The sequence below is a fragment of the Camelus dromedarius genome, chromosome 13 (assembly GCF_036321535.1).
Source record: "Camelus dromedarius isolate mCamDro1 chromosome 13, mCamDro1.pat, whole genome shotgun sequence".
Classification (NCBI taxonomy): domain Eukaryota; kingdom Metazoa; phylum Chordata; class Mammalia; order Artiodactyla; family Camelidae; genus Camelus; species Camelus dromedarius.
This window is the reverse complement of record NC_087448.1, coordinates 28,591,228-29,167,943: the sequence shown is the minus strand read 5'-3', so window position 1 is coordinate 29,167,943 and position 576,716 is coordinate 28,591,228. Positions and strand designations below refer to the sequence as shown.

Sequence of the window (576,716 nt, the reverse complement as noted above, 5' to 3'; positions counted from 1 at the left end):
ACTGTCTGCAACAGTTGCAGCTCAATGGTCAGGGCTTTAAACGGTCAGAATAAGCCATTTGGACTTCATCTGGTAGGCTGTGGAGAGTCGCTGAAGTCCTCGAGCTGGGGAATGACAAGATTGAAAGAGTGTTTTATGACCAATCTGTCAGCAATGTGAATGATGAATTGGCAAGAAGAGAGATTGGAAGTAGGGAGAATAATTAAAATTAAAAGGTTTCTATAATAGGAGAAATAAGGAAAGATGATAAGAAGCTAAGAAAGGATCAGGGTGCCGGTAGTGGGAGAACTGGGGAGAGAAATGGAACAGGAGATATTTTGAAGAAGAAGCGGACAAAAACTGGGGACTGCTAGTATAGAGAAAGAAGAGCATCCGTGGCATCAAACGTTAAAGCCTGGATGACTAAGACGGTACCATTTTGTGCTGCACTACAGTTAATTTGCAAAATACATTCATACTGGAAATAAAGACATGAAGCCTCTAGTAGTAAATGTTATCCCTTTGGAGGATGATACAAAGTGTTCTTTCAACTACGTGGTAGATAACAGAAGGGTGCACCTCAGCTCCTGTTCCCCTATCCAAATTGGCCCTTCACAGCAATGGCACATAGCTCTTTATAGCACATCGTACTTACACTGCCTCACTCATCCCTCTTTTAACCTAGCTTGGATTGCAACGGGCAGGGCACTGAAGACTGCCTGAGGCCATTGCAGGCCATCCAAATCCAGAAATTTGGAAATGAAATCAGGGAAGGTTGACAGCTGCAGATGTCAATGAATGTTAAGGAGATTCAGGGCAGAGAGAGTCATTTGGAGGAATCTGTGTTACCAAACCAAACTTGGGTTCTCTTGCCTGCATGCGGTAAAGCCCATGTACTGACATCGGGTTGTGGTGAAGGGAAGTTCAGTGTTTATGGCAGGGCACCAAGCAGGGAGTCTAGAAATCTAGTGCTCAGAAGACCTGAACTCCCTGATGGCTTTCAGGGAAAGGTTTTTAAAGACGGCGGGGGGGGGGGGGGTGCCTGATCAACTTGAGGACATTCTTCTCATTGGCTGGTGGTGAGGTAATCAGGAGTCAACATTATCAACCTTCTGGTTCCAACCTGTCTGGGGTCTACGTGCTTGTGGGCAGCATACAGTTAACTTCTCCCAGCTGGTGGGCGTTTCTGTCTCTGTTAAACAAAGGACATAGCTCAGAATATTATTTATAGCCCCTGAGAAGGAACTAAACGTCCTTGACTTTGTTTAATGGCTAAACTATTATTATTTTGTCTTGCTTGACTATTTTCCTTTCTTTCTGCATTTTCTCATTTCTCTGATTAAATTTATTCTTTGGAACTCAGGGAAAGTGTAGGAGGCTAAATTTTTTCTGCAGAGAAGAGGCAGGTGGAGAACATGGGGGCCAGAGGGGAGATGGGTAATGGGTCCAGCTCGGTTATACTATCAAGGGGGCATGTGCAAACACAGTAAAGGAAACAGCTGAGACAGAGAAAAGGAGAAGAATGAGAACTTGGCAGATACAGAAAATCAATGGCAAGACATGTTAAAACCAGCCTTGGTCTGGCTTACTCACCAGTTCCTGGTTCCCTCGTGAGACCCGGAAGCACTTCCTGCCTGTGAGTCAGTTAAGTACTGTGCATCCTTCCTCAAATGTCCCCTTTGGCTTAAGCTAGTTTGAAAGGATGTCTGTTCCTTGCAATAAAATGACCTCTAGCAAAGAAAATTCTATCTTACTGCCTCAGGGTATCATGAACTGAAGTGGGACAGCCAAGAGGAAAAGCTCATTTTAGAAGCAGATAGCAGGAAGATGTTTATGCATGGAACATACCCCTGGAATTACAGGAGGGAAGCCAGTGCAGAGGATGGAGATGGTGAGTTAGCCAGTTAAGTAAAGATGATGGTTGCAATTCTCTCATCAGTCAGCACGTGTGACAGACACAGAGATCCTTGGCAGGAAGAGAACCTGGTAGAAGTGGTCTAAGACATCAACAGATTTCCAGTGAGGGCCTTTAAGAATGAGCTGAAAAGAAGGGTTTGGGGAAGGAAATGTTTATCCTGAGCTATTTCCCTTACCCTTTGTTAAAGACACAAGGGCATATTTATTTTTAAATAAAAGAGACTTACAAAGCAAATTGAATTAAAATGAATAGCTACTTTTAATAAGGTCAGAAAAAGTCAATGTGAGTTAAATTTTAGTTCCTAAAAGTCAAAGTTTAAAAATTTATTTTAACTCTAAACTAAGTGTATTTCCATAAATATCATCAAACCTGGAATTGACAAGTCTCTTTTCTCATCTGAGCTGAAGTGTCTCCTTCTTCATGAAACCTTCCCAGAGAATGACAGTAGTAAAGCCTACAGTCTTGTACGTGAAAAAAATTTTCAAAGTTACCCCCAAACAAGCATATTTTTAAATTGAATATTAATGCCTTAATTGCATGTTTTAATGCAGTATTTGAAATATTGAGCAAATGTAGGATGTGGTTTGGCATGTTAGTGGGCAGGGATGTAACGACATCATCAATTTTCAGAGGGTACCTGCTACGTAGGGGTTAAGGAAAAACGTATCAGTTCCAAGTGTGAAGAAACAGGACAACTTGACCCACAATGGTCAGAACCTAGCACAATGCAGGAAGTGCATTTGTATTCTTTGATCCCGAAAAAATACATGCAAGAAACGTTTTCAAAAACTATCATTACACTTGACCTGCAATCCTGGCACGGTCTTTAAAAATGAGTTTGTTTTCAGCAAGTCTCTAAGAGCTACGTGGAGCTCAGCGAAATCGGGTGTCATTCTGGTCTGTTACATGCCCTTTGGTGGAACTATTTCTTCCTTTAAATACTAATAGATTGAACTTTAGCTCAGAGACAGAGCCAGAATTTTGTAAATCGTATCAATGAGGTTCCCTTATTACGGAGGTAAAAGAGGCTGTTTAGACCGTAAAATAATCAAAGAGTTAATCTTGTTTCACTCTTACAGGAGTAAAACCCACTGGCAAGCTTTAACTATGTTAATTTGCAAACTTTCAAGCCTGTACTCAAACCACAAAGCTAGCAAACTAAAGGTAGACAAAGGAGCTGTTTAGTAAAGACAGGAATGAACTATGCCTTTTGAAGTGTTTCCAGGGAAATGTGTTTGGAATATTTAAGTCCCAAGCGAGTTACAAAGGTTATTCATTCACAAGTGAGATAAATTCATAGCTGTCAAATTGTCTGGATTCTCTGTGTGATCACTAGGGCTTCAAATCATTTATTTTTTTTCTAGCAAAAGTTCAATATTTTCACAGCTTCAAATTTGATCGTACTTTATAATTTGGAAATAAAGAATTGCTTCTCTTCCTCACCTGCTCACTGAAGCAGTAAAAAGTCCATGAGTATATTAAAGCAGTTTTTCTCTTCTGTTGTAGTTGTATTTTGTTTCTTATAGTAAAACTAAATGTTTCTAAATTGGATGTTTCTCCCAGTAAACTAACTGGATATAATTAACAAAGAGTCTGGTTTCACCAAACAGATGAGAGGAGGAGGGGTGGATTATTGTAAATATAAATTTTACAATGTTTTATATTCAGCCCCTTTTTCTTGAATAATTGTGAATGAATCGGTTCAAATGTGCCCCCAAAATAAGTTTTGCCTTTTTTTCTTTCTTTTTTTTTCTCTTTTAAGAGCTATCAAAGGTGGTTCAGAAAGAAATAAAAGAATTCTATTCTAATTGCTTACTGAAACTTAAGTTAGGAGTTAAGAGGAGAATAAGGATCCTTAAGAAGACAACATAGATAGGTAAAAAGCAATTCTTGACAAAATACTTCACAGGAAACAGAAATGAGCAGTTGCCCACTGGCCTGGTTAATTTTAGGTTCATTTCAGGTTAAAAAAGGAAAGAAGATGGTTCTAGAGAGCAGTGTCTAGGCCTAATTGTCTCTGCTCTGAGAAGAGAGCCAGGACCCAGTGTGATAAAGTCAAGGAGCTCTGGACACATCTAGATGGAAAAGCGAGGCAAAGCAAGACACTAATACATAACTGCTCTGTGAGTCCAGAGAGTTCTGACTTTAGTGAGGAGAAGCCTGGCAACTCATATGGATGACATACTAAGTAGAAGGCAAAGTTAAGGTGATCGTGCCTTCAAAAGACATCACCTCTCAGAGGAAACAGGACATATGTGAAAAAGGCTACGGTACAAGGAGAAGTAAGTGAATTCTTGTAATAGAAAAGAACACATCTGGCTCCATATCAGATCTGTTTCTTTGGCTTTAACCCCATGCACTGTTTTCTAGGCTTAGTCTTGCTAGCTCCTGCCTTTTGTAAAAGAATGTTGCCTATAGTCTGAAATACACAGGAGACCCTATTCTCAAGGTTCTGACCTTTAAGGATATTAACACTTTTGCACTCATATAAAGATAACAAGTTGCAGAATAGAAAATAAGTTTTGTTTTGTTGGAGGTTTTACAGAGGCACTGTGACCTAACCCACGTGGACAGCTGCAAGAACAAAGGATTCCAAGAACAAAGGGTTCTGACACCAAGAAGTTTGCAACAACTAACCACATCCTTCCACTTTTAGTATAAAAGAAGCCTGAATTCTGACCTGGGAAAGATAGTTCTCCAGGACATTAGTTTGCCATCTTCTCAGTCTGCCAGCTTTTCGAATAAAATAGCAATTCTTGCCCCCAGAACCTCATCTTCCAATTTATTGGCCTGTTGTGTGGCGAGCAGAATGAGTTTGGACTCGGTAACATGCTTACTGGAGAATCAATCATTGTTGAAGGAATTTGATATTGGAGAGGGAGCCCTGAGGTCCATGGAGAGGAAAGTAGGGAATTGTAGACAAAGGGAACAAGTGCATGAAGCTGTGCAGATTGAGTGTGGAAAACTATGAGTAGACCAGTGATGTTTTAGCAGAGGTTCCATGCAGGGGTAGGATGGGAAAGAGGGTGGGGAAGTCGATAAAAGCTAAATTGAAAGAGAAGTTAGAGTTTGAAGGCAGAGTCCTTGAAAGCCTTTTATAGAGGGCTGTTGCATGTACAGTTTTATATTAAGGATGGGGAGGGAAGAGATCGTAGCAAAGGAGACATATTCTAATAGACAGGAAATGATATCTTAGATTTGAAGTGTGCAATTGAGAATGAGAAGGACATGCATAGCCAGCATTTGTCAAGTGTTTGCTAAGTGCCAGACACACCATTAAGTGCTGTAAAACACATGAATGTAGAACAAAGGACTTAAGACTGACAAAAGGTAATAGGTAAGGTTAAGTCTAGGATAGCTCTATGACCAATAACGTATTCCACATACAAGAACATCTTCTTTGAAAAGTGATGGAACATTTATCCAGATATATACAGATATAACATTCAGTTAGAAATTTAGTTAAAGATTCAGGTCACATTCCATTTTCGATTAATTATATGTATATGTATATATGTGTATATCATTTATCTATAGAATTTATGTGCATATCATATATACAAAGTGTTTGTGTGTGTGTGTAAGATTTTGTCCCACAAAACAATAATTTACACAAGTTTTTAAAAAGATCAAACATTGTCTTTTGACATATTTCCTAATGCTGGCCAACTTTAAGTTAGGTGTCTCACACTTCACTAATATGTATGTTGTTTAGTTGTTTATAAATCAAATGATATTTTAATGATCTAAGGAAAGATTACTTTTTAAGAAATTCTATTGTGAATCTGTAAACTGCAACCCCTCTGTAAACTGAAAGCACATTTCTTGATGTGATTTTACTTATTTTCAGAAATAGACATTTTGTAATGAGGAAAGAACACCAGCACAGGCTCATAAGCTCTTCACTCAAAAAAGCTGAATGAATTTTAGTTCAAAGAAAAAAGAAAAAAAAAATTATGGGCAACTCGAGTCTGGTTAAACAGTGCTGCTTTCAATTTGGAGCTCAAGACTATCACAAGATGTCAAAAAACACAATTAACTTTTTAAAATTTAAGGAGGTGGAATGCTAATCGCTCAAATCAAGTTGAAAATGTGGTAATGAAAAATAATACAACTATGGACATAGGATTAAGAAACAATCACACTGATCATAGCATAAGAAGCAGCAGACTTGAGAAGTGGAAATGACAGTAAAGGACTTTTTAGTAAAGATATAAGAGTAATGAATTAAGCATAGACTAGATCACTTTAAAGAGAATATCAAGGAAAAAAAGAAAATCCTGGAAGAAATGATTAATCATTACAATAAAAATTCAAAATAATCATTTTTTTCTCCAGGCTTACTGGATTTCTCATAAATTTGATGTATCCTGAAATCTAACTGAATATTTTGCAGCGTAGGAGACAAGCATGTGGGCTTAGCACTCAGGCTTCCTGGGTGAGAATCTCAGTTCAACTACTGCTCGCTTGTGAGGTCTTCAACCTCCTTAAACCCCAGTGCCTTCTCTTCAAAAAATGCAGATAGTGGGTATCTATCCCACAGCTTTGTTGTATTTTAAAAGAAAATGCATTTAAGCACTTAGCACAGAATTGAGCCTACAATAAGGATTCAATCATGTAAGCTGCTATTATTGTTTACAGAAAAAATTAACAAACCTCTCTAGTTTCCCATGAAATCACCTTTCAGGAACAAATTAGCTCCTTCTTGCTAAAGTTCTACTTGATTTAACACACCCCGTCTGCGTCCATAAAAGTGTTTGAGGAAGTTCACAATTAAGGATATGTTTCCAGTACGGTTGTAAAAATATAAATAGGAAAAGTTAACCTACAGTGGAGGAAATGGAAGTGGATATGTTTACTGTATTTGAATCTTCTCTGTGTTCCCTGGCTGCAAGAGAAGGAACTGAAAATATTATATTGTGCAAGTCATATTTTTTAAGATATCAGTTCTTCAGGAAGAACAATAAAATTGTAACATATTTGGGTAGCACTTTCTAAAATATTTCTCCCTACAAAGTTTCATTTGATTCTCACAAAAATCTTGTGAGCCTGCTGACTGGCTATGATAACTCAATTTTATATATGAAGAAATTAAAGCCCAGAAAGGTCACACAGCTAAGAAACGGAGCTAAGACTTGACTCCAAGGATGGTGAAAAGCGCACACACACACAAATTAATTTAGCTCTGAGATCTCTGCAAGGAAAGGCAAAAATGGTGGGGCAGGAGCTCAGGGGGCACACCTCCTGTTATCTGATAAAATATCTAATATAAAGAAGCATGCCTTGGGCCAGTAGACCAAGGCGTTTACCTTCCATTAAAACTCAGAGAAATTAGTAATATGGATATTTACACAAGGGTCATTAAACCACAGAGTGAACTGTGATTTTAGTAGAAGTCTTAAACAAAGCACAGACATGTTCTTTATATGTTTCTTTATTATATAGCCTGAGGGAGTAATATTAAATTGGTTCCGTGAAGGAATTATCTTTAAACAGCAGATGGCTGGAGTAATATTTTCTAGGTAAATGGTATTCTTTTAAGAAAGAGTTATCGAGACCCTACTATGTGTCAGTATCTATGATAGGTCAGGAGTGTACAGAGATGAATGTTATGATTCCTGCCCTCAAAGGTCTAACCGTCCGGTGGAGAAATTCACTTTCATGAAACGTCCCTCTGGTGATGGAAGTTTGTGCAAAGGTTTGTGCAGGAGTGAATGACAGCCCAGCGAAAGTATCAGCAGCCTGGGTAAGTGGAGACTTGAAACTGCAGAAGACATTTGCCAAGTGGTCATGAGCAGAGCAAGCATTGGAGACAAAAGAAAAGACATATGCCAGGGCTTAGACATGGCAGTGAGGCGTCTGCCGAAAATAATCAATTCCGTGTTCTAGAGTTTTAATAAGATACAAGGGGGCACGATGGGAAAAGATACTGAAGCAACACACCGTGGTCAGATGAGGCTATTTTATGTCCTGCCAGGAGTGTAGAGTTTGCCCTTCAAATAAAGGGAATGTCTGTTGTGAAAGAAATGGCCATGATCAGATGAGGACAGAAATTAGGACCCCATGCATTATGTCAATTGGCTGGAGAAGCAGTTTGCCAAATGACCAATTTGTTACATATTCTGATTCTAACAATTTTCCAGATTCATTTTCCTTATAATGTTTACAGAGGTTTGTGAATTGTTAGTTGGCTTGTTTTCATTTTGACTTTCTAGCAGCATTTTAAAGAATGTACAGTTTGCGTCTGGTGTTAGGATGCCAATAAATTAGGAGTTGGGATAGAGACGATAGGCTTTTGCTAGGAAAAGAAAGAAGGAAAGAGGGCACACAGCTCAGACCAGACTGCTGATCCAGGAAAGAACATTTCCTCATGAGGGGGAGTGGAGGGAGGGGGACTTCAGGGACCACAGGGAGAGGCTTGGGGGCAGGGAGGAGAAATTATAGAATGGAGCGAGAACATTAGGGAGAAGAAACTGGAAAAAAGGAAAATCAGAAGACACAGCTGGAATCAGCAAAGGAAGGAAAGACTGATAGAGAGAGGGCATGGGCAAAGAAAAGTCTGAGAACCCTAGCACCCCACAGCTTACCTGAGCCCCACAGTCCATGCTGGACAATTCACATAAACAACCTTGTGACAAATGCAAGGTTTGGCAAATCAGACATTCATGAATTTTATTTCCAGCAAGTTAACTAGTGGCTAATTTTTTTTTTTATGGCCAGCTTCCAGTATAGAATACTCAAAAACAGTAAATGTCTAAGGCTATGTATAACTTGACAGTGGACATAAAGGAAGGATTGGATTTTTTTCAAATGAGAAATTTGAATAAATCTATAGGTGATGAGAAAGAGTTAACAATGGGACATGCAACAAGAAATGGGATATTTCTGTATTAAAGTCTTCCAGTTGTATTGTTGTGTAACAGACTTTTCCCAAAACCTAGTGTCTTAATAAGTGATAACATTTATTTTGTTCACAAATCTGCAATTTTTCCAGGGGTTGTCAGGGTCAGCTGGACCACATATTGTAAGAAGTGTACAGTGAGTTAGGATGGATGGATGGATAGATAGACAGATACAGCGAGCCACCTTTACAAAATATAATTGGCCACCCAAACTCCCTTGAGGTGGCAGAAAAATTTTGCTCCAAAACACAGCAGTAAAGGAGCCTTGAATAGGCAAGAGGATACATTTTCCTGTCACCAAGAAGCCAGGACAGGAATTCAGCTGATATTCAATCTTGCCTTTCAAATACACAACTAATCCAGGACCAAGCCCTGTTCATTCTGTCTGAAAAACATATCTTGAATTTTTCTAGTTCTCTACATCTTATTTTCTAGTTTAAAAAGTCACAGAAAAGGTTGCGTATCTTTTATTCTGTTCTTTTCCCCACATGCTTGGAATTCCTTGAGAAGTTGAGTTTGTTTTAAATAAATGATGTAAATAAATAAATTTGATGCAGCATATTGTCCTTGAAGTTTTGGTTATGAGTGCTTTCTATATGGGGACTTGACACCTCAAAGCTAATTTTTTTAAAGGTAGACATGTTTTCTCACAGAACTCCAAGAAATGTGTCTGGGAAATAAAGGACTGATTTAAGTTTTTAAAAGTTCCTGGCATGATGGTTTCGAAGAATAAATTTAGTTTTTAAGTTCAAAAGCTGTCCGAATCTCTCTTCATTCTGTAAGCATGAAAGTTATATGTTACCCTTCACCTCCTGAAACTTTCTGCTGGATAGAAATAAGGTCATTCCACTGGCCCAAATTAAAAGTGAGCCCTGCAGATCAATACACCCCTTCCTCCCCAGAGTGGCCAGCAGACTTTCAATCCGAGATTTTAACAGGGAAGGGAGGGAGGGAGGGGGAAGTACAAAGAAAATAAAAGGAAAGGAAGGAGAAAAAAGGAAAAGAAAAAAGGCTTATCCAATTAGCTAGCCCTCAAAAACTAATAAAATCTAATGGCTTGGAATCTAACAAACTTGAGGAACAGGATTTAAACAGGAAAAGTTAAGTTCAGGTACCACCATTAGACACCTGAATTGAAAGAGAAAAAGAGAGGTGTCAGCAGTTTATTCAAGTCAAAAAATAAAGATGACATACTCTGCTTCCAAAGCACCGTTGTGCTCTGAACTGTGTAATTCAAGTTCATTGCATGATATAGAAGTGATCAAAACTGAATTTTCTCCATTGGGTGCCCTTAATCATGAAGAGTTTATGTACTTTCGAAAGAAGACGAATTTAGAATAACAGGAGCGTGGAGACGTCTTCTATCCTGAAGCGTTCAGTTGACTGAGTCATAGAAACTTGAAGATATTTATTGAGCTGGTCCCTCAGATGAAGGACTTTTTAGAATTAATAGGCTCTGAGAGACCCAACTTGTCAGACCCCCAGTGGCTCGGAAGGCTGTACATCCCTGTGAAAATGACAAGACGTCTGAACACCCTGAACCAGAGACGGCAGGGGGACAAAAGAGCATTGCTGATTTGTTCAAAGCACGAGTAGGCAGATTCCATGTGGACATGTGGACTGAGCAGATGGCAACTGGGGATGGCACTCACTTCCCCTGCCTGAACGTTCAAAGCTCAAAATATTCAAAAATTTTGAAGAACTGCAGAATTAATTGATGGAAATAACACCATAATTTTAGAAGAGATTCATAGAGTTTACTGAATACAAATCATGCTAATGTCTGTGGCTGTCTTTAGAGGTAATATCCAGATGTGTCTAAACTAACAAATGTCTACACTATTAGCATCATTCAATTTCACGAGAAAAGGATTGTGTAAATTGTGCCCACCGAGAAGATAAAGGATCCCTGAAAATTTCACTGAAATGATAATTCCATCCATTGGTCAAATTCTCTATCTTGCTCTGACAGCGTGTTTCTTGCTGTAGTGAACCCTTCTGGTGTCTTGGCCGCATTCTTTTGACCAGGGCTGGTGTAGCCATTCCCCAGTTGGTCTCATTGGCTACTAATGGCATGAAATTAAACCTTTTCCAGGGAATTGCCCTCAGCTAAGGAAAGAACTGACTCATCTGGGAGGTCATGCTTCACGCCTATTCCTGGGAACATATCACAGCCCATGGCTCCCTGGAGTCAGGGATTAAGGATGCTTTGACCGATTTGATGTTGCAATGCATGCTCTGGCGCTCCCAATGGAGTAGGCTAAAGCTAGGCTCCATTTGCAATGGCATCCTCGCTTAAGTGCCTGTTTCTCTGCTTCTCTCCTGAGAAAATCAATAATATCCACCTGAATCCCTGTCTCAGACTCTGCTTCTAGGAAACATGACCTAAAATAGTTGGTACTAGGCATGGTCCTATGTAGCAGATGCTAAGGTTGTGTTTCCAGAATTGAGTCACTTGCCAGCCAGCTGGATTTGGGCCCCCTATTGGTGGTAGGTGAAACACAGATTGTCCCTGGCATGTTGTAATGAATTGATACCAGTGATTAACTGGGACATGATATAAGCAAAAGGAGAAATACCAGCTCAGGCAACATTGCTGGTGTTTGAGAGAAACAAGGGCAAGAATGATTATAAAGGCTGCAGAATCAGAGGGCTGTTGTCACAGAGGCTTTGAAGAAAGAAGAGGGCAGAGTCAGGTCAAGTAATCACCAATTCAAAGCCATGAGAATCTCCTTAGAAATATTTTAAAAACTCTCATCCCTTAGAGAGACGCCCCAGTGCTATGTTAAAGCTAATCTCCTTTAAAATATTGTCTGAATTTCTCTGGACCAGCTGGACGATCCACAGAATATCACACTGGTCCACGGTGCTGATGACCTCCTGCTATTTACACCAATGAGCAAGAAGTGGCAGGTATTCTGATGCCTTGGTAAAACACTCTCCAGATAGTGGCGATGAACACTACAAGATTCAGAAGCCTGACTCATTGAGGAAGATATGAGGGGTTTGGTGATCTGGGACATACTCAGAATGGAGTGTTTCAATATTATAAAATAGAGGAAAATACTGAGATAAAAGATGGCAAGATACTTCCTCAAAGTCAGGAACTTTCTATTCTCTCCTAGCAGGAAGGGGTTTACCTACCCAGTCCCCACCCTTCTCATCCCCACTTCTTCCTCTGTGCCCCAATTTGGGGAGAAGGAAAAGGATAAACTATAAAAAGAGACATATGAAGATCTAACTGGAAGGCAGATAGCCACCTACCCAAGGACCACACTAAGGAAGGCATTTTGAAAGAGTCAACAGTCCTTCCCTTTAGCAGGGGAAGTGCTAAGAGCCCAAATACTCCTTCTGCCTGGACCACCCTTTGCCTAAGAGGCCCCTAAATGCTTGATTTAACTCTGCAAAGACACTTCTAATTATATCCATTTCTGTGACTGACTTACCATTTGAATCTAATTGCCATGCAGCAAAGTAACTGTTAAAGCATATCATTAAACAACTTGAATAATTAGAGGGAGATTTTCTTGTTCTCCTAATTCAACACTACACTTTAGGGCAGGGACTTCACCCTCTACCTTTTCTGTCTTAAGTCAGCTGGGGAAGAAAGCTGTGGAAACATCGCCTGACTTGCCATCTTGTCAGAAACCCCAGGTCTACAAAACAGCCTGGGATTCTAGTTGCATCTCCACAGCCCTGCCTGGGGAGATTCATCCCAGTGAGCATTTTTCCTCTCCTTCATGCCATGTCTTTCCTCGGGGATTTCCTCATTTTACACTATCCACACTTGCCATCCTAGACCTAGTTTCTCCCTCATCCAACCTCCACTGAAAACTTGCTAACCGCCACCTCAGCTTTCTTCTATCTACCCCACCCCTGGCTCTTCCTCTTGTCCTTTGAGACTACAGCTCCATTGTGGGTTTGTCTTTGTTTGTTTTTGGGTTTTATTTTGTTTTGTTTTACCTTTAAAAATTTTTACTTAAGAAAAAATTTTATTGAGGTATAGCTGATGTACAATATTATATGTTACAGGTGTGTGACATAGTGATTCACATTTTTTAAAGGTTGTATTCCATTTATAGTTATTATAAAATATTGACTCTATTCCCTATGCTGTACAATACATCCTTGTAGCTTATTTATTTTATACAGAGTAGTTTGCACCTTTTAATCCCCTTCCCCACTCTTGCCCCTCCCTACTTCCCTCTCCCCACTGGTGACCACAGTTTTGTTCTGTATCTGTGAGTCTGTTTCTTTTTTGTCATATTCACCAGTTTTATTTTTTAGATTCCACACGTAAGTGATATCATAGAATTTTTGTCTTTCTCTATTTCACTTAGCATAATATCCTCCAAAATTTCATTCTGTTTTATGACTGAGTAGTATTCCACTGTGTGTGTGTGTATATATATACACACACATATGCATATACATATATATATACATATACATATACATATACACACACACATCACATCTTCTTTATCCATCCATCTGTTGATAGGCACTTAGGTTGCTTCCATACATTGACTTGTAAAAAAATGCTTCTATGAACATTGGGTCCACGTATCGCTTCGAATTAGTGTTTTGGGGTGTGGGGTTTATTTTAATTGAAGTATAGACTGGTTTACAACATTGTGTTAACTTCTGATGTACAGCATAGTGATTCAGTGATATATAGATATATTCCTTTTCATATTCTTTTTCATTATAGGCTTTTACAAGGTATTGAATAGTTCCTTGTGCTATACAGTAGGACATTGCTCTTTATCCATTTTAGTAGTTAGTCCAACCTCATTCCTCATTTTTGTCTCTCCAAGAACTCGATTCCTTGCAGTCACAATGTCTTCCAATGGCTTCTCTCATGAAGACCATCTTCTCTCAATAGCTGCCCGCTGGAGAGTGGGACCCTAGGGGGAGAAGGAGGAGCTCTCTCATTCACTAACAGCACTTCCACAACTATATCATGGAGCCACGCCCTTTCCACAGTTCTAATGATTTAAAGCCAATTTGTCTCTTCCCAACTGTTCCGACTGCTATAGTTGTTGGTTACCTCTTCACCCAGAGCTTCACCCACAGCACCAGATCTATGTCTTCTGTTCTCCTTGGCCTGTGGTTCACATTTTTCCTCTCCACTGTACCATCCTTGCTGATCACCCATCAGACTCCTTGACATTATTCAGCCTTATTCTCCTTGACATTTTGAAACTCCTGAATGCCAGACACTGTGCCATGCCCTGAAGATAGAGTAGTGAACAAGGCCAACATGGCCCCTGCCCTTATGGGCACCAGTGGGGGTGACAGAAATGGAAACACACCTACAGACACAATAACAACTTTCTTAAGTGTTGTGAAGAAAAATCATGGAGTACAACAAAGTATTAAGAGAGAAAGAGAAAACCTGTTCTGCCAGGACAGGGAAGGCTTCTCTGAGATATGACTTGATGGCTGAGTAGACGTGAGTCAAATGGAAAGGTGGGAGAAGAGCATTCTGAGCAGAGACTAGTGCTTACTCCTTCCCAACTCTTCTAACATCTTAACACCTTCTCATGACCACTCCGGACTTTCTCCATCCTGGATCCATGGTTAGATATTTTAATGTGCCTTCCTGAGCAACCTAGACCCCTTTCCTTTCTTCCAAACCCACCACTCATTCCCAAACATACATTCTAGATCACCTCCACAATTCATTCTGTTACTTCTTGCTCTGAGAATAGCTGAACAATATGAAGTCACCATTTTTGTAGATCAAAGGTTGGTAAATATCAGAAATTTCATATAGTTTAGCTACTCTATTATCAAATAAATATTTATGGTAATTGACTATCATTATAACCAGTTTTAACAAGTTATCTCCCTTTAAATTTTTATTGTAACCCCACACTGAATGCCCACTCATCTTGGTCATTAAAATTTCCAGGGGAAAAGCTTTGTAATCAAAAGAGGCACTCATCCCACTACTTCATAACCAATAAAATCTTTTTTAAAATCTAACGTCTCTTTCTATTTCACCTCGAAAAGTATTTCCTTCTCTTCTGTAGTATAGCCCAAGAAATCATGATAAACTACTATTTATTTATTTTTCTCTGTTATCCTCAAAACCACTACTCTGGAAGACTCCACTAGCACTATATTTATGGCTTCTGCACAGAATGAGCAAAGATGTATATAAAGTCAAAACATTTACATAAAGTGTTCACATACTGTATCACATTTGAGGCAGAATCCTGTAAATTATATAAGGCAGGTAATGTCTCCATTTTCCAGATGGAAAAACTGAGTCTCAGAAATGTAAGTGATTATAATATAGGCAACTAGGAAATTTATAAAGTCCAACTAGTGCTCACTTCTTCTGAATCTAATTCTGTGATCTTCCCATGCCACCTCACCTCTTCTCAGGAAGGTTTATAACTTTCAGGAAGGATGGGAGGGTAATTGAAGAGAGTCATGACACTTTATTAAAGTAAATTATTTGGCTTTCTTGAGTAGACTAGATAGAAGTAAACTAAGACTGCTCAGAGTCTCAAGGTGTTAGGCAGTTAGATAGAAATGAGCACCAGGCAAAGGGAGAGGAAAAGGGAGGGAACAGTCTGGAAAATAACAGTACACTTATGCTCAGGATAAAGGGCTTCAAAGAGTTTTACTTTCTTTAAATGAATGCTAACAAAAAAGCCAGTTAGAATCAGATGCTATGGCTACACAGTAGAGAGAAGGACCTGATTAAATACATTCCAATGACCGCTTATAATGTGATTAGCATTGCAGTTTGGGCCTCCTCCTATGGGCTTTTCTGTTAAGAGCATGCGCAAAGGAGATGGGCAGGCCTGAGCACTCAAGGGATGTGAGCTGTCAATCAATCATGAGAAGACCCCTAAGCCAGGATGTAAGATGGGAACAAATAGAAACAACAGAGTGGTTTCATTTTCCTTTCTTGGGTTGGCCCAATTCAATTCCTGAAGATGTACTCTACTTTTGCTCTACTAATAAAACTTTGTTTACAACAACATTTTCAGTCTCCCATTTAATTATCTTCTCTTGGGTAAGACAAACAACCAAGGCCTTTTTCCCCTCCTCGTGGTAGTAGAGGCATTTGTGCTTTCACTCTGTTAATAGCTTTCCTAACGTTATTACCATTGCCCTGACTCCCTACTCCACTGGTCAACCCAGACTGCTCTACAGATTTGCCAGTGGCTGCCTAACTCTTGGGAAAATGGATAGAAGAGAGGAGTTTGGAAATAAGTGCTGAACCAAGCCTTCTTCCCAAATAATAAAGAAAGTAACTGGAGAAGGAACAGTGTGAAATGGAAGTGAAAAGTACAGTATAACAGCTAACAATGTAACACACATTTATGTTCTTTGCCACGATTTTGCCCACCTTTCTCTCACTCTGCTCCCCTGGTGTCCCAGAGGTTCAAGAAGCTTTCTTGCACATACATCTTTTTAAAAATTCTCAGATCCTTCTTAGACAAACAGATCTACAACTCCATAAGTCCAAAGTCACATGTAAAGAGAAAGGATTGCAATCTTTCCAGTTATTATAAATCAGGTGCCCTTAGTATGCACCCTATAGTCGTGAGACTCGTTTTGCATTTTCAGAGGTCTGGAACATGCTGTATCCTTGACAAAGGCAAGGCAGCAGATGCTTAAATTAAATTACTATTATGTGCCAAGCACTGTGCTAGGAATTTTACATAATTTTGCTCTTTCTAGGAAGTGACAATAAGGAGGTGGAGGAGGAGAGAAAGAGAAGGCGGAGAAATGGTGGTGCTGGTGGCAGTGGAATCTGATTCGTTGGGGAATGTGGAAAGAGGAAGTTGTTGGATTTTTGATTTTCCCTAATATTACCCAGGGATGTGTTTTTCTAAGGACCAATATAGTGACCAGATGGAATATGGGACAAATTTGGACAGCTCTCTGAGCTGGAGAAAATACCTGTAAATTTCTCTTCACCCTCTCATTCCACCCTTCCTCCCCTCCCTACCCTAAGATGAAATGATCTGGGACAAACTAATTGAGAAAACTAGTAGTGCATGCCTTCGGGAGGTTTTATTAATGGAACCAGACACACTGCTATAACAGAATGTACGACGGCTCTTTTACATTGATCTAATTAGAACATTTACATACTGAATGCCTCCTGAACAATTCCCTACCAATGACACTTACAGTGTGCACCAGGCAAGACTACTCTTCAGGTGAAACTGAACAAAGAAGTCATCAAGTCTCCTTTTTCTCTAAGAAAAATAACATTGTCAAGGTTATTAACAATCAATCAGTTGTCACAGGCTGAGCATAGATGGGGATATGGGTTTCCTTGTACTTACGAAAGGTGGGGAAACTAAAAGCTCTTCTCATCCTGATAAGGGAGACACCCTAACAAGATGAGAAGCAGCAGCTTCATGATTTTGAACAAAGAATGGAAATAAATAAGAAGAAAGTCACGTTGAGCAGATTAGCTGAGAATCAAAAACAAGACTATGAGATAATTTCAGTAATTATAACATGGTTACTATTTCAGGATTGGGCGGTATTTTACAATGGCTTAAGTATTTTCACAGGTTTCGGCTCTTCATCTGCCCACACCAACTCTATGAAGTTGGTGATTAGAGATGTGAGAATGTGGCTATGACAAAGTCACCATGGCATTAGAGCAGGGTGGGACTAGAAATCCAGGGAATCTAACTTCTTTTTTTTTAACATTGTTTTATTGAGTTATAGTTATTTTGCAATGTTGTGTCAAATTCCGGTGTAGAGCACAATTTTTCAGTTATACATGAACATACATACATTCATTGTCACATTTTTTTTCTCTGTGAGCTACCACAAGATCTTGTATATATTTCCCTGTGCTATACAGTATAATCTTGTTTATCTGTTCTATATATGGCTGTCAGTATCTACAGATTTTGAAATCCCAGTCTGTCCCTTCTCACCCCCCGCCCCTTGGCAACAACAAGCTTGTATTCTATGTCTGTGAGTCTGTTTCTGTTTAGTATTTATGTTCTTTTTTTTTTTTTTTTTTTTTTTAGATTCCACATATGAGCAATCTCATATGGTATTTTTCTTTCTCATTCTGGCTTACTTCACTTAGAATGACATTCTCTAGGGACATCCATGTTGCTGCAAATGGCATTATATTGTTAGTTTTTATGGCTGAATAGTATTCCATTGTATAAATATACCACCTCTTCTTTATCCAGTCATCTGTTGATGGATATTTAGGCTGTTTCTATGTCTTGGCTATTGTAAATAATGCTGCTATGAACATTGGGGTGTAGCTGTCTTTTTGAAGTAGGGTTCCTTCTGGATATATGCCCAGGAGTGGGATTCCTGGGTCATATGGTAAGTCTATTCCTAGTCTTTTGAGGAATCTCCATACTGCTTTCCACAGTGGCTGCACCAAACTGCGTTCCCACCAGCAGTGTAGGAGGGTTTCCTTTTCTCCACAGCATTTCCAGCATTTTTTATTTGTGGACTTTTGAATGATGGCCATTCTGACTGGTGCGAAGTGATACCTCATTGTAGTTTTGATTTGCATTTCTCTGATGATTAGTGATATTGAGCATTTTTTCATGTGTCTATTGATCATTTGTATGTCTTCCTTGATTGCTTGTTTAGGTCTTTTGCCCATTTTTGGATTGGGTTGTTTGTTCTTTTCTTATTATGTTGTATGAGCTGCTTATATATTCTGGAGATCAAGCCTTCGTCGGTTTCAGCGTTTGCAAAAATTTTCTCCCATTCCGTAGGTTATTGTTTTGTTTTACTTATGGTTTCCTAAATGTTCTCCTAGGGCAGTCTATCTAAGCAATAGAAATAAAAGCAAGAATAAACAAATAGGACCTAAATAAATTTACAAGCTTCTGCACAGCAAAGGAAACCATAAGTAAAATAGGGCATCCAACTTCTTGTTCAAGCTCTCATTCATGCATATGTGTGGAAAGGAATAGTATCCATGTCTGATCTTCCCACCATTTCCTGCACACTCCCCCCTCCTCCACCAGCAACTCTGCTCCCAAAAAAGAAACTATTTTTGCTGCTCGTGGTCTTGCTTCAAGCTTCCATGAGGCAGGAGATGGAATCTCTATCAGTTCAGTCCATCATAGACATTCAGAACACACTGGCTGATGGTTCATAACAAGCATTATCTGAAAAGGGACCTGAAAGAAACAGATATTTTCAGAACCTCCATCTTAAAAGAGAATTAAATTGAATGCAGCTATTTAGATAAACATCCTTAAAGGGAATTTCTTCTATGTCTTAGTTTTAGACAAAGTTTCAAGGTTCTATAAAGTTCAGACATGTGGTGATATGAGTAAAAATAGACACTTGCGTAAACTAATATATGCAATGCTAAAAAGGGAGAATAATTATACATTTCTTTGCCTTCTCTCTCCATTCTACCCCATTCTCTTCTTTACTCCTCGTCACTGCTCACAAAAGGGAGGAAACCAACCCACTTAAAATGAGATTAAGTTAAAATTCTTCATAAAATGATTGAAGCACGACCTCTTACCCTTAAACTAGAGAAATAGCCAGCCTCTTTTCTGTTAAGCAAAAGAAACGCTCACAATTCAAAAGGGAGATCGCAAGAAAGATATTTCTCTAGTCAAAGGGCATTAGTATGCAAAATATATTAAGGACTGGAATCACATTAAAGAGATGGAAGACCTGATCCAAACAAGACTGTTTATATTGTTGACCAACAGCTGAACGAACATTGTTTCTGACCATGATGAGCTTTTTATGGATAGTCAATGCTCACGATGATGGAGAAACAGATCATTCAGACACAAGCCAGACATTTACAGAGAAGTCATTCATCCCAGATGCTCTCATTTTCAGATTGAAATTTTCCACTAGTGGCTTAATAATTATGCTGTTGCCTATACTCTGCAAGCTAGACATATGTGTTCCTTTATGGGACCTCGAGGCCCTGTCTGGGCAGCAATCTCAGTTGGCCCCCAGCCTAATGACCTTCCTTGTAGAGACTCCATCCCACTGGTCTCTCCAATTTTGTTCAGGCTCAAGGAAGTGAAGTTCCTCCTAGTTTCAACCCATAGAGAACCCGCAAGTATTAAGATGATTAAATTTTCTGCCCCATTACATATGTTTATCACATTACAACTCAAATATGCAAGGAAAATATGGCTCCTTTACAACTGATTTGATCTTTCTCAGAAAGGCTCCAACCAATCAAGAAATGGAGAGAAAATTAAATTGAGTCCAATCTAGGTTAAAATGTATCAGAACAAATGATTGAAAATCTCTCTCTCGGTTTAAATCAGTTTGGAAGATGTTTGTCATTAGATTGTCCCGTCTCCCTTGCTGCAGTGCAAGACGGTGTCTTGGGGAGAAGCACAAGTCTTCTGGGCCTTGGGATTAATGGGATTGTTTGGCCTCGCACTGGTTCTTGGACATGCATTGCCTTTTGGGCATTTTCTGTGGAATTGCTGGTTCATTCTCACACAAGGGCCTTCTTTACACTCTACAGCTAGTAATTTCAGCTGAGAAACCAGTGGTTCATTTTTTTCTTGGCTTGGGCATTGCTTGGTGGCTTATCCGATGGGCTTGACATCTGCTCCATTCCTCCACTCTTTCTGGTGCTGCAGACACCACTGAGACTCTGTTACATCCTCTATCAACTCTAGGCCTCCAGGGTCCCTCTCAGCCCCAGGCACATCAAGCTCCAGGGCTGCCCACTGGTTCTCATCTCCTCACTCATGCCCCATTGCAACCGATGGAAGTTCAAGAGTGCAAATTAAAACCTCTATCTGCTTGAGCCATCTGCTCTGCTGCCCCAAGTGAGTTCATGGGCACCTTGCTCAGTATCTCTTCAGAGCCTCACCAAATCAAAAAACCAAAAAGCAGTCACACAAAAGCCCCTCTACCTTTGTTTGCATCCTAGCCTGGTGAAATCACCTCCTTTCCACTCAGATCTTTGAGGGCACAAAGAGAGAATGTTGGGAGACATTCCTGATAACTTTCCTCCCCCAGCCCTCTCATCTTTTCCCCATCAAATCCCCAGTCTGAAGATTAGGGGAGTTGGCAGGGAAAGGTAAGTGTCCACTTTCTCTGCCTAAGTGAATAGAATATTGTTAGAGCGTATCTTTCTCTTTACCAAAATGATCTCCTCTTTTCCCTCTTACCTGGACCCAGTACTGGGAGAGGGAAATTTATTAGTAAGGGCACACAAGTCAGAAAAGTTTCTAACATATTATACTTTTCACATGGATTTAGGAGAAATCTCAGAGGCAGAAATGAAAAAGGGAAAATTCTTTCAGAGCCCAGCATTTGACCAGAGGTGGATTTCAGGATAAGCACTGAAATGCTATATACCATTTGTTTTGTCTCAAAACTGTACTAAACTGCCACATTTTACAGTCTTGGCCTAAGGCTCATTACGGAAGACTACAACAGCTCTTTTTATCTCCTCTTCTAACTATCTATACCCCTCTGTTATAAGCAATTTCTAGATAACAGGGCCTGCATGAGCTGACAGAATATCCTATCCTGTTTTCATAACCTGTTTATTCTAGAAATTGTTTTCATAGTTTCAAGGACAAAGTGAATACATTTCTTTTTTATAGTTCCCTTTGGTCTTTTGGTGTTTGATTTGTTTGTTGTCCCGTGTTTGACTTGGAGAGTCCAAGACCTTCATAAATGTTGGGTGAGGGGGGAGGCTGTTCAAATTCATTTTTTATGGTGACTAATAATAATATTCTTTCTAAAAGAAGAAACAACTTAAGCATTTAGCCAACTTGACTAAAACTCCACATCCCTGAGGTAAGTGGGGAAAATCCCAAAGGTTAAGTAGATGCATCAATCTTAAATGCTCTCATTGAATACATTTGCTCTTTTCTTATCTTCAATTGGACTTTTCCCCAAAACAAAAGCAGAATTTAAAGCATTTTTGTTTTTACAAGAAGGAATGAATAATCTCCTTCTCAAGGTTCCACTTCAGGACCCAGTAGGCTGAATCAAACTATCTTTGTCTCTTCTGGAAAAAAAAAAAAATCCACCCTTCTCCAACCTGGACTAGTAAAGGAAAGCTGTGTTTGCTGTATGCCCTCCATGAATTGTCTTCATCAGCACCCAGTTTTAGGGAGGAGGGTATAGCTTGGTGGTAGAGTGTGTGCCTAGCATGACCGAGGTCCTGGGTTCAATCCCCAGTATTGCCATTTAAGTAAATAAATAAATAAACCTAACTACCTCCCCCCTAAAAAAAAAAAAACCCAAACAAGCACCCAGTTTTTACTTTCATAGAATATTTTAATAGATAAATCACCAAAACAACAGCCATGATCCCCATGATCGCCCCCTCTTTAGGTTTGCAGTTCTATGTTGCATTCTCCAGGGAATTTAATTGTTTCTCATGCCATTCTTCCAGCAGACACAGATAGGCATGCCAAAATAAAAATAAAAATCCTGACCCCAGAGGCAATTCAGTCCACCTTACTCAATAAATGTAACAGGTGTGCAAGGTTCTCATCCAAAAGTCCACAGTGTTTGAGAAATATAATCGTCTAAAATTGTAAGTTGTGTTACACCCCAAGATGAGTACATTGCCCCAGATCCAGAAGGTGGTGTAACACGTCTGAGCACTCCAGGCCAAGTCTCATAATCTTCATCATTTGACAAATATTAGGGTTTTCCTGAGAAAGGAATGGCACTCTTGGCTATCACAACATGTTAGAGAGACTACATAGCTGTTTGCTGAGATTTTCAGTGTGAAGCTGTTAAAAATCATAAAGTCTTATATATCCTGCTCTCTGTAAAAGGCCTGTGGGCAGGTCTACTTGTGACCCAAAGAAATGATGGCCTTTCATAGTCCAAATCATATATGCAAGAAAAGTACTCTCACATGTGACTTCCTTAGCTCCCTAAGCAACAAAACTTACGGATTGTGAGGACTTAGCACATATTTAACGCATTTAATTTTACATTTTGTAGGCTGCAATACACAGATTTTCACACAAATAAATACCAGAGGATAAACACTAAGAAAATGCTAAGATTTCATTAAGGATGTGATTTAAATCATTAACCATTTCAGAATTAAACCTTAGATTCTTAGCAGCTTTCACGTAATTCCAGTCCAAATCTCATCCAACCATAAAAATCATTTTGAACTAATACAATAGAAAATTAGATGAGCCATAATGTCGAGGCAAAATCAGCTAAGTTTAAAATGTAATGGCATATATAAATGTATATATTATAAATATAAATGAAACAGATCACAGGGTAGTCAAAAAGTGACAGCTGTTTCAATTCGTAGGAGTTTAGACTTCCAGCCCCTCTGGAAATTATGAAATGAGGAATAACAAAAAAGAAAACTGCCCCCCATTATTATCCAAGCACAAGTGGTATAAGATCATTTATCTTGATGTATGTCACCTTAGAGCACATATTATCCCTATCTCTCAAAGTGTTTTTTCCCCCTTATTTCATCTCTGACATTCATTGTAAATTTAATGATCCACATACGATTTGCTGGTGTCTCAGTCTGGTGTTTTGAATCATGAAACTAGTGCTAAATTTATGGCACTGCAGTACCACTTAGTGAATCATTAAGCAGTACAGTGATTTTAATGATTTGGATCATACTGGACCTCATCACTATATAATGAGGTTCCATTTAGTGTAAATTTTATGTAAAAATTCAATTTGCAAACCAACAACATGAAACTACAACATTTTTTCTAACTTGACATTGTATTTATTTATCATATATTTCTACCAGGGTCTGCTTTTAAGTTCCTTCCCAGAATAATCCTTTATTCCATTTTCTTTTCATTAGCATAATATTTAAATGACCCTCAGAATGAAAGTGACCAGCAACACCTTAAACCACCTTAAACTCCTTCATTGTCAAGTTTGCTGGACTCAAAGATCTCAGAAATAATTGCAAACATTTATACGGTTTTATTATCTTTGATAATATATATTCACCTTACCGTTCACAAACTAAATTGCTTTACAGCCTGTCTTTCATTACCAAGACAGATTACGTATGCAGAAAAGAAACAATGGTTACACTAGGCCTCTTTCATCTCCCCCATTTGATAAAAGTTCGTGGCCTTCACCAATTACACTTTTTCTTCCGAGGAGATACAATATAACATTCTAGATAATTAAAATGCCAACTACAGTTCATCTAACCCATGTCAAACCATTAGTCAGAAGTTTCCCTTAAAATTTTGGCCTCAAAAATTTCATTGATTAGTACGTACCAATGTGGATGGCAAAAACTCTGTGACTGAAATTAGCTTAATGCTAATTTTTTAATCATCAGAAAGGAAAACTGAGGCTAAGGAAGGTTAAATATCTTGACCAAGGTTATGTAGCTATTATGGGATGTCAAGAAACAAGCCCATATTCCTAGACTCCAACTACTCCCTCCGAAGTTCATTTTAAAATTGAAGAATGACATAACAACATAGTCATATTACGTCTGCAAAATAAATTTCTGATTTTATCTTTTATATTTCAGTTCCCTCTGAATCACTGATAAGCATGTCTACATGGTGACCTGCTTCACCTTGCGTTAAATTATGGCTTCAAAACTTAGTTCTAACACACGTAGTAACAAGAGCGAGTTCACAAAATACACTGAAACTGAATTTTTTTTTACAGTCTGCACGGGGAGTAAAGTATAATATTTTAAAGTAGTTCCTTAACCTAAGCACAAGTTATCCAAAGGGCTACACCCCCTAGATGATGTAGAATTTATTTCTTACTCATGCTGAATAATGCATTAAAAAAAAACTTAGGAAGAATTAAAGAGAAATCAAGTACCTAATTTAAATAGACCTATGTTTTCAATAGAAGCAATGAGCTGTATTGCCTTTTAAAGCCACAAAGAACCACGGAGTCCACTCTCCCTAAAAGGTACACTTAGACCTCAATCTACTAAGGACCGAAATAGAAAAATTAAATTGAGCCACTTCAAGACTTCCCTCTGTGCATCAAGAACACTGTGCATCTGTGTTTATATTAAGAGGGTTAAAATGCTGGAAGAGGTTTTAACACTTCCTCTTCTAAGGCAGATGAAATCACAAAAGCCATCAGAAACGTTGATTTTCAAGAGGCCCCCAGTGTGGAGTGCCCGGCTTCAGCAGTGGTCGTCATTTACCCTGGGGACCCTAACAGCTTAGGTGATATTAACCATCTTTTTAAAAGCTCTGTTGTCAGTTTTCATCTTGTTTGGTTGGGCTTTAGCCGCTGTCTCCTTTGGAAGGGTTCACACCTGCGTATGAGCATAAATGCGGATGAGAGTAGGAAAGAAGGTTGTGTCATGCAGCGGGTGGCAGGCCAGCCTAGTGTTCTGTTTACCCCAACATCGTCCCAATGTTTCCTCCCATTTCTAACCACTCAGTTAAGTGCCCCCATGAATAGTGCTAAATTTTTCAGAATTACTAATCATCTCAAAAATGAAGGCACATTTTCTTTTTCTTTACAGCTGTACTTACTCCTTTTTAAATAGGAAATGAAACTATTAGAGTGGCCAAGACACTTGATTCAGACTTAACCACAGTGACACGAAGATACCAAAGCCATCCAGGCAGCATGATCCCAGCATGGCCACTCAGAGATCCTAACGGACATGGGAAGATGCTAGAGAACACACAATCTTTAGTCCATTGCCCCAGGCCTCACTGACATCTTGGTGTGACTAGTCTCCAATGCAATTACTGGTTTTGAAAATTCACACTAGGTTTAAACAAATGTAAGAAACTAAGACCTATGGTCAGTGAAACACACTAGAAAATTTCTCAGTTATAATTACACCAAAAGTTTAATAAAATGCACTGCCTTTAAGACCTCTCAAAAGTTGGTCCCTTGAAAAAAAAAAAAAAAACCTTGAAACATAATTTAACCATGTTTTGGTGGTCAGATAAGTATTTAATTTCATATATTTTAAACTTGCAATTATGTCCCAATGGGTTGGCCTTTAATGCTTTTGGTAAGATGAGGATCAAGGGAAGGGAAATGATATTTTAATGTCACTAATTAGGCTACTATGTTGACTCCATTAGGATGAATAGTGAACCCATGTCACTGTACAGTCCTCTCTTTTTTACCCACTGAAGCCAGGTTTTAAGACAGCTTCCTCTCCACCTCCATGCCCTCTGTTAAAAATTCTAGGCTTGGAAAGGTCTATAAAAAGTATGTAAACTTAGGTTGACAAGACTTGTTAATTGCATCATACTAAAACTACTGTCTTCAAGAGCCTTGTGTTCAGTTTCACTTCTTGGTATAGCATTTATTGTAGAAATTTCCTAAACTCAAGATGTTAAAATTCCAGTAGTTTGCGGTTTAGGACCAGGCCCTATTCTGATTCCAATCCCGAGCATGCAGCAAGCTGCAAGATTCAAATTCCCTAAACCAAAATGGTAGAAGTCAAAAAAAAAAAAAATGTTTTCCAATTAGGCCAACATGTGTAAATAGTGATAAAACTAGCTTTTTACAGCAAGACAATATGTAATATTTACAGCCTAAACAATTCCTTGCAGTGTTCTAGGATACATTTTTAACACATGATAGCACTCTCAATTACTAAGTCTTCATGGAACATGAAATTTTTCCAGCTTTCTACATAAATAATGATTTGCCAGCGATAGGAAAATATACTTAGCAACAAACCTGAACAGCAGTAAATATCAACAGGATTTTGGTCATCGGTAACCTGGTTCTGGGACAATAACAGCATTAAATAATATGTACTAGACAGAAAAGCCCCCAAGCCTGGCCCACCCACCCCTTACACCTCTGGGGGCAGGAGGGAAAGCCCAGATGCTCCAGGAGTTTCAGATAAGGTCACCCTCTCTGTAGAGTGGGAGAAGGGACCCAGAACTCCAAAGGCCATGGCAAGACCCTACCCCTTTGTCTTTCAACACCCACCTCCTCCCCACTTGCTATCTGCCTTGAGAGCATCAGGCTGAGTCTCAGCCCTTTATCCCTGTTTCCATTGGTTGCATGAAGCCCAGTACTCCCAGTTGGTCCTTACCCCCTACACTCCAATCATCATATAGCTCCATGTACATATATGGTTATATGGTTGGCAGAGACCTGTCTGTTTTCCACACTGTTGTGGGCCAAACACTTAAAATAACTCACAGGGATAAATATTGTCATAGGAAAGAATGAATGGATAAATGAATGAAATACAGAGAAATCATATGAATCAGATTTGAATCAAGTTATATTTATTATGTATCTAAATGTGTCAGATACTTATATGACTATGTGACTATAGTGTGACAGTGCTACTACAAGTTAGGTATCAGAGGTATGGAGATGAAGGGTGAGACCCAGGGCCTTCATTCTACTAATCTTTGCTCCTTCAAGCCTGATATTTGCCTTAAAAATATGTATATATATTTGTAAGTGTATAAATGTGTATTTATATTTATATATACATATATGTGTATATATGTATGTGTGCATATAGAGAGAGATGCATTTCATATAGGAAGAAATACATACACATGCATTTATATACATAGATATAGGCACATACATTTCTATGTGTATATATGAACATATATGTATATGACTTTGAAGCCAAGCCCTAGAGAAAGTATTACCAATTTTGACTAATTCCATCTCCGTAAGAGAAAGAGGAGGAAGTATAGACTTGTACTCCCTTTCATGATCTATAATTTTCAATACATAGGCACGCAAATTTACAACATTAAAGGGAATATTTAGTGAGAAATGCCTATTTTGCAAGGACACAGATCAAATTCCCTTATCTGGCAAGAAAAAATAATTTGTTTCAATGAGAAATTTTCATTGGAAAATAATGCGCCATAAGACATTGAAAGTCAGAAGAGAAAACAAGGTTATTAGGAGGTCTTTATGCAATTTATAATCACCTATCTCTGGAGGGGTAAAAACGGTCCCGTTCCTCATTGTTGGCAATTCCTCTCAATGACCAATATGTCTACCAACATTTTCTTCTGGAAAATACAGTCAAAGTTGTAACAGAAAATCACAGATGCAATCAAATTCGTCCTAATGGTTGAAATGCACCATATGTCCTCTGATACCTATGCACAATAGGGTGCAGGTTTAATGACTCTCTTATTGTGCCCCTGTTGTAATTAGGTATTAAAGGACATATGGTATGTTGCCGTTTTAACGGTGAATTTCCTTGTTTTTTATTGTTTTCTATCAGAAGCTTAACAGTCTTTCAGGGTAGTATTAGTGGTGAGAATTAAACCACATGTTGATTTCGTTTTTTTTAAGGCTTGGAACCTCATCTTGATTGGCCTTATTAGCGTAGTGCCAAAGAAAACATCCAAATCGAATCTATTTTCAGTTAAAATGAAATAAAATACATTTGAATGGGTAAGAAATAAGTGAAAACTCTTTGAGAAACAGAGACTTAGGATACTCCATGTCGAGTTTAGAAGTCAAATAAGAACTTATTTGTCCAGAAAGTCATCACAGTGTGATGGTTTGGAAATGTTTCAACTTCCTTGCAGAACATTTATTACCAAAAGTGTTTTTCAAATTAGGCGACTACCTTATAAGGGATTTCTGTATGATAAAATCCCAAACAAATATGCAACAAAAAGCCACCTGAAAACAAAAAGTCAATGAAATAAAGGCATTGGAAGCTCTGAGTTTAATTTAGCTTGTTCAAGACCCAAAAAGTATGATTTATGCAAATCCAAGAAGTTTTTTTAAAAAATCTGGATCAACTCAGAAGACTAATTTTATCACAACAACAACAAAAAAGCACACATTGAGGATATGTATGTATATGCAAGACTGTGACATTGTGCTGTACACCAGAGATTGACACATTGTAACTGACTGTACTTCAATTAGAAAGAGAAAACAAAACATTGAGGAAACAAAGATGGGATAGCAAACTATACTGTATCAGGACATTTCAACATTTGCCTTAAACTTAATTAAATGAATCCTCAGATTTTAGCATATCTATCAACCAAGCACCAAGCAGTTTTAAATTCAAATGGTACTTGGCATCTAGAAGGCATGTTACAAATTCTTAGGAAGGAAATTTTCACTGGATCCTATAGCCTTTTAGTTGGGCTTTACTAGTCTGCATTTCAGGTCAAAGAAAGGGAACGATCCTATCATGCAAGTTTTATTCTTCAGTTGTAAGCATGGCTACACAGCCCTGTCCCAGTCAGCACCAGGGCATGTTACAAGATAGCCAGCCAGGCTTCCAAATGAGCCATGAAGATTAATAAAATACAATCTCCAGCGGATGTTGGCACCTCCCTGTCAAGCTAGCTAATGAGTACTGTGTTACTGTAAGAGTCAACTGTCACATTATCTCTGGACTAATAAATGGACTCTAAGACAAATAACAATACACAACTAAAATTCAGTCTGAAAAGAGCTTTTCATTTATTGCAGACTGGTGCAGCCCCAAGAGGCTCCCTAGCTGTCGGCACCATAAGTGTTGTCACTTTTTCCAGAAAGCATTCAACATGGACAAAGTCAGCTTCAGCAAAAGAAACCTAGAATTGTTTTTTCCAAATCCAAGACTTAAAATTCATAGCAAGCAATTACTAAGTTTAACTCATATAGATCCAAATAGTTTCTGATATTTTGAGAAAAGCATGTCTAACCTGAGTCTATCAAAAATATAGCAGATGAACCTGGTTTTGGGGAAATAGTTCACACTGGGGGAATTTTTAATTTAAATAAGAATATATAACTTCTAGCAATGTTTATGAAAAATTAGCTTCACCTCTGAAATGAGAGGCCAGTATAGTTTATTTGTGTATGTGTGTCTTTCCAGAATCTGTAACAGAGGACGAAGACTGTGCAGGGAACTATAGATGTGAACATCACAATTATTTTATTCCTTTTAATATTTTATTTCACTATAGGCAATTGCAAGATAATTAATATAGCTTCCTGTGCAATACAGCAGGACCTTGTTGTTTATCTATTTTATATATATATATATATATAGTAGTTAGTATCTGCAAATCCCAAACTCCCAAATTATCCCTTCCCACCCCCTTCCCTCGTCGGTAACCACAAGTTTGTTCTCTATGTGTCTGATGGACATCACATCCTTAAGTCTATTTCTGCCCATTGTAGTTTGGGATATCCTTGAATTTACACTGATTAGGGAAGTATATGTACAGTATAATAATAAGAAATAATCATCGAACAGTTATGAAAGATCAAATTTTGTGACAAGAAGTGTAGGGAAGATGGTGAAAGGTATGACGTGGAAAACATTTTATGTGGTTTTGGACTACTGAGAAGAGGAAGACAAGCAGGAAGGAAGGGAAGGAAAGTAGAAGGAAAGAAAGGAAAAGAAAGAAGGGAAGGAACAGAAGAACAAACAAAAGAAGGAGAAAGGAAGGGAGGGAGGGAAGGAAGGAGAAAGAGGGAAAGGAGAGGAGAGAAAGAGAAGAGAAATATCGGAATCACTCTGAGCTTTCAGGTCCTCAAATACATTATTTATTGTAACACAGCCATGTTTCATATGTTACTCCCGATAATAACACAGTAGACCAGAATTCTCCCCTTAGCATCAGGGAGAGGATGTTCCCAAACTCCAGTGGTAGAGAGGTTCATTTACTCCCTGACTTCTGTGGGATCTTCAGAAAGCGGAAAAGCACAAAAGAATCACCATAATGGGTCAGAGTCCTGGTCTATCCAGCCCCATACTCTAAATTATTTAGGTAGTTAAGGGCCTGTCATAGGAAATGCTTGCTCCAGCTGTCTTGTTTCTGTCTCTTATTGCCACGTTGCAAACCAGACTCCAAAGACCTATGAGTTTTCTCTGCAGCCGTTACAATGCACGTGCGCACGTAACGTGCCCTGCGCAGTACTGGCACATAGCAAGTGCCCAAGAATGATCAGTCCCTCCCGTCCAGGCTAGCTCTTTCTCCTCCCCTTTCCTCCCTCCCCCTACTCTGGATCCCACTTGCAAGCGTTCATGGTCCAGAAGACAGAAGTCAGCTGTTCTGAGCGTGTTCATGCCATGGGTCTCCCTGCCCCTCCCACTCCTCTGAGACCAGTATCAAAGAAACCACTTGCAAAGATTTTTCATAATTAAAGGATTTATTTTTCATCCTGATCCTGGAGTCCTTCCCCCAATATTCTGATTTGGTTTAATAAGCAAACGAGATAGTCAAAGTGTTAACTACTAGTATGGTCATCACTGTATTGTTGTTACTGGGTTATTATTGTTAGTGCCAAAAAACTAAAAATCTCCTAAGTATTTTTTTTAGCCAATGTCACCTCTGGAAGAGTGAGCTTCCTGAGTTTTCTTCCTTCTATTTGAACTAATGCTTCCCTTTATTTGTTCCTTGTATTTCCTACAGACCTTGTAGGAAAAAGGTTCTAAACCCAAACTGTTAGGTTAGTTGGCTGCTTCTAAATGTACATTTTTTTCATGTTTCAAAGCCTGCTTTCTCATCTTCACCTACCAGCACCTTATATCTTTCCCCAGTTCTGAAGAACTTTAATAGACATTATTAAATTGTTATTTAGTTACCAAATAAATTATTATTATGAATAACTGTCATGCAGGTGGTATTCATAAACTCCAAAGATTTGCATGTGAAATCAAACCATTTGTTAGACTCTTACCACACACCTATGAGGCAGGTAAAATGGTTATACACATGGGATGATTAAATATCGCAAGGGATGGATGCCCTGTGGAAGGTCAGACAGACCGATGGAGAGGGTTCACTGAAATGGAGGTTCCCTGACCTTCGTGCCTCACTCCTTCCAGCCTGGGTGTTGTCTGAATCCATATCTCTGTCCATCCCACCTTTAGAGGAAATAGCTTTTTACCTTTGCCAGCCTCCGGAATAGTTTCAACTGCCTTCTCTGCCTCAGATGGCTTTCCTGTGCCCCTGCCCACATGCAGCATCGACCATTTTCACTATTATAGCTGGGCTTCCTCCATAATGTAGTGTCTGAGGTACGTTTATATTGCAGATGTAGACACTTGATGGTCTTATCCTAAGAAAGTAGAAAGGAGAAAGCAAACGTTAGAGAATGTTACCACAGATGTGGGGAAAATTGCTTACAGCAAACTTCACTACTGCGCAGGCGTGACCTATTCTTATTCCTTACCCTCTCTTTACAAAGAAGAGATCAGAGATAATCAGAGATCAGAGATGAGTCCCTCAAATATCACAGGTTGAAGACACGTCAGTCATCAGTCTGCAGAGGAATGTAGCAGAGTCTCCTGCGGTGATGCCCTCCAGGTAAGATGTAGAATGGCAACAGTGAAGATCTACGTGCCAGGCCCTTTACATGCATTATTTTGTTTTATCCTCCCAGCAACTTAAAGCTAAGTACTGTTATGATTCCAATTTTACAGATGTGAAAACTGAGGCTTTGCAAGTTAAAGAATTCAGTTAAGGTCACACTAAGATACAGTAGCATCAGGCTTCAAACTCAGGCCATCAGACCCCACCCTGATCTCCAGGAGATCAATTTCTGCCACCAGAATGCCACCTGGGCATTTCCTCTAAGGTGCTTCCTGAGGGAAGGATTAGGATCGATATTTGACATTCTCCTTTTTACAAACAGCTGTCCCAGAATCCCCAGACAGCCACCTAATCCTATTCAACCCTCTGTTTAGGGGACTAGAGAGAGAGCCAGGAGCAGCAGTCACATAATTTCATCAGCCTACTGAGAGCGTGCTTCTGCTCGGATGAATCGCTTGTGCACACAAAGTGAGAGAACCATCGAGGAAAGATTCCTTCCCCTCTTCCACCCATTTCTAAGCAATGCGTTATTGTATGTTCCAGGCCCGAAAGGAAGCTTCGCAGTAAATTACACATGCCGGTAACATTGTGGGCTCTTTGTCAGAGGACAGGACTCTGAGTGGCTGAGCCAAAAGCCTGAATTAATTGGGGAGGACGCTGTTCGTTCTCACAAAGCAGGCTCTCTCAGGCAGTGTCAGAAAAACCCAGTCTTTGTTGCATCTTCTTTGTACGGGGGTACGATGCTTCTCCAGCCATGTCAGTTTCCTGCCAGCTTTGGGAGCCTGGAACTTTTTAAAAATTCACTTTAAAAAAATAAACAGCATGTCCAAGAATAACAAAGGAGAAATTTATATCTTCAGAATATGTAGATTTGAGATTTGTTTTGGGGGAAAAAAAACACACAAGCTCCACCGAGCATCTGTAACGATGATATATCTACACATTATATGGCTGGCTATCTTTAGTTTGTTTTTATATCCTGTGGAGTGTGACATCTGTGCAAAAATTATGAACTGACTCATATACATGAGGTGCTTATTCAGAGTTTGAAAAATGGGCCTATTCTCCTACAGTCCAATTATTTATGAAGAAATTAGAGAGAAACTTTAAAATCTGGGAATCTTTTTCGTAATTTATTTGCGTGTTACTCTGTCTGATCAAGCAGAAACCGTCTATAACAGGGGTGAAGGTTTTTTTCTAAGTGGGTTAATTATATTTATTTTCATGGCCACCAGTCCCTCATTTGCTTTTTATAAATTACTCAGGGCAAGGGGCTAATCTCTGTGATGGCTCTCAATCTAGACGTAACAGCTCAACCTTTCATTTGAAGTGGATCCTTTCTATTTCAACCCTTTTATGAACCACCTGTAAAAGGAAGGAAGGTTATATCCATGTAGAGATATAGATATATGCATATAAAAATTTATAACTATTCCCTAATCACTCAGACGTGTAGGCTAAGCGTCACTTATGATCACTACACAGATACGATTAGACAAGGAAGTACATTTATATGGAAAACTAAAGAAAGCTTTTATTATAAGAATAAATGTTCACTGATCCTTAACTCTAACTATCCTATTAATGCAACAATAAGAAGGTTCATTCGTCTTTGTCAGTCCATACTTAAGCCCCCTTTAGTGTGTCTTCAGGCAACTAAGAGAAATTAGATGATTTTCTCTCCCACTTTGCTACCCTGGCATGAAATTCTTTCTCCCTCCCCCTTCTGGATTTTCCCTCTATTCCTAAAGTTTTCAATCAGCATTCCAGTACTGGAATGCAAAAATAATCCTTTATTTAAAAGCCTTTGCAATCAACTCTTTGTTACAAGTGTTTTGACCTGAACTGTGGTGAAGTGAAGGGCGGCAGTGGGGGGCAGTGGTATTATAGCATGCACACCTCTGGAATAATTGACTTTCATCTTCTGGCCAATTCACCTTTGAAAGTTGAGTCCAGGGGGAAATGAGAGAGGTAGAGTAGGAAGTAATAGACAGGATGGGAGGAAGAAAACTAATTTTCCTTGAGCAGCTATTATGTGCCAGGCACTGAACACAGTAACTTAATGTATATTGTCATAAGGGATGATTTCTTCCCAGTGTCTCAGGTTTGGGAAATTAACTTGGTAACATGAAAGTAAATAGACAGTTGGAAGTTTATGAGTATGGAGTGAATTTTCCCTTTGGCTTTGGGGAGCCTCCTGTGTAAGACCAGACATGCACATTTCAGAGACAAGACTGTATCCTCTTAGCTCTGCAGCCCCTGGGTGTCAGGCATCCCACGGAGCAGGGAAGGCTTTATAAATGAAGTAGATAACTTCTTCTCTGCGGGGTTAAAAGAACTATTTAGCAGCACCCTCATCTACAAACTGTTACCCCAACACACATCATTTTACCAGTATAGTTGTGGTTTTATATCCTCCAAGATTCCCTTCTTAAATCTGTAGGTGGGGGTCACGTGTTGATTCGGTTTGGGGTACTCTCTCATTTGTCAGTTAATAGTCTAGCAAGGATTAGTGGGAGAGGATGAATTCCTTTGGCGTGTGGGGCAGGGACCTGAAAGATGACCTAGGAATCCAGTCTAGGGAAAAGAGTGGATGGGAGGAAAGGAAGGGTGAAGAAAAGTGAACGTGTGTGTGCCTGGGGAGGAAGGGATGGATTGATACATGATCAGAATTGGCTAGCTGTCTACAGTTTGCTGAAGTGGTGTGTGGAGCAGTATAAAACACTGAAAAGAAATAAGGGCATATCAATTGATATTTTTATAAATTCTCCTGGATGTTTGACTTTTTAAAGTGCCATAGTTATGCAAATTCAGTTTCTCCCACCAACATAGGAAGGCTGTGTTTTTGCTCCAGTAGGCACTAAGCTTATAGCAAATATCTCACAAAACATCAGCAAAATTAACTGTGAGAGGAATATGAACTTTTTTTTAATTGAAATACAGTCAGTTTACAATGTGTCAATTTCTGGTATACAGCATATTGTTTCAGTCATCCATATACAAACATATATTCATTTTCATATTCTTTTATATGTTATAGGTTACTATGAGATATTGAATATAGTTCCCTGTGCTATACGGAAGAAACCTGTTGTATATGTACTTTATATTTAGTAGTTAGTATCTGCAAATCTCGAAATCTCAATTTATCCCTTCCTACCTCCTTTCCCGCTTGGTAATCTTAAGTCTGATTTCTATGTGAGTGTTTGTTTTGTCAATAAATTCATTTGTGTCTTTTTTTTTTTTAATTCCACATATGAGTGACATCATATGGTATTTTTTCTTTCTCTTTCTGGCTTATTTCACTTAGAATGACAATCTCCAGGTGAACATGAGTTTTGATTGCTGGATTCCCACAAGCAAGATTGCCAACGAATTGGCAATAGGAGGTGATGAAACAATACCATTGCTTTTTTTCTCCTCTCCTTCTGTAAATACTTTGTTATAAAAAATATTTTGCAGGTCACTAAAAACAAGAAAAAAGCAAGCCACAGCGACAAGTCCCCTTTAATTTTTTGCGAGGCTGACATCATCGTTGTTAATAAGGTATTTATTGGGGACCCACTGAGCGCTCTGACACTCCAACCCCACGACTCCCACTCCCCGCCACGCTCTCCGCTGGACACCAGTCTCTCCGTGCATAGTTAAATGTCTGCAATGGAGCCTTCTTGGTTTATTGTTAATTAACTTTAAGTCTCGATTCCCTCCACATACAACTTATAATACAAATTGTGTGCACTTTGAACAGAAAGTCTTTGAACATTCCTCACTAATTGTTTAAATGATGTGTGGATTTTTGTCTCTAGCAGTTGGTTTCACTTTAACCTTTGGACAAATTGAAAACTTTTTTTTTTCCCCATAAAACTCGACTCCTCTTTGTAGTCTAATTTTGTACCACAGGGACTGTTTAATAAGCAGTTTGCAGGTAGAAAAGAAAAACCTGATGACCCAATATGCTCTGTGCTCCCCAATGATTAGACGTAGAAATTAGTCAAAAAAAGAAAACCGGATTATGATTGGTTGCATAGATCTAGGAGCAATTCCCTAAAGTCGTTAAGGGAGCAATAATGAGAGAAAGTTGTTGCTAAAATTGATTTTAGGCAGAAGCTAGTTTCATTTCCCTAAAAAATCTTTTGTATATTTATTTAGTAATTGGTCATGAAATAATGCTTTAGACAGGCATTTTAGAAAGCAGACCTCCTGTTTAATAAATCTGGGACTTTGATAATTATTAATGCACAAATGCCAGCAGAGAGATGCTTTATTCCCCATGTCATAGCACCGCCATTAATGCTACTCAAAGGGGTGAAAATTACCATTTCGGAAGTGTCCAAAGCAGTAAACTGGTAAACAAGCCTGCAGTTAGGGCTATGGATGATGTGAATCAACAAGGGTGAAAAGATTTGGTTACTCTGTGTATTAGTGTTAATAGGAATAGATTATAGAGGAATATTTGTGATGTGACCTTCTGTGCACTAATTGAAATAGTATTCAGAGTCAGCATTGGCGTAATCAAGTTAAACACGGAATCATAAATCATCATGAAAAGTGCTGTCACAACTTCGCCGTTAATGCCCTAGACTGCTGGGCAGCCTCGAGAACGTATCTGCCTTGCCGATCTTTAGGTTAATAGGAACAGAAATGGCATTTAAAGACTATTTGGATCAAATCTGCTCTAAGGTTGAAAGTGTTCCTCTGTTAATTTACTGGTAATTTGAAGTGATGTAGTTAGGGTTCGAAGGAGCACAGCTGAGCCCCTTATAGCAAAACAAAGGGCCGTGGGAGTTTCTTCTAATATTTATTTAATTGCTTTAGGGTATGATGCTAATCAGTTTCCACATACATGTGTAGCTCCCTTTGTTTCTCAGATATAAAACAGTCGGAAAGGTGATCAAATGCGTATCGTTAGCTGTATGGCTTCAGGTGACACATTTGACAAAAACAACTTCAGCGTCCTTACATTTGTCAAACAGAAAGGTCTTACTGTGTATACACAGGACTATTTCTGACAAGTTAAACTATGTGTCCTGAGAAAGACCAAGAATTTACTAGCCATGTTTTTCTTACAAACATTTTCTATTGATTGAATAGAATCAAACGAACAGGCTTAAGAAAAATCACAGAGGAATTTGTTAAGAAATGATATATATTATTGCCGATAACTCCCCGTGTCTCCACGCAGAGAAAAGGTTGTGCTAATTTAATCAGTTACTCATCAGATCACGGAGACAATAAGATGTACGATGCTAAGAAGTAAAGGGCTTGTTTATTATAATTTGCTTCAAATGCAATAAATTAATACAAATTCCAGCAGGCAATTGATAATGGAGCCTTTTCAAAAGTACCATATTTTACTTCAAATCTGAAAGCTCCTCAAGTCTATCCAGCTTTAAATAATGTGTTTAAAACTTGCAGGCAAGTTAGGTGGATAAAAGGAGGTCTGTTTGGTAAAAATCCTAGGGGAGATCTTTTCTCATTGTCATTCGTACTATTAGAGAGAATGGAGGAAAGGGTGACTCACCCATAAAGTAGGATATTTTTAAGTCATCACTGAATTTTGAACGATCTTACAGTTTACATACAGTAGACAAACAGATGTTAGAGAAAATCTGAGATTACTTTGTCGTTTGGGTGTGTTCGCGTCTTTCTCTTAGGAGAACACTCAGTTTACTTGTCTAAATTCCCATAGACAGCCCGGGTTTGCAGCATTTAATAATGCAACCAATGTTTATCTCCCTAAAACAGTGCCCTGAAAATTCTCACTTTAGATTCTTATAAGAAACGTTTATTATGTTTTTGATGATAATTTGCTTCTTTGGCACACATTACTTTTCCAACTTTTCTAACTTTGACAATATTTAGTGAGAACCTTTAGTTCATACTCCTAGAAGCTGATCAAAGTTCCTAAAATTAGCAAGGATCTGAAGTAATTTCTATAATGAAATGACTAAAATGCTTGGCTAACAAAATATGTTTCACCACTTTTAAGAACTGGAGGTCCTATTTTAGGAAGATTACCTAAAAGAATGTTAAAAAAAAGTTCCAATCCACATTGAAATGGGGTGTTGGTCATGGTACCATAGACTGATGATCTCTTTGCATTGATTTCTCTGATAAGAAAATGAATTAGTTGTCATAATGCAAGAATTTATCTGCCCTTTGAATAGGAAGTTGGCGCTACATCAAGTAAGGAGGGTGAGAAAAAGTAGAAAGAATTTTGTCTCGTGGGGGAAATTTTATTTCCTGCCTCTTCTTCCTTTATCACTAGAGATGCAAACATGAATTAGATACAGCTGCCAAGGTTGACAGACTCCCAATCTACTAGACCCACCTCCCTAGAGTTACGGAGCTGGATGTGACCTCCAGGCTCCTAGCCCTGTGGCCCTGGCTTCTCCACCACCGGAACAGAGCAGAGCCCACCCCGTAACTCTGGGGGTGAGTGGGGACAGAAAAGGAATGATGCCAGAGACAGTCCCCCTATGCTTAAGGACTCTTCCAACCTACACAGGAGCATCAGCACTGGCTGGAATCAGCTAATAACACAGCTATCCTTTCACAATGAAAGGATTCACCTAACCAGAAAATCTGAACGAGAATGGCAGCAGAAAACCTTCCTCTCTACGTCAACTAATGATTTGGCTTTTCTCATCAATGGGGGGCAGGTGGCACGTCAGTATAATATCAGTTGGTATGTAAGGCAGTCAAATATATGTTTTTACAGCATTTTCCCCTTCTTTATTGCTCTCTGTTGTCCTCTGGAAACAGCACACTGTTCCTAATTTGGGGTTTTCTTCCTTGTTAATGGCCTAGAATAATGCCTGGCACATAATAAGTGCGATCCAAATATTTGCTAGGTTTTTTTTAAGCTCTCCAGGTTCAATATTTTTTTTTTTTAAGTGAAGTATAGTTGATTTAGTGCTGCGTTAGTTTCTGGTATACAGCATAGTGATTCAGTCATACACATATATGCTCTTTTTCATATTCTTTTTCATTATCGGTTATTACAAGGTATTGAATGTAGTTTCCTGTGCCATACAGTAGGACCTTGCTGTTTATTTATTTTATGCATAGTAGTTAGTATCTGCTAATCCCAAACTCCTAATTTATCCCTCCCACCCCCTTTCCCCTTTGGTAACCATAAGTTTGTTTTCTATGTCTGTGAGTCTCTTTCTGTGTTGTAAATAAGTTCATTTATAAGACAGTTTCAATATTTTACCTGTCTACTCTGTGGTCATTATTTTAAGTTTTTAAGATTTTGATCACAGATGTTTAAATGGTGTGGGTTTTTGAGAGGTCTAATAGAAGTGTGAATAGAATTGACATCTGAGTGGAGATGTTTTACTTCAGCATAACAATTCCACATCTGACACTAATTTTAAAATCTTTTCTCCCAAATGCCCGCTCACTACCTTGGCTTTATAGGCCGGCCTGCCATCCGTGAGCATAGCTGCGTGTCTCCTCCACTTGAAGAGCCCCAGGAGCATAATATAGTCAGTGGGAGTGCAGGACAGAAAAAAATATACACTGCTTTGCACATAGCCTGAAAATCAAGGCATAAAAGAGGGAGAATAAATCAGAGTGCCTCATTCTGCCTTTGCATGCATAATTCATCAGTCAAAATAAGTATCCAAAATGTTTTACCAGCTAGTGTAGGACAAGTTACTTTATTTTTCATTAATATCTGAATCGTAGCTACATCCCAGACAATTCCAATGTAGATCATTTGAGCTATAGACGCTGTATATGTAAGGTGTATCTGTATCCTCAAGTGGTTGATTTTAAGGGTATATTTAGTGTTTTAAAATAGAGTCCATCCAGTTTTGAGGTTGATCTATGAGTCTGAAAATCACACAGACCAGTTAGAGCCTTCTACAAATAACTGAAAGATCACAGGACATCAGTGCCTGAGACTGTGAATGAAAGTCTTATGTATTGAAATCCTGCAATATTTTGATCACCATGGTAAGCATTTCCAAATACATTATCTCATTTAATCTTCCCAACTGCCCAAGAGATTAGGCTGTTGTCTCTATTTACAGGTGAAGGCACTGAGGTCCAGAGAGATTAACTCAACCGTGATCATGTAGACATTAAACAGCAGAGTCAAGAAATTACCCCCGGTTTCTTTGGTCTGAAGCCAAGCTCCTTTAACTACCCCACGCTGCGTCTCTAATTGGGTCAACAATAGTATATAAAATAAGCTATATTCTTGAAAATAGAGGTGTGTGTTTAACTACCCGTACCATTTTAGTTCAGTGCATTAGTAGGCAGTAAAATCTCAAGGCCCCATTTTGGGGTCTGTTGGCTATTTATTCCTCCTTTGTTCAACAGGTATAGTCCTGCCAGCCCCCCGTGAACATTTTCTACTTGATAGTTCTTTCCTCCTGCATGAAGGGCTTTTGGCATTTGAGGTTCGGTAAGATGGTAGTTAGAAGGGGGTGTCATAGAGGGAGATTTGTTTTCTTAGTACTCTTCTCTGCCTTAGATTTTCTCCTGCAATCAGACATCCAAAGGAATCACGTACATCTAGAGATTTACATGCTACTAAGTGATGAAGGGAAAGAAATGGGACCAACAAACACAGAGGGGACAAGTATAAGACACAGAGTGTTGGAGATGTTTCCTCTCAAAGTACAAAGTATCCCTTTCCATTGTTACAAGTGTCCTGAAAACACATTTCAGGGCATCTCTTCTTGCAAAGTTGCCCTCACAGGGATGTGTCCCTGGATTAGAGGCATCCTTCCAGGCTCCATCCTTCATCATCTTGAGCGCAGACCTCCAGGCAGAGGTGGTTGGGCTGTAAGTGAATCCACCACACAGTCCTTGCAGAGAAGTCAACACAGCTGAGCCTCCACTGCCCCAGTCCTAGGGTAAAAGGGAAGACCTGGATTGACAATTTCAAGTGAATGAATCCTCAACCACAGAAAACCAGGTACAATATGAGATGTGTTTTCAAGACCATAGTTTTAAAGATTTGAGTATGTCCCCCACAGATAAAATCTCCCTAATTCCACTTCATCCTGTGGTCTTTGAAGAAACCTATAACTAAACCATACCTGACACTTAATACACTATGTGAACATCAGCCTAAAGGTACCGTTGGTACAAGCACCATGTAAATTGCCTTAAGAACCCGAAACTGTATACACAATTACATATTTAATATAGGCGAGTGTTATCACATAATTTTTTTAACCCTCCAAACTTTAGAAATGCAATTGTTCAACTCATGAAATAAGTACACTTAAATCAACACTGTCAATGCCACGCTGTTTTTCCTGCTGTTTTCGCAAGGTGGCTGGTCTCTGTCGTCACATGATGCACTTGCAACATCTGGACATGAAAGAACCTGATTGAATTTTCTTAACATTGAATTTTGACAAAATTGTATTCTCCTTTTGAAGATGTCCTACATTAAGCCCTTAAAGATTTCCAAATTAAACTGTTCCATTCTCAAATTCCAAGCGTGGTTATTTTAGTGGGGAGGCAAAAACGCGCTTGAAATATGAATTAATAAAATTCTGTCCCATACGTTATTGGCTTGGCAATGAACGGAGTGCTTATAAGAGAAAGATAAATCTAATTTAACATTATAACTCTTTTAATAATAAAAATATATAGATTCCAAACCCCTGCAGTGACCCTGTCTCACACAGTATAATTCCCTAAAACTTCTAAGTCACTCAATGATAAGAGGCTGATCTAAACGCTTCCACTGCATTAATCAAATACCAGGTCTAATTAAAAGAGCCATGCACAAAGCTTTTTCAAAATGTTGCTCAGGTATTGCAATAATTTCTGATCACCCAAGCCTGGAAGACAAATAATTAGAGCTGCCAGAGCATTCTGATGAGTGATGTCAGCATCTCCAAGTGACCTTCCCTCCACTAATTAATTTTCATCTTAAGAAAAGAGACCCTGTTGTTGCACATTATTAATTGAGTTCACTAAAAGATGCGCCTGATTAATTTTTGTTGATAATACTTGTCATTCTAGGCAGCGGCTGTAATCATTCTATTGGGTTTTATTTTTTTAAGTTGATCTAAGTCCTTTGCAATGTGACTGATATATCTGATACAAAATATCATGCGTAAGGGCATATCCTATAATGTGTCTGGGCGATTTTTCATTGCGGTTATTTGCCAAGGTAAAATGAAATGTCAGAGTGGAGTTTTCTGAGCTGTTCACTTTGTCCTCATAGCTGAGTGAGGCCACTAATTCTCAAGTCCCCCAAAGAGATCACTGCACCCATTTGGTACCCTCCTCTTGGGTTTGATGTTGAAATATCCCTTCCCCAGAGAAAACACTGCTTTCGTCTTGTAAGAGTTCTTCATCGAATTTCTGTTATTACCAAAAGATTTTGTACAACTTCCTTTGTCCTCAAAGTGGGACGAATAGTCCGCTAAGTAATTCCAGTCTTCTGACCCTGTGTGAGAGGCCCAGACTTGGATGGCTGCCCTGTTCATTCATAAAACATCAGGATTAGGAAAAATAGAGCGAGAGCTATGTTAAAGTATTTATTTCATTAACCTAAAATTAAACAGGAAATTCAGTCACACACCTAATGAATGTAAGCTGGACTCTAATATGGGAACATTCACATGTCATTGAATTTCAGGACCCTTATTAAAACCATAGTTCGTTTTCAGCAGAATCTTCAAAGTGTAGAATTAATTTCTTGGGAAAATACTGTGTTTCCGTTTCAAAGTGAAAATATTTTATTTGCATTGGGAAAATGAACTCACAAGGCTTCTTAGATTTTAAAGGGGTCCTCCTAAGCGAATTTTGATAAATTTGTCTAAATGATCAAAAAATAAATACAATTTTGTGGATACATGTGCTTAACAATTAAGAGAAAAATGCTTAACGAAATGTCTTTTTTGTTTTGGTGAATCTGAAATCTTTGTGAAGTCTCCTGAATCTTTGTTGAAACAGGCAAAGTTAGGTTTTATCATCCATGCTATTGCCGTTTGCTTAGAAGTTTGAGGGAGTTATTAAATACATTACAGTGGAAATGAAGGAAAATGAACAAAACTATGTCTCTTACATCTCTTTCAAGGAATTCTTCTCCTCCGCAGTTGTAAGCTTGTTTCTTTGTTCTATTTCCCACTGGGTGAAAACAAGATGGCCTAAGCCATCCCGGATCTAAAATCAGACAAAGTTGCCCTATCATTTAAGCCAAATTGACACCTCTCCATGAATGATCTTCAGTAGAGGGAAGTCTGGCGCTGGTTCTCTAAAAGTAGAGTACAGGCTCTTCATTATCAATCGATATCATTATTAAATATCCACCAGGAATTAGGCACTTTGCATATCTTCTCTGAAACTTGGAAGACCTAAAGCTGGGACATTCCATGACTTCCCATTCCCAAGGAAACAAGAATTGAAAGGAACCCTGAGATCTGGGGGGAAGGTAATTCTGATGAGAGTAAAAACACGGACTCACCATGCAAAAACACCCAACATGTATAGACATCAAGCCTGATGTTTCACGAGATAGTCACAGTATTTTAGACCTGGAAAGATCTTTAGGTATCATCTGTCCCAGCATTTCCCATATAAGGAAACTGATTCTCAGAATATTTTGATTAATTGAGTAACAAAGGAGTCAATCTGTTATGCAAAAGAAGCGAATGCAAAAAGCAAGAATAAACACAGCATTGTATTTAGTTAAAGCGTCTTTATTTCGATCAGGAGTAGCGCAAATTTCTCATGAAATAGTACACATTTGTTTTAGAGCATTGCTTAGGGACCTGTGTGTATCACCACATATGTGTTTATCGGTGTCAGTGTCTCCTTTACACTGTAGTATTAAGGGGCCATATCTGTTTATTCTGCGTACCTGTTCAGGTTATTGCCTTTTTCACGTAGGAGGTTAATAAGTAGAAGTGCAAAGGGGAGAGAGATGAAGGGGAAGAAAAAGAGAGGGAGGAGAGACAAGGGAGGGAGAGAGGCTTCCGATCATTGGGTCCCTCTCAAGTTTTTTCTCACTATACTTTCAAATTTTAACATGCAAACCTATAAAAGGTTACTTCCATTTGACAATTTGTGGGCAAGTGTAATTTCTTTCTGTCATGACATTGACCTCAAATATTATTTTTAAAATAGGGGAAATAAAATTAGGAAGTTATAATATTCCTGATAAATTCACTTTGTGTAACTTCTCCAAGGTAGAATCATACTGATAGCTAGAAATAAATTAGTGACTGATCTCAGGAAGGGACAGTGTATTTCCAAAATTATGTAAATGACAGATGTTAAGGTATGATTTTTATCAATGGGGAAAAAATTAAGTCTTTTTCTTTTTAATTTAAAGAAAGTGTAATGATCTTCAGGGAATAAACTTTTGGACTTTAGAGAAGGAAGGACAAATAGGTTTCTGAGGACAATAAAGAGGAGGATGGAGTTGTGCTGTGCTCTGAATTCAGGTCAGTATGGCTGGGAGACAGAGACTTAAGAGAGGCCCTTCTTTTCAGTGATGCAATTTAAATCAATATGGAGAGATCATCTCTGGCTAATATATCTGACATTAATTTTCTAATCAGATTTTACCTATAGTCTGTCAGCATTCCTTTCTGAAGTCATCAATATTTTACTTGGATGAATATATCATAATCTTTTTACTTTCTCTTGTGGCTTTATTTCTGTTTAATAATGTTGAATTTTAGGAATTATATTTAACCAAGCTAGAAACTGAAAAAAAAAAATTTCCGAACTCAGATTCTGACTTTTAGCTATGCCATTGCTCTTGCTGGCGAGTGGAGTCTTGGGTTTTGGACAAAGAGCACTTATACAGGGTGGGTGTCACTGAATAATTTTTGGCCCTGGGATATACACCTATCTCAGCTAATTAACTTCAGCTTTCACCTCAATTTATATTGACTGAGCTGTCCTCAATCCAATAAATATTTGCCCAACGAGTGAATGAATTTAATCTATAGCCACAATATGTGTGGACATGGCAACTCCAGGCACCCAAAGGCATTCACATCTCTATTCAATGTGAAAGATATAATAGCAGTGGGGCTCAGAGGATTATGTATAAGATCTAGGGTTAGATTAATTTTGAATCAATATAAAAATAAAACTGCTCTGTGAGAGTCAAACAATCTTTAGTTGGAAAAGCTTTTTAAAGAAGTTACTTAAATTCTCTGAGATTCAATTTATGTATTTTTAAATTTTTTTAGAATATATTAAAATACAAATATATTTTACATCCCCCTCATAGGATTAAGAGAAAATAAGCAAAATAAGAAATGTGAAAAAATCCAACCCAGTGCCTGACAAATGGCAGGAGCTCAATAAAAATTATTTTACACTCAGTCTAGGTTGATTAGTCCACTTTATTTATGGAAAGAGTCTGCTATTTTAGCATCCCAACTTCCCCAGCTTTGTTTGTCACACTGCTCTTCCCTCTCAAGCAGAGGAAACATGGAGAAACAATGAATTCTCAGGAATCACAGTGGGACCTGACCAAGTGGGACTACTGGTCAACCTAGAAAGTATGGCTTCTAAGATTGGTCAGTGTTGCATGATGGTGGTGGAATCTCAGTGACATGGGGCAAAGTCCAAACCCTTATTCAAGGTCAACCTTGTTAAGGAATTTGAAATCATATATAATATGATTTATTATGTTAAGAAATTTGAAATAATAATCATAAGTTATATCATGAAATGTCTCATGTTCAGCCAATATAGGAAGGGCTGCTCAGAGGTTTTGAGATGCAAATAGGGTAGGGAAAGGACAGCCATTGGCAATGAAATTTAAAGTAACAATCTGACTGGTCTTCAACCTGATTTGGAAAAAGAGTTTTAAAGCTTAAAAAACTGGTGAGCATCATGATCTATGGTAGTTTAACTTCTTAAATGGACTTTCACAGATCTTACTAATTATTGACAATCTCACATCATTTAATTTTTTAAGAGGTGTATCTGACCCAGGGTTTTTGAAATACCTTTATATTTGACCTACGAGGGACCTTCAGCCTAGCCTCTTTTAAAGATAATTTTGACAGAAAGTAAGTTAGCTTTGGCTAGTAGCCATACCACCGTAACTTTTGACCTTGCGTGAGCTCCAATTTCTAGCAGTATTTGAATAAGTGACCTTTAGATGAAAGTAAGAGGTCAGGAAATAAAGTACCAAAGTTATCAGGATTGATTTTTATTATTTCTTTCTCATTAATTGCCTGTACACTACCTCTTCCCCTCCAATTTAATACCTTCTGAAAATTTCCTTCATTTGTAAGTCATTAACAGTAATTTTAATGTAGGTCATGTCCTATTATAACAAATTTCAAAGACTCGTCTGAAGCAAAGTGATAGAGGGGAACGAGCTTTGAGCTTGGAGTAAAGAACACCTGGATTCCCATCCTGGTTCTGCCACTAACTAGTTTTAGATACTATTTTTACCTTAGATGAAATGATCATCTCTCCAACTTCACAGGGTCTTTACATGGTTTAAATAAGTTCTTGCCTTGGGAAAGCATATGGAAAGCTGTAAAATATTGCACATATAAATCATTACACTAATTAAATTATGCATTTGATTTATGATCTTGAAAACTTGAGGATCAAATATTGTTTCAGTAGATGACTCTTGGAAATCATTTCCTTTCAAATATATATTGAAATAAAAATACTTGTATTTGTGGAATTTAGGCTATAAAATTCTTGCAATTCCTAAAATAAGTATATTCTATAAAGTTAAACCTGGATAGTAATAAACCTCCTAAGAGGTCTGCTGCTTCTGTTTTTGTCCATTGAGAGTCTATTTTCCAACAGTTGCCCGAATGATCTATTCATATATTAAGTCAGATCATTTTACTTCTCTATTTAAATCTATCCAAAGACTCCACTGTCACTCAGAGTAAAAGGTAACAATGGTCAAAAAGACAACATGATTGGGTCCCTTGTTAACTTTCTGACCTCATCCACTACTGAGTTTCCCAGATCCACATTTCCTCCTTAGGACTTCTGTGTTGTCCATCCCCCTGCCAGGAACACTTAGCCCCCTCATGTGATGAATGCACTCATGGAACTCTAGTCTTTGTTCAAATGTTCTCTTCCCCACTGGACCTACCCTGACCACTCTACTTAAAATTGCATCCTCCTCCACATACTCAATATACCTACTCTGCTCTATCTTTTCTTTTTTTTTCCTTCTAAAGTACTACATAACTTGCATATTCATTATGTTTATTATTTGCCTCTAGCCCCCATAATATGAACTCCACCAGGAAAAGAATTTCATCTGTTTGGCTCAGTGATACAAACCATGTACTTCAAACAGTGTCTGGGCAACATGATAAGTACTCAAAATATTACTCACTGAAAGAATGAATGACGTGATGTTGATACCACATAAACCTTTGTCCATAGGTGTGCTGCTGTCTCTGGCCCATTCTTGTTACCAACCACAAGAATTTGCAGGATACGTGCATCTAAAAAAAAGGTGAGAAACATGGCTATAAAAAGAGAATGAAACTATTCAGCTTTTCTAGACACAGAATTCATGACCTTGGAATCTCTTTATACATTTTTTAACCAATGCTGTTAACAAGATTTTCTTTGTCCTAAGTCTATAGAACATAACAACATTAATCTCATAGTAAATTTGCATAAAATTTGCAAATATAATTTCATGATCTGTAAAACCAAAATCAAAGTGTAATATAGCAGTTTCAGTGACTTACTCTCCCAGAATTCTATCAAGAAAGTAATCAGATTTTCTTATCATTATTTATTCTTTTTTAAATGCTTATGGCTCATAATTTTGCTATTACCTACAGGTTGATGATTACTTTTCCCCCTTCATGTTTATTCCAATGTTTTAGTTGAGACTGAACTAATTACAGCTAGTGTCTAGATTACCTGACTCCTAAGACAATGCTTTTTAATTCACTGGCTCATAAAACATTGTTTGACTCATAAGACATTACTTTTTAATTTATATTTAGAAATCCCAAGTTTCATACTGGTTCCCTAAAATCCAATCTGTACTGCACCAATAACTCTGGGCTTGAGCATCCCATGAAGATGGGCAAGTTAGTGCCGGTAATTAGGGCTGTGTTTTACCTCTCTTAATTAACACTATGATTTAAGCAGTGGCAACTGTGGTCTTTGGTTTACTGTTCCTAGTATCAGTCTTCTTTTCCATTTCACAGCTGTATACCAAAATTTTGGCTCAATCCCCAAGCTTCCAATATGAAGCCAAGGCACTCAGTCTGAGCAGGTTATTATAGATACCATGAGAATCAGGCAACAGAACCAGAGACGGTCTTATCAACAAGTCTTAAAATGACCTCTGCACATAGTCTCCATACCATTAGCAATGTTGGACCACTTAATACCATACAACACAAGGACCTACTGAATAGCACAGGGAACTATATTTAATTTCTTGTAATAACATATAATGAAAAATAATCTGAAGAAAAAATACGCATGTATATGTATAAATCGCTTTGCTGTACACCTGAAACTAACACTGTAAATCAACTACAGTTCAATTTAAAAAAAAATTTTTTTAAACATACAACAGTATGAAATCTATTTGTGCATCCATTATACTGTGAAAGTTATCATTTTAATTCAATCACTCAGCAACTTATTTTTAAATATGTTGGCCATTTTTTTTTCCTTTTTGGGCTGGCTGAGCAACAAGAGTGCCAAAGGGTTCCTAAATACATTTTCTAAGGATTTTCATTTTTCTTACTTCTAATCTAAAACTCGAAATTTCCTCTTTTTCTCTTTTGTCTTCACTAACCGTGACTTGCTCACACATTAATGCACTCTTGCTGGTTTTCAGGGGAACTGAAATATTTATCAAAATTGAAATGAAAGGTAAACCTAAATCTACCTCACTAAATGGCAACTATACATCAAATGCGAAGAAAACGGAAGTATTAAACCTCCTTAGCCCGTTTGTGTAAACAGGACTTTAAAGACCTCTTTTTTAAAAAACAAAAACAAAAACACAGATTTCATGGTGCTTCTTATTTTCTGTGTATAACCTGGTTTGTTTTCTAAAGCTTCAAACATGACTGTACAACCTCATTCTATAAATTTGTTTCCTAAAATTTCTCTGTCCCCCTGATTAGTCTTTAAAAGTTTCATTATTTGCTTCCTTACTGGAATATATTTCTCTAGAAACATTATATGGATATTACCCAGGTGTGCCAACTCCAGGGTTTTGGCTATTATCCAGCTTGAACAATTAGTTAAAATTCTCTTTTAGTTTTAACCAGATGTTATAGTCCTCATTTCCTGACCTAAAAGGCTCTTTGAAATTATGAAGAACTTTTAAACACTTGTCCCATTCTCTTTCTGAGCAAGCTGCACCTTAATGCTACCTTCATATGGTCTGATGTTCAGTATGTCTGCATAATTAGTAAGGTTTATACCACATTTGGAGTAAAGTAGGCTTAAAATATTTTAAATATAAGAAGGCAAGCATTAATTGGCAAAGATTTAGCCATTATACATCTTTTAACTTTGTCTCCTTTTCCATGGTTTTTAGCGGAGATTTTATAATTACTGAAAAGATCAGTGCATTAATTTGAGAGTTTTTGAAATTCCGTGTCTTTTCATCTATTCAATGAGTACATTCTTTCTGAAGATTTGCCTTTCACCCATTTTGCATCTTATCAAAGACCCAGTAATGATGCTTATATTGTTAGTCCCCAAAATATATTTACTAACTTGTAATACGATATGTGGTAATGTATTTTATATATGAAGAATTTTTAAAGCCACCAGCAGAGTCAAATTATTTTTCAGCCTCAATACACATGGTCACAATCATTTAATATTATTCCTCTTAGCCTTTTATTTCCCAAAGTGTTTAATTAACTCCTCATAGATTTTAGGGAGCCAAATTAAAGTCATTGTCCTCCCTCATCACTGATTACCAAAATCACACAAAAGAATGGCTGCCACTATGTTGTACACCTGAAACTGCTATAATATTGTAAGTCAACCATTCCTCAGTTTTTTTTTAACTGTTTAAAAAGAAAAAAAGAGTAGCTGTTGTGGGCTCAAAACAGCTGATGGGCGAAAGCATCTCCTCTCAATTCTGAGGAGCCAGGAACAAGGGTGATGTGTTGAATGGAGGAAAAGGAGTAGAAGAAACATTTTAAAAGTCCAGTTAACTGATTTGGAAAAAAAAAAAATTCTCAACACGTGTGGCACGTGCAATAGATTTCTGAGAAACGAGTGGCCAGAAGCTGTGCTTAACCTTCCCTGTTCGTCACCTCTATTGAAACCAAATGCTTAGGTCTTTTAAATACAGCCTTTGGGTTGGTGTTGTTTTGTGTTTAGAGAAAAGCGAGCTCAATATTTCATTAATTTTAGTGGTATAACAAGAATGGGGTCTCGCTTTGACATAAAGAGTTCCCAGTTACCATGCAAGCACTCTTCCATTAATCTTTAAAATATATTTGCCGGGTGAGCAGCCCACATAATCCTGCCTAAACAGATAAGAAAATGGAGAGCTGGTGATAAGGTGACTTGTTTAAAGCGGCGCAACAAATCAGGCAGAGAGATGGAGTTCAACAGCTCGCCCCGCTCTGGGCCGCCAGCGCCTCTACCGGCACAGGCTGGGAAGGACAGCTAGAAGCTGTCCCCAAACGCTCGCTAAAAAGGCCTCATTCTGATCATTTCTAGAACATTCAGAACTGAGATCCACAAGCGAAACTTCTGGAAAGTTCAGAAGAGAGTTCCACAAGGGAAAAGAATTTTTTTTTTATCGTATCAGTATTTTGAGTGGTATACTTCGCATAGCGTCAGTTTTTAATTATCGAGAAAATAATTATCCATGTGTGGCTTATCACGGCCCTTTCTTCTCTCCTGCTTCCTGCCTTTGGGCCATTCCCTTGTTCATTAATATTTGCATCAGAGGCCAGACCTGCTGCTTTGCTGGTGAGTCTGGAAAAAAGATCTGTTGGGCCAAGAGAGAGAAAGCACTGAATATGGAAAATTTTGTGATTACCTTAAAGTTTCATCCACCCATCCTAGGAGAGGTAGTTGAACTCCGTTAACACATGGTAATGCAGTTCATGTGTCCGGGGGAGGAAGGTCCACTCTTTGTTGCCTTTTAACCTACGTATCTGCTTTTCTCTAATTCTGTAGCTGATGCTTATAATCACAGATCATTGAAATCTGACAAAACACAGCATCATCTGCCCGATGGATTTTGACAATGTTCACGTTTTTAAACTCGGCATTTTCCCACCCCCCTCGGAAAGAACACTCAATAAATACAACTTCCCTGTATTAAGGAGTAAATGGAAGGTGTGCTTGTTCCGTGTTATTCGTGGGCTGGAAGATAAAATACAGCGATCGGCCTCCTGCCACTCTCCCCCCGTCAAGGATTCTCCCTGGTTAAAGAAGCCGCGCTGGTGGTGGCAGATTAGTAAGAAGTCGTGACTGCCTCATGAATCAGGGTGAAGCTTCTCACTAGTGGCAGTTAGTTTGATCTCCTTAGTCACTCTAGGAGGTTATGTATCTTTTCTGATTATCACTCACAAGGATATCCTTGAAGGAAAACAAGGCTGCCTCGCAAAAAACACAACTAAATGAAAGAAATAAAAAGGAACAATGTAACAGTGACAGTGTAAGAGGAGCAAGGGAGAGGGTGCTCTTGGAATCTATGCAAATAAAATGGAGCGTGTTGATAAACTTCTACTGCAGCTCAAAGCTCTATTCCTAGATCTCTGCTGACCACATCAAAACCATGCTGCTGCATAAGCAAGGGAATAAACAAAGCAAAGACCCATTAGCTCTGTTTCCATTAGACATGCAGAGGGTAAAAAAAAAAAATCAATAACAGGCAAACAGAAGATAAAATTGATAGGGAAGAAACGTTAATTTTAGAGCTTTAAAATGAGGTATTGCAAACAATGGCATGCAATAAAACCTTAAAACTATTTTTAAAACTTTCAAAATCATTTACATGGGGGAAAAGAACTCTAGCAGGAACATATACAGCATATTAAACTTTAGTGCATTTTTAATGACTTGTCTTAAACAAATTATGCATGAGATAGATTACACATCCCTCACCCACTTAACAAAAAGGCATACGCACGAACAAAAAACAAAACCAGGTGGCTTTTAAAAAGAAATTAAGTGTATACTTGGTGACTGATTGGGAGAAATGCCAAGTGATGTAAAGGACCTCACAGAGGAGCGTTCTCTTGAAAGAAACTAGATTGATGGGCTTTTCGGCCCAGACAGTAGGCAGAACAGTACAAACAATATCTGTCTCTGCTTTTGGATTGCATCCCGTAAATGCCCCCAGCAGTCAGCGTTGGGGAGCTGAAAGAACAAGAACCGTGGGGTGACAAGTCTTAGATTTCATCCTGAGCCGCACTACTCATTAACTGCAGAGCTGGACGAGTACTTTACTTCCCCTTTTCTTCCTCATTTGTAAAATGGAGATGATCCTCTTAATAATGCCGCCTTATGTTCCTAACTTGGAATAAGGCTCAAGTTTTGTATTTGTTAAGGTCCCCGCCCACTATAATATACAGGCATGGGGCAAAACCACTGGTTCAGAGCACTGGTTTCCAAATTTTCAGGTGCATTTGAATCACCTGGAAGAATCTGTCAAAACACAGGCAGCTGAACCCCACCCTCAGAGTTTCTGATTCTGTTGATCTACGGTAGAGGAGAGTTTGTATTTCTAACAAATTACCAGCTATTTTGGATGCTGTTGGAATGGGGACCACACTTCAAGAACATCCAGTCACAGGCGGACCACATTTCAAGAACTTCTGGTTACAGGGGGACCACACTTCAGGAACTTCCGGTTACAGGGGGACCACACTCCAGGAACTTCTGGTCAAGCCTGCAGTTCTAGTGTGGTCTACCAACCAGCAGAGCCAACATCACCCAGGAACTGGTTAGTCTTCCAGACTCACCCAGACCATGCTGGAAATACTGACCCAGCCTGCTGAATCAGAACTGGCATTTCATCAGATCTCCAGGTGATGTGCATGCCCCATATAGTTTGAGAAGCCCTGCTCCAGAGCGTCTTTGAAAAGAATGCAGCCAATACAAGTTTGTGAAAATATACTATAGGGTGCTTGTAAAAGGGGCCCCCCAGTATGAACAACACAAATGCTGGCCCTTGGCCTTGGCATTTCCCCAGGAAGTCCTGTTTGTGAAACTGACTATACACCAATTAGGAACAGCAGTTTTCAAGCAAGGGGCCTAGAACCACTGTGGTTGGTATCGCATTGCTGGGCATCCAACTGCGCAGGGAGGCCAGGGCGAACAATTACTAGAGCATCTTTTTGCTACTAATAGGAATTTTGTTTCCCTGGAGGATGATCTTTTCAGTCCTTTCTTGTTCTTTTTCCTGTCATCCCACGATGACTTGCCTTGTGTTTCCCGGGAATGTGATTGTTCCATGTCTAATTATGGACTTCGTGTTGATAGGAATTTGGGTCAGGCACAAACTGAGCTGGAAATGCCAGATGTGTTTCTGTCAGGGAGCTCCTTTAGGCTAAAGAGTCACTGGGTTAAGTGTCAATGATCTAATATCAACCTAACATCACAACCACCCCTTCATTCAAACAAGGCTTCCCATTACGTGGAAGACAAATCCAAACACCAGGCTCACATTTGTGAGATTTATACGACCATTTAGAGAAATTCTTCTTGTAGCTCCTCTGATAGCATCACTGGCAATACAAAGCTGAATGGTTCAAATCAGATTTCATCTCTGCTCTGTGGTGGTTTAGTGTTTGAGGATGAACTCACAGACTATTAAATTTAGAAAAACAAAGACAAATATGCAACATAAAACAATTCAAGCTCCAAAGGCTTTCTATTAGCTTCTGGAAAAGAACCGCGGCAAAAAGAAACAGGCAGTGAAGATTAAATCTTTTAAGATTCAGTTTGTCTATCCTGCCATATAAGGCTTAACCTTGGAGCAGACTTAGAGTTATGACTTTATTCTAGTCCACAACTAAGCAAAGGCCACAGATTTCACTTTGATGATGAGCTTTACAGTAAAATCAATGAGAAAACATTCTGATTTTTGGAACTACCCTTCACAAGTAATGTTAATAATAAGTATTGTGGAAATAATGTATATATTACATTAACAATGTAAACTTACAAACATGGGGACTTCTTAATTTTCATATATGATTTCCTTTTTAAAGGTGAAGACATGGTGGAAAAAAATAAGTAAACTTTTAGACCCTAAGAGATGCTCTGAACTGAATTATTTGTCAGCCTTACAGTCTTTTTTCTTACCAATATTAAAAAGAAAAAAGATATCTTTCTCACACAAATAAATCAGAACTCTAAGCACTGCCTCCCGTGTGGGAGAATGCCTTCTACTTCCAATAGTTCATCTTTTCTAATCGAATATTTCTCTCTTTAAGTCTTTCTGGTTTCTCAATGCTAGTTTGCTGCTGCATTTAAATTTCCTCTTGGTTTTGTGGTACTTAGAGAATTCATGTTTCTTCATTGCAAGTGATGGAAATCTTTCTGCTACCTACTTTCAGGCAATAGACTTTATTAACAAATCACATTGCATAAGCCACCACTCACCTTCAGAGGGAAGTGGGATCATTCCACCTGAGCCGTGTGTAGAATTAAGCTGCTCAGTTATTCTATTTGTGCTCTGTGTATGTATCCCATAAACGACTTATCCCTGCATGAAGGAATGGTTTATCTAAAAGATACCATACTTATTTGAAATATTCCTATTTATGCATTCTACTAAAGCTTTAGGAATATTCAATGTTGTTGAATTAGTGTTGCCTTAACAAACCAAATCTCCTAGATCACATTTTTTTAATAAAGTAGCCCAGATACCTTACTCAGACTTGAGGAGCTACAGGAAGTTCAGAACTGAATCTATATCTGGATGGTAAGGCCTTGAGGGTAGAAAATCTGCATGCTTGTCACTGGCCACCTGCGTGGGGCCCTCAGTAGCAGATGTTCTGCTGATGAGTGAATGGATGGAAGAATAGAAAGTCCTCCAGTTATAACCAGTGTGTTTAAGCACTTACCCCAGCATCTAACCACTTTGTTTTACAAAGAGAAGACCTACATCCAGCTAGCAATGCTGGACAGTGGACACTGCGTAAGACCTTGTCCAAACACAGGCAGGCTTTGAAATTTTCAAATAGCTTCTGTTAATATGGACTAAAATGTTAAGCTCCCTGAAGGCAAGTTCTTTTGAACTCCACCAGACCTCTCCCAGAGCTTTGCATGTAGCAGTTTGTTAAACTGAATTGAATTGACTCAGTAGAAGCCATTTACCAAACAGAAACAGACTCACAGACATAGAAAAAAAACAAACCAAAGGGGAAAGGGGTGGTGGGGGGAGATAAATTAGGAGTTTGGGACTTGCACATACACACTACTGTACATAAAATAGATAAACAACAGGGTCCTACTGTATATATAGCACAGGGAACTATGTTCAATATCTTATAATGACCTATAATGAAGAAAGAATATGAAAAAGAATCTGTGTATATATATATATGTATAACTGAGTCACTATGCTGTACACTTGAAACTAACACAACGTTGTGAATCAACTATACTTCCATTAAAAAACAAATTAAACAGAAAAAGAAAAAAAAAAAAAAACCATTTTGTGTCACCAGAAATAAATACATTAGTACACTGTTCCAAATCATAGTCCTTAGGGTCATCCTCTTTTAAACCTGCCTTTCAAATTTCATATTCATTTTTTTATTAGGTAATGCATGAAGATGACACAAAATCCAAAAGGTATAGATGACAAGAAAGGCTGCATCACTGTGAATTGCAGGGACTCAGAGCTTGCTGTGAGACGGAAAATCTGAAAACGGACGTTTTCATAAAAGGAGATGTTTTGTTATTGTTTTTAAGCACCGTGGGAAACTAGTGCTTTTTCCTGTGGCACTTTAGTGCTCAACTTTTTCATAGTCTTCTTAGATCTGGAAAATAATTTCTTTTGTAAGGTAAACAAAACCCAGTTCCCCAGTTGAGATCCATAAACAGTATTAGTAAGGCTCAGAGCCATCCATCGGCAACCAAGTGGCCCTCCTGTGCTTTCTCCTCTGCTCACCACGGGAATCACACCAAGAGGCGCCACAGCAAGGGCAGGTCTTACCTCCAGCAACCACAGCCTTAGACGGACTGGCTATGATGGAGATTTGCGGTGGAAGGTTTCTGTGTTTCCAAGGTAATTCCTTAAAGATATGCAGGCAGTCAAGCAGTAGTTTAAGGAAGTAGTGAGTAGTATGCTGCTTTCTAATCCAGTGGGTAGAGATAAACCACTTGGAGCAGGAATAACGACTGAGGATTAAGAGCAAGAGAGCATTTACATACCACCGCATTTCCTCACATTTCAAATCTCCAGCCCTTGTTTTTGTTTGTTTGTTTTGCTTTGCTTTGTTTTATGAGATTGCAAGGGCTTTTCACCTGTGTCTAGGAGCAGAGAAACTTCACTAAAGCACCGGAGAAAAGGTATGTTCTTGTGTGCTAAATTAACACAGGCACCAAAAAATGCATATATTCGATCCTACAGGAACACAGTGACTTTGCTAACACTGTTTGTGATTTTGCATTATGTTTCAGTGATTTTAGAGAAATTCTGTTAACATTTCTTGATACCTTTAGCCACCTGCACTCTAAAAAGATTTTAAGGAGGGAAACTAAAAAGAAGAGTTAACACTGATGACGCATCCGATGAGGAGTCGTGAAACATTTCATATCACGCCTTCCTGTCTCACATCATCCCGTAACACTGGTCTCAACCAGAGATAACTATTTTTTAGGCATTAGATAAGCATTAAGTTGTCTCTGGATATTTTTTTAAGCACCTGAGAGTTCCCAGATAATACTTCATGTTAAAATAAGTAAGAGAATACTGTAAGCAGGTCAACCCAGGCTTATGAGTTTTAAATCAGTTTCACAACTTGGGGTGCTGTTTCGTTCTCTGAGCAGTTGGCGTAAAGTGTCCCATACTAATACGAACAGTCACCCACTGAAACTTGCAAGCACGTGCCTAACCACTGATTTTTCCAAAATACATAACGCATACTGCGCATTGGAAGGTGAGACGGAGCCCTTAACGTTCCCCTAAGGACATGTCTCTCTTTTTCTTTTTTTCCTAACAGCAGTGGTCTTTGCTTCAGGTTTTCTTGCCTAAAAGTGTTTTATGAATTAATTCACTTGCACTTTGGGCAAGTGAATCAGATTTAATCCAAAATGGAAAAGGGAAGATAGTAGCATTTATATATTTCTAGAAGCTGGCAGCAAGAAGAATCCAACATGACAAATTTCTATGGGCTATCATATTACTGAAGGGCATGCTTAATGAGAAGGTAGCATGCTAATTTTGAGAAATGGGTCTTTATTTTGGAATACTAGGTGGCCTCTGGAAGAAAGGCACTTAAGAATTTAAATACTGATTTCTCCAGGGCCTGGACTTGGTCTCAGCGTCACTCAGGACAGAAAACATGGCATGTATGTGATCTTTCAGATCAACACACATTTTAGAGGACAATCCATAAGTCTTTAAAGCCTCTGGCCTTTTCATTTTACTAAATAAGATCCTAGTTCAGGATTGTCATGGAGAAAATCTGTGCCACAGTGGGAAGAGGAGTCAGAAATCTGGGGTTCAAATCCTGCTCCTGCTCCAGGCCCATTTTTCTGTCTATAAAATAGTATGATAATCCTTGTCCCACCCACTTCAAAATGTCCTTGTGAGGTTCAACGAGATAATGCATTGGAAAGAGATTTTGAAGTGTGAGTGTTTTTGACCGGTAAATGTTGGCATTATTAATACCTGGGAAATCATCATAACCATTTAGAGCTTTCCTCTTTATCAGAATAACCTCATGGCAAGAATCTGGCCACATAAGCTCCCCCACCAGCCTAAGGGAACGGGCCAATCCACTTTCTTTGCAAAGAAGGAAGATGAGTTGCCGGAAGCTAATCACATTCATATAGAAATTTTGCTCTCTTCCACTAGAGCGTGTACCACTTGTGAGCCCAGATCCTGATTTGCTCATCCCAGTATCCTAAGCGTCCAGCAGGGTTAACTCACCAATGACTGTGAATGAAGTGAAACAGATGAGATGTCTGCTATGGGCAGAGGACCACAGTAGGCATTTTGGCAGATATATGAGTCAGTGTTCAAACAAAGAAGCAGAACCACTAGGAAACGCATCCTTGCGAAGGGATGTACTGCAGGGCTTAGCTCTGCTCAATTGTGGAAGCTGGTTACATGGTACATGGAGGCTGCTGCTTCTGTGCTAAAGCCCAAAGTCAGCGGGCAGGCATTCAGGAAGAAAAGATGGCCATGAAGAGGAGAAACACGGACAGGATGGAACCTGCAAGGACAACTGGAATCTACAAAGATGAACCAGAACCCACATCAGTGCCTCACCGCCTCTGAGACTCCACGTGATGTCAAGGTTGTTTCACAGGCAAAGCCATGCTCTTCATCAGGGAAGTAAACACACACCTGACCTGGGAGTGAGAGTGGCTGAAGGAGGAGACCCAGGGGTCCCAAACGCTGCCCCACATCAACCAAATGAGCCGACAGATAAGTGGCAACATAACAAGCTGCAGCAGCCTCCTGTCTCTTTCAAATCTTCCAGTTCAAAAGAGCAGTGCTGTAGTTTCACTTGCATCTTTCAGATGTCACTCAAAATGTCTCCCTTGGTCCATGAACTATGCAGAGAAGGGAATTATGGGAAAGAAATGTTAGGCACCTGCCAGCAGCCTGGCACTCTGTGTACTAGATGTCTAGGAATACGTCTAGAAAGACATCTAGGAAGGAATGAATTAAGTACTATGGAGAGAACCCCCTTGGAGAGCAGAAAGATATGGGTAAAGCTGATGGAGCCCCCCCCAGCCAGAGCCCTTAAAGCTGTCCCCTCAAATATTCCTGTGAGCTCTCAACCCGTAGGTAGAGAGGAATTACCATGTGTCTGGATGGCCTGGCCATGTCTACACCTCAGAGCCAGCACCAAGACAGCGTGATGTCATCGCATCAAGAAGACAGTTGTTCCCCACCTGGGGGCCTCCTGAAAACCAGCTCACATGCCTGAATATCATAATCATGTTGGTGCATTTTATGATTCTTAGTCTCTCACCAGTACAGCTGCTCCTACCTCCATTTCCGGTAGTTACGCCGCTCTCAGGCACAGTCCTCGGGCGTCTCCTCAGGCTAGAAGCTCTTCTGGAAGTCACATCTCATCTCATCACAGAGCACGTTGGAAGTCTGAGTCTGAGAAGGAAGACAGAGAAATCACCCATGCTGTGGGAAGAGAAACACACAAATCTGGGAAATTGAGGTTCATTCATTTTTTTTAACAAAATGTCTCTATTTTTAACGTATTTCATAGCTTATATGTACCAATGATGTTCCAAAGAGTCTGAATTTTGAAGTCTTTCAAATACTGAAATATAAACACTAAAAAAATCAACTAAAACGTAAGTAGTATTTTTTATGTCTCTTTTTGCTGTTAACTGTGTACATAAGCTGAGTGAAGACAGAATCAGTTCTGTTTCATTTTAGAATGAGTATGTCTTCCTTCTATCCGAGGCTGGCCTTAGGCAAATTGGGAAGTAGAGGAAGTTGAATATTTCGCAGCCCTGCAAGCCGGCATCCTGCCAGAAGGTACTCGAGAACCCATAAGCCAGAAACTTCCCAACCCTAAATTAATTTCTTCTGTGCCCATTCTCTCTGAGTCTGTCTATAACACCAAAGAATCAGATGAATACATTTGTGTACCAGGGATAACTGTGACCCTGAGCTGCAACCCAGAGCTGGCCGCACATTTCCTTTCTGCAGAGACCTTCAAAGTCTTCAGAAGTGACTGACAGAGGGTTTTCGAGATTTTTCTGTAAGGCACAAGAGGTAGATATCTTGTGAAAGGGGTCAAGGAAAGTCAGTCACAGCCAAAAAGGAAATTTGCATTTTTAATTAAAGAAAGATGGAAATTATACAGGAAAAAAATTGCGCTCGTAAAGTAAATAAAATGTGGCTTGTGGCAAAAAGCACTTCCATGTCATTCTCCTTTAGGTAAGACATTATTTCCATGTAGTAATATTTTTTTTAGGAGGGGAGAGATCACCTTTTCCATCTCTCTTCCTATTTCACATTAGGGTTGTTTTTTTTTTTTTCCAAGGTCGTTAAAATGAAAGAATGACAGTAGACTTTCTTATCAACAGCTTGTTCCAACAGATACAATACATGGGTTGGGGATCAAAAAGAGCATGAGAAGCATTTCTGCCAACATTGTAGAAAATATTGAACATCTGCTATATCTGGGATCCTGGGAGTTGTAATTATAATTTTTTGAAATCTGTACACAAGAGTTATAAATATTAGAACTGTAGCCTGTGAAAGCCATGAAATATTTAACTTGTTTGGCAGGCTTAAGCAAAGCTCATAAACTTAATTTAAGCAAGCCAAACACTCTGGTTCTACCCATTTTATATCTTTCATGTCATTAGTTGGATAAATTAAAGCAAACTCTAAAACCACCTAGAGATAGCCGCCTGGATGTCCTGGGGTATACCAAAAAAAAATTGCATTTTGAGAATTCACTCATTTTACTGTTGGTTTACCTTTCACCTTTTCCTGTTCTCCACACTTGCCAAAGTCTCTTTGGTTTGGGGATGCAGGGGGATTTGCTATTGTGAAATTGCTTCAGGGTGAATCAAGAGAAGGGCAGGCATCAGGCATCTTAAGCGGGTTCACAACCGTCATGATAGGAACCCAAGGCCACTGGTGATTTCTACAAGTGTCGATTCAATCTGTCCAAAACACACATGCCACCCTGAGTGAAATCCTTTCAAACGTGAAAGCAAAGACCTGGTAAACCGCTCTGTGCCGCTGCAGAAAGTAAGTTGAGAGAGTAAGAGGGAGTGCAGAGAATCCTGGTTTCCACTTGTTAGCTCTGTAACCCAGTTACCTCGCTGAGACTGGTCATTAGAAAGGGACACGGGCTGGAACATCTTCAGCTACATTCTTCTCACACGTGCCTTTTAGGTTTAACACGACAGTGACAACCAAATCGACTTCATGCCGATTTTTTCAGTTACAGGCATTATAACGTTTCTTCCTCTCCATCCCCTCCATGCCCCCTACCCTTATCCCAGGCCCGGAACTGTCCCCAGTAAGAAACTCAGCATCAGAATATTCACCTTCTAGACTCTGAGTGAGGAACATAATTGACGACGCTACTGTTGATTTCATAGTGCTTTACTTATATGATATCTTTTTGTGATTGAACCTCAAGGCAACCCTGTTTAGGACTCTGTGTAAATGACTTTTACAAATTAAAAAGCAAACAGTCACAGAAGAGTTAACGAGGTGCCCATGACCACACAGCTGACGGTTCTGAGCCTGGCCTGAGTCTCCTGAGGCTTTGGTCCAGGACTCTGGTCTCGAGGAAGGCAGCCAAGTCCCAGAACATCTGCCCAACAGGAGACTGAAGCGGGAAGGAGCTGAGGGTCTCCAAGCCTGGGGTCCTGCTGCTGCTGCTTCTGGGACTCATGGCTTCTCTCCTCCTTCTCAGCCTCACATCTCTATTAAAACTTCCTCCTCCTCTATCCCTGTCTCCTCTCCCTCTCTTAACCCCGACAAAGGACTGAAACTGGCTGTCAGCGCCGGGGCTTGCCACAGTCACAACAGCCTTTGTCAACAAGTTAAGAAGCTACAGGAATCTCCTCTTTGCTGTCTCTACCCTCAGTACATGAGAGCAATCAAATGCATCAGCTGGAAACCCCTGACTGAGAACGAATAAAAGAGCAAATGAATAGGAAAGTTCAAACGCGGTATTTCACTGAAATATCCTGCTGATCCCGATTTAGTCTGCATTTAAGAAAATAATACCCATGCCCAAATAGCCTTTTTCTCCCTGAAGAAGAGGGTTGATATCACACAGACTGTCTACACAGGAGAAGCAATTCAAAGCAGAACTGAAGGTTCCAATTCAATCCGATCGGCCCACGTCATACGTCTGGGGCCGGTCCAGCGGGGCTGAGGATGTGATTTCAAAGCGCCCACATGAATTGTCGGAGGCCCACACAGGCAGGAACTGATACCTCAGGTTTACTCGCATGGGAAGCGAGCACTAAGGTTTTCTGAGTGTCTCCTGTGTGTTAGGCTTTTTATATCAGTTTCTTAATTCACCTTCCCAATAAGCTTATGGGCTAGATTTTAGTATTAGTATCCTCCTTGTAAACAGACGATAAGTCATTTCCTGAAGATTGAAAAGCCCGTAAGTGGAAGATATAAACATTGTGTGCAAATCTGCAGCAAATGGAAATTTTAGGGAGAATCTACCTTTAACTCACCCTTGAGGACTGTGGATTTCTAGGCCTGCCTGGACCTGGGACACAGAGCCAGGATGAAAGGAAATAAGCTAATTAGGCTATCCTACCCTCTCTCACATTCTTGGATGGCTATGGAGATGCTAAGAACACCCCAAGTGCTATTTCTAGGGGAATTTCCATGCAAAGGATGGGCCAGCATTCCCTCTGCAGTGCCTCTCCTCCAGTCCCCCCAAAATAGCCATGGTCCCATGGAGAACGTGGTCCATCTCTTAGCAACCAAGCTGTAAGGCTTATGACAAAGCAAGGCTGGAAGACCAAGGGCCCTTGTCTCTTTCCTCTTGTCTTCCTTCTGATTTTCATCATAGGTAAAGTATTAAAAAAAAAAAAAAAAAAAAAAGACCAGAATCAAGGCTGAAAGACTTTCAAACATGGAAATTAAAAGACATACATACCATGATTTGACATCATTTTTTCTTTTACGAAAAATAAGAAATTGGAAATTCCAGCAGCTTGGCAAAGGATTTCCCACTTGAAGTGGAAAACCACATGTCTGCTGCCCTGGCACCAAACCTTCTCACCCACAGGCAGGGCATCACCTCTGGTCACACAAACAAGTTCAAGGTCCTGTGGGTCAGGCCCGTTGGCCAAGTACCAGGAGACAGGAGATCAGGAGTTTTTGGCGAGACTTGCAGCCTGTGAGCCTCGGGCTCCTGGGTGCTGACACTTCATTCTCTGCCTGCACACAGGCAGTGAGGACTCGGACCCTTTCCAGGATGGTTGTGTAAAAGGGAAAGCTGCTACTCCTCTAAGACCGAGTAGTGACAGGCAACTCCGCTCAGATTGCTGATCAAGACACAGCGCCTGGTGGGGACCACATTTTCCACTAAGATTGCTGGGCTTGTTTACATGTGTTTTATTCTGAGCTACAGTAATCTGTTCACAAGAGACAGAAATCCTGGTAAATCAATCTTTAAAGCCTGTTGACATTTGTCCACTTGGCAGATCATAAAAGCCCCTTGAAAATCACAGGAGTCAATGTGTAAACCGCTTACCAAATTATATGATGTAAACGCCAAGAGAAGGCGTTCTGCAGGATAAGATCACTGAATCGTGACTGCCTTCCGAATGTAACTTTATTTTGGTCTTGGGTAACATGTGAGGTGTTGCCAAGATCAACTGAAAGAGAGACAAAGACATATGAATTCAGCTCTAAAGCTGACTTTCAAGTTCTCTGTCTTCAAAAAAGCTTGGAGATGCTTTGTGAGATGTAGTTTTGCATAAACAATCTTTGCTAACAAAAGTTTTCCTTAAATATCAGTTAAAATTTAGCTAGTTCTCCGTACATGTTTCAGGAAACTAGTGCCAGAAATGATCTTGGAGTTTTGAAAGGAAAAAAAAAAACTAGAATTAGAGAAAACATCATGGGATAAACACACAGATAACAAACACCCTGAAACGACTGGTGGTGATCAGACTGCAAAGGGCTGAGAGTTCAAGATCGCAGCCACCACTTTCCTGAGAATACCTCCAGAGAGATTTCTCAGAAGACCTTAAGAGGAATGCAACAGAATCATTATGCATGAAGCAGTGGTAGGTGCTCCTTGTCTTAGTAACAGGGCGGGTAAATCTCTACTGGCAGCTGTTATGCCTGAATTGAGGATTATCCCAGGCTCTTTGACAAATCAGGTCCAAAGTCTAAAACCATCTTCATATATCAGGGTCATCTCTATAGATTCCACTTTCAATCCTTTGCCTCAATTGCCTAACAATTAATTGCTGGTATTTGAGTCTTCTGTAGAGACAGTGCATTGGCTTCATTACATCTCTCCACTGGTTTACACATTGTGCTAGGTCTTCAGCTAGAGTGAGAACTGAGACCCAAAGAAGACAGAGGGAGAGAGAGGAGAGAGGGGGAGGGGAGGGGACAGGGAGAGAAATGGAAATGGATGCTCCTGTGTGTACTCAGGCAAGGAATTCCCTTAATATTCAGGCATATTACTGTACCCCAATGTTCAGAGCAGCACTATTTACAAGAGCCAAGATGTGGAAGCAATCTAAATGTCCATCGACAGATGAATGGACAAAGAAGATGTGATATATGCAATAGAATATTACTAAGCCATAAGAAAAAGAATGAAACAATGTCATTTGCAGCAACATGGATGGACCTGGAGATGATCATATTAAGAGATAGACAAATGCCACTTCTGTGTGGAATCTAAAAAAACAGCACAGATGAACTGATTTACAAAACGGGAACAGACTCACAGAGATAGAACACAAACTATGGCTACCAAAGGGGAAAGTGGGAAGGGGGATAAATTAGGAGTTTAGGATTAACAGATACACACTACTATATATAAAATAGATAAACAACAAGGACCTACTATATAGCACAGGGAACTATATTCAATATCTTATAACAACCTATAATGGAAAAGAATCTGAAGAAGAATATACATATATATGTGTGTGTGATTAACTGAGTCACTTTGCAGTACACTTGAAACTAACACAATATATTTATATACATATATATATTCAGGCATGCCTCGCATCGACAGTAAAGCTAATTGTAAGGAGTCGTCCCCAGGTCTCCAAGGCAACAAGAAGCCCTTCAGCATGGAGACTTATGGACAGAAGGGATGTGACCTCCTATAAGAGGAGCCTGGGCAGGGTTTCTGACATTATCCAGGGGTCCCACCTCTTTACCAGGGTGATGGCTGTAAATGTACCACTTCCTGGCATCCAGGAAAGGTCTGCTAAGAGTTTGCAAATTCTCCTCCACCAGGCACGTATGACAACACCACAGAATCTTACATTGATAAGAAGGCTTACAGAGGTACCGGTTCAACATCCGGCTGAACGTATACATCTCCCATCCAGTGTCATCACCCAAGTCTCACCCAGCCTGCTCCGACAGAGACAGGGAAAGCCCTGTCCCCAAGGCAGCCCTTTTCATCTTTGGACAGCTCTGACTCTCCCAAATCAATTTTTCTAGGAAAAAAAAAAAAGAACAATGTATTTTCTACCCACTGGCATTAGTCCTATTCCCTCAAGATCCTAAAGGGTAAATGCAATTCCTCTCCTTCCTGAAATACGAAGCAGAAGTCAGGGCTCCAGGGCCAGCTTTCATGTGTGACTTTGGTAGATCTCCCTGCCCCCACATCCTTCTTCACAGTTTAGGATTAAAGACAGTGCCTAGGCTGCATGCAGCTTCCCTGCCTGGGTCCTTGGACTGGGGACTCTGTGACATCCTTAATAGTACTGTATCCCTCTGGATCTTTATGGAGAACAACTCTTCACAGGTTTCTAACATGTCAATTGTGTTACCTCTACTGATGTTTTCAATTTAATCCAAATGATGCATTCCACGTTTCCTCTCTTGATGCCACATACATTTGATGGGTGACAATTAGATGCCAGTTCCACGTTCTATGCTAAGTTCAGGGACATTTAATGTCAATCCAGGTACAATCTCTGTCCTCAAGGAGCTGACTCTCTAGAGAAAAATCTAGATGAGTGAAAAGGCAGGTCTAGTACATCATGGTTGGGAATACATGCGCTCAGAGAAAGAGTTCCAACCCAGTCATAGGTGGTCCTAGAGAATCTGATGTTTGTGAGATCCAAGCAGTGGACAAATAAACGGGGTGACAACAGATTGCCTCCCCAGTGAAGGGAATCACTTTTATGAAAGCCCAGAGCAGGGAGAGACCGTGATGTATCCTGGAATCAATTAGGGCATAAAGTAGATCAGAACAGGTGTTTATCAATAGCATATTACTGCATCTCTTCCTATAAGACATGTCTATGACATTGTGTTCTACACGAAAGACTGTATTATTAAATTGTGAGCATGTCTTAAGTCATTCTTGAATATTAAGGGTTAAAATAAAATTCACACACTTATTCAGAGATCTAAACACTGGAGATTTAAAATAAAAAAAGATAAAATGTTTTTGGCTTTGTGGAGCTCACAGTCCGGGGGAAGCAATATTTTTTTAACTTGCATGTTGTCCAAAGCAACATGATCAAATAGCATTAACAATGGTTATTCAGTTTCATGAAACGTTTTTAAATTGTTTTGAGTAGTTGGGTTACATAGATAGTCTTCTGAGACAGAAGCCCAGAATAGACATCTCCTACACCTCAACGTTCTCTCTCCTCTTAATCAAAAATAGTCATTCCTATCTTTGAATGTTAATTGAATATGTGAATATATTTTGGTTGGTGATCAGCTCAGTGACTGTTCCTTCTGTTGACCCTTGAGAGTTTCTACAGAGCTAAAAAGATAAAGAGTTGAACTGGGTCAGAGGGGAGACTGATGTTTGTAGAGTGTGGACACGCCAAGGAATGGGCGTAAAAAGAAGCTCCCTGTAAGAACATTCTGAAAAGGAAGGAAACCATCACTGGGGTTATTAAATGTTTACCAGGAGAAAAAAAAAGACTATAAAGTAAGGAGGCAAATTTGATTAAGGAAAAATGTTCTGGATTTGACTTCAAACCTCCCCTTACTCCAATTCAAGGGATATTTTCTGGAAATCTTATTTTAAACCAAAGTTTGTCAACTTTGACACCACTGGCATTTGGGCTGGACAATCCTTTGTTGTTGGAGAGGGTGGGAAAGAGAGCTGTCCTGTGTGTGGTAGGACACTTCAGAGCATCCCCAAACTCAACTCACTGCATGCCACTAGCACCCTGAACACACACCAGTTGTGACAAGCAAAAAATGTCTCCAAACACTGCCTAATGTCCCATGGGAAACAAAACTGACCTGTTTCAAGAACCATTGATTTAAACCAATAGGGACAAAGACACAGGACCCTGTCAAAAGAATATGATGAGACAATGGAAAGAATCCTTAAGGCAAAAATTATTGTGACCCCACTATTTGTAGATTATAAATGTTCTCCAAAATTCTTAACCTGAATAATCTTTTGGGTCTGTTTGACACATGCACATATACAAACACACACAAATGTAGTCGATTTTTCTTAACCATCTTTAGATTGTGTTAGTATGAAGAAATAAGTCGTGGGCTCTGTAATATAAAAATTAAATGGATTTCCAAATCAGCTTCCTGGGGTTTCAGAATAACTTCATGTTACCATATCGGTGCTGGGAAAAAAAATGTATCTCATCAAAACTATTCCAGAAGCACCTCATTTTGATGGGAAAGTACTTTGTGATGATTACCTAATAGGCAGCATTTGTGGAAATGCTTTTAATAGACCTTTTTTATCACATGCAAAAGAATTTCAATGCTAGTTCAGTCTCCTGTTTCATTCTGTCATGAATCAATTTGTAGAGACATTTAGAAGTCAATAATCCACTGCAGCTTTGATGACAGGTGATTAATTTCTACATTTTAGAGACATAATAAGATTTAGCAATAAAAAGGCCTTGAAGTAACCTACCAAACAGCTTTAATCTCAGCCTTGGGACTGTTGCTAAATATGAATGCTTGTACACAAATGTGAATGATTTAAGTTAGTAGGTTTTATTGCAGACTCCTTGTGTTTTCGTATTAATCTTGCTTTACAATCAGGCTATCTATACAATCAATTTATGTTGGATATTTTTTTCCAACAGAATACTTGTGGAAGGGAGGAAGGGGCTCACAAATTATTTACACACAAAGGGTTTGTTCTACAAAGAATTCATTTTACATGCTCATTGCTGAGGGGATGACTGATTTTATTGGTGCAACAGGGAAAGAGAAAAAAACAAGTGAAGGTGGCCTTCAAATGATTCAGATGGGGGCTAGTTTTGGGAAAGGGATGGTCATGAATGCTGAGCAATAATAGCTAACACTTCCTTCCAAAAATCAGCTGCTCTCTTCTCCATTATGTCTTTCTTTCCACTTTTTTTATTCTTAAAATGAGCAGAAGCCTGAGAATAGTTTCTAATCCTTATCAAAAGATGTCTATAAATACAAGCACTAATACAAAGAAGGAAGTTAATCTCACCTCCAAGGAAGTTTGTGTTCTCCCGCTGAAGAATGGTAAAGACCCAAATGTGGACATTTGTTTAAAAATAAATATATAAACAAAGATGGATACATTTGATGTTCTACCTAATTGATCACGTCTGACCAATAAATGATCTGTTCTTAGAAAACACTAAGTATTTCTAAGGCAGATGTTCCAAGTTCAGTCAAGTTGTGTCATGCTTGTTAAATCTTGGTAGCTGGAAGTTCTGCTTTGATTCAATGTGGTTTCTTTTAATTTTTTTATTGATTTATAATTATTTTACAATGTTGTGTCAAATTCCAGTGTACAGCACAATTTTTCAGTTATACATGAACATATCTATATATTCATTGTCACATTTTTTTCTCTGTGAGCTACCATAAGATCTTGTATATATTTCCCTGTGCTATACAGTATAATCTTGTTTATCAATTCTACAATTTTGAAATCCTAGTCTATCCCTTCCCACCCCCAACCCCCTTAGGAACCACAAGTTTGTATTCTATGTTTATGAGTCCATTTCTGTTTTGTATTTATGCTTTGTTTGTTTGTTTTTTAGATTCCACATATGAGCAATCTCATATGGTATTTTTCTTTCTCTTTCTGGCTTACTTCACTTAGAATGACATTCTCCAGAGCATCCATGTTGCTGCAAATGGCGTTATGTTGTCGGTTTTTATGGCTGAATAGTATTCCATTGTATAAATATACCACATCTTTATCTAGTCATCTGTTGATGGACATTTAGACTGTTTCCGTGCCTTGGCTATTGTAAATAGTACTGCTATGAACATTGAGGTGCAGGTGTCATTTTGGAGTAGGGTTCCTTCTGGATATATGCCCAGGAGCAGGATTCCTGGGTCATATGGCAAGTCTATTCCTACTCTTTTGAGGAATCTCCAGACTGTTTTCCACAGTGGCTGCACTAAACTGCATTCCCACCAGCAGTGTAGGAGGGTTCAAATTACCCAGGACATATTTCACAGAACTAGAACAAATCATAATCAAATTTATATGGAACCATCAAAGACCCAGAATTGCCAAAGCATTACTGAAGAGAAAGAAAGAGGCTGGAGGAATAACTCTCCCAGACTTCAGACAATACTATAGAGCTACAGTCATCAAGACAGCATGGTATTGGTACAAAAACAGACATATAGACCAATGGAACAGAATAGAGAGCCCAGAAATGAACCCACAAACTTTTGGTCAACTAATCTTTGACAAAGGAGGCAAGAACATACAATGGAATAAAGACAGTCTCTTCAGTAAATGGTGTTGGGAAAACTGGATAGCAGCATGTAAAGCAATGAAGCTAGAACACTCCCTTACACCATACACAAAAATCAACTCAAAATGGATCAAAGACTTAAACATAAGACAAGATACAATAAACCTCCTAGAAGAAAATATAGGCAAAACATTATCTGACATACATCTCAGAAATGTTCTCCTAGAACAGTCTACCCAAGCTATAGATATAAAAGCAAGAATAAACAAATGGGACCTAATGAAACTTACAAGCTTCTGCACAGCAAAGGAAACCATAAGTAAAATAAAATGATTCAATGTGTTTTTGATGTAAATGGAGACTCATTGCTGAAAGTCTTTATGGAAGAAATGTTTTCTTGTTTCTTTTAGGAGGAAATGACTAAGGAAGAGGTAGCTGCTTGACATAAGTATCAAAAAAAAAAAAAAAAAAGAGAGACAGAATACTTCTGGGAAAAATCCAAGAACAGGACATGGAGACAAAGATAAAAGACCATTCAAGACACCACCAACAACCAAAATTCAAACTCACCTCCCATCACTGTGCACTTCCTCTTCCCCCATCATCACAATCAAGAGTTTTCTTTATTATTCTTCTTGTTTTAAAGATGAGACATCTGTTATCTTTAATTCTTTCTTCTTTTTTTATCCAGACTTTGGCATGACTTCCATTAAAGTGATACTTAACAGCTCCTTCTTCTGCAGTCCCTGACTTAACGGTACCAAGCCTTTCTAATGGGGTTATCTCAGTGCCCTCAAGTGGATTTCGCTGCCTCTGCCTTCACCTTGCCCACTCCCTCTGCATCCCCATTGCTGCTGCCAGACTAACCTTCCCACAGGGCTCCTTGCATGCCTGTTTGCCTTTTTTTGTTCATTCACACATTCAAGGAGCAAGCCTGAGCAATTAATACTGCTGGGCATTATGGGGGAGACTGGGATTTTAAAAACACAGAAGACACTGTGTCTTTATTTAAATAGCTCAAAATCTATCCAGAGAGACAAATACAAAAATGACTAGCAGAGTGGTAAGTGCTGTAACAGATCTGGATGTGTGTATTCACAACGTGCAGTAGGTACACAGCTGCAGTTGTTATTAACACCTCCTGAGAAGGCATCAGGGCTGAACCCTGCCAAGTCTTACCAGGAAGAGAAAGGGTATCCAGGCAGAGCAAATGATAAAGTAAACACACTGAGTCATCCTTTCCTTAGGATGGTCAGAATGACAGACCGACTGACAGGATCTTCTCCTGACTTCCTGACTCTCTCTCTCTCTTCTCATCTCTTGCAGATTTCTTAAAAGACTAGTCTCCATTTGCTGCCTTCTCACTGACATCCCAGTCTACCACATCACTGACATTCTTTCTGCCACTTAGAAAATAAGTGACCTCCTGGATGCCAAATCACACCATCCCTTCCCGTCCTTATCTTCCTGGACCACTCTTGCACTTTAAACTTTTGTGTATGCCTTCATTTTAAAAACTCTTTATTTCCATTGGTGCAGCCACTATGGAGAATAGTATGGATATTCCTTAAAAAACTAAAAATAGAGTTACAGTATGATCCAGCAATCCCACTCCTGGGCATATATCTGTAGAAAATTCAAATTTGAAAAAATATATGCATCCCAATGTTCACAGCAGCACTATTTATAATAGCCAAGGCATGGAAGCAACCTAAATGCCCACTAACAGATGAATGGATAAAGATATAGCATATATATAATGGAATACTACTCGGCCATAAAAAAGAATGAAATAATGCCATTTGCAGCAACATGGATGGACCCAAAGATTATCAAATTAATTGAAGTAAGTGAGACAAAGACAAATATTATATATCACTTATATATGGAATCTAAAAATCATGCAAATGAGCTTATTTACAAAACAGAAAGAGACTCATAGACATAGAAAACAAACTTGTGGTTATCAAAGGGGAAAGGTAGAGGAGGGCTACATTAGGAATTTGGGATTAACAGATTCACACTACTAAATATAAAATAGATAAACAACAAGTTTCCACTGCATAGCACAGGGAACTATATTCAGTAACTTAGAATAACCTATAACAAAAAAGGATCTGATAAAGAATATATATGTATAACCAAATCACATTTCTATACACCTGAAACTAATACAACATTATAAATCAACTATATTTCAATTAAAAATAAAACTCTACTTCCTTTGACACATACTCAAATTTTCTTACACACCTTCTCCTGTCTCTTGGGATCCTTTGTGAGTTCGGCTTCTTTCCTTGCCTTTAAAGGTTGAGTTCCTAAAAGATCTCTTTTCATGGTGCACCCCCTTCCTTTGGGGCAGGTCATCATTCTCAGGGTAATCACCAGCACCTTTCTCCCATCAGGCTTCAGCCCAGACCTCCTTTCTGAAGTCAGAATCATGACACCTGACTACCTGTAGAACAGCTCATAATGTTACATCTAACTACCTGTAGAATGTCTGTCAATGGGCCACGACATACTGGTTTTTAAAGGAAAGGCAGAGAAGACACAACAAAGTGAAAAGCATGCTTCATCTAGGTTAATCAGATCCATTAGTCAGAGAGGTGGTCTGTAAAGTGAGAACACACACCCAGGAGTTATACAAGATGTTCCAACTAAAATGAAGGGAGATGGTTCACCAGTACATGAATCTAATAAGTGAGTGTGTGGGATATAAATAATAAGTTTATTGAGAGTGCATAATCAAAGAGAGGTGTGGAGACCACTGAAGTAAAGCAGAGTTCCTATAAAGACAAGGCTGTGAGTTAAGTGTTGTGGGGGATAGTTTTTTCACTCTGTAATTGACAAAATCTTCTCTATTGATAGGTTTTATTTCCTTTGCTCAAGAATCCCAAAAATCAAATTTAAAACCTAAATATGACTGTCATCCTATCCCCATAAAACTTTATTTCTCATTTCAAGATATCCTTTGAGTTCCAGGAACTAAGTTCTAGAGATATCACCAAAATTAACATGAGTATTTGTACCAACACAAAAAGATTGAGATAATTGTCAACTTTCTCTCACTGGTTTTTCAACACTTCTCATTGGCCAAATAGAGAGCTTTAAACACACACAGACACACATGCCCATATGCATGTACATATCTGTTAATCTCTCTTTTGTTTAACTAGGAAAATCTAGCATTTATTGGTTTTTCCTCTGACAGGTTCTAAGTGCTCTTGTATGCATTAACCTACTTAAATTTCAGAAAAACCTAAGGAAATAGATATTACCATCATACCAATTATATACCATACAGAAAACAGAGAAACAGGACATAAGTAATTTGTTCAAGGTTTTTCTGGATTCAGTTCTGTCCACAGGATGTTTCAGCTCTTACACAATTTACAGGCAACGAGAAGAGAGAAGCAATAAGGATGTGAATCTGCATGCACTTAATCCATTTCTCCTTGGAGCTCCAACCTAATATTTACTCCCCACTGCCCTCCGTCCTTGCCCCAAGCTCCTGGGAAGAAAATTTCTTCAATATTCTCCCATATTCAATGATCTTTCTTACTTCCAGCCTATTAGTCAATCTATTCATGTCCCCACTCAAATGCCTTTAATTTTCTCTTCCCTGTACAAAACTTTTCCTTCCCTCAAGCGCAATTTAGGCCCCTGACTCTGAAACTTCTCTAGGCTATTTTTGCAGTTATAATAAATATAACCATTTAATAGGTACTTGTTCTTGAGTTGTTTTCACATGTTCAGTTTTTCCCCATTAGAGTATAATTACCTCAAAGACAGAGAACCATCTCGTGTGTTCTTCATAACTTCCTGGCTGGCGTATATAATGTTATCAGTAGGTACTTATTTGGATGGTTAACTGGATGAAAGACAGTGAGGAGTAATAAAATAAATAGAGACAGCAAGAAATAAAAGATCCTGTACAAGTAAATCTTGAACTTAATGGGAGTTAAAGCATTTTTTAATTTTTTATAATTGACATACAATTAACATAGAACATTGTATGCAGATTAAAGCATTTTTAAAAGCTCATTTCCTATAAATAGAAACAGGACTTTTCCAATAGTTTCAAAGCTTTCATAAAATCATTTTTTATTGTTCCAGCTTATAAAATGAAGCTGATATAAGATGAAAGAATGATGCTAACCTTGATAAGAGCACTATGTGCAAGGTCTCCACTGTGTATTTTGAAGTGTGCTATCTCAGTTAAGTCTTACAACCATCCTACAAAGTCCTACCAACCCACTTTTACAGGTGATGAAACTGAGATTCAGAGAGGTCAGTTAACAATCCCAAAATTAGACAGCTGTCAAATTGGAGGGCTGTACTTCGAACTCAGGTCTAACCGGATCCCCAGCCAATCTCTTTTTACTGGTGGTTCTTTATAAACAATAAGGTGATTATTGCTTCCTTGACTGTTTTATGAAGCAAAGCCAACTCAATGCTTTTCTAAAGATGTGCAAAGAACGTAAGAAAGAACGCAGTTCTTATTCTCTCCTTTGCATATCAACCATAGCCAATCAACATCAGAATCCATTTCCACCTCCAGAAATACCAAGAATCCCCACACTTTCTCTGCATTTATTACTATATATGCTGAGGCCCCATTCTGGAGAGTAAAACTGCCAAATTTTATATACATATACACATATATATTATCTTCATTATATATAATAATTTTATATATAATCTAGCTAATTATACATAATTATATGTAATCTAGACATTTTATGTATATTCATATGTTTATATTCTAGAGATTACCTCCTCAGTGACACATTCTCCAATACCCAACATGCAAGCGTGGGAAAAAGACTTTTGCAGAAATTACTTTAATGAGAGGAGGGCAATGAAAACCACGCTGAGGCAGCTTCCTTCCTGTGAATGTTCAGCTTGAGCCCCACACCTGACTTGTTATCACAGGGTCACAAGATAGGCTGGAAAGAGCACAGACTATACTCTGATAGAGCTGAGTCCAACTTTCGTCTCTGCCACTTATGTGCACCACTGTTTCCTCATCTGTGAAGTGGGGATAATCAGCGGACAGTTGCTATAAAGATTAATCAAGAGAATTTACATGAAGCACCTGGCAAGTAGGTTCAGTAAATATTATTTTCCATCTCCAATGACAGAAACTTTCTCAGTAAAGGATATTCATTCTCAATGTATATGCAATAAGACCACATAAATAAGACAGCCTAATTAGAATTCAGACAAAATCTGACCAAAATATAAATTTTAACTGTTTCTGTAATAGATGAAATGATCAGAGCACATGCAAATATGGTAGAAGTATAAACCAGCAAGAGCTATAAGTTTGTTTACAATGTATGTGAGTCTGTTTCTGTTTTGTAGATGAGTTCATTAGTGTCTGCTTTTTTCTTTTTTTTTAGATATTCAATATCTTTTTTAAAAACTATAAAAGTAAGAAATCCTTAATTTGATAAATATTCAAAGAAAAAATATTGCCTCCAACTTCTTTCCTTCCTCTTCAATTATTTACTTTCAGAGATTTACCATTTGTAGAGGCAACACAGTTAAGGGATAAAGAAAATTATTTAAAAACTGTAATAGACAGTTAAGGGACAAAGAAAATTTAAAAACTGTAATAGCCCTGGTATTTACTCCTTTGTAACTTTTCCTGATTTTTCCATGATCTTAGGTATCAAAAACATATATCAAAGATGGAAACACTGCTGAGACAATAGGACAACTGTTTGCTGTGTTAACCTCAGAGAGCTACTGCAGCACAGTAACATCTGTAATAAAACGATGGCTGCCTGTTTTTTCACCAATGTCAAATCATCATAAAATACTGAGGAGAAGGGGGGAATCAAATCTTGCAGTCCTCGAATTCTGATATGAGGTCTATAACCAGCCCTGTGCAAGACAGGTAGCTTTTACAAGAGGACAAACACACTGTAAGGGAATGAATCAAAGCAAAGGATTAGATAATTGAGGAGGTGACAACACATCAGATAGCGGGTGGCAGAGTGAGGTATGGAACAGGAGTTGCCTGCCCAGTAACACACAAGAAGAGTTATGACATTTATGCATTTTCATTTCTACAGGTGGGAACCTCAAATCATTCCATGGGCTAGCCTCTGAGTACCTCTAATCCAAGCCTGCCAAGGCCCAGTTGATATACTCCTGTATCATCAGAGATGGACCCAACATATTTTCAACAATATTTCTTTGGTCCTAACAAGATACATTTTTAAGTCTAAATAACCTGTAAATTCAAAGCTTATTTTCTACATTTAAGAAATATGCCCACATGGGTTCTATTGTACATGGTCATAGATCCAGGAAATATTATCTGACAACCTACTCTGTGCCAGCTTTGTGCAAGACTATTGTCTTACAATTTCACGTTTAATCCTAACAGCCATGCTCTGCTGTATGTGCTACTATCTTCTTTTAGTAGTCAACAAAATGAGAGAGAGGTTGTGACTTGCCTAAGATGGTATATTTTGGAAGAATGCTTCTCCCCTCTGACATGGCAGATCTGACTGAAGCTGCATTGCTGGAGGATGGCAGGGCTAGAATGGGTTTGCCTTCTGCCTGAGCCTCACATCTTCGAGCCCTAGATGTTTTCTCTCTCCTCCCAGGGCTTTGAATAAGGATCTCACATCCAGAAGTTCTCAGTCACGCCTGTCAGCTTTTGGCAACATTTTTTCCATTTTATTTCAAACAATGGATTTGTCTTTTGTTAAAACAACTGATACAAATGAATTTATTTATAAGACAGAAATAGACTCACAGAAATGGAAAACAAATTTATGGCTACCAAAGGGGAAAAAGGGGGGGGATAAATTAGGAGTTTGAAATTAACAGATATACACTACTGTTTATAAAACAGATAACAAGGACCTACTGTATAGCACAGGGAACTATATTCAATATCTTGTAATAACCTATAATGGAAAAAATCTCAAAAAAAACAAACAAACATTTATAACCAAATCACTTTGCTGTACACCTGAAACTAACACATTATAAATTAACTATACCTCAATTTTTTTTAAAAAAATATAAAATTTGACTATTTTCCTGATTTAATTCATTTGCTATATTTTACAAAATTTTAAGGTTTTCTTTCCTTAGTTTTTAGCAAATGAAAACAGCATATGGCTCAAAGGCCTAAGGATAAGCCAGCAACAAAGGATAATTAGTCCTCAAAATAGATTCTGACCCCTCCTAGCAGATCTCCATTCCAATTTTAAATTATCCTCTTGACCTTAAAGGCGATGCTCTGTGGGAGTGAGACACCTAAAACCACTGCTCCTCATAACTCAGTTGAGTTATGAATTTAAAGTTTCTCACAAAATAGCAATAAATCCAGATCCAAAGACAGTTTGGGAAAGCTTTGGGAAACGTGTTGCTCTCTCATCTCAAGGACTTTTCAGTCCTCGAAGAACTTAATTGTTTAAAATCTAGGGTCTTGAGCTTATGGGACTTTTTGAAATTAGCCAGATGTCTCCAAAAATCTGCATTATAACCTTAGGCAACATCAAGGAAAGGTCACAATCTGGGAAACTCCTTGGTGTGATCTTGATAGAGATTTAATCTAGAAAACAAAATAGCCCAAATTTGTGAAGGGAATCAATATAGGGAGTCATGTTGAATAAGAAGCAAATACTGAAGTGAGTGAGATAAAATTAGCACCCATCCTAACTTCAACCTACCAATAATTCAACCAAAGTCCTTGCATTCATAATTCTCTGGGTGTTTTGTTGCCTCACCTAAAAATGTAGGTTCCTTGACTACATTATTTAGAAACCTCATCTTATGATTTGACTTCAGAATAGCCCAATTAGACTTATCTATCTTGGCTTCAGAATAAAATAATCTAATGTTAAGTTCTCAACTCCTTTCATTCTGAAAGCCGAGCAGAAGCCAGCTGGAGTTAGGATAATTTCACCAAGGTCTTTAGGATGAGGTTGGTCAGATCTCTATTAGGAAAACACTCCTTTCAATAGAACAAACTTCGGATTTTTTTTTTAACAACTGGAGCATGTCTGGGGTTCCAAGGATCCTCTGAGGGGAGGAGGCACTATGATAATAATAGATAAATAATAGATAAAACAGTAATAACCTCTATTCTTCCACTAAGTCCAGGATGCCAGTTTGTTGGTAACCAAGAAGGGAGCCAGTTTTGAGGCCAGGCAATAACTGAGTGGTTCATTCACTAAAATCTCCAGGAACTAGAACAAGAGCTAACACATATTTGATAAATTGGTGAGTAAATGAACAAAGTAATGAATCTGATTCAATCTCTTTGTTTTCCATATAAGACCCATAGAAGCTAAAGAATTTGTCCTGGACAAATGTAGTTTCAACAAAATGAAACTAAAACATAGAATCTCTAAATTTTCTCCTATGTCACATTGTGACTTCTTTGTTTGTAGTTTGTTTTATTTTTAATATTTAGAAAATTTAAGCTTGTATTGAGAAAGATCTAAATCAACTGAGGTGCTGACTTAGCTCAAAATGCCATAGCACAGAGCTTTCCAAATGCATCTAATTATAGAATTTATCTGGTATATTTATTGAAATAAAGGTTCCCAGGCTTCTGATTCCATATGTCTCACCAGGCAAGTCTGGGAAACACTGCCCTACCCAGGTCACTGGAGAGAGGAGGGCTCTCCCTTTGCTCTCCACAAGGACACCCAGTTTCAACCAGAAAGGAGAGGGTGAGGAGGCACTCGTCTCCTGGGATTGGTAATACAAGATGCTTTGTTTATTGCTGGTAAGTCAAAGGACGCTGATGAGAGCAGTGAGGGAGGTGATTTTGAGGGCAAGGAAACACCTGGGAGAGACCGCACTCACCTTCGATTCATTAATTAAATTTGTAGAAAGGCAGCTGCCTGAGAGGTCCTGCAGCTGCACATGTTTCCCTCTACCTTTTTATGACAAAGAAACACATGACCTAAAGGCAGACTGATGTAGTTTTTCTTTTTCCAAAAACTAAGTTTCAACCCCACTGCTAGGATTGGTACTCAGCCACTTATGTGTCCCATATCGCTCACACGGGCAATTTCACTGTAGCTACCGTCAACCAAAAAAGGTGAAAATATAAATATTTGTTGAATGAATGAAGGAAAACTTTCCTCTTTGACCATTAGAACTAATATATGAGAATTTAACTTGATAATCTTTTTCTGGAATCATTGTCATTTCCAGACTAAGCAGACTACAAATGACATTATTATTGATATTAAAAGAAAAAATGGAGGAAGTCAATGATGGACCTTAGCAAGCACACATACAAAAGCCTTAAGGAAAATAAAATGATGAAAGAAAGTAAATTTAAGCATTATCAGTGCAGGCTAGTCACTGAACCAGTGAAGAAGGAGGGTATATAGATCTGCTTAAGAAAGGTTCATGGTTTTTTGTTTGCAGTTTTCATGAACTGATCTAATGTAATCACGGTGAACTGCATGAACACTGTATATAATTGCTGCAGTGCAAGTTGTATGAGGGCAAAGCCAATGTCTCCTTTAGTTACTGTATCCCCAGAGACCAGCACGGGCGTGGCACATGGTAGACACTCAATAAAAATTGGATGGATGGATAAATGGATAAATGACTGGATAGATAAATGAGGGGATGGATGGATCTTGGATGTATACAGTGTGGCCATATACATACCTACAAATATCCTAAGCTGTTTTCATCTTCAGACACCAAGCTGTTCGAAGTCTGAAACCATGGTGAGCTATGGAAGATGGGACCTTCAAGGCAGAGGTCAGTAATCCTCTTCATAAAATCATCAAGACATTAAATGTTGATGGAAGACCACTGTAGTAGTTTACTAGAGCCGCTACAGCAAAGTAACACAACCTGGAGGGCTTAAACAACAGAAATCTGTCATCTCACAATTCTGGAGCCTGGAAGTCTGAGATCAAGCTGTCAGCAGGGTCAGCTCCACCTGACAGCTTATAAGGAAGATATATCCCATGGTTCTCTCCTCTGCTGGCAATCTTTGGCATTTCTTGGCCTGTAGATGTTCATATAGTATTTTCCGTGTGTGTGTGTGTGTGTGTGTGTGTGTGTGTGTGTCTACACTTCTACTTTGATAAGGACACCAATCATATCAGATTAAGACCCACCCTAATGACCTCATTTTAGCTTGATTATCTCTGTAAAGACCTTATCTGAGGTACTGGGGTTGGGGGGATGGGGAGGACTTCAACATATAAATTTGGGGGAGAACACAATTCAACCCATCACAACCAGTGATGAAAAATAAGTGCCACCTAGAATGCTTATTATCTGCAACAAAATAAAACTGAACCATTGTTTAAGCTCTTATTGACAGAGAGACAATATCTCAGTAACAAAGAGATAGTAAAAATTAGTACAAATTACCTATTGTTACTTAACATTTCTAAAACATCATTGACATTCTGTTAATTTAATTTGCTGTCTACTAGTTTAGTGAGCATATTCACTTACTGTTTAAACACAAGGTTCTAGTGTAAAAATATTTGAGTCTCAGTAGATTTCCTTAAACATCAGTTCCCTCTCATCTTCTTTTATATTTAATGATTAAATTCCTCCAATACAGTGTTTTTAAAGACTCTAGCTACCATGATTGGAAGATAAATATCATGTATAGTACTGCATGTATTTTGGAAAGATGTCGATCTAAAATAAATTTGAAGTTCTGATCCTTAAAGAGATGCTGTCCTCAGAAAATTTACTTACCCAAATAGCTTGTTTCTTGACAATGATGAATAACTGAAATTGTGCTATTTAGAGAAGGGGTTTAGCTGGATATACACAAATGATAAAGTTTACCTCATCTTATGTGAGAACAAGCACCTTTATGATGAAAGCAAAGGGTTATTAAAGGACTACTCAACAAAAACTTTTAAAAGCTTAGAGATGTATAAGTCACATCCATGGGGAGTCTGATCAACATTGAGAGGAAAAGATCAAATTCACTGTTATAGTGACAATGATGGTATTTGACACTTTTGCTCTATGGAAGAGGCATCAGACCTATGTTCTGAGTACACTAGACTCAAAAAGGAGGAAATTAGAGGGCTAAATGTTAGGTGATACATTCAGAAAATACAGCGAAAATATAGTTATGATCACACAGGCAAAGATTCTAACTGGGAAAATACACAAAAGACTGAAGAAATTCTGAAAAAATAAAATGTATTTCACTTCCCAACAATTATAACTGATCCTGAAGAAGAAGGAAAATAATTTTTAAATCAACAAGGCTTTGGTATAAAATCAAGAACCCATGTATATTTGAACAAATGATAGAGTTCTGCAGATGATCAGATAAAGAAATACACTAAAGACAGTGTATCTCCTAAATATTAGCAATATTTAATTAGAAATACATAGTTTTTAAATTCTGCTCACAATTGCATCAAAATATATAAAATATCTAGGAATCAATTAAGCACAAACCATACATATCTACATGCAGAAAAATGCAAACTGTTTTTGAGCAAATAAACTAAATAAGCATAGCAAGTTATCAAGATGATTCAATACTGTATAAATGTCAGTTCTTTCTTAAGCTACAAAGTTAAGAATTTTCAATGGAAAACTCCAATAGAATCTTTTGACAAAATAGATCTAGAGTTCATCTGGAAGACTAGTGTGCCCATATAACCAAGAACATTTTTAGAAAGAAAACTGCATGGGGATTTGCCCTGGCAGATATCAACTGTATTTTTGTAAAGCTGTTATGACGCTACAATAATTACATGAGTTCAATGTTCTACAATTGCACCCTCTGACACAATATATGGCCAGCAAAAAAAAAAAAACCTCTTGTAAACTTAGACTGCATTTTCAAATGACAAAGGAAAACCCTGACAAACTAGTTTATCCAAAGAAGGAGATGCTATACGTCGGATTGCTTCTGTGGTAGAAATTTGGCCTGGTGGTGGTGGCTAGGGGAGGATTTCTGATGTTTCTTCCCACTTTAAGACACTATGAAAATGAAATAATGTATGCAGATGACTATGACTCCAAATCTTTTTTTTTTATTTTTCATGAAAAACCTCATATTTTTTCAGAATGCTTTAGGGGTCCCTGTGGCAGGTAAGTGGGAAGAGAAATGGGTGCCTTCAAGTTTACATATCATAAAAATCACTTGGCAGCCGTGTAATGGATTAGAGGTGGGGAACAGGCAGCAGGAAGGCCAACTTGACAGTTATTATAATAGTCTAAGCAAGAGGGTTAATGAAGGAGAGTAGTAGTGAAGGTGGACTGGGCAAAAAAAGGAATCAAGAATTATATAAAAGGTTGGGGTGTGGGGTTTGGCTCAGTGGTAAAGCGCATGCTTAGCATGCATGAGGTCCTGGGTTCAATCCCCAGTACCTCCCTTAACAACAACAAAAAATAATATAGAAGGTAAAATTATCTTCATAATCAATGGCACAGCAGAATAACTATGAGTGAAAGTCCAAGATAATTCACAGATATTCAGTCTTAAGCAATTAGGTATTGAGGAGTAAAGAAGGGTGAGTTTGGAGAGAAAGACAATGAGTTTAATTGCTAGGTCTATTTTTAGAAAAGAATCTATTTTTACATATTTAATGTATCTGATATTTTTGCTTACATATTGGGGTTCACTGTATAACTTTATTTGTAAAAGGATTCTGTTGCTTTTTTTTAAAAAAGATTGAGAATTTCTGGATTTGAATGTAGAGTCTGCATAGTTAGGCCAATTTCCATTTTTAAAAGGGGAAAACTAGGTGCATATAAAGTTACATGATTTTCTGTAATATATTGTACTTGTGCAGTCAAATTGTAACAATTCTACCTAATAAAACTGAAAAAAAAAGTTACCTGATTTTCATCCTTACATGTTCCTAGTCAGTGTCAAATATGAACATTATAGCTCTAAGACTTGTGATCCCAGGCACGTACTCAGATCACTAGACTGCATGTGGTACAGAACACCATGAGCATTAAACTTCTGACCTGGTAAGGACCTGAAAGTTCTCCTAGTCCAACCCTCTGATTGTACAACAGGCTGAGTCCCAGACATCTGTCCCAGGTCGCACAATGAGTATAGTGGTAGAGCCCAGATTAGACTCCAGCAGACTAAAGCCTAATCAAGCCTTTGCTCCACTGCCATATCCTGCCTCATCACTGGATGCCAGATGGGCAGTAGAATTAATAACATTTGATGACACTTTGAAAATAAATTGCATTTTCTATTAACAAAATAGATTAAATATAATATCTTATTCAATCCTTGCAACTCCATGAATTAGGAATAAGATTCCCACTGTACAGATGAAGAAACCAAAGTTTATAGAAAATAAAGCAACTTGCCCAAGTCACATTGCTAGTGTTAAACTTGAACTCAGATCTTGAAGTTATAAGCTCTTTTCCCTAATGCCCTCATTTACATAAGAAATGAAATTAAACACATATATATATACTCTGGGAAAAACAAATGCTAATTTCACACAGGTCGGTTGCAAGTGAAAAATAAACAAATTATACAAGGTTTGTGTATCTTATTAAAATCAGAATTTTAAAAACTGCTTACCTAATACATTTACCTTGACATCATAGATTACCTTTAATACTACCCTTGCCCTGATATATTTGACCTCTAGTCATAGAAAATGAAACACAGCTGGAGAATTGATTTTTAGATCTCTTTATTCAAAGTAAAGGATGAGCCAAAATCAAATTTCAGTATCTCTAATATTTATGCTTGCAAAGACAGTCTAGCAAGTGTCAACATTGGGTGTATATTAGCATTATGGAAGATCAGCAGGTATTGGGTGAAAGCACCATCATCAATGAGAAAGTCCTACATAACAATAAACACAGGTTCATGGTATTGTTTTAAAAATTACTCGGCCCCTTGTTTAGACTGCGGTTATTTTTTAACAGTATTCCTGAAGTTCATTTTTCTGAAATGTAAAAAGCTAATTATTTTTAATGCCAGATTCCAGAGAACTTTCTTGCTGATCACGAATTGAAACAATTGACCAATATGGTAAAAGGATAAAATGGGCGGAAACCAAGAACCCTGGATTCTTGTTCCAGGCAACATGGTAGAGTGATTAAGGGCAAAACTTGACCAGGGACCTGCATTCCAATCCTGACTCTATCACTTGCTAGCTGTGTGCCAGTGGCCCTGTTACTTAACTCCGTGATGCCTCAGTCTCCTTATCTATTAAATGGGGATGATAACTGTACCTACCTCATTGAGTTATCATCAGGATTAAATTAATACTTGGAAAGCACATAAAACAACAAGTAGAAAAAAGTAAATGTTGGAAAATTTCTGTCAATGGAACAAAATGTAGACAAGCCACTTTGTGAACTTAGACAAGTCAGATTTAACTGTCTGATCCTTGATTACTTTTTCTATAATATGAAGTATTACACAACCTTTAACTCTGTTCAAGTCACCCCTTTAGGGGATAATTAGAAGAGGAAACTATGGAATATAAAAAGATAGGTAAACTAGAAGGAAAAAAAGAGTAGAGTCGTTGGAAATTAAATCTTGGGAGACTTCTAGTAGGATCACAAAACCAAAATTACTAAAAAAAAAAAAATCTTGAGAAAGAATAAAGCTGGAAGCATCAGAGTCCCTGATTTCAAACTATATTAGGAAACTTTAGTAATAAAACAGTACTGTATTGGCTTAAATTATAAAAATTACCACTCAAATTATAAAAACAAAATATGAAAATAGAAAAAAATAATTTGGCATCACAACCTACCTCTTTTATTTAAAATGTTTTATTCAAATACTCACAATTTAAAGTTTCATACAGAGTTTTAAAATCAACCAATACAGTGTTCGATGGCAGTTTTAAGTTGGAAGGAAGCAGACTGTTATTAATAACTCAAGGATGGACATAAGATTGCACAGCAATAGAAAGCCAGTCCAATTTATCCTGTCCTTCAGATGTGAAGATGTTTCTGCAGGTGTCATTGCCAGCATGATTGGTACAGCTTAAGTAAACAGAATTACCAACAACTTTGCAGGCTGAATAGATTTTAGTAAACCAAATAAAATTTTAAACTATTTTCAAGGCTACCCATAAACATTGTATCAAATTCATGAAAATGTCTCTGGGGAAAAAAATGATGCTAAGCTCTAATTTTATATGTTCTTTTTTAATCTTTATAAAATTTCTAATGTTTTCTCTTTGTATTTTCCTGCATCACTGTTTTGGTGAAACATGGTAAATGCTACTGAAAAATAATGTATAAAAGAAAATAAAAATCATCCAAAAACCTGCCATTCAGAAATAATCTCTGTTACTACTTTGGAAAATACCATGTCAGACCTCTCTCCAAACATATATACACATATGAATTATGTACATATGGTGTTTCATTCATTATATCATGCCAAATGGTATTCCTTAATATGTTTTTCTTTCAACAATATGCTGTGGTCATCCTTTTAACTCAGTGAATGTGGATCTATATGGTCTGAGGCAAGAGCCATGGTGGGTTCTCGGGAGGGATTCTGGGCTGAACCAGAACAGAGACTAATCCCCTTGCCATGCCAGTAAAAGGTTAAGGGTCGTATCCGTTCTTTCTAGCAAAAAGACTGGAAATTGATATCAGAACTCACTCTATTTCCTTCAGTGTATTTTGTACATTCAGTAGAGCACGTGTGCTATTTTTCAGAATACAGTTTCAGCCAATCTCAACAACTCCAATGATCTTTTTCAAAAATCCTTCAATTTAATTTAAAATTTAATTTCAAAAATTAAAAAACAAATGAAGAGGAAAATCCTGGTCCCCTGAATGGACCAAACTCAGAATAAAGACATATTTCCAAAGGGTATCTGAACAAACTTTTGGAAACCTGGGTCTACTACACCTTGAATTAGGATCTCTTAAGAGTGTGAAACACCTGGAGATGCCTGATGACTTAACATACTCGTCTGTTTTGGTTCAAGCAACATTTGCTTCGCACGAGGCTTCTATACCACGAAAAGAGGAAGTTTCCAGCCACAATATTTAATTAGTACCTAATTAAGAGTGTCAACATGATAAATGATGCTGGTTTGGGCGCCCATGTTTGTACCTGAGTTTGGGTAAACAGTTTCTACTGAGTCTTGGCTGTCTGACAGCTCTCAGCTGCCATTAGCACGACAGAACCTAGCGCTGGTGCCGAGTCTCCTTGGCAAGTATACACTAGTAAACATTCAAAGCAGTTGGAGAAAACCAATCACACCCAGTAAACTACTAAAGAGGAAATACGGGAGTCTGGATAGGACCATATATTCACATGCATATACTCCATATTGAGCCGAAGTTATTACTCCCATCATCTAAAAGAATTCATTAACTCCTTTTACACTTAACTGAGGCACCAGCTATTCCAAGTGTATCTTCAAGAATACCGTTCAGCCAGGTAGAGTCAGTACAACGGCCAAAAGCCAAATATTCATTTGATGCAAGTAAAATCCTTGATGAACTGCAATTACCAAATGACTTGCCTCTGGGGAGCAACCAGCCTTATGCCAAGCCACTGAGGGAATAACCTCACTATATATCGGTGACTATCTGGGATTATGAATCTTTTTTACTACTCGTAAGCAGCTCTTTTAAAAAAGGAAAACTGGGTGACTGAGCTTCCTGGGCTTTGTTACTTACTAACCAATTACATAACCTTAGCATAACCAGTTCATCGTTCTGGACCTCAGTTTCTTCACCTATAAAATGAGAGGATTAGCCTGAGTGGCTTCTATGAGGTCTCTAAAATGATATGATTTGGCGCTGCGTATTTATATAGCATACTGCTTCTGCAGATTTCAAAACCTCTCAAGAGACTCTCATTAGTATTCTGAGTATTGCTGTGAGGCAGGCAGGTGGCAAGGTTTATTATCCCCTTTTTTTAAAAAAAAAAAAGACAATGAGACACTTTGCTGACACAGCACTCTTGACCTAGGAAAGACTAGAAGTTAGGTGTCCTAACACTAATCAAGAACTCTGTTAAACCACTTTGCTACTAAACTAAATGGAAGGTCTCTGATGAATAAAATATTCTGTGCTCATGGGGGGTGGCGGGAATACAGTTTGATCATCTTGCAGAGATGTAATAGTCTCAAACAATGACTTTCAAATTGTAGCCCATACCATAATCCAGGTCGTTTTCTCGGTCCTCAGTGACATAGCCCTATGCATGTTTTCTCCTTTTGGATATGAATATCAGAATGGAAATCTGCTAAAGGAGGAGTGTGCTAAAGAATGTGTGTAGGACAAGTTAGAAGAGAGACTAAGGAAGAAATCATTAAATTTGCATGGAAATTTCTCAGAATAAATTATATTATCTATATTAATATATAGAAGTTATAGTGCAGTTCAATTATACACATCAGTGAAAGGAGATTATCAACCAATGAATAAACACCTTTCCATAATAGTCTGTATTTCTCAAGAACTATAAAGGGCCTGAGATTTTACCCTGTTTGCAAGCTACCAAGTTGGATTGCCATAGTTTCATGGGTGCTGACAGGAGACACAAAACTCTTAGCTCAGCAGAAAAAGGATATTGATGGCAGTAGCCAGAGTATCATTATTTTAGCTTTGGTTTCCCCAGCCCCAGTTCCCACAGGGCATTGCAAAGAGGGCCAGGTGACCCCTGCACATGCAGTAGGTTGCATTAGAGGAGAGAAACTCTGAACTTGGGGATCCTGAATTGTTTACTGTAATGCGCAGAAAGCATGCCACCCCCTTTGCTCCAAAGGGAGACACTATCTCTATCTTCCAAGGCTGTTCACTATATAAACATGCCTGGAAAGGCCACCTAGAACAGAAGCAGTGAGTGCAGAAACACAAGACACCCCTGGAGAAATTCTCCCCACAGTATTTTCTGGTTTTATTTGACTCTCTGTAGGTGGCATTCTGAGAATTCTTAAACACTGAAAGCAGATAATACAGCAAAACTGATGAAGCCTAGGACATTTCCCCCAGCCTGTAACTCCTACTGGTCTCCTTATTTCTGTCTCCATCCTGGTAGCTCCACGAACTCAAAACAGAAAAATAACATCTTCAGTTCCTACTACCTTGTCTTACCTTCACTCCCTTCTGCTTACGAAACTGGGTTGATGTCCTCCCACAAGTGAGAAAATACACGTTAAAATGCCCTAAAATGGATAAAATCCCACATGAACAGAAAGCTCGGATTCCACATCCTTGTCTGAGTTTGGGGTACCCTGTAAAATCCACAATTCTCCTTTCTCATTCCATAATCACTTGAAACTCCCTTTGTTTCTCTTAAGCTATGAACTTCAATTCCTCATTAAAGACTTATTATGTATGGTCAGATACCTAGGAAATCAAAGAAAATCCCTGAGAGCCCCTAGTCATAGAAGTAGGCTCACCTCCAAACATATGCTCTTGGGGAAACCTGTGATCAGTGTTCCCCCAAAGTTTCTGACAGCATCTGAGAAGTCGCCTCTGCAGGGGGTAAGCATGGACACTCTAGTCAGGTGGTGGCTGTCAGATCCTGGGAATGGTACTCACCTCAGCCTGGTTACTAAAGCTCTCTAGGTCTCAGTTTCCATCAGTAAGATGAAGCTGATAGCACCTACCTCTCACCGTTTGGGGGAAGATTAAATTAATTCATATATTTAAAGCACTTAAAACACTGCCTAGCACATGGGCATTTGATAAAGGTTTTGTGGATGAGTCAACTTTCCCAGCTAAAGTGGGCCTATCTTGCCAAACTGCCCATGGAACAGCATGATTGCTAAAAGACCAACATTAAGGGAAATACAGAGATAATGAAAGCACAGGGGGTTTGGGGTTTGGTTTTTTTGGAAACTACATATCATTCCTAGTTTATTCTTACAAACTGGAATGCCAGGGCAGGGAGGGCGGGGCGGGGGAAGGACAAAATGCAATATTAATCTACTCACATTATAAAAGAAAACTCTCTCAGAAATGTTGCTGTGTAAGATATATCTCATTGACTATTAAATAAGCATCTTCTGTGGTGTTCAAGATTTAGCATCAAACTGCTAATTTTGCTTTTTAAAAGATTATGTATGAAATTATGATTGGTGAGTGATAACCTTCCCCTCTGAACAGAGAAGTGTTGGTTTCATGTAAATAGAAATTGTGATTTTAAGTGGAAATGTAAAGGTCTTAAAAGTGGTACAATGAAAATTTTTCATTTCATACAAACAAATATAGAGGAAGAAGAAGTAAATGAGCGGCAGTGACATTTTTAACATGACATTTTAGAACATTTAAAGGGACCATGAGAACAATAAGTGCATCTCGTGTGCAACTGTCTTTGAAGTTCTAATCTCAGTTCATGCCACTAAATCATCAAGGAAGGTTATTTTTAACTTGTTATGTAAAGGCTTCTGAAAAAAAAATCAAGGCACTCCCTCTGAATATGAGACGTCAAACAGAAAGAAGTTTTTGTTCATTCTTAGTGTACTAAGGTGATATATGTTTGGATCAGAGGCAATTAATTTATCCAAAAATTTTCCAAAACAACATTAGAAGATTTACAGAATGGGAGCGATGTGTTTTCCTAAACATCTTCTTTGAGGTACTCGGTAAGGGGAATATTTGTGTGTAGCTAGACCACAGAACAGATTTAACAAATTAGCAAAATATCGTCCCTTGAAACTAGATGTGAAGCAGATTATGAGGCCACTCTGGGAAGAACACTAGGATCCCTGTAGTTCCTTCCAGAGAGGAGCCTTAACACCCACAGAGGAAAGACCCTTCCATCCTAGTGAAAGGCAATCAACTTGCCCCTTTGGGAAAAGTCTTTTCCTTCTCTCTCTTCCCTTTTCTCCTCTCTTCTCTCTCATTGTACTCCTGTCACCTCTCTCAAGGGCACACACAGATCACCATGTTTTACCTTTCTTAAACTAGTCTATCTCTTTCTCAAAAATTAAAATTTCCATGATGTCTTTCCTTCACCTGAAACAAGTACTAATATGTATCACAGGTAACTTTTCTTCACAAATTGAATTTTGTCAAATCATTGGGTAACATTTTGACTGCAAACACCCCGTCACTTGGGTCAATGTGAGGACCATTCATCCATTAGCTTTCTCCCGAGAGAGTGGATTTGTTCTTTTAGTCTACTGCCCACCTTCCTTTAATCATGTCTTGAAATTTTTATTTTGAAGATGGGAAATGTAAATGGTGCCATCTCTGCAGTTGGGGAGAAAACAGAAAGATCCAGATTTCACTCCCACTTTAATGCGGGTGAGCCATGATCTACTTGTTAAAATTCTTGGATTGCTAATAAAAGTCATAATATACCAAATGGTGGTAATTTGGATGAAACAAGCATATCAATCATTGAGGAATGGGCTCATGGCTCTTCATCTGGGCAGAATCATTAAGTAGAATTTATGATATATAATGTATACTATTAAGCAGCTTCCATTAAACTTGCCTGCCAAACTCATTCTGTGTAGAGGGATGTTTCTAAACACAAGATGTATGCAAGAGCGCCACCTATAGTAAAACTTCCACATTTATTTTACAATGTTAAAACCCCAGAAAATTACCAGGTTTTGAAGCAGAAAATTGAAAGAAAAAAATAATAATAATGAGGAAATGAGATGTTTAGTTTAACTGATAAATCCAAACCACCTCAAAAAAGGAAATTGTATAGAATGTATTTGAATAAAAAATACAAATATTCTGAGACACTTTTCCTATTAAGGAAAAGGGGCTCTGATTTTGCAGATACATTAAACCCACAAGAATAGCTTTTCTTCTAATGTAAGTAAATAATAATTCAAACAAAACCATTACCCTTTTTGCTATTCTTTAAACATTCCTCTATTTTGCTTTTTGCTAACTGTACTTTCAGCCATCTGCCTTTTTGAAATCTGGAAACAATAAGCAGTTAAAGTATAAATAAATCAACTTCTTTCTGATGTTTAACTTTTTAGAAAACACGCTGCCCAAATACTTTACTTCAGCACAAATATAAAAATAAAATGAAAAATTCTAAGAAAGCAGTGACTGGTACTACCGCTGCAAAATGTCCTTTTGGAGTTGATATCCACCGAAATTTAGTCTTAAATACTTGTTACTTTGACCTAAAAGCTAATTATGAGGGAGTTGAGCCAAAAAGTAAGATGAATAAAAAGACATTTCATTGGTATTAGCGAGATAGTTGCCAGAAAGAGCTTACAAATCATGAACCTACCCAGAGATGAAACGTTGAGTCTAAATTATTATTCGACTGGGTCCTTAAATCAATGAAGAGCAAAAAATGATTACAGTGGACCTTTAATTCTCAACTATAAAAAGTCAACATGGTGGCTTGTTCAACAGTGTTTTACTGCAGGCCATTAGGAGAACCTTTTGCTTTTTCATTTCCAAACAGAATATATATTTTTCAAGCACAAGTTAACATCAGTCATCTCTGCAGATCACCTAGGAGGCTGCTCAGCTCTCTGACCAAGTGTCCTTTCCCAGGAAACAGACCAGAGGAGGCTGGTCCCCCCGAGGTACCCCTCATTATCCCACACTTGGGCCCCTTTGCTTTCCGCAGGCCCACGGTTTGTTTGCGTGAGGCTGGATTTTAAGTCGATTCATTGCTCATCAAGCAAGGTGCCAAACAGCACTACCCACTGATGTCCTCTGCCTGCAGAGCCGGGAGGAGCAGGGAAGGCAGCAGCATTCCCACAGTGCCCTGCACGATGCTCCATCTCTGTCCTGGGAGGCCCACTTCTCACGAGGAGAGGATAATTCACTCGCTATAGCCCATTCAATCTTCAGCCTCTCGGCTGACGCTGCCAACAGAAGTGCCAATTAATGCCAATTACAGTGGTAACTTTTCTGATACGGGCACCTACTCCTATAGGCCATCAAACAGCCATCATCTATTAAGGGCTGTCAGTCATTACCAATACGGGCGAAGTTTGAACCAGTGGCCTAGAGGACTGCTCTTTATCCAACTTCCAACTCCCTGAACCGGCCGATTCCCCTCCCCTATTCTTGGCCCATGTTCTTAATTATGGTTTCGTACCTGAATAATGAATGTGCTACATTTTGACAATTGCTGAAACAGTGACAGCAGAAGTGCAGCGACTGTCTGCCATTTAGCCATCCCTGTCACAGCCTTCAGGCCAGGGAGGTCCAGCTCAAACCTTCAGGGCCATCACGGCTTCCTTTGTCATTCAGTCGAGTGTATTTTCTATTTGTCTTGAGGACACCTCAGAAATAAGAAGAGCCTTTTTATGCAGATAAATGTGTCATGGGCTTCTACACCGATGCCACCGTAAGGCCGTTCTTATCTGCCCATTATTTCACACAGCCTTATGAGACAGAAACTCCCCCGTACAATCAAAGAAGCTGCAAGTGAATCTGGAATTGGACCTTTCCGTCTCAAAAAGGGAAAGCAAGTTAAACACAACAAACATTCTAAACGATAGAAAAGCCTCAGGTTTCCTTTGTAAACCACACATCTTAACCTTTATTTCTGTGACTATCATTTTAACCCAGTTTGGTGGGCAACCCCGAAAGGGCCAGTTGCCACCTGCTGTCTGACAGGGATGTTACCATGTTTTCAGAAACTCTGAGACTCATTTCACTTAACTCTCAGAATGCACTGCAGCCTGCAGCAGTCAGGAATCTCTGTCTTAAGTTTGGATTATTTCTAGATTTGGGGGGAAAAAAATGTTAAGAGAAAGAAATTGTTCCCCATCCCTCCACTCTGCCTTTCCAAGGAGCCTGAATAAAGACCCAGCAATCACCCCACATCAAAAGAACAAAATAAGTGGCAAATGGTAGACTGTAACCTGCTTCTAACTCCTCTTTTCTCTGAAAGTGGCACCAAAAGACAATCTGTGAAAAAAAAATATTCTGGAATTTCACTTCACTTCTCTACATCCCTGATGTGTTTGGGGAAATATTTTTTAAAATGGTTATTCCTTTAAAAATGTTTAATCCCAACATATCAATTAGAGATCAAGGTTGAGTAATCTTTCCTCTCCACAGGGAGGTGGTGGCAAAGGTTAAACTCAAACCCAAGGGTTTTTTCCGGCTTTTTCAAGGCCACTTATGTTTGCAACCCCAGCGATCTCCTCTGGGTGCTACGCCTACCCAATTCCATACAGTTGGCAATCTGAACAGGAAGTACAATTAGCACCATTTTCAGATAAGGGAAAGGAGGCTCAGGAAGGGTGAGGCAAACTGCCCAAGACACCACAGCCTTTAAGAGGCAGAACGAGGATTGGAACCCAGATATCGCTGGATCCGAAGATCACAATTGTTCAATTGCATCATATAACACAAGTCCTGTGGAGATTTCTTTGAGAAGTAGGTCAGGGTTCCCTGGGCCAATCTAATTTGCACAGTCCTTAGGCAGCCTCTGAACTGTTGAGATTTCAAGTCACTCCAAGGTACTTAGAGTGAGTAATCCCGTGGAGTAACCCCTCCAGGCAGCACCCTGTACTACGGGAAGGTGGCAGAAAACCCTGGCTTCCATTCCTGCTCAGTGATGCTCATGCCATAAAGAAAGGAGACTGGGAGGTAAGAAATGCAGAACATGGAGGTTTTTTTTATTTTGTTTGTTAACACTCCGAGAACATGAATCCCAAAAGGCACCATCTAATAAGATTTTAAATGAAACAGTGATTTCATTACTAAGATCAGTGACCATCCACTGAAACCTATGGAGAACTTCACGCACATTTATTACCCCCATTTAATGGATAAATAAGCTGAGGCTCCACAAAGTTTAGCAAGTCGCCCTAATGCACCAAGTTCAAGCAGGCATCTGAACCTAGGACCAGCAAACTCCACAGCAAGGAGCTCTTTCTCGCCACACGGCTCCTCAACAAGGCCTTTGGTCTCTTAGCTTCCTGAATTTGTTCATTCAGGAAAAGAGTCCCAGGAGGGTATTTTAAAATAGACTAAGGAGTCTGTTCTTGCTTCAAGGGAATAACAGGTGGATGAGTGTATGGAAAACTATTTTTGAAAGTATCAACCTCAGGAAAAAATATTAAAAATATCCTAAGACAACCCTTTCTCATGGTGGCGTATTTTAAATGACAGACTTTTCTAACTTTGAGAGAAGACTGGGGGAAAAAAATAAGACCAGGGTACACAACAAACAGACTGTAGAAGCCTCTCAAAATAGTAACTACATTAGCTTGTCCAAAATACAGAAGAAACTCCCTCAAAGACACACTAGTGACTGGTTTTTGAAAAACACACATGGAGCTGTCCCTCTTGTCACACTGAACTGGCTCAGATACAGTATGTCCTTCATATGAAACTGATTAACACTCAAGAATCCCCCCCCCCCCAAGTATTCTATTTAAAAAATGAAACATTAGAAATAATCGTGGAGATGACTTTTTAAGACTAAAATTCTAACCCTCGATGTAATGGATCTTCGAAGAGCACAGGACCACAGCAATGCCATGCCCTTCTAGACCAAACACAATATTAGCCTGGATGAGAAGCCATTTGAAGGTCATGGTAAGGAAACATCGAAGATCCAGGGCTAATAAATAGTCCCAGGGTTAAAATGCAAAGTCATGAAAGAATAAAGGAAATAATAAAATGTTTGTGACCGCAGGAAATCTGACTTTGAGGAAATGTGTCACACCCTGAGGAATTTGCTAATAGAAAATCCACTACCGAAAAGGAGGCATTATTTGTTGGCACAGCTGCAAATAAGTAGCTTCTGATTCTGCGGAAGACTTACATGGGACAGAATGGCAAGCATTTCTGCAGAAACAACTGAGGATATCTTTTTAAAAGGACAAAATTTTCAATGTGCCACTTTTTTTTTTAATTGTAGTCAATTTACAATGTTGTGTTCCAATCTGGCAGGAAAATAAATATCCAAAACAAGGAAAAAGAGAAAGATGGAAAATGTTTTTTTAAGAACATAATAAAAAGATGGGAACATCAAGATGAAAAAAGAGATGAAATAAGGTACTAAACAAACAAGTTTAAATTTAGGACAGAGATTAAAAGATGAAGATGGAACTGTGTGCCTGTCTTCTCTGCTCCTAGTCACAGGAACCTGCAATTTCTCATCTTTCAAGACCCTGAAGCTCTTCCTGGACATCCAGATCTTAGCTGACAGCATTTTTCTCTTTAACTTACCTCTTCCTTTCTAAATTTAACTAGAGTTCCCTTTCTCTTATGACGTTTGGAATGCCACTATTTCAACTTTTAAACAGTTTGCCTGCAAGATGTTGTTTTATGTAAAGAAGGGAAAAGACTGACAAATCTAAACCAAACAGGGAAGAATTATAAATATTTTGCTTCCCTAATGCAGCTTTCTCCATATGCCTCAAATAAAACATTTCCAATCAAGCCCTACTTCTGCAGAAAGCTTACCAACAAAATAGGTCTTTATTAGTACGGAACATGTGTACATGTAATTAGCTGTTTTAAAAGAAACAATTGAAATATGATGTTTATGGAAAGGAACTGGAATTTTTTTTCCTCTTTCTTTTTGCAAATGAAATCTGAAACGGCACACGCTATTGACAGACTGATGGCTGGGTCGGTTGCCAGAAGCTGGTTAGGGAAGTCAGTATGAAGGTCACTAATTTCATTCTGTTTTATTTCAACGGGACCTTGAAACAAAGAACACAGCCTGAAATAGATGGTGAGGAGGGATGGGTGATTAAGCCAGTGCTCACTATCAGTTCTGTGTGATTTTTAAAAATAAAGAGAGAGTGTTTTACCACAATAGATGCCCTAAATTTTATCAAAAAGCAAAATGAATGAGCATGGGGTAGGGAAATAATATTTGTAGTAGTGGCTGATTTTAAGTTTTCTAAAGTTCCTTGCATTTTTCTTCCCATAGCCCCAGATTATATTCATTTGAAGCCCTCACCTAGTGCTTTTTTAAAAGTGGATGTCTGGGCTGTGTGGTGTGTATTCTTTGGGAAGTTTCTGCACTTTTTCCATTTATTTTAATAGTTTCTGTGCAGAACTCCAATGCAGTCTTTTGTTTTGAACTTCATTTTTCTCCTTAATTAGCAATGGAATCACACTAAGGCAATCCATTTCCCAATGGTTACTCATAAACTATTCTTTTAATAAATTTAACTTGTTTAGAGAAGAGGGAAATATCATATTCAATGTCACTAATAGCTAAATATATTTGTTTTGCTTTTATCTTTTATTGGAGTAAAGACTTCCAAGTAAACTCTACATGGGCTGAGCTGTGGGGTAACACACAGTCAGATTGTAGTTTGAAGAGATTCCCTTAAAATCTAAATACAAAACTCTAGATAGTAGAGTTCTCCTTAAAAATTGCACTTTTTAAACTGAGAGTTTATTGAAAAATATACATTATACTGTTCACATACATACACAGAGGGACTAAGGGGACAAATCTAGAAAATAGCACAAAAAGAAATCAACTGAAAAAATTAATCAGTCAAAAAAAGGAAGAGAAATCCTAAAATGTTCTAGGTAGACACAAATCCAACAGATAAATCAAGAATGAGGCAAAAAGATCAAACAGGACCTCAAAGGCCCTCTAGTCTCAAGTGGACATGCATTCTTGTTATTTGAGTCAGCACCAGACCTGGGCCGTGTCAGAACCCATCCCCCACCACCATGCTATGGGGACCAGGCGGAACTTTTCAGAGACAGTCTGATCAAGTCAGGCTCCAGAAATATAGTCCACTGAGTATATACCTGCCTCAGGATTTAAAAGAGAGTATATATGTTTTCCCTTTGGCTCCAGAAACTCTTCTCCATCAAACAACTCCTTCCAAAACCACAGGGGACAGCTTCACCTCTAAGGCTATGGACTGAATGTTCATGTCTCCTCAAAACTCGTATGTCAAAACCCTACTCTACAATGTGATGGTATTTAGAGATGGGCTTTCATGATGAGATTACTGCCCTCATAAGAAGAGACAGAGAAAATTTAGAGGGGAGGATATAGCTCAGTGGTAGAGTCCGTGTCTAGCATCCATGAGGTCCTGGGTTCAATCCCCAGGACCTCCATCAAAAAAAAAAAGAAAGAATGAATGAAAAAATAAATGAAAGTTAAAGAGACAGAGAAAATTTACTCTTTCTCTCTCTCTCCCTGCCGGGTGAGCACAGAATACAAAGGTGGCTGTCTGCAAGCCAGGGAGTGAGCCCTCACCAGAATCAGTCGTGCTGGCACCCTGATCTAAGACTTCCAGTCTTCAAGTGTGTGAGAAATAAATATTTATTGTTGAAGCCACCCGGTCCATGGCCTTCTTGTTACAGCGGCCCTAACTGACTAAGGTTCCCAGTTTGAAACACCAGTGATGGGCTAATTTCTCACATACCTACAGTATCCCCCTCTACCAACAGTTTCTCAAAGCCTAGCTGAAACCTCCTTCCTCAGAGCTGCCGGAGCTTCTGGTCTTCATGGGGCTGAAGGCTGAGAATCACAGTTTGCCCCGAGGTTTAAGGCTGGGCTTGCTCCAAGTTGCCCCAAGACTACAACTCCGCATGGTGGTATTTTACAGCGATTCTCTGAAAAAAACTCTGCCCCCTGCCATGTGGCTAGCAGGCCTGAAGGGGTCTTTGCAGAGCCCTTATCATACAAGATGGGTAAATACATCTCCGCAATGTTTGCTTTTTATGCTGAGTTCAGTGAAATCTCATGCTTTCTCAGCTCCCTCTTATCCTGACTTACCTCAGGAAGCCAGAATCCTTACCAGCACAGCCATCTTTATGCCCAGCCAAGGGGGTTCACTACCTCAAAGGCTGTGGAAGGGACAGTAGCTTGATCTGCATGTGCAAAGTCCACCCTCTTACTTCTGGTGCTTAAATTCTTCAGCTGTATTTACCAACCCATCATCAATGAGGACAAGCTTTCAGTGGATGCCAGTTCTCATAGGCTTTCCCCTCCAGACCCCTCAACTTTCCTCAGTCCTGAGATACAATTTTATATGATCCCCAGAGCACACAGTCACCAACTCCCCTGATCATCTACTACAAGAAACAGATACCACGTAGATTTCATAGACTTCATAGCTTTGGGTCCACAAAGTAATTTCTCTCCCTGTTTCCTGCCAATACTAACTTAGTTATCAGATTGCACACTTTTACATAGAAATTTGAATCAATTAATTATCCAAAACGTCTTACTTGCAAAAATGTTCCTACAGTGAGGGGAAAAACATCATTAAAAATGTTTAAAGGAGCCTAGTTTTAAACAGTTTATAACCTGCTTGAAAACTTACACACACACACACACACACACACACACACAAATATACAAAACAGTAACTATGCTAGTGACTAGAGTCTATAATCAGTGTTGATAATCTCTTCAACTTTGTTGCATGTTAACTTCACAAAAGAATAGTGCAGCTGCATTTTCATGAATTTCACATAGGAGGCATTAGCTTACATATCTCTCTTTTCAGAATTTCTGATTAAATGTTTTAATTTAAATGGAATATAATATTTAATGTAATATCTACCCTGAAGTGTCCCTGAAGCTTCGATTGCAAACAATCATAATAAAGAATGTTCTTGTTTAATCTACAGAATAAGTACATTTGATTTTAATTACTTGGATAATGACTAAGCAAGTGAATCAGGCACATCCCTTCCAAGAGATAATGAAAGACACAGAGGAGCAAACGGTATTCCTGCGAACAGACCATCACATTCTGACTCTGAGGATGACTCCACTAATGAAAATCTGCCTTTGCAAATGACTCATCTTCCGAAGACGGCTCTGAAGTTGTTGGAAATCAGAATGATGCATGTGAAAATGAAATTAATCAATACAAAGATGGGGAACAGCAGTCTATCACAGAGGGGCTGTTTGATAATAACGAAATTGAGGAAACAGTCAGTGGTAGAGAAACAAATGAAAGCACAGGAAATGTCAATGATAATAATGAATAAGTAACTAATTCTTGAAATTCAAGAGGAAGAGTTAGCAAACAAAGGCAAATAATCATCCAGAAAAAATGACAAAGACATGAAACTATAATTACTTTTCACTCCAAATCTCTAAAGCTACGAAAACACTAATATGGTAATAAATGTAACAGAAGCGGGGGGGATCTGAAATTTTCAGAACTTCACAGCAACAGTAAAGCTACAAATTTGACTGCCCAGTTTGCTTGGGGCAGTAAAGCATAAAAGGCAAGGCTGGGAAGATAAGACTAGAAAGTTCTACTGGACTTCCAGGAGACATTTGGAAGTGCCATATAAGTCTTTTTTACTTGACATTGCCTGTTTTGTATTCACATTGTTCCAAGTCCATAGTCCTACCCTAGTCTGCTTTGTCTGTCCCAACAATATGACTCAGTCTCTGTTCTCAACTGCTCTAGGCTCAGTCTTAAAGGCATAGATTTTTTTTTGTCTCAATTTCATGCTCTTTACCAATTCCTTTTCCTTCAAAAATGCTATTATTTGTAGCATCAATGGTGAATTCACATATTCACGGAAAGTCACCTAGAGAAACTGTGGTTACCTCTGCATCTAAAGGGCAAATTCCTTCTGCTCTGTTTTGAATGTTATCTGGAAGAATCTTGGCTACTGTGCAAATAACCTGTTTTCTCTACCATAAGTATTCCCTTTTCTCACTACCAAACTCCCACCCCAAAAGTCATTTAAAACTGAGGCTGAGTTTAGCCCAGTAAGCTATTGTTTAACTCAGTCAAGTCCTCTATTAGGTGTGATTACAAACAGTTCGTTTGTTCATTCTATCTTAATTTCACAGAGCTTAGGTTTCTCTTTATTTGTTCTGGATTTTTCTTAACAAATTCAACACATAACATTTGGATATTATTTCTTCTTGTCTTACAATTTGCCAGCAATATTTTCCTCAAATGGGACCTTAATCAACCTAAATCTTGGCATATAATGAACATTAAGTGATAAAAGTTAAGGAAATCACTTTGAATACCAAGCCTGAAATCTACATACAAATTGTATGTATAGCTCAGAAAAAAGTTTTGCTTTATCTCTACATAATTTAACAAATCAGCAAATTAAAAAGGTACTGGATTATTAGAGAAAAAAGTAATTATTGCTTCATCTAACTCAGCATGCTCCCCTGACATGTAGTGGACATTTGACACATTGAACAAGTGGTATGTCATTTGTCCATGTTTATTGTGTCATAGAGGAGAAAAAAAATGAGAGAATTTTAAGGACAAAACAGGAAACACTATCAAATGCTGTAAAAGGGTCAGAAATGATGAAACTAAGAAAAAGCCAATGAATTTGAAGGTCACTCATGATTATCAGTGATCTTTGTGAAAGTAAAAATGGCTTCTGCTTTTGATTTGCCCCACAAAATTCCAGGGAGAATTAAAGATTGATGGATATATTAATCTGCAAATTTTTAGGAAAATATCAAATCTAACCCTACAAGTTATAAAGGAGACAATAGCAGCAGACAAATCACATACATGGAAACTTCTCAGTTGTTTTGGATCAGAGTAGATCCAGTTGAGGGATGTCATGGGCATGTAGTCCTTGGTAACACAGAGTCTTGTGCATCTTGAGAGCTGACATTGCAATGAAATAAAATTAAATAATATAGCAGATTTAATATACATTCAATTTGATTTCTTCCCAAACCACTGTAAAAATGTCTGTAAAAAAAAAAAAAGATTTAACATTAAAATACAGGGTAAAAGATAACAGGAAAGGAGAAAACCTTGACAAAAGATACCCACAAATTTGGGAATAACAGAAAATTAATTGAGACAATGAGATTCTATTACACACATATTTTGGTAAAAACTGGAAGTCTGATAAATAAATCTGCATGTACTCTGAGCTTAAAACTTCCCCAATTTTGATGTTTGGGGAGACACTGTTTTGGAAAAGACCCCTGGTGTTCTCCTTACTTGCTGCAAGTAATAAATCCTTCATTCTCATGCTTGAAAGAAAAAAAGGTCTGAGAATACCTAGTATTGGCGAGGATAAGAAGTGAGAATTCTCAAATTCTGCTGCTGGTGGTGAAAACTGGTTCAACCACGTGGAGGGCAACATCTGCTAATGTTGGGGGTGTTTATACAAACAAACAAGCAAAAACTGGAAATGATATAAAAACCTGCAAGAAATTCTCCCACACGTAAAAGGAGACATACATAAAGCTGTCCACTGCGCACAGTGTGACATAGAGAAAGTAAAAGCATATATGTCAGGAGTTAGGAGTAGAAAGGAAACTAAGAGAATGTTAATATATTACAAAATAAGATTAAGGAATAACTGTTGTGGATGGAACAATAAGTAAAAGTATAAGTAAATTTCTTAAACGTATGTAGATAACAATAAAAGAACCACAGTAGTACTATAACCAAATGTACCAGTATAACTACTTTGACAGAAAAAAAGAGGAATTGGAAAGTGGAACATATCCCTATGTCATGGAGAAATTTAGTGGATTGTATTTTTAATTATGCAACAAGAAATATCCATCTACTCATACTATCTTTAGATGCAGAAGTTACCACTAGAAGAAACTGTTGAAATATTTTAAATAAGTCTTGTTTGAGGAAAAGGAACAGAGATGGGGATGGGGAGGGGAGTGAGGAAGGGGGCAGAAAACTGTTGTACCATGTGCAAATGTTACTTTAATTCAACTTTTCAAAAATACATCAGAGGAGTTATTTAAAACAAGAACTAGAACATTGCAACTGGGTTTGGCATTTAGATCATTTGCCAGATCTTCTAGGTCATTTCTGTGGAGTTCTGAGAGCATAAACCAGGTAGCAGTTTATCAAAAATTGAATGAGTAGTATTCTATTGTGTGTGTGTGTGTATACACACACCACATCTTCTTTATCCAATCATCTGTTGATAGACATTTAGATTTGCTTCCATGTCTTGACTATTGTAAATAGTGCTACTATCAACTGAATTTCAATTTTAAAAAACTGAATGAGAAGTGGGGAAGTAAGGACAGCAATTATGGGCAATTCTTTCAAGGCCTTTGAGAGCAAGGCAGAGGAGAGGGCTAAAACTGTGTTTAGAGAATCAGATGAGGACTTCAGGCAGAATGGGCAAGAATTGAGGGTATATAGGGGCTGATGGGAAGAAGTAAACAGAGACAGAAATATTGAAGATACAAGGGACTGGTGGAACAGGGGATGTGTTACTTCCTCTGCACCAGTCCCTGCGATGAGTACTGGGCATTTAAAGATGAATCAGGCCCTCCCTGACTTTGAGGAACCCACGGGCTGAGACTGGAGACAGATAAGACAATTCTCTACGAGGAGTTACAAAAGCATGGAGGAGGTTAGGACAGTCAAGACTTTTCAAAGCTTCACAAAGGTTGTTTAACTAGTTTGGGAAAGAGGATGAAAATTTCAGGCAAAGAAAATAGCAAGCTGTACACTTAAAAATGATTAAGATAGCAAATTTTGTTATGTGTATTTTACCACAATAAAAATAAGAAAGAAAAGGGCAAGCAAATTGCCCAGAGGTGTGAAAGAATATAATATTTGGGAATGAGCTGAATAGAAAATAACCTATGTGGGTAAATGCTTGACAATGGACTGAAAAGATAAATTGGGTTCAGATAGTAAGAGATCCTGCATGCTGTTCTAAAGAGTTCAAAATTTATCTTGCATTCATTTATTCTTGAAACATTTTGATAAGGGGCATTTTCACTTTCCATTTTATTCAACTTTGTGTTATTTTAATACTTACATTAATCATGAAGTATTTATTTAATAAAATAGTTTAAAGAAAAATAAAACTACAATCATTTATTGGATGCCAGGCACTGGGCATAAATAAAATGATATCTGTACTTTCCAGACATAGACAACTTGAAGGAAAGACAGGCAGGAGCAAATGACTGGCTGTAACCAATGAAATTGTGTAAGTGAAAATGACACGTAACACATGAACACAAGGAAACAATTAATTGTTAGTGTTTCATTGTCCAACCTACTCTTCCCCTGCCATAGAAACTATGGGAGAATATTTAAATAGGGAAGAGTTGGAACATTCTGGAATGTTATGCCAGCTCTCATAGGACAGCACACTCTGTGTAAGTGAGAAACTATTGTTGAGTAAGCCACTGAGATTTAGGATTTGTTATTGCAGCATCTCATAAGTTATCCTGACTGATGCACTGGACAACACCCAAGTCTCAGAAGTAATAGCCTAGTAGTATTGACATCAAGCTTATTAAATCCTTCATGGGGTTTCACCAGTCATATGGTACACTGAATTTTTGGCAAACAAAAGTTGACAACCAGTATTTTTTAATATATAAACTCTTACTTAATTCATATAGAAACTTTTTTTTCTGACATACTGACGTACAAATAGTGCCAGAATGGACACTACTATAAGGTTATCCAAGGAACACTCACCTTAACACCATCACAAACCTTAAACTTCCCTCTAACCTTATTGCTTGCAACTCCCCATCACAAACCCTATGCTCCAAGAAACCAAATGGCTAGACTTTTCCCTCATGCAATTTCCTGCTTCTGTTTCTTAACATATGCTATGTCCTTTGCCTATAATGTCTTTTACTCACCACCTTCTGATATCTAAATCCAGTAGACCACTTTTTCATAAAGCATTTCATTGCTCCTTTATAAATATATATGTATGTATGTACGTATGTATGTGTATGTATGTGTATATATACACACACACATACACAATCACACACATGTGATACACACAACATAATCCTTCCAACTAGTAAGAAGAAAGGAAAGGACCTACATTTTACTGAGTACCTTACTGTGTGCCTGGCATTGTGTGTGTTATGTTTTGTCCATGAACTTTCAGAGTACTTTATCTGTTTCTCTCTTGTGACATTTAAAACTCTATTCCTTATAATGCTGTTTGTGTGTGTGTATATATCTTTATTTCCTTTAAGAACAAAATCAATATCATTTTCACAGCCTAGCCTGGGATCTGGCATGTATTAGACTCAATAAATATTTTTTTAATGAACAAACATCTTCAAATATCTTCAGAATGCCTTCAACATATATTTCTATTTTAAATAGTTGCGAAGGGAACAAATATGATTAGAAATGAATATAATCTTTTGCCTCTACTAGTATGCCTGATTTCCTGGCCGGCAAGCGTTCCAATGTCAGGCTGTAGGATCAATTTGAAAACCTGTCCTATCCAAAAAAAGGGACAGAGAGTTGCGATCTGCTGAAAGGAACTTCCTTGTAAAAGCATTTAGGGTTTTGATCTGAGACACATATCTCACAAACATGAGTACTCAGCTCTCGTAAAGTGAGACCCACTGTAACAACTGACCAATCAGAAGACACAAGTAAAATTATGAGAGGAAACCCAGAGAAACAGTAAAACAGCTTTAGGCTTCACAGGACACTAATTAATCATTTTGGCTAGAAAGCCCCTCTCCCCATGGAGCTTAATGGCTTCCAAGGAAGGCTTGGATGAAATACTTCACCAGATGGATCCAGTACCTACATTAAGATTCTGCCACCCACACCCTTATGCATTCATTTATCTCTCCATAAAATATTTGATACTACATTGAGTCTCTGCTAACAATGAACTAAAGAGACTATTGTTATAACAGATAACCTGGAATTTTTCATAGGTAAGTATAAGCTAAAATGGTGACTCATAATTAAAATTATGGCATCAAAACCTTAATGTTTCAATGTTATTCTTTTTGACTACTGTACCAGGGTGGCACAGTGATAGCGTCAGGCTAATTCTGCAAAAAATCAGAGCTTATTTTGCACTGAATTATTCACAAGGAAAGAAATAAAATGTCTGATTGACCTCCAAACCACATGGTAGCAACAAAGATCTATTGTACAGCACAGGGAAATATAACCATTATTTTGTAATAACTTTAAATGGCATATAATCTATAAAAATACTGAATTGCTATGTTGTACACCTAAAACTAATATCATATTGTAAATCAACTATACATCAATTTAAAAAAAAACACATGGCAAAAGAAACTTTAGAGTACGTGTTTCCTTTAGCCATTCTATTTAAATTGTAGGTTACATAACCAGTGTGGCCATTTTTTGAGCACTGACAAGGTGGGTGTCATTATCCCATTGTACAGATGAGAAAAGTGAAGCCAAGAGAGGATAAGTTACCCAAGGTCATTTGATTTGTAATGAGCAGAACCGGTATTCAAACCTAGGTCTTCTATATCCAAAGCCCAGGCTCCTTCCAGAATGTATTTCATTATATAGCAGAGCACTTAATCAGAGTTTCTGTTTAAAAGTTATGTACATATATAAATATGTAAGAAACAGATTGGACTTACAAAGAAGACACACACACAGAAGAAAAGGGTTTTAAGAACTTAACCTTCTGCTAGGAACAGACTGTGATAAAAGAATTCAGGCACAAAATATTAGTTTTGCTTTTACCTAAAAATTAATAATGATCAGCTTTATTTGCAATGCTTTATAGCAAAGGTTAAAATAAATGTTGATAAATTAAGACTATTAACACAGACTGGTAATAGTCTAATAGCAATTTAGTAACATTGCCATCTTACACTTTAATGAAATGAAAATGTGAATTGATTGTATAAGGAAAGAATCTCTTATTTATTCTAATCTTAATATTATGGTTTATAATTTCACCAGCAGTCCTGATGAAAATATACCTGATATAACAACACCGCAGGAAACTAATGATCATAATGAATCTACTTGTCGCTGAAGTACAAAGATAGAGACTCATAAATCTTTTAAAAATTACTAAAAGCAAACAAGTGATCAGGACAAATTATTGTTTTATCATTGTTTGTTTTCTGCTTTATAGTTGTTGTCTTCTTTCCTGGGGAAAATGTCAAAATATCTTTTAAATATTTGCATTTTATTTTAACCTTTACCATCTTTACTCCACAGAATCTCCTGAAGACGGAATTTCAGCAACCTTTGCTTATCATTATGTGATGGCTATTCAATCTTTTCTTCCTCATCAAAAGATAATCCATAGTCAACTGATAAACAGGATTCGTTTTCACCTCTTAATCCAACATTTTGCCTGTTTTTAGAACTTTACAACTTGCTTGTAAATTACTGTTCAAATTCCAAGTATGCATTAGATGGCCATGCTTTCTAAAATCTTTTTTTTCCAAAATTATGTCTAAAAACCACAAAATATATTCTATTACTTGAAATTAGTATATTCCACAAATGAAATGAAAAGTTCAATAAACTCATCAGGAAGTTTCATTGTTCCCATCCCCTCTGAAGAAAACCAACTAACCGAAGTAAAAAACTACTCAAAGATAGCTGCAATCATTTAGAAAACTGACTTCATCATAAACTTTCTACTTTTATTAATGAATAGTCCAAATATGACCCATTTGTCATGAGCAGAAACTAAATCCATGCGTATTGAGTACAGGTGAATAAAAGGTCATCGGTGTACTTTTAAATGAAAATCAGAATATTTTTGATTATTTAACTACAATATTCACTTTTGTTATAGAATTTAACATTTCCAAACTCCAAGACATCGTCATGTTTCCAATCATTACTTACACAATAACAAGCATTGCGATCTGCACAGAGTCATCTCTAGTTAGTTTGACCTTAATCTGGAATGAATTAGAATTTCTTAGGTCGTGGTAGAAAATAATGCTATGAGAGAAGTCACAGGCACAGATTTGGGGTGAGGGATCTATACCCTTGCCAACATAAAATAGCAGTTTAAAATTTTGAGTTCTGGTGTCAAATAAACTTAGGTTTGAATTTTAGCCATGCCAGTTATTAGCTGTGTGACACTGATTAAGTCACTTACTATGTACTTAGTCTGTATACTATGGGCATAATGAGACCACCAGCCTTAGAAGTGTGCTGGAAACAATGCAATCCAAAAATGGGCAGGAGACCTAAACAAGCAATTCTCCAATGAAGACATACAAATGGCCAATAGGCACATGAAAAAATGACCAATATTGCTAATTATCAGAGAAATGCAAATCAAAACTACAATGAGGTATCACCTCATACCAGTCAGAATGGCCATCATTCAAAAGTCCACAAAAAATAAATGCTGGAGAGGGTGAGGAGAAAAAGGAACCCTCCCACACTGTTGTTGGGAGTAAGTTTGGTGCAGCCTCTATGGAAAACACTATAGAGATTCCTTAAAAAACTAAAAATAGACTTACTATGTGATCCAGCAATCCCACTCCTGGGAAAATATCTGGAGGTAACTTTAATTTGAAAAGATACATGCACCCTAATGTTCATAGCAGCACTATTTACTCAAGACATGGAAACAACCTAAATGTCCATCAACAGAGGACTGGATAAAGAAGTTGTGGTATATTTATACAATGGAATACCATTCAGCCATAAAAAATAATAAAATAATGCCATTTGCAGGAACATGGATGGACTCAAAGATAATCATTCTAAGTGAAGTAAGCCAGAAAGAAAAAGAAAAATACCATATATCATTTATATGTGGAATCTAAAAAAAAAAAAAAGACACAAATGAACTTATTTACAAAACAGAAAGAGACTCACAGACATAGAAAACAAACTTATGGTAACCAAAGGGAGAAGGGGGTGGGAAGAAATAAATTGGGAGTTTGGGATTTGCAGATACTAACTACTATATAAAAAATAGAGAAACAACAAAGTCCTCCTGTATAGTGCAGGGAACTATATTCAATATCTCGTAGTAACCTATAATTAAAAAGAATATGAAAATGAATAAATGTATGTACATGTATGACTGAAACATTATGCTGTACACCAGAAACTGATGCAACATTGTAAACTGACTATACTTCAATTTAAAAAGGGGAAAAAGTACCATTCAAGCCTGAAACTACCAAAAAAAAAAAAAAAAAAAAAGCTTGTTGTGAAGATTAAAGGAGTTAAGACATGTATGTGGTTAGCGCAGGGTTTGTTACATAAGAAGCACCCAATACATATTAGTACTGTTGTTATTCTTGTTCCTAAACACACAACCATGTGTGTGTCCACACTGAAGATTCCAAACAAGTTAGAGCCCATTGACATTTCCCTAACCCTAGTCATCCCCTCTTTAGTGCATCCACTAAACTGTTTTAGAGTCCTTCAACTGGGTTCTCCATACTGCAGTCTCCTTCCTCCCCAGTCTATTCCATGTTGACGATCTGGAGTTTCAGTTTCCTCCTCTCAAAAATGAATTCTACATCTAGTCACTCACAAGATTATTGGGAAGATGTCATGAGTTGATTATGAAAATATCTGTAAAATATAAAACTCTGCAAATATTGCTGTTAGGAGGAATTCTGAGTTTAGCCAGGAGTGACTTATTTATTTCCAAAAATAATGTATTGCTACTTATTAGGTATGTGCAAAATAGTATGGGGAGGGCAAGTGACAAAAACATCAAAGAAACATGGTCTCTAGCCTTGAAAGGACACAAAATTGATGTGGTGGAAACTTCCAAGTGCCTGTCCAGCCCTGCCATTGGCTTTCCTTCCCCTAAGAGCTGTTCTGACTCACAGGACAGGCCTGTACAGACAGACAAGGACCATGTGACCCCATCCCCCTGGACACAGTGGACTGGATAGGGATAGATGAGTGAAAGACTGAACCACCAGGTGTACTTTTCCAGAGAATCTGAAACTGAGATACAGAGACAGCCAGTTCATTTCAGTAGGTGATTAGGATTGAAACTCATGTAAATTTTGAGTCACCATATGTCCCAATGGGGTCAGGGCAGCAGAGAAGCTGGTCTGTAGAATTAAAAAAATTGAATCTGACAAGGAAAAAAATATATATATATATATATACACATATGCTAGTTTTTGGTGTACATCATAGTGATTCAGTTATACATATATATTTTTTTCTTTATCACATTCTTTTTCATTATAGATTATTACAAGCTATTGAATATAGTTCCCTGTGTGAAAAAGTAGGATCTTGTTGTTTATCTATTTTATATATAGTAGTTTATATCTGCAAATTCCAAACTCCTTATTTATCCCTCCACACTTCCCCCTTTGGTAACCATAAATTTGTTTTCTCTGTGAGTCTGTTTCTGTTTTGTAAAGATGTTCATTTGTGCCATTTTTTTAGATTCCACATATAAGTGATATCCTGTGGCATTTCTCTTTCTCTGTCTGACTCACTTCACTTAGGATGATCATCTCAAGGTCCACCCATGACTATAAAAGGCATTATTTCATTCTTTTTATGGCTGAGTAGTATTCCATTGTTTATATGTACCATAACTTCTTTATTCAGTCTTCTGTCAATGGACATATATGTTGCCTCCATGTCTTGGCTATTGTAAATAGTGCTACTATGAACATTGGGACTTTAAATTGTAATTTAATCTCTGTGGTTTCTATTATCTCCAACCAAAAGAACCTTCTAAAAATACATTATTCATATATTTATTACTAGTATAAGACAATGACTATTATAATGAAAGCATATAGAACAAGTTTGAAAGCTGAGAAATGGCTGCACATAACTGACTTTGAGATCGCATTACAGAGGAAATCTTCTGGATTACCTGGTTTCCTAACAAAAGAGGCTTTCTCCAGCACTTGTGCTCTGCTAATGTCCCACCCTAGTGAAAAGGGTTAGTTCCCAGCCCAGCCCTAGTGTGCCGGTCACTCTCTATTTAACTGGGCCAGACCAGCTTGAACTCCAACACACAACACCATTTTTTTAAGCAGAGAAACTAGTTCACCAGTGCTGTGTTTCAGTAATCTGTCCAAGATCATTCAGTCTTTAAGAAGTTTGACCCAAGAATTCTGATTCCAAACACTATGGTTTTTCTACAGTCCTGGGGTGGAGACTGCCTCCTGGGACTAACTCTAGTGGGTACAGGGATGCAAATTGAGATACTTTGCAGAGCCCTATTATCTACATGCTCCATACAAACTCCTTTCCATGGCATTCAAACTGCCCCACCATCTGCTTTCTGTTAGTCATTCAGACAGGAGCTAGACAGACGTCCCCACAGATGGCCACACATCAGACTTTGAACAATCCGTAAATACATCACCTATTTTCCTGCTTCTCTTTATATTACTCTCTGACAAGCATGGCCTTCCACCCATTTCTATTCTCCATCAAGCCTCCTCCATCTCTACCCAGGATTTCATCACCCCCTACTCTGCCTGACTTCACACTTCAGTCATCCTTCTAAAATAGTAGCAAGCCGGAAGTTCTTGTTCTCCATCAGATTGTGAGTGTTGACCAAATTAGCATTTCTACAGAATTTCAGTTACACAGTCTATCTGGAAACAGGTAAAAGCAGAGACAGGTTTGGAGAGGAAGAAAGTAGATATGATCTGAGGTGGAGCAGAAGACTGCCAACATCACTATGTTTTTCTGACCCAAGTATCACAGTATTCGAAATCACCTTATTAGAGATTTGTTTCTTTGAGTCTAGAATTAGTTGATTTTTCTATTGGCACAAAAATATTTAAGTAACCGAAGTCTAAATTAATTGGGGGTACACTTCTTCTGTGACAAGAGGAACTGAGCCAAGAAAGGAACAGGTGCATAAGAAATGAGATATAGAAAAAAAGGGCACAAATGATCTTATCTACAAAACAGAAACAGACTCACGGACATAGAGAACAAACTTATGTTTACTAGAGGGTAAAGAGGGTTGAAAAGGATACATCAGGAATTTGAAATTTGCACCTCTTGGGGAGTGATGGAAGTGTCAGCTATCTTGATTGTGGTGGTAGTTTCATTGGTGTATACATCTTTCAAAATTCATCAAATTGTTCATGAGCCATACCATAATAAAGGTGTTTTTAAAAAAAGAAATGAGGTAGAGAAAAGAGAGGAAAGGTCAGAGAAGAGGACATCCAGATAGCAAAATGTAAACTTGGCAGGCCCTAAGAATCACGCATTTAAATTGATTAGAATAGCAGCCATTGCCATCATTATCATGGATATCACCCAGATCTCATTTCATTCTCTCAGAGAATTTGCTGCACCTGAAGGTTGAAATGTTATTTCAATTGATTTTTAATACATGACAACTTACATTTCCTTTTGCCATCTTGCTGTTGAATTGACAAGGCACTGGCTAAAGCACTGATAAATGAGAAAGTCCAATACACCCTTTTAATAAACATGATTTGATAATGCAGTAGAAGTCAATTCAGGTTTTAGTAAGGTTGGTACAAGAGATGCTAAATACACTTCACCTAGTTCCCATTGGTTCAAACTGTCTAATGTTCTTTTTCATAGCTGCACCATGAAAAGTAGTGAAGCTTGAAAGATCTAGGGAAGAAAGTAGCTCAGCCCCATTTCTACTTTGCCCCTAAACCTAGAATGTAATACTCATCCCATTGTGGAAGCTGTGTGTGGGTTGCTTCATCTGTAAAATTAGGATAAGGCTGTTCCTCCTCAAATAGCAGAAATTGAGAAACAATTATTTCAGCGCATTAAAAATAGAAATTGAACAATTTTATGATAAACAAGGCAAACAAAATACATCCTTGGTTACAAAATTGCCACCTGATGAAAATTATTTCATAGATAAATATGTATGATCATCTTTAATTTCCTAAACCTTTAAGAAGGCAGCTCAAAAACAATTTTCAAAGCAAATACACTTCATGACCTCAGATGTAAAATAAAGGTTTGTTTTCATTTTACCCTTTAATTTGGAATCTCTGCTGTGGACTATGGTTTTAACAGTTGTAATTAATAGTCGACTGGCAGTAATTGTTTTTTATGAATGTAAAAATCCAGCCTTATTATAGCAACACCAGTAACACTAGTAGTATCAGGAAATAAAAGGACCCCTTTCCTGGCACGATCTCACTTAACTCCTGCAGTTAATTCTACAGGTGAGGAAACTGGGAGTTGAAGAGTTTAAATAAGTTGGTGACAGTCACACTGGCAAAACTGAAAACTCCAGTATTGCTTAGCTTTGCCACAGTGCTTCTGGCATTGCTGAGCTTTCCTGTTGGTCTAGAATTACTGGGGAACACACATCCTGCTATGGTCTGAATGTTGTGTCCCCCAGAATTCGTATGTTGAAGTCTTAATGCCCCACTGATGATAATAGGGGATGGGACCTTTGGGAGGTGCTTAACTCATCAGGGTGGGGCCCTCACCAATGGGATTAGTGCCCTTACAAAAGTGGCTCCAGGGAGCTCCCCACGCCTTCCACCATGTGAGGACACAGAGAGGAGCCAGCTGTGACTCAGAAAGAGAGCCTTTGCAAGAACATTACCATGCTGGTGCCTTGATCTTGGACTTCCTGCCTCCAGAACTGTGAGAAATAAATTTCTGTTGTTTATAAGCTTCCTGGTCTGTGTATTCTGTTATAGCAGCCTAAACGGACTAAAACACATCCCAACTAGACTTCTTGGGGCAAATTCTAAGAAGCAGGCACCCGGTGCATCACATCATATCCACATCAGCCCGCATTGCACAACCTTATTTTGTTACGTTCAATTCTGAGTGGGTCTTTGACTCATAAACATTGTAGTTCTTAGTTTTCAGGCACTATTTTTTTTGGCATCTCTTTCAGGCCTTTGTACTGTTTAAAAAAAACTGCTGGCTGGTGTGAATGGGACTTAAAAAGACAAAATAAACAGGCATGGGTACCAAACAGAATCCCATGTGAAATCCATTTTAAAGGGAAAATACACACATATTAACCATCTACACAGAATCACAGCCTTCTTCACTTTTACTGTGTTGGTTATTATAACTGACCAGCTATATTGCAACAGTATTTAAATACTGGACCCATGTAAGAACAATTCCCTTTTCCTTTTATGTCCCTCTAATTTTTGGTTTCCACCAGCACACTTGATACCGGTTAACAACTAGACTCTTTACATAATTCTAAAATATTGAACTGCATGCTAAATAAAATATTTTAAGATAATGTCCTGAGGGAATAGTATTTCATATTATGCCCTAAGGTAATTATTCAGACATCAATATGCAAAAGAGCAGTATGTTGTATCACCCTATATTTCTTTTTATTTTGCTTCTTTGTAGCAAGCAATAAATTTAAAGGTGCAAAGAAAAAAATATTAAAGGAAAAGTTTGCAGTGGATTTTCTTAACAAGATTGTTTGCCTAGGGAGAGAGAAATTTCATTTGGTCCTTTCCTAATTATTCATGTAAATTAAATTCTACAAGTGAAGAAAAATTCATAAAAGTCATACTTACTCATCTGAGAGGGAGATATGGCATATGAATGGGGCCCATAACCTCAGAAGGTGAAATGTAGAAAATATCACAAGCAACTCCCACATTAAGTTAAGTGAACCAAAAGAAAAGGGAGATTCTTGGTGTGAAGGAGACTTCAAGGATATCCTCCCTAATCACCTCTTAATAGTCTCAAATCTTTGACACAGGAAACAAATCAAGAATTCAGAGAACATGGAATTATTAATCACTTACATTTGATACTAAATGTAAGCACTACTAGACACATTTTAAATTTTAAAAACCTTTACAATCTAACATTTTTAAAAGCACGGGACAGAATTTACCTTTTTAAGACATTAGTATGTGGCACATCCTAGGAAAAGTTAATTGTACATTCTTTGTATTTTTTGAAACCCACACTCTTTTTTTCCTCCTAAGTCAAATGCATGTTAAGATGAGATTTAACAATAAATGACTGCAGACTTGTACACTGATGCATGTGCAATAGGCAAAATGAATTAAAATCATTCAACAAACATTTACCTCCTCTTGTGTACACTTTCTGTCAGCAGAGTCGCTGCTTTTTAACCCTTGTGGCATGTGGACTTGACTAGGACCTGGAAGGACAAATGATAATTTATGGTCTCTATCTGTAGGAGAATCCTGAACCTGGGGCCAATTTTATTAATTCATCAAATCAATTGGCATTTATTGAGCACCTCCTGTACACCAAGCTCAGAGCTAGTCATCAGATTTGCTGGAAGTCACATGGAAAGCAGGCAGCTATCAATAAGGCAAGTCTTCAGGAGAAAATAAGCCCCTCTGCTCCTCACCCAAACATATCACCAAACTATCACCAAAACATACTCAACACCACGCCAAGGCCATTTAAGCCTTTTACTCCTATAATCACAATAAAAATTCTTGACTCAGAGAAGTAGTACACTCACTCAAATTCCTTCTGAGTTACAAATGTCAGAGAGCAGGCTTCCTGAAAAAAGAATTCATGAAGATTCTACTTTTCACTTTCCCCTGAGGCTGCCAAAATGGTTCAACATTTAAAGAATCCAAAATTTAAACTTCCATGAAATTAATGTTTTCTATATATCTCCTTTGGTCCCAACCACAATCCTAATGAGGTAGATTATATCAAATTTTCAAAATATAATACAACACCATAAGAAATAACAACCAATACTAAAACATGCCCATTTTCCTCTGAGGGGGCTTCAACTGTTTCGTGGATCAGAAGGGAACCATGATCTCAGCTTTAGTGTGCCATGGTTCCTTTTGTACTCTGCTATCTACTTATTTTCAAAAATCAATTGATTTTTTAAAAAATCTTTCCTTTTTATGTGAAAATGTTGTTTCAAAAATCAATGGCTTTTCAGGGGATGGTATGACTCGGTAGAGTGCCTATTTAGCATGCACAAGTCCTGGGTTCAATTCCCAATACCCCCTATATAAATAAGTAAAAAAATAAACCATTATTTTAAGTGACTGCTATTTTGGGGTTATTTGTTACTGCAGCAAGGCTGACTGATATACCAATAGAAGACCCATGAAAACCTTCAAGACGGCAGTTTTCCTAGACTGGTTATGCCAAGGGCAAATTCCAAAGGAAATGAGGAAGGAGGGGCAGTTTCTCTTCCACTTAGGATGTAGAAAGCCTCAGAGCCCATCACTACCCTAATAGTGAGAAAAATCCAAGCTAATATCCAGAAGTCATAACTTTTGTGGGGTCTATCAGAGAGTCACAAGGCAACCAAGTAAACCACTTTCCTAAGATTGACAAACCCCTCCAATGAGAGATGTGACACACAAATTCACATTTGACAGAGTGTGGAAGGAAAGATTGGTGGCTACAGAAGCAGGTAAGAAGTGGGTGGGAAAGAACAGAAAAGGTTGAAGTTGTGAGCTTATGCAATCACCAATGCTAAGAAAAACGCAAATGCTAAGAGTAGGAAAGCAATTGAGGAGAGCACCTTGCTGCTCTGCCAAGTTCAAGTTCCTGGTCTAAATAAATTATAGTCAAGGTTATTGAGAGGACTTGCAAAAGGGATTTCCCAGCCACTGACAGTGACCTCTGAATAATCAGAAAGAATGTTCAGAGAACAGAGATGGGGTTGGGGAGCAGGGGAGTGAGTTTCAGTTACCAAAAGGGGAAGACAGATTCTACAAACTCCAGGCCAAGACACTTAACAACAAATCTAGGTGAGAATCCACAGCAAGTGACTAAAGGGGTGTTTAGGAGCCTCTAGAAGATAATGTGAGTTAACTAAGGATTTACCTCATTACTTTCTTTTTTTTATATTTGCTTTTTTTAATTGAAGTATAGTTAGTTTACAATGTTATGTCAATTTCTGGTGTGCAGCATAATGCTTCAGTCATACATATACATACATTTATTTATTTTCATATTCTTTTTCATTATAGGTTATGACAAGATATTGAATATAGTTTCCTGTGCTATACAGTAGGTCCTTGTTGTTTATCTATTTTGTATAGTATCTGCAAATCCCAAACTCCCAATTTATCCCTTCCCACCCCCATTCCCCCCAGAACCCATAAGATTGTTTACTATGTCTGTGAGCCTGTTTCTGTTTTGTAGATACATTCACTAGAGTCTTCTTTTTTCTTTTTTTAGATTCTATATATAAGCATTATCATATGGTATTTTTCTTTCTCTTTCTGACTTACTTCACTTAGAATGACAATCTTCATGTCCATCCATGTGGCTGCAAATGGCATTATTTCACTCCTTTTTTATAGCTGAGTAGTATTCCATTACATAAATATACCACAATTTCTTCATCCATTCCTCTGTCGATGAGTATTTAGGTTGTTTCCATGTCTTGGCTATTGTATATACTGCTGCTCACCTCATTACTCTCTTGAATAAAATATATCAGTAAGTCAGTAATATCCATTGGCATTGCACATGTGAACTTTAAGTAAGGCATGTGACAGTCTTTCATGACATTCATGTACACAAGATGGATATATATGGTTCTAGAACATCTAGTAAGAATAAACTCTTCAAGAAAAAGAGACTATATAAGTAAGAAAAAGTGGTCCCTATTATAAACTGATTCTAGGGAAATCACTTTGTTTAGGAAGGTGTTATTCTGTTAGGGCAGGAAATTAGTGCAATCTAATTTTAATCTAATGATAATAATATAATCTTGATTTAATAATCTAAGTTTATTGAAATAAGCTTAATAATTTACTTAGCAAGTATGTATGATGCTAGGCATGTTTCATAAATTAGTTTTTTTTAGTCTTCATCACAAATCTTATTAGACGGATATTATTTGCCCCTTCTACACACAAGAAAACTGAGACTCAGAGAGATTAAGTAACCTGGCCAAAGGAACACAGTTGGCAGGTGAAAAGATAGAGATTAGAAGCTGGATCTGAGCCTAAGGGCTCTGCTCTTAAATACTATGCTGTACTTGGGATAATGTTGGGCATTTTTCCGAAATAAAACAGAGCAGCACCAGGCAAGGTGGAGAGACCAGTGGAGACCTGACATGAACAGGAAGGGGTTTGGGGAAGAAGGCAGTGGTGGAAAGCTAGTTGTATCTTAGGCAGAAGGGCTATGAGAGGAATGAAAGGAACCAAGGAGCAGGAGACGGGTTACAGGGACTCGTCAGATGTGGAGATGCAGAGAGAACAAAGTGGCTTGAATTGTGGTTAATGAAGCAGACTAGAATGATGGTGTGACTTACTTTTCTCCTAATAAAGACATTAGAGACTCCACCTCCAGAATGACCATCATTTTAAAAAGCCCACAAACAATAAATGCTGGAGAGGGTTTGGAGAAAAGGGAATCCTCCTACTCTGCTGGTGGGAATCTAGTTTGGTGCAGCTATTACGGAAAACAGTACGGAGATTCCTCAAAAAACTAAAGATAAACTTACTATATGGTCCAATAATCCCACTCCTAGGTATATAGCCAGAGAAAACTCTAAATCAAAAAGATACATACACTCCAGTGTCCATAGCAGCACTATTCACAATAGCCAAGACATGGAAGTAACCTAAATGTCCATCAACAGATGAATGGATAAAGAAGATGTGATACACACACACACACACACACACACACACACACACACAATAGAATACTACTCAACCATAAAAAAGAATGAAGTAATGCCATTTTCAGCAACATGGATGGACCCAGATATCATCATATTAAGTGAAGTAAGTCAGATAAAGACAAATATCATAAGATATCATTTACATGTGGAATCTAAAAAATGACAAAATGAACTTATTTACAAAACAGAAACAGAAAAGAAACTTATGGTTACCAAAGAGAAGGAGTAAATTAGGAGTTTGGGATTAACAGATACACACTGCTATATATAAAACAGATAAACAAGGTCCTACTATATAGCACAACTGTATTCAATATCTTATAATAAACTATAATGGAAAAGAATTAGGGAATATATATATATACACACATATAACTGAATCACTACGCTGTACACCAGAAACTAACACAACATTATAAATCAACTAGATTTCAATAAAAAATAATAACAAATTTAAAAGAAAAGAAATTGCATCTCTGTGCACGTTGTGGTCAACCCAGCTGGAGCTTTCAGTATTGCGGGTGGGAAATAAACACACTGGTTGACAGAGACTCTTACAGGGCCAATATAATTGATATTTCTGCAGTCCTCTTTTTTAATGATTCTTAATAAATTTATTACTCTTGATATCTTCCTAATGAAAATATTTGGTCTTCCTCACAAATCTCAAGTTTTCTTCATTGATCAAAGAAGATAAAACATATAAAGTTTAATATTTTTTAAGAGTGTACTCCATCAATTTTATTTCTTTCACCTACACCAGTATCATCTTTAAGTAATGGTAATAGAATTACATAAACTTTTAAACAGTCAAAGATACTGCTATATACGTTGTTGTCAAATATACATCACAGTGAACTAAGCCTATTGAGTAAATAAAGAAAGGTTCAAAAGCAAGGGAATTTTTTAAGTTCCTGTGGTAATTACACACAGATACTAATCTAGCTAAATAACCAAAAGGTAGCACTCTAACTGGGGAGCTAATGCAATAATGCTTATATACATTATAATGTGTGTGCACTTTATAAATCTGGGATTCCAACAATGCAAAGGAAATGCTGTTTTTATCTAAACCTATGAGAAGAGTTGGTCACTTGCTGAATCCAAGGAGAATCTAAAGTTTCGTGCCATTTATAAGCAGTCTCCTGCCTTAAATATAAAATCATTGGCTTACACAGTGAATCATTATAAATCTCTCACAAGCTTTTAAACCAATCCGTCATGTTTAGAATGCAGTGATTCGGAGAATCATAGCTCTGAGGCTTTGGGGCCTCACCGTGCAAGAGTAATAAATGTTAATGATTTTGTAACTTGTAGAAACATAGGTTAGTTCCCTCTTTACCTCCCAAGGAGCAAGTGGGTTTGACTAAGGAGGTTTACTGTGATCCCAGGGAAAAGAAAAATCTATTATGCCATTTTCTTTCCTGAATCCTGGGAGAAAGAATAACATAAAAGGCAGCTAATCTGTTAAGCACACAAAACCTACTACATAGAAAACGGCCATTCAGAAAACCTAGATTCCTTATGTAATTTGTAGCATACCCAGCGAGAAAAGAGCCTTTCTAAAGGAACGTTCTCTAAGTGGTGTCATTTATCCAGTTTTCCTAGCTCTGGGCAAAAGAATCTTAATTACAACAATCAGAGAATATTCATTGGGTACCATTGCCAATCTCAAAAAAAAAAAGAAGGAAAAAAAACCCTTTGCAATTTTTATAAAAATAAAGTTCAATATTTGAAAATAAATCCCATGCAGAGTTCAAATGATTTTTTTTCACAGATGATCTCAATGCATATTTTATTGTTATTCAGTTTTTTTATTGAAGTTTAGTTGATTTACAATGTTGTGTCAATTTCTGGTGTACAGCAAAGTGATTCAGTCATACATATATATGTATATTCTTTTTCATTATAGATTATTACAAGATATTGGATGTAGTTCCCTGTGCTATACAGTAAATCCTTATTGTTTATCTATTTTATATATAGTAGTTTTTATCTGCTAATCCAAAATTTCTAACTTATCCCTCCCCTACTCCCCTTTGGTAAGCATAACTTTGTTTTTATACCTGTGAGCCTTTTTCTGTGTTGCAAATAAATTCATTTATGTCATTTTTTTTTTAGATTCCACATATAAGTGATGTTATATGACATTTGTCTTTGTCTGTCTGACTTACTCCACTTAGTATGATAATCTCTAGGTCCATCCATGTCACTGCAAATTGAATGTTTTTTTTTTTAATTTGAGACAATTTCATGAAGACAGCAAAAGGATTTACTGAAAATGGTAATAACATTTTAAAATAAAAAAATTTATGTAGGTATATAATCATGCAGTTAACTAAAGCGTAATTATATACGTATAATTGATAAATGATGTAAAGCGAAGTTTGATTGTACTTGTAATTTCTCCTCACCAGAGACCTGGTAAAATCTCTTAACCCCAAACGGATAGTAAAATCTACCTGCTTATTTATGTCTGCTCTGGATTTGAGCCTTATGTTCTTTCAGTTCTGTTGATGGTGTTGGTGTCCATGCGGCTTTTGTCCCCCTAGTGTCATCAGCAAGGTCATGTCATCACAGTGTATGAACACTCACTATTTCATTTTTGTTTCCTTTCTCAATGTTCAGGTTTTAAATAAACAAATTCCTCAAACAGGCTTTGCCAAATCCCTTCTATTCATCACCTCCGCTTTCTCGAGCCTCTTTGAGCCCTTGTGTCCCCATTTGTGCCCTCAGCGATGTTCACCTTAACACAATGCTGAAGCAAAGAAGGCAGTTTTAATGTCCTTTTAGCAGGATTCCTAACTAATGCTCAGGTTGGGGGAAAAGGTCTGGATGACCCCAATAGACAATGAAGAAATGCAGACAGCATGAAACGTTCTAATATAAAATATCTTCCCACCACCCACTCTCTCTTTATTACCTCATTGCAATTGTCTACTTAAACTTTTTGTGTCCAATGTTAGGAAAGCAAAACTTATGAATGCTAAAGGCTAAAAAACTGCATATCGCTTCATTTAAGCAATGATTTCTGCTTTAACACTCTTTTTGGGAGGTCAAAGTTCCTTTTTAATAAACATCTTCTCTTATAATTTTAGATAATAATATTAAACAGGCTCAGAAATAGTACCATTTATATACAGCCGTGAACCAAAGATACTTCTGACCCTCTAATTATTGAAGACTCTGCACCCTGGATTTTACTGTTATCAACCCCGTTGTTTGTATTGCATTTTCTACTCCTTGCTGTATCTATTCAGACCTTTTAATATCCGGCTAACATACGACCTTCTTTATGGAATCATTCATAATTACTCCAATTTTTATTTATACATCTTCTCTGTCCTATTCAAAAATACTACAGTAAACCATCCAACACACAGACAAATACTGCTTATTTGCTAATTTTCTGCAGACGTTAATATTACCACCCCCAATTAGACTGTCAGTATCTCTCTTATATCTGTGTATCACCACAATATTGTGACACTTGTGAGAGTGATCAATAAATAAAGATGGATTGGCTTGATAGATGGATTAAAATATATGGAAAATGTCTTGAACATTAAGAAGGAAGGGAAATGCATTATGAAATGTTGATTGGAAAAGTGAAATATTTTAGATAGATTCATAGTGGAATTATGATCCAAATTTATTTTTTAAATTACTAGAATGCAGAAATGAAGGAGATCAGATCTTGGAGAAGTGCATTTAATACAAATAAATATAATTTCTCCTAACACTTGGCCCTGAATTATGAAATCCTGTACCAAGAGGTAGTACACAATGAAAATAAATGACATTCATGAGTTTAGATAATTTAATTCATCCAAGAACCACAAAGAGCTAACATTTATGCAATTCTCATCACATGCCAGAGACTGGGTCAACCAGATTGTTGTTTAATTTGATCCTCACAAAAAGTCAGATCTGTTTTCATCCCTATGTTACAGATGAGAAAATAGACACATACAAAAGAGGTTAAGGCACTTGTTCAAGGTAACCCCAAATATATTGAATTCCTATTTTTACAAAGATCTAGGCTATAGACACACAAAAACAAAACTGAGTGACTAGCGCAATGTGAAAAGTGATTTGGGAGCACCCAGGAAAGAGTGTTACCCAGATGGGGGAATCAGAGGCTACTTCCAAGGGAGCTCATGCATTTTGAAGCATGAGACAGCATTAACCAGGCAAAGAAGAAAGAGAAGAGTGACCTACAGAACAACATGAACAAAGGCAAGGCAGTCCAAGAAGTCATAGCTCAGTCTGATAACTGCAAGTAGTCAATGGGACTAGACCTAAGTATCATGAAATAAAGCTCAAGGATTCCAGGATCCCATAATCATGTACACATACACTTATGCATGTGTACAAAGCCTTTGAAAATTTTTTATTCAGCAATGTTTATACTGGTTTGGAAACTAAAACAAATGAAACAACCAGAGAACAAAAACTGATGTATAATCACATAATCGAAATTATTAAGAGTGCTCAAGATCACTAATCATCAGGGAAATGCAAATCAGCACCACAATGAGACATCATCTCACACTTGCTAGAATGGCTGTCATCGAAAAGACACAAATAACAAATGTTGGTGAGCATGTGGAGAAAAGGGAAACTTAGTACACTATGAGTGGGGATGTGAATTGATGCAACCACTATGGATAAAAATATGGAGAGTCCTCAAAAAATTAAAAATAGATTTAGCACATGCTCCAGCAATCCCACTTCTGGGTATTTATCCAAAGGAAATGAAATCACTGTCTCAAGGAGATAGTGCACCTCCATGTTTATGGAAGCATTATCTATAATAGATAAGACATGGGAACAACTGAAGTGTGCATCAATGGATGAACAGATAAAGAAAATGTGATATATATACATATAGAGATAGATCTATACATATCTATATATTTATACACAATGGCATATTATTCAGCCACGAAAAAGAAGGAAATCCTGCCATTTGTGACAACATACCTTGGGGGTATTATGCTAAGTGAAGTAAGTCAGAGAATGACAAATACTGTGTGATCTCACTTACATGTGGAATCCAAAAAAACCAAACTCATAGATACAGAGAACAGACTGGTGATTGCCAGAGATGGAAGGTAGGGAGTGGGAGAAATGGGTGAAGGTAGTCAAAAGGTACAAACTTCCATCATAAGATAAGTAAGGCTGGAGATGTACTGTTCAGCATGGCAACTGCAATCAATAATACTGAACTGTATATTTGAAAGCTGCTAAGAGAGTAACTCTTAAAACTTCTCATCACAAAAAAATTATAACTATGTAAGGTTATGGGTGTTAACCAAACTTACTGTGGTGATCATTTTGCAATATATACATATATCAAATCATTATGTTGTACATCTGAAACAAATACAATGTTACATTTCAATTAAATCTCAATAAAACTGAGAAGGAAAGTCAAAGGAAGCCACTGAGATACAATCCATCTAGGGGGAGAATTTTTGGAGAAGGTAGGTCCTGAATCAGCTGAAGAGGGTCATTTTGGGACAGTGTACTAAGGGCATCTAAAGATAGATATGTACAATTGGGTATATGAATATACCCCATTCTCTCCAATGAATAAATGTGTCTTGGTTTGCTTTTAAAACTCTAATGAAAACTAACATGTTCAAGGCACAGAATCTACAAATGTCATTTCTGTAGAAAAACCTTCATTTCTGTAGAAGAATCAATACAACCTATATCAAAATAGATTTTTCCTTTGAAAATTTGTAATAATGATTGCTTAAAAGTGATTACCAACAGAATACAATTAATTGAAAGCAAACAGAAATCCACTGAAAATTGGTTTGAAAATAAATTAGTACAAGCAAGAAAATTTATGAAGAAGGTATTGCTTATTCTTAATTGTTTTACTACTTTGACCTCATTTCTCTTTTGTCCTTCCAACATGAAATACAAAAAAAACCCTCTTTATATATTAGTAAAAAATATTTAATGATGTATGAATAGTAATGAATTTCATTGTTTATCATAACCTTTAAATTTTTAAAGATGTTTTCTTATATTATATATTTATATGAAGTATTGTTATATAGTAAAATTAATAACATCAGGTCCTGAAAAGTCCATCAACTCTGCTCTCCCAAATATGTATCAGGAGAAAGTGGGCTCAAATAAGCTCTTATGAAAAGTTATTGCCAAATATAAGCAATAAATGTTGGCACTATGGAATATAATAGGATAAGTTTGTGAGAGGTATGAAATGTCTTTCCTGGAAATAATCCCCCCAAGTCATTTATTTATATGTTGTTAAAAATCGAATAATTACTTTTATGAAAGTACAAGGCCTGAGCAAATGATTGTCCCAAGATCCCTCACTGTCCTCTTTTTTGTTTTTATTTGTGTGTGTGTGTGTGTCTGTGTGTGTAGACATGGACCAAATGAATCCTAGTATTTTTCAATACTTATTACTAAAAGTTATGTATATACTAAATATCCCCCTAAGGTTTTATTTCTATGAATTAAGCTTTAAATTTCTTGGTCAAGTGTCCAATCATGATTATGCACAATGATCCAATTACATAGTTTATGGGTTAATTTATTAATAATTATTTTTCATGTAAAGCTAGAAAATGGGATCTTGAAAAAACTAACTTTAAATGTGATATCACAGAACCAGTATTTCAGCAGTAACATGAATCAGGTAATAAATAGCTCCCTTTGATCATTGTTTTTAAAGTCTCTTGAACCACACTTTGATTAGTTCTATTTAATATTTAACATCTGGTTAGTCAATTTCAATCTGCAGGAAACACTGCTGGAAAAATTCTATGCTGACTAAATACATTTATAATACTACAAAGCTGACATGTAATTGATTTTAGTTCTCATAAAAGGATTATGTTAACTTTCCTTAATCTATATATTTGTATTTTATGCAGTCTAGTGAATTCACACCAGAGATGCTAAATTTTTATTTCTTATCAATATTTTATGTAAAATTGTTAGGATTATATTTTCGTCTAAGTACCACTTTCCAATTTTTCCCTTGAAAAGAAAATAACATACTAAAAAAATATGACTGCACAGCTGTAGCACTAATGCAGTGGAGGCTGACTGGCTGGCTGCAGTATTTCTTCTAGTCGTTGAAAGGCATATGGTAGTGAAACATTTTCTATAGGCTATCAGGCCCCAGAGAGATTTTTAGATTAATAAAGAAAAGATGTAAAAGTTTTCATTTCCCACAGCTCTGGCTTTGGTTTTTTGGTTTTGTTTTTTTTTAAGTATTGGTTAATTTAGGAAATAATAGATTTTCTCATCATTAAATAAAAGGTGCCAATGTTTATAAAGTATTTTGGTTATTCGTCATTTAATATTATATCATATTATTGCATATTAAAATGTAAGTACGCCAAATCTATAATAACCACTTCCAAGTAGGCTATGAATTTTATAAGACAGAAATTTTGGCTTTATCTTTATAACACCGTCTCAGCTGGCAGAGAAATATTTTAGATGAATAAAACTTATTTTTTCTATTTGGTTTCAACTACCCACTATGTTGAAGTCAGTGGGTTTTCTTTTAATTTTAGGATTCACATTCTTCTTTGGAGGTGTGTACTTACAAAGTGATATAAAAATTACAAAGATAATATCTAAATTTCAACTCTTTCGCTGATCTTCTCTATATATAATCTACCATTATAACTGTAACAAGTCAGAAAGGCAATACATTATGGAAAGAAAAAATTTTAAAGCAATACTGAAAGAGTACTAAAACTCTTCTTTCTAAAGAAAAAGCACCAAAGATTGCAATCTCTGGCAGTAAATAAGATAAAGGAAATAAAGATCTTTCTGTAATTACAGTTGTCGGCTGTCCCAGCTCTACCCAGGATTACCGAAGGTCCGCAATAAACCATGTCTTCTACACATTCCTGGATACTTATAGCGCTTAGACAAATACTGTGCCTTCCTTGGTAAATAAATACTAATAAATAAATATTGTGCTTGAAAAATAAATGTTAATGAAGTGCAATGAAAGCTGGTATATAGCAAGTAATTTTTTAATGCACATAGTAACAGCTAATTTAAAGAAGGCTAACAAGTAGTTGCTGTCTGAATTCAGCATTTTCTTTCTTCTAATCTAATTATACTATGTTGCTAAAATAAAGACTAGTTAAGCTGCTGAAATAAAACTGATTTTTGTTGTAAGAGCTTCAGCTTTTATTTTGAGTGAAATGGGAAGCACTGAGGGTTTTGAGCCAAGTAATGTCATAATCTGGTAAACGTTTTTCATGGTGGTCCTTCAGTATAGCCAGAAGGCTTACAATTGGTTACAATTTGGAGATTTGGAAGGGTACTATATTTGCCTTCAACTATAATGGCTTTGTCAATTCACATTCGAGTTCAACTGTCACCTAATGTATTGGTTGAGAACAGACTAAAAGAGACAAAGTGGAAGTAGAAGGACCAGTTAGGAGACTAATACAATCATCTGGGCCAAAGATGATAGGGACTTGGACCAGGGATGGAGTGAAGAAATTAAAAAGTGGTTGGGTTCTGCACATATATTTTGAAAGCAGCACTACAATATTTGCTTACAGAGATGATGTGGTCCAAAAGAGATAAAGGAGTTGAAAATAACTCCAAGTACTTTGATCTAAGCACATGGGAAGGTTGAGTTTGAGATGCTTGCTAGACATCAAGGAGAGACTGAGAAGGAAGCTGGATCTATGGGTTTGGAAGGTAGGGAGTCACCAGCAATTATGAAGATTATTGGACATAATAGGTCTATGGGATCGTGCTCTTCTCACAAATTTTACCACCATGCCTGGGGCAAATGCCATTCAATACAGCCAGGAGACTTACAATTGGTTAAAACTTGGAGATTTGGAAGGATGCTATATTTACCCTTCAATTATAACATCCTAATTCAAATGTCACCTAATGTATTGTGCTCAGGAACATCAAAAGAAGAGAACAAAAGAGAGCAGGCATTTTTATGTACTTATATTTTTTCCTGGCATCTTGTGAGATTTTTCTGGAAGTATATAAAATGCCAAATACATTTGTCGTAATTCCATTTCATTTTAACAATACTTACTGAGCATTTGTGATGGGATGGTTGCCAAGGGACTTACAAATTAAATAGAAATCCCATAAATTTTGCAAAAATATAAAATATTATTGTTCTCAAGATACCTGTAGTCTAAAGGGGAAATACATACAACGTAGGAGATATGCTTCAAAGGCAGTGGTTCTTACACTTCAATATGCCTAAGAATTTCTGTGCTCAACCCTAGGGATTCTTTTGGTAAATCTGGAGAGAAGCCTAGTATTCTAACAAAATTCCATGTTATTCTGTTGAAGATAATCTGTGGCTCTGAATAATAAAAATTACAAATGTACCTAATAGAAATTATCCTTAATTTTTTTAATAAAGTTATATATGTCTAACCCAGATTACAAAATGAGGTCAGCCTGTCCATTGAGGTCTAGATAAATTAGCTCAAATTCCAAAACCTGGGCCTATCGAAGTCTGAAACCCTATTAAAGATTTCTATATTTTCTGGGGAAGTAAATTTTCAGTCCTATGTTAACTGTGCCTCTCAGAGACCTGATTCTATACATACTGTTTCTTTCCTGCAGTTTTTACAGATGCAAACTTCCCTCCCCTACCATCCCATTCCAGACACATAGAAAAACACACGGAATTAATAAATGGAATAGATGTTTTTCAGTTATACATACACATATGTCATCTTTTTTCATATTCTTTTCCATTATACCTTATTACAAAAAATTCAATATAGTTCTCTGTGCTATATAGTAGGCCTTTGTTATTTATCTATTTTATACATACCAATGTGTATCTGTTAACACCAAACTCCTAATTTAACTTTCCCCTGCCCTTTCCTATTTGGTAACCGTAGTTTGTTTTCTATGTCCGTGAGTCTGTTTTTGGTTTGTAAATAGAATTTGTGTCATTTTTTTTTTTAGATTCCACATATAAATAATATCATATGATACTTGTCTTTCTCTGTCTGAACTTCACTTAATATAATCTCCAGGTCCATCCATATTGCTGCAAATGTCATTATTTCATTCTTTTTCATGGCTGAGTAATATTTAGCATGCTTCTTTCTTTTTCATAAATCTTTAATGAAGGTACTGGGGATTGAACCCAGGACCTTGCACACTCTAAGCAAGTGCTCTGCCACTGAGCTATACCCACCCCACCCATAAATGAAATAGACTTAACTAACGTTTTGAGGGGAAGATTTGAGACAAGGAAGAGTAAACCCCGTAAAGTAGTATTAACTTCACATTCAGCACTAGACATCACATGCCCACTCTCATTCACAAGTCAGATACTGATTCCAAGCTTTGCTAAAATTATGAGGCACTATATTTGAAGGAAAAATGAGTGATATTTAAAATTAGAGTTCCATGGCAAGACTGAAATATCAGATCATTCTCTAGAATTATCCCTTATTAAGTTAACAGAAACAGAGGCTACTGTGATTTCTTGGTCTTGAAAAGTAGGTGACATCTTAGGACCTTTCTATCCCTGAGCTTCTGTGATTCTACGGGTAGTTATTACAGTTTGCTTAGAACTTTTCTCTAAGGCTCCCTGAAACAATGTATTTACATATGATATCCGCTCAGCTCGAAACTTGCAGTGGTAAGCAGTTCACTTAAAATTTGGGGACCTGGGAGACTAAACAGGAAGTCAGAGGAGCCGTTTGCTCTGGAACTGCTAAATCAACAAAGGATAATTTCAGAATCTTGTCAGAGAACTCTGTTCATACAATACCCATTTCCGTCTAATTTACAGTACCCACAGCAAGGGAGAAAAGGTCTCCAGACTCCTCTCTTTGGTATGGATACTGCCTCACCCTGATTCAAAAAGCAATATAAAGTTATACTGTACATAATAATATAAACACACCAACTACATAATCAAATTCAGTTTTACGTTAATGATCTACACAATATGCTGATGTGTTAATATTCTTGAAGTGATTAGATAAGTCAGAAGAAAGAGGAAATTACTGGAAAGGGCTCCACAGAGAAGCAGAGATGTGAAACAAGGTAAAGGATCAGCATGTATTTTTTTAAGGAAATGGAAGAGTTCAGAGTGGAGGCTGATGATACAACGGTGGAGAATGACGGGGAGGTTTACCTGCCTGAGCAGCATGCCTGCCTGTGTGTAATTGACAATGAGGTTAAATAGTTTGGTGGATGTAATTGGTTCATGAGGAATGTTAGAGGTTTAATTTCAAGCTCATGTTCAAGAACTAAAAGGTGATCATTTGCGGACTTGGTAAGGATTCAATTCAAAATTTAAAAAGGAATAACTTAAAGGAGAAAATTTGATTGTAAAGGCAGACTTGGCAGATGCTGGTGCCTTAGTAAGTCTAATGAATAATAAATGAATACAAGATTGTATTTTAAAAAATAGCTAAAGTTTATTGAGAACTTACTATGTGCCAGGCATAATTATAAGCAGCTTTACTTGTGTTACCTTACTTATTTCTCTCTACAATATGTTTAGGTAGGTATCATTATTATACCCATTTTATGGATGAGGAAATTGAGGCATAGGGTGTTTAAGTAAGAAGCTTGCATAGTATATAAAGGAACTGGGATTTGAACTCAAGAGCTCTGGCTCCTGAATCTGATCTCTTAGCCACTATAAATCCCCAGGGATATCCAGGGATATAAAGAGAAAGAAAAGTGAACTAATAAGCATTACCAACAAAGAGCTGTCAGGACTAAGGGATCAAAAGAGAGAAAGGAGCTGAAGATGACTCCAAAGTTTCCAGAGTGAGGAACAGGAAGGATTGATAGGATGTCTAATAACTATTTAAGTTTAAAAGTGTATTAGTGACACAGTAATAGTTAGAGGCAATGATGTATTTGCTAATCAATATATGAACATCATTTCTTTTAGGTAAGGAATTTTCCACATTGAGAAAAAATAGATTAGGAGTTGACTGTGCCTCTTAGTAGCTATATTTAAAATACTGCAACTATTTCTCATGTGAGATAATACTCTGTATTTATGTAACACCTTTCTTCTAAGGACCTCAAGGCATTTTACCACAATGCATTACCTTATTCATCCTCATAACATCCCCCTTTGAGAAAGGCAGTGTCAAATCTAATGACCACAATTTTACAGATGGGAACACTAAGACGAATGGGGCTAGTGACTTGCCAAGATCGGAGAAAAACCTGTAGCAAAACTCAATGTGAAACTTGTGCTTTTATAAAGTCAAAATCCTTTCTAATGTCGTCTCAGTATGTCTCAAATTTGTCTTAACTTTGGCATCACTTCATAAATTAGCATGTTTGGAATTTATATGGATTATAATCTAATTTTATCTGAGAAGTGTGCATCATGAATTTGGCAATCTCTAATCAAATAAATCTATAAAATGGTCAAAATCAAAGCTTCATTCTTTAAAAAGGAATAGCCTTTTCAATGACAATCTATGGAAAGAACAAAGATGGTGAAAACAAATGATGTATGAAATATGTGCCAAAAATATCAAGTCAGATTCACTATTATCCACAAAGGCAAAGAATTATTTGGGAAGCTACATTCGATTTCATGTTTATACCATTTTCTGTAACAAGTATAAGACCTTATGAATAACTATTTAATATTTTTATGTGCTGCAAGACTGTCATTGTTAATAACTACTATTAACATTCATGGACAATTTTCAACTATTTTCTACCTAAAAATAAAAATTCTGAGACACCAGTGTAAGTTTTCTGATTGACTCAAAGCTTGGTGTTTTATAAAATGCTAAATGTAATAGTCCAAAAATTGACACTAACAAAAAGTAGTTCTTTTAATAACACAAATGACCCAGTGTAAGTTCACTTATTTATTCAACAAATATTTATTAAACAGTTGCTGTTTGTCAAGCATTGTTGAGAGCGATGGGGACAAAGCAACAAACAGGAACAAAGCACTATTTACATGATGCTCACACTCCAGAATGAGAGGTTAAAAAATAATTCATAATTAAGGGGAGAGGGTATAGCTCGTGGTAGAGTGAGTGCATAGCATGCACAAAGTCCAGGGTTCAATCACTAGGAACTCCATTTAAAAAATTAAATTAACAAATAAATAAATAATAAACCTAACTACCTCCCCCCCAAAAAAAGAAGGAAAAAAAGAAAATAATTCATAATTAATTAAATAAGTGTAATTTATAATATGTCTGGTGGTGATGATGGCTGAAAAGAAAAGCAGACTGCAGAGTCAGAATGCTGTAGACGATGAAGTGTGTAGTAGAATATTACATCTTTGTGTTGCTTGAAGGAAGTCAAATCTGAAAACTACCTAAAGAAACCTCAAAAAAGTCGTGTATTATACCTTGCCCTATGAGAGTTCAGGAAAATCCAGTATAGCTGGAAAGACCCATCTGTTTCACCATATTGTTAGTTACTGGGATTTCTTCCACGTGAAAATGATGATCATTCTGTCATTTCATTCATTTCATAAAAATGTATTGATGACCTATAATATACAAGACCACATGTTCAGGAGTGTGTTGGTGAATAAGATCCAGATGTTGTCCTCAAAGAAATGTATGGTGATGGGAAAAGGAAACACAAAAACTAATATGAGTCATGTAAGTGACATAAATGCTAGCAAAAATGCAAAAAGTTGAATTGTTAAGCTCATATGAATCTTCTCTTGAATGAATCTTGTAATAGAAAAGAACAAATCTGACTCCTTATTAGAGCTGTTCCTTTGGCTTTAACCCTGTGCTCTGTTTCCTAGGCTTAATCTTGCTGGTTCTGCACCTTTTGTAAAAGAATGTCGCCTATAGCCTGAAATAGGATGGCCTATTTTCAAGGCTCTAACTTTTAAGGATATTAACACTTTTCCATTTGTATAAAAATAACAACTTGCAGAATGGAAAAACGTTTGTTTAGTTGGAGGTTTACAGGGACACCATGATCTGACCCATGTGGACAGCTGCAAGAACAAAGGATTCCAAGAACAAAAAATTTCTACACCAAGAAGTTTGCAACAACCAAGCATACCCTCTCCTCTTTTTAGTATAAAAGGAGCCTGAATTCTGACTTGGGGAAGATGGTTCTTTAGGACATTAGTCTGCCATCTTCTTGGTCTGCTGACTTGTCAAATAAAGTTGCTATTCCTTGCCCCAACACCTCGTCTCTCGATTTATTAGCCTGTCATGGGACGAGCAGAATGAGTCTGGAATCAGTAACAATCTGAGTGGAACTATGGAGGGTGAGAAGAATTTGGGCAAAAAGAACAGCATGACAGAGGTGGGGGTGAAAAAGGCTGTGTAGTCTCTGAGATCGGAAGCCCAGGAAGTAGCTAGAGATAAGGCTGAAAAGGTAAATTGAGGACAGATCCTGGAAGGACTGGAGTAAGTAGGTTTCAACTTTCTCCTGCAGGTAATGGTGATCCTCTAAATATTGTTAAGCCACTATCAGCATTTGAGTTAAAGATGTCTCTGGCAATAAAGTGGAAGAGGAATAGAAAATGGGTAACGGTGAAGTTAGAAAAAGAGTGTGAGCTCTTGTGTCGGACTCTTGGGAAATGAAAAGGGTCTGAACCAAGGCAGAAATAGGAATTGAAAGGATAGAATCACTCAGTCAGACCCTCTTAATTGACAACCAATTGGTGGGGCATGAAGCAGTGGGAAAAGTCCTTTTATACACGTAAACAAATCTTCCAAATCAGAAATGGGACAAGTAAGCACTTCAATTTTTTTCTGGAATCAACTCAAATATAAACACCCTGCTTACAAAGCAAATACAGTTTTCTATTTAATAAAGTGTATGTTGAGGTCATAATGGGTGCCCAACACTGGTAGGCTCTGCTTGGAATGAAAATAGTAAGCTTCAAGCCAGTTATTATCCCTGAAAGATAATAAACTGCATTAGTTAGTATATAATACAGAGCTTAATTATGTAGTAAAGTCTAAAAATGTTCTTGGGGCACTAGTGATTAACGTGAGCTCTTGAGTAATTGGTAGACACTGTGTTAACGAATCTTAGATTTAATATCGTTGACATTTTTGCCCTCGGATAAGGATGGAGAGTTAGATGACTTGATCAGTCTTTCCTCTTGCCAGAAAACAATGGCTCCCAATCAAGAATCGTTTTCTACCTAGTTTTAAATCTTCAGAAAGAATAGGTACTTTTAACTTCCTATTAGAAGAGTTTTCCAAAAACTAATGGTTTTCAATGTCAAAGAGTTCTTCTAACTTAATTACTCCTGGTAACTTGCTCTTTTATATCATTTTAAATAATTCTACTCCCACCTTTTTAACTTTCAAATATTTGTAGGATCTTATGATATACCCCGTGGTCATTACTTGCCTAGCTACATGTTTGTCTACTTAAATCTTTCCTTATAAATTAATCCTTTCCTTCTCTTAATCATTGCACTTGCTTTCTCTTGGCCTATCTCCAATCTTCCCCAGATTATTGGTTCTGCAGTACCTAAAATCTAACACGGTATTCTAGGCTTAAATCATATCTGGATATTTCCTTTTTATTTCCTCATCATACTGCTAACGTGTGTGTGATTCGCTATATACCATTGCCCTTACAGACACTTGGCCAGACAGAAACATATATCATACTTAAAAGACAATCATATATGTTTCCCAAGTCTGGTAAAGAAAAAATGTCCATTTTCATTCATGATTTGTCTACTATCAGAAAAAATCTAAAGTAATCCACCATCATATAAGTAGAATAAGTTAGTTGAATTTGTTTTTCATGCTTCTTTTTTGCTTTGACTTTTATTTTAGCACATATGTGTCTTGTTTAATCTTTGTAGAATTGTTTACATTAGAATATTTTATTTCCCAAAGTATGTATCACCTAGTAGAAATGCATATAATTCTCAAAATTATTTTGCATGTTTCTCCTTTTATACTATACTCTATCTAAATTAATATATGGACTAAGGAAATTTAATTAGACAAGTGATTATTTCAGTTTTGAAAAATAAAGGGGAACTGAAGTTTTATAGAAAAGTTGGTATTCTACGTCTTTTATGCTGTAATTTTTATAATATTTTTCCAAATTTCAAAAAAATTTGAATCTGTTGATAAGCAGATAAGCCTGTAATTCTCAGTAACAGAGAGGGAGAAAGTGAGCTAACACTCTATTTCTGGATGTATAGTGTTTAAAAATATGTGCTCCCTGTGCCAGAGAAACAAATAATCCTTCACTTATGTCCCAATCCTTGATGCAATTCAGTAAATTATATCCACCCTTTCGTATCTAAAATCATGTGACAGACTTTTTTGCCTTTTTTTCTCTCCCCTTCACATTTTCTTGAATCAACTATTTATCCATATTGAAAAGAGTATCTTCCCAACTAAATTTGAAGCTCCTTTCAGGCAAAAACCTTATTTTTGTTTTTCTAACACTTCAGCGGAGTATTTGTCATAGAGTAGTTACTCAATAAACGTTCACTGAATTCAGGAAGTGTGAATTAGCGGATAAATCACGACCACTTCTCCAGTGTTGACAATCCATGCAAAGATGGACACAGTATCTTCAGAAGGAAGGCTTTTAAAACAAAAGAAGTGGACTTTTATCCAGAGAGTAAAACAACCACGCTTTGTTTTCTTCATTATTTTCACTTTCCATTTTCTCTGACTCCTAGGAATCAGGTGTATTCCAGTACGAATTTCTGAAATTGTTGGCCATTCGATAGTAGTAAATCTCAGACATTAAGAAGCAATTGGTGAGATCTGAATAAGCACTGTAAATTGGGTAGTAGTACTATATTAACTGTTAACTCCCTTATTGTGTACTATGATTATGTAAGATAATGTTCTTGTTTTTAGGAAATACATGTTGAAGTATTTAGGAGGAAAGAGGCATTATCCCTGCAATTTATTCTCAAATGGTTCTGGAAAAAATTCATAGGGAGACATAGAAAAGAGACAGAAAGAGGGAGGCAGAGACAGAGAAGAGACGGAAGGACCAGTAAAAGGTTAACATTCATTTGGGGAATCGGGGTGACAGTACATAAGAATTCTTGTACTGATTTATGCTACTTTTCTGTAAATCTGAAATTATTCTTCTTTCAAAATAGTTTTTTAAAACAGTCATGTTAAAAATGATTACAGAAGACAATTTAGGTGACATTGAAACTTTAACACTTTATGAAGTGGACAATCTCCATTTGACGAACTCCGAAACAGGGGTGGGAGGGCGGCAGGAAGCTTATATGGGATAAAGAATAAAGAACAAGGGAGAGATAAATAGAAAATATCTGATTGGCTGGGGCCACATAGTCAACTTTGCTTGGGGTGAGAAGGAACAAGGAAACAACTGGCTTAGTGTTTGGGACTGGCTGCCTGGATAGACTGTGTTTTCCGGTCAATCACAGCATTTACAGGGACCTGAACGTGATCTAAGCTTCAGTTTGCTGATGTGGCCCCCCCGGAGGGAACAGCTCCATCTTGGGTCCAGAAGGTAATTTCAACAGTCGTCTTTACTTGATTGGTAATTTATCTTTTGTAAAATATTTTCACATTATTTCACATTATCTCACTGAATTATTCTCACAGCTCTTTTTTTTTCCCCCCCTAACAAGGGACACAAACTCAGAGAGTATCTATACTGAGGTGTCAGACCTGGGCATCAAAGGCCTACAATCCGCACGTAGCGCAGAGTTATTAGTTTTACACACTGTTCGGCTTCTCTCTAATTAAAAATTACTTAAATCAATTCAAGAGTTTTGTGTCATTAAGGAACATTTTTGTAAACAATTGATCAAAGAAATGAACTTAGCCTAGTTTCTCCCCACTCAGAAGCACCAGATCCATCAAAAGCCTTTCCATCCTGTCAGCGCTGTTCTGGGCCCCTCTGATCTGCCCCTGCTGTCCCCCTGTTAGGCAGTTAGATAAGTGGGGGCACCAAGCAGATAAGGTGGAGGAGAGGGAGGACAGTCTGGAAGACAGCTGGTGATGTGCCCCCTTTCAGCACAAGGGGCTTTACCTCCTCTGAATGAGTGCCAACAAGAAACCAGTTAGAACCCAGTGGCCAAGACTGCGCTGTAGTGACAAGGACCAAACCAGACAAGACCCAATGCTCATTGTAATATGATTAGCATTGCAATTTAGCACACACACCCCCACCGTGGGCTTTTCTGTATGCATCATGAGTAAGGACACATGCAAAAAGGGACAGGCATGACTAAGCACTACAGAGATAAGAGCCATCACTCAATCAACAGACCACCTCTAATCAAGGGTATAAGAGAAACGGACAGAGACTGCTTATATCCTCCCTTGGTTCAGCCCACCTTCACTCTTGGAGACATGCTTCTGCCTTGCTAATAAAACCTTTAAAATCCTTCGCTACATAACACTTTCATCTCCAGTCTGAATTCTTCTCTTTTGGGCAAGACAAAAATTGAGGCTTTATCCCTTCCCTTTTTGGGTAATACCCTTACACTCATCCACACCCCTTTCTTGATCCCTGTATCATAGACTGAGATCACAAATACATGATGATGGCAAACATACTCAGATTCTCCATGAAATCTAATGAAAAAGGATTGGGGGGAGGGGTAGAAGTGAAATAAATCAAATTGAGAGTGTAGAGCACTTCTGGTTTCTTACTGGCCCTGAGCACATCTGAGCTGTACTCAAGTACTTTGGAAAAATTAGGGCTGTCCCAAGAGTGACCTCTTCCAGGCCACTCCATATCCTTTAATTAACTCTGAACTCCAGTGGCCTGAAAAAGTAACCACAACTCCATACACGTCTCTCTGGGATTCATTTACACTCTGGAAGAATACATATGAATAGGTCTTCTACTCGACTTACCGATTTCCAGATGCCATGCTTTCATTTCAAGAATTATTTTGGGAAGGGATAAACTGGGAGTTCGAGATTTGCAGATACTGACTGGTATGTATAAAATAAACAAGTTTATACTGTATAGCACAGGGAAATATATTCAATATCTTACAGTAGCTCACAGTGAAAAAGAACATGAATATGAATATACGTGTATTCATGTATGACTGAAGAATTATTCTGTACACCAGAAATTGACACATTGTAAACTGACTATAACTCAATAAAAAAAGAATTATTTTTATCTCTTCGATTCAAGACTCTTGAATGTTTTAACCACTTCCCAATTACCCCAAATATTTCTTTTTTCACTTTTTGCTCAATACACACTGATTTCAATAATATCAGCTATTTTGATATTTTACACACTTTGAAGGCAGAATAAATAACTGGTCTAACTAGAGTAGATTTATTGTGAAGAAAACTAATTTTCCTTCATTTGGGATCTACTCACTAGCTAAACAGTTAAGGCTCGTTCCTTTTCTTCCTGGAAACACTGACCCTGAACTGCCAACAAAACTCTAGGTGGGATATTTAAATCTTAAGTGAGTGGTCAGTTCAGTGTCTGTGGAGGTAAAAGGACAGACAGCATATTTGGTACGCTAATGGAACCTATTTACTTCAAGGAAAGTGACAAAAACATCAATCAAATCAGAAGGGGCTATTAAGGATTGTTAACTCCCTTTCAGATGAGCAATGATTTCCATTGGGATTTAAATAAATATTCATGAAGAGGACCAATGACAGAAATTTCACCAAAAATCATACCACGCACGATAAAATTCTACAGAGCTTGTGACAAAACTTACTTGGTTCCAAATTTCACAGGAGCTTTGACTATTTGGGGCACATTTCTCCATTTAAAATATCGATGAAGATTAGCATTCTTTTTTCATTTTAAACCCAAAATACATTTATTTAAAATTATGCCCTTGAGGTGTCTCTAATTCTCAAAAGATTGAATAATATCTTCCCCAACCATAAAAATTACACAATTGCTAATGCACTGATATTATTCAGAACATATTTCAGTTAAAATACACGTGCACACACACACACACACATACCCTGGAAAGGTTAAAAAAATTTTTAAGGAAGCCAAATAAAGTCATAATTTAAAATTATCAGCAAATTATATGATGAGCATTTCTTTTAACTGAACAAAGTCAAGCATCAGACAGCCTTTCCGTGTTTGCCACCACCTGGTGACAGGTCTGTGCAAGCTGATTATAAATACCCTAAAATAAAACCCCACTGGTGAAGTCTAGTTTAATTCATTTCCACTCAATAAATATCTATTGAGCTACCACTATTTTTAGGATTGGTTTAGATTCTGTTAGAAACACAGAAGTACATCATAGGGACTCTATCTTAATGGTACTAACACCTGAGATAGAAAAGCAAGTGAGTAAAAGAAGCAATTCTTGTGGCTATTATCAAAAAGACAAAAGAAAACAAGTGTGGTTGAGGGTGTGGAGAAAAAGGGACCCTGTACACTTCAGTGGGAATGCGAATTGGTTTTAGCCATTATGGAAAACGGTTCCTCAAAAAAAAAAAAAAATAGAATGACCATATCATCTAGCAATACACCCTCTGGGTATATATTCAAAGGAAATGAAATGAGTATCTCAGAGAGTTATCTTCACTCCCATGTTCATTGCAGCATTATTTACAGTAGCCAAGATACAGAAACAATCTATGTGTCTGATGACAGAAGAACAGATAAAGAAACTGTAGTGCACAATGGAATATTAGTTAGCCTTAAAAGGAAAGAAATCTTGCCATTTGCAGCAACATGGATAAATTTGGAGGACATTATACTGACGGTGATAATACAAAGTTAAACCACATAGGAAAAGACAAATATTGTATGATCTCACATATATTTGAAATCTGAAGTACTTAAACTCATAGAAGCAGAGAGTAGAATACTGGTTATCAAGGGCTGGAGGGAGGGAGAAATGGGGAGATGCTGGTCAAAAAGTCAAACTTTCAGTTGTGCAAGATGAATAAATTCTGGAGATCAAGCTACATACAGCACGGTGACTATAATTAACAACACTGTATAGTATACTCGAAATTACTAGGAAAGTAAGCCTTAAGTGTTCTTACTAACCGCCTCCCCCCAAAAAAGAAAAGAAAATGGTAACTATGTGAGATAATGAATATGTTAATTAGCTTGATTGTGGTAATTATTTCACAATGTATACATGTATCAAAACATCGAGTTGTACACCTTAAATAGATAACAATTTTTATTTGTCAGTTATGCCTCAGTAAAGCCAGGAAAGTAGAAGCAGTTCCTATACAGTATAGAGCAGCATTAAGTCACCAATAAACATAGAATTAAAAAAAAGAAAAAAGAAACCAAATGTAAGCCTGGATTTTCCAAGCTTCTAGATGAAGTGTGATTTAAAATAGTGTTTAGAGAAATTGGAAGGAGATAGATTATAAATGTGCTCAAAAATAAATAGGATGTTAGACTTGGTGTGTGAGCTATTTGGGAAGCTTGGAAATTTCTTAATCACAGGATTCATATAAGTGGGAGTTTAGGAAGATTGAGCCAAGAAAGTCTCCAACGTGGACAAGATCAAGGAGATGGACACTATTTCAGAGGCAGCAATCCACCTATGAGTGGACAAAAACCTAGGTAGATCAACAGTAGAAGAAATGGAGCAGAAATAATCAAAACTGACTATTTCAGAGGAGAAGCTGAAAGAATTTGGTGACTGGTATTTGAAAGAAAGAGGATTCATGACTTTCAACCTGGCTGACACCATTAGCAAAAAGAAGGAATGAGAGAGAGAAAAAAAAAGGTATGGAAGGAATAGAAGTTCAATTTTAGGGATGGTGATTTTGAGATGAAGATGAGATCTGCAGGGAGAGATTCTAAATTGAATTTCTGGGGATTGCTTTTTTAAGTTAGTTATTAACTAATGGTAGCATTCTATGCCTCCTATCCATTGTTAGTTCTTTATCAAAGAATAAAGTTTTACCTCAAAGAAATCCTCATGAAAATCGGTCTTGGTAAGATTCATATTCAACTAATTGAGTCCCTTCTCAGTGCCAGTCACTGTGGTAGACACTTTCACACACATTACCACATTTAATTCTCCCAGCAACTGCGTGAAGTTGTTTATCTAGAAATTCTAATTAATTATATTGTAATGAAAATGCAACCACCAAATATTAATCAAGTATTCATTGAATTAATTAGACATATATTGTTTGATTTCTAATCCTATACTGCTTCACTGCCCAGATTCCAATTTTCCTTTTAATAGACATTAATAGCACAAAGTAACAAAAAGAGTAGTTCAACGTCAAATAATGCACATGAATAAAATGTCTTTGTGAAAACAGAAAACATATCGGGAGACCGAAGACCCAAGTTACAATCTAAGCGCAACCTCAGGCAAATCACTAATTTGTTACTTTATCTGTCACATGAAATTAATGATTTTCATTCAGTCTATGTTTTTGGATTATTGTATGGATCAAATGAGGTATTGGTGAAAAAGTTCTTTATTGAACAGAAGGATGCAAATTGAAGGTTTAAGAGAGGGAGAAAGAGGATATTTTTCTCTGGGTCCCTTTTTTTTCATTTGCAAAGTCGTTCCTTAAGAAGGCTTTGTGGATAAAGAAACGTGACAACAAAAGGGATTCTTCCGGTTTCCATCACTTCTGTTTCTCATCCATGTCCAGCATCCATCCCTTTTCTCCTCTGTGGCCAAGCCCATGTCCAGACACATCCCTGCAATGAAGACTGTTAACTTGCTAGTACTGACTGTTTATATGGTTTCACTCAATCCTTGTCATAACTCTTAACATTTGCTTTTGATAATCGACACTCATCATTGCATTGAAAAGTCCTTTGAAAAGACAGAAGAGTGTCCGTTCTTCTTCATCTCATGCTGGACAGCTCCCTTCCACCTTGATGCTGACACGCTAACATTGTGAGAGGTCTCAGTCTTTCTGTCTGCATATTCTCAACAACACTTAAGCACAAATTTTCTCTCTGAACTGCACATAGTTGCTAATTGTATTTCATTCACTACTTCTGTTCTGTTTCAATCTAGTGAAACTTTGCTGTGCAAGAACTTTCCGCTTCACCTCCCTTTGTAAATCCCTCAGTGTAAATGCCATAGATGGTCCCGAAAATACCTGATTTTGCTGGGGTGAGAATGTTTTAGAGAATAGCTTTAGGGATGATGAGATGTATCTCATCAGAGACTCTTATCTACCTCTCAAGGTTTTCATCCAAGAGTACATGTACCTTCCTTCTTTACAAGGGACTCCTGTCCCCTCCAACTTGCTAAGAGCTGTTTACCATTGAATGTTGCCTCAGTATGGCCCAGAGCCAGGGTGAACAGTCTTATTTAACTTGGACTGAATGATACAGAGGCTTTCTGTATTTGAACTGCAAAGTGGACCTCTTATTTTCCTAAACTTTATGTGCCCCCTACCTCTATCCCTATGACAAATACCATTTATGGCACTGTGCTTGGACCTTACAAATATTAGATGGAGTCTCATGAAATTACCACATTTGTATGTCAAATGTATTCAATTGCCTATGATCAAGCTACTATTTTCACACAATACCCTGAACAGCCATGAAATGTAGACATAACATCCCCATTTTATGGCCAAGAAAACTAAAACTCAAATTGATAAAGGACAAGGTCATAGTCAGATACCTGGGGAAGTGGTGGAGCCCAGTTTTAAAATAATAAAGTGCCACCATCACATCTGAACTCCCAAAGATAGATTCTGAGGATAGATGAGGGTACAGAAGGGGGAGGGTATAGTTCAGTGGTAGAGTGCCTGCTTAGCATGCATGAGGTCCTGGGTTCAGTTCCCAGTGCCTCCATTAAAATAAATAAATAAACCTAATTACCTCCCCTACAAAAGAAAATTTAAAAATTAAAAAAAAAAACTTTAAAAAAGTTTTAAAAATAAATAAGTAAATTGTAGATGAAGGTACAGAGGAATTCTTGAGAGTAATGACGGGTAAAGAATACAGACTAAGATTCAACATGAAGATAATAATATAGAGACAACAAATAATAACAAACTTTAAGAACTCTTCCATGAATAACAATAATACCCCTCTTCACTTCTAAGAGAGAACAGAAAGAAAAAACATAGATTACATCACAGAATTAGCTTGAAAATAAAGAAAAATATCCTAGAGAATTAATTTTTAAAGATTGGAATGTCTTACTAATAAAATCAGTTGACTTTGTGAATTGGAGCTGCAGAAGGAGACCTCTTTATTTCCCTAAACTTTATGTGACCTCTACCCGTTCTTCCTTTTGTCCTTTTTCTTTTTCTTTGAAATGGGTGATGTCAGGAACCCTGAATAAAAAGAAATAGGCAAATGATGGAAAAACAGTAATAGGCAGGCTTTCAAGTTTTAAGGCTCTCCAGTGAGGATGGCAGAGCGGAAAAATGCAGAGAGCCCAGGAACCTGGTCGTACTGCTGGCAGGGGGAAGCATTCTGATCCTGAGTTACCTGTTTCCATTTGCCCCTAATCCAGGACCTGGAACTGAGTAGTGCAAACTTGAAGCAAGGGTAGAGGGAAGAGACTGGGTAATTTAATTCCCTGCTATGGAGAAAACAGAAATCAAAGTGAGGGATATCTAGGTTAGAAAATGTGAAGGATTAATACCTAGTAAGATTGAATAAAAGTGTAATATTTTGGTAATGTATAAAATCAGTGAAATGCAGAGCCAGTCTTCAGTAAGAGGGAAGGTGGAACATTTGACCCAGGCACCATGCTATGAAGGACACAGGAATCTCTCTTAAAGCTACCACAAATATGCTGAAGGCAGTCATGATGTCAGGACCAACTGCACACTCACACACTCTTATCTAACGAAGTCAACTTTCATTCATTCTCTGAACTTTCTCTTTTCTTTTTTTTTTTTTTGAAAACTATGTGAATAAATTAAAAATATTTTTAAAGGGAAAACTCCATACTAAGTATTCTAATCTGAACTAAAATAACTATTTTCACATTTTAAACTTCCCTTCCAGACTTTATTTATGTAACTGGCCACTGAGAACATAAAATTTGTGTTTTATATTTTTCTACTGTTATTATACTGCAAGCATGTTTCCATGTTTCTAGTTATCACTTTATATGCCGGCATCTGTAGGGCATTCAACCTAGAAACTAGGATTCATTCTGAAGATTCCACTGAACAACTGAATGCATTTTTCTTTTTCTTTTTCTTTTTCTTTTTTAAATTTTAAGCTCTAAATTCCAGTACAGAGATCTGTCATGGTTATCTGTTGTTTTGCTTTTCCAGCATTCATCCCTCTTCTGCAGAGGATGATGGCAAAAGAATCCTCTTTCCTTTTGGAATATCAGTCAGTCCCTACCTTAGCCCATTTGGTCCAGGTAGGGCTGACCCCAAACCAAGGATGGGCCAGTGATTGGATTGAACAATCAATACATTCCATCCCCTTGGACCAACTAGTTGGGTAGATAAAGTTATGTGACCTTAGTCAGTACAGTGAGACACAATTATGGGAGACAGTTTCTATAACTGCTAGGTTTGAAGTTGGTAGAATGAAGGGCTGGATTTACAAGCAGGAGCCTGTCTGGGACTTTAATCAACAGAGAAAAGATGTACACCAGAAATTAACACAATATTGTAAATTGACTATACTTTGATTTAAAAAAAAAAAAAAGAGAAAAGAGAAGTTTGGACAAGAGGTATAATGGAGAACAAGAGAAAAAGACCAAGCCCTAATTGACTTTTTGAATCCCTGGATACAGCTAGGGCTGACTTTTCAAATATGTGAGCTAATAAATCCCCTTTGAGGTTGAAGCCAGTTTGAGTTAGACTTCTATTACTTGGAACCAAAATGGTCTTGAATGATTCCAAATCTAAGAAACACAGCATGACAACAAGAAAAAAGTGGGTATCCACACTGAGGGTCTTGTGGCTGAGGAATATGTAATGGCTTTCTTTGTTAATAGATATATTTCACCCAGAAATAAACTAAATAAGATAAATAGGGTCTAAAAATTGGAAATGTGTAAAATGTAGGGCTGTGTGATTGCAAAGTGAACCAAGTAACTGGAATGAGCCTACACGGCCAGCTGGGTTCTTCCAGGGTTTGGCCACATAATTCAAATCCAAGCTCATGCTTGCTGCCATTCACTGCTGCCTGGAAGGGGTTGTCCATTCTGCTTACACATTGACTCCACGTACTCTGGCTGGCTGGAACTCCCAAGACAGGTGGCAGTGATTCCAGGATTCTACTGCTTAGTTGGAAACTGGTTGATCTGATCTAAGGTGAATGGGCTAAAAGAACACTGGGGACCCAGACCCAGACACCAACCCTCTCAGGGACCCTTCTGAGAACTCTTTTCTCCCCACCCTTTTCTACTTTTGCCTCCCTCACTCTGTCCCATAGCAGAAAAAAAAATTGAGAACAACGGCTGGACAGAGGAATGTATGCAATTAAGTCTACTGAAGGGTCTACTACGTTTGAGTTTGGGAGCTCTTACTCTATGGCAGAGACCATGGAAAACATACACATGAAATATGTATCCTCTATAAGGCAGGTCCTAGAAGGGTAGTCATTTTGTAGGTGAGGAAATGATCCTGTCTCCAATGGAAATGACCCTGCGAGTTCCCTTTTGAGCCCTTCATTTTGCACGTGAGGCCCATGAGCCCAGAGTGGTCAGGGCTGGCCCAAGAATGTCCAGCAAACCAACAAGGTCAGAGCTTGAACTCAGCTCCCCTGACAGGTTCTCCTCTCTCCTTCTTAGGCTCACTTTGCTCTTTGGCTTTCTGTCCTCAAACATTTAAGGGCAAATACAGAAACTAGGAAAAACTTTAAAACATCTGACAACAGCCAATAGAGATAGAATATCAAGCTTAAAAACTAGTGAGGGGGAACTGATAAAGTTTGGGGAACAGGCCATTTTGGTGTCTGACGAATGACAGGAGAGAGAAGATGCAGACAGTACCTCCTCAGAGAAGGAAAAGAAGTGAAACTTGCATCCTTAGTTTAACTGCCATATTTACAGTCTCCCCCTCGAGGTATAAAACTAACCTTCATGGGGTAAATACCCATGGGAAAAAATTTTCAAGAATCAATGAGAACAAAGAAATGAATGGTGAGAACAAAACGACATCCAGTAAGACAGACAAGAGTATGTAACTGCAAGCAGCGCGTTAGTGGGTGGGTAGCAATCAGGCATTGTGAGATCAGGGCGATTCCGAAAATCAGAAAAATAGAAGTAGTGAGTCATTTACTCACTTAAAGAAGGCCAGTCTAAAAATTCAAGTTGGTGAACTTGGTACTTGCAATGGCGTCTACAGTGAGTGACTGGGGTCACTCCATGTGCTCCCTTAGTCCATCCTTTCCTGAGGACAAGCATTTAAAAAAAAAGAAATGGAAGGGCAGGATTGAGGGAGCATATAGCTCAGTGGTAGAGCGCATGCCTAGCATGTACGAGGTCTTGGGTTCAATCCCCGGTACATCCGTTAAAAAAAAATAAACCAAATTACCCCCCCTTAAAAAATCAAGTGACTTTTAAAAAAAGAAAAGAAAAAAAGAAATGGTCCATTTCTTACCTGTATAATGTATCAGGAGCATCAGATCCAAGCACAAATCTCTCTTAAAGAGCTCGGATTAGCACCGCAGGGTGCTGAGCAGAACAGACGCAAAGAACCCCAAGCTGGTTTAGTTAACTATCTAATTGTTAAACGGGAGTTGGGGGTGCTGCTGATCTCAGGGAGAGGGGATGGGCTGGCCATCTGCATGAATGAATTCAGCACATAGAATTCATGTTCATATTTACATTTATAACTTACAGAATTTCGATATCATTGACCCCAAGCTGATAAACAAAATTACAAAGTTCATTTTAATTTCACAGACTTAGCCAATCTCATCAGTCTTCCTATTAGGTTTTCATGTTAAAATAAAGAGAAAAAAAATGAAAAAGCATATGTTTATAGCCAAGAATAAATAGAACAATAATAAAGGGAATAAAAAAAGGAAAACTGACCTTGGCACAGTGACTTCAATTTTTCCACCTTTCTCTTCTGGAGAGTTTCCAAGTTCTACCATTTCAAAGAAAACACCTCATCGAAGAACACGTAATTGCATGTTGTTTCCATTCTTTAAATGTGGGAAATGAAGCCTTTTCACATTCACATCATCAGCTGTGCCCCAGGAAACCTTCCATTCTTTCCAAATTAGTTTTTGTATCATTAAACCAATCAGCATTAGGTGCTGAGGATTATTTTCTGGAATAAACCCTGAATCATTACCTACATCGTGTATGTAATAAAGGCAAATAATGACATCATGATATAGCACATGAGCACTGACCCTAAATGACCAGGACCTAACAGAAATCAGGGCCGTCCTAATAAGAATCAGGCAGGATGCCTAATGAAAATCAAACAGCAGACCTAATAAGAAAGAATGTATTTTGCCTCTCATTCAAATTCACTTTTGATTTGCTTTTCATGAGAATCCCTGTTTGAAGTGGAACTCCTGCAGGCTAGAATTCTCAGAGCTAACTCCGCGATGAGTAACTCCCAGGTGGTTCTCTGGGCCATTTGATCTGGGACAAGAACCACTCGCTCACGCAGGAAGTATTTGCTGGGCATTTACCATAACCATAGGCTTCAACTGGGCTGGTCTTTAATTCAACAAACATTACTGAGTGTCTCGTACAGGCACGGACGGCGTTAGACTCATAAGTTGAAACAACAAATAAGAAATGTCATAGGCACCATTTGGACTGTGTTTATTATATGCCAGGCACAAATACATGTGCCCTCTTAATAATCTGATATTTCCAGAAGCCCTAAGAGACAGTGTATGTTTTGCCCCATTTTACAGGTGTGGAAAATAAGGCTTATCCAGATGAAGAGACTTGCCTAAGTTCACTCTGCTGGGGGCGGCGGGCAGAGATGGTGGGAAAAATTCAATGTTTCCATCTCAGGCAGTGTATTATCTTCTATTGGAACCATTTGAAATTGCTGATACTGGACTTTTTTTTTTTTTTTTTTTTGACCTGCAAAGTGACAAATAGGTTTTTCCCAAGAAGAACTAAAGGTATGGCAGGGAAGACAGAAACGTAAACAAAAACCTTTTTTGATAAAATGAAGGATGACTGGCACCACGACAGTCATTCACATCACCATGTGAGTGTGCCCAGTCCTTCCCAACATTCCCAGTCACTGTTCTGGAGCCTTATTTGTGAGCCCAAATCCCTTCACTTTCTGTCTCCCCCTAAAATCCAGGACAGATACAAGAACACATCCCATACTCATCTGTGGCCCCCCGTGCCTTATTCTGACTGAGATTCCACCTACTCTTATATAACACGTATAGGCTTGGGATGAAAAAGCAAAGAGAGATGAGCCAATATTTGCCCTATTACAGAAGGAAAGGACAGAGAGGACATGGTAAGTGTCAAAAGAGAACAAGATCAAGCACACATAGGACGTCAAACAGAATTTTTGCAAAATTCCTTTACACAGATTACTTGCAAACGATTATACCATTCATGTTTTGTAAAGCACCTTGCAAATCTCCAAGAATGGATATAATTTGAGCACTCTTACGCTTTGAAAATACACAAATTACTTTTTTTTGTAAGGGGGAGGTAAAAAATGAGTTTTATTTATTTATTTTTTAGTGGAGGTACTGGGGATTGAACCCAGGACCTTGCACATGCTAAGTGCTCTAAGGACTCTCTCTACCACTGAGCTATACCGTCCCCCAACAAACTGCTTTTTAAAAGATGGAAACTTTCTATCTTCTATTGTACACACTGGATGAGCTCTAAATGCTCAAAGCATTTCACCTCTACTCTTTGCACCCCATCTTTCCTGCTAGTCACTCAACAAGCATGAGCTTTGAAGGAAGATTAGGAAATATTTATCCTGAGTGTGATTCCCTACAGGCGTTAACTATGTAAAAATTGATGGAATTGCTTTTCAGATTCTTTCTCATTATAGGTTATTACAAGATACTAAATGTAGTTCCCTGTGCTATACAGTAGGTCCTTATTGTTTATCTATTTTATATATGGTAGTGTGTATCTGTTAATCCCAAACTCCTAATTTATCCCTCCCCAACCTCTCCCTTTCAGTAACCATAAATTGTTTAAGTCTGTTTCTGTTTTGTAAATAAGTTCATTTGTATCATTTTTTTAGATTCCATATATATACCTGAAAATAACCTGAAACTAATACAACATTGTAAGTCAACAATATTTCAATTAAAAAAAAAAGAACTGATGTAATAAATCACAACCAGTTCAACATAAAAAAATTAATAGAATTGGTTGATTAGCATAGTTTTTACATGGAATTAATTTTCTGCTTCCAAGACTGTTAGCCTCTTGAAAGCAAGGACCACGTCTTTAATTCTAAATTTTTCACAGGTTAAATAGCACACAATAAAAACAAGTAGTTGCTTGGTTGATTCATTTAGGTCTCTGATAGTACCTGTAACTACTCAAGAGATAAACCAAGTAAGAAATTGTGTTTGTAGCCTTGATGTTTATAATAAAAAAAAAAAGGGCTGAGTTGCACGAAACAATGTTTTATCAGTCAACCATTAAAAATATTCCACATAGTATTAGGCCTCTGCAGAACCCAAAATGACCAACATGAAATACTTCATCACCTTGGACAACACATCCCGTAAATTATGAAAAGAAAATGGTATTTTATGAGAGCCAGGCAACCTCATTTTCTAGGCAGCACATTTCATTCATATTGCTGTTATTAATAGGTCACACACAGGATTCATGACCGGTGCCACTGCATGAAGGTACCCGTACATGGACAGTCACCGTGGCGAAAAGTAGTATATTTCCCTTCTTTCTAGAACAGTAACTTTATCAAAACGGTCACAGGTCTCCTTCGAACTCCACTCAAACATTTTCTAATTGGATTTTAGGTCATGTTCACCAGCGTTCCTAGCAGATTTTTTTTTAACTTCAAAACTTTCAAAATCTCCTTTTCCCTGAGGAATTCTGCCTTATCCAAGCTTGTGTTTCCTCCATGGACTATTGCATGTAAAAGTGCCTGGCTGGACTTCTGTAACTCCTGAATCAGCTAGTCTTTCGCGTGAGTAAACATATTCAATATTTTTAAAATTAGAAGTTGAAGAGCATACCCAATGAGGTGTCACTATAAAGGGAGCCAGGACAGCTAATTAAGGATTAAAATCTGAACCGTTACCTCTCATGCAAGGTAGAGCCAGTAGCCTGGATGGTTTCCATCTCCCTGGAGAGATACAGACAAGGGACCTACCAGAGAAGGCATTCTGCAGTTTTCATTATAAAGTTAATATTTATCTTATAGCATTGAGTTTATCTTACCAACATATCTCATTCAGAAAAAGAAGAATTTCTTGACTTACCACATTAAAGTAAATACTGCTATGAGATACGTGTTAAATTTTTAATAAACCCCCCCCCCATCTTTGTTGGATCAGAGAGCAGTGCTTCAGCTGAGATATAAACAAAACTAAATAAAAATATGGGATTCCAAATACTGCGCATCACGGCACATGTTGACCAGCCTGCCCATGGCTACTGCAGTTTTATGTGACTATTTCAGAGCTTCAGCTAAGTTTATTATAAGTCATAATCTTAGAACAAAAATGGGTAATTACTTGCAATGCTGGCCCACAGGATAGCATTTCAGAACTGCATACCCCTCATGTCTGAACTATGCCCCTCAAAAGGCACCAAAGTGAAGTTCAATTCGGTTAGATTTACAAACATCATCCTTTGCCTTGTGTGGATATAGTTTTAGTAGGGAAAGTTTATTCGCATGGTGTGTTTTTCTTGGTACAGAAGAGAGTTAGATCTAAAACCCAGTTTGTTTTCACTCATCCCATATTAAGTTAGCAATAAAAATCCTATTACTGAAGAGCAAAAATAACCTGATATGGTGTTCAGGATTCTGCTCCTCATACAAAAGAGAATGGAAAGTCAGCCAGCCCCAGAAGCTTCCCATCTTTCTGAAGGGAACCTCTAGTAGCCTGCTGTTCACACTCGTGGACTCTCTTTCCCATCCCGGAATAATCGGCAAAGAGGGGAAAACACAAGACGAGATGGACACAGAATAGAAGACTGCTTCAAACCCACAGGTTCAGAAGGAAAGAATAAAGTCAAATCCTCAAAACACATTACATAAATTAAATACCTCTATCCAGGACCATATACCACCTCCGACTGCTGAGATACTGCTCCCTGTAATAGAAAAGCCCACAGCCTAAAGACCACAGACTCTGCATCCAGACCCCGTGCACCTGCCACTCACCAGCTGTGTGATCCCAGGGAAGCTGGATGATGTCTCTGGCCTGTGCCTGGATTTCCTTGTCTCTAAATTGGAGACAATAATCATATCTGCCTCCTACAGTTGATATGAAAATTAAGTGAGTTAATATTTATTAAGTTCTTGGGAAAAGCCTGGCACACAGTAAACGGCACTGTATTTATTAAATATTCAATATATTTATATTATTATTATTAATTAAGAAAATATAGTAACAATTTTTTTAATTTTTTTAAAAAATTATTCTTTTTCTTTTTTTTTTTGTTTTGTTTTTGTTAGGTAGGTACATAAGTGGGGATACTAGGCAGATAGGTGGAGAGGGAGGATGGTCCGGAAGATGGTGGTATGCCCAACTCCAGCATAAAGGGACTTCACTCCTTCTAAGTAAGTGCCAGCAAGAAACCAGTTAGAACCCCACAGCCACAACTGTGTGGTAGCAGAAAGGACTTAACCGGACATGACCCAATGTTCAATGTATTATAATTAACATTGCGGTTTAGGGCCCCCCGTGGGTTTCCTGTGTGCAACATGGGTAAGGACATGCGCAAAGGGCCCAAATATGACTAAGCACTCCAGGGACAAGAGCTGTCAGTCAATCAAGAGACCACCTCTAAGCGAGGGTATAAGAGAAAGGGGAGACAGAAGCCACGCATTTCCTCCCTTGCATCAGCCAGCCCCCCATTCTTGGAGGTGTACTTTTCCTTTTCTAAATAAACCTTTTAAAATCTTTTGCTACACAACACACTGTCTCCTGACTGATAACGGGGATTGAACACAGGACCTCGTGCTTGCTAGTCCTGCACTCTACCACTGAGCTATTACCCTCCCCCACAAATACTTTAAATACATTTGTTAAATAAAGTAAAATGTTCATCCTACAACTTCCTTGATTTATATGATAGGAGGACCAGAGATAAATTCAAACCCTACCTCTTTCTCCAACTCTGTGCCTTTCTCTTCCCCACTACCCAACTCATTAGCCTTTTAACCATAATCAGAGAACTTTTTCTCTTAATAACAAGAAAAGTGAACATTTAATAAACACTCCACATGTACTAGGTTGCTTACCTTATTCAATCCTCATAAAAAACGATGAAATAAGTGTTATTATTATCTCCACTTAACAGATGAAGAAATGAAGGCATCAAAGGTTAAGTAAATTATCCAAGATAACACAGGATGGAACAGAACCAGGATTAGAACCCAGACAGTATTGAAGTTTGCTTCTTAGAAAGAAAATATATCATACCACAAAAAATTTCCTAGGGAACTGACCTCTTATAAAACTAATCCTCACTCAAAAATCCTTCCTACCTATATATACTCTGTAGCAGCTAATACTCAGACAATCTGCAAATTCATGAGGACAAACAATTGTTGTTTTAAGTCACTGAGTCTTGGGACAATTTCATATACATATGTTTATAGCAAAAGCTAACTGATAAGGCTTTTGAATGCTTTTGATAAACAGAAACAAAATTGAATTTGAAAATGCTTTTAAACTATGAAACAGATATGTTGAAAGCCTGCATATTTCTTATGTAGTATACACACACACACACACACACATATACACAAACTGATTTTAGGCTGATTGTTTAAATACAACATAAGTAAAGCTTCTCCTAGAAAATCAATCCTTTTCCGCTAAACCCTAATGTCTATCCCCATATTTCAGGTTAACATGCTTTTGTAAGCAACCAATAAAAATTGCATATCTTACAAAAAATCCAGGATTCCATGAAGACAAGGAAAAGGCTGTCATAAGACTGTTTATAGCACCTGCAAAGCCAAGGACCAAAACAATCAGAAAGAGTTAACTCAGTCAACAACCGAAGGAGAGAAATTTCGACAAGTATGACAACACAGTGTGATTCCACAGAGATTGACTCACATGTCAAAGAATTAAGGGATGCCTATGTAAACATTGATAAAGTCTTTAAATAATTTTACAAAAATCATTTCTTTCATTTCTTTCATACTATGCAAATAAGCCAAGACAGCAACTCTTCCTCCAGGAAACAGAGCTGGACCAACAGAACACAAGCTGGATTCTGCCAAAAAAACAAAAAAAAAAACTTGGTTCACAGTTAAAAATAAAATCTAAATTTTGTTAAAATATAAGCACGATTGAACATATTTTTATAACTCTCAGTTTTATTTTGCAAGATAAAGCCCATTCAAGCCTTTTTTTTTCCCTGATTACATTTTGGCCAGCATTTTCAAGTAGATTCACTTCCAGAAGGCTTTTTTCTCCACTGTCAATGATCCTCAGATAACAAAGCAAACAGGACTTCCTCTCCTACATTTCTCTATCAAAAAATCTCCAAAAAGGAAACCCATCCAAGAAGTAAAAGATTATAACAAGAGTAATTCTGCTATCTGGTGGCAAAACACATAAACAACCAGAGCAAGAGCTGGGATTATAAGTACCAAAGAATGGGTCTAAATTTTTACCACATTTCCCAAAAAAAAACAGATTTTCTAAATCTGAACTGAAAACAAATTGCTTAAATTTTGTCTAAGAATCATTAACATTAGGAGTAAAGAAAAGAAAGGGAAAGGTTAGAATAGTATTAAATACTGTGTGTTAGGGACTTTTAGAGACTTTGCATTCAATTTCAGAGAAAATTTGGATCACTAAGATATGTCTTCATTAATACAGAACAACCCTCCAAAGCCATCCAGTTGCCACAAAGGTAAGCTGGTCAATTGCCACTGTGATTTAAATGCCTCCTCTGACTTAGAATCGTACAAAATGGATTTTAGAGCAGGAAGAGATCTTAAACATCACACAGCCTGACATTCTCATTTTACAGATGAGAAGGCAGGATTCAGGAGATTAAGTGAGTTGTCTGAGACTGCACAAGTGGTTAAGGCCAATGCAGGGTCTCGAATCTAAGTCTCTCAACTTGAGGGCCAACGAGATTTTCCCCTGTCTCTTCACTGAGAAATGTCAGCAGAGTCACCAAAGAGAATTTCAACCAAAGCCTGTTTCACCCCATGTGCTTTCCTCATGGAGCCTACTTGCCTCATTTGAAAAAGAGTAGTGGGTTTAATAGCGTTTTCCATACTGAAACATAAGAGTCTTAAACCCTCAGAACTGGGCAGCAGGGGGCTTCTTTGTGTGTCTTCCAACCAAGCCAACCCGTGGATTTCATCCACACTCAACCCCACGGCCAGGCGCCCTAGTGCAGAATGCAGCCTACACATGGTTCCCAAAGTGTGGTCTCCAGACTCACAGCATCAACATCAACTGAGAACAATGAGTTAGAAATGCATATTCTTGGGGCCGATTCCATACTTACTGGATCAGAGCCCTGAGAGGAGGTCCCAGAATACTCTGCGCTTAACAAGCCTTCAGGTGATTTGGCGACACATGAAGGTTTGAGAACCACTGGTCCACACAACCAATACTATAGCTATCCCAATAAAATCAGGCATGTTCCATCCAAGAGTCAGTTCTCTAGCATTTATAGAAATGCCAGCTCGCTTGAGAATGTGCTTTTTTTGAGCATGTACCTAAATTTTGAAGTACTGACACGAAAGTTTCCTGATGGTAACCATCTCCATTTGCTAGTGGAACCCTATTCCCGCCTTTGTTCGAGTCTCTGAGAGGGGACTGTTTTGTTTTGTTTTGTTTTGCTTTACTCCCCAAAGATAATGAGTGTTCCTATCAAAGCAGAAATGAGAGAGGAGAGGGACAGTTTCAAGAGCACAGAGAGGAGGACAAGGGACATCTCCATGGGCTTCTCCTCCTCTTCCTTTTCTACTTCCTCCACCCACATCCCCATCTCGACCATCCCTTCCATCACTATTGGTGGCCCTTGTCTTATGTGGCCGCTGTCCCTTCAGCTCCCATAACTACCACCTCTGTCCCCCTTCCCTTCACTCTTAACCTGCTGTGACTTCCACTTGTCTGCCAGTTTTACCTCCCAGTCCTTAGCTTCAGGAGATCAAGTAATACCAGCACCTACAAGAGACAACGTCAAGTCCAGTCCATCTAATACAGAAGAGAAAAAACAGTGGTCTTGGAAAGTTAAATAAGTTATTCACTGTTCTACAGCTCTCTCATTTAAATAAATAAGATTCTATATTTTTTCTACTATGTTTCATCTTTCTTGCTTGAGTTCAGCACGTTAGCCCCTGGAAATCAAGTTAAAGTTGGTCTTGTCACTGTGTAGCTATTCCTCCTTGCTGAGGTTTATCAAAAACTTCCTTAAGCCTGCCTTTTATATTTTCAACCAGGCTTTGGTGAGAACAGTCAGAGGTATAAAGCACTTAGTGCTCCTGAGACCTTCCTTGAAGTTGTCTTCACGCGACTGGTCATTCAATCCAAATGACTGTATTATCATTCAGTCTGCACCTCAGGATCTTCACAGAGACACGTTTACCTTCTGCACCTAGTATGTACCGTGGGTGGCAGGGTGGCAAGGATGGGGGAGAACCTTTCTTTGTAGAGCTTACATGCTAGAGGAAAGCAGGAAATGAGTAATAAAATAGTACATCAGATGACAGAAAGTGCTAAGGAGAAGCATGATCTTTGTGAAAGATCACAAAATGTTGACAAAGGTTACAATTCTAAGTAGGGTGATCAATAAAGGCTCATTATGAAGGGGATGTTTGAATATCTTGGGAGACACGCATATATTTTGTTAAAACAACATTTGTTTGACATGACCAACTCTTCGCTGGTCCTGTTGAGTTCTAAGAATTACCAAAAACCATTTGCTTTTAGAGTACTCAAAAAACCTTTGTTTAACCATACATTCTGGAACTTTCTAGGCATTAGCATCAACCTTGTAAGTTGTACTTTCTTGAATTTGCTGTGTTTTCCCAGAATCAGTAATTTCAGAAATATCCATAAGAAAACAACAAACATTGGCTTATATAAAAATAGAAAATGCAATGATACATCCTTTCAGCTACTTGTTTTCCAACATGGAAAAATATCACAAAAATTGCTTTTTATAAAATAGGTTTTTCCCTTCTGTGTCCTTATCTGCTGAAAGAAAAATATCCATATTATTATTATTATTATTATTATTATTATTATTATTATTATTATTATTATTATCATTATTATCATCATCATCATCATCATCATCATCATCATCATCATCATAGCCAAGTATTCAAGCTCCTAAGAACTCAGCAATAAACTGAAGTGGCCACCTGGGTAGAAGAGAAATATTGTGAGAGAAAAAGACAGAATGAGCCTTTAAAACATCTTTTGCAGAGAACTGTATTTCACCTTTTTGTCTCAGCCTGAACTAATAAAGACATAATTTATTTATCAAAAGCGCCTCAAGTCAAATATAGCATCTCTGTGGTCCAGTGGTTGTCTTTTTAAGCCATTTTACACTTGGTTCACAGAGGAACAATGAGTTCAAGTACTTTGGCCAAGGTCACTTTTGTCAAGAGTTTCTGGGTTTGTCTATTTTAAAACTGGAAAACTTAATGGTTTTGCCTTCTTATTGTACTCACCAGAATTCATTGTCTCTTTCTTCTCTTCTCTGCCCAGTTTTGCAGCAAACACCTAAAATCTTTAACTGCTTTAGTCATTTTAGTTCTTCCAAATTGGGTGGTTACACAATTACTTCATGTCCAATATAATTAGTTACTGTAAAATGTCAAAAAAAAAAAAAAAGTGGAGTATCATTGTTAGAAAAAAAGGGGGAGACTTTGTGGGAATACCAGGTAAAACAAAGAATGAAAGTAAAATCACACCAAAAAAATCTTTATACAGAATAAATAATATCTTTGAATCAGACTTCCCAGGGTCCTGCACAAAATCTGATGATTTATTCAGGTTGTCTGGGGACGACATCTAATGATGGGTCAAAAAATTAAGCTAACACCTCTTCCCTATAAGCTATGTTAAAGAACTCATAGGCTGCAGATTACTGGCTTTTGTGTAATAGAAAATCTTTATTTTTTGTTTTCTTTCTACGTAGCAATTTTTCAACATGACTGTTTCTGACTCTTAATTGTCTTACTATAGCAAATTAGAACCTACCTTCTAGACTTCCTTTTCTGTATCCCTAAATTCTCTCCTTTATTTTTCCTGGGTTTTAGAATCCATCCTGGATTGAAATCCTATCTCTTTTAGTTACATGCTGAGTGCAGTGTGTGACACGGGCTGTTATTTACCTCTCTGAAATTCCTTTTATGCGTAAACAGCAGCAAGCAGTACAAAACCCTTCAAATGGTTATTTTGAGAATTCAATAAATAATAAATATGATACTATGCACGGCTATTGTTAAATCAATGTTAGTTTCATTTCTTCCTCACCAAAAATTTTCTTTGTTTGCCTAAAACAATGTTTCTTTTTTTAAATTTATTTTATTTCTATATTTATCTTTAGAGGTGGTACTGGGGATTGAACCCAGCACCTCGTGCAGGCCAAGCACGTGCTCCACCACTTGAGCTATACCCTGGCCCCCAAAACAGTATTTCTTATTATGAAAGTTTTACATGATAATTGCCAAAAATCTAGAAAACAGGGACAACTAAAATGAAGAAAATTTAAATTATTCCTATTCCTCATAACCGAAGGTAATCAGATTAACATTTTGTATATATCTTTCCACCTCTTTCCTTCTATAGGTACATTTTTTTTTTCATTATAGGATTAACTTAACTCATTATTAAAGTATAACATCCATACCAAAAATTGTATTAATCAATGAACTTTCACAAAGTGAACACAGCTGGTCTAGCTACTTTTGATGTAGCTTTTGGACTTAATGCATCAGGACCACGGCAGTGTAGGAGCCAGGCTCGGAGGCCAGATTTCCTGAGGTTGAGTTCTGTTCTGCAGTTTCCTAGTGAGGTGACCTGGGATAAGCTATTTAACCTCTCAAGGTCACAGTTACCTTGCCTGTTAAATGGGAACATTGTCTCCGAGTTTGAAGATTAAATGAGCTAATGTAAATAATTTATTTAGAATAACATGAGACATAGCCTGCACCCCGTACGGTAAGCCATTGTTATTACTGGACAGTATCTGGAGAACCTCTTCTCTTGCAATAATTACACCTTCCCTGTGTACATGGGAGTCATTTTTCTTTTGAAGAATTTGGTTAGCTCCCTTAAAGTCTTCTCTGATTTCCTCATATGCAATTAGCCAAATGGAAAGCAATCACCATTCTCACAATAAGCCGCATGTTTCCATCTGAGATCAGATGCCCTCGGCTGGTACCAACACTGCAAAGGGCCCTCGCATACACCCTAACCTATATTTCCAAACATAAATCTTTCTGCTCCCTTCTGTAAACACTCCTATCATTCTCCTTTAAACACATCTTATTCTTTTCTGCCTCTGGCTTTGGGTTTACATCTCCCTGCGTTCTTCAAATGCCTTTTTCTATCAGGCTTTCACAATTTCCCACACTCCTCCGGAGAGAGAGCCTCCTCTCACCTCTGAACTCAATATCGCCCTCACCTGGCAGTCATCGTGCACTGCCTCAGTCACAGGAAAGCAGTTCACGTGTATATATCGCACCTCCCAGCTCACAAAAAGATTCCACATTCAGTCTCTCTTGATCCTCACAGCAATCTGATGACATGACAAAACAGTTATTGTTATTATTGTTGTTGTTGTTGTTGTTGTTGTTGTTATTATTATTATTATTATTATTATTATTATTATTATTATTATTATTATTATTCACACTTAGCCGTCAAGGCAATTAACTCTTCATCATGAAAACACATCCAATCCCTGCCTAGTATGAAAGCTCCTTCAGACCAAAGACATTTCACTTCTTTTAGTTTTCTTGCCCACAAGACATATTTACTCTGGAATTGATCTACTGCCCAAATCACTGTTATCAATAAAAACAGCAAACACTTCTGAGTGCCTTGTACATATCTCTGGGCTAAATACATACGGTTCTCATTTATTTAACAGTATATTGAATGTCTGCCAGGTGCCAGCACTGGGCTACAGTCTTGGGACCCCTTGCTAGGAATCTCTTTGTTTCTACGTCTATATTGAGATTATGTGAATGAACACTGGGGCACACACAGAAGACTAGAAGCCAAGTACTGCCTCTGCTAACATACGTGTAGGATCATCTTGTGCATTTCCGAACCTGAGTTTCCTCATCTACAATATGGAGATGATGAACCCTGCTCTGACCACCTCACAAGATTATTATGAGAATCAAGTAAGATAAGCAAGTACTTTGCATGCTTTAGGAAAATATAAAATTATCAATGTTGTGCAATTGTTAAGAGATGGTTCTTGCCCTTACTTTCCCACAATCCAGTTGAGAAGACAAAAAAATGTGCGTAAGACAAGTTCTAATATAAAATGGCATATGCTCAGTGACAGAAGGTGCAGGTGTATACTAACCTAGAAAGAACATGAGGTTTCATTGCGCTTTTAAATTCCAAAGATTAAAATATTATTCCAAATCTTAGTTTGTCTCTTCTTTCATTAACGTGAATAATATTCATCCTTCTTAAGGGAATTAACTTTCCATGAGAAACTGGATGACCCATTTGGGTTTTTTAAAATGTTTTGAATGCCCTGTATCACGGTGGCAGTACTTTCCTCAAGTTCGTTTCATTTCTTCATACCTATTCCAAGGAAATTGCAAGAGTTATTGCCCCCCGATTTCTGAGGGAGAAAGAATAGGAGAAAATGTAAGGAAGCTGCTCTCTGATCTCTGTACACATCAATTACAGGTAATAAATCCCCCTGCAGCTGGAGCTAAGACAGGATCTCAAAAGCACATGGACTTTTCCTATTAGAAAATATAAACCAAATAGTGACTATTTGTTGTTTAGATTTATTTTGTGAGTAATGTAACTGAAAAAACAACCCAGCATTGAAGGATGTATCATTTTTAATCTCAGCACTTTTAGCTACTGCCAACACCAGATAGAGTATCTTATTGCAATAATTCAAGGATTTCTCTATTAGTTTCTCTAAGCCCTTAAAGCAAATGAAGCTCTTATGATATAAAACACCTTCTTTCTCTATTTTTTTTTTCCTCAGCTCTCAAGCCTAAATGCATTTCAGGGTAGAATTTTAAATGAACTAGATAAATGAAATTCTATCTAACTGTATTAATTTTTGACACTCTTTTTATGATTCTTTTTAAAAGAACATAGAAACGAATTGCAGTGCTGGCTGCCGTACAGTCATGATGAATAGCGTGCTACAAATAATTTTTTTTTTCAAACTTTTGAAGAAACAATTCAGATGTTTAATCTCTTAGGTGGGTTTACAAACACTCTCCATTGATAATTGACCAAGGAGCTATGAATGAAGTTTCTTTAAACAAAGAAAAGCACTCGCATGTTAAAGGAAGCATTGTCATACTTTTTCTCCCTATTGTTTAACCTTTTGTCCCCATCACGAATATCTACACGTAGTTCTTATCTCTGACCTTGAGGGAACGTAGAGCTTTCTCTAGGCTTCCTTTTAGCTCACAGATGACCTTCAGCGGATGTCACCGAGCTCTGACCTGCCTCAGTGATCTGCTCACACAAAATACATATGCTGAACAGTGCTGGTGTGTGCAGTAGGGGTAAGTGAATTATTTACAAAAATTTGAGTTGACACCTTTTATCAAATGTGGAAAGATGAAGACAAAACAGCTGCTATTGCTGTCGTAAGCAATCTGCTGGTGATTGAATAAAAGTGTCAAGAAAATGGCTGCTTGATGGCCTTTTGTTCTCCCTCATCCAGCTTGATGTTAGTTTGAGCTGTCAGTTAGGAATCACGGCAGTGTGATTTATCAATAGACTGAGTGACCTTCTCTTCTAGCAAGAGGTAGACCTAGAAGACAGCGCCCTCTACTGTGAATATGCAGCACTTCCTCTCCGTGTGCCATTAGTCTGAGTGATTGGTTTGCATTCGTTAGAAGCACCTCTCCCTTAGGATAATTATAGCTTTTTAAATTTTGTCCTGTTTCCATCGCCTCCCCACATTTATTTCAAATTAGGAAAAAAAAATTTTTTTAACTTCAAGCGTATTTCCATACCTTCCAGCAAACTAATTTAGAAAATCAGTATTTCAGATCAAATGCTTCCTCCTTGCTAATTAAACTGCAGAATAAGGGAACATTATCTTTGACGGCAAACGGAATCTTTTTAAATAGTATTTGGATTATATTGATATTAATAACCAATGAACATTAACTCAAATTATTTTACAGTCTCTATAAAAAGATGGACTTAGACTTATTTTTCTGTCATACGATCGTGGTCTCCTCAGGGAAAGATATTATGATCAGTCAGAGCTTTGTGGATCTTTGAGTGATATGAAACCATCGTGAAACAGGACCTTACAAATGAATATTCCCACTGCCATTGTGTAGATATATGCATTATTTAAAAGTGGGACTTTCTAAGTTAACGGATATTTATTTGATCTAAAATTCAAAAAAGATAAAAGTAAATGATGAGAATAAGGTTATTCTAGCAGTTATTGAAAGGGTTGAAAAAGGAAATATTGACTATCTTTAAAAGAATTAAAATGGCAATGTCTGATTTCCAAAAACACATAATCTTTTAAGATTCATCAGATCTGATTTGCTACAATGTGCAGGAAATTTTTGTCCTTTTAAAAATGATTATATATACACTATTTCAAATGCATTTGTTCTCTCACTAAGGGATTTCATAATAATTTTTCATCTTAACCTCTTGTTTTGTATTTTTATATCAGACATGGAAAATCGTTGTGTAAATATCATTTTGTTGGCTGTATAACAGACAGCTACTTAAAGATACTTTTCTAGGGCTGTCTTTCCTCAGCCTCTCAGATGTTTTCATTGCACCATAGATTAGGGCAGATCAGGTTAGGAATATTAAAAGATGTACTTCACTAATTCACAAATTTTCCATTTTGTACTCCATGCCTTTTCCTCCCTGATTTAATTTAGACCATTAGGTGGTTACCTCACTCTTCATGTAAATCCACAGACTCACCACAAACAGACCAAGCTTGGGGTTCAGCCCTCATTTCCTGGCATGAGCTTTGACTTTTTCCTCTCTGTCCTGATATACATACACACCATGACTTGTTCATAAAAGATCTGCAGCAAAGTTGAATAATATGTAAATTTTATGTTGTAATGAATTAGGTCCTAAGATCTTTAAAGGTCAGACACCTGGTATAATACATCACATTCTTTAATATCAACTACAAAATAACTGTAATAAATTTTTCCACCACCACATCCTCACACACTGTTACCCACAAGGAAGCACCAAAGGAAATGTGTCATTTGTCAAAACATGCAGAAAAACTGGCATGTGTACAAGTCACTTTAAAAGTAATGCTCAGGTTAGAAATAGCTTTCCAAACGAATATTTTGTGGTTAAATGAAGAAAAACACATTAGTGCTTGACTGAAATCATCTCCTAAACTGGAAAAAGAATGAGGAGAAAGAAAGAACTAACATTCTAGGATATATGACAAAATCATTTTAATTAGTTACAGGATAAATGTATAATTTGTAGGCAATGAGCCTTATTTGATTATCTTTAAGGAAAAATTCAACAAGCATGGAAATTTAAGTATGGATGAGTGAGTGGTCTATTACCAAAATGTATAGCTACTGAGTTACAGAAATTTGATAGTTGCTATTAAAATTAAAATCTTTAGTTCTTTTATAATGCTATTTGCAAGCTTCAGTTACAAATCTTATTATTGGAGCATATTTACTGGCAAGGAATAAAAAGAGATTTGCTTGCAAAAAAAAAGCAGATTACAGAGATTTTTGAAAATGCAAGCCCATGTAAATATCTGCTCTAGTCCCCACCCCACCTCATCCCTGTTCCTAAAAGGTGTATTTTATTAACTTAAGATACAGTGAAATGAATGTATAAACAGAAGTGTTCACCTTTAGAATTTCTAGTGTGACTCCAGATAAGCCTCTGATAAGTAGCTGTAATTCTCCTGAAGGGATGCCCTTAAAAATATATGTTGGAAGTGGTTATTCAATATAAAACCCCCGATTTGGCAATGAGTTTTCAGATAGAAATTGAGACCATATTTGAGAAATAATTGAATGGCTTATCAATTTAAATTTAAATAGGATTTGCATTTTAAATTTGAATACACTTATAGAAAGACTGTGATCACCTAAACAACCACTTTTATTTTTTCCAACATATTTTTTAATGATCCTGCTCACATGTACATATGGCATCAGTCAATGGTCAAAAAGTGAAGCAGAAATTTTGTCTAGAACATCAAGAGGCACCCCATGGGTTTAAAAAAAAAAAAAAAAAGGAAGCCAGTGTAGTTTTAGTATTTGAAAGTTTTGGAAAATTGCCCAAATCCCACCCTTTTTAATACATACACATAAAGTTAATCAAAATACTCATAACCTTTATGGCCAGATCTAAAATGAACTTTTTAGGCTGGGAAGAATGATCTCTGCCCCACAAGCATCTGAACAGCTGTGTTCTTGCTCCCAACGAATCCAGTGTAGAGCTCACAAGAAAAACTGAGGGGAGGAAGGAGGTCTAGAAAGAAACTTTCAGGGTTTACATTAACTTGTTCAAAATAGGCAAAGGACATAAAGCAACAATTTAAAGAAAATAAATGCACAGTAACCAGAGAAAAACAATTTTAAGTAAATTGACCAAAATAAAAGTTTAGACCATTAACACATAAGGCGAAGGTGGTGTAAACAGTATGTGCTCATGCTCTGCGGGGGGGAGTGTAAATTTCTTTAACTTCCTGAAAAATAATTCCAGAAAGTAAGAATTTGGTCAACACTTTGGCAGTATGACCCATCCCTTCTTTTATTCAATAAACGTTTATTGAGTGCTTAGTTTGTGCCTGGACAAAAATCCCTGCTTTCCTGGAGCTGATAATCTGATGGGCGGGTGGGGGAGACAGACAGTAAGCAAGCAAGTGATTAAATAGCCAGCAGGTTGGATGTTGGTAAGAGTGATGGAGAAATTGTTTTAATTTGCAGGGTGGGGAACAGAGGAGTGTGGTTATTTTAAGTAGAGTGGTCAAGGGAAGCTTCCCTGAGAAGGTGGTGTTTGAGCAAAGAGCAAGAAGAAGAGGGGGTTTCCTGAGGGGGAGCCCCAGCCATGGTTGAGCTCAGAATCCTACCTAGACCAAGCTCCATGCCATCAGATTGGTTTATGCCAGTCACAATGGCACAGGAAAGTCCACCTCCCAGCATGGTCTCTGCTGTTGGACCAAGTGGCCTGAAAATCCCTGTACTGGAGAACTCACCATCTTGGCCAGTGATGCAAGCCCCCTGTTCCCAGGATGCCATGCCCTGGGGAGCTGTCTTTAGTGCTGACCAGCGGCTGGGCCTGGTGCTGGAATGAACAGCAAGACAAGGCTAGCTCCTTGTAAGCTGTATGGAGAGTGGGGGAGGCGGCCCACCATGTGATCCCCATAAGCGCTCACCCTGCTTCTCCCCTTTCCATCCTGGCTCTGATTTTTCCTCTGAGAGAACACACATTGGTACTCTTTCTTTATTCTAGGGAATTAAGCAGAAATCAAAACTAAATATATGCTTAAAGTTATTCACCAACTATTTGCAATAGAAATAGTCAGCGAAAGACAGGATTGCAACTTATATTTACAATGATGTAAACATATACATGCATAGAAAAAAGAGACAAAAAACAAATTCATTAATGTGTCAGCAATAGTCATAAAGTCCAAGATGCCAAATCTGACCCAAAGCTTGTTTTTTTAAAGTTTTATTGGAGCACAGCCACGTCCATTCACGTAGCAGCTTTTGCAATCTGGCAACAGAGCTGAGTTGTCACCACAGATACCACAAGGCTTACAAACCTAAAATATCGACCATCTGACCACTGACAGAAAACATTTGCTAGTCCTTGATCTACAGAGTCAGTCAGAGTTGTTTTAATTTCTTCTTTATGTGTCTGTATTTCTATCTTCTCTACAAATAAAAGTATATGATGGTTATAGTCAGGGAAAAAAAAGACAAACAATTTTGTGCTTTTCTATTGTCATGAGAATATACTATAAAATGATGGAAGGTTATGATCAGATCCAGTCTGGCTCTTGGCCATAGTTAAATAGCTTATAATGGGGGCTATAAAATTACTATTTCTATCACCAGCGTTTGTTGTTCACACTTACTATGTTTCAGGCACTGCTCTAAGTGTTTTGCAGCTATTAACTCCCAAGCCTTATAATAATTCTATGAGATAGGAATTTTTAGTATCCCCTTTCACAGATGAGGAAACTGAAAAACAAAGAAAGATAATTCACCCAGATCACACATTTTTACCTAGGAGCTAGGATTCAAATCCAAGTAGTATGGAACCAGGGTCTGTACTCTAAGTCCTGTACTGTGCTGCCTCCTTGTGACTATTTAATTCTTGTACTGTCTTCTTACAAGGAAAATGTACTTTGCTCACGGTGAAAATTAGTTGTCTTAAGTTAATACTTGAAGTCCAAAAACTTTTGCGGAGGATGACAGGGGAAAGAGGTGGGTGAGAGAGAGGAAAGAAGAAATAGATATGGGGTGGGGGGTGGATTTTTCATAGTCTCAACTGTATTAAAAAGGTAGGGCATGGAAAGGAGTCTGGTTGTCCAGAGAAACAGAACCAACAGAATGTGTGTGTAGAGAGAGATTTATCTTAAAGAATTGGCTCACATAATTGTGGGAACTGACAAAGCTGAATTCTACAGGGAAACCAGCAGGTTGGATGCCCAGGGAAGAGGTGATGTTGCAGCTGGAGTCTGGAGGCAGAATTCCTTCTTTCTTGGAGGACCTCCACCTTTCTTCTCTTAAGGTCTTCAACTGATTGGGTGAGGCCCACCCACATTATGGAGGGTAATCTGTTTTACTCATAATTGATTGATTTAAATATCAATCTCATCAATTACAAAATTAAAAATTTTTTAAAAATAAATGTTAATCTCATCTAAAAAATACCTTCACAGCAATATCTTGACTGGTGTTTGACCAAATATTTAAGTACCATGGCCTAACCAAGTTGATACCTAAAATTAACCATCACATCTGAGTAAATGAATGAGAAGGGAAAGAATAGAAAGGAGAGTGGACAGCAGGATAGCTACAGTAGGACATGGGAATTCTGGAGAGGAGCACACACTTCACATTCCTCAAGGAGTTTCCAATCTCTCAAGAGAAACAGACAAGCCAACAGAAATTGTTGTAGAGATGCCTTGACTCTAAACAGGGATCTAGACACATCCAAGCTTGAGTGGTCAGTGGGTGGACAACCAGCCTGGGGGAGTGGCTTTATGGTTTAGCTTGGCGGGGCAAGGAAGCTTGGTCAAGGGGAATTGTGGGTGGGACAGCAAGGAGCCTAATATCTTATTCCAGATCCCATGCTGCAGGTAAAAGCAGAAAGATGTGGCTTCATAAGATATTCTGTGACCCACAAGAGGTCCAGCCAAGCTGCTGTGGTGAACAGGAAGTCGTGTGACGAGAGTGGGGTAGGGCTTCAGTTTCCATGTGATGAAGGCTCTAAGGACCCTCTTCATCACTTTTACATCCTCAGGTTTTACAGATTGGGGAGGTCCAGGGAATAGTACTCTGCATCTCCAAATGGTGCGGTAGGACTCCAAATGAGTATGAAAAGAATTTGGGAGCAACAGGCATGGATGAGGCTAGATGGGCGGACACTGCACATAAATGGATGTCAGAGGTACCCACAGAATCTTCTGTGCTGAGCCCGCATGTGGGTTGCTGGGGATTTAGAGATGATTTAACGCTACTGTCACCTAAGTAGGGTTCACGTGCTTAGGCTGAGGAGACTTTGGTGAGGTACTCTATGCTGCTTGTTTTGATGGACAGAGAGCAGCAAGGCTCCAGAGATCTTTGGAGTTTGGGCAGTTGTATGTAATTCTGTGTAACTTGAGCATGGAAAATATTAGGGGTGAAGGTCGAGGGGGAATCATGGTTTCTCTGACTCCATTAACTTTTTCAGATTGAGACTTTTTTCAGGTTGAGTCACTGAACCACAATGATTCTTCCTTCCATTTCCTTCCACCCGTTACTCCCCCTGTCCTTTCAGTGCAAATTCATCTTCCTTATTCATCTTCCATATCCTCTCACTGGAGAAAATCTCTGCATTCATTTGCAGATCAATAATGACCTAATTTGTATGATTGGAAGCAAAAACAGAATGTAAGCTCTATTGAGGCAGGAATTTTGTTTCTGTTGTTCACTCTTTTATCCCTGGTGCTTGAAAGAGAGTCAGCAGATGAGATATATTGCTAAGAAAAAAAGTCAGCTCTGTTTCCTTTTTATTTTGGCGATCAGTAACAGCTTGTGATGCCACAGGGAAGCCCAGGAAGATGTAAAATTGCTTAGCAGTATGCCTGGCCCATTGTCAGTGGTCGGTAAATGTCAGCTATTATTACTGATATCCAGAAAAATAAAAACAAAAATTTAACTTCCCAGAAAACATAATATTGAGTAACCAAGCATATAGGGGCCAGCTTATGAAAAGCCTGCATGTCATACTGAGATGTTCAAATGTTATTTAAAGGCAAGGTGAAACTTCAGAGAATTTTAAGCAAAGTAATAAATGGTATGGGTTACATTTTAGAGACTTCTCTTGTAACAGTGTGAGGAACAAAATGGGGTGGAATTTTGAAAAAACAGAAGAGAAAGGAGGTGGTAGATTGGAGAGATATTTGGGAGGTAAAATTGGCAGGACTTGTGGGGCAATTTAAGAAAAAGAAAACAGAAAGCTGAGTAAGAGAAAATGCAGTGTGAGTACTTTAGGCTCAAGAGAGAATTTCTGACAAATATGGTTTATAAGCGGTTTACCAAGAAAGATCACACAATCTCTTTTTCTGGAAGTCTTTAAAAATGAGGTGGAGCAAACAATAAATGCTGGAGAGGGTATGCCTTGAAAAACTGAAATTAGACTTACCATATGATCCAGTAATCCCACGCCTGGGCATATACTTGAAGGAAACTCTAATTTGAAAAGATACACGCACCCCAATGTTCATAGCAGTACTATTTACAGTAGCCAAGACATGGAAACAACCTAAATGTCCATCAACAGATGATTAGATAAATAAGTTGTGGTATACATACACAATTGAATACTATTCAGCCATAAAAAAGAAAAATAATGCCATTTGCAGCAACATGGATGGACCTGGAGATCATCATACTAAGTGAAGTAAGCCAGAAAGAGAAAGAAAAATACCATATGATATCATCTATATGTGGAATCTAAAAAAAAAAAAAAAAAAAAAAAAAGACACAAATGAACTTATTTACAAAACAGAGACAAACTCACAGACATAGAAAACAAACTTATGATTACCAGGGTGGAAAAGGAGAGAGGGAGAGATAAATTAGGAGTTCAGAATTTGTAGATATTAACTACTATATATAAAATAGAGAAACACCAAGGTCCTACTGTATAGCACAGGGAACTATAGTTAATATCTTGTAATGGCCTATAATGAAAAAGAAGATCAAAAGGTGTGTGTGTGTGTGTATATATATATACACATACACATATCACTATGCTGTACACTAGAAATTAACACAACCTTGTAAATTGACTATATTTCAATTTTAAAAATAAAAATACAAATGAGATGGAGCCATCTGTTTGGTAGGTGAAGGCGTGGACTTGGTCAGAAGTTGGCCCATCCTTTTGATGCTATGATTTCAACAGAAAACCAAAAAGCAGACACTTTAGTGTATAGACATAATATATAGTATTTGTCAGGTTTTAGTCATACACGCATGCTATCTTCACATCTTCTTACATTGTTTTTATTTACCTGTAGAATTTTTCCTATTCACCTTTAAATCCGCTATCATTCTCCACCCATGATCTTTTTTCCAATCATGATCTCATTATGTCCCATCACTTTATGACAATGACATCGCTGCACAGTGACTTCATTACTGTAAAGAAACAATATGAGTTTACAGCTGAAAAGAGCATAATTAAAAGCATAAATTATGACTGCTGTCAGGACAACAGACATTAACACTGAAAGTTAGAACATAATACAGAAATAGGTTAGGTTTATGCTACCTGAAATCACTGTGAACCTTGAGAGTTTTCTCTACAAATAATCCACCCAAAAGTTATGACATTTTTTTAAAACGAGGAAACTAGGTGAATCATCACCCTATATTGCTTCTTTTCCAGGTGTTTGGTTTTTTTTTGTTTTTTTTTTTTTGTTTTTTTTGCTTAATACATGCCACACCAATATTAAAAGGTGTTATGAGAATGTATGAAAGGCCACTGAAAAAGATATTAGTATAAAGTAGATGTCATAAAAAACCAACAAAGTTATGAATATATGCACTAACAGAAATCTTTAATCTTGTGCAAAGTTCAAGGAAACTTAACCAACATCTAAAAAATGTTTCAACCACCATCTGCTAAGTAAAATCACAGCTGTGTATTTTCTTTCATATTCTGAGATGCAGAGACACCCCTGCTTTCACTTACACGTGGTCCTCTCAAGTTAGCCTAATAATGAGGTTCAGCAAGCCATTCCCCCATCACCAGTGTGCTGTGAGACTTCAAAGTAGAGACCAAAACTTCAACGTGAGCGTTCAAGAACACTGCTTCGAGAAGAGACACGTGGGTACAATCTTAGTCCTGGCAAGTTTTACCAGACATGTTTTTGCCTGGAATGATAATAAACTGAGATCAACAACAAGGGACTATGTACAAATAGAGGGTGTGTGGCTACTTTATTTGGGGTGTTGCAGTGGAAATTCATGATTATTTTGAGGAGCTGGAATAGATGAGCTGTAATATCACTCAGTTTTCAAATTACAGAAACACATTTACACACCTGGAAAACGTCAACACTCCAAAATAACAAATAGCCCTCCCCCCAGAACTTTGATGTTTTCTTGTGTGTGTGTGTGTGTGTGTGTGTGTGTGTGTGTATCTATATCTGTGGCTCTATATGTATGTAGATATATGTATAGATATGTGTATTTATCTATATGATTTCTAGATTCTTGAGTATTTTATTTTATATATCCCTATGTATAGATATATAAATATATAGATATATAAAATAAAATCATGCACATTGATGTATTTGAGCCTTTACACATGATCTTATAGAAATTAAAAAATGGTATATCTTACTGTATAGCACAGGGAAATATATTCAAGATCTTGTAGTAGCTCATGGTGAAAAAGAGTATGAAATTGAATATATGTATATTCATGAATGACTGAAAAATTGTGCTGTACACCAGAAATTGACACAACACTGTAAACTGACTATAACTCAATAAAAAAATTTCACAAAAAAATAGTATCTCTTATCAGAGAAAAGAATAGTAATAAATAAGAAAAAGGGAGGAAATTTTCAGAGACGATACTTAAGTTTATGGCATAGACAGTGATGGCTTTATCAGAGCGTACTTATCCCCAAACTCATCAATGATATACATTAAATAGACAGAGCTTTTCATATGTCAAAATTGCTTTTAGGGGGTAAGGGTGTAGCTCAGTGGTAGAACACATGCTTAGGATGCACAAGGTCTTGGTTTCAACCCCCAGTACCTCCATTTAAAAAAAAATAAACCTAATTACCTCCCCCCTCAATAAAAATTGTTTTTAGAAAAACAAGGTATTGTTTCACATGCTACATCAACAAATATTTAAGTGAAAATCTCTAATCTTGTATCTGATACACTGAGGGGGCAATTTAAATGTGTTCAACCCTCATGAAAAGTAATTTGGCACTGTATTTTATAAGATTAAAAAAAAGTTCATGCAATTTGACTCAGTAAAATTATTCATAGGAGTATCCTCAGGCAAAAATAAAATATAAGAAAAACAGAGACATGAATATTTTCTTTGCAGTATTATTTACAAAATGGATACAGAGGCAACTATAGAACTGTATGAAATACTATGCAGCCATTATAAAATTGGTATAAAAACCCCCAAAATAATATAATGAAAATGTATGTAAGAGTGTGAATTCCTAAATGTGTTAGAAAAGCCTGTCTTGTCTGCTCTCTGACCTCTGACAACTACAAACAGGAAAACTCCCCAATGTGGTTATAATATAAGGCAATATACGAGGTTATATATTATATATTTTCAGAAATATTTTCCATTGTTTTTATTTTTATTTGCATATAGTAAAGTCTTACATGTATTACAATTACTGAAGATTTTCAGAGGCAGGAAGCTAAGAGGATTATACCTACCATAAACAATATAATATTTTCCTAATGGGAAATAGCAGATTATTTGTTCCTAAAATTCATTATTTCACCACGAAAGAATCTGCACTTGTGATAAACAAGTAGATTTCTTGAGGAGCGATTTGTCATGTTTACAAAATGTGAGGTCTAATTTCTGTTAAAATATTTTTCAATATTTTAAATGAATTTTAATAAAGGTTTATCAGGCGCTTGTTATGGTGCAGAACTTTTATTAAATTCTGTGATCCATAAAACGTTTTTTTGAATGACACATAGTTTAGTTTTTCATTTAGAGGCTATAAAAGTGTTCACAAAAGTTATGCTGGAAAAAAAAAGTGATTGAAAGTGCTAAAACACTGTACAGAATATAAAATCCTTTCATAGACTTTTTATGACACATGAAACATGAGTCTTAAAGGTTTAATGTTACTGACTTTTATACAAGGCTTTTTAATTCTTGATTCCAGTTATGGTTCTGCAAATGAACTGTGACATTAAAAGGAATCAGGCTGGAACTGCCTCGGCTCACTTTCTAGATGAGCTCCCACCGGCCAGGAGAGGTTTGCTCTAGGACCCTCCCCGCCCCCTACTAACACTCACTGGCTTTTGAAAGTCTCCCCAAGTTCACCGTGAATGTTGGAGATGGCGCCCAGATCACTAGTAAATATGCAGTGTGAGGGATGATTACCTTAATCCTTGTCTTCTTGATGTCGTAGGCCATTTACTGCTCTAACTGCCATGTTGTCTTGACCTACCAGTAATATGTCTGTCCCATTAAAATAATGCATCGAAATTCACTTTGGCTCTACCTTTTGGGAATTTTGAGTCAAGGTGCTGAACTGAATCCAGTACAGAAGACAAATTCACTATTTTTGTTAGTATCTAATTTTTGGAGTCAACCATCAAAAGTTGCTATTTTTGTAACTTAAACATTGAAACCTTCAATTTCCAAGAATATCTAAAAATCTGGATGTTTTAAAAGCCACAATGGTGGTTTGTTATTAAGAGGAGAAAAGAGCAATATGTGATGGGTCAGATCAATATCTACGAAGCCGATCTGAGTCATTCGGATTAGACTTCAGAGTGATATACTCAGCTTAAACTACGCCTCAATACTACGCATTATTTTGTATGTGTAGACACTGGTTTTGTTGGTTAATTTCCTAGAGGAATCAAACAAAGTTCCAGTTTCCATCTGCTGATACTCTGCTGTGAAAATTGCTTACAAAAATGCTTGTGTTTATGGCAGAGAATGAAAAAACTATGGTGTTGAATTACCTTTCCACACATACTTGAGCTGCATTGGGAACCACCAATTGTACGTTCCAAAAGGCTGAAATAAAATACCTGTGTCATATACGATATTCATGATTCATTTGTTTGTTTTAACAAAAAAAAATCTTTCTTATTTCAAAATTATTTTAATATGAGAGGGACTAGACATCAGATTTCTCCAAAAGAGTCATAACTTAATATCTTGACTGTAACCAAAAGAATGATCAAATATAGTTTAAAAAAAAAAAGTCTGTTTCATTGTAATCTGTGCTGTTTCTAATTAGAAACATGTGATTCTAATTTAGCAAAAATTATAAAACAACTTCTTTCTCTGTACATCTCAGCAATACATATTTTAAACCAAAGGCTCACAAATTTTACAGTAATTTTAGTGTACTTTAGAAATTATTGAAAGACATATTTTTGATATATTACTATATAGTACATTAAAGATGTATTGTGAATTGTAATTTTTCTTTAACTTCTGTGATTCATGTATTATCCATTTGCAGTTAGTTTATTATATGTACTGTGTCTGTAAGACACTAAAACTGCATTTCAGCTAGAATATTTTGTGTGAAGAATATTCATTAAGACAGATTTGCTTTTCTCTCATGTATTCTAAATTAATAAGCTTCTACTAAATTGCCAAATGATTTCTGTACTTTCTGATCTTTGAATATTACTTACTTATCTATTACCCTAGAGAGGAACAATACAAAATTCAAGATACTTAGTCCACTAAAGCCAAGAGCTAACAAGCAAAAATCCTGCCCGATATTCAAAAAACCATGAGAAATCTGTCCAAAGGGAGAGAAGCTTCTGAGGTATAGGGATAGAAATCTGAGTGAGCATGGGGGAGGGGAAAAAAGCCATTATAAGTTTTATCAATATCAAAGACATCTTTAGGACTTTCAAACATTGCTAATTTAGAAAGGAGAAAGAGTAAATTAAGAAAGTACAAACAAAGCTAACCTTTGGAAAAATTAACTTTCCAAAGAGGTAATATTTTCTAAAAAATCACATTTTAATTTTTCAGTTGATATTACATATTTTCATTTTTAGGACATTTTTCTAGGTCTCCTGCTAGTTGTGTCACTCGATTTGAAAATTATGAGTATGATTTTGACAGAATTAAGAGACAGGCATTACTTCCACCTGGCGGCAGTACAAGAAGGTGTGGGACCTCCAAGCTGTCAACCCCTGTGAGCAGTGACTTTTGAAGCCACAGTTGAGATGGCAGGGGCACTGAATGGAAGAATCCTGCATCCCTGCATCAACAGAATGGAAGGACCCTACATCCATGGGTCACTTCGTGGAAAGGAGCTTTTCTGGAGCATCACCTGCCCTGCTTTATAATTTGCAAGAGGAAGAAATAAACTTGTTGTGTGTTCAGTCACTAGTATCTCAGGATTTATTTGTTACTGCAGCAAAGTCAAGCCTATCTTGAGAGCACTCTGTCTTGTAAGCCAGATGACTCAAAGCCATCCTCAGTTTCTCCCTCTTCCCTCCTCAGCACATCAAGTCAGTCTGTACATGTATTTAGCCTCTCTAACTACAGTTCTATTGCTCTCTACTAAATTCTGCTATGTTTCTATATACATCAAGAATACAATGATAAATAAGATATAAGCTTATATTTTTTGTGGACAGAACAGAAAAAAAAAAAACAGAAAAAATCATTTGAACACAGTGAGACTTGGTGCAGTGACAGAAGTTGGTACAGCGGCAGCACAAAAGGAGAGATCATACTTTCCAGTGAATCAGGTAAGGCTTCCCAGAGCAGAAAATGCTTAAGTGGTGTCCAAAATGATGAATAACAACTCATTGTCCCCAGAGTCCCTGTTTAGCCAGACCCTGTCTTAATCTTAGACCATTAGAAGAGCCTCCTAATTGATCTCCTGTCTCCAGATCTCTACAACCCTAAACATCAATCCTCCCCAGTGCCAACTAGGTTATCTTTCTAAAGCTCAAAATTATCCAGGCCATGTTCCTGCTTGAAAGCATTCCACACCTTACCTTCTCATTTCTTACAACTCCTCCTTTGGGCTCACCATAGAAAACTGAGAATCTTCCCTTGAAGATTCCAAACTTTTCACACCTCACTGCTGAGTATCTTTTGCTCCCTCTGACTTGATGGTCCATCCCTCCTTTCCTTTCCCTCCTTTGGTGAACTCCTATGAGAATCACTCATTGGCACAAAACTGGCAGAATGAATCATGCCTTTTGCTTGTGCTCTGGAAATCTTTCTCCTAGAATAGTAATAGCTAAGAAGGGGAGGGAATAGCTCAGAGGTAGAGTTCATGCTTAGCATGCATGAGGTCCTGGGTTCAATCCCCAGTACTTCCCTATAAATAAATAAGCAAATAAGTAAATAAATAGCCTAATTACCTACCCCCCAAAATAAAAATATAAATAAAACTAATTACCTCCCCCCTCCCCAAAAAAACAAGAAAACAAAACAACCTCCTGCAAAATAATAATAATAACTAATATTTATGGAGAAATCCTTTTTTGTCACACACACTTAAGCACTTTCTACATAGATTGCTCCATTCAGTTCTCACAAAACACCTAAGAGGTAGCTATTAGTATGGTGTCCTTTTTATAAAGGAGGAAATTAAGTCTTGGGTTAGGTAGCCAGCCCACATCTATCTACCGCCAATAAGGGATAGGACCAGCATAAGAACTTGTCACAGTTGGACTGTTGGGTTCCAGGTCTGTACACTTCACCACGTGGCCTCTTGATCCCCATTCAAGTTAAAAATCCCTCCATCCACACCCGGCCTTAACCTCTCACTTCTGTTCCTACCTTGTCCACATATACCAAATAACCTAGCTTTGTCAGGCAAATGCAGGCTTAGCACATCATTCCTTCATGTTTTTTTCTCTTTTTATTTTCTTTTATTGCAATATAGCCAGTTACAATGTGTCCATTTCTGGTGTACAGCATAATATTTCAGTCATACATTTACATACGTGTATTCATTTTCATATTGTCCTTCATTATGGGTTACTATAAGATTTTGAATATAGTTCCCTGTGCTATACAGAAGAAAACTGTTGTTTATCTATTTTATATATGCTAGTTAATATTTTCAAATCTCGAACTCCCAATTTATCCTTTCCCATCACCTTTCCCTGCTAGTAACCATAAGATTACTTACTGTCTGTCAGTCTGCTCATTTCCTCATCTTGAATGATGATTCTTCATTGCATTTGTCCAGTTCACTCCTTCTTGTGTTCACATCAGCCCTCGCATCCTCTCTTCTCTCATCTCTACTGTAGCGTGGACCATCCCATGCCCTAACTGTTAACTAGTTTCTCTCTCTCTCTCTCTCTCTCTCTCTCTCTCCCTCCACCCCACCTTCAGTCTCACTCCCAAAGAGTTTGTTGAGGACCAATACTCTTAGTCTCTAACCCCAGCACCTAACTAAGTGTCTGGCATGCAGTAAGTGCTCAAGAAATGTCTTTGAGAAAATGAATGAATGATGTCAGTTTTGTCATTCACATTTTACCATTCTTAAAAATTTGGTCCCCCGAGTTATTAACTTTTTCTTTTCAAAGGAGGGACATTTTGTCCCTTCTTAATAACTTCCTAATGAAAGATTCAATTTGGGAGTTATGTGATCCCATTCATATTATATTTCTTAATTCATTGTTTATTTCTCTCATATATGTATGAGCAGATATATATTACAGAAAATTAAAGTTCCACAATGAAAGTGAAAGTCATATTTACACCTCAACTTTTTATTTCAAAACCTAAAATTTTCAGAGTTCAAACTTCATTTTCAAATGTGATGTTTCCAATTTTTCCTTTTTCTCTTGTAGATTTCCAAAGGAGTCACAAGTCACCTGAGAAAAGGATAATAATGGTTAAAAACTATTAATCTCATTATATGTGACAATCTCTGTTTTTGTGTTTTACATGAAGTAGCTCTTGTATTCCTCATGTCAACCCTTTGAGGTTGATGTTAGTATTAGCCCCATTTGACAGATGAGGAAACTGAGGCCCTTTGAGATTAAGTAACTTATTGAAGGTCACACAGCTACTGAAAACAAAATATGAAGACTGCATTAAAACTCAAAGTCAGCTTCTATCAGAGAATTTTGAAGGAGATGATGGTTTACATGTTAGCACCTATACTTCCAAACAAAATAATAAGAAAGAGATGAATGAAAGTAACCTATATTGGGGCTATAAGTATATTACAGGGAGATAAGAAGTTCTCACGCATGGCATTTTACCCTAATTGTGTATCCCTATGATGCCTTGGCAAAGTGTAGTATTCTTAATGCACTACCTCATCCTCTAGTCTGGGTGTTAAAAGTTAGATTTATAAAGTGATTTCTTTCTTACTCTTGCCTCAATATTCATTTTGCTTAAGCCTTTCACTAACCATTAGACTTGATAGAGATTATAGAGAGAGGTTAAGAAGGACAAAGACCTCATGATTAATTTCATTATTTTGTTGATCACTTAAAACTACCACAGTTCACTGATCACAGATGTATAAGTACTGCCTCTGATCTTGTCTTCAAAGACCTCATATTCCAGAAGGAGAAATAAACAGCCAGAATGCAAGACATAAAAATGCACATACTGTAAAAGAGATACAGGTAATAGCTAAATGAAACTAGAAGAGGGAGACAGCATTTCTACTTTGTGGAACAAGTAGAATTTGCATTCGAACTTGAAGTAGGAGAAGAATTTTAACAAGTGATAATCGAGGAAATGCAAATATCTGGCCAAGAACCAAAGGGTGGAGGAGAGAAATATGAGGCAGATCTAGGAAACAGAGCAGCTCTGATGGGCTGGGGAATAGAGAGTGTGTGATGAGGAAGACTGAAAAACAAGAGATGTTCTTTGAAACCCATCATATAGGGTCTTGAGTAACAAGCCAAAGTGTAGAATAGAATCCTTCAGAATCTGAGAAGTCAGTGAAGGTCTCCAGAAGATATTTTCTGGCAGAAGTGTCTAATAGAAAGGAGAAACCTAAGCCTAGACATTTTGAGGCTATTACAATACATCAAATTGATGGCTAATAAAGACTTAAGAGGAACAAGATGAAGGGACAAATTCAGAAGACTGTATAGAAATAGAAGCTATAGGACTCATAACTCTCACTATTTTAGGAGAGAATACTCAAGGTTTGACCTCTTACTGATGTTGGGACTATTGATGGCTTTATACAAAGTGGAAAACATAACAGCAGAATGAATCTCAAGGGGAAGGATGACGTTCACATCTGAACATGTTCCACTCTGCAGGGTAGGGATTGTCTAGGAGAGATGCCTAATGAACAGAACTAGAGTTCAGAAGAGTTGGCACTTGGATGTATGCATTTCTCAATCATTCAGAAAGAAGCAGTGGGATTTGAGGGCGATCTGGCTGCGACATCTGTAATCCCATTGATCGCCAGGGTTGATTCAGCTGATCTGGCTGGCTAGGTGGATGTACCCTTCCCCCCTCATCACTCCATGTGCATTCCTCCCAAAGCTGCATGCTCGGTAGAAGAGGAGACCATCCCCGATAGAAGAGGACCATTCTTCTCAGTCAAAAGTATACCAGTAGCTGCAGTTCCCTGCTAGAACCTCCAAACAAGCTTTCAGAAAGCAGGAGTGGTTTGGAACCACAAGATGTGAAGAGAAGATCACCCTGGGGAGAGCAGAGTTATGGAAAACAAGAGGATAGAAAGTTTGGGCAGGAGTGTCAAATGTTACAAAAACATCTGTGAGAATTACAATTAATATGAGAGGCAAATGAGGTGCTGACCAGTGGGATGCAAGGAGAAGACATAATCTGGGACTGCCCTGCAAACCAGGACATGTGGTCACTCTAAATATAATTAAAGAAATAATTGGTGAATTTCGAGAGATTTTCTACTCAACAAAATCAAGTTAAGTGAGATATGTCATAGCAGAGCCAGTTATTTAGTTATTTATGATCATGTGTTTCTTATTCTTCATTCTACTAATGTGATGTAACACATTGATTGATTTTTGTGTGTTGAACCATCCATGTATCCTAGGGATAAATTCCACTCAGCCATGGTGCATGATGTTTCAATGCACTGTTGAATTCTGTTTGCTAATATTTTGTTAAGGATTTTTGCATCTATGCTCATCAGGGATATTGGCTTTTCTTATGGTGTTTTTTCTGGCTTTTACCAAAGATGTGAAAGACTTGTACACTGAAAACTATAAAATAGTAATAAAAGAAATTTTAAAAGACACAATTCAATGGAAAAACATCTCATGTTCATGAATTGGAAGAATAAATAATTGTTCAAATGTCCATACTTCACAAAGCAATCTACAAATTTAGTGCAATCCTTATCAAATTCTAATAGAATGTTTTATAGAAATAGAAAAAAAATCTAAAATTCATATAGAACCACAAAAGATGCCAAACAGCCAAAGCAGTTTTGAGCAAGAAGAGAAAAGCTGGAGGCATCACACTTCCTGATTTCAAACTATATTACAAAGCTACAGCAATCAAAACAATATGGTCATGGTATAAAAACAGACAAATAGACCAATAGAGCCAGAAATAAACTCACATATATGGTCAACTGATTCTCAACAAGAGTACCAAGAATAAACAATGAGAAAAGGATAGTCTCTTTGCTAAATGGTGTTGAGAAAACTGAATATCTGCACACAAAAGAATGAAATCTCTGATATCATACTCAAAAATCAATTCAAAATTAATAAAATATTTAAATGTAAGATCTGAAACTATTAAACACCTGGAAGAAAGCATAGATAAAATGTTTTCATATCTTGAAGTTGGTCTTAGCTAAAATTTCTTGAAAAGTATAGGCAACAAAAACAAAAGTAGACAAATGGGTTGTCAAACTGAAAAGCTTCTGCACAGCAAAGGAAACAATCAAAAAAGTACAAAAGCAATCTACAGAATGAGGGAAAATATTTGCAAACCATATATTTGATGAAGAGTTAATATCCAAAATATATAAGGACCTTCTACAACTCAAAAACAAAATAATAATAGTAATAATAAACTGATTTTAAAAAGACAAAGAACTTGAATAGCTACTTCTCCAAAGACATACAAATGGCCAATAAGTACATTAAAAAGCTGCTCAGTATTAATAATCATGAGAGAAATGCAAATCAAAACAACAATAAGATACCACTTCACATATAAAAGGAAAAAAATATTTTTTAAGAAATCACTTCACACTTGTCAGAATGCCTATTATCAAAAAGGCAAGAAACAACAAATGTTGGGGAGGATGTGAAGAAAAGGGGACCCTTTACACACTGTTGGTAGAAATGTAAATTAATTCAGCTACTATAGAAAACAGTATGGACATTCCTCAAAAAGGTGAAAAGACAACCACCATTTATGATCCACAGATCTCGCTTCTGGGTATAAAGCCAAAGGAATTGAAATCAGGATCTTGGAGATATATAACATGAGCATTGCCATATTCACTGCAGCATTATTTACAATAGCCAAGACATGCAAGCAACCTAAATGTTCATTGGAAAATGAATAGATAAAGAAAACTATGGTATTTACATATAATGGAATATTAACATGTACACATAATGGAACATTATACTATAATGACAGAAGGAAATCTTGTCATTTTCAGAAACAGATGAATCTGGAGGACATTATGCTTAGTGAATAAGCCAAACACAGGACCAATACTACGATTCCACTTATATGCGACATCTGAATGTGACAAACTCATAAAAGCAGACAGTAGAATGGTGGTTACCAGGGGCTGGGGAAGTAGGAAGGAACAGGGAGGTGTTGGTCAAAAGGTACAAGTTTCAGGTATGGGAAGTGAGGATGTTCTAAAGGTCTACGTGCGCCATAGTGTCGAGGGTTAACACTGCATTGTAAACTTAAAATATTTGCTTAGAGGGTTGATATTATGTTAAGCGTTCTTAAATAAAGATGGCAGGAAAAAAGTATTGGAGGTGATGGATATGTTTATGGCATTGATTATGGTGATGGTTTCATGTACGTATACATACCTCCAAACTCATCAAGCTTATACATTAAATATGTACTGCTTTTTGTATGTCAATCATACCTTAATAAAGTGTTTTTTTAAAAATTAGAATAAAAATTGGTCTCTGCCATTGGGGAACTTCTTACGTAATTGAGGAAAGAATGTGCTAAACCAAGCTCATAGATACAGAGAATAGATTGGTGGTTGCTAGGTTAGGGGTAGGGGGATGGGAAAAATGAGTGAAGGTAGTTGAAACTTACAAATTTCCAGCTATAGAATAAACAAGTCATGGGGTTTTTAATGTCACAGCATGGTGACTATAGTTAATAATACTGTATTGCATATTTGAAAGTTACTAAGAGAGTAGTAATCTTAGAAGTTCTCATCACAAGAAAAACAATTCTGTAACTATGTATGATGATGAATGTTAACTAGGCTCATTGTGGTGATCATTTTGCAATATATACAATATCAAATCATTATGTTGTACACCTGAAACTAATATAATGTATGTCAACTCTACCTCAGTAAAATGTGTTTATAATTAGAAATGTGAGAGGCCTTTAAATAAGATTCAGAAACTTTAAATTTTATCATCCAAGCAGAATTAAAGAACACATTTGAGATAAGGATGAGAGGAGGCCCCTTAAGGAGAAAATGGTTACTTGAGCCAGATGATAAGACTCACAAAGGAATTTTAAAGAATGTAAGTGCTACATTAGCTTGAGTTAACGTGTCCTCATATTTTCATCATTAACAGCAAAAACAGGATCGTGAACACCTACTCTCATGAGAGTACTTGATATCTGTGACATAGGAACTAATTAATGAATTGAACACTGAGTTGTGTAGAATCGTTAAACCCAAAATATGATTTGGGAATGTCAGGATCTTTATATTTAAAGTACAACTCTCTGCAAATTATTTAAATAACCTAAGAGCTAGCAATGATTGTTCCTATCACACAAGGAGCCGGCTTTCAGAATGTTATCAATGAATGTCACATATCCACTGAAGGTAAAAATTAACAACCCTTAAACTTCTAAAGATCCCTAATGAAAAAAATTTTTGATGATAACCAAATAAATTGAGTCAGCACAAATGCTTCAAACTCTCCAGGCTTATTTTGGGAATGAATGAGAAAATGAATTAAGTGGTGGGTAAATGCATCTGGGATGTAAAGTAGCAATGCAAATAACAATCTATTTTTTATAATTAAGGCTTAACTAAACTATCCCTTGGCCACAATGATGATTTTGTATAGAACTAGAAATAACAGTAGGAGATTTGCAGAGAAAAATTGCTTTGCAGCATTTTTGGAAAAATTAATGCATATCCAATATTGATCTTGATTTGTACATGTTAAACTGTTCCTCCTTGAGTAAAATACTCTTGAAGAAGTCAATAATATGCCATAATCTCATATGACACTAATAAAATAACACAAATGTTTGTTTACTTGTCTATGCCTAATGGATGGATAAATTTTGTTAAAAGAGGAAGTGAGAATTTGGCCATAGTAGGCATATTTATAAAACAATTGTGATTGATTTTTTTTTTTTTTTGGTCACTCTCCTAAGAGAGAAAGTGAAACAATCAATCTCTTGGAATTCTTTCCCAAAAGGTGTTTTTATAGCTGTTGATTTGCTATGAATTTCAGAAGACCAAAGCCACATGTATTACATAGTTTGTTTTGTTCACTAAGATGTAACAGAATAATGGTGTTGCCAATAAAGTCCAAGGAAGTTAAAAATATGTGAAACACTGGCATTATAATGACTTTATAGGTAACAGTATTAATTTTATTACTCAAAATTTTGAAATTAGTAACACTAAATTTGTTTTCTTGCACTCAAGGGACACTAGTAAGAGACAAGAATAACTGAATACTGAGGTAGCCAAGCGAAGTCTTAGATTCAAGGAAAAATAGACAGCAAGTAAGAACTATTTTCCATCCAATTGAATTTTGCTCTTTATCCATTATGAGAATTCAGTGAACTAAAAACTTGGATTTGCATGGTACAGCAGTGAAACTTGCAGTAACTACTTCGCAGGAGAAAATACAAACAATAACTTAAGAAAATTAATCTAAGCCTGATCCTCCCTGGTTATTTCCTAACCATCATCCAAACTGTTGGAAAGGCATCTTAACTCTTTTCATGCCTCTCATACCTCGATGTAACCCATCAGGAAAAGCTGTTGTCCCTACTTTCAAAATAATATCCACAATCTGCCAACTTTTCACCACCTCTGCTGTTCCAAGTTCCTATCATCTCTCATGTGCAATAGACTCCTACATAGACTTGCTGCTCCCAATTTTGCCATACTCTATGGTCCATTCTCAACATAGCATCCAGCACTAGCATTTTACATGAAAGTCAGCTCATGGTAGCCCCCAATCATGGCCTCCCACTTCATTCAGAGTGAAAGATAGACCTACAGTGGTCTAAAGGGCCTTCACAATTTAGCCCCTCAATAGCTCTCTCTCACTTCCCTAGCTCCATTCTCTCTCCAGCTCCTTGCTCCTAATCACTCTTTTCCAATTTCACTGGTCTCATTGCTGCTTCTAGAACAGAACAGGCAAATTTCCATATTAGAGTTTCTGTGCTGGCTGTTCCCTCTGCTGGAACCCTTTTCTTCCAGATCTCCATGTGGCTAATTACCTTACCTTCTGCAAGTCTTACTCAAATGTCACCTACCCAAAGTACTCTATGTGAAATTGCATCTCACCCTTCCCCCTAAACTACCACCTTCTCAGTTCCCCTTACCCTGCTCTAACCTTTTCCCCATAATACTTATCACCTTCTAACATGCTATACTTTACTTATCCATGATGCTTTCTGCACTAGAATGCAAGCTCTGTGAGGGTAGAGATCTTTGTTCTCTTAATCGATGTATCCTTAGACACAGTGCCTATTACATAATAAATGTTCACTTTTTTTTCTCTAATAAATGAAAAGTTCATCACAATAAGGAAAAAAACAGGCATTCTAATGACTGCAAATGATCAATGTCATTGGAGTGTTAAGAGCAAGCAGGATAAATGCAGAAGGTAAAATTCGAGTTGTAGAAGGTCCATGTCGTGGGAAGAGTGCTCACAAGTGGGGAACCACGGAAGAGATTTACATATGAAATTAACATGACTATATTTGCATATTAGATCACACTTGCAACAGTATGGATCAACCAGCTCCAACTTTCAATGTTTACCAAAATAAAATTTTAAAATAGTTTGTTTTCTATGTTGTCATAAACCTGACCCTTCTTAAGTGCAATAGAAGCATAATTGTTTAGAGCACAGACTGTGGAACATACTGTCTGCATTTAAAACCCATTTCCACCAACAGTTCTAAGATCTTGTCCAAACCACTCAGCCTCTCTTGCCCTCATCTGTAAAAATAAATAAATAATTAAATACATAAATAAAAAAAAATTTTAAAGGGTTGTTGTGGGCTTTAAGAGTTGGAATAAATGAGCCACTTAGAACATCGCCTGGACATAGTGAGTGCTATACATATGTTTCAATATTTTGAATACTAAAAGAAGAAACCCATTTCATAGGTGCTTTATTAAATTGCAAAACTATAGTTTCATCTTTCCTCCAACAGTTTTGCATTTTCCAAATTGAGGAAGCCTTCCATACATAAATATCTGTGGTATTTTCTCATATTTTAAATTAGTAAAACTTAAGGATGTGCTCACTGAAACTAGCAGTTCAAAGAATAAGTGTCTTGTTGCGTTTTGACTTTAAACGACGCCTGTCTCAGATTTCCACACATTCCAATCTTGATGAGCAATATTCATTAAAATACCCAGTGCTTGTTTTATTATTTATAGTTTGGATGTCTCTCCATTTAAACAAAGAGACAGATTGTCTTCTAGCTGAGACACCTGGAAGGTGCTTGAAGTACAAAGGCCATGATTCAAAAGTCTGCAGTTCAGTCAACAAGCAATTACTTTTGCATGTGATAGGAGACTGTCAGCTTCAAACACAGGACATTCTTTGGGAAGATTAGTCCAAATTACATTTTATTACACTGGCCCACTTGAATGGCCTAAACTTCATATACTTCTTATTCTAATGGAATTCCAACTGGGGCATTAATATATTGTTTATGACATGTTTGGCGTTCTTGTGTTATCGGCATGCATTCATGAGAGAAGCTTCAAACAGTATCAGATAACAGTGAGCTGGATGTTGGCTGTTGTACAGCAGAGGGGATTTTATCATCTTGTTGAACCAGTGGCAGTGATTAAATTAAAACATCTGAACAAAGCTTTTGCATGTCAGACTTTTGAATGGCAAAATGAAAGAGTGACACACTTCAAAGATCAGAGGAAGGGAGACAGGGCTAGAGAAACAGTTATATAACTCCTTATTTACAACATTCAGAAACAAAATCAACAGTTAAAAACAGACTTCATCTTTAAACTTTTCAGTATCGTTTCATTTGTTTTCTAGCCACATTTTCCCACTTTTTTTTTCACATAACATACTTAGTTTAATTTGGAATGTTGACTGAATGATGAGGTAGTTTGGGGTGGGGGTTATTTTTGTTCTGTTTCCTTGTGCAGGGATGATTTTTAATCTGGATTAATTTCTGATTTTTCTCTTATTATTTCCAAATGAGATATTTTAGGGAAAAAAAATCAGGAGACTAAGATGTTTCCATAATTTACAAGCACTATTTTTATTGGGGGAGACAAACACAAGGACTTTTCTTTTTCCATTTCCACTTCAAGAAACAAATCAAAATTTTGAAATAAAAGTTTAATATAATAGCACTGAAGTGAAATTATTTTTAAAAGCTGAAATATTGTAATATATGAACTCTCTGGAAGAGTTCATTGGCAAAAAAATTTTAAGGATATAAATGTATCTGAGATACAAAGTGAGCTTTATAAGAATCCACATGTTTCCTATCCACTAAGATTTATAAATCAACAAACTGTTCTGACATTTATTTATAATTATTTTTGTTAGTTAAAAAAAAAAACGGTTTTGTTAGTATTAAGAACATGTTATTTCCTCTTACACAAAATAAAACTGGGAAAAAATCCAGAAAAAACAAATTGAGTTTTAGTGCTGTTTCCATTACAAAGTCTACATAGCCCCAGTTTTAAATTATTGTTTAGATTGGTGATTTCCTTTTTATTTAAGACCCTAAGTTAACTATGCAGAAGCATTTAAGAAACTTCAGTATGCCAAGGAAGTTCCAGAGAAAGGCATCAGATACTAACCCTTGTAAATGTATTGGTTTCTTCAATTTTGAGTTATACAATTTCCAGAATAATGCTCATTTTGAAATAAATACTGGTCCTTAATAATGCATCTTCACATTTATTGTTTCAATTTCGTTAATCATGAAAGATGATAGCCTTTCACGGAGATTCAGTGCTCAGTGACATCAACTAACATTTTAAAGTACAAACCACTTTAAATCCCATTCTGTCTGAGATACTGAGTGATGATAGAAAAAAAAAAATCAGAGAAAAAAATGAAAAGAAAGTCAATCTGTCCTTTTAGAATACTCTACTGTGAGTAACCACATCATTATGCAGACTTTACAAATTCACTTCTTTCTTTAACCCGCTAAATATCCAGGACATGCTGAATGTAGTGAAATGTAAGGAAAACAATAGAGGACAATCAGGATTGTAAGCAGATATAAGAAAAGATGAATTTTGACTTAGTCACATAGGATACTTTTTGAATTGGCTTAGAAACATTCTCACTTAGAAATCTGTAAAGACAGCAAAACAATTCTTAAATTCATAGATTTCAGAGTCCTGAAAAGTATATAATTGTAAGCTGGTTGAGCTTTATTTATAAACTGCATTTCCATAGTGTGTATTTTTCACTAAAATATAATGAGGAAGAAGTTGCTTTTGTCATTTTCTATTATACAGAATGCTAATGTTTATGTTTATTCAAAGTGTTTTTATTTCCTATTCATTCAAAGCCTTCTATGATATAAAAAAAATTAAAAATGAATCTAGGATTTAAATAATGTTAAGTAATGAGTTATTATATAATCAATAAAATATGATATGTCAATGATCTTCAATAAAAAAGTTACTATATATCAGTATTTATACTCTAAAAATAGAAAATAAATTTTTCCATTTCTCCTGCACTTTACAAAAATTATTCATGAATTAGACAATGAAGTAAATCTCTATAAAGTCATAAAAGCAGAAAAATGTTCATATATATTACCTGGTAAAAATATAATAAAGAATTAGAAATGACTAACAACATTTACATAAATACTCAATAAGTAGGAAATTCTAAAGCACTCCCTAAGTAAATCCTGCCTCAAGTTAAGAAATTATAATGACAACATCATGAGTCAAAACTCATGAGACATCTTCAAAGCAGATCTTCAAAAGAAAGTCATACTCCTGGATGTTTATATCATCCGAGAAAGAAAAAAATGAACATAAATTAAATGAGCACTCAGCTAAAGAAGTTAGAGGAAAAGCAAAACTACCTTTTAAAATGTAAAATGGAATTAATGGACCTAAGTTTAGAAGTTAATAAATGGAAAAAACTTTGGATTAATAACTTCATCTTCAAGGTGATATTTGAAAAAGATAGATAAAATAGACAAAACTTTAACAAATCTAATCATGAAAAAGATGGGAAAAACAGGTGCAATGTCAAACATAAAAAAAAGACCTATAATCACAGATAAAGTTTTCCTATTATAAGGAAATACAATTAACCTAAGACCCAGAAGCCATAAGAGAAAAAATAACTAGTTTAACTGCACAAAAACATAAAATGTTATTTGGCAAAAGACATCCTCAACAAATTTGTAAGATAATTACAAAATTACAATCTGGGAGAAATGTTTGCAAGCTATATGAAAGACAAAATAAGTGAAGCAAGAATAAACACATCTTAGAAGAAATAAATATGGTTACAAAGTTCTAAAACTATGACTCCTCTTTGACCTAGTAGATCTAGTTTTAATAACTTAACCCTATAAAAAATGTTTCATAAGGTACAGTCAGATGTCCATTGCCATTAATTTGAAATATAGAGAAATGAGAAACAACTAGGTGGGTAAAAAAGAAAACTCACAATATATACACTGAAATAATATGCAGTCATTAAAAGAGTTAAGAAGCATAAATAAAGACATCTCCAAAGTCTATTGTTTACTGAGGACTAAGGGAGAAACAGGTTAGAGAACAATATATACACCATGATCAAAATTATGGTTTTATAAAAAATGAAGTAGGAGAAGAGTTACATGTGCATAGAAGGGCCTGGAAGACTATACACCAATCTAGTATCTATGGTCATCTCTGGGAATTGGCATTATGATTATGTGGGTTCAATTTCCTTTCATCCAGAGCAGTTCCCCTTGTTTCCATGACACTGGCTGAGGAGACTTGTGCCACTTGTCACTGAGCATGCCCCAGCTCTGGATCGTTTAACTTGCTATATAACTGTCTCTCCCCTATATTTTCTGTAACTGGAAGCTAAATCTGAAATCTTGATTACACATTTTTTAGCAAAATATAAACAATTTATTCTGGGGAATAGGATTACAGTGAAGGCACAAGAGAATATAATATTTACTTTCTATGATACATATTTCAATACTATTTGGGTTTTTACAGTAAGCATGTACATAAGCAATTTTTTTAAAAAGAGACATTTGCACAATGCAGAAGAAACTTAGTAGTATGCCAATCATATATTTAAGGGGGAAAAGCAAGGTACAAAGTAAGATCTTTCTTTTTATAAATAAGAAAGGAATGTGTGTGTGTGTGTGTGTGTGTGTGTGTGTGTGCCTGTGTGCCTGTGTGTCTGTGTGTCTATATATATACATACATGTATCCGTGTGGACATTGATCAAGAAAGATGTAAAAAATGTCACCAAAGTTTACTTTCAAGGGTGAGATTATTGATTTTCCATAGTGTCTTATTTTTTCTTTTGCTTTTTTCCTTTTTCTTCCATAAGCCCATAATGGTTTTTGTGAAGGGGTGAAATTTATAACTATTTAATGAAATTAATCATTTTAGATGCTGAAAATAGCAACTTCTAACAATGAGGAAGAAGAAAAGTCAAATGGGAAATAAAGACAAAAACTCAAAAGCAGCAATGATTGAAGCAATGTCCCGGTTTTCCAAGGAAATACCAAATTATATTCAATAAAAGTAATATTTTCCAAAGCTGTGTATCCTTAGAAAATGCATTCCTAAATATAGTTCATGTAGCAGGTCATATTTGATATCTTCATTGTAATTGTGTTTAGGGCAGCAGACAGGGTTATATATTTGTTCCACAGAACTTTGATGAATAAATTATAAATATGATCAAATTTCATTAGAATCATAGCAATAAGCATGACCTATTATAATAATTTAAAATATAAAATTATATTCCAAACAATTAAAAAATGATCATGGATATGTTGTTTATTAACTTACAAGGACTCTGAAAGAAGATTATTGAACACATAAATATGTAATAAATTATCAATTTGAATTTTTTTACCTTTATTTTGTAAATTTTTGTTCTGAAAAGTTTTACAAACATCTTTCTGTATCAAACAGAGATGTTCAAATCACTCTGACTTTAGCAGTTCCTGCATTGACACCATTTATGTAATTAATTAGGCATTGCAACTGAATCTTACAAGGCTTCTTTTTAAATTTGAAGATATGAGGTTTTGGGAAGAATGAATGGGTAAATTTTTTTTTCTTTTTCTTCATTTCTTGATCTTTCCAACACTTAACAATACTACAAGCCTGAATAGGAAAGGAAATCTTCAGAAGGAATTCTAAGGGGTAGGAAAAGTCACAGAACTTTGCCTTAATAATAGTCTGGGTTAAAGTAGAATTGGTGGTATCAACTAATTGTGTAAATATAAGCTCACTACCTAGCCAGTTCTCAATGTTTGAGAGCAGGGATGTGCAGAGAGATACAGAGAAAAGGCAGCAAGCCGAAGTATGAGACGGTACCCACTATGTATAAGAAACCATGAGATGGAGAGAAGAGCCAGCCAGCTGATTAATCAATCATTGCAAAAGTGAGGCAGAGTGTTGCTGCCTCCTGTTGAACCCTAGAGGAAGAAGCAAGAACTCATTGCCCAGGGAACAGCCACCAGGTAGATGGGTGATAGAGTCACCAGGGCTTGCTGCTGGGTGATCAGGACCACTGCTGGGTCCAGGAGGACATTTCAACATCCATGGGGCTGTTTCCTACTTCTCCACGTATCTTTACAAGAGACTAAAATCTGGAGTTACTTAAGCACGACTCTGTTGCTTACATTTGTAGGGAAGTCTAACTAATGCAAAAGTTTTAGATATTGTCAGGTATTGAAAATTATGAATATATTTTCATTTCAGTTGAGTGTGAGGGAGATGATTATTTTCAAATATCAAAAAAAAAGACTATTTTTTCAAACCTGGGACTAAGAGAAGCTATCATCTTACGATGCTTTATGGTTTATAAAGCACTTCCATGCTCACACTACCATGTAACCCTCATGATGGGGTAGTCATTATTAACTCCACTGTACAGATGAAGTAGCAAGCATAGTTACACATTCCATCATGTATATTGGAAAAGAAAATGATGGGCAACTATTCTTGTATACTTTATACAGGAGTTTTTAAAATTCTCTAGCAGTTGAACTTTATCTTATGCAAATATTTTGTCTAATTTCCAAATAGTTAGATTGATAATATTTTTAGTAAGCAGTTTCCATGATTCCAGGGCAAATTGAGATGAATGAACATCTGGTAAGTAATGAGTGATATGTATGCATAAATCAATTCAGGAGAGACTCTTTAATCATTTTAACTCCAGCAAGAAATTTACAAGATTATTAGTGATTGTTATTAGGGCCATAGGAACACATAAACAGAAGTTTTCATCTTTCTAGGAATTTAGAAACATTTAATATGTAATCCTCCCTGTGCCTATTGGAGGTTATTCTTTTTATGTGGTGTTTTTATCAATATAACTTTTTATCAAGACACTGTTCTTTAAAATTGTCTTTAATGGCTTTTTTGGAAAGGAGGTCCAGTGTGGTGCTTAAGAGCGTGGATTCTGATCCTGGGATCCAGTCCCAGCCCAGACAATTACCTTCAGTAAATTATTTTACTTTTCTGCCTCTGTATTCTCATTCATAACATGGGAGTGATTATAATAGTAGTATATATCCTCAAAAGATTTTCATAAGAATTAAATGATTTAACACACCTAAAACTCTTAGAATAAGACCTTACACATAGTAGTCCTTTCATATTTGTCAGACATTATGAGTACAATTATTCTTTACATCTGGGAAGGTTAACATAAGCAGATTTAACTTAAGAGTACAGCAGTTTTCCAAAAGTTTGTGTACAAATTAGACTGCATTGCCTCAAATAAATAGTACTGCAAGTGGAGAACAGGAATCCAGGGAGACCCAGAAATGTCCCTTTCACCAATGATGCGCTTGAGCGTGTACAGTGCTTTCCACCCCTGCACTCTCTGAGCCCCTCTAAGTTCCGGGGAGCAAGTTACAAAGTATGGTAGGAAATGTGGGTGTCACAGACACATCAGGGGTTTCAGGAAGATGGAAAGATAATTCTTCAGTCCTTTTTTGTTCTCTTTGTTTTGTTTTGAGTTGGAACTGAGTGCACCCAGATTCTTTCCCCTGTAGAATAAAGTGAAACTGTTAGGATGTCCAGAGAAAAAGCATGCAAGAAACTGGTGGCTGAGGGCCAGTTCTGGTCCGAGCTATAAAGAGGAGGGATAAAGAGAGGACTGTGGTTTCCATGCTACCTAGGCAAGTTGTTCTGAGCAAGAAATCGGAAGTGACAGATCAAAACCCTTACCTGGGACAGATTCAGTTACAGTAACCTATGCCTTCAGTGTCTTTAAGGAACGCAAGCTTAGAACCAGGCAGATGCACAGATATTGATCAAAGAGAGGGATGAAAACCCCAACAGTGGACACTCAAAACTCACTTCTACAGAGAGCAGATCTGTCCTCTACCGACACACTAGGTTATGTGTGCACTGGGACGAAGGAAGGAGAGAGACTAACTACAGAAACAAAGCTGGACTTCCTGGATAAGCCGTCTCCTCATCTGCCAGGTGGGCCATTAGTGAGAGCTGCTTGTGGAAATATGCAAGTTACTCTTGTTATTACCACTAAAATAGCTTTAGGTCATTTAGCATATTAATGGAAGGAGCTGATCTCAAAGTTAGAGATAAGCAAATACCACAATATTCCAATTATGGAAATCAGAGCTGAGAAGTTAAATGCCACTCAAAGAGACAATTTCCTAGCTCGATAGAACTAAGGCATTCTGAGCTTTTAAACTCAAGTTTATCAGATGGAAGGAAGTACTAGTGGAGAATTGGGAGATTAAATGTCCAGACTAAACCTATATCTACATACAGCAATCACATCAGCCAAAGTGGAGTGAATAGTGGAACCCAATATACTTTGTTGTCTCCATGATGAAGCGGTGCAGTGATCAACCATGTCAACGGTGATGTGATCTAACTCTGTTAGAAATAACCCATCAGCCCTGCAGCAATCCTGTGACTTTGGTTATCATTTTAAATTGAGAGTCTCTGATCTTTCTTTAAAACTTCATAAGGAAAAGATACACGCACCCCAATGTTCAAAGCAGCACTATACACAATAGCCAAAACATGGAAGCAAACTAAATGTCCATCAACAGATGACTGGATAAAGAAGTTGTGGTATATTTATACAATGGAATACTATTCAGTGATAAAAAAAAAAGAATAAAATAATACCATTTGCAGCAAAATGGATGGACCTGGAGATTGTCATTCTAAGTGAAGTAAGTCAGAAAAAGAAAGAAAAATACCCCATAATATTACTCATACATGGAATCTTAAAAAAAAAAAAAAAAAGGACACTAATGAACCTCTACAAAACAAAAACAGACTTGCAGACATAGTAAACAGTCTTATGGTTACCGGGGGAAAAGGGGTAGGAAGGGATAAATTTGGGAGTTTGAGATTTGCAAATGTCAATCACTATATATAAAAATAGATAAAAAACAAATTTCTTCTATATAGCACAGGAAACTATATTCACTATCTTGTAATAACCTTTAGTGAAAAAGAATATGAAGACAAATATATGTGTATGCATGATTGGGACATTATGCTGTACACCAGAAATTGACACATTGTAACTGACTATATTTCAATTAAAATAACAATAATAATAACAATGCATCAGAAAAAAAAACTTCATAAGGAAACACAAGTTAGTTAAAATGGCCAAATCTTCTCTCAAATATTGAAAAGTTATTTAAGATGTAGGATTCCTGTAAACCACAGGCACATTCTAGAAATGACTGTTTACTTAAACATATTCATTGTGGTTCATGGTTTTGTTTTAATTACTGACATTTTCCCATGTTATGTATTTTTCTTCAAGTGTGTAGTTTTATCACATTTGCCAAATTGCCTCATAAGCAAGATGTTTGGTTTTGGCTACATTTTATCTATTTTTTAATGTAACACGATGGACATATTGTTCTCACACATAGCATAACAGTAGAAGCAAATGTCCAACAACTAACAATAGCATAGGTGACCATAATTGTGAATTGACCATTTAGATAAACACGATTTAGGTAAACACAAACTCCTGTACCCTTCTATATGAATGTAGAATTTAAATTACTCTTACTACCTTTGATGTCAAGCCTTAATTTGATTTTTAGTCCTCGTCATCTTGCTTTTTCCACTTTCTTACTTCCTTATACACATTCAAAAGAAATTAATAAGAGCTAACATTTGTTGAATGCTCTGTATGTTCTAGAAAACTGTGCCACTCTCTTTATAGACCGTATCTTTTTCCCAATAACCTTATCAACATCATCTCTACGTAAGACATGAGAACACTGGGACTGATTGAGATTAAGCTATTTATTCAACTACAGGTCTTTAGATTATTGTTCCAAACAACTAAGGTAATAATCTCTCTCCTTCCCATTCTGTGAAGAGTAGACTTCCCTGCCTTTCTGACGTTGGCCTTGGCCATATCCTGATATTGGACTTGCTGGGTCCATGAAATGCTAACAGACACAATGTGAACAGAGGTCCTAAATGTGCTTCATCGGTTTGGCTTGCCTCTTGCAGTCTGGCCATTCACCATGAGAAAACATGCTCCGGGTGGAGGCTGCCCTTCAGCCTGGGCCATGTAATGAAACACACAGGGCAGAACCCCTGCTCTAGGAAGCTGTTCATCCCAGAAGTATCAAGACACATACAGTGTTAAGTCTGAGTTAAACCTGTAGCCTGCAGCCCAGAACCTAGCCGAGCTACTGACTTGCAGACCTGTGAGCAAGCAAATGAGTTGCTGTCTTATGCCACTAAGTTTGGGCTATTTTGTTGTTATGGACTGAATGTGTGCCTCCCACTCTAAATTCATATGTTGAAATCTAATTCCCAGTGAGTTGGCATTTGGAGATGGGGCCTTTAGGAGGTCAATAGGTCATAAGGGTGAAGCCCCCATAAATGGCATTAGTGGCTTTATCAGAAGAGACACGAGAAAGATGACCTCTCTCTCTCTGCCATGTGAGGATACAGTAAATAGGCATCTATCTGCAAACAGGGAAAAGGGCCTTTACTGGGAGCTGACTGATCTGGGCCTTCCCAGACTCTAGAAATGTGAGGGTTTTGTTACAGCAGCCCCAGCTGACTGTGCAGCATTACTGAGATACTTTTGATGGTAAGTTGTAGAGGTGGGACTCGAACCCATGTCTACCAGGTACCAACACAGGAGCACTCACTGCTTACTCAACACTGCCTATCTGAAGAGGTAGAAGAGGAAATTGAACACAGGATATATGGTGCCAAATTCTGAGGATTGTAGGCTAAAGGATTTAAAAAGGCAAAGGAAGGGAAACTCAGACAATGAATAGGAAAGCTGAGGGCCTTCAAAGTACTTAAGGGAAGGACATCATCTCTGTGACCCAAGCCTTCTTCTTTCTTATGCTCAATCCCCATACCCACATCTCCTCTTTTATCCTCCCGCCCCAGTTCTCACCTCTGTGAAGCGCAGGGAAGATAACAGCCAATGTATGTGCTGGTCCAAAGAGAGCAAACTGCTCTAGAAAAATCCCAAAGGGTCTATTTTACATATATTTTCCTCATCTTTCATTTGAAGAGATTCAAGAATACTTCTGCCCAGATTTCCACTGACTGCAGGGATCCAGAAAACCACGTATGAGTCAGTATTTCACAAATATTCAAATATAAGTGGATTCTTTTTGCTAGCAATGTCACTTTCCGACGGGAAGGGGACCCAGACATTCACAATAGTGGAGCATCCTTGGCACTTTTTATGGCAAAAATTAGCACTCATCTTTTGGCAAAATTCCAAGCCAAGCAATTATATTATACCTGTTCGTACTCCTCCCATGATTTCAAATGTCATTCTTCTTGCTTTCTTCCCTGAAACAATGTGATGTTACTATGAATGTCTAATTCAGTTCCACAAATCAGTGAGCCATGGGTTTCTCTTTTCTTAATATCAGGGCTTTAAGAGTTTTAATTAACTAATCATTATAAAGTAATTGTATGAAAGACAATATGGTATTTATAACATTGATATCAACTGGTTTTATTATACTTAAAGTCAGTAAGATCATTAAGAGAGAGAAATTAGAAAACCTCCTAAGTTTCTCTCATCCCCAATACCGATGATATTTTAGGTCATTTTGGCCAGAACTGAGGCCCCTCTAGTAACATTTACTGTTGAATCCATATTTCAGGTTCACTTGATAAAAGGTAGAACCCATTTAGAGCAAGCATAAGTGAGCTTAGATTTTATTTTACTTTGGAATTCTAAATCTATTAATATTACCCTTGAACCTAAGTTTTATTAGAACACCTCGAATCATGCCCTCCCACTGGTTGCAAGTGCTTCTTGTTGTATTATTCAGGGTTCTCCAGAGAAGCAACACCTCTAGAATGTGTATATATATAGTTTCTATGGAATATATATATACACACACATACACACACACACACATATACACATATACATATGCAGAGAGAGAGATTTATATGCGGAGAGAGGGAGGGAGAGATGTATTTTAAGGAATTGGTTTGCACGATCGGGGAGGTTGGGAAGTCTGAACTCCTCAGGGTAGGTCAGCAGGCTGGAAATTCCAGTAGGAGTTGATGTTGGAGCCTTGAGTCCAAAGGAAATATGAAGGTAGAATTCTTTCCTTTTCAGGGGACCCCAGTCTTTTCTCTTAAGGCCTTCAACTGATTGGATGAGACCCATTTACGCTACAGAGGGTCATCTGCCTTAGTCAACGTCCACTGATTCAAATGTTAATCACAACTAAAAAATCTTTGCAGCAATATCTAGACTGATCTTTGACCAAATAGCTGGGTACCATTAACCAAACCAAGTTGACACATAAAATTAACCATCACACTCACTGATCACTGAAGTGGGATGACTGTATTCCAGGAGATGCTCTAGACAATCAAATGGTGTGTGGGAATAAAAAACAGAACTTCTTTTTATACTTGTTTTTATCTAAAAAATATGTATCAATATGTATCTTTACCAGTATTTAATGCATGGCTTGACAGAAGCACACTTCTCAGTCCATATGTGAGATTTCACGTGCCATGACTGTAATTTAAGATGTCCTGTAATAAGAAGAGGGGAGGAGCATTGACAAGGGTCCGTCACAGCACAAGCTACACTCTCAAGTCTACCTGAGCCACTGTGCTGATCAGAATAACAGCCCCCTGAAATACATCCACATCTTTATCCTTCGAACCCGTGACTTTGTCACCTTACATGACAAAAAGGACTCTGCAGGTGTGAAGTTCAAGTTCTTGAGACGGAGAAGTTCTTCTAGATTATCCACATGGGCCCCATGTACTCACAATTCCTTGTAAGAGATACACAGGAGGAGCCAGTATCAGAGAAAAGAGGATGTGACAATAGAAGCAGATTAGAGTGATGCCTTTTGAAGATGGAGAGGCCACAAGTTTAGGAATACAAGTGGCCTCTAGAAGCTTGAAAAGGCAGGGACACATCGAAGATTCTCTCCCAGAGCTTCCAGAAGGGGTGCGACTCTGCCAGTACCTTGATTTTAGTCCAGTGAGAACAACATTTGCAAAAACAATGTATTGACAGCAGAAAAGATAGAGATTTCTTGCTAAATTTCAATGAAAACCTCTGTCATTTTTGAATGGATTTTAAAATGTATTACATGATTTTTCATTAGCACTGCACTCTTGCAGGTAGGAACTAGTATCTCTGAGTTATCTCAACTATAGCAGTCATCAAACTACGTATCAAAAAAAAAAAAAAAAAACCCCTTGGAATCAGACCTTCAAATTATCTAATCACAAAGTGGGTAAGTCAAGATTTGACAAATAATATCTTACACTCACGGAGTTTCAGAAACAAACCCATAATCTTGCCCCGAAACCTGTTTCTGCTCCCATCTTCCTTAACTTTACTAAGCACCATTTCTCCAATTATGTGGCTCTGAAAACTCAGAAAACTTCAGGCATCATCAGCATTTATTGACCCAAGTGAACGTTCATGGTCATCCTCTCCTTCGAGTTCCCAATAGAAGATGACACCACCACCCACCTGATCTTGTCAGCATCCTAACAGGTCTTCACTCTCCAAACAACCCAACAGGCTGCTGCCAGATTAATCTTCCTTAGAAACAATTCTGTTTCTAGAAAATTTTGATGACTATTTCTTTTTCATCAGATCGAATTCAAACACTTTAGCTTGCAATCAGCATCCTCCTCTGAGACTCTGAAATTCCTCTCCTAAGTTTTCACCTGTCGGCATCTCCCTCCCAGTTGCCTAGATGCAGGATATCAATCCTTTGTCAAACAAAGGTGCAGCAAGTATTTTCTTCCTCCACTTTGTTGCCTCTTGATTTTTATGGTATTTTTGTGTGTGTCTGAAAGTTTGAATTTTATATTGTCAAACGTGTCAACCTTTACTTTTTCTTGTTTGCTTCAAGCTTTTTTTTTTGTTCAGGGTATTTGTGGGTCATTCTAGGACGAACTGTATCTTGTTTTACATTATTCTGGTACATGTCATCTCTTTGACCTTAGACTGTAAATTCCCTAATGGTGATATGTTATCTTCTTTATGGATGTAATGAACATATTAATGAACACTTACTATGAGCTATTATTATTTTTAGCGCCTCACAAATATGAATTCATTTAATACTCATTTCAAGCCTATGAGCTAGGTACGACCCTTGGGCTTTTTATACAGATGTGGAAACTAAGGTAACTTGTCTTAGGTCACACAACTGTCACACAGCAAGGTCACACAACTAGTATTCCAAGGGGAGCCAGGATTAGCATCTAGGCAGTTTGACTCTGGAAACTGCTTGGAACGACTACCTTATGCTGCCTTCTCATGTGTGGAAAAATCATGAGCGGTTATAAGTATTCGTTGAATACATGAATTTTATATATACAAGCAAGCTGGGTGGGTGCTTCTGGGCTACACATTTTCTTAGAAGACCTCACGAGAGCATGAGAGGTCATGAACATGGTTGAGCGACCATAACATGAAATGCCAAAAACCCAGAAGGCAGACTCCCAGTTATGAGGCTTTGGGAGCGCACCAGTCTTCACACACCCGGTTGGCTAAGAGGGAAATCTCCAATGATGAATGGGACGGAGCGCAGAAAACGTGGAATTCAACGCAATGGGCAGTTTTCCACATCATTATAGCAGTATTTTGTAACAATTTTTTTGGCAACTGACAGCAGGCATTTAAATCAGCTATTTCCTCCTCAGAATTCCTCTCCAAAGAATAATAATGGCCTCTGCAACTCTGAAGGAAATGGAGTCCCTGCTCGGATACAGTCTTTCTGGGAAATTGCCATGGTGTTCGTCACAGCTGTCACTGCGCTGAGCCCATTAGAGGTGTGCTGAGTGTAGACCTATGGGGTCATGTGCTCTGAGGGCTCCAGCTACACGATCTTCCTGGGTTTCAGCCAGAAAACGGAAACCACTCAATGTTTTGGGGGACAGAGTCTCCTGAGAGCCGGGGTTGGCAAGACAGGGCCATTCATTGAGCCCTAAAGAAGTTACGCTATGGCTCGGGTTGTAGATTTTTAAAGGCATTTTCAGTGACACCACTAGGAAGGGCAGAACATGAGAAAGAGTTTATAGAGAAAGCCCAGAGCTCTATTTCTTTAACTGGAGAGCAGGAGGGGGAGGTGAACACCTAAAAAGCTGGGATGGGGAGGTTCGTATTGGGACCTTGGACCGGAGTTCTTTTTGGTTTGTTTCAATTAAACAGTGAGCTGTCACAGTCTCTATCTTCTCATGCAGAGAGTGTTAGAGTTGGAAGTCTAACTCAGGATGATATATAATTTAAAAAACTAGGTCCCAGAGATGTACAGTGACTGAGCAGGACCCCACATGCAACGGGTGGCTGGACCCAAGGTGCCTGGATTTGGACCAGTGGGACTTGTTAAAATGCGGTTCTGTAAGGGAATGCTCTTGCAAATCCATTGGAAGTTTTCTTCATTAAAATACAAAGACCCCAAGTAAAGGCAGTGATCTGTAAAATATCTTTTTTAAAAAGTCATGTTCTTAGATCTAAAACTTTCACATTTTATAAATGTTTCCTAAGCAAATAAACAAATTTGCATTTTTGTAAAAATATGTCTGTGGGCTGCATTGTTTAGAATGGGGAGAAATAACTAGAAGCAAACTAAGCTGCAACAATACAATACTGTTTAAATAAGTTCTGAAATTTATATATATAATAATATACTATACTATTAAAATAGTGATTCAAATCTCTAAAAAAAGAGAAAAAGAGTTGTTGTTGTTTTTTTCCGGCCAAATGTTAAAGTGTAGAAGACTCTTGAGGACATTATGCTAAATGAAATAAGCCAGACACAAAAGGGAAATTACTGTATGATACCATGTATATGAGGTATTTAAAGCAGTCAGACTCATAGAAACAGAAAGTAAAAGGGTGGTTGCCAGGGCCTGCGGGGAGCCAGAAGTGGGGAGGTATTGAATGGGTACAGCGTTTCAGTTTTGCAAGATGAAAAAGTTCTCGAGATCTGTTGCATAACAATGGGAATTCAGTTAACCCACTGAACTGTACACTTAAAAATGATAAAAACAAGTACCCAAATCCGATATCCTTTTATTTTAAAATGTATTTTGTTGTTAACCCACAGTTGCCTTTAGAAAGAAACATACATAAAATAGTCTTCCACTCAGGGAACCAGGGGAGACAATTTGCTCTGAAGTTACATTGTCTTAGAAATTACCTTACTTCACCATGTGAGTTGTTTATTCGCAGAAAGTTGTTTACCCACCCAAACTCAGAACAAGACCAGGCATAATTTTTATTCTCTTTCTTTATTAAAAAAAAAGTATTTTGAGTTTATAACCATTGAGGAATCATCAGTCCTTTAGCTTATAGTATTATCATTATCTTCAATATATCATAATTAGGTGTAGCTCAATTGTACCCCTAATTATATCCCTGTGAAACATTTTAAAATTTTCTGTATAAACTTACAAGAAAATTAAATTTTTTTCTTTTATTTTTAAATTTGTTTTAAAAGAGAGCATGGCAGTACTCTAAAGCCGATGAAGTTTCATCATGTATATCTTAATTGAGATGGGTGGACATATGTGTACATACACAAACACAACTAATTTAAAGTTTTCTCTCTAATTTTAAGTTTAATGTGATTAAATTAGTTGTAGAATAATCAGCTGTCTTCTAATCATACTTTACTGTTCAAACTCAAATGAAATATACCTCCCTTTATTTGAAAAAAGCCTACGGAACTTATTAAATAGATGACACTGTAATCTCCATTACAAGTGCTTTTTCTGCCATCTAGTGGAAAAAGGAAATCTATGAGGATTCACGATTTACATTTTTAATTCTATTGTCTCAAATTATTTAACAATGGCTAATTTGACATATCAAGAAAAGAAAACACAATAATGTGTTTTGCTCCCTGTTTCTGATTTGACCTGATGTGGGTAATCCTGAGCATTTTCCATGTTGCCAAAGGGACTACAAGCAGAAAATGTAGAAGGTGCTTCGGGCCTCCCATAAAAATCACAGAAGCCATCCACTCCAAACAAGAGACTGACATCCACTGTTTTACGTGATTGGATTGCCGTTCATTGTCAAAGTGATGAACGATGTCTCAGTGTCCTCCATGCCTTTCTGTTCCTGTCTCATTGCTCTAATCCAGTAAACTGGTGAAGAGGGTTTAGACTAGAGAGATGGTTTGTTAAGCACTGTCTAGGTCAGTGACTTTCAAACTTTTTAAACTGCAAGTCACACTAAGACATATTTGACATTGCACCTCGGTGTGGGTACATGAAACAGAAGACACAGTTTCACAAGTAATAACCTTTACATGAGTGATCACTATGATATTTCACATTTTGTTCTGCTTTATTCTGTTTCACTTTTTTGGTATTATTTTCTAACATTTTAAATTGATTTCATGATCTGCTAATGGTCCTGAAGGTTGAAAATCACTGGTAAGAGTTTCCTGAGAATTCCTAAGTGTTTACTTTCCTTGCTTTAAAAATATATACTATGTCTGAAAAAAATGACAAAATTAAAAGTTAAATGAAAAAAAGATATGATAGAGATTGGTTAATTAGTACAAAGACCTTTGAGATCTTCTCATTTAGAGGTATTTTTGTGATGAATGTTCACTAGTACAAGTTATTAGCATCATCCTCTCTGTCGCCCAGAATAGAAGGCTTGCATCCATCTTTATAACCACCTCTCTTCATCGAATCAGTCATCAAATTCTGTGGATTCTCTCATCACATTGTGTCTCATATCTTTGTTCGTCTGACTTAGACCCTTCCCTGTTTCTCCCTGGATGACTGCAGAAGTTTCCACACTGCTTTCCCTGACTCCATCTCTCAATCCTCTGATCCAGCCTTCACACAGCTGCCGAGACTCACCCTCCTCCTCACAGGTCAGATGACATCATCCACCACATCCTTTGACTAGTGAACAATGCCCACAAAACTTAGGGTGGCTTTCAAGACCCTCCCTGCTTAGTGCTTTGTTGGCATTTAATAGCTTAGATGAGATTATCACTCTTAATCAGACTCTGAACTAGGACTGTATCTTTGTCTCTTTTTGAACGAACCATAGTTGCCCCAGCAGTGCTTACTAAATGTCTGTGATGGGCTTTTCGACCTTCAGTCCTGTGTGTGCCCTGCATTCCAGCTGCCCTTCTACTAACCATTCCCTGTACTCTCCTTTATCAGTTCATTTGTTTTTTTTGTTTTTGTTTTTGTTTTTGTTTTTTTGCTTATTTTAAATAATGTACATCTGCTCAAGCTTCTTCCTGGGCTGCCTTACTTTCTGCTTTCTGCCTATGGAAACCCTTTTCACCCTTTAAACACCAACTCAAACCCTGGCCCCTGCAAAAAACTCCCTTGGTCCCCAGCAGACTGAACTCCCACAGTTTCATATTAACTTCAGTAACTATTCAATGCTTGTGCCATTGTGCCGGTTTTAGAGAACATTTCTGGGTCTATTTCACTTGATTGGGAACATCCTGAGGGCAGGGAACATGCCTTGTGTATCCATCTAGTCCCTAGTGTGATTCTAGATGTTGAGAAAGTAGTTCAGTTTACTTGAACATACTTGTTACATGTATCTTTTCAAATAGGAACTGGAGACAGCTAACAATGATGTTTAGTGTAGTCCAGACACCTCTTAGATGGGCTTTTTTAAGTTTCATAGCTGGAATTTGACCAAGCTGTCTAGCTTGAATTATCAGCCCACCCACCGACAATTTCTTGGTATCTACCAGGCACTCTATGTGGCTGAGAATACCAGAAAGTGGAAACGCCAGCTATCAACTCCTTGTAGGATGGCCCTTCACAATGTTTCCAGAATGATCTGTATTTTCTTCCGTCACTGGACTTCCTCCTTGTATTCTACGTGTCTGTTTCCATGAGATCCTTGAAAGTAAGGAGTCTCTCATTCATTTGTATACTCAGCAGCTAAGCTACCACCTGCACATAGCAGATGGGCAATAAATACATGTCGAATGAGAGAATGAGAGACACGAAGAATTATAATGGATTTAAAAAAAAGTATTAGATGATATGTCCCTCTTCAAGGAACTTATGCACCAGTTAGGGAAATAATTACCTAAATATTCTCACCATCATGCCCTACACTTAATAGACATTCAGTACACTTTAATAAATTACAATTAATGAAAAGAGAGCCAATTTCTATGTGCAGGAAAAACGCTAAACACTTATCAAGAGGTACAAGTGCCATTTCTGTCCTCTAGAAGAACATAATCAAGTGTGAGGTAATAAAAATGTTCACAAACACATTACTCAGCAGGCTGGTTTCCTGCCAAATGTGTCGTAGAGATACCACTGTCAGCTGGAGCCATTAGACAGACTTCCCAAAGGAAGAAGGTCTTTGTCAAGAACTGTGAAAAGTCTGAGATTTTACGCCATTTACAAGCTGAAAAGTTAATCTGCCACATTTTCGTAGATACTCGCAATGACCATGAAACTCCTGGGTCAGAGGCAATGGACTCTGTTGCTCTGAACACAGAAGGCAACAGGGAATTTACATCCACATTGGTTCCCTTTGTCTTCCAAGGCCCAGAGAGGTAATAAAGGGGGAGACTGTACACTCTTTGGGTTTGCATCACAGCTGAGGATCCCTGAGCTAAGGAAACACCAATCCTCTAAAGGGGCTGCTAGCAAGCCTGTTGAATCTTTGTCCTGGAGGGAGACATTGTCCCTATCATCCTGGTCAGAAAACAAATCTCTTCTATCCCAGAGGAGATCCTACCTTTGTGTTTGTACAGCAAACATCTTTGAAGACATGGCCCAGAACAAAAGCTGTCAATGCCTTTCCTCAGAAGATGGACAGAAACACAAGAAACCCATGGAGAACATTCTTTCAACAGTCTAAATTTGGTTCTTGAAAGTTGGATGTGATTGATCAAGCAATGGGAAAAGAACGAATATTCTAGGAGAAAGAGGAATTTCATGTGCACATATTTACTTCATGGTAGACCTCTCTGGGCCTCAGTTACTTTAACTGTATAATAGAAATAACACCTACTTTGCAAGATTGTTGTAAAAACTGCAGGAGGTACTGTTATGTATGGCATCTAGCCTGGTGCCTGACGCACAGCAGGTGACATACTTAGTTCTTTTCCTTTTTCCCCAGAATGCATAGGTTGAGATTCTACAGTGTGCACTGACGTGAAGAAAGGGACAAAGAAAGGCCTTTCACCAGTCAGTTCACAAATTTTTTTATTGAGCATCTATTATGTTTCAGGCACCAGGCTAGACACCATGCCTGTCCTCTTAAAGCTTACAGTCTGCTTCACAGGGAAAATAGAAGAAAATAGAATTATCTTGCTTCTGTCAAGTAAACTTGAAGATATATCTCCCAAGTTTTACAGCAATGCCGTCTGACCAGGAAGCCAGGGCATTATTGAGACAGAGGAGGAATATAAATCTAAAATAAGAACAGAGAAATGTCAACATTCAGTGATGGCTTATACCCGTCAACAGCATGCCTTTTCAGGATCATGTTGAAGAAAGGATACTAATTTTCTTTTAATTGTACTATAGTTGATTTACAATGTTGTGTTAATTTCTGATGTACAGCATATTGATTCAGTTATACACATATAGATTCTTTTTCCTATTCTTTTTCATTATAGGTTATTATACGCTATTGAATATAGCTCCCTGTGATATACAGTAGGACCTTGCTGTTTATCTATTTTAAATATAGTAGTTTGTATCTGCTAATCCCAAACTCCTAATTTATTCCTCCCTGACCCTTTCCCTTTTGATAACCTTAAGTTTGTTTTCTATGTCTGTGAGTCTATTTTGGTTTTGTAAATAAGTTCATTTGTTTCTTTTTTTTTTTTTTTTTTAGATTCCACATATCAGTGATATATGATATTTGTCTTTGTCTGACTTATTTCACTTAGCATGATCATCTCTAGGTCCATCCACGTTGCTGCAAATGGCATTACTGCATTCATTTTTATGGCTGAGTATTACTCCATTGTAAATATATGCCACAGCTGAAAGAAGAATACTAATAATCACAGCAGGAAGATTTCATGTGAACACACCATGTGATTGTTAAATCATTCAGTTGATAGATATTTATTGATCATTCGTTACTAAACATTCATTTAGTAATAGGTGCTAGAATTTCAGCACCAAAAGCAGGAATTCTATTGAGGGTGAGGGATCACCCCCAAGATAGAAGGGATTGATGTTTCACAAGTTGGTGTCAATGTTCATCGTTCATTTATATATAGATGTAGAGAGAAGTGTGGGAACCTTGGAGGCACTGTGTATAAGATAGTCAGTGTCAGGATGGTCAGATTATTGATTGATTGGACAATCTCAAATTAGAAATTGAATAAGGAGAAAGGGAGTTGTTAAAATTTCTGTCTTTATCTATGGAAAGGGTAAACACTTATTTGTCATATTATAGACCATAATTATGCCTGAAATATTTAATAGTAAGAAAATAATAATTCTTTTGAAAGAAAAAATAGTTATAAAGACCATCCCTATTTGGGGATGGAGTAGGTCTTGATAAGTGAACCACTATGTTAAGCCTGTTTGATGCATTCAAATAGTATACGAAAAAGCATCTCCAGCTGGTTTTTCTGGAAGAACAATGGTAATAGTACTTCTTTCCTGTCTTGTTTCCCATGCAGTTCAGACTGGATATTTGTCAAGAATCTACCTAAGGGGCTAGATTGTGAGAAATGGCACATGCCGTTTGACAACTGAGGGATGGGGGCTAAGCAGGAGGAGAAATGAATTACATTTGAAATGAGAGGCTGAGGACAAGGGTATGCAAGCAAAGCCAAAGGGAGCAGCACCCCATCTTTAGTTTCTATTACTCATGGATCATGAGATGGGCTGCGGCTGATGCTGAATTGGTCTTACATTGGATGGCTTCAGGGTGTGTTGAATCCAGCAGTCAAATGATTTGAAGGACCTTAAAAACTCCCCACCCGCCAATCTCATCCCCTCCCCTACTGCCCTGTGCTGCTAGCTGGCTGCATTCCTTGAAGCTGTATGGTACTCCCAGGACTTGGCTTTCCCCAGAGAGGGGAGGTGTATTGTTAGTAACATCCTAGTTTGGATTCCTTTGCTCTGAACTGAGTTTAAGAGGAAAAACAAGAAATCTTGGCACAAAACGCTGAAAAGGAGCACAGAAAAGATTTGAGAAATCCCAGCTGAGAAAGCATCTTCTCTCTTCTACACGTTGTTTTCCCTAGGGGCTCCCTTGTTAACCAGATTTACTGCTGAATCCCAACATAGATTCTAAAACCTTTCCGAACTGATGAAAGTGACAGCGCGGGAGTCATAATAATCCATCACGACAGCGCTCTTCCTTTCTAAGTCATGCTGGTGACTGCTACCTTGAAAGGTCAAGTCCACACCAGTTTTTCCTAAGACCGCAGGGCCCCCACGGTCCTTGCACAGTCGCATTTCCACGTAAGAACAGTTCAGGATGCAGAGCTCCATATTCGTGAAATTGAAGCACTTCTGTCTTTGTCCCACACACAATGCTTTTCACTCTGTCTTTCCCTCTGAATTTGGCCCTTTCCATTTCTATTAGGTAAAGATGGGTGAAAGCAGGAATTGTGTTTATCCAGGGCTGAAATGAGGCCTTCCAGACCCTCCTCCCCTGGGCTGCCCCTTCTCCCTCACGATTTTCTATTAGTAAACTTCCAAGGAAGCACCTGGTTAGCCAGCTATTTGCCCTTATTTTACATGATGGTTTTCAGTGCTCAGTGGGAACAAAGTTCACTGATATCCCCATTGGGTTTATTAGATGCAACTGAATGATGAGTTCTTTTTATGTTGAAAATAGAGATTTGAACATTACTCATAATCCTGACTCCTTCCCCCAACACATTCTCACCCTCATGGGTTCCTTTCACTAATTAGCCATGCAAGTCTTTACGCTAAAATCTAGCCACATGTTAATCTTTTGGTTTTATTGGTAGGATGAGTTGATCCTCCTCACTATTCAAACAAGCACAGTAGATGCTTACGTTTAAATATATTTTGTCTCTGTTTCCAAAAAGAGTTTATGAAAGCAGTTTACGTAAACCCACGGTCTGATCCCACTGGTGAGAGAAAAAGTGCATTTCGAATTTGTGGATTCAGAACCATTGGACCACTCCTGAAATTTTGCTAGATAAGTCCAATTCATGTAAAATATAAAGTAAAGATTAATATCTGTGAAGCTCCTACCATGCACTATGCAGTATGCCGTGGATTTTAAATATCTCCACTTAATCTTTGTAACTCTGTGAACTAGATTAAGTGTCCTGAGAGGTCAGATTACTGTCAGAAAAAGTTCATGTGATCCATACAGATTAAACACAGTAATGCTGCATTTTAAAAGAATCATCTGAAGAAAGCAGACATAGCCCATGGACAGGGACATGAACATGGTCATAGTAAAAGGGAACTTCCAGAATATAAACAGTGGAAGACAGGAGGTTCAGCATTAGAAGCTGCCCAGAAGAAGCTGGCTGCACCAGGCCTAAGGGATCCATGGGGCGGCAGTGAAGCTTGGAGAGACATGGGTGGCTTTGCAAATGATGCTTCTCTTGTCGGTGCAGTATTAAAAGGATTCAAATGGGGATTTGCTGCATTTGTGGTAGCTGCAGGGGCTGAATATTTCCCAGAGTCCTGGAAAAGAGAAGCATCACTGAACTTTCTGCTTTTGGCCCAGAGGAGGCCAAGGTGCAACTTCGGTCCTGAATCTGGGTTCATCCAACACCAGCCACCTCCACCATGCCACCTAAGTTTGACCCCAGTGAGATCAAAGTCGTATACCTGAGGTGGACCAGTGGAGAAGTCAGTGCCACATCTGCCTTTGCCCCCAAGATCGGTCCCCTGGGTCTGTCTCCAAAAAAAGGTTGGTGATGACATCACCAAGGCAACTGGTGATTGGAAATGTCTGAGGATTACAGTGAAACTGACCATTCAGAACAGACAGGCCCGGACTGAGGTGGTACCTTCTGCTTTGCCTTGATCATCAAAGCCCTCAAGGAACCACCAAGGGACAGAAAGAAGCAGAAAAGCATTAAGCACAGTGGAAACATCGCTTTTGATGAGATTGTCAACATTGCCTGACAGATGTAGCACTGATCTCTAGCTAGAGAGCTCTCCGGAACCATTAAAGAGATCCTGGGGACTGCCCAGTCTGTGGGCTGCAATGTTGATGGCCACCCTCATGACATCATAGAGGACATCAACAGTGGCACGGTGGAATGCCCAGTGAGTTAAGAACTACAAAGGAAAATGATGTAATAAAGGGTTATTTGGCAACCAAAGGAAAAAAAAAAAAAGCATCTCTGAAGATAATACCTGGAAGTATCTTTTAATGACTTAACTCTCTTATGAAAAGATTTCTTCACTGTGGCTTACTTATCTGTGTTTGTCCCTTAAAGAATACAATTTAATAAAGTAAGAAAACATGACCAAAAACCCCACTGTGAACTATATGTTATTAGTCTCATCTTATAGATAACGAAACTGAGACTTACAGAACACAAGTTGAATTCACAGAAACATATTTTATCTTTTTTATTTTTTGATTAAAATGCATTTTAATTCTTAAATTTGGAAAATAGTGTTTTTTAAATTTACTTCCTCCTCTCTCCATTTCGTGTGTGGGTGTGTGTGTGTGAGTGTGTGTGTGTGTTGCATCACTGTATTTTATTTTGCAGTTACCTGGGGGAAGATCCTACACAGATATAATATTAACGTACACAGAAGCATATTCTAAATCAGAAGTACATGCCGACAGCACCAAAATGGTTTTATTTCTGTCACCGACAACATGCACAGCAATGCAATTGTATCATTTGTTTGGTTTCCTTAAATATTTCTTGAGTATGCATTAAAAATATATGTTTACATTTAAGAAACGTAAGACATTAAAAAGTCCTCTGTAAACACAACTCCTTCTCAATATATTTTCCTGCTTTGTTTTGTACATAAATAACATAATCTACAAAACCATAAATAAAACTGTTAACTCTTATGACCTAAGAGTATGTACAAATTTTCGAGCTTGACAAGTTTTCTCTTTATGATTTTATATAAATAACAACATGCATTATTTGCAATGTTTTTTAATCAAATAGGTGACTTACAATCACAAGTTTCATTGTCTCCCTAACAGTTCTCCCAATATAATAGACCTTCAGTGCACTGGGTAAAGATGCCATGCATTTAAAAAGTCAAAATGGTCAAAAAACTAGATTTTTAAAACAGAGCAGAAGGTGACCATTTAATATGACTAAGCCTTATTAAAGTCACTTCAGTTTGTACGAAGAACAAAAAATGCTACCGAAGAGTATATGCTTGTACTGTCAATTTAAATGGAGGCTAACAACGTCTAAAAAAAGCAGATTAAATTCATATGAGTCTTGGGGAAAATATTCTATTGAGATTCTGCTACAGGAACAGAATCAATGCTATCCTAAGTTTCCTAAAATTTATTTTGAACCATCACTTCAATTAGTTAAAACTTTCAGGGTAAAAATAATGACACACAAAGATGATATCAGAAAGGCATATTTAGAATTCCTGATAAAGAACATTTGATTATTTAGTTTTTGTTTAATGACTAGAAATCTTTATTCCTTCAGAAAATAACGTATTTGTTGAATGACACCACCTACTTAGTGATTTACCAGATAACCACACAAGATACATTAGGTAAGCACTCAAATTATTTTTATATAACAAAAGTAAAAAGAAATTTTCATGTTGCAAATGTTTCACTATGCATTATTTTTTTGAGGCCGTGATTTAAAGAGTGTAAAACTTAGAAAGAAAAACATTCTGTTAATACTCTCACTAAATTTAAATGATTCAAATCAAATAATACTAAGCTAAACAATGTCCTTACTTTTAAAATCTGAGTTTCTAAAAGCTGTATTTTTCAATCAACTCAAAGATGATCTGCTTCATACTATTAACTGCCAAACTTTAAAAAACTAAATATTCTTTGTTACAGAGCAGATTACAATACATGTTTTCTTATAAAAAACAAGATTCTTATATACCTAATGAATCTAAAAACAAGATTCTTATATACCTAATGAATCTAAATCAAAATCCACAAATGGTAGCTGAAATTCTGTCAACTTTCAGCTTTATACAACATAAATCCACAGTTATTTTGCATAAACAATTCAAAATTAAAGTTTATAATGGAAATGTCAACCAGTCCTAACTACAACATTACCACTGACAGGGTCTATGATATTTCCACCAGGCACAACAGATGTGCGCACATGACAGACAGACTGCTCAGAAAATTAAAGCTATCAGAGCTATAAATAAGGAATACATAAATATGAACACAGCAATGCCAAAGCATTAGAGCTGTTAAAGGAAGGTAAGATGTGGTGTAAACACAACTGATAGTTCTCTCTGGAAGCCACTTTCCACTGATTCATAAAGCTATGGTTTGGTAATTCTTTTAAAAAGGAAAATGTTTCTACACGGCTGCATGCAGCAATTTCATTGTACGTTCTTGACTGCAACGTGATCTTCAGTCGTCTGGCAGAGCCTGACAAACCTCATCAGGATTTCTTCAGAAAGTCAGCTTGTCATATTTTCAGCGGCCTAGAACAAGAAAGTAAGATTCATTATAACAAAACCATGGAAAGAGAGACAATGTGGAAATAAATTTGTCAATACTGCACTGTCATTAACAGACAATTCCTCCCCCATGTATACTAAACCACTCTTATCAGAATAATGCAGTGGTTTTCACTTTTTGCAGTCCATTATTAGAACTACCATTTGAACTGACTGCTAGGCTAACAGCAGAAAACTCGTACATAATCTTAAATGATAGTTAATGTAAAAACATACTGCTACTGGAAAAATTTAACTTACAGAAGATCTTATCCACATGGTGGTCTTTATTAGTTTGTTTCCGTATGTTTCATTACAGTGTGAAAAGGAGTTTAAGAATGAAAAAGACCTTTCTGTGATGTTGTAAGGTGAAGAAAAAAGGGCAAAAGAGTAACAATAAACACATGGCTAATTCTGCATCACCTAAACCACCAACCCAACTGTTTACTTTCCCTAATTATTCTGTAGAAATTCCCAGACACCATTATCATTCATCGGTTTGTGATTTGGTATGTATTTCTAAAAGGTAAGGATTTAAACAAGCAATTTCTTAATGCCACATATGGAAATGTTGAGTTTAAGTAAGTTTAATTTTAGAAATACATCGTAAACTTTTCATTCATTTACATTTCAACGTCCTAATTAAAACTTGCTTTTTAAAGTTCAGTTTAAGTTCAGAGGTCTTTCAAAAAAATCCCTTGAGATACTGGGAAAATTGTAGGTAACTAAATCAGAAACAGTCTTGTCAACACACTCTCTCTTGTTTTCCTATATGGCTGGCTATTCTAAATTAGCCTTTCCCTTCTTTGGGCTTACTATTCATGAGAATAAGAACCTAGTTTGAAAAAATTTCCCCTTGTTCAAAAGGTTTCTTCCTTCTTTTGATCCTTATGGGTTCCTATGTTAGCTCTAGTCACACACTCTGGAAGCACTGTCTTCTTCCTAACCCCTTTCTCAGTATCCTCCACTGCAAAGATGAACTACTAAACATAACTATAGGATTTTTTTAAAAATTAAAATACTTTAACTTATAACGCAGTTTTAATTTGTCTTGTCCCATTCCATCTTCATACTAATTTTAGATGTTCCCCTCCAAGATACAATGCAACAAGTGTTTTCACTTTAAGTAAGCCATCAACCTGCCATCAATGTTACATGGGTGCAGAACTACTTTCCAAGTGAAAGGACAGCAGTGGCATCCTGGAGATCTCCACAGTGACTGGTCAGCCTTAAAGACACCAGAAATGTGTAAGCATCAGCTCTGGGAGAAACCAACATTAGCAGTCTTCTCTTCCATGCTTTCCTTTTCTGTGCACATTTATTTCCTCCTTTGGGTGGATGGGTGGGGACATGAGACTGATTTCATTCCTCATGTCTCTGCCAACCACAAATTCTACAGCTTCAACATCCTCGTGCTGCAGGGAACCTTCATACACAGTGAGAAGGCACATTACCCATTCTAAGGTATCAGTGATGGTGCCGGCCAGCCACAAAAGAAGGGGCAAGGAATACATCAACAATAGTGTAACTCAAGGTACCACAGCATGAAAGTAGAAAATACAGGAAACTAGGTTCTGTGCAGAATTTCTGAAATCACAAGATGTAAACGACTGTTTAAATATAAATACTAGCATTGAGAAGACCATACAAAAATATAATGTTGATAAAAGTATCATTCATAGAAAAGAAGTCTATTTTTTTTAAATGCACCCAATTAATCCTATTTATGCTGTGAAAGATGCACATAAGGCGACCTATCTATTGCTGTTAAGAAATTTATCTAACTGGCCAACACACGACTAGCTACGTTTACTATAAATGATTTAAATATAAATATGTAAACCTGTGAAAGACAAAGTAACAAACAAAATTGTTATAGTCTGCATAGTTAAAGAACAAAAGAAAAAACTGCATGTTTCCGACCAACAATTCCTTTCAGTGTTTCATCATGTCCTCAGTTTGTACCGTCCAGTCTAAAACAGAGACCAGTACCATACAATTAAATTCTAACTACTAGGATTTCCAGGTAAAGACAGTAGAATGCAGCAAGAAGAGTTTCTCTTTACCCTACTTTTCATACCCAAATAAACAAAAAGTATGAGAAAAAATTCATGAGCAGCAACCACACAAAAAAGAGAGAACGACCTTATGTGTATAAAATCTGCGAGGGGAGGGGGCGGTTAAGGAAAGGCAGGTGTGGCTCAGTGCAGCTCTGAACCAACAGGCCCCCAGCCCGACCCAACAGCAGCAGTTAAGAGAGAACAGACTTTGTTAGAGAGGCAACCTGAGAAAGGTTACTCTTTTTTAATTCAATGAAAATTAAAGGATAACGTTTCTGTTTTCAAAGTAGCATGAGGCTATCCAGAATGGTGTTCACCACACATTATCAGCGGACATCTCTTGGGTGATCTTGAATGATATTTTTGTCTCCTCCTTTGTATTTTTTAATTGAAGTATTTTAAAACTATGAGCATGTATTTTTATAAAAATTATACAGATTTCAAAAATTCATTTAAAGAAAGCAAGGAGAAGTTCTAATTAACATTTCTTCTTTGCTGGCAGCTCTTCAGGATCTTCTCCCCACCTAGTGTTAAGTTAATGGGAAAAATGCATTTTAAGATGCTTTGTGTGTGTGTGTGAGACTGATTTTCCATTCAAATGGGCAACATTTTCTGATTTTTGTTCAACTCTGCCTTTGCCTTCACAGCTCACTACGATCCACTGGATGTGGAATAACCAGGATCTGAAAACTGAAAAAGCTATTTTAAACAGGTATGTCTCAATCTCCTCTCCTATAACCTTGGGCTTTATTCTAAGAAAATGGTCTGCCAAAACACTTCTGTCATCTCTCTTGCACCTTCCCAGCTAGGTCATTTGCCTCTGGTTCCTTCATAGCACTCAAACTGCATTCCATACAAAAATCTCTTCCGAGTCTGCCTCTCTATTCTCTTTCAAACTCCGAGAGTTGAACAAAAATTCTTACGGTTGTGGAAGATGTGTATCAAATAACTCCTCTTGCACTACAACTGCAGAAATTTACTGATGAAAGCATATATAAACCTGGAAATAAAATCACCCCGGATTTTCAATCAGAGTGTATACAAACAAGAGAGGGAACACTCTTCCTGTTCCCAATCTCAGCAATTAAAAGATGGTGAATTTGAATTTGAAAAAAGGTGGTCCTCTGGGTCCACGTTGGCAGTGCAGCCCAAGTGGCCTTGGCAGTGCCCTGGCCTCTGAGCTACTCCCTCCCTTTTCTTGAGGAAGGAACACATGTTCACAGCCGGGTAGCTCTATCAGCTAGTTTCCGGCAGACGGAATCCCAGAAGTCTGACAGTGTTTCCTTCACTTTGTCCTGGACTGGTCCCTTTCAGTCCAAGCTGGCAAGGTTTTGTGCTGAGATGGCGACCGCATCTGAGACACACAACCTAATCTCTACACCAAAAGGCTGCCCAGCCACACTCTTCGTCTTCTTTCCAGAGCATGTTATCTGAGTAGGCTGAGAATTTCCCAAAGCAAGTGCTGGTTCCTTTTTACTGACCAGTTCCTTCCTCAATTTCTCATTCTCTTACATTTTACCACAAGCAGCAAGGAGAAATCAGGCTGCACTTTCCATACTTTTTCTGGAAATTTCCTCAGCTAAATATCCAAGTCATTACTTACAGGTTTTATTTTCCTTCCAATAGAACATAATTTAGCCAAATGCTCTTTACAGCAAGGACGGCCTTTCCTTCAGTGTCCAGCAACCCATTCGTCATTTCCCTCTAAGAGCTCACCAGAAGCACCTTTAACATTCGTATTTCTAGCAAGATTCTGTTCGTAATGATGTAGGTACTCACTAAGATGACTGGTGCTCTCTCTTCTTTCTGAGCTCTCACCAGAATCACCTTTAACATCTACAGCTCTACCAAGAGTCTCTTCATGGCAACCTACTATAGTGAAAAAGAGTATGAAAAGGAATATGCTGGCCACTGGAAATTAACACAACATTGTAAATCAACTATACTTCAATTTTAAAAAATTTAAAAAAAAAGTGCAATCTAGATTTTCTCTATCAGGCACCTTAAAACTTCCCAATCTCTATCCATTACCCACTTCCAAGGTCAAGTCCACACTTTCAGGTATTTCTTACAGCAGCACTCTACTTCCCAGTAGTAAATCTGTACTAAATTCCTCAGGCTGCCATAGCAAAGTACCACCAACAGGGTAGCTTACAACAACAGAAATTTATTCTCTCATGGGAGGCAGAGGTCCAAAGTCAGGGTGTCAGCAGGGCCACCCTCTCTCTGAAGGCCCCAGCACAGGAGCCCTCCTTGGCTCTTTCCAGCTTCTGGCCACTGCCAACAAGTCTTCTTTGGTTTGTAGACTCCATTACTCCAGTCTCTGCCTCTCTCATCACACAGCTTTCTCTCCTCTGTGTCCGTGTCTTCCCATGGAGTTCTCTTTGTGCATCTGTGTCCAAATTTCCCTTGTCTTCTAAGACATTGGTCATAAATCCATCATGATCTCATCTTACTTTGATTATACCTACAGATACACTATCTCCAAATAAGGTCATATTCACAAATACCAGACATGAGCATATCTTTTGGGGGTCAGACTCAATTTTACGCACAATACAAGGAAAATTCTTAACACAATTGGAGAATTCTAAGAAAAGTGGTCCATGATTCATAATAGTAGCAAACTTGGGGATCTGAACATATGCTACTAAGCTCCAGGTCCTCAGACTGGTGTTCAGAATTTCTCCTGATGATGACAGACGCTAGTTTAATCATGTTTAGAAGCTTTCACATTACTTCATCATTAATCATTTCCTAAACAAAAGCACCTTTATTTAGAATGAGTTAAAATACGAATCTCTACCTTTAATGCTTCAGTGGCCTTGCGAAGTTCCTTAATAACTGACGATAAAGCTTCTGGGTTAATTCCTTGTTCACAAAGCCGGACACATATAGACAGGGTTTCCATATCTAATCCAGTATTCAGAATTCTTGAAATCTCAAGCAGAACTGGGAAAAAGACAGAATATTTAAAAAACAAAATCTTACATTTTAAAACGTGCACATAATACTTCTGTTTTTAATTCGTGTAATACTGCGTAATACCGAAGAGCCAGCAAAGCATCCCTGGATTTGGAAACTGGTGTGCAATACTGCCCTGCCCTTACTTAGCTCTAGGAACTTAAAAATAAATGTACCAACCTCTGTCCACATAACTGCTTTTTACATCTTGGTTTGTATTCTGCCACTCATTTAATATCTACCTAAACTTTACACCTCATCATCAAGATGATTCTGAGCACTTCCTCACTTTTTAGTATTCTTTTACTGTGTAATTTAATTAGTCATGTAATATTCCATTTTATGGAATATTTTATGTATAGCATTACACATTACTCAACCACTCTGCTATTTTGTTAGGTGGGTCTCATGTTTCCCCCATTAAAATAACACTGCGATAAACATCTGTATATACTATCTTAATTTTATCAGAATAAATTCCTAGAAGTGAAATGGCTCAATTAGTAATATACATAACTAAGGCTTTAAAAATATTTCAAAAATATTATAGTGTGACAGAGCAATCATGTTTACTTATATTTTTATAAAATATAAGCTTATACTTTTTAACTTCATTTTTGTAGTACTTCATTTTATTGCAGTTTATAAAAGTATCTGCCCTTGATATGAGAAGCACCAGCATGCAGAACCACAGGATGTAAATACACTGGCTCCATTAAACTTTGTTTTATGATGGCTGTTTCCCAGAGCGTGTTTAAAAGTTTTTAAATGTATGGTCAACGTGTTATCTGTTGTTTCCTGTATCACTCTCCCTTGGCATTATGCTTAGAAAGTTATTCCCCATGCCAAGATTATGTAATTATTCACCAGTATTCCCTTCCAGCTCCTGAAAGTTTATTCCCAACCCCATCCTTGCCCCCATGAACATAAAAACATAACTCTCTGGAGTCTGGGTAGAAGACAGAATCTCTAACTTTTCCTTCCAGAATGAAGTTAGTTGCCCCAATACTATATATTGAAGGATCTATCCTTTGATCACTCAAGTAAGATGCCATCTTTATCACATAGGAAAATTCCCATATGGCTATGAATTTGTTGCATGTCTGTCTTTTGTCAAAGTGACAATTGTAATTACTACCTTCACATTGCATGTAGTAGGTTAAAGATACCTCTGTTACCGTTCTTTATCATAAATGCTTTTATCCCCTTGGTGAACTTAAAAATAGATCCAGGAACAAATTCCATTTGGATTCTGATTTGAATTGCATGAAAACTACACATTACTTGAGGATGGATAAACAAGTTAATATTCAGTCATCTATTAATTTAAGTCTAAGTCCTTCTGAAAACTTTTATAGTATTCATGACGTTCACGATATGGGCCCCTCCACTTTTTCATATCTGAAATTCATTTTCATCTCCAGGTTAACGTTACTCTTTTAAGAAACATTTATCTTCCATTTCACTACTTAACTTTTTGAACACACGGAGTATCTGAGAATCGTTCTAATGTATCCATCTGCTAATCCTAACATTTGTGTCAGTTGTGGGTCTGTTCCAACTGATTAAAATTTTCTCCTTCCCATGGGTCATATTTTTCTATTTTGCATACCTAATAATTTCTGACTAGATGCCAAACACTAAATTCTCCCTTGTTAGGTGCTGGGTATTTCTGTATTTCTACACATACTCTTGAGCTTTGTACTGAGATAGTTGTTGGGAAGCAGTTTGATCCTTTTGGGTCTTTTAAGACTCATCAGTCGGGACCAGAGCCCCGTTGAGCATAGTGCTAATTATTACTCACACAATGTCTTGTGAGTTACGAAGTTTTCCACTCTGGCTGGTGGATACAGGCACTACTCCCAGTCCTGTGTGAGCTTGGTGTACTGTTTCCTTTAATGCTTTCGAGTGGCTGCTTCCCAACTCTTTCGGTACCTTCCTTGCACACATCAATGCTCTGCTGGATACTGCAGATCTGCAGAACTCTCTGGGTGCAGCTCTTTCCCCTCAGGCACCCTGCAAATTCTACTTGCCTTGGTCTCCCTGGACTCAAAGCTTCTTCTGCTCAATTCGGGGTGTCCGCTGGGTTCTGCCTGAGTTCCTCCCCCTCCCCCCACTGCATTGTGGCCTGGAAACTCTGAAGGCAGGAAGCTGGGGCAACTGTCTGGCTCATGTGTCTCCTGCCCCTCAGGGATCACTGTCCTTCACTGCCTGTTGCCCAGTGTCTTGAAAGCCACTGTTTTGGATGTTTTGCCCGGGTTCTGCTGGTTGGTTCAGGGAGGAGGGTAAATCCAGTGCCTGTTACTCCAGCTTGGCTAGAAGCTGACAGCTCTTTTTCCGTTTTCATGTCTTCGGTTTTGATATTCCAGCATTCTAATACTTTGTTTTTCAGCTGTATTCAGGATGTTATTCATGGTATCTGCTGAATTTATTTCAATAACTATTTTAAGATTTCTGTTCCCTACCCCAAATAATCACTTGTTCTGGTTTCACAGCTAAATGCTTATTTATAACCACTTCTTATTTGGTGGCTGTTTCTGCCTTTATCTATTGGAGGCTGTGTTCTTATCTTTAGCCATTTTTGAGACTTTGTTTTCTGTTTTTTCATAGAATCAAGCAGTGAAAGAGAATTAAATGTGCTCTCTAGGGGCAGACGACCTGGGTGAAGATTCCACTTTCATTACTCACAAGGCAAGGTCACCACTCTGGATCTTTCTTTCATCACTCTGTAAAATGGGGATAATAGTTCTATTTATTTTACAGGATGGTTGTCAGGATTAAAGGATACACATAGAATGGTGCTGGGCATATGGTGGTGCTCAATAAAAAAGGTTAGCTGTTACTACTACTTTATTTCTCCCTTTTTTTTTGCTTCCCATATTAGTTGTTTGTTTATATTTTTATCTACTTTAGGTGCTCTGTGATTTGGGGCTAAAAGCTCATCTTCCATAGGGGATTTCTCTTGGACGTCCTCACACTGGTGGACCCTAGTGTGTCTTGCTTGGGTGGTCTCAGCCCTCTGGATCAGGGGCTTGTGAGAGCATCCTGGCTCCAGAGCCACAAGGGACACAAGGATGGTGATTCTCAATCCCAGGCCACGGCAGATGGCACCACTCTGGCCACCGGCCTGGCTCAGGCAGGGCAGCTTCCCCAGGTTTTGTTCCCTACCCCCTGCTGTGGATCTCATTGCTCCCTTCTCTGGGAGAACTTCTCTCTTTCTAACCAATGGAGAAGTCCTTTTCTCATTTTTGAATAGGGCTATGCTGATAATGGTATTTCAACATTATTTCCTGTCATTTTTATATGCTTGGGGCAGAAAAGTTTCAGCAAGTGCTCAAGCATGATCAGTTTTGATAGTGAATCATCACTATGTTTAATTTCAAGTCTTGACTGTTTTCCTAAATGGATTTCAACCACACTTTTGCATGTTCTGAGTGCTCAGTGCAAATACTCCAGGATATTACTTATTTGCATTTTGCAGTCAACCACCTTCATAAATTCTATCACAGCTTCTAATAGTTTTTCAGTTGACTCTCTTGTTTTCTACCCAAATCATCATTTCACCTACAAGTAACAGTTTCCTGTCCTTTCTGATAGTCTTTTTCCTCTATCCTGTGCTATTTGCTAAACGTTTCATATCAATATTTTTAAAAAACAGTAAAAGCAGGTATTTTCAGTTTCATTTAGAACATCTTTAACATTAATGTTAAGGATGAGGTTGGTTTCATTCAGCTATCTTTTGGCATGCTAAAAATGTAGAGTTTTCTTTGGCAAAGACTTTAAAATCAGGAAAAAAAAAACCTGAGTCTTAGCAATAACTTTTCATCAACCACTGAAACCACCAAGGAGCTTTTCTCCTCTGACCTGGTGAGGTAATACGTTATGTTGACCCACCATATTCACAGCTGAAGAACACTGAGCTTGAGAAATCCTTACTTTGATAATAAGCCATTAGCAAGCCTGATTTTTATCTGGAGGTAGATGTGACCTCATCCCTCACTGCTGCTCACTGTAAACACAACCCTGAGAAACAACAGGAGTAAAAAGCAGCCAAGGCCTTGTGTTCTTGGCATACAGAGCTCAGGGCTCATGGAATACGGCATCTCCCAACAGTGACACTGCATGACTTCTGAGGCTATGTGAAAAAGACAATATAGCTATCTCCTGACTCTCTTGAGATGCTCTCCCTTGGAATCCAGCCTCCAAGTGTAAGGAAATCCACATGTTCCAGACACCTGCCCCTGCTGGGGGCCCAGCGAACAGCCAGCTTCACCCAGCAAGTATGTGAGTGCGGAAGCCCTGAGATGCCCCCGACTCAGCACTGTCTACTGAACTGTGTGAGATACCCTCAAGGAGAACCATCTAGATGAGCCTGGGCCACACCCTCAGCTGGGAGAGGTCAGTACTGTGGTTTCAGGGCTCCCAGTTTGGGGTAACTAGAACACGCATTATGACCCTATTCCATCTCTCCAACTTGATCTCACCTCCCCAGGTCTTTGTCAATTCTCTCTCTCGAGTGTTCTCTGCATGGCAGACCCCCATCTAGAAATGCTCTGTTCCTTCTGGACTTCGTGCCTGTGCTGGTGCTGTTTTCCTCTGCCTTTTCTCTTCCTTGCCTACCACACCATCCCACCTTTCAGGTCCATCTTAGTACTAGCATGCGAGTTTTCTATTCAAATGGGATCCTGTGGCCATATAATTAAGGAACAGCTAACATAAGATAACTTGACTCGAAGTCAGGCCTTCATATACTCTCCATTCTATTCAAAATCCAGACTGGCCTCCAAGCAAAGATACAAGACAATAACACATACAGTTTCTATGTACACAGATCCACTCACAAAGTGAAGCTAATAAGCTGTGATACATCAAGGATAGAAAATTAGGCTGAATATGGTGTTAAGAACAAAAGTCCTCATAAGGAGGGGCTCCAACAGGAAGTGGAGCCCGTAGTGAAGGAGACAGAGACACCGCATGGAGGCTGACACTGCTTAGTGAGAATTCCATGTTTTGACAGAGACAGAGGCTGATGCGGGTATCCCCTGGAAAATGCAAAAAAGCAGTGTTCATCATCTATCAAACACTCACATACAGGTGGATGCAAATAAATTGAGGACAATGAAAGGAGTCTGCAAGTGGGATGACGTCTTATACACAAAAATAGCATTGTAACTATCTTCTAATGGTCACCTTTGAGACGATTTTCAGGTTCTCTCATTTAAATACTCACAATAACCGTAGAACGTAGTAACCTCCCTTTACAGAAAAAAAAAAAAAAGACGCAGGCTCAAAGATGTCTAATTAAGTAGCTTACCCAAGCCCACTGCCAGGAGTATAAAGTGGCAGAGCCAGCATCAAAGAGGAGAAAGAGGATAACGCTTTAAAAAAAGACAAAAAACTACTTGCAGGAAAGCTTTAACCCGTGCTCGGGGCTCAAAAACGGATAAATACACCCACAGACTCCCGACGCCGACATTACCCACTCCAAGACAAAACTGGGGCAATGCTGATTAAAGCGGCAACTTGTTCATTCACCAGATATTTCAAATGCGCCTGCTGAAGTGCGAGGGACAAAGGATGTAGCGGTGACCATACACGCAAGGCCACGGTCCGCATCGGGCTTATTCTGGGGGGCTTCGGAGGAGCCCGGGCACCGGGCCTGGCGCGCAGGGTGGGCGTGGCGCTGGAGAGAGGCGTGGCGCGGGGAGGGGGCGCGGGAGGAGGAACGCGGGGACCCCGAGCGGGAGGAGGAACGTCCGGACCCCGCTTGGGAGAGGGGCGCAGCGCGGGGAGGGGCGCGGGACGAGCGCGCAGGAGGGACGGCGCGCGCACTGGGCTGACGTGGGGCCGGAACGCCACGCGCGCGACAAACTACGCCGGAGCAAAAAGACGACTATCAAAGGATGGGGCCCTCAGCCCAGCGGCCCTGGTGGGACTCTTGGGAGCATCTCCAAGGATGCCGATCGGGGCAGGGAGTGGACCTGAAGTCCTCGTGGGCACACCCCCGCCTGAGGGTCCTGGCGCTGGGGAGCCGAGGCAAGGTAAAGGGGGCGAAACGGGCACTCACCGTCCATGGTCTCCCTCACCGCATTCAGATTCGCTGCCGCCGCCGCCGCCGCCCCGGCGCCGCTGCTACCCGCCATGGCGGAGGCCCGGCGAGGCGGGGCGAAGGGCCTGACCCGGAACTGGAGCGCCTTCCTCTCTCCTGGGCAATCACACGGCGCGTCCCCCGCTCACGCCGGGCAGGCCCCGCCCCTCGCGCTCGTCGCCGGCGAGAGGCAGCGTTTATTTGAATTTGGAGCCTCGTTACTCAGCGGGGAAGGTGAAGCGAGGAGTTGCCATTCGAATTTACTACGCGGCCTCGACGCGATTGGCCGGTTCGCGGACAGCCGTGCGACGCGATTGGCCAGTCGCCCACAAGGCCCGTGCCCTGGTTGGCCTAAGACAGCGCGGAAGCGGGGAGTTAAAGAGTCTGAGCCTGTCGTGGGAGCTGGCCCGGCACCCTCGGGAGCGCCCTGGAGTCGATTTGGGGGGCTTCCTTTTTGTACACACCACTAGGTACGTTCTTTGTAGTTCCTGGCCTTTCCGCCTGTCTCGAATGGAGAGCTCACTTTTCCCAGCCCCGGACCGGCCTTGCCGGCTCGCCACGGGAGAATGGGAGCAGCCGGGGAGGACGTGCGGAGGAGGGGCGCCGAGAAGGAGTGATCGAGTGGGCTTGGGGATGACACCGGCTTGAGTGTCCTGGTCTGCTCTTCGCCCGTGGAAGCCGCAGCACGTCAGCCTTCCAAGGAGTGGATTCTTTTTCTCTAGTTGTAGCTCGTTTTGACGGGAAATAATACAGTCTCGCCTTCTATCCTGGGTTGTCTTAGCCAAAGGAGGGTGTTTGAGAAGAGGCAACCCAAAGCATTTAACTTCCTAGCCCTCATCAGTCATACGTTTCTCACAGGGACTAATGTACGGGGAAGGCGCCCATACACAGGCTTCCTCATCTCTTGCTTGCTTGCTGTAAATAATTGTTTAGTAACTGCTGTTTGTTAGGGGATTGCTGGGCTATCCAAATTATGTTCAAAGTGTTTCGAGACTGGAGATAATAAATGAAAAACTGTGGGTATAAATTATTTAGTTGGGAAAAGTTTTGTGCTCATTGTAACATTTAGCTGCCTCGAAGGCGGACCTGAACTCATTCATATTCGATTGACTGCTGCTTAAAAGCCACTTAACTTCTCTGAGCTTGTTAATACTTCTGCAAAATCTTATCACCAACACCTTACCCCTCTAGCTTTCAAGGTTATTTAGAGAATCACACTTGAGAAAATGTATGTGATGCTCTTGTGTAAACTATAAAAAACCTCAAGAGCGTTAGGTTTTCAGTTGATTCTTTTTGTGAAATGTATGTTTGTTGAATACATTTTAATTGTCAAAATGAATGTCTTTGGAACTTTGTACTTTTTAAAAATTATACATTCTTGTGATTTCTTTTTAGTTTTCTCTCTGTGCTATGGGAGATGTCAAAGAATCAAAAATGCAAATAACACCTGAAACTCCAGGAAGAATACCTGTTTTAAATCCTTTTGAAAGTCCTGGTGATTATTCTAATCTCCATGAACAGACTGTCTCTAGTCCTTCTGTTTTTAAATCGACAAAATTACCAGTAAGTTATTCTTGACTAGTGTTTACAAATAACTTTAAATGTAAATATCTTTCTTTACAGGAGAAGTGGGAAACTTACCATGGAATGTATATATCTGCAATGTGCTTTTTAATTATAATATTCATTATAATGTGGTGGTTCGGCTAAAAATAAGCTAGCCAGATTTTCTTTTTATTTTATTCAGCAGGTAGCGTGTTAACTTCCTGCAGCCGTGGGTGCAGCTATGTACTATGGTTGATGATACATCATAATAGAGAAGAAGCTATGTCGTCTATCTATTCTCGTATAATCAGCAAACATTATCTGAAGGCTGTGTGTCGGATACAGAGCTAAGCTATAGGGGTTACACCTTGAACAAGTCAGGGTTATAAAACACAAACTGTCAAAGAGCTTATACTCTAATCCAGGGGTCAGCAAACTTTTCCTGTCAAGGGCCAGATGGTTAAATATTTTAGGCTTTGCAGCTCATCTGGTGGCTGTTGAAACTACTCACCTCTGCCTTGTATTAGAGAAACAGCCGTCAGTAGTATGTAAATAATAAATGCGGTTGTGTTTCAGGAAAGCTTTTTTTATGGACACTGAAATTTGAATTTCATGTAATTTTCACATGTTATGAAATACTAATACCCTTCTGGATTTTTGTCAACCATTCTTAGCTTGCAGATTGTTTGAAAAGAAGTCAGCCTCTACTGTAACGGGTTATTAGACACAACTAACTAGCAATTTCAAGGGAATATGACACGTGCCATGACTAGTGGTTTAAACACAAGGCTGATATGGAGAGGAACGTGCTCTTTAGGAGATTAGAGGAATCTTCATCTGTTCAGTTTATTTTTCTGTTACTGGTTACCGTGAAGAAGTTCTTTTGAAGTCTGCTCTTTTAACTTAGTTAATTACCTAAATATTGCAAACTGGGTGGCTGTTGATGCTTGCTACACTTTACATCAGCTTGATGCTAGCTGAGCACTAGAGGAGTTTTTCTGTTATGCAGTTTATATTGAGTCGTTTATCTGACCTCATGATTTTATTTTTTTCACCTCTAAATATGTTTGATTAAGATATCTGAAAGATGTATTGAATTTTTCCCCCATCACATTTCTGCTTCCTCCTCTATTTGAGAACCTAGCACATTAGGAAAGTGGTTCCCAAGTTCTTCCGAGCACAAATGTACCTGGATGTAGACTTCTCATCCAACGATGAGAAGCACAGAGCTGACCTCATGATTTTAAATTGAATAGTATTAAGTTTGAGTTATCTGTTAGTCTTAATAAACATATGGAGTGACCTCAATCCTCAAAGCAAGGAGGCATGGCATCTTGGGCTTTTAAGCCTTATTTTGTCAAAAATATATTCTGAATTACAGAATAGGATTTGGATAAGTTTTTGATGTGTTGGATAGTTGAATACAGAAAAGCAGGACTGGTTATCACTCATAATCAGTTTAAGGATTGCCTTTTTTATGAGCTTTTGCGAGCACTTTGTTTAATTTCAACTCATTCTTAGTGAAAGTAAATACCATTGATAACTCCTAAGAGATTTTTCGTTTTACTTAGGTGTGTTGCATCACTGATGAGTGTTAATTGTGGAATTTCTATACCTTTAATACTCTGTGATTTTTCTATTATGTAATTTTAAAAATCAACCAGAGGGAAAATTTGAATATTTTAAAGAGGTACAGTCAAGTCAGTTGATTTAGTGTGATTTGATTACCATTTGCCATTTGATTTAGTGGTAAAGTCAAATTTTACAATATGAGCTGTAAGATATTTTTATATTATAACCATTCACATTATTTTTGAAGCTGACATTTGAAGTTAGCATTTTGATGAACTATTTTAGTATGCCTTTACTCATAAGATCACTTTCTTTTGTTAAGACTCCAGGGGAATTTAGGTGGTCTATTGATCAACTAGCTGTAATAAATCCTGTCGAAATTGACCCAGAAGACATTCATCGTCAAGCTTTATACTTGAGTCGGTCTCGGTAAGTTTTCCTTTCTTTCACTTAAGTGTGATAACATGCTCTCAAGTGAAGAGATATAGGAATTTCCAAGGTTGAATATTTTCCCTTGTAAAGAAATCAGGGAGGAAAAATTATGATACAGATTTATCCTGTCCAAATGAAGAATAAGCTCAAAGAGCTACATTCAGAAAGATTCCTGGGCTAACAGTTCCGTATCTGGGTAGGAGTCCTTTTCTTTTAGAGATAACTTTCTCCCTCTGCTAGCACCACCTAGTAGAGGGAAGGGCACTTTGAAATTTATACCTTTGTACATGACTGTGACTTCGGCCATTGAATTTTGTTTTGTTTCCTTTTTTGGTGGTCTAAGATCAAGCGAAGTGCTGTTTCATTGCCATCTACATTTAGGGAAGCCTAAAATCCCCTTACCAAGTTAAGACACATTTAATAGAAGGGCATCCATTATCAAGACAGTTTTCCTAGACATCATCCAACCTTGACACTTGGGGATCTGAATTACATTATCTTGAATTCAGCCCAGTAACCAGAGCAGCTCTAACTGATTTGTTGCTGTATCATGTAGGTTTCCAAGTACTAGTGTTTCTTAGACTCGTGCTGGTTATTGGTGCCTAATATACTGAGACCACTTCTCTGGGGGAACAGACATAGTTTTTGAGTTGCGGTAATCTATAATTACAAATTACAGAGAGCAGTATTCGTGAATAGCTTGAGGGACTCGGTGTCAGTTTCATCATTTGATTTTTTTTTTTTAAATATTTGAAAAAAATCGGATACTGGTATGATCAGCTTTTAGTTTTTGGCCCTTAGGTGCATGTGTTATGAATAATTCTTTTCCCTTTGACTTTAGGATCTAATTACACAAGATGTACCCATGTTGAGATGCTTTTGCGAGTATTTGGCTTTTCTACTCCTTCCTGTCTTGGCTTGGTAACTTGTTGACCATCCCCTCATGCTGACTCATCGCTCATCCCAAGTGCTGTGGATGGGCCTAGAATAGGGACAGAGCGTAAAAGGATTTTAACTTAAATCTAAATCGTACCTTTGAAAGAGAAGGCGAAAAGAACGTCTAAAAGCAAATGTGTCACAAAGGAGGCTGATTTTTTGTTTCACACAAACTGTATTTCTCATTTTGCCTCCTCTCTTTGCTCTGTTGAACTGTGAACAGTCAAGAGATATTGAGCCCTGAGAAACCCTAAAGCGGTCCAGGAGATTATTCCTGCCCTGTAGCGTCAACCAAGTTGTGCCACAGCATTTCTCTACTTACTAGTAAATGATGTATTGTCTGAGCAGGTTTATGAAGAGAATTTTGTTGTATTTCGGTAGATAGACTTGTAACATATGAGAGGGGGAGGACTCTAATTTTAATGTAGCTTACTAATATAGTTCAATGAATGGTTATGGCTTCTACCGAGAATAGTGAGTATACTTTAAAAACATGTTGATTTGTTCTTAGAAGCAAAGACTTCCAGTGTCTCTTCCTGTCTAATCCAACTTCTCTGTCTCAGTGCTTCTCACCTTTTTACCTTTTCTTTTTTTTCATACTGTGCCACACATGAGAAATGGTAACTGTAAGGTATACTGTGTAAACAAATGAGTCTGAGTCTCTCCATATACAGGAGGTGATCAATCCTGAAACACTCCCTCACCACCACCGCCACCACCTCCTTGCCTGCCAAGGGTCCATTCAGGGGGCACCTGTAATACTGCAACCTCTTTGCATCATGCTGGTGTTCTTGATATACTGGTCAGGACACTCTGCCCTATGTGACTTCTGGGAACCTTCTATGATCTGACCCTACAATATTTGGCCACACCGATTTTCACTGCTTCTGGTGATCACCTAAGTATTTCAGGTTGTTAGTCCTCTGGTGAAGCAGTGAAAGGTTTCTGAATGAGGTGTTGGCTAGATAAGTGCTTACTGATGCTGTGTGCTGTTATTACTGTCACTGTGACCTGGTTCTGTCCATGATAAGGTGAAGAGAATGGAGTTATTATTCTCAAGATGGCTGTTCAAGCAGAGACCTGGGCATCAGCATTGTGGTCTGTTTTCTCACAGGTCCCCTTTTTGAGAAATCCACTTGATTTTAACCTTTGAAACATGTCCATTATTAGAAGCTTTGTTATGCTGCAAATTGTATGTGAAAAATTTTTCCAAGAAAATAATGTCTTACCAGCTTATTGATTTAAGCAAATATTCCTTCTAGGAACAGATTAAAGAAGTGGTCCTATGAGGCTCACTGCTGAGTCTTGGCAAGTATATGCCTTGTGCTTGAGACCTGACATTTTGTATTAAATCTTAAAGCTGATAAATTTGTGGTGCTGAAATCATCTGTTTTATCAAAGTGGAAAAAAAAGAATTTGGACAAAATTTTATATTTCATATTTCAAATTTTATACTGATATTTCATAATGAATCATTTTGCCTCTTTATTTGGAACTATAAAGATGACAGTTTCTTTTATCAAAGTAAGAGTTGATTCTAAAATTACAAGTCTGATAAACTTGCTACCATTGAAGAAAAAGAATTAGGACAATTTTTAGATTTCTGTGGAGTAAAATACTTCTTAATTTGGTGATGATTAAAGGGCAAATTTTATTCAAATTAGCTTTATGTTATTAATAGTAATTTTAAAGTTGTATCAACATAAGCCTTTTAAAAGGAAGTACTATTCCATTCAAACTGTGAATGGAGAAGGGGGAGGTAAGCTTAACAGTACAAGGCTGAATTTCTAAATACTGTCATTTTCACAGTGTGCAAGATTCCAGTTTTTCTTTTAAAATGAGCTTAACATTTGCCAGTTCTCCACGGGAAAAAATGATTTCTTTGAAAGGTTATGATTTTAAATGTTCAATCTGTTGAAGTAATGGCCTGGTTATTTTTCTCCTTTATCTCTGTATAGAATAGATAAAGATGTGGAAGACAAAAGACAAAAAGCCATTGAAGAGGTAACTTAAAACTGTTACTGATCGTGAAGCCAGTTAAGCATCGATTCTGCGCATCCATCACCTCTAAAAGAGGAAGACTTCCTTCACATCGTCTTCTGTGCCCCTCCCTACCGGCCACCCGTGCCCAGTCCCCGTCCCCAGGACCCCTCAGTGTTCGTGTCAGACCAGTGTGTTTCAGCTGTTCCAGCACCTCTGTCATCCTCACATGCTCTCGTACTGATCGGTATTTCTTTTCTCCCTCCTACTGAGTTCTTCTTTTGGCCAGTGTTGTGCTTCATGCATCTCTTCATTCTCACAACCTAGCACGATGTGTCTTCCTCGTGCCTTGGATTAGCACAAACTGTTGAAAGTTTCAAGTTGGAGTTTATGTAGAGGAAGGTGAATATTTTCAAGCCTTGAAAATCTAGACTGGCATCAGTAATGGTTTTATCTTCTGTGATCATTAATTCTTTGAATTTTTAAGACATAGACTATATTTCATCACATAAAACATACTGCTCAATAGAAAAAGTATTTTATATTACAGATGTAAAACTTTTTTTAATAAAACTAACAAACTCAGTTTTTCACTTTACGTTTTCTGTGTTTGCTGAACTCCTCCTCTTCGAGTGTAAGGGTTCTCTATCTAGTTATTTCCTCAAAGTCTTCAAGGCACGGCAGCATTTTTTATTTTTTCCTTTTTCCCTCACCAGCCCTCTCCGCCCACCTCTATTCCTTAGCTATGCTTGCTTCTTCTGTACCCCAGGAGACTTCAGCTGAGGCATGTTCAGAGATCAGTGATATGCGGGTTCCCATATTTCAGATGGAGCCTGTTTTTCAGAAGGTTTCATGTGCTTTACTCCTGCCAAACATTATCTACTTCTTAATCTATCTAATAGCTTCAAGATTTCATTCTAATCTGGTCACTTGATTCCTCCCCAGTTGAATATTCTCAGACTCTCTCCCATTTCCCAACATTTGAGGAAATATGCTTTCTCTTTTGAATCCTCAGCTTCATTTTAAAGGGGAATTCAGGAGAAAACTTAAGAAAATGAATTCAGAATGAAGATTAGGGCTAATATATCAGAAGTTAATGTGTCAGCAACAAATTAAATTCATACCTATATATGTGTATATATGAAATACAATGAATACATGCACATAATTAAAAAATTCAAATTGCAAAGAAAGAATTTAAATTGAAAATGAAGAGCCTCTTGTTCTCCTGTCTCACGCTTTAAGAGTAACTGCTATAACATTTCTTGAGTATACTTTCAGATTCGTTCTACATATGTAATAGCACATGTCCTTTAAATATTTCCACAGATAGAATCATCATTCCTGTAACTGTTTTGTGCCTTCCTTTTTATGCTTTTTTGATTATCAGCACATACTGATTTTTAGTAATAGCATAGTATTTCATTGTAGGAAAGTCCTATAAGCTGATCCAGCTGCTATTGACAGATATGCAGGTTGTGCTCAGCGTTTTTCTATCCCTGCAGTAAACACACTTGTGAAGTTGCTAAGTCAGAGGCTTTGTATTTTCTGTTTTGGTAGATTTTGCCCTCCCAAAAGGTTGTACCAGTTTATTTCCTGGCCACCTTATGATACTGCCTGTTTTCTCAAATCTGCAGTACTGGCTACTATCAAACTTCTTAATTTGTGCTACTCTTATTACTTTAAAATTTTCATCTTGTTGGATTTGTATTTCTTTCATTTTGAGTGAACCTATGCATTGCTTCATGAGTTTATGGGTCTTTGATTTTTTTTTCTGGGAATTACCTATACCATAATCTCTGCCTCCCCTCTTTTTTTTTTCCAACATCTTTTCTTCGTGTATTCATAGGTAGTGTAGACAAAGAAGTTAGTTCCTCTTGTCATGGGTATAGCAAAATACAAAGAAAATGTTTTGAGTTACCCCCAAAACATAGAGAGGGGAGGAAAAATGCTGTATTACTTTATTAGGCTTAATTAATTTTGTATCTGGAATGAAAGAGGAAAGACATTTATCCAAATGCTCCATTTGAGTATCCTGGCCAGTGGTGTGCTGGTAAATGTCTTAACAGCTGGCCTTCTGACTGTGGGAAGAGTATGTGCTTTAGTGATTGCTGCTATCCATAGTGTAAATACTCCAACCGTGGCCAGTTTCAAGTTGTGATGTGATGTTACTTAATGGGAAAAGAAATGTAGTGGTACAGCCTTGTATGTAGGCGTTCTACCAGGTACAAAACGCATAATTAACCTCAAAAACATAGGTAACGGTAAATATAAAATAATTAGCAAGTGATGATTTTTGAGTATTTATTCCCTTTGTTTTTAATATAATTCATTTAAGTTTACATAATTCTAATTTTAATATTGGCTTTGTTTAACAACTGATATGCAGACTTCCTGAAAATTTAATAATTAGGTCTTGAGAGTCAGTGCAGGTCAACTCGAGTCCACCATTCATCATATACAGTTATCTCATATATAGCTACTCATATAGAGCTATCTCCATGTATTCCATCCATCTTCATCCTCTCTTTGGCCAGCCTCTCCCTCCCCCACAAAAAAACTGAGGGAGAAATTAAAAATATTTTCTAACACAGCTACTTTTTCCTATTTGGGGGGTAGTTTATGCCTAACTGTGTGACTTTAATTTTCCTAGTTTTTCACTAAGGATGTCATCGTACCCTCTCCTTGGACTGATCACGAAGGGAAGCAGCTTTCAGAGTATCATTCCAGTAAATGTGAGTGTACGAAAAATCATATGAATAAAAATCATAAAAATAAAACGCAGTGAGTGCCAAGCAACATATAGCCAAGTGCCAGTGTACCTGCTTTGGTAGGAAGCTTGCTGTAAATTAAATTTCTGGATTCCAGAGGGTTTTACTATTTAACAGGATTCAGAACTTGACTTAAATGTGCTGAATTCTTTTTTCTGGTCATTCTATTCTGAGTTGAACTTTTTCTTCATAACTGTTGTGAATATCAGTTATAATGCTGGTTATGGAGGATCCATAGATACAGAAATAGTTGGTATTGAATATAGAGCTGAGCTGGTCATGATGTTTGCAGTGATTGTGAAGGTTAATTTTTTTAATGAAATCCTTAAATTGCTTTCTGCTAATTTGCTGGTTTCTTCTAATGGTAGAGGAAGGGTGAACATTTATGTGAGCTCTGGGACAGTGTAATACAGCTGATGATTTGCAAAATTAGTGAGGAAATTGAAGGGCAAACCAGTAACCTTTCAATTATTTTTCTTCCTCCAGGAAATGGTTATTTTGAATTTGCTCTCACCATCCTTTGGGTTGTGAGTAGTACTCAAATATTAATTGTATATATGCATCTGTCATTTCAGTGGAATTGCCCTCTTTTCTATGTAGCATACATTAATTATGCTTTCAGCATAAGAGGAATATTTGTTGCATTCTTTATCAAAAGCACAACAATACAGGAAAAAAAAAAGGAGTTGAGCACTTTCCATGTGTCCAGACAGTGCTAAGTGCTTTCACTGTTCCTTACAACAGCTCAGATGAGGTAGGTGCTATCATTGGTCTCATTTTATAAGTAAGAAAACCTAGTTTTAGAAAGAGTGGAGCACTTTCCAGGGTTACAGAGATGATAAGTTGGTAGAACCTGGAACCTCGTAGAACAACGAGGCTCATTCAGATGCTGTACACTGAGCCACTACAAACTAAAGGTGGCATGCAGTCATGGGTGGAGATCTGGCTTGTAGACCATCTGCTGTTATAAACCAGAAGGGGTGACCTTGATCAACTTCTTCAATCTCTTTAGGACTCAGTCTTTTTATTTGTAAAACAAAGGGGTTAAATTAGATGGTTGTGTATTAACATCCCTCCCAGCTCTAAAATTCTATATCCAAAGTGACATTTCCAGATACCAGATTTTCCCTCCAAATTCTTAAATGTTGGATCTTTGAACAGATGAGTCAACCTTCTTATGTGATCTTTTTCATAACATCATTTTATACTTGAAGTATCCTATTTTAGTCAAAGTGATGCAGATCTGGAAGATGCTAAAAATACTACATCCAGCCTCTTTGACACGCTCATCAAACCCATGATGCCAGAGTGCAGTGGTTAATGGGGGCGGGGAGGGGGCTGTTCCAGAGCCTTTCTGTCCAATATGGTGTCAGGAAACAGGTCCGTTCGTCATGGGTCTCGCATTTCTACACATCTCAGGAGGAGTGGCACAGCCAGGTTTTGTTCCGGATAGCTTTTTGGTGTAATCAGATCCATCCATTTTTCCTTATTAGATTATGGTCTTAAAGTTACAAGTTAACACTTGCAATAGAGTTGAAAAGTGATGTGCTAGTGCTCCTGTCTGACCTGAGGAGGAAGGCATGCTGGTGGAAGACACAGTTTGAGCCGACACTTGAGTTAGCCAGACTTGGGGTATGGGGGAGAAAAATCAGAGAGGAAAGAGTATTAGAAATACCTAGAAGTGAGAGAGGAAACCTGTTTGTTTTTTAAGGTATTCAAATAATGTTTGGTTGGAGAACAGTTGTGCTAGAGACAGAGACAAATGGGAACGGATTTGTTTACATCATTAAGGTGTTTGGACTCCAGCCCGAAGTCCAAGGACATTACAAGATTTTTGCAACAGGGTGACTTAATTACATGTGCCTTTTTTATTTTATTTTAACTTAATTTTGTTTTATTTTACTTTACTTACTTTTAATTTTATTTATTTTATTCTTTTATTTTAATTATTTTATTTTTTATTTTATTTCATTTTAATCCATTCTGATAGTGTTTAATAGGAGACTTTAACCCATTTACTGCCCTCCACCCCCACTCACTCATCCATTTATTTATTATCTGATGATTTTTCAAGTTAAGAAGCTTAACATGTAGTTGTTAACTTTGGATTTTTTACAAAATTATTTGCATCCATATTTTTGACCCGTCTTGGAAAAAAAAAAAACAAAAACCTGAGCACGGTTTTATTGATCAAATTTCAGTTTCAGTCAGAATGGCTTGGCATTTCAGTTCAGACATTTAAACCCATTTTGGAAAAGCATCAGGCGACAGAAGACATAGAAGTTGGCTAACATACATCCTCAACCTTTAAAGGTTGACATCACAGAGAGCAGCCCTGCTTTCCTTGGTGTACCCTGACTCGCTCCGGTAATCCTTAAATTTTATCCGTGTGCTCCCTCAAAGCTGAAAATAAATAAGTAAATAAACTTAACAGAAACATGCCAAATTACATAACTCACATGGGCAGACATTTATTTTTTCAATGTGAAATAAAAGTTTCCCCATTTCTTTTTCTAAGCTCTGGAAAAAGTAGCCCAAAAATAAATGAAGAATATAAAAATGTAAGGTTTTTCACTTAAAATATTTTACAGGTATTAGCATAAATAATGACTCGCCAACTGAAAGAAAACTGACCATCCATTCTGAGAAAAGCAACGGTAAGCATGGATATAATCGGAATAGAAGTCTGTTTCGTATTAAGCGACATTTGATTTTAAATTCAGTTAATGGGATAACACTTCACTCTGGAGTTGAAATTGCTCTCTTTTTATGAACAAGCTTTAGGAAAGCTGACCTTTAGAAACAGCAGATATATCCAGCCATGTCTTAAAAATGGTGATAGTGTGTTTTGTGGCTCAAAGGATGTGAATCGAATTTTGGTTTTGGAAGGCATTCTTTGGAAAATGTGTTAATATTGGTAAATTGATCCCCAAATATAGGCTTGCTTCTTCTTCATTCATGTTTCAGCAGCACAACCAAGAGTTAACTTTTACCATTAACAGGTTTACATGAGTGCTGGAAAGTGTGGGAAACCGTCTATAGGAAGGTGACATGTTATGTAGTGGAATGCGTAAATGAAATAATTCAGTTTGGCTGGAACATCACGGGGAGGTGGTTGATTGGGAAGCACATGCTAAATTGCATGTAACAGGCTTGCATTGATTTATCCATGTTTGTATTTATTTATCTACCTGCTTCCAGCTGCTTGCCAGACATTGCTGTCTCTTCCTGTGGATTTTAATTTAGAAAAGGTATTAGGTAGGTATTCTATTTGTTTAAGCCTTTAATAACTTAAATAAAAGGTTTCGTTTTAATGGCTTTTTGTAAATGGGAATCTGTGGCAATGCCTCTTTCCCCAAGAGATGGGGAAACCATCCTGAAATTTCTCTTTTTTTTAATATGGCTGAATTTGCCATCATTTTATCATAATGAACTTAGGTATAGACATAAACTATTCATGGACACATCTTATTGGTCCTACCTATGCTAATAATGAAGCACTCAAACGAGAAGGAATCATTTCAGACATCAGACATCACATAGGCAGTTAAACTTTGCCCTCTTTTTTGAAAAAGAAATTCAAACATCTAATATGTACTGATTTTTTAAAAAGTCAGATAGCTGAAATATAATTGCTCTTCAGAATGACTGGCTCTGCCTTTTATCCTGTTAACAATAAATACAGGTGACTATTTTAGAGCCGATGAATTTGCAGATCAGTCTCCTGGGAACCTCAGTTCTTCATCCCTCAGGAGAAAGCTGTTTTTAGATGGCAACGGAAGTATCTCCGACTCCTTACCTCCAGCTTCTCCCAGAAGTCCTTGTCATGGTGCTCAAGCATCACTTGAGGTTTTTTATTCGATAGACTTATCTCCTGTGCAGTGTCGAAGCCCTGCGCAGACACCAAGTTCGGTAAGAAGTGTACTGACGGTGGCTGGTTGGTTTGCTCTGGGGGTTTTGGACCTAGGTGTTCCTGTTGCACTCAAGGGGCATGATTGTCTTGTGGGCTTTATATTTCATGCAGATTAGGCTGGCTCACATTTTTGTTGTTAGGCACTGGAATGTTTTTGGTCAGACTCCCCACAATATTGTATTTAGAGGTAAATGAGGCGACCAGATTAATCATGAGTCTCAAGGAATGTCCATGTAAGTTACTTACTGAATTACAAAAGATTTTCAGTATAACATAACTAAATTTGTATTGATGGAGTAACTTAATTTATAATTTTTCATAAACAGCCACTTAGCATGAAAAATAATGGTTTGTGCCAACACAGTGCATTTATATTTTATCTTGTCTAATATATTCTATGTCAGAATTTTTGGAAGTCTTCTTAACTACCCTTGTTACAAGATGTCTTGCCTTTTGGTGTCTTGCTTTGTCCCACAAAGCAAAGGCAGCATCTTGTTTTTTGGCGAGTGATTGAACTTATACAACCTAGTTTATAAATGTGTTTTGAAAATAAAGATAAATAGCATGTGGTATAACAGAGTTGAGGAAGAGAACCGTATGATTTTATTTATTTAATTTTGTCATAGGGGCAGTTTTCGTCTAGCCCTATTCAAGGAAGTGCAAAAAAATACAGTTTGGGAAGTATAACCAGTCCTTCACCTATTTCTTCACCCACTTTCTCACCAATTGCATTTCAAATAGGAAAGACACCACTCTCAGGTACGTTTCATAATTAAATACATAATTAAAAGAGTTATATTGTCAGTATTTGTTACGACAGAGGCTCTTCTTTAGCTGCTTCTAACTCTAGAGATCTAAATGACCCCTGAACTTTCCAAAATTGAGAAACTTGGATTTGTTTACCAGAAGAACAATTTTCTTTCAAAGACTGCAATTCTCAAGAGTTCTCCTGTAGTGTCAGATACAGGGAATTTGACCAGCAGCATTGATATCAAGCATGCTTACAAACAGAACCAAGAAAGATGGCAGTTGTAGAGATAAGCTGGCTGTGGTAGACCTTCCCACTAGACCTTCCCACGATAGATTCAGACTTTGGTGATTGGATATTCATATTTCCTAAAGATACATTTGTTTGATTAAGGTTTTTAGGAAAATATTGTATGCGGAAATTTACGTATTTCTCTTTGTAATATGTCAGTTTTTCTTTGAAAAGAATTATAGCACTTTTTGAAAATTATTCCCCATTTAAAGAACCTACTCATAGTAAACACAATTGGAAAACTGAAAACAATTTTTGATAGTCTTCCCTTTATATATGTGCATGTGTTTATATGTATGTATATATCTCCACACATATGTGAACACACACATGCACACACATAGTTCTATATCGTGCTTTTTTCACAGAGCATTTTATTATGAGTATTTTCATAGGTCATTCAAGTCCTTTATGGTCTGAAATCATGATTTTTGAGTCACTGTACAATATTGCATTTTATGATTGTATCTTTTGTTTTCAATCATTAATAAACATTTAAATTATTTCTAAATTTTCCTTGTATATACATTGTATTGCATATATTTATTTCCTTAGGTTAAATTTTTAGAAGTGGAACTATTTGATAAAAAAGAGATGAATGTTTTTAAGGATCTTGAGGAATTTTGTCAAATTTTCTTCATAAGAGGTTGTACCAGTTGAAATTTTCATTAATAGTGTGTGAGAAAGCCAGTTTTCCCCCATTCTAGCAGACCTGGTCTTACCACTCTGTTTGCTGTTTATTAATTTGGTACATCACAAAAAGGTCTCTTACTGCTTGAATTTTTGTGTCTTTGATTCTTACGATGGTGAACTCTTCGAATGTTTATTGGTCATGTTTGGGAGAGTTATTAGTTCATACTTCAGTGTTTTTGTTAAACAAATGGTCTTACTGCTTTCACTTCCATGCTTTTTATTACTTATGTGGCTGAACACTTCATATATTCATTTACCATTGGGAGGATTGTTTACCTGCTTTTGCCCATTTTTTTAAATGTTTGTTTATATTAAACTAAGGAAATTATAAAAACTATTAAGGTTTAAGGCATTTTGGTCGTTTTGATTATCATCATTAAGCTCTTTATTATTGCAAGTATTATTTTACAGTTTTTTGTTTGCTGTTTAATGTTGCTGATAGTATTTTATGTAAACACAAATAGATGATTATGTATTTCATTTACCAGGTACAGCTGTTAATTTGCAGCTGTCAGCTCATTTGTTCTCCACCTTGTATGTGGACAGCGCTGTAGTAGTAATATGCTTGTGAGGAAATAATTCTCAGGGAATAAAATGCTTTGTTTAATTAAAAAAGGGAAAGTGCTAGGAGGGTAGGGTACAGCTCAATGGTAGTGCGCCTGCTTGCATGCACGAAGTCCTGGGTTCAATCCCCAGTACCTCCATTTAAATAAATACATAAATAACATACATACATACATATATACATACACAAACCTAATTACCTCCCCCCTCAAAAAAAAAAAAAAAAAAAAAGAAAGGAGAGGGACGTGCCAGAGGAATTATATTTGAAGATCTTCACCCTACTTGAACATACACATTTGTTTGTGCTATTATTTTTCTTTTTTTTAATGGAGGTCCTGTCCTGGGGATTGAACCTAGGACCTTGTGCGTGCAAAGCATGTGCTCTACCACTGAGCTGTACCTTCCGCCTCTAACTCCGCCACCCTTTGTGCTATTATTTTTGACACCAGGATTTCACTTCAGTAAACAATAACAATTGTTAATAGAAGTCCAGTTATTCTGGCATGAAACATGATGACCGTTTAGTACTGGCTTTCCCATTTCCGTGTTTTTATGATGTGATTTTTTTCCCCTCCCCATCTTTTAGAACAGAGGAAGTTTACTTCCCATTCTCCCGATGCTTCGTCTGGAACACATGCTAACGGAATTGCCAATCCGTGTATCCGAAGTCCTTACATCGATGGCTGCTCACCAATTAAAAACTGGTCTCCGATGAGACTCGAGGTGTGCGGAGGGGGCGCTCAGTACCGGACCTCCCTGATCCGGATCCCTTTTACTCTGGAGGCTCCAAAAGGAGATGAAGACGACGGGGCGGACGATCCTTCCGCAGACGTGCCCCCTCTGAGCGCGGGAGGCCACCTGCCGCAGCTGGATGGCGCCGCCTCCCCGCGCGGCCCGCGCCTGGTGGTGACCGCCCTGTCCATCACCCATAGCCAGCCCGGCGCTGCCGAGAGGGAGCTGGCGCTGCTGCAGGAGGGGGACAGCGGGAAGGAGAATGTCACGGTGGATATGGTGGATCCCGTAGAGATAGCAGAGGAGACCGCTTGGATTAAGGAGCCGGGTGATAATGGGAGCCCGGCCATGACCGAGTTTGTGAGTGGGATCGCCTTCAGTATTGAGAACTCCCACATGTGCATGTCACCTCTTGCAGAAAGCAGCGTCATCCCCTGTGAAAGCAGTAACATTCAGGTAAGGTATTTGAATAATCTGCAGTCCTTCACTTGCTCCCTTGCTTGGTGTTCTTTATACTGTCTTTTCTAGGATTACAGTAAGAAAGAAAATGGGTTACGTGAGAGATCTGTAGGATTATATATTTTTTTCAATCAATACTGGGTGATATCAAGAGGGTTCATTTCTTTTCATTTGGACCAGTGATACATATTTAATAGTCACATTAACTGATACTTATTTGGGGTTGAAAGACATGAGAACAGAAAAGAAATCAAGCTTTTATTCTGTTTCTACAAACTGTTAGAGTCAGGCAACCTCTCAGGGTTCACCTCTGTTTCATGTGGAGCTGGTTCCAGAGGAATTCAGTTTCCTGTATAGTATTTGTATTCTAAAAATACAGTAGTTTTGGCTTTTCCTCTGTATGATTTAGGGAGAAAAAACAGAGTTTAGAACATATATATATGTATATGTATATACATATATTTGTACTTTTTGTTTAAAAAAATATGATTTTTTAAAATAAAAAACCCACTATTTTTCAGGTAATCATACACCTTCAATTTGGCAATATCTGGCAATAGGAAAGCATGATTCATTTGACAGATACACTTCATAGCCAGCACTTACTTTCAGAAAGACATTTGTTCCATTAATTGCCATATCCTTTGAGTTGAGGATTTTGAAAGAACTTTCAAATAGAAAGTCAGTTTTGCCTGCCATTTCATAGTAACAATATCTCACACATAGCTCTTACAATATGCCAAATACTTTATATGTGTTAATTTGTTTAATCTTCACAACAATCCTCTGAAATAGATGTACTCATCCCCATTTTACATATGAGGAAACTGAGGGTCAGAGAGGTTCAATATATTGCCTATATAGCTAGTAAGTGGTGGAGCCAAGGCTCAAATCCCGGCGGTCTGGCTTTAGAGTCCATGTTCTTTTCCAAGTTTATACTGACCAGTAGTAATAGTTAACAGTTAATACACAGAGTCCCAGTGTACCAGACACTCTTCTAACCACTTTATATATATCATTTCATTTAATTCTCACAACAACTCAGTAATGCTTTAGTGCTGTCCATTTTGACATGCTGATGTTTAAATTTCATGGAGGGATTTTAAATGCTCCAAAATTGAATATAATCTTTTGGCTCATATTTTATGACTGTATTATCTAGCCTGACTTTGAGGATCGTGGCTCGAAAAAATAGACTAGAATCACTTGTACATATTTCAGCTTCTAAATTTGGTTCCTAAATGAAGAAGCACATACAGTCAAACTGAGCCTTAAATGTATTGTCAACTTCCTTTTCTCTCTCCTTTTTTCTCACTACCTCTTTTTTTCACAGCGTTTATACAAGTGTTATAAAATACTTTCATTGAAATACATAGTAAACATCCAATGCAGCTACCCATTGGAAGCCCTTATCACTGTTAAATTATCATCTACTCTATGCCCGAGTACCTGCAGGGGTATTCCAGTCCATTTTAGAGGACTTTTCTTACAAGCTTCTTCCTTAACGAATTACAGTATGGTCCTGTCTGTGGCATCTACCAGTCAGTTCCAGTTTTACCCTTTGGGCCATAGCATAATAATCTGTACTGCTTGCAGAGCATTTTGTAGTTTAAAAATGTTTTCATACATTTTTATTTTCCTACCACAGAGGTAGCTTCGAACATTGAATGCAGTCACATTTTCCCAGGGCCTTTTGACTTGCTCTGTTGTGACGGGTTGGTCGCCAAGCATTGTACACAGTTGTATTCACTCCCTACATCACAAGGGTTTTGTTCAAGTGGGACATGACTCCCAGTAGCGAACAAATAAGCATCCATCCCTGAGAACTGGAAACTTTTTTTCATAAGGTGATGATAGAATGCACTTTGTAGGCTATCCTAATGTTTGTGATGGGGGCAAAAGTAGTCTTCCCTTCACTGATCGTAATTTGCATGAAAGGGCGTAAGTGGAGGTGCTTCCCTTGTGGGTTGTTTGGTGCTGAGCACTGTGCAGGGAAATGCAGTGTGTGCAGTACCATTATTTATTGTGCTATTATGAAGGGGAGATTTTTTTATTTCAACAGTGGGTGTAAGTATAATGTAAGCCATCTTTAAAAAAATGAATATTCTTAAAGGTAGCATGCCTTTTAAGTAAATTGTATTTACAGACAGGCTTGGTAAATGAGTTGGAAGATGAAGTTGATTGTAATCTTCATTTCATCTACTGGGTGTGTGATCACAGAGTCACAGGGAAGGAAGCATGTTCTTAGTGGCTTGTTCACTGATTTTTAAAGAAAATTACAAGATATATTTTATCAGAAGGAATTGTACTGACTACTTTGAAGAACAACCAGTTCTATGTAGAATACATTTTATGTTTATATATTTTAAAATTCATTAAATATGATAAGTATTAAATATTACATTGTGTTGTTCAGGTGTGAATGACAATATATAGTGATTCACTTAAATGTTTAAAATATTGTCTTTATATACAATTATTTAAACTATATCTTACATAAATATATAAAAAGCATGTATTTTGTTTAAATATTTTTAAGTAAGTTTATTTAAACGTAAAAGTTCATCGGAATAAACTTTGTGGGTAAGTGAATCACAGTTTGCAGTGTTATCCTTGGTGGTTTTCCCTCTCATCCCTGCCAGATGGACAGTGGCTATAATACACAGAATTGTGGAAGCAATATCATGGATACGGTTGGAGCGGAAAGTTATGACAAAGAAAATGACGCACAGACCTTGGAAGTCGAGACTAAATCGCAAGTTTTTAATACAAAGGTATAGAAAACACAGAGAAAGCTTGGTATGGTGGTAGTGCATAAGTATTTACTAAACGTGACTGGTTTTGGCCAATTTTTTTTCCCTCCATTTTGCTTAAAATTTTGTTATCATCTGTTTATGTCTCAGCCTGTCTTCAGTTCATTTAATAGCAGGAGAAAGTGGTTTTTAAATCAAAACACTTTATTTTCCTAATCTCCTGCCCTGAGGGAGGACTGTAAGAGATGAAGAGGGAAGGAGAGCTAGCCCCACTTTAGAAACAGGGCTTGAGAGCAGATCCGTTCCTTTACAGTCAAGGGTAACAGGGGAGGGCGTCAGAAGGAGGGGGGCGGACGTTTTTGCCTCTAATATTGTCTGAAAGCTAAACATAAAAAAGAATTTTGATTATTAGAGAGGGAAATAGTATAATTGAGAGATTACCCATCAGTTAAGAACACCCAAAGGGCTTATTTATTAAAATCAAAGCCTTCAGAGGTAGCACATATGTGTCTTCTATACTAAATATTTATCTCATATAATCTTGCATATTTCTTTTTTTAAAAATAAAATTTTTTTTTCCTTTTTTCTTTTTTTTCCCAAACCCTTGTGTCGAGGACATATCTTTTATACAAAAGTGTACTGTTGATGAGGACATCACTGAATTTTCTGGATAGGATGGTTCTAACCATACACAGTTGGCCCTTCGTATATCCATAGGTGCCACATCCATGGATTCAACCAACCTCAGATCAGAAACATTCAGGGGGGAAAAATCATCCAGAAAGTTCCAAAAAGCAAAACTGGGGTTTGCCATGTGCCAGGAACTATTTACATAGCATTTATGTTGTATTTGCCACTATTTACATAGTATTTATATTGTATTAGGTGTTATTACTTAAGGAGTCTAGAGATGATTTAAAATGTGCAGGATGTTGTGCATATGCAAATACTATGCCATTTCATACAAGCATCCACACGTGGATTTTGTTATCCACGGGAGGTCCTGGAATCAATCCCCCTTGGATGCTGAGAGACAACTGTATTTGTATTTGAAGAAACCCATCATAATTTATGGCACTTATCAGGAGAATCTTTTATTTTTTTATGCCAATTTATTAATAAACAAGTGTGCAGCTGAATACAACTCTCCAAATGAATATTAAGATTTACTATTGAGGCCACTTTCTTTTCCCTTTGCTCCATTTTGTCAGGAGGCGGGACAGTAGTTGTTCATGTAAAAAGTCAGCAAGCATTGAGATACAGGAAGTACTCTTTTTGATACAGAACATTAATTTGTAACAAAACGTATCTACATTGTCCCGTTAGAGCGCATAGGGAAATTTGCATTCGTTTTAAAAACAGCTCACGTAATTGTTGCATCCTTGAGTGGTCCTATTTAAACTGAAAACAAGGAATTTCCTTTCTTTCACAGCAAGACCACCCAACACAAAGGTACTGGATGAAAACAGCAAATCCTCCTCAGTGCAGCAGTCCGTAGAATACCTCTCTCCGAGCCAGAGCTGTCCCTGGACAGCTCCTCACATATTTTATTACGCACGGGATCGATAATGTGATTGTGATTGGGAAAAAACTGCTTCAACTTACATGCTGAGCTTTTTTTCATTCCCTCCTTAATGTGAAAAATCAAGGGCTTAATTTAGTGACACAGGAACAACAGAAAAAGTCCTGGAACTTTCAGCAAGTTACTGAAGACCAAATTCATTTTTTAATAAAATATTTTTGTACTGACCTTGAGTGATGTGTTTAATAAAAAACCTGAGAGTGATGACTTTGCTCCTGTCCTACAGGGTCAATGAGCTGCTTACTAGTGAGCATGACACCACTGAATTTAGCAAAAGTTCTTGGATAGTGTACAACTGTGAAGGTGCTATGTTTATTTTACATAAAAATGTGAATATACAGATGAATTTGTTTATAACCTTTGTGAAAGAAATGATTTCGGAAGAAAAAAACAGAGGTAGAAAGGAGGTTAAGCAGGTTTCCAGAATTTTTTATTCTCAAAACTGTTTGTTCATTTCTGTGTAGAAATCCTTAGTTCTAATAATAATTGGTCTGAAAAATATAAATACTAGAAAGCTAGTACTAACAGCATCTTTCTCTCATGTATTATTAGTCGGGTAAATGAGGGATGCCCAGAATGTGTCTCCATCCAAGGGTAGCAACATCCTTTCCAGCTCAAGTTTGGTCCAGCAGAGGAGTAAGAACACAGGAAAACCAAGAGACAAGTTTCTGTAGGGCTTTAGGCTTATGAAGCGATGGTTGGGCAGACACATGACTAATTTTTTTTTTATTACTTAAAAATAAACTAAAATACTTACATTAACATTGGGAGTAGAATGGGTATATGATTTTGAGGGGAACTGTTTTTTTTACTTTGGAGAATGTATACTCATATTTTACAAATTACCTTTTAAAACTGTCTTTCAAAAGGGAACACTAATTCATATGTAGCCCTAGGAAATAAGGACATACTATCATCATGTCACCTCCTTCCTTCCTTTCGTGCACCTTGTAAACTTAGTGCCAACCTGCAAAACTTCTTGCTGTGTTTCTGGCTCATACTCCCCGCCAGTACACCAACCATTAAAGCCATGAGCCATGAGGTCCATTGCTAAAGACGGTGCATTAGGAAATGGAGTCCTTAATCATGGCTTTAGAATCAATATAAACCTAAAAAACAGTTGCCATTCTTAAGAGGACTTTTTGATCCTTGGGGTAGGGGCTTCCTTGGCTGTGCTTTTAATAGCACAAATCAAGAAACAAAGAATAAAGTAGTGATGATAACTTGGACTCAGATCTCCCCTCTGCCACTTACTACCTGCACCAGGTCAGGAACCTCCATCCATCACCCATTTGTTAAATGGGGACAGTAGTCCTTAACAGGGCTTTTAAATGAAACGTTTCATGTAAGCTGCTTAGCGTAAGAAACGGTACTAGAAGCATTACCAAAGAAGAGGCTTTAGGGTGAAAATACGGTTTCTGGTCATCTTGAACTAGACAGTAGGCGACAGAGCTGAATTAGGCTTTCCTCATAAATAAGGCACAAGAAAACAAACTTGGAAAGATAGGCATGAGGTCACTAAAGCCTTGTTCTATGAAGAAGCCTTCCTTTTCCTGTGCTTCAGGTAAACTATGGCCCATGGACAAAGGATTTTTCAGTGGTTGCAGAGAGGGGTGCAGTATGGAAATCAAATTGAGTAGTATTTTGTTAAACACATGAAAATTACGAAATTTAAATGTCCCTGTCCATAAATAAGGTTTTATTGGAACACAGCCACGCTCGTCTGTTCACCCACTGTCTCTGACTGCTTCCGCACTGTAAGCAGGAGTGGATGGAGCGTGATGGTTGTAACAGAAACTCTCCGGCTACCAGAGTTGAATGTGTCTGGCCTTGACAGCAGTGGCTTGCTGACTGCTCTCGGTGACAGTCCACTCAAGGCCATCTTCCTCCGACTGAGACGAGTTCTGCCTCAGTGGATGGATGTTTTCCTCAGTAACAATCATTTTAATAACTATTGAGCGCCTAAGTGATGATACTCACTGTAGCCACCCCCACATTCTACACACGCTGGTGGGACCTGCCAGTCTTGTCCCTGGACCACAAGCTCCCTCAAGGCAGAGATGGTCTACTCAACTGGTGATGCACCTGGTACAATGTAGGTACTTCTAGAAATTGAATAAGCAAAGGAAAATACTAAGGTATTTCTGTCTCAATGCATCTTGAAAACACCAATTTAATCATCACTAACCTTCGTGGTTAACAAGGGAAGTAGTCACTCTGGTGCATCAAACGCGGTACTGCAATCTGTTGCCTTTAGTGTCCTTAACAACCCCTCCTTTCCTACGTGATCTGATACATATGCAATTTAAGTCACTGATTATCTATTTTTTATAAGTAACATGATGTAACATTCATAGTGCCATCTCTAGTCTTTCTTTGAACCCTAGTGCCTTATTTTTGGGGAAATACTTGAGCTGAAGGTCAAGGATGATGACCACACTTATTATCTGGTATTTCGAAAAACTATTTTTCCAGTCCCATCACAATATGCTACTTCACCTTCCCCAGACATCCAATTCCCAAGCAAGCAGAGCTGTTCAAGGACCCCTAATAAAATGCAGGAGGCTTTTTAACAGTAAGGGGATGCTTAATACAAGGTAAATTAAAGATGGCACAGGAGATGAACGACTGAGTTCCCTGACAGCTCTTGACTTCATTGTCTTGAATCTAAAAACTGTCATACCACACACTGACAGCTTTCAAGATTCGGGAAGAATAGCTGGTTCCTTGCTTCTAAAAATGTTCTAATTTTTGCTCCATAAGAAAATGATAATTTTTTCTATCAATAGTAAATAATTAAATTACTTATGCAAAATTCACCTGCCCTTCAATGAGCAGAGGAGTGCTGCCTTTAAGCAATCTTTACAGACCCCTCAAGGTGCTATCCTGTCACTATGTAAGTTATGGATATTCAATTGAATTTCTCTGCATAGACAGTTCTGTTCGATCCAGAAATGAAGTAGTGTGATGGGACAGATACAGCCAACAGTTCAATAAAAATGCAAATTTTTAAAATTATTAAAACGTACTTAAAAGTAACAAACTGTATCACACACTTCTTAAGTTGAGAAGTGCTCTCTCAAGTTTTTTTGTTTGTTTTGTTTTTTTACAAAAGGAAACCAATCTTTGAAGGTTTTCTGTTGACTGGAGCTATTTTTGAAGCTTCTTCTTCTTTCTCTCTGGTTCATTCATGTCCGTGTTTGAAGTGTCAGGAGGAACGCTTATCCCTGGTATCTAAAGTAATGCAAATGGGAAAAAGAGGACGAGTAAAAGCATGAAATTAGGAATACATCCCAGTCTCAACTTCCCCTTCCCCACAGACACTTCTACGTTCAAAAAGATGGGGAGGGAGCAAGTAGTAGATTTTTGACACAATGTCCGTATTTCACACAGCAAGAGCGGTGCAGAAGTGTCAAGGTACACAAGACCTCAACAGGTAGAAGCATGTCACTTGGGAAGTGTGTGTTTATAACATGTTCAGTTTATTCTAGCGGACCCACTGGGGCTGTCAGGTGTGTTGGGGCAGAACAAGGTTAAGAACCAGTGTCTTAGAGGAAACACCTCCTTCAAAAGTGCAGATTTCAAAGCTGATTAAAGTGAAAAATAACTAGGCAGATCTCAAAGATCTGCTTTTGGTACCAAGGGCCTTGGAAGCAGCCCAGATGCCTGCATTCCCATGGCCTAGGGAAATCAGTGAGGAAAAAGGATTTCCTATGCAAATATTTGTCCTCCACACTACTTACAGGGTTCTATCATTAAACAGAAGTAAGTTATGACTGTATCACTCTCTTTCACAAAATATGTACTATTTATTCCATCACAACATGGACGATATCAGTTTTGTCTTACCTGTGGCTCCACCAGGGACATTCGGATTTTCTGATGCTGAAGATTTGATGAGTCTAACATGATTTTCACTTTTACTTTATCAAATATATGAAACACTGTATCTTCTATTTTAAGTGATGGTACCTAAACAAAACACATTAGACTATTTTTAACTGCTGTCTTACACTTGAGGCTTGGTTCTAATTATTTATAATTTATCTGCCATATTAACTTAAAAGTTTAAATTAAAAAAAATTCAATACTTAATAAGCATCAAAATGTTCAACATAACAAAAACTACTCATCTAACAGCCTTGCATACAACATGACCTTATTTGCATACATTCACCCTTCCATTAAGGTGCTCCCAGTACATGTTCATTAATCTCAGGATTCTCACCCTTTAATTAGCAAATTGTTGGTCTTGTACTGGAGCACAATAGTACTGTGGGAAGAATTCATTGTTCTGTAATTCTACTCAGGTTAGGGAAGTAGGGAATCTGTCAGATTAAACACTGGGAATTGGTTTTAAAAATTCCCTTCTCTGAGCTATTAGCAGCCATTTATTCCTTTAATCCATCTGCCCACCAGGGACAAAGCATAATTCAAGTTTTTCTTGGAGGGGGAATGTTACATGGTATAAAAGAAAGAAATCAGGGACAACATTTGTATGTGGGAAGATTCACCGAGGTGAGAAATTGTGAGTAAAATGATCAGCTTAGTTGGCATAAAATTCTGTAGGTACAGAAAATAATTCTACCCTTTATGGGTACCACTTGAAACCTATCAAACAGAAAGTGTCCCCCCTTCAAAAAAAATCCAGAATAAAAACATTAGAAATACTGTACCTCATCGTCATAAATAAGCCGTGGCTTTGGTTTGTCCTTTTCTTCAAAAAACACTGTACCTTCTAAACCATACTTTGGAATTAACACCACAATAGCATTCTTTTTTACAAACAGAATATAAGCTTCTTCACTTACTATTCCTTTGCTTTTGAAAAATAGCTGTAAAAAAGCATATGACCTTATGAAGGATGTCTTAAAATATTCTGAAGGTAACAAAAAAAGGTCTTAAAAGTGAACTGTCAGTGACAGAAGGCAAATACCTGGGTATGAAAAGCCACTGATGCACGCTGAGCGTATTGTGCCATTTTGTGCCGGAAATTGAGATTTTTACATAAATCAGCAAGCTTGTGTTTGTCTGTCAGCTCTGGGTAAGTGCAGTCAGCCCCGATAGCCACAGCCAACAACCGATGAACAATGATGTCTGCATATCTAGAAAGATGAGGGAGAAGTAAGAGTTGTGCCATGTTAGCATTAAAATGTCCTTTTAAAATTCAGCAATAACTATTTTCTAGCTCTAATTTCATAAAAAAAAGAAAAAAGTACCTTCGGATGGGTGAAGTAAAATGTGTGTATATTGGGGATGCCAAGCCATAGTGATGAAAATCATTATCCATTCCAGAGCAGAAGTACACAGCTTGCATCATACAGCGAGTAGCTAATATTCTTAACAGAGTGTTTAGATATGGGAAAATAGGTGAATCCGCCCGGTCCAAAGAATCAGCCAAAGATTTGGCTGTATCGGTTTTAATTTCCAAATTCTGTGAATAGAGGAGGGAAAGAAAGCATCATAGTCAACACTTTAAAATCAGTACCATCATGTCTTCAAAATATAACCCATCAGGCTGGACAAATATAGTGCTTCTGACCACATAATAATTGTTCATGCCTTTTATCCTTAACCGAGGAGAACGAAAAATACATTTATGAAGAGTAATGATTGTTTTCTACAACATTAAATTTTAAAACCTTCTGACTACATTTAAAGGGACTGCAGTATCAACATTCTGAAGATGTTTCAAGAGGGAAAGAATAGTGGGGGCAGTAATGCTGTCTCCCAAAGTCCAATTTCCCTCCATTCAAAGTAGAAGTAAAGGCCAGAGGCCAAATCAAACTGTAGGGGTTACTAGGGCTCAGTGCACTTATACAGCAAACTTAGCTGCTGTTCTGCTTTGGGAGATGAGGCAAAAATCCTTATATCCTCCCTCCTCTACGCAGGTCAGAGAAATAAGACAATAAAAGACAATTCTCCAATTTACAGTGTAAGCCTTCAAGCAGAGAAGCTGATTCTGTTCTGATGGATATGATAGGAGCAGGCCCATCATAAAGATCTGAAAAATCAGAAACCAATGTCATTTTGTTAGAATAATACCCCAAGATCCATTGCTACTCCTCCCAGCTCTCTTTTGGACAGAAAGATGGGGCCTGAGCAAGTGACTCAAAGAAAACCAATGTAAGCCACAGTCGCCCCAAGTGTAAGGGTAATTATGGCTAAATAAAAGCCTACTAACTGGGGGCAGGGGGTAAATGGGGCTGCGGAAATGGTGCCCTTTCTGTGTTTTTCCTTGTTTTCACGTATGCAAAAATGGACTTCTTACAGACATGATATAAAGAGGACTTAACTGAGCTGAAGATAACGAGGAAAATAAAAAACCTACTTGTAAATCTCTGAAGGTAGGCAGTTCAGAGGAGGCATGAAGTAACACAGGCATAAAGAACAGTGCAAACGGTCAAAGAAAACAAATTGGCTATCGGTGGGGAAAAGGGCGGGGTGGGGGATAGATTACGAGTTTGGGATTAATAGATACACTTTACTAGATATAAAATAGATAAACAACAAGGACCTACTGTATAGCACAGGGGACTATATTCAATTTCTGGTAATGAGCCATAATGGAAAAGAAACTGAAAATATACATATGTATATATATGTATAACTGAATTGCTTTGCTATACATCTAAACGTTGTAAATTGACTACACTTCAATAAAAAATAAGGATAAAATAAAAATTTTAAAAAAGAACAGTGCAAAGTCACAGACATGGAAAAGCTTAAAATATTCAGGATATTACAAATAACTTAGTCTGGAACATCTGGCTTTAGTAGAGGGCACTCTTTAAAGGCATTAAAGGATTTTATTAAGCAAATGTTTTCAACGTGGGAAGAGATAACTCGACCAAAGAAAGATGATTTTTCTTTTTTTTCAATCAAAAGAACTACCAGCATGTTTTTGCATCAAGAAACAACAAAACTTTTACAGAGATGTGAATGTAGGTTACTCAGGGCAATGGATAGATCACAACACAAATAGAGATGATTTTTCAAACTGTGGGACCTTACCTTAGACTTAGCTGCCTTAACAAGAATTTCGTAATTTGATGGAGGAGGAGCGGGATGTTTTCGAAGCAGAGCATGCTCAGAAAATTCTTCATGAATTTTTTTTGCAACAGAGATATTGGCAAGTAACATAAATTCTTCCACCATGGAATTTGTTTCTCTGCCAATGGAAAAATCATTAAATAAGGGGAAAAAAAAATGAGACTTCTATATAGCATTCACAGGTTGTTACCTTTTCCAACAAGATAATGAAAATTTCTATGTAAACATTCATATGTCTGTGCACGTGTATATTTTTTCAATTATTTCATATATTTTATTTGTAGAAATTAAAACAATAATCAAAACATACTGGTATTTATATTTTTTGTATATGTATATTTTTATTGAAGTATAGTCAGTTTACAAGGTTGTATCAATTTCTTACATGTGTATTTTTAATAACTTAACATCCCCTCCACTTCTCAGCTACTATACTAACAAACTCTTACTATGCATCTACTGCATGAGTAAATCCCATCCGAGTGGAGACTTGACCAACTGGGTCCAAAGAGATTTTTATTTAATTATAAATCCATAAAAATAAAGTTTACTAAGAATCAAAAGCTATTTAGGTCATATCAATTTTGGCTCAGAAAAATGAAAACTTTCACCAATAAATCACCTAAAATGAAGAGATATTTACAATAGCTTTTGGGGGTGCTTATTATGGTCTAGGCGTTGTGTTATAAGTGCTATAAATATTGTGATGTCTCAATATACATATGCACCTATATACAAACTATACATATATACATGGATAACTAGCCTTGTTTTGCAGACGAGAAAACTAAAGACGTGTAACACTGTTCTCTTGCTCAAGGTCAGAATTATCAGTAGTAACAGAATCTGAGCCCACACTGACTTCAAAATACTTAATTTGATATTGTTTTTCATTTTATATAATCAATCTATTGTCCATTTAAAATTCAGTTTAGTAAACGATCTGCATTGTTTAACAGTGCTTTCTTTCTCCAAGTTACTGAACAAGCATTATTAATCTTTCATTCATGTTTCCATTTTTAACATCTTATAACCTCTTGGCAAGATTCCTAAAGTGTATTCTTTTTTTTTTAATATTAGGAAGACTTCAAATCATATCTTTAGAACTATAGGGACAAGAAATGTGGTTTTTCTTCTTGGTAAGAATGGGTGATGTCCTACTTTGGCAAAATGAGATTCAAGATTTTCCTCTAAAAAGCTCTAGGAACTGGTTTCACTGTTCCTATTAAGACTTATTTGCACAGAAGTTTGCCCAAAAATATTTTTTAATTTTAGCTCTAATGCTATAAAGCACATACTGGTCCTAATTAACAAACTTGAGTATATTCCCATTTTAAACCCTTGGTTATCTACTAGAAAAGTGTAAATGCATGTTAATTTCAGAATCACCTTATATAAGAGGCATGGAAGAGGGGCCCGACTCTGATGTAATCAAAACCAGCCTTGCTTCGTAAATCTTAACCAAATCAATAAAACAGTAACAGCAATACCTAACTTTTGAGTATTCTTCACAACACCCGACGAGGTAGGTACCGTTACCAATCCTATTGCACTGACATAAATCGAGGCATAGAGAGGTCAAATAACTTGTTTGGAGTTACTGGCAGAAGTGGGATTCAAATCTAGGCAGCGTGGCTTCAAAGCCCATGGTTTTGGCCACTATTCTATCCTACCACAGTACAGCTTACACTAAATACTTAAAAATAATGAAGGCAATCTTCTTTTATTTACCATTACTGTTACCAGTCAAGTTCTAATATACCACACATTACAACCAACCAAACTGGCCATTTTCCTTTTATAATACTTACCTTATAAGTAAGATAAGTAAGTTTTATATAAAAAAAGACTAGCACGTGAAATCGTATTTATTTTTCCTCTATACTTCTTAACTTAAAAAAACTCTACAGCAATCATAATCCTACTAAAAATAGATACTTGAGGTATAAATGTTTTGTTTATTAATATATATAGCAGATACTACACTTAAAATCAGAATCTTATCTACTACCCATCAAAAAATTACATACCTAAGTTCCTTGGTCTGCAGATCTATAGGATCATGAGTTTCACTGTCCATGTGGAATCGAACTTCTGGCGAAGAAAGAGTCAAAGCCCTAAATAAAACAATGACATGAGTCAGTCACGTGAGCAGTAACAGACGTGATTCCGGAAGCGACTCTTTTCAAATAGAAAATGACTATAGCAAGTGCACAACAGATTTTCTTCTGAAAGCTTTATGACCCTCTGCTGAGTTTCATGTTGTTTTCACGAATAGCCTCATAGTTTACAATTCTAAAATGCAGTTAAAAAGCAACAGCAACACAACAAAATGCGTCCTTGTGTTTCTGAGGATTTGAATATCTTCTGTACCCAAACTGAGTTTTTACTGAGCTACTCGGGCTCGTAATCAGTTTTATAAATAAAGAAGGTAACCAGCAGTATTTTATTTACGACAGAAAACAACGTTATTAGGGTAAAGGGTGGTGGAGAGAGGCCAAAGGGAAGCTGCCCTGGGTAGATCAGTGACATCAGTTCAAAAGTATCTTCCACATACACTCAACCAACAGAGACGAAGTTAATAAACTACAACTAACGTTACAAAGACTGATGGCTCCTAATATCTGAGTGCTATGTGTCAGATAATGCACTAGGCTAAGTGCTTCACGTGCATGGTTCATTTCATGGTTTGGCAAGTTCTCCTTTGAAAAGTTAATTTCCCACAAGGCAAGGTAAGTATAATGTTTCTTCACACTTTGATGGTATTTTCATCTGGTCAGCTCCAAATCAACCTAAAACTAAGAACTTTAATGAGGCTGGGTAACCTGAGACAATCAGAAAAGGGAAAACAATAAGATGAGCTGGGGCAAGTGGGATTCCATGTTCTTTTTTTCCCTTGACTCTTCACCTTTAATAAAAGAACTACAGAAGGAATACTAGACAGGGAATCTCAACAAATATTTCTCCCTTACCACGCAGGATTTACAAGTTTCAAACCAAAATTAATCTGTGTGATTAATACATCTTGACCTAGAGAGCAAGGTAGACTAATCACATTTTGATCATTTTTTTCTTCACGGAACATCTAAAACGTTATGCCTATACACAACATAACATTTATCCTTCAAGACAGACATATGATAGATGTAATTTAAGACATAACATGTCCTTTGAGACGGTGAAAGACACCAACTTTTTTACTGATTGTTTTCTCAGTTCTCCCTAAGCCTGAGAAGATTTAATGATATGTTTTACCTAGAAATGACTATCTACTTACAAAACTAAAAGTACAGATTGTTTTTCAAGTTAAAAAATATTTTCCCTGTCCTAATTAGCAGAAGTATGTCACAAATGCAAATTTACATCTTACTTTAAAACTATCAAAATAAATACAGTTTCAATTTGTTTTATTCACTTTGCTTTTACAACAGACTTTCTTCTGATGCCTGGCATACTGTAAACTCCTCTTATATACTTCTTAATGACAAAGCAATTGTTTTATTCGGTTTTAGTGCATCCAAATTATCCTTATACAGTTTCAAGTTTCAAATTTAGGATCATAAAGCGGATTCCCAGAAAAATGAAGTGAGAGTAGATAGCAGAGGCTCAGCATAGCCATCTAGAACAACACTGTCCAATGGAACTTTCTGCAGGGATGGAAATATGGTAGCCACATGTGGCTACTGAGTACTCGAAATGTGGCTAGTGTGACTTGGGAAGTGAATTTTTAATTTTCTTTTAATGAATTCTAATTTAAATAGGCACGTTATAAAAGAGCACAGATCTAGAGTTTGCACGCCCCAGCAAAAACACTTTTGGTAACCCCTTGTGACCCTACCCTGAATGGTCATGGAACCCAGAGACCAACACACAAAAGGCTCAGGTATTTGCTTTACTCTCATAGTTGATGATGTCTTTCAAGAATCAAATTTCTTCTACTTACTTCAACAAGTCTGGGTACACGAATACGCCTTAAAACTCCTTTGCAGTTAGGTAAATGCTATGATATAATAGCTAAAAGACGTGAATCTGCCACAAGCTGTCAGATCTTTGGGAAAACTGCGTATATGTAACGTTTGATCATTTAAAAAATAAAGGTGTTGGATTAAACAATCTCTAAAATCTCTTCCAATTCCAAGTGCAAGAAGGACTTCACCTGTATTTAATTAAACATCTGAAAATCAAAGTACGCTCATGAAACTCATTTCTATTTAAATCAGGAAAAATCCATAGAAAAATCTTAAGACCTTGCCTCCCTAGAATTTCCTCAAGATCTTTAACTCAAACATATCAAGATCTTTAACGCAACCGAACTCCTGAAGAAACAGTAGTCCAGAAACAAGCTGCTAATATTTAAAAAGGTGGCTAGAAGAGAGAATGTTTCTATTTAAGAGTCCCATTCAGCCTATTAAATAATTCATCACTGTCCATGACAAAACACTTTGAAGAGTTCACGTTATCTTAATACCAGGATGAACGAATTTAGACAAATCTTGGTAGGTGTTTTTGGGGAAATGTACCCTTTTTCAATTCTTCTTTTTTTCAAAATTTTAGCGAGTTTATTCAGTCCACGGAGACTAGTAGTAATATTATCATTCATGGTTGCTGAATCAATTCTCATCTGAGCTTCAGCATATGTAAGGGAAGCCTAAAAAAGAAACCATATGTTACTATAATGCTTATAAAAACAGGTTTGCTATGTTCTCATATTTCCACTACATAAAATCCATGATTTCAGAAAACCTAAAATTAATCGCAATTCCTAGCTAAAATATTTATACTCCCCACCTATGATTTCTGGTTCAGTAACTCTCATCCGATGTATTATACAACATAAGCAAACTTATGTAGAAATAAATAAAATGCTAGAATTGTTAGTAAATCAGTTGTTTAAACTCTAATTACTTTCATAGTTCAGTTACTGAATAAATACTTAAGTAATGCTAAAATACAATATAAGGAAGGTTACATTATTCTCTGATAATGAATATCAAGTGAAATCCTCTCCAGATGATCATTACTTTCTTCATTACTCACTGCAAATAGTTAATAAAATTGTAATAGTCTAGATATCACATTTTACAGGAAATCTACTAGATACCCCAAATTAACTATCTAATCTAAAAATCAGAGAAATCATGCTGGAAAAGATTAATTTGCAATGACAATCCAAGCATACAAATAATGCTTCTGTTCCTATTTCTCTCTTCATGGAAAATACCATTTTTTAGTTTTTAACTTTTTGGTTTCTTTAAAAAAAAGTAGCTTCACAAGTAAAAATCAGGAATAGCAGAAGACAGACAATGCAGACCAGATTCTTGGGAGAGCCAACTTATCTACTAGGGGCTAAATGTTCCCTGTCTAAAAATGTTTTCTGTTATATTTTCACTAAACTTTTTCTTATAACTACAAATCTAGGAAAATTTAAATCATTCGCACAACACTGTTTGTCAAACTCTTCTCTCTCTCCAACACTAGTTGATCAGAAAAGAATGATGATAAAGGGAGAGAAAAAGTAGGTAAACTTGGAAAATAGATCACTGGAAGAAAAGGGATTTGGCAAATATCAGAGGAAGAGTCAGGGCAAAATGAGAACACAAGAGAATTAGGGGAAAAGTATTAAAAAAGTTAAACAATGAGAAACACAATCTGGCTTCATTCTCTTTGAACATCAATCTCAGGCTAGTTCTACTGGAATCCAACTATGATTTATAACATCATTTCAGTGAGAAAATGTGAGAAACAAGAAGACAGTGTACATGCCATCTTTTAAAATACTAACCAGCTATAAATTGGGACAATTTCAAATACTGGAGTTTCTGAGTTAGGGCCAAAAAAATATATTTGGTCTTCTCAAGTATATAGCCTTTGTAAGTTTCTGAATACAGGACAACTGCCACACAAATTCATTTCTAAATAACATAAAAAATTACACAGATGACTTAAAACAACCAGATTTTCCTGCAACACTGGGGGAATAAACTTCTTAACTTAATAAGCCTAACTTTTTCAAAAAAGCCTAGAACACAGTTAAAAGTACCAAACATTTAACCATGAAATATTAACCATGAAACCAACCTTTGAATTAATGACACTTTTGGTAAACCTCGTTTTTAAGATTTCGGCATTGTCATTCATTTCCCAAATACATGAAAATGCCAATCTAGGGGGAAAAATAGACAGCATTTGTTAATGGGAATCAGTTTAAGTAGTAAATATTACGCTTTCATGAAGAAACATGCATAAATACCTGTCAACGTTAGATCTCAGGGAACATAAGTTAGAGCTAAGCAGCTCTGGAACCATGTCAATCCTCTGGGAACAGATAAAACAGAGCACAGATTACTGAGCTATATCGTACGTTTATTTCAAGTTCTATTCGCAAATAGCACTGATGTTATAAGTGGGGGAAAGAGGCCTCTGAACAGAATTGAGAAAACGTGAAGTAAAAAGTCTATTTTCTAGAAAAGCAGTTACACGCAATTGTTACAAGAGGGAAGCGATAAAAGAAAACTGGATTTCATGTCAGTGGATCTAAGTTCAAGCTCTCCACACTAACCATCTAGCTGTGCTCTGCAAGTGTAAGAGCTCCGGTGTGTGTAACACGTCTCTACTAGATGAGACACAAGCCCTGACAGCTCTATGACTGGCGCTTCCTCCAATGCTTCACACAAACTACACATTATTTTAAACATTCTAAGAAAAGAGAAACACTAAGTTTTTATGGAAAAAAATCTACATAGAAGAACTTTGACAATGAATTCATAACAGACTAAGCTTAACTTTTCTTTCTACTTTCACAACTTTTCTAAGTTTGTGGGAGCAAATTTAATGAAGAATAAATAGTAAATTGTAACAGAATAGACTCATGATTTAACTATAAAAAACAGGAAATATATCAGTTACCTGCAGATAATGAGTTAAATGCTACACAACAATCTACATTAACTACATCTTATTATTTGAGCCACTCAACAACAAAAAGCATTTCACTATTTTCACTGAATTTAAGGTCACCTTATTCTATTGTTTGTCTTTTAGTTAATTCATGTACTATTCCAAACTATTCAAGAATCCAAAAGTACCCATGATCTTGACAAACTGCACAATTAACAAACTAATTATTCATATTTCACTAAATACTGAGGCTGTCTTTTCCTCAGGAAAACACCTCAGATGATTTTATTGCTAAGAATAAAGCTGATTACCAAAGGGGAAGGGGGAGGGGATAAATTAGGAGTTTGGGATTAACAGTTACAAACTCCTATACATAAAATAGATAAACAACAACTGTAGCACAGGGAACTACATTCAATGTGTTACTGTAATCTATAATGAAAAAGACTATGAAAAAAATACATATATGTATGACTGAATCACTGTGCTATACACCAGAAACTAACACACTGTAAATTAACTATACTTTAATTAAAATAAACACGCACACATGCACACACACAAAGAATAAAACAGATGATGGGTAAGATACAAGCATGTATCAAAATTCCATTTTAAATTGAACACGTTTACCTTTTCACAAAGATACACAGTAGTTCCCCTTCTGGCTGATTCTTGATCCAAAGCATTTCCTGGCCTAATAAAATGGCTAACATCAGCAATATGAACACCAACCTTAAAAAGATAAAAATAAAAGGATGCCAACATGCTTAACTGGGTAAATGTACTAATGGAGTTCTGATGAGAAGAAATTCAGCTAAATTGAAAAAGGACTCAGTCACAGTTACCATTTCAGTTTTTCACATGCCCATCAGTCTCTGCAGCTACAGCTGACTCTACCTGACATGAATAATTCACAAATTCTCCAATGGGTCAAAAGAAAATTAACTCGAGACCAGAACCACATTTGGCTAGAACATCACTATAAGTACGAATACCTCCAAATTTCCATTTTTCAGTTCTCTACAATGCAGAGCATCATCTATATCAGTGCATCCTGGGGGGTCCACACTACAAACACACAGATGTCTCAGGTCTTCTCGGTTTTCCATGTCCTGGAAGATGCCACATTAACAAATAAAATACTGTTCTGATAGCACGGATGTAGCACAGCTCTTTTAACAACAACAATATTGATATTTTAAAAACTTAGCTTTCTTTCTTAATGAGAACCACACATTATGATTTATAACTTGTGAACTCCTTGCCTTTGAAATATTTGACATAAGCTAGTGTCTGTCCCCTAAAAAGTCTATCTTTCAGTAAAGCGTGATACTAAGAGTTTAGTATCTAACTAAACGGAGGGGAGGTGGGGACTATGGTTTCCATATATTTAAAAACACATACAGAAACCAAACACACTTAGCTCAGATACAATAATTCATAAAGTCACTACAAATTCTCTTCAACACACCTGCTCAGTAATGCTCCACGGCATCTTTGGTAGAAAGCCGAGAACAGCCTGTGAAAAAGGCTGATGGGGAACATCGTGCTCAAGTAACAAAACTTCTGTTTCAGTCTCTTTGTCTCCAACTTCACCTAAATTTTTTACAAAGTGTCCCTAAAACCAAAAGGTATTATTACAAAGGCATATTTTACAGCTTTGCGTTTGGTACATTATAGTTTATCACATTAAATCCTGGAACATTTATGTATCACCTTAGTTATTTCTAAATGTTCTCCACACTTCTTAAAAAATGACCCCCTGGTAAATTAAAGCTAAAAATGACAAGCCTTCTCAAGTTTATGATGCAGACCTCTCATTCTAAAACAGGAAAATAAATAGGTCCTATCAGGTAGACTAGAGGTCTTAAGAAACAACAGAAAGCATTCTCTTCATCATAAATATGGTAATAGAAAAGGAATTATTAAACAGACCCATTTTTAAGGGCCCACCTCTCATATAACAAAATGTCTATTTCCTATTATCTTTCAAGCTTAAAATGTGTTTCAATTTAGTAATGTCATAATTTGTTTATTAGAATCTACTTAGGTCTCAAACACCATTTTTGGAATGCTATCAATAAAAGTTATTTGTTAGGAAATTCGAGTAAAAGTAACCAAGTGATTTACACTGGAGTTTCCTAAGATTAATTTTCAAATTGGAGGCACTATTTATTAGGTAACTAAACTATTCCTAAATTTCGGTATGTATTTTATACAAAAGCAGATTCTATTTTCAGTCAAAGAAGCAATTTCATCCCCAAATTTTTAAATATTCTAAAATAAAATGACTAATTCAAGCTTACGTTTGGATATCTGGAACTTCTGGGCCAACCATCAACAGCAACAATAATTCTCCGTCCTTCTAATGTGGAAGCCTGTCTGGTTTCTATCCGAATTCTAGGGATTCTCTTATCCGCAGGTGTAAAGAGATGTCTTCTTGACTAGAGAAAGTCAGGAAAAAAGATTTGACACACACACAAAAGGCTGGAGACAGGGGCAAGGCGAGGGCTCTCAGTTCTGTTAAGTGTGTACCATTCTGTCTTACACAGCAACACGCTCTTCACTCACCTCCTTAATGTCAGACTTGGAAAGCATGCCACAATATGGTCTCCAGTTCCTTTTTATTATTCCGACAATTCTACCTGTAGGCTTTAACATTTTCTCACTTACAGCAGACTTCAGCTGAGATTCAAATATAAAAGGAAGAAATCTTCAGTTATCTTTTCTGTCAGGATGATGAGACAATTTTCCTTCAAAATTAGAACATGAATATGGATACTAACACTTTCTCGGGCAGTAAATTATGACATAAAACTACAGAATCTTGATGCTTCAAAATTCTAGGCAAGGGCATGCCAAACCCAACCATAAAAATAGTTCCATAATAATTAAGCATTGCAAAATGGACAGTTTAAAAAAGAAAAAAAGAAAAGTAACTGAATAAATATGTCATCCCCCTACGGCCTGGACTCTGCAAAGATAACATCATAGTAAAGACTCCAGAGCAGTGAATATAATTAATATAAAGAGACAAACTACTAATGTTGGGTGAATTCCAAATACTTGTACTATTCTTGTAATTCTAAAATAGGAAAATAAATAGGTCTTATCAGGTAGACTTTAGGTCATAAGAAACAAAGGAAAACATTCTCTTCATCAAAGATATGGCAATAGAAAAGGAATTATTAAACAGACCCATTTTTTAAGAGCCCAGAAGTACATCTATGATGCTGAGGGAATTTTAACAATACATAAAAGCATTTCAGAAAATTTACAATTTGTATTTACTTAAACCTCATTCAGACAAATCATGTAGCTGAATGTCAGAATTCACATTTCATACTCAAGTTAAGTCCTTTTGTATTTAAATCTATTTATTTGAGCAAAATAAGACATTAATTTAAAAGAAGATTACTTAGAGGAAAAGAAATTAACTGCATTACATGTATTAAACCTACAGAACTGTATTGTATTCAATAAATCTGAATGCAGTGAACTTGTTTAATTTTCTCTGAAGCTGGCATGTTAACTAATTACCCAAAGCTGCACAAAAAATAAAACCTGCTTGGTTTCATACAATGCGTTCTCTCTCCTCTTCTTTCTCCATATCATCTTCATTTTGGCCTTCATCATGTAAAACCACAGAGGATGGTGCTACCCACTGACTCTTGGGAAGAAGTTCCACAGCCACAATATCTTCATGAATTGCTCGGTTTAAATTTTTAAGTCCTTGTAGGATTATCTGTGCAAAATAGCAAATGGCATATGCCCAGATGTTACCAAAGGCAATAAATAATGGAAGGTTACCTAAAAGAAGTTTAGATATATTCTAAATGTCTCTAATTCCCCTCCTTTCTAATTTTTCTTCCTTTATAGTGTCCCTTGACTCTGCCCTCTTAATTTCTCAACATCAAGTAGAAAAAACATGGTCAGAAACTAAGGGTTGTGTTCATGGCTCTACCATAATTCTTACAGTAGTACCAAATTGTCTTAATCTGTCTAAATCTCAGGGTCCTGATTGGTAAAACAAACAAAAAGTATCTTCACGAGAAGAGTTGAAGATTAAATGAAATGCAGCCTTCAAAGCAATGAGACCAGGACCAGGCAAACAATGAACACCCTCAAAACAACTGCTCTTTGCCTTAAAGTGTGTGACACAGCTAAACATTATGTAAATAGTATGAACAGGTTGTATTCAGGTAATAGAGGCACCCTAGTTTTTATTTGATTGATTAGATTGTTTTTCTCTTAAAAGTAGGTTAATAAAAAAGTTTTCTTCTTCAACAAGCAGTTTTCTAAAAAAGTGATTAATTTTACTAGCATCTTTGACCTCTCACATAACTGCCTTCAAGCTGATAAACTGGGAGGAGAAAACAAATTTGAATTCTTGTACAAAGTCTTAAACGTTTACGACAGGAAAGAAAAAATGAACAGAAAGTATTTTAGTGTACAAGGAATTTATGTACACACTTGCCTCTTTATTTTCTTCAGTGTCTCCATGAACCCACACTGTGGCTTCTAAGTAATTTTCCCTGCTGGCTCTAAATGTTCCTTGAAGGTATGTACCCGATTTTATGCCTTGTTGTAGCTTACTTAACGGAAGATGCTCTGAAAATATTATTTTTCCACTCTCTATTTCATTCTGTGAAACAAGCAAATCAAGAGATGTTGTTAGTAAGTCTGTCTTTTAGATGCTCAATATACAACTATTACTGCTATCAGGTATTTTTTAAAACCACCATCAACATTATGGTGCAGGCAACTCAATGAATTTAAAAGAATATAGCACAGTAAGAAAAAAAAGGCTTTCTACTCTTAGGGCAAGTCACACAAGTATTTCCACTTCATTACATTTAAGTGTCAACTACAGATGGAGAACACTAAGAAATTCTGTGTACCCCCTCCAATGCTACCCAGGCCCCCGAATGAAGGTGTGCAGGTAGATGAGCAAGTGAGCAGGCAGGAATGTAAAGGGTAATGCGAAGCCTTAATTACACGGAAAGACTCTGGTTACTGAAAGCAAAAGAAAAGCTGTTTTTGCTTTGATTAATTTAAACAGCGAAGGCTGATTTAGATAGAGGGAGAGTGTGAACTGTTTTAGATCCACCGCAACACCTTCCAGGGCTCTCAGAGACTTCAACGCCCACCACCCTGACTGCTCTGCTCCTTCGTTTATGTCTTCTTTTCCTACATTTTCCATCTTCTAAGGAGATCCCTTTACTGCTTAACTCTCCAAGTTCCTTACCATTCTCCCTGGTTCTTGGATGAGTGACCACAATCTTATACTGAGAATCAGAAGCAGTCACCAGAGACCCACGTCTTCCCACCACAGAATTGCCCACCTACTTGCATCTACCTACCAGCTCTTCTCCTCCACACAGGAACTCTGTCCTCTAATTCCCTTCTCTCTCTAGAATCAAATTTCCCCCTCTCTCTGGAATCAAATTTCCCCCTCCTCTACTCTGACATCCTCACCATCACATAAACTAATAGAAAAATCAATATGGACCTATTAAATATTATGACTTATTAAATAAGTTAATGATATGGCCTATTAAAATAACCACTGATTAACGAACTATTCCCTCACTGCCCTATACAATCGATTACCACGTCCTAAAATCAACAAAATAGGTATATGAACAAAATATACCCAATATCTGACTATTTCTCACTACCTTATCTGCTACTATCATGGTCCAATTTTCTGTCTTGTCTCCCAAGGATATTAAAGTATCATCCTAACTGGATCTTGCTTCTAACCTATGCTCCTTAGAGCAGCCAGGTGGATATTATCACTCTTCTGCTCAACAGCTGTCAGCACTCATGGACTAAAATCCCATTTTCTTCCCATGACTCATTACACCCAACATCATCTGGTCCCTGCCTACATTTCTGACTTCATTCCTAACATTTTCTCCCTTGCTCACTGCATCCCAGCTACACTTATAGCTGTTTCTTGATCTTGCCAACTTTTTCTAACCTCAGAGCCTTTGAACTTGCTGTTTCCTCTGCATAAAATGCTCTCCCCCTAGTTATTAACATGTTTAATTCTCTTAAATAATTAAGCATAAAAATCCCTTTCTCCAAGTAAATTTGCTTCGTGAACATCCTTCACATCTCAGCTTAGACATCACTTTCATCAGGAAGCCTTGACACCCCAAATCTGGGTTAGATGACCTTGCTAAGTACAGTCAGTTCTCCTATACTTCTTGTTTTGAAAACACAAATATGTTCCAATGCAACTGACATACTAAAAAATACTTGGTGAATGCAGAAAACTGCGCCTAGCTGAACCAAGTTGGTGTAGGAATCAAACACACACATACATACACACACCCCTCTCTCAAACACCAATCAGTTACCTCAGATCACCATGTTTTATGAGCCACACCATCTTTCATCTGGTGTAACACCCTTCTGTTCAAATTTAGATAACCCTCTTTCTACCACTTCATGAAGTTTTGGAGTGTGTCCCTGACCACATTTTCCCTTAAGCTCTGTGGTTTTTATTATATAATTTTGCATGGCACAGTGACTGAGGAACATGCAATGGATTATAGCAGAACTGACTGTATATGTAATTTCACGACATCCTACACTTACTCTACTGTACTAATTGATCAAATACTGTGTTACTAGTGCTGGATTACTTCTTGTTTCTTCTTCTAGGCTAGTGCTATTCAAAACTACTTTGTGATGAGGGAATATTCCTTTTGTGATTTCCAATATGGTAGCCACCAGGCACAAGTGGCGCTTGAATGCTTGAAAGATGAATAGAGTAACTGAGAAACTGAATATTTAATCTGAATGAAATTTAAACAGCCACATGCAACTAGTGGCTACATATCAGACACAACCCTAAATCTGTATTCCAAACATCAAGCCCAGCTTTGATCTGCTCACTTCCATTTCATTTTGTAAAGTAGCTAGTTGAAGACAAGCAGGGGTGGAGAAAATGTTGTAAAGACTAGATGTATGTATCATGTTCTATTACATAAAGCCTATATTTATAACTATAATATCTACCACTTACATTTACCATTGTTATGTGCCAGGCACTGAGATAAGAGTTTTATTAATACTACTACTACTGTTATCACCTCATTCGATCCTCATGACACTATGAGGTCACTATTGCTAAACACACTTTACATGGATGGAAAGGAGAGCCCACAAAATTCAGTGATTCCCTCTCACGCTCTCTACTGTGGTGATCCCCTAATCCTCCCTCTGCCTCTAATCCTGCCCTGGAGACAAAGAATCATCTGAGAAACTGAAATTAGAGTGGTCTTCCAAATAAGTAACATTTCTGGCCACTCTCCTCCATTCCTCCTAGACACACTCTCACTCATCTCTAATTTCCTTTAGCCTGCCATTATTAGGTAGGGAGCCTACAATCCTATCCACCAACTTCTCTTCACAGCAGCCCTGGAGGGAGACCTTCATAAGACAGTTTCAAACTTACTAACAGAATAAACTGTAAGTCCTCATCATCTGGCCCCCACCCTTCCTGCTCTACCTCTCCTGACTCCCCATCCTCTGGGGTTGATGCTACAGCCGTGTGCTCTCTCTGCAGTGCCCACCACTTCTTAATCAAATACCTACTCCTCATTTGCAAACCAGTCCTGAATTCCTTCACTTATTAAGCAGACAAATAGCGCCACTTTGTGCCAGGCCCCACGCAGGGTGCTGAGGATACATCAGCGATTGGCGCTATTTTAGAAAGTCAAGCCTCATGAGCGGCATTTTGTTAAAGAGACAATGACAGCCACTCTGGTTGTTTAGAACCCAACTCCTATTTCAGCTCCAGCTTATCCACCGATACTCCAATTCTTCAATTTGGTAATTATAAGCCTAGTATTCCCAAGTGGCTACGTTAATCATTTCACTTTCCCAAAATAAAATAAAACAAACTCAAACATACCCCTTCTTCAGACAAACACGCAAGACGATCTATGAGCTCGGGGTTAGCAGTTAGGCTTTTTATATATTCTTCACCTGAAAAATAAGTTTTTTGTTCTTGATAAATTCAAAATTCTTTTCCCTAGATATGGAAAAACATGGATTTTATCTTGTTTGTGACAGAAGCTATGTCAATTTTTTCTTTCCTTTTTTTGGGGGGGTGGGGCACTGAGGTGGTCATGCCCAAGAGGCAGTGGGTCAAGAGTATCTATGAGCTTCTGTTACTAAGCCAATTCCAAATGCTGACAGGGAAATTAACAGCCACTGGTGGCACAACTCAGCTTAGAAATGCTGAGAACTTTAAAAAGTACAAAAATACCACATTGTTATACAAGACTATGAACATATCAAATACTGGAGTGAACACCTAACCGTGGGCCTCGTGATAATTTTTGTACACATTTGAGAACATAAACTAACAGCTTTGTCTACGTGAAGACTTACAAGTGAAAGCTGGTATCCCCTCCTCTATGGCTTTCTCTTTGTTTTTCCTGTCATTTGTTATGAAGATAACTTGCAGCTGATTCTCTGCTGACATTTTCTTCAAATGTTCATTGTACCATTTTGCTGCTACTCGAATGGCTCTGTCATTCCTGTCATTAGAATTTTCTCCCTGTTCTTGCTCTACGTAAGTTTCTCTAAATGTAAAGGAAAGGAAAAAAAAAGAAAGAAAGAAATGGAAATCAATAGAATCAAGCATATGTAAAAAGCCTTAGGACATAAATGCTTATTAACCACTAAACTTAAAAGTCAATGGTAGGGAAAAAAGTCCATGGTACATCTTCTCTTGAATGTATTCATATTTATACCTCAGAGAAGAAATATATAGGATCTTTATAGTGAAGTTTTTAAGACAACAATTTGCTTGGAAAAAAAGAAAGTCATATTATTGATAGAACGATAAAAAGGCTAAAACAAATTTATTTCACCAAAAGAAAAAATTCAACATCAGAATTTATATTTTAGATCGGGATATTAAATAAGTAATGCTTTGTTTAAAAACTATACTAAAACTTTGCAGGTCTGACAATGAGACTCATCCAAACTGTAGATTAACAGGAATTCCTAAAAGCTACCAATTGTATGATTAGATGATTTATGATCATATAATTCATCCATAGTTATTAAAAACATATGCACCTAAATTATCCATGGTAAAACACTAAATGACAAGCTATCTACAGACTGAAAGACCAGATATAGATTTGATTACATATTCCTTCTAAGTCCATCCACTCTAAGCTCCCAAACACATCAGCATACTTATTTCTTTAAATCTGTTCTTCAAAGCCAAATTTAAATACAGTAACAAAATTCAGTACAATAACTTTCACCTTAAGGATAAGAGCTTAATTTTAGAATTTTACTTACTTATATTGCTTTCAGAATTACTTTATTTCTCACCACTAATACACCTCCTAATGCTTTTAAGCTTCTCAAAGACACTGTCATAAAGTTCTGAACTGGTTTTAGCATGACTGAGCAACAATTTTAGATGAGATCTGCCCAAGTGCCCTAATTCTTCCTGTCAACCCCAGTATTGCTAAGCTCTATTCACTGCACTGAAGCTAACAAAACTGTTAATGCTGGATTAAAAATCCAATGATCATGTGCCACAAACACTAGGTCTTTCTGCATGGAAACACAGCAAAGTTTCTGTTACTGGGTTTGAAGGAGGAGATAGGAATAAGAAGTCTACGAGCGCTTTACTGATGTTCTTTATAATAACAATATTTAAGTTTGGGATATAAGAATAAAGAAGAGAAATTTGAGAAACTAAATATTTTTAATTTGCATATTCCAGTGGGATTTCATTATCAGGTCGACTGTCTAACTAGCAGTTCTCTACCAGGTGATTTTGGCCCTCAGGGAACATTTCACAAGGTCTGGAGACCTTCTGCATTGTTACAACTCAGTAGGGGAGGGAAGGGGTGGGGAGGTTTGGTACTGGCATCTAGTGGGTAGAGGCCAGGGATGCTGCTAAACATCCCACAATGTACAAGACAGCCTTCGCAAAACAAAAAATTATCCAGTCCAATATGTCAGTGGTGCCAACAGTAAGAAACCCTGATCTAATAAAAGTATACTAAGACTCATTATAAATTATTATTTAACGTAAGGAATAAGCAATATCTTATTTTCTAAGATCACGTTCAAAGGTCTTGAATCTGAAACATAAGAACTTCTACCTCCTAACCTTACCGTCTTCAATGTGATCAGTTAGAAGGTATTAGCTTAACTTTTAAAAGCCCATTAAGAATATATCTGCTTTATATTTTTAAAGCTTTCCTTCATAAACTCTTATATCTTATTAATCTATGTTGGTTATTCACATAGTATGGAATTCCGGGAACCTAAGCAAATCTCACTTCCAAAATCCTATTGCTCAACTCATACTAAAACCAGTTCAAAATCTGGAAATAAAAGTACCTACAACAGCCTAGGAGTCAGGAGACCTTGGTTCTGGGTTTGATCCAATCAATGCCTATGTAACTTTAGCAAGGTCCACTTGGCATTATCATCTGTAAACTGTGTAAGAACCAAATAATACTCTGAGAAGTATGAAGCCTATGGGGTATCTTCTGATAATGTCACAAATTACCACCAGAAACTCTCCCCCCAATTTAGTTAATTCTACAGTTTTCCGATAATTGACATAATTTTCCCCCTACCTATGGTGCTCATTAGTAAACGTATAAAAATGCTTCTCCTGGTTATTAGTCACATCTCGGATTCGTTTATACACGGGAGCACTCCGATTTCTCACTTCTTGGAGAACTGTTTGTAGCACAATGACATTTCTGATGGCAGGGTCCTCAAGGACATCAATCTTTAAAATAAACAAAAGAAAAGAAGAGTTAATTTTTACTATTTTCACTCATAAATTGTTTCTGTTGAACATAAACTCCTGCTGGTTTAAAAAAAAAACACTAAATGCACATTAAACTAAGGAGCTATTTTGCAACAGAAAATCCTTCAGGTCGACGAGAGATGAACACATGTAAAGAAAACTACAAAACTGTAGAATTAACTCTACTAATAAAGAAATACGTTGGCCCACATAGCTTTCGTTCGTAGGCACTTACAAGCTGCCTGGGGGTCGCAGGCTGGAGGCCACAGAAGCCCAGGTCCCCGGCCTCCAAACATAAAAATCTAAGGCAGAAGAGACACCAGGAGTTAGAAAATTAACGTATCTAAAATGCTTACAACTCCAAAAACTCAAAAAATTGTAAGTACATGGAAAGGACCTCGGTCTGGCGGGTAGGAGGCTTGCGCCCCGATGGGGTTTACCTCTCCCTAAGTATGTGACTTTGCCCAAGACGCTCCTCCCTGGCCCTCAGTTTATCTGTCACACTCCTTTCTCCTGGTTGGGGCCGCGGGGTTAGCCCGCCTGCCGACGCACCTGGTGCAGCAGCACGTTGGTGTCAGGCAGCAAGTAGTGCGGCTGCGGGCAAAGACTGCTGGCCGGGTCCAGGGGCTGCGGCTCGAGGACCGGCCCCTCGTGAGCACCGCCGCACGCCGCGCACCCAGACGCACCGCAGCCGATGTCGTCCCGCAGGTAGTGCTCGCGCACGATCTTCATTACGCCGCCCGCCCGAGTCTTTTTCAAGAAAGTCTTGGACTTGAGCATCTTGCCTCTCCGCGCGGAATCCAGACCCCGACAGCGCTCTTCCGGCGGAAATTGTCAAGCTAGGAGCCCTGTCGCACAACTACACCTCACCCGGAGGTTCGCCCCTTCCCGCTCCAGGGTATTAGTAAACCTCCCCGCCTCTCGCGGGAAAACTTAGAGACTGACATTGGTTGGCTCTCTGAGGGCTGCGAGGATTGGGCGAAAGCAGACAGATGGGCGGAGCCCGGAGCCATTTCCTCCCGCGAATTGGGCGGGTCCCGCCGCGGGACTCCAACTCCCAGAGTGCGTTGCTTCCCGCGCCTGGGTGCACCGGGGAGGACGGGGTTCCGGCGTGGACTTATGCAGCTGCAGCTTCCCCTGTCCTCCCGGCGCGGAGGTGGTTGTCTTGGTTACGAGTCCTAACGGTCCCGGGCCTGAGGTTCCTTGCTGAGGGGCTGCAACCTGAGCTGCTGTCTGGGGACACCTTCGGCTCTTCTAAGTGAGGGCGGTGGCGACCGCTTCAGCCTTCTATGTGGAGTGATTGAACCTTTCCAGGTACCTCGCGGTTACCCCTTCCTTCTCCCCGTGGGGCAGGGAATCCTCTGATGCTGCCACATTCGCGTCTTATTTTTCACACCGCACGTGTGGGCAGCCCCATTCCCTGACCTTGTGTAATCCAGGTGATGTTGCCTGTCTTTGAGTTCACCTTTTCTTACCCTCGTCCCTTTAAAAACGAAGGAAGACGATCCAACCAAAGGTCTTGCCGTTTTCCCTCCACACACCTTTGTTTTTGTCTAATCCTTCGGTTTAGAAAAGCTGGTGTCTACAATACCGTAGTAATTTATTATGTCATATAGTATTAATACAGGAGAGTTGCTGAAATTTTTGTGAAGGGATAAGCAGTTTGATTTAGATTGATGAATTGTTCTTTTACTCTCTTGTTTTCATTTTACAATCTACAAGTCTATAAAAGTGCTTTATCTCACTATTTCCCTTTTTAAAACGTCTTCAGTGATGCCTCATTGCCGGTAGAATAAATTTGGAACATATTGAAACATCTAAGGCCGTCCACAGTCTTGATTATGTATGAGGAACAGCCCTTATGTGTGTGTGTGTTGGGGGTGGGGGGGGAAATCACCACTCAAATTCACACAGACTTGGTCCAGCCCGACTACCACTATCCCCTTCTGTTGTTTTACACTTTCACCACTTCTGTACGACCTTAATACCTGCATTATTTTCCTTTTTATTATTTCTGTCCAAATCCTTTAAGATTCTAAGTCTTACCTCTGTGTAACCTTCCCCTGACCAACTCAGAAGTAACTTCTCTATCTTGAAAATGTACTGTTTTTATTAGTAGCATTCCTGGGTACTAGTGATTTAGGACTTTATCCTTTATCTCATACACTTCTTTGTTTAAGTAAGAGTCCTCCCCAGAAACTGAGTTTTTTATTCATCAAAGATATGAGTTAATAATAGGATTTAATAAGTTTGATTTAATACGTTTGATTTGAGCAGTAATTTACCAATCTGTCCTGGATTTGAGGTTCTCCAGTTTGCCAACAATTACTTAGGAATCCATAGTACACTTTGATATACTTTATGCATTCCACAGAGAATTTGAGTATGTTTCAATCAATATTCTTTAACCTACAGAAAATCGGAAGTGGAATTGGAGAAGAAAAGTGACCCGTAATAATTAAAAATGTCTCGAAAAGTTGCCAAGGCATCAAAAAAACTGAACGTCTCTAGCTCTCTGGAATCCGAAGATATTAGTTTAGAAACAACAGTTCCGACAGATGATATTTCCTCATCAGAAGAGCGAGACAATAAAATCAAAATCACCAGGCAGCTAATTGAACGGAAAGAACTACTTCATAATATTCAGTTACTGAAAATAGAACTATCACAGAAAAACATGATGATTGACAATTTGAAAGTTGATTATCTTACAAAGGTAAGATCGTGTATAAATGTTGCTCTCTATGTGCTTGATTGTTTTCAAACTGCAGGTAATTAAGAATTAAGTTTATGTAAATGTAATCTGAACTTGAAATGATGCATTTAAAATTTCAAGAAAATAATTACATTTTTTGCGTAGTTTAAAAAAGCTATTTTTAAAAGTAAAGGGGGAGTGAATACTATTTGTGTACCAAATAAAACATCTTGAAAGAAAGAATGACTTAAAGGTGGGGCAAGGATGAATTGCTTTTGAAGGCTCAACTATAAGAATAATCATTGTATTTACGTCATGGAGTTGTTGGGAGGATTAAATTAATCAATGCACTTAAGCTCTTAGATGCCTTATAATACTACTTAATAATAAGTAACAGAAGTATTTACACTTATGCAGCACTTATATCATTATTTATGTATCCCATGGTGCTTATGTATAGTTTTTCATTGTTGTAGTTTTCTGGTTGGGCTGAAAATGTAGGTTAAGTTAGCCATATTCCTGAGTTTATGACACATAATCATCATTGATCTTTGTAAGATCACTTCTTATATGTTTATTCTTTTTAACTCTGTAGTTCATTTCCCTTTCTCCCTCTCTCTCTTTTTCTTTTAACATTTGTTCCTTTTTAAAAAAGTTTTTATTGAGGTATGTTTTGATTTACAGTACTCCATTAAGTTTCAAGTGCAAGACATAGTGATTCACAATTTTTAAAGGTTATATTCCATTTATAGTTATTATAAACATTTATTCTTGAAAATGGGTATTTTTCTTATTTTTTCCCTTTACATTAATGTGAATTGCATGTTTTGTTGTAGATTTCATTTCTTACGTAGTTTTTCGTCTCAACTCAGTGCTGTTTTTAGAATCATTCATGTTACTGGGTGTCCATCTGGTCCTTTGCTTTCCACTTGTACATAATTCTGGCATGCATCTACCATTCTGTCCACCCACCCCCATGGTGATGGGTACCCAGGTGGGTTCCACCTTTAGATGTTCTCTTATAGAGCTGTGCCACCATTTCTTTGACATATACTCAGGAGTAGAGTTTCTGGCTCACAGGGTATATGTATACTTCCAAATTGCTTTCCAGAGTAGTCCCCTACTCTACCTTTCTGGGGTTTTTGTCTATGAGCAAAATCCTGCTTAAAAACCCCTTAGGGTCTGTTTGCTGTCAAATATGGGAAGAAATATGGTAGAAGAATTAATCCTCCATAATTCGTCAAATCCAAGGCATCTTGATTATAAGATGGACCATTACATGTATCTGTGCGGTCAAAAACTACCAAGTGAAACTGTTATGTGCTGTGGATTGTAAGATGCATTCCATCTTCAGAGGTGAAAAATGTGAAAACGTGTGAGTCTGGAATTAATGGAGGAACTGTATTTTTAGCCATTCATTCATTCTCCAGAGCTTACTGATTGATTGACCATCAGGGATACAGAGATGAAAATGTCACATTCCAGCATTGCAAACAATAAATTTCCTTCAGCAGCTCCATGAAATGGTTGGGAGTCACTGGAAAGGCAGTTTTCTGCTGAGCTTAAAACTGTTCTTGTTATTAGCATTTAAATGGTACGATTTTAAGTTACTGAGCTTTCTGTCATTGGATGCATTCAACTAGTCCTGAATGGTCAAGTGTCATGAATATTATTGGTATTTCTTCTGTGGAAAAAGATTGAACCAGCTGTCCAGTGCTTCAGAGATTAAATTCAGCTGTTAGGACCAGAAACTTGGAACACGGTGGCAGCCAGTAACAGAAATATGGAACCTGTAGCATAAGCAAGATAAGGATTTTATTTCTCTGGTATAACAGGAATCTGAAAATAGGTAATTTAGACCTGGTATGGTTACTCCTTGATATCATTAGGAACCCAGGCTCCTTTTAGTCTTCTACGTGTCTGCTTCTTGCTTATGTTTTTCACCTCAAAATCACAGATGACTGATTTGCTGACACTTTTGTGTCAATGCTATAGGTAGAAATAAGGAGAAGGGTGAAGGGAAAATGGGGCCTTTGCCAGTGAGTCTGTCCCAGAAGCTTTCCCAGAAGCTCAAGCCTGTGACCTCAGTTGACTAGGACTACATAGCATCCTGGTCAAGGAGAGCTCAGCTGGGACATGTAAGTTTTTAACTGGAAATATTGTTGTCACTAATGAAAATCAGTTACCTGAGAAAGAGGGGAAGACTTGATGTTGGGAGATAAGTGATGGTTTTTTCAACACATCACGGTCTTTTTCAGTTAGGAAATAGGTAAATCTACATAATCTAACATCTCTTCCCACCAGTATAGCAGCAATACAATGTTTATATTTATTACAGCTTTTTCCTAATGGTTCAGTTTATCACTGTGAACGTCTTGACCCGTGTTTATTTGATTTCTCCATGTCTGAAAACAAGCATAGTGGTCCCAGGAAACATAAAAGCATTGATTCCCACTTCCTCAGCTGCTTGCTGACTGAGACTTAGAAGGGGAGACACTTAGGCTGAACTTCCTGATACTAGAGGACTGTTAGCTTTGCACTTTTATCCCCACTTGTTGCTGCCTGCATTTCCGTCCTTTCTCCACTTATTTTCTCCTTCCTTTCCTCTTCACTCTTCCTGCCTGTCAGTTTTTGAATGCTCAAATCTCTTTTGTTTCTCTCTCATTAGAGATCTGTAGCTTCTTTACTGCTTAGGAAATGGAAGTGTGACTCTTCTAGCTTGAGTGTCTCTGAGTTGAGGGACTTAATCTAATAGTCAAAATTGTAAAAGTTCTGACCCTGAAAAAAGCAGAAGTTTCTCTCCTTGTGGTAACAGTTTTCTTGATTTGTGAAATAGTAATTATGAGGAATGTGGTTACCGTTTGTTGATTTAAGACCTTTATTGAGACATGTTGCCAGGAATATAGCAATGAATATGACAGTCCTTTTTTTATGGAGATCGCATTCAAGTGAGAAACATAATTTCTGCTTTGGATAGGAAGTTAGCAAACTTTCTCTGTAAAGACCTGGGCCAGACAGTAAATATTTTATGCTTTGCGGGCCACATATAGTCTGGTACATATTCTTTCTTCTTTTTTTTTTTATCACAACTTTATAAATGTAAAACCTATTCTTAGATTGTGGGCTATACAGGAATGGGACGTGGGCTGGCTTCAGTCCATTACCATTGTATAGTAACCCTTGCTTTAGATTAAGTAGTCAGAGAAGCCATTCACAAATTTTAGGCAATTAGAATTACATGTCCTGATTTTTGTATGTAAAGTGGCACTGAAGTAATAGACTAAGGGCGGCTAAGGTAGAAGCGGAAGATAGTTTCTAGGCTGTTGCCTTATATAAGACTCAAGTTTGTTTAAGCTTCATCTCCTGGAGCCATTTATTGAGAAATAGAAGACTGGGAGAAAACTGATGTGGGAGGTAAAATACAAGTTCTGTTTTGAACACGTTAAACTTTATATGCCCATTAGACTCCTAAGTGAGATTGTCACTTAGACTTTGGAGGAGAGTTCGTGACCAGAGGAGTGAGTGGGTGGGTGTGTGTGTGTGTGTGTGTGTGTGATATACATCAGCATGAGTATGTATGAGTTTAGATTGTGTTACCTGGGGAGAGTAGAGGGCCCCAAATCAAGTCCAGTGATAATCAAACATTTAAAATTGGGGAAGAAAATCCAGCAAAGGAAGCTGAGAAACTTAAGAGGATCCAGTGAGTTACAAGGAAAACCAGGAAGAGTATCATGTCAGCCAGAAGGGGATGAAGTGGTCAGCTCTGCCAAATCATGCTGTCAAGTAAGATGAGTCTACAGAAAGAGCCACTGGATTGGGTACTATGGAGGTGATTGATAACTTTAACAAGAACTGTTTTGGGTATAGTGTGGGACAAAAACCATATAAAAGTTTTGCTTTGATGGTGAACAGAGAAAATGGTACTATAACAGAGGAACAGGTGTGATCAAGGGAGTGTGGTTTGTTATTGTTGTGTTGTTTTTTTTTTTTTAATGGGAGACAAAATATGTTTGTTTAACAATAGGAATGGTCCAGTAGAGAAGGAGAATTTGATGAAGCAAGAGGAATTCACATGAATGTCTTAAGGATTGACTGTTAAATTAATCTGCGTATTTTACAGGGTGAACAGGAATTGCCTGGGTTGAAAGGGTGAGAGTAAAGAATTTTTTAAACAGGCTAAGAGTGGAATCAGGTGCATGAAGGCTTAAGCGAGAGAACACAACATATTTGGAGGATGACAAGCACTTATTTTGGCTGGAACAGAGTTTTCTTTTAAGCTAATGACAAGAGATGTGGTTGGCAAGGGCCAGATCAAGAAGGAAAGGTATAGTCTGTCATGTAGTTTGGAATTTATTATGAAGACAGTCAGGATCCTCTGAAGGATTTAAAATGGGGGAAATAAATTTTTTGTTGGTTTGTTTTTTTAAATCACTTCAGGTGATTTTTTTTTTTTAATACGAGTGCTGGGGATTGAACCCAGGACCTCGTGCGTGCTAGGCACGGGCTCTATCACTGAGCTATTTCCCTCTTCCTGGAGAAATACACTTTTGATAGCATTTTTAAAAGATAAAATAAAGGAAGATAGGCTTGGAAATTGACAAAATTGAAGGCAGGGAGACCAGTGAGGAAACCATTATAATAATCCAGGTGAGAGATGATAGGGATCTAACTGAAGACTTGTCAGCAGGTATTAAAGAGGATGGTACAGCTTTGACAGCTTTGACAGCTTTTATGCAGTAAATCAACAACAAAAAACAATGATGTCTGTTCGGAACAAGCAATGAGGGAGAACTAGTTATATCAAACATGACTCAGGTTTCTTTGCTTTGTTGACTAGGGAGATGCAAGGAGTATAAGATTGAGGTTAATGACTTGTTCCGCTTTGGAGGACGTTTATATATCACCCACGTGGTCATCAGCTGAAGGTGTATAATAGAAATACTTATTTGAGTGTATGTTCTAGGCAGGGTCTGGCCTGGAAATAATTACCTGGGTGAGGCAGCAGCATAAAATGCCAGTTGTCAGAGAGTTTCTCAGTGAGATTGGGGTAAGGGGAAAAAATAATTTTAGTGACAGCCTGACAAAAAACCATTTAAAGGCAGCAGTTTCAAAGCATAGTTTGACAACCATTTGTATGGGCAGACCTTGTAGTATGTAATAGACACAACCATTACACAAAACTTCTATCCATTTTTACCTGTTTCTTTCAACTGCTTTTTTAATATTTAGTATTTTTCAAACAGAAGGGTTTTTTTAATGATAAATTTGAAAATTGACCATATAATTTACCTTTTTCTCTTTATGAAGATTGAAGAATTGGAGGAAAAGCTTAATGATGCACTTCACCAGAAGCAGCTACTAACGTTGAGATTAGACAACCAGTTGACTTTTCAACAAAAGGATGCCAGGTAAAAATTTTAAAAAACAAGCATACCTATTTAGCAGTTACAAGTAACATCATTACCTATTCATGCATGTGATTTTGTTAGCTAAAATGGAGACATTTTAAATTAAAGATGGTAATAATTTTTACATCCAGACCAACAAAAAACGACCTGTTGCAGTACACAAAATACAAAAAGCCAGAATTCAACATTCATTCAACAAACACTGCTGATATAAGTGACCATTAATGACAGTGGAAGCTCTCTAAACTCACTACCACTTAACTGGCTGTCTGGATTAACCCTTCTTCATTTGGCCTATAAAACATACAGATACATTTTTATGGCACATTGAATTCTCTTGGGTTAAGGTACCTTCTGTTTGCCTACATATGTTCTCCAGCTCAGCTATGTGTTTATCAAGAGTCTGATGTGTTTACTCTCAAAGATGCATATGCCAACTCTACTTAACATGCTTATATCACTTAATTATAATTGTATTTAAAAATGAGTATCAAAAAGATATGTCATTTCTCTGCAAACTGTAATGAATTATTTGGAAAGATTTAATAATAGTGAGTGACTAAAAAGATTATCAAATTAAGTGTAAGCAAGGGATGTTTAGAGATTAGGGACAAAAATCAAATCTATAAAAAGTATCCTCAAATTTCTTCCCAAGTGTCTTTTTAAGGCCTCCTGCTGTTGTAAAGAAATTGAACTGGAAAACATGAAAAATGATTTATACAAAAACAAAGCATACCTCCATGTTAAAAAAAAAACTAAATCATATGTAGAAAGTTTTACAAATAAATGTTTATTTCTATATTTTAATTAGAGGTAAATGTGCAAAGTATGTATCTTTTCCCTTTATAAGTTTTCACTGTTTAACTGATATTTTAAAAAATTATCTGACCAATTATAAGGCACTTTCACATTAGATCAGTGATTCTCAAATTTTAGCCTGCATCAGAACCATGTGGAAGTCTTGTTAAGAAAGAATGTTAGGTCCCACCCTCAGATTCTGACTTGAGTTGAGTCCTGAGAATTTGCATTTCTACCAAGTCTCCAGGTGATGCTAACATTGCTACTGGCTCAGGGATAACACTGCAAACCACTGCATTGGATAATAGGGCTTCTACTCTAACTCTTTAGACATTGATCAAATTAAAGTAGAGAGAGCAGTTAGAAGGCATTGCAATAATCCTCTTGATAACTGGTAGTGGTAAAAAATGATTGGATTCTGAATATATTTTGAAGATTAGAGCTGATAGTATGTCTTAATGGATTAGATGTGTGTTTTAAGAGAAAAAGAGGAATGGAGGATTGTACCAACATTTTTGGCCTGAATAAATAAAAGGATAGAGTTGCTGTCAACTAAGATGGTGAAACCACAGTGGAATAGGTTTGTGAGTGAAGAGCAGTTTAATTTGGAACATGTTAAATTACAGTTGTCGTATTAGGAATCCATGTGGAGATATGTGGGAAGACTGGTTTAGAGATTTAAATCTGGGAGTCATTAGGATATAGATGGTATTTAGGTCACAAGACTGGATGAATTCCCCAAGGGAGTGAACACAGACAGAAGAGAAGACTGAGTACGCCAACATTAAGACAAACTAGATAGAAAGACAGAAAATGCCACGAATAAAAAAGGAGGAAAATGAAGAGGGGAAAATATGGTGTTAAAAGTGTGTAAGGGTGGAGAGACCAGACGTCCCAAGTGCTATCATTAGGGATTGCAGAGAGCTGATAATTGATCATCAGCAATCTGGATATTATTGATGACCCTGAGATTTCAGTAGGAGGGTGGGGACCTGATGAGCCTGGGTTTAAGAGGAAAAGCATTGGAAAGCGTGTGTATAGACAACGTTTGAGAAACAAGGGGCAGTGACGTGGAGTCAAAAATTGTGGGGGTTTTTTTTTTTTTTTTTGGTTCACTTGTTTTAAGATAGAACAAATAACAGCATGTTTGTATGCTGATGGGAGTGAAGCAGGGAGAAGGGAAAATCAGATGGTGCCTTTCTGCTCAAAATCTTTGGGTAGGCAACAACTGTCTACTACATGTATTCCTCGAGAAAAATGATTATATGTGGATTACTGTTTTTATTACCTCATTCATTGAATGAATACATTATGGTGATTCAGTGTTGCTGCCTTAAAGAGGTATACCTTGATGTGCCTGGATAAAGACAAATGGAAATTGACTTTAATGAGTAGGGTCCAAAACAGGTATATAGGATTTAAACCTTAAGCAGAAGAAATGTGTAATTTTATAATTTGATTTTTAAAAGTTATTTTTTTAAGAATATCAGTTTTTTATTTAATGATTTATGTAGCTGCCCATTTAGTAATTAGTATAGCACTGTCATTTCATGTTTAACTAGTTAAGTAAATAAGCATTTAGCTGGAGCCAAAAATACTATTAAGCGTCTCATTTCTTAAGTTTATGTTACTATAAAAAAGTAACTGAGAAAATCAAATCTCAAAGATTTTGTTAAGCTTGCTATGCTTTCTCTCCTAATGTAGAAAATATCAAGAGCTAATGAAACAAGAAATGGAAACTATTTTATTGAGACAGAAACAGCTAGAAGAGACGAATCTTCAGCTGAGAGAGAAAGCTGGAGATATTCGTCGAAACCTGCGTGACTTTGAGTTGACAGAAGAGCAATATATGAAACTAAAAGGGTTTCCCGAAGATCAGCTTTCCATTCCTGAATATGTATCTGTAAGTGTCTTGTATCGTATTAAAAAAAAAAAAGCTGCATGTATTTTCAAACTGAAGTTTGTCATTTACATAGTAGCCGTAACTTTTGAGGTACCTAATGGGTAAGTTATTTTATGGCCCCAATCTGAAGATGGTGAATGGTATTCAGATCACCAGATTTTAAAGGGTCTCAACCATCAGTCTCCAAAATCCAGCGGTAAATAGGGCTCTGAAGTTATGGCTGGATAATCCAGAGAAATGAATTATTTTATCATAAACTGAGGTGGTTTGTAACATTGTCAAAATGAAAAATTGTAGAGAGACCAGATGAGTGGTTGCCAGGGCTTAGGGATAGCAGAGGAGCGGGGGTGGGCGTAGTGGAAAGGGGGTGCTGGGGGGAGATCTTTATGGATTTGACTGCTGTGTTGGTTACACAAATCTATACATGGAATTGGTCTATGTCAGTAGGCTCAAATTTTTTTGGTGTCAGTGTCTATTTTACATTCTAAAAATTATTGAGGACCCCAAAGAGCTTCTTTTTATATGGACTATATCTATTCATATTTACCATGTTAGAAATTAAAGCTGAGATATTGTCTAAAAACAGGAATACAGAAGCATACATTTCATTAGCCTTAATGGCATTGATACCATCACACATCAAGTAGCTACTGGCAAAGGCCACTTGTCAGGCATAAGAGAATAAGAGCAAAACAGGCAGAAAATCTTAGTGTTGCTAGGAAAATAGTTTTGATCATATAGATTTTCTAAAAGGGCTTCAGTGTGGCAGGGTGGGGCCTCGGTCCCAAGAGCACACATTCACACATTGAGGACTACGGGTCTGTAATTTATAGATGTCATTTTACCCTAAGAGGCTTGAATTTTTTCATCTGTAAGAGGATTAATAATAATAATAACAGCACCTTTCTGTTGAGGTCATTGTGAAGATTAACTGAGTATGTATGTAAAATGCTTAAACTATGCTTAGAACAGAGGAAACACATAATAAATATTACCTACTATTTTTGCTGGAGTGGTGGTTGCTACTCTTGGTTCTCACTTGGATTGGCTTCCAGAGTAATGATTTCCTATAAAACGGAGTACTGTCTTCTTGTTCAGCTTTTCATTTAAACAGCTCCGATACAATTTTTCTACCCAAAGAACTGTCCAAAACCAATTAAATATCTCAAGTGCTGTCATTGCGGCCTCACCCATAGCAGACAGAAAGTGTCCCATTAGTGGCAGTGATACGTGTTTCTGCTCTCTGGTTTGTTAATGTTCCACGTCATATCTTTTGTTTTCAGACAGTAGTCCTAACTAGTTAATGATATGCGGATTCATTGTGTTAAGTACTGACCTTAGGACTTACCTCTTACCAGATATGGTACCCATGCAATACAGCAATATGTTAAGGAGTTTTGGATTGTATGTCTATACAATAAATAGTCCCTAATTACCATCTGCTAATTTGCCGATAGCTTAGTTTTATAGGAATTCATCAGATGGAACACTTTAAAGTTAGGGCCAGCAAATTCCCCTGAGAGAATTACGGGTGGGAGGAGAGGTTACTGGAAGGAATAGTGACATGAAAAATACCTCCTGATTCATCCTGACTATCCCTTCCATGGCAGTGGTAGTGTGTAGAGTTTCACCAAGAGCCAAGGGAATAGGCTTTTCATATATTTAGGCACCAGAGCTAAAGCAGTGCACAAACCAGACAACCAGACGAAAATTCCTGTCCTCGTGGAGCTTACACTCCAGTGGACCAGCACACAATAAATTTAAAGTGAAATGTGTAGAATTTCTGTCATAAACACTGGGGAAAAGAGCAGGGATGAAGGGTAGGAACTGCCATCGGGGGTAGGGGATGCTAACTTAAATCAAGTTAGGGGAATCAGGGAGGGTTTTACTAATACGGTGATGTTTAATCAGAGACTTAAAGGGAGTGAAAGCATAAGCCAGACATTTATACGTGGAAGAGCTTTCTAACAGAGGAAACAGTAAGAGCAAAACTCTTGAACTCTATGTGTTCCTGAGATAACTAGCTGATAGTGTGAACAGTAGTAGAAGATGAGAGAGGAGAAAATGGAGTATTGATGGAACAGAGGAAAGAGAGACTGTGTCAGGGTGGGGAGTCATAGATAATCCAGGCCTTGAGGGGACTTCATTGAACATTAAGACTTACTAAAGTATTAGTGGTCAGAAACAATTAACTGTTTGTTTCAGTTTTGTACAACAAAACTTTAGTATACAGGCGTGTAATCTGAAAGTCCCTGGCATTTCTTTCCTTCTTTACCTTAATACTTTCCTGATACTACTGATAATTGAGAGTATTATTAATTAGCAAACTTTAATTGTAATTTGGGTTTCAGGACTATTTATTAATTCGATTTTTTTTTTAAGATTCGGTTCTATGAACTAGTGAATCCATTAAGAAAAGAAATTGCTGAACTCCAAGTGAAAAAGAATGACCTGTCAGAAGAATTAAGTGAGAACAAAGTTCAACTGAAGCAACTGACAGAGGTTTGTGTGATTCTGATCCCTGGTGGGAAGAGGCTCCGAGTTTTTCTATACACATTTCCTCAAGTTGTGTGGTAAGGAATATAAAAGTCAATGATAAAAAAAAATGAGACTCAGGGATGCTGTCTGCTGTGATTCTTCATAAGTAGTAGGAAGAAGGTTAAATTGGAAATAGCCATCTTAGAGATTGACAGGGTACATTCGTGATATTGACCTGTAATCCACCAGGTCAAATGTGTGAGCATTTCGTTGTTATAACTCATTTCCTTCTCGGGTCTTCATTAGATTCGCCTTGGTGGTATGAAAGGGGACTCCTGTCCATTTATCAGTCATTTTTGCTTTTTCATCAAATACAGTTAGCGCTCCTAATACCTGTTCAGAGCACGTGCACTAAAAACATCAATCCCAGAGATGCCTGGTGCTGTGCTTGGCGCTGGCAGCAGTGAACACGAGAGACAGTGTCTGCCCTTCCCAGGGTTCGTGTTCTAGTAGGTTAGGGTTGGAACCTTACTTGATATCTTGACACTTTTTGTGTGTGTGACCTTAAACAAGTCATTCAATGTTTTCTGCTCTGTCAAATGGAGAAAATAGTACTATTTGTCCATTCATTTCATTGAATTGCCCACGTTTCTGTTTCAAAGTACAAATGTGATTTTTAGCCAAGTCTCATGTGAATAACTTATTTTATGTTCTATTTCCTGTTACCAAAGCTGTTACCAAAGATCTATTATCCAGAAATAAATAATTATAATTTAATTTATATTTTGATGCTCTAATTTGCTGCACTATTAGTGCTGGACAGAATCTGCTTACATCATTAATACAGAGCCAATATTCTGGGCAAGATGAAGGCTCAGCTTTCTTCCTTCTCCTCATAGGAGCACTGAAGTCAGCAGGAGCAATGCCAGAGAGGCAGATGTGCTGATATGAACCCAGCTACCTTAGGTTCTGTTGTGTTTGTTTATTTTCTGCTGCTAACTTGCTGCATTGTGCATGTAAACTGTTTTGCACGTTTTGAAAGATAGCTCCTAATTTTTAAAAATGTTGCATCTATAGTCAAATAATAAAGGACAAAGTTAGAAGGTCCCAGTGTGGCTACTAATTTTGCAGCCTTGGGCAAATCATTTTATCTCAGTTGTCTCCGTAAAATGCCCAGGATGGTAATGGTGCTGGTGCTGGTAGTGGTGCTGGTAATGCTGGTGCCGGTGGTGCTGGTGCTGGTGGTGCCGGTGCTGGTGGTGATAACTGCTGGTGCTGGTGCTGGTGGCAGCAGTGACGGTGGCACAGGGTTTGTTGGGGACAAGGCAGATGAGTTTTCAGATTTGGTTCTGTAGCACCTTATGGTTCCTCAGCCTTCCTTAAAGACTTCTTTTTTTTTAAGAGGGAGGCCTGGAGGAGCACTTTATCCTTGTTTCTATCAAACCACTCTTAAAGTCAGGTCAACTTGCCCAACACTGAGGAAAAAATAGGCTGAATATTTTTAAATTAAAAGTCAAACCAGCACGGACTCTGAACTTTCTTTACATCCTACATAATGGTGTTTAAAATAATAATTTTATTAGTAAAGTGAGATCATTTATCTTAATGGCAAGAGTTTTAACTATATATGATCTTTTCACCAAAAGATGGGGCTCACTTTAAAAACAAAGAAACTGAAAAGTGTGATTATCACCAGGTAAGGAAGATAGAGAAGATTATGATCTTCAGAGGAACGTTTATAGAAAGGAAGGTGATCAAAAAGATTATTAAATTAGCAGGTGAGGAAAAGCAGTTTATTCAAAGTACTAAATGAAATTAGTAATTTTTCAGTTGGAGATTTCTATTATGCTTCCAGTGGCATCTCATACTTCTTTTCTCTTCAGAATGTGTGCTGTATATAGACTATTTAATATTGATGGCCAGAGGCAGATAATAAGAAACACAAAAATGCCCATTATATACAAATGGAGTAGCAAAAAATTTTTATTTTTGTAGTGATATCATTAATTTTAAGTCTCTAGACCCACCCCCCCCCAAAAAAATAAATTTTCCTTTGAACAATTCTGAGAGAAAATTTGGATTTCTTCCTAAGGAGAATAAATATTTTATCTCGTAGTGAACAAATTGAAAATGCATCCAATGAAAGATATTGTCCATTGATTCTAAGCTCTCCAAAATTTGACAAATAAAAGGAAATACTACTTTGTTTAATAATCAGTAAGATAAAAGGCTTGGGACAAGGTCATGATTTTAATGACTGCAGTCACTGTTAACGTACTGATTTTTAGTAAGACGTGATCCAAATTTTCATATTATATTACTTGAATGACCTCATGCAGTAACTCAGCAAATATTTCAGTCTTTAGTTTATGTATATTTAGGGTTGGATATTTTAAGGCAAGTGACACGGGTCTTATAAATGAAGTTGTATAAATTTAAAGTTGAATAAAATATAAACTTTAAAAAATGACATGACTGGATGATATTCACCCAAGAATTTTAAAGGACGTCAAGGATGAACTTGAAACTATAGCAAGCGTATAATCTTGCCTGCCTGTGGCCCAGAAACTGAGGACACCAAGAACTACACACTGATAAAGCACACTTCTGTCCTCACTGAGCTTGTAGGATGGGTGAGGGTTGGGATTACTGACTACTTAGGCAAATATAAACCTATGGAAGGGGGTCAACAAAAAATTATATTATAAGTGAACATATTGTAATATTGCACTTGGGCAGTGACTCTACATGTGTATAAGTAGAAGCACAGAATGAAATATGCAGACTTTGAAAAAGGCATTGACAGGCTTCTAAATTTTAGTTTTAAAAAAATTTGACAGACTTCTTAAGAACTGTTATGAGTCCTTAGGGAATTGCTTTTTTCTTTAGTAGTTGAAAGATGAGAGCCAAAAAGTTGGAAATGAAAAGGAACTTAATGAAATATTTCCCAGAGATAACAAAGTCCAATCTTATTCAGTATTTAATATTTTTAAACATAATATTGGAGAAGAAACACAAAGTAAAATCTCGAGTTTGCAAATAGAGAAGTTTTACCGAGTAAATACTAAACTAGTAAGGCAAATCAGAGGAAGCTCTCGGAAAATAAGTAGGCTGATTATAACCAATATGTTTTCTTTTTTATAACCTCTCAGCTCATGTTCCCGAAATTAGCCTGTTCAGAATTAGTCACCAGCTCTAGAAAGTATAATTCTGTTCTATTTTATTGTAAAATTTTCACGCATAGGTAACTAGAAAGGATTTTACAATGAACATCAGTATATCCATCACTTATTTCTGCCATTAGCACATTACTGTACTTGTCTTAATCACATATCTATCCATCTATTCATCCACCAGTCATTTAACTTATGAGAAATTGTCAGACTATTTTCTTAAATATATCAGTAGTTTGTTCCTTTTTATTGTTAGGTAATATTTCATTCATTCTCCAGTTGATGGGCATTTGAGTTATCTCCACTATGCAGACATTATAAATGAAGCTGCTATAAACATTTGAACGTTGACTTTTGTGTGCACATACGTTTTTGTTTTTCTAGGGTAAAATTTAAGAGTGGGATTCTTCACTTCTAGATTGCTATTTGGTTGTTTATTATGGTTTTTATTTCTCTGCTATTTGTTTATTCATTATGAGCATATTTTCCCTTACACCATTGAGAATAGTTAAAATCCCCGCTTTAAAATCATTGCTAATTCCAAAGTCTGGGTCTCCTCTGAGTTTATGCCTGTTGATTGTCTTTTAAGAATAGGTCACATTTTCCTGTTTCCTCAAATGCTGAATAACTTTACATTGTTTTCTAAAATCTTAGAGTAAATTTAGATCTTAACATTATAACTTTTTGTGGAGACTGCATTCTGATAGTGCTGATGTTTTTGTTTTAGCAGGAAATTAACTTTTTTGTACTCAGGCTGCATACTCTGTCTCTTGGGCAGCAGCTCAAGTTTTTTTGGCCTTAGTAGGACTGCTTGGTTTTGCCCTACATGTGTGTTGTTCAGAGGTCAACCAGAGATTCAGCAGAGATTATCCACGGAACTCAGAGTTCCCCTTTTCTGGCTGTCTCTGGAATTCCCTCCTCACCTTAGAACAGCTGGGTTGCCCCAAACTCTACTTTCTGGTCCTTTAAGCTAGAAGGACGCAGAACTTTTTATTGCACCCTTGTCATCCAACTTGGCACACCGTAGACCTACTCTCAGGCTAAAAGCTATTTAAAAAAAAAAAAGACCAGAAGTTCACCAAATGCTGTTCCCTTCTTCCTCTGGGAGATGGACTCCTCTCCAGAATCTGCCTGATTTGGGCCACTTTCCTGTGCCTTCAGGTAGTTGTTCTATATTTTGTCCAGAATTTAAGGTTACTTCTGCGGTAGGGTTGGTCAGATGGGGACTTAAAGAGCCATTACCAGAAGTGGAACCACCTTACAATTTTGTTTCAAGCACAAGTGAAGAAAGAGAAAATCCAGTCTGTGCATGTAGAATATTTGACTCTGAAATCCCGTTTTCCCTAAAAAGCACCGTAGCTTCGTTGGAGAAACTTTTTCTCAATGTGTATTAACTTTGTACTGACATGGATGATGAGGTGTTTTAGGCATCATTAAGAAAAATGTTAGAAGCAAAATAAAACACAACACTAGACCTTGAACAAAATGTACAGTTTTGAACATTGTAACTTTGGTTATTTACACTTCTTACCTATTAATGATTATTGAATTCCTGATATAACCATAAAGTTCTGGGTTTAGAAACTAAAATCTGGTATTTGAGGAACCAAGTTTACTATCTGAGGACATATAAAGATTAGGATGTGTCAGATGAACATCAGCAGCTAGGGAAAAATGTGGTTGAAGTTCATAAAAATCACCAAATCATAAAATCACAGAAGGTGAGGATTGATCCACAAGAGGAAAAACTCAGGACAAATACAAGAAGTTACTACTGTTTCATAGAACAAGGAGTAAATTAATAGAAACTTTAAAAAGGAGCAACAACTGACAAATTTAAATGCCTCAAAAGTGACAGGATCATGACAACTCTGTGTGGTTCACTAAGAGAAACTAAGATATTTGTTAGTTACATCTCTGAGGTTTTGTTGGTTTTTTCTTTTCTTTTTTTTCTTTTTAACATCTCTGAGTTTTGAGACTGAGTTAGGAAAACAAACTTTCCATTTTACTGACACTACTGGATTGTTCTGTCTTTTCCAAGATGGTCTTGATTTTCTTTTTTTTAACCACATGGTGGCAGCATATATCCATATATTTCTTTAACTAGTGTTGAGGTACTCGGAAAATCTTGTCATTTTTGACCCAGAGGCCAAAGTGTTACATTGTTACCTTATTTTCATTTATATTCCTTATTTCCTATCAATTGCCTTAAACCAATCAAATACTATGTTCTAATAAAATTCAATAGATCTATAACTGGGAGGTAGAATTTTTGAAAACTGAAACTTTTCTGGCAAAACATGTAGTCTTCAGATCAAAGATGTCTCAGTTATTACACTGATTTCATAATTACACCTAACAAAAACATTCAGAGACGTTAAAGCCCCACGAGCACACAGTTAATTCTGCCTTTGTTCATGTAATCTGCTGGTTCATGGCAGATATGAAGGGAAAACTGATTTAGAAATGTAATAGAATGTACACCAGAAATTGACACAACATTGTAAACTGACTATACTTCAATTTTTTTAAAAAGAAAGAAATGTAATAGAATGTGATTTTTGACCTTTAAAAAGGAAGTCACTCTTCCAGAAGTGCCAGTTTTAGTGGATTTTTTTTCCCATGTCTTTAGTTTTTTGGAAATAATGTCTAGATACTAACACTGGAAAATAGGGCTCATCTTTTTCTTCAAGTTTAGAGTTTATTTATAAGTGGCAGTAAGTCTATAATTATAACATATCTTGAGCTGTATTACATACATGAGCTTGGGTATGGTACTTAGTGTTTTCGTAAGTGCTGTACTTTTATTTCCTATTTATGAAAGGTCAGAATTTTGGTCCAGTACATGTAGCTTAGCTGTGTGCAGCTGTTATGCTATTGTAGAGTTATTTCAGCATGCTTCTCCCATTTCAAAAGAAAGAAATATTACCAATACCATGTAGGACTTTAGTGAATCTGTACTTTAAAAAGCTATTAAGTTTCATGAGGAAATGGTGAAATATTTTTCTCTTATGAGAACTTTGGTAACTAGGAAGCAAGAAGACTGTTTTGTTCAAGGGAACTTCCTTGTTTAAGAAACATAGTTACGTTTATTGAGAAAAATTCTGCAAGATTACCTTGAGGCTCATCTTAGGGATGCATATGTGAGTAATCCAGTTAATTTTATTTGAATGAAAATGAAGTATTTCATTAATGACACGTACTTGTTATTCGGGTTTTTTTATTTCAGGGAATATTCACTATTTGTTTTCTGAAGTTTCTTTTTTATCCTGCCCAACTGATGAATTTAAAATTCCTTTAAAAGTTACATGTTTTTGAAGATACTCATCATTTATAATTATTTTAGAGTTCTGACAGATTCATTAGTAAACAATAATAGTTTTGCCTCTATACTACATTTAAGTTAAATAAAATAAACATTGCTTAAAACTTTGATTCCTAGATACTTCCATAGGTTCTGATTTTGGTCTGAGATGAAACTAAGAATCTTAGTTTTAATAAACAATCTAGGATTGTAATATGGCAGATTCACAGACCATGAACACAAATCTCATTGATGGAGGTAAAAAACACTTTATATTCATAATTAAATTTCATATTTTAAATATTGTGTGTTATTAATGCCATTACTTGTCTTCAACATAATTAACATATTTTAATGTAATTATAAAATCTAAGAATATTTTGTCGTGGCATTAGCACTGCAAGATTATTTTAAAAACAGCTATCAACTTAATGTGTAAAATATGCATTTCAGCCAAATAATGGCCAGATGCTACCATGGGTCACTATATGACTAAAGTTTCACAGTTCAAATGGAGAGAAATAGTGTCAAAATTGAGTCATCATACTACTTGGTACAGCCATTCCAAACTCAAAACTAAATAAACCCTTCTTCTAACAGGTTAAGTCAAATAATATAGTCGACATAAACTACTGAAAGAATAAGCTTTGCTGTTCAGGCTTATTTAAAAGAGATGTCAACTTAAATGCATTTCCTTTTTCGTTTTTCTTTTTTTTGCCCCAATTCCAGTGATCTGCCTCTTAGCCAAGCTGCCACTCGGGCTAGCAAGCAGCTAGACCTGATTGAAGTTTTGGGCTTTAGGAAAACTAGTGTTCCAGTTATGGGTTGCTATGTAACAAACATGCTAAAAACTTAGTGACTTAAAACAATTTTTATCACAGTTCTGAAGACTGACAGGTTCAGCTGGATATTTCTTACCTGTCTGAGACTGGAGTCGTTGGAAGTCGTTGGCTTCTCCATGTAACTAGTTGGGTGTCTTGCAACATGGCAGTCTCAGGACCTGACAGCTGGTCCCCTGCAGAGTGAGCATTCAAGCGTAAAGAAGCCCAGGCCAAAGCTGAAAGTCTTCTTAGGACATAACTTTGAAGTCCCAGAGCATCACATCTAACATATTCTCTTGGTCAAACAGATCGTTAAGAGGAATGGTCTCCACTTTGCAGTCTGGGAATATCTTGCCATATACAAGGAAAGAAATTGACGAAGGCCATCTTAGAGATAGGCTGCCACAGTTTGGGGTTTTTCTCCCCTGGCCCGAGTGAAAACCTGGACACAGTATGAGAAAGCCCTAAGCAAGGTCGGAACAGATTGTTGGCAGAGCTTAGCCTGTAAAAATCTATTGACTGCCCAACACCCACCTCCAAATAAAGGGATTAAATCTCCTTTGCCTCCAGAAAGCTGAAGAATAAAATATTCCATTGAAAGAGACTTTTATATTGACCTTGAAACTACTCTCAGTTTTGTTTATAAGAAATATGCTTAATGCATATTGATAAAGATTGAAAATTAAAGGATGGGCTTACAGTGATGAAAAATGAACAAGAATGTAATATTAATATAAGATAAGGTGGAATTTAAGATTAAAAACCACAAAACAGGGCAACAAAAACAATAGTATAAGATTTTATAGTCATAAACTACATATTAAATAACATAGTAACTATAAAGAAAAAAAGGCTTTAGAAAAACAAAGAGAAGTTAATGAAAATGTAATAATGGTGGGAAAGTATATAATGTACTTCCTTCAGAATTGGATAGATTTAATAGCCATAAAATAAGTCAGAGATAGAAAAATTAATTCAGTCAGTAATTTTGATTTGTTGGCATAAATAGATCTTAACATTCCTCGACTAGAAAATAAAATTTTTAATATCAGTAGGAGGTTTACAAAACTATCATGTATATTCTTGACCACATAGTAAAATAATAATATTTTAAGTACAGATTTTATAGTTCCTACTTTTATCATAATTTAGTAGCAATAATGAAAAGGTGAGGAGAAATAAACTTGGAAATTAAGAAACATTTTTTAGGTCAAAGGAAAGGAAAACAAGAGAAATATCTTTTAGATCAAAGAGGAAGTAAAAACAAGAAAGCAATGAAAATGAGAACATTTTATATCAAAATCTTTTCGGCACATTTAAAGTTGCACCAGAGGAAAATCTGTAGCCATAAAATGTCTTTATTATTAAAGAGAAAGATGAAAAATGAAGACATGTAGGAGTCATCTTTAGAAAGAAAAAAGAATAGTAAAACTAAGGAGTTATTAGCCATTAATATTGCATGCAGCTCTATGGTGACAGGCTTGAAAACTGAAAGAAATGTCCCAACAAAGCAAGGGTTACTAAGACTCAACAAAGATGGAGAACCTGATTAGAACAGGTCCCATGGAGGCATCACAAAGTAGGTGCAGGTGTGCTGCTGCTGCGGGGGTTACCAGGTTCACAGCTGGAGAAGCCTGATGAGCTCACAGCTGATCTCTATGAGGACGGCTGATTCTGGTTAATTAAACAGTACCAAACTAGTATTGAAAAAGATGGCATGCTCTGAGAAAGATAGTACAAAACAAAACAAAGCTACAGGCCAGTTTTACTTATTACTACAGATGCAAAAATTCTAAATGTATCAAAAGAATAATACTTCATGATTAAATGTTAAAACTATTCTGAAACAGAAAGGATAATCCATTATATCAGCAAGTTAAAGCTAAAGGCCAATGATTGTATGACAATAAAAGATGATAAAATAAAATTTAGTGACCATTCCTAATAAAGAGACTTAAATATTACAAAAAAAAATTAGTAAAAAATTTTATCCTGAACAGCAAAACAAAACTACTGTTAAAATCAGGAACCAGACACAGACTGGGTTGCTCACTATTATCTCACATGGTCTTGGAGGGAGGGCTCTAGCAGGTGCACTAAGAAGAAAAAAAAACTTCATATAAAAATTCAAAAGGAGATTTTAAATTTCTTTCTGTTTAAAAAGCAGCTAAAACTAATGCAGAAGTTTGATACTGTAACTGAATACAGGATAAATGTATAGTCGATCAATAGCATTTCTTTAGGTTTAGAGAAATAACTGCTAGAGATGGACTTGCTGGGGGGAAATAATGCATAAGAAAAAAAATGGATATCTATACAGAAAACTATTAAATCTTACTGTTGTACCTGGAAGCACCATATCTTAGAAAGGACACAAAATCATAAAAAATAGCAATGTTTTCACTATTAATATATTAATTAAATGCAATTATTTTATATTGCAATATTTTTCTTATTTCTGTGTTTGGTTTTTCAGTGGAGAGAAGTGCTGTATAAGGATTGGGATTGGATAAATGATTTTAGTCTATGTGAAAAAATAAATGTTCCAAAATTGCCGAGAAAAGTGTGAGGGAAAAATTTGAAGGGTGGGGGGAAGTGAAGGTGCTGGTCCTACCAAGAACTCATTGTATACTTGAAAACCAATATGATCAACTAATGTCATATTGGCATAGAAACAACCATCAGTAGAACAGAATATAGAGATAGATCTATTTATCTGCCGCAATGAAGGTAGTTCAATTCAGTTGAAAATAATTTTTTTTAGTATAAGTGTCCTAGCACAACTGTATATTCATCTGCTAAAAAAAAGTCCTCACATTTTATAACATATACACATATTAATTCCAGTTGGATTAAAACATTTAGAAGAAAATCTGGGCCGTTACTTCAGCAATCACCCAGATCCTTAATTTAGGGCCCATAGGCCTCCAGGTGTTATGGGAAATGAGTTATTTTCATTTCTTCCTGAAATCTAGCATTTCCTTTGATTATAAATACAAGTAGAAACCACAGTAGGATTGTCACTATGAGTGTCAACATTAGAAATGAGGTATTTTCATATCACAGTATAGTTAGTGCAAATATCTTTAGACAGAGATTGTGCTCGTCACTACTTCCACATTTCTGTAGTTATTAGGCCCCTTACTAGATCGTATCTTTAATACATCAAGTGAAAAACTACATATGTAATTTTCTAAAACATTTTGATAGCTTTATTGCAGTATACAGTTGCCCTTTGAACAACTGGGGTGCTGTCCCTCCACGCAGTGGGAAATCCACATGTAACTTACAGTCAGCCCTCCCTATCCGCTGCGCTGCTTCCGTGAATTCAGCCAACCACAGATCGTGTAGTACTGTAGTATTTATCATTGAAAAAATCTGCGTGTAAGTGGACCCGCAGTTCAAACCCATGTTGTTCAGCTGTAATTTGTTTCCTTTGCAGTTTCGTGTATTTTAATATTTGCTCTTAGAAACATTAGTTTCAGAAGGGGTTCACAAGTATCACCAGATTGCCAATGGGGATTGCCAATGGGGTCTGTGGCATGAAAAAGTTTTAAGAATCCCTAACTCAGATGATTATTAACAGTGCTTCTCAAACTTTAATGTAAATGTGAATCACTTGGGATACTGTTAAAATGAAAACTGACATGGTGGTTCTTGGATAAGGCCTGAGACTATCGATTGTTAGCGTGCCTTCCAGATGGTATTGGTGCCCCTGGCATGTGCTGGTTCACGGACTGCGCTGCCAGTAGCTAAGTTCTGAAACTGAACCATCCAATACAGTGGTCACAACCATATGTGGCTGTTTAAATATAAATTAAGATTCAGTTCCTCAGTCTTACTAGCCACAGGTGGTTAGTGGACTACCATATCGGATGATGCAGTTACAGAACATTTTCATCATGGCAGAAAGCTCTGTTGGACAGTGTTGTTCTAGACGTTGGGGTAATCTTAGCCAAGACAGGGAAACGAAAAGCTTTAAAGGAGACAAGACACCACAGGCGAAGTTTAATATTTAAAGTACACATTTGGGGGAAAAAATTGTAATCAGATTATCAGATTCAATATCAGCACTATTTAAAGCTCTTAGAAATTAACAGTTTACACTTGAGAAGAATAGGCAAAGACTGTAAGTAGGCATTTCACAAAAAGTACCAATCCAAATGGCCAGGTACTCAAACTAGCTAGCATCTTGGGAAATACAATTAAAGTAACAGTGAGATCTTAGGTTGGCAAAAATGAAAAAGGTCTAACACTTACGTAGATAAGGAAAAAGATACACATGTTGCTGGTGAAAGAGTGAACTACTGCAGCCTTTTGGAACAAACATCTAGCAACATCCGTTAAAATGGAAAGTAAGCGTTCCTCAACACATCAACCCACTGCTAGGACTCTGCCCCATGGAGTAGAATACTAGCACAAAGGATACATATACAAGGAGGTTTAATTTACCACAGCCGGCACTCAAGGAGGGGAGAAGGGGCTGAAAACACAGTAAATGCCTCTGACTGCAGCAACAGGGAAGTGATTGCAACAACCATGGTGCAGTCTACACTGTGGAATATTGTGCAGTCATTGACAAGAATGAATTGGAGGATATCATTAATTAGGATTTACAGAAGAAATTGCTAAGTGAGAAAATACAGATGCAGAAGACTCAACATAATGATTCCTTTGCTTTTTTTTCTTTTCCTTTTTTTTTTCCCTTTTTTTTTTTGGTTGGGGATAAAAATGACCATCCTCCTCCCATCTGTATTCCATGTGTACCTAAGCATATAAACATAGAGAAAATAAGGAAAATGCATGTTATTTAACATGAGTTATCTGGGGAAGAGAGGGAAGAAAGAGATCAAAAAATATAAAAATCCTGCTCTTAAACTATCAGTATGTGTGATAATTCCACTATACATATCTTTGCAATTATTTATATAAAGTTGTTAGTGTATGTTTAAGCTGTTAAAGTGTTTAAAATAAAATTATAGTAATAAAATTAAAATTATAGTTATTTACTGGTGAAACAAAAATGACTTTCTTTTGCCTTGAATAAGTCACCTGTTTTTGCATCATATATTCTCATTTGCTTCAAGAACTAAAAAAAATTATTTGAACTTCACTATAAATTGGTGAATCAACTTAGTTTCTTAATTCTTCCTATCCACATTTGTTAATACTTTTAATGCTTGTCTAAATCACTGGAAAGTCATGGGAAACCACACTTTTTTGCATTGATGTACTTAAATTCTTTGAATCATAAGGGAGATTTTAAAGATAATTTAGTCACTCAGTCTCTTTTAAAATGTTAAGATTTAAATGTTTTTGGTTCAGTCATATTTGAGTCAATATGTATTGAAATACCAATATTTCAAATTTGTTTTAATAGTTTGCTGAATAAAATGTTGGCAATAAAACTGCCTCTCAACACATCAGCATAACATTTAACAGTGGAGGGTTCTAGATCCTTGAGCTAGTTATGAATAATAGTAATATAATGTTTAGTACAATAGTGGGCACATAAAAATAAATAAGCCAGTGAATCAGTTAGGGTTCTCACTTTGCAGAAGCAGCAGTTAAGATTCAGAGAAACTGACTTGCTAGAGCACTTAGCAGAGACAGATTTGAGTCCACGTCTCTATCTTAATTTAATGTCCACAACTTGGTGCAAGTTACCTTTCTTCATCTCTCATCTCTTCCTTCATAATTAAAAAAAAAAAATTCCTTTTAGAAAAGCTTAAACTGTTATGTCTGAATTCACATTTATTGGAAAGATACTTAGAATTATCATGTAATACAAAATATTGAAATTTTCATGTTTTCTTTTTCACCCACAGTGGACTTGTAATATTTCAGTTTTGTCTCTCTTTTTTTTTTTAAGACTTAAGTGCAAACATCTTTTAAAATAATATGTTTCTTGAAGATCTTAACAAAAAAGTAGACTCTGGCAGCGAAACAGACTTGTTTCTTAACAGTCAAAAGGTTAATTAGGTTTCTTGTTCTTTTCAGTATTTAGTTGCTTGGAGTAAGTAGATTACAGGCAATGTGAAACTTGTAAGAATTCTGAGGAGTGAATTCTCACTTTCCCAGAATAGCTAACCAAGACATTGCTTCTCATTCACTAAACTGCTATCCAATGTAAACTGCTTCTGCTTTGAACCATTGACCATAAGGTAAATGGCACTATATCCCATTTCTAATTTTCTTAGCTGCACTATCTACCCCCGGGCAGATCACTTCATTTATTAAAGAATTATTTTGACACATAGGTTACCACTTTCTACTTAGTTTACATGGTGTGAAAAACAAAAGATTTAAATGATGCTTGGAAATTCATCATATCTAAAGTAATTGCTTTTTGGTTTACAGCTGCCGACTGTTGAAAATGTGCCTATTTAATTGCATCTTTGAATACATTTTTACTCTTTGTAGAAAACATTTAGATTCATGTTAGTTTGTCCAATGATTTTTTTCTAGATATATTTAAGAAATAATTGTGATAATTGTTTTAAAAAGGGAGTCCAAAATTAACTATGATTTATGCCTGTGCCATATTTGAACCCATAAAACTTACATTTGAAGTCTTTTACCACCCTGGATTTGAGCAGTAAATAATATTAACTTCCAATCAGTGGTTTTATAGATTCCACAGAACAGATTATTTTAAAAAAACAGGAGCTTGAAATTAAAAGAATGAACTACATATGAATTCAAGCACCTAGATTCTAGCTCTATCTCTGCTAGCTCTGGAATCCGGGACAAATCATTTAACCACTCGAGGCCTTATAGTTCTTATCTTGGGAATAAGATAGTAGTAGATTATGTCCAGTGTATCTTTCCATCTCTGAGATTTTGTAATTGCAAAATGCTCAGCTTCTGTTATTTGGGAACAAGAGGCTTGCGGGCGGGGAGAGTGGGGGAAGGCATCTCAATATAAATATAAAAGGTCTAATAGTTGATAACTTTGCCAAAACACTGTGTAATACATGTTTTTCAGTTTCTTATATCAAACAAACAGCAGAGAAATATATGGAGTAAAATGCATGTCTCTTCACTACGCCCTTCCATCCTGCTCAGCCCTTCTCCCCTTCCGCATGACTCTCACTTGTCGCCTCTTCCATTCCTAAGGCAAGCATCCTCGCAGAACTTTTCCCCAGTTAACATTTTCCTGGTTGAAGCCTCTTGTTTCACTTTTTTTAAATGTCTGTATAATAAAGAAATCTTAACTGACTTTTCACAAAGTGAACACACGCATTTAACAACCACCCAGATCAAGAAAGAGAAGCCCCTTTCATGGTGTCTTTCTCAAAATCCTTGAGAAAATTCTGCTTGTGTGTTGCATAGATATCATTGTTTCAAATGGGGCATTTTATTTGCAGATTTATAATATTCTTTGATTTCAGTTGGAAAACTGATGAATTCTTGTTTCTTTTCTTTGTTTTTGTGGGGAAGGTGATTAGATTTATTTATTTATTTTAGTCCTGGGGATTGAACCCAGGACTTCCTGCATCCTAAGCACACTCTCTCCCACTGAGCTATGGCTTCCCGCCCCCGATGAGTTAACACTTTAAGTTTTAAAGCCACTGTTTCTACATCCTGAGCTAGTTTTTCTAAATGCTAGTGCTGCATAGTCCATTTATATTTCAACATTAGTTGAGTCTCCAAACGTTTCCAGTGTAACTACTATGGGAGGGTTGTTAGGTGTGCAGAGAAATGGCAGGTCTTCAAGGAGCTCCAGGGTCTTAAGTGGGTGTGGGGGAAGGCGAGGGTTTATAGGCAAGACAAGAAAACATGCAATTACCATAACAGATTTACTTTTTTCAGGCTAGAGATAGCCTTCTGTTATTTCCTCAGATGAATAATTTAGGAGACGGAAAAGATGGCATTAACCCTGGCAATCAAAATCAGCTCCATTCTAGGTATACAGAAAACTGGCAAACATTTGAAATCTTCTCAGTGACTTGAGTTGTCTTTATTTTCCTCTGCAGTTTTTTTTCCCCTTGATTACAAAAGGAAATTGAGACTTGCTGTTACCCAAACCTATTTACTATCTATTTAGAAAGTTTCTATTAGAGAGGGCTGGTGACTGGAAGTTTCATGTGTGTCTGTATGTTTGAAAAGGTTTAAGTTTTTCACTTCTTTAGTTTTGGACTATTAACATCCTCTTCTGCTCATCCTTTTCCATAGACATTAATTGTAAACCTTATTCCATGTAAGAGGCAGAGTGCTAGATGCTAGGATTATAGAAAACTTACTTAAATTTTCCCCTAAGATGTGAGAGGCAAATAATGGCCGCTCACAGCACCTGTGATATGTTTTCTGACAGAGGCGAGAACCAGGTGCTGTGGGAAAATATAAGGCAGACTTCTCACGCAGATTGGGGACTTGGAGTTTTCCCACAGAAGTCGATACTGAGTTCAAGACAGGAGGAGTGTGTAGGAATAATACAACGTAGTCTTTTCTGCTCTCTTTAGCCCTCACCTTAAAATTCTACCCAGTCATGCGTTTAGGTTTTTTCTCTTTTCTTTTTTCCCAAAGTTATGCCTTTATTTTATTTGCTGATAGTAAGTGAGGCAGATTTTATTTCAAAAAATAAAAGTAATAGTTTTATTTAAGGGGGAAGTTTTTCACTTGAAAAGTCCTGAGGAAAAGAGTTGGTAGGATATATACATTCCTGTACTGAACTTCTGCTTATATTTGGTCATATGGTATTTAAAGAAAAATATATATGTACATGTATATATATACATTACATATACATGTATGTATAAAATATGTGCACACACATATCCATATGTCCCATGACTCTGCACCGGGAGTTTATATCTCATGTATTTCAGGGCCAGGTACTGACATCCTCTCTAGATCTTTCTACTTTTAGATCTTGGCACTCCCCCGCCTTACATAGACCCCTGTTTTTTGGAACATTCATGTCACCTTGTAACCTGCCTCATTGGCAGACCACTGGGACGTGGTGTGTTGTTTAGTGGAACCCATGCTCTAGATTTAATCTTCTTTCCTGCTTCGTTGCTGCCTGGGTTGCTTCTTGTGATTCATCCTCCACAACCTTGACCTTGCACTTAATTAATCTCACCTTGAATGAGCACCTCTTCTCCACTTTAGCACTCGGGTTCATGGCCCGCATTCTGTTCCTTGTCACCCAGAACTGATTTACTTTTAAAGTGATCAATTCAGGTTGATCACTAAACATACTACTTCCTCTGTTTCCATGTTTCCCAGTCATTGGCTTCCACCCTCTTTTTAACAGGATTTCCAATCCGTGTAATTTATTTTTTTATCCATCTCCTCCTAAATATGTTTTCTTCCCTCTTCATCATGTTATCAGTCTTAAACTTTTCTCTTGTCAATGTTATTTAATTCCTCCCAACTGTCTTTTTATCAAACCTGCCTCTCAACCCTTTCTAGGAAATCACAGAGGCACCAGCAAGCGCTTTTAAGTTTATTGTTACCGATTTCAAATGGGCCCACCCAATTGTGCTGTAATTCTGTTTTTTCTAGTTCTCTCATTTTTCTCAGAGGTTGTTTTAGGCATTGACGTCTCTCCTCACATCTCCATTTTCCCTCTTTCCTTCTCCCTCTCAGCAGATGAGAAAATGGAAAATGGAAATCCTTAAAGGAGAACTCCCACAATTTCTTGCCACAAACATATTTAATCTGCCCTCATTCTGTTTGGTTGGTTGGTTGGTTCTTACTGTTTATAATGTGAAGAGGCTTACTCTCAAGGGGTCGAAAAATCACGTGCCTTTAGTAACCAAGTGGGTAATACAAAATATTGTGAAGGGTACGGAGTAGTTCTGTGACTTGTAGAGAACTGATAAGAGCGACCAGAGGACATCCAAATTTAAAATCAGGTTTGTTTGTTTATGGAAGTACAGTCAGTTACAGCGTGTCAGTTTCTGGTAGTACTCCATATGGGCTGGAGAAAAGCCTGCCATGGTGGGCGTGGCCGCTGGTCTAAGACCAGTCTTCACAGTGAAGAGGGAGCCCATCCCCTGTGCCCTTCACCACATCCATTTTTCTCCAGTATCAGTCCCTCTTTTGCTGTTCTTTCCCATCCATATTTGAACATTTTCAAGCTCGTCTCATCTTTTAAAAACCTTCACTTATCCCTATTTTCTTCTCTAGTTACTTCACTTTCTCCACTGTATTCTTAAACTAAGGAGAGTTGCCTGCAGTCTTGATGTTTGACAAATTTAGATTGGAGTCCTCCCTGTATGTTCATGAGGTCTGAGACATTTTTTCTCTTCAAGCCTCAGTTTCCTCATCTCTAAAAATGAGGATAATACTTATGCCCAGTCATAAAGTTAAGTATTCAGTGAGAGAACGCATGTAAAATAGCACCAGAAAGGATGTATTGCATGTTCAGATAAATTTGCTTTTGTCCCTGGCAGTCTACCTTCCATCCCTATCCCTGAATACTTAATGGGTTGGTTTGTTGTTTTTTTCTCAGTAGTAATTAGTACCACCGACAGCTTCGTCTCCTCAGAGCAGCTCTTTGGCATTTGTCTGTGACACACCCCAGGCTCCCCTCTGTTTCTGTGAATATTCCCTCGGATACCCTGGACTTTTTGCCCTTCCTTCACCCTTTAAATGTTTATATTCCTCAGGATTCTGTCTTGGTCTTTGTGCTGTGATGAAGGTAAAGCTATCAATTTGGCTATAATCTCTCTGGTAGCCAAAGCAAAGAAGAAGCAGTGTGATGATATTAATTGACAGTTAATGATCATTTAGGCATTTTCACAAGCACTATGTATGTATTACTTGTTACAGTCTTCACAGCAACTCTCTGAAGTAGATGAAGACACTGAAGTACAGAGAGGTCAGCCTGCCCAAAGTCTTACTGTAGGTTATTCAATTCTAGACAGTTGAATTCTGGAGCTGTCCATCCTAACTATAACATTATTCACTCTCCCAAAACAGTTACATGATTAGTAGTGTTTAGAAGGGTAAAAGTATTCTTCAAGGGAACTAAAGCATCTTCTGGGACTTAGATCTGAAAAGATGTATACGATGATTCTTCAGGGAGGTTTAGAGCATCCTCAGCTCTGATCCTGTAATAAATACCATCTAGTACCATTCCATTCTTATGGAGAACATCAGTGTAGAAGAACATAATACTATACCGAAGCAAAACACACCCAATATAGTTTTTCCATAATTACCATTTTTCAGACAGCCCTAGACAGAAATTTGGGAGCTAACATTTTACTCATGTCTAATAGTTAAAAAGGACAAAACACTGTCTTAGTCATCTTTGTATCTACAGTGTCTCGCCCAGGACCAGTCACTTAGAACTAGTTCAGTCAGTATTTGTGGACTGAATGTGACCAAACTGAGCTGGCTAGCTCGTTAAAAAAGAATGACTTGTGACAGGCTGTATTTAATGTGACAGGTTCTGGGGGTGGAGTTGATGACTGCTGGCAAGATCGAATGAGTTCAAAGAGGAAGAATAAGTAGGAACTCCATCCCCACGTCTTGCTTCTCCTCTCCATTTCCATGTTCATTTATTTCTTCATTAACTTATTGAAAAGTATTTCATTCTTACTGTATACCAAGTACTGTGTAAAGTAATGAAGATCCAGTGGCAAAAAAGACCAAGTCCCTGCCCTTAAGATGTTTACACTCTGATGAGGTACATGGAAAACTACTTTGATGATACAGTGAGAACCCTACTCTAAAGGAGGCAAATATTCAGCTCTTCAGGTGAGGAGGAGAGGTTAGAGAAAGCACAGTGCATTCAGAGAACTTCAGATCTTTAGTAGGCTTGAGGTGAAGTGTAAATGTGAGAAATGGTGAGAAATGAGGCTTGTAGTAAGCAGGTTAAGGTATGCTTTTAAGATTTTCACTTCTGCCCCCTCCCCTGTCTCTCTACAACTGCTTTCTACTAGTCTGGTGAGTCCAAGGAAGATCAATCTAGGAATATGCCCCAAGTGCCACAGAATTTCCTATTTTGCTGAACACAACAACCGAAACTGCATGGGTTAATCTCTTCAGTTAACTGTTTTTCTTTGTAGACGTTTGATATTCATGTGTCTCTTCCTCTCTAAATTGGGAACTCAAGAATAGGGGCTGTGTGTCATTCATTTCTGTGCCTTTAGTAACTCAGTAAATGTTGAAAACATCATTTAACATTGGTAGTCATTTTATGTATTATTCTATTAAAGCATAGCTGTCCTATTTTTTACTGTGGAAAACAGAGCTCAAGTTATAAACAAATGAAATTATAAACTCGTCTGTGAATTGATTACCCCTCTTTGAGTAGGAAAAAATTACTAATAGAAAAATGGAGGGTTTTTTTTTAAATTACAAAAACACTCAGAGCTTAACAGAAGAATTTGGTACAGAATTTGGTTGAGTATGTTTAGTTTGAAATATTTTATGACTATTTTGGCTTATAGACTTATGAGGAAGATCGCAGAAACTACTCTGAGCTTCAAATCAGATGTCAGCGTTTGGCCTTAGAATTAGCAGACACAAAACAGTTAATTAAGCAAGGTGACTACCGTCAAGAGAACTATGACAAAGTCAAGAGGTAAGTGGTTAAGATGGCTCCAGCAGTGGTTCTCATTTATAGCTTGCATCTGAGTCACTTGAATTCTTACCATCAACATTTGTAGTTCTATGTTGTATCTTTTTTTTTTTTCCCTGTCTCCATAGTTTTATCTTTTCTGGAATATCATATAGTTGGAATCATGCCGTATGGAACCTTTTCAGATTGGCTTCTTTGACTTAGTAATGTACATTTGAGTTTCTTCCATGTCTTTTCATGGCTTGATAGCTTATTTGAATAATGAGTAATATGTCATTGAATAATATTTATTGAATAATAATATTTCATTGAATAATGAATGATATCCCATTGTCAAGATGTACTGCAGTTTATTTATCCACTTACCTACTGAAGGACATCTTGGTTATTTCCAAGCTTTGGCAATTAGGAATAAGGCTGCTATCATCATACACATGCTGGTTTTTGTATGGACATAAGTTTTCGATTCCTTTGGGTAAATACCAAGGAGCATGAGTATACTTGTATGGTAAGAGTATGGTTAGTTTTGTAGGAAACCATTAAACTGTCTGCCCCAAAGTGTCTGTACCATTTTGCATTTCCAACAGCAACGAATGAGAGTTCCTGTTGCTCCACATTCTTGCCAGTATTTGTTATCACCGTTCTGGACTTTGACCAGTCTAATAGGTGTCTAGTAGTATCTCGTTTTAATTTGCACTTCTCTGATGACATGATATGAAACATCTTTTCACGTACTTAGTTGCCATCTGTGTCTCTGCTTTCGTGAGGTATCTGTTAAGGTCTTTGGCTCATTTTTTAATTGGTTTATTTGTTTTCTTACTGTTGAGTTTTAAGAGTTCTTTGTATGTTTTGGATCACAGTCCTTTATCAGATATGTATTTGGCAAATATTTTCTCCCAGTCTGTGGCTTGTCTTTTTATTCTCTTGACATATCCTTATTCTTCATTGACAAAAGCATGCAGTTTTGGCAGTTTGTTGGATTTAGACTGTATTTTTATATCGATTGTTTTCATCTTATTTAGAAGTTGTTTTTGTCCTTTCAAATGTAATACCTTATAAGATAGGAACTCAGTGAAGTCCCAAATGTGTAGATTTTTTTTTAAATCTTACTTGATTATTTTTATTTTATGGACTAAATTAAATACTTCACAATTTTATCTGAAGTTTTTTCAGCTATTCCTTTTTGACAAAAAGCACACATACTTTCATAAAATAACACTTTCTGAAGATAAGTTTCCCACTGTGTTGTTACTGAGTAGCTATAACAAATAATTTTCCTTTTGCTGGAACATACTTTCTGTTGTTTGTACATTAATGAACCACTACTTAGCTGCATGTCCCTAGGTAAATCTCTTATTCTAAGCCAGAGATGGGGCTAATACAAATAACTGTACATATAAATTAAGATCAAATAAAGTAATATTTCTGAAGTCTTTATATTATATTTGTGTGTGTGTGCATATATATATATATAGAGAGAGAGAGAGGGAGAGAGGGAGAGATTATCCTAATAGTACACTGCTGAATCTACCTGCATCTGAAATAATTCTTGAACTATCGTAGTCCTTCGGTGAGTTTTTGTTAAATGAATGAATGCTTTAAAAATTGTATAACACCATTAAGTAAATTTATAAGGATTTGGGCTATGATGTTGGTGCTTCTACTCCCAGCATGACTGACATGCAATATGTATTATTATGTGTGTCTTGCTATGTCAAAATCTAGTGATTATTGGAGCTTGAAATCCATGAGAGCTATACCATAGGGCTTTTGAATAAAGCTAGATTTTAAAAGACTTATTTCAAAATGAAGTAGATTGTGTTGGTAGATACTTTGAGTTGGTATTTTGATGTCCTCTCTACCACTATTAGTCTATGACAGTAACAGGTAAAATATGAAAAAAGAAAACTAAAATTCAGAGAATTCTAGAGTGGCCATGAATGAAGGGTAAATGAACCAAGATGAGACATGAGTTGATACTGAAGCTGGGTGATGAAAACGGATTGGGGGAGGTATCATTTTATCATCTCTATTTATATATATTTTATTTTCTATAATGAAAACCTAGGAAATAAAAACATAGCCCTGATCAAAAGCATAATAAGCATCCTCATATACTAGAAATGAAACAGAAAACCAAATAAGCAAGGGTGCCTCAAACTGTGAGTCCTTTGGTTCACTCAATAGGAAAAACAGATTTTTTTTAAATGGTCTGGTCACAAACATATAAGATAAACTGGGGAAAAAAAATCATTTTATGTCCTTGATAAATTCTCAGAAATGTGCAAACAGAAAACCGGTGTATGAATATTAACTGCGTCATTATTAGAAAGACTTCAGATGCTTTTCAACAGTAACGTGGAGAATAGATTATGATTTATTTTTATGATGTAATTCTATGTAACAATTAAAATCATTAAATTAGACCTGAATGTATCTCTATGGATAAGTCAAACACATTAAATTTTAAAAAGCAGAATGCTTGTGGCCATCTTTCCTTCCACCACCCCCAAAAGAAAAAAACATTTCTTTACTTTCTGGCATAATATAAAATTCTCAAGTTTATTTTGTAATTTCAGTGTCTCAGCCCTTTCTCAAAGGAGTCTTGGTTCCTTTTAGTGGAGAATGCTATTGAGAAATTAAGATTTGGGTGCTGGTGATTGCTACAAAGATCATTGTTTCTAGGCCCTTCCAGAAGGCAGAGGCCCTGGAGAGGAGAGTGGGAAGATGGCTTAACACACTATAGATAAGATCATACTGATACCTCTAAGTCCAGTTCAACACCACAATAGCGAGTTGGGGGGGGGGGCCAACTGGCCAAATATGGTACAACTTGAATATCAGGATGAATATTAACAGTAATGAGTTATTGTTATTAATCCATTGAATAGAATAAGAATCCTGGAGTATGTACCAAGAAATAAAGAGGGTCTTCACAGTAGAATGCCAGCCAGTAAATATATATGCATGTTAGAATTACCATTTTGTAACCTCATAATGCTGTTTGATTCAGAATCATTGGAAGTTAAAGCCATTGAGTAAAAGTATGTTAGAACAGAGCGTTAAAATATGTCCCACAGATTACTCATTAATTGCAAAGGGCAAAAAGTTACCTTTACAGTTGAGAATTTTGGCAGATACCACCTTAAGCAAATGATCAAAGTTATTACCACCGATCATGGGGTAAAGTGACATCACGTGCCTCTTTATTTGATGTACTGAGGACACATTATCACTTCTGCAGTATTCCTGTCCAAGGTGCTCAATCTGAAGCTAGTCATAGGAAAACATCAGACAAATGACAGTTGAGCAACATTCCATAAAACAGTTGGCCTGTGCTCTACAAAAAGTCAATACTGTGAAAGACACAGAAAGGCTTAGGAGCTGTTCAGGGTTAAGGAAGACTAAAGACATGTGACATCCAAATGCAGTGCATGGTGATGCACTGACTCCTGGGCCAGGGAGAAACTTGCCATAATGGACGTTTTGAGAACAATTGACAAAATTTGAAAAAGGATTATATATTAGATATTGTATTAGGGCTAAGGCTCCTGAATTTGATAATTCTGATTATATGAGAGAATGTCTTTAATCTTAGGAAATTCACACCAAATTATTTGGGGATATAGGGACCTAATGTCAGCATGTAATTTAAATAGTTGAGAGGGGAAAAATGCACATGTAGGAGAGTGTGTGTGTGTGTGCGCGCGCACGTAGTGTCATACCTGTATTTATGTGTATATATGTTTACATATATGAACAACAGAGAGGGAGACAATAGATATGACCAGGTAATATTTAGTAAATATTACAAAGTAAATATGACAGAATGCTAACAATTGGAGAGTAAAAGTGTGTTAAAAAATATGATATGGAAACACTAAATTCATCTTTGTATCTAGGGGATAATATGGGAACAGGGAGGAAAATAAAGGGAACTTGAGGTTCACTCAGAGTGTCCTATCTTTTTAAAAAACAGAACAAAACTTTAATGCAAATATAGACAAATGTTAGCTGTTGTCAACTGTGGATAGGAAGTTCATGGGTGTTTTGCTCTGTCATGCTTCATAATCATTTTGTACATAAAAAACATCGTAGCAAAGGGAGCATGATCATTACCTTGTGAGAATAATATTTACATGTAAAAGCAGAAAATACTTAATATGTACCAAAATATTAATACTGATAGTCATCTTTAGTTACGGGTTTATGGGTAATAGTTGTTTTTTTAACTTGTGCTTGCTCAAGTATAAGCAGAATATTTGTTAAGCAGAAGAAAAAAAAGTCTTTCTAAATGAGTTATTGAATCTATTGAAAAGAAAAACAGTTCTGAATAGCTCTATCCATGGACACACCAGGTGAGTAGATGAAATAAAGCGCAAATGAACTGATTCTGGCTGGAGAGGGAAAGTTAAGAATTAGTAAATCAAAAAAAATTAAAAAAAGAATTAGTGAATCTATTTTTCTGCTCATTTTTAAGATGCTTGTTTGTAGGTTTGGTACAATTCTTGGTTTTACTGTGTCAGGGAAAAAGCTGATCTGAAAATGGGAATTATGATCTCTGAGTAGTCATTAACAATTTGTGAATGAAATAGTCACAAGAATGCCTGCTTGTGTATCTGCTATGCAATCTGAGTGATGAGGTAAGGGTTTTTTATCTTAACTGAACTGAAAGCCTAAAGCCATGTATAAATTCTTTAAAAGTTTTGGCTTCAAGATTAGGTTGAACTTTAACGAAAAAGAGTATGAAAACGAATATATGTATGTATATGCGTGACTGGGACATTGTGCTGTACACCAGAAATTGACACATTGTAACTGACTGTGCTTCAACTTAAAAAAATAAAGATAGTTTGAAGATGATTAGTGTAAAGATACCAGAGTGTACCTTAACAAGTTTTATTATTTACTTTGTTCTTTAGTGCAGTTTACTTATTTATTTTTTAAAGATAATTCATATTTATGTATCTGAACGTCTTCAACAGAGTTCCTTCTAAATTTGAAAAGCAGATACTTTATTGTTCGTAGAACAAAACTGAAGTCCCACTGCTAATGTCTCTGCTCAGTTTCCTGAAACACAATCAACCCTTTTTAAATGTTCATTGTAAAAAGAGTTGTAAAATTTACATATGTATTTGAATTTTAGTAATAAATAAATAAAATAAAAATAAATTTTTATTTTAGTAAAAATAAATAAGTAAATGGACTTGAATTTTTTAGTGAGCGTGATGCACTTGAACAGGAAGTAACTGACTTACGGAGAAAATATGAAATACTTGAAGCCACTCACATAGCTCAAGCCAAAGAAAGAAGTGAATTATCAAAAGAGGTAAGCTGATAGAATCTCTTGTGTTTTGTTGTACAGTGGTTGTGGATGTAGCCCAGGGCAGAAATTGTGGGAGGGACATTTTTTTTCCCCCTTTTTGATGTAGTTGCCAGAAAGAAGGGATTTTTCGTAGCTCTGTTTGGATGAAAAATTTCCAGGTTAAGAATTAGCCCTCTTTCTGTGGTAAGAAAAAGCACAAATGAAAGAAAATGATACAGTAAGCCTTGCAAAGTAAGATGACATTGCTGTGGACACTGCCTCTGTGTGTGTGTGTGTGTGTGTAGGTAACCACCTTACAGCAGACTGTTACTTTACTGCAAAAGGATAAAGAGTATCTCAACCGGCAAAACATGGAGCTCAGCGTTCGTTTTGCCCATGAAGAAGATCGTCTTGAAAGACTTCACGCTCAACTTGAAGAAACCAAAAAGGCTAGAGAAGAGATGTATGAAAAATATGTAACATCAAGGCAAGATTTACATCATTTTCCATAAAATAGATACAAATGAACACCAGCATTTTTGAGGGAACTCTTGGCTTTGGGGAAGAATAGTGGGGTTTTTTTTGTTTTTTTGTTTTCTTTTAGTGTCTATACAGTGATGATAAGATAATGGTTCATTTTGTTTTCTCATAAGATACTCACATTTTAATTGATTTTTCTTTAAGACATTGTGTTTTTTTCCAACAACCAAAAGCCTTTTGCTTTTAGGTAGGGATATGTGTGTGTGTATGTGTGGGTGTGTGTGTGTGTGGGGGGGGTGTGTATACATACAGGGATATGTGTGTGTGTGTGTGTGTGTGTGTATGTGTATATATATATACATATATATATATACATACTGTAACTATTCTTATTTTTTCTTATGATACAACCTTTTTTACTTCCTAGTGACTAAGACCTCTGTATAAGTGTTTTATGAAAGTATATAAATATCTCTATAGTAGTATCTTTTGAAGTTAATGTGGTCGTGTGAAGCCTGACTAAGCTGACTTTTTCCTGACTGTGTGAAACAAAAGAACAAGGAGACCGCATTGCTTACTGGGTTAAGACACAGGCTCTAGAATAAGACTCCTGCCTTTCAGTCCTGTCTTCTCTCTTCAACTGGATGCATAAGCTGTTACAGTTCCTTTATACCAATAGCCCTTATAATCCTCGAGTGGTTTTATTTTTATCAGCATTTCAAAAACCAAAACAAATTCTAAACTTTATCCTTTAAGATTTCACATGTTCGTACCTTTTTCCCCAGCTTTGGTATTTTTGATCAGTTTGTGCTTCTGCTGCCCTGTGTAAGGCTTTGTGACTTTGCTGGGAGGTCACAGTGGCTGTGGTCATTGTGCTTAGAAGGAAAGGCTTTGTAAAGAGTCTATTAGGGTCTTTTTTTTTTTTTTTAAAGATTATTTGTCTCCCAAAATGCACCACACCAGATTATTATCTAAATGAAGGACATTCCATAATGCATTAGTTTTCAAGTCTCTAGCCATATGCATTAAAAGCTATTAGTAAAATATTTTTGAAGATGAATACTTACTCAACATGAACTAACTTTTTATGTAATAATTAAGCCTTTAGGGTAGTATGTTTAAAAGGAAATCTTAGATGGAACCAGATTGAAACAGTACTTTTAGGAATTGTAAAACTTTATATCTAATACTATGTTTTTAAGTAACATTGTCAAATATAAAGCATATGTAATATAAAATATTAAAATTTTACATAAATGGCAATAAATTTATTTTACAAAAACAATCATGGAGATTCCTTTTGACTCCTTGCAGAGACCATTATAAAACAGAATATGAAAATAAACTACGTGATGAATTGGAACAAATCAGATTGAAAACTAATCAAGAAATTGATCAGCTTCGAAGCGCTTCTAGGGAAATGTATGAGCGGGAAAACAGGTAAAAAAATAAATAGAATAAATAAATTTGTATGGTATTTTATTCCTCTTTGAAGCTTGTAGTTTTATTGATATTAAACTTTAGTTTATGACATAATGTCTTTTTGAATACATTAAAATTTGTCATAAATCTAAATCTAAGTATAATGGAATATTAAAGTTCTAAGATCTTTGATAACAAGCTTAGAACAAGTTTTATCAGACCTTCAGCCTCTTTTCTTTGCTATTTTCTTTATCTTTTTATTATCATGTTAACTTGTCCTTTTGCCTTTGCTTTAGTTCAGATTAAGGACAGGAATGAAAAGGAAATTAGAGAGTACTAAGAGATACCAGTATTTCTTCCTGTAACATGCCAGTAATTTCTCCAGGAAATTTTTTAAAACCAGAATAATAATATGAAATATAGCTTATGCCTCATTTAGCTGCTGGCCCTGAAAGACATCATTTAGATGATCTTTAAGAAGGATCATTTTTATTCATGCTACTTTTAGATCAACATGTATTAAGTTTCCTTAGTTAGCAAATTGGCAGTATTAAGGGGAAAATAAATGCTGCTTATTTCAATAGCAGTTATTTTTATATACCATCATTATGGTTCATATGGCTTTTCAGAGTTTATATTTTAGAGGGAACCTTATTTTGAAATTGATATAATTGTCATACTAGTTTATCAGCACTGATTTGAGTATATGATACTTTGACCTTTGCCAATAAGCAAGACTTGAAATCAGATTAAGGATGATAGTAGAGTTAGTTTACATTTGAGCTCTCAGAGCAATAAATTCACTTATTTAGCAAATTTCTATTGAAGCTTACTATATACTTGGTACATGTTAGACGCTATAGGTACAGAGGTGGCCTCTGCCTTCACAAAGCTGGTAGTCTAATAGAGAGTAAAGACAAACGGAGAAACAGTGATCATAAGTGTGATGACAATGGAGAAAATGTCAGGATATCCAGGATGACACCGCATAGACTCAGGGTGTATCTAGCTCAGTCCTGGGAGGACTCAGGGGAGACTACAAGGAGGGAGAAATACCCATGCTAACACCTGCATGATGACTGAGAGTCAGACTGTCAGTTATGGGAGGGAAGGGAATTCGAGGAATTAATGTACACCCCAGAGGCAAGACAAAATGAAGTTTTTTGAACAAACTGAAATGAATGCAGTATGGCTAAATCATAGACCAAGAAGCAGGGAGTTGTAAGAAATGAAACAGAAGAGGGAAACGAGTCCAAATCATACATTTAGACCATTGTCTAAGACCATGAACAATGAAAAAATTTTAGGGATATATGTGATACGATCTGATTTTATACAAAAAGACCACTCTGTGATGTGAAGGGTAGACTGGAGCAGTATAAGGCTACAGGCAAAGAGGCCACTTTTAGGGGCTGTTTCCTTTATCAAGATGAGAAGTGATGGTGGAACTGGACTAGTAGTAGTAGAGAAGGAGGAAAATGGGCCAGATGGGAAAATGCTCAAGAGGCAGAACTAACAGGATTCAGTGACTAGACTGCATTGGGGAGTGAGAAGAAGTTAAGGATATCACCAGGTTTCTTGACTGGGCAGCTGCGTGGATGGTGATGCAGTTTTTAAAACATTAGAAAAAGACAAGGCATTAATTGGGAAATATGATACATTTAGTTTCATTTGAAGTATCTGTGACATGTGCAAATAGAATAGTTGACTATTTCAAAAAGTGACCAAGGTCTGAATCTCAGGAGAAAGATGTGGACTTGAGCTCCACCTGGGGCATAGGTGATGATACTGTTTCTCTTCCGCAAATGAGTACTTTTATGAATTTTATTGGATGACTTAGTAACCTTAAAATTTATGGGATTATTTCTCTGATGACATACACAATTACTTCCAAACCATCCACGCAGCCACATAAACGTTGGTATGGAATCAGTTGGAGAATGTGCTAGACTTAGATGTTTAATTATGTTAGTTACTTTTATTTTATCAAAGTGTGCTGTCACAATATGAATTTATTAAAATTTTTTTCTTTTAGTTTTTGTTGTTGCTGTTCTTGTTTTTTTGTTTTTTAAAGCCTTTAAAATGCATACCATGGTAACATAAATTTATAAAAATTAGCCCTTTCTCTAAGATCGTTTGTAGAGCCTCATTGGGAAACATGACAAAACCATTTCTGGAAGCAGGGAAGCCAAAAACAAGCTTCCTTTTCCCCTGTGTTGCTCTGACTTCATAGCCACATCAAAATGATACCACCTAATCAAAGGATTCCTGGGATTGAGGCTACTGGAAGTCCCAGCCAGCCACAGGACCCAAGATGACCCCATGGATATTGACACTAGAGTGGACAGTTGCCACCAGGTGGTGCTATAGTGCATCCCAGGCCTAGAGAGATTTGAATTGCACAGAACTCCTAGCCAGCCAGTGGTATATGCTCACCTTTCTTTATCATTTTATCATTTTATTAACCTCACAATAACACAACCCTGTGTTTTATGTGGCTGAATCTCTTTGAATCACAGTTTCCTCATTCTGGCAGGATTTAACTGTAGTTAGAGCTTACCTCCCATGAGTCTTTTACAAGGAGAAAATTATTTGTAAATCTTACAAATTTAAATAATTAAGGAAAGGATTTTAGTATTCCTAATTATAAAACATGACATTTGGAAAACACAAGTTTACGCATGTAGATGTTTTTGTGTCTGAGCAAAGTAATTGCCTGCTTTGGACTTAGATGTTTGTGTCTTTACTTTTATTACTTTTATTTTATCAAAGTGTTCTGTTACAGTGTGAGTTTAAATGGATATTAAAGTACCTACACTTGCATATTGGTACTTAATCTCCTTGCCTTTCAGCCAATAAGCATTTTTAGAAGAAAGTTGAATGATAAAGCTAGAGAAATATGCTTTGCCTTTGGTTTGCTTTTTATACCTTGGGGGTTTACAGAGAGAGTGCCTTTTATTTTGTCATCTTAGATGTGGGAAAGAAAGATGGAACTCATACCTCTGTTCTTGATATCTGCCCCTGCAGTCAGTCATACCGGTAGTTTGTGAAATTCCGTGGTTGAGAGGGAAGAGGAAGAGAGAAGAGATAAAAGACCCAAGAAAGGGCAGAGCTGAGCAAAGAAAGAACTTGGGTATTTGAGTTCATCCAAAATACTGTGATTGGGGTTGATGTGTATATATGCCTTGGCTCAACCTGTGAGTTAGATTTCTTGAGTTTTTCTGTGCTTTATAGTTACTTTAAGATGCTGTTTTGGAGCTGTGGGAAATAATGAATGAGATCTGGTGATGAGATTTACTATGCAAATAACTTCCTGCTTAATAGGTTTCATGTGACTGACATGCCTGCACCCTCTTACACATCTGGGAGAAAAGCATTATTTCCTGAACAGGAAGTATATTATGAAGGAGATTTGGAACAAAAGACTCAGCTTAAACTCTGGCTCTGCCACTTAATAGCTGAGTGAATATGACACTTAGTATCACTGAAGTTTAATTTTCTCTTTTATAAAATGAGCTAATAGTACTGTTTCATAGAGTGATCTGTAAGATCTATATATATGAGATAATATATGTAAAAAGAACATTATAAATTATAAAGCAGTATATAAATGGTTGTTATTTAGATACCTTTTGCCTATGAGAAATGCTTTTAAAAATTCTTTTATCCATTGTGCTGACAATTTAAATAAAATGAGCATCATATTAAAAGTGAACTGATCACATTATAGAATTGTTTATCATCATTAAAAGGCAGTATTACAAAACATATAATTTTGAAGTATTATGTCCATGGCATTTAACCGTTTTTGTTAAATGACACAATATAAACAGAGAGGATCTGTATGCCATTTGTTTTGATCTAAATTTCTGCATAAAACGGCTGCCTTACTTGTTCCTAATTAATGCTGTGAGGTAATGAAGTAAGGGGAAATAAATTAAGCTGATTATTTAAGTTTTTCCATAGAGTAAAACTACCTTTATCTAAGATAGGCTTATTATTATAAACAAAGAAAGAACTCACCTCTTAGTAATACTGTAAACAGGATAAGGATGAATTTGTTAGAGGTATTCAGGATGCTCTTGATATGGCACAGAATATGGAAATTCAAATTGCTCTACAATTGTTTGAAAGGAGGAAGGAAAAGAAGATCAAAAATACGCTTTTAAATGTAACAATTAGTATTGCTTTAGTGATTTTATTTGCCCACCGTATCAGTAAAAACCATCTCGACCACAATTTATCATCTTGCAAAAGTACTCAAGAAGAAACTTCAATGACATAAACTTAAAATTTGTGTAGAATCTTAGTGTGCTGTGAAACACCTTTGAATCTTGAATCTAAATTTATTCACAAAGCTTAGCTGGGTATACGTAATGCAGTACAATTGGTGAATTGGAAGTGGTGTACAGACGTTCCGTTCATGATTTAGGAAGTGTATGTGCTCGTTAGCTTAAACAGACTTCTTTCATTCATGTCTTACCAGATGTCTGTATAATTTTTAAAGTTTTTTAATGAAAAAACTTAATACTCTACTTTGTCTTTTCAGTTAGACTGTGCTGAGAATACATGGCTTTACAGATAACTCTTTCAGTATCTTAACTTCTCAAATAATTGTAAATGAAATTTTATTGTTAGCTATCTTTTATTGGCCAACTACCTTCTTTCTGCCTGTAGGTGATTACTACATGCATTCACTGCTTAATTAATGATATTTAAGAATTTCAAGGTATATAGGGTGTTCCAGGTATGAAGCAAGGTGAGTTAGTTTTGGGTTATGCAAGAACTTAGATTTTCCTGCCCTATATAGTTCATAGGGTGGTGAGGGGGGCTGGTAAAGGGTAAGGTCAGATTTTAGAAGGTCCTGTTGTCAAGGAATTTTTGGAGGTTTTATAGTAAAAGAGTAGCATGATATATTCACTTTCTGTAACTGTGGTTGCAGTGGGTGATGGATTATGGTTGAAAAGGGCATGGGAGCAGGAAGACTGGTTAGGAGACAATTGCATAATTTAAGTGAAGATGAGAAATGGAAAGAGTGAGTAAGAGCTGAATTTAAAAAGTATATAGGTAGTAGAATTGGCAAGACCTAGTGATTGACAGTGGACAGGAATTACTCCAGCTCTTTTACTTTATTGGTTTTGGAGAGATGGATGATCAGGCGTGACCCTGGTTAACTGAAGGCTGCAAATAAGATTGAGAAGGAAGGTAACAATTAATTCCTGATTTTTTGTTTTACAGGTAGGGCAGCTCTGACCAGGCCCCAGAGTACTTATCTAAGATCACATTGTTTGTTTGTTTATTGTTCCTTAAGAAAAATTTTATTTTATTATTACTTATTTTATCATTGTTATTGAAGTAACATTGATTTATAAGAGTATATACATTTCATATGTGCAGCATTATATTTCTACCTCTGTACACCCTACAACATGCTCACCAGCAAAAATGTGTTTTTTTGATCACCTTTACCCATTCATTTTGCCTTCCCCTCCGCCATCGCCTCTGGTAACCCACTGCTCTGTTATCTGTATCTATCTACATGTTTGTTTTTGTTTGGTTTGGTTTGTTCATTTATTTTGTTTTTTGTATATTTATTAGTTTTTTATATTCCACCTATGAGTTAAATCGAATGATCTTTGCTTTCTCAATTTGACTTATTTCACTCGCTTAGCATAAGACCCTCAAGGTCCATCCATGTTGTCAAAAATGACAAGATTTTTATCTTTTTTTTATTGCTTGGTAATACTCCATTATATTCCATTCCATTCCATATGTGTTCCACACCTTCTTGATTCAGTCGTCTGTTGATGGGCTTAGGTTATGTCCATATCTTGACTCTTGTAAATAATGCCACAGTAAACATGGAGGTGCAGATGTCTTTTCAGATTAGTGTCTTCTTGTTCTTGGAATAAATACCCAGAAGTGGGATTGTTGAATCATATGGTAGTTCTATTCTTAATTTTTTAAGGAATCTCTGTACTGTCTTCCGTAGTGGCGCACCAAGATGCATTCCCACCAACAGTGTATGAGGGTTCCCTTTTTTCCACAGCCTCTTCAACATTTGTTATTTCTTGCCTTTTTGGTAATAGCCATTCTGACAGGTCTAAGGTGATATCTCATTGTGGTTTTGGTTTGCATGTCCCTAATAATTGATGATTTTGAACATCTTTTCATGTGCCTATTGCTGTCTGTATATTTTCTTTAGAAAAATTAAAATGTCTGTTCAGCTCCTCTCCCCATTTTTTAATCAGGTTTTTTTTTGTTGTTGAGTTACATGAGTTTTTTATATGTCTTGGATATTAACCCCTTATTGCATATATCATTTGCAAACGTCTTCTCATTCAGTAGGGTCCTTGTTGTGTTATTCATAGTTTCCTTTGCTGTACGGAAGTTTTTTAGTTTGATGTAATCCCATTGTTTATTTTTGCCTTTGTTTCCCTTACCTGAGGAGACATATCTGGAAAAATATTGCTAAGACTGGTGTTGAAGAGCTTACTGCTTATGTTTTCTTCTAAGAGTTTTATGGTTTCAGATCTTATATTCAAGTCTTTAATCCATTTAAGTTAATTTTTATGTATGGTATGAGATAATGGTCTACTGTCATTTTTTTGCATGTGGCTGTCCAGTTTCCTCAACACCATTTAATGAAGAGGCTGTCCTTTCTCCATTCATTGTATGTTCTCTTTGCTCCTTTGTTATAAATTAACTGTCCATATATGTGTGGGCTTACTTCTGGGCTCTCTATTCTGTTCCATTGATCTACGTGTCTGTTTTTCTGCCAGTACCATGCTGTTTTGATTACTGTGGCTTTGTAGTATAGTTTGAAACCAGAGCGTGTGATACCTGCAGCTTTGTTCCTTTTTCTCAGGATTGCTTTGACTGCTTGAGGCCTTTTGTGGTTCCATATAAATTTTAGGAAATTTTATTCTACTTCTGTGAAAAATACCTTTTGAGATTTTGTTAGAGATGGCATTGAATCTGTAGGTTACTTTAAGTAATAAGGACATTTTGACAGTGTTAATTCTTTGAATCCTCGAGCATGCAACAGCTTTCCATTTATTTGTCTTTTTCAGTTTCTTTCAACAATGAGATCATATAGTTTATAAGCCAAAGTTTTTCTCTCCTGTGCCCAAGATATAACTCCCTTCAGCCCTCTGGTAAGGCCCTAAGGCAAGAAGGGGCCTTAAGCTGTTGAAGCTTCTCCAGCAGTTTTCTGTTTTCCCCAGGGTACTCCTACAAATATTATCATTTTCTTTTTATTCAACAAAAAGTCTTGGGAAGCATTGCCCTAATTATTGTTCTCTAAATGAATATCTTCATAGTTTTCATTTAGATTTTCGTATTTAAATTTTTTTTTGCATTGAAATATAGTTGGTTTATAATATTATATTAGTTTTCAGGTGTGCAGCATAGTGATTCAATATTTTTATAGAGTATACTCCATTTAAGGTTATTATAAAATCATGGGTATATTTCCCTGTGCTGTACAATATATCCTTGTTGCTTACTTATTTTATATATACTACCTGTCTTTTAATCCCCTACCACTGTCTGACTCCTCACCTAGATTTTCATATTTACATAACATAATAACAAAAGCTACTGTGTATTGGATATGCATAAATAGATGTATCCCATACATTGTAGAGATAATTAAGTGGGACATTTAATGAGGTTGTAGGTATTGGTATCCCTGTTTTACAAATGTGGAAACAGATACTGAGAGGTTATGATTTGCCCATGATTACAGACTGTTTAACTGGTGAAACTAGATACTTCTGACTCTACAATGCTGTGCAGACTCCCATCTTACTGATCAAGACTATGCAAATTTTTTTAATTTTGTCTTTTATTTTTTGTTTAGAGGGGAGGTAATTAGATTTATTTATTTTTAGAGGAGGTATTGGGAATTGAACCCAGGACCTCATGAATGCTAAGTGTGCACTCTACCACTTCAGCTATACCCTCCCCCAAAGACTAGACAAATTGACAAAAGATTTCTTACTGAAACTCTAATTTTGGTGGGAATTTATTTAGAAAAGAAACTCAGTCTTTTAAGAGAGTTTGCAAACCCCACTTCACACTTAAGGGTTGAGTGTTGATCATTAGAACTTTACAAAAACATTCGAAATTTTGAAAATTAGGAAAGAGTGTTTTGTTTTTTTATAAAATGGTGTAATTTTTTGACAAAGTCTACTTCTCGACTCTACTCTCCTAACTGGAGTTGTAACTGGAGCCCGTCCCTTCTCTGCTGTGCAGGGACTCAACTCCATCACTTCTCCCCTTTGTCTCTATGTTGGCAGTTTTCCCCTTTCTACCAGATAATTCCCAACCATGTATAAACATATTATTTCTTCCATCTTTAAAAAGCCTCTTTTATCTCCACATCCCCCTGTAGCCACTGCCCCATTTTAAGCTCCCCTTTGTGACCAGATTCCTACACAGAGTTTATATACTCATTCTTGACTCCCATTTTTAAAAATCTACTTCCAAGCTTTTCCCCCTCATACCAGTCCAACAAAGCTGTTCTTATCAAAGCCCCCAGAGATCTTCATGTTGCCAAAAATCTAATGGTCAGGTTCTCGGTTCTCCTCTTACATGACCTCAGCAATATTTGATACAGTTGATCACTCCCTACTCCTGGAAACACATTCTTTAACTGGCTTCCAGGGTACCACACTTTGACTTTTCCCATTCCTCACTGGCTGTACCTCCTCACTCTCTTTCCTGGTTCTCTCCATCTCCTTGACACCTTTTGCAGCTGCCTCCATGCATTTCCACCTAGTTATCTAATAAGCATCTTAAATTTAACATGACCAGAAGCAAACTCTGTCTCTCCAACTTTGCTCTGCCGTCAGTCTGACCCAGTGCAATTAAAGACAACTCTAGTCTTCTGGCTCAGACCAAAAACCTTGAGGTCATCTTCAACCTCTTCTCTTTTTCAAATTCCATATTTTATCCATTAGCAGATCCTTTTGGTTGTGTCTTCAAAATTTATGATCTCTTATCATTTTACAGATACTCCATTGGCCCAAGCTACCATTATCTCTTGCCATAATTTCTGCAAGAATCTCTTAAGTGATCCCCCAGCTTCCTTCTGTTTCTGTTAAACATTAGGTCAAATTGGATCACTCTTCTGCTCAGATAAAAAGGCACTCCATCTCACTCAAAGTTTAAATGATTAAAATGGCCTGTGACACTACATGATCTGTGCCTAGTGTCCCCACCCTCATTTTACTACTCTGTTCTCACTTGCTTAATCACCTGTTCCGTTAACAGGCGTGTTTCCCACCTCAGGTCCTTTATATTTACAGTTCCCTCTGCTTAACCCAGCATTCACAGGTACCCGAGAGCCCTACCTCCTCACTTTCCCCACATCTTTAGATGCGCCTACTCTAACATCTGTCCTGACCACCCTGCCACACCTGCTGCCCATTCGCGCCTTCTCTGCTTTATGTTTCTTCAAAGCACTTAGGACCTACTGATGCACATTTGTTTTCTTTCCTACTGGGTGTAACCTCCATGTGAGTAGGGATTTCCATCAACTGGTCAGTGTTGGATTCCCAGGTACTAATGTCTGATCTATAGTAAGTACTCAGTAAATATCTGTTGAATGAAAGAATGAATTGGTCCTACTTTTGAGAAATCAGAGTATTAGCTTAGATGAAAACCTACACAAAGATGTATAATGAGATGGATTTGATCAGGGCCAGCATGGCGACTGACACTTAACCCATCCACCAAATTCATCTAGTTTCATTTTAATATATGACATCTTGTTCTATCAGCTACTTCTTAAATCTCAACACATTAATAGATTTTAAACAAGTGGTTTGCATTTTGGTGCTTAAATCTTTAATAATTTTTCAATGACTTATCTACTTTTGGCTAAAGTTGTCACATCTATAAAATGAAAAAAAAAATCTGCTTGAGCACCAACTAAAAGAGAAGGATAGGAAAATGGAGCGTGTCATTCAGCAGTGTCTCAAGAAGTTTCTACTCTTAAAATGCTTAGCTTTCCCCAAGAAATTATGTTACATAAAACTTCTACTTTGCTCTTTTTTTCATGTCCTGTTCATTTACTTTTCAACTATCTGTATTAATCAAAGGAAAATTATCAGTTGATTATTTAATAGCAGATAATCTACTTTGGAATTTTTCTATTTCATGCCATCTTAAAAAAACAAATGCAAATGGGCAGTTTTATGTTTTGTCCAAGAAGAAGTGTCTGAAGGTAGAAGACATTAATTCAGATGCTTTCCCTATAAATATGCTTGTTATGTAAACAGCCTGTTTCAGTCCTTGTTTGTTCCAACTGGAAAAAATATGTCCACTTTTATTAACCAAAAATATTTTCACATGGAGGCAGAAGGAGAACGGGTTGCTTAGTTGTGCCTGCTGAGCTCTTCTGGCAACCATGGTTTTTTAACTGTTTATCCTTTGTAGATTTCAAGTTCCAAGGCATTAGTGATGTTTATTCAAGCTATCACAGTGTTCTTGGCATTGCCAGATTCTGATTTGTTCCTTTTAGAATTTCATAGGTTCCTAAATTTTTCTCGTTCTTCCAACATTTTCCTCACCACTGTTCAAGGATAAATTTCGATTTAGCCTATTGGTACCATGAAACTGATCTTCTCGTGGTAAGAAAATATATTCCTTCCTGTATGGAAGCCTGATGTTATTCTGTGTTATGTCCTGAGGTTTTCAGGTTTCAGGTGCAAGATACTTTTGGATAAACTAACATGAATGAAGTCAGTCATCTGTGCACAAATATACTAGTTTGCATGTGAAGTATATCTATTTTATTGTAATGTTGAAATCCTTTTATTTGGAGAAATAGTGAAGAATTTAACTCTTTAGGGAGAGGGCATAGCTCAACTGGTAGAGTGCATGCTTAGCATGCACAAGGTCCTGGGTTCAATCCCCAGTACCTCCTCTAAAAATAAATAAACCTCTCCAAATAAATAAATAATAATAATAATAACAAAATAAAAATAAAATGCAGCTTCTTTAGAACACATTAAAAAAAAGATAAAGAATTTAACTCTTTAAGTTTCTTGTTTGAATGCTATAATTTAAGTGATTGATTCTCTCAGCTGTTTGTCTACAAAAGTCCTTGTGTATGCCTATTTCTCTGGCATAATTATTAATAGCACCCTCTTTTACTCTAAAAAGCACCTAAGTTGAAAAATACATCATCTAGACACTATTGATAATACTAGGATACTCACTGTTCTTTTGCATTTTACGTAGGATTGATAAGCTTTTTTCTGCCCTGTTTCCTCTCAATCCACCTCCCACACACAAATACAGGATGGGTGGGGAGAGAGAAATGTGTGTACATGGGGGATGGAGTTAGTAGGAAACAAGATGAAAGAATTATGCAGAACATCTTGGCAATCAAATGTTCACTTTCTAAAAAGCATTTCTAAGGATGAAATATTTGAATTTTTATATTGTAAAACGTTTGTTATAATATTGGCCAACTCCCAACATCTTTCTCTGTTATAATTACATTTCATAATATATTCAGTTTGCACTTTTAAAGCTTTAGCTCCATTAGCTTGTACATGCTATCAGTTTTTCAGGTTTGGCTCTTGAAGAATATTTGAATTCCTGCTATTTGTCCTGTAATTGTATTTCTGTTACATTTTTTAATGCATTTGACATTTGCAAATGTATAGTTTATTAGTTATGTGACAGTTACGGTTTTATATGTGGCAGGAATAAATCCATCTGGTGTTTTATCAAACCAATCTGAGTTTGAAAGAGCATGGATGAAAACAAGTATATAATATATTCACAGTGCTTCCAAGGCGTTTTTTTTTTTTTTAATTGAAGGATATTCAGTTACAATGTGTCATTTTCTGGTATACAGCATAATGTCCCAGTCATGCATATATATATGTACATATATTAGTTTTCATATTCTTTTTCACTAAAGGTTATTACAAGATAATGAATATAGTTCCATGTGGTATACAGAAGAAATTCGATTTTTATCTATTTTTATATATAATGGTTAACATTTGCAAATCTCAAACTCCCAAATTTTTGATTCAACATGTATTTGGGCTAGGAAATAATCGTGTAATAGAAACCTCAGAATGACAGAATTTCCCAAGGAGAAGATATCTGTGAAAAAGGGGAACTATTACAGCTTAGTAAGAAGAGCATGGACTCCTGGACCACACAGGTTTCTGCATTTGAGCTCCATGGTTTACTTGCTGTGTGACCTCTGTAGGCAAATGCTTAACTTGTGTGTGTTTCAGTCTTCTCCTTTGTAAAATGGAGGTAATGAGGCACACTACACTTTGTGGAGTTGTTGTGAAGATTAAATAAGTTGTTAAATGTGAAATGCCTAGAAAAGCTCCTAGCACAGGGTAAGCACTCTATGTTTGCTATTACTGTTACTGTTGGTGGAAGAATAGCTCAGTTTCTCTCTCTCAGACTAAGCTGGTAACTAAGCTGGTTGGATGTATCTCTGTCTTTATGTGAAAAGGAGTTGTGCTGCTTCTTGTTAAAGTGTGCAGGGTGTGGGCGGGACATAGAAGACATGGTTACCTGATTAGGAAAATGGGTTTACACGGAAATCTTACCGACAAACACCTATGAGAGGACCTGTTGGTAGAAACCTCAGATTCTAGCACTTTCTCCCATTCATCTCAGTTTTCTCTTTTTAAATTAACTTTTTAAAATTTTTTTGGTTTATTTTTTATTTATATTATAGTTGATTTACAATGTCGTGTGAATTACCTTTATTTGTCCTTCAAGGTCCAACTTATACATCTTCCCTTCATTCACTCATCTGTTCCTTCAGTTAAAAATAATCAACTCCTCCTCTTCTTTATGTGCACAGATTTCTGTTTATGCCTTAATATAGCACTAATGATGGCTAGCTGAATGATGGAGATTGTGGCATAGTGAATACAAGAACCCTCTAATCACACCTCTTCTTATAAGCTCTAATGTTAGTTTATTGTGGGGTTTTTTGTTGTTTGTTTTTGGTTTTCATGGGGGAGTAATTAGGTTTGTTTATTTAGTGTTTATTCATTATTTACCTCCATTGGTACTGGGGATTGAATCCAAGACCTCGTGCATGCTAAGCACACACTCTACCTCTGAGCTATACCCTTCCCTCCATTGTGGGTTTTATTTCATACCCTGTGACTTGCTTTTCTTCTTTCTTTTCCCTACTTTCTTTCTTCTTCCAGTTTTATTGAAGTATCACTGACACACAGCACTGTATAAGCTTAAGGTATGCAGCATGATGATTTGACTTCTGTGCATGAAATGATTACCACAAGAAGTTTAGTGACCATGCATCATCTCATACAGATGCAAAATTTTAAAAAAAAGGAAAATGTTATTTCCTTTTGATGAGAACTCTTAGGATTTACTGTCTTAACAACTTTCATATATGAGCTGCAGCAATGTTAATTGTGTTTATCGTGTTGTACATGACATCCCTAGTATTTATTTATCTTATGACTAGAAGCTTGTTCCCTTTGACTGCCTTCATCCAATTCCCCCTCCCCTGCCTCTGGTAGCCACAGATCTGACCTTTTTTTCTATGAGTTTGTTTTTGAAATATAATGACCTACAACACTGTGTTAGTTCCTGGTACATAACATAGTGATACCATATTTCTATACATTTCAAAATGTTCACCATAATAAGTCTAATTACCATATTTGCTTTTATTTCTAATGCCCATTGTTGCAGTTAAAGGAAATACAGTTAGGGACCAAAACTTCTGTAACTATGCATCTAAGCATTTCATGATTAATTAGTAGTGTAAATATATCTCCTTGGACTTTTGCTACTGAAATAACTTACAGAATTGTAACGCTACAGTAATTGATAAATGAAAATTGCAACCATAGTTTATCCAGGGCTGAAAAACATATAAATATTTAATATACTTTGTGAATTGTATTCTGTCTATAAAATTAAATTTCGTGTTTCAGTTAATTTGATAATAGTAGAATATTTTTTGAAGGTCATTGCAACCAGAATGATATCAGAAAATAATGACATGCCATTTTGTAATATCTACTTTAAAATGGACCTCCTCTTAGATAATCTTATACAAAAGTTACTGTCTTTTTAATAAAAGTTATCTGTACTCCAGTTTTTTTTAATTATTTTATTTCTGGCTCATAAGCTGTTTTACTGATAAATCTTTGTTGGTTGACATGTTTTAAATTTTAAATTTGTTGTTAGCATCACCGTGCAAAAGACGACATTGAATACTGACACAGCAAGTGTGACCACTAAGCATTTCTATCTAATAGTTATTAGGTAGGTTTTTTCAAACTGGGTTTTCATGACTCCCTACTAGCATTCTCTATGAATAATGAAAACCAAATTCTAATATCCAGTCCAGTTCTTCATGGGAGATAGGGTGATACAATGTGAAAAACACTCACTTTGGAGTAAGACATAGCTGGGCTCAAATTATGGCTTTACCACTTAGGCTGAGTGACTTGGGCCTGGGGACTTAAGCCCTCTAAACTTCAGTTTACCCAGCTGTAAAGTAGGTTAGAAAGTACAACATCAAAAATTTGTAGGGGTTAGTGAACATAATCATTTAGTCCAAATTTATGTTATAACTGTTAGAGAAGAAGATTTAAAAAAAAAATTGTGACTCTCCAAAAGATTACTGTTGGTATTTTTCTTAATCTAAACTTCCACTTTGATTAAAAACAAACAGGATTTTTTAAACTTTTTTTATTGAGTTATTGTCATTTTACAATGTTGTCAAATTCCAGTGTGGAGCACAGTTTTTCAGTTATACATGAACATACATTCATTGTCACATTTTTTTTTTTCGCTGTGAGCAAAAAACAAACAGGATTTGATCTTTAAAGGCCCATACCTGGCTGTAACACTCCTGATTACTCACTGTTGTTACCTCCCACCTTTTGGACATTCCCCTTAACTGTCCCTTAATGTATCTTTCTGTCAATTTCAGTCCCTGCTGTCATCAGCATTTTAAGTCGACGACTAATACTCTGGCCTCATTCTTCCTTGAGCCCTACATGAACATTGACCTTCATCTCAACTCTGCTTCATTTAGCTACTCTGATGGTTACACCCTGGATCTTAAGAACTAAAATTCTGGAGCTGAAAGCACTACTCTACCTCTGAATCACCATTCCCTGACTGCAGTCTCTAGTCTTCCATTTTACTTGTACAACCACTTCTTAATGTTTGTCATCTTACCAGGACTTCAAGTCCTTTGTCCCTTCCACTGTCTCCTAATCTCAGTCCTTCTGTGTTCCCATCTCTTTCCTTTCTCTACGAGTGAAATCCCAAAGCCTATCAGTTCTGCTGTTCTCTTGCTCATATCCCAAGCATCAGCCCCATCTGGGTTATTGTGATCTCTATATTGTATCTCTCACTGTAATATTTTATAGATCACTTATTAACTTCTCAAAACCTCAGCCTTCTTGTGGAAAATGTGTTGGTAATTATACCTACCTAATTAGATTATGGTAAGGATTAAATGAGTTGCTGTATATACAGTTTAGCCTACCTTTGACCTGTGTGGAGAAGAATTGTGGAGAAAGGTAACATGACATTTAGAGATTAGACCATGTTTGTACCGACCCTGCTGTGTGCTGCTAGAGAAACTCACCAAGCCAGGCACGTTCATGTAATATACACTTTGGCTCACCAACCCCTAATGTGTCCCTAAGGTTATCAGTCAGTCCAACTCCAAGCAAGCCCATTTATGAGTCTTTAAAAGGTGGGTATTTATGTATTTGGAATACCTGAAACATGTGTCTAAATTTTAGAAACCTCCGAGAAGCGCGGGATAATGCCATGGCAGAAAAGGACCGAGCAGTGACAGCTGAAAAGGATGCTCTAGAAAAACATGATCAGCTCTTAGACAGGTAAGCACCTGGAAAATGGAAATGTTAAAACTCTGATTTTTGTTTCTTTTAGTCTTTCTTTTAGAATATATCTTTTTTAATACAAGCTTAATTTTTGTTTAAGTTGAAGTATAATTTGAAATGTGATAATTTACATGTGTAATAATTGCATAGATTGAAACAAGGTGGAGAACAGCTCCATCACCTGAGGGAGTTCCCCTCTACCTTTTGTGTCAGTCTCAACCACCACCCATCAAGAGGCAAACATTTTGTAATTTCTGTCACCATAGTTTAGTTTTGTTCTTCTTGGACTAAAAATAAATGAATCATACGCTAGGTACCCTTTTGTGTCCCTAACTTCTTTCACTCAACGTTACATGTTTCACCCATTTTATGTTGCATCAGTGATTCATACCTTATGTTGATCAGTGATTCATATCTTACTGTTGCTGAGCATCAATATACCACAATTGGTTTATTCATTCACCTGTCAGTGGACATTTACTTTGTTTCCAGTTTGGTGCTATGAACATTGTAATATGAGTCTTTTTGTGGGCATATGTTTTTATTTCTCTTGGATAAATACCTAGGAGTGAAATTGATAATCATCAGATAGGTAGGTGTTTTACTTTAAAAGAACCTGCCAAACATCTCCAAAGTGGTTGTACCATTTTATGCTCCCCATTTCATTCTTTAGAAACCTATATGTTCTGCTTCATGTATGTTGGAGAGAGGGGAAGTGAGAGAATGATTTGTCTTTAATTTATCAATAGATAAGTTATTTAAATAGCCTAGTTAGAAGGAAAATCACTCATGAGTATTAACGTAAACAATGTATTTTAGTGTTTCAACAACATGCAGAGTAAACAGTGGTTACCTTTTTTTTTTTTAACTTCTCATTTTGAAATAATTTCAGACAGAAAAGTTACTAAAATAGTACAGAAAGTTTTCACATACCTTAGACACACTAGTAAACTTGAAAATAAACTTTGTAACTAATCTCAATGAGTCTTTTCATTGTTAAATGAGGATTGCAGACTAATTTGTGGTTTAAGCAATACACGAAACTAAAAATTCAGGCCAGGTTTTCATAGAATTAACCTATTGTTAATCCTCAAGAATGTCAAACTCTTTGAGAATGGCTCAAATTGTTATACTTCTGCTTTCACATCAACCTTATCAACTTGACCTATGGAGGAATTTTAATAAATGTAATAATGAAGAAATCTTTTCCATGCTGATTCCAGAGATCCTAATATAAAACAAAAAATTCATAAATCAGAGTGCTGGTGCAACCTATTTTAAAATTACTTTTATTATGTATAATCCTTCCATGTGTAACTCTCTGTGATATCCACTAAAGAGTTACTTGGCTTTTTGTTGATACTGTTTTTGAATGTGATATATTTAGTAATGGCTCTAGAATAATATTTATAGACAAATTAACAAGCTTTAAAAGAAAGTGTAAGATTTTAGCTGGTGAACCAGAACTTGTATTCAGATAGAATCTCATAACTTCCTAGCTTTGGTATGTTTTTGTGAGTTTTGAGAGAAGAGAATAATAAATTTGACCTTAAAATTGGCTACTTTCTATTTATACTAAGCTTTGTAATGTCCTAAACTCTGACATCTAAAATGCTTCCTATCCTACTTGTCTGTACACTAGAAACTGGTATTTATCCTAAAAGCCATGGGATACTTTAGTACTAAAAGTATCTTCTGAATTACTGAGAATTCAATAATGTAAAGCAAGTTAGAACAGTGTGTTGCACACAATAGTACTATAGAAATGTTTGGTACTATTATTACAGAAAATTTTGTTCAAATAATCCTGTTATTAGGCTTTACTAATTGAATTTTTGCTATTCAAAAGTTGATCATATCTTTCCAAATCATTTTCCACTACCTATTAAATACATTGGAACAGCTTATTTTTAAATTGCCACATGAAATGAGGTTTATTTTTTCTTAATTCCTTGAAGTAATCATAAAACTTTGCTTATTGAGAGGCTAATTTTCAGCCAACCTTAAAAAAATTATGAGTTTTAAAATCAAGACAAAGAAGGAAAAAAAGAAAATGTTTCTAGACACAGTAAAACATTTTTGGTGTAGTGCTCAGAACTTTAAAGGATATTTCAGGACCAAGGATTTATTGAACAAAGGAATGAGTAATATCTGGAATCTAAAACTCAGAATAAGCTTGGACTTTAATAAAATGCTTGAAGCAGCTAAAGGTTCTTATCTGATTTTTGCGCTATAATATCAACAAGTAAAGGGGAAAACCCTCATGCTTAGTGCTGCTCAATGATTTCAAAAACGTAGGATGCTGGGTGTCCCCGTGATTTAATTCTTCTTTAATCTGTAAATTCACTACAATTGATGTCAAAAGTTTCAAAAGGCTTGTAGTGAAACTTGACAAACTGACTGTAAATTTTTTTTTCAGAATATCTGTGGCCATTCTTGTGACTATTCTTGTAGCTTTACTCTTCCTACGAATTGTTATGGTTACATTTTTCACGTTAATACCTTTCATCCACCCAGTATCCATTTTGGGGTATGCTGTAGATATAAAATATATTTTATTTTGTTCACAAAAATACCAGTTTCCTTAAGTTAACATGTAGCTATAATGGGATCCAAATAAAAATACGAGCAATTTTTTTTTGTTCATTCTACACTCTAACTTCCTCTCATGTTGGATGGTGTGAGAAGAGGGAGGCCCTTTGGGATCCTGGGAAGGGAAAATGAGTTAGGGTTGCATTGGGATTAAGTGGTTTGCAGTCACTCCTGTTCATAGTTAAATTATTGCTAGCCATTTCTGAGTAGCAGTGGCTTCCAGGAATACTCTTATGACCCACCGTGCAACATAGGTTACCCATGGGTTATGAGAGATAGGACTGTGTCTCAGGGACCATTACTGGAAACAGGGCTTCTTGGCTTTTTTTATTCATGGAGGGAGATGCATGAAGCAGTAATTTAGCCTTTATTTTGGAGGGGATGCCCTGGCAGTATTCAAACCAGTGGGTACTTAAACTTTTTACTGATGTGGTGGGTTCCCAAATCTTCATGGTGTTTTCTCCCAGCTTCACTGAGGTATAATTGACAAATAAAATTGTAAGATATTGAGTATAATGTGATGATTTGATATACATATGTATTGTGAAAGGATTCTCCCCTCATCAAGTTGATTTTTTTTCCATCTATCTATATTTACTTTTGGGTGGGAACATTAAAGTTCTACTCTCTTAGCAAATTTTTTTAAGCAAATTTCAATTATGCAATACAGTGTTGTCAACTATAGTCATAATGAGACATCAAATCTATGGTTTATATGTAAAAACTAAATAAGTGAGTTTCTGAATAAGAACAAAAAAATTGTACCAGGTTACTCAGGTATCCAGCCAGGTGAAAAAATGGAACTTTGGATCCATACCTTACACTTGTACCAGGGTAAATTCCGTGTAGATCAGATATTTAAATGAAAACTATTAAAGTACTAGAGAAACCATAGAAGAATGTTTTCATAATCTTGGATCATAGAAGGCTTTTGGAACTCAGAAGATGTAAAAATTAGAGTTCAGAATCTTGACTACCTGTACATGAAAATTGTTAGTACGGTGTTACTACCATAAACATCAAAAGATGCATGCAATCTGGGAAAAAATATTTGTAACTCCCATCACAGTCATGTGACTAATCTCGCCATAGGAAGACCTTCCTACAAATCAATAATTAGTGAACATTAGATTCAAATTAACACTGTATTAATTTTCCTTCAAAAACTGAAAGATTGATGATACACTGTGTTTGCAAGATTGGAAAAACAGGCAGTCTTATACATTGTTAGTGAGATTTTAAATTGGTGCAGCCTCTGTGAGAGTAGTTTAATAACACCAATCAGAAGAACAAATGCACATTGTTCTTGACTCAGGAATTTCACTTCTGGTACATTATCCTACAAGTATCCATGCTAGGGACAAAATGACATGTTTATACCAACTTACTCTTTATAGCATAGGTTGCAATCACAAAAGATTGGAAGGACCCCAGATGTCCCCTAACATTTAGGAAGTAGTTACAATAAGTTATAGTACATGGATACAGTTATAGAATAAAACATGTAGCCCTATGAAAGGAATGAAAAAGGAATGAAGCAGCTCTCTGTTCTGACAAGGAGAATTCTTTGAGATACGTTGTCGAGTGAAAAAAAGTAAAGTGCAGAACCATATACATATATATACATATATATACATATGACAGTCCCAGTGTATATATGCAACAGTTTTTTTTTCACACAGGCTTTATATATAATGCTGTCTTTTGTATACAAATTAAAGAGCAAAACATGACATACATGTGTATTTTATGTTTGTGTGTATCTGCTTATGTATATACAAGCACTTATTACTTGTGAAGCAGGAATTTGAGCAGGTGGGGGACAGATGGTGGATATAGATATTTTACAATACAGTTGACCCTTGAGCATGCGGGGGTTACACTGCATATAATTTATAGTTGGCCCTCCATATCTGCGGTTCCCCCACATCCTCGGGTGTAACCACCTGCGGACCTTGTAGTGCTGTCGTATTTACTATTGAGAAATAACCCATGTATAAGTGGCCCCTCGGAGTTCAAACCTGCATTGTTCAAGGGTCAACAGTTCTGTTCTTTTTCACTTTTTAAATATTGAAACTTGCCAATATGTTCCTTATTTTTCAATGTTTTTAATTAAATGTAAACAAAGAATGATTACTATGAGTACTCATATGTGAATATATATCAAGTCTTAATTACTGAGAAATATTGAGATATATCCCTGAATACCCCTGTTGGACTGTTAACTCCCTCGCTGGGAATGAATAAAAGTAGTAAATAAATATCATCTTGTTTTCATAAATGGGGAGATGGTAGTAGATTCTTGCAACTATTACGAAGAGACTAGTAGATCTGATACATCATATTTTGGTAATTTGTAACATACTTTGGTATAATGAGTTGATGTAATTTTATATAAACTTTAAGCAAGTTACTTAATTTTTTTGAAAATTAATTTTTCATTGTCAGGTAGGGACGATGATTCTAACCTTTCAGAGTGTTTTTTCAGGCTTAGATATGATAACATACTAAAAGTACATGGTTTAGATTATGCTCAGTAAGCAGTGGTTTTAGGATTGCTATTAGAGGTTAGCATCGGTTGTCTAAGAAAGAAAGGCTGTTTTGCTTTCTTATCATTCCTGTTTTCACTGGAGTAATTTAATTTCCTTTAAGAGCTTTTCCTTTGCATCCACGATTTGGCTGTTAGGCACAAGAGGCCTAGTTTTCTGCCTGACTTGACTTTTGATGTACCTTTCTCAATAAGCTTAATCATTTTTAGCTTTTGATTTAAAGTGAGAGACATACAACTCTTCCTTTCACTTGCACTTAGGGGACATTGTAGGGATACTAATTGGCCTAATTTTAGTACTGTTGTGTCTCACGGAATAGGGACGCCCTAGGAGAGGGAGAGAGATGGGGAGACAGGCAGGGAGTCTGTGAATGACCTTAAGTGCTAAGCCATACAGTCTGGGCGCCATTCTGTTGAATGACATGATTAGAGCTCTCAGTTTTAGAACAGTTACCTTAGAAGAGTGAGTGATAAAAATAGGACTAAATTGATAGTCGGGGAACAGTTGAGAGAATATATCATAAATAGTTCTCTGCCTTCTATGGCACGGTTTATAGCACCCCAAAACAATCACACAATAGTAACATCAAAGATCAGGGATCCCAGATCACTGTAACAAATATAATAATAATGTAAAAGTTTGAAATATTGTGAAGATTACCAAAAAGTGACACAGATACTGAGAGGGCAAATGCTGTTGGAAAACTGGCACTGATAGGCTTGCTCGGTGTGGGGCTACCATAGACCTTCCGTTTGTAAAAAATGCAGTATCTGCAAAACTCAGTAAGCAAAGCACCGTAAAATGAGGTATGTCTGTATAGGCTTAGAATTGAAATGTGAAAACAACTTGGAAGATCGATATGGAGATACTTCTCTACAGCAGTAGAAGTTATATCTAGAATGTGGTTGGTGATTATTTTATTTATAGACTCATGCTGAGTCTGGGCACCCAAGCTCTAAACCCAAAGGTCTTAAGAGGAAAATGACCAAAACTGTTCAAAAGATTTTTTAAATGTCCTCTGAGTGCTAGATTTTAACTTCCTACAAATATATCCGAAGCATTCTTAGACGAATGAGCTGCTTTTCTCACATGATAAGACCTCAAGTAGCAGAACTGAGACCACTGGGTAAACATTATGGACAAAAATAAAGATAAACCAAGCATTCAGTAGGATTGTGTTTGTGAGGACTGAAGCATCAAGTAGGTAGGTTGATGAGTTTGAAGTCCCTTTTGATCCTGGAATTATCTGTTAACAGCTCAAAAGAGTTAATCCACTGGTACAGTTACCACGAGAAAGGAATGGTGAATCCAAGCTATTTTTGAGAGTATTTTCTAAAGCTCTGCAGTTCACTTTTCCTCTTTTTTTTTTTCAAAATAAAAACCTAGTGTTTAGGACTTTCATTTTTTAAAAAACACTATGTATTTTTTTTAATATCCACGGGAATTCTTCTGAGTATAGATTGCTTACAATATTTGAGAAATATCCTATATTTTGTGTGTGTGTGTGTATAGTGAAACCCAAGGAAAAATATTTTTTGTTTTATTTTTCAGAGGTTGGGTTTTTAATACTCAAGTACGCAATTCTGGCTTCCTTTGTGTCAAAATCGGAATAAACAAATGTGTTTCAGTCTTTACATGCATTGTGATTTCCCTGAATCGTGCTTAAGAAAAGCCTAGGACATGTCTACACACAGTTTTCTAGTCAGGTATAATTAATCTCAACTTTTTCATTTATGTTGGAAGTTTTGCTTTACCAAATGCTCCATTTCATAACTAAACAGCCTGTGTTATTATAAAAAGAAATGTAAGGAAGTAGTAAGCCACTTCCAAACATAAATGAAAAGGGCTTTTTGCGCACGGACTTTAATTTTCTGCAGAAGAATGGTTTTTTCTCAGGCACATAAAAGACCTGTGTATGTCCCAGTTCAAGTTTAACAATTTATCTAATAATAAGTAACAAACACCCAGCTTTCATGAGCCGAACAGTTATTACCTCTTATTCTGTTGCTTTGAATTTCTGTAAGCACTCTGACAATCCTTTCTGCCACAAAGGGGAAATTAAATTCAATCAGTGTGACTAGAATAAATTTGAATACACCGTTACACCTGGGGATCCTGCTGGTGGGGCATATATTTGAATCTAAAGTGTAAGCTTGCAATCCAGAATTAATTTTAATTTTTTTTTTTTAGTTATAGCTATTTTCATTGTTTTTGAAACTATGTTTCAGTATATTTGGAATGGTTTTCACTGTGTCAGAATTTTTTAATGAATATTACTTGAAATTATGCTTTCAATCCCTACAACTTCTCTGGTAATAGGAGAATTTTGGCCTCACTTTTTACTCATAGAAGACAAAAGTAAGAGGGAATTGGAGATCAAGTGAGCAGAGTAAGTGATTTTTATGTAACATTGGGTCAGTTTAAAACTTGATGTAGAAGCCAGCTGTCCTAAATTTCCATTCAGTGCTTTATCCCTAAGAGTGGAACAGTTTGACGTGCCTTTATTCTGCCTCTTGTCATATTCTTACATTGTTTTTTCTGTGTTTATCTATTTTTTAACATGCTGCCAGCTTCCTCAGCAGGCAAGTAAATGTTTGTGTCATTTGCAGTATAAACCTAGCGGGATAGAGGACATGAGATTTGAAATAAAAGCTATAATGAGATTTGAAATAAAAGCTATAGTGTTGCACTTAACCTTTGTTTACTTAATTCTGTGATAATTTTATTCATGTTCTTAGTTTTCATGGTTACATAAAGTAATGCACATCATAATTGTTAGTTGAATGCAGAAGTTCTTAATTCTCAATCCTATATTAAGTTATTCTTTTGACCTTCTCTGTGAAAGAAAAGATACACAATAAATTCGAGCTTCTTAAATAATTTTTTAGTGTTTGAATTTTTTTCTTTGATAATTTGCAAAATGCTGTCATTATTATAAGCCACTCTAATGATTTTGCAGAGTTTATAAAATTATCTTTTTTTTTTAATTTTGGGGGAGAGGTAATTAGTTTTTTATTTGTTTATTATTTATTTTAATGAAGGTACTGGGGATTGAACCCAGGACCTCGTGCATGCTAATCACGTGCTCTACCACTGAGCTCTAGCCTCCCCCAAAAAACTTATCTTTTATTACTTGATTTTTTCTTATTCCTTGAAATGTTCTATTTGCCCACTGGTTTGCTTCGTTTATATTGAAATAATGTAGCTCCATTTTCTCAAATTTTCTCTTGGCTTTTAAGCTGCAGTTCCATTTGGTATGTATTTGTCCACTTGAATAGGATCTCTCAAGCTGGACTCTTTATATCCTAAGCTACCCACAAGTGATTCCATTCCTTTCCCTGTAAAGGCTTTGGACTTAGTAGTACATAATGTAGTGTACATGAAAGCATTAAGAAATTTATTGCTGAGGTGAAACACCTGTTCCTGAATTTATTCCTTTTCAATCTAGACAGAAGTCTTGGAAAGGAACTGATAAGAAACTCTCATATTCAGATCACAATGTTTGGATTTTATTTTTATACCACCTCTCATCTATCTTCATTTTTCTTTATTAGATGTTGTTCTGAGCTGAAATTCCTTGTCCCACCAGAAACAATGGCCCAGGCAGCCCTTTAACCATTCATGGATAAGTTATTGCTTGTAACTGGGCTTAAATAGTACTACTGATTGTAAAGTGATACATCTTTTCTCCTCCACTTCAAAAGAATACATCTTGAACACTTCTGTGCAGCATGTCAGAACACACACACACACACACACACACACACACACACACGCAAAGCAATTTGTTACTGTTTTCTGTCAGTCTTTTTTTTTTTCCAAGAAGGACTGGGTGGCTTCTGTGGCAAAGAAAAAAAAAGGATATTTACTATACATCAGGAGAATTAATGATAGATGCCAATATTGTTAACCTGAAAATCTGTGCAACAGAACATCTGTATCCAGTAATGGACTAGAGTTATTAGCATATTTTGTTGCATAAGTGGAACAGTTGCTATAGAGAAAGCTGTTTCTATACCTACTGACATAAACCTCTTCTCTCGATCGATCCTGAATGACTCTGAATGGCCGTCAGTCGTAGGGGATCAATTCACTGTTGACCTTATAAAATTAAGGCTGTGCTCCAGCATTCTATCTTGGTCCTTATTCTTTTTCAGCTTCTTATTTCAAATTTCCTTTGTGCACAAAAGCTACACTGATGGTGCAAAGAACACCTGAGTATCTTTTACCTAGATTCACCCCTTTTTAATGTTTTACTAACATTTGTTTTATCATTCTTATTCATTCTTTCTCTTTCTCTCCCACCCCCCAGCACACATTATTTTTTTCTGAATAGTTTAATAAATTGAATCTATCATATACTTTTACCTCCTCACAGTTTCTTTTCCAGAAATAAGAATGTTCTCTTACATAACAGTACACTTATCAATTTCCAGACAACATTGACAATAATACTTTTACCCATTTTTGTCAGTTGTCCCAATGACATCTTTTATAACATCTAGAATTATGTTATACTTTTAGTTATCATGCCTCTTTAGTCTCCTTTAATCTGAATCAGTTCTTTTCTTTTCTATTTTGTTTTCATGACACTTGGTCCTTTTTATGTTGGATTGTTTGCATGTATCTATATGATATATATATATCTCTTCCTTCTGGGGTCTCTTCTCCTGCTCGCCTTTAACTGTCTCTTTAGGAAATGACCAACAGTGTTTTTGAACTCAAACCATACCTTTTCTTGTCTCTTATAACTTTATATTTCCAGCTACCTGATTGATATTTTTACCTCAGTATTTTTCTGGAACTTTAAGCTCAGTATGTCTGAGTTTAAACTCAGCTTCCTCCTGCATTCACCCTTCCCAAAACAGAACGTTGCTTTCAGCTGACTGCACGTTGATAAACTACACCGCCATTTTTAAGTCATTTCTGTTTGAACTTTCAGAATGGTAATCCTTTCCCCTTGAGTATGTACATGTGTGTACATGTGTGATCACGTGTCTGATTTTGTAGATTCCACCCCTATAATATTTCTAAAATCCTCTTCACTCCTGTTGCCATCATCCTGGATCAGCATCTCATTATTTCTTGACGGTGTCATGTTGTAATTGTGCACAGTAACCTCTTCATTGGTTGCCCCGCCTCTCCCCACTCAGTTAATCCTCTTGCCTGGACCTGTTCTTCCTCTCTGGTTTTGCATTCTGACTAACATCATCATCTGCCCGTCCACTTGAACAGGAAAGCTGGTAGTTCACAACATATTTTTTCCCCTCTCATTCCCCTTCCCACTTGTTCAACCAGCAAGTATTTACTGATGACTGCCATGGGCCAGTTGCTGTGCTAGATGTTAGTATACATTAGTAAATAAATGTATACTAGACTGTCCGCACTGAGAGGCAATTAAGGGAGACAGAAAATCAGCAAACAGATACATAATCATTACATTATAATTATGTGCTGTGATGATTGCTATGAACTAGATTGTGTGAGGAAGAATAATAGCTCGGGCAGAGTGTATCATGATAGGATAGTCCAGCAAGGCCTCTCAGAACCCTTCCACTAAGCAAATGTCATGTTATTTCTAATTTCTAAATATATCTAATCATTTCCCTCCTCTTAATCCCAGGTGCCGCTGCTTTAGTCAAGTCTTGATTTTCTCTTGCCTGAACTATTTATAATAGTCTCTAAACTCTCTCGCTGCTTTCAGCTTAGTCCTATTTTCATCACTCATTCTTCCGGGGTAATTGTTCTAAAACTGAGAATTCTAATCATGTCATTCAGCAGAATGGCGTCCAGACTGCATGCAGGTTAGCGTTCAAGGTCATTCACAGACTCCCTGCCTGTCTTCCCAGTCCCAGGTCTTTCTTCTGATTCTCCCTCATGTACTCAAGACAGATTGGTCTCTGACAGTTCTGTAAGTGTGTGCTGCTTTCTGTCTCACCCTTTTATATGTGTTCTTTGCTAGGAATGACCTTTTCTCTTCCTTTATTCATGTTTCTTACCATTCGTCTGTTAGATAGATGCCCATTCATTTGGTAAGACCGAAATCCACAATCATGCCTTCTGTGCAAACTTAACTTCCTATCAGAAGTATTGAAGTCTTTTCTGTTTTCTAGCATTATGTTATAGTTGTGTATTTAGTTATGAGTCTTTCCCTCTGAAGTATTGGGGGTTTTTTGAGGTCAGAGATTTTCTCTTTCCCATTTTGCTTCTGTAATAAGGCCTCTACTAAATGTATTTGATAGAAGTAATTCTCAGCAAATATGTATTAGTTCCAATTGGTTAGAGCTTACCATGTTCATTTTGACTTACAATTTTCCATTGTGAAAGCAGTTTGAATGCTGAAGAGTGCCCAGGACTCGTCCTCATTCTACTGTGTCAGTGGTTCCCAGATCTAGATGAATTTCAGCCACCTGGAGTTGTTTCTTTTTGAAGACTTTTTTTTTTTTTTTTTTTTTTTTTTTTGCCTCCCTCTACTCCTAAGAAGTATTTTGATAGAGGGGTCCGAGGAATTTGCACTTCCTACAGAGTTCCCTAAATAATCCTGAGCTATCCATTCCTCAAATATGTGTTTGGGAAGCACTACAACAGCTTTTGAAAACATTTGTAAGCTGTAAGTACTAAAGAAATGCTAGTTATTACTGTCTATCACTAGGCCTCTCTTGGTGCCTTAACCAGTAATCTTAAAGAAAATGTAAGCTTCTTCTTTAAGGCTAAATGTCCTAAGTACCCTAAGGTTTGAAAGAACTTGAGTAAGTGTTGGTTATCTTACTCAAACATTGTTACCAAACCAAGTACCAGAAGACTAGAAATAAGCAAATATCCTTATTCTCTGAAAGACTGAAGAGGGAAGATTCCAGTTTACATCAGTAAACTTGAATGTAGCCCATCATGAACATTTTAAATCAGATTATTAAACAGATAATGAGCATTTAGAAATGGAAATGGTGAAAAGCAGAAGTCACCATTAGTTAGCTATTAAGTCTTGACAAACTACTTTTATTTCTTTTACTGTAAGTATTTACTAGAACATCTAGAGAAGAATGTCAGTGATAGAAAGTATTCTGATTTCAGCAAAGCATTTTATTAAGATTAAGAATATCTTTGGGAGAAGGGATAAATTAGGAGTTTGGGGTTAACAGATACATGGTACTATATATAAAATGAACAACAAGGTCTTACTGTATAGCACAGGGGGGAACTATATTCAATATCTTGTAATAATCTATAATGGAAAAGGATCTGAAAAAGAATAAACATAATGTATGTATGTATAACTGAATTACATTGCTGTACACCTGAAACTAGCACAACATTGTAAATTAAGTATACTTCAGTTTAAAAAAGAATATCTTTATAGACATATGGGAAATATGAAATTAATAACACTATAAATGATGAAAGCAGTTTAAATATCAATTTCAAAGAATGTTCATTAGTAGATCAACCTGGAAGGCCTGATCAAATATTTTCAGGCTTTTTTATTTAATTTTTAGCCAGTCATTGATTAAATCAGATTGGTTAAACCTAGATTTCACAGTGAGCCCAGTGGATGAAGTTTTTAGTCTAATCAGACTTTTTACCAGTGTGACTAACTCTCCCAGAAAGAGGGAAACAAATCCAAAACATGAGAGACAAGACTAGAAGTATAAACTTCCAATCCCACAAACTTGACCATGGGTAAAGAAATTTAGAGAAAACACCAAGAAAGACTTCCAATCTAACTTCTTACCATCTCAGCTCCTTCACTCCTTTAAGCAAAGAAGTTGCTGACCAATATTTTCCTAGTCCTCTAGTTCGTTGGATAATAGAACAATCCAAATGATGTCTTGTTAGACAGGAAAGGCGCAAAATGAAGGCCTGGCTAAAACTGTCTTCATTCAGAGATTAATAAGTGATAGGGAGGGTGGTGGGCGGTCAAAGAAGCCAAGTATGGGACATGTAATTATTTTTTTAAGTGGAAGGAGGCAGCAGAGTGCTATGAAAGCTACAGAAGATAAAGGCAGCATTTTAAAAGACCTAGGAATATAAAAAATTTTAGATTATAAGTTATTCACAACTAAATGTATTTATTCTAAAAAAATTTAAGAAAGTACAAACTCGTTGAAACCAAAGATATTAAAATAGAATAAGATGGAAACTAGTGAAGTTAAAGAGAAAAATTACCTAGAAAAATGATGTACAAAACTTAAAAAGGAATTAAAGGGAAAAGCAGGAAGCAGGGGAGGGAGAGCCAGAAAACTGAATTGGTAATTTGAGGGGAGAGGTTTATAAAGCAGAAACAACCCCTCCTCCAAAAAAAAAGTACAGGAAAGTGATGCAAACAAGTAGAGAAGAGGTATTAGACATGGACAGCAGACAACATATATCCGTATTCAGAACATTAGTGTGTCAAGGGAAGAAAACAGAATGGGAGAGGGAAAATATTTAGAGATATTTAGAAGAAAACTTTTCCTGTAAGGAATCTGCAGTTTAACGGAACTCACGACATGCTGGGTGGTGTGGAGAGAATGGGAAACAGCAGGGAAATAAATCCAAGTGAAGTTATTGAACATGCGCGTTAAGGGAACAGGATTACAGGCATCCAGACTGGATAAGTAAGCCATTTGCTAAGGAAAGAAAAATACAGGTTGAGCTTAAGTCTCTCCTCCTTGACTTTATACTTTATTTATTTATTCATTTAGCAATATTTATTAACCACCTGCTTTAAGCAAGTACTTTCTTGACACTAGAATTGAAGATTTAATGAATGGAATCTGTCTCAATGGAATTTACTTTCCTACGGTGTTAATCAGAAAATATACAATAAATAAGATAAAGAAGATAATTTTAGAACGTAACAATTATATGAATGAGATAAAACAGAGTGTGATTTAGGGAAATGAGACCGTGTGAGGAATGACATTTTTTGCATCCTGAGTGATGAAAAGTCACCGGGCACGTGAGGACTCAGGAAGCCTTACCCACATGGCCTTCCTGAAGAACCTACTTGAAATTGTAAGGTCACCAGTCAAAAAATCAAAGAACTCATGAATTGAGATGTCAAGATATAAAAGAACTGGCAGTGAACATTTAATGTAAAGTTAAATCTTAATAACTACTGTCATTCTGGTTTCAAAACACCTTGTAATCATAATTGTTAAGGGGAAATTAGAACATAAAAATAATAATTTAACCTAAGTAGAGGCAAAAATAGCAACCTGCAACTAAAATTAGAGAATTGATGGTAAGAAGAAGTAGTGTGTATATAATATATATAATATTGTATAATTATAATTTTCTCAAACTTCATAAGAATCAATAGTTTCATCAAGAAATGTATGTTTAAGCATATTACTTTAGTCATGAAAGAAAACATTAATTAAACTGAAAACTGACGATATACTTTGCATATTACCAGAGGAGAAGGGAAAAACAAAGAAAGCACAGACCCTGTAACAAAAGGTAGATAACAAAGCAAGCAGCAAAGAAGCGAAAACCAAAAAATTTAAATTCTTAAGATGACAGAAGACTGAATATATCTTTTCTGACAACAGGTGTTAATATGATGAACTTGCCACTATATAGGAAAAGAAATACAATTTGGGTCAAAAGTAAAACTATATTCTTCTCACAATAATAAGTGACTCCAGATATTTAAAGATGAAAAAGATAAAAAGTAAAAAATCATGCGGGACCTAAAACTATTCTATAATAGTTTATTAAAAATTATTTTAAAATAATACTTGAAGATCCTGAGAATCCCTCTGTAATGACAACATATACACCATGAAGAGATGCCTAAGAACGTTTATGCATCACATTTGCTACAGTGAAAGTACTTAATGTCCCACGTTGGTTTACAGCCCACACCCAGACTGCTCAATTGTTGCCAGAGATGACTTAAACACGGTTTGAAGGTAGAGATAGTTTCTAGATAAAATTCCTAGATAAAAAGGTGCCAACAGATACTATAATTAATTGTTTACAGCAGTTCCTGATCAGTAAATAATAGATGAACTTAAACAAACTGGAATCATGTTATTAATTCATAAGCACTTTTTCACTGAATTCATCCTAAGGCCACATTAAAGTTACAACCAAAGATATAGTTAGGTATGTGGCTCATTAATTAGCTTAGAGAAGATATGGTAGTAGTGAGACCAAGGTTTCAGGTTCATTGATCTTGTAGACCTTTTTTTTTTTTAATCTTTGCAGGGCAGTGGGTGGAGGGGGAATGAGTAGGTTCAATGATCTTTTCGAAGTCCTAGCTGGCTGCCTTACAAATGCGTCATTTGGGGGCACAAGTGGAGAGAGCAGAGAGAATCAGTACAAATATAAGTATTACTAGAAAACATCCCCTCCTGGTGACCAATCAATAATATTGTGTTTGTTAAAGAAAGAAAGCACATTATTATAAATCTGCACATTTTTTAAGATGCTTTTTTAGAAATCCAGAATCATAATTGGTCAGTCAATATGCATATGAACTGAATCAGAGAGAGAGAGAGAGAGAGAGTGTTTGTATAGCTTTCTTTATTGGCTGCTGCTCTGTTGCTTGGGGGGAAATTTTCATAGATTTACATTTGGTAAATATATCCACATCCAAAAAAAGATGTGTAAAAAATTGGAACGTCAGCTGACTAAATCAACTCATAAAAACTTCAGTTGAAAGTAAGATATTTTCCACAATTATTTTAAAATATGATGTTTACTGGAAGGAAAGTCCAGAGAATTACCACAGATGAAGTGTGAGTGTATTTCTCCCACTTGTAAATGAGCTCTTATTTCCTACAGTGTATATTCTGGTCCACAATGAGTCATTTTCAACATGTTTCAATTTAACTCCTAATACATTTTTAAACTTGGCAGGCATATTTAGATGAACGTTACTTCCAGTTTTAGAGACTGCTTCTAAATTATACTTCAGTACTGCAGTCATTATGAAAAGTTCTTTCAGTAAGAAGGAAACAGGATTGATTGGAAGTGTATGTTTTAGAGGAATGAAAAAAAGGTTGCCATTGAATAAAAATCAGATAGTTAAGCTTTTAAAAAATTAGTTACTGCATAAACTCTCTTAATATTACCTAAAAGAGTTGTAGTTTGAGGATCCTTTTTATTGATAGAAGATACTTAAAAGAAGAAAAAATAAGATTTATTCCTGATAAAAAAAATGTTACCATTTATTGATCTCTTATGCCTAGCACTATTTAAGTGTTTTTCTATGTATTAACTTTTTTATGCCCACATAATAGGTAGTAGTTTCTATAAACCATTTATAATGTATGGAGCCTGACATATTTCTGGGCATATGACTGGTGCTACATGAATGTTTGTAAAAACTAATGACTTTATGGAGAATTTGACATTGCCAACCCTTGATAGGTATTTAATAATCACCATATGTAAATCTGTGTGATCCTTTGAATCCGATGAATCGTCTGCCAGATTTCAGTTGACCAACCTGTCCATTGTTAGTATTTTAATATTCTTAATTTTTAGGATAATGATGTTTACACTGTGCCTTATTATTTTTAACACTTTAAAGATTCCCAAAAATTTAGAGTTGGGAAAAACTTAGAGATCATTGAAAACATTCGTTCAGTTAGCAAATGAGGAAAAAAACCTAAAGAGGTTATATGACTTGTCCTTTAAACAACACCAAAATTCACAATGATACTGTATCAGTTTCCTGTGGTTGCCATTATAAATCACCACACATTTGGTGAAGAACAAACTCTTAAAAGAACAGAAATTTACTCTCTCACAGTCTGGTGGCCGGAAGTCTGAAACCAAGGTATCTTCAGGGCCGTACACCCTCCACCAGCTCTGGGAGCAATCCTTTCCTTGCTCCTTCCATCTTCTGGGTCTCCACGTGTCCCGTACCTTCCTTGGCTTATGGCTACCTCACTCCAGGCTCTGCCTCTGTCTTCACATCACCTTCTCCTCTGTATGTCTTTTATAACGATCATGTGATTGCATTTAGGACCCACCCAAGTAACCCAGAACAGGCTCTTCTCGAGATATTTAACTTAATCACATCTGCAAAACCCCTTTTTCCATATAAGGTAATATTTGCAGGTCCTAGGTATTAGAAAACGGACATACATTTTGGGGAGGGGCCACCAGTCAACCCGCTACATATGCCTTTTAAGTCAATTAAATTAATTTTATTCAAATCCTCCAATAGAAGTGACATTTTATTTTTAAATTATCCAACCAGAACTTTTTAAGGTATCAGTGAATTTTAGGAGTTATTAAAATTCTATAAAGTTGAATTATTGTTTCAACCTACTAGCGTGACAGCAAATTACTAGCTCTTGAACAAATGGCACCTTAGAGATTCTAGGCTGGGTACCATATGAGGTATGATATATATTTATTATGAATTGAAAGTCATTTTACTTGACTTTTAATGACTTTTTTAAAGAACATCATGGCTGTGACATTAAGGGTTAATGAAACAGTTGGACATTTTTAACAGACACAATGTAAAAGTCTAGCTTTAAGCTAAGCCATATTAACTTTAGACCATTTGTCTTTTTTCTATATAGCAATTAAATTTTGGTTTACTGTATTTAAGATTGAATAATAAGATCTTGAATGCATAATAACATGATGACTTTTTCATGTTTTATTTTTGTTCTACTTGCTTTTTTCATTCAGCAAACTTTTAGCCCTTCCTGGTTTCAATAAATGTGTATGTGACCTGTTTATTTCGATGGTATGTGCCAGATATGTGATCATTTAGTTTCTCCTTCTGTTGAAATCATTGTTACTAGATATGAAGAAATTCCAGAAATCATTGTAACCAGATGTGAAGATAGTCTCAATTCCCTTTTATCCATTTTACTGTAAATGAAGAAGCATATGCAATATATTATATAATTCTATGCTTCATAGATATTAAATATTTATTATACAATTTTAAGTTCTCAGTAAATGTTAACTATTATTATTTATTCTCATCATCCAGTTAGTTGACTTTTAAAAGTCAAATGTGTCTGTGTTCTCTTCTCAGCATAACAAAGATAAAGGGTTAGGAGCAGTCTCTGACTAGATCTGGTAAAACTGTTTCATGCAGATGGATAACCTTGACAAAGCTCTTGGAAGGAGGTGGTCCCTTTCCTCAACTTGCTATTTTTTTTTTAATTATTAGTAGTTAATACTATTGGGATTTCCCTTGCATCTTTGTGAGTTTTGAAAAATACATCCATGTGTTTTTTAAATGGATGTGTTTTTTTTTAACTTAAAGACAATGTGTTTTCATTTTACAAATGAACAGTCTATTATATTTGTTAAAAGTAGAAAATGAGTTAATGCATCATTACACAGCAAAATTTAACTAACATCCACATATCATTAGAATTCAGATGTTTTCTTTTAATTTGCTGGGACCCCAAATGTGAATTTCTGTTAGCTAGAATATGCATAGATACTCCAAATGTAATGATGCCTATCATTTCTAAAATTCTTTTTGTTCAAAATTACAGAGATGGAAAATACCCAAAAGAATACATCTCCCAGCCTCCAGGCAAGAGTGCACCCAGATCACTCTAGTCAAATAGACTGTCCATATGTGAACCTGTAAAGGAACTCGTGTACCTGTAAATGTCAATGAAATGTTAGCTTTGAAATAGTTTTTTAAAGTAGTTTACAGGAAAATCAAGATATGGTTAATAGCCTGTCATTTATGAGAATGGAATGTTCTGTATGTTGGTTCCACAAGACATGTCTATTCTTATTCATTTCTCATCTTTTGCCATGGGTTAAACTGTGCATTTGATCCAGAAATAAGTCAACAGATGTTTACATGAGAAATATGTGTTGTGAAATTCAATCATTTGTATAGAGTAAACATAGGGGGTTGTTTGGTGCCCAAAGTAACAGCACTTGTAAAATATAAATTGGGTTCTTTAACGAAAGCGCTGGTCTCTTAGTTTTTGAAAATTCAAACTGTGAACTGAATGCTTCTAGAGGAAAACAATGTGCTAGCCAATTTTCATGTTGCCAGCTGCTCTACAGTTATATGTGTTATCCACTGTAGCCAAGAATCCCTTTCATTGTAGAAACTACCCCTTGCCCATCACTGTTGATCGTCCCTTTAAATAGTAAGCACTATGCTTATAAGAAATTGTAAGCTCTAATAGCCTTTCTGCAGGCTTATGTACCAGTTTTCATCCCACAAATTTGAAGCAGTACTACATTTCCAAATTAAAGTGTACTAAGGTATAGCTAAAGTTTAAACCTCCCTAAACTAGATATAAAAATTTGATGATAGCAGCACTAGAGCAGTATTAAATTAAAAAGTTTTCAATAAAAATTATAGCAATAGTAATACTTGGGGTTCATTTAAATAAAACTATGAATTTCTTTTTAGAAATTTTATGTGTAAAAATTATCATTTAATTTTATAGACACTTTTAGGAATTTTTAATTACAGATACCATCAGATCCATGGTGTAAATTTGTACCTATGTAATTGTATATAAAGTAAAATTCCATATAGCTAAATTCATCTTCTTTACCATTTTATAACCAAACCTAATGAAAATTGGTTGCCATGACTGCCTCTTCCCTATGGGAATTGAGTCTCCATTGTACAATTCTATGAAATGTTCTCTGCTTCCCTCAATTCTTTAATAGTATGTGGATGGACCTAAAAGTTTCAATTCCAGATATGTAACATTTCTTGCCTTATTTCCTTTTATTTTAAATGGGAGCCAACATCATGAACTCTGCACTTGACTGTGAACATCAAAAAGCAAAAGAGAAACATAGCTCTCCCCATGGTTTCAGAGGAGAATGTGGAGAAAAATATGTATGTTGTGCTCAGATTTCTCTTTGGTGGAGTGTGGACTATGATAAGATAATAACGAGCTAAAATCTCCCTCCTAATTTTTCCTTTGGTGGGCTAGAAATTATTTGACTCAATATTCATTGAACCTTTATTCATAATATAGAAGAAAAAAAATTTAAAACATGATTTCTGTTTCCAAAGAGCTGAAAGAATAAATGTGTATACATATTTGTGTTTTAGAACAAAATGTTCTGTATCTTAAGGAGTCTGTACTGGTCTCTGAATGTCCCTCCCTCTTTTAAACAAGTCTGGGGAATGGCCTCGTAGAGGAGGTGGTATATGAAACAAGCCTTTGAAGTATGAATTTTGATACGCAGATCTGAGAGAAGGGCATTCCAAAAACTTTACTAACCTTCCTAAATATAGGAGGAAAAAAAATTAAAGGATTGTCAAGAAACAACAGATCATTCAGGCAACTGATTTGGAGTGTACAAGCAGGTAGGAGAGAGAGTTTCCTGTTCTGGAAGGCCTGAAATGTCAGAATAAAGAGCTTATATTCACGTCAGTGAACAATGAGGGGTAACATGATGAAAATCGCTTTAGAGAATTAACATGGCAGTAGTGTGCAGAAGTGATTCATGGGTGAATGAAGATTATGATTTTGATTTAGAACTTTTTCTTGAAGTTCTAGAGCACCGTTGACATGTAGAAATATGGTAAATAAATGGGAATTAGGATCTCAAGCCTGGGAGAAAGATCAGGCCTACAAGATAAAGATTTGGGACATGTTAACATTGTTGAAACCTGTATGTAGTTAAGGACTCTGAAATGTGGGAAGAGATTTAATAAGTGCTAAATACTTGCTCTGGGTCAGATACTGTGCCAGATATTTTGAGAGGTTTTTTTTCCTTTAATTAATTTTTATTATTTCTCACAACTTCTGGTTTTTTTAAGTGAGGAAATTAAAGCTGAAGGAGGTTGTTTTCTTTAAATGTCATAGCTGAAATCAACAAACAAGCCATTAAACTGATAAGTGATTTTAGCAAAATTGCAGAATACAGGATCATTATGAAAAAATTCAATTGTATTTCTATATACTAGCAATAAGCAGTTGAAAATTGGAAATTAAAAGTTTTTAAAATACTATTTGTAATAGCATCAAAAATGATAAGTACTTAGGGATAAAATTAACAGAATCAAGCAAGTACAAGACCTGTACATTAAAAACTAGTAAACATTTCTGAGAAAAAATAAGACAAACCTAAATAAGTGGAGAAACACATCATGTTCATAGATTGGAACACTGAATGTTGCTAAAGTATAAATTGTCCCCAAAGTGATTATTAGGTTTAGTGCAATCATGATGAAGAACTCAGCAAGTGTTTTGTAGAAAATTAGCAGCTAACCTAAAATTCACATGGACATTTACAGGACCCAGAATATCCAGAACAATTTTTAAGAAAATAATGAAAGTGTCAGGATAATTCAGTTAGGAAGTATAGTCTTTTCAGCAACATGCTGAAACATTTTGATATCCACATGCGAAAAAACTGGACCTCAATCTTTACTTCACACAAAATATAAATTTGTAATCATTCATGGAAGAATGAAGACTAGGAAAAAATAGGGGAAGAATCTTATTAACCTTGGTTAATCAAAGAGTATATAAAGAGGACACAAAGGGCATGAACCATACAGAAAAAATTGTTAAACTGAACTTCATCAGAATAAGAAATTTTTGTTCTTCTGATGGGAAAGGGAAAGACAAGAAGATATTTACCAAAAATATATCTCTTAAAGGACTTATGTCCAGAACTCTTCTTACAATTTAAGAAGAAGACAAACTTGCCGATTTGGGGGGATGGGAAGGCCAAGAATTTGAATAGACATTTCATGAAAGAAGGAATGCGAAGGACCAATGAGCAGAGGAAGAGATGCTCAACCTCATCAGTCATCAGGAAAATGAAAACTAAAACCACAATTAGGTACCACTACAACCAGAATTCTGCAATCTAGAATGGCTAGATTTTAAAACACTGACATCAACAGATGTGGGCAAGATTGTGGATCAACCGGATTGTCTATATATCGCTGGTATGAATGCAGAATGGTACAGTCACTTTGGAAAACAGTTTGGTGGTTTCTTATAAAGTTAAAAATGCACTTACTATATGATTCAGCAATCCTACTTCTGGTTATTTACCCAGGAGAAATAGATATGTGTCCACTCAGAACTTTATGTAAATTTTATAGCAGCTTTATTCATACTGGTCCAAAACTGAAAACATCCCAAATATACATCAGTGGATGAATAAAAAATTTTGGTATAGTCATACTATGAAAAACTACTCAGCAAGGAGAAGGAACCAAGTACTCAACAACTTGGGGGAATGAATCTTTTAAAAAGAATTATGTAGAGGGAAAGAAGGCAGATACAACAGGCTACATACTGTTTGATTTCATTTATATGACATTCTAAAGAAGGCAAAACTAATGACACAGATCATTGGTTGCCTAGAGCCAGAGGTAGGATGAAGGCATTGACTTCAAAGTAGCACAGAGAATTTGTGAGGGTTGATGGAAATGTCCTGTATTATGATTGTGGTCATGGCTATAAGCATTTTTCAAAACTCATAGACTTACTGTACTTTTAAAATTGGTGAATTTTGTGTATGTGAATTATATCCAATAAAGTTGGTCTTTTTGTTTTTTTAAGTGACTAAAAAAGATATAGCCAATGGGTGGTCAATATTCAAATCTCTTTCTGTAGTTTTATGGCAGAGATGAGAGGTTCAGACAAAAAAAATCACTGAAAGTTTAAGATCTCTATTTTCAGATGACTTGTGAGAGTGAAGACTAACTTACAAGAGGTTAGATTGTGAAGATGCAAAAGCAGCAACTGTAAACAAATGGGATAGGAAGAAAAGTCATTCGCTTAAGGGGCTGGCAGAGTTAGGTGACAGTTGAGCTTTTTTTCTTTTTCTAGGACCCAGGAGAGCTGATAAGCATGTTTGTGTGCAGAGGAGAGGCACTATGAAGGGGAAAGTTTGAGAATGTAATCAAGAAGTGATAATTGAGGAAGTCAGAGTGTTTTGGTATCAAGATGTCAAGTGGAGAACTATAATCCTTCGAACCAGAAAGGAACATTTTCAGAGATAAGAATGTAGGAAAAGAAAGAAAATGAGGGTATAGAGCAGTTTTAATGTAGACAGGAGGGAATCAGAAGAAACACTTACTGAAAAGATAACTGATCTTAGTAATGAGAAAGACATCAGAGGAGAATGAAGAGGGCCCTGAATGACTGAGGGTCTTAATAAAAGACAGCAATTTTTGGAACAACCACTGTAGAAAAAATAATAGTCTTAGAGATATGAATACATTTATTCCAAGCAGCAGTAAGAGCAGTTCATGGACTTGGTTAGCATGTTGTCACTCGTGTTCCAGAGCTTCTCTTAATTCAAATCAGAGGTTGACAACTCAAATCAGAGGCAGACCAAATCTAGCCCGCCATCTGTTTTAGTACAGCCTGCAAGCTAAAAATAGCTTTTATATTCTTTAATTATTAGAAAAAATCAAAAGAATATGTCATGACATATGAAAATTATATGAAAGTCAAATAATAGTGCCCATAATAAAGTGTTATTGGAACACAGCTCCACTCATTTGCTCATGCACCCTCTGTGCCTCCTTTCATACTCCTACTGCACAGTTGAGTTGTTGTAACTGAGAATTTATGGCCCACAAAGCCTAAAATTTTTGCTCCTGAACCTTTACAGAAGAGGTTTGCTGACTCTGCATCTAAAGCATTTTTGCCAGCTTTTCAGTAGCTCCCGTAAGCAGCAGCGGTCATTATCCATATCCTCCACAACCATTCCTAGATCTGAGGAGGTGGGTGCCATTTGTAGATTGCTTCCTGGATACCAGCATGCTCTGCCCAGTGCATCTCTGTAGCTGGGCAAATGAACAATTATTTGACTTTGAACACATAGTTCTGTTTCTTGGTAAGGGTAAGATATTTACATTCTACTAACTGGAAAGAAAATCAAGCTCTATGCTTCCAAAATTCCTATATTTCAAGTAATTAGAACACATCTTATGGTTCCTATGGAACATAAGACATGTAGGACAGAGTGGAAAATGGAACTGCTTGGCCAGGAAAGCATGTAGGTCAAGGTTACCTACCATTTTACCCATGACAGGCCTTTTTTTTTTTTTTAAGAAAAAAGTTCTGGCAATCTTGAGTATTTAATTTCATTATTTCATTCAACAAATACTTTGTGTTTATTGTACCAGCAGAATTTTAAGCATTTTACTAATATTAACTCATTTAATCCTCATAACATGATGAGATTACTATTATTTACATTTTATGAATACAAACTGAGACACACGGGTAGTAAGGCGCAGGTGTGGATCCACACAGTCTGGTTTCAGAATCCTTGCTTAATTTAATTGTATGTAAATATTTTAAATTACATTATGTAAAAGGGTATTTCAGTTTCATCACAGGAACCTTCAATATCCCTTGAGGCACTTTTTTCACTGTTGGAATCCCTAAATGGTCCTGTTGCTGAATTTTTATCTTTAGCCACAAGTATCCATTCAAAAAAAAATTTTTTTTCCCATTTTTGCTTTTGGTGTGTGCTTCTTGATCTTCACAATATGCTTGATTATGTTTTTTATGATAATCTTTAATCCCTATTGTCAATGTAGTTGTGAGGCTGCATCCCAGAAATAATTATGTGTGTTAAATGACTTTGCTTCCATATTTATTGATTCCTTCAAGAGAACTGTATCAGCATCAAAATTTGCATTGATGATGGTCTTTGCAAGCCGATGTGTCTTCCCTGAACAATATTTTACATTTCAAAATAAAGTTATTGAGAGAATACGCCATGGGAAGAATTTTGTAAAAACTCAAATAAAAAATGACACCCTTTTTGCCCAAGGATAATTTTGATGGAAAGGCCTTATCTATATTTACACCCGTATCATAGGTATTGGTAAGCCTCAGAGCCAACTTTGTCCAAAGCAACGGAAATAACTTTTCTCTCTAAACTTTCTTCTAGGGCATCCATAACACCTTTAATGATCTGAACCTCCTTAAACCCCAGACCTAAACCCAGATTTACTTGGCCTGAGGAGAGCCTCTGTGTGCTTTCTTCTTTTTCTGGACAGCCCTGCTGGTTTCTGTCTTCTTCTGTCGCCTTTCAGTCATGTTTGTCTGCTGTCTTCCTCCTTGAGTTGTGTCTGTCTGTACTTACCTGCCAACAGGGGGTTGCTGGCGATTATGTATATCTTTTTGTACATACTGTATTTTTATTTAAAAAAGTTTTTTTCTCTCTTGGATATAGGATGTTCTAGTGCATGGGCCCAGAAATTTGAGGCAGGCCTGAGTGCAAATTCCAGCTTACTTGGGAGAGTTACTAACTGGGCAAGTTACTAACTTTTCTAAGTCTCAGTTTCTTAATCTCTAAACGGAGAATAATCCTTAACGCTGTGTTAGAGTTTTAGAGGTGATTAAGTGAAAATATATATATATATATATATGCATACATGGACAGCAAAGAAGACACTAAAATGTCTGCCTCCTTTCCTTTGTTTGCATGCTGACAGGAGCCATGCCAATTCAAGTTTCCTAACAGTAAAATCCTTTAGAGTTCATCTCTCACTTTTTTTTTAATTGAAGTAGTCAGTTGCAATGTGTCAATCTCTGGTACGCAGCACAATGTCCCAGTCATGCATATACGTACATATATTCGTTTTCATATTTTTTCATTAAAGGTTATTACAAGATATTGAACATAGTTCCTTGTGTGATACAGAAGAAACTTTTTTAAAAAATCTATTCTTATATATAGTGGCTAACATTTGTAAATCTTGAATCTAAAAAAAAAAACAACACTATGAACTCATCTACAAAACAGAAACAGACTCGCAGACATAGTAAACAATCATGGTTATCGGGGAAAGAGAGTGGGAAGGGATAAGTTTGGGAATTTGAGATTTACAAATGTTAGCCATCTCTCACTTGTGATCACAAGCATCTTCACAACCCACTGCTTTGAGTCTCCATTACAATAGCAAGTGAGATAAAAGGAAGAGGCAGCAGCCAAAATAAAAGCGCCAACTTTCCCTGCATCTGTGGCAGGTGGGGCAGGGTGGAGGGCGACAAACAGTTCCTGGGATGGAAGGGCAGAGGAAAAGTGCTGGAAGAGATGAGAGGTTCCAGAAAATACTTAAGAAGAGAAAGCACTTCTGCAGAGTACTTATGTGAGATGTTAACAATGTTAAATTTTTTTCATTCAATTAATAATTCTTTCCTTTGATTATGTTAGGTACTTTCTTATCTAATCTTTATCCTGATGTGTTTATAGCCATAAATAGATGGTTAAATAAATCCCTAGGTATATAGCCATTTTCTGAAATTTTATAAGCTTTCTCTTTTGATCAACAGCTGTAGAAAATAAAAATACGCTCATAACATATGTTGAGTGTGCTAGCTTGCATAATATTACATTATATATCTACCTGTTTGAAAATCCCAAGGTAATATTGTATAGAAAAACTAGTAAGTAGTTATTTAGTCCATTAAGTCTAATGAGAGAAATTTAGCCACAAGGAAGCAGACCTAACAGAGTGATTTAGTTCTTCTCATTATTATGTTATGCTTTTCTAATTCATTTCTGTTTTACATGCCCCCATGATAGACATCCTTGTGGGTAGGCTAGTGAGTTGCACTTACATTTTTGAAATTGTGTGTACATTTTGCAGCAGCTTTAACTCATTACAGAACTTTGATACATCACATTATCATATCACACCAACTTTGCTCCTTGTTTGCGTTTCTGTTTTTAAAATGTTTTTAGAATGCTGTCACGTCTCCATCTACCACCTTAGTCATTAGGTAAACTATATTTTTAGACACTTTAATCTTTCTTGTAGCTCATTCATACCTATCCTATAATCATTTTGGTTTCTTTTTCCCTCACTCCCTGTAATTTGTTTTTATCTTACACTGACACTTAAACCTGGAAATAAATCGTCTTAATTCACTAGTTTTGTCATACTTCAGAAAAGACTGTCCCACATCAGATTAGTCTGTGATGTTTTAGTGCTTTCTATCCTGGCTTGAGCCTATTTAGTAATTTCAATTTTGTAATACCAAAATGGTTAATATGACTCCATTTATTCATTCAATAAAGATTCATTAAGAGCTTGAATATATCGGGTGATAGGATTAGATCCTAGGAATCCATAGAAACATTAAAAAAGATTTTTGCACTTGAATAACCTGTATTTTTATTGTTCAGGGCACTGTTGTGAACATTTGACTTAGATTTGCCCATCTAACCACCTAGAACTCAGCATTTCCAAGTCTAGAGATCTTGATTCAGGAGGTCTAAGGTGGAGCCATGCATCTAGAATTCTTACAAGTTCCCCAAGTGGTTCTGATGGTCATCCCTGATTGGGCTAGATGCAATCAAGCTTCGGAGTCATCCTTGCCCTTAGGGAAGCAAAAAGTCTTGCTAATGGTCTACTACAAAACTATGGTTTTGAAGACCCAGAGCTCTGGATTCTAGATCCCTGTTCAGGAATTTTCCTAGAGTTCTCATGGAATCCTTTAGCCCATTTTCAAAACACGTTTATAGAAGTTAAGATTTATAGTTTTTACCTGTTAATAGGAAGTTGATCTAAATAAATGACTTGTAGATCCCTTTTTGCCTTAGACAGTACTTTATGTGTTAGCTGTAGTAAGTTGATTTTCTTTCTTTTAACTGTACCTTATGGAAAAATGGGACAAAACCATAATTATCCCTCCATCCTGTCACAGTTCATACTTGACGCTATTCTTCATAAAAACATCCCCCCAAAGTGCCTTTTTTAAAGACTTCTTTTAAGACTTCTTCAGAGCATTTTTACAGGCACAACAAAATGGAGAGGAGATTACATACAGCAAATGTATGACTTTTTTTGATTCAGTTTTATAATATTCTGAACTTTTTTTCTTTAATGTAGCCTAACACTTTGAAGCCTTTATTAAAAGCAGCATGAAATAGTTTTGAGTTCTGTGATACACTGATAAAATAAATACTCTTGGTTCAGAGGATGATTCAAGGTGAATTTTAAATGTTTGTTGTCATGTTGCCACAAAAGAGAAAACAGCTACCCATTCAAACACTGTTATAAAATATTTTACTCTAATTTTATCTCATGCATGCTTTGATTTATTTTAAGACAACATTCCTTTCATTGTGTTTGTTTCACTTAAGTACGTACTTTCATCTTCACATACCTGCAGTACCCATTTTTGCCTTCATAAATGGCCAAACATTACTACATATTGTTTATTAATGACATTACATATTTTATTTGATCGTGATATGATAGATGCATTGAATTACTCTAAATGCATGCTTGAAATTCTTATAAATCCATGGTACAGTTGTTAAACATACTCAGCGTTTTTAACTCAGCAAAAAAAAGATCTCTCACATTCATCTAAGAATTAGCTTGTAAGCCAAAAATGACAGATGTAGTCTTGCAGCTGAGAAGTGGACATGTTGACGAAATCAGCTAAATGGCAGAAACATTTGGACAAATACCCAAACGCCCTTTAAATTCCTTTCTCATGTCCTGTAGTAATCGTTGGGACACCGATGGTTGGTCTCTAAGTTTTCTCTACTTGCTTTCTTTTTAGTTTAGAAAATTTCACACTTGAAAGGGGAAGATAAGAGTTACTAGAATTCTATTTCTCTATGGGTTTGTATGTATACCTTGAAACTGCAGTCATTGCTCATCTAATTTTCATTGAAAATAGTTTTGATTCAGGATCTAGGTATATATTTAAAATTTTTGTAATACTGAGATGACAAAAAAGTAAGAGAACAGTTGGGGGAACAATAGGCAGCAATAACGCACAAAAGTAAGGTCTCTGAAATACCATTTTCTATTTTAATGTCAATGAAAAGAAAGCAATTTTAGATCTATTCTCTAATGTATATTCATTGTTCTAAATTTGTTTTCTACCTTCACAACTTTCATGCAGGAAACACAGTGCTATCAGTAAATTTCTCTCATTACATACAGTAATTCTTCGTTAGAAAACAAACACTTCCTACTAGGAGGGCAGACTACATACAATATAGCAAGTTGGTGTGTAATCTGAATAACGGGAGATTCTAATCTACCCCCCTTTCCAACTGATACATAAATTGTTCTAATTCAGGAATATAACTATCATATTTAAATATTAAAGGTGTAATGATGTGAAAAGTTATTTTTAAAGAAATACTTGTAGATACTTTCACAAATCTGCCTTTCAAAATTCAATTCTAAGTTATGATATTAATTTATATAAATACATGTGCATATAAATGTGCATTAATTTGATATTTTCTGAAATATATAAAACTACATAAAACTTGTGGGGTTTTGTTTTGGGTTTGGCGGGGATTGTTGGTTTGTTTGCTTGCTTTTTTAAAGTAACATATCAGAAATTGTAGATTGGGTATGGTTGAACAGAAACGCTTATTTCTGGATTCAGAGAGCTTTCAAGTGTTTTCAGGATATTAAAAAACTAACCAATGAGACTTACTTTACTAGACATTGACGATGTAGTGATAAGTGCTTCATCCCTTACATGACTAATAAATGAACACTTTTTTGTGAGAAGTAAAATATTTCATTTAAATGGAAAGTATGTAAGTTTTCATGTTTTAAACTGTCCATATCAAAAAATTTTGAGTTGCCTGTATTAAAATTACTTTTATGTCAAACCTTGTAATATAAATAACTTTTTTTCCAACCCCTCCATCTCTCAGATAGCTTTACCTGCAGTAATATCATTTCAGGGTGTTTTTCTTTTCTTTTTATATATCTGTAAATATCCTCATATGATTTTATTTTTATTATTTCTATATTTGATAATATCAAATACTGGTGAGGATGTGAAGGAACCGTATTTCATACACTTCTGGCATCATTGTTAATTGATATTGCCACTTGAGAGGGAAGCTGGGAGTATCTCTTAAATTTTAAAATCCTTTGACTTCAACAATTCCACTTCATGATGATCTTTCTTAGAGAAGCATTCACTCGTGAACCAGAGGCATTGTTTAGGATGGTCTTTGAAGCACCGTGTATAATAAAAATTGGAAACAATCAAATGTTCATCAGTCTGGAATGAAATAAATGAATTTTGGAATTAATTAAATGATTATGTCCACATCGTGATCTAGTGTGTAGCAAATGGAAAGAATGAAGTGTACAGATGTGAAAAGATACCAAAACATATTCTTACATTAAAATATATTACAGAGTATCTGACATGACGCCGTTTTCTAAAAAAAGAAAAAGGGATTGATATAGCCTTCTGTGTATAATACATATTTATTGTTTAAAAAGAAAAGAAAAGAAAAGAAAAACCTTTATGAAGATACACAGAAAACATAGCAGTGGTTATCTCTGAAAGGAGAAATGAAATTGAAAGGTCTTAATCTTTACCTGTAATATTTGAAGTTTTACCCTAAGAATGGATTTGATAAATTACAGAATTAAAAATAAAAATTTGAAAATATTTACTTGTGCAGAAGGAAATATATGAAAATATAGACAGCAATTATCATGATGAGCTTATGATATTTATCATGATCATTTATGATGATCATGATTGATGTTTTCTATTTTCTGTATTTTCTAAAATTCTATAATAAATAGATATTATTTGTATAATCAACACAATATTTTAAAGCCACTTTCAAAAAGACACACCCTATAAATGATGAAAGGACATTTCATGTGACTTAAATGAATTACCTCAGAATAAAAATGAATTCAAAGTATTTCTTAAACAATGACAGAATTGTTTGTTCAAGTAAGTATCTATTTCCCAGTCCTGTGAAATAGTAGCACTTATCTTGATATCACCAAGGCATTTGTTAAAAATTCAGTCCTCTTTCTTCTAGTTACAATTCATACAGATTAGACTCTCTAGTAAATCCATTAGTATAGTTGGGTATGTAATTTTAACTACTGGTTTAAGGCACCAATTTTCAAATCAGTATGCAGGACTTCTATTGCCTTCATATGTTTGATATTGTATCTCTTCTTTAAAATCCAAAAGACTTTATTATATAAATCTGGAATATAGTACACGGCCAATAAATTTTTTTTTAATAATCACTTAGTTTAGTTCTGAAATACAGGTTTTACTAAACCCTGGTGTACCTGTCTTTGCTCAGATACCAGCTTAATAGAGAGATGCCTTCCCTGCTCAACCTCTATAAAATAACACCACCACTAAGATCTCTGTCATTCTCTATTCCCTCACTCTGCTTTATTATTGTTATTATTATTGGAACTTATTAGCATATCACCTTAGGTTTGTTTGCCTTTCTGCCATCATTACATTGTGAGCTCCTTGAAGAGCAGTGATTCTGTCTGTGGCTCACTGGTATGTAATAGTACGTAGCACACTTAGGTGCACAAGAAATATTTTTATATGAATTAGATGTTGAGGAATAAATATTCTGGTTAATGAAAAGTTAGTTCTATATAAAATAACAAATTTTAAAGAGAATACAAAACATACTTTTGTAGAAAGTATTAAGTACCTTGTGCTTTATATTCATTATACTTTAATTATGTAATTGGCAGAATACTAGTTAATATACTATTAGAAATAGATCTATAAATATAGATGTACAGATACATATAAACTGTCGAGAGCAAGAAAAATATCTTTAGAGATAATTGAAAAATCAGTGGTTTAGTATTTTTGACCTAAGATGATTAGCATTTCCTCAGTCGTAGAAGCAGAAAATCCAAACAAACAGGTTTGGGATTTTTTCCCCTCGATTCTTATTTGGAGTAAGTGGCTCTTAGGGGTTGGTTAACTATCATTCAGTGACTCATCCAGAGGTATTTTCGACATGTGGTACAGGGCCAGTAATACACGTGATACAGGTCTAGAAACATAACCAAAATTCTCTGTAAAAGAATGAAAATGAGTTTTATCTCCTGAGAATTAGAAATAGCAGGCACAAGAATAGTTAAGGTGTGATTAGTTATCAGCTCAACCAAAGGAGTAAGTCAAAGGGAGTTGAACATGAGCTCAGGGAGACCTTACTAAAAGAGTAAGGAAAAGGAGGAATTTGAAACACCAAGGTGAAATGCCATTGGTACCTCACCTCTGTCAGCAAGACTGATTCTCAGTTGATCAGAGATGTCAATTTCTGCCCTTGTCAACTCCAGTCTCCCACAGGGATATCCCTATCTGGAGTCCTGGGCCCAACTCAGTTTCAAAGCCATCTTTTTTTTTTTTTTTTTTTTTTTAATGTGTAGAAAGTTTATCAGCCGCCTATGCCCCATTTGCTTGTGTAATTTAGAAATTAAATTATCCTCCTCACACGAAGTGGACCAGCCATGACTGCCTGCTCCCATGTACCTTTGAGAACTTTCTACGCATTAATCTACCTGATGCCTAATTACTAAAAATCCTTCCCTGAACCTTCGCCAGTAACTGGAAATCCTGTTACTTTCCTTAGCTTCTTTTACCAGTCTTCCTTGTGGGGGGTTTACTTCCGGTGCTCTTTATCTACGGATAGTTGTCCTCCTGCACACAGAGGCCTTGCCTCCACTGCCTCGCTGCCTTACATCTAAACTGAACCAGCTCTCACAAGTTCTTAATGGAAGGAGCACTTCTCAGTCCGGATGATTACAGGAACCTTACCACTCAATACAATACTTCTGGGGTATTTTGCCTGAGAATGTCTATCTATGAAATGAGGTTAGATAATTGGATTCAGAATAAATATCCAGTTTTAATATTGGGGGAGCCATGAGCATTTTGTGGATGAACTTCAAAGATCCATTGCTGAATCTCATTGGAATGAAAAACTAAGATAAATAAAAGGCTAATAGAGGTCTTTGACTTTCTTACTCAATGACAACCTTGTTGATGGAGATAAGAATAAACATACATTTATCCAGTTTTAATATTGGGGGAGCCATGAGCATTTTGTGGATGAACTTCAAAGATCCATTGCTGAATCTCATTGGAATGAAAAACTAAGATAAATAAAAGGCTAATAGAGGTCTTTGACTTTCTTACTCAATGACAACCTTGTTGATGGAGATAAGAATAAACATACATTGCTTGGCTTAACACATCAGAGTATAATGCCAAAGCTCTCACCACAATATGTATGTAAGACTGCTGATGTAAATGTTGTTATGAAAATCTGTTGTTATTTAGTGTTTTCTCTAGTGCTTTTGTTCAAACGAGTTCTCCCATTTCTGAGAACAGAATTCCATGTTGATGTCTCTCCTGCGGTTATTCCAGCATTGCAGAACATGCCATGCTGCTTGGAGTTGAAATCCCTGTGGCCAGAGAGCATATCTTATGGGTTAGCGTCTTTGTAGTTCCCTAGCTAATCGCTGATTTTCACCTTTTAACAGGTGAAATTCTCCTTGGAAGTCTAGCCCCAAAATCTGTTGTGACAAATATTCCTTCACTGCAAGCAGTTCATTCTAGGACTTTATCTTACTATTTTTAAAGTAGTATGTGATTTATGAGTGAGTCTTACGAAAATTAAAACCCTAGTTAGCAAGAGATCTAATCTAGTCAAATCAGGGGCCTGGGATGAGGGTAGTTAGAGATTCTGATTATACTTTATAGGAAATTTAACCTCTTAAGGTTACTATGCTGAACAAGAATGTCAAACATAAACTTGTTTAATGTGAATAATATTGACTTAGTGCACATAAGATGTTCACATTAGGAGGATAAGATGAGAAGTCTGAGTCAACAGAGTAAAATGTGACAGGTTATGTTAGCAAAACAAGTAAGAGGAAGTTACCTGAAACTGTCAGGCTGTGCTCTTGTCATCATCTATTCCTCATTCAGGACCTGTGTTTGCAGCTCTGTTTCTTCAGCATTTTCACAGTTCAACTTAACAAATTTGAATAATAACTATTATTACGAAGGCATAATGATTTGAGGCAGATTTTCCTTTACTGTCTAAACAAAATGAGAATAGATTAATCCTTTAGAACTGTCATTTGGTTCATACAAGTGTCAATTTATTAAACTCAGCATCTTCAAATTTCTAGGAGGTAACTATTGTTACTTAACTTTTTAATATAAGGGAAGAATAATAGTGCTAAAAGTAACTTTCAAATGCCATATAATGAATAAGAAGAGCAGGTGGAATCTGAAAGCTAAGTCTTTAATTCCCTGTTTGGAGTTGGCATTGAGCTCAGAATTACCCACAGTAATTCATGAATCCATAAAAAGGCAAACATTGCAGTTTAATCTTTTCAAAACAAATTATTTTAAAGGTAAATGTCACATTCCAAATGACTTATGAAGAATTTATTTCAGTAATGAGATCCAGTGTGTCCCATAGTTTAGCACACAAAATAGGTGTGGGTTTCACATATGTTTTATACACTTATGTTTATAAAATGACTTACCTTAGGGAACACAGGGACAGTTTCATGTCAGTAAATTACTAAATTAATAGATTTTTGAGTAAAATAATTTTTTACTACTTCACACTCATGAAGAGGACTATAATCAAAGAGACAATGATACGTTTTGATAAGGTTGTAAGGAAGTTTCCCCTCATAATTGCTGGTGAGACTGTCAGATAGTGCAGTCATATTGGAAAGCAGCTTGACAGTTCCTCAAAAAGCCGAAACTAGAGTGACCATATGACCTAGCTATTCTTTCCCGAGGTATATGGCTAAGAGAATGAAAACATTTACACAAAAGCTTCTACCCAAATGTTCACAGCAGCAGTCTCCATAGTAAACACAAAGTGAAAACAATCAAAGTGTCCATCAACTGATGAATGAATGGATGAACAAAATGTAGTATATCCAAACAATGGAATATTATTCAGCCATAAAAAGGAATGAAGTACTGATTCATTCTCCAACAAGGATGAACCTTGAAAAACATATGAAAAAAAAAAAAAGCACATATTATGATTCCGTTTATATGAAATGTCAAGAGTGAGCAAACCCATAGAGGCAAAAAGTAGATTAGTGGTAGCCAGGGCCTGAAAAAATAAGGGAATAGGAAATGACTGCTACGTGGATACTGAGTTTCTTTTTTGGATGATGGAAATGTCTTGCTGTTAGGTAGTAGTGTTTCACAACTTTGTGAAAGTACTACAAGCTATAAGAAGTGAACTGTGTGCTTTGAAAGGGCAAACTTTGTGGACTGTGTATTATGTCTCAACAAAAATTATTAGTTTGCTTGTTCATATCAAAAGGGTATAAAGAGGTTTTAAGGCAGAGAGGAGAGAATCAGAAGAAACCTTTGCTGGACAGATAACTGATCTTAATAACGAGAAAGACATCAGAGGAGAATGAAGAGGGCCCTGAATGACTGAGGGTCTTAATAGAGATACTAGAGATTGAACCCAGGACCTCATGCATGCTAAGCATGCACTCTACCATTCAGCTATAATACTCACCCCCTCAAAAGTTTTTTTTAAATTTTTTAACACCTTTGTTGTGGTATAATTCCTGTACAGTAAACTACGCATATTTCAGATGTACAATTTGATGAATTTTGATAGATATATATACACCTATGAAACCACCATCACAATCAAGATAGCTAATATTTCCATCACTCCCCAAGAGGTGCAAATTTTGAACTACCGATTTATCCTTTCCCACTCCCAAAAGGTATTTTTTAAATGAAAGAAGTTTTATACATATATAAAATATATATAAATGTAATTAATGCCTGGACTTTCAAAAAGTTAAACACACAAGCTGACACTCACCTTAAAGCATTGGTATATATTAAGTAACATGTTCCAATATGCATTGACTGGAACTTCCATCATTCTGAATGTGAGATGCATTTACCAAAGATAAGAAAACCAAGAGTGACGTAGCCTATAGCAAATATCTAATGCCTGTCTTCTCTGATTATACTTTGTCATTGTCACTTACAAGAGTGAAATGACCTTTAAGACACATTTGAAGGTTTATCTGACCTCAGAAATGTCAGTTAAGAATATTATGTGATAGTGGAAATATCATTACTGAAGCGTGAAATGTAGCTGGATTTGAGACCCCACTGAAATTTACCAGCAGCTTCTTCCTGTTAAAGAAATTATTTTACATCTCTGAGCCTCTGCTTCCTCATCTGCAAAATATCTAATAAAGTTGTTGTAAGGATTAAATGAGATACTATGAATAAAAGAGTCTGTGCTCTCTGCTCCCTGCCCTGAACATCCTCTCGTTTCTACACCTTAAATCACTTCCCACCTTCTACCTCCTTCTGCTGCGTACACGACAACACACACCTACACAAACTGGGTTAGGTCTTCTTTTTGTATGTTCCCATCATAAACCTAGGGATTACTTTATTGAAGCACTTAACATCTTCTATTGAATTTTTCATGTTTATTTTCCTGTCTTCCCCAGAAAATTAAGTTCTTTAAAGAGAAGGAAAGACATATTTCGTCTACCATTGGATGCATATTTACCCAGCATGGTGACTAGCTCAATAAATATTTGAAAAAAATGAACTTTAGTAACATATCTAGCATTATACTGGGCTCCTAATAGCTCCTGGAGAAAGTTTAATGTGTCTTTGTTTTGTTTTCCATTAGAACATAGTCAGCTTGAAGCATTTTCAAATTTATAATATGTGGTGTTTTATATGTTAAATGGAAATGTTTTTATTACTAGTTATACCTATGGAATGAAGAGAATGTTTCTTATCTGTGTTGTAATAGACTGCTTATAGTTACATATTTGTCTTTGTAATGTGTTCATTTTGTTTTTTTGTAATATTTGAATTTATGCATTTACTAACTTAAAAATTTATTTTACAACTATCTCAAGAATTTGTAGTTTAATGTGCGTATTTCATGCCATTCTGCTCCATCTGACATTATTTAGACTTCGAATGAAATAGCAAGTTTGGAAGCAATGCTATAGATTTAAGAAGACCTGTGAAATATATGGAAATTAAGTCATTTTAAGCAATATAACTGACACTTGCTCTTACCATTTTTTATTTTAAGTGTCTTACAAAATAATAATAATAATAATAGATAGGCAATAATTATTTGGATGGGAGGAATGAAAATAAGGGAGCAGTAGAGGAAGTTTAATTGGTATATTCTGTTCTCTGGACTTAGCATATTTCCATATATATGCCTATCTAAATTATCTACAAAATCTTTGCTGAATAAATAAAAGTTATTAACTGCATAATAATATCAGGATGTGGAAAAAGTAGAAGTAATGTTTATGCGTATATAAATCAAGATTTATTTAGCATTTCATAACAATTTTGCTTCTTTCAGGTACAGAGAACTACAACTTAGCACAGAAAGCAAAGTAGCAGAATTTCTCCACCAAAGTAAATTGAAATCTTTTGAAAGTGAGCGTGCTCAACTTCTACAAGAGGAAACTGCAAGAAATCTCACACAGTGTCAGTTGGAATGTGAAAAATACCAAAAAAAACTGGAGGTACATAGATAAGGTTTTCTTCTAAAATTAGCATAGAATGTAAGCACCGTAAGCACAATGTCTGTATCATTGAGCTTTATAAACAAAATTTGTATTATGGATGAGAAAGAGCCTGTGTCCTTAATTTTTTAAGATCTGTTATCAAGAGGACATAGCTTCGTCTTTTAGATAAATAGGTGGAAAGAAGGAATGGACCATTTCTAAAAAAAGAAATGCAAATTGCTATAGGCTGGTTTGTTTGTTTTTAAGTGCTAGCAAGAGTACCTTTAAGTGAGAAATCTCATGCAGTTAGAAAATGGAACATCCCTTCTGGAGGACGATATGTTAAGCTGTATTAAAGTCCTTAAAAATGATCCAGTAATTTTAATTAAAGGAACTTTACCTAAAGAAATAATAAGAAATGCTTATAAAAGTTTATATTCATTGTATGCATCACAGAATTATTTATTATAGTAAAAACTGGAAGTATCTTAAATGTCCAACAATAAATAATTAAACAATTCTCAATTAGTATATTAAAAATTACATATTTTGCTATATTTATGCATTGTATGGTTACATACATACAGTCATGTTCTTGAATATTTTAGAATTGGGGAAATGCTTATTAAAAACATTGAATGAAAGATAGAGTAATACCATTAATATGATTAATTATCTAGTGATGTAAGTATTCATTAAAATTACCTTTCAGAGATTACAATTCTGAAAAGTACTCTGATAAATAAAACTAAGATTAACAATATAAAGAGTCTCACAGAAAACAAAGCCTTAGGGAAGACCATAAAAACAATATTAAATAATACATATTTAAAGAAGCGTAAGTAAAAATTGTAGATGGTGCCTACTTCTAAGCAAATGTAGTGTTCGGCATTTAAAACTTTTTCCAATACCTTCTTTGGGAAACTGCTACAATCATAATCTGCTACAGCTAATTCTCCCACACATTTTTCGATTCGATTAGCTCTGATTTGGTCTTTGTCTTTTGCAAATTTTTCATGCTTTAAAGTTTTTTTAATTTTATATTTTTAGTGGAGATACTGGGGATTGAACCCAGGACCTCGTGCTTGCTAAGCATATGCTGTACCACTGAGCATACCCACCCTCATGATTTAAATTTTGTAGTTCCCAGCAATTTATTTTTCTTATCACGTTGGATGGCTGTACTTAAGGATGTGTTTTGGGTCAGGAGTGGGAGGGTTCTATTTAGGAAGGTAGAGAAGCACTTCCCCTCTCTCTGTGCTTCTGAAACAAACCTGTCACTAACCAATACTTTCCAACATACAGTACTGATGTTTTCTAAGCTATTCTATTGTGTTATTTGAGTTGGTTGCAATCTAAATTGATTTCATGTCCTCCTAAAGGTTGTAACTTGCAGTATAAAAACCACTCTCCCATAGACCCACCCACTTGGTCTGTGGATGTAAATAACTAGTAATTATTATGTTCCCTTGTGTAAAGGTCTTATATGGAGAAACATTCTTGTAAAAACTGTTATGATTCTAAAAACTCTGGTTCATAAAACTGAGGCTTTCGGGAATTTCTTTGCATTTCCTCCTCTGTTAAACTAGGATTCTTGAGAGGACAGGGACTATTCATTTGTTACTGTGTCACCAGTGCCTCTCACAGTGCCTCACTCATGGTGGGTGCTCGGTAACTATAGAATGAATGAATGAATTGTTTGATGAATGCTAATATAGTACCATTGTTTGAATCCATTTTTCTGAAGGAATGGAAAGTATCTTAGACAATCATTATTTATAACGAATTTAGAGAGAAATAATTTTGTGAAGGATAATGATTGTTAAAATTATATACTTTTCTATGGCTTTTATCCCATATTCTCATTGATTTATAACTTAGGGACAGTTTATGTTTTCTTAATTATCCATTTCCAAAAGCTTCCAAAACACTGGCTTTTTATTTTTCTCTCTTTTTAAAGCAATTTTTGACCTATAGTTTGGTATGATCATTCCTTTTATATATATTTTATTTATATAATTTCAGGTAATTTTGTATTATCATTCTGTTATTTAAAGGAAAGAAATATCCACTGTGAAAGCTTGTTGTTTAATGGATTATTAAAAGCAGCTGACCTATTTTATGCATTCACGTTTAGACTTAAATCTTCATATACTGGTTTTTCCTAAAGAGCCTTTAACATAGTAGCCTTCCATAGATCCAGTAATCAAGTTCTTCTGAGGCTTTTCAGAAACCGTAATAAAGTTATTCACAGCAGCCACTTAGACAAATCCAGAGTCAAAGAGAATTCGCCACCATGGGGTACCGAGGTGTTGGAAGATACCCCAAATCAGAAGTTTCTGGTGATCTCTTCTCTATGTTCTAAACAAGAATTTTAAATTGTATCTCTCAATTTAATATTACTTTTAAATCGCTTCTTAAAGTAGTATTTTATGAAATACCTCATCGTTAACATTTTGATTCTTTATATCTTCAGATATCCATTTCCATAGTTTTTCTGTTTGTGGTATTTTTGTTGGGGAAAGTGAGTTACAGATGGACAGTATCAAAGGTGCTGTAGGAATTACCATTTAACTCTATCCATACTCCTCTTCTGACAATGGAATTAATAAGTGTCATTGGCCACCAGATTCTTAATGAATTACATCCCAATATAATGAACTCTATGAAAGCCCCAAATTGGTTCACTGTGCAGTGATTTCATTATAATAAATTAAGTCTCTAAAAAACACATTCCGAGCCATCAAGAATAAATAATGCTAAAACATAAATGTTCCTTTTCTGACCCAATCAGGGACACCAGAAATCATCCTGTAAATATTATTCCTACATTATTCTTTCTTCACCCTCAAAGGAATGTCTTTGGAAGGTTGGGGGATTATGTTTAATTTATTGGTGGAGGGGGTGGAAATAACTGAAGAAAATGAGATGGAATAGATTAAAGAAAAGTAAATTGAAATCTTTGCCAGTTAGAACTTGTAATAGATCGTCCACATCTTCCTTCTCCACATCACAGGAAGCACACAGTCACATACATTTGTTAAGGTAAACTTTGTGTCATTAGAGAAAGTAAGTTTTCTTCAGAACTGTTTAATAATAGAGAATTCAGGATAAGTAAATCAGTGTATCTCATTTCTATTAGCCATTTAATACAAAGTTCTCATAATTTTATTTCCCACAGTAGTAATACTGTTTTCCAACACTCACCATGTTCTAGGCGCTCTGCTAAGCACTGTGAATTTATCCCCTTATTTAATCATTCCAACAATATTCTGAGATAGGCCTAGAAAGAATAATTACCTACGATCACAACAAGTAAGTGTCAAAGCCAGGAAATCCAAATCTTTCTGGCTCCAAACCATATTCTTACCATAATATTCTATTGCTTCTCAGGAAATGCTGCATTACTCACGTGTAAGGAGGTAAGTGTAATACCACCCCATAATTTAGTCTGTACTAGTAAGTAAACTTTCTAGATAATTGGAATTTAATTTAAGCATTAAAACATTTCTTTGTCACTAGAAATGCCAAAATGCCTCCTTTTTTAGTGAATTCATTATTGTCAGCATCGTGATGCCTTCAATGAGTTACTGTAGGAAAATAAAAGCTTTTTTGTTCTTACACAGAATAACTTCAATTTCCATACCTTTTTAATCTCTTTTTAATAACTTTTTAATTCTTTCTTTCTATACAAAGGCATTTTCTGATACTGCCCCATATAGAACTTTACATTTTGATTTGCTGCTTTGAATTTTGAACATTCAGCAAGCCAAAAATCTTACTAAAACCATGATAAGGGTAAATGAAATAAGCTCTGGTTGAAAAGTGAAGGACATACTGCAAATATATAATTTTTAAAAGCTTTGTAAGCCTTTAAGTTTTCTTTTTTTTTTTTCAATTTATGTAATAAAGTGCTTCCTAATTTTCAGTTAAAAACAAATTATTTTCCTCAGAAATAAATTTTTTTACCTCCTCAGTCATCTTAATTGAGCTACTTTCTCTTCATATCTAAATCATTGAAAAAATATTTTTGTATCATGTTTTTGTCGTAACTGTTAACATGTTTAGTTCTACTATTGCAATTTTTTTTCTTTCACTATTAGGTTTTAACTAAAGAATTTTATAGTCTCCAAGCCTCTTCTGAAAAACGCATTACTGAACTTCAAGCACAGAACTCTGAACATCAGGCAAGGCTAGACGTTTATGAGAAACTGGAAAAAGAGCTTGATGAAATAATAATGCAAACTGCAGAAAGTAAGTCTCTGACCTCCCCACACACACCGCGTTTTTTCTGGTAGCACAAGGAACCTGATACTGTTTCTAAAACTGCTTTGGTATATTTCCTTAAAATATAATTTGTGACTTTTATTTGAAAGAATATTTTATATTTTAAAAATTAATTCATCTTTTTTTTAATTTTGTTGAATTATAGTCAGTTTACAATGTTGTGTCAATTTCTGGTGTACAGCACAATTTTTCAGTCATACATGATTGTACATATATTCATTTTCATATTCTTTTTCACTATGAGCTACTACAAGATCTTGTATATATTCCCTGTGCTATACAGTATAAACTTGTTTATTCTATATATACCTGTCAGTGCCTACAAATCTCGAACTCCCAGTCTGTCCCTTCCCACCCCCCTCCCCTCTGGCAATCACAAGTTTGTATTCTATGTCTGTGAGTCTGTTTCTGTTTTATATTTGAGTTCATTTGTCTTCTTCTTCTTTCTTTTTTTTTTTATTTCACTTCGAATGATATTCTCAGGTACATCCATGTTGCTCTAAATGGCATTATGTTGTTTTTTTATGTCTGAATAGTACTCCATTGTATAAATATACCACAACTTCTTTATCCAGTCATCTGTTGATGGACATTTAGGTTGTTTCCATATCTTGGCTATTGTAAATAGTGCTGCTATGAACTTTGGGGTGCTGGTGTCTTTTTGAACTAGGGTTCCTTCTGAATATAGGCCCAAGAGTGGGATTACTGGGTCATATGGTAAGTCTATTTTTAGTCTTTTGAGGAATCTCCATACTATTTTCCACAGGCTGCACCAAACTACATTCCCATCAGCAATGTAGGAGGATTCCCTTTTCTGCACACTCTCTCCAACATTTATCATAAAAACTAGTTCATCTTAATTCCAGTAGTTGGGATCCCAATAAAAAGGGTTAACAATAGTAGATTTTATCTTTTCATTTATTTAGTTCATTCATTCAACAATTATGAAGTGATTACGTACGTACTTGTGCCAGGATTTGGGGATATGGAGTTCATTCAATATTGTGCATATAGCTGTTCCAAGTCTAGTCTACTAGGAGAGACAACCTTTAACGGATAATTAAAGTACTATTAGCAAGTGATGGGCAGTTCTTAGTGGAAGTACAGAAGAGGTCATGAGTTAGTTTCTTGTTGGAGGTGAGGAATGCCTAAGAGGGAAGATGATATTTGAATGAGTCTTGAAGGCCAGATAGAAATTCATTGAACACACTGTGTTATAGACTTTGATATTTAATTTCTACCTCTTTTTTTTTCTTCTTATTTACCATCTTCCTGTGTTCTTCTGGATGCCAAGGGAATATTTTAAATTAACATTTCACCGTTGACTGTGATGTTTGCTACAGTATATTATTTTTGTTCAAAGGTCAGAAATAAAATGTCACTCTTATAAAAGTGGGTTTAAACTTCAACTGAAGTTGAGGTTGACTCTGTTTGAGGCACCTTTTCTTGTAATGACTATATTGTATCAATAGCCCAGTGTAAGAAAAACTTTTATTTCATTCCTATCATTGCCCCTTTTTTTAAAATTTCCAGGGTCAGTGTCTGATAACTGCAATAGTTTCCAAATTTATCTTCAGTTTCTTCAGTGGAGTCTGAATAATCTTTATAAATACAGATTTAATCATATCATACACCTGCTTTAATGCCCTTATCAACTTAAAATAGACTAAAGTCCAATTCCTTAGCATGTCTTTTTTTATGGTTAGACTCATTTATCTTTCTACTTTTCATACCTTGCAATTCCCTGTCATATCATGTTATTTTGAAAGTTTCATACTCTATCTTATCTCTGTAATTTTGCAGATGTCCCTCTGTCTAAATAAACAGTTAGGTGCAGAAGAGAATTTCCTCAGTCTCATAAAAGATATCTCCAGAAAACTACAGCCAATGTCATACTTAATAATGAAATATTAAATTATTTCCCTTTAAGGAAGAGAACCAGGCAAGGATTTCTACTTTCATAACTTATATTAAACATTGTATTTGGTATCCTAGCAGTAAAACAAGGCAAGAAAGAAAGAAAAAAAAAGTATAAAGGTCAGAAAGGAAGAGGAAGACTGTATTTTCAGATTACAAAACAATCACTAACACTGATAAGTAAATTTAATGGACTATAATAATAATTACACAAAAATATACTAGAAGCAAATAATTGGAAAAAAATTTAAAAAGCAATTTCAGAATAAATAGATATATGTGTATATGAAGTCGACAATTTATGTAAAGATAAAGTAAAACAAGAATGGCTTGTCTCATCCAGGAAAAAAAAGCAATTTCATTTACAGTAGTATCAAAAAACACAAAATATTTAGGAATAAATTTAACAACACAAAATACAAACTATTGTTAAGAGACATTAAAGAAGACCCACTAAAATGCCAAGAGACATATCACGAATTCTGTTCAATGTCCCAATCATAATCCCTTTTTAAACATTTTTGTATTCCATTTATATGGAAATGCAAAGGACCTATTAAAAGATCTGCTTTTATTAATACCACTACACACCTATCAGAATGACTGAATACTATACTAAATGTTGGTGAGAATGTGGAACAGCTGGCACTTTTCTTATAATACCAAACAACCTATCCAGTGATCCAGCAGTTTATTTGCCCAAAAGCAAAGAAAGCATATGCACACTAGAATAAGCAAAATAATTTTGAAAAAAATAAGAGAACAAAGTTGGAAGACTTACACTGTCTGACTTCAAGACATAATATAAAGCTACAGTATCAAGCTAGTATACTACTGGCATAAAGACAAATACAATAACAAAATAGAATAGGAACTAAGAAAGAAACCCACACTTGTGTGATTATTTGATTTTTAATAAAGGCAGCAAAACCATTCAACTAGAGAAAGGAAAGTCTGTTCAATAAATGGTGCTAAAAAATTGGACATCGTTTTGAAAATGAACCTCAACCTTATTTCACACCATACACCAATATTAATTTGAGATGAGACTTGCAAGCAATAGCTAAAACTATAACCGTTAGTGGAAAACATAGGTATTTGTGCAACCTAGGGTAGCTTAAAGTTTCCTAGACAGGATCCTAAAAGCAACTACTGTAAAAGGAAAATTTACAAGGTAGACTTCATCAAAATTAAAAACTTCTACTCTTTTAAAAACCATCTTTAAGAAATGAAGAGCCAAGCTACAGAGTAAGAGAAAGTAATCCCATTTTACATTTGACAAATGAATTGTATCCAAATTAAGAAAACACCTTGGGGAAAATATTCATCAAAGTCTTGATGTAATATTACCCAGGTGGGCCCATCTCAAGGGTCCTTATAAGAAAGAAGGTGATGTGATGATGAAAGCAGAAGTCGGTCGGAGAGACGATTTGAAGATGCATAGAAAATGTTATTAAGAAAATCATAAGGAAGAGAAAATATATTTACAGTACTGTGCTGTATTTCTCAATAGTGTAAATTTATATCATCTGTTTACAAGATGAATTGTCTGTCATTACCTATTAGTATTGTCTTATATAATACAAAACACTGTAGATGTTATGTTTATTGCTAACACTAGAAATGAAAAGATAATATGAAGAAGAAATTCACAATTTTAATAATTTTATTTAGTGGATAACGAAGTATCAATATGGTTGCTCCTTGGTAGCCTAATGTAATCTATCTGATTGTTTCATGGTAGCCCAGCCACTACACTAATAAATGAATCATTATAAAATTGTTATGGCATACATTATTACAGTCATATTCATAATATAGTATTGGAAATATTGTTACATTAAAAAAAAAACACTTACTTGTGATGACAGGATGATACACAGCTTCTCGAGTTATGAGAAAGAGAGACTTACAGGGTAATGTAATTCTTTGAAAGCCAAGTTATAGAACAGTAAACTAATACATTATGAATTTTGTATTAAATATTACTCACCTTATGCCTATATAAGGACAAACTAGCATCTGTATATATTTTATGCATTCATGATATACCTTTTTCTTAATTTTCTCGATATTTCAAGGCTACATGATTTATCTGCAAGTTTTTTCATATTGTTACAGATCTCAAAAAATAATTTCCAATATATTTATTGAAAAATATTCACATATAAGTAGACCCATGCAGTTCAAACCCATGTTTTCAAGGGTCAACTGTGTATATTTTTCGAAATACAATGAGTGATAGATTCAAGATTTGTACCTTTCACTATATGCAAATTTTATTTTTAAAAAAAGAACTATCAGTAATATTGAACTATAGTTGATGATTTACATGTTAAACTGTTCGAAGGCAGGTGTCTGTGACTTATTTTGAAATGCATAAAAAAGGTTTCTGAGTGGATATAGGAATGGATAGATGTATTTAAATAAATATAGTACAATGTTTAATTTAGAATCCAGATGTTGAGTATATCAGTGTACACTTCTTTCAAGTTTTCCAGATGTGTAAATATTTTCTTAAAATATTTAGGAAAAATATAGAAATTAATTTTTGCTATGATATTGTATAAACCATCTCAAAAATATCTTAGAGGAGAATATATTTACTTATACTTGAAAGATCAAGAAACTAGGTTCTTTTCTGTCCACTCACATTGGAAATTGGAATATTCCTATCCTTGTTTAATGAATACTTGATTTTTAATAAAGGCAGCAAAACAGTTACTGATTAAATGAAGTTTTAAAGATGTAGGTACAAAACGTTCTTTTTCAGTACATAGTGTGCACAATATTCAAAGGATTATCATCTAATTCAGCTAATTTCAGCAGACATGAATATGGTTAGACTTCATTTATTAAGTTGTAGCCATGGCAAATTACAGTATCCTGTTTACTCTCAAATTGCTTTTTGTAATCAAATAAGTATATTATTTGTATATCTGAGTTTAGTTTTCAGAGGTATGGTCTAGAAGCTAAATAAATTTAAATACAAAAAGAAAATCAGATTTCTAATTGTCAAATTCAGAGAGCTGGTATCCATCCTTACCCTACTAGTGACCTCTGCTAGGATTTCTCACATGTCTCAAAACTCTTCCCTTGCTTCTTAAATCACCTGCCTTTGAGTGTTTCTTCTCCATTGCTTTTGTTGTGTCTTCTTTTAACTAACTCTTTCTGGTTCCCAGGGGATTATTTTCTCCCTGTCCTCTTCAATTCTTACTTACCTACTTTCTGGATAAGCTTATCTGCTTCCTCAATTCCGGTTACTGTCCATAGGCTAGTGATTCCACAGGTCTGTGTGGAGTTCCTGTAGTCATTGAACATGTAACATTGTTTACATTTTCTCTTCCTTCCCTAAAACTTAGTAATTTTCTTGAATTCTGTTAATAAGGTTAAAGTCTGTCTAATTACCCAATTAGCTTTTGTCAACCTCGATTCCTCCCTCATCCTATCTAGTGTCTTGTCTCACCTCCACACCTGTTCACTTGTCTAGAATCCAAGTTCTTTTCCCCATCCTCCATTGTTGTTATAGACCATGTCTCAACTGGATTCTTACTATAACCTGTAAGGAATTCTCTGTGCTACCAATCTAGGCCATCCTTTTCCCATTACTGGAATTTTTTTCCTATAATATCAGCATCAACATCAAAACCTATTGTTCATGTCACCTACCTGTATTCATCTCTCTTGACGTCTTGTTGACTATAGAATAAAATTCCAACTCCATAGCCTAGCAAACAGGACTTTAGTCCCATTCATAGTTGGAATTTAGCTGGCCTTTTTTTTAAAAAATTTTTCAGGAAGATTTTTTTTTTATCAACTGTTTTATTAATTTTTTTATTTGGTGGGGTAATTAGGTTTGTTTGTTTGTTTAATGGAGGCACTGGGGATTGAACCTAGGACCTCATGCATGCTAAACACATGCTCTTACCACTGAGCTATGCACTCCCCACAGCCGGCCTTTTTACTACCATTATTCTCCAGACTAACTTTAGCCATTTGTCTCATAATTACTGAAACTTCACAGCTCTGTGCCTTTACACACTGCAGTTCTTTCCTGCACCTTGTCTATGAATTTCAGTCTCCCCAAACCTGCCTAATGCCTCTAGCATGGGAAAAATCGTGGTACTCAGATAGAGTTGCTCTGTCTTCTAAAACACGTTCCTATCTCTTTAGTACCTTTTACCATGTTGTATAATGTATTGTTTCCGTAATTAAATCACCACTAGAATAGTTTACCCATGAGTTATTAATCCAGTATTAAACTCAAATTTAAGTTGTTCACCAATATCTGATGGGTTATTGAGATGTGAACCAAATTTACCCCTCTCTCCTCTGAACTCAGAACTATCTGAGAGAGACAAGAGTCAGATAGGTGTCTAACTGCCAGCTCTTAGTTCTGATAGAGCTGAACTGGAGAACTCAACTTGGATTGGAGCCATGATAGCTGGTAACACTATTGGCAATGGTATATAGCATCTCTTGGTTCCACATATCCCTCATAACTGATAATCCTACCTCTCTTGAGTCACTGTAAAAAATAGGGCCAAAATTGAAGGAAAACACTTAACGAATATTTCTAAAATGTTTCCTGTACTACAGAAGGATCGGACAATGGATAAGTGCTTATTATAGTGATAGGCCTTCAAATAGTTAGCTTCACTTAGAAATGTAAAATGTGTGACTTTGTTTTAAACCTGAAGCACTTCTGAAAGTAGGTTTCTCTTTGTGGCATTAAAATAATGGTTATTGATGAATAATGTTATAAAAATTGTTATATGTCACTGCTTTAAACTGAGCTAGTAAACCTTTAGATTTTACTGCCTATGATTAAGTATTTTTTAATCCCAACTTACAGTAAAATTGACATTGCATTTAAACTTTTATCCAGATGTTAACCTGTTAGTTAAAATTTCTTTTGGGGAATGCAAAAAAGCAAAATTTATAAGTGAATGGTGTTGCTGAATTTTTTGTAATTTTTTTTAAAAGGCCATCAATACTTTCTTCGGACTGTACATTTTCTTTACAGCATAGCCTACTTCAATGCAGGATTTTATTATTGCAAGTTGGGGTAAAGGTGTTATTCTGATAAAATAATGAACGTCTTTCCTGAATAAAAATAGTCATTTCTTTTATCAAGAAGGGAAGTAATGAAATTGATGTTATCATAATTTTTTCATAATTACAGAACATACATTTCGTGCAAAAAGCCTTTGAATCTTCAGAATAACACACCTGTATTATTATGCCTTATAACAAGAAATTAACATGTCATAGGGTGCAATTCCTTACACCTTTTAAAAATAAATGGAACAAATCCAAGTAAGCATATTCTTTAAGAAATATGTTGGTACTTACAAGTGGCCTGTTTGAGATTATGCATTAGCCTTTTTTGTATTCTTATGCTCCCTAATTCATTCTTATGACCTCTTTTATTTTCACTTCTGCCTTGCTTTTTAAGAAGAAACATATTTCACATCGTACACTTTAATGTTTTCCAGTTGAAAATGAAGATGAGGCTGAAAGGGTTCTTTTTTCCTATGGCTATGGTGCTAATGTTCCCACAACAGCCAGAAGACGACTAAAACAAAGGTAAAATCAATATACATTTGTTTTACTTATCTATTCAAGCTCAATGTAATTACATTATGCTTTTTGACAACATACTGAGCAGAGTGACAAAAAGTTACTTTATTCTTAGTCTGCATAAATATTAAATTGCTCACAAAATAAAACACAGTAAGTAATAATCTTGCATTTCATGTATTTTTAAGTGAGTTTAATGTTCGGAAGAATGTAAGTGTATATTAGAATTTTCCTAGAATTGCATTCAGTGATAATGACACCATTTTAAATTTATTTTCACCTCAATTTCAAGTGAGTTAGAGATGTTTTTGTACCAACCATTTTCAGGTTAGATTTAATGAATTATGCTTCCTTTTTTTTTTTTTTCTTTTGTTTTTTTTTATTCACCTGCCTAACTTCCATGGCATATACTTGAAAGAGAGAGATTGGGAGAGAGAGAGAGAACATATAGATATGATTGAAAGTATAAAAAGTCTTTGTGAAGACCAAGAAAATTTTTAGAAGATCCACTAGTTATTTTGTAAGCTCCTATTTAGAGTACATACTAAGAGAAAGTTGTACCTATGTTATTTGGTTTTTCTAGTTGATGTAACTCCTAACTCCTTTCTCCCACCTAAATTCAGTCTGCTTTGCAAAAACAGCTCCGTTTGCTACCATAAAAATCCAAATGTTTTGTCAGACTTCTAAGCCCTTACATTGGGCCCTACCTCTCCAGCCTTACTTGCCTCTCTGCTCAGAATGAGAGTGGTATGTCTCTCTGCTTATAAACATCTATTTTCCACATGCCACCCAGTAGAACATTGGTCTTATCTCATTAGCTCTTGCCTTCCATATTGTTTCCCCAGCTAGATAGGAAGTTCCTCAAGGTCAGGAACGAGATCTTATTCTTGTTTGTTCTCCATGGTCTCTACCTAGGATGGTGTAAGATACCTAGTAGAATTGTCTCTTCATCTGAGTATCTGATAAGCTGCTTGTTTATCTTTTATTTTTATATGAGTTGATTTAAACATTTAGAGGCATTAAACACTAAGAAAAATACTGTATCTTAATTCTAATACTTTTGTAGAAACTTGGAAGTAATGGCTCAGAGAATAACACGTCTCTGGCTATCTAAAGTGGTGTAAGATATAGAGATATTTCATGAGAAGTAACAAAAGGATGCTTAGAATTTCTGTTTCTTACTGGTTATACTAAATATCTGGGGGGAAAAATTAGGTCAAGGATAGATGACTACCAAGTATCAGTTTGTAGCTGGAATGGTTAATTCTGTTTAGTGAAGATGCAAGTAATTCTAAATTATGTATTATTTGAAAAACCAGTTATAGTCGCATTCCATTTCCATTCTCATTCTCCCCTAAATCCCTCCAAAGGTCACTAAGGGTGATATTTTGTCATTTTCAGCGTATCTCTGTTTTTGAGCGTTATGTTGCCAAAGGAGGAACAGAAATGTAGTTTGGTGGGCAAGCGACTTCTTTATCAGTGGCAAATGATCAGTAAAATACTAAAAATTGAAATTTGAAGGAAAAAGTCCATTCTGTTCTCCATTTTAGCATCTGATTTCTTCAAAAGAATCTTTATCACAAGAAAAAAAAAAATTTCTGTTGTAAGCTTTCTTTCCTTATTCCCCAAAGCTGCATTCCTCTAAAATTTAAAACAATTATTGCTGCCACCTTACAATTTTTTTTTCAGAATTTCCAAAACAGATGTTAACTTCTTAATATTTAGAGTGAAGATTTAAGGACCCACAACTGATTCATATTCTGAATAATCTTAACTGTCCAAATATTTCTAAAGATTTTATCACTGAGCTATCTGTGTGCCTTGAACAAGTGCCTAATGGGCACGCTATTAATATCTCCTACCAGCTGGTGCCAGGCATTCTTCTCATGATGAACCAGAGGGTTATTTTGAGGAAGTGCTTCTCAGGTCACCTAAACTGAGTGAAGAGAAAGTAAGTCTAGATATCCAAAGAGGACAAGCATTCCTTCGCCCATTCATTCAAAAACTTTTGAGTGCCTACTGTATGCACAAAATTGACCAATGGCACAGAAGATCTCCATGAAAGCAGTATAACCTTCGAGAGAGAATCTATATTTAATTCTTCATATTTGAAATTAAAAATTTCACCCTGAACATTTTCTTATGTCATTGAATATTCTTCAAAAAGATAATGTTTATGGTTATCCAAAACTTTCAGTTTTAGACCTTCAATTTTTGAGTGACATATGGTTGTTAATAAATTAGGTAGCCACTGAAAATTTTCATTAGCTGCCTGTGGCTCCCCAAGGCATATTATGAAACTAAAATGAAAAAATAGATTCAGAGTTCAGCACACAGTGCCTGGCATAGAGTAGGTGTTCAGTAAATATTAGTTTGTTACTTCAATTGATGTTTCTTAAAGTAGATTGATTGCATAGTTGATTTTAGAGGTAAAGCCAGTGTTCCTAAAATGTTAACAAGGTACAATTTGAGTTTTCATTAAAAACAATTTTGTTTTGAGGGGAGGAAAATATATTCAATGGTAGAGCACATGCTTAACATGCACGAGGTCCTGGGTTCATTCCTTAGTACCTCCATTAAAATAATAAAATAATAAAAATAAAAGTATTAAAAAACAGTTTTGTTTTAGAACTTTAATGAAAACTCTTGAAATAATTAGTAGAGACAGCCCTTGGACACAAAGTTTTGAGATTCACTTTCTCTGATATTAATCAGTTTCTTAAGATGTGGATTATAATGCCAGTTTCCTATAAAGAAGTAGCAAAATCAGTATTTCAAACCTAGTTTGAAAAATATCTCCCAGTGTATCTTAAACATACTGTAATTATTAAATAAGATTACTCACATTTTGGATTTTCAATAGAGATATGAACGATCACTACATATTCTATTAAACTTCCTGATGTACAAAGTTGTAGAAAGTTAAAAGGGTTTATACAATTAAAGTAGATTAAAATAAAATAGACTCTTCTTGACTTGACTAAACTTGAAAATCTGAAGTAATGTTTTTGTTTCGGTCGTGATTGTTTTGAAAATAGCAAACAGGATTTTCTGGTTACGTGTGTTGGTGATGCTCTTTAACCTGTGACAGTAAATGGGTAAGACCCAGGCACCGACGTGGTCTCAGTGTGTGCTCCTCAGTTTGTTTTGGCAGATCTGAACATGGAGACTTCTCTGAAGGTTTTTAAACCTTACAAATTGCAAGATTTACTGCATACTATTGACCTTTTGTTTTAGTTTCTGTCTAGTTTTACAAAGAGCTGTAAGTTGAAACTTTCACAGTAGACTAAGCTTTATAATAAAGGAAAATTTAAAGCAACAGAAGCTTTTATTGCCTCTAACAAACTTTTGCTCATAATGAAATTCTGTTTTCCTCTCCTTTATTGACACATATATGTGTTCTCATCTTTGTCCTTAGGGAGAGTTATGCTTATTTCGTTTGGGTTGGTTTTAGGAATCATCCTTTGAAAAGTTACTACTAATCTATTCATGATCAACTTGAAAGTGAAAACCTATAGAAAAACTAGAAAAAGGCTCATATAACTATAGACAATCAGAATGACACCACTGTTTAGTCCTCAGTAACTACCAAGAAAGCAGGCAGTGCAGCGACCAACCTGATGCTTTCTGAAGCTGAAATCATTCTGGCCCATGTGCCCTTTTTTTGAACCCATTTTCCATGCCATGCTAATAGAGACAGAACTCTGACCTGCTAAAACTGAAAAAGATCAAAAAGCCAAATGTTATTTCAGACCAAGTAACTAATTAGCTAAGTACATACACTTATTTATTTAGAGTTTTGGCAATACTGAGAGAACCATACCAATATTGAAGGACTCAGGACAGAGCATCAATCAGTCCTCCATTGTGCTAAAAACATCTCAGATATAAATGGAAGTTGGCCATATTCACATTGGCGGGACGATGCTATCATGAAATTGTATGTGATAATCAGAAGTACTGACTGCCATTGACAGATGCAAGAGAATAACTTATTTGGAGTCAAGAGGTACTGAGAGAGCTAAGAGGTAATTTGGGGAAATAATTTTACCAGTAATAGGTGAAATTTTAGTTTAAAATTTAAATACAAAACTACTCCTGTGGTATTAGTTTCTAGTTGATGTCAGACTTGATCTTGGTACAGGTAAAAATCACATGGCAGTTAATATAATTACAAAGAAGAGTTGTATGCTGTGCCTACTTTAGTGTCTCAGCAGATAGCCTGTAAAAGCAGCGCTTTCTTGAGGAGACAGTATGAAAGGGAGAAAGAGAGAGAGGGAGAGAGAGAGAGAGAAGAAGGAAGGAAAGAAGGAAGGCAGGAAAGAAAGGAAGGAAGGAAGGAAGGAAGGAAGGAAGGAAGGAAGGAAGGAAGGAAGGAAAGAAGGAAGGAAGGAGGGAGGAAGGGGAAGGAAGGAAAGAAAGGGAAAGAAAAAGAGAGAGAGAGAGAAAGAAATGAACCTACTAAACAACTAGCCAACCGCACTTTAGCAGGAGTCATTTTCCCTGATTGTATCCATGGCTACTCATTATGAAGACTTGTTTTTATTGTATATGTATTGTAGTTAAGGAGACATAAACTCAGCTAGAATTAAGCAATTAATTCTTCATTTGCCTTGCCTTGAATTTCAGTTAAACTAAACTCCCCTCCTTTCTTCTGACTTCTAATATCCCAGATTTCTAAACAGAATCCACCCGTAACACCAACTTACCACAACCATATACCACATTTAAAGATTTACGAGATTGGAATATGGAAGAGGAGAATTGGAACCTGTGACATTTGCTGTCTTCCCTTATTAACTTTATACCCTTTCTTATTAACTAGTTCAGTGCTTAGATGTTGAGCGTTAGTTGTGCTTTAATACTGAGACTCTGAAACCTTGAGTATGGTTTCTGGCTATCTGAGCAAAATTCTGGCTTTGGGCAAAATTCATTTAAAACAGAATCAATCAGGAAGGATTTATTAAGTGCCCACGGTATTCAGCGCACACCACAGAGTTTAAGACTCCTGTCTTCATTTAAGTTATATCTGTTGGAGGAGAAAAAATGAACACACATGAAAGACTATCAAGAAACTACCAAAAACATACAATTTAGTGCTGTATTGTGTGCTGGACTATGTCAGTCAGAGGAATAGAGATCAGTGAAAGTTGGCGTGGTCGCAAGTGGAGGAAGTGGCACTTGAAGGGAGCCTTCCAGAAAAAGCTAGGCTGCCAATCAGCGGAATAACCCATCTTTTCCAGACTGGAGGACCAACGGAGGTGCAGTAGAACGAATACGCAGAACATATTGGGGGACATTAAGCAGAGTAGATATTAAGGAAAAATAAGGTTGGTTCAGTTGAGATTATAGAAGACCTAGATAATTTAGACGTAGAATAGAGTTAATCTTGTAGGTAAGATCTGAAGTGGGTAGGGAAAAGACATAAACGTCAGTTCATTAAATAAGAAATACAAATGTCTGACAAACATGTAAGATGTTTAACCTCACAAATTTAATTTAAAAATGCACTTCTATTGTTTATATATAAGGTTAGCAAAACTTTTAAAGATTGATACTGCCCCGTGTTGGCTAGGATAGAAAGAAGCAGGAGGTCTTGTGTAAAAGCTCATTCATTCAACAGTTTATTACAGAACAGGTTATTATCACATCAGGTATTTTTCCAGGCACTCAGAATGCAGTAGAGAACAAAATTTTTAAAAATTTCTATCCCTGGAGAACTTTTATTCTAGTTCATAAAAATTAAATTTGTACAACCTTTCAAGAGGAATATCTGAAAATTTATAATGCACATGTGTTTTGACCCAGTCATTACATTTTCTAAGGAAATCACCATATAAGAAGTGCAAAAATGTGTGTATGCAGTCATTTAGAACTTTTGACAGACAAGGCACTGTTGTAAATGCTCTAATTGGATTGTCTTGTTATTCAGTTGTATGAGTTCTTTATATTCTTATAAGAGTACCTTACCAGATATGTATTTTGAAACTTTCTCTCCCTTTCTTTGGGATCTCTTGTCACTTTCCTGGTAGTGTCTTTTGAAGCACAAAATTTTGATGCAGACAAGTTTATCTAATTTTTGTTGTTGTTGTTTATGCTTTTGGTGCCATTTCCAAATCCAAGTTCATGAAGTGTTACTTTTGTGTTTTATTCTAAGAATTCATCATTTTAGCTCTTATATTTAAGTTTTTGATCCACTTTGAGTTAACTTTTTGATATCACGTGAGGTGGAAGGGCTTTGTACAATTTTTAATGTGGCTACTAGAAAATTTAAATTACATGCGTGGCTTGCATTATATTCTGTTGAACAAAACTGGCCTAGACCAGTGGTCTCCAAACTTCTTGATGTGAATCCCTATTGGGAAAAAAAATTTAGCATACACTCACCAATGTTGATATGTATATATTTATTTATAGATGATATTCACAAACTATCATATGAATAGTATATTATATACATTATATCATAAAACCTACACTGAAAAATAAAACCTAAAGATACATAATACTAAAATAAATATAAATAAAATGTCCCATGCTTTGGTGGATTATTTTGCACATAACTAATTTTGGAGACCTCTGGCCTACATTGTGACCTTAACCTTCTAATTGGATCAAATCTTCCTCCTCCAAGTCATTGTCCACGGTGCTGACAGAGGACTCTCTCAAGTGCATATCTGTTCATGTCATGCCTAGCCAACTTAGGGATGAAATTCAAACTCAGTTTGTCATACAGAGCCTTCATCATATATCCCTGCCTAGATCTCTCTAGGTTCACCCTTATCATGGGCTGTTTGTTTTATCTATCCACACCATGCTGCTTACAGTGTTCTCCAGCAGGCATGCCTCACTTACGCTTTTTCCTCTACCCAGGATGCTGTTTCTCTGCTTCTTCACCACATTAGTTAGAATTAGTTTTCATTCCTCAGTTGGCCTTTCATATCATTTAGCATACTACAGTAAGTTCTTTCCTTGCCTAATCTTCCTCAGTAGACTGTTAGATCCTCCAGGAGGAAATTGTATATTCCCAGTGCCTAATGTAGATTACAAGCTTTTAATAAAGTTTGATAAAAGAAAGTGTTCATGAATATTTTATTGAATTAATTAATGAATATGTTTCTTCGAATTCAACCTGCTTTTTTGCAGTCATTGATACTCATGCTCCAGGAGAAAAAAAATGCTAATTTTCTCTTTATCATTTTTAATTGCAAATATTATAATGATAAAAAATTATATTTATTGTTTTTCCTGAGTGTTCTGTGTGCTCAGATAATTCATTTTTTAAAGAAAAAGATTTCACAATATTATTTTTTCTTCTTGTATTCTTTCTTTCTTCTTTTTCTTTTCTTGTTTTCTAGAACATGGACTAAATGGGTTGTTAAAGGCAACTTGAAAACTCTAATACCATTTCTGATATATCTATGAGGAGACATATTCCACTATCCTTACAACTGAGTTAGAAATGAACTTTTAAAACAGATCCGTGTGTCAGTTGGAGACCAGTTGTACCACAGTGTCTTTCACTTTCTAACCACTTTGCATCATGAATGATATCAACGTTCATAGTAATAGTCACAGTCGTTCCCATCAGCATCAGTTCCTAGAAAGTTTTTTTCAGTAAAATAGTGCCGTAAGCTAGTGATCAGAACCTTGTAGAACACATTTATGGGCAATTTCAAGAAATCATTAGATATCATCCTTCTGTTTAGAGTTGATTTTTCTCACTCAGAATTCCCCCAACCAAAATCAGGGAAATTCTTAATAGAAGGAGGTATTTGTGGTGTTAGGGCTTAAGCACCAGCATACTAAGAATTTGTTGAATTCAGTGTTTTGTGTCATGTGTTATCTTCCATTGGTAAGTGGTTTCACACCATATCTGCATAAGAGCATTATGCAGTTCCCAAACCAAATAAGCTATTTAATATTATTAAACTTGATATCTTCAAGTTATTATCTCCTTCAAAATGTTGGTAATAGGTGACGTTTGCATCTCATTTTCATGCATCCTTTGCCTTCCACTGCATCTCATCCGTAACTGTTTCTGTGTAACAGAATTTGATGGGTTCTTTGTCCTATACTGAGCATTACACAAACATACATTTATTGAGAAATTGCCATGTACAGAAAGACCCTAATGCTGAGTTCTATGGAAGACAAAAAGATCAAAAGACTTATTTTAGCATGTATCAGAGATGAGAAAGAAAATTACAAATGGTTTTTAAATTAACCTAATAAAAAACAGAGCTAATGATATAAAATACTGATGTTTGCAAGCATACGAGTCAACAGATTAAAAATGTTAATGTAGTATAAAATTAGCATTAAGACATTTTATTTGAAGATCTCTCTTATTTTATGGTCAAATTTTAGAGAACTTAGCATATTTCAGATTGGGAAGTGGGAAATGCATAGCCATAAACCGCAAACACCTTAAAAATCTATGAAGGAAGGGAGTAGATGAGTGGTTCCCTGGGGCTGAACAGAGAGAGTGGGGAGTGATACTAATGCTAACAAACTTTCTTTTTGGGGTAATGAAAATATTCCACAATTAGGTTATAGTCATACTTCCACAACTCTAAATATAATAAAGACCATTGAATTGTACATTTTAAATTAGTGGGCTTCATGGTATTGTAAATTAAATATCAAGAAAATTTTATATCAGTAAAGCTGTTTTTTTAGTTTTAAAAAAAAAAGATTGTCAAAAATGGGAACTGTGTCTTTTCTATCTCTAACTTCAACTGATTACTAAGGTAAAAATCTTACGCCGGTTGAAAGGACAGAAATTTAGATATGGAGCATGTCTAAATAAGCTACCCAATTCACTGTATAAAAAATGAACTCATCTTTTTCATTTGGAGTAACAAGTTCTTAGAAATAGATTTAGAGGGTAATAGTGAGCATTTTTTTCAGATTTTTTCTGTGTTCCTCTATCTGATGTTAGGAAATACTTAAAATACAGCGGAATTATTTCCATTGAAATAATGAAAATATTTTACTTCTTATCATTGGAAAACATTCCATCTTCTTGGATTCTACAGATTTTGCAGTTCAGAGAATAATATGTTAACTCATAGAACATGAATGTGATAAATAATAAATTTCAAGGTTTTTGGAATTACAGAGAGGGGCTTTGGAGCAACAGACCTTCTCAGCATTATTAGCAGTTTTTTACAGAATTATCTCCTAGTGGTTACAAGGAATGATTTTATAGCTGACCCCTTTTTAAAAATTGTGTCTTAAAAGTGGAATTGAGACATTTTACATTTAATGTGATTTTTAAATACTAAAGGGTATACTCAGTACAATAAGTTGTGATCATCCACAAATAATCTTTTAGTGATTTCTTTTAGTACAGAATTTTTACCTTTACTATTAGACATGTCTCCATTTTTGATACATCTTTTTCACCTCTGTTTTCAATAGAAAATCTGTTCAGTTGTGTTTTATATTAGAAAATGCATTATGTTGTCTGAGGTAAACACTGATGCTTTTCAGAGTGCAACCTTATTAGTGTTTCCACTAATTGCCTTATTTGTTTGTAAATGGGAAATTTTTATAAAAATGGAGAAACACTGTAAATTGCTTTCCTGTGGTCTTTTCAAGCAAGTATCATAATGTAACTCTCCAGTTTTATAGCAAGGGCTAGAAACTATTACTGTGGTAATCAACATAGCCCAGTTTCATTATTATGCAGATTTTGAATGTTACTTTCAAAATTCTGAGTTGTTGGGATATTGGTCTTCCACTGTTGACACCTGAAAATGTCATTCGACTCCATATTTTTCCTGTTAACATTGAAGTATTTTTAGGAAATGATAAGTCGGTTTTCAAGCACACAGACACACTGGAGTTATTTTAGATAGTATTCCTCCTTTGTAAGCATTAACTTTCTTATTTCATTCACCTAGTGTCCACTTGGCAAGAAGAGTGCTCCAGTTAGAAAAACAAAACTCGTTGGTTTTAAAGGACCTGGAACATCAAAAGAACCAAGTAACACAGCTTTCACAAGAGGTAAGTAAGCTCAACAAAAGGAACACATATAAAGAATCACAGTGTTCATTTTAATTCCTTGTCACTCCTTTGTGTATTTTCTGAACAGTTTTCAAGTAAGCTGTTTGCTGGTACAAAATGACTTTACAGTCTCTGAAACTAACTTAACGTTAAAGCCTTAGAAAACAACTTACAGTGTATGGCAAAACTGAGATCAAAAGAAAGATTAAATGCCCAGACTAAATATAAATGCAGACTAGACAGACAAAGCTTTGATTTCAGAGAATATCAACTGGCAAAACAAGTTTGGCAAATTTTGGTGTCATTTAAAGTTTTTAACTAAAACCTCATTTTCAAAATAGATTTGCTTTTTGACTTCTTTGATGAAAAATCACTTATCTATTAAACACATTTAACTGGGTCTACACTTAAGCCCTCACATGCTTTGGTAGATGATAGTTCCTAAACTATGTATTTTTTAAAAAATCAGATTCATATTTCTTAATTTTCTTAGCATTGTGTCATTTAAAGAATATATATATATATATATATATATATGTTTTACATAGTATTTTCAGTCTTCTTATTATTAAAGTGCACATCTAATTACATTTTTCTGTACTTCTGAAATTCAAGTGATAAAACAATTCAAACCAAAGATGCCTCCTCCCTAGTGTTCCTTTTATCTCCTGAGTTTCAACATAACAAGTTTTTCTGTGTTAATATTTTGGATCTTATAATAAAGAAATTTTTAAGAATGTGTATTAAAAATTATGAATACATACCATGTATTCTGTGTTTGTTTTCCTACGGACCTGTTCATATTGGTCTTTATAGTGTCCTCTATTTAATGTGCTTTTAATGCTGTAACATTAGCATCTTGATGCTCAAATTTCAAAAGACAAGAAATATTTCATGTTACTACAGTACCTGACTCAGAGTTAGTTAATGCTCAGGATGGAAGCAAGCAGTGTTGTGCTGGCAAGTGTTAACAACTGGCTCTCCAGGCAGGGGTGGGAGGGATGGCCCTAATTTGTAATACTTGCTTATATCGACGGCATAAATATTCCCACCATGATTAACTTCAGGCCTCCAGCATAGCATTGCTGAACAGAGAGTAAAGATGCTCAGTAGCACACATGATACTTCCACCACACATAAAATAGCCATGTAGGGGGAGATATAGCTCAGGGATAGAGCACCTGCTTAGTATTCACAAGGTCCTGGGTTCAATCCCTAGTATCTCCATTAAATAAATACATACATACATACATACGTACAAACAAACCAATTACCTCCCCCCCCACCAAAAAAAATTCAAAAAATAATGTCAATAGACATGTAAACTGAAGAGAATAGATTACTTAAAATTGTTGAGTTTTTTTTTGTGGAGGTGGATATAGCTCAGAGGTAGAACACATGCTTAGCATGCACAAGGTCCTGGGTTCAATCCTAAGCATCACCATTAAAAAAAGAAATTTATTGAGTTTTTCTATTATTTTGATTTTTTTTTAATAAGATGCATTTTATTATAAATCTTAAATAATTTTTTAAATTTTTTTAAATTCTTTTTTTGGTGAGGGGGAGGTAATTAGGTTTATTTATTTATTGGTTTTTTAATGGAGGTACTGGTGACTGAACCCAGGACCTCGTGCATACTAAGCATGTGCTCTACCACTTGAGCTATGCCCTCCCCTCAATAATTCTTAATAATAGTGATGTTTAACAACCAGCTCACAAAACTAAAACTTTACCAGCCATCTCTCACAAACTGCTACAAGCCCGCCCCAGCACATCACTGGGTGTGGAACCATGGAAGGATATATAAATAAGTGAATGACTAAAGAAACAAATGAACCTCTGTTTGTTCATATGTTATAGATCACTCATGTTTGTTTTAATTTCAGAATAACCTATCAAAACTATTTCCTAAAAAATACTAAAATTTGTAAAACTTTACAAATGTATGTAAGTTTGTATGTATGTCTTTCCATTACTTTCTTGAAAAACCATCTTCCTAAGCACTTCAGTTAATTGAAATAGGAATTTCTAAATGGTTACACACTCCTATACAAATTGTAGGAGAGAAATGTAAGAAATTAAGTGCTCTTGTAGTGAGTATAATTAACTTTGTATGAAGCAATTTTTTAAAAAGCTGTTGACTTATATTAGAAGTTGTAAATATTGAAATATCTATGATGTGAAATAGTATGATACCTGGAATTTGCTTTAAAATATTCCTTAAGAAGTTGGAGGGGAGGGCTCATAGATAAAACTAGAGTCTCAAAATGTTGATAATGTTTGAAGCTTGGTGACAGGTACATATATGTTCATTGTTCAGTTCTGTACTTTTGTGTATGTTTGAAATTTTTCATTAGGCATATGGAGAATCAGTAACCATTAAAAAGTTTATTCTGACTGTAGTATATAGTTTCCCTTTAAGATCGAAAAAAGAAGTATTATCATTTAAAATAGCCCATAGATTTTACTTTTTTTCTGCCTCACAAAAATTATATTGCTTAAATTGAAAATTTATTACATAAACCAATTAGCTGAAAGATGATAGTATTAGATAGCTTCTATCTCAGATGGTGAAAAAACAGAGGAAAGTCTCTAAGGACCTGTATTCTTTGGAGCAGGTTAAATATTTAAACCAGCTTGGATTTTTGAGAATAATACAGAGATGAAACTCAAATGACTAATATTAGAATTAACATTACATTATATGCTATTCAAAACATGTCTGAGATTACACATAAATGAATTACCAGAATGTAAGTGCTAAAAAGTATTCAAAGTGAAAGTAAATATTCCATTTATAGCAGTTTTATCGAGGCATCATGGACATACACTAAACTGCACATATTTAAGGTGTACAGTATAACTTTTGACACATATTTACCCGTGAAACTATCACCAAAATGAAGATAATGAGCACATGCATTGCTGCAGAAGTTTCCTTGTGTCCCTTTACAGTCTCTCCCAACCCTTCCCATCCCATCCTTTTCCCCAAGCAAGCACTAATTTGCATTGTCACTGTAGATTAGTTTGCATTTCCTAAACTTTTATATAAATAGAATCACTATATGCATTATACACACACACACACACACACACACACACACACACACTACTTTTTTTATCTGTCCTCTTTCATTCTGTGTAATTATTTCAAGATTCATCCGTAGTTCATTTCCTTTCAAGTCTGAGTGACATTCCGTTGTATGAATACACCACACTTTTTCATCCATTCAACTGTTGATAGCCGTTTGCGTTATTTCCAGTCTTTACTTATTATAAATAAAGCCTATATGCACATCCATATACAAGTCTTTGTAGCAACATATGCTTTGGTTTCTCTGGAGTAAGTACCTGGAAGTGGAATAGCTGGATCATACGGTAGATGTCTGATGTTTTAAGAAACAGTCCTTTAACTGTTTTCCAAACGTTCGTACCACTTAACTATTTCCACCATCAGCATATGAAAGTTCTAGTTCCTCTACATCCTTGCAAAAACTTGATCTGGTCAGTCTTTTTCATTTTAGCCACCTAAATGGGTATGTCGTGGTATCTCATTTCCCTAATGATTCACGATGTTAAGCATCTTTTCATGTGCTTCCTTGCCCTTTGTTTTTCTTATTGGGAGTAGTGTCTGTTCAAATTTTTTGCCCACTACATCAGGTTGTTTTCTTGTTATTGAGTTTCGAGCATTTTTTATATATTCTAGATGCAATTCTCTTATGAGCTATATGATTTGCAAATATTTTCTCCTGCTCCACGGCCTATCTTTCCATATTTAAACAGTATTTTTTGAAGAGCAGTTTTTATCCTGTCTATTTTATGGACTGTGTTTTGGGTGTTATATCTGAAATAGCTTTGCCTAACCCAGTGTCACAGTGTTTTTGTCATTTTTTTCTATGGATCTTTCATAGTTTTAAGTCTGTGATCCATTTTTAATGTTTGTATAGTGTGTAAGATATAAAGCAAGGGGAGGGTATAGCTCAGTGGTAGAGTGTGTGTTTAGCATGCACGAGGACCTGGGTTCAATCCCCAGTATCTCCATTAAAAAATAATAATGATAATTTTTTTAGAAAAAAAGATATAGATTGAAATTCACTTATTTGCATATTGAAACCAAATTGTTCTAATATCATTTACTGAAAAGACTCTTGAAAATCAATGAATCCTCTATGTGTGAGTCTGTTTCTGGACTCTGTTCTGTTCCAGTTACCACTGTTTTGGGGGGGGGGTAGGTAATTAAGTTTTATTTAGTTAGTTATTTTAATGGACGTTCTGGGGATTGAACCCAGGACCTCGTGCATGCTAAACATGCACTCTAACCACTGAACTGTACCCTCCTCCCCATTCCACTTACCTCTTTGTCTGTATGTCAGTACCACACCTTTTTGATTACTATAGCTTTATAATGTCTTGAAATTGGATGGTATTGGTCCTTCAACTCTGTTTAGGTTCAGAGATTTTGGCTATTCCCTGTCCTTTTCATTTTCATATGAATTCTATGGTGATCTGTACCAAGAAAAAAAAAGCTATCTGTGATTTTGATTGGGATTACATTGAATCTATGGGTGAAAAGAGGAGAATTGACATTTTAATAATATGAATATTCTGATCATGAACCCAGTGTATCTTAGTGGTGTTATTTTTTAGTTTTTACTTTAAAGTTTCACATCTTTTGACTAGAGTTAACAGGGTATATGTTTTTCTGTCCTTTAACTTTTATCCTGTTATTCTGTTATAGTTTTGTCTCACTGTTGGCTTATTGGCCATAACTATTTGTTATTACAGTGATTCCTTGAGATTTTAGTATATGTATCTTTAACTTACACCGTCCAGTTTCATGTGATATTTTACTGTCTCACGTATAGTATGAAAACCTTAAAATAAAATACTTCCGTGTGTCCCTGCCCAGCCTTTGTGCTCATGTGGTCATATATTTTACTCATACATGTATAAGCCTCAAACAAGATTGCTATTATTTTTAAACAGTTGATAATCTTTTAAAGAAATTTAATAATAGGAAGAAAAGGTATTACATTTAACCAAGGAGTTACCATGCCTGGTGTTCTTCACTCCTTTGTGTAGATCCAAACTTCCATTGGGCATCATATTGCTTCTGGTTGAGGTACTTCTTTTAACCATTCAAGAGCGGGTCTGCTGATGGTGAACTCTTTTCGCTTCTGTATGTTACAAAAGTTATTATACCTTCTTTTGGTTTGTTTGTTTTGTTTTTACATTTCTGACTATTAACAAAAGTAAAGATTACAACATATTTCTCAGTTATGTTACTAAGGCCAGAGAAACAGAAAGTATGCATTTGAGCATTCACTCTTTCCTTTTTTATTGCAGTAAAATTCACGTAACATAAAATGTGCCATTTAAACCATTTTAAATTGTACAGTTAAGTGACTTTTGGTCTGTTTGTAATGTATGACCATCATCCTATTTAGTTACAGAACATTTTCATCACCCAGAAGGAAACCCTGTAGCCTTATTAAGCAGTCACTCCCCAGTCTCCCCACCTCCAGCACCTGGAAACCACTCGTGCTTTCTGTGTCACATATTTCATATAAATGGAATCATGGAACATGTGACCTTTTGTGTCTGCTGCTTTCATTTAGTGTAATGTTTTCAGGGTTCTTTCATGTTGAACCATCTCTCAGTACTTAATGCCTTTTTGTGACTGAATAATATTCCATTGTACAAATAAGTCACATTTTGTTTATCCATTCATTAGTTGATGGACATGTAGTTTCTTTCCATCGTTTGGCTATTGTGAATCATGCTGCTGTGAGCATTCATGTGCAGTTATTTTTGTTTGTTTGAACACCCATTTTCAGTTCTTAAGAGTACATAAATGCCTAAGGGGTGAAATTGCCGGGTCATATGGTGATTCTGTGTTTAACTTTTTAAGGAGCCACAAAACTGTTTTTCACAGCAGCTACACCATTTTACATTCCCATCAACAGTGTCCAGGGTTCTAATTTCTCACATCCTCAACAATGCTTATTTTTTGTTTTGGGTTTTTTTTTTTTTAATTGTAACCATTCTTAGTAGGGTGTGAAGTGGTATCTCATTGTGATTTTGATTTGCATTAACCTTGTAACTAATTATTTTAAGCATTATTTTGTGTGCTTTTTGGCCATTTGTATATCTTCTTTGGATAAATGTCTGCTGAAGTTCTTTGCCTGTTTTTAAATTGGGTTGTTTGTCGTTTTGTTGTTGAGTCATAAGATTTCTTTCTGTATTCTGGATATTAAGCCCTGTTAGCTAAATGATTTGCAAATTTTTTCTCCCATTCTTTTATTTTGCTATGGTTGGCTTTTGCTTTCTTGTTGGATCCTTCGATCACAAGAGTTTTTAATTTTGATGAAGTTTAAGTTATCTGTTTTTTCTTATGTTTCTTGTGCTTCCCTTTTGGGAATCTGTTTATTTTGCAGCTTGAATGTTTATTTTTGTTTTTTCATTTAACTTTTAATTATTTCTTAATAAAAATTATATATATTTAAGGTGTATAACATGATAGATTTATAAACATAGTGAAACAGTTACTATAGTCAAGCTAATTAATATATCCATCTCCTCACATATTTACCTTTTGTGTGTATGTGTGTAGTGAGAGCATCTGAAATCTACTCTCTCAGCAAATTTCTAGATGTATCACGTTTTGTTTATCCTTTCATCCACTGATGGCTATTTGGGTCATTTTCCTCTTGGCTGTGAATAGTGCTGCTGTGAACATTTGAGGACAAGCATCATATGTTTAACTACCTATTTTAATTTTTTTTGAGCATACACCTTAGAGTAAAATTGCTGGGTTCCTTTTTGGTTTCGAAGGATATTTTCCCTAGGTAAAGAATTCGAGGTTGACTTTTTTTCTCTCTGTCTCTTTCAGTACTTGAAAGATGTTTCTCCACTCTCTTGTAGTTTGTATTCTTTTTGCCAAGAAATATGCTATCATGTTTATCTTTGTTCCTTTCTAGGTAATATGTCTTATTTTTCTAGCTGCTTTTAAGATTTTCTTTTTTTCACTAGCTTTAAAGCAACTTGATTATGATGTAGTTTGCTATTGTTTTCTTCATGTTCCTCATGCTTGGGTTTTGTCAAACTTCTTGTACATGTAAGACTATCAAATCTGAAATTTTTTCATTTATCATTTCTTCAAATATTTTTTTCTATCCTTCTGTCTCTCTTTCCTTTGGAGACCCATGAGACATATATTAGGCTGCTTGAAGTTGTCCTACAACAGAACAAATGTTCTGTTCCTTTTTTTCAGTCTTTTTTTTTTTTTTTGCCTTTCCTTTTGCATAATTTCTCTTACTCAATCTTCAAGTCCACTATTCTTTTCTTCTCCAGTGTATAATCTGCTATTATTAGTCCAGTCTACTGTGTTTTTCATATTAGGTATTATAGTTTTCATTAAGTTCAATTTGGATCTTTTTTGTATCTTCCAGGTTTCTAATTAACTTTTTCAAATTTTATTTTCTTGAGCATATGAGATACAGTTGCAGTAACTGTTGTGATATCCTTATCTATTAATTCTGCTCTTGTGTCATTTCTTGACTGGTTTCAGTTAAATTGATTTATTCCATTGTTTATCATATTGTCCTGCTTCTTTGCATACCTACGAATCTTTTACTGGATGCCGGACATTGTGAATTTTACCTTAGAGCTAAATATTCTGCGATTTCTATAGTTTTTGTAAGCTTTTTTTCTCAAACATGGTTAAGTTTCTTGGAAAATGTTTGACCCTTTCAAGTCTTGCTTTTAAGCTTGTATAAGAAAAGAAGTGTTCATCTTAAGGCTAATTTTTCCCCCACCACTGAGACCAAAGTCTTTTGATTGCTCTACCCCATGTCCTATGAATGATCGGTTTCTTACTTTGGCTGGTGGGAATAGGTACTATTCCTGTTCTGTGCGATCTTCAGAGATTGTTCCTCTGTTCTTTTCAGTGGTTCTGTCTTAGTTTCTAGAAGTTTCTTTACATACATGCATTATTCAGTGCCCTGTGGTTTCTCCCATTGGTTGGAATTAGTACCATTTACAGATACGAATAATTTTAGTCTGTAACTTTGATCCTTCAAATTATTTATAATACATAGTATATGACAACAACTCAGAGAACCCCACTGTTTTCCTTCTTTATCGAGGTAAATGTTTAGACTTCATATTCACAGAAAGGTATCCCTCTAATTCCATCGTGATTCCTTTCTTAAAATAAATCTTGTTTTAAACTTCACTGGATTTTATTTTGAAGGATTCATATCCATGTCTTAACATTTTTATCAGTAAGTTGCAAGCATATTCTTTTGTTTTTGTTTTTTGGGAGGAGGTAATCAAATTTCTTTATGTATTTTTAATTAATGTTTCATTTTATTTTATTTTTTAGTGGAGGTTCTGGGGATTGAACCCAGGACCTTGTGCATGCTCTACCACTGAGCTATGTACCACCCCCTTGCAGGCATATTGAGGAACTCCAGTAAATAACAAGATTTCTCATTAGAGAAACCATGTTACTCCCCCCCCCCAATAAATTTGTTTCCTTATGGCTCTTTAATACAGGAAGGACCACATAAGGATAATTTATAAAGGTAATGGTATTGTAAAATGGTTTAGTCTGTTTCATGTCATTTAACTCAACATAAGAAATAAAATCTTTCAGTAAGTACCCTTTGCAAGTACTGATAGGAAATTCAGTCTTCTAGCAAATATTCATTGAACACCTACTATGTGCCAGGCATTGTTCTAAGCTCTGGGAATAATAACTGGATAAGATAGACAAAAATTCCTGCCCTTTGGAGCTTATATTCTATTGGAGGGAGAAACAAAGATTTTTCCCAAGTGAAATAAATATTCAGTTAGATCTTAAATGGTATGAAGGAAAGTACAGCAGGGAAGGGGATACAGACTAATTCTTACTGCCTGTAGTTCTCAGCCAAATGGGCACGCAAGAGGAACAGAATGAGTGCCCTGGTCCTTACATACTTTCTGAAAGTGACCAGAGCAGCAAGGAGAGTGGCATAAAGTGGTATAGAGTCCCCCATGAGTGCCCAGTGAAGCAATCAGATATTTTTGGCATAGAAGAATGGCTGTGAAACACATTTCTTTGTGGTAAATTAGTCACATTTCTTTACTGTTTGTATGTATGTATATACATGCATGCTTTAGTCTACATTCTTATTTTTTGCATACTAAGGGAAAGGAGTTCTTACCTAGTCTTAGATAATATTGCTCTCTTTCATTATTGTTAGCAGAACTGAGTATTGCCAAAAGCACCTGATGCTGGAGGCAGACTCACTGGGTTAAAAAAAATTTCGTGTTTTTTTTTTGTTTTTTGGGGGGTTTTTGCTGCTTTACTAGCTATATAAAGTTAGATATGTTGTATAACCCATCTGTGCCTCTGTGTCCTCATTTGTGAAATGTTAAGTTCCAAATAAAATGTTTTATTGAAATATCTAATCATCAAATGAGTGAATTGCTTTTAGTTTTTAAGATAGATTATGTTTTGTAACATTTAATATGGGTGAAAAAAAACAGAAAAGCAAGGCAGAAGGGGAAAATACCTTTTAGAAACAGACAGAGACAGTCTGAAAAGACTATATACTGTATGATTCCAACTGTATGACTTTCTGGAAAAGGCGAAACTTGTAGAGACAGTAAAATGAACAGTGGTTGCCAGGGATTAGGAGGAATGAGAAGATGGAGCACAGAGGATTTTTAGGGCAGTGAGACTATTCTTTATGATGCTGTTAACAGTGGATACATGGGATTACACAGTTGGCCCTCCATATCCACAGGTTCCGCATTCACGGATTCAACCAACTGTGGATCAAAAATATTAGGAAAGAAAATTCCAGAAAGTTCCAAAAAGCAAGATTTAAATTTGCCTTACACCAGCAACTATTTATATTGTATTAAGTGTTATAAGTAATCTAGAGATGATTTAAAGTTTACAGGAGGATATGTGTGGATTATATGCAAATACTACACCATCTTATACAAGGGACTTGAGCATCCTCAGATTTTAGTATTCATAGTGGCTCCTGGAGCCAATCTCCTGTGGATACTGAGGGACAAGTGTACATTTGCCAAAACCCATAGAATATACAACACCAAAAGTGAACCGTAATGTAAACTATGGACTTGGAGTGATAATGTGTATCAATGTAGGTTCATAACAAATAGTGATGGTGGGGAAGATTGTAGGGGTGGGGGGAGGCAGAGAATATATGGGACTCTGTGCTTTTGCCCAGTTTTGCTGTGAACCTAAAACTGCTCTAGCAAAATCTTAAAAAAAAAAAGTGAAAAGAATGAAATCTGAGAACCACAGAGAAAAGATAGAAGAAAAGGAAAGAGTTGGGAAGATGTCAGTGGCTCCCTTTCTGTGGACACCTTTTGTCACTTGTGGGATCTGGCAGTCCTTGAAGCTGTTTTTGTTGGTAGCAGGAAAGTACCCCCTGGAAAGTAACTTTGTCTAAAGAAAAAGTAACCTCTTTTGGGGGGGAGGGGGTAGATAATTAGGTTGATTTATTTATTTTTCTTTTTATTTTAACAGAGGTGCTGGGGATCGAATGCACTCTACCACTGAGCTATCCCCTCCCCCACCAAAATTAACTTCTTGACTTAAGTAACAGAATTTACTTTTTTGTGATGCTGAAGAATTGGGGAGAGATTTTGTTTTCTCTTTTGTCTGTGTGTATTTAAAGTGATGCTTCACCCCTTGTAAAGGTAGTGTGATCTATTTTGTGGCTGCACAACATATAACTGGACGTGAGGAATAATTAAATTGTTGATACGTGATAAAATTTCATTAATACTTAAAGTGAAGAGGCTGTTGGAACACAGTATTCATAGGTAATATGTGACCTGACCAAAACATGATGCCAGAAATTGCCTTTAATGTGTATAAATTATTCTTAAGTATTGTCAATCTGTCCCTTATGTTTTGAAGTTCTTATGTAGAATTATATAAAAATTAACATTTATTTTAATAATGTTGAACATATATTTTTCTACTTTATGAATGGCTGACTCGTTACATAAACAAAACATTAACCTTAATCATAGCAACAGCTTTGTGTCTAACTTTGCAAAATGCTTAAACCAAGAAGTCTTTGTTATGGTTTATTCTGGGAAAAATTCAATTACATGGATCCAGGACAATATTCTAGAATTAATTCTTTAAGCCATCTTTTTAAAAGTTCACACACCAGGTCATATGAATGTGTGTGTATGTGTGTGTAAGTGTGTGCACACCAAATGCCAGCCACCACTGCAGTAAGGAAACAATGACTTGCTTGTAAATTATCATCCTGTTTACACATCAAACAAATAAGGTAACTGTTTCAGCATTTTCCCTTACTGCTGTGCCTTGATAATTCATAAATGACTATAGTTTTTGTTTTCTTTTAAGAGCTATTACAAATAAATCCCACTGTAAGTACCGCCTCCCCCAGCACGTTGTTGTACAAGTGAACCACATTAAAGTGACTTTCTCAGGGGTAGCTTTGAGAGGGAAAGAAATTTAAAACACTTGAACTCTAAAATTCCATTCTCTGACACTAATCTCCGGTCCTTCCAGCTCTCCCAGTCATTTCATTCCCACTAAATCTGTGCTTTATTTGGACTTCTTAAGAGTCTCAGACTCATAAACTCTTCATATTTCCAATTGTCAAGCCCCTCCTGGCTCCACTCTGCCTCCGAACCCAGCCTTGGACTGTGTCAACCATCTGAGCACTAGCCGCTCTCTCAAGCGCTCTGTTGCCAGATTCATCCATCAGGCTTCTCCTGACATTGCCCAGCTTTAGGCTAGTGGCTTACACTTGGGTAGTAACTATCAACGTTAGCGAAAGAGAGGAGACAACGGGAGATTCTTTGATTTTGTGTTAACGTGCTGAAAATTTCTTGTGGAAATCTGTTACTTTGGCTGCTTGGGATTATTACAGATTCATGTTGTTGAACATCACTAAGGCCCTCCTTCCTGTTGCCCAGTGTTTTCATTTTTCTGTATCTATCCAGTTTCCCATTATCTTTATTGCTGGTCACTCACTCCCTCAAACTATCAGTTCCATCATCTGTGTACTTTCCTTATTACCATTAGATCATCTAAATGTATTAATCTTGAGTCTTTTTCATTCAAGGATTTTCTAGTATCTTCACTTAGATTTTTTTCCCCTTTTGATCCTGCTTCAAAAAAAATGAGCATGTGTGCACGATTTGTGTATCTATGTGTATGTTGACCCACATACTTGTAAAACTTAACCCCTCTATTCTTTTGTTTTGTTTTGATTTGTTTTGGGGAGGAGAGGTAATTAGGTTTATTTATTTATTATTGTCATGTTTTATTTAACTGGCATACTGGAGTTCGAACCCATGCCTTTGTGCATGCTAGGCATGCACTCTGCCACTGAGCTGTACCCTCCCCCAAACCCTCTATTCTTAATTCCTTCTGTTCTCTTCCCCCTTCCTTCACCTTTGTCCATCTTCAGTGAGTACCAGTGACTTCCTAGTTGTCAGTATTCACGTCTCAGTCCCCTGCTTTATCTGTGGCATGACACTATAGATATTCTAGAAAATCGGTCTTTGTTTTGGGATGCTTTCCCCCCTCATGTAGCTCTGTAGTCTTCTTAGCTGATGTCATCATCTTCTTCAAGCCCTGAAGCATAGGTGCCCCCCATGTGTCTGCCCTTTGCTCTATTCTTACACCTCAGTAGTGATTTTCAGATGTTAGTATAAGAGCAATCTAAGATGTTTGTTTAAAATGTTGATTTCTAGATCCTGCCCTCAGAGACTGTGATTAAGTAGGTCTAGAATGATGCCCAGGAATCTACACTTTTAACAGACTCTCCTTGTGACTGTTGTAAAAGTGATGCAGAGCCACACCTTGAAAAAAGAATGCTCTCAGTCCTGTCTACTCCGGCGACCTCAGCCGTCACTTCCATGCTGATTACTTTCAAATATTTTAACATCCTACTTTCATGAATTTCCCCATAGTATCTGGACTATATTTTGAGAACCTCAGGACCAGAGCAGGGCTGAAAATCAACAGGAAGGCACTTGCTTTTGGTTATTAAAGTAATAAAATATTTGCAGACACACTTGTCAACAGCTATTGCCCTAAGCCCACAAGTGTCACTCCACCACTACAATCCTGTCATCCTGAGATCTAGGTCTCCCCACCCTCCAGCGACAAAAAATTAACACCTGGAACCACACAGTTTCCCCAGGATCCTGCCCCAATATGAAGGCTGGCATCCTCATTGGTTAAATGGTCTCCATTAATTATTGCTCCTGTCGAAGATGGCGATGTCACAGGAGAAGTCAGTGTTAAAGGGGGGGGTGGTAAATTCAGTATATAAGATGGTTTATGTGCAGTACCGTTAAACCTACTAAAATAGTTGGATGGAGTGGCCTATAGCAAGTCTAAGATCATGAGGCCTGTGCTTTCCAAATTTGACTGACCCGCAGAATCTATGGCCCAACTCTGAGAAATTTTGATTCATTAGGGCTGGGGCAGGGCCCAGAAACCAGTTTTTTAATTTCCCCCAGTAATGCTGATGATTTAGCTAGATTTGAGAACTACTGGTTTAGATTGAGAACACAGAGAAGTAGTACCAAAGTATTGCTCAGTATTAGACCTCAAATAGTCCTTTTACATTCCATGGCGCAATCAGAAAGATCAGGGAACAGGATATGTGGATTTTTCAGAGCAAACTGATTAGCACGACTAGAAAGTATCACTTGTATATATTTTACACACAGAAGGCAATTCTACGTTAAATTCTATTTAGTAGAATGCATTTTCTCCCTGGTAAGAAAGAGTTCCATTTCTAGGAAATGGAACTTTGAAAATAAACTCCACGAGAAAAAAATCCCACATTTAGGAGAAACATAACAAACTGTAGTCCCCTTCATCTGTTTTTTAAATTTTAAGAGCAACTATATAATTATGTTTTAATCAGCTGTTGCTTTTCTCTAAATCATATACACAGTTTATTGAAACAAAAGAGAAATAGCCATTCTATAAAACATTGTATCATGAGTTTAGTCTTGAGTCATTCGTTATGTATATGATCCCTGAGTCACTAATTACTAAGGCTTTCCTATTAGGAAAAGATTACTAACAACAATAGGCAAAGTGAGTGATTGTGAAACTTTTTGAATACTAATGATTATAGTTCTAGAAAAGACTTTTTAAAACCATATTGGAGGAAATAAATTCTGCTAAATTACATTGATTTCAGAAATAGACACTAGCATCACTTTTCACTGAAAAACTCATTCTTTCCCCTAAAGAATTAAATTAAATTTGGGGGATTTAGCAGCTCATAAGTTTATAAAGAAGTATATTCTTAAAGTTGACAGCATTATAGTAGTTTTATTATCCAGAGAGGGAGAAGTTTGTAGGTGTATATTAGAGACACATTTTAAAAGTAAGGCTTTTGACCCTTAATTTTGTTTTTAATACTGAAACCTAATATATGCAATTGCAGTAATGAGGAAAAAACAAACTAAAGCAGTTAAGACTAATGACTACTGTTACGTTTTTTATGCAACTGAAGTTAGATTTGATACGTTTTAAACATGGCTCATTCGAGACTGCAACTGACTACAATTTGTAAATGCCCTTAGTTCTTCCCCCACCCTGCCCCACCCCCACCCCCGGACTATTCTGCAGTTCGAAACACAAAACAACTTGTCAGTTCAGTTTATTCAGTTAGGGTCAGTTCTGTGAAAACAAAGTCAAGGCAATTGTTTGATTTAATTGACTAGTGAAACTGGTTATACAGGTAAGTAGGACTCGGTTTTATTTTTGTCCAGCTGCATATTTGAATGTTCATAAAGTAACTTGGTAGAGTAATAAGATTCCAGTGACATTGGAATAGATTTTAAAGAATGATTATGAAAGCAAAGAAAAAGGACACTAAAACCCAAACTATAGAAAATATTCATGGTATTTTTTTTTCTTTATGGTTCTGCTTTCACTGTAATAACTTGTGTCCAAAAAAAAGAAATCTTTTCTTTCACTATTCTTTTCCTTTTGTTGAGGAATTCTTTTTTTCCTGGGCTATACTTACTATAACCATAAGGAAGTTTTCTCATATAATTTAGATGAATAGTTTCAATAACTTTTATAAAGTAGTCCTCAAACTGTAAACGGGTATCCTCCAACAGTTGGTCACCCACCTCTTGGCTTCACTTTCCTCCTCATCCACCTTGAGCTCATGGTCGACCATTTTCACAATGAATGTTTCTGCCCTTGACTCTTTCTACCTTCCTGTCCATCTTCCACTATACCCATCCTGCTGTTCTCCACACCTGCAGCTTCGAGGCTGCTAGTCACTCATTTTTTTTTTCAATGGAAGAAAACCAAAAAACTGCAGTGCTAAAATAAATGCTATATTTAGATCTTAATTTGAAAAAAAAAAAGTATAGTAGTTTATTTAAGAAAGAAATGTAAGTCATTTCTTGTTTTAAAAAAACAGCAAATCTTTAGCCTCCATTAAACTTGTTAGGGATTATGAAGGAAAGAGGAAAAAATTTTTCATATAAAAAACTAGAATTTTCTGAAAAGAAAATATATATGTATGTATATGTATAACTGAATTGCTTTGCTGTACACCTGAAACTAATGTTGTAAATCAATTACACTTCAATAAAAAATAAAATTTTTTAGAAAGCTAGAATTTTTATTATCAAAGAACAGTTTAAGGTCATAAAGTAGGAATTTTATAATTTTTTTGTTCTGCATAATAAAATACTCCCCCACCCCCTCATCCTTATAATAGTAGATATCCACCACTTTTGTTGTGATTGTTCAGTTTTTGCATATCCAATTTAGAGAACCTTTTCTGAGAACTTATTAAGTACCAAAGTAGGGACCTGCTGATATAGATAGTGCTGTATTTCATCCTGTTCTAGCCTACATTTTACTGTTAGGAAAAAAGAGTAAATACAAATTTAAAAAAAATAAAAATAAAAAAACCTAAGGTTAATTGGGTATATAAATTGATGAAATCCTTTAGAAAGAACCTTGGTCTTATGTGTCAAGAGAATTACATAGTTACACCCCTTTATCCTTAGTTCATCTTCTGTTCTCAAAAAATTTAACAAACAAAATATTAATTTAAGAAAAAAAACTACAATACAACAAAAGTTCATTTGAACATCATTTGTAATAGTCAAAAGTTGATAACATCCTAAATGTTTACTACTATAAACAATATAGCATTATTTATACTAGTCAAAATTTTATAGCATCTTAAATGTTTATTACTATAAGCAATGTAATTAAATTGTGGTGCATTGGCTTACTAGACAGTTTTGTAACCATTGAAAATATTAAAATGTAAATTAAGGTACTTCAGCAACCAGGAAGAATGACTATGATGTAAGGTAAAGTGAAAAAGAATAATATAAAATTGTACATAGTATACTAGCATTGAGCAATCCAAAAAGAAATTAAGAAAACCATTTCATTTATAAAATACTTAGGAATAAATTTTATGAAAGAGGAGAAAGACTTATACACTGAAAACTATAAAACATTCCTGAAAGAAATTAAAGAAGACCTAAAAATGGAAAGATGTCCCATGTTCATGGATTAGAAGATTTAATATTGTTTCTTTTTGTTGTTTGGGTTGTTTTTTTTTTTTTGATTTTTTAAGTTGAGGTAAAGTTTATTTACCAACATTATATAAGTTTCAGGTGTACAACATAGTGATTCACAACTTTTAAAGATTATAGTCCATTTATAGTTATTATAAAATATTGACTATATTCCCTACACTGTACATATATCCTTGTAGCTTATTTATTTTATACATAATAGTTTGTACCTCTTATAATCCCCTACCCCTATCCTGCCTCTCTCACCCTTCCCTCTCCCCACTGGTAACCACTGGTTTGTTTTCTATATCTGTGAGTCTGTTTCTTTCTTGTTATATTCACTAGTTTGTTTTATTTTTTAGATTCCACAGATAAGTGTTAACATATGGAATTTGTCTTTCTCTGTCTGACTTATTTCACCAAACAGAATACATTCCAGGTCCATCCATGTTGTTGCAAATGGCAATGTCTCATTGCTTTTTATGGCTGAATAGTAAATCCATTGTGTATGTGTGTGTGTGTGTGTGTGTATATATATATATATATATATATATATATATATATATATATACTACATCTTCTTTATCCATTTATCTGTTGATGGACATTTAGGCTGCTTCCATATCTTGGCTATTGTAAATAATGCTGCTATGACCATTGCTGTGCATGTATCCTTTCAAATTAGTGTCTTTTATATTAGATATATACCCAGGAGTAGAATTGTTGGATCATATGGTAGTTCTATTTTTAGTTTTTTAAGGAACTGCCATACTGTTTTCCATAGTAGCTGCACCAATTTACATTCCCACCAACAGTGTACAAGAGTTCACTTTTCTCCACATCCTTGCCAACATTTGTTATTTGTGGTCTTTTTGATGATAGCCATTCTGACAGGTGTGAGGTGGTATCTTATTGTGGTTTTGATTTGCATTTCTCTGATGTTGAGCATCTTTTCGTGTGCCTGTTGGCCATCTGTATGTAGAAGACTTAATATTGTTAAGATGACAGTACTACCCAAAACAATTTGCAGATTCAGTGCAGTCCCTATCAAAATCCCAGAGACATTTTTTTTGCAGAAATAGAAAAACCCATCCTAAAATTCATCCAGAATTTTAAGGGACTCTGAATGGCCAAAAAGAATCTTGAAAAGGAAAAATAAAAGTTGGAAGACTTGTACTTTTAGATTTTAAAACTTAATTATTTTAAAAGTTACAGTAATCAAAACAGTGTTGTATTGGCATAAGGATAGACATATCAGACTAATGGAATAGAATAGACAGCCCGGAAATAAATCTCACATATATAGTTAATGGTTTTTCAACAAGTTTGCCAAGACCATTCAGTGTAGAAAAGACAGTCTTATCAACAAATGGTGGTGGTAAAACTGGATATCTATGTGTAAAAGATTGAAATTGGGTCCATATCTTATACTGAAAACAAAAATTAACTCAAAATGGATCAATGACCTAAATTTCAGAAATAAAGATATAAAACTCATAGAAGAAAACATAGGAGAAAATCTTTATGACCTTGGATTTGGCAGTAGTTTCTTAAAAATGACACTGAAAGTATGGGCAACAAAAGAAAAATAAGTAAGTTGGATTTCATCAAAATTAAACACTTTTGTGATCAAAGGGCAGTATCAAGAGAGTGAAAAGACAAACTACAGAATGGGAGAAAAGATTTGCAAATCGTATATCTAATAAGGGTTTAATATCCAGAATATAGAGAGAACTCTTACAATTCAACAGCAAAAAAAAATGGACAACCTAAATAAAATATGGGCAAAAGACCTGAATAGACATTTCTCCAAAGAGGATATACAAATGGCCGATAGGCACATGGAATAACTGTGTTGGCAAGAATGTGGAGAAATTGGAACCAAGTGCATTGCTGGTAGGAATGTAAAATGATACAGCCACTGTGAAAAACAGTTGGCAGCCCTTCAAAAAGTTAAATATAGAATTACCATATGACCCAGCAATTCCACTCCACTCCTAGGCAAATACCCAAAGGAATTGAAAACAGGGAGTCAAACAGATATTTATACACCACAGCATTAGTCACAATAGCCAAAAAGTAGAAACAACCCAACTATCCATCTACAGAACAGATGAATGAATAAACAAAATATGCTATAAACATACAATGGAATATTATTTAGCCAGAAAAAAGAATGAACTTCTGATACATGGTACCACATGGATGACCTTGAAAACTTCATATTAAGTGAATTAAGCAGACACACAATGACAAATACGTTATGATTCCTCTTACATAAGGTATCTAGACTGGGTAAATTCATAGAGACAGATAGAATAGAGGTTTCCGGGAACTGGGCAGTATGGGGTATTTTTTTAGTTAATATGTTTCTGTTTGGGTTGATGAAATGTTCTGGAAATAGATACTAATGATGATTACACATCATGAATATACTTAGTGCTACTGAATTGTACACTGTAAAATGGGGTTAAAATGGTAAGTTGTATGTTATTTATGTTTTAAACATAAATTTTTAAAATAAATTATGCAGTTATTGAGGTACCTAAATTATACATAGTGATTGAGGTACATAAAGATGGGCGTGAATATGAAAACATGAAAATTACTAAATTGTAATGCGATTATATTATTTGAGTAGAAATAAAGCTCAAATAAGGATTTTCATGTTTAGCTAATGTGTATTCATTAAAAGAAGATAAATTTTATGTCACAAACCAATAAATGGGGGTATATGACCCACCACAAAATTAGTAACAATTAATATTTTATTTAATTTTTTTCTGATTACATATTCTTTATTATTATTATCATTATTAAAAGAATACATTGATTAATAATTTTTGAAACCTTCAAATTTACACAGAAGGAGCTTTTCAGAGTAATTCATGTAAGGGATAGTCGATGTACTGTATCTGTGCTAGAGCATTTTGAACAATTTTAGTTCCTGGTAAAATTGTCCAGATTTTAATGAAATCTGTTTTTCTTTAGCTTGACAGGGCCAATTCTCTGTTAAACCAGACTCAGCAACCTTACAGGTATCTCATTGAATCAGTGCGTCAGAGAGATTCTAAGATTGATTCACTGAAGGAGTGTATTACACAACTTGAGAAGGATGTCAGGTAAACCATCTACAGATCTTTTATTTGAGTAATAAAGGCATTGTGAGCATAATACTGCTGTGGATGAAATCAGCCTGTAAATTGTGAAGAAAAAACTGAAATAACAAAGGTGGTCTTAAATGTAATGAGTATTTTATTTCTCTTAGAAAAACAGTCACATCAGATTAAGATGTTCACATCCCACCTGATAAATCAGAAGTCTTAGCCTGGAAATAGCAATGCTACACTGATTGACAAAGCACTCCACCCACCCCAGGGCACACAACAGCTATCCTAACCTGTCCTTGTTCCCCTAGAATTCTTTGGTGGGATGGGCCACTTGTGGAGTCAGAATGGCTTTTTAAACAGATAAAATGTACACATTGACTTAGATTCATGTTGACTTCGCCAAGGAATTTTTAAGGCTTTTCTTCGCCTGACCCTTTACGTGAAGTAAACCATGAATTACCTAAATGTAAATAAATTCCTTTCACTTTCTTAGTTGAAATTGTTTTTTTCATGACGCTTTATCCAGAACACTTGCTCCACTTAATAATCATTCAAATTCCTTATCTGTTCATCTATACAATCGTTTTAGTCTTTTTAAATTACAGTAAAAGAATGATGCTGCATAATGAAAGAGATTTTAACTCATGGATGCTTGAGTAGTTGGTTTAGTTGTTACTAGTTTTTAAGATTATTTAGAATAAATTATTAGATAAATCATTAACTAATTCGTAAATGCAGAAGCAGTGAATTAGATGGGAATGAAAATTGTTAAATTAAGGAATTGGAAAAGGTGGTTTATTGGAAAATACAATTGAAGAAGATAGCTATTAAATTCAGATTTCCTAAGATACATAACCAAAAATATAAAACTACTGGTAATTAACTTCAAAGTGTGAGTGTTCTTTTTGATGAATGAGAATAACAATCCTCTTTCATTTCTACCCCACCAAAATAATTACTCCAAAACTGTATTCCTGATCATCATTTTCTGATGTGATAAAATAATTTAAAATAACATCTATGTTTTAAATGTCAACATATATAACAGTTTATTTCTAGATTAATTTTAAAGTTAAAATTATGTTTAGAATATTCATAACAAGCATTAATAAATTCAATGAATTAATTAAACAGTTGTTCTATAAATAGCTGTTGTGAGCAACAGAAATCATGTAATATCATTCACTGGACACTTGGTTATCTTAGGGAAATTGAAGAAAGAACCCTAAATTTTTCTTCAAAAGAATTTTTTCTGTATTATATATTTGTCATATTTGAAATTTTATATAAAGTCTTGTTTTACCTTTGTAATCTTGGAATGGGGATATATAAAAGGGCTGTAGAAAAAAATGACCTCTTATACAGTTACCTTCAATTAGATTTATTTGAAGTTTTATTTTACTAAGAATTAGGATAGCTGAAAATGTTTAATATAAAAAAAAATAATAACCGTCTATAGGAGAAAATTGTAATGATGAACGACAAATACAGCCCTAGAGAAATTAAGCAACTTGTAATCTCAGAGCATCCAGTTTTGTGATAGGGCCAAAATTTGAATCCAGATCTGTCTGCTTTCTAATTCTATACTCTTAACCATTATGTTATACTGCCTCCCTATGTTCTAATCTGAGTAAGAGATAATTTTTCATTAGCTAATATAATTAAAGAAGAGAGGCAAAAAAAAAAAAAATAGTGTAGAATGGTGGGTTAAAAGTGGGGCTTTAAGGAGTTGATAATTTTTGATGCTGGGTGACAGGTACATAGGGGCTTGATATATTTTCTCTCTTGAAATATTTCATAATAAAGTCACTTTCAAAAAAACAAATTTTAAAGGGGAATGCAGGCTCCATAGATTGGCCGCATGGGTTCAAATCCAGCTTAGTCCTTAGTTTTGAATTGGAGCAAGTCAGTTAAACTCTAAACTTTCATTGTCCAATACAACTTTCTAATAATAGAAATATTCCATACTGCATTGTCCAATATGGTAACCACTAGCTACATATGGCTATTGAGCATTTGAAATGCAGTTAGTGTTACTGAGAAACCAAACCAAAATTTTTATTTTATTTAAGTTAATTTTAATTTTAATCACCACTTGTGGCTAGCCAATGGCTATGATGTTGGACTCTACAGCCTGTTTTCTCATCTGTGAAATGGGAGTGGCACCAACAGTGCTTAATTCATATGGTCATTCTGAGGATTAAATGATACAATGTTTGTAATATATATAGCACTATTCCTACACATTATAAATACTCTATATATGTATGCTATTTTAGTATTTGTCTTACATTTAACACCCTTATATTGAAAATTATCTTTAAAATGAGAAATAACATTTCTCAAAATATACTGAATTTTGACAAAAATTGAGACTCCCTTAACAGCGACAGTAATGACAAGAACTATGCCAATTATGGAATTAACTGCAAATATATGTATATATATATGCATTTTGTGCTAAACATCTGAGACCTTTAAAGCTGTAGTAGATTTGAACCAAGATTTCATGGGATATGAAGTCTTACTCTTAATTGAAGCAACTGCCTTCCAAAGTAAAAAGTTAAGGTGCTTTCAGTATTTTAATTATGGCTTTTGAGATGCTGTAGATGTCCCTGATGACGTAAATGAAAGGATGTGATGCCATAAAAAAGTCCAATCAACAAATCAGATACAGCAGGAGGGATCACATTTCTTTCTGCCATTATGCTGACTCTAAGCCAATGGCATTTCAAATAGAGTGGAATTATCTTGAGCTTTGAATACACATCAGCCTGGTTTCTTTTCTCAAGGTAAATGTGTCTGTAAAATATAGATATTAATGTGAACATCAAGGGAGAGTTGTGAAAATTAAATGATGTAACATATATAATAAAAAGCTTCTGGCACACGGGAGAAACTCAGTAAATGTTACCTCCCTTCCTCTTTCCTTCATTAATTTGAAATTTAAACATTGGATGACTCATCCAAAAAGATTACTAAGTGATTATGTTCCTTGAAAATTCCTATTTCTTTTTGCTGGGTATTGATTTTTATAGTAAAGAATATTTACATTAACTGATTAATTTGTAAATGTTTCTCTAACTTATACAATTAAAGCTCCTTAAAGAAATGAATAATTTTATCATTTTCTTACAAAATAAAACAATACCACTGTATCACACCCACAACTTGCCAGTTTAGCTATTTATACAGCATATTCAACGCCTAGAAAGGTTAGAGGAAATATGCACTAAAATGAAATCGTTATGAACATGTAAAAAGCTAACATTTGAGATATCACTATTAACAATTTAAATTCCCATATCATTAAAGTAATACTCTGTTCTAAAAATAGTTCTTTTAACTCTCCTGCACCAATCCACAAGAAACAGTCTGGGTTATATAGTTTAATCTATAGTTCAGAACTAAAGGAAGCATGGAAAGAGAATAATTAGCAGAAATTTTCTTTCTCCTTTGTCAGTTCTCCGTTTATTGTTAACTCGTAGTTTAGGAAAAAAATACTACTTAGGCTTGTAAGGCTTAAGCCAGAGTATATTCACCCAGGAAGTTAAGGAACAATATATCAGGAATATGTTTTCATATAGCAGGTGAAACAGAGCCATAAACATGAATTTCTGAGTAATAATTAACATTGAATTGAACAATTATGGGTGTAATATACCATTCACGATAGATGTGCTTATAAGGAGATTTGTTTTGTAGTTGCTTTATGAGTCACGCATAGAAGCTTTGTATTTTTAAAGGTAAATTTCCACTGTTATGAAATGTCTTAGAGAGACTAAACTTCTATTGAGTAATCTCATACATACTGGAAGAATACAGCATAAAATAATAATCATACTCAGTTTTAGAGACCACTTGTTGAAGGCGGTTTCCTTTGTGATTTAAGAATCTATCATAGGGAAGGCTGAGACTTTAAAAATATATACCAGGTATTGTCTGTGGAGCCTATGTCTTGCAAATAGAATAGAGTGCTTTGTAAACCGGGTTCATCTGGCCACCTTTTATTCCATGTTATACAGTTATTTTTGTTATTTAAATATGGAATGTTTATTCTGAAAAAAATTAAACATTACATATAAAGCATTTCTAATGAATTATTCAGTCAAAATCCTTTAATTACATCAACATTCCATTCCTGTTACTCTACACTTTACTTAATGTGCCTGCTGGTATTTGAGAGCTTCTGTGTGTGTGTGTGTGTGTGTGTGTGTGTGTGTGTGTGTGTGTGTGTGTGTGTGTGTACTCACTCACTCGTGTACTGCGTGTGAGTGCATGTTTACATTCTGTGTGTATGTCTGTACATGTATATGAACATTAACACCTACCTGTTCCTTGAAAAAGTCCTATTCCTATTTACTGGACATCTGTTTTCATTTTGAAAAATATTTTGTCTTCAATGTGATTCTCGCTAAAGATAGACTTTTAAAGTTACAGAAAAACCTGATCTCTACCATGCTCTGGGGGACTGAAGCAGAACGTGGCACTCAGCTTCCTTTGTATTATCTAGTTCTTTTCAACTCCTCAGCTCAGTAGGATCTCTGACGCCTAACTCCAAAAGTCAATTTGTTTTTCTGCTGAGCAGCTTACCTTTATTGACATTTAATTACTGTTTTCCTCTGATGAGTGTTTTTCATCTAAATTAGTAACACTATACAGCCTTTATGTAGGGTTTTATGTGTTCAGTGCTTTATAGAGTCATTCATTAGATAATTCACATACCCCTTTGACATTTATGAGTATTATTTTCCACTTTTACAGATGTGAAAACTGAGGTTCAGTGGGGTGGTGTGTGTTGTGCTTTATACCACACAGTTGAGTCAGTGGCCCAGTTGGAATCAGACGTCAGAATTGCATCTAGTCTTTCTTCTCAGAGGACAAACTATGGTACTTCCTTGGGGAAATTCTCAGTTACTAGGAAGGAGGAGAATGTGAGTTTTCTGCTTAAGTCCTTGGAATTCCCAGGTCTTCCAGGACTTCTACTGCTATTCCTTGAGTTTAAAAAAAATCTTCTCCCTAATATTTTAAAAACTGGTGGCGTTCCATTTTCTTAAAGTATAACTTAAAATGTGTTGCCTATTTGGCAAAACAATTCTCATTAATTTTACCTTCACAGATTTTATTTTGACATTTAAGGAATTATGTTGCTTCAGTTCATTGCTGCTTTTCTTAATCCTTACTGTAGTGCTGGCTGAGTAGACTCATTCCGTTGGCTTTCAGAGAATATTTCATTTAATGGTTTTAATTAATGTTTATATGTTGAATAATAAAACTCCAAGCAGTATAAGACAGGCCTCAAATATTTATCTTTTAAAATATTAATACACCCTTACACCCTTTCCTATCAGGAAATAGATCCTATCAAAGAGAAATTCACAGTGTAGACTTAGAAATCGAAGATTGACCTAAGAATTTAAGGACAAAAATTGTTTTCCCAAGTTTACCATAGATTAAATATCCAATTCATTTATCTAACTCAGCTATATACCTGGTAATTTAGTATACGGTAAATCATGAAATACTACTTTCAGGTTTTGTTAATTCTTTTTTTTTTTTTTTATTTTTGTTTATTTTTGGAGGGGGTAATTGGGTTTTTTTTAATTTATTTTATTATTATTTTTTCAGCAGAGTCACAGGAGATTGAACCCAGGACTCCGTGTATGCTAAGCACACACTCTACCACTGAGCTGTACCCTCCCCTCCAGACTTTCAGTTTAAGGATAAATGTTTTAATTTGACTTTCAGTGTCTCAAATGTTAATATTGTGCCCATACATACTTTTTTTTTACCTTTTATGTAAGTCCTATTTCCTCTTTTTACATTTCAGGAGTAACCAGTCATATTTAAAACACTAATTTTATGCCCCTAGTAGGCAGAAAAATATTCTTAGAAAGCATCTCAGTTGCATTGTTAAATGGTTATTTTAAAAAAAAAAATAGTCTTATAAAATAGCTAGGCCATTGGTTAAATCAAACGTTGCAGTCACTGATCGGATATCTTTATGAACTGTAAATTTAATTTCTCTGTAATTCAAACCATCAGATTTGTCTTTAGTCTTTTGCTATTTATTACTTGTTAATTAAATTTACTCTAATATGACAGCTCTTTAAAACTTGGTGTGTTTTTTCCCCCCAGCAATTTAAATAAAGAAAAGTCAGCTTTACAGCAGATGAAGAATCAAATGGCATTAGATTTGGAACAACTTCTAAATCATCGTGAGGTACTTTTTCCTTTTTGTTGTAATTTTTACCACTTTAGGCTTTTTCAAAATCATGTTAGGTTAAGATTATTGGATCCAAATTATCCATGTTCATTCATGACTTCTCTTGTTTACTTCTCACTGTAATTGGGTCCTTTAATAGTCAATATAAAAGGTACACTTTATTCTTTGTGAATTAATTTATACTTTATTCTTTATGATGGTACAGACATTTTTTAGCTCTTTAATTTTTCCCTTAGGTTTTTTTTGTTTGTTTGTTTTTTCTTTTCTTTTTCTGTTTTATTTTTAGGGGGAATGTAATTAGGTTTATTTATTTATTTTGATGGAGGTACTGAGGATTGAACCCAGGACCTCATGCATGCCAAGCAGCTCACTCCACCACTGAGCTATGCGCTCCCCCCTTTATGAGTTAATTCTTATTCCTGGCATGCCCCTTTGTATTGGCCCCTTATTACCTTATTCATATCCTGTCATTGAATTTCCACCTAATTTAATAATTACCTGTTTTATCTCTTTTTCCCACTGGACAGTAAATTTCTTTAGTGTGCCTCTGTCTTATTCATCACTTGTATGGCCAGCGCCTAGTGTAAATATTTATTTTGAACTTTAAAGTTCATCAAAGTTTTTTGTTTGTTTCTCACCAAAACTCTTTTAGAGTTAATATAATCCCTGTTTTATAAATGGAGAAGTGAATTTTAAGTGGCTTGCCCAGAGACAGTCATAACTAAGAGACAACCCCAGGTTTGCTTTTTCTCATTTTCTTTCTTTTTTTGTATGTGATTTTTTTTTTTTAATGGAGGTTGAACCCAGGATTGAACCCAGGATTGAACCCAGGACCTCATGCGTGCTAACCATATCCTCTACCATGGAACTATACCCACTCCTTTTTTTTTCTCATTTTCTTAAGTCAGACTTATTGAGATACAATACACATACAGTAAAATTCACCCTTCCTAGAATACATGTCTATGATTTTTGACTAATGCACACAGTTGTGTAACCATCACCACAATCAATATATAAAATAGTTCCATCACCCCAGAAAATTCCCTCTTGACCTCTTTGTAGTGACCTTTTTCCCCAACTCCAGTCTGAGCAACCACTGATCTGTCTTGTCTCCCTATAGTTATGCCTTTTCCAACAAAAGGAATTAGCCTTTCACAGAATATCATATACATAAAATTATCAGTCTTTTCAGCCTTGGTTTTTATACTTATCATTAAAAAGATTCATCCATGTTGTTGCAAATAATAATTTGTTCCTTTTGTTGCTGAGTAACATTCCATTGTATGGGTGTACCAGCATTTGTTAATCCATTCACCAGTTGATGGACATTTGAGTTGTTTCCAGTTGGGAGCACCTATAAATAAAGCTGCTGTAAACAATTGTGTATCTGTTTTTGTGTAAGTATAAGTTTCCATTTCTCTTGGTAAATACTTAAGAGCAGGACTGCTGGGTCATATGGAAAGTATATGTTTAACTTTGTAAGAAACTGCCAAAGTGACTGTACCTTTTGCATCCCCATTAGCAGTAAATGAGAGTGCTCCACGTCCTTGCCAGCAGTTGGTGTCGTGAAGCCTCATTTTTTAAATCCAGCGAATTTTTTCCACTGTACAGTCACTGCCTTGTCTTAGTTTTGTTTTTAACATTTTTGCTGTCCTAATGGAAGAAAGAAATGCTCAAAACAGATCACTGGTTTACGAGTATCCTGAAGACACGGTTTCTTAGTCTGGGAAAGATACATACCAAGTATTTGGGAAGAAATTATTGGAAGGATGTTATTGAAAGAGATGAATTAGGGAGTATTACTGGAAGCAGTTCAAAGGTGCATATCCTAAAAATGGTGTCAGGGGAATTGGGGAGTGTCTCTATCTTAGAAATGGCCGTTGGAGTGAGTTCTCTTAAAGGTGTGTTTTATCTGATGATTGAAAGGGATAAGATGCCCTGAGCTAGATTTTAGAGATGAGATAGATAAGTAGATCTCTGAAGATATTTGTTCTTTTTTCTGACTTTCAACATTCCAGGCCTTATCTACTATCACCTGTGTCCTAGGATTCTGCCTTCGAGTAATCATTTCTTCACTGTGGAAGCCTGGTTCATTCATGGTGTGGATCTTCACAAATGTTTTTAAAATCGAATATGTAAGAGATCTAATGACAGGTGTCCATTCAGTCATACCAATTACTTCTTTGTTTTCCAAAAAGCTGCAAGAAAATTAAATTTTCAAAGTAAAAATTAAAGTTCAGTGGCCCAAATCTGATACTAGTCTTTAAGCTTTTCTAGGAAACAGTTCAGTACCAACTTGCATGATATGCGCAGACGCAGAAGCAAGTACAGACTGCTTCTATGGAGAAGGAAAGATGACATCCGGTGACCCAGCAAGATCCTTGACCCTTCACTGGAACATTGACCTGGTGAAGCAGTCTGCAAGATTGATGTATTCATTTTATGGCTCTGAGGGTGAAGTGCCCAGAAGAGCCAATAGATAACAATTGAATAAGAATAACTCTGATAAATAAAAATTTTTGAAAGTGCAAATCAAGGCTGAGACTAAGGTGAGGGCAGCAAGGCACCAAAGGCACAAAGTCTAGGAGGTTCCCCATCTCAGTGGCCCCTGAGAGCTTTCCTCACCCTGGTCAGGACCCTGTGAAAATCATCTCAGATGATTGACTCATTGTTTTAATCAGCCCAGTGTTCTCAGTATAAATTAGTGATTCATCAATAAAATTTCAACTCTTATCTTAAAGAAAAACAATTAGTGATTCATAAAGAAACCAAATGAACAAAAAAAGAAATAGTGATGCATAAACAGACCAAATGCACATTTAAATGAAAATGAAAATCTCATTTTCTTTTTTGGCACTGGACAACTCTAGCTTGAACTGTTTAAGCGATGTCAGTTCTGATAAGACTCTATATGGACATATCATATGAAATGTGATCCCCGCCTCCTTCACACAGTTATCAATACGAGTTAAATGAAAAAAGAAATCGATGGGATAATTCTAGTTTGACAATCCTAGGATATTTGAGGTGTGGCCACAGAAGGTTCTTATTTTCCATATTGGTGTTAGCTCAAAATTGTTAGCTTAAAACACCTCTCATGTTAGGAGTTCAGCTGTGGCCTGAAGGATTTCTAGAAATGATAAGATCAATATTGGCCTCTTAGGCTGTAAATTTTTAGCATTTATACATTCAAATGGTTGTGTGTATTTGGAATGTGTGTTAGATGGTTTTTATTCTCAACTTTTCTTTAGAGAAGATGTATTAATCTAATAATTTAAAAAATGTGAGGAGATAGTAAGTACGGAGAAAAATAGCATTTTTTAGGTTGCTGTTTCAAACAACATAGCTCCGTTGGAATGGGTGAATATACTAGGTTAAAGGATCTGCACCAGAATTACTATCTGAAGATGTAATCATATGTTGAATGGAGATCGCATACCTGTCTACACTTCTCCAGTCTAAATTCTCCAAGTTCTGTCCCTGAATTTAGTGAAACCTTCATAAAGTAGAATGTGGAGGAGGAAGCAAAATACCCCTCCTCACAAAATTCCTTCCATTAAGGCACAGCTTCCTGTCGTGACTTCTGCCCTTCTAGAGCAGAACAAAATCTGGTGTCATTTCTTTTTGTTCCGAGAAATTGTTTAAGGCAGTCTCCTGCGTACTTCCATTTATATTACATAATTTAGTCTGCTGTCCACTGAGATAAATATCATGGTCCCTACTTGTACAGATGAAGCTGATATTGATAAGAGTTAAGTAACTCAACCAGGATTGCATACTTCCTGTCAAGACTTTTTTTTTCCCTGAAACAAAAGCTTATGATATTTCTCCTTAGTCCTATTTAGACAAAAGTCTCATGATGAATTATTGCTTGCACTAGTCCCAGGAAAATTTCTGCTTCTGTAGCTGAAGTTATATCCTTCTTTCTTTTTTTCAGAAAGTGAAAGCTATGTAATTTAATGTGTTTCCTTTTTGCCTTAGTTGCCAGAGAACTCAGAGCTGAACATCTTATCCAGGTGTTGTAATCTATTTTTCCTCTCTCTCTCTCTTTCACTTTTAATACCTCAGAATAACTTTTTCTTTGTCTTTCAAGTGGGCTGTAATGTTTTTTACCTTAAATTTGTCTTCACTTATACTAAGGCCTTTTAGGTGTAAAAATATGAAAAATAGCAATCTTAATTAATTAGGTTTTTCAAAAGGTTAAGGAAAAGATCAACTGATAGAATCTCACTCTTAGTTAACAGTATCAGGACTTCAAGTTAAACATTTGGTTTTGAATATAAGAAATGTGATTCTCTGAATGGCTTCTTGTTGAGTGTACCTCTGGAGTCTTCTTTAATGGTCATCGTTTTTTATCCATTTTTATCCACTCATATTTGCATTAATGAAATAATATTTAATCACTTTTGGACATTCTAATTGTTTTTCTTTGTATATATTTCATCATGTGTGCCTAGAATATAAGCTTGCAGGAGTAGGAAAAGTATCTTTAATCAGCCAAATATCTAATAGAAAACTGAGCATAATTTTAGGAAGCTGATATAAAAGCCCATTTCTGGTTTCTTTTGCAGCTGTATTAAGGGCACTGGTAAGAGCCCCACTTAGGAAGTTATTTCAGTATTTCATTGAGCAATAGGTGGTGTCTTGAACTAAACCAGTGATGATGGTGTCTAACAAAAACGGACCAATTTGAAAACTATTTTGAAAGCAAAATCATGGGGCTTGGTGATTGACTGGATTTACGGAATGATGAAGACAGGGAGAATGAGAATTGATGCCCAGGATTTTGGCTTGTGTCCTGGGCTTGTGGTGATGCTACCAAGAACATTGGAGGAACAGATGGGGGAAAGAAAAGCTCAGTATCTAAATGGATATATTCAGTAGAGAGTTGAACATGTAGGTTCTGGAACCCAAGAAAGAGAACTTATCTGGAGATAGAGATTTGAGAGTCACAGCATAAAGATGGTGCTTTACATGGAAGTAGACTAAATGAACTAGTAAGGGTATATAGAGTGAGAACAGAAGAAGACAGAGGACAGAATCCCTAATATTTAAGGGATGGGCAAGGGAAAAAGTACTTACACAAAGAAGAGTAAGGAGTGACCAGAGAGATGGCAGGTGCCTCAGGAAAAGAGTCCATCAGGGAAGCCAGACCATTCAGAAGGGTGGAAGTTGTCAGCAGTGGCGGAGGCTTTCAAGGGGCTAGGTCAAAGATGGAAAAGAAAGTGTCATTGAGATTCAACAAGATGCTAAGGCAGCTTCAGTGGAGCGAAAAGCCATATTGCAGTGAACTGATGAATGGGCAGAAGCTGAAAAATAGTAATAGGAAAAATAGACAAGGCTTCAAATCAGAGAATATAAGATGATCAGGGAGGGAGCATGAGATCAAGGGCTTTTACCTGTCAAAGTTGGAGAGTTTCCAGCTTAAATGGTGATAGGAAGGTGCCAAACAGAGAGAGACACTGAAAGTACAAAAGAGAGAGGATAATCGACTGAGCAAAAATGTTGGGAAAGGAGGAGACCCAGAGTGAAGTAACGAGATTTCACTTGAGACAGAAGGTGGTGCCTTTTCCATTCTGAAGAGGAGAAATCAAAATTATGTGCAAAGTAAGTTTGTAGGTTTGGTGGTAAGAATTTAGGGAGTTCCCATCTAATGACTGTTTTCAATCTTTTTTTTTCCTTAGATTCTTTTTTTTTTTTTTTTTTTGGTCACTTTTTTTTTTAGGTAGAAGGAGGTTATTAGGTTTGTTTGTTTGTTTATTTACTTACTTACTTATTAATTTTATTTTTTAAGGGAGGGACTGGGCATTGAACCCAGGACCTCATGCATGCTAAGCACTTACTCTACCACTGAGCTGTCCCCTCCCCCTTCATGACTGTTCTCAGATGCCAAGAGACATGATAGGATCAGAGTTTTGAGGAAAATAGAATTTTGAAATAGCTGTGTATCAAATGAGTGATGGACATCACAAAAACAAAAAAGAACCGCCAAGTTGAAATGCCTTGTACCTCTAGTAGTACCATTCTGTGTCATTCTTCCCCCTCTGCTTACACTCAGCATGCTGGGTGGGAACTTGGAGAAGATAGGCAGCTGGACTGGTCCAGAATTGCCTTCTGCCTTCTCCTGTAGATACATATGTACCTGTTAAGCTCTCTTATTAAGTTGTAAAGCCGGAATTACCTTTATAGTCCTTATGACATCTGTATTTTGAAATACTGTGGAAAAAGCCAGCAGTCAGACAGACAAGATGGCTCTGCTACTTGACAGCTATGGATGCTTGAGACAGTAATTTAACCCCTTTAAACTCCATTTTCTTGTATGTAAATAAAGGTGATATCTACTCTGCCCAGTTGTTTGAGTATTAAACAACGTAGTACATTCTTGGCATGTGACAGTAACTCAGTGAATGGAGGTCCCTTCCCTCTCTTCCTTCCGGTTCAAGAGTCAGTTAAAATGTTATCTATTCTTTGAAGCCTTCCATAACTCGATAAAGAAAAACTTAACCTTTTTTTTCTACTTCTTTCCCAAAACTTTAAAAATATTTGTATTAATATTCCTATGATTATGTATCATAATTGTGAATAATGTCTTGCCAATAGAGTGCCTAGTTTTTCTTTGTTTGTTAGCCTTTAGCACAGTATTTAACACATAGTAAGTACTCAATTAAATGTCTCTTAAATGAATGGCGATCTTTTCCAGCCTTCAATAAAAATTGCATTAGAAACTGTCAAATCGAAGAGTCAAATAAAACGCTTTAGAAACTAGCCTTTAATATATCCACATTCTCTCCCCTCAGATACACTCTAACCAATGTCATTTTTTTTAATTGAAGTACAGTTGATTTACGATGTTGTATTAGTACCGAGGTTCTTCTACACCCAAGGACAGTTTAGGTTTCGGAGAACTATCTGAAAGTAGCCGGTGGGAAGTTATCTCTGAAAAGTTCATCTAGATTAGAGCTTCTCTGTTTTAGGACATGGTGATGGTAGTCACAGCAACCTCCATGGGTATCAAGCCTCTAAGGAATGATACTTATTTGTGGAATATAAGCTCTCTGTTTCTAACACCTGTGATTCTCCTAGCCTTTCACTCAGTGCTTCTGCCAGTAATACCTCTCAAGGTCCACAAGCAGTTCAGTTAGTATTTAACCAGAATTAACCAACCACTTCTTACTAAGAGCCTAGAATGTGCAAGGCTTCACACTTGCCTGAATGTTGGATGAAATCCTATTATTCCAGATAACTTGCCTCTGACTGCAGTGTATGTCACCTAACAAAAAGAAAACAAACCCTGCAGTTAGCCAGGTTTCTTAAAAGTGAAGTCACAGTATAATTATCATTCTTTTATGGTATGTTTATGTTCCAGGACTCTAACTCGTATGTTCTTTGTGACTTCTCGGAAAGTTTCAGGGACATTTCAGCATCACAAGTGCCCCTTAGGCAATCCACTTCATAAAGGGTTCAAACAAATTACATATTTCTATATGTGTGTCATTCTTTTTGGTTCATACTTAACTATTTTGAAATTTTCTTAAGAATACCTTTTTACATGTTTTTCTTATACACCTATGTAGTTAAATTTTACAGTCAGTACAGTCAGCATGACTAAAAAAAAATACTGTGTGGCTGAGTTAATCTTTCTTTAAATGAAGATGTAATTATTTCTCAGACTCATACATTTTCTCATCGTAGTGGTGCTCTTCAAGTTAAAATTTGTTTCTGATTTCCTGGATGTAAGTGAGTATTTTAAAGACAGTCATTAAAAGTAGAAACCTAAAACACATACAGTATAAGTCGTATTTTTCCTGTAAAGTTTTAGAATGTTTATTTTTTTCACATAAGGGTATGTGATTTTAAGCCTGAGGAAATTCAGGGAGTAAAATCTTGCAAAAAGCACTCATTGCAAATGTTGAATTTAAATATACTCTAAGTATGACAAAACTAAACCTACTGTATAAAAGTAATTATAAAGTCTGGAGTTTTTATAACTTCTTCCCACCAAAATGTTTTAAAGTTCTTCAGATCAATTATGGTGTACGGCTATACTTGAGATTACTTTCAACCAAGTATATTTGGAAATAAGGAATCAGAAAAAGGGAAAGTTTTAAATTATCCCTCCATACTGAGAGAGGTAGCCTTTTGTTTATGCCTTCTAGAATTTGAGAGGTGCCAAAAAGGCACTCTTCAGTCATTAAGAATGCTTAATATTTCTATATTACCTTACAGTTCTTTTTATATTATTTCATTTGTGTCACAAGAGTTCTGTGATGGTCTTATACCCATTTCACAGAAGCAGCAACTGAATTTCAGCTGTCCATTCTATGGAATGTTCACTCTCCTCAATTTTGAATTGCATAAAAGACACTAAAATCTCTTTTAGATTATACTCTGTGGATCTGTATATTTATGTGAACTTGTATAAAACTTTGTAGAACTAAGTCAGATTGTTTTGATTTTCATAGGTTTTTTGGCTTCCCTTTTAATCTTTTCATCAACTTTAAAATTACAAATATCTCTGTCATATCCTGCGAGTAAAATTCTGTCTTGTGTGAAGCATTCTATCTCATCATAAAAATATTTTATCTGTGTATGTATGCTTTTCTAACTTTTTTTTCTTTTAACTTTTTGCGCATCAGATTTTCACATCTATTATGTGTCATACAGACCTGTCATCTTCTGGGGGTTTTTTTTGTTTGTTTAAAGAATGAAATGTGTATTTTTCCCACTACATTTTAGAAGTCTGGTGTGTTTTCTTTTAAATAGTAAGTACACATCTCTGACCTTTTTTTTTTTTTATCAGTGAGGAACAAGTAAATGACCTATTGCTATCATTTCTAACCCTGTGTTTTTATGACTCTTAGAATAGCAGCAGTTTATAACAAACCAAACAATTAAAAGGATATAAGGAAACACACGGAACAAAAGGCAAAACTATTAAAATAAGTCTCTGGAAATAATGTGTCGTCCCGGAGAGACTATTAGCAATGATAGGAGATGATTGTGATCTGATTGGCAGTATTTTCGTTTAAACGTAACAAATCTGTCACATATTGAGGAGTGAACACTGACGGAAGGCTGGGAGTGCCGCATGGAGGAAGTATCGGCACTGGATGGGGTCACGCTCTGGAAACCAGGACTGAAAATGGAGAAGCGTCTGGAGTCTGAAGTTGATGATGGAAATTAACAAGAGTATCCTTCAAAACCTGTCAGATTGTACCAAAGTAGTGAAGTCCCGGAAGTACAGCAGCTAGGTGAATACTAGAACAGGAGGGAAAGCCAGGCACCAAGAGGACGTGAATACCAGAGGCAAATGCTGTTCAGTAATGCACGGACAGACGAGAACAGAATCACGGTGCCCGCACTTCTGATTTAAGTCTGTGGCAGCGGATTTCCGTCCTCAGGGACCTGCCTACCTCAGTGCGTTCGTACTCGCTGCTTCTACGTGCATCACTGCTGAGGATGACCTTAAGATTGTATCCAAGTTCAGGAAAGAATGTTTGAGGTGATTAGTTATGTCCCCTAGGCTATAACAGCACAGCTGTCTGTGATTCAGTAAACACCTGAGCTCCCACGAAGCTTCAGTGCTAGATAAGGTATGACTCCAGAAATGTTTGTCATCTTAAATGCATTAGAATAAGGAGTAGATAAGCTTTATGACCCTGTGTACTGGCCAGGACTTCTTTCTTTATTCTGCTCTAGACCCAACATTTTGGCTACTAGGAGATAATCAGAGGAAAATAATCAAGATGATGAAAGAATTCAGCCGTAAGAGAGATGAAAGGACTGGAGGTGTTTAGAGAAGAAAAGACTTAGAGAGATAGAAGAAATTCAAAACAGACGTGTGAACGAGGCAGAAATAGACTTGTAATACGTCTCTCCAAAGGCTGGAATTAAAACCTAAAGGTAGACATGTAAGAAGACATGTTTTGCTTTGTTTTGTATAGAAGCTAGGTTAAATAACTTGAAAGCCCCTTCCAAACCTGAAATTGTGGCTGTCAAAAGTCTTGAATGGAAGGCATCTGCATTATTTTGTAAATAATGACAGCTTTGAACCCGTTCGACTCAGTAGCTTAGGAACTTGGCTATATTTCTTAAAATCTTCTAAACCTCGGTTTCCTTATCTTAAAAATTGAAGTTATATCTACCTTTTGGTATTTAGGAGAGGATTTAAATTTTTATGTAAAATACTCAGTGCAAAGCCTGGCACACAGTAGATACTCAGTGAATGTTAATTTGCCATACAAAACCTGTTTTGTCTGTTGTTTAGCGTGTGGTGGCATTGGCACTCAAGATATATATTTTTTCAATTTTGGGGGTGGGGGATTGATTGATTGATCGATCGATCTATTTGAAATACTGGGGATTGAACCTAGGACCTCATGCATGCAACTCTACCACTGAGCTATACCCTCCACTATCAAGGTATATTTTAACTTCTTTAAAAATAATACGTTAAACTGTGCTAAATGTTTGCTTTGATAACAATGTGAAATTCCTATTGCGCTCTCAGAATACTGAATAGATGACTTTGAAATAGGTTTACATTTTCTTTTAAACTATTGTGTTAGATATGATAATGATACTTTGGTTTTAAATCTTTATCTGTTAAAAATCTCTACTGAAGTATTTACAAGTGAAATGATCTGAGGTCTACTTTAAAATATTTCAAAATAACTGGAAAGGAAGTAGATAAAACAATGTTGACAAAACATTATCATAGTTTCTCAGATGATTAAACATAGTGTTACCATATGGCCCAACTAAGTTTCTACTTAAGAGAAATGAAAACATGTCCACACAAAAACTTGTACAAGAATGTTGGATGTTAGCAGCATTATTCACAACAGCCAAAAGGTATAAACAACACAAATGTCCACTAGCTGATGAATGGATAAACAAAATGTGTTATAGCCATACAGTGGAATATTATTCGATCATAAAAAGAAACGAAGTTCTGATATATTTACAACATAGATGAATCTTAAATACCCTGTGCTAAGTAAAAGAAACTACTCTGAAAGGACCACGTATTATATGCTTCCATTCATTTGAAATGTCTAGAACAGAGAAATCTGCAGAAACAAAGCAGTTTAGTAGTTGCTTAGGGCTGAGAAGTTGGAGACAAGATGGGATAGAGGAATGTTCCTAAGGGAATCGGGGTTTCTTTCTGAGGTGACAAAAAAGCTTTAAAATTACATAATTTGAGTGGATGACTATATGGCATATGAATTATATCTCAGTAAAGCTGTTTAAAAAAAACAATGTGACGGGGAGAGTACAGCTCGGTGTTAAGAGTGCGTGCTTAACATGCATGAGATCCTAGGTTCAATCCCCAATGCTGCCATTAAATAAATAAATACATAAATAAAATTACCCCCAAAAAAACCCCAATGTTGACAAAATGCTGATAATTGTTAAAGTTGGGCAGTAGAAGCTGAAAACCATGCCATGTTCTCTTCCCTTAATATCTGAAGATTTCCATAATAAAATGTTGTTTAAATACTCTTTTTTTAAAAAATAATTTTTATGTCCTATTTTTCCCACTGTCTTTAAATAAACTTTTTAAGGTTATTTATTTTGGGAGGGTGGGGGGTAGTAATTAGGTTTATTTATTTATTTAAATGAGGTTCAGGGATTGAACCCAGGACCTTGTGCATGCTAAGCATGTGCTCTACCACTGAGCTATCCCCTCCCCCTTAAATACTTTTAGATGAAGTGTAAACATCCAAAACATGTACTTGATTTAAAACAAGGTTGGTTTCTGCCTTGTGTTACCTCAGGTAGGAAAGATGCACAGAATTATCTGACTTGTTAGTCAGATACATTGTTACTCCTCTGTAAAAGCACTTACTTTAACCTCCCATGGGGCACACAGTTTGCATTATACTTGTCAGAGCTATTTTCATCAAGAAATGCCATCTATGTGTCCCCTTGCCAACATCTTTGCAGAGTTTACAACTTTCAGCAATTTATTGGCATCAACTATGCAATACTATTAAGCAGCTGCTCTGCAGTTGAGCTGTTTAAATATGCCACCACCACTCTGTGCAAATAGCTTGTATTAAAAGGCCAAGATATGTGCTTTTGGATTCAAGAGACCAATTTATCTCTTTTATAGAGATTGTTTGTACAGTAACAATCATCTTCATCATCATCATCTGGAAGTTTCATAAGAATATCCTTGTCCTTAACTTTTCTATTTTGAAGAGTATCGTGCTACAATATAGTTTTTATTGTTTTGTTTTATTTTTGGTTTATCTTAAGTTTCTACTGTATTTTCAGATGCAGTTCTACATTTGTTAATTTTAATGAATGGTGCCTTTATTCTTGAAGTTACTGTAATGTATTTGATATAAGTAAATAAATAAAGCACAGAGAGGAAATGACTTGCCAGAAGTCATAAATGGTGGCAGAGCCAGCACTAGGATTTACATCTGATTCTTAGTTCGTTGTTGTTTTGAAACATTTAATAAAATGGCATAGTAAAGATGAAATTTAAAAAATCAAATAAAAGCAATATAATGCATCTCAGAATTAAAGAATATTATTATAAATCAGACTGTTGAAAAATAGTGTTTAAAGATCTCAAATAAGTGGGGAAAGGAAAAAAGGATTGAGCAATGACAAGTTTGCAGTATTTGAATTTTACAATGAACAAGTAATGCATCTTTCATTTTAAAAAGCAGGAAGTTTAAAAAATATTTTGACAAATGGCTTTCTAAATTAATGGAGCATTTGCCAGGAATAGAATCAGAACTGCCAAAATGAAGGGGCTCCCAATTAGGACTCTCCTCATTTTGTCATTTTGGACAAGAGAGCCTGCTTTGCGCCTGAGGATCCTAGAATGAAGCCTGTGTGACAGATTTTCAAAATCCACACAGCCAGAGATCGTACTCAATGTCTCATTCAGATGAATGGCCTGAGCAGCAGAAAGAAAACATTTACTCTGTTCCTTCATTCATAAATTGGAACACACAACCAAAGACTGTCAGAAACTGGGAAAAAACTAATAGCACAAAGAGGAAAAATCACAATAAACAAACAGAGAAATTTACTCCATTTTCCAGAGAAAACAAAAATTTCTGTAACAGGAAAGAACTTACAAAGTACTGTAATTAGTTTCTTCAGGAAGATTGAGAAAGTAGTATTTACCAAAAAAGTAAGCAGTAAACAGAAAGAATTTCTGATATTTTCAAAAATTGTGAAAATCAAAATCATGACATTTATTTTAAGTAAGTAAAAATGCCAGTAGAAGGATGTGAAGAAAAGTCAATGAACTTGCCTATAATTTAGAAAAAGGTAAAAAGACAGAAATTAACCAGGAAAAGCTAACCAATATTGACCATCCCAGAAAGAAAGCAAGTACCTACGAAGAAATAAGGATCAGCTTGGCATCACAGATCTCAGAAATTTGATTTCAGAAGACGGAAAAGTAATATCCAAGTTCTGAAAGAAAGCACAATACTTCATCACAATACCTCTCTTACAAAATTACCAGATTGTTTGCCATCAAATGACAAAAAGAAAGATGCAAGAAATAGTGGAACTTGCCAAGATTGCAGTAAAAAGAAATTTCGATATAACAACTGTGTATCAGTCTCAAAATCACTCTACAAAATTGATCCCAACAAACAATAGGATTAAGAAGCTAGATAATCTTAGATAATATGGGGAAAGGCATATATTACTTCTATAAAAAAGGAGGAACCCAAAAAAAGGGGAAAAATCTCTATCAGAACGTCAAGATCCAATAGGAACCTGAGTAAATGGCATGATTTTGAGCAGTAGATGCAATGTAAGAAAAAGAATCCAGTTGAACTTGATACTCGAAACATTTTCCTTTGATCAGAAGTTCCTTTTCTGTGGATCTAATCATGTTCTGCTCTGCTATGAACAGTATTCATAAATCATTAAACAGAAGTACAAATAACCATACTGACCAATTGGAAAAGGACTTTTACAGAACAGAGGGAAGCAGAATCAAAAGCTAGGGAAGTGAATGGAAAAGTCAAGTCCAAATAATAAGAACAGAATCTTAAATAGAAGATGGAGCCAACAGTCAGGAGCCAGATAAGAGAACATGGTAAAAACTAACCCAGGTTAGGACCAGACCAGATTTCAAGATTATTTTATCTTACCAAAGGATCCCATTTTATAGTGACAGATTTTTCTAATTCTTGTATATTATGTTGCTTTATTTATTTATTTTTTTGTCCATTTGTGAATTGGGAGTTTGTGAATCACACCCACTTCAGTGTAATAGTAACACCAACTAGGGCAGGACAATTTATGCCAAAAATGTAGGTAAAAGAGATATTAAAATATTTTCATGGTTAGGAAGACTCAACATTGTAAAAGTCAGTTCTAAGTTGGTTTCTTTTTTAATTGAACATCATCCCACCCCTATCCCTAAGAACATAGCTCCCCCCCACAAAAAAAAAAAAACCCTCAATCATTAAACATTAAAGCAGTGTAACATGGGTGCCTGAATAGATAGACCACTGGAATAGGGTTTAAAAGTCCAGAAATAAATCACAGACTTATGGAAATCTAGTATATGGTAAAGATAGCATCTCAGATTAGAGAGGAAAAAATTGTCTCTTCAGTACATAATGTTGTTATTACAGAATAGCCTGGGAGGGCGGGGGGAGATGTTGAATCTACACTTTTCACCCTAAGCCAGGATAAACTTCAAATAGATCAGAGATCTAAATATTTGAAAAAGAAAAGAAACCACAGAAGTAACTTGAGGAAAATGGAAGAAGACAGCATCATAAGGCCATAAAATTAAGAAGCGCCAGATTCAGCTACATCAATCAGAATCAGAAAGTTCTGCATAACCAATAATTAAAAATTAAAAGCATAAACAAAGTCAAATAAAAGATAAACAGGAAAGAAAACCTGCCACTCTCATTACAGACAAAGGACTAAGTTCTCTAACATATGAAGAGCTCTTCGAAATGTGAAAGAAAATGACCAATCACCCAGTATAAAAACAGGCCAAGGATGTCAAGAGGAAAGAAAATACCCTTAAATATCTGAAAAGCTGCTCACCATCACAGTGGAAGAAGTGCAAAATAAGTATACCCAAACACTTACCAGACTGGCAGAAATCCAAAAAGGTAATGCAGATACAGATTTTATCAATTAGTAAAAGAAGGCTCATCGAACCAGAGTAGATTGGTTAAGTTTACACAACTAATAACAGTTTAAGTTTACACAACTAATAAGAGTCAGGAATAGTCTCTGACGTCCAGCCTCATACTAAACTATTTCCACTACACATGGGTGGCTTTCTGTGTGCTCAGTATATGGTGGGATGGTGGATATTATTTGATGTTAAAGTGGAATTTTCTTTGTTCAGATTTAGCATTGATGTAAAAGAGATCATCTATATGACAGAACATAATAAAACTGAACAAAGTTGTTCTGCATGTTATTTTGGTATCCATTGTAGCTGTGTAACATCCTAACAGGAATTTGACAGAATTCCATTTCAAGTTCTTTACTTAGACTTCAGAAACCATGCTAATAACGTTGTTTAATACTATCAGATGAACAAAAATAGTACTGTGACAACACCAGCTAGTCTAAATAAAGCAAAAACCTGTGAATTTCCCTTCTGTCTGCTGACCAGCATCAGGGGTGATCTGTTTCCTATAATTGCTCCTGTACCAGCAGAAGAGGGAAGCCAAAGAGAAACAAAATTACAGCTTCCTCCTGGGCACCTAGGAGCCAAAGCCCTCTGCCAAGGGCCCCCCACAACTCCTTCCTTTTCTCCCTCCTTATCCCTACCCCGCCTCACCCCTTCCCCTGGAAAGTATGACCCCCTTGACCTTATTTATTTATCTGTAGAATAGGGGTAGGCTGTGCTGGAGGTAATTTTTTTCCTATTGTTTTATTTTGTCTTCATGCCAAAGTACAAAAGTTACAGTGAGGAAAAAGAGGTTCTTTCAGATAAAAAGTGCTCTTTTGATCGGCTGAGACTGTCACCTCCCCTTTCCCTTCTCCTGTCCTGGGGAAGTAGAACAGGGGCTAGAATCAGCCGTAACACCAGACGTGTTCAACATGAAATCAGTGATGTCTCCACTATAGGGGAGCATGTAAATGAAATAACATGATCTTGAAAGCAAAAAGCGTCCTCAAAGGGCTCAAATAATGGTCTGTCAGACTGGCAGTGTCTGAAGGTAGTCACGTTCATGTGCGCTGGCCAAGCCAACCCCAGTCCTGCAGAGAAGAGAAAGGATTCTGGCTCCGTTTCTTCCAGCTCCTCTCTTGGCCCGGAGATTTATTAAGGCTCTGTGGCTTAAACTCAACAGCTCTGTTTTAAAATACCCACTCTAGCTAAATGGTTCTAAATAGAACTAATGACAGCCAGAAAAAAAAAAAAAAAAGGCCTGTAGGAACTTGCTCTGACACAGAGCTGATGTCTATAAACAGATTAGTAGAAGGGCGCAGAACATCTTTTTATCACCGTAATTTTTGTGTCTTGGCATGACGGTGAAATAAAATAATAGGAGAAAATTACCTCCAGCACAGCCTACCACTGTTCTACAGATAATAAGGTAAAGGAGAGTTTGATCTGTCCTCTCTCCATATACTTGTATTTGATTGGATCAGTTTAGTACGTAATCATAAATATCCACTAGTTAGTGTGAGGTGCTGCTGAAGGTTTAACTATGGCCAAAATAAAAGAAAATAAACTTGCAGGAGGGAATGAATGACAGTTTTGATCTGCATTCTTTAAGAAGTTCAGCATAATGAGTTCTTAGTTCAAAGGACAACTGATAAAGCTAACTCTGGTTTTCATTTGTAAAAGAATAGGGAATAATACGGTTAAAGAAATCCTGACTCTGTATTAAACTTACTGTTTGAACTGCTGATTAATAGGCAAAACAAATATTTTTGGACTCTTTTTCCCTTCTATCTTCATATAAGACTTCAAAAGGAAATGGGATAGTTTAAGACATGGAGAGAAGAAGTTAAGTGCTTAAATAATCTACTTAATAAGCATGTGTAGAGAAGCTACAGGGGAAAGCAGCTAAACCAGTGGTTCCCAGATTTGTCTGTTAGAATCGCCTGGAGATCTTTAAAAAGTTTCCAAGCCGAGGCCACACTCCAGCCCAATTATTTCACAATCCCTGGGGGTGGGACATAGGCATTAGTTGTTTTTGAAGTTCCACAGGTGATTCCAGTGTGCAGAAAAATTGGGGAACCACTGGACCACAAAATGATATTTTTTAATTGAAGTACAGCTGATTTACAATATTGTGTTGGTATCAAGTGTACAACAAAGTGATTCAGTTTTATATTTTTTAGATTATTTTCCATTGTCAGTTATTACAAGCTATTGAATATAGTTCTCTGTGCTATAGTGTGAATCTTTGCTGCTGATCTATTTTATGTATAGTAGTTTGTATCTGTCCATCCCATACTCCTAATTTATCCCTCCCCCCTCGCCCCTTTGCAATGGTATATTTATCGTTTATCATACTAAAAAAATTAATGACTATAAAATTCAGGTACATCATTATTGTATGTTAATATGTTGTTATTTTCACACCTTTCCTCAAATTGCTTCAAATGTTTTCTCTAAGAAGAAAAATGTTTTGACATCCATCATTATTACTCTGCTTGTTAAAATCATATTTTGCCATTTTCTTCTATTTTCACACATCAACAGGAATTGGCAGCAATGAAACAGATTCTCACTAATATGCGGAATAAGCGTTCTGAGGACAAGTTACTTTTTACTAAAATGGAATCCAAAAATGTGACCGAAAATCAGAAATCAAAGACTTTGAATGTGCCTAGAGAACATGAAGACAATATATTTACACCCAAACCAACACTCTTTGTAAGTATAATAAAAATGAACTTAGAATTTTAATATCTCTGATTTTCACTAACTAGATTTTCCTTAAATTTCTTTCCTCCCATTTATATTGGTTTCAAACCAATTTTAATAGTTTTATGAAAAAGCCTTGAAAGATCTGTATTTTTTTAACACCTTTATTGTGGTATAATTCCTGTACAGTAAAATATTTCAGATATACAATTTGATGAATTTTGATAGATGTATACAGCTATGAAATCACCACCACAAATCAAGACTGCTAACATTTCCATGAAGATCTGTATTAAGCCTTTTTCTGAATGTGTATATTACCTATCTTAACAGTTGATAGTTGAGTTTTGTATTTCTAGTTAATATATTGGACTTGCCCGGGAGTTAGTATTAATCTAACACCTACTTCCTCCAATCTCCAGAGACTAATTATAAATGAATCAGAAAGACAGTTTGTATAATTTTTAAATTTACATAAGAATAAAAGGGATACAAAATATCGCTTGCCCCCTCTTATTTGTAAAATAATGTATTTTACTCTAGGAGTTTTCTTATAAAGTATAAAACCAATCATATTAACAGACTGAAATGGATTATTAGGTAAAAATGTATTTGAACAGAAAGTAGTTGCAGAACAAGAAATTGGAATAACTTCCATTAAATAATGAAAATAAATTAGGAAATATTGAAAATGATGTTTTAACAAATAATAAGATTAAGAAGAAAAAGGCAAGAGACTCAAAATAGGAGTCACCTTATTAAATATTTCATTTTCCTTCAACATGGTTTCCCCTCCATGCCTTAATTTCTCAGAAGAAACATGATTTTTACCATCTGAGTGGAGACTCACAACCAGAAAGATTTTCTGTACGATATGCTGATTCAGTGAGTCCCCAGAAACTTAATTTTTTTAACTCCCTAGATAATTATAATAATCGGTCAAGTATGGGAACCTCTGATCTAAGCTATTTCATTATGCATTCAGAACATGCTACTCAAGATCAGTGAGATGTGAGAGATTGCTTGGTGATTACATAGTTTAACCTCCTTTAAAAAAAAAATGACAGAGTTACAGTCTAAATGAAATAAGGGATAATTATGTAAGGGTCCATGTGGCAATAGAGACTGAGCTAACAGGATGGAGAAAACTGGAAATCTGGATCAACCAGCCTGGGTGCAAGGCAGCTGAATGCGTTTCCACAGCTGAGTCCGTGGACCTTTTCCTCCAGTGGTACATCAGCTTCTCTGTGTTTCTCTCCTACTTTCTGCTTACTCATAGTATCCACTTCCTCATCAACTTCCTCATCACAGCCCCTTGTCTTGAGACATGTATCTATGCATCCTTTTCCCAGTCTCCCCTCTTAGAACCTAGTTCTTCCTGTATTTTCCAAAAGCAGGATTCTAATTGGCACAGGTCATTCTCGTTGGGGGCTACCCCTTTGTGGCAAGACTTGTTAAGGTTATTAGCCAGCCTACTGGATGGCTGCCCTTACTAGTCAGCAAGGGTCACATGGTACCAAAGAAAGCTGCCTAGGGCTGTTTGTTCAGAAGGACCATGGCTCGGCTAGTTTTCCTCAGAAAGTGGGCTGAGATCATGACAGACACTATGATGTGTCTATTATTGTAATCTGCAAGAGGAGAGCAGACTGAATACATAGACGCTAGTGGAAAACATAGGGTCGGTTGAAAACCACAAGGTACAACCAAATACTGGAAGCCTGTCACATTCTGTGATCTGCTTTTCTGACCCTTCTCTGTTCCAAGCAATGAACTAGTCCTTCTGATCCTGACCTCCTGTACTTCTGACTTTAGCTCAGTAACCTGATTCTGATATCCTGAAATCCTGACTGTAATCAGTAAATCAGTAGGAGTAAGATTTCTCCAGTATCTCAAGCTAAGGTTCTGCTGTGAGAACAAAATTAAGGAAATTTGAAATATGAAGTATTAATTGGGTAGTTTTTATTTCCTTCTTTATGCTTATCTATATATTATTATTATTTTCTACAATAAACTTTCTTTTATGTACAAGAGGAAATTTTTCAAAAGAGGTGTGAGGTCCTAATGAAAACTGAGAGATAATACTGGAAATCACTTGAGCGGAGGGTATAGCTCAAATCGTAGAGCACATGCTTAGCATGCATGAGGTCCTGGGTTCAATCCCCAGTACTTCCTCTAAAAATAAACAAACCTAATTACCCCTCCTACCAAAATAAAATAACTAAATAATACTATAATAAATAAATGAGATTTTTAAAAAATACTGGAAATCACTCAAATCGATACTATGTGCTAATAACACAGAATTAGGAATATGAATTAACTGGGTCACCTGGGGCAAGTCATCTAAATGCCCTGAGCTGGTTCTTATCTGTAAAATTAGGAGGGATATTATATGAAATGAGGTCTGGACTTCTTTTATACAAACATACTATGATTCTCTTAAGGCATCAGAATTTTTACAGTTATTATTTTAAATATTTTCAATTTCCCATAAGAATGCTTTTCTTATATTTTCCCTCATCTTGTTAATAAGGACTTTATGATGCAAATATTTGAAAATAAGATTTAATCGTTACATAATCTTACGGTTTTATAGCTAAAATGGAAACATTTCTAATTTGCTTTCAGATCCTTTGGCTGAAATTATTTGTTGTTGGTATTTTTCCCTGATAAATTCAGTGATGGATGGATGAGTGCGTGCATGTTTATATACGCACTGAAAATATGAGGAAAACACACAGAACTGCTGTTAACTGGGCAGTGGGGCGGAGGTAGAGCTGTGTTATAGAGGAGGAGGAATGAGAGCTTGATACATTTTTCCTAAATACTTTTATAATCATATGCACATTTTGCTGTGCTCATGTTATATTCATATATGAAGACAACCCCCAAAAGGTGTATTTTATAGAAAAGTTCTGACCATTGAAATCACAGACGTGAGAGAGTTGTTTTTCAGGCATTGAATACACCAAAAAGACTAAACTGAACTACAGAATGTAAGTGCTTCAAGGATAGAAGCTGTAGGGGGATAGAGCGCATACTCAGCACGCAAGAGGTCCCGGGTTCAATTCACGGAACCTGCTCCAAGCAGAAATCAAAGAGAAACCCCAATTACCTGGCCTTCGGGATACAAACACTACAATAAAAACGTCTGCTTTAAAAAAAAGAAAAAAGAAAAAAAAAGATAGAAGTTGTGTTCCCACAGCACATGATCAAAGCAGATAATCTAAATATTTGGTAATGTAGCATTAAAAAAAAAAACAGTTATTCTTCTCCCCAATTTAGTTATCTTCTTAGCTGTTTAAACTGTGTAGAGAATTTTAGTGTTGAACTACATAAATAAACTACGCGGAGTGTGAAAGGAGCAACTCCCAAGACCATGGTTAGTGCGGCTTCTGTAACGAGCAACTACTAATCGTCTCTTTTCTCTCCCAAGGTAGCTTTTAGCTGTGCTAACCACTTTTCCCAGCCTCACCAGTCTCCTTAACTAGAGAAAAACTGGAGCTATTCTAATCCTCCTGGGAGTAAATAACTCTCCTCTCTCATTGCAGAGCAGCACGGGACTGTCTTGTGCTAGTTTTCTGTTGCCATTCTTTTCCAAAATACCGTTTCTAATCAGGATGTAATTCATTGTCACTATTTTGTCAGTACTTTCTTAAAAATGCATGTTAGCAGCCCGGCAGTTAATCTTTTCTCCACGTGGACGGTAAGCATTAAAAAGAGAAGGGGCGTTAGTCTCTAAGTAGGGAGCATAGTAGGATGTGTAGCGCCAGCACATAGTGTGTGAAGTGTCATTACAGTGAATTTATGATAGGATTCAGGTCTTGGTTTATATTGGTTATCTCATTCGCTAGCGTATGTTGGATGGGTAAATTACGTTTATGTAATTTATACAAAAATGATTATAGAGACCACACAATTCTCTGGAAGTGATTTAGAAGGCTACATGTGGTCATCTGGAAGGCAAAAAATGTTCATGTAAATTAAGTTAAAAAATGTGTACTATTTGCAAGGACCTGTGCTGAATATGGTAGAATAATCAGATCATTAAGATGCAGAGTTAGCCCTAAGGATGCTTCTCCTCTAGGATCAAGGATAAGAAAGCCACTAAAAATAGTATAAGGTGAAATTGGGGGGACTGCTTTAAAGGAAATACAAGCTACCACAGAAACTCAAAGAAAGGAGAGATGATGTGTTGTTGATGGGCTCCAAGAAAAAGAAGGTATTTGAGGTTGGCCTTGAATGTCTAGGATTTGACAGGTGACAACAAGAGATAAAGAGTGAGAAGTTCCAAGAGCAGAGAGTGTAACATTCACAAAATATTTTCTAATTTGTGCCCCTTTTCATTATTAAAAAATAGGGTGTCTAACAATCTAGACTTTATTCCTCTCTTACTGCTTTCTTATGCCTGGCTTTAGTCATTTTACCACTTAACACTTTCCTTTAGGACAAAAGGAAAATAAAAGTAGATAGGGTATAACTAGAATAGTCAGATTCAAAGAGGCAGGAATTAGAATGGTGGTTACCTGGGACTAAGGAGAGTGGGGAGTCACTGTTTAATGTGCGCAGAGTTTCAATTATACAAGATGCAGAGATTTCTGTGGACGGATGGTGGTGAGGGGAGCACAGTGGTGTGACCAACTGTATACTTAAAAATGGTTAAGACGGTAAATTTTATATTATGTATATTTTACCAAAATTTTTTAACATTTCAGTAGATAGGTTATAGAAACAGGTTTTTTTTTTCATTATTCATGAGGGAAATTTTATAATTTCATCCAGATGGAATTTAGCAGTTATTTGTAATACTCTAATATAATGAATACAATTCACTGGATGTATTAAGACAGGTGACACAGGATGCTGCCCTGAGGTGACATTAACACAATCATGTCCTAACCCTGTACCACCCGGCGTTTTTCATGTTATAACACACATAAAAAAGTGTGATATTTGTATAGTACACCAGGGTAAATGAACTTTGCTGGTAGATTGAAGGGGCTCCAGCCATCTCTGGAGGCAGAAGGGACCAACTGCTCATCGTATCTCTAGCACTTTGTTATCACATTGGTTTGGAAGCTCTGGTCTCACTTTTTAATGTTGAATCCAGATTTATCTCACCGGGACACACTCACACCTCAAGGTATCTAGTGCATTTACATTTTTAAAAATAATTTTTCAATTTTGAGTCTCGGGAATACTAATTGCAACATCTTCCTGATGTAATTTAGCTGTAAGCTAAATTAGAAATAAGGAAGTTTCTAGTGAGCATGGAAATAGAGCCATGAAGTCTGAGTGATCTGGGGCTGCTTCTCACTTTGTCCCTTTGTTGGTAGGAAAGCCGGGTCAGCTATCCTAGACACGTGTGAGTTGCCCTCTGCCTTAAAATTTTAAAATAAATAAATAAAATAAAATATTTTTTAAAAACACCAAATTTCCCTGGAAAATGGCGATGCCAATTGGTACTCCCTCCAACAATGTGCAAGATCCGTATGTATCCACATTCAATCCTTATTTTAGCAATCATTTCAGTTTTCCTGAATCTGATGGATGAAAAACAAGTATCTTATTTTGCATTTTTGATTACTAGTGATGTTGAGTGTCTTTTTGTTTTCTATTGATTGTTTGTATTTTTGTGTGTGTGTGAATGACCTGCTCATTTCTTTTGCTCATTTTTCTCTGTTTTCTTTTTGCTGTTGATTTATGAACTCTCTCTTATATTCTGATCTTAAACATTTATTAACTATGTTACAGATATTTTCTCTCCATCAGTCTCTTGTGCTTGTAATATACACTCATGGATTAAACTGGCACTAACACTGACTTTCTGGGTAACTTGAATAAATACTTATCCTCTGAGGGGAAAAAAAGAGTTGAGCCCTGCCTATGAAGACATATAAATACTTACTTCTTCAACTTTCTGTTATCTTTTTTTTAGAGAACAAAGTAATTATATCTATTAGACATAGTATTTCTTTTCTTTAGAAACAGGCACTGGTTGAACACTAACAGATTCTTAATTTCTAGCTCTTTTTCTAGATTCCGGGAATAATCCACCAGGCTTATTATGTCTGCGTATATCAGTCAGCATTCTTTCTCACTATGTTATAATCCCCAAGTTATATATTAATGTTTTAGTTGGCAGCTTCTGGATGATACCGAAGTACCTATCTTATCAGTTATCTGTCTCCTAAATCACATTGTAACAGTAAATTACTTCTGGAAGGTTTCCAGTTAATCCTACCATCTGTTTTCACCACAGCCCTCTGAGCACTTTCCTAAATCTGGAATACTGTTGACTTTAGGATCTGTTAACACCACTAATAATTTGAGATTTTCATTAATTTGTACTGTTTCCTTATAAAATTATAAATATAATTAACCTAAACCAGCACATAAAAATTAAAGCAGTGCTCCCAATATATAAGTTTACTTTTAAGCAATTTGTATGTCTAATATCATGTCCAGTATATGTATGTTTATATAAAATATATTATAAGAAGGATTTCATATCATGGAATCTGTAAGTCTTAAATTTAAAAAGAAAAAAATAGAAATGTGAAATAGAAAATAAGGGCCCTCCTCAGCTAAAAGATGAACTCTGTTAATGACTGAAGAGGCATAACAAACTTTGCTACCTAAAGCCCCATCTTATGAGTAGGAAGGGTAAATAACTTTAAGATAGTAACATAGAAGAAACACTACTGTTTAAATAGGATAAAAATGGAATTGCCGAAATAAAAACCAGTTAATTGTGTATCTGAATTTTTGTGCCCACTTTATTTAACAGCCATCTATTAGGAGTTGGCCAATTTTTCTTTAAAAGGCAAGACAGTAAGTATTCTAGGCTTGTGAGGCACATACTATCGCTATTGTACATTGTTTTTTTTGGTTTTACCTTTCTTTAAAAATGTTAAATCCATTCTTAGCAGGCAGTCCGTACAATGATAGAGAGCGTGGACCATAGTTCGCCAGTCTGTGATCTGTCTTATGCTAGTTGCTCAGTACTAATCAGGAGTTGGTAAAGGATAAAGGCTTAGAAACTTACAGTGCCTGGAACTGGGCTGTCACTAATGGATAGTACCTTACTGACAAAATGTCTAGAATTGAGGAATGTATGTCTCATGATGCACTCCAAGGTGCATAGTAGCACTATTTACAATAGCCAAGACATGGAAGCAACCTAAATGTCCATTGGCAGATGAATGGATAAAGAAGATGTGATGTGTATATGTATACAAACACACACACACACACACACACACACACACACACACTGGAATACTACTCAGCCATAAAAAAGAAATAATGCCATTTGCAGCAACATGGATGGACCTGGAGATTATCATATTTAGTGAAGCAAATCAGAGAAAGATAAATATATCACTTACATGTGGAATCTAAAAAATGATACAAATGAACTTATTTACAAACCATAAATAGACTCACAAACATAGGAAACAAACTTAGGGTTACCAGAGGAGAAAGGTGGGGGTGAATAAATTGGGAGTTCAGGATTAGTGGATACAAACTACTGTATATAAAATAGATAAACAACAAGGTCCTACTGTATAGCCAGGGAATTATAGTCTTATAATAACCTATAATGGCAGATAGTCTGAAAAAGAATATATGTATATAAATAACTGAATCATTTTGCTGTATGCCAGAAACTAAAACTACATTGTTAATCAACTGTACTTCAATTTTAAAAATTTTTTTAATAAAATAAAAAGAATGTATGTCTCATGAGAATCAGAAATCAGCTTTCCAGGATCACTGTTATCTCCATGGAATTTGTTTGAATTTTGGTAGTACTTAGACATAGGTACTGATGTAGATGAGAAATCACCTAACATATTTTCCTCAAGGGTCCTCCATGTTGTGTCTCCAGGCACTTTGAAATACCTCTTATGGAATCGTCTTTTGAGTCTCTGGCACATTCTTTTGAAAGCATTCATTTATTCAAGCCTTATTCCAGGCCCAGGGCCCCTGCCCTAGAGTGCCGCACAGTTTAATCATGACCACCGTGTATCATACAATACCATGTGATAAATACTAAATAGGGAGGAAGTACAGGATGCTGTGAGGGTCTCGTTTGTACTCTCAGACCTGGACAGCAACAGTGAAAGATGAATGAGAGGAACGGATAGATAGAGGCAGCAGACTTTCATATCAATTCAGACAGAACTTAAGAAGGTAGCGAAGGTAGTGATGGAGGAGAGAGAAGAGGCAGCTATAGGGTTAAACGGGAGGGACTGAGAAACACCCCTGCAGGGGAAACAAGGAGGGGAGGCAGAATGATACTTGGTTCACTGACAGCTGAGTGAAGGAGGCATAGGAGGGAGCCCGGAGCCAGGAGAGCAGTCATACCTTACTTATAAACACGCCTCTTCATTGCTATGCATAGTTATACAAGAAGAAAAATGAGATTATGTAGAACGAGATTTGAAAATTACATGCTTCCAAATATTCGTTATGATAAAATGTTAATACCACTCCAGAAAATGATTTTTAAATGTACCCATTGAAGTTTACTTTGAAACATACAGTCAGAAAAAGTTCTAGGACATCTGTTTTACATTTGCCAACTGAAGTTTAGACTAAGAAGTATTAATTGAATATTCAAAATCTAATGTCAGTTGTAGTCACTGTTGAAAGTAAAATGAGAATCAACCACAAAATACTCACACTGATATACAAAGCACTAGATTCAAAAATGACAACAGAAAGAAATGTATTCATTTAACTAATGTTTATTGAGCATTAATTTATTGGGTGACCGATTCAATAAGCAAGTATAACAATTACACAATAAATTAAGTATTAAAGGCTTTGGTTCTTGAAAAGAACACCAAAAGAAGCCATGAGGTACAGAGCAGATTTCCTAGGGGAGGTGACTTTTGCGCTGAGTCCTGAAAAACAGCTAGGAGGAGAGAACACCAGGTAGAAAATACTGTTCATAGTTAGCAGTTATCACGGGCTGGGTGCTTTTCCATGCTTTGTCTCATTTTATCCTCTCAACAGCCCTCTGCTGTTGATTACTGTATGTCAGTCAAGGTCCATTTAGGAAACAGATGTCGCACACTGAAGGGACTGTTTACAAGCATGTGGAAACCAGCAGGTGATAATGAACATCTAGGATTAGTAAGTGTGGGAAGCTATAACCACTCCTAGAGCTCAAGGGGCCAGGAGAGGGATTGGAGCCTTCTTATGGGAACTTTGGTCTTCTGTAGAGGAGTTTAGTCACTACCAAGCCATGGCCAGAGCTGGAGAATAAATATCCCAACTCCTTTTGTCCTCCCACCTGGAAGCCTGCTGTACATCCCAGCAACTGAACCTAATCAGAAACCAGAAGACACCACTGACAGCATCCTGGGGTGCAGAGCAGGGTGGGAAAGGATGGAGAGAAGATCTGAGGGTACCTGGGATAGCCAGCACTGTTATTTTTCAGTCTCCGCATATTATGTATGTAGTAACTAAGAGTTCGTGCCCAAGTTTACAAATGAATGGCTGAGACCTTTTATTCCAGAGCTTGTGCTCTAACCCAGTGTTCTATACTGTGCACCAGCTACAAAAAACAAAGGAAGCACGGCATTGAGTACCTACTGCGTGCCAGACACTTTCCTGTGTGGGGAAAATACAACATGAAACAAAATAAACATTATAACTTACTTAAGGATAAGAGTCAGAGCCTTTTGGAATTTGTTCCACTGCTAGTTCAGTGACTTAAGCAGATAAAAGTCTCTCAGATAAAAGTCTGGAGATAAGCATTTCCGGCCTAGTCTGTGACCCTTTGAAGTCATCAGGGACCTAGGTTCCTTCTGCCTTTCTCTTCAACCATCATTGGTGTGTAGCTTCTGTCCTCAGAATCACAAAATGGTCGCTGTAGCCTAAGCCATCACATCTGCATTCCAAGCAAGAAGCAAGAGGAAATGAAGGAAAATAACCATCTCCTTTTCTAAAGGCATTTTTCTGTAAGTTCTACCCAACATCCTCTATATCCCATTGGTCAGAACTCAGTCACATGGCCACACCTAGCAGCAAGAGAAACTGATAAATGTAGTTTTGATAAATGTAGTTAAGACCATTACTCTGATAGTAAAATCAGAGTTCTTTTAATAAGAAGAGGAAAGTAGCTGCAGTCTAGGCAACCAGCAGACTCTGTCCTAGGATCTTACTCATTTTTATATCTGTACAACCTAACACAAGGACCTGGTATATAGTAGGTGTTCAATAAATTACTAGTCTCAACTACAAATAATTTAGTTCATGTAGTACAGTCTCAAGAGAGAGGATTAGAGAAGTAAGTCTGGGCCACATGCTAAAGGGCCTTGTTTTCTAAGTTAAAGGTAATTTGAACATGACAGTGATAGGAAAGTTCCGCCAAAACAACCTAGGAATAAGGAACATACATTAGTCCTATGGGAGCAAGCTATGAAATTAATTTTAAATGGTTGTAACCAAAGAACTGGAAAGTCCATTTACAAAATGGAAAAGCAGTTGATTCCCAAGACAGAGGTACACTTGACTGTGGCAAAGCTACATCATTAACACAGCTGAAGAAAGGATGCATTGGGAGGAGGGAATGGAGAAGGGATGGTCTGCAGCAGACCAGACCAGATGGTCTGCAGCAGACAGGAGTCAGGAAGGACAGTCTGCCCTGAAATGCTTGTTCTGTCCTTTTTGAGTCTTAAGATTACTCTTTAACTGAAAAAATTTTCTTTACCTTCTCCCCATGCATACTTGGTAGTAAAACAACAACAATAACAACAACACTTAGTATCAGTTGATTAAGAAAATGCAGAGGTACAAGCTCTGTTCCTTCTGTGATCTTTAGGATCTTGGTCCATAGAACTTGCTCTCATAGTTTTTTGTCCAGGAGCCACCCTTAAGAAAATCATTTTGCATTGTGACCTAGGGATAATCACAGTTTCTCAAAACAGAACTTACCGCTTCTATGACAGATAAACTAGAATTCTCATCTGTACTTTGGTGTCTTTTGGATTTGGTTAGCCTCTGTCATCTTTGAATTCTCTTGGAAGATAGCACCTGGATGTTCTCTATGATTTCCTTATTTTCATGTGGAAGTTTCTTTCACTTTTCATACTAAGGACTTTGGACTTTCTTTTAAAGAAAAACCACTGAAGTGTTTTAATGCAGATTTGCATTTCAGAAAGATAAGATTGGAAGGACTGTGGGTGATGAATTGAACAGAACAGAAGAGAAAGCCAAATTGCAAGTGGGAAACTCTTGCAGGAATCAAGCCAGAGATGATGAGGGCCGGAGGCAATCCAATTGGGGTCAAGATAGAAACAGACTAAGGAGTTGAAAAGATATTTCAACAAATGTTAGGGACTGCTTAGAATGGATGTAGCAAGTGAAAAGAAGAAATCTAAGATGAAGAGGGATCAAATATTTCTGGTTTATGTTGTTATTTATTTTGGGGGGTGGGAAGGTAATTAGGGTTTTATTTACTTACTTACTTTAATGGAGGCACAGGGGGTTAAATCCCCAGGACCTTGTGCACGCTAAGCACTTGCTCTACCACTGAGCTATACCTCCCCCAAAACATTTCTGGTTTAAACAACTGAGCAACCTGTGCCCCAATCACCGAGACAGAGAATATGGCGGATTGGGGGAGTTCATTTTGACATACGGAATTTTAGTTGCCTTTGGGGACCATCATATGAAAGTATTTGTAGCTCAAGTTAGAGCTATGTTATACAGCTAGGGTTGGAGGAGGGGAGTGGAGGGTCTACTGGTGTGTTTGGTGGTGTAATTGAAGCTGGCCCAGGGCATGGCTGAGGTCAGGAGGAGCTCATCACTGTTGTCACTTGTAACGTTTTGTGTATCAGCTATAGTATATAAAAACGCTTAAAAGTGTAAGTTATCATGCTTATTTATATGCCTACAAACATATATGTATATTTATTTAGGAATGTAGTTCTTCATAGTTCTTAAGAAAATATAGGTGGGAAAGGAGTAACTGCATATTTGATTTATTATATTATATAAAGTAACATGTTTTGATTGGAATCCGTACCTTATATAAGGAGTTCTGCGGGCTTTATTCTGTAACAGCCCACTTCCTCTGCTGTTTTTTGTTGCTACTCTGTACAGCCAGGCTCTTTGGAGGCTGAAATGATTGAGCAGTAAACCCAAAAAGTAATCTGGTAAATACTTAGCAATTCAGAATACCCAAAGCACCATGATTTGGATCTAGAAATTCTTCACTAAATGTCTATTGAGTGAATGAGTATATCTATATGTACATAGGTAATACAACTAAAAAGAAGCTGTGTCCTTGGGTTTTTTATAATTTTCTTTGAAAATAGAATCAATTCATAAAATACTCACCTCTGTAGGATATATTAAATACAGGCTTTAAGCCAGAAAACACAGCTGTGAACTTTTTTTAATAGACATACAGGTGGGAGATTATTTCTGACAAAAGACAAAATCTTTGCCCTTAAGTAGTAGCCTTCTGAATTAAGAAAAGCAATTATTTACTATAATTTTACAAAGAAAGCCCCAATGTGTAGAGAAACTTAGTTCTCTGAATTGTCTCTCTTACCCTCCTTATACATGTCTTACTTAATTTTCTTTTCTTTTTTAATTTTTTACAGACCAAAAAGGAAGCACCTGAGTGGTCTAAGAAGCAAAAGATGAAGACCTAGTGTTTTGGACAGATTTGCTACATCATCATTTACTCCTGAAGTTCTTTTTCCAATGGACAAAAAGTTTATCTTAATCATGTACTTGGCATTTTTTAACTAGCTAATTTAAAGTTTCTTTTAACTGAGTGTTAAATTAACAAATTTTATCATAATCAAAATATATAGAGTGAACATATTTGGTTTTATCTATCTTGTTCCAAAATAAATGTTGTATACTTTATGATTTAAATTTTGGAGCTTTCATAATTCTTCAAGGCATGTTTAATGTGTGGCTTATAAATATTTTGCTCAGTTATTTTGGTGAGTATTTTTCTAACTATATAAATTTTGAGTTTAAATGTCATTAACACAAATACCAAGACACCTTACAATTTTTAAATTAATAACCATTTGGGAAATCTACTAGAAGGCCCTTCAAATGCCAGATAATAGTGGTCAGATATCATGTTAGAGGATATAAATTGCTAATTCTTTCTTTAGGCTCTTTTTTCATATATTTTATATTATCATAAACCAATAAAGTCTGGTAGAAAGTCTGTTATTCCATAGGTCAAGTAAAATTTTGGTGGAAAGTGTCCTGTTACATGGGTCAAAGCAATGCTGATTCAGATGCGGTATGGACCAAATTTCTAGTCAGTGAGGAAGATTCGGTAGCATTTTCTCTTTTTCTTGTCATAAAATGTGCTCCATTTCTTGTTCAAGAGTTAAAATTTAAAAGAAAGAAGAGGGATGGGAGAGAAAGAAAAGAAAAGAAATGCGTTTTTCTATTGCAGGTTTTCTCAACCACTGTTGACCTAGAGGCTGGATAATTCTTTGTTCAGGGTGGGAGTAGGGGGCAGTGTTTTGCATTGTAGGGTGTTCATTAGCATCTCTGACCTCTGCCACTAGATGACAGCAGTGCCTCCCCAGTTGTGACAGTCAGAAATGTCACTTGTCCCGTGGGGTGGCACACCCCCCCGCAACCACCTAGTGAAGAACCACTGACGCATATATCAATGCTTCTGCTAGTTGAGTGTGAGAGAACAGAAAAAGCTCTTGATAATAATATATGCTTGTAAATCTACTTTTGTCCTAAAAACCCTAACTTATACCTTACCCCCTTTTTTATTTCATTTAGCTACATCGAATATATGACTTTTTGCAACAAAGGTTTGTGAAAATGGCCTTTCTCAGGCATGCATTTTAAATCGAGAGACCATTACAATTCAGTAAAAGTAAACCTATAGACATAATTTGTTTCCTTCTAAAATACTAGAAGAAAACGTCTGTTTTAGTTTCAACTCTAATTATTCATCTAAAAGCATTTTATAATTTAGTTGAGTCAACCCCGTTTGTTACATGTACATATTTTAATATAAAGGAATACTGATTGATTATCCAAGTTAAAGTAATGATGTGGACAAAGGCACAGAAGTAGGAAAATTTGGAGCTAATTTTAAGAATAGAAAACATAGAGGTGGGAGGGTATAGCTCAAGTGGTAGAGTGCATGCTAAAATGCACAGGGTCCTGGGTTCAATCCTTGGTACCTCCTCTAAAAAAATAATTAATAAACCTAATTACCCTCCCCCAACAACAAAAAAAAGTAGAAAATACAGTGATGAAAAAACTGAAGGAAATCTTCCTGACTCCAAATCCCAATTTTTTTCCCCTCTTCCCTCCCTTTCATTTCTGAATATGAATTACTCTTTAAAAAAAAATAGTTCCTCTATCATTTCCTACCATTAATAAAGCTCAGGGTTAGATTGTGGCATGAAAGCTATTTAGAAGACGTTTGTGAATTTCTAATTCAGATGCCACACCTTCCAGAAAGTTCTATCTGATCTACTATAATAATCTGTATTATGTACTCTGTACTCTGTATCTCTAATTCTGCTCACCATATTTTATAACAACTGTTTACTTGTCCATTTCCTTGAAGGCAAGAATTGTTTTGTATGCCTTTTTTGGTCTTCAGTATGTAGCACTGTGTCTTGAGTTTAAGGTATAATTTTTTTTTGATGAATTTGAGAACAGATGAGATACAATGATGTCACTTTTTTTATTGTATTAAAAATTAGAAATTTCTTTTTAGTATTATGTAATCTGTTCTAACTCATTTATTAGTATCATCTCAAACCTTTCCTTTTCTCTAAGTTTCCAGACCTTCAGTCTTTTACTGTTTTCTCCTTTTTTTAAATTGTGATTAAAAAATACATAGCATAAAAAGTTAACCATCTACCCATTTTTAAGTGTAGAGTTCAGTAGTGTTGAGTACATTCACATTGTCTTACAACTGATCTCTGAAACTTTTTCATCTTGCAAATCTCGAACTCTGTACCCATTGAACAACCCCCCTCCCTTTTCCCTTTGTCACACCCCACCACATGGTGACCCAGGGTACTCTAAGTCATTATATTGTACAGACACTGGTTGGATAATCATCAGGAAGTTTAAGGCAAGTTTCCCACCTTCAGCGGAGGTTGAAGTTGTTAATGAGCCAGATTCCCTTTCATTTTAAGATCCTGAAAGGCTAAAGATAAGCAAAAAAAGAAAATAGTTTGTTTTAATATTACTCATTTTAAAAAATAATCAATACTGTTAATGCTTCAAAGAAAGACTTCCTGAGGCTTTTGGAAGTCAGCAGACAGAGCTAGCCAGCTAGCTGTCAAATAGAGTCCTCCATTTACTTGGGTTGATTTACAGAGTCCATCGTCCAGTCCTCAGCCTTACAGGCTCGGAAAATTAATTTTATTAATGAACTGAAGGTGACACATATTTCAGGACTCTGCCCACACCTTGCTGGTGTATAAATCATTATGTATCAGTTGAGAGTGAAAGGTAAAACTATTATACAGAATGTGACTTACTGTGGTAAGCGCAAATGACACATTCTTGCCATTTTTCCTTGACTTCTGCAATACTGGACTCTCATCATTTTTCCCCCTCGCTCCTCTTCTAGGCGGTCATAAAACATTAGCATTTTTCAGAGTTTCTTTTTCCCCTTAAGTCTTTTTTTCTGTTCTCTACTTACTCTCTTGGTAATTTCTACTCCCTGGCTTCAGTTACCATATGCCAGTACTCCCAAATTTATCTTGTCCAAACTGTTTGCTTTAATATAATACCTTCTTACTTGACACCTCTATTTAAATATCCCATTGTGACCTCAGACTCAACATGTACGAAACTGAATTCACCAAGTTCCTTCTCCAGTGTTCCCAGTTTCAATAAATGGCTCATATTAGTGGCTATTCAGTGGCTCATATCACAAACCAAGTATATGATACCGCCAAACTTCAATCACCAAGCCCTATTGATCTGCCTCATAAATATTTCCCTTTTTTTAACTTTTGATTATGAAAATTTCCACATACACAGAAGGGCAGAATAAACATCTTAGGGTCATGGATATATTCACTATCTTGACTATAGTGATAGTTTCATGGGTATATATGTACATATAAAAGTATTGATCAAAGTCTATATTTTTAAATGTGCAATTTATTGTTTGTCAATTGTTTTGATAAACTTAATTCAGAAATTTTAAATGATCAGATAGCTAAGCCTAAACCCATGTGAAATATTTTTTCTTTCTTGTTAGGTAGAGAATAGTTTTATTTTTCATTTAATGCAAACAAGGCCATTGTAATCATAAAATTCAACATCACTGGCAGATTTTTAAATTATTGACTACATTGATCATAACTTTAACATTTTTTTTGCAATATTTACAGAGAAGTATTTCACTTACTGACTTCACAGACTAGAAGTTCATAATTAACTTAAAAGACTTCTCGGTTGGCATTATCAAGATAAATGCTTCTGAATAGATGGATAAAAACATGTATTATTCCCCCAGTCTATAGAATCCAGTTCCTTTATTTCTTGTACTAGAAATGCAGTTTCCTTTATATTCAAAAAAGGTACCTATAGTTTAGAAAAATCTTCATAAATTTAAATTAAACTAACTTTTGATACATGATTTTTTTCCTTATTTTATAGTTGGGCACTTTCTAATAAACACCTAACACTACCTAGGTATATTTAATTCTATGTAACGAAACAGGCTTTTAACTGTATTCAGTAGTTTAGAATTGAACATATTGCCTCCAAATAAAATGGTATGGAATAGAATAAAAATGTCTCCTCTTAACCCAGATGCAATATAAAATAGTTCTTCTCTTTTCTTCTAATAATAGAAATGCTTATGTATCACTTACTAGGAAAAAAAGTTTAAAGCTTTAAAGATTTAAACTGTTCATTTCCACAGCATATAATACAGCAGTTATGTCCTTTATTGCTGACAGCTTCATAAAACTAATAATAGTTTCAAACACAGAAAAAGATATAATAAAAGTACAATTTTTTAATTTTCTAAAATGCCTTGGCATGTGTAATAAATGGATGAAGAACAGAGAAAAAAATTTAATTGCAATTTCTTCCTTTAAATAATCAAAACATAAGCCCAATAAATGAGAAGAAATGTTAGAAGCTGATCCAAAAACTTGAGTAACAGCTTTGCCATTTTAGGGAAATGCATTGAGCACCTTTTAGTTAATTTATCATTATAGTTTCCTTCCAAGTAAAGCCAAGCATGAAGCGATTGTGGGCGGGGGGGGGGGGGGGGTAGTGAGGAGCGGAGGACTGTCATGCCTTCTAAATATCTGTGAAACCTTTTTATTATATTTTTGCATTATTACTACTATTTTACTATATCACCCTGTAATTAGCATGTTGATTCTTGAAACTTCCGCCAGATCTTTGCCAATTTTTTAAATTGTAGCAAAAGCACAACTTTTCAGTGTCATTACAGTATCGAGAGGTGTACTTGTAAAAAAAAGGTTCCCAGGAGATAAGACCCAGATCGGATAGGACCCAGATTTCCGGTATAAGATGGAATAAATACTCCCAGAGTGTCAGGCGTCAAACCACCGAGGTGGCACTGGATGGGGATGCGCGCTGCCCCGGACTCCAGGATACAACCCCGCCTGCTTTTCAACCTCCTTTTGCGCTACTCTCTATTTAATGGCCTTTTCTCAGTTCCTTAAACTCTCCTAGCATTCCTTTCCTCAGGATCTTCACCACGTGCTGCTTCCTCTGCCTGGAATACCGCATCCCCGCCTCCTCCCAGGCTAATCCTCAGCTCCACTGCACACTATGGGAGAACTCAGGTTGTGATATAAAATGAGCCTTTTTAAAAGAGCCTTAAAACCATGGCCCTAGACAATACTAGAATGGGCATTGCCATCCAGACACTGATTTTAGAGGTTTTAGATTAACAGTGCTGCCATTGCCACGTTGTCTGCATCTCCTCTAATTTACATGCTAGTCACCTTCCAGCCCTTCTGGGAGCCTGTGAACCTGCCTTCCAGATGACTGCGTGCATCTCTGCTCTAATCCAGGAGCTGGTGATTTCAGTTTCCTTCCGGAGGGCTACTTTATCCTTATATGTGACAATACCCTCCCCCCCCATGCCAGCTACACAAGTTATGTTTCATTTGTTTCCAACATGGCTACCGTAATAGGATTTTGAAGTCATTGCTCAGATTTCTAATGTTGAACATCCCTCTTCAAAAAGGAGATTGTACCTCTTGTCTTCCCTGTCATTTAAATACAATTGAGATGCAAAAGTCACTTTCAGCCCCTTACAAACATTGTCTTTAATAAATTCATTTATAGCACTGGTGTATACTTCCAATGACAGCATTTTCAGGAAAGTACTATGAAATTCTCCATGGCCACATACTTAAGTCTTCCTTTCTCCCTCCCTCCCTCCCTTCCTCTCCCTCCTTGCCGTTCTTTTTATTTTTGCTTTAAGCTTTCTTTTTTTTTTTAAATTTCCCTTAGTTAATAAACTGGTACCTGAATCAGAACAATGAATTTGGTTGTTTATCTTCTTTGACCTGATGCTTTGTAGCAGATATTTACTGAGTATATGTTTTCTATATCTAATCATGTTTTATCCTCTCTTTAATAACCATAAAACAATTAAAACATTTACTGAGAATCTAAAATTAAATTCCTATCCCCTAAACCTTCAAGGTTCATAGCATATGTGATTCTCCGAATGCCATCTGTTGGTGCTTTATTAAGCAAGTTGTTAATGTTATGTAGCAGAAATGTCACTAACATTAAAAACTGTGCTCTAGAATGTGTAGACATTCTCAACTACTGGTGATTTCTCTCTCATCACTCTGCTCACTTATTTGTAATACTACAGAGTCATAACTCTGTCTTTTACTTTCATTTCCTTCCATTTATTTTTGGTAGGATCATCTTGATTTACTATTATTAGCATAATTGGATCATTATCATTTCCAGTTAACAGCACAGTTCCAGGAAATACTACCTGTTCTGTAAAATGTTATCTCACTTTTTTTTTCTTACTTCTAATATCCTCTAAAAATATCTATCTAGCTATTTCAAATACTTTCACCCGGAGCTAGAATGAAGCAATGATCCTAGGGACCTATAACAACTAGTGAATACATTCATCTAGTTCCTATTACCTCTGGTGACTAAAGGGTAAAAGACAATGGCCACCAAGGCAAACTTTCAGAGGACCAAGAACTTTAGGAGGGCATATCCACTGCCGAGTCCTCAGAGCTTAGAATAATGCCTTGCACAGGATGAATACTCAACAGCAGATGGTTAAATCTGAATTTGTGGACAAGGAGGAACAACAGCCATGTCCTTATTTGTGTGGCACGGAATGCCCACAAATAAATATGTGTATTCATTCATTGTAGAATTCACTGGTGTGTCAGTCCAGTTGCTCAAAATAAATTATATGTCCAGATACATTAGAACATGTTTGTCTGTGTTAGATCTTCAGTCACAGATTCTTTAAGTACCTTATGTTTCAACAAAAAGTGAAGTAAAATTTAGCATGTGATTGTTCCAGCAAATATTCAGGCAGACAGGTGAACTGAGTTATTTTATTTTATTTTATTTTGTTTTGTTTTATTTTATTTTAATGATATTTGTTTTCGTTTGATAGCTCAGGAGTAAATGGTTTGGGCAGCGGTATACAAATGTTGATGTGATTTGCTTTTGCCTCATAAATAGTCGAATTTATTTTTTAAATACCTGGATTTTATAGCTTATTCAATGTATATAGATACATCATTACTTAAATTCCTATTTGAGGTTTAGGGTTCAGCCCCTTCCTCCTCACACACGCTACTCCCCCCGAACACACATACACACCTGCCACTCTATATTCCATTTGTTTTATTCTTAGAGCAATATCTGAAATTCTTATTTACTTTCCTATTTGCTCCTTGCCTGTCTCTCCTAAATAGATCGTACGTTCCAGGAAAGCCAAGCATCTTATCTGACACTGCGGTATCCCCAGCACCTGGCACAGTGCCTGGCACAGAAAAATTGCCCCTTGGAATTTTGTTGAATGGTAGGAAGAAAGGAAGGGGGAAAAAAATGGTACTTGCTTCTCAATTTTTTTTTTTTTTTCGTATTGAATTTTCATTGGAAAAAGCCTTAGTCCATTTGGGCTACTATAACAAAACAGCATAGACTAATGGCTTATAAACATCAGAAATTTATTTCTCAATTCTGGAGGCTGGGAGGTCCAAAATCAAGGTGCCAGCAGATCCGATGTCCGAAGAGGGCCCACCGCGTGGTTCCTGGCGGTGGTGTCTTGTAGCTGTGTCCTCACCTGGGAGGAGGGGTGTGGGGACTCTTGGGGTCACTTTTATAAAAGCACTAATCCCATTCATGAAGGACTCATGACCTAATCACCTCCCAAAGACTCCTCCACCTCCAAATACCAGGACATTGGGGAATCTGTTTCAGCACATGAATTTGGGAGGGAAACAAACATTCAGTGGAGAGCAGAAAAAAAATGTTAATAATTAATTAGCTAACACTTTCTCTCATGTTATCCAAAAAAACAAGGTCATTGTCCATCTCTGTCTTAATATCTTTTTTTTTTTTCCCTGTTCTAAAAAGAAGAGGCATTTCTTCCAAAGTTAACCCCATGATACTTGTACTGTTTATGGTATATTGAGATCCGTGGATGAGAGGATGATGCAGGAAGAGTGAGGAGAGAGAAATGCAGAGGGCCCTAGACAAAATTACAACACATACCAACATCTGAGGAAAAGGCAAAGAAACAAACAAACAAACAAAAAGGAGAACCTCCTTTATTCTTATTTATCCCTTGCAATCTTGTTTCTGCCCCCAAATTAAAACTCTTCTCCCAAAAGGCTGGCCATTCTGTTACTGAACTTCTTTCTAAGCCTGTGTCTCTCATTGTGTCCTGTCTAAATATTCTCTCTCTAACCCCTTGGATAAAGTCACTCCTCAGTGTTCCATTGTGAGCCCCATGTTTTGTTTTTTTCCATTCTCCTTTGAGCATAGAAAGTATTAGTAAGAAATATATATGTCCCAGTCACCTCCCTCCCACCCCTCACTCCATGTTTTCCCCAAGGAGGAGTTTTCCCAGATACTCCTGCCTCTCTGCCTCCTGACTCTCTGGTCGCTGCATTTTGTTTAAGGAGCTGTGCTTGTATAGTTTTTCCTCTCTCCATTTGTGTGTTTTGTTTTCTTTTTTCCTACAGAGGAACCCACTTTTTCTATTCCTGGGACAGTTCCCTGCTCCTCTTTTTTTTTTTTTTTTTTTTTTTTAATTTCTTATTGAAATGTAGTTGATATACAACATTAGTTTCAGGTATACAGCAAAGTGATTCAGTTTTACATATACATACATACGTATATTTTCTTTTCAGATTCTTTTCCATTATATGTTATTACCAGAAATTGAATAGAGTTCCCTGTGCCCTACAGTAGGGCCTGCTCCTCTTGTTCCAAGTCATAATCACCACCTTGTGACTGAGAGGGTAAGTCTAAGACGCTGTGGAGGACATTAAGGCCCACCTGGCTTTCACATTCGACTATATCCTCCAATATAATACTTATTAATAAGAAAGATGGTATTTTCAATCTCTTTTCACCGCTTTTGTCTTCCTAATCAATTTGTTCAGATCCTGGGAAGAAAGATGCTAGCTGTTAAGCCCCTCACATCTCCACAGCAGGAAAGATTTCTTTTTTCAATTGAAGTACAGTCAGTTTACAATGTTGTGTCAGTTTCTGGTGTACAGCATAATGTTTCAGTCATACATATACATACATATTTTCCTTTTCATATTCTTTTTCATTTTCATTATAGGTTACTTCAAGATATTGAATATAGTTCCTTGTGCTATACAGTATGAACTTGTTTCTCTATTTTATAATAGTGGTTAGTATTTGCAAAAGTAAAGATTTTTTTTAATGAGATCTGTATGCTCATACTAGACATGTATAAAAATGTCTTTTTTTACCCTTTTCTCTTCCTGAGATATGTTTCTGGTGTCCAAACACACAGAACTTCTTCCTCCCAAAAGAGTCAGTGAAGACAAATTTATCTGAGTGTTTGTTTCTCATTGCTTTGGAAATAAAGGTGGCAGTTAGCTCCAAAAGTTAATACAGCCATATTATTTAAAAAGTCCTAAATGATGCAAAGTATTTTTCTGAGTGAATGAATGAAAGCAATGAATCAATTACGCTCACCTGTTTTCACATATGACTTTCACATCTTCCCGGGCAGCCCTTAAAATCCCTAGTTTTTTTCTGTTTCCAGTCCTGTGTTACCAACTGTCTACAGAACAGTTCCTCTTGGATTTTATTTCTTCTCAATGCCCTCATATTTTTTAATTCTTTGAAACTTTTTACTTTGACATAATTGCAGGCTTACAAAGAAGTTGCAAGGATATTGCAAGTAATTCTCATTTATCCTTTACCCCGTTTCTCCAAATGTTAATGTTTTATCACATTTGCTTTGTCCTTTTCTCTAGTCTCTCTCTCTTCTGTTGTTGCCCTGCACCTTTTGAGAGTACTTTGAAGATATGTTTTCCCTTTATTGCCAAATGTTTCAGTAAGCGTTTCCTAAGAGCAAGGACATTCTTTTACATAAGCACTGGACAATGATCAAAATCAGGAAATTAACATGGATACAATAGTGTTATCTAATCTAAAGACCTTATTCAGATTTCACCAATTGTCTCAATAATGCCCTTTATGCCAAGGAAAATCTCCATTCATTGCCCTCAGTGGTGGTATCTCCTAAATCTCCTTTAATCTAAAATAGTTCCTCTTTCCTTGTCTTCTAGGATACTGATATTTTTGAAGAGTACATGTCAGTTATTTGGTTGACTGTCCATCAATTAAATATTCCTTTGACTCTGTCTGCCTACATTAATTTGCTTTTGGAGCAACAGTAAGTAAAAGTAATCCATTGTCTATGTCCATATTTCAGTTTTTTATTTTATCACCTCTTACCAGATATGTGATCACTTAAACTCTCTACGCCTTAGTTCCTCATCTTTGAAACTGGAATAATTAACCTAGCGAATTATAGAGAGGATTAAAGGAAGTGATTGATTTAAAAGGAATGTACTCTCCAAACTCATCAAGTTGTATACATTAAACATACATAGCTTTTTGCATGTCAAGCATATCTCAATAAATTAGTTTTGTTTTGTTTTTAAAAAAAGGAATTAACCCAATGTCTGTCACAAAGTCATTTGCTTTTCATGTGATTTGGTTTCTCAACTCTCCACCATTTGGCGGCCCTTACATAAATGCATTCTAATTTGCCCATGTGTCTCTAAAAAGGGGCTTCAAGAACTACTTACAACTTACCAAAATAATTGTCAGCCTCATCAGACTGTTCAGTAATATTGAATCTGCAGTCAGGTAAAACCCCTAAAGCTTTTTCTGTATGACTTATTTTGCTAGTAGTATCATTGCCACAACTAATACTAGTAGCAGTACTTACTGACCTGACTATCTGTGCCAGGATCTGCACTGAACACCTCTTTGGATGACCCTTTATATTACGTACTTCTCCCAATTCCATGAGGTAATTATTATCTGCATTTTTGAGACGAGGAAGCAGACTCAAAGCAGTTAAGTCACAAGACTTATGTAAGTGAGAGCTGGAATTTAGTCCCAAGTTTTTCAGAACATAAGTAAAAGTCTTTATTTCTCTGCTAAGTCTTGTTTAAAATTTCTGCTCATCATTCTGTTGGAACCTTTAAGATTCCACCATCCAACATATTTTCTCCCAATTTGCATCTTGTGTGACTGATGTCTTGATGCAAATGATGTCTTGCTCTAAGCCATTGATAAAAATGTAGTTCACCAGAGAACCCTGTGATAAATGCTAAACATTTCATCTAGGTTGAAATCAGTCACTCTCTGGGTACAGTTTTTTCTTTCTTTTATTTTATTTTTTTCAGTTTTGTCAAATAACTATAAATAAATCTTTCTGGATTCTAGGCTAATTTACCTATAGTCATCTTATCCAGGAGAACAACTTAAGATTTTTTTCTTCATGCCTCTGGCATCTCCTCTGGCTATGAATCTCATAGCACCACCCTGGGGGAAAAATGTTTGTCTAAATTAAGCTTGACTTGTTTGTATTGGAATAATATTGGTTCCTGGTGATTATTCTTTTTCTTCTTATAAATCCTCTTTAATAATCTATTCTAGAATTTTGATAGAGGTGAATTCAAACAATAGTCCTTTCCAAAATTCTGGTCCCTTTCTAAGAATGTCACTAAGTTGCTCTGTGACCTAGGAAAGGTCACTCTTTTGACCTAGACATTTCCGAACAAAGAACAAGAAGATTAAATCCACCGTTTGTAAAGCTCGCTGTACTAATTACATTTATTTGATTTTGGCCTCAACTTATGCAACAAATATCTCTGTTTCACAGATGAGAACATGGAGAGTTTTAAAAACTTACCTAAAATCACTCGGGTTATAAATGGCGGAGCTCCTAGAGAGATTGACTCACAGTGGCAGATTTTTGCAAACTCCTTCTGCTATTTATGTCAGGATAGTCTGCTGCCATTAACTGTTCACTAGTACCAAAAGGTATAGGCTAAAAAGTAGATTTGCTTGAGCATCTAAGTGTTCTCTACCCAAGCAAATCAGTAACTCAGCAGAAGGCAACAATTCCCAAAGTGTTTTCAGAGGAGCGCTCCGACCGCCTCAGGCTAAAGGAATTCTACTGTCAAATGTTTGACATAAGTTTCATAGCACTGAGATTCTCTTGGAGATTCAAGGGCTTCTGAGGAGACCTTTAGGAAAGAAACTCATTCAACATTCTAGAACCACAGAGCTAGTTTCCCAAAGCACATTTGGCAGAAGCTGTTATAGGTGTTAAGGTAGTGGTGGTTTTCTTGTTTTGTTTTGTTTTTTCCTTTTAACACCTTGGGACTCCAAGGATGTTTATCCAGAGATATCATGAGATTTAAAAACATCTTTTTATTTAAATGACCATCCCTCCTGTCCTGAGGTCAAATCTGACCTTCGCAACAACCTAGTTTAAGGATGTGCTGTTATCCTTAGTTTATATTTGCAGAAAAAGACCTAGTTCCCCAGGAATTTGCTCAGGCCTTACAGCAAGAGAAGGGCCAAATTTATGTTTTCTCAAATCTCAAAAAAGTGAAAAGATTCAGTGCTCTTTCATTTAACTCATGTCTTGGTTTTTCTGGCTTTTGATCGTTTAAAAACCTCATTGAGGTTTTCAAAACCAAGCCACTTGGGGAAATGGACAAGGTTCTATCAAAGATGGAAGATATCCTTTACATCACAACTGTTTAAACACTGAAAGTGATATTTGGATTTTTCGCCATTTTAAAAGAAACTTTTTATTTATTATTTACTTTTCAATGGAGGTGCTGGGGATTGAACCCAGGACCTCGAGCCTGCTTAGCATGTGCTCTGCCACTGAGCTGTTCCCACCCCTCTGGGATTTTTCTTCTTTTGAAAAGTTATTATTTCTCAGCACCAGCAGGTTGGGGCAGGGAAAGGATACAGGGTAGACCACACTAAGTCTGAGCCCTGTGGGAAAATGTTGGGATCCTGGAAACAGCAAATTAGCCCACAGCTATACCTGTTTACATAGTCAATGTATGTTTGTTCTGTTTGAAGATACTTCAAAAATAACAATTGTAAAAGAGATTACTGCTTTGATCAGAGAATCTGAATCTCCTTTGTTTGACCATGAATAATTGGTCTTTGTAATGTTAATGCTTCTTTTAAGGAATATCAGATCTGTAAATGCACCTTAATTACAGGCAAGCCTGTTTTGGAGGGAATTCGCAACAGCATTTTATTGAAGGTCTTTTCTAGTTCCCCTTCAAATCTAATTACAGTAGTAAGATTATTTTAGGCCAAGCAGCAAAAGGTATAATTATTACTGTTTTCATTAATGTTCACATGGGTCAAAATAGTTATCTTGTTGAAGGATAAGATTTAAATCTTAAAAATGTCCTATTTTTCCTATAAAGCATGGAAGGAGGTAAAGTCTGAACTGAGATGTACTTGCTAACCTGTTAACCATAATCCTGCTGGAGCTCAGAAGTCTGTTTTCCCCAGACTTAACACTTGGAAGCCCCACTTGGCAAGCCACAGTTTAAACAATGGTTGATACCTAAAGCTTGTTTTTAAATTTGAAACGAACTAAATCCAATTTGGAGTATATAAGTATAGCATGGAGAGAAGAAAATACCTTTTTTTTAAGTCCTCCTATTTTAATTTTGTGGTATTCAGCTTAGTTAATTTTTGTTGTAAGAGCGCATATGTCAATATAGAAAGTTAGAGGTTGCTGAAGATGTGAGGAAATGGGATTGCTAAACTGCAGATCGGGTGATTTAGTTAGATGTGGGGAAGAATGTCTCAACAGCAGAGCGAAATCTCCTTCTGCGGAGGTGGCTTGAAAGTTGCAGATTTTATGAAACGGTGTGTGGGGCAAAGCTTGTGAGCCAAGCAGGGCCCTCTCTCAGAAGGGGAAACTTTCCATCGATGGCATTTGCTATCTTACATCGTATTAAATCCCAAAATGGAATTTTCTCCTCCTCTGACCTGAAGGCTAGCGACCACTAAGCCCTCACACCTGGCACCAGTAGCCACCTTCCAACTGGAGAGGTTTTTTTTTTTTTTTTTTTGCAATATTGTGTTAACATTTAAACTTATCATTAAAAAAAAAAAAACTATGAATAGAGCACATCACACCTGTATAGGAAGGGAAATGTGTGTTTTAACCACACTGAGTTAGCACATTCCCAGTCATTTTGGGGGGGGGTTCCCCCCTAATTATGGCTGCAGTTAGCTTTGTGGCATTGCATTCATTCCAAACAGCAGGGATGGAGGACAGTAATCTTGTTTATCTGAGGCTGGAGAGAGTGTACCTAGCTTTGTTCCCTCCACAACATAATCTAAGTGCTTTGCAAGGTGCCATCCTGCACAATAGAGTGTGACTGGCCCCCTCCAAGATCCTCCCTCACCTGGTTAATTCAGTTATCACTGAAAACCCTCACAAGGTCAAGGGAAAACAGGTAACAGCCCATTTCAAACTTAATAAGAGGGCACATTTTATGTACATTTATTTCAAAGACAGAGCCCTCAGGTACAGGAATACTTTTTTTTTTCTTTCTTTAAATCTAATCTGTTAAAAATCATCCCAGGGAAAATACTGGAATTCCTTTAGATTGTTCTTGACAATTAATGAAAGAGAAGAGGCTGTGATAAAAGGCTCTTTTTCAGTAATGGGGAGAGGCAAATTATGAAATAGACAAGTTATTTACATTTGAAAATAAACTGCCTCTCCCAGGGGGAAATGAGGTGACAGGCGATTCTGCATCACAACAGGAGCGTGTCATTAGTTTTAATTTTCCACAACAAAGATTTTAGAGTCATTTCCTTTCCTTGGAAGGGAGTCGTTTCTCTGCTACATACATTCTCATTCAAAACCTTGGTTGTCACCATTAGAGGGTTTTTGGTTTTGGTTTTGGTTTTTTCCTTAATGTGTAAGAAGACTATTTTCGATTTTTCTAAGCATCGAAATATCATGGCAAAAGTTCAGTTGCCTTCAGCAAGGACTGAAATGGTGGGTGAGTGCAGGGCAAACGCCCCCTAACCATTGTACAGTGCCAAATGGTAAGACTGAAGGTGTACTACAGCGTTTGACGTGTTTTTAGTGTTTCAGGGTGCTTCGTGTACACAGTGTATTTCTCTACTGGAAAATGTAGGCTACCATAGATGAAGAACAATCATCAGTTATACATTAACCATGGAAGGTCATTTCTTATGGCAAATGCAAGGTCTATTGATCAAGTAATAGTTGTCGGTAGAAATGAGTCTCGTTACAGAATGAAGCTTCCGAAGGAAACCATTGTCTACTGGGACATCATGATATGTGCAGCTCATCCATTTGCTCAAGGTGGTTTCCGTATCATCAAATGTTTATCTGCACCTTTATAATGTGATTTACTTAATTTTCAGCTAATCAACCCCCAAAGATGCAGTCTTTGGTCAACTCACTATGCTACGCATTCAAACAATGATTAATCACCTAATGTTAACTATGAGATAAGAAAAGAAATTAAAAGAAAATGAATGACATATTCACTTGTGTTGCAAAATTGGCTATAAACTAGTTTCCCAGCATACACCGTGGTTTACTTTCAAACTTAAACAACTTGACTATGTAACCTTATCTTCTGGGTACTTCCTGCAAACTTCATGTATTATGCAATCAAGCCCATAAATGTAGGTAGAAGTTAACTTGAATGGCTGAAACAGAGCTAACCACACACATGTAGTTAAAGCTTTATCACCAGTACTGTCATAAACCTCTCCCTTTTCTTTAAGAGATTTACCAGGCTATCATAAAATTGTATTATGGCTGTATCTTTCATGAACTCTTAAGAAGTGGCTTTCCTCTTTAAATATACTGGACTTCAGCTCACAGTCCCATAGTCATGCGACATATGTGCTGCCACTTGTCAGGATGGCCTTTGTGCTTGCATGTCAAATGTCACAGGGCTGAGGTGGCACCGGCATTAATTACTCCCTTCTTATTTTTTGTATAACTCCAGTGGTGACGTATTACTAGAGGCATACACTTTATACACACTTAACCAAGTCATCAAATAAACAAGGAAATGTGTAAAACAGAATGTGTTATGGGGGAAAAAAAGTGATTATACATAATCAAATATCTGTAATGAGAGGAATCGAGATTTTCCAGGTATATAATCAGCATAAAATAATTGGGCAGGAAAATTGAAAGGGTCAGGTCCCCCACACTGACTGAGCAAAAGGCTAGAGCAAGCATCCTACTGATGATTCTGCTGACTTATTTTCAGGAGCTTTGACCAGTGGCATTGTATCTTGCAGAATAGGTGCAGTATATTGAGAAACTAAACTCAGTCATTGTAAGTTTCTAATATATATATATTTTAATAGGTGGATATATGGTCTCTCTATAAATAACTTCTCTGCAGAAATGAGATTATATGTAATTACTTCTTATTTTCTATGTTCCTGTTATAGAAGTCTGAGGATCTTGGAATGGAAGATTAAGATCAAGTGGACTTGAGTCAAAAAACTGAGTTCAAATTCTTCAAGGCTCTGCTCAGAGAGCTCTTCCTCCAGGAAGCCTTCCTTGATTATCTGGCACAGGTAATGCTTTATCTTTGGGGTTTTCAAGGCATTTTGTGCTTAACCTTTAATAATACTTTTGGTCTGCTTTGAATCACCAGTGCTCTTTGGCACCATTCATGTCCTATAGTAGGCTCTCAGTAAATGCTTGTTCAGTAGTGAGTTTCTAGAAGGGAAAGGATTCTCTTAGGATAGACGAATCCTTTGGTTCTTTTCAGACCAAAAAATTCGGTGAAGCCCAGCTCATCTCCCTAGTAGCAGGGATTCATGGAGGTAGGCTCCTTTGTGCATGCATCAGTAATGCTTAATTACTCTTAGGACATAGGTAGCCACCTCCCTCCCTGCCTGCCATCCATAACCCCAATCGCTCTCCTTTCTCCAGAGGTCAACTGTTAGCAATTGTGTGTTAGCCATTTTAGACAATGTATATTTCATAAAAATTATTTACACAAAAGGCACCATGAAATGTGTATTAACCAGTGACTTTTTTTTCCACTTATCATGCCTTTAGAGATAATTTCATATTAGTAGAGATGTAGCTACTTCATTCTGTTAAAATTGCTGGATAGTAGTCCATGATGTGGATATAGTAGAATTTACTTAATCATTTACCTGACCATTACTTACTGTTGGATATTTAGATGACTGCCAATTTTTCCATCTTACAAACAATGCCGCTATAAACACTTTGGCACCTCTGTCTACTTTTGTGCACACTTAAGTGACTTTTAAGAATGAATTCCAAAAAGTGGAATTCACTGTGTGAAAATTTTACCTTTTGATAGATGCTCTGTACAGATATACAATTTCCCAAGTCCATACAAAGTTATATGTTTACTAGCACTATGAGACTTCCAGTTTACTCACACCTTCTATGAATCTTCATTTTTTGTTGTTTTTTAAAAAAAAATTTTTGTGTTCTTATTTGTTTTTATTGAAGTATAGTCTGTCTACAATGTATGCTGGTGTACAGCATAGTGATTCAGTTATAAATATATATATTCCTTTTCACATTCTTTTTCATTATAGGCTATTACAAAATATTGAAATTAGCTCCTTGTGCTATACAACAGGACACTGTTGTTTATCTATCTTACATCGAGTAGTGTGTATGTGCAAATCCTGGACTTCCAATGTATCTCTTCACCTCCCTCATCCCCACTGGTAACCATAAGTTTGTTTTCTATCTGAGAGTCTGTTTTGGTTTTGTAAATAAGTTCATTTGTGTCATTTTTTTAGATTCTATGTATCAGTGATATCATATGGTATTTTTCTTTCTCTTTCTGGCTTACTTCACTTAGTATGATAATCTCCAGGTCCATCCATGTTGCTGCAAATGGCATTATTTTATTCCTTTTTATGGTTGAATGGCTTTCCACTGTATATATATACACCACAACTTCTTTATGTAGTCATCTGTTGATGAACATCGAGGTTGCTTCCATGTCTTGGCTGCTGTAAGTAGTGCTGCTATGAACACTGGGTGCATGTATGTTTTTGAATTAGAGTTCCCTCTGGATGTATGCCCAGAAGTGGGATTGCTGGATCATAGGGTAAGTCTATTTTCAGGTTTTTAAGGAATGGCTGCACATTTTCATTTTTGTATATCAGTTGAGCAAAAATGTTTATCCTGTTGCTGTTTGATTTGCATTTCCCTAAGGGTAGTGGAGTTAAGAATCTTTTCATATGTTTATCAGCCACTTGGGCATCTTCTTTAGTGAACTGTCTATTTACCAGCATTGCCTTGTTTTTTCTTGGGTTCTCTTTGCCTTATAGATTTTTTAAAGCTCTCTTTTATGATTGTGGATATTAATCCTTTGTTGCAAATGTTTTCTCCTAGATAGCCACTTACTGTTTTGGAGGGTTGGGGTAGAGGGGTCATTTGGCTTTGAACACTGATTCACAAGACTCTTCATTATGTTAGACTGTCTCCTGGACTTTATTATATAAAATTTTTATGTAGCATGTACAAATTGGGTTTGATCAATCCATGGTCCATGGACCAACTGCTCTCACCAATTTATGCAGTTTGTGATTTACCCTAAGCACCATGACTGTTCTCACCTGGAATTCCCTCCTCTCTCCTCCTATCTGCTGTTTTGCAGAATCTTGTGTTTTCCTTAGGGTCAATTCAAGAATCAAAGTCCACAGCGATCTCGCTCATTCTTCCTCGTTCACTGTTCATTGGCACGTGATAAAATTATTTTGTAGTTTATGTGCACATATATTGTAACTTCACCAGATGGGAAGCTACTCAACTGAAGATCCCTTGCTTTTGCCACAGCTCCCAGTATCTTACAGAGTGGGACTCTAACAAATATTGGTTGGTTGTTTTAAAAATTCTTTTTTTATAGGAAAATATTGAATCTACCCCCTGTCCCCTATACATGCACACTGTGGGCAATTTGCCTGTGCATTTCTTCAGTCCTCTGCTTTGTCTAATCTGTCTTTTGTTCCATTTGCCATTAGTTCACACCTGATTATAACATCTGAGTTTCTGAACTTCAGCAATAAACTTGAGAACAATGTTAAGAATCTGATTTTCTCAAAATCCTCTGGTGGCACAAAGAAGACTCAGTTTTTCAAATTTGAAAGGTGGCTCTCTAAAGTCTAACTCACTCCCTAGGATAAGTCTTTATTTCATGCTACCTGAGATCTGTCTTCTCAGTCACAGCACTTGGTACTGGATATAACATGGGCCCACTGAAAGGGACTGTGGCTTTACAGCAGTTTCCAGCCCCCCTCCCCTTTATTATTGTATTATTTTAAAATTCTTTTTTGTTTTGGGGGAGGAGGTAATTACGTTTAGAGGAGGTACTGGGGATTGAACCCATGACCTCATCTATGCTACGCATGTGCTCTACCACTTGAGCCACGCCCTCTGCCCTCTGCAACGCCCCCCCTTTTTTTTTAAGTGGAGGTAATGGGGATTGAACCCAGGACCTAATGCATGCTAAGCATGAGGTCACTCTACCACTGAGCTATTACCCTCCCCAGACAGCAGTTTTTTTCGTTTATTTGTTTGTTTTTAAAAATTTAAAGTCAAAAACCTAATCTAAACTACATTAAAATGCAATTTCTATTTCACTGATTGCTCAAGTTGTGCTTCTTATTACTGCATCTACTATGCTTTTCTTAAAACATTTTTTTTAATATAGAACATTCCAAAAAGATACAAAAACAGTTGGAATGAACCCTTCATGTACCCATCACCCAGCTTCCACCATTATTAACTCATGGCCAATCTTGTTTCATCATCACTTCATTCAGTGTTTATCTTCTCTGAGTTATTTTGAAGCAACTCCCAAAATGTCACATCGTTTTATATTTAGATATTTTCTTAATGCCTTTGAAAGACATGACTGCAATAAAATCCTTTCTGATATTTTAGTTCAAAGCTCTGGAGGCCTGGGGGGCTGGGAATAGCTCAGTGGTAGAGTTCATGCTTAGATACTTGAGTCCTTGCGTTCAATACCCAGTACCTTCATTAAAAAAAAAAAAGCAAAGAAAAAAAGCTCTGGAGGCCCTTGTGGTGTGTGTGTGCATGTGTGTGAGTGCACATGTGTGAGCAATCTTCATTCAGACATGCATCTTCACATAGGACTCTCCATAGCAGAGCCGTGGCGTGCTGAAGAAACAAACAGTAATAGAACATGAAATATAATAAAAATAAATTTGGTAAGTGCAGTGATGGTGGTGGTATCTAGAACATCAGGGCCGTCATGACAGAAATGATAAGCCAGAGGGGCAGAGGGTATGGCTCAGTGATAGAGTGCATGGTGAGCTGCAATAAACATTCTGCTATGTCTATCTGTGTAAATACTTAAGTGATTTTAAGGAAGGCATACCTAAAAGTGGAATTTCAAAGCGTATGAAAATTTTATTTGCAGCTCATATGCAAATGTTGCTAATGACCCCAATAATGCGTATTGTGACAATTCTTTCCCACCCCCCATCTAGATCAAACCAGGGTTATTTATGCCTTTAAAAGGCATAAATAGAAAGCTCCTCAATTTGAGTTTGTCTGACCTTCCTCATGGTTAGATCCAGGTTGTGCATTTTATATACGATACAGTACAACACAAAATCAATATTGTGCATCCTTCTCAGCCCATCACATCAAAAAAAACCCCCCAAAAACCAACAATATTACTTTGTCCCATTAATGATGACATTAATTTTGATCCTCTGCTTAAGGTAGTGTCTGCCAAGTTTTCCCATTGGTAAGTTATGATTTTTCCCACTGTAATTAATACCTTGTCTGTGCAGAAGTGACTTTGGGACTATATAAAATATCCTATTCCTCACCAGAATTTCACCCAATCATTTTAGCTTCCATTAATCCTTGCCAGAGTCAATTAATACTGTGATGGTTGTAAAATAGTGATTTTTCTAACTCCTGTTTCTTCTACATTTTTAGATGGCATTCTATCAAACTTTTCTTCTTAATTTTGCTTTCTATGTTTATAAGAATAAAACTGAATTCAAACATCAATGGCCTCTTTGGTATTGGACACTGTGCTGGAAGATATCAGGAGGGACACAGACAAGACTGTGTCCTGCAGGGACACACGATTTGAGGGAGAGATGGACTCATGGTAGATGGTAAGAAGTGCTTTACTGGGGATACAAAGCTAATGGGAAGGAGAAGAAACCAAGAGAGGGTAGATTTTACTAGGGCATATGGAGTGACTTTGGGAGAGAAGGGGGATTTTAGCTGGGCTTATGATTTATGGTATTTGTGGTCAGAGAAAGACATTATAGTTGGAGGCAAGAGCAGTGGCATTTGGCAAATGACAAATAATCCCTACGGTTAAAGCTTAAGATTCCTGGGAGAAGAGGCAGGGAGGCATAGTGAGATTCCAGGTTGGAAAGACCGGCTGGAGTTGGCTCAGAGTCCCATGCTGAAGAGTCTGGACTCCAATTTACACAATGAGAGAAACAATGGAACATATTTGAGGAGGGGGCGTTACCTATCAGATGACGCTTAGGGCAGGGACTGTATCTTACCCATCTTTGTATTTCCAAGGCCATAACAATGCCAAAAACACTGAGGATGTTCAGTAAATGTCTGCAGGTACCAGTGATGTGCTGGATGATTTAGAATTGTGACTGATGTATATGTGTGTGTGTGTGTGTGTGTGTGTGTGTTACTTGTGGGTTGAGGTCATGATGGGAGGGTGGAGTTGGGGGAGGTGGGCCCTTAACTTATCTGAAAGCAGATCTCTATTGAATTGTTTATAGAAAATGTTATCAACATCAAGTTTCTAGACCACCACCAACATTCTCCCCTTGGCTTTATTTTCAATACCCATGAAGCAAGTTTGAGAATTACTTTTGCATAATTTTGGGTGCCAGTAAGGAAAAAAATAGGCTCTTAGAAGACATTAAGGACATTGCATTGGAAACTATTTCATTCTTTATTTCCTTCATGACTATTTTAGAATTAAAAAAAAAAACAGCACAAACAGCTCCTCAAAGAGACATATAAACTTTAATTTCAAGAGTCTATGCATTTTGTCAAAACATTGTAAATAACCTAGCTCATTTAATAAAGGAAAAGAAAGTAAGACAGTAAAATGAGATACCCCAAATAACTTTGATTCTAAATCATTGTAGGAGGCTTGCTGATCACTTAGGAAATGAATTAAAGGATATTTATATTTAAACGTCAAACATTCCCAGGTCATCTTTTCCAACTTCAAAACTTGTAATCTCTTTTCGGCTTGTTTATCCTGCAGTGAATCCTAAAAATTTAGTGACTTGGTTGAGAAGGCTTACCTATTTTCCCAGCACAGGGTGTTGGCAAGTTGTGGCTGTATTTGGTGGTTTCAAATGGAAAATCATTTGACCTTCACCTACAGATCCAATAAACCCTTAATTGTTTAGAGGTAACATTTACTTATGTTTTATTAAAAACATTTATTATGATTACAAGTGGAATACATGGCAACTGTGGACAATTTAGCAAATATTCAAAAGTATAAACCGATGAAAAACTGTCCATCATTTGACCATCCAACGAGAGCCGACAAAATACATACATGCTTAGTATTTTCTCTTCGTCTTCGGAGTGTGTGTTTATAAAACCTCTTAACTGTTTTTAAATTACATATCCTTTAATTAAAGGATTTTTGGTAGCAGAACAGTAGCCATTGTATGGCTATATTATTTAACTACTCTCCTATTGCTGGACACCTGAGTTCTTTCCAATCTACAACGTAATACATTTCCTAGAGTGGAAATTACCTGTTGTTTTAAACATTATTGTCATTTTTAGCCTCCTTTGTGTTTGTCAAATTGTCCTCTTCAAAAATTGTACAAGTCTAAATAAACAACCATCATCAGTGGACAGAAGTTAAAGCATGAAGAGCCAGCGTTGACCTGAGCACTGTCCTTACACATTTCATTTACAAATTAACCTCCCAAGAGGTGTTTCCTTGTGACAGTGCACTGTTCTCCTGAGCCTTCACTAGGAGCGACCCACAGCCTGATGGCTTTAGTGCCTTTGTCCTCACGGGAACAGCAATTGGCTCAAAACACTGCTCATTGTGATGCTGGTGATGTGGCCTCCTTAACGTTCTAAAAGATTGTTTGGTGTAACTACTTCAGGAGTTTTCTCTTCACCTTTCCTGTCATATTTCAAGCCAGAATTCAGACTCTACAGTTTAAGCTGTAGTATGTCTGGCCTGTAACTCGGGTCAAGACATTTATATTTATGTCATTTTTATCTGCTTATTATACTAACAAGGTGGAAAAAGCAGTCCCAGTTCCCCCAAAAGGTAAACTTCTGTTTTTTTGTATATTATTAGAGTTTAAGAAATAGGATAAATTATAGTATGTTTAGGAATAATGGCACATTGAGAGTTTTATGAGCTATTTCAGGAAGAACACATTTAAATCCAAACTTAAATATCAAATTTAATTTCTTAAGAACTGGGGTTAGAGATAGTACAAAAATAGAATGTTAAGTTCTTTTCTTAAGACATCATTTTAATTTATGTTAAAAAAAGAAGTGTATGATCCTATTTAAATCACATACTGTTTCATGACGAAAGGAATGAACATCTTTTCTCATGTCTCCTAATTTTTTGAGTCAAAATAGTTTGAATTTTGACTACTGTCATTTGAAATGAGATTTCTTCTATTTATTGTGTTCTTTTCTCCATGACTGTTTTTGTTTTTATGGGTGGCTTCAAGCCATTGCCATTAATTAGAAAAAAAAAGATTAGAAGTGTGAAATAGAGGAAAATAATTGTATCGTATGTTTCTAGTGATACAGATTCTAATGCTCGGTGGACAATGAATATCCAAAAATGTCAGTTTAAATTGAATAATGATACCCTAGAGGAGAGTTTACTTGCTTATTAAAAAAGATTTTGATTCACTGTCATGCTTTTTCTGTGGCCCAATGTCACTCAGAAAGTTGACTCCGATTTTATAGAAATGCAATATTCCATGAATACTTTGCAAAGTGAATAAAAATGTTGTCAAAATTCTTCTAGATCCCTTAATTTCAAGCTCTCTCTGACGTTTTGGCCAAACAACTGAATACAGATATTTCTTTTGCCGTGTCTTCCTGTGAACATTGCCCTAGTGATAGCTTCATATTTCTCTCATCTCATCATTCCAAAGCTATTTATCCTTTTTTTTTTCCCCAGTGCCTCCTTCAAACCTCCCCCTCCCCCATCGCTGAATGCCTTGTTCAGCCCCCACACATTCAGGCGTATTTATTCCCGTAAAGATAGTGACACTTATGGTTTATTCTAAGACTAAATCTGTGTTGCCCAGTGACTAAGGACTGAAGCATGCACGCTGCTTCTAGGCTTACCCTCCTACCTAACTTGACTACTCCACTCTTAAAATTTCTTTCCCTCAGAATTCTCTGTTTTGGCAGAGTTCCGTTAACACACCACTGCCAGGCCACTAATTGATTTCTGAAACCTGACATTTGTTTTTTGTTTTCTCCTATCTCCCTAATGGTACAGCACTACTAAGCAGGAAGGAATGCAAAGAACTAGAAAGTTCAAAGTAATTGAGGATCCGTCCATTCACACTGGCTTTACGCCAGTGTAGAACCTGGAACCTTTGAAAAATATTTATCCAGTTTTAACCCTTTGGGCTAAGCTGATGAAGCAGGTTTGCAGTCTGGGCATTTGTGTTAACAGCAACAGCAAGTAGGTTTGGTTGAATGTGTTCTTTCTGTGTTCAGAACTGCATGGCAAATGTCTTAGAAAAAGATTACTTTCCAATTTCCTTACTATTGTCCAGGGCTAAGCTAGTCATTTTCTGTGAGACTGCAGGGCTGGCATTTTAGAGAAACCATTACTTAAATGTGGCAGCCCTATTTCTTGAATCCTTATGTCAGAAATGAAATTGAACTAAATGCTGCTGTATTTGAGCAAAAGAAAAAAAAAAGATTGTATCCAGCTTTTCTGTTGTAAATATGTTTCGAGCCCAACCATGGCTAGGTTTGTTCATGTCTATATTCATTAAGGAAAGTGGAAATATGAACAGAAATTTAAAGGACTATAAAAATATTTTATTAATATTTATCAAATAGCTTTTTTTTTTGCATTGGTAAAGTTTTTAGAAGTGAAAGCATGTTAAAAGTGATGTGAAATATAGGAACATTTCTAGTAAAATAACTGGATTTTATTGCAGTGAGAACTGAGGTTGAAACAACAGGCCACCGACACAGTGGTTAAAAAAAAGACAAAAGGAAAGGTCTTAATAGGCTTAAAAACACATTTAAATACAAATAGATACCAAATCGTATTAAATCGAAGTTAGATTGAAAGTCAAAAAGAACACAAAAGTCATAGATATCACTCAGGTTTGATCATGTTATTAGCTTTAAATACTAAAAATCTTTCAAGATTTAATTTTTTAAGAAGTTATATTAAGTCCCATACCAATTTTGTAATCTGTTTCTGAATTATTTAATTACATAATTGGGTTCAATATTATTAGTGAAAGAACAGCTTTTTAAAGGTGAAGGTGAGTAGTATGGAATTGTTTGGTTAGAAAAAAGTTTGCCAAAAAAACACATTAAATAATATTTTGATAACATGGAAGTAGTCGTCAACTATTCCCTGAAAGCAGTGATCACAGCTATAAAAACGAATCATTAACAAGAAAGGAATGAAAAGGAGAAAAAATATATTTTCTAGCATAATTTTATGTTTTCTAATAATAAATACCTCTAACACTTTATGGTGTATATTAATTTTTAAAATCTACACACTGAAACGAGATCCCTATCTTTGAAGGAGTCACTCTTTAAGAGAACACTTTTCTAAGAACTCTTTTAAAAGCTGTTTTACTATGAAGTGATGTTGTATGTGGAAAAATGTCTAATGGTACAGTGTGCTGTCAACATAGGTACATATGTAGTAATATTCCAGGCATTTTTATTGTAGTTTATTATTATGGCTTCACAATAGGCCAGATAAAAATCATGTACAAGAACTCAGGATTAAAGAAAGTGGTTTCCTTAGGTGATTGCTGGCAAAAATTCACCTTCCTATTATAACATAGTAAATGGACGGTGATACATTTTGGCTACAACTTTCCTTCAAATTTATAGATTCCCAGTTTTCAGAACTGCTCTGTGTCTAGAGTTTGAGGCTTCTTTGGTTGGCTTTTCGTAGGAGGAGGTGCCACGGAGTAAGGTGAATGTGCTACGTATCTGTTCTGTAAATATTAACCTCCATTTTTTGAACACACAGTGGTAGCAAAAAATAAGTCAAAGATGTAATGTCTATTTAAATACATTTCATCTAGTCGTTAGTGCTTAAATTAGATTGCATGCTTCAGCTAGAATCAACAGTGTAAATATTAAAAAAAACTTTCGAATTCATATGGCCCATCCCCCCACCCCCAGGATACAAGGTCGAAATGTGTGTGAAAACTTCTGCCCATTTAAATATTGTAGGACAGACACGAGCTTTTAAGCAAGGACTTAGAAAAATACTTGCCATTAAACCTTTTATTCAGGACATTCCAAATTTGCTTTGCTAAATGGATATATTCACCGCTTGAAGATACGGAAAGGCCAGATCTGTTTTTAAATTTGTTTATCACACTGCCCCTAGTTTTCCGCTAAAGAAAAGAACATTTCATATATTTAAAAATACACACTCATTAAACAAATCTCTCCAAACTCTTAGCGCCCCACCTAGCTGCCTTCTGGGTTTCAGCTTTTGAATTTCAGGTCCTTGCACAACACCTAAGACGTCCAGAACTCTCTCCTTAATCCTGGCAGAGAACAGTCCGAAGAGATTTCCCTCCACGTCTCCACCCGAATTCCCTCTCTTCCCCAGATTCCATCCGCTTCTCTCTTTCCCTCCGCCCCCGGCCCAGCCAGCCCAATCTGTCAGAGAACTTGTGTACAAACTGCGCGGCCGCCCTGCGCGCGAAGCTCGTGGCCCGAGAGGGGTGCGGTCCGCCCCACGGAGGCGGGGCCCTGGGCGAGTTTCTTCCTTCTCATAGGCTTAGCCGCTCCGGCCCAGCCGGCCTCGGGGCCTCGGGATTCGCCGGAGCGCTGCCAGTCTGGCTGGCAGGCCCCGCCCACTCGGAGTTGGGTGAAATAGAGGCGGGCGTCAAGTGTCAGTAGTCGTGGGGCAGGTACGCGCGCTCGCAGACTGCTCGCGGAGACGGGCAGTGGCGGGAGCGGGCTCCGGGGAGCAAGGGAGCGCGGCGGGGCGGGGCGGGAGAAAGTGGCCTCCCGGAGGACGTCGGCGTTTACGCGTGGCGGAGCGGAAGAGTTTGGCTTTTCGTGCGCGCCTTCGAAAACCGCGTCTGCGGTTGGCTGAGGGGTCTGCCCGGAGCCTCCCCTTCTCCGCCCGCCGCCCCGCTCCGATCTCGCCGGTCGGAGCCAGCGTGGGCGACGAGGGAAGCGCGTTCGACCCGCGCCCCGCGCCCGGAGCCGCCCCCCACCGAGTGCCCATGGCTACGCGGGTGCTGACCATGAGCGCCCGCCTGGGACCCGTGCCCCAGCCGCCGGCCCCGCAGGACGAGCCTGTGTTCGCACAGCTCAAGCCTGTGCTGGGCGCCGCGAACCCGTCCCGCGACGCGGCGCTCTTCCCTGGAGACGAACTGAAGCACCCGCACCACCACCCGCAGGCGCAGCCGGCGCCGCCGCAGCCGCCGCAGCCCGCGCCGCCGCCCGCTGCGGGCCCGCGGCTGCCCGCCGAGGAGCTGGTCCAGGTAGGAAGAGCAGCTTCCCTCCCTCCTCCTCCCTCCCGGGGCTCGGGCGTGTCCCGCCGCTGCGACGCGCGGGCGACAGGGGCCGCTCCAGGCTGGGGCGCTCGTCGGGGCGAACCGAGGCCGGGGGCAGCCCCGCCCTGCCCTCCTGGCCTGGACACTCGCATTTCTCCGGGAGAAGGTGGGGGGAACCGAAGAAGGGGGTCCCAGAGGAATCTGCCCTGTTGGCCGTGCCCGGGAATGGTTAAGGAGGGAACTGGTGCTCACACGCACCTTAGTTGTTTTTCTTTCATTTGGGGGATGAAACCTCGTACCTCCCGCCCGGATTGACTTCAGTTCCCCGTGTCGCCTTAATCCCCACTTTCCCGCTGCCCTGGCCCTGGAGGTCCCACCCACCTCCCTGTCTCACCTGGTCTCGGGTTCGGTGGAAACACAAGTCGGGGTGCTGGAGGGAGGCCCCTTGGGGTGTTAGTTTCCTACGTCTTGGCTCAACCTGCTTTAGACGCGATCGTGGGCTGCCTTTGGGAAACGGGAGTTAGAAAGGCTAAGGTGATATTGGAGCTCTTATTTTTCCTTAAAAAGAAAGACAAAAAAAGATCGGGGTGGGGGGTGGTGTTGTTTTCTTCATGTGCGCGTAAATTTCCTCCCGGAGCCGCGTTGAAAGCTGGCAGTTGGCTTTTACACTTGCCCGGCAGCCGAATTAGAGCAACCGCCTGTTTCTTTCGCCCACGCAGGGAGTCATATAGCCCAGAAAAAACTTCCCGGGACTTTTAGCCTGTCCCAAGGAAAAAAAAAATTGGAAACATACCCACATGCAAACAGCTGGAAGAGCTAAAATCAGCAACCACTAACCACCATGGGAGCGAAGTGCACGAAAGGGTTTAGTTCGGTTTATTTCAAGACGCTCCATTTAATAGCCCCATGGTATACTGTGTATTTGCTACCCTCCTACTCCGGGGGGTCTGCGAGTGTCGCCATGCTGTGAAAGGGCAGTGGCATTTGTCAGAGATGTGACTCAGGACTAGAGCGTTAAATTTTATTTTTAAATCCGTGTCTATGAGGAAACCCGGTCTGTATCCATGATACCAGGTCCGAAAGGAAACACTTTTGAAATTAAGAAGTAGCAAAAAAATGGCTGTATTATTCACTGGTGAGGATGCCAAGGTTAATAGTTCTATGAGCATCTAGTTGGGTTTTTTGTTTTTCTTTTGAAATTTTCTTTCAATGTTAAGGTTTTTTAAAAGTTTATGTTGTATTAGGAAAGAAGATAGCCACAAAAAGACCGGAAAGACTAGTTACAAACTGAATTATGTTCTTAAAAAAAAAATCTTCATTTGAAAACGATTTGGTTATTTGTCAGTTTTCTACTTGGGAAGACACGGAGACTCAGGGATGACTGAGCTTTTTACAGAGTGAGGGGGAATGTAGCATTGACCCACTGAGGAGGACACGATAGATGTTTTGCTGATGACTGTGCTGGCGATACCAGCCTCTCCCCACCCACGGGCCCCTTAGCACCACTCTACCAAGGGAATGGTTTTCCCCTAGGTAATTAAAGATCTGTTTTAGATAGGGATATGAATAGGAACATTTCATTATCATATTAACCAATTACAGAATCTGCTGATTAAAATCAACATTTAGATCAAATGGTGAATGTGAAATTGTTCTTTTCAGGGGATACTATGTTTTGCTCAAGATACTGTTTCCGTTGAACTATAAACTGGAAAAGGCACTGAAATAGCCAAGGAATATGTTTTATATTAAATATTTCAGCAATGTCTATCCAAGCAAAAAAAAAAAAACTTTCCAATATTATTTTTAAGGTTTCTTTCTTTTTTTTTTTTTCTTAAAACACATTGAACTTATGTATAGGACATGAACGGAATTGAGGTCGTTTGGCAGTATACAGTGCTGTATTTCAGTTGCAAACTTAGCTGCAATGGGCAGGGACTGCTGCTTGTATGTGAGTGATAATGAAGTATACTTTATTATTGCATCAGAAAGGAATATTTTTTTCTGTTTGCTTCCCTTTTTTCCCCTTGATTTGTCTCTTTCACTTTTTGTCCGAGGTTGATCGTAAGCTATTTTACCAAGTGCTTGTTATACAAAGTTTCGTAAGGTTTTCGGTGAACTGGTTGTGTTACACAATTGACAAATAAACCTGATATGTTTATAAGCAACACTTAGGAGTTCACCCTAGTACTTTTCACAGGGATTGTTGGGGGAACTTTTAGTAAGCACAGTTTGTCCTTCCTGAGATGATGAATTGGGTGGATTATACATGTTTGTGTCTCTTCTTTTTTAGACAAGATGTGAAATGGAGAAGTATCTGGCACCTCAGCTTCCTCCAGTGTCTATAATTCCAGAGCATAAAAAGTATAGACGAGACAGTGCCTCAGTCGTAGACCAGTTCTTCACTGACAGCGAGGGGTTACCTTACAGTATCAACATGAATGTCTTCCTCCCTGATATCACTCACCTGAGAACTGGCCTCTACAAATCCCAGAGACCGTGCGTAACACACATCAAGACAGAACCTGTTACCATTTTCAGCCACCAGAGTGAAACGACTGCCCCTCCTCCGGCCCCAACCCAAGCCCTCCCCGAGTTCACCAGTATATTCAGCTCCCACCAGACCACAGCTCCAGAGGTGAACAACATTTTCATCAAACAAGAACTTCCTACACCCGATCTTCATCTTTCTGTCCCTCCCCAGCAGGGCCACCTGTACCAGCTCCTGAATACACCGGATCTAGATATGCCCAGTTCTACAAACCAGACGGCAGTGATGGACACGCTGAATGTTTCTATGTCAGCCGCCATGGCGGGCCTGAACACCCACACCTCTGCCGTCCCACAGACTGCGATGAAGCAATTCCAGAGCATGCCCCCTTGCACATACACAATGCCAAGTCAGTTTCTTCCCCAGCAGGCCACTTACTTCCCCCCGTCACCACCAAGTTCAGAGCCTGGAAGCCCAGATAGACAAGCAGAGATGCTCCAGAATCTCACCCCACCTCCATCCTATGCTGCTACAATTGCTTCTAAACTGGCAATTCATAATCCAAATTTACCCGCCACCCTGCCAGTTAATTCGCAGAACATCCAGCCTGTCAGATACAATAGGAGAAGTAACCCCGATTTGGAGAAACGACGCATCCACTACTGCGATTACCCGGGTACGTGGTCCTCCCTGGTTGGAATATCAATACGTGTATTTAGTGTTTGTCTCTGAGTGCATGCCTTTTGCAACCTCAGGTTTTAAATTTACCCAGGAAACTAGGGCTTGACAGTTAAAAACAACAAAAAAAATTCCCCTACTTTGTTATCTGCACATCCCAGTCTGTGACCATTCAGTTACCTATTGCTTATTTGATGTGTTAAAGCAGCTGAGATATTCTGGAAAAAAAGTAACTCTGGACTTTTTTCTCTTTGATATTTAAATACATTAGCGTTTGGCTCCATTGACTTTGTTCCCTGTGACAATCTACATAGGAGTTTTTAATTCTAAGTACCCCAAAAAGAGATTACATAACTACCTACAGAGTAGATTTCAAGGATAGTTCTGGTAGCATACGAGCACCCGTTCTTGAACAAGATACGTGACCCAAAATATAAATTGATGATGGTAATGAATGTATCTACCAGTTGCTGGCATCAGCTAGTTTATGATTAATACAGGGTATAATTTATTGACTGGTACGTGATATGGCATGACATATGAAATGAAAAAATGAAAACAAGAAATGTAGGAGTACAGAAAATTGCAGTCATCTCAGATAATGGTTTGACATTGTCAGCTCGAGAGCCATTAACATTTTTTAAATCACTGAAGTATGTGTTACTAGCATAAAGCACCTTCTGGTATAAACACAAATTTCCCATGTGTAGCTTGGCTCAATTGTCTCTGTTCTTTCTGCTCAAGTGATACATAAAGCAAATCACTTTATACCTTTAATAAGGTAATAGGGGAGTACTCTTTACAGCTCTTAAAACTGAAGCTTCAAATATCTCATCTTGCCTGAGAGATTTCTGCTTTAAAGCCAGATTTTAAACACTGAATCATCCAATGTAAAGATTTCAAAAGGATCTCCAGAATGACAAGGTGTTTCTTCTTCGTTTCAGGCTGCACCAAAGTTTATACAAAGTCTTCTCATTTAAAAGCTCACCTGAGGACTCATACTGGTATGTAATTTTCTTGTTAATTCTGGGAGTTGTGTAAATAGTATAAGTGGTATTCATCCTTTTAAAAGCCAGCACGTGTTTGATCTCTTCTTTCTTCTGTCAACTTTTATTTTTTAATGGCCTACCATTTCAGCACAGGCTGGGCTCAAAATTCAGTTCAGAGAAAAAAGTCTGGTTCCAGGAAGGCCGATGTTCTCTCACTAAGGCCTTGTCCTGTCACCCTACGTAGAATTAATTGCCCCAAAACACAAACAGCGATGTTTACTAATGGATTTTAAAACCTTAATGGCGCTGCTATTCCTGTCTTGAAGGAAAAAAAAATGTAACTCGTTTTCTCCCTCTGTAACAAATCAGTTGGCTTCTATAAAATTATATCAAACACTGCATTCCTCTCCATTTGGCATGCTCAGTACAGTATGTTTAGTTTCACCTGTACCTGTGTTTAGCATGTTTTCTGTGCTTGCGTGGAAATTGCAGAGTGGTAAAATTAGGCAATGTTGGGGTCGTGGTTTAAAAGTTACTCTCCACCCAACCCTACCCAGCCCATATCTTATACACGCCAGAGCCAGAGATTTTATCCTTATTCCACCTTGTATCTCCGTATTTAAAATGTTGAGCCCCTGTAATTTTATAAATAGGTACTTTGTCAGATGCATACAATCCTTTTAATATGCTTTTTAAATTTTAAGACTTGACATCAGAACCCATTTTAGGGTGATTAGACTAGAGGGCATGCCATAAAAACCCCCAAATACCCAAAGACTTTGCAAGTACGGTTACTATTTGCGATTTTCTTAAAAGGACAGCCCTAAAGGAAAGAACCTACGGAAAGTGGTTGTGTTGTTTTTTTTTTTTTCCCCTCCCAGCAAATGCAGCCTTAACTTAAAGTTCAAAGAATAAGTTTGCTAATAAAAGCAATGACCTAGCAAAATGTTTTATTCCATCATTGCTATGGAAACCGAAGTATTCAACAGTTCCTTTGAATGGGCTGTTGGATTAGTGCGAGGACTTGAATCTCCCCAGGCTAGATGTTACTATGGAAATTGAGTTTTGATAAATGAAGTAGTTATCTCTAACTGCTGCATTAAAAAGTAAAAGCCTTTGAACAAAGGTCAGTGCTGAGATAGAAGATGGACGCAGACACTGTGCGTGCATGTTAGGAAGTATTGCTTGATACCCCAGTGACAAGCACTACTTATTAAAATCCAAATAGTGTTGGCGACAGTGTGGTAGATTCCAGAGTGTTCTGAGAAATTGCTTTTAAAGAAAAGACATCTGTAGTCACCAGCAAAGTGAATGGGTTGTTTGGGCCTGAAGTCTTTAGATAGAGACAAATTGGTGATATAAAAGGAGAGATCCTACCTAAGCAGCTCACAGCAGAGGTTATATTTATGGTTAAACAGAGATCCATTAAGCATATAAAACTCAATCTGAAGTTTTCAAAATATAAATGACAAGGCCATGAAAACATTCCACCTAGAAATACTAAACTGTCCTTTTACAGAATGTACCTTATAGTAAGGAAGGGAACATCGAAAGTGGGCTTTTACCTGAAGTCTGATTCAGGGGAAGAGGAAATAACTTCAGAACTATTGCTTTTTTTCCTTCTTTGGAAGTCCTTGAAACGGGAGATAGGTTGGAGGAAACACGTTTCTCCTGAGGTTAAAGTCCCCTAATAAAAGAGGCGTGCAATTCCATATAACGATGTAATCAACTGCTTATTACAGGGACACAGTCAGAGCATATCTGAGTGGCCTCGCAACCCCCGTCGGGGTTTAGTGCTCTGAATGCTTGGACCTGGGATTCTGGAACTTGACCTGCTGGCAAAGAAATCTAATAGTGGGTTGTCTTAACAATGCTTGTGCTAATAAAACAAACAAGCCAAAACGAGGACCTCGGTCTAGTTTGGGTCCCCTGCATCGACTTTTTCACCTAATCATAAATGCGTGGCCATCAACCTCGAATGAGCGAGACCCTGTAATCCAGTTTAATAAAGTTTTGTTTGATAGTCTTTCAGGTGCCTTGGGGAGGGTTTGCAGCAGACTTGCTCATCTGGCTAAACCCGTTCTTGGGTAATCATAGAGTATTGAGGTTGTTTTCTCCTCATTTCTAGTTTCTAGACAATGCCTTTTAAAATTACCTGGGCTCTCTCGCTGCATCCTCCCCACCCCACCTGTTGTTTTTAAATGAATGTATCTGAAGCCAGCAGAGTTTTTTTTTTTTTTTTTTCTCCTTCTCCCTTTTAAGGCCCAGGTATTTCTAAATAACTTCTCATGTAATAGCTTTTTTGTTTTCTTTGTCGCTCCCTCTCCCCACCTCCACCTCGGCAGTTGATTAGGGGACTTTCACAACAATTTATATGGGAATGTTGATCCTGGATTTGATATGAAAAAATTACTCTTTAAATCATTGTCATTTTGTAGGCAGAATGTGAAGCACCCTAGGATTTCTTTGAAATATAATTGTAATTGCTTAAAAATGTCAAGTTACCTTATGTTTTAAAAATGATTTAAGCAATTGAGACAACCTACGGCTGAGTTCTATTTAATTGCTTATTCTGGATTTTTAGATTGTAAATGCTGCTTGACTTGACTTGCAAATTGAACATAAGGAAATAGTCTTTCGAAAACAAGACTTTTTAAAAAAAAATGGTATGAAAGTAGAAAATAATCAATTTCTTAAATCATAAGTCTCATAGCATTCAACTTTTTCTAAGTTCATACACTTTGATTTCTTTATTCAGAAAGAATATACAAATGATACAAAGTTTTATATTTGTATGGTCAACAAAATACCTGAAATGGGTGTTGCATATATTCTAGGAAAAATTGAACTTCACTTATGTCTTTATATACATATGGTAACATAGTTACAGGCCTGTAGAGGTATCCCTTATAGGTGTGTGGGTGCTTGTGTGTGTTGTTTGTAGTGTGTGTATGCATGTCATGCCTCTAGTCAGAAATAATTATAGCTACTTCTAGGCAACAGTGTCAAGAAGTGTGTATTTCTAAATAAAAATAGTTGTACTTTTAATAACGTTTAATTGTGAACATTCTACAGAAATTGCATCAGCCCCATGATGTGTACAAGGGGCCATACCCCTTGCCATCTTTTAAAAGCTCCCAAGCACCTTAAAACAAAAGATTCATGTACCATTTTGCCCTTACAAATCAAAGTGACTGTTAAACTGATTCATGAATCTAATGGAATAATCTACTGCAACCAGCATCTTTAATTTCATAGTGAGGATTTAAAATAACTTCTGATCATAGGCTTGGGGCCAAAAGAAGTCAAATGCAATAGAAAAAGAATTAAGACTATATATACCAAAAAAAAATTTACAAGAAATTGAAAAACTTTCTTATCATCTGATACTGGTTTCTTGGTATGCCTCAGAGTACCGTAAGTTGACATGCTGCTTTTTACACTTCAGTAAAAAGTACTTTCCAAAGAAAGAGGTCTGAAAAAATAAATAGTGAACTCCATACAGATGTTTGAAATCTGAGTGGTTTTAGTCATATGTGTGGCTCTGCACTTAACCGTAGAGTATATATATGCTAAAGCAGCTGGGAAAATTGGGTATGGTAACGTTTTAAGATCGTCTCTCAGTCCCGGCTGTTTGGAGCAGGGCAGAAAATGAGCAGCTGTGCAGAGTCTGAGCAGCACACACCCTCGGTTCCAGTATCCCTGAGACCCAGACCCTGTGCACGGGCTGGTACCTGTGTACTAGATCATCCCCAGATGGCCTGCCAGGGGTTGACAAGAAAAGGACAATTGGGAACCTCCCACAAAAGAAAATGGAAACATACAAATAACAGGCCAACACAAAGTGAATGGTGGGGCTGTAGCATCTGCCAGTGAGGAAGGTGTATCTGGGATTCCTTGTTTAAGAAAGAATTCTACAGTAAGTCTTGGAAAGATGCCTAGCCCAAGCCTACTTGTAAAGGGGTAAATTCCCCTGTTCTGCCTCACTCCCTGTGTAGAACACTTTATTTTCTGATGACATTTATGTTAAAATGTTACTACTAGAGATTTATTGCTAAGCATTGATTCTAGTTTCAATTTGGGGACTAAGAAATCCTTAGGTATAAATTCCTATCTAGTTCTTTGCTCTGCACTTATTCATGGAATATATTAGGTATAGATTTTTTTATTTGTAGCACTTTCCCACAAAAAGAAGACATTCAGAATGTTCTAAATATGAGTTAATCCGTTTTTAGTGGAACTGTGCGAAGTAGTGAAACACTTAAAATATAGGAAGGACTTCATTTCCTTGGAAAATTATTTAGAGCTAAAATCAGCATCAGTGGAGATCATGCAGTTTGGATCTACAGATCAATATTGGTTAAATGTGTAACCTGTGTTATTGGTAGAGGTGAAAGTTTTGCAGGATGAAATTATTTAATACTCAGTGATGTTTTGAGTCTGTGCTTGAAAACTACAGGAAAAAGTATCACATTTAGCCTGTGTTGGATGTTACTAGTTCAACATTCTTAAATTATTTTCATTTGCAGCTTTGAAATTGATTTTATATTGACAATTTCAAGTTAATGTAAAAAAATATGTATTTAAATATAATATATAATTATATATATTAGATCAGCTTAAAGAGATTTGTTGGTTCAGACCCTCGGAAAGGTATTTATGAGCATGAAAGCTTAGAAACAATTTCTTTTTAATGACTCACTGGAAAGATTAAACTAAACGGTGCTTCTAGGACTTGTCCTTTCATCAGAAGAAACATTTACATAGGGAATTGATTAAACTTTGGTTTGAGATGATAAGCTTATCGAAGGTTAAGAAGTAGAATTGGATTAAGCAAATATTTTTGACTGATCCTCTCCAAAGAGAATCTCTTCTTCCCTTTTGTTTTTATAAACCAGTGGCCAAGATAGCTCACAAGTGGATTAAATAGAATTACTGAAGTTGAGAGAGAAACAATTATATGAAGTTAGAGAGTAGAGCAGTGCTTTTCTTTTTTTAAAAAGGGGGGGGGCACAATAATTTAATCATCAAATGCTTTCACTTTGGCAGGTATTTTTAGTTCTATAGAACGCAGTAGCTGTTTACTTCGTGCCCTACATCTTTTCTGGTGAAAGATTAGAAACAAAGTAATGTCCTACTTTAGTAGAAGTATCTCTGTAGCAGCATTCTTATTCTGTCAGCCTGTATTATTAATGTTCAAGGATCTCTAACAAGTCTGATGAAGGGTGAGTTACCGTTTTAGAAGTGCACCATAGGGAACTTTCATGAAAAGACTTCTGGGCAGAAGAATCCATTTTTGCCTACTTTGTAAGTGCAAACCGTTCAGAGGTGAGAGGGGGTCTCCTGGTCCAGGCAACCACATCGAGTGCAAATTAATGGGAAGGATACCTAGTTCTCATGCAGTGCCAGAAAAGTGAATACAAAAGAGTTTTTCCATTTTGATTAAAAAAAAAAAGGTAAAGCATTTCACCAAGACTTGACTTTCTAAAAAAAAATTTAGCTTGGGCTTTATGACAAGAAAGTGAATCTGAATGTTGTCTTTTTGTCTGGAGACTCAAGAGTAGGTATCTCGTTAACACTGAACCATAGTGGATGGTTCTTGGGGTTTTCATCCAGAGCCCCCAGGAGAAGCAGCAGAGGAGTTTGGGCGCCTGGAGGTGGTGGGTGGTCCCTGGCCAGGGACTGGCGCCCTTGAGCAGCCCGCACCGGCCCCTTTAGGTCAGGCACATCTCTGCCCTCTGGCCCCGGCAGTTCCCTCGTTGCCTTTGGCCAGCACCAGGGGCTCCAGAACTGCTTGGTGTTCATCACATCCAGTCCAATTCTAGAAAAGTAAACTCATTTACATAGAATTTACTTATCCTGGTACAGCTTCAGGATGGATAATCAGTGGATCCAAACAAGTCCATCTGCAGAGGCTCTGAAAGCCTGGTTCCCACTCAGCTCAGTGTACATTTAGTCAGACTGTTAGGCTCAGTGGTCCTCGCAGAACAGAACCAGGTAAAGCCCTGGTGCAGGTGGGGCCATGGGAAAAAGAGACAGTATCTTAGAAGCACACGAGACCTTCCCTCCTTTTCCTTAGTGAGAAGTCCCAAGTCGGTCAGACCTGGGCCAAATGCAATTGTTCCAAAGGTGCGTGAGGAGAAATGTGGCAATAGAGCTGAAATGGAAGACCGTCCCTGCCTCTGAGGAACTTTCAAAGCTTGTTAAGTTACAAGACAGCTGTTTGAGCCTTCCCTCAGCAGTATTTATGCAAGCGCAAGTCAGTCATTCAGAGCAGAGTTAAGAGATGATGGGGATACAGGGAAGTGGTATGATCTCTCTCGGACGGTTCTGAGGCTTTCTGGAAGGAATCAAGTGAGTCAGATTTCAAAGAAAGGGATAAACACGAATTGACCAACAGGGAGAAAGAAAGGAGTTTCTTAATGTATCCTTTTAATTAGTTTCCTTAATGTGGGCACATTATTGACAGGGATACTCTTATCTAAACACTAGATGCATTTTGCAAATACTAATACTACAAATCTTTAAAATGAGCTGCCTGCCCTTCTGTTGCCAGGGGTAGGAGATGTGCTTCAGTGACCTTTAATAAAAAGATTTTTCTAATGGAAAATTACTGGCATGGATATATAAAAGTATGAATTAATGAGCCAGAATCATCCTACTTTATCTGTTTTTTAAGTTAAAAATTCATTTCCCCATGATTTTTTTTTCATCTTGGTATTAATGCTTCCTATTTTTTTAAACCTTTTATTAGAATATATACTGTTGCAGACTCCAAATTCCATGTCTCTAATGATGGGAAAAGATCTAATTATTATTCAATTGCATGAAAATATTTTCCTGAAATAAGAGCTCATTTTGAGCTTCAAGGACACATAAATTCTAAGAATTAAGGGCTGACTATTGAAATAATTTATTCCACTTTAACAGTTTGCATTGTTTTCGTTGTCAGAATAGAATGTAGATTTTAAGCTCTTTGAGACCAGAGGCCGAGTCTTATTGTGGTGTTTTGCAAGTCACTTAGTATAGTCATTTAGTACAAATTACACCCTCCTTTACTAAATACTGACTTTAATTCTGATGATTTTTGGCCTCTGATATAATTGATTAACTCTATCGTTTAGCCATGAGGAAGGAAGCCAGATGTGCACATTTGCTGTAATAAACTTTGAAAAAGTTACCTAAAGTAACTATTGTAAGATGACTATTTCCATCTATGATTTTTCTGTTGTTGTCGTTAGAAGCATCTATGTAGAACATTCTAGGCAAAGGCCTTGCTCTGAGTCTATTGAGAGTGTTCAGCAGAGCAGAGAAACTTTTCCTGCTCTATTATAGTAGACTCAGAAGTCATTTAATCTATTCATCAGAGGGAAAAAATAGATAATTGTTTAGTTCATCACTAAAGACTTTCCAGACACTTGACAAACATGTTCTGCTAACCCACTGAGGTTCACTTAGTCTGGGGTAAAAGAGAGCCTTCGTTAGATGATAGTGGAGGATTGTCAGTCCCAGCGCAGAACAGTTCTTAGGGCTCCGTGGGTCCTGGAAAGCCAGGCTCCTCTGAGGGCTGGCTCAACCAGGGTGTGCCGTGGGTTTCCTGCAGTCTGGGGTGGAAGCCCTGCCCTGAGTCCATTAAGCTAGTCCTTAACTGACCCTCACAAGTGGCTTTAGAATCTTTAAATACATGTGGACAGTATCTGTGTGTTCCTTAAATCATTCATGTGGAGTGTATTAGTGCCTGCTAATGCAGGAGGGAAGTCGGCCATGTAGGAACAGTGGCAGGCCAGGGTTCTCATCCTGGAGCTGCTTGTTTTGTTCCTAACTCACAGAGTTCTTGTGACCATTGAATGAAGTACTGATAAGTACCTGATTCTGGATTAGGAGCCCAGTGTCTGCTTCTGTCTGCTCCCTCCCTCTTTCTACTGGTAATGTTTCTGCTTAACATTTTAATAAAATGTATTAGCTGACTGTATCAGCATGGACAATATGCATATTTAACTTAACGTTTTTTAAATAAGCTTAGGGATTCCTAATAGTGCTAGTGATTTTAAAATAGGATGAGAAAGTACATGTTTTGAGATAAAGTTGAAGCTTGTTTTTCACACTGTCCAAATTTGTCCCTTTTTTCCTTCTTTTTTGCCTTTGGAAAGTTTCGCATTAACAGCTTGAGAACTTAAAAATACAGTTGATGTTGAAAGGGCTTAACTAAATATTTTAAATTGGTGGTATTGGAAAGGGATTCTGTAAAAATCCAATTAAACTTTTGAAAGCTCTATCCTGTTGAAATAACTTAAAGGAAGTTAGTTTGGTTTCCCAGAAGTACCCTGCATAGTGTTTCTGGCTGAGGAAGAAAGGCTGGAGTCTGCTGTTTGGCCAGAAATTGGGTACCAGCTTCCTCTACAGTGTTTTACTTGAGCCGTGTTGACACTTGAACAAATCCCACAGAAACTGCCCCAAGTGGGGCACAGTTGTCCTTGCTTTTATGGTAAAGCCCTGCCCCATAACTAGCGTCCAGACACTGGTTGTATTCTTGGCTGAATAAGCTATAGATGTGCGTAGATTCAGAGCGAAACCCAAATGTTTTAGGAGCTTTAAATGGCTACCGGTTTTCAACCAATCAGTAAAATAAACTTAAAAAGTATTGATGCCGTTTATTGCTTCATAGCCAATAAAAACAGTGAACAAAAAGAGGCTAGTGTCCCTTGTTTCTAAAATAAACTCTGAAAATTCAGTTCTCTTGCAATTTAATTATTCAATTCAAAAGACTAGAATGACTTCTTTTAAAATTGGTGCCCTTTAGGAAATTTTTTTCCCTGCCTCAGACATCAGAAATAACTCTTTCCATTAAATGACAGTAGGGTATTTAACCAACATGTTTGTGTTTGTGATTTATTTTTCACAAGGAACAAAAACAAACACTTGTGCAGAAAGTTAGGGTTTTCTTTCTGTTTGATTTACATCTGTAAGAATGATAGCCACATTTTCTACCAGTCTTAAAACATTGCTGTGCATTAAACATTATTGGTGACTGTAAGTTTATTCTTTATGGTACTTAAAAGGTTTAAGTGTATTAGCTTAAATTCTTAGAATTTACTATGGGGGGAAAAAATACTTCAGGAGTTGAAGTGTGCATTTTTAAAATGGAGTGTAGTGATGGACACCAAAAAGAGAATTTAAAAAAAAAACAACACAAAAACAAAAAAACTGACTTGGTTCAGAGCCAAAAAGGAGAGAGAAGAGTCTTCTCAGGGATGCAGATTACAGGAGTTGAAAGAGAAATCTCCTGGGAAGTAATTGGTATAAAATTCAAGGGGCTATTCTGGCCTTTTCTTTTTTGACCTTACGGGATTTTATTTAGGAGCCAGAGTCCTAAATAAATTTAGGTCATCAGGGCAGCAAAAATAAAATAACCACAAGCTGTAGAAACCTCAGTTGATGTGGACACTGTCTTTTAAAATTTGGGCTCAGTTGTGTATTCTTACAACTTCTGAATATGATCCTGGTAAATCAGGCAGAAAGGTAGTTGAATTTCTTCGTGGTACTAAGTAACCAGTGTTCAAAGCAACTCTGAGGCTCTTCCCTTGCAGGAGAAAACACTTTTTTAAAGGAATTTAGGAGTTTGGCTCTTTAGAGTTTTAATGTGATATCCATATAAAACTCAGCAGTAAGCCAGCAGTACTGTAATATGCAAATGTGTCTCACAACTCTCATCTTAAAGAAATTCATAGAAAATTACAACAAAATTAAGCATAAATACTGGAGCTACTAGTTAATGCTCAGTGAGAGATTCTTAGGTTTGGGGATTTAGAGGAATACATGATCTTAGTTAAACAGGATTAACTAATTCTAAAACTGGGAGTTAAAAATGAATTGTAAATATTAAGTAGTTTTTTTTCCCAGAGGTGATACTAATTTTATTTGTATATCAAATATATGCAATGATTTGAGGCAGTTGCATGAAGTTGGAAGCTAATCTGGCCTTTGCCAAACTTGCTTTGGGGGTTTCTTTGGGTGCCACCATAGGCAGAATCCTCCTGGGCTGCCAACACTGAATAGTTTTGAAAGATTAGCAACCAGCAAACTTTAGACAACATTGATAATAATACCAGTTGCAGGGGCTGGACAGTGGCTCAGATACCAATTCACTAAGTGAAGAGAGTTGTTAAAGAACAGGAAGATTGAGATTAGAGGCTTTTAAAATGTCTTTTGCACATAAACTCCATGAGGTCAGGCATTTTTGTCTTGGTGACTCGGACATCCTAAGTATTCAGGACAGTGCCTGTGCGTAATATGCATTTAACAGGTCGTTTATGGAATGAATTTTGATCATCTTCTTGGTGCAATGCATTTACAAAGAATTGAATGCATATATTAGCAAATGTTAGAATCATGGTTGTTTCATGACTTTACCCAAGTGAAGTTACCAGACTTTCTGATCTGGTTAAGGAATTATTAAGCATCAAATGCATAAAGCCTTAACACCATTCAACTTGAATCTTTTTCTAGCTTTGTTTTGCTTCAGTCTGAAAGTGTGAATGTGTGTTTGTCCTGGAGTGAATTTCGAAGAGCGAGTGCCCTGATAACCATTTGGAAAGGCCACGTGTTCAAGCGAACTGACTTATGTGCTGGCTGTTTCAGTGTGGCTAATTTAATAACATTTAGGACCAATTTGTTGAGGAAAAGGGGCTCAGTCGTGGTCCATTAAATTCACAGTACTGGTGATTTGAGTAGTTCCCAGGTTTGCTCTTCCTCCCTTGGCCATCTTTGAGCCGTTAGTGCTTCGTGAATTCAACTGGGTTTGTTGGTGTAGAAACTATTCGCACAGTAGTGATGAAGCCACCCAAGCTCATCTAGTCAGTTTCATAGATTTATATATGCAAGAGCTCTACAAAAAATAAGCACTGATTCATCCTGCACATTTAAAATGTTCATTTTTCCATTCTTTAAAAAGCATACAGAGTGCTTTTCTCTTTATATACTGTTATTTCTGTTTCCTTGCTCTTCTACAAAACCGTGACCCTGTTCATTAGATGACTTTGAGGGCATCTATTTAATTCATCATGGGATCCACACCCTCTCCACTTGGAGCTTGAGTTTTAAAGACATCCCTAGGCAGGTAGTGCTACCTGTGTCAGTCTTGCGAGCTGCCCCCTCACCTCGCCCTCTTGGTCCATTGCCACAGGTGAGAAGCCGTACAAGTGCACCTGGGAGGGCTGCGACTGGAGGTTCGCACGCTCGGACGAGCTGACCCGCCACTACCGCAAGCACACAGGGGCCAAACCCTTCCAGTGTGGCGTGTGCAACCGCAGCTTCTCCCGCTCTGACCACCTGGCCCTGCACATGAAGAGGCACCAGAACTGAGCCGCCAACACTGCTGCCACCACCATGCCTACGCATCGCCCACCGCTGCCCAGCAGCTCACTTGGCAAAATTTTAAACTACAAACTTAACTCTATATATATATATATATATGTTAAGGCTTTATATATATATATATATATATATATATAAAAGAATCAAAAACAAAAAACTGGAAATGTATATTTTGTATATTTGAGAAAACAGGGAATACATTGTATTCATACCAAAGTGTTTGGTCCTTTTCAGAACCTGGAATGCTTGCTGTAACGTACACAGCTTCACCCAAGCAGATCTCATCATCTCAGACAGGCAGCCACATCTCAGCGGGGCCGGGGGTGCAGGGTGTGTTTGTAGTGTTTGTACTGAAGCAACACCGTTTAATGTGACAGTGTTTAGTAAACAAGTCGGTTGGCAGGCACAGGAAGATGGGATTGTGTGTCAAGATTTTACTTGATATCAGAGGGTTTTTTTTTCAATACTCGATAATTCTTTAGAGGTGCACAGTGTCCCTGGCAATTCACAATTAGCCATTGAACAAATGTGTCTTCTTTTTTTTTTTAATATGAGTTGCCTATATTTGCTATATGAAATTTTGTAAATATGCAAATCAGCTTTATAGGTTTATTACACGTTTCTAAGATTCTTTTGGGGGAAAAATCGTAATTCTTTTGAAAATAACCATGACTGCATTTACATTTAGAATTTGTGGTAAGATACCTCTTCACACCTTGCCAAATTCATTTCTTTAGGGAGAAGAAATAATAATCATTCAAATGAACTTCAAAAGCAGATTTCACGCACTGATTAAAATCGAAGTGTTTATTTTAAATATGAATGACGTTTTGTATGAATTGTGAACACAAGAACTTAAAGATAGTTACAATATTGCAAAAGTTAAACCTCTTACAATAAGCTAAGCAGTATCATTTTTAAAAAGAAGGACTTAGGTAGTTTTCACATACAGGAACGTTGAATTTATGATGCAGTTTTCATATATCGAGATGGTTGCTCGTGCTGGACAGTCGGTTAGATGCCAATCTATGTGGACTTTGCATGTAATATACAGTGAGACACAGTAATTTTACCTAAATTACAGTGCAGTTTAGTTAATCTACTGTTAATACTGACTCAGTGTCTGCCTTTAATTATACATGACATGTTGAAAACTTAAGGAAGCAAGTGCTACATATATGCAATATAAAATAGTTATGTGATGCTGACGCTGTTAACCAAAGGGCAGAATGAATAAGCGAAATGCCAAAAGGGGTCTTAATTGAAATGAAACTTTAATTTTGTTTTTAAAATATTGTTTATCTTTATTTATTTTGTGGTAATATAGTAAATTTTTTTAGAAAATTTTCATAACTTGATAAATTATAGTTTTGTTTGTTAGAAAAGTTGCTCTTAAAAAACATGTGTAAATAGACGACAAACGGTGTAAATATTTTGTAAGAGGCTTCAAGATGTTTATACGTGGAGACACACCTACATGAAAAGCAGAAATTGGTTGCTGTTTTGCTTCTTTTTCCCTCTTATTTTTGTATTGTGGTCATTTCCTATGCAAAGAATGGAGCAAACAGCTGTATAGTTGTAGAATTTTTTGAGAGAATGAGATGTTTATATCTATAAACGACAATTTTTTTTGGAAAATAAAAAGTGCCTAAAAGATTCATGTTGTGCCTGCCTTTTTCCCCTACAAGAGCAAAATCAGTCAGTTCCTTTCGCATAGCTATTTAAAAGGGCCTGTTTTATATCAGGGCAGTGAATTAAAAGCCAGCTCCCACGCTGAACCAATACCTACTTTTGTTTAAGATAAAAGAGAGGAATTTGTTTTTAAAAATATTAGACGTATAAAGGCAGGCATAATTCATGAATGCTGATTTTTTTTTCTGGTTATTTCACAAACATACTGACTTTACCTTTTCAAGATCATTGGTTGAAGACAATATAGAGGTAACTTGTGTATCCTAGTTTTATTATGAAAGGTACACAAAACAAGAATTGGGTTTTGAGCTTTCTTTTTTCCCTTTTTAAAAGAGAAAACACTTAGTTGATTTTTAACCACTAGCAACAGCACACCTTGGGGCCTGCACTTTGGTGTCTAATACCATTCTCTGGTAAAAAGAACTGGGGCTCAGAGAAACGGCTGTTTCTGGGACCTAGGTAGGAAATAACCCAAAGCAAGCCTGGAGCACCTTACGGTATTAGGAAGTAAGGAAGCAGCTTAAAAAAATTCCCACAGCGATGAGGGTATGTCAGAACAACAGTATGAAATAGGATTGGATTATAACCCAAAGTATAAAATGCCCAGAGTCCATGCTAACATAAGTGGTTGAAAAAATAGGAAAGAGGCAAATCTGCAGAAGAATTCCGGCTTTTGTAGATTCCCCACCCTCAGAGGTAGAACTGAACTTCTTACCCCTGTAAGTTGCAGGTTGTGCGAAGTGACTTTGTCCCAAAGAGCACAGCATGGCCAAGAGGGGAGGGAAAGAAACTTCACAGGTACAGAAACTTGCCAAACACCCCCAGCAGGTGGTTAAGGTCCACACCAACAGCAGTAAGTCATGTTCCTGGTATGTACCCTTGATTCGATGTGATGAAAATGGAACTTTGCCTCCGCAGTCATCCTCAAAACACGTAACCCCAGTCTAGTCCTGAGAAACACGCCAGACATCCCTAGACACTATAAAATAACCAACCAGTAGTCAAAACTCAAGGTTGTGAAAAACAAGAAAAATCTGAGAAGCTGTCTCACCCAGGAGAAGCCCAAGGAGACATGACTAAATGTAACATAAATGAAATGGGATTCTGGAACAGAAATAGGACATTAGGGAGAAACGGAGGCAATCTGAATAAAGCAGTATTAAATAACCTGGGGGTGGGGTATATGGGAACTCTAGTATCTTTGTAGTAATCCTGTCAATCTAAAACTTCTAGGATAAAGTTCAGAGTGGAAGTTAGAGTGAAAGTTGAGGACCAAGTTTGCAGTGCAGTTACCACTATCATATATTTTCAGTAAATGCAAAAATCCCTGATGGGAAGATAAAGAGAAAATTGCAGTTACACAATTCGGCTTTGAAAGTTTCTTCAGCCTCTCTTATTCTGGGACTCCTTTCTGTTATTCAAGTAACAGCTCACGAATACCACACAGTTCATTCCCCAGCCAGAATTCCTCATTCTTTCGTGGGTGAAAAACATAATTTTTTTTGGCTTAAGTTTATTTCTAGAAATTGAGATAGAAAATGAGGCTACCAGGTTTTTGAAGCAAAGACAGCTCTGTCTGTCTAATGACACATCAGAGATGGAACAGTATTCCTTTGACAGTTGTATAAATTAAGGGGTTTTTTTGAGTAGAAACCTCCACTCTTGATGTGATTGCTAGCACTTAATTGTATTCGACTTCCTAACTCTTCAATACCATTTCGTTCCAGATTACAGAGCATGGCTGTTCTTAGTCTCTCTCCCTCTTACCGCTCCTTTTCTCCCTTCTGTAGGCTGCTCTTTCGGCTCTCTTGCCAGCTACGTGTTCACATCCTTGTCTGCCAAAGCTCCGTTCGGACCCTCAGTCTTCCTTCACCACACTCAGTGGAACTTCTTTGGCATTTGGAGACATTATGACACGCTAGCATTTGAATTATTTTCTGACTACTATCACATATGTTTTTCTTTCTGGGACTGTCAATGCCTTGGAGGAAACACCACTTCTTAGATTGCCTTAGTATTCCTGTTTTTATTGATTGCTAAAGCAGATGTCAAAAATAACTTTATGGTGCTGTGTGAACTGGTTTCAGCCCTGACGTTGGTAGAATCAATCTGATGTTCGCCAAATTTCCTCTTCATGTTGCCCCGTTGATACAGCATTGGTGCTGGATTCTTTATAAGGTGTGGGACTGAAGCTCCGATTATAACGTGAGCAAACAGGTAATGCCTTGTGGATTTTCAGATTGTTAGTGCATTTTCAAGGGAAAATTAGTTTAGACAATTGTGCCTACCACACTTTCAAAGGCTGCAAATAATTTAACTGCCGGTCATTAGCATGTCCATTAAATGAATATCTGCATTCAAGTAAGCTACCCCATCTAGACAAAAATTGAGTAATACACCAGATACAAATTAGCCGGAACACAATTACGTGTTCTGACTTCAAGTTAGCAATGCTCTGAGTTTTAACTATCTTTGGTTAGTTTTTATTCTCCTTTTCATCCCTCACCCAAATTACCTTGTTTTTTGTTTTGCTTCATTTTGTTATTTCATTCTTACATTGTAGCTTGTGTTAAGTGCATCACTTCATAGCATCCAATTAGAGAATCCTTAGATAAGCATGACTTGGCCTGTCTACATAAAAATGTTCTTCAAAATCTAGCTAGATCCCCTTTCCTATCTGCAACTAAGCCCACCAGAGCTCTTTGGATTAACTCGTGGGCCGAAACATAACAAAGCAGGGCTTTATTCTCCATTACTAAATCTGGTCTCCACTTTGAAGTTAACCAAATTCCATCTTTGGTTAGATTCTTTACTGCAGTCTTAAACTAATCAATAGGAGACCCCCCCCCACGCACCCCCCCACCCCCACCCCATCTTTAATACTTCTTTTAACCATGGCTATGAAGGAAAAAAGCATAATAAATCGCATGACAGCTGTGTGTGATTACAAGAGTTGGCTACCTGAAAACTCAGAATTTCTCTTTTTCTTTGTAAACCAGCAATTCCTTATTTAATCTGTCCCTCTCAGGGCATATCACCCCATGAAAGCAATTGGGATTATAGAAATGGTAATATTCTTGAATATGAATGTTAAAGCTGAGTGTTATTTGGCAACTAAAGACATTTAAATGATGATATATGTGAAAGGAATTGAATAGGAAACTAAGATGCTCATACAGACTTCTAGGGAAAAAATGGTAGATTGCATGCATCTAATTTGGTAGCCTTCAAAACCCCACTAACATGAGGGTCCTTTTCGCTCCAAGGCATAAACCGATGCGGTGAAAAGGAAGATGGAAATACCAACAATGTTGTGGGAGCTGAGAAAACCTAGACAGAAGGGGCAAGCAGCTGGGCAGGACCGAAAAAGCTAAATCCTAAAGTAGCAGTGGAGAAAACTAGGAACAAACCTAATTCTAATCCCCACAAAAATCCCCAAAGCTCTCAGGAATTTGTAGCATCAAGTACTTCTAGAAGTAGAACTGAAATCCAATTGTTAACAGTTTGTCGAAGAAGTTGTTAATTACGTAGTCTCCTCTGCCACCCACTCCAACACCCACGCACTGTGACTTGGGAATAACCAGCTAGTCCCTACCCCAGCAGAAGAATGGAGGTTTATGTGCTTATTCTCTGGAGAGGGTAAAGACAGAGGGCCTGTCTCTAAGTTAGTAGACTACAGGCCCAGTTAAGAGGGGGAAACAGAAAACGGGAGAGTTGGATAAATGTGCATATTGGTGGCTGGAGCCCATTCTTCCTCTCCTCCTCATCTGGTTCCCGGAACGCTGGAGCCAAGCCTTTACCTTTCAGGCAGGAGGATGGAAATATCTTCAGAATGGACCAGTACCTCCCCCCACAAAAGATCTAAATGTACTGAAAATCCCAAGTTCTGCAATAATATGGCCTAGCTAGATTACCCACAGAGAAACCCGCAGATGGTTAGCCGCACACATACACCCAGAGCTTCCAGTCTTTGGGCCCTCACTTTTAAATGTTAATCAACAACCAAGAATTACCAGATATTTGAGGAAGCCATTTACCATGAAAGAGATAAAACAGAGAAGAGCAACTTGGAGGGAAACAATTATGTAAGGTAGGTTAAAAAAACAAACTATTACTATAGACTTAGAGATATAAGAAAGAAACTACAACTATGAAACAAACAGGATGCTCTAAACATGCAGAGAACAAAAAATTAAAATTACAGATGTGAGAGCAGAAATGAAAGAATCGAAGGTAAAGTGCAAAAGATAAGTAGAGGTCTACCATCTAAATACAAGTTCCAGAAAGAAGAGAAAAAAATGGGGGTAGGGAGAGAAATGAAGAAAATAATTCAGATTTACAAAACAGAACCAGACTCACAGACATAGAAACAAACTTATGGTTACCGGAGGGGAAGGGGGAGGGGGAGGGATGAATTGGGAGTTCCAGGTTTGTAGATACCAACTTTTATATATAAAATAAACAACAAGGTCCTACTCCATAGCACAGGGAACTATATTCACTACCTTGTAATGGCCTATAATGAAAAAATATATGGAAAGGAATACACACACACACACACACACACACACATATGTATATCTCTTTTCTTTATCCATTCATCTGTCAATGGACTTTTAGGCTGCATCCATGTCTGGGCTGTTGTAAAAAGTGCTGTTATGAACACTGGTGTGCACGTATCTTTTTGAATTAGAGTTTTCTCCAGATGTTCGCCTGGGAGTAGGATTGCTAGATCATATGGTAACTCTATTTTTAGTTTTTTAAGGAACTTCCGTACTGTTCTCCATAGTGGCTGCACCAATTTGCGTTCCCACCGACAGTGCAGGAGCATCCCTTTTTCTCCACACCCTGTCCACCACTTATTATTTGTAGACTTTTTCATGATGGCCATTCTGACTGGTGTGAGGTGGTACCTCATTGTAGTTTTGACTTGCATTTTTCTAATAATGAGTGATGTTGAGCATCTTTTCATGTGTCTGTTGGCCATCTGTATGCCTTCTCTGGAGAAATGTATATTTAGATCTTCTGCCCATTTTTTGATTGGGTTTTTTTGTTTTGATATTGAGCTGTGTGAGCTGCTTGTATATTTTGAAAATTAATCCCTTGTTGGTTGCATTGATTGCAAATATTTTCTTCCATTCTGTAGGTTGTCTTTTCATTTTGTTTATGGTTTCCTTTGCTGTGCAAAAGCTTTTAAGTTTAATTAGGTCCCATTTGTGTATTTTTATTTCCATTACTTTAGGAGATGGATCCAAAAAAATATTGCTGCGATTTATGTCAAAGAATGTTCTGCTTATGTTTTCCTCTAGGAGTTTTCTAGAATCTGATCTTACATTTAGGTCTTTAACCCATTTTAAGTTTATTTCTATATATGGCATTAGAGAATGTTCTTACTTCATTCTTTGACATGTAATTGTCCAGTTTTCCCAACACCACTTACTGTCTTTTCTCCACTGTGTATTCCTGCCTCCTTTGTCATAGATTAATTGACCATAAGTATGTGGCGTTATTTCTGGCCTTTCTATCCTGTTCCATTGATCTATGAGTCTGTTTTTCTGGCAGTACCATATGTTTTGATTCCTGTAGCTTTGTAGTATATTCTGAAGTCAGGGAGCATGATTTCTCCAGCTTCATTCTTCTTTCTTAAGATTGTTTTGGCTATTTGAGGTCTTTTGTGTTTCCATACAAATTAAAAAAATTTTTGTTCCAGTTCTGTGAAAAATGCCATTGGTGGAAGTTTGGATTTATGGATTTTTCATTTAAAAAAGCACTGTAGAAGTATTTAACTTTTTAAACAATATGCATGCATAATTTTGATAAAAATTAACAGGAACAGAAGGAGGAAGAAGAGGTAAGGAGGACAATCAACTCATGAGAAAGTAAGAAATGTGTACCCCATGGTTCCTTTGGAAACTGCTGGATAATTTTGAATGGTTGACTCTGTAGTTTGTATGAGAGGAGGCTCCATTTCTCATGTGAAAATTAGCATAAAAGACAAAAGAAAACTGAAGAAGTGTAGGTTTAGAAGGAATTAAGTATAATATTTGGAGGTTCTTTATTGTACACAATGGTTGAAAGCAGTTTGCATTGAGTTGCTAATATTGGAGTCTATGGTTTGTACAGAGATGTACAAAAAGATATTGTTATCTTGGGGAAAAAAAGACACAGGGAAAATCATTTTTTTCTGTTTCTGAACTTTCCACACTGGGATTGGCACAAAGTCAATGCTCAATAAAGATGTGCTGGCCAAATAAAAGAATCTATAAAAATAGCTCATAAATATGGAAGAAATTTTTGGTGTGTTAGACCAAGAAAATTAGGGTGACTTAAATTAGGATGAGTAAAAAGTAATGGTGGTCATGAATTCTCACCAGAAATTATTGAAAAGCTATTGTTCTGTGTTACATTAGCAACTCTCTTGAAAAATCCTATTACTGCATAATAGGATTCAAAGCCACCTTTTAAATCTTTGAGATTTAAATGAACTTGCCTTGCTAAGTACATTAATTTCTTATGTGCTTGAAAGATATTAAGATAAAAAATTATAAAGTGATTGTTACTCCTCTTTGACCCTAAAATGAGTGAGAAAATAAGATTTTATATTTACATGGAAAATTTTATCCAAGGAGGCACAGCTCTTTGAAAAAAAATCAGTGATTTTTCATCACTGTGCCACTGTGAGTTAGCTTAGGATTGTGTTCTGTGTCTACATACAGAGACACCTAAAGGAAAGCATGGTGATAAGGACTGCTCATTTTCTCTGTGGCTGAAGGGGTATGGAACTTTGTCTTTAAAGAAAAGTATGCTCAACTATATATATATATATTTTTTTCATGTTGCTGCACATGGCATTATTTTATTATTTTTTATGGCTGAGTAGTATTCCATTGTATAAATACACCACAACTTCTTTTTTTTAAAACATTTTTTATTGATTTATAATCATTTTACAATGTTGTGTCAAATTCCAGTGTAGAGCACAATTTTTCAGTCATACATGGACATATACACACTCATTGTCACATTTTTTTCTCTGTGAGCTACTGTAAGACTTTGTGTATATTTCCCTGTGCTATACAGTATAATCTTGTTTATCTATTCTACAGTTTTGAAATCCCAGTCTATCCCTTCCCACCCTCCGCCCCCCTGGCAACCACAAGTCTGTATTCTATGTCTATGAGTCTATTTCTGTCCTGTATTTACACTTTGTTTTTTGTTTGTTTGTTTTTGTTTTTGTTTTTTAGATTCCACATGTGAGCGATCTATATTTTAAAAAATTACCTTAAAAATGTATCTTAAGGTTTAAAGTAAAGAAATGACTTCCATAAAATTAAAACCATGATTAATTAATATTCTAAATTATTGTGGGGAATAATCTGTCTTTGTTTGGTTTTCTAAGGCTGTAGGGAGTCAAGGGGACAGGGCCATCTAGTCCTAACCTTAGAATACTTGTTTGAAGACAAGGTCTAGCATCCATGTGCATTTCTTTGCCAGAAGATTATAACTGTTTGATTTCTCCAGAGAAAGTTTTCCTCCTCCCTTTCTTAAAAATAATACAAAGGGGGAGGGTATATCTCAAGTGGTGGAGTGCATGCTTAGCATCCCCGAGGTCCTATGCATGAGGTCTTGTGCATGAGATCCTGGGTTCAATCCCCAGTACCTCCTCTAAAAATAAATGAATAAATACTCTTAATTACCTCCCCCTTCCAAAAAAAAAAAAAAAAAAAACAAACCAAAAAGAAAGAAAGGCTACAAAACAGGGAAGGGATAAATTAGGAGTTTGGGATTAACAGATACACACTACTGTACATAAAACAGATAAACAACAAGGACCCACTGTATAGCACAGTATATTCAATATTTTGTAATAACCTATAATGGAAAATAATCTGAAAAAGACAGATGTATGTGTGGATATAAAGCTGAATCACTTTGCTGTGCGCCTGAAATTAACACAACATTGTAAATCAACTATATTTCAATAAAAATAAATTTTTAAAAAAAGAAAAAAGAAAGAAAAACATAGACCTCCTTATGGCAAAATCTAATAAACACATCTCTTTATCACTCTAAAAAATATATATATATGAAACAAACAAAAAGCCTAAAATACTTGTAGTCATTTTCTGTCAAACACAGAAAATTTTGCAAATGTTAAGTTGTGGCAAAAATGTTGCGGATTCCTTTTTGAATTTTAATTTCTTCTGGGTTTCGAATTCACTCCCACTTAGGCTACTCCAGGTGAATTAGACAGGAGTTCCACAGCGACTTTCCCTGTTTCACCCTTCATAAGGTTTATAGGAGGTGGTGGAGAACCAGGACCAAATTACACTTACTGTAGTCAGGGCTTGGGATCCTTAGCTCCACACAAGAGTTCATCATTTGTACAGAAATATAAATAGAAATTTTAGTTGACTACGTTTATGGCTACAGCAGTCTTGGAGATATACTCTGGGTGTATTCAATGCTGTCTTGGTCATTATAAAAATGCCCACCTAATGAGCTGATTATTAACAAACAGAAAGGGCCAACAGAACTTCAAAGATGTTCCCCCCGCCCCCTAAGTCTTACTTATCAGAATGTGAGGTATTTATTTGTTGAAAGATACGTTAAGTTTCTGGCCTTGACAATGTGATCGTTATTAAATTACTGGCAATGCTAAGGTTTGGGCCAAAAGTGAAACAGGTGGAGAGATTTTGTTTAATGTTTTGTTTTGTTTTGTTTAAACTGCTTATAATCCTGGAATGGCATCAGATAAACTATGTCTAAAAAACTGAGTATCAAAAATAAAAGCCAGTTATTTGGGGATAATAAGAAGGAGCTGAATATTGTGATATATTAGATACAAAATGCTTAAATTTTTCAGGCAATTTACTAAGAAGATTTTCCATTAAGAAAATTAGAGGGAAGGGTGTAGCTCAGTGGTAGAACGTGTGCTTAGCATGCATGTACATAAATAGATAAATAAATAAACCTAATCCCCCCTCCCCCAAAAAGTTAGAGCTATTGGGAGGAGGAAGAGGAAATTGGATGGAAGTAGTCAAAAGAGACAAATTCCAATTATAAGCTAAATAAGTACTAGGGATGTCATATAACATCATTAATATAATTCACACTGCTGTACATTATATATGAAAGCTGTTAAGAGAGTAAATCTTGAGTTTTATCACAAGGAAAAATATTTTTTCTATTTCTTTAATGTGGCTGTATGAGATGATGCGTGCTCACTAAACTTACTGTGGTCATCATTTCATGATGTGTACGAGTCAGAGCATTATGCTGTATACCCCTTAAACTTGTGCAGTGCTGTATGTCAATTATAAATCAATAAAACTGGAAGGGGAAAAGAAAAAAAACCGAAGAGACAAAAAGAAAAATAACGAAAAAGAAAATCAGAGCTATCTTACCAATGCTATTTTTTTTCCTGCTAATTTCTTTTAATTTTGTAAGTGTTTAAAGCAAAAAGGATCACATGGTCCTTTGGGACTTACATTTGACATCTATACCAAAAATCAAGGAGGTGGCAAGGGACTTATATGGTTGCAAGGTTTCTGCATTTTACATGAAGTGGTACAATATTAACTCTAGACCGTGAAGAGTTACAGACATAATCTGTAGAGTAACCCAGTAAGAAAATACAAAGAACTATAACGAAAAGCCAATAGATAAAATCAAACTCTAAAAATTTTTTTTTCAAATGATTAAAAAGAAGGCAGGAAAGTAGGAAGAGAGGAACAACAACAAAAAAACCCCAGTGAGGACAAACAAAAACAAATAGTAAAATACTGGACCTAAATCCTACCATATCAACTGTTACATCAAATGTTAATGGACTAACATGCTCCAAGCAGACCTTGTTTTCTTGAGTTAAAGTTCTAAGTTCATTTTTGGAGCTGGTTGTTCCTTATTTTGGGAAAAACCTACCTGGATGACTCCTTTAGTAACACAGCGCAAGGATCCACCCATTGTTCTGGGGTGCATTGCAGACAGCCATTATTAGTAATCTGATCCTGGTCCAGTGACAGCTAGACCTTGGCCACCGGCTTATTCCCTGGGTGGACATATGTGGGTCAGCGACCAGCGGGAGCTGAACCGAGAATGAGCTGGAACACTCGGGCACCCAGCATCTTTGTCCCAGGTTCCCCTGGATGGAGGACTGACAAGAGGAAAGTGATTGTCACCTTCCTATTTGGAGAATCAGCAGTCTGTGTTCCCTAACTACATCTCAGTAAGTTCTTTATGAGGTGCAGCCATTGTGCCCTGATTATAGGCAAGAGGGAATCGAAGAGAAGGGCAGTGACCAGGAAAACGGGGGATTGTTGAAACGGGGAAAGGCCAGTTTCTGGAAAGGTGTGGTTCAGAGGAATCCTGGGTTGGGTGACTAGGCCTCATCTTCCAAGTTTGGTGGTCACAGCGAAGAGTAGGTTGAAAACCAGGCAGCTTGTCAGGCGTAACCAACTTATGCCATGTGCCAGGACACTGTCCCAGGTTTTTTTTTATGCACATGACCTGCCTCCCTATAATCCTATAAGGGACTTATTACACTAATTTTATGGTTGAGGAAAATAATGCTCAGGAAGGGTAAGCGACTTGTTTTTTCCTCATAGGAAAACAGCTAGGCAGAGGCAGAGCTAGGTGGGTTTTTTGTTTTGTTTTGTTTTTGTTTTTTGTTTTTAAATTGGAGGTGCTGGGGATTGAACCTAGGATCTCGTGCATGCTAAGCATGTGCTCCACCACTGAGCTATACCGACCCCCAGAACTAGGCCGCCATCTGACTTCAACTCCTTGACTCTTTCCGAAAGAACACACCTGTCTCAAGAGTCAGGAGACTCACTTTAAGTCTGGGATAGCCCGTCAGAGTCAAGGAATTAGGGACACTGGGCAGGAAGGTAAGGTCAGCTCACCTAGAGGTCTCCCTTGGGGACGGGAGTGGGTTCCAGGGCGTGGCCTGCCTGGGCCTGCCAGGAGGAGCAGGTGAGTCCTGATAAGATGAAGGAAGTGGATTAATCTGCTTAGAGAGGAGCACAGATTCTGCCGTGCCTGGAGGAGGGGCAGTGGAGGATCAGAGCTGCGGGGGGTTTGAACAGACCCCAGGGCCTGGATGCACCTTTAGGGAAAGGTCTGTCCACTGACTTGAAAAAACTTTCCAAGCCCAGTAATACAAGTCACTGTAGAAACAGAATGACAAGGACCCTCCTTGAGATTATCCCTAGAGGGAAGACAAGAAAAAAGGGGAGTGAGGATGTTCCCAGGCCTTTGATCTTGTCTACCTGCCTGCCGCAGGCCTCTCCTCCCCCGACAGGAGGCTTCCCGAGGCAGGAAGTGGTGTCATTGTCCTGGGTTTGTCAGCACTCTCCTGCTCTGAGTCATCCGGATTGTTGGCATAGTTCTCCAGAAGATCTCCAAGTAGATAATTGACTCCCCTTTCAGGGGCTTGGCATCGTGCTGAGCGGCAGATCACTCACCGAGCTGCCAGACTTCCATTCAGTGCGGGATTTCCTCCTTGAATGTCACTCAGGGGACTTAACATTACCTTACATTAACTACCTCTAAGTGGGAGGAGGAGGTCATAAAATAATGGACAGTTGAATGAATTACAGATAATTTTAACTACTCCCCCAGTGTGAAACAGGAATATGGTTTCCAGTTATTATTCCAAACAACGTTAAAGAAAACATCTTTCTACATAAATGTGTGTGTGTGGGTGAGTGTTCCTGTAGGAAAGATCTCTAGATGTGGAAATGAAGGGTCATTTAATTTAAATATGGTAAATTAAAACAACATGCAGGTAAGCATTTATGTCATTTTAATTTAGCATATTTAAAACCTTTTTATGATGGAGATTTGCAAACAAATATAAAAGAGAGAGGGCAGTATAATGAGTACCATCCAGCTTTTACAATTATCAACTCACAGCCAACCTTAACTTATCTGCACTCCTACCTTTTCCCCTGTCTTCTCTCCCCTTGGGGGGATAGATCTCTGATTATTTTAAAGCAAATCTCAGACTTTGTATCATTTCATTTGTAACTGTTGCAGTAGCATCACTTTGTTCTTTTTTTTTTTTTAATAGAGGTACTGGGGATAAAACCCAGGACCTCCTGCATGCTAAGCGAGTGCTCTACCACTGAGCTACACCCACACCCCCATATTCTTTTTTTTTAAAGCCTAACCACAACACCATCTTTGTACCTTAAAAATTAATAATTTCTTAATATCATGCAGATTGATCATTTTAAATCTGAATAGATTCTTAAAAATGGTCCTTCAAAAAAAAAAAAAAAAAAGAAAAGAAAAAAACTCATTTACTCTTCCACCAACAGTGCCACTGCAGGCAGCAGAATTCTGGAGGGAAAGCCAAGGTACAAGGGAAGGAACTTGCATTAGCCGATTTTGCAATGTGAACAGTGACACCAAGAAATGGGACTGTAGCAAGAGCGGAAACTGAACCCACCGGCGGGCTGGGAGCGCTCCGCACACACTTAACTCCCCTCAAGAACAGTTTTGAATAGCAGACAACATCAAAAGGCAGCTGTGCTCTTCTCGGAATAAAACAGCTGAGCTAAACAACCAAAACCAAACAGCTGTACTGCCTTTGGATTTAGTGTTACATTAAAATTAGATGTTTTCTTTCCCCAGCCTTATTTTTTTTTTTAACAGAAAGAAACAATTGGAGAGTTTTATTTCAGACATAAATGTTATGTTCCAATCATTTGCACACAGCTCACAGTGAAATGTTTAGTTATTATGGAAATTGGATTGATGACATTGTCACACATAAGTATAGCCCCTCTCTCTATTGTTTTCATTATTCAACACTGCTTAATTATTTAGAATTTCCCTGTGTATGAACACCATTTATGATCCAGGAGCCGAAGTGCAGATGCAAATTGTTGAGTTATTTTATTTGTAAAAAAAATATAAAAATATTCCATTGATTTAAAACAACTTAAACTTGACTTTTAAACAGGTTTTCTTTCTTTCCTTTATAGAAAAGTTAATTATTATCTTACAACCTAAACTAAATGGAACAATGCAGGCAAAGAACAAAACAGTCTTAATTCTTTCTTACAATAAGCCTATAACCTTTGCCCCAAAAAGGTAATATTATTCATTAAATTTTATATGATAAAATATTACATCTTTATTGTAGAAATATGGTTAAGCTGAAAGAAGGCAGTAAAGATTCCAGTAGTTCCACCATTTATTCTTCAGATGTAGCCTGGTCCTCAATGCCAGGCGTCAATCAGAGGTAACCATTGGCCACGTCCTGCCATTTGTAAATCCATTTTGCAGACTCAAGGGTTATACTTTATACTCTCCATTCTCTTCTGTAATCTGCTTTGTTTTCTAAATAAGTCATGATAATTTTCCCATGTCACTAAACATTTTTCATGATGTAATTAACATAGTGCCACAAAAGGGTTTTTAAATCTTTTTCTCCACATGCGTACATTTTGGGTGTGAGACTCTCTTGAAGCAGGAAAGAGAAGACTGATTTGAGACCAACACTTCTCAAAGTATGTGTCATGCAGGACAGTTTTTAAAATTCCCAGCCCATTGTGGACTTTAAAAAAATATGATAAAAATAAAAGAAATGAAATATTAATAAAAAACCATTTTCAAGAAAATATTAAATAATTAATAGAAAAATAAAATGATAGTATACCAAGTACCAGCCCAAACTTCTTAATATTAGATGTGATAGATGTAAAATAACTCTGTGCAATTGTCATATAAATTTCTGAGGGTTTATTCTCCCTATTTTTCGATAGCTTCACAGGTCCATGACAGTTACATGGATTACACACTTTAATTACACTGCTTTAAAGCTTTCCAAGAACATTAAATAAATGTTTCTTTTCATAAACAGTCAAGAAGGGAAAGGTTAAATACTAATTTTAATTTGCTATTTGAGAGTAGAGCCCACGACCTTCAACTCTCCCGCATTTTCCACACACAGGAAGGGATCTCAGGATGTCCAAGTGGATGGTCACACATGTGTCATTCCTTCGGCTTCTCTTACCAACGGTCTTGGTCCCGCCTTCATGAACTGCATTGTGTGCAAGAAAGCTGTCTTTCTCTCTCCTCTACCACAAACTCCTTTAAGAATGATTCCAGACTGTTCTCTGAATGAGCCAACCAATAAAGAAGCCCCACACAGATCTTGCTTTTACTATGAACAATTGAGGGATACGTGACACACAATAAACTGCACATATTTAAAGCATGTGATTTGATAAGTGCTGACATATATATATGTACCTGTGAAACCATCTCCACAATCAAGATCGTGAACATACCCATCACCCCAAAGTCTTTTCATGCCACTTTAAAATTAATTCCTCTTCCCTCTCCCCACCCTCCCCTTTCCCAGGCAATCAGGGATCTGCTTTCTGACAGTATAATTTGCTTTGCATTTTTAAGAGTTTTGTATAAAGGAAACCAGTCCTGTATGTACCCATTTTTGCCTAGCTTCTTTTAATTACGTTAAATACATAGTATATGATTATCCTGAGATTCAGTCATGTCACATGTATGAAGATTTCATTCCTTTCATTGCTAAGTAGTATGCCCTGGTATGGACAGAGCCCAATTTGTTTCTCCACTCACCTTTTGAAATTTATTTGGTTGGTTCCAGTGTTGTACGTCAACTATATCTCAGTAAACTTGGAAGAAACAAAATATTGGTTGTTTTCTTACTATTGTGTTGAGTTCTTCATATAGCCCAGATGTAAGTCCTTTATCAGATATATGGTTTGTAAATTTTTCTCTCAATCAGTGTCTGCTCTGTTCTGCCCTTCTCTGTGTAGATCTGGGTCTTAATCTTATAAAGACACCGGTCATTTTGGATTAAGGGTCACCCTAATGACTTCATTTAACCTTAACTACCTCTTTAAAGACCCTGTCTCCAAATACTATAACATTCTGAGGTACGGGGAGTTAGAACTTCAATATATGAATTTTAGAGGGACGGAATTTATCCCATAACAGCCACCTAACTGAAAGGTGAACCACTTATTCAGAAGGGCTCTATTTAGAATCCATTCAACACTGATAACTCAATGGAAGATTCTAGAAGTGAATTTCAAATAATGATGCCGTCTTGCTCATGAAACATGGATTCTCTCTAGCCATTCAAACTACATGACATTGGCCATATCCACCTCACCAAAGGGTAAGCCTTCCCAGAAAACAGAACAAGACAAAACAAAAACAAACTCTTTGTGCATTGTGAGTCATTCTCCCCTTTTGTTAGCTGCTGAGCTCTGAGAGAAGTTAAGCAACACCTTACCGGCTGTAAAATGGAGATGATAACAGTATTTGCCTTATAAGGTCATTGTGAGGATTCAAAGAGATAATCCACATGAAACCCTTAGAACAGTGCCTAGCACTTAGTGAGGGCTTAAAATGTTAGCTATTGTTATTTATTCATCAAATACATGATGAATTCTGGCTTCAGACTAAGCGCTGTGTGAGATGATGTAGTGGAGTCAAAGATAAACCAGTCATGAACAGAGGATCAAGTAAATGATTAACCTATTAATAGTATTAATAACTACCAGTTACTGAGCACTCCTGTGGGTCAGCTTCTATGCCAGGGGCCTTATATTGATTATTTCATTTATGCTTCAAAAATATATTGCAGAATAGGTCTTACTTGTCCCATTTTCCAGGTGAGGAAACTGAAACTCCTTGGGGTAACTAAAGTACCATAAACCATTTAGTCATAGATGTGAGCTTTATACCAGGCTTGGCTGATGTCTACGTTCTGCTCCCTTCTCTGTGAGTTTGTGGTCATAAAAGAGACACTGCCTCTGTACCAAGAAGTACACCCCAGGAAAAAGTGTGGTGTGCCTTAAGAGAGAGACTGATTAATCGCTATAGAGATTCAAATAGGAAGAGACACTTCCCTTTGGGGTTTTAGGGACAGCCCGTAGGAGAGAGATAATTTGGGCTGAATTTGCACATGTGGAATCAGCAGGGCTGGGGGATGGGAACATTCCTGGACATAAGACCAAACCGCAGGACAGGAAATTGTGGTTTTTAAATGAGGAACGAAAATGAGTTTGGTTTGACTAGAATTATGTAGGAAGCCTTCATCAGCTCCAACTTGAACCACTGCGCCTTTGTTCTCCCTCTGACTTGCTCTCTGTCTCATCCTTCTTTGGACTTGGTCCCTCATATCTTGTCCTCATTCCTGGGAGATGGATGGTCTTTCTAAATCTGATTACTTTGTTCCCCTGCATGAAATTCTCCAATGTCTCCCCATCACCCACATGATAAATATCTCAACTTTAGAGGGACTGTGACGTCTCCTATCTACTGCCTAGTCACACCCCCTTATATTTTCCCTTTTGCATCCTATGGCCTGCAGTATTGAACCCCCAACTTGTAGCTGGGAGAACCCACCCACAGCCCTGGTCTTCACACACGCTGTTTTTCTTTTGCCTTTCTTGTCCATCTGGAAAATTCTACTTTTATTCTTTGGTTTCTGCTCTTAAATTGCCTTCCTTGAAGCCTTCTTAGATTATCCTCCATCCCCTCCTCCAGGCAGACATGGTCCATCTTTTTAAGCACCTAGTGCATTGGGTGTGTGATCATTAAATGATTATTACTATGATGATGATGATTATGTTATTTAGTTTCCTTTTTTACCTTTTTAAAGGCAAAAGCTGTGTCTTATTTTCACTTCTGCGTTCTCAAGCCTCATTAAGTAGCCAGAGTATAATGAATACTCCTGGAATAAATGAATGAATGACTGTATGAGCGAATCCCGGGACTCTATCAGCAAGGAAGGTTGAGGCTGGATCTTTGGGAATCTAGATGGCAGCTTTAAGTAATTCAGTTCTTTTATTTGTTTTGTTTTGTTCTGCACTGGGGAGCCAGGGACAGTTTTTGAACAAGGGTGATTAATCATGGGTTAGTATGTAAAGCTTACAGGAAAGACCAGAGTCAGGGAGACCAGGAGGCTATTATGAAAATGTGGGAGAAAGGTAATGAAGACCTGAACTGGGGTTATACTAGAAAATATGTCACTTTACCTCTTTGACCAAGGAAAATATTAGTGGGAAACGAACTGCACTTTTCATTTAGCAAAATTCCCCCCAAGATCCCGGAGCTTAAATAAATTCCTATATGCTCCATTTCTCATGTCCTTCTGTAAAATGGGATTGCAACTGATGTGTGCTAATTCCTGATATCAGAAGTTTTCACTGAGTTGTGATCCTGCAGGGCAGGGACTATATATGGAGAACCTTGAACCCCTGGCACCTTGAACAGAACTTGGCTCAAGACACATTTGCTGAAAAAAAAAAAAAAAAAAAAAGCCTTTCAGTGTTGTCACGTTCAAGTTAGTGGCTCTGCTGTGATTACTCCTTTGTTCTTCAGTCCTCTCTGGTCCTCTCCATTCAGACAAGCAAACCCTCTCTTTCTGCTGTGTGTACTTTGATAGTGCCAGATCGCCTGCCTCTGTCAGCCTCTTTGTCTCCCCAAATCACATTTAGACTCTTTAAACCAAAAAAGCCCATTGGCTTTTCCCAGCTGAGTTCGACTCCCTATCTTCTCCCACCTGCTTCTGACCACCCCCCTGAAAACCCCTTTGATTCCATGGCCTAAACTTAAATTAGGTGCTCAAGACCTGCTTTCTGGCAGGTGATGGGTCCTTGGAGGAAGTTAAGTTTTGGCTTTTTTCATGAATCTCGCCCCAGGTCCCTGGTTCCCATATCTAGCTGAGTGTCACGATCAGGAAAGCTAGTTAAACATCTACATTCCTGATGCCATTCCAGCCTCACTGACTCAGAATTTGAGATGGCTGCGGGCTGAGGCCAACGGGAGGCCCACGAGTCTGAATTCGAAGGATTCTGACCTTCAGACAGGTCGTTGCCACACTTGGTGTAAATCTCTTCCAAGGAAAGCCAAAGGGCAAGGGAAACGGATAGGGCAGACTAGGGGAGGCAAAGGACCCACAGCCTAGTCTGGGTCTGACTGTGCTCTTGAGGGTAATCTGTGCATTTTAAATTTTATATGGAAAGTGTACATTTTCTTTAATGATTTTCAAAGTGAACATGTGGATGCATCTGGTGGTGCTGGGACTCGCTGCGACATTTCTGTTACAAGCAGGAATTTCCATGAAAACTAACAGACCTGAATTCTTTTATCTTACAATCCTAGAATTGTTAGGAATCTTAAAGGTCATTTAGTGGGGCATGCACATTTTTAAGATTACCTTAGCTATCCAAAGGACAGGCCATGACATCAAGATTAGCAGTGAACTTAATTCTGCTGAGCAACCCGGGCTAGGTGTTCCCGGAGGCTTCCTGTCCCCAGCATCACTAGCAGAGACATCAGGGGGTCCCGAGAGTAAAGGCTGAAGCAGAGAGACCTGGGGGGGAGCATACAGGAAAATCAGGAGATAGGACTGTATATGAGCGGAGAGGGTAGGGCAGTCCGGGTAGGAGCAATGTTTCAATGCCCTCCAACAGAAAGGAATTTATTTACTCACTCACCAAATATTTATTGATTATCTCCTTGGAGCCTGATCTGATACTAACCACAGTTCCTGCCCTCAAAGGGCTCTCAGTCTAGTGGGAGAGCCAGATACATATTACAATGGAGGTTGATAAGTCCGACAATGGAGGCAGATACTAGGAGTAAAGTAAGAATATGCTGAAATCCTGCAGCCCACATTCCTCTGCCCCACTCTTTTTTAAACCACCAACTTTCTTTTGTGTTTCTTTAAAAACATAAATATTTTCCTCTGTGGATGATGTGACATATGAATATGCTTTGCTTCATCTCCCTCCTCCTTCCTAACCCTGTAATTACAAAGCTTTCGTTCGGTGTTAGGGACCAAGGGTAATTTATGGCTGTTGATATCAAACGGCAACTCTGTGAACGTAGATTTCAAGATGTTTCAGGGATGGAGTGGATAGAAGCAAAAAATTAAGAAACAGATTGAAGGTGCCCCAGATTGATATGAAGACAGAGAGATGTAGAGAAGGGAAGAGGAATTAATTGGAGCCTGAGAAGGAAAAAGTATTTCAAACATAGAAAGAGCTGCAATTAGAAACATTTCACACAACATAGTTTAGACATGTATAGTAGAAGATAACCATTCAAAGAGTGTTAGTTTACTGATGAGCAAGGGGGAAAATGTATCCTGACCTTTTAATAAAGAACCACATGGATCAGAGGTGCTGCAGGAAATTTCAAGGATCCCAGGGAAGATACCATACTATTATAATCTATTGTTACAATTTGTTAACTTAATTGAAAACTAATAATCAAATCGGTGTAGTCAGTAGGAAAGTTACTCTGAATGATGTCTGATGCTTAAAATTACCTTATTACTATAATTTAATTAGTTAATGGCAACTTCCAATACAATTGAAATAACAGACAAATAGCTTCAGAGAAAATTTAAAAGATGGCCCTAGATTATATAATGTTCTTATTGCAATGGAATCTTAAGTTGTTTTATATAGCTTTTCATTTTTAATAGCTAGGTTGATCTGTGCTACACAGCTTTAGTTATTAATAGATATTTTATAATTCAGGCCTCTCTACTCAAGTCAGTGTTTCCCTTTCATTTTTTTCTGCTCCTGATGCAAGACAGTCCCACAACAGGCGTTCAGAAAACATTGTTGACTGATCAAAACCTTGAGTAGATGTGCACAGACTCAGAGTTCATAATTTTGTTCTGTCATGAAATAGAATAAACAAAATATGGATTCCATAATCCATTGTCCTTTAAACCCAATTATTTTTTTTTCTAAGTATCAGGAAATTATTTGTACTTTCTGGATAGACTTCCTCCAATAAAAGTGAGATCTAAATTCAGCCTGCTTATTCAGAGTACAGGCCCAGCACTTAGATGGTTGGAGAGTCTGTCTAGAATTCAGAATTTACGCCAGGTGGACTTGCAGCCCCTGGAGCTGACTGATGGAGTCAATTCTTCTACCCCGTTCTGTGCTGCAGGCATCGGTCACCCGGACTCTGCGGTGTAGCCCGGTTGCCATGGGCAGACGTGTGAGCTGGGACTCTTTTGCATGCAAAGGAGAGCACCTGTGACTATACATATTGAAAATTCAGTTGCAGGTGTATTTGCAAATTGGATTTGGAGGGGGAAGTTTAAGCAAATCCTTTGGAAAGCAGATCCCTCCAAGGTGTGAGTAATGAAGAAATAAGAAGAAAAGTGACAATCAAAAACCTATTAAAATCTAGTTTCCAGAGAAGAATCTGACTGTCTCATGACATTTATGCTTTCATAGCTAGACATTTAACAGTCATTTTGTGCCAGTTGCTTCCTTTATAAATGCCACCTGACAAATTGTTCAGTTCTCTGTGTTTCTGAGACCCTAATCCCTACCACCCTTAGGTGTTTGAAATGAGTCAGTGGCCCTAAGGGAGGAGACTCCTCTGTCCTGGGTTCCTTTATAGGAACCAATAAGGATGCCTCAAGCACCAATCTATGAGATCAATCATTTGTCCAATCCACTCATTCCATCCTTTTTTTTTTTTTTATTCAGTCCTCCAAATCTAGGGTAAATTATTATGGCAAAAAAAAAAAAAAAAAAGCACTAAACCAATCAGCTGTTTAAAAACCTTAAATCTGGGGATAGCAGTGAAGTTCTGTGTCTAAACTAAAGGAAGAAATGAAACTTTTTGTTTGCATTCTTGTTTGCTTCTCGAATTTTTTGCTTTTGTTAAAAAGCCACTGCACCCACCCCTTCCAAAAGTTTTAATCTAATTGTTCAATTTTACACCAAACTCTGTTTGCTACTGCGGCCATCCATTTCAAAACGGTTGACCAGGTAGGAGTGGAGATGAGGAGTCAGAAGTAGTAGAAACTTCTTGGATCTGACATTTTGGTATTATAAGGATGTGGTAAGAGCAGTGGATGGGGAGTTTCACTGGGACCTTTTTACTCTAATTGACACTGGTTATTATTGACACCGCAGGGGCGGTGGCATAAAGGGCTGGCCCAGAATCCAAATCTTTCTCTTTGCCTCCATGAAAAAGAATAAAATTCTAATTGGCAAAAGAAGATGGCATGATCAACTTTTACTACATCAACTGCTGTAGAAGATAAGCTTAGATTGGTGGAGTACGAACATATTTAAAAAGTAGGGATGGAGATTTTATTTGATCTCTATGAGAGTCTATGCCCTGTGGCTCTGGAGCCTGTTAAACATAAATTCCACATAGAGAAATGTTTTCTGAAAGCAGAACTTGATGTTTGCAAAACTTACAGGCTCATGGATTTCTGATTGGGAGAGTGCACACAGACCCCTCCAAAGTAAATACATACATTCTAAATTTACCTGAGCGCTTTAAGCAGCTCTTAACATCATATGACAAGGAGAACATTTGTTAATCAGAAAAATTACAACCTATTCATACTTATTGTTTGATTATTTCTTTGCTGACCTCTGAGGTTCCATTGTTGATTGAATTAGGTATAGTAACTCATATTTATTTTAGCAACTAGCTATTATGAATGCAAACTCTTCTTATCACCAGATGATTGATAGGCACATTAAGAAGTTGTTCAACAGGTTGCTTGGAAGAAATGCTTCAATCCTGATAGGTTTTTTTTTTTTTTTTTTTTTTTTTAATCAACAGAGAGTGGGAATTAGCCCAGATAAGCCCGTGGTAACAGCAATTTTATTTTCCAAGTGGCATGTTGTCATTTCTTTAAATTTGATTCTTTTAAGCAGTAGATGCTGTCAGCTTCCTTTTATAGATTTAAAGGTATAACATGTTGGTAGGTTGAAAACATTCTGAAATAAATTGTTTTTCTAGTGTTGGCTGGTGAATCTGTGCTATGAGGAAAATTATCACGCTGCTGAAGGTGAAATAGGGTCTGCTGGGGCAAATCATTCGAGTTTTCTTCTCTTTCTTTCTTTCTTTCTTTCAAGATTATTCTTTCTGTTGTGTTTAGTCATTGCAAAAGACCTTCATTTTGTAGGGACTTTCAGACACTTAGAATAAGTTAGGATCACAAATGCCTAACATATTTTTGCTGTTGGTAAAAGTACTGTTTTGATTCTTTTTTAAAATGGAAACATAAACACAATAGAGGTAAACTTCCATCGACATGTGATAGGTGAATAATGAGGTTAAAGTTCATGGGTACTCATTGTTTTCTGGGGGGGGGGGCAGGGTAGGTAATGAAGTTTGCTTATTTATTTTTAATGGAGCTAGTCAGGACTGAACCCAGGACTTGTGCATGCCAAGTATGTAGCTCTACCACTGAGCTATACCCTCTCCACCCTGGTGGGTGTCTCTGGTATACAGCACAGCTTCTCAACTAGATTGGCTGTCACTTTATTTCCTTGTATCTCTTCCTGAGGACACAGACATTGTGGTGATAAACACCAGAGAGAAACCTAATTATGGCCATAATGGATCAGTCAAAATAAAAGACTGAAAAATTCTTCTTAAACAGAAACTGAATGAGGTTGCTAGAAAATTCTGTTGTGTAATGCCTCAATTACAAAAAGGTGACCTCAATTTCTAATGGTGGCTCTTGATAGAGAATGATTTGATTTTCTGTACCATTTCATACCAATTTCATGAAGGCAGAGACTAGGAAATACAATACTACATAAAATCACATGTAGGACAATTTTGAAATAAAAAAATTGCCCAAGGAATATGCAGGTGGATGACACGGAGTTTCTGAAATCAAAACTAGCCTGGTGTCATCTGGTCAGGATTCGCCGGCTCTTGGTTGGGGGTCTCGGGTGTGGACACTGAGCACTTTACCTATCGGCGTATTCATGGGTGATGGGGGGAGTGGCAAAATGGCAGAGTGTCTAATTATTAAACAAATTGCAGCTTCAAATCTCCCTCCCCCTCCTCCACTCGTTTCCTTGGAGACACTGTTCCTTGTCAAATTTTCTGAATTGCATTAATATTAAACCAAGACTTTGAATCAGGAAGAATGCGAGGTATCTGAAGAGTAGTATTTCTATCTTCCATGTGACATTTGCATCACATGGATAAACGTTTAAAACCTTCTTGAGAATGCTGAAAAAATAAGGAAATAGCTTTCAGAAATAAAGTATAGAACTTGTTGGACTAGTTTCTCTTTAAAACTTTGGTGGATTATACCTCTTTGTTTTAAACGATTAGAACAGCAATGATTAAATGTCAGATTCCTTATAAAGAGTCACTAGCTCCTTTGGGAAAGTTTTGATTAAAGCACTGTATTTATTAAACTGTCCTACCCACACATCTTTTCTTCGAGATGTTGTTTTTCCCACGTCTGCTGTTTTATTACATGACAGTGATTGAAAGGTTAGATGTCGTTCACTTTCCCAAGGTTTATTTTTATATCATACATCATACTTTTTTTTTTTAATACATCACAAGACGCAGTGTAGTCTGTTCAAACTGGGTGTCAGGAGACCTGGGTTCTATTTAGACTTGGCCACGTGACTTTGGGTAAGTCAGTGAATTCATACATGTCTCAGTCTCCCCTCCTGAGTAATGGGGTTAATAATATTTTGCTTCTACCTATTTCACAGGTTTTTTTTTTTTTAATTTGAGGATTCATTAGTTAATGTTTGCAAACCACTCTGAGCTCCTTTGATAAAATACAAAGCACCATTAATTTATGGCAATAATAATAGTGTCTTAGACCTGTAGGCTTTCTTTCATCCAAGGATCCCAGAGGACTTTACCACTGGGATTGAAACTTTACAGAGGGTTACTGTGCAGTGGCTGGCTCTCCTTGAAGAAACAGATGGTAACAAGTCGTCTGGGTTTTCACTAGAGAGTAATTAAGTCTCCCACCAACTCCTGCATCATTTGCATAAACTTCCCAAGACAGAAAAGCAGCTCCCCAAAGAGAACGGAGTCCAACTCCTCATTCCTCAGAGCTATTTATGAACAAGTCACAGGGGATTTGGAATTTGGAATATCAATGTTCTTAACTCCTACATCCATACGTTGAGAATTTGGGGGAGCGTGGGACTATTTGGTCAGCAGGTCAATTCGGTTCAACGAAAATATAAACGTAACAAGCATGGGTTACCTGAAAGTCTTTCAGGTTGTGTATGCCAAATATGTGCGATTCCTGGGGTCTCTCCTTGGCAGTCTGGTTAGGTTAGCTTCAGCTAATTGACAAAGATGGATTAAGTGCCTAATTTATGTGCAAGCCCGGGGTTATTAAGAAGAAAAGTGTACGATGTGGTCCCTGCCCTCAAGTTGTTTACAACCTCTTTGAGAAGATGAAACCAAGATACAGGAAACAATTAGTGGACCATGGAAGATAGCATATAATTAAAGGCTAAATTGTGTGGAACAGACCACAGGAAGCAGAGAGAAGGGAGCCATGAATATGGACCAGCATAGCTTAGGGGAGATTTACCAAAGGGATGAATTAAAGGAGGGTGTTTTCTCTAGGACCAATATCACATAAGCGATGTATGTAGTGTGTGTATGGACAGTGTGTGCCTAGGTTGGGAGATAGGGCGGATGGGTGAGAGTCTTCATTCTTCCCAGGGAACCCGGGGCTTTGGTGGCAAGCAGTGGGGAGGAAGATCTCAGGATATGGGGAACTTTCACAGACAAGCAGAAGAGTTTGGACTTAATTTAATTCACTTAAAAAAAAAGAAAGAAAAGAAGAAAGGAGAAAGAAAGAAAGAGAAAGAAAGAAAGAAAGGAGAAAGAAAGAAAGAGAAAGAAAGGAAGAAAGAAAGAAAGAAAAGAAAGAAAGAAAGAAAGAAAGAAAGAAAGAAAGAAAGAAAGAAAGAAAGAAAGAAAGAAAGAAAGAAAGAAAGAAAGAAAGAAAGAAAAAGACTTCAGAACCCAGGGACCTGATAAAAGCAGTATTTTGGAATGATTCTTTGGCAACAGCATACAGGAATCACTGGAGCAAGAGAGAGACTTAAATTTGGGAGGCTGGCTGGAATCGGATACAGTAATCCGGAGGGGTGGAACATTATCTAGAAAGAATTAATTAAAAATCAAGCTTTTAATGAGAGCTTAGCATGTGCTGGGAATGCGTCTCATTCTCACAATGACCCAAGGTGATACTAATATTAACTCATGTTAGCACCGATTTCCTGATACGGAAACCGTGGCTTGAGAGAGCTAAGTAACTTGCTCAGTCACAGACAGAATGTGTTGGAGCCAAGGTTTGAGCCCTGTATGAATCCTAAACGGCTATTTAGATTTAGGAGATTAAAATGGAAGAAGTAGGCATTTTGACGAAAGAATAACTATCCAGTCTAGATAGGAAGATGCTGGGTTAAACAAAGTTAAAACAGGTCATTCCTCCCCACCCCCTTTCATCTGGGAGCCTCTGTTGTGCTACGTACTGCACATTGTGAATCTGCAGGAGAATTTAGTCTAAGGGGTATGTCCCCATGCTGGCATAGTGCAGAAAACACTTGGGAAATGCTGGCTTGGAATCTTCTTTCGTAGCCACAACAAGCTCTGGGATCAGGAAGGCTAGGGAGAGGTCAAGATGGGAGTGGGGGCATTGCAATCACTCACAGAGAGAGCCACAAGTTAGGATCCGGGTTAAGAAAAGCAGGAAGAAGACAGGCAGACCCAGGAGGCTGCCATCAGGACGCCAAACTTGGTTTAGGGACTTTGGAATTCAAAGAGGGAAGATTTAGATCACAGGCAAATTAGTTCCAGGGAGAACCGAACACTGGGAGTTCAGTGCCTACTGTGTCTGATACTGAACCCTCCCTTGCCTCAGCTGGTCGCCTGGCCTAACCTGTCTCCACTTCACAGTCTCTGGGCAGCTGGTGCTCTGGGTATGGGGTTGAAGAGAGGTAAGCGGGTTTTCCTGATGGGGAAAAAAATGTTACAGACTTGGGCTGCAGGCAGGAGAGGATTTGGGTGACACTTTAGAAGCCCAGGATTATAAAATTTGACTTTGACTCCATGTAAGTTTCATATGACTCTGGCTGAGTTTCATACTCAGAATAATTCTAATGAGAAAAGATGGTTCTTGGCAAGAGGATTCTTGCTGATCATTTTTGAGGCACTGAAAGGGGAAAAGGTTAAAACAAAACTACCGCTGAGGCGGAAACCCCAAGAAACCTTAAACATTGGCCGGCTTTAAAATTCTACTACAAATGATCAGACCATTAGCCATTATTTCTAAAGCTTGCAATTCGACTTACAAATCTACTCACTGATTACATTTTGGATACATTTGGCAGCCAAAGTAGAGCAGGAAATCATTATTGGATAAAAAGGGCCACACAGGAGGAAGTTTTTATTGGCAAATACCAGCTTATATATTTACAGAATCCTATCGTCTTAGTGTGAGATGGAGTCTATCCCCGGCCTCAAACCATGTCCAACGAGATAATAAATCTCTTCTCCTTTTACGAGAAGAGATAAAGCCCCCCACCCCCACAGTCCCCACTGGCTTCCAATTCTCTGAAACAGATTCCAGTTTCCAATACTGCTCTCCTTGAATACGGCTACAATCAGCTTAAATCCTTTTTATTTTGGGGGCGGGGAGAGGGTTTATCTTTTCTGTGAACATGGAAAACAGTTATCATCTTTTCTTTCAAAATCTTTCATATTCTAGAAGGCTATGATTACATTTCCCTCAGTGTTCTCAGCTTTAGAGGGAATATGAGATGTGTGTACGTCTGACATCTGTTGACTCCTAGAGATGTGCACACACCGAGCAAGTCACTGACGTGATCGCATTTACTTCCGACAAAATTCTGTTGGCATTTTTATCCCCATTCGGAAGATAAAGAAATTGGCACTTGAGGTCCAGAGGTTAGTAATAGTTTTCAAACAGCTGGTAAATATAAGACCCAGGATTGACAAACCGCTTCTCTTCATGGGAACTCATGGATTGAATTTTCCAACCCTTTGACTCAACTCTCCTGCAACGACCTTCCTTTTTCCCTTTGATTCCTTTACTTTTCTTCAAGGCCTGGTTGTTTTCCAACTTCTGTCCTTTCCTCTATGCTGTCTTTCTTTTATTTTTATTTTTCTCCATGCTTTTTTTGACTGTTTGAGGCTTCAGTGTTCTTTCTCACCTATCATTTAAAGTATATTACACATATACAATATTTACACATTTCATAATATTCATACATCATTTAGTTTTTTTTCCCCCTCATTCTATCTGAAATAGCAGCTCCTTGCAAGCTGGAACCAGGCCTCACAATTCACTGACTTCTTAGCCAAAACACTGTTCTTTGAGTGGTTGGTAACTGTCTTATTATGGAATGGAAAAAAGAGATCAAATTGCTAAGATAGAGACTTTTGTGAGGCCAGACCACTGCTCCTTCTGTGCTCTGAAAGCATTTTACACAAAATGCTAGTCAAGTATAGCAAAGAAGAAGGTGGGTGCTGGGGTCAGAGGACCTGGAGTGAAATTCTAACTCTAAAATCTTCTGCCTGTTTGACTTTGAGGAAGTTACTATAACTTTCTTAGGACCCAGTTTTCCCTTGTAAAATGGGGATGATATGATGATACTAATCTTATAGGGTCCTTGTGAGGATTAGAGAATGCAATTAGCTAGGTGGTTTGCATAAAGCTGTTATAACTACAGCTTTTATAATTAGACTGTATCCTTGTAACTCTCGTGGAAATCGCCTCTTACTAGACAGTAAATTCCTTAGGGATAGAGGCTGCCTCTCATTTTTTATTATCTGCCCCACCAAGCTCAGCACTTGTCATATTAGTAGTAGATTCCACAATTTTAAAATGATTATATGAGAATGAATCCTAGTGAAGGGTCCAGGTTGGAAGACTCTATAAAAGACTGTTTAAAGCTCAGCACGGGTTCTGTCAACTGTACTTTCTACGGGACCCCTGCCTGGGGCCCTACCCACAAAAAAAGGTGCTCAAGGAAGGAGTCTTCACTTACCCAAATTTATCCCAGTGACTATAAATTTTTGTCTACTATTTCATGTAGCTCATTTTCAAACATGGATATTCCCCCCCCCCAATAATGTCCTGTCCTCGCTTATGGAACCTATTTTTTCTTTGGTTCTTTACACAATCGAAACAAACTCAAAGTTCCTTCCAGATGGTTCTATTGCTCCTAGGTCCTGAACTGTAAATTCTTTATTTGGATTTATTTGGATTCCTCTGCTATAAATTCTCACTTTATTGGGATCCCTTTCACGGCAGTTGGTCTCCCCTTGTCTTGTAATTTTTGACAGTGAACTTATCTTCAGTGGGAGCTGTTGGAAGGATCCAGCCATGCCCTAGACTATGGAAGTATCCAGCGAGATGGGTTCTCACTCTTCTCTTTTGTGACCTGAAAGGGGCAAACGGACCCAGCACAGATTCTATTACTAATAAGGCTTAGAGCGTAGGCCCCAGAGGGAGACCTGCAGATGACTTCTTCCATGCTTCCCTACCCAACTTTGACAACCAGCATGTCAACCTATACTTTCTAAGATGCACCTATACTTTCTAAGATGTTGACAAAGGCCTTGTAAAAGTCCATCTTCTTCTTATTCTTCTAGAACTATCACTCTGATGTGGGATCTAGATGATCGTGACAGGATTCTGGTTATTATTCAGAACAAAGTTTTCTTAAAGTATTTACTAAATTGATTGGGGGTGATTTTTTTCCCCCCTCAAGTACAGAAATGAAGCTCATGGGTGGATATATTTCTAGAGTCATTTTTTGGGGGAGGATGATTCCAGATGGTTCATTTTCTTCATACATGTTTATATTTTCCAAATTTTCTACGATGAATATTTTCAATAAATTTTTTTTTTTGTAAAACACTGCCCCTCAAATTCCAATTTTCTTAGATTTCTCAAATCATCAGTCCACTTTTCAGCTTCCTAAAGGCTTCCTAAACACAGTTACTAGGCTTTCTTTTTTTTTAAAATTTTATTTTATTGAGTTATAGTCAGTTTACAATGTTGTGTCATAAGCTTTCTTCTTCATGAGTCACAATACTTATCTTTCTTTCTTTTTTTTAAACATTTTTTGTTGATTTTAATCATTTTACAAAGTTGTGTCAAATTCCAGTGTAGAGCACAATTTTTCTGTTATACATGAACATATATATATTCTTTGTCACATTTTTTTCTCTGTGAGCTACCATAAGATCTTGTGTATATTTCCCTGTGCTATGCAGTATAATCTTGTTTATCTAGTCTACAATTTTGCAATCCCGTCTATCCCTTCCCACCCTCTGCCCCCTTGGCAACCACAAGTCTGTATTGAGTCTATTTCTGTTTTGCACAATACCTATCTTTCTAATTTCCCATTAAGATTTCAAAGAATTAGGAAACAGTATGTGTCAAATATTCCAAGAGAATCCAGTTTCACTCTCATACTTGTAAAGTCAATATTTAGTTCAGAAAGTGTGGTTATTGGACTTATGATTTTCAGCTTCTCCGCAGGTGCCTCGCCAGTCCCCTGCCAGTTTTCTCTGCATTTCTCTCCAGAGTCTTCTTATTTAATAGCTTGAAGAAGATTTTATAGTTTTTATTGCATAGAAGTAATAAATATGTTTAAATATTTAAATATATATGTTCATACGCAGAGTATATCATGCTGATTTTTTCAAGCACATAAGCATCTCCTCAGAATTCGTGGTGTTCCTAGAAGGTGATGGTAAGTAGTCCTTTGATAGCAATAGTGGATTCTTATATGTGACATGGATCCAAGGGATTAGAGTTATTGGCGTTTCAAGGATGAAGAAGACATTGATTTTCCCATCAAGGAGTTTATAATCTAGAAGAGATATATAAGCTCAAGGTGGTGACAAGGGTCCCATAGAACCAAGTAATATCTTGGCAGTAAGTATAAAGAACTATGGGAATGAAAATGTAAGAGTAATTAATTCTGCCAAGTGGAAGAGAAGGGCTAAAGAAGGTGGCCTGGCTGCTCTGAAATAAGGATTTCACTAGGAAGGTGAAACTGGAGGGCATTTGTGGCAGAAGGAATAGGTGGAACGAAGACAGATGTAACTACACAATACTTGGATGCAAGAAATAATGCATTTGTTTATTTTTTCTAACTAAAATGAAATCTGGTTCAGGGTCCCCCACCCCCATCCTTTGTCAAAATGTATAATGTGTTGTGTTTTTTTGGGGTGGGGACACAAATGGGTAATGTACACAGTATACAAAATTGGGGGATGGGCTTCTGGCCTTGGGACATCATGGTTGCCATTGAGATGTTCGTGGTTTGAGCTCCCTGAGCAGATATGAAGGGTCCTCACAATGACTGCTGCTCCCCAGTTCTTACTTCCAGAGTAGGGGTCTCCATGAGGGTGTACAGAAACTCTGGGAGCTGGGGCTGGGGTCACATGGCTCTGCATGCAGTTATTTTTTATTATTTACTTATTTATTTTTTATGGGGGCTAGGTAATTGAGTTTTTATTTATTCATTTATTAATGGAGGTACTGGGGATTGAATCCAGGACCTTGTTCATGCTAAGCATGCACTGTACCACTGAGCTATTACCCTCCCACCTCTAATTTAAAAATTTAATTTTATCAGAGTTATTAACACATATAATTTAAGGAATCAAATAGTTTTGTAAAGCTCATTATGAGAATCAGCCGTACCTGCCTGCCACTGCCCTCTGCCCTCCATTTTCCAGGTCTCTGGAAGCATCGTCCATCAAACTTTATCTGTTACTTTTGGTACTTGCATCCGTATCACTAAACAACTTGCTTGTCATGACACATCTTGATTTTTCAGTGTTGCCTGTTCATTTCCTGCTGTGGGAGATGAGAATTTAGCTCTCTTTTACCCACCATTCTCAATCACACACACCATCCCCTCCTTCACCCTGTATTGATATATCATACTTTTGTTTAAATTGCTCTTCAGCATTTATAAGATTTATAACTAATTTGGAAGATTATGACTTTAAGACCATGTGACTATTATTTACACATGAGCTATGGGGTGTCGTATGATTGTTTTTCCTTTTGTGTACCATTTTGAAACATTTCAATGAATTAAGTGTTCTTTTCTTTAACTTGCTTTTATTTCTGTTTTTGTTTCCTCCTTCACCATTGCTAAACTCTGCTCTGAATATATTCAAGTCCAGCAGGTGTTCTATCAGTTTCATCCTCTTGGACACACCTGTCTTCAAAGCCTTTGGACCTCCAGTCTGAACCATGTCCCTTATCGCTGGTGCACACCTGCCACCCTGAACTTCCTCTTCCCCAGCACTCTGGGACCTCCTTTGCCTCTCTTGGGCTGGTTCCCCTGTTTTGTGGCTCCTTTGTCTTCCTCTTTCTTGGTTTTCCCCCTTGTTATTGGGGGCCATCTTATCCTGCAGCTTCCTGAGTAAGGGTGCATAGGAGACAGACTTGAGAAGTATCTCTGGAAACCTTTAAATGCTCTCACACCTAATTCATACTTTGGCTAAGTGAATATTCTAGATTGGAAATAATTTCCCTCAGACCCTTGGAGGCATTGCTCAGTTATTTTCTAATTCTAATCTTAGAGGTTGACAAATCTGAAACTATTCTGGCTCTTGCCTCACTGTATATATATTTTCTCTGGAAACTTCTAGAATCATCTCTTTACACCAGTTTTCTGAAATTTCATAAGGACGTGTCTTGCCAGAGCTCTGGTTTTGTATATTGTGTTAGGCATTCAGTTGGTCTTTCCCATTTGGAAACTCACTTCTTTGAGGAATTTTATTGAATTACTGGTTGATTTCTTTCTCTCCATTTGTTTTTTCCTCTCTTTCTGGAATGCCTATCATGTGGATGTAGTACAATCGGTGTTGATATTCTACTTTCATCTTTTAAAAAAGTATTCTATTTTCCATCTCTTTGTCTTATGCCCTACTTCTTTGGGGGATCTTTCTTCAACTTTATTTTCTAACCCTTCTTGAGTTTTTTTCATTTTTGCTGTTATATTTTTGATTTCTGTAAACTCTCATTTTGTTCTCTGTTTATTTTTTAAAAAAAATTATTGTATTCTCATTTCATGGATAAAGTATATTTTCCTATTTCTCTGAGGATATCAATAATAGCTATTTTTAAATTTTGGTTAATTTTGTTCTGTATATACTCTCCGTTTTTTTCTGATAATTTGTTCTTTCTCACAGTAGAGATTTTCCTCACATCCTTGGTGATCAATATTTAACACTGGGCACTAAAAACCTGACTGGAAACGCTGTCATGTGCATGTGGGTGAGCTTCTTGATTGTGGGGTTCATCATAGACTGGTCTGCTTGGGTCTTTTTTGGGGGGGATTTATCCCTGGTGTCTGTATCTAGGTTTTTTCTCAGAGGTTTCCAAAGTGAAGAGTCCAGTCTCCAGTTAGAGCAGTGCCACTCCAACTTCAGTGTACATATGGGTCGCCGAGGAATCGTTGAAAGGCAGATTCTGATTCATAGGTCTGGGGTGGGGCTGAGATTCTGTGTCTCTCCCTGTTGCTGCTGTCCATGGATGCATCTGGAATAACAAGGGAAGAGGGACTGTGATCCTGGCTGCTAATTCTGGGAGTCATTTTGGAGAAAAGTCCTGGGAGATCTCAACATTCAGTGTGTGATGTTTGCCTCCCTTGCGCAGAGACTCGCTTAATCCCCTTGCCTGCAGCACGATGGTGCCTTTGTTCTCAAGTGTGCATGGTGCCCAGCCCACACACCCTGTGCTTCACCCTCTCCATTGGAGGAAGCTCTGCTGACCTGTTGGGGAAGAGGGGAAGGAGGGAGCAGTTGCTTGGTCGAAGGGAGAGAGGGGAGAGGCTTGGGGGTGTCTGCTTTTCTTGAAACAGACTTTTTACCAATTCTGTTTTGCCTTTATCTTTGCCCCTGCTTCCAGAGGTACCTAGTTCTGCCAGTTTTTGAGGATTAAAGGAAACACTCTCTGTAAAACAAATCAGGCTGCTGCTAGGCTCCATCAACTGCTGATTTTAGGACTCCTGACTTTTAATTAAATTAATTAATTAAAATTTTAATTAATCAATTTTTTTAGAAAAATTGTTTTTTTAATTTGATGGAAGTACTGGGGATTGAGCCCAGGACCTCATGCATGCTAGGCATGTGCTCTGCCACACTGAGCTATTTCTTCCCTCTCTGACTTTATTTTACCAGCATTTGTTCTTCTTCTTTCCAACCTCTACTTTGAAAGTTAAACTTTTTTTTCTCCTATTGTGTCTCCCATTCTCTCTACCCTTGGAAGTGGTGCTTTTAACAAGTCTATTTACTGTAGTTTTAGGGAGTTTCAGGAGAAAGAAGATAAATGTGTGTGTTTAGTCCACTGTCTTTAACTATAAACCCTCCCTAATTTGTTTTTTTCCTTTATGCTTCTGACTATGGTCCCCAGAGTCCTTGAAAATATCGTTCACAGAACATAATTTATGGGACTTTTGTTTCCCAACTGAAGTTGACTTGCCTACCTTTCCAAGTTTCAGTAACCCAGGCTCATAAATTTTGATGTGTAGTCTTGAAGTCTCTCTATGCAAATAAGACAAACATCACTATTTTATTGACTGATTTCCAATAATTCTTCTGGTCTGGGGCTCATAAGTACAATTCTTTTTTCTCCATGTCTGGAAGCAACGGATAAGGATGTAATTGAATTAATATGAAGCTCCTACTTGTTTTAGAACTGACTTGTTTATCACTGAAGAGAGAGCTGATTTATTACCATATGGAATGCCAACTTAGTTTCTGCTTGTTTCCCCACCTCCTCTCTTTCCAGATAAGTATACAGATAAAGGGGACATCACAAAGAGATGTTCTGTGATAAGCTAGACCTCTTCTGCTAAACTCCCTAACAGGGAGCTGAGCCTAGCTATTTAATAGAAATAATATTAATATTTAGTAATAAACAATAACAAATATTCTAAATATTTACTGTTATCTATAAATGTTTATATTTATTATTATAAATAAATATTATATTTATGATGTATAATTATATGTTATTGTATTTATGTTATATATTTATTATTATCTATAATATAAATAACAATATAGTTATCAATATCTACCATTTATAAATATTTACTAATAAATCTTATGTTTATTAGAAATAATATTAATAATAATATTTGGATGAAGAAAATGACTGGATAAAAAAAGTTGTGGTATATATGCCCAGTGGAATACTCCTCAGTCATAAAAAAGAATAAAATAATGCCATTTGCAGCAACATGGATGGACCTGGAGATAGTCATAATAAGCGAAGTAAGCCAGAAAGAGAGAGAAAAATACCATATGGTATCATTCATATGTGGAACCTAAAAAAAAAGAGACAACTGAATTTATTTACAAAACAGAAAGAGACTCACAGACATAGAAAACAAACTCGTGGTTACCAGTGGGGAAAGAGGGGGTGGTCAAGGGATAAATTGAGAGTTCAGGATTTGCAGATACTAAATACTATGTATAGAATAGATAAACAGCAAGGTTCTACTGTAGAGCACAGGGAACTATATTCAGTACCTTGTAATAGCCTATAATAAAAAAGAATATGAAAAAGAATATATATATATATATGTATAACTGAATCCCTATGCTGTACACCAGAAACTAACACAACATTGTAAATCGACTATACTTCCATTTAAAAAAATAAAAAATAAAATTATAAAAAAAAATAGTATTTGACATGTTGAGGGAATTAAAATATGGAATGCAAGCGATCACACTGTGATTCCAGGACTCTGTGAGAACTTGCACGTCTGAAGGGGAAACCCTGAGTGAGTGTGTTTTTCTTTTGCTGAACATGACAGTATGAGGAAGTGGAGAGCGGTGGCTCAGCACATACACACAGCCTGTGAAGTCACACTGACTTAAGTTCACTCCACTTAATAATGGAATTGACTTGCACAAGGTGCTTAACCTCTATAAGCTTCTGCTTCCTCACCTGTAGAGGAGGAAAATTAATACCTGCCCTACAGGTTATTGCCGAGATTAAACGTGACAATGCATGTAAAGCACTTAGGAAGGTGGTGGCCCTTAGGATGCACTGGCTGTTTGCGGTTGTTTTGGAGGTATTACCAATGTCTCTTTCCCCCTCCTCCAAAATGCAGAATCTAGCGTCGTCTGCACTTCCAAGAGTTCAAGTATTCTCCATCTGATTGTGTTAGGTCACAGAAGACCTCTGAGTACTCCCTGTAATGGTATGTTTGGCAGCCCTTGAGAAGTTATCTATGACGCAGACTTTAAAAATCACCCAAAAGATGAATTTTTTTTTCAGAATCCCCTGATCCTTAAAAAAAAAAAATCAAATAGTTAAAGAAAAAATTCAAGCTACTTTGGCTCTATGAAACCCATTAAAATAAAGACATAGAATTAGGGGGTTTTTGAATCAAAAATCTTAGCACGGAGTGCCAGACTAATTCTGAAGAGCATAGGGTGATATTGTAGCTCCTCAGATCACTTTTAGTATTCAAATCATTGTCAGATGTATTTATTTTTAATGAAATATTACATGATAAAACACTGAACAAGTGCCAGAATGGATATAAATATACAAGCTGACTTTTTCTCTTCTTCGAGATAGAACAATGATTGGTATAATTCCATTACTTTGTTTCTCCTTTTCAACCTTTTCAATCTCTATTTTCCTTGCCTTTCCTTTTTTTTCCCCCCTAAGGCTGAGGAGTCAGGATGGAAGGCTGTAAGGGCTAAATTAGACAAGACAGAAATACTCTGCTGGCCTCGTTTGCTATAACTTCCCTCTATGACTACACTGCGCAGCTGGGACCTAGAAATACCTGTCCTGTTACTACCCTGTCGTTTAAGATAGCCTCAGATGTTTTAGTGTGATTTAATCACACATTCTCTCTCTTTCTGTCTCAATACCTTAGCATACAGTCATTATCATAGCTTCTTCTTCTTTTTTTTTTTTGGTGGGGGTAGGTAATCAGGTTTACTTATTTATTTATTCTAAGAGGAAGTACTAGGGATTAAACCCAGGACCTCATGCATGCTAAGCATGCACGCTACCATTTGAGTTATACCCTCTCCCCATCATAGCTTCTTATCAATATGGGACACCAATGAATGCTTTTGAATTCTTAGTGTTTTGGGATACTCTTGGCAATGTGTCCAGCTGCCTGTGAATTGAATGCCCAGCTGCGTTCTTCTTACACATGTCCTTCAAGTAGCACTTCCTCAGTGGTCCAGCTTGACTCCACTTGGAAGTGATGTTTCCACTAGAAGCCTTTGGTTGTATGACTCTTTAGCTCCAACAGATCCAGTCATTTGGGCAGGGAAAGAAATGCAATGAAGATGAAGCAATTTTTTTTAATTTAAATTTTATTTTTTATTGATGTGATGATTTATAATGTTAGTTTCAGTGTACAGCAAAGCGATTCAGTTATACATATACATAAATACATTTTTTTTCAGATTCTTTTCTTTTTTATAATTTTTTTGTTTTTTTATATATAAACTTTTTTTTTATTGAGTTATAGTCATTTTACAATGTTGTGTCAAATTCCAGTGTAGAGCGCAATTTTTCAGTTATACATGAACATACATACATTCATTGTCACATTCTCTTTCGCTGTGAGCCACCACAAGATCCTGTATATATTTCCCTGTGCTACACTGTACAATCTTGTTTATCTATTCTACATTTTGAAATCCTAGTCCCTTCCCACCCCACATCCCTCTGGCAACCACAAGTTTGTATTCTATGTCTATGAGTCTGTTTCTGTTTTGTATTTTTGTTTTTTGTTTTTTTGTTTTTTGTTTTAGAGTCTGCATATAAGTGATCTCACATGGTATTTTTCTTTCTCTTTCTGGCTTACTTCACTTAGAATGACATTCTCCAGTAACATCCATGTTGCTGCAAATGGCGTTATGTTGTCAGTTTTTATGGCTGAATAGTATTCCATTGTATAAATATACCACTTCTTCTTTATCCAGTCATCTGTTGTTGGACATTTAGGCTGTTTCCATGTCTTGGCTGTTGTAAATAGTGCTGCTATGAACACTGGGGTGCAGGTGTCATTTTGAAATAGGGTCCCTTCTGGATATATGCTCAGGAGCAGGATTCCTGGGTCATATGGTAAGTCTATTCCTAGTCTTTTGAGGAATCTCCATACTGTTTTCCACAATGGCTGCACCAAACTGCATTCCCACCAGCAGTGTAGGAGGTTTCCCTTTTCTCCACATCCTCTCCAGCATTTGTCATTTGTGGACATTTGAAAGATGGCCATTCTGACTGGTGTGAGGTGATACCTCATCATAGTTTTGATTTGCATTTCTCTGATAATTAGTGATATTGAACATTTTTTCATGTGCCTACTGGTCATTTGTATTTCTTCCTTGGAGAATTGCTTGTTTAGGTCTTCTGCCCATTTTTGGATTGGGTTGTTTGTTTTTTTCTTATTAAATCATGTGAGCTGCTTATATATTCTGGAGATCAAGCCTTTATCGGTTTCATTTGCAAAGATTTTCTCCCATTCCTTAGGTTGTCTTTTTGTTTTACTTACGGTTTCCTTTGCTGTGCAGAAGCTTGTAATTTTCATTAGGTCCCATTTGTTTATTCTTGCTTTTATTTCTATTGCTTGGGTAGCCTGTTATAGGAGAACATTTTTGAGATGTATGTCAGATAGTGTTTTGCTTATATTTTCTTTTAGGAGGTTTATTGTATCTTGTCTTATGTTTAAGTCTTTGATCCATTTTGAGTTTATTTTTATGTATGGTGTAAGGGAGTGTTCTAGCTTCATGGATTTACATGCTGTCCAGTTTTCCCAAAACCATTTGCTGAAGAGACTGTTGTAATTTTTTTTATTGAGGTATAGTCAGTTTACAAAGTTGCATCAATTTCTGGTGTACAGCACAATGCTTCAGTCATACATGGATATATGTATATTCATTTTCATATTATTTTTCACCATAAGCTACTAAAGATATTGAATGTATTTCCCTGTGCTATACCAGATTTTTTTCTATTATAGGTTATTGCAAGATATTCAATGTTGTTCCCTGTGCTATACAGTAGGTCTTTGTTGTTTATTTCTTTTGTGTATAGTATTGTGTATCTGTTAATCCCAAACTCCTGATTTATCCCTCCCCAAGATGAAGCAGTTCTTACAACAGCTCAGGGCTCTACCTGGTAGGCACAAATCGAGAGTCACATTCCCCTCTGCCCTGCCAGGCTTTCTCATGGCACCAAGAGGAACCACAGGGAGGAAAGACTGGCCAGCCTGACATTGGGCCTGACTTTGATTTGTCCCATGACATTGGTTTTGGAATCAACCTGGGACAAATGGCATGATTTCCTAAAAGCTTAAAAATTAGAAGAAAAAGGCAGAGGGCATAAGTTTTTACTTTTTATCTTTGATTGGCAGAGGAGAACACTTTAGTATTAAGTATTATGCCTATTCACAGTTAAAAATAAAACTGCTCTGGAAGCACAAAAAGTTTTCTTTTCTTTTTTTTTAATTGAAGTATAGTTGATTTACAATTTTGTGTTAGTTTCTGGTGTACAGCATAGTGATTCATTTAGACATATATATATATCCTTTTTCATATTCTTCCTCATTACAGTTTACTACAGATATTGAATATAGTTCCTTGTGCTATATAGTAGGACCTTGTTGTTTATTTATTTTATATATAGTTGTTTGTATCTCTTAATCCCAAACTCCTAATTCCCACTCCTCCTCTTTTGGTAACTGTAAGTTTATTTTCTATGTCTGTGAGAAAAAAAATTTTATTTTCAAAAAGCCACTTATAATTTTTTCAAAATTGGATCATCACACTAGTCTATCTCCCTAATTGTAATGCTTTCCTGGAGTGCTGTTTATGTAGAAAGCAGTTTCTCATATTTTAAAAAATCACATGATTCACCACTTCAAAATTTCTTGGTTTGATCGCCTTAAAACCTTTCTCCTGATTATCAATGAACGTCCTCAGGAGCCTGGGGACCTAGCCTTTTTTCCCTTTCAAGTGGGCTTAGACTCAGCAGGAGCTTACATTTCAGAATATGATTTTAGGGCTTTAAGAACAATTCAGCATCCCAGTTTTGAAATCTGGTGCCAACTTCTAGTCATTGTCCATCTTTTTTCCTTTTCTTCCTCACTCCTCCATCCCCACGCCCTGAACTCTCCCATGACATCAAAGGGAGCCCCGCTTTGAGAGGGCAAAAATTGCACTTATGAGACATTCTGTGTTAGTGTTTAAAATGTAAATTGTGATTCTACTTTATAAGGACCATGTTTCCTTTTCTGTTTTTCTTAGAACTCAACCCATTATGGAATTATAACAAATGGAAAAAATGCTGAGAAGAAATTAGTTAAGTATTGTATTGGAAAATGCTCAGAAAAGACAAAGATTATGATGATTATGGTCCCTGTTTTCTTTAAGGTCATTGTACTGTTTGAGGGGGAAGGTATAGCTCAGTGGTAGAGTGAGTCTTAGCATGCATGAGGTCCTGAGTTCAATGCCCAGGACCTCCATAAAAAAATAAAACAAATAAACCTAATTACTCCCCCCCAAATTTAAAGAAATTAAATACGTGGTAAAATATATTTAAAAAGTCATTGTACTGTTTTAACAGCATTGCTTAGTTTTACTTTTTTTAAAGTATAGAATTTAAATGGAATATAAATTATCAATCAACCCTAAGTCACTGGGCTCCATTTAAGAATTAATGTTACTTTTTACTTCTACAATAAAAAACAGGTCTTATATAGAGAACAAACTAGTGGTTACCAATGAAGAGGGGGGTCAATAGAGAAGTGGGGGAGTGGGATGTACAAACTATTGGGTGTAAGAGAGGCTCAAGGACATATTGTACAACATGGAGAATATAGCCAATATTTTGCAATAACCATAAATGGAAAGTAACTTTTAAAAATTATATAAAAATTTAAAACATTTAAAAAATCCATTGTAAGATAGAATAAAAAAGTAGATCTTAGATTCATCATTAAAAAACAAACATCGAACAGAAATTTAGATACATACATTCTGACTAAATTCATAGACAGATGTTGGAGAAGAAATGAAAACTAGTCACTTCAGATACAAGTGATGGGAAAGGCACTGCATTTTGGACAATGAAGGAGAAGAATCATGGAAGATTTGGAGGGTGTGCATGTGTGGGGGGACAGGGTGGTGGTGACTGAGCCCTTCTCTATTTCTTACCTCTTCCCTATATCTTGGCATGGCAGGGACCGGCATTACGGAGAATCGAGCTCTGGTCCCATTCATGTTCACAACAAGTTACGAATCTCTGGTCAGAAGACTAATGTGCCTCTATAGCCCTCATATTTTTCATCTCTTAAGTAAGAGGTGAATTCCCTGCACATCTGTCGCTTCTTGGATCACCTCTTCACGCTCATCTTTGGAAGTATTACAAAGAAGGTATCTTAGCATTAATTTTGTTCCGTGTTTTTTTGTTGCTGTTCTTGGCCCATTGGTTGGTTTCTCTGGAGACACTTTCTGACTGTTATGCCCACTGTGACAAAGTTGTGAATATCAAATTACAACCTATAGTTAATATTCAGCATTATTAGAATATTTTTAAAACAAAATTCACCAAATACAGAAATTGTGAAGAGAATATATGACATTCCCTTTCATCCTGTAGTTCTTCAACAAAATCTGGTTTTATGGAGTTAAAATTTAAAATGTTCATAATCAGTGATGCCATTGTGTATTGCAGTAATTGCTCTGAGAAGGAGAATTAAAAATTGAGAAGAATTTAAATTTGAATGATCAGTTAATAAAGATAAAAATATACTTCCAGAGTAATAAAGAAATTTATATGAATGCCATCCAGTTTGTAATAGCAGCAGTGCTAAACTCACAGAACCACTTTATAAAGAACTTTTATAGACTGAATAGGCTTATTCTCTGAATTCTGTATTTAAATAATTAAATTTGGTCTGTCTGATCTCATGGAACAAATATATTCTATATTTTCTTTTAAATCTGATGCCTTAGTACTATCAGAAAACTGCCTATATCTTACTAAACTTCTTCTGTGCCTATAAAGAATTTATTGGGGAATAAGTTTAAAATAAAAAAAATTCTATTTAGTTTCTAATCAAAATAAAATAAACATTTGGCTTGTTTATGTCTTTGTAGAAGTAACAAAAAATTGAAAGTAAAAACTCTCTGGTATTAAGACAGGAGACTTGATTTTCTCAGATAATATTTGTCAGTTTTCAAAATTTGGAAAACTCTAAGGGACAGAGGTCTTAGCTGTTCTGCTTACTGATGTGTGACCAGTTTTATATGTGACATATGCTCAATTGATTGTTGACTAGGAACATATTTTCCCACTGAAAATCTTTCTTTATATTCTTTTGTACAATGATGGTAGGTCATTATACACCAAAATTATTTGATTTACATCTTCTGGGCTTTGTGCCTTATTTTGACTATACAAAAACTATTCTTACCAGTTTTTCACTCTCTTGGCCATTTTTCTCCTTTTTCTCAGTGATTAAAGAATATCTCCAAATTGAGCAAAGACTGCTGTTTTGTGTCCTGCCTGCTGTCTGACATACCAGTGGGATGGCACTCCAGGACCTTGCTTCAGACATGTAAGATCCTTTTTCAATAAACCGTTAATGTCTCAAAAAAATAATCTCCAAATTTAGGGCCAGATTAAATGCATCCATTGCTTTCTTTCAGCCTCAAAATGATTTAGATCTATATTTGCTTTTGGGCACTCCTCAAATTGTCGGCTTCAGGCACTAGAGGACTTCTCTCTCTGTGACGTTGAAAAGGTAACACCTGACATAGTAAATTAACTATATGGAAAAAAAATGTAACACTGGCCTTTGTGATTAGGAACTGATAACTAATCAACGTGCAATCCTTGATTATTTGCTAAGCCATTGATAGTCTATGGCTAAAGGGCATTATTGGTCTAACTTAATTATATGTGGTTTTAGATATGTTAGATTTGAAATAATAACTATAGTGACATAGAAATAGAAAGTTTTTTTTGACAGTATAGTTATAAGATGGTTGTTTACATGGAAGGTGTGCAAATTCTTTATCCGAGCGCCGGATTCTCAGTGTTTTGTTTCTGTGGGTATTTAATGGTTTTCTGGTGGTTTTCTGCTTATTGAAACCATCTACTCAAAAGACTTTTGACTAAGAAGGCAGTACTCCCCTTTGTGTGGGTTACACTTCCTAGGTGAGCGACCAAGTTGTCAGAGAATTCAGCTGAACTGCCTGGCTCACAGATGAGATTCGTTTCAGGTCCAAGTTGAGCCTTTTGGCCTCCCTAGTCAGCCTCACAGAGTGTATTTCACACATGCAAATATGCTCATATGGGAATCTTCATGAAACAGCAGCCAGTTTGACTTGAGTAGGCTTACAATTTGAAAATGAATGATGCCAAATTTAACCAGATGGTGAGTATGGAATTACTTGTAGATAAATTTAACTTGATGCCAATGGTTTTACATACAGCCAACAACTAACTAGTTTAAAAATACTCCCCGCAAATAGCATACAGAATTACATCCATTTGACATTAATAATGTGAGATAGAGACATTAAAAATGATCAGTTTTGTGGTCTTTCCTTTCCCCTGTTTAACGCAGAATAATAATGTGTGTACAAATTTAGTCTGTGCTTTTCACCTGCCTCACTTTTCTTCAGGTACTTATTTTTCCACTTAACATGCAAAAAAAAATTATCCTTGTAAAAATTCAACTTACATAAAAGTATACAATAGGTATGAAGTTGCACTTTCCTAAAATGCCCTCCCCTGCCCTCAATACCCACTTCCCTCCTAGAAGGCACCACTGTTAAGACTGTTATATATTCTTCCTGACTTTTCTTCTCTGCATAAATATAAACAATTCTATCCATTTGAATTTCATCTGTGAGATCACATGACACATACCGTTCTGTAATTTAATGTTTTCACTTTGATTTCTCCATATCAGTACATGGAGATCCAGCTCTTTTATTTTTTTATTGACGTGCAATTGATTTACAATGTTAGTTTCAGGTGTACAGCTAAAGTGATTCAGTTATACATATGCATACATACATATTTTCTTGTCAGATTCTTTTCCATTATATGTTATTACAAGAAACTGAATATAGTTCCCTGTTGGCTCATTCTTTTTAAATGTTGCCAAGTAAGTAGACAGTAGAATACTACTCAATTCATCTATTTTTGGTTTTACCCTTTCTCTATTAATAAATCATTTATGTTTTTCCCCAATATTTCAGTTACATAAAAACATTGCTGAGCTTTCTTATACAGGTTTTTTCAAATGCTTCCTTTTTTTTTCCTGATGAATTTCTTTAGCAGACTCATTCTGCATTTTCTGAGTCTTGTATATCTAATGTAAAAGTTGGACTGTGGAATGCTGAGGTGCTACTTTGGACTTTTCTGAAGTTTCACAGCTGAATTCAAGATGAGGAGCTATTACAGATGCTGAATTGTTGAACTCCCCTCTTCACTGAGATGCCTCATGAACTTGCCGGGAGGGGAGAAGATGGTACAGCAGGAAACTCGGAGATCCACCTGTTGACTCATTCACTAAGTAACTCTCATCGTCAAAGTAAACAAACAAAAACCTCCCTCAGCACTGCATTCCTCTATAGTTATGACTTCTCATTGCCGTCAAACTTCGCTGTGGGAGAATCTCTGCTTGTTCTCTCTGACTGCTCACTTCCCATCACTTCCTCCCCCTCACCTGTCTGGGTTTGGCCCCATCACAGCTCCCACCACTGAAACTGCTCCTTTCAAGACCTCTGGTTACCAGATTCTTTGGATGCATTTTAGGCCCTTCATCACTGGGCTCTGGGCACCATTCAGTACTCTTTTTTTTTTTTTTTTTTTAAATTGAGCTATAGTCAGTTATAATGTGTCAGTTTCTGGTGCACAGCACAATGTCCCAGTCATGCATATACATACATATATTTGTTTTCATATTCTTTTTCATTAAAGGTTATTACAAGATACTGAATATAGTTCCCTGTGCTATACAGAAGAATTTTTTAACCTATTTTTATATATAGTGATTAATATTTGCAAATCTCAAACCCCCGTAGCTCTCACCTCCTTGTGTTTCTGTGATGCAATTGTCTCTGTTAGCTCTGTTTCAGAACAAAATAACAGAAAACTCAACCCAAGTTGATTTAAGCGATAAGAAATTCATAGGTCCCATGGTGTGGAAGTCTAGAGGGAGAACAAGGGTAAGGGTTGGCTCCAGCTCCGTATCTCTGGGATTTTCCTGGCTTGGTTTGCTTCCTTCAGTTGGTTTCCTTCTCAGATTGGCAGGGAGATGGGGGACAGCAAGTCTGGACTTCAACATTACTTAGGATGACATTTGGAAGAAGAGAAGGCATTGCTTCAGGAAGTTCTTCTAAGAGAATAATGAAGAATTTGTCTGGAGTCCCATCAAACTTTTCTTTCTTTAAAAAAATATATAGTTTCTAGTTTTATTAAAATATGATTGGCATAGAACATTGTAAAAGTTTAATGTGTACCACATAATGATTTGATATATGTATATGTTGCCAAATGATTACGGCAATAAGTTTAGTTAACACCTGTCACCTAACATAGTTACAAATTGTTTTTTCTTGTGATGAGAAATTTTAACATCTATTCTTTCGGCAACTCTCAAATATAAAGTACAGTATTGTTAACTATAGTCACCATCTTATACGTTACATCCCCAAGGCTTACTTATCTTTAGTAAAAGGAGGAAACTTCATACATATGAAGAGAAGCATGAGTAAGAATGGCTTACTTACCTTATAGTTGGAAATTTCTATCTTTTGACCACCTTCACCCATTTCATCAAACTTTTTTGGAGCCTCATCGGGTTACTTGCCCCTCACGGTCCCCAGCAAAGGGATGGGGTTAATCTTAGACTACTTGGGTCAACCATTGGAACTGGAGACTTTCAGCCTCCCTAGAGGCCCAGAGACTTCATGGGGGAGGAGTTGTGTAAAGAAGGAGAGCAGGAAACTGATACTTGTTCAGAAACTAACAATGTCCATCACAACTACCGCCCCCTGCTTTTTCTTTTTTTTTTTCTTGTTTCAATCTTAGGTTGCTCTTCTGGATTCCCTAATGATTTCCTCTTTCTCTGCCTAGACCTTCAATGTGGACATTTCCCCCGAGTATCACCCTTGCTTTCTTCTCTTCTCACTGCTCATGTTATTCCTGAGACAGTTCATTCACTTTTGAGGCTGTATGTGCTGATAAGTCCCAAATCTACAGCTCCAGTCCATGGAGATCTTCTAAAGTGTAGACTCTTGTGTACAGTCGTGTGTTGGATGTATCTGCTTAGTTATCCCATACGCATCTCAGACTCCACATGTCCCAAACTGAGTTAAGCTACATAGCCCAGAGACCAGCACGTCCTCCTGTATCCCCAGTCTCAGTAAAAGGCTTCATCAAACACCATTCCCTAAGTTCTTGTCCACCCCTTTTACTTCCTGACGTTGAAGCAGTCACAAAGGCATGTTGATCTAGCCACCAAAATTTAACAGGGTCACAGGCTGTGAGAAATCTTTTCTGTATTACCCTTTCTCTCCAATTTGTTTTATGTGACCCTTTGGCATTTTGTGTAAAACTGTAAGAGCACTTCTGTTGTTCACTATCTTCTTGACTGTAGGTACCACGTCTTACTAGTTTTTAATATCCCTGTTTTCAGCAAAGCAGCTTGAACACTGTAGGTGTTCAGGAACTGTTTCATGATTATTGAATGACTTTGGTCTTTTAACTCTTATTGGGCCACTGTTATTTCCAGACATTCTCCCGAGCTCTGACTGTCTGCTGTTCTTCCATGAAAGACTTGGTCTTGCCCTGGAGTGGGTGGAGTTAGTGGGAAGATGCCAGAAGCTGTGTCCTAAGGCTATGAGTGCCAGGTCATGGCCAGTGTAAATAATCTGAAACCATGTCAGAGATCCAAATATGGCTGGATGAATCTAGGAAGCTAAGGTGTGAAGCCAATTGTGTTGGTGTCTGGGTTTCTGAAGAGGCTGGTGGGAAGAAAATCTTGAGTAAATCCCAGGTCCATGAGAGACAGCTATGGCAGATTTTCATGAAGTTTAAGATGCTCAGAGTGTCATAGTCACTGGGATACAAAGATGAATAGAAAATAATCCCTAACCTGATAAGAACTCATAGTGAGGTGGGAAAATAGATCTGTAACAAAAACTTACACCTCAATGTAAGATGTGGTATAGTGAAACATGTTCACCACATAAGGATTTCCGAGGAAGGAGCTAATGCCTATTCTTAGGAGAAATTGTGATGACCTTGAGGAGATCCTTGTTAAGAAAGCTTGCTTTCTCTTTCTTTCTTTTCTTTTTTTCCTTCCTTTCTTCCTTTCTTCTTCTCCTTCCCCTTCTCCTTCTCCTCCTCCTCCCTCCCTCCCTCTCCCTTCCTTCCTTCCTTCTTTCCTTCCTTCCTTCCTTCCTTCCTTTCTTTCCTTCTTTCTCTTTCTTCTTTCTTTTTCTTTCTTTCTTTCTTTCCTTTCCTTCTTTCTTCCTTCCTTCCTTCCTTCCTTCCTTCCTTCCTTCTTTCCTTTCTTCCTTCTTTTCTTCCTTCCTTCCTTTCTTTCTTTCTTTCTTTCTTTCTTTCTTTCTTTCTTTCTTTCTTTCTTTCTTTCTTTCTTTCTTTCTTCCTTTCTTCCTTTCTTCCTTTCTTCCTTTCTTCCTTTCTTCCTTTCTTTCTTCCTTTCTTCCTTCCTTTCTTCCTTTCTTCCTTTCCTTTCCTTTATTCCTAGATAACATCTCAGTTTTGGCATTTAAATCCATAGATGTCCTCAAGACAAACCATTTCCTTTAATACATAGGCAAAAGTTGGTTTGTTCCATTGAATCTACGTGTCACATTCTTTTCCCCAGGGCTCATAGGGACTGTCCCCCTGTGGAAATTTTTTTCAGTAGCTTGATACTCAAGCTATAAATATGAGAGTTTTTTTTTTTTTAAGATAGCTTTTATGCAGAGAAAAGGTTATTTGGAGTTTACTTTTGATATATAAAATTAATATTACATATATTGTAATTTTATCTGTTATACATTTAAATTATTAATATTTGGTTCTTTCTTAAGCTTTTAAGTTTGGCTTCTAAATTTTATTATTCTAATGAAAAGTCTAGCAACTTTTAACATTACTTTTATTGGAATTTAAATAATGTTTGCAAAATAAAAACCCTTAAACTTTTAAAACTACATTTATAAATTTAACACACTTGATTTTCCTATCAAATGCCACAGTTGTATGATTATAATAAATTCTAATAAATTATAAAATTCTCCCTAAGTTCTTACATAACTCTTCTAAACCTATCATGTATAATAGGACATATACGTGATAACCTTAAACACTCTAATATTATGTACAAAGTTAGATTTCAACCAGTCTAAATACCTTATGCAATTAAACATTTTGAATTTACAAGGTTGACGTTTTACTCCAATAGGTCAAATTTTCTTTCACATTACAAATACTTAAACAAGTATGCTCAGATACTTAAATGTAGCAATACTGATTGTAGCCACTAACATTGCTACAACACTATTGTCTAGACTTACAGACCTAGTGGGAGTTTCACCAGTTTATATACACTTGTGTGTATATATGTGTGTGTGGTTCTATGAAATTTTATCTCCATGTGTAAAGTCATGTAGCCACCAGAATCAAAATATAGAACAGTCCATCACTACAGACACTCTCCTGCTGTCTCTTTAGGAAGATTCATCTGTTTGATTCACTTTTGTCCTGCCAGCGCCCTGCATAATGTCAGGAATATGACAGGCACTCAATAAAATATTTGTTAAATATACTGGTACATGACTAAATAGTACTGGGGGAATTTGGCTAATTTGTTTGGATAGTGTATTTTTTTTACTTTTTAAAAATTTTTTATTTTTTATGTTTTTGGATAGAGTATTAATCTGTTTACTGGACTTCAGTTACTAAGAGGATATTTGGGGAGGAAGATATCATCAAAGTCCATCTCATAATGACTGATTTGCAAAAAAAACACAAAAAATCCTTGACTACCAAATCTCATAGAAATGTTGCTTCACTAATTAATCTGAATCTTATAATCAAGCCTTTGCCAATGTGGGCAAAAAAGCTTACAAGTCTTGGAGAGGAGGCTTCACTAGACACTACATATGTACACGTACATATAGCTACATGTTTCCAATGAATGACGTGAAATACGTATAATTACACATTTCTGATAAATTACGTGAAATGTCATTAGGACATCCTCTGGAATCTAGACTAGAGAATGAAGGCGGCCTGACCAGGAGGGTAGGGCTCCAGTGCTGTGAGATCTTGCTTCCTCCTGGTTCCGATTACTAATACTGTCCCAGAGTAAATAGAAACATGAGCCTCCCATTAACTGGGCTTTAGACTGACTACAATACAATTTCCCTTAATGATACTAGGGGAAATTGACTACTCCTGAAAGATATTTGCACATTGTTGGTGTTTCTTGACCTTAAGATATCTTTTTGGAAGCATTTAAAGAACTAAGGAGAGAAATTGCCCTTTAAGCAGACCTTGTGACAGAGGGAGCTGGGAAAATAATTACACCGCATACCAGAACTTACCTTTGCACGGAATAACTACATGACAAATGCTAAAGCAAACATGTTATAAGAACACCATAATATTCATTCGCCTCTTTTCTGATAAGACAGGTTTATGAATTTTTATATCTTCTGAACCTTTGTTTTGCAGGGTTTGTTTAGCCAGTTGCCTCTTACTCATAGTGTGTGGAAACTGAATCACTTCAGAATCCATTTTTCTTGAGTTACTTGAGCTGTAGCATTTAGAGCATTTTGTGTTAGAAACCACAGGTAGGACCTGTTTCTGTCAATGATTTATTTCCATGGATCTGTTCCTTTAATTGATGTGATATTTACTTAAGAAAGTCCTTTCTTTGCTTGCCCTGTCGGCCCTCCCTGAGAGCTTTTGTGAAGTATGTGGCCGTCATGAATAGGCTGGTTCCTTCCCAGACCAGTTGTTCCTCTGAGGTTTATACATCTCTGAATGGATTCTGGGCACCATTTCATAAAGACTCTTCTTGAAGTTCTCTTTTGGGATAAAATCCGTGACTCAGGAAGCTTTAAGCTGTACCTCAATCAGCTCTGTTACCACTGTAGTAATCAGAACAATAACAACAGTCATAAATAATAATTACTAATATGGATGGCTGGATGTGTCCTTGAGCTTACATGGATTTTAAATAAAAGCACCTATAGAAACCTTTGCTAGTTTTATTGATTATAAATTCAGTCTAAATGAAAACAGGGAGATTGCTATGACAACTCAGCTTTAAGCCAAGTCCTGTGCTGGCCCACCCAGCCACATGGCCAGCCTTAAGCCATTCTAGAGGGGCCACTGGATATATAAACTGTGAGTGCAAAGTCCTTTAGCTGGGAGGCTGGTTAAGTCCAGAGTGCCTTAGTGTCCCCACCCCTCTGGGTAACAGAGATTCCAAGGTCTTAAAGAATTTGTGTGCTTTTAGCCTCTTTTTTTTTTTACTTTGAATTTGTTAAAAAATGTATTTTAATTGAAGTATAGTTGATTTACAATGTTGTGTTAGTTTCAGGTGTACAACAAAGTGATTCAGTTATATATATATTTGATTCTCTTCCATTAGGGGTTATTACAAGGTATTGAATATAATTCCCTGTACTATACAGTAGGTCCTTGTTGTTTATCTATTTTATATACTGTAGTGTGTATCTGTTAATCCCAAACTCCTAATTTATCCCTCCCTCCCACACCCCTTTCCCCTTTGATAACCAAGTTTGTTTTCTATGTTTGTGAGTCTATTTCTGGTTTGTAAATAAGTCCATTGGTATTTTTTTTTTTTTAAGATTCCACATGTAAGTGATATAATATGATATTTGTCTCTCTCTGGGTGTGTTTGGTCTTGGTCCCCGTTCCCACTCTGGTAGGAAGACAGGTGTGGAAGTTGCTCTTCAAGTTGAATTCTTCAGCTCCATGGAGCTGGCTGGAGGAGCCCAGGCCCCAAGAGCAGGGCCTGGGGAAGGGAGCTCCTCATTCAGCCCCTCGCTTTTCTTCTTCCACTGCAGCCGGAAGCTGCTCAGTCCTTTTCACTACCTTTTCTCTTTGTGTAAATAGGAAAGTGTTGATACATCTACAAAATCATTTTCCAAGAAGCACCTATGCTGTTTGTCTTAAGCTCACTTAAAAGGAAGAGTGGTTTTATATGGAGTTACCAAGGCCAAGGTCACCAGATCAAAAGAGAGCTAAGAAAGAACACTATCCTCCAAACCTACCAGCCATTCCCTGCCACTGGACCCCACTGGTGTCCAGAGCTGAAGATATAAGCAACTCCAACACAGAGCCCCCGGCTGGTGTCTTCTGGTTGTCCCCAAGAGCTGAAGGGAGTCACTGAATTTCACCTCTGCTTAGAGAAGGCCACAATGCAGGGGAAACCCTGTTCAGCATTCCAGGGAACTTCCAGAGCTGTGGACTGGCGGATGCATGACTTGTTCAATTAGATGTGCTTTCCAGATGGCTGTGCTTCCTTCTGTCCTTATCAACATGAGTATTTGCCCAAAGCTTGCTTTCTGCTTTACCCTTGCCTGCAAGGAGGAAAGCATTATTAATGGAGAAGGTAGACCAATGGCAGAGAATTGCTTATTTTTCTGCGTCATGGAAAATATAGGATGTGCTGGAAACGTGTCCTTTCAACTGGCTTAATCCTTTCAGTGAGGCTCATTTCAATGAGCTCTATTGTGTTCAGTCCTTACTTGAACACGATAAAAATAGAACACTTAGAGGACTATGTCTCTCGAATCAGAGGGAAATGGAGAGTTGGGGTAATTGTCCAGATAATCCAAGCAAAACCAAAATGAAACAAAATAAAAGCCACCACTGTTGAGAGAGAGAGAGAGAAAAGCAGCTTTAGGAGCCTGAACGATCCAGTTTGTTTCCCTACATTGTTCAAATTCGCCAGCTCTGCATCTATATTTACTTTTTCTCCATAGACTGAGCCTCAGTTATGTCAAAGAGGCTTCCCTCCCCCCCAGTATTATCTCAAGTACTACCTTAAAAATGCCTTTGCTTTGAAGTATCCCACTTTGCGCTATTTCCCAGTAAGAGAGAAAGTAAATCTCACAATAGGTTTGTACATGTTTTTATATTAAGACCATAGGCTTGAAAAAATGGATGGCTCTGGAGTTTGGGGAGATTCCTTTTTCATTTGTTTCTGTGAGTTCCCCTTAGCAGGTTGCTGAAGGTTGGAGATGCTTTGTCTACACGCTCCCATGTTTTAAACCTGTTGCTTTATGCTTGGCTAACTGCCTGTCATGTGTGTTGGTTGCCAGCACAACAGCTTGGCTCATTTGGAAAATCAAGAAATCCAATTTCCTCCGAGATAGCAGCTGGTAATATTCCACGGTGTGCTAGTGAGACTCAGGGCGACTTGGAGATGCCGTCTCGGCCAGAGTTCCCCTTAGACTGGCTTCCCGCGTTGGGATGTTACTCGCCTCTCTAATTACTCTTCCTGACCCTCTTATTTTATTGGCACCACCATTCTCATCATCCCTCTCCCATGCACTCAAACCTTTTCATTCATTCATCTGATTTTTCCTTCTACTTCTAACATAACCAGTCACCAAGCCATGTGGATTCTTCTTTCCCCAAAGTTTCCCTAACTCTAACCTTTTATTCTCTTCCCATTTCTGAGTTTGGGTTCCTATTTCCTTATCCCTCCTAATAATCCTCTGCTTTTTTCAGTCTCACCCATTTCTAGTCTGAACAGCCTTCCTTGATGCTCTTCTTAATGGAATTATGTTTCTTTGCACAAAAAATATCTGCCAGAACTCTTTGTCGCCTAAAAGATTCGGCTCAAATTCCCACCCTTGCATTGAAAGCTTTTGGTTCTGATGACTTCTGAGCCTCACGTGAACACTCAGCTCCAGCAAGTTGGGTCTATTGTCCTTCTGCATGAAATGCTTTTCCTCCTCTTGCTCACGCATCAAAATCCTAACCATCTCTCAAGGCTAGACTGGGTGTCCCAATTCTCCCAGGAAGACTTTTCTGACCACCTTGGAAGGAAGTGACCATTTTTGAGCTGGAGTCACAGAATCTTAGGGTTTGAAGGCTCCTTGGAGGATGCTGAGTTCCACTCTTCACCCTGTAACATACCCTTTGACCTTTCCTTGAACATGTCCAAGATGGCAAACACACATGGCAGCTCACTGCAGTTTTTAACAGCTACTATTGATAGAAATTTCTCTTTCTCTCTCTCTTTCTCTTTCTCTGGGATAATTTCTGCCTGCCTGTGCATTACTTGTTTTAGTCTGTGCTTGGGAACAATACAAAAGAAGTAGCATCCTCTTTCTGCATCAAAGTCCCTCACCTATTTGGTGAATGCTATTAGAGCTGTCTTGACTAATTCAAATACAACCCCAATTCTTCAATTATTTCTATATTAGAATGGTTTCTAAGTCATTCTCCACCTTGGCGATTTCATCTAAAAGTGTGCCAGGGTATTAACAATAATCTTAAAATATAGATTCCAGGAAAAATACAGCTTTCCTGATCCATGGTATTCATTTCAGAGAACTCAGTATGTTTGTGCCACTCATTTGGCTCATTACTTACTGTAGCATTCACAGGGATTTTTGGCCGCAGAGGAGGGAGAGTCTGTTCTCTGTGCCTTTGCATTTTTGTTCATCAACTAAGCGATCAGCCCTAGGAAAGCAGTGACTCGGACCCGCACATCTCTAGGTCTTTTAAAGAAGGCCTTGCATCGAGGAGGTGTTCAATAATCTGATTGCGTGAGGAAACTAACTCAAGAGACGAACGTTGCTAAATCTAGTGTTCACTTCTCAGCTCTTAGGTTGTTTTGATCCCTCGTTAGCGTTGACACTATTGCCCACCTTTGTCTTCCTGAAAACTCTTCCTTTGGCTTCCATGACAGTCTACTCTGCAGGTTTTCTCCTGAACTGACTTCTCAGTCTGCTTTGTAATTTCTCTTCAACCCATGCTTTCCTTCAGGGCTCTTTCTATCACCCTTTTCCCTGCTACTTCTCCTTCATCCTCATGGTCCCGTCCCTTCTCTGGTGTCCATCTTCTCTGGCACGGATTACTGTAGTCATCTCCTACAGTCAGATTTTGGAAATTTGGGAATGCTTAAAAATGGTTCAGCTTTGAAGTCTTTTCCTGGGGGTGAAGAGGACAGTGGGAAGAAGAGATTTCAGAGATACTTGGGAGGTAGAATTGAGTGAACCTTATGATTTACTGGATTCTGTGATGAGAACAGGGAAAGGAAGAGTAAAGAGTGATGGATAACTGATGAATAATGCTAACATTCTTGACTCCAGATGGTAGGTGTATGTGGAGAACTTGGGAGGGAGGGTTTTGGGGTACCCCACTGCACACTATAGTCCCCATCAGAACACTCCCACACTGTACTGCAGTCACATGTTTACCTGCATAATCCCTGAAGCAGACATGTGGCCAAGATCTGCTCACTGGATCCCCCTGCCCACAGGGATTGATGGGCTCAGCAATGAGCTTGTGATCCAAACAGAGCCAACCAGATGCAGTGATTCCTTGGCTGAGACTTCTGAGAGATGCACGCTGTTTCCTCACAGGATTTACAAGGAGAGGCCAGGAAAGTGATATTGCTGAGATCATCTTCCCACTACGGGGACACTCAGAATGACACCCATGAGGAGAGTGGAAGTGAAACCAAAAGAAATAACAGAAAACAACAAAAAGGAAACAAACAAACCCTGAGTCGTTTGAACTCTGACTTCAGCCTGATCTGCACCTTGACTTTGCATTATTGAACCAATAAATCCTACTCCCCTGCTCCCTAATGCACACACACACACACACACACACACACACCTTATTTTCAAGTCTATCTGCATTGAGAGCCCTGTTGTAACCTTTTTGTTCACATCTTTGACTTCACAGCAAATAAGAGCTGACATGTACTAAGCACTTACCTTGTGTTACCATGTTAAAGACTTTCCATTCACCATTACTCCCTGAACTCCCTTTATTCATTCCCTGAAACAAAATGAATTATGTGTGGAATCAGAAAGACCTGAGTACGTAAAGCCTTTTTGAAGAGCAGCGCAGTTAAAGGTTTTGGTCCTGGAGTGGGATACAAGGAAATGAAAGGCAGGATTTTAAAGAGAGGAAAAGAAGGGTCTGAGAAAAGTCCCAGAGGTGGGACTGAGGCTGGCGTGTGTGCGCGTGCACGCACAATGAGTGAACCTTGGAATTCTTTCCATTCTCAGAGTTTAGTCTGAGAAGTCTAGTCTGTCCAGAGCTGAGAGTCACATGAAAACAGGAGCGATGAGACTGGATCACATTTTGAATCCTACTTTAAAAAATCTATTGTGATATTGTGGACAATGAAGAGCCCTTAATCCTTCAGGATACGTGGTAGACTCTTGCTTTGGTTCCCCACCCCCTAACCACGCCTCCTGGTATTCATGTCCTTGAGGGTTTCCCTCCACGCTGACTGAGGGGGGGAGCATCTAAGTAGCCTTGGCCGATATGACATTAGCAGGCATCATGTAAGTGGAAGCTTGATAAGCATTCACACATTTGGGTTTCTTCTCCTGGAAGGCTCTTTCTTAGAACCCAGCTGCCACCTGGAAAGAAGCCCAAACCAAAAAAAAAAAAAAAAAAAAAAAAAAAAAAAAAAAGGAAGAAAAGATGCCCAAGTAGCCACAGAGAAAGGTGGGTGGAGGAGATGTCACCTGGCTGACAGACCCCCACTGTGCTCCCCGCTGGCATCCTCCACACCCTGACAGCCATGTGAAATGAGGTCGTTTTGGACATTCCAGCCATCCTAGTGCCCTAATCGTTACAACGAGAAGAACCAGCCAGCCAGCCCTTGGAATGGTGAAAAAGAGTTTTAACTGCTGTTGTTTGGAGCCACTAAATTTGGGATGGTTTGTGATGTAACAATAGATCATTAAAATTGTTGAAGGTGGTCTTCCTGCTTCCCATCCCCGCTCTCTTTCTTCCGGCAAATATGATGGGCTCTGTGGATGACGCAAAGATGAGAAGACAGAGTCGTGATCGCTGTCCTCGGGGGGCGCGACGATCCTTGCCCCGCCGGCTCTACCGCGCACCTGTCAGAGCTTCAGACGTTCATTTCCAGCTGGTGATCAGTATTTCCAAAGCAGAATTCATTTTATTCCCTTTCAAAACTCCCATCTTCCTCCTTTCTTCACTTTGGGCTTGGATGCTGCCCTGTGCCCAGTTGGCCACGTTAGCCGTTGCAGGTTGCTTTAGACCCTCCCCCTTCGCTGTCACTCCCCGTCTTGAAAGAGCTCTTCCTGCTCACTTCCCAGGGCATTGCTGCTAGCCTGCACTGCTGCTGATACTGGCTGCATCGGGGAGGGGAGGGCCTGGGTCCCCGGAGATCCCATACACGGTCTGAGGTCGCTGGGTCGTTGACCTGTGCTAGAGAAGAGGGAGTAGCTAGGCCCCCAGCCAAGGTGGAGAAATTGATCTTCTGAAAGTTTTACTTCCAGAGCCAATGATTGTAGGTTTCTGTCCCCTCCTCCCGACCTCCAGTCTCAGTTGGATGAAGGCTTAGTTGCAGGCAACACAGGGTTGACACTGTCAACCTCACCCCCTTATATAAATATATATACCCCCTTATATAGACATAAGCCTCACCCCCTTATAATTTTAGAAGACGTATCCCAGTATCTTCCTTTGTGCAAAACCAAGACCAATGGCAACACACTTTCCAAAAAGTGTTTTTAAAAAATCCAAAACATATTGACTTAATACAAAGTGGAGTCATTTGCGTTACATGTAGAGTGTGTTGTGTTATGAGCAGAATGAAGTATCCTGGCACTTTTGTAGCCAGGCAATCTGGTTGCACCACCTTCTTCTGAGTACACAATAATGCTATACAAATGAGAAGTCACATCTCATTCTTGGTTTTTCTTTTCCATATTCCAAAGACAGCTCATCTCTCCTGTTCAACCCTGGAAGAGGGGGCAAGAGACCTGGCCCAGAGATGCCTGTTACTCTTCTGTGTGACGTCTCAGTGCACGTTAGAAGGTGTCCTCTCTGGGTGGCAACAGCCCTGTGGGCAGATGACATGCTTTCTTCTGGGTGGACAAAGCATACAGCTTGGCTGAGAGAGCTCAGGCTGGATTTTGGTCACCACTTGCCTCCTTGGCCAGGGGCCTTTTGCACAGTGCACAGGTGCACATGTGTTTTTGTGTCCTTCCTGGGGCTCCAACGCCACTTTGCCATCTGCAAGCCATATGACTTCATGTCTCTGGATGTGGGTTTCCTCCGTGTGGACAGAGCCCTGTGTCTGGAGCTGGGTGCAAGTCTTACCTCCTCTCCTTAGTCACAGCATGACCTTGAAAGCAAGTCCTTGATCTCAGGAAGCCCTCATTTTCTGGTCTGGAAAATGGAAGTGGGTAAATGAGAGAATGTCTGAGAATCTCCCTCCGATGCAAAAAGCTTGGATACTAACATGCTGTGGAAAACTAGGCACACATTAAAACATTCAAATTTCATTATAAGACTTGCTTTTAATAGTCTGCTGCCATCTTCCTCTCTCTTACTGCAACTCATTAGTCGATTTTTCTGCATTTTAGTTTTGCTCTATTTGTCAAATGAAGATAATAAGGAATGCCTTAGAGGGAGTCAGGGAGGATAAACTAATTAATGGTCATAAAGTCCTGGTGGCCGTGTGCCTGCTAAGTGGTTATGATTCTAAACAGAGCCTTGTAGTTCTGTGGCCACTCACTGGCTGAGTGTCAGACAGCATTGTTTATAACATGATTATTTTTTAATGGAAACAGACACACCGAGGCATTGGGAGGAAGAATGATCTCACAGAAGCAATGCTGGCTGGGATGGGGATGAAGGAAGGTAGAGGTTGGGAGGGAGGAATCTGTGAATGGAAGGAATTGCTATCACAGTTGAGATTAGGGCTCTGTGGCTGGTAGGATTAGGTAACGTCAGAAAGGATGATGGCACCGAGATTGGCAGAAGCACGTTTTGGCTCTTATTTGCTGTTGGTGCTCCTGGCTTAGGGTTCCATATCCTCTCTTCTTACTTACCTTGGTTATGTAGAGTGGAGAAGGCAAGAGAGCATCTGTAAGGAGGGCAGAATTCACACCCTTACGGGGTCATCTTGCTATGGCTCTGGAGATCCTAGGCGGCTCATTCAAAACACCAGTATAGTATACTGCTGGCTGATCTAAGTTACATTCTGGGCAGTTGGACACTTCAGAAACTGGAAAACATATTTCAAAACAGAATATAAACATGGGCCATTGTTTAAGTCAGTTTTTTAATTCTTTCTTGAAGCTTTTTCAGTTGAAATGAATTCCTTCATCCTAACATTTCCCGGTTGCTTTTGGTCTGCTGTATATTGGAGGTATTTGTGTAGCAACCATGATAAATTATAAGCACCTTGAGAGCAGAGAACATGTTATTCATCTGTGATCTTCTTATAGTGTCTAGAAAATCCACTTTCAACGTAAAGCATCTTCAATAGCTACTTATTAAACTGAATTGTGTTACACTTATGAAGAAAGAATATGGAGGAATTGAATAATAGGATTTTAGAATTGCAGGATTTTTGGTTTTCTTGGATTTATCACTCAAGTAAATGCTATAATTTCCCCCTCCTTTCATTTAACTTTTTCTCTGGGGCTAGAATTCTCCTTTGCCATAATAACACAAAATTAGTTTATTTGGTAATCTAACCCCATTTGCCTTGGAAAGCAGAGGGCAGTGACCTAGGGGAAAAAATGAGATGGAATTAGTTTTGTTTGGGGCAGAGATGAGTGGGTTGATCTAGGATGGAAAAGGATGGGTAACATGGCAAAGGTGGCAAAGGAGAGTTTCCCTCCCATTCTGAGTGGCCTTTGGGCAGATTCGATTTCAGTCATATAATTGTCACTCAAGTGGGTCACCTTTGCAAGTACCCAGATGTCCTATGGTCACCAAGCAAACACTCATTCTGTCTTATGATGTGGTTGAACTTTGGATCATGATGTATATTGTCAGCAGATCCTTCGCCTATAATTCTTACCACATAATTTGCTAAGGAATATTTACCTTTGAACTCAGTGTATCTAGAAAGCAGAGGTATGAGTTTGTAATTCCATGCTCTTTGTAGGCAAAAGCAAAGTTTACCGATCCTTAAGTCATATGTTTCACCTTAAGTGGGAAAATATACAGAATCAAAGAATTAAAATATTTTAGATCTGCCTTTGCCTGATGAACTGCCTGATTCCTTCTCTTATTTCACAAATGAGACTACTGAGGTTCTGAGAGCTTAAGTGATATGCCCAAGACTGAGATGAGAACCCAGCTTTCTGATTCTGTGTGCTGAATACTACTGCTACTTTTTCCCCCCCCATAATGATATTGTGGCTTGAGTTCATAGAGGTGGTCATTTTTTGTTTGAACTTTTATTTTGATTTATTTAGGGTATCATATACAATTCAACAGATTGCCTTCCATGTGGGCTGATTACCAGGATTTGCTCTCCCATGGCACTGGAGTCTTTATAGTAAGGATGTTAGGTTCCTCTCAGCCCATTCCTAGAGGGTTTAGTTTAACTTAGTATATTTAGAAGCCAACAAAGGATTTATAAGAAATGACTGAATTCTTATATGTAATGCAAACCATTTATTGTTACTATTGTATCAGTAAGGAATGCTTTATGCTGCAAGTATGCTGACTCACAGACTTAAGCAATAAAGATGTTTGATCATGCTTAATAAGTGGCTGAGCAGACGTTCAACAATGTCTTCAAAATCCAAGACTATTTCTAACTTTCTGCTCACCATCCTCTGTATCGTCATGCTAGCTCATTGTCTCAAGATAGCTGCATTGTTTCCAGGCATCACATCTGTATTCTAGGCAGCAGCAAAAGGAATGAGTCAGTACTGGTGATCTTACCTTTTTTTGAATAAAATAAATGTTTTTTAGAAGCTTGTCCAATCCTGAAATGTAGACTTCCTACTTCTCATTGGTCAGAACTGTATCAAATATTAGCTTTTGTCTGAAAAGGGACTGGGAAGAAGTTATAAAGCTTTCTTAGCTCTATAGTGGATGTGTATCGAGTTCTAATTCTACTTCATTATCTGGTCCGTCTTCCCTGATGAAGTCAGAATTAGGTGTCTTTGGTTAGATTCAAAAGAATTTACCAGGTGTGCCAAAGGTGCCCAGTTTAAGGGGCACACAAAATTAAAGGGTCAGTAGACAGGCTGGGATCAAGACATGAGCAAAAATGGGCTATCCAAGTGAGAAAGAGGATCTAAGGGGTTAAAGATTGTGTGCTCTGGAGCCAGACTATCCTAGGTTTAAGTTCTGGCTCTGCCATTTTCTAATTATGTGACTTCACCAAGTTACATAACCTCTCTTTAGCCTCAGTTTCCTCATGAGATTAATGAGAATAATAATAATAATAATACCTTATTCATTTAGGGTGTTGTGAGGAGTTATATTCCTAAGTCCCTGAGCACAGTCTCTGGCTCATAGTAAGTGTTCAATATCACCACCACCACCATCATCATTGTCATTACTACCATCAAAACAGGAGGGGTTTGTAGTATAGACATTAGGAATTGGTGTATAGAATGAAGAACTCCCAGAGCCTGAGGTATGAGAGGAGGTTAAGTGGAAAAGCAAGAGAATGAAATCAGACAATGCACACTCCCTCTAGTGAGGGTGGGCTGCCTCCATTAAAAGGATTCCTGATGCAAGATAGTATGGATGACTCATGCATGGGGGTATATCTCTAGTCTTGTGGCTTAAGCATATCTCCTGGAAGGTGGTGTGCTATAGGGGATTCCAGAGTATGGAGATGGGGTGGTAGAGGGAGAAATGCTGTCAATAGAGCTCCAAGGAGAGTGGGGTGGGAGTCTTCTGGTCATGGGTCTTCTGTCAAGAGTGTGACAAGCCCAAGAGAACCATTCATGATAGAAGCCATAGAGAATTAGCTTCTCCCTTTGATCCTCCTTGCCCTGCTTGGATTGATTGATTGACCGATTGAGTGAGTGTGTTTTATCAGTCACTGGGGTGGTCCACTAGCAGTGCCCACTTATACAGCAGTGACTCCAGGTAGAGTGGACATGTGGGTTCACTGGAATATAGCTTGGTTCATAGACTTGTGTGATGTGTTTAAGTCCATCACTGACTAGGATCTGAAGTGGAATGGAGCTGCAAGATGAGGTTCCAATATTCTTCACTCTCCTCTGGGGCTGCACCACATCTGACTACCAAATAGAAGGGTGTTCATCTTTATCAACAGCTGTGAGTTGTCAGAAGGTGTCCTCCCCTTCCAGAAAAGATGTGATGTAGATGATAACATTAAACACATATGCTAGACACCATTATCTCTGTTAACTAGCTTGATCCACAAAGCAACCCTGTGAAGTAGGTATAATGATTATCCAAATGAGAAAATTGAGGTCAAGTAACTTACAAAGACCATAAATGTGCCTTTGCATTGAAAAGGAGATGTGGCTAGGTCTGTGTCTGTGTCTAGACTTATGCTAAGACCCATGACTTCAGAAAGGCTAAGAAAATTTCTCTGTAATTATTCTTATAGATTGTTTTATTCCAACTTTTTCAAAAAGAGTGGAGTTTAAGGACTTATTGATTCAAACCCTTTGTGCCAAGACAGAAAGAGTAAGAAAAGAAAAGCCCATGTGCTGGCTTTTCCTAACATGCTTTAGCCAATGACTTGTGCAAGCTCTTCTTTGCCCATATAAGGGGTGATGGGCAGATGGGTAGACTGGTTTCTAGGATGGCAGTTTTCAGGAACTCAGCCTCATGGAGAGGTTTGAAATGTGGGGAGGTTGGTGGGAAAAGACAGTGAAGATTGAACTGGATCTTGTGAAGGTGGAATAGAAGATGGCTGGGCAGGAATTTCTCAGCATGGGCAAAGATAGGGAAGGAGAAAAAAGAAATACAGGGCTTAAACATGGCCAATTCGTTTTGACTGGAATATAGGGTAAATGAAGGGGAATATTTGAGGGAAGAAAGGTGAGAGATAGATCATGGAAGACTTTAAATGCCAGGCCAAGGAGTGTGAATTCTACTTAGTAGGCAATGGGAAATCTATTAAATAAAATCGAAGTAAAAATGGGGGCCCTGGATGAAGGACAACTTTTATTTCACTTATCTCTATGTATAAACTCAACCTGGGCTATTATAGTCACTGCCTGATTGTGACTCCAGATTGGAGGCTGTGGCAGGGGATTTCAATCCTCATTATTGTCTCTCCGAACACCACCTTGTGTCTGAAAGTAAGACTGAGGCAAAGAGCTGCTCAGTAGATGGTAAATGAGGGGAACTAGGATTTATGTGTTCTGACCCTCAAATCAGTTTGTTCATTTAACAAATATTTGTGAGCATCATTTTGGGTACGGTAGATATAACCATGAATGAAGATGGTTTTAGGGAAAATGGTCATCTCCAGGTTAATCTACTGCTATCTTATTGGCTCAGTCTTCAAATTCTTGGATTGGACCCGTTTACACTTCTCCTGCGGAACACCCAGTTCTGCGCTGCCATTATCTCTTGCCCAGTTCCTTGCACAGACTCTTAACTGGGCTTGTAGCTTTTGTTCTCGGGACTCTACACACACAGAAGCCAGAGTAGCATCATGAAAGCGAAGTCAGATCTTGCCACTGACCTTCAGAATACTCTTCAATGGCTCCTGTGACTCTTAGATTAAAATCAAAACACCTCTCCACATCCCACAAGTCCTTGTGGGAACCCCCTCCCTCCCATCCTATCTTACCTCCCTCCTCTCTCGCCCTTGTTCACTCTGCTCCATCCCCAATGGCCTCTTGCTGTTCCTGGAACAGTTGTAGAGTGTTTCTGCCTCAGAACCTTTACTCTTGCTGTTCCGTCTGTCTGGAATGTTCTTCTAGATTCCAGCATGGCTGCACGCCCCCTCCCCTGAACGCCATTCTGATTTCTATTTAAACGTCAGCTCCTCAGAGAACCATTCTCTGACTAGCTTTCTAGCTATCTTTACAGCACTTAGCATGACATGAAATTATACTCTTAATTGTTTGTTTATTGTGTGTATTGCTCATTAGACTGTAAGCTCTGTGTAAAGAGGATTTTGTTTACTAGTTCATTGTGTTTAGAAACACATTTTCTTCTTCTTCTTTTTTTTTTTAATGGAGGTACTGGGGCTTGAACCCAGGACCTCGTACATGCTAAGCATGCCCTCTACCTGAGCTATACTGAGCTATACCCTCCCGTCTACTGGTTCACTGTGGTATCCTCAGCACCTTGAATAGGACCTAGACCATGAGAAAACAATAGAATCATTGAACGAATGATTATTATTGGAACTTCTTTCACAGCTTAGAAGAAAAGTTGTTTCATGCCTCAAGGATCTTAACAGCTATCTGTATGTGCTTTCTGCATTTATCACAGCTTCAGATGCGCCCTTCTTGACTTCTGCAACTCCTGAATAAGCAACATCCATTTTAGGCATATTACTGTTAGACTACAAATAGTAGAGTGCATTTTGGATTTTAATTCTTTTGGCTGCTGTGAATAGTTTTTCTCTGGTTGTTAGTAATTAAAACAAACAAGCAGAAAGACTCATATTATTCTACCTCATTGCCAAATTGGATATTGCTCAACTCAAAATTAAATGTACACACACCCATAAAACTAGCCAAACTGGCTATTACAATTACATAAAGTTCCTTGTGTTCATTATCAGGGTTGTCTTTCATGGTTTATCCTGTTTGGCATATACATCTAAGTAACAGTCATAAAGACTTCTATAAGAATTGAGAGCATGTTGATGTGGAAAAATTTTTTAAGATTTTTTTCTTTTGGGTTTCCAGCTAAAAGAAAACAAAGAAAACAAACCTTGTTATTGCACTATAAGCTTAAGGCGGGGAATAGAGATATTCTGTATTTTGTCAACACTCGGTACTTTAAGCCCAACTGTCACAGTCACCTAAAAATGGCAGATATGACTCAGTTTTGTACTTTGCATCTTGGGAATTAGTGTCAGAATACCACCCCTGATCTCTTTAATGAATGATTCACTTGCTAACATGATTAACAGTTCTGAGGGGCAGCAATGTTGGCCACCAATGTCAGATTTTCAGAAGCTGCCTGTTTTAATGACATTACAAATATGTTTGTTTGTACTTGGTGGGAGGGAGGTCTTGAATCTGCTCTTCTGGTTTTTTAATGTTTTTATTTGAACTGGGAGAATGAGCTTCGTAGTATTTCTACAGTTTTCCATTTTCTTACAGGCAGTACCTATCCTTGAGAAAAATGAAACAATATCATATAGTTTAGGGGAACTAAGAATAAAAACGTGTGAAAAGGCATCATCAAGAAAACTTTGTGGGGAAGAGGGTATACATAGCTCAGTGGTAGTCATGTGCTTAGCATGCACAACCTCCTGGGTTTAATCCCCAGTACCTCCATTAAAAAAAATCTAATTATCTCCCCCTCCCCCCCAAAACCCCCAAACCAAAACAAACAAAAAAGCACTTGCTTTAAAAAAAAAAAACCCAGAAACTTTGTGCTTAAAAAAAAGTAAAGAAAAACTTGTAGGTCAAGTTCATAGATGTTTGACGAGTATGCTGAGTAAAAAATATTCAGTTTCAATTCATTGATTCAAAGGTGTGGCTCTGTACTTTTTTGAATATAAGGAATTCAGAAACATTGGGGTAGATGGTCAGATTGAGATTATGGTTATATGATTATTACTTGACATGTCCGTCTCTAAGGGTCATCTGTGAGCTTACTGAAGTTAGAGCCTTATTCATTGCTGTTTCCCATTACTTGCCATGGGAAGCTGTGCAGCTTAATAACAACGATGTGTGTGACAGTGCCGGTCCTGGCTAACATTACTCAGTTCCCCATGTGCCACACACTATGATAATTGCTTTGTATTCATTACCATATTTAATTCTTACAGCGATATATTCTGTCCATATTTTGTGAAGCAACTGAGGCTTAGAGATGTACATTGACTTGTCCACGATCACACAGCTAGTGAAGTGTTGGACCTGGGATTTGAAACCATTTCTGTTCTTTATTCAAAGTCCATGTTAATTACCATACCGTAGGCTTGTTGCCTGAATGAGTGAGAGTGTAGGACCCCCCCTCCACCCGGTCTCCATGACTCAGCCAACAGTTAAAAAGTGACGAACAGAATGAGACAATGGTGATGTCCTAGAACTAACCACGGTTTTACCAACCAGTAAGAGAAGAGAGACCTTCAGTGTGGGTGACAAGAGATGAAAGGGTTTCCTGCATCACTGATTAGCTTCAAACGTGAGGAGGATGGTAGATGTAAGAAGAAGTGAAGAGGAGACAGTCCCGAAAAAGGGAAAACTAAGCAAAGAGAAAAGTGGGAATTTTTTTAAAAAAAGAAGGTAAATATTCATCCCCAGAGGCTTCCAAAGTGATGCTTTTAAACTTCCAGCTTGTTCAGATGTCTGCTGGCACTCGTGGAGCAGGAGAAAAGAAAGCGAACGGTAAGGTTTGAGCACGCCTCCGTACACCGAGCTGCCCTCCCTCCTTCCCCCGAGTCATATGTGCCTTGGAAGCAAATGGGTGGAAAGTTTTGCCCACTTTGGCTTCCTTTGCTTTTGCGCGTGGGTGTAGGTTTGTGTGCCCAACGCTTCCATGGGGAGTTCAGGTTGTTTTACCTGCTCTTGAGTCTTAACAGGGTGAGACATGTGCCTGTGGCTGCAGGCCTGTTCCAGGAGAACTCGTCATACTGGATATGGAAATCATTAAAGCAAAGTGGGCGGCCAGGTTGTCTCCTTTTCATGCCGATACTTGGGTGGCTTTCCTCCTGTCCCACCAGAGCGCAGCCTCGATGGAGCGAGTGGACCAAGAGGAAACCATGTGCCTGTCATGCACACCTGGCAATTCTGGAGATGTTAGCAACGAGTGACATTTTACAGACAAGAGGCATTAAGAAATATCCCCATTAAAACACGAAAGAAACGAAACCATGATGTTTTCCCAGCCCTTGTACTCTCTTTCTCTGGATCTTACAATCCTGATGGTTCACAGGCTTTTCAAACAGATTCTTTTCAGATTTCTTTCTCTGGTCCTTGATTCTCTGTCCAGATGGTCCTCTGATCTTTATTTGACCAATGGTTTTCGAAGAACAGATTTAAGCCACAGTATGAGTGGGCTGCAGGCGTGCTATTAGAAAAAGTAACTCAAGTCCTTAAAGCCAGCATCCGCAGCCTCAGATAAAAGATGTTCTTTCCCTAAGACTACGTGAGAATTAAAGATGGGTAAACATCAGCGTGAAGAGATTATATTTGGATAAACATCATAAAGCTTGTTTGTTTAATTGAAGTTTATCTGATCTTTTCTGTTTTTTCTTTTCTTTGTTCTGCATATTTTCCAAGAGCAGGTACCCTGGTGATATTCTCCCTACTTCCTTGTCCAGGGCAGAGAGGAAATTTGTGAGACCTGACCTTTTTGTGATACTTTGATAACTTCCACTTTAGGGGGAAATGAAGGAGGGTAGAGATGCATGCAGATGGGAAATCAAACAAGATACCCATAGAACTGACTCACCCATCCCCTCCTCCCCTGGAAGGCTCTAGTGAGAACAAGCTGCATTTTGGAGGAGTTCAAGTATTTTCTCCCTCTTGGTTTTCGCTTTCCTAGGAGGTAGCGGTGGATCCTGTGAGGGCTCTTTGCTTTTGAGAGCTCCCACCCTTATCTGCCCCCCATCCCTCCTCCCAACTCTCAAGTCTCCCTGAATCCATCTTTGATTTCCTGAAATGTACATGGACCCCAAAGAGTCTATATCTAATGCAGAGCTAATTTATATGCATCTTATTCAAAGAGGATGAAACACTCATTGTTTCCAGTCTCCCAATGTGATTTTTTAATTTTATGGCAGAAGCTAGCTTCTCGTATCTTTCATGTTTACTGACTAGCAACCTACTGTCCCACACTCGGTCTGTGCCTTGTATGTTTCTGTCTCTATGAACCATAAGCCAGCAGAGCAAATGGAACTTTTAGAGAAAGGGACACGATTTGGTGGTGTCCAAATTTTTGTTTGATAACTAGAGAAAATACTTTTTAAAAGCTATTTTCCCTGTTGGGACAATTGTAAGAACAGTTACATTCATTTTATAGTTTCAGCTTGTTGGGTACAAAATGAGTACCCAAAAGAAAGAAAAAAATTTCTTTTTTGAATAAAAAAGAAAGAAAACTCCATGCTCCAGGAATCCATCTGTTGTTAGATTTCATGAGAACAAAATGCACACAAAAAAATATGGTCAAACACACTGCGTTCACGTTTTCTCCACCTTTGGACTGATACCAGCCATAAAACTCCATCTCGTATAGACAATCTGTTAAAATAAGTTACTAAGAAACCCAAACAGGTTTAAAGGTCATTCTTAGTGTGAGTGGGCTTTCTTTTTTGCTGTAGTTATAGCCAAACCCAAACTCCCTTCGAGATGGTGTTTTATAGCTGATATTTTAAACTGTAAACCACATTATAGGATTGTAGAACCCCACCCAGCAGAGTCAATTTTCCTGTTTTGGAACTCTGGTGCGATTCAGCGCATAATTCACGTTCATTCGTCATGTTCTCACTTTGTTCAGACCTCAGACTTTATGAGCAGGTTGCTTCACTGCATTTTAAACATGTCTTTTCTCCCAAGGTGTATTTTAAGACCTATATGGGCAATGAAAAGGAAGCCAAATGCGTCCTTCATAGGAGAGACAGAGGATGCTTAACAAACTAGAAGGAATTCTATTTCTGGAGATTGTGAGGAAAAGTTATTAAATTATATGAAGGGCATGTAGGTTTGAGGGCAAAGGCGAGACTACTCTTTTCCAACATTTTCTGAGCACCTGTTAGATACAAGGCATTTTGTTCAGTACTTTATGTACGTTATCTCACTAAATCCTTGATAAGCTTCTGTGAATCATTAAGAATGTGGGTTGAGAAAGGTGCATGACTTGCTCAAGTTCAGTTAGCTGGTGTCCAGTTAGCTGGAACTGTCCACTTGGCTGGATGTCCAGTTGCAGCCTAGTGTGGTTTAGCTCCAGCTCAGGCTGCATCTCAAGACCACCTCCTTGATGAAGCTCCCCCCACACCGTGGTGGTCCCCACACCCCTGCTCCCATGCATCTTAACATCGCAAGGGCAGAAGAACAGAAGCGTCTTTGTGGATTTGGCCTGGCTCTTCAATGATAAAATAGTGAATGGCTGGTTGTAATGCTGAAAATTTAGATGTTCTAGGTTGGCTCAGTCACACTGAAGAGCTTCTGTGAGCATCTGGATAAAGGCAATAATGAGTGACAAGAAGGCTTAGCTTGCTTTTCTCTATGTGTGAGCCGTTACTTTGTTTTCTTTTTAATATGACTGTATGGATGTTATATAGTTTTTTCTAATTTTATTTTAATTATTTTTTTTAGTTTTGTTGGTGGTGGGGGAATTAGGTTTATTTATTTACTTTTTAATGGAGGTACTGGGCATTGAACCCAGGACCTTGGGTATGCTAGACGTGCACTCTACCGCAGAGCAATGCCCTCCCCACTAACCATTACTTTTAATAAAGGCAGAGCAGATCTTTTTTCCCCTCATTCTGTGCAGAAAAATCTATTGTTTTCCACAACCCACTCCTACCTTAAATAAATCTGTTAAAATGCACATTTTAAATAAAACCTTTCAAACTCTTTTACTTACCAGCTTAGAAGCAGGGATGTTTCTTTTCTCTTTCAGTCTCGCCTCAGGGAAATGGGCCCTTTCAGATTCTGGTATCTGAAGTTGCCGTGGCTGACTCTGGAGATTTCTAGATCAATGTTCTTTTTTCCTCCAACGACAAGACTTTCATAGCAATACTTATTCTAAAATGTGTCACTTCCCTCCGTTCATCTGTGCTACCTGGCTGTGTAACTTTCAGTCAAATGAGATTTAAAAAAACCTCATATTCTTCCTTATTGAAAATTGGATCTCAAGGAACTTATAATTTAGTTGTGGAGTCACAAAAACCTGTGATGCTTTGGTTACCAAAGGATGGACGGAGTAGCTGCAGTAGGAATGTGTTTTGGTGGGGAGCAGGCTGGAGAGGTGGTTGATCACTGCTGCCTGGAGTAGCTGGAAGGAGTGGATGAATGAGCATTTGAGATAGGCCTTGAGGGAGCAGCTGAATTTGGTTAAGTGAAGATGAGCTGGAAGAAGAAATTGCCACGCAGCCCGTGGCACATGAGAGAAAACTCAAAGACAGGGATGAATACTGAATATGGGGTGTATGCCAGAGAATACTGGGAAAGATGAAAGATACACGTTTGCCATACAATTATTGGACCAGATTCTTTGCTTTCTTCTGCAGGAGTTTTCTAGATCTGGTTAGAGAAGAAAATGAACCCTGGTAAGACCTCCAGCTGGCTACAGCAAGATACGGGAAAAAAATTTATCTTTTATTTTGCCCTACTTTCCACATCTTATTGAGAGGCACAAACCTTTTTTAGTCCTGTTGTTGCTAAGACCATGATGGATGAATAAAGGGGCTTATATTATAAGACCAGAGTGGCCCAAATAAAGACCATCTACCACAGGTTTCTCATTCTCAGCACTACGGACATTTTGAGCTGGATCCTTTTTTATTTGGGCATATGGGGACTGTCCTATGCAATGCAGACTGTTTAGCAGCATCCCTGACTCTACTCAGTAGATTCCAGTAGCATCCTTGACCCACTGCTCCAGTTGGGAAATCCAGAAATATCTCCCAATGTTGCCCAGTGCCCTTTGCAGGGCAAAATTGTCTCTAGTATGGACTTACGTCTTATGGTAGACAGAATGACCTAGGAACAGCTACGGTTTCTTTATGCCTGGAGACTTGCTGAGCCAGGATGAGGATTTATGACCTGAAAAAAGCCAACCACAGCAGGTGTGGAGCTTGAGAAAGAGCAGTGTGTCTGCTCAGAAAGGACATCAGAGTCAAGCATATGTCCTGTCCATCTTTGAATGTCTTCCTAGGGCCTACACAGTTCCCTCAACCTATAAAATAGTCAATACATGTTGAATAAATGAGATGTTTGCTTAGAGTCTCAGAGAAGAAGTCATAGTGACGAAGAGCTATTTACTTGAAGCTGTAACCACTTATTGGCTTACTGTGTTCTATTTGAGGGTCTCTTGAATACTGCAAAAGTATCTAAGGATACAGGTGTCATCACATGCAGCAAACATGGGAAAATGAATATAGTGACAAATGTCACAAGGTCTGTTTTTCAGGTTTATTGCCAGAAAGTGTAGGATTTCGAAGAGAGTGTATAGAAGAAGCAAGGCAAGAGCCTCCCTTATACTGGAGATTATTTACACGTCTCATCATTGCAATTTATTAGTTTGATATCTCTTGCTTTTGAACTTTGCATCTTGTCTTAACCAGGAATTTATGCATCTTCCTCCCAGGGGAGCAGATCTGAGTCCCTGAGTCCTGAGTTGTGGAACCTTTGCTTCTTCAGTGAAAGATTCCACTAACGATGAGAGAAGGGAGACGTGGTGAGATTCCAGGGATGGGGGATGAACTCAGTGTGCCAAAGACCTATGTGTCCCTCCTCCTTCTGACCAAGTGATGACAAAGTAAAGGATGAAAACAACCAGCTCACTTTTTCTTCTCTCAGGACTCTTATTTCCCCGCTTCACTCCCATCTTTCATTTCTGAGTAACACGTTATTTTGTGCTTGACATATTCCCCATTACTAATGGTGAGTCTCGCCAATACCAGGGTCAGAATTCAGGGAGCTCCTCTTTGGAAGTTCAGTTTGGGTGTCCTCTAATGCAGACAGCTTTTCATCTGTTCCCTGATGCTCCATCAATAGTAACATCTTTTGAATTCCAGACTTAGGTACTCAAGTGCCTAGTGATAACTCCACTTGGATGTCTTACAGAGATCTCAAACATTACATGTCTCAAAACGAATGATTTCCTGCCTCCCTTCCCAACCTGCTTCTGTGACCTTATCCATCTCATTCAAAGGCAATTCCATCATTCCAAGGGCTTAGATCAAAATCCTTGCAGTCAGCCTCCACTGCTCACTTTGTCTCACACCCGGGCATCACACTCCAGCAAATCTTGTTGAATTAACTTCCAAAGTATGTCGAAGATCTGAACAGTTCTCACCACTTGCATTGCTGCCATTCTGGTCTGAGCTACCAAAACCTCAAGACAGTGACCAGGATGACCTTTTAAAATTATAAGTTAGATCTTGTCACTCGTTTGCTCAAAATCTGTCAATGTCTCCCTATCTTGGAGTGAACACCAAATTCTTTATATGGTTCTACAGTTCACCTCCAATCCGTTATCCCTCCTACCTCACCTCCAGCTACCCTTCAGTCACTCACTCACCAACTTACCTCCTGTTTCTTAAGCATGTAAGACATGCCTTACATGTTCCTTCAGCCTGGGACCCTCTTCTCCCAGATATCCATGTGGTTACAGTGGGTCCCTTCAAATCTTTGCATAAATATCACCTTGCAATAGAATAGAAGCCTTACAAGGGCAAGGATCTTTGTTTAACCCAAGTACCTAAAACAATGTCTTGCACACAGTGGATGCACATAAATATTAGTAGTTGAATAATATGTCTGTCAGAGCACATATGAGCTGTTTAATTCAGTCTCTCTTCTTGCCCAGACTGTGGACTCTTTTTTTTTTTTGTATTTTATTTTATTTTTAACTTTTTATTGAGGTATAATAGATTTACAATATTATATAAGTTTCAGGTATACAGCATGGTGAGTCACAATTTTTAAAGGGCATACTCCATTATAGTTATTGTAAAATGTTGGCTATATTCCCTGTGCCATACAATATATCCTTGTCGCTTATTTATTTTGTACATAGTAGTTTGTACCTCTTACTCCCCTACACTTATCTTGTTCCCTCTCCCTTTACTCTTTCCACTGGTAACCACTAGTTTGTCCTCTAGCTCTGTGAATCTGTTTCTTTTTTGTTTTACTCACTCATTTGTTTTATTTTTTAGATGCCACCTCTGTCTGATTTCGCTAAGCGTGATACCTTCCAAATCTATCCATGTTGTTGCAAATGGCAAAATGTCATTTTTTAATGGCTGAGAAATATATATATCACATCTTTATCCGTTCGTCTATTGATGGACACTTAGGTTGCTTCCATATCTTGGTTATTGTAAATAATGCTGCCACAAACATTGGGGTACACGTATCTTTTTGAATTCATGTTTGTGTTTTCTTCTGATGTCAGACTGTGAACTCTTTTGGGGAAATTGATCAATAGAACACATGAAGAGCAGTAGTTTATAGTATTTTTTCCCTTAAAGTATTGCACAGATTGTGTAAGCTTCTGGCCTCATAAAACCTGGCCTGCTCTTGTACCAATTTCATAGGGCTAGGATGAGAATTAAAGTGATAATCCATGTATAGCACTTAGAAAAGTGCCTGGCACACTGAGGTTAAAGACTGTGTTATGTTTTGAACTGTCCCCTGCTCCCACTGTCATTAGCTCACTGGATGGAACAGAGTGGGTGGGGGCAGTGAAAAAAACATTGTTGCTAATAAACAAATCAATTGAACAAATGGACAGATTTTGATATGATAGTTCAATCATCTTTTTAGGTTTTCTAAGTGCCACCTTCCTTCCTTTTGTTATTTTTTTTAAGACTATTTTTGAGCAGTTTTAGGTTCACAGTAAATTGAGAGGAAAGGACAAAGATTTCCCATACACCTCCTGCCCCTATACCTGCATCATCTCCTCCATCGTTAACATCCCCCACCAGAAGGGTACATTGGTTACAACTGATGAACCCACATTGACACATCTTTAATCACCCAAGGTCTGTGGTTTATGTTAGGGCTCCCTCTTGAGCTGTATATTCTGTGGGTTTGGACAAATGCAAACAACATTTGTCCACCATGGTAGTATCACCCAAAGTGCATCCACTGCCCTAAAGAAACTCCATGCTCTGCCTACTCATCTCTCCCTCCACTAACCCCTGATCTTTTTATTTTTGCCATAGCCTTTTCCAGAATGTCCTACGGTTGGAATCTTACAGTAGGTAGCCTTTTCAAGCTGGCTTCTTTAACTTAGTACTGTCCACTTAAGTTTCCTTCGCGTCTTCCCATGGCTTGATAATTCATTTCTTTTTAGAGCTGAATAATATTCCATTGTCTGGATGCATCACAGTTTTTTTAATCCATTCCCTGCTCCTTCCTTTTTCAAATTATGTTTCTGTGCACAGGGATTTGTCAGAAGATTCATATAAAAATGTTCATGTGCAGATTTGCCTGTATTTTATTACGTACCTATGAAGACAGTGCTTGAACGAAGTGGTCATCCATGATATTTCTAATCTGTGAATAAGACTGAAGGTCAGAATTGTTTATTTTCTCAGCAGCCCTTAATATAATGTGTTGTAAATCACATAGTGAGTGTAAACACATGATAAATGGCAATAAGGTTGAAATGAGCCTTTTTTTTAATGGCCCCTTTCTTACTTTATGTGCCCAAGTTAACATTATTCCCATTTTCCCAAGGTTCCTGCCCTCAGTCTTATCTTTTCCATCATATTGATTTCTCATACCTGCCATATTTTTACTAAACCCACTAGCTAGATAAATATATTTTAAATATCATCCTGTAATGGCTGTTTCTATAGAGTAAGGCAAACTTCCTGAAATAAATCTCATAGAAAGAAAAAAAAACCTGTTGAGAGCAGGGTTTAGACATGACTATTGAGTTGTTTTTTCTTTGCTTCCATTAACCTCTCAGTATAGTACAATTTGGCTTTATTTTATCATCTACTGAGGCTACTTTATTACCTACTGAAACTGCTTTTTCACTGATCAACAATCAGCTCCTAACTGACAAAAAGCCTTTGGGTGAGCGCTGGCTCTACCTGGTGTCTGTCCCAGTCTGCGCTGTTGAATCTCTTCTTGAAACAGCCTCTGAACTTGGATTCTGGGCACGATTTTTTCTCTCTTCTTCCTTCTCTAGTTCTTCTTAGTATCCTGCCTGGGCTCCTCATTGCTCACCAAAGATCTGTCTTTGGCTACTTTCTTGCTTAGTAAACTTTTGCCAGAGGTTAAGTTCATACTTAACCTGTATTTGGGTGGTTCTGAAGTCTATGTGTCCAAATTTATCATGAACTTCAGATCCAAATTTTCATCAGCCTCCTGGAAATACCTGCAAGAATGTCTTTCAGGTGTCTCAAACTCAATGTGTCCCAAAGTATAACACACGGTTTTCTATTTCTAGCACTGACTTCCCTCCCTCTGTGCTACGTCAGCTATTGGCAGCAATGGGGGCCAGACTTCCTAAGCTACAAACATTGGAGTCTTCTTCAAGTCCCCTCTCTCCTGACTTTCCTCCTTTCTAACCCCCCCCCCACAACTGCTATTTACCTTTCTAAAACATTAACTCTATAAAACCAAAATGATCTCCTGGTGGAAAAAAAAATCCTCACTGTCTTTCCATTGGAAAGGACATTTTAAACACCTTGAGGGGTTTGGTGGTGAGAAAGTTCTGTCAGAAAAATAACTGAAGGAAAGCTACCATGGCACTACATTTCCACAGGTAGAAAAATAAGAGCTTTTGAATATGGAGCAATGAGATATAGAAAAAAAAATCTCTAGAATTTTGTGTTTATTCTCTGGGACTGAGAATGAGAATGACTCTCTTTAGATTTTGACCTTATAGCCTAGAGGTTTTTTTTTTCTTTTTTCTTTTTTAGTGTTCTTCCTCATATTTCCTCAATTATGTTCAAGAAGATTTGAAACAAAGAATGTTCCTAAAAAATTTCGGGTTTTTTTGGGGGAGTGTATATTATTTTTACTTTAGTCTAAAATATGAACACCTGTAGGTCTTCTATCAGCTGTATCTAGATTCGTATTTGCCAAAGAAAACTTGTCTGTACTTTAGTGAACATTTTGCTTCTTTACTTCAGAGCTCAGGAGGGAGGATGAGGGGAGGGGGTTAGAAAGAGAGATGCTGGGAAACATCACCCCACAGAGGCAGGTGGTGAGGGAGACCCAAGGGAAGGGTGGGAAATGCAGCTGTTCTGGTCATGACACTAGAGCAAAAGGTAAGAAATCGAGTCCATTACCGGAATAATAACTGAATTTCCATTTATTTGGTAACTTCTGACATTGTGTGAAGCAAACCTCAGAATTTTCCTATGTTACACCTGTTGTGTAGAAATGACCTCATTCCTTGGACTATGGTTCGCTTAGATCGCTTAGCACAGAGTGACTTAGTGTAGACAGAATGTGATCTCCTCCAAAATTCATGCACCAGCAAAGAAAGAATCTTCCACATCAACCAGTTATTCAGGAAGCTGTGGATTTTCTGATTCACACCATGATGTGTGCAAAACTAAAAAAAAATAAATAAATAAAGTTATGTGCCTGTCTTTTTCTACCTATGGGGTGAGCTTTCAAAGCCTCACTCTATAGCAAGGCTGTTCCATCATTCAGGAATTTATGACTTGTTAATGCCATTCCTGATTCATATTTTGCTACCATGTGGCACCAGATATTCCACGGATTCTGTTCTTAAATATTAAATGTCCCCACTCTCTAGTCTCTACAAATCTTAAACATCTCAAAAGGAAAAGCAAGGGAGGAGGGTATAGATCAGTGGTAAAGTGTGTGCTTAGCATGTATGAGGTCCTGGGTTCAATCCTCAGTACCTCCATTAAATAAATAAATAAACCCAATTCTGCAACTCCCCCACCCCCCAAAAGAAAAATAAAAGCATGTGCAAGTTTTAGATCTCCTTATGAAGTAGGATGATGTTTCTATATCATTTAAAGTGTGTATATTAAAGCTGAAAGTCAAAGGCAGATTGGTTGGTGATATATTTCTGAAGTTGTCCAGAATCTTTTCTGGATCAAGGCAGTTATACATATATAAATAGGTATAAGAGAAGACAATGTGACAATCCCTGACAGATAATATTGTTCATACATCTACTGTGATGGATAACAATGTGTCAGGTTATGATCTTGAATCCAAGAGTTAGTAAAATAAGTGTTTATAGTGAAAACATAAACATTATTAGGACATTATTATTCAATATTCAGTACTAGTAATTTTAAGAAAGGTCAAAGATCATTAAGTTTCAAAAAGCAAATTAACTGAGTGCCTGTCCTGTACAGGGCTATATTCTCTGTGATGACGGTAGAGCTGTGATCAAGACAAAAAACTGCCTTCTCTGGGAACAGCCAACACATAGCACCCTGACTATCTGCCAGGCACAGACTCAAGCCTTTTACATATGTTAACTTTGAAAATCTTCAATTAATCCTCTGAAATACTATTATTATCTCATTTTACAGATGAGGAAACTGAGGCACAGAGATATTAAAAATACTGCCCGAGGTCCATGTTGGTAGGTAGTCGGAAAGCCAGGTTTCACACCCAAGCGATCTGTTCCAGTGATGAAGCCATGAAATGAAAATCTAGGATCTGGGCAATGGATGCAAAATTGATGACTCATTTATTAATGATCTTGAGAAGTGTTTTCCCCGAATATCAGCTCATGGGTGGTTTCCAGCTGCAACCTGTATCCCAAGTTGCCACTGATTCAGAAGAAAGCAAGTCCTAGGAGTTACAATAAAGGCATTGTCACTCGTCTCTGGTATGTGTTGATCAGCTCTGCTGCAAATAGCAAAATTACAAATGGATTCTGTCCGACACCCTTGACCTTGCAAACATCTGTTATTTTAGATGTCTCTAGAAGGCATCTGCAGGGGGAATGGTAGTGTTTGTATCCAGACTATAGCAAACATGTTACTTTGTCACTGTGTCATGTAGAATGCCCGTGCTCTCTGGATAAGTTCTATTAAAGTAAAGCAAAACATGTCACAGCTTGACTGAACCAGACGGACCAGCACGTAGAAGCCTAGCGACCTGACTTACCACTAGGGAATGCTTCAGAAAACAACTCTTGACAATAATGTTCACACTGATGTGCTTTGAAGGAAATATGTCCCTTGGTTTATACACCGAAAGTGTATTTCAAATGAAAATGAGTTTCGCATGTAGACTTAAGGAGGAGAACAGAAGCTGACCCAGGCCTGAGTAACTCAGGCATTGAGAGATTGAGCAGATGAGGTCACCCCCAGGCCAGGCCAGGCAGAGCCCACACCCCTGAGCAGCCAAGCAGGACCGACCGCGGGGAGGCTCAGCGGAACTCCAGCCACTACTAGGAAACAGCTCAAATGCAGGCCTTAGTGACAAGTCCAGCTTTATCTTTATATGCGGAAGATCGCTCTGGAGTGCTTAGACGGCTTTCGTGCTTATGTGGTTTGTGAAAGAAGAAAAAGGTCTTTTTGACATATTTTCCAGTAGGTTTCTTGGCTTAGTTATACCAAGGTCAGGCAGGTGGATTTAGTGGACAGTAACTCCAGGCAAAGAAAATTTCTGCAAAATGTCACAGGTGTGATTCTCAAGCTTCAGTTTACTCTACTAGCTACGGTTATTAGTATTGATGAACTATGGTTAAAATTTTTTCTAAAATTAGCTCTTCCTTTGTTCTAGTCTTGCAGGTAGAGGCCAAACTGTGTATGTGTATGTGTGTCTGTGTGTATGTATATATGTGTATGTGTATTGTGTATATATATGTGTCTGTATGTGTATGGGTCTGTCTGTATGTATGTGTATGACTGTACGCATATGTATGTGGGTATGTGTATGTGTGTGTCTATGTGTATGTATGTGTGTGTGTGTTTTCCTACAGTCTCTCATCAATGGTATTCATAAACAGAGAATCTGTGACTTGTATCTAATAAAGAAGGTTTTGCTGATGCAGTATTCTTATGGTTTGAATTGATATGTTCAAGTCTTAACTCCTTGAATGTGAATGTGGTTTCATTTGGAAATAAGGCCTCTGCAGAGGTAATCAAGTTAAGATGAAGTCATACTGGACTGGGGGGTGGTCCCTAAATTCAATATAACTGGTCTCCTTGTAAGAAGAGGGAAAGAGAAACACATAGAGAGGAGAATGCCATGTAAAGGTGCGCAAGTGCGCGCGCGTGCACACACACACACATGGAAGAGGGACACGGCGGTAATGGAGGCAGAGATTGGAGTGACACAGCTATAAGCCAAGGAACACAGAGGACAGCTGGCAACTGCCAGAGCTAAGAATGTGCAAGGAAGGCTCCTCCCCTAGAACCTTCAGAGAGAACATGGCCCTGCAGACACCTTGGGTTTATGCTGTCAGCCTGCAGAGCTATGAGAGAGTAAAATTCTGTTGTTTTAAGCCACCCCATTAGCGGTACTTTGTTCTGGCAGCCCCAGGGAATTAATTCAAGTATCATTTTCCCATTGGGTACTGTGGGTCAAAACAGGAAAATGAGAGGCTTTCTGGATGAATCCTGAAATGTCAGCTCATGTTAATATGTTAGGCACTCTGAGATGGCTGGGACAGTGTGGGTCTATTAAAAGGGGCTTTCTGGCCCCTCCCCTATATAGAACCAGTTCTGAATTTCCCTGTGTTTGCTTGATGGACATGTCTAACACACTCTTAAACACCTTCTGAAGGGGAAGGGCGATCACCCTGACCACTGTCCTGGACGGTCCCTTTCCCAGTGGACCAGTTTCACAGATGATGCGGTGGCGGGGGTGAGAATACACGGGGGTTGGGGAATTGCTGCAAAGGTCTGGGCCGCATAGGTGGAGCTGGGAGTGATAAAAGTGCATATTATCCTGGAAAGTGACTGAAGAGAGAAGGCTCACTGGTTGGTGATCTCTGTACCCTGAAGAGATCCTTTCACTCTTGGCAGGAATGAACAGGGTGTACATATGACAAAGAAAGCCAGAATGAGCTCTTCCACTTTGACTGATACTTTTTTTTTTTTCCTGGAGCCTGGAACCAATCGCCATGCTCATCATGCATGGTATATTTTGATGTGATGGTGTTGCAGCGTGGGGTTTCTGGAAACAGACTCTGAGGTGAAGGTTAGAGTGCAAGATGTTTATTAGGAATTAATACTTGAGAAAGGAAAGTGAAGAAAGGAGATATGGGCAGAGGAAGAGGTCAAACTGTAATATAGACCCAGTTAAGCCCTGGTCAGCCCAGCAGGGAGCTCTGGAGTAAATCCGAGCTGCCCCATGGTGAACACAATAACTGTATCTTTATATTCCTACCTTTCTTAGTCAGCACATGTGGGCTTCTGTGGAAAGGTCCTGACCTCAGTCAAGGTCATTCTCTGCAGGAGGAGTTTACAGCTGTAGTCTGTCTGCTGGTCATGCCCCTATCGCTGGGCAGCAAGTCATTCCTTGAAAAGAGATTGGGTGGTGCATCTCTGTCCACTATAGGTGTTAGTAGATTGACTTGATTGACTTGGGCTCTTGTAATAATGTTGAGGTATTGGTGGTGTTGGGAGCTGTGGGGAAGTTATAAGGGAGTATTCTGGGTGAAGAGTAAGCCAGTTGGTAGTAGACTGCTGATGCTATATAGAGGAGATGTAAATACAGAGCTTTTCTCCTAGACTTTTCTGATGTGCACCATCTGATGATCTTGGAATGTAGAAGGCGGGCAGACGGAGGAAGCATGGAACATCACACTTCAGTATTCAGCATATAACTTGGGAGATCAGATTAGCAACCAGGTAGCTAAATGTGTAGAGGCAGAAGGTCTCTTTGCAAAACAAGGTAATAGAGAGGTGTGGATAGGTAAAACAATACAGAGGAAGAAATGTCCCTTGTAGGATGGCATTATGGTCACTCACTTATTCAAAAGATGAACCTTGAAGGGTGAATGACGACTACTTAGGTAAAGAGGAGAAAGAGAAGAATTCTAAGCAGAGGGCCCGGTGGTACAGGAACTGGAATCCTTGTCATGGCCCTCTGTGATCCAGGCCTTCCATTCCATTTGCTGAAGAGAACAACTGAAATCTCCCTAGAGGATGCAAGGGCAAGGCTGAGGACAGAGACCGTGATGGGATGGAACTGTTGAAAGAAGTTGGGGCACAGAGCACGAGGGCACGTCTGGTGTGTGGGGAGGCATAGGGGTCAAGGAGGGTCTAGATGGAGGAGGGTCTTATCTACCACGTCAAGGGATGTAGATGCCTCCTAAGGGTGAAGGCATATCTTTGAAAGGCTTAGCAGGAAAGTAACATGAGCAAATTTATGCTTTAGAAAGGTCTCTGATAGTAGAGTGAAGAATGAATTGGAAAGAGGCAGGCCTTGAGCTGGGGAGACCAACAGGAGTATTTTGAAGGGATTTAGCAGAGAAGAGTTAAGTGGGCAGAACTGAGACTGAGTAAGCAACAAGAGGTGATAGATTGGATTTAGAGGGTTAAGAACAGGGAGGGGTCAAGGATGGACATGATTTCTGGTAGAGGAACCCGGATAAAATAAGCTCATCAAGCATTTGCACACTTTACACTTGATTCCGTCTGTTCTCTTCATCCATGGCTGCATGGTTCTGAAAGGGATGATGATGAGCATAATTATAGAAAAAAGACTTACCTTCTTCCATCTGAACTGAAGCAAATGTAGAACCCAGGGCATGAAGTAAGTAGATTTGAATGACATGGGCTAGTCAATTGCTTTTGTGTCTCTTCCTCTTTGGTAAAATGGGGATAATACTACTGAGATCACTGTACCGTTGTGAGGGTAAATGGAAATAAATATGAATGTATTAATGTATATGAAAGCTTTTAGCCAGAGCCTGAAACAGAGCTGACACGTAAGTCTCCATTTATTCATTTGTTTAATAACAGTTTGTTTTAAAATATATTGTTAATGTTACCATTATATCACACACTGACATTTATTGAACACCTACAATGGTAAGGCACCAAGGAGGGTAAACAAATGTAACACCTTGTTTCTGTTCTTGAGGATTTTGTAGTCTTTTTAGGAAGACAATATTTATATATGTGAAAAAAATGTAAAACCAGTAAAATATTTAAACCATTTTTTATGACAGGGGTATTTATTTTATGCCTTTTAAATATATTATTTTATAGCTCACTATTTTTTTTTAATAATTTCTAAATTTTATTGAAGCACAGTTTACAATGTGTCAATTTCTGGTGTACAGTATAATGTTTCAGGCTATTTAAACCTTTTTAATGGTTCAGGCAACAATAAGGAAAATGGGCAAGATACTGATGACGATTGCCAGTTGGATTGTTTAGATATACTTATTTAGAAGAAGATGTCCGTTTAATCTGGGGTCCTTAAAGAATGCTCTGAAGAAGCGGTCGGATTTGTGCCAGATTTTAAAGATGGGTTGGATTTTGTAGTGTAGATCACGGATTGGCAGTCAACTGCCTGGCCCACTGCCTGTTTTCATACGGACCTGTGAGCAAAGAATGGTGTTTAAATGGCTGAAAAAAATTTGAAAAAAAGAATAGTGTGTTATAACACATGCAAATTACATGAAATTTAAGTTTTAATATTCATAAATGAGATTTTATTGGAACACAGTCACACCCGCTCCTTTATATATTATCTGTGCTGCTTTTGAGAGACAATGGAGTTGAGTACTTGTGGCCTGCAAATTCTAGAATATTTACTATCTGGCCCTTTACAGAAAGTTTGCTGAGCTCTGGTGTAGATGGTGGAGGGGTCCATTCTGGGTATGCGACATGCCAAGAGTGAGAATGACTCTGTTGAAAGAAACAGAAAATCGAGTGTTTTCTTTCCTACACAGGAGCCTCACGGAAGCCAAGGGAGGGGACACAGGATGTCTTGAGAAGTAGGAGGCGTCAACAATGCCAAGTGGTACCAAGAGAGAACAGAGATGCAATGGAGCAGAGGACATGGGCTTTTGCATTTTCCCCTCACTTCTGAGTTTTGAATCCCATGGAGGGAGTGGAGCGGAAGGAGAGTAGGAAGTAAGGGAGTAGAGGCGGAGCCTAAGACACTGGGTGGAAGCAGGAGGGTGTAGTGGAGAATTATCTGTGTGGTTTAGCACAGTACAGGGGAGACCTGTATCTGTCTGTATGCAGGGCATAGGGGGAATGGCAATTAGAGATGGAGCTTTTGAAGAGGCTCTGTACAGAAAGGCTGTTGAACAGTGAAGTTGGGGAAACATCAGGCCAACATTTTTTAGACTGACTTTTAAGTCTTCTGGCGACAGAAAAGTACCATTGTATAAGCTCCTTCTGAGTCCTTCCAACTCCACGTTCCTGAGCTCTGAGTCAAGGGACCCACGAAGGACTGGGAGTCAACAGACTGGAGTTTGCATCTGTCCCAATTTATTAGCTGTTGGCCTTGGGAAAGTTGCTGAATCTCTTTGCTCCATTTGCTTATCTGGGAACAGCAGATGATAATACAACCATCAGAGGATTATTGTGAGGAATAATGAGATGATTCTGTTTGGAAAATGTCAAAAGCATGAGATGTGGTGACTAGCAGGTTCTCAATTACAAATAGATATTAATACCACCTAAGATAGACAGTAAGAACTAATAATGAAGTTGCCACTGTGTTAAAGGACATTGGCTATTTATCCCAGAGATGGCACATACAATGCACATGTCACCACTCTCTGTCCCTGTGACCATGACACATTGTTAACTGATCACAGACCCTGTTACTGAAACCAGATGTGGCTTCAGAACTTTTTCAATACAATGCTCTAGAAACTACTGATGATTAGAGTTGGCACAAAATTTGAAACATTTTATATTCTGACCTAATGCATATTTAGCTATCTACAACATATGCATGGAATTCTTCCTGGAATTTTGCCACTGTGATCAGTAGATCTGGACTCATAGTTTGAAAGCTAAAATGTCAATTCCTTTTTTTTTAAATTGAAGTATAGTGGGTTTACCATGTTGTGTCAGTTTCTGGTGTACAGTATAGTGATTCGGTTATACACATATATATATTCTTTTTCATTATAGGCTATTACAAGGTATTGAATATAGTTTCCTGTGCTATATAGTAGGACCTTGTTGTTTATCTATTTTATGTATAGTAGTGTGTATCAGCAAATTCCAAGCTCCCAATTTATCCCTCCACCGCCCCGTCATTTGTCCCTGGTAACCACAAGTTTTTCTATGTCTATGAGTCTGATTCTGTTTTATAAATAAGTTTATTTGTATCATTTTTATCATTTGTATCATTTTTTACATTCCATATATATGTGATATAATATTTCTTTCTCTATCTGGCTCACTTCACTTAGTATGACAATCTCCATTTTCTCCATTTTCTATCCATGCTGCTGCAAATGGCATTATTTTATTATTTTTTGTGGCTGAGTATTATTCCACCGTATACATAGACCACAACTTCTTTATCCAGTTAACTGTTGATGGACATTTAGGTTGCTTTCATGTCCTGGGTACTGTAAATAGTGCTGCCATGAACATTGGGGTGCATGTATCTTTTTGAATTAGAGTTTTCTCCAATATATTCCCAGGAGTGGGATTGTTGGATCATAGAGTAAGTCTATTTCTAGTTTTTAAAGGAATCTCTATACTGTTTTCCATACTAGCTGCACCAAACTACATTCCCACCAAAAGCACAGGAGGGTTCCCTTTTCTCCACACCCTCTCCAGCACAAATGCCAATTTCTACGGACACTTCTACTAACAGATAATGTCCTTTATCTTACAAAATAAGGACCATGTTGTCATACTTACCCTCAAGGTAAGTTTTTTTTTTTAATTGTCCTTTAAAAGTATCAATGACTTTGAAATTTCAGAATGAAATTAGAATGAAAAGTAGCCTAAAATTATACTTTTCTGTTTCCTCCAAACCTCAGGGAACATTTATACTTCATTTGTAAAGACTTAAATCTAAACCTTGGTTAAAGTTATGACCAAGTTTTCCTCTCACTTGAATATATGTAACGTTTATTGAAAGCAAATAAATGCATATGACTGAGGGTAGACATTTATATTCTCTAAAGCTCTTGATAAAAGCTTTACTCACAAAGCAGATTGCAATTCCTTGCTTATCAAATTTTTGTGTCTGTTATGAAAGAATTTTGTTTGTGCTGTGTATGAAGAAAATATATGTTACCTTGGAGTTTGGTGATAAGATCATGTTTCTGTGGTATCATTTTTTTCGAAGTATTTCGGTATTTTAAGATGTTATCTTTTCAGTTTTCACAGCATGCTAGGAAGAAGGAAGGACATGTTGTTCTCACCTACCAGTGAAATTGAGGTAACAGTTACTCACTCTCTTGCATTAGTCACTGATTGAGCTGGGAATGTGATACCAAACAGCGTCCTCTAGTCCCCAGACCATTGTGACCCTGCAGCAGTTCTGGTCAATCCATTAATCCCATTTTCTTTTTCTTAGTTAATGACTACACAGTTGACTCTTGCTTATCTGCTCTGACGGAAAAGGAAAGAACAGGACATAATCTCAAATGGTAGGCGATATAAAAGTAATTTGGATTTGGCGATGAAATATGTTTTTGTACTTGCATTGGAAGCTGGGCGCGTCCGGTGCTCTGGAAATTTATGGCATTCCGATCCAAGTGAAGAAACTGTGCAAGGAGACCTGGGGTGGGGGGAGTCACAAGGGCACTGAGTTTCTCTCTCTTGATTCCCAGCCTACCTGCTTCTACTCACTTTGCTCTGCTGAGGTTAAATGGCCTCATCTCTAGGACTGATGCATAGAACCAGTTTAAGTAAATCTCTTTTCTTTCTCTCCAAATCCCATTATGAGATATTCATCTCTTCCTTACCCTGGACATGAGAGAAACTGGTACTTTAGATTGTAAATTGTTAATCATTTCTTAAAGTTTTTTTTTTTTTTTTTTGTATTTTGAATGCAAAGACACTATAACGTACTAAGGAAATTTAAAGTAAGATTTTGTGACTATGTAATAATCAGAAGAATGAAAGAAAGAAGTTGAAAGCAGAATGGGTGCCAGCTAATGACAAGTGAAAGAGACACCTTATAAGAAAGTGAAAGTATTTTTTTACTCTAAGTTTTGAAAGTGTTGAGAATGAATCCATTTACAACATTTATTCCCATGTTCATTCAAAAAAAGCAAACAAACATTGCTTAATATTTATTCTATGCCAGGTACGATTAGTGACTGAATCGATGATAGAAATTTGCACAGAAACAAATACAAGAAGTTGAAAGTTAAAAGAGCTTGGTGGTATTTTTGTAATTCTTTTTTTTAGATTCAATATTTATTCATCCATAAATTTAATTGATTCATTCACTGAATTCATTCACTGATATTTACTATTAATATTTATCTTTAATTGATTTATTCGTTTATCCATAAAAATGTTTCATTACCTACTTAAATACCTTTCTAGCCAAAACATGGGAGAAAATAATAATGTTAATAATTTTTCTTTCAATTTATTCTTTCATTAACTAGGAATAGTCTAAAATAACATTGCTTAAATTATTTTTCATTTAGTTCTCATGTTTAACAACATTATAGATGTACACAACTCAAAAGAGCCAAATTGTGTTTTAAGGTTTGTTTGAAAATCTTCATTTTTCTTTTTGCACCCCCTTGCTCTGCCCCTCTCCTGTCCCACCCTCTTCCTCTAATATTTTTCATTTCCCTTTCTTCACAGGCAACCAGTCTCAACTCTACTAAATGATTTGTGGGGCGTGGTATTTACCTCTTCAACTCTGAATAACATGTTCTCTGTCTCTCTTTCTCTCCAGTTTTAAGAATCATCTCTTGAGTTTTAACTACAGAAGGTGAGAATTTAACTTTTCATACACACTTTTCCAAATACTGCTAAATTCACCCATATTTCCCATCTTTCTTTTAAATAGAGTTATATTTTGGTCAGATTAAATCTCAATCTTTACATAATACAATTATATAATATGTAGTGTATTGTGTATAATGTAATTCATACAAGTTATATGGAATGAACCAGGCAGTATTAGTTCTTTTCTTTCCTACCTAAGTTTTGTTTCCCTTTGCCATCCTTTTGGGATTTCCTGTCTTCTTTTTCTGAAGATACTAGTTTTTCCTCTTAATTCAGTTTATTTACTTACTTTGACAAAGCATTCCTTCCACTTGCTTTCTGTACATTGATGCAAGGCAGACAAATAATCTAACCCTTTGCATGTCTGAATATGTCTTTATTCTACCCAAATATAGTCAATGGCTTTCTTGTGACTGTATTTCCATGTTGGAAATCTTTTTTTTTTTTTTTTTTGCAGAATTTTGAATGTATTGCTTTATTATTTTCTCCCATGTTTTTGCTAGAAAGTCCAGTGTCATTCTGATCTTTGTTCCTTGGTATGAAACCTGTTTTTTCCTCTCTGGAAAATTGTAAGATTATTGTTTTTTCTGGCCCCAGGGTTCTCTAATTTCACTGTGATGTATCTGGGTGTACAGCTACTTTTGTCCATTGGACTGAGTACTCAGAGGGCCATTCAATCAGGAAACTCATACCTTTTAGTTCTGGATAATTTTCTTAAATTATTTTAGTGCTGATTTTATTTCATCCATTTTCTCTGTTCTTTCATTCTAGAACTTTTATTATTTGGAAAACAAACACGCTGAATGAATTCTCTAATTTGTACTTAATGTCCCTATTTTCCGTCACTGTCTCTTTGCTTTCTTTTGGGGATATTTTCTCAAAATGATCTTTCCATCTTCTATTGAGTTTTTCCTTATGATTTGACTTTTTTTTTTTTTTTTTTTTAATGTTGTTACTTTGCCTCTGAAGATGTTAATGCTACCCTTTGGTCAGGTTTCCTCTCATTGCGTTGTCCCTGATTATTTTGCATTGTTTCTTTCCCCTCACTGTCTTTTACTTTAGATGCTTTCTTAACTGTCTTGTGATGCTTGGCTGTCTGGTCATAGCTAAAAGTGGGGCCCTGGAAGCTGTTTGGAGTCTCTTGGCATGAGGTCTGACTTGCTAACTGTCTGCTTCACTGAAAGTTTTATCGGAGAACCCAGTGTTAGCATCTTCAATTCTTTTACCTAAGCCTGGCTGCACTCTCCCAGGGAAAGCACCTCTGAGCTCTTTTCTGAGGACTCTGATTCTGGCTGTCAGCATTTTGGAAGCTGGAAGGAGAAGAAGGTCTCAACATTCAGTTTGTATGATTTCTCATAATCCCTTTTTTTTTTCAGAACTGGTCCCAGTACACTTGACTTAGCTTGGTGTCCTCTGAGCCATAGATCTTTTCTTTATCCTGTCCTGAGAGGAAGCCTTCAGTTTTCTCCTGAAGTAGCCTGAGATTTGGGAGTTTTAATTGTTTCTTCTTTTAAGAAAAAATTTTTTGGCTTTAAAAATTTTTGTTTTTTGGAGGAGGGGAGGTAATTAGATTTATTTATTTATTATTATTACTTTTTTAATGGAGATACTGGGGATTGAACCCAGGACCTTTTGCATGCTAAGCACACACTTTACCACTGAGCTGTACCCACCCCCCATGAGCTGTACTCTCCACCCAATTGCTTCTTGATCATTCTTCCAACCAGTCTTCTTGGTTTTTAGCCCTATTTTCATCCCCAGTTTAAGATTACTCAATGTTGCCAGTTTCCAAGGTTTTGGGAGTTCTGTGGTATAATCCGATTAATTCTTGGCATTCCCTACTGTTTGCTTTCTGAGATCTACTAAGTTATTAACCACTAATCTTTCTGCTCCTCAGTTTCTAAAATTTACTAGTTGTATTCATATCTGCCATTTTCTTTATCTTTTTGGGTTTATGCTTTACCAAATCCTTTTACTTTTATTTTGGTGGGATTTGCAAGATAGTAGAAGCTTAGTGCTACTTCTAAATGGATATTTAAAATTATTAAGAGCATTTATTAATTAAGTACCCATTTTTATCATGTGGTCTTCCTCTAAGCATTCTATAATGAAAATTTTATATAGAGAATCTCAAAGGAATATGTGCTTACCTTGGTAGTAGAAGAATGCAGAAAGAAGATGTGGCGGTGAAGTTATTAACTGAGGTTATCCTAGCCCATTCAAACTCGTACCTGTGGGCTGAGTCTAGTAGGTATTATCTGGCCTACATAGCATTGAATATTCTTTTAAAAGAGCCTCATTTTATAAATATATTTTATATTTATTTTATAAATCTGCACTTCTAACTTCTTTTCAAAATCAGGCAATCTGTCAATATTGGGTCTGCATTTCCATATGCAACAATCGGCTGGCACCAGGAAGATAAGGCATGTCTTCTGTGTTTCAACAAGTCCTCCTGTGTCCCACCCAGCCTGCTTTTTATTTATATTTCCTGCCTGGCCCTTGTAGGCAATCCAGCCTTCGAGGATAAAAACACTAGATATCACGTTCCTTGGGGCAAGCAGCCAAAGGGAAAGGACAGCGTTAAAAATGAGCTGCAAAGGCAGCAGCAGAAGGGATCCCAGTCTCATCAACCTCCACTTAATCTCTCTTAGGGGAATTGTCCAATGGACCACATCAAGGGGCGCTTTGATGAATATGGGCTCGGAACAAGGGTGTGGTTTGTGTGTACCAAAAGGATAGTGGCACTCCTGTAGAGACAGTCAGGTGTGTTTATCTGCCAGAAGGTCTCCATATTTATGTTGTCTTGCCAGGGACCAAAGTGTAGCTCTTTGATTAAACCCTCTGTGGATGAATGTCATATTTCTTTAGATACATTAATACCTCAGCTTATGTTCAAGTCTTGCTCTGGCCTGAATGTAATTTTACTCTCTTGGGTCATGACACTAACGATAACAATAAACGACATTTTTACAGGACATTTATTGGTGCCGTCAGCTGGCACATACATATATCAAGGAATTCCCACAGACGATGCAAAATAAGTGCCACTTCTTCTCATTGGAAACTTCAGGAAGCTGAGAGTTAAGTGATTTATCTAAGGTCACATGAAAATGAGTGAAAGAGTCAGAATTTAAATCCAGGTCTGTCTGATTTTAAAGCCCATGAGTATTACCAGGATTCTAAATTGGTGTGTCCTTGCTTTTGTCCTGAATTACCAACTCTTGGCTGCACTTGTAGAATCCCACTTCAGCTTGAACAACAAAAGGAAATATAGTGAAAAATACAACCAAATTGAAAGAGCAAGGGTCTCACTGACCTTAAGGAACGAGTAGGACTGGGGGTCTGAATGGTGTCAGGGCTCTCTAGCTGCCTGACCTCTGTTTCCCTCTGAAGCCAGCTCCATTCTCTTGCATCGGAACCTGTCTCTCTCCATGGTGGAGGGTCTCAGGCAGAGGTTGACATGTCTACAGGCAATCTTTGATTTAGTGACTTGAAAAACAAGTGACTCTTCACTTGGCATCTCCAGTAAAGAAATCCTAGGAAGACTCTCAGTAGTTCTGTTGGGTTCATGTGTCCATCCTTGGACCAGTTGCTGTGTCCAGGAAGAGATATGACTGCAAATTGATCTCCATAAAACCCCTTTGTAAAGCTGATAGTCTGTTAACATAAGATGGGGGAAAGAGTGATGGATAGGCAAAAGTAATAGCTACGATGCCTCTGTTTGTGTTGATTTTTAAATATAAAGTGCAGTTTTACAATACATTTATTACTTTTATCAGAAAAAGTAAAAAACTGCAAGTCAAAAAATATCTAGTATTCACAGGATAATCTGAATGTTTTTGTTCAGATTCTTGGAGAGCACTTCACTGCTGGTCCTATGTCCCCATGTAACATTTTAGAGCCTATAAAGGTACTAATGGACGGGGTTCACTAGGTCATAGATTACTGGCTTCAGTTACATAACTTGTACTGGAATAGGAAGTAGCCTTTAAAAATTTTTTTTTTTAAATTTTATTTTTGGTGGGGTAATTAGGTTTATTCATTTACTTTTAATGGAGGTACTGGCAGTTGAACCCAGTATCTCGTGCAAGCTAAGCAGACACTGTACCACTGAGATATACCTTCCTTCAGAAATAGTCTTGATTTAGATATTTGTAAGTCAGCCAAGTTACACAAAGTGAGGGATAACCTGGACTTAGTAGATTGATGAGTGAAGAGGGAGCTCCTGTTGAGGAACCATTACCAGAGGATCCTCATCTTTTTGATGTGTGGCAGAAAGATTTCCAGGAACTGTAAGATTAATAGTGTTCTTGAAAAATACAAGAGAGAAAGAGCCTGTGAGTTAGAACCAGATTCCAGGGAAGTTTGAGCTACTTGAAAGAGACTTAAAAATAGAACAAATAAATGTGGTCTCAATTGGCAAGTTTAAGTTCTTCCCACTGTACTCTACTACTCTGTGGGATGAGAATCCATGAAAAAATGAAAGGCAATAAAGAAGCTACATTTTGTTTGCTTGTGTGAGTTGGTTAAATTGCAATATTGCTACGATCTGATCAGATTTACTTTAAAAAAGATCCTTCAAGCTACGGTTTTAAGACTGTATTGGGGAGCAGTGGGGTGAATGGTAGGAAGACAGTTTAGGAGTCTTGTGATGACCTAGAAGAGAGCTGATAGTGGCCTGGATCCAGGGGAAACAGAAAGTAGGGGAGAAGTGGGTGGATGTGAGACATAGTAAAGGAAACCAGGATTTGGTGGCAGGAGATGGGAGTGAGAGAAAAAAACAGTGAAGGATTGGGACTGTCCTCCATCCAGGTTTCTGGCTTGGGCAGCTGGATGGGTGAAATTAGCATTTACTGAGGAAAAACCAGAAGGAAGATCAGGTTTGGGTGGTGGGAGAGTCTGAGCTCAGTTTTGGACATGTTGAGATCAGAAGTTTATAGTATTTACATATACACCCAAGAGCTGTCTCAAATTAGTCAGCCAACAAACCCTGTTGAATTGTTCTTTGAGGTTTTTTTTTTTTTTTTCCCCATCTCTGTTCTTTCTTTTCTATTTTTTTCTTCTCCCACCATCATTGGGATTCCCATCACCTCACATCTGGAAAGTTGAATAATCTTCTATACTTCTCCTAATACTCATTCTGTATGGGACTGCAGGATTCAGCTCCTCAAAATCTGAGTGTGCTGTGCCATCATCTGTCACACAATATTTCAATGCTTTCCTATTGCCAACATAATACTTTCAAAATTGCTTACAGATAGGCTCCTAACTACTCGAACGTTATCCTACTATTCCCCAACTGAGAGTTTGCCTCAGTTGGGTTAAACCAGAACTTCAAATACAACGTACTCCTTCTTGTCTCTGCAGCTGAGCTCACGTCACAGCCTTTGCACAGCGTGAGCTTGCTTCTTCTGTCTACGCACTTGACCCTTTCACCTCAGCCCTCAAGGCCCACATCTTCCCAGGAGACCATCAGTTCACTCCACTCCAGCTCCATCTGAGTCCTTCCTTCTCTGAAAGTCCACCAGTGGCCATCTGTGCCCCTTCCATTGGCACTTATTCCCATATTGCCTTGTTTTGTAATTTCATGTTCATATAATCTCTCTGTACAAGATTGAGAACAGAGATCAGGTATCACTACTTTGGTATTCATCAGAGCACCTAGCACATATTTCTACGTACAAAATAGGCACTCAATAAGTATTTGTCAACGTAAAATTTTTTTCTTTCTTGCTATCTTATCTCTGCCTGAGTAAACGAGGTTGATATGTGAAAGCAGTTGAGATTAAGCACGTAAAGTGGAAGAATAAACAGGAGACAGAGGAGATTTTGCTGAAACCTTACCATATTAAAAAAAAATCATCATTAACTATTAAATCTATTTTTTAAGCATATAAAATATTCAGATTACTCCTTTCATTTTCATAGCAATTTGGTAAATGTCTATTTAAGGAGGGAAAGGCACACAGGTGCTAAAAAGCAAAATAAGAATTTAAAAAAATTGACAACAAAAATAACTTGTTTTAATCAAAAAGCTTTTTGATTTTTTTCAAGTGACTTCATAGAAAAACTAATAAATCTTAGTGTGGATCACTTATTTTGACTCCAAACTGATTTTGAAAAAAATCTCATTTCTTTAAAAAAAAATGATAAATGAGTAAAATATTCAGAGCAAGTTTGTTGGTGTAGATAGTAATAGATTTAATTCTGAATCTAAGCTTTCAATACATATCTAAGTTTGGAGTTAAAAATGACCAAAATATGCACAAATAAAAAGGGAGAAACACTCAAACTATGATTCAATGCAGACATTTTCCATGAAATAAGTGCTGATATTTTTTATTATGGAATTAGAGAAGTCAACTTAAAGCATATTTAAGTCAACAGACACTGTTCTAGGTAAATGAATTTAATCTTCATGGTCACTGACACACAATATAATCTTGTTTCTCTCAGGATTTTATTCTTTAAGTAACTGACTCATAAGCTCAGAAAATATTTTCTGGTACAGGTAAGTCTGAGCTTAGCATGAAGTATTCTGAATATTTCTTCTCCTCTTCAGATGAGTATTTCAAAAATAACAGCTCCTTCCTGGAAGGTGTAATTGGCTTTTGGTTAGGAATGTCTAAAAATGATTGTCCTTTTGTGGAATGTATTTTAGGGCAAGCTAGAATATACTTTTTCCATTCTCCATCCATCAAAATGTTACCAATACCTTAGGGTTTAGTTCAAATGCCATCTCTCTTATACAACTTTGCTTTATTTTGGGGCATAATTAATCATCCTTTGCATCTTTTTTTTTTTTTTTTTTGAGGGAGGGTAACATTTCTTACATTTTTATTTCAGTTTGCCAGATCCCGTAGTTGGTGTGTATATTTGGTTTCACCCCATATAAACTAAAAATTATTCAACTTTATATCTCCCTTTATACCTTAATATACTTACATACGGTAAGTGATCTGTAAGTGAATATATTTTATTTTTAAATATTAAAAACTTAATCAACATGATACATAATTATGGTTAAAAAATAAAATACCATAGAAATATTTTAACTATATTGTTTATAATGAAAAAGCAATAGTCCCCTCTCCTCACCTTTCCCTACCCCTAATCTTGATTACTAGAAGGAACTACATTTAATTTTTAACCTTTTTTGATATAAGTTCTTCTGATGGCCACCTTCATTTCACTAAATAATATGCTTAGTCCCCTATTTCTTTTTTATTTTAGACATTTTCTATTGATTTCTTGTTATGGGAAATGACTATAATGGGAGATGCCTAGTATGGGTGATGAGGATTTTTTAAACTTAGATCTTTATCTACTTTTCTCTTATGCTTAAGTTGCTTTTCTTTCTCCAATATGGTATCTAGTTCCCAATAAAGGGAATATTCTTGGATATCTTCTTGGAAACCTCTGCCCTTTTCCCACAGTCTGCATGGTTGTTCCTCACAGTGCTGTGCCACAGCTGGCATTTTGGGACTTCTTTTTTTCAGTCTACTTGGTTGAATTTTCTGCTTTCTAAATTTCCTATTTTCTTTCTTCTTGGTTTTCCATCCACATTTTGTAGGAGTGCATCCTTAGGAAGCTTTTTAATCGGGGACATATGGGAAAGAAATTTTCCTAGTCACCCTAGAGTTTTACTTGATTTATAGTTTGTTTGTATAAAGGATTCTGTATTGAAAATTATTTGCTCTCCAAGCATTGAAAGCAATGTCTGCTGTCTTCTGGTGCCCAGTGCTGCCAATGAAACATCTTACATCGGGGTGATTCTCATTCCTTCGTAGATGAGAATCTGTAACATTCTAGAATCTTCCTATTATCCTTGGGTATTGGAAGTTTCCCAATGACGTGTTTGAGGGCATTTTTTGTTTTTTTCAGCTTTGGGATATTCTCTTCATGATTTGCTTGATGATTTTATATTTATCTCTATATCTTTACTGAGATATAATTCAATGTACAATTCACCCATTTCAAGTATACAATTCAATGGCTTTTAATATATTTGCAGAATTGTGCAACTATCATAACTACGAAATTTTAGAATTCAGAATATTTGCATCAGTACAAAAAGAAACCCTATATCCATTAGCAATCACTTCCCATTTCTCCTTTTCCCAGCTCCTGGTACACACTAATCTGCTTTCTCTCTTTACAGATTTGCCTATTCTGAATATTTCATAGAAATGGAACCATATGATAGAAACGCTTTTGTGTCTGGCTTCTGTCACCCAGCCTAATGGTTTCAGGGTTCATCTGTGTCATAGCGTGTGTCAACACTTCACTGTTATTTATGATTGAATGATATTCCATTGTATGGACATAACACATATTGTTTATCCATTCATCAGATAATGGACATTTGGGTTGTTGCCACTATTTTTTATTTAAAATAATACTGCTATGAACTTTCAAGTACAAATTTTAGTGTGAACCTATGTTTTCATTTTTCTTGGATGTATATCTATGAGTGAAATTACTGGATCATATGTCTGATGATTGTATTTTAATTGCTTAGATCTTTGTCATATTTTCTTAGTTTCCACTTTTCATAGTATCCTGCTCTTATTATTTTAGTATATTCTTGAACCTCTCTGAGAAAACCAATTGGCTTCATCAGTTACCATTGCTATATCTGTTTTCTGTCTCCCAGAAACTTGTTAAAATCTCCTAGATGCTCTTCCCTCCCTAGCCTTCCCAATCTTTTTGTTGTTTTGGGCTTAAATCTGTACTTGCATTTAGCAATATTTTACCGAGGTATTATCAATCCACCGTCTTGGGTTGAAATCAGTCAATCAATATGTGTTAAATGGTTATTCAATTTCCCGATTAAGTGCCTGTAAAGTGGAAGTAAGTAGATTCTTTACCTGTTTTCTATCTACTTACCTTTGTGCAATAACCATGCGATACTTTACAAAAATCTGAACAGTGGAAAACTGACTATATAGAGAAACTACCATTAACAGCAGTATGTTCGACCTAATATCTAAGAGATTATGACCATGCTTTGACTTCTCTTACATTAAAAAGAGTAGAATGAAAAGCTTCATTCTACTTCTAAAATTCTTCTAAAATTCACATAGAGTTTGCTATTGATTCATACTGCAGCCAAAGACAAATCGCTTCTTTTTTATTTCATCTACCAAATAGCACTTAGAATCTCTCCAGACTGTTGTGTTATGAACTCCCTGACTATTGAGAAGTATTAAATAAAACAAGTTTCCTGTGTTCAAACAAATCATCTGAAATAATATCAAGTAGACTTCATTTTCATATAGAGTAGGATGTCAGTCTACCCTCTGATTGCACTTGCTACCTTATCCTCTCCTGGGAGAATGTGTAAGTCTGGGGAACAGTGGTAATTCACACTGGTCGTCATGAAGGAAAGGAATTGCATTACTCTCAGGTTTTCCTATTAATTCTCTTGCAAGGAGTTTCATGGCTAGAACTGCCAGTCAGGAGCACCAATGCTCTCTACTCAGTAACTGCCTAGCACTTCAGTTTTTGAGAGAGGTGTCCCTATGAGTGGGTGGGGCCAGGTTACTTAAAGGCTGAATGACCTCTACTTACTTAATACACTACTTGGTGGGATGTGCTTACTAGGAATTTTGCAGTGAATGGGGAATTGGGTCTGATGAATGCAGGATGACTTCTTTCTTTCCAAGAATGAACCTCAGTTTCTGCAGGGAAACTACATGCTTCTGTGCTTGGTCTTGAGAACGTTTTTATTATTCATCTTGATTTCCTCATTGGCAAATAGGGACACCTATGATAGCTTGATCAAATAACCATTGTAGCCTGATCAAACAAGGAACCTCAGAAAATGAATGCTCCATATGGCCTCATTTGTTAACACTGTTATATTTATGGGTGGGACAAACACCCCATACACACACAGACACACAGACACACACACACACACACACACACACACACACACACACACACACACACACACACAGTTACTAGTGCGAGGCCTCATTCCTTTGCCAGCTTTAGCATCTATCATTGCATTCCAGATCCTATATGATTTAAATTGATAATGAGTTACAGGCTTAAAATTATATGCTTTGGGATGACTCATTATGCATAGGCATACTTCTATCATCCAAGTGTGCTTCTTTTAATTAAAGGACTGGGATGCTTTTAGAGTGTGGGTCTGTTCGTCTAAATCATGGGAGAGTATTCCTTTCCTGGGTGAGCCCCGAGTTGTGTTGCCCTTAGTGTCACTTGTGGTTTTCTCCAATAAATCTCA

The 576,716-nt window shown here is 37.0% G+C and overlaps 5 protein-coding genes and 1 pseudogene across 12 annotated transcripts; 4 read left to right on the top strand and 2 right to left on the bottom strand.

The window, feature by feature from the left end:
- The first annotated feature begins 205,279 nt into the window (after positions 1-205,279).
- On the top strand, positions 205,280-205,789 carry LOC105088017 (large ribosomal subunit protein uL11-like; annotated as a pseudogene).
- Positions 205,790-206,299: 510 nt separating this feature from the next.
- MZT1 (mitotic spindle organizing protein 1) lies at positions 206,300-219,488 on the bottom strand. Of its 3 annotated transcripts, XR_010383597.1 has the most exons (4): positions 219,251-219,478; positions 213,026-213,171; positions 211,999-212,091; positions 206,300-208,144 (listed from the first exon to the last, which is right to left on the bottom strand). XR_010383597.1 is itself a non-coding variant. In XM_031466108.2 (3 exons), exons 1-3 carry the CDS (start codon positions 219,324-219,326, stop codon positions 208,121-208,123), a joined length of 246 nt encoding a protein of 81 aa, XP_031321968.1. In that variant the 5' UTR covers positions 219,327-219,438; the 3' UTR covers positions 206,300-208,120. The 3 variants fall into 3 exon arrangements, 2 of the variants coding, with proteins under 2 accessions (XP_031321968.1, XP_064349165.1); XM_031466108.2 differs by lacking the exon at positions 211,999-212,091 and having other exon boundaries at positions 219,251-219,438; XM_064493095.1 differs by lacking the exons at positions 206,300-208,144; positions 211,999-212,091 and adding an exon at positions 212,367-212,635 and having other exon boundaries at positions 219,251-219,488.
- Positions 219,489-219,633: 145 nt separating this feature from the next.
- On the top strand, positions 219,634-240,449 carry BORA (BORA aurora kinase A activator). Its single transcript, XM_031466107.2, has 12 exons — positions 219,634-219,741; positions 220,667-220,834; positions 222,711-222,817; positions 225,715-225,760; positions 228,390-228,471; positions 231,099-231,164; positions 231,709-231,765; positions 232,193-232,419; positions 233,047-233,179; positions 235,303-235,904; positions 238,550-238,681; positions 240,093-240,449. The coding sequence occupies exons 2-12, from the start codon at positions 220,682-220,684 to the stop codon at positions 240,156-240,158; spliced, it is 1,671 nt and encodes a 556-aa protein (XP_031321967.1). The 5' UTR covers positions 219,634-219,741; positions 220,667-220,681; the 3' UTR covers positions 240,159-240,449.
- Positions 240,450-240,650: 201 nt separating this feature from the next.
- Positions 240,651-265,848, bottom strand: DIS3 (DIS3 homolog, exosome endoribonuclease and 3'-5' exoribonuclease). Of its 3 annotated transcripts, XM_010978781.3 has the most exons (22): positions 265,567-265,741; positions 265,250-265,316; positions 264,836-264,993; positions 262,608-262,801; positions 262,126-262,199; positions 258,673-258,840; positions 257,776-257,940; positions 256,767-256,880; positions 256,502-256,639; positions 255,667-255,813; positions 255,191-255,307; positions 254,826-254,927; positions 253,546-253,610; positions 253,374-253,458; positions 251,816-251,943; positions 249,326-249,412; positions 247,257-247,413; positions 245,462-245,676; positions 245,179-245,347; positions 244,919-245,077; positions 244,092-244,214; positions 240,651-243,476 (listed from the first exon to the last, which is right to left on the bottom strand). In XM_010978781.3, the coding sequence occupies exons 4-22, from the start codon at positions 262,699-262,701 to the stop codon at positions 243,393-243,395; spliced, it is 2,391 nt and encodes a 796-aa protein (XP_010977083.1). In that variant the 5' UTR covers positions 262,702-262,801; positions 264,836-264,993; positions 265,250-265,316; positions 265,567-265,741; the 3' UTR covers positions 240,651-243,392. The 3 variants fall into 3 exon arrangements, with proteins under 3 accessions (XP_010977083.1, XP_010977082.1, XP_064349164.1); XM_010978780.3 differs by lacking the exon at positions 265,250-265,316 and having other exon boundaries at positions 265,567-265,848; XM_064493094.1 differs by lacking the exons at positions 240,651-243,476; positions 244,092-244,214; positions 265,250-265,316 and having other exon boundaries at positions 244,921-245,096; positions 265,567-265,848.
- Positions 265,849-266,110: 262 nt separating this feature from the next.
- PIBF1 (progesterone immunomodulatory binding factor 1) lies at positions 266,111-437,154 on the top strand. 4 transcript variants are annotated; one of them, XM_010978783.3, is made up of 18 exons: positions 266,111-266,328; positions 267,430-267,730; positions 273,017-273,117; positions 275,620-275,818; positions 278,201-278,320; positions 298,005-298,138; positions 303,356-303,464; positions 303,785-303,927; positions 305,235-305,360; positions 321,146-321,244; positions 358,510-358,675; positions 362,761-362,911; positions 370,360-370,450; positions 380,356-380,458; positions 400,055-400,185; positions 406,312-406,396; positions 424,086-424,259; positions 436,880-437,154. In XM_010978783.3, the coding sequence occupies exons 2-18, from the start codon at positions 267,479-267,481 to the stop codon at positions 436,928-436,930; spliced, it is 2,235 nt and encodes a 744-aa protein (XP_010977085.1). In that variant the 5' UTR covers positions 266,111-266,328; positions 267,430-267,478; the 3' UTR covers positions 436,931-437,154. The 4 variants fall into 4 exon arrangements, 3 of the variants coding, with proteins under 3 accessions (XP_010977085.1, XP_010977084.1, XP_031321970.1); XM_010978782.3 differs by having other exon boundaries at positions 303,746-303,927; positions 436,880-437,149; XM_031466110.2 differs by lacking the exons at positions 266,111-266,328; positions 267,430-267,730 and adding an exon at positions 269,752-269,847 and having other exon boundaries at positions 303,746-303,927; positions 436,880-437,121.
- A 26,875-nt stretch (positions 437,155-464,029) lies between these two features.
- On the top strand, positions 464,030-481,834 carry KLF5 (KLF transcription factor 5). Its single transcript, XM_031466111.2, has 4 exons — positions 464,030-464,633; positions 466,939-467,812; positions 468,759-468,818; positions 479,986-481,834. The coding sequence occupies exons 1-4, from the start codon at positions 464,373-464,375 to the stop codon at positions 480,162-480,164; spliced, it is 1,374 nt and encodes a 457-aa protein (XP_031321971.2). The 5' UTR covers positions 464,030-464,372; the 3' UTR covers positions 480,165-481,834.
- Positions 481,835-576,716: the final 94,882 nt, after the last annotated feature.

Bases quoted from the DNA above. Each gene is read 5' to 3' on its own strand.
- MZT1 (XM_064493095.1), bottom strand. From the start codon at position 219,326: ATGGCGGGTAGCAGCGGCGCCGGGGCGGCGGCGGCGGCGGCAGCGAAT. The intron at 213,172-219,250 runs GTGAGTGCCCGT...TCTTTTTCCCAG, and splicing joins GGTGAGGGAGACCATGGACG to TTCTGCTTGAGATTTCAAGA. The intron at 212,636-213,025 runs GTAGAGATTCGT...CCAATGTCTTAG, and splicing joins AGGCCACTGAAGCATTAAAG to AAGACAAGGGAAATTTGGAC.
- BORA (XM_031466107.2), top strand. From the start codon at position 220,682: ATGGGAGATGTCAAAGAATCAAAAATGCAAATAACACCTGAAACTCCA. The intron at 225,761-228,389 runs GTAACTTAAAAC...TAATTTTCCTAG, and splicing joins GACAAAAAGCCATTGAAGAG to TTTTTCACTAAGGATGTCAT. The intron at 235,905-238,549 runs GTAAGGTATTTG...CATCCCTGCCAG, and splicing joins GTGAAAGCAGTAACATTCAG to ATGGACAGTGGCTATAATAC.
- DIS3 (XM_010978780.3), bottom strand. From the start codon at position 265,794: ATGCTCAAGTCCAAGACTTTCTTGAAAAAGACTCGGGCGGGCGGCGTA. The intron at 258,841-262,125 runs GTATGTTTGAGT...CTTGTTTCACAG, and splicing joins CGTGTTTGTCTGAAGAAGGG to AATGAAATAGAGAGTGGAAA. The intron at 244,215-244,918 runs GTACAGTATTTC...TGTTTTGTTTAG, and splicing joins GGCTTATTTATGACGATGAG to GTACCATCACTTAAAATAGA.
- PIBF1 (XM_010978782.3), top strand. From the start codon at position 267,479: ATGTCTCGAAAAGTTGCCAAGGCATCAAAAAAACTGAACGTCTCTAGC. The intron at 298,139-303,355 runs GTAAGTGGTTAA...TGAATTTTTTAG, and splicing joins AACTATGACAAAGTCAAGAG to TGAGCGTGATGCACTTGAAC. The intron at 400,186-406,311 runs GTAAACCATCTA...TTTTCCCCCCAG, and splicing joins CAACTTGAGAAGGATGTCAG to CAATTTAAATAAAGAAAAGT.
- KLF5 (XM_031466111.2), top strand. From the start codon at position 464,373: ATGGCTACGCGGGTGCTGACCATGAGCGCCCGCCTGGGACCCGTGCCC. The intron at 464,634-466,938 runs GTAGGAAGAGCA...CTTCTTTTTTAG, and splicing joins CCGCCGAGGAGCTGGTCCAG to ACAAGATGTGAAATGGAGAA. The intron at 467,813-468,758 runs GTACGTGGTCCT...TCTTCGTTTCAG, and splicing joins CCACTACTGCGATTACCCGG to GCTGCACCAAAGTTTATACA.